Source organism: Drosophila ananassae, chromosome 2L (assembly GCF_017639315.1).
Source record: "Drosophila ananassae strain 14024-0371.13 chromosome 2L, ASM1763931v2, whole genome shotgun sequence".
NCBI lineage: Eukaryota > Metazoa > Arthropoda > Insecta > Diptera > Drosophilidae > Drosophila > Drosophila ananassae.
In genome coordinates, this window is record NC_057927.1 from 8496021 (window position 1) to 9025381 (window position 529361).

The following is a 529361-nucleotide window of genomic DNA, read 5'->3' on the forward strand; positions in this document are numbered from 1 at the left end:
AGAGTGGGATAGGAGGCGAGACCCTTTTCTCCGCTCGAGCTGTGAGGACTGAGAATGTTTATGTTACAAGCCCAATGGTCGCTCTGCACGCCTTCCCCGTTTTTGGCTCCTGGGCCCATTCAGTGGCTGTGTCGGCCTTTGTTGCGGTAGCAAATTCCTTGGAATAGTCACAGCCATTTGCCTAATTTCTATCTGCAGGCCCAGCAATTCCCCAATGGCATTTCACTTAGATTTATGTGAATTAAACAGCCCCTTGCCGCCTCGCCGCCTCGAGCCTCGAGCCTCAAGCGGCACATCCAAATCCCTGGTAGCCGTAAATGTCAACATCCATTAGAGACCTCAAACCGTTAGTGGCATTTGTCGCACGCTATGAGGCCAAAAAGAAAAAGACCCGATCGAAGGAAAATGAACCCACAACAGCAGTCACAACAAGAGTCCCACAACTGGCTACATGATTGAGTGGCTGCTTCTCGGAATCAAATCGATTTGAGAACTGGGATCGTATTGGATCGAAGTGTTCGTTTTCCTCTTTTTTTTTTTTGGGATTCGAAGACCATTCAAAACGGGGCAGCCGAAGCCATAAACAATATAAATATTCTCGTAAATATTAGTTAGTATCAGTTATTAAATTACGCCGACCTTCACGGCAAAACCGGTGAGACGGGCCAAAGCACGCGTTATGGCCATTATTATTTGTTAATTATGTGGCTCTCTCTAATGGTAGAGCCCAAGCTTGTGCAGCCAAAACAAAAGACTTTGGCAACAAACTTGCCAGCTAGCTCTGAGCGGCCATAAAGCACTTCAGAAATTCAATGAACCCCAAGATCGTCGGAGCAGTGGAGATATAAACTAAAACGAACAATTTATGCTCTATTCATAGGTATATTAATTCTAATTGTTAAATAAAATATATTATCTTAAATTAAATATATTTTTTATATTGATACATCAGATAAGACTCTTTCTTTGTTAAGCTTCATTAAAGTTTTTTAATATCCTTACCAAAATGTTGATTACTTTGCTTTTTTAATTAAAACCAAATTGCATCTCTTTCTCACAGCATCCTTGTGCAGATCCCTCCGCGAGCCCTGTCATCTCCTCTGCCACCGCCCCCAAAGCTCATTACATAAGCCATGTGCCCGCGACCCGTGTAAGCGCATAAAAAAAGAAACAAAAATTCAAGTTTCATATCGAAGTTTTATGATCGAAAACACCAACGAAAAAGTAAGGGGAAAAAGAGCAAATCAGCCGCAACCCATGGCGTTGGTGGGAATGGTGGGATCCAAAATGCTGCTGCTGGGCTAAGACGAATATGGGCCGGGTGGGGAGGGGGTAGATGGGAGGAGGGAGAGGACTCGGGCGAGGCAGCAGCAGCCATGTTAACAACTTCCATTAAAAGAAATTAAAAGCAGACGCAGACGCCGTTGGATGCGGACGCGCCATGGCGCACAGAAAATGGCGTTCCATCTGCTCTTTGGCATCTGGCTGGCATCTGTCCATGGAGCTGGCCCAGAGGAGCACTGGCTAATACTGATTCTGAATCACTATTCTGGTCTCCAGTTGGCCAGCGAATGATCTGGGCATTTCCGGTTCGCCTATTTCGAAAGAGCTAGTACTTGGGAGGAAAAGAGTTTCAAGAAGGTCTATGAATAATGCCTAGGTCTATTCTTGAGAATAAAATTTAATCTATTTTGAAGGTAAGATTTTTTTTTAAAGTGCTAGTTTATGGCGGAGAATAGTTTCAAAAAGGTCTATAAATAATTTTTGAAGATAAATTATAATATACCTTCCTTACGAGTTCATATGAGTAATAAGTTTGGTCGAAAGTTTTAGTTTTATGTTGAATTTTTTCTTTAAATTTATCCAAATGATAGCTGTTAAAAGTTACACCTTTATTTCTCCCTGTGTAGCATTACAGGTTGCCATTAAAATTCAATTTCGGTTTATAACTGTCGCCCATTAATATTCACATAAATCAATGCTGAACCAAATCTAATTACAGAAACTAATCTCTGGCTTTTTATCTTCTAGTTCTATTAGTTTATTTAGTGTTTTTTTCTCACAGGGTTTTCGGGTTTTATTTATTTTTTTATTTAAGACAAAAGGTAAAGAGCGCGCGATCTATATGATCGTGATTGTGATGCGGAGGCTGCCGTCTCGCTCTTGCTCCCGCTCCCGCCACTGCGCCACTATGCGGCAGTATCTGAAAGATACGATGCCATTTATTCATGCTCATTAAGTGCTGGAGCGATTGTTGTCTGGGCCTCGGGATGGTCTTCTGGTCTGGTCTGGTGTGGTGTGGTGTGGTCGGAGTAGTCGTATCTGGCTTGTTCACGGTGTGTTCATTCACAAATGAGCGCCTTAAGCAGCTCCGCCCCATCAGCACACAGATACAGATACATTGGACACAGATACACGAACGTAATGAGTTACCACTCACACACACTCACGCCCAGGGAAGAGGAGAGGCCAGAAATTTATGTGGCAGCCACATAGACTGGCGCACACAGATACTCGAATGATGCTGCTGCTGCTGCTGCTGGCTCTGGACCCCCATCCCCTTGGCCGCCGCCCCTGGGCCAGCTTCTTCATCTTTAATTTGGTTCCGTGTATCTTGTTGATGGCGTTTTGCCTTCTCTTATATCTCGCCGCCGATCGTTCATTGCTATTGAATGTTTTTTTGCTTTTTCTTCGTTTTTTGGCTTTGGCTTTAGTTTTCTCCTTTTTCTTCGGGGTTTTTGTGTTTGTGTGTTGAAATTATGCTACGGCTTGCATTCCTGGGATCACAGTTACCAAAATGAGCTAGCCCCCCTCCCGAGTCTGTTACAACAATAACAGGTGTTGCATCCTCTGCATCCAGTTCTCAGGTCTTTGTTCCCGCGGATCCCAGGCGACAATTTTATGGGCAAACAGAGCAGACAATGTCAAAAGCGCGATTGCCAAGTGACAGTGTCAACAGAGCCATGCCATGGCTAGGACCCGGCCAAGTGCAACCGCAACAGTCTCAACAATAAGACTCTATTCCAGATATGCCACAGCCATAACTCCAGAGCCAGCCGAAGTTCGCAGCTCAAAAGTCAGAGAACCAAGTTCAAGATGTGCGAAAAAGCCCGGCTGGAAAAGTAAACTTAAAAATAGCAACCGCAGATTATTAGCCAAAGTCAACAGGTCTGGGGAATTTGTTGTGAAGTCTAGAAAAGCGGCATCATCGCTCTACGATTAGCTTAAATACTTGGTAATTACAGATTGCATTTGCGAAACGAATTATCGAGCTTTCAGCACCCCGCTCATAAGTCAATAGATAAAAACAAGTTACTAGTATATTTGAGGAAATTAGTGGCGCATTCGCGATATATTTGAGTGCATTATTAAACTTATTACCCAGTAAAGTCGCACATCCTGTCTCCGTATCTAATCTGAAGGTTGCGAATATCTGGCCGACTTCCGATCGATGACATTAATGATTCACTGACATAACCAGCAAGGCCAACACCGTCGATAGCCTCGGTGGTCGGTCATATAACACCGCAAGTTTTCCAGGGTTTTCGTGTTTTCGAGAACGAAAGACGGTCCCAGAAACTTCTCAAGCGGAAGTTGGCCAAAAGGGGGCTGCCTGCGAGAGTGTTCGTACTCCGAATACCAAAAAGGAGCACCTCTCTCACACAATACACAAAAAACCGGAACATTATTAATTTACAAGCAATAAAGCGAAACGAACAACAAAATGCAACGGAAAAAGTGAACAATGGTGGCCAAGAGCTGGAGAGGAGATGGAGATGCAGATGGAGGTGCAGGAGCGGCTAACAAGCCACAAGAGTCGACGGGTAGTAGTAGTGCAAGTGTCAAGAGAAATTGCAGCTGAGGTTGCATCTTCTGGCCCCTCACACGCACACACACCATCGCATTTGCCAATTGGCAACACAGTTGAGGCCATCTGTTGAGGCCTCATGTCTTATGTACCCCACCAATACAGACGTGCTGGCCTCTTACCACTGCTGTCGGTGTGAGCCAGAGTATGGTGGCCTATAGTCGTCCTCCTCGCACCTGTGCCACTCGAATGGAGCATAAAAATGAACTCCGATCGTGGCACTTCAACACACTCAAAGACCCACACGCACACACCCAAGCGGAAATGAACCCAGGCCAGCAGAGTGCGAGTGTGTGAGTGAGTGAGTGAGTGTGTGTGTGTGTGTGTGTGTTAGGGTTCTTGAAAGCACCCTCGTCGCATAGTGGTCGTGTATTCGTATTCGTAATCGTACTCGCAGCAGTACTGGCACTCCGATACGACGATACTCCGATACTCTGGTGCTCTGGTACTCCGCTCCCGATACTCGCTCGTGGGCTCGGAAATGTCATTTGTCAATCACCGTGCGAGCGCAACGGTTGTCCGAGAGCGAGCTCCCTGCGAGGACTAAGCCAGGCGGTTAAGTAGCACCAAATCAGTAAAGAAAATCCAAGTCCAACTCAAAGCAAAAAAAAAATCCCAACAAACAACGAATAATTTCACAAAAATTAAATAAATAAATAACGAAACGCGTGCGCTCCTCCTCATCAGTCTCTCAGTGTCTCAGTGTGCCAAAAGTGAAGTGCTAAACAACCAAATAAAGGAGAAAAGAATAATAATACGAATAAAAACATAAATCAAACAATCATGGATAACTCAGACTGCCGTGTGCCCTGGGCCAGTGCCCCCAGCAGCATGACCTGCCTCTCCCTCGACCCAACCAAATGCCACAGCTCCAGCTCTAGCTCCAAATGCCAGCCTGATTGCGACACTCCTCCAGCGGCGGAAAAGATCCAGCGCCACATTGCGTATACGCAACGTTGCCCTGGCAAGATCACAACTCTGCTGGCAGTCCTGCTCCTGGTGCTGCCTCTCAGCTTTACGCCGGCACACAGCTGCGGCCCCGGTCGAGGCCTGGGCCGTCGTCGGGAGCGCAACCTCTACCCACTGGTCCTCAAGCAGACCATTCCCAATCTCTCCGAGTACACCAGCGGCGCCTCCGGGCCCCTGGAGGGCCCAATACGTCGGGACTCGCCCAAGTTCAAGGACCTGGTGCCGAACTACAACCGTGATATCCTGTTCCGCGACGACGAGGGCACCGGAGCCGATCGTCTCATGAGCAAGGTGAGTTGTAAACTTGTGGGTAAAAAGTCCAGCAGTGGTATCAGCAGTGTCTAGTTGTGGCATTAAAATATTAGACTTGGTTGTTCATATCATTATCTAGACTTTGTTCGGGAATAGTTATGACTGAGGGGAAAATTATTGTGATTAAGGAAACTGGAAATTCTGGCAATTAATCGTATATTCCGATGAAGAAAAAATGTTTCGGTCGACTCATTAATTAGGAAAAGCCACAAGCTATGATGATTCACTTCCCACCCACCACTAATCGGATTGCTTCCGAATCTGGGCTAGGCCAAGTGCCGGCCTATTGCGCACTGCACCCAACCTGCCTTTCGTTCTCCGGTGGACGCTCAAATTCAATTGTCAAATTAGCAATCGCTAATCTCGGAGGCAAACCATATCTCCGATCGTGCGATAGAGCTGACCGCCCGCCACTCGATTTCCCATTGATAACGGCTACGTGTCGGTATCAAAAAACAGCCAACTCATCAAGCCGATCGTCCGCTTAACTATTTATAAAAAATAAATAAACTTTATTACTAAGTGGAAGCAGTAAAAACGACAAGAACAGCATTGGCAATTATGATTAATTATGCATCTTATCGGCGCCGAACTGCACTTATTTCACAATTGCAAAAAACAGGAAGCCCGATACTCGAAATCCAGGGACTAAATGGCAGATAGCCAGCCGAATTCCATTGAACTATGCCATAAAGGTTTTGCAATAAACGCAAAAAGTATAAGTTAATAAAGGAAAAGAAAACAAACAAGAGTGCGTTCAACAACCTCCTGTGTCGATTCGATCCGAGGGATCATCATGGCAAATAGTTCAATCAATCAACATTGTGAATGCGTTTTCGATTTCGCACGAACAACAAACACAGACTCGAGTATGGCCGGATTAAGTGCTATAAGTATACCTGCCCATATACCGTCCACCGCCCGCCCACCTGTCTGCCCCCAAGCGAGGCACGCGAGCATTGCCGCTTATCGCTGGTGTTTGTCTGATAAGCGGCCCGCAAGTAGCTTGTTCGCCGACTAATTTACACTCACACTGGGCCACTGGGGGGTTTATTTGCCAATATCTAGATCCTAGAAGACAGTGAAAAAAATTCTCTAAAGTGCGAAAAATAATATCAGAGTTTTATTTTTTTCTTTCTGAATAATATAAGCCCTAATCTCTAATGCCAACTTGGTTCAAAGGCTCCCATAAATCTTGAAATATTTTTTCCGGTGCAATCGCTTATAGGTCGCCTGGAGTTATTTTTATGGGTTGCAGAAAAAATGTGTTCTAAGACACCAGCTAAGTCGAATACTAGCAATATCTTATCGTCTGGCTCAAGAGGTGTTTTGGGGAAAGTGGGGAGAGCTGGGGACTAATAGAGAATCTAAAGTTCAAAAACAAAAAACATCTTAAACAAGTGCTTAATTCCGGCGACAGAAGTTCCAATTAGCATTGCCATTTGCAGTGCACGGAGGAGTGCTGGTACAGTCGGGCTCCCATAAGTGGACCGAGGCACACTTATCGGGGACGCCAGCTCACGGTTATCGCAACAACTTTTGTTATTTTAATGAAATTTTAAGTGCTGACTAGGTTTTAAAAATAACGCCCTCCCTCCTTGATAAGTCCCCATAAAGGGGCTATTAAAGTTTACGGCCGACTTCCACTTTCCTAGTCCTCCAATTCGGAGCTTATATTTTACGAAATAAATAATCAAAACTACTAGACAGATTAGCAGCACGAAATTAATATATTGATTTAAGAGTGTAATTCAACACTCATGCCATAATGACTTTCATTAAAATTATTTACGGCTCTGGTAATTGAAGATCTGGAAAGATTGGCGCACTCCAGTATCGGATGATTAATCGAAAAAACAGTTGTTCTGGCTTCTAAAATTTCACTTAACTTTCACAAATGGCCATTTGCAACTGCCACGCGCCCATCGGGGGACTTTTAAATGGCCGAGAGAAACATTTGTGGATGTTACCTTGAATTTGATATGCAATCCATATAAAGCAGCCTTTTCAGACCCGACAAACGGTTAACAGTTGCAGTTGCACCAACTCGGCAGCAATACTTACCTTATAGTGCCTACATTGTGTATCGGCCGTGACATCGGCGATTGTCAAGGACACCGAAAGGTCAAAGCATGGCCAAGGCCTTCCAGGCATTTGACTAACTGCCCAAGGACACTCGCGCCCATAAAATCCTGTTGTGCTCAATGGCAAATATTTACAACTGCAACCGTTTCGCAGGCTACCGAGTGACATTGGTCCGGAGAATTCACCGGAGGCTGGGAGACCTCTGTTTCAGAAAACCAGCAGCGCAACTAAATCGTATTTTATGTTTTTGATTTTTTTGGATACGTACTGTGCGTGAATTTCTGTTGGTAAACAATTCGTTTTGGCCATTAAAAAGGCAGCTAACCAAGTGACCGTGAGTGCTGTGTGGGTTGCATAAACAAATTGCAAATTGCAGATTGTCAGCAGCATTTTCAGTAAACAATAAAACCGAATCAGACGAAACGGCAGCCACCGTAGAGACATCACATCCAAGGCGTCGTAAAATGCCAGAGCTTATGACAAGTCATTGCACGGGCAATGCAGGTAATTAAAGTAATGTGTTGTCTATGCAACACGCCTTGCTGACTGGATTAGACAAGCAGCAGAAACCGCAGCGGACAGCGGACTGGCGGACTGGCGGACGGCAAATGGACAGACGGACGGACTGCCGGAGAAGAATGCGTCAAAAGCCGCAGCATAAGTTCTAAAATTTCATAAATTGTAGCAACAATGGGGCTGAGGGCAAAGCCAATGGGGTAATCCGATATGATTATTGACATGCATGCAGTCCCAGTTGCCGGTTGCCAGATACCAGTTGCCAGTTGCCAGTTGCCAGTTTTCAGTCTTCCAGTCTTCAGTCCTCAGTCCTCTTTTCAATATTATGTCCCACACCACTCGAGCCAGACACATGCATCAAATCAAATCAAATCAAAGTAAGCCCACAGAATACAGCCACAAGGCACTCTAATAGAACATTATGACTCAAAAATTGATCCTATTATGACAAAAGATCAGAAGACAAGAGACAGAACGGTGAGCGGTGCGGGATGATGATGTCAGAGTCTCAGTTTCGTTTTCTTTTTGGCCAAACTCAAATCAAATCACGTCAAATGCCAAGATAAGCAAACTTCTCTTCGTGGGAACATTCCAGGGCAGGGCCTGTATATCCCAGGATGGACTGGACTGGACTGGACTGACTGGGGACTCGACCAACAAAGTAATCAAACTTATCAAACAAACATCAGTCAGGCAAAGTGGACAAATTGCCAAATGGCCGGCCGGGGATCGCCGCCGAATCTCCATAAACCGCAGTGTTTGTTTTGCTTTTGTGTGTGCGATGCTTTTATATTATTATTAATCAATTTGATACTTTTACGAGGGCACTCAAGCGCGAATGTTCAAGGATTTGTTGCTCCAAAATGCCATCGATATTTGCTCTGTTCTGGCTCTGGCTCTTCCCCAGACTCTTTGCCTTTTGCTTTATTTGCATAAAACTTTTATGAACTTGCCCCGGAGAGGATCGCGAGCGAGATCTGCGATCTGCGATCGCGTCGCGGCTATCACATTACTGCTGGGCGAGTGACTCACATTTCACATGGCTCCTCGGTCTTGTCTCCCGATTCCTGCAAGTCACGGGCGGACTTGCCCCTTGTCCCCCAGTCCCCTTCTTGGCAGCCCCATCAGTGCCAATGTGCGGCTCATAACTCATCATCAAAGTTAATCACACATCAGGGATTATGGCGCTTATCATTTAAGACCCGGCCTGGGTCTCTCCTACCTGCCTCCTCCAAACTGAGAGCCTCCAAATGACTTTTGCAGCCCGGCCGGGGCACATTAAATGTGGCAGGGTCACGGGGGAGTGACAGGGGGGAGACACAGGTGAGGCAATAGGCCGCAACTGAGATTTAATTTACGATTTCTGCAAATTAATAGCATTTAATTAATAACAATAAAATGACGCCTTCCCTTTATGGACATTTATTTGACGCGAGATTTACGAGCGTTTTGTAAAGAGTTGGGGGCCGCCTCAGAGCATTACGCTTGGGCTCTATGAAAATTGCTAATAACTTTTTACATTTCCCGAGGATTTAAGAGATAATAGAAGATTTAGGGAGAGTTTAGAGGAGAAATACAGCCAGTAAAAAAATAGTTTGGGTTTTTATTAGACACTTTTTCAAGTGAAATACAAATCTATTACTTTCTTATTTCTGAAGCCTTGAAAAATGTATTAATGATATAAGAATTCCATTCCTCGTTTAACAAGTGAGAAGAATTCAATTTGGCATCCAAACCCAACTCCCGATCTCTCGTTAATCCGATAAAGACTTACCTCCTTTTTAATTCGTGCCATTTATAATCCACGAAAATAAACAGACAGGAGCAGACTTTGGAACCCGACTGTCGAGATATTTCTCGAGATTCCGTAAACACAGTCACATTCCCTCGGATTCTGATTAATTAAAACTTCAGCCGTCCGGTTGGACTTTTTTCTCCTTTTTTATATATTGGCCTTATACGATTTGTGGATTTTTTGCGCTGTAATAATTGATTCGAAGCTGCCATCAGCGCATCAGCATAAACAATCAAAGAGACTGCCGCGGCGAGGCAGGAGGACTCCCCTGCGTTTCTAATGAAGAGCTGTGAATAGATTTGCAACACAAATAAACACATTCGGCGGCGGATTGGCATTAACCCTGCACTTGAATCAATCAGCCTCCTCCAAGTTTGCCAATTAAGTAAGGAAATGGAAATCCGTGGCCCTCCTCGAGTGGGCCACACAGGGCGACCTGCTGACTGACGGGCTCTAAGTTGCCACCTAAGTGGCTGCCAAAAGAGCTCTCATCCAAGGCTCTCTCAAGTGGCCCACCTTCACGGCCTTTAGGGCTCGATCCTCCCCTGAATCCCGGGCTGTTGACACACATAAAGCGTGTGTGGTGGGTGACGTGATTTCCTCCGTTTTTTTTGTCGGCCTTTGAGTATATCCTGTGTCAGTTGTAAGTTTTCGCTTCCTCTGAGCTTCCTCCGATGGCAATCAGTGCCAGGAATCAAAGGATATGGAATATCTGCTTACACTCTCCTACAGCACTGCATAGCACGTGCATCTGGTCATGGCCAGCAAAATCACACAAAAAATATATAAAAACCCAAAAAGGGGTGACTTCCCTGGCGTAACTTAATGCGCACTTGAATTATGTCGTTAAATTGTGTCGTTTCCTAATCGTCGGTTTTTTTCTTCCTGGGGTAAGTAATCCGAGACGCCTCGCCTTTGGTTTGGTTGGCAAAAAAAATCAGGGTAACTCAGGACTGGGACCTGGACTGTGACTGTGCCGGGGACTCTGACTGGGATCCAAAAACAAACAAAGACCGAGAGAGTTCGGGACTAATAGCTTCAGCTGGGACCCAACCGACGTCCACTCCGCTAATGATGATGAGTGCCTAATAATCTTCGTGCCATAATAATTTCGCCTGGACCATTAAAAGCGTCAAATTGGCAGCCAGCCAGACGATTTAAATCAATAAAACTGCAGTGGCGTGGCAATTAAAAACGCATCAAGAGCCCAACATCCATAGACCAGCGGCCAAGACTCTTGCGGCCAAGACTTTAAAAGCTGTAGGGGATCGGATCAAATGCAGATGCGTGTAAACAAAAATGGGGCGTGGTTCGATTTTCCCTTTTTTTTCGGGGTAATGGCTGGGCAAAGTTCACACCTTGTTGAATGTCTAATTAATGCAGCTTTCTTAGGGTAGAGACAGGAGGCAGTATCGGGATAAAGGAATGCAGGGGGATATGTGCTGGCAGGGCTTATTTACACTTGACGCTGTTGTCTAACGGCCACTTACAAGGCACACACATTATTTAGCCATCTTTTTGGGCCGCCGACGCCGCCTCTAAATGTTTACCTTACGCACCCGTCGGCAAACGATGCTGGATTTGGATTTGGATTTGGAGTCGTAGTCGTAGTCGGAGTTGGAACCTCTTCTCGCTTGTTTGCACTTCGCTGCATCGATTTTCAATTCGAACTCAATGCATTAGCATGTTGGGTAAACATCGTTGGCAGTGCTTAAGACAAAAGCGTTTGTTTTTCACCTTTTTTTTTTTTACCTCCATCTCCATGCCCATGTCGAGATCCATGTCCAGGTCCATCTCGGACTCAAACTGTTTGCCGTTTCGCGTTACGCTTTTGTGCTCATTAGCACGGCTCGACTTGGCTCTCCACTGGTTAAGCCTTTTAATAAAGCAAAGTTGCAGCAGCAGCGGACAAGCCCACAAGACGGAGGACGGGATTGGACAGGCAAATTTCATTGAACTCTTCCCGGAATGCGCGGGTCGCATCGGGTAGACTCTACCATGTCCATAGCCACCTCGCTCACTGTCCTGATTGCCGATTTGGCACAGTTTGCGGCAGCCGGCATTTGGTGTGTGACAAATTCGGGCCTCCTTGTTTTGGGCCAAATAATAGCAAACACACAGCCGGAGATCCACACCTCATCAAAACATAAAACCGAAAAAGGCAAAAATTGATCGGCTGTGGTTTGCTCAAAAAAAAGGATCCTTGGTCGGCAAATTGATTTTATGCGCTGTCTGTTTGCACACAAAAAGGCAACATCCTGTCACTGTCCTTTGTCCGCCTGCCCGTTGATAATTGATTTTGTGGCTCTGCATCTTCTAGATACCTTCTTCGATCCTCAGATCTTTTTTTTTCGGTCTCAAATATTTGCATAGACTTATTCGAATCCTTTTTGCTTGGCTGGCATTTCTCATTTCTCCGCTCATGGATTTAAAAAATCAAATGGAAACAAGCCGACAAACGACGAGCAGGGCACCCACCACATTGTTAAACAAAAAGTAAGCGTTTTCATATATTATCGACAGGAAAAACAAAGAGAGGAGAGGATCGAAAATAAAGGTCCATCCATAAAGGTCCCGGCATTATTGTCATTATTTACCCATGAGCGTGGGTTAGTAGGGTCAGTGTTTGAACTGCAAACAAGCCTTTGGCCAGAAAGGGAACTCGGCAAACACTACTCGGGGCACCAAAAACTCCTTGGCTGTTTGTTGAGGTTGTGCAGCAACAGGTTCAAAGGATGCGACCACCAAAAAACGAGAAACGAAAAAGCTGAAAAAAGGGCAGACTCACACAGTCCAAAAAGACTGTCCAAATACCTAGGCGGCACGGCACTGCTCCCTCGAAGAAGAATGAGAAAGACAGTAATGAACACCAGCCCTTTTGGGCGACCAGAATGAACTCCCGCTTGCCACGCCCCTCCCTCAACACACGCACACACTATATCCATCTCTGTTGCTCCCCCTTGAGGGGGCTCTGAGTGAATTAAACATGGCGTCTGCGTCTGGGCTATTAAACGAAACCTAATCGATCTCTTACCTTCTTTCATCTCTCTTCTAGCGCTGCAAGGAGAAGCTCAACGTCCTGGCCTACTCGGTGATGAATGAGTGGCCCGGAGTCCGGCTCCTGGTCGCCGAGTCCTGGGACGAGGATTACCAGCACGGCAAGGAGTCGCTGCACTACGAGGGTCGGGCTGTGACCATTGCCACCTCGGATCGCGACCAGTCCAAGTACGGCATGTTGGCCAGGTTGGCGGTGGAGGCTGGTTTCGACTGGGTCTCCTACGTCAGTCGCCGTCACATATACTGCTCCGTCAAATCAGGTAATTGTCTATATTATAATAATTTTGTTTATACTGGTTTTATGTCAGGGAATTAAGAGTAAACTGAACAATTCAAAAATATTTAAACCGTTTACCCCAAGGTAATAACAAAATAATTAAGTTTCATCAACAAACAGATTTTCCTAAAGAAGTCTGGTTTTAAATTAGTTTCTTCACTTGTTAGTTAGTTTAACAAAAAGGTATTAGGTAGTTAAAAAAAGGTGTTAGCTGTTAGAACTTGCCAAGCCCTTCTTATAAATTACATTTTAAAACGCATTGAAGTGTTGGAAACTAGTTAGAGCAGCTAGAGTTAGAGCAGCGACATTGTAATAACAAGTAATGTTCGATGTTCGATAGGTGATGGCTGATGGCTGATGGGTGGGCCTGGTCAGTTAGCCAGAAGTGACACTAACAAGCGTAATTTCGCATGTTCCGTACTGGCGATCGCTAAGCTGACAGGCGTTGGCAAATTTCAGGCCCCCCACTCCTGCACTTTGCTCCGCCAATTTGGCCACGGATGCAGTTCCTCCAGCTCACTGGAAGAGGGGTAAACAAAGAAAAATGAAAAAAAAAGGGGAAGAGCCAGGCGATCCAGGCCAGGCAACAAAGTCTCGAAAACCGGACCCGAAAAGAGTCGGCAGAGCCCGGCAGAGGCGGCAACTTGCTGGGGCTGTGTGCTGTTTTGACATGTTTAGGTTTGCGCCTGTCAAATTAAACGAATTGATGATACAACACCCAAAGCGTTTCTCAGGCAGCCAAACGGCCAAACAGGCAAACTGGCCAAGAGCCAGGCAACCGAAACAGGCAAAAGATGAATTAAATGCCGGGCTAAAACCTGAGCGCGGGCCTAATTGAAAAAAAGAGGCTCGGAAACACGGAACACCAAAAACCGAACGCAGCAAGTTAGCATCATCAGTTAAGACTCCGGCCCAGTCTATACAAAGGTGTATGTGTGTGTGTGTGGGTATAGGTGTGTATCTGTGAGTTGTAGCCATTATGGCCAGCAACCAGTTTTCCCCGAAACATAACGATACATAACGAAACTGCCCCAAACACCAAATAACAAGAGAGAGGAAAATGCTCCATACGACCAGCCAACCAAAACGGGCCAAGACAATTAAGTTTTCTCGCCAAGATTTCCTTCTTTTTTGCATTTCTTTCCCAAGCGGCTGCAAGGGATTTTCCCTTTCATGTCCCAGTCTACAATTTTCGTCTACAATTACAACCCAAGGCACGCCTTTTTCCCACACACGCAGTCACAATATTTTGACTTTTCGTTTCCTTCGGTTTAGCGGTTCATAAAAAGTACAAAGGACATCGGAGCCAAGTGTCCTTGCTCATTGATTCTAATTGCTTATGAAAGGAGCCGCCCGGTCCTGCTTTGGTCCTGCTGGATCCTGGTGTCATTTTGCCTGTCTGTGTTTGACCCCTGGGCCAGAAATCAAACGACTGCACCGACAACAAGTGGCAAAAGGACACAGCCTGGACTGCCATGCGTGTGGTCCCTGCAGCACCACCTCCCCCACTCCTCGCCATGGCCATGTGTTGTGTGGCCGGTGGGCCTATCAATAAATTACGAAGCGATTGATTGCTGATAGCCGGGCTGCACATAAACCACTGGCTTATGACAGTTTTGGCACAGCATTCGATTCGCTGCGAGTTCGCTGCCTAAGTCTTTCGTTTTCATGGCCTAAACAGCAGCAGCAGCAGCAGCCAGAGCAAACCCAAAGCCAAAGCAACACAACACCAGCACAACGACGAAGAGTAATGGCTGTAAACCTTTTTGTCGACACTAATTTTTTTTTTTCTCTCTTTTTGTTGTTGCTGCTGGCTGTCTATTGTTGTTGTTGCTTTGGTTGTTGGTGTGTCGCGCGCGCGCATTAAGGCCCCAAGCCTCACTGTTGCTGTTGTTGCATGTTCATGTTAATGCTGTCCAAACGATCAGTCACCACAGCCAACAACACCAACAACAAGTGGTCGGAGCGGTGCGGCTGTCCTCTGTTTTGTAATAATTTATCAGTTTAGTCTTCACAACAAAGATAAAATAACGATAATTTTAACCACTTTAATGGTTTATTAATTTATGACCCTTCAAGTTCTTCACTTTCCACTCACCGCCGCCAATGGAGACGCCGAAGACGATGCCTGAGATTTTGTTTCCCTTCTTGGCCGTGTCATTCCCTCAACTTGGTTTTATTTTTTGTCTTTTGTTACTGGTTCTTCTGTTTTTTCCTGGTCTGCTTCATTTTTTGTTGTTGTTTGTTGGTAAGAAGGTAGATTTCACACCAATTTTTCTTGTTACTACCGCGCTTCCTCTGCCTCCAGCCCCCAGCCGCTCACTTTGTGACCCTCCTGGGCTCGGCTCCCGGTCCCCATCGATTATGGGTTTTATAGACCGCTGACCATATGTATTTAATCCGATTTTTATTGTTTCTACACTTTTCAGTCCGTCCGCCAGTGTTTACCGAAAATGCATCAATGGGAATTTTGGGTATTTGGTATTTGGGAAGGTGCATTTTCGTTGGAATTTTTCGGGTTGCAGCAGCATCGGCAACATCCGTCGGTGCAGCAACAACAAGGCCACTTTATGGCCACTCATTATAATAAAGCGCGCGCGCTGTTAGTGGTCTGGAATTTTTAATTTGAATTTTACAAGCATTTGAGGCGGCAGTGGCGGTGGCGATGGCGGTGGCGGCGGCGGCGGCGCTTCGGGTGTGAAATGTGCGTGTGAGCCCCCCAAGAGAAAGTTCTGAAAATGCAGCCCTATATTTCCAGATCTAGCTGGGTGGCCCGATGCCTGTAATCCAATATACATTAATGATGATTAATGTGGTTGCAGTAGTGGGTTGCAGCATGTTCGGTAATTGTGCACAGGTTGCTAAAAAGGCTGCTATATGGGTTGTTGGGAAAACAATGCCACAAACTGCTACCTGGCACATCCCTTCTTCTTCTCTGCCTTGGAGGAACTAAGCCGCTTTGGCTCGAGTCGAGTTCGCATTCGGATTTGGATGATCCCACACGGCTAATCTTGTAGGAAAAACAAGATCACAATTTTTGTGCAAGCCGATGCCGATGCCGAAAACAAAAACACACGACCGCCGTGCCGCATGTTATTGATATGGCCTGGCAGATCGCAGATTGTAGATTGAAGATCGAAGATCTCGGATCCTCCTTCGATCGCATTATGTTCCTGGCTTGTTGGCAAGCCGCAAAAGGCAGTCCTTTCAGTCAGTCCTTTTTTTTTTTCGGGGCCCATTGTTTCAGTTTGGGCTGTGACGGGCCAGCCCCGGGGATCGATCTGTGAAAACCTTTTTGACTTGTTGGGTTTGGCAATTGGATGCTTAACGCCAAATTAGATTAGCAACTAATGCTATTACCTGGGCCAACTACACCCGGGTGAAAAATGTTATCTCAAATCGGTAATAAATCTTCTTGATCTGAGCAGCGAGTACTTTTATGAAGATTACAATTTACTTTAATTAAAAATACAATCGATGTTATTTAATAAAAATTAGGTAGAGCCTTAAATTAATTATTCTCCCCAACGAAGATTTAAAATCTAATCATTTTGTGCCTTCTTCCACTTGCAGATTCCTCCATCAGTTCCCATGTCCATGGATGCTTCACACCGGAGAGCACGGCCCTGCTGGAGGGAGGAGTGAGGAAGCCGCTGGGCGAGCTCTCCATCGGAGACCGCGTCCTGAGCATGACTTCCAACGGCCAGCCTGTCTACAGCGAAGTGATCCTCTTCATGGACCGCAACCTGAAGCAAATGCAAAACTTTGTTCGCCTGCACACGGCGGGCGGAGCAGTGCTGACGGTTACGCCGGCGCATTTGGTGAGCGTGTGGCAGCCGGAGCGCCAGGAGCTGACCTTCACCTTCGCGGACCGCATCGAGGAGCGGCAGCACGTGCTCGTCAGGAATGAGGAGACGGGCGAGCTGCGACCGGATCAGGTCATCAAAGTGGAGAGTGTGCGCAGCATGGGCGTGGTGGCGCCCCTCACCCGCGAGGGCACCATTGTGGTCAACTCAGTGGCCGCCAGCTGCTACGCGGTGATCAACAGCCAGTCGCTGGCCCACTGGGGCCTGGCGCCCATGCGTCTGCTCTCCACCCTGGAGGCGTGGCTTCCGGCCAAGGATCAGCTGCGCAGCTCCAAGGACCACCCAAAGGACAGTTCCGCGGAGCGTCAGAACGGCATTCACTGGTATGCCGAGGCGTTGTACAAAATCAAGGATTACGTCCTGCCGAAAAGCTGGCGCCATGATTAGGTCCCTCGGCTCCAGAGACCCGGCCCAATAATTGTATTATATTTTGTAGTTATGTATATGCCTAATGATTGATGTATTTCAATGTTGAATATGATTAATACCGATCGCTATTATTTATTTAACACACACAAAACACCCACCCACATGGAGAAAGCAAAAAAAAAGGATATCATTTAGCCAGAGCAAACGAAATCAAATCGATAAACGAAGAATTCGAAATTGTTACACACACGTCCTTGACTTTTTGTGTTTTTGCAAACATCCTTAGATATAAGTAGGCAATCCTTGGCACAAATCCTGAATGAAGAGATGAGAGATAAACACGAGAAAGAAGCATGCACCAATTTTTTCTTCAGACGACTGTTACTGTATATTTTTAATGGAATTGAATTGAATAATTTATTAAATTGCGAAATTGACTTTGAGTGCGAGTGCGACTGTGCGCATTCCAGCCATTGGATATATAAACATTTTGTACTTTGTATATAGAAATGAAGCATTATAGTGACTGAATACTTTATTGTAATTTTGTATATAATACTTAATAGTTAACTGCGTATTTATACCTTATATTTAATGAATTATATTGAAATTGTTTGATAAATATTATGGTCTTTTCAATTGGTATTCTTTGGTGGTTCATTCGTGGGTATTTATTAATCTTCGACTATTTAAATAACCCGCTCAGTCAGTAAGGACCCTTGGCGTTGCCACTTCGGGAAAGGATTGATGAACCGGTTCGTTGAAAATTAACCGGTTCACCGATGATTGAAAAAGGCTGAAAAATCGTAAATAGTACGGGCTAAAAAGGTATGGATAGAAACTATCCGCGAACCGGTTCCGTAATACCCAATACTCAATGGAAAAAGTTACAAATTCCCTCTTTTAACCAGAAAATGAATGGTAATAGTTAAACCATAGTGAAAAATATTAAAAACAAAAATAATACTGTAATATTTATTTAATTTAAAGAATAAGTTTCAATGTACTATAAACTTTGATTTCTATTACTTCAAAAATCGTTTTCCAACACTTTTAGCCGTTTTTAAGATTGATTACTATCTGGTAACACTAAAAACATTTTAGACACCATTCAAAACAAATTTTTAACAATTTTTTATTAGATATAGGATTTTAGTGTGTTTTATTCGAACAAGGATACATTTTTAAAGCTATAAACAAATATATATACTTTTTGAGTTAAGGTTTGGTTTTATTTTATTGCCAAACGCCAGGGAATAACTTGTAAGGATGAAAGTGTGTCGCCTGTGTCTGGCAAAGGACGCCAACTTTCCTGTTTTTTCGGTGTCGACTGCCGTAAAGATTATGGCCTGTACATCGGTTGAGGTGGATCCGACGGATGGTCTGCCTCAACTTATTTGTCCTGGCTGCCGTCTGCGACTCGAGGAGTACCACCATTTCCGGCGCAGGTGCCAGGTAGCCGACCGCAGATTAAGGCGCGACGCGCGAATCGACTTGAAGGACGAGGACAATGATGCGCTACAAGATGTGGCAAAATGCACAGCCAATGCCTGTTCCGAGAGCAACGCTCAGTGGCGGAAGCAAGCGGCTCAGCTCATACGCAATGAAATCAACGCATACAAAAGAGAATTACTGGCCAACTGCAAGCAGACGGTGCGCCAAGAGATCGAGGAGGAGGTACGTCGTGAGATTGAGACCGTTCTGATGGAGCAGGCCAGGCAACAGGTTCGCCTTGGCGTTCTCAATGACCTCTTTGAAGAAGTTGAAGATTTCTTCATTCGGAAACGCAACGAAACTGCCTACGAGCACTTTAACGGTTCCGAAAGCGTCAGTTCCGAGATGGTCGACAAATTTTATGAAGGGGAACTCCCCCAACTGGATGATCTGAATCCTGTCAACGTAAGCCTCGTGGACCTCGTCGGTAAGCATTAACTGCTTTCAGAAATTTTAAATATTAACTAAATGCATTTCAGACGAAACAGACCTTCAAAACTCGAGCAACTCGGAAATTCCTTCATGTTCTGTACCTCCTGCCTCCGAAGTGATTGTTCCCGTGCCAATGGTGGAAATTAACATGACAAACACCCAACTTTCCCACCTTCGTGAGGAATTCCACAGTGATATCTTTTTAGGTGATCAAACTCCACCTAAAACCGCAAAAAAGATAAAAGAAGTTCCTTCCAATCCAGAGCCAATTCAGAAAAAAGTACGATTTTCCAGCCCTATAAAGCAACCCACGTCTTGTCGCAAGCACAAGCCGTCTAATAAGCGCCCTAAAAGCCCCAACTGTATGCGCTGTCGGCTCAGAGGGGCTGATAAGATGAATCGAAGCGTTTCATAATGTTCCCACATTAAATACGAGTACCTTTAAAATATATTTTTTTTTAGAAAAAGTAACAGAGATATAAATAAATCATTCCTAACTAATTTCAATACTTCTTTTAAACAAATTTTCATTCAGTTTTTTGTCAATTTTTCTCAGGGCCCCCTTAAAGATGGGAAAATGCAAGGATATTTCCCATGGACTCCCTTGAGTTTGGGCAATTGCGTGGGAACGGCTTATATGGCCCACGGCGATGTGTAGATCTTTTTCAATTTTCATCAGATACTTGAGGGGAATACCTCAAACGACTCGCAGATCAATTCCCAACCAATCTGCATCAAAGCCCAGAAATGAATTTTTAAATCGATTTTATGTCTATTTTCCCCACGTACCCCCTTGAGTTTGGGCAATTGTGTGGGAACGGCTCATATGGCCCACACCAATGTCAATATCTTTTTCAATTTTCATCCGATCCTTGAGCGGAATACCTCAATCGACTCGCAGATCAATTCCCTACCAATCTGCATCAAAACCCAGATATAAATTTTTGAATTGATTTGATGTCCATTTTTTCTACGGACCCCCTTGAGTTTGGGCACTTTCGTGGGAACGGCTTATATGGCCCACAGCGATGTCTATATCTTTTTCAATTTTCATCCGATACTTGAGAGGAATACCTCAAACGACTCGCAGATCAATTCCCTACCAATCTGCATCAAAACCTAGAAATAGATTTTTTATTGATTTTATTTCCATTTTTCCCATGGACCCATTTTCCCATTTTTCTCAGTTTCTATCATGGGCCTTTATAATTGGGAAATTAAAAAGATCGTGGGTTTAAAGTAAAAATCCTCCCAACATTTCGACAAAGGCAGCTATTTCTTAAGTCGGTAAAATTTAAAAAAAGTAATTCTCCTTTTTTCGATAACTATAATTAGGCAAAATTGCATATTTCGATAAAAACGTATCGATATTTTGATACTTTGACAACCCTATTACAATGCCAAAAGACGCCATCGAGTTGAAGTAAATAAACACATAAAAGCGCCACTAGATGGGAGATCCGTCGTCTTATCCGGATTTGGCAACTATTTGCCGCCTGTGTCTGAAGCAGCACCAGGAGGCCTACGGGATCTTTGCCGAGGACGACTCGCAGCTGTCGATTCCTGTCCGTCTTATGGCGTGCATAGCCCTGGACGCCAAGCCGGGGGACAGCCTGCCCAAGAAGATATGCGTCGAGTGCCGATACCAGCTGGAAAAGTTCTTCCTTTTCCGACAGCGCTGCCAGGCAGCAGAAAAGAAGCTCCGCAAGCACATACGCCTGTTGGGACTTGGGAAAAGGAGTCGTGTTTTCTGCAAGGATCCGGATGACGACGACTACGACGAAGATGAGCTGGAGTTCGAGGACTCAATTGCTTTTATCAGTAAGCAAGACAAGGGGCGGGAAGAAGCTGAGGAGAAGCGACGAGATGAGGCTAAGGAGCAGCAGGAGAAGGAGCTGGCCAAGCGGTTGTTGGAGTCGCAAGAGGAGCTGCGCCTAAAACTGTCCGTCGAATTGCGAAAGGATCTGGCCCAGGAGGTGCGCAGCGATGTGCGCGAAGAGTTGCGCGCGGAGGTCACCGAGGAGGCTCGCAAGGAGCAGATAGTCAGACTTGTGGGAGAGTTGGAGGTCTTTCTCACCGAGAAAAAAGCGGGAATATGGGAGGTTATTGACAGCACTGAAGAATCAGAGGCCAAGTCCATGCCCAAGACTTCTTCAACTGCACAGACATCCTCCAAACCAGCCAGTAAGGCTCTTGCCAAGCTACGTCTGATCACGACCTCAAAGTCCTCCCTGCAGTGCATAAAAGTGAAAAGTGACGAAGAAGAGATCCTCCTTGGCGGTAGTGCGGAGTCTTTGCCAGCTGACGAGATTGAGCTGGGCACTATCGACATGGACGAGGCAGCTGCACAAACCGGAGAGGATTTCCGGGACATCAAAATGGTGGGGGCTGGCGATGTGGAAGGAACCGAAGACGACCGGTTTTACATAATCAATTCGACTAATAACGAGGATACCAAACCGAATTCCACTCCGGATTTTGAGGACGACAACGATTGTACCTCCTACAACAGTAAATATTAAATATTTTATAAAAAAATGACTTAAGACTGACAAAAACTATCTATTCTAGTTAGAGAAAATGGGGAAATTCAGTTCAGCGGAGAGAAACCTTCAGCGTTGGAGGATGTTGTGGTCTTTAACTTGGACAGCGAGATGTCTGAGGAGCAGCAGGTCTATAAATTTGAAGATAACGTTATAATACTGGTAGGAATGGGTAATTATTTATTTAAATCATAACTGAATAGTGTATATTTCAGGCCAAGGACAAATCCAGCGATGAACCGCAACCCGCAAAAAGGAAGCGAACGAATGACCTTGTCTTTAAACAAACACCACGTGAAGGACAGCCTCGAGCAGGAAGAGTGTCGGACACGGTAAAGACGTTCCAGTGCCAATTGTGTCCGGTGGCTTTTGCCACAGAGAGAATGTTTACCCGTCATATGAACACGCACGTCAAGGGCTTGAAAAGCGGCAAGGGTGGAACTCTGAAATGTCCCATCTGCGAGTTGCAACTATCGTGTTCCAGCTCCCTTAAGCGTCACATGATCATCCACACAGGAGTGAAGCCGTTCAAGTGCGAAGAGTGCGACCAATCCTTCTCTCAGCGCGAGGTTCTTAAGCGTCACATGGACACGCACACGGGGGCCAAGCGGCACAAGTGTCCCCACTGCTCGAGCTGCTTCGCTCAAAAATCCAACCTGCATCAGCACATCAGACGAGTGCACTTGGGCAGCGACCGTTCCCACAAGTGTCATCTCTGCCCGCGGAGTTTCCATCATATGTCTGGTCTAAGTCGACACTTGGTAACCCACTCTGGGATTTTCTTTGCCTGTAAAGAATGTGGCAGACAGTTCAACGATCGCAGTGCCGTGCAGCGCCACGTACAAACTGTGCACAAGATTTCTAACAAGTCGGAGGACAACACCACCGACGCTGAAATGAGCGATCCGGAATTTCAGGCGTTGTAAGGAAATTCGAAGGGTTGCTTGAATATCATACAACTTTATTCGCGAACTGGAGGGCTCACAAACGGTTGGCACCAAATATCAATATGTTGCGTTAAAACATTTAGAAAACATGCAGCGTTAAACAGTTTAGCAAACAATTACACAAATTGGAACAGTTCTTTAACAGGATTATACCATATAATAGCTAGCTAGACATACGTTTTACAATATCGTTAATAAATACCACATAAGATGATGTACAATATAGGCGAATACTCGTATTGTTAATAAACTCATTTCCCCTACGACTGGGAATACGAATGCAATTGCCACTAAACTTTAAACTTAAGCTAAACGCCAACAATCGAACGCCAAGAAATCGAAATCTGGATGCAAAATACAATTATAAAATGCATTCTTTTTTGTATATACGGAAGCGCCTTTCAAGTGAGATTACCATAGGGAATCGAGCTCGAGCCAGAACGAAATCGAAACCGTTCAACATTTCTGATTAATGAGTCGTAAAGCCAACAACAATCCAATAAACCTAGCCTACTAATCGATGCAGTATCCAACATAACGAGTACTCTTTAATCAAAACCCTTCCGCCTCTGCTAGTCGGAGTTAGTGAGCGAGCTGCGCTGCGATTCCAAGGTGTTCGAGTCGTTTCTCTGCCTCAGCATGCGTGGCTGGCTGGACGCGAAATTGGAGAAGTCCTTCATTACGTCCCTGTACGTCTCATCCTCACCGTTGAACTCATCGTTGGGGCCAATCTCGTCGTTTAGCCTTGTCAATCGAAGTCTAAGAGAAACATATCGTTAAAAAAGGTAGTTGACCCGATTATTTTCTACTCACAGCGTCACGATGTCAGCGTTTTCTTGATCCACCGCAATATCTAAAGCCTTCTTGCCATCACTGGAGGCCAGATCATAGGCAGCCTTGTGCTTCAGAAGCAAATAAACCTGGGCAATGTGTCCTTTGGCCGTGGATATGTGCAGTGCCGTGTAGCCCAGCTCATCGACTGCATCGATCGCAGCTCCGTTCAACAGTAGGTATTCACAGGCCATCACTGATCCGGATATGACAGCTTGGTGCAGGAACGACCGCTGCCTGTCCAGGGGGTTCTTCCAGTTTTTGTCAGCACCCAGGGCGAACGCCATGCACATCACCGGCAGGTTGTGCGCCACTGATGCTTTGTAGAGCAACTGATTTGCGTCTAGCTGGGAGAAGGGCATCTCGTCGGGAACATCTGGATCGGACTCACCCTCTGTACTCTCCTGATCGCTGCCCAGAATGCACGGCGTCTCAAAGGTGTCCAGCTCCAAGTCACCACCAATTACCAGCAAGTCATCACGGGAAATGCTCAGAGACATCGAGGGAATGTTTATGGATTCGTCATCGTCGTCGTCGTCCAATTCGTCACCAGTTTTGCACGTATTATAAATGCTAGGATCGTCACTGAGGGTTTTTGGAAGGGGACGCTGCTGTCGCCTTCTTCGGTACTTCTTCACCGACCACTTGCGAGTTCCTCCCAGCGAAAGTGTTGCCCGCTTCTTAACGCTCGTGTCTCCTTCTTCCAGCAGACCACTACTTATGCTGAGCACTTCGGCAGTCTCGCTGGCCAGGAGCTCCTGCGGTTTGGGCATTCCGCAAACAAACCGTCGCTCCACATACTTGGCCTTAATCCAGGCCTCCCGTACCCCGATGCCGCACTGCTCGGTCGGCTGCCGTAGATCGCAGTTCTCGCCAACACGCGCCTCGTATATCTTGTTGATCACTTCGTTTCCCAGCTCCATCATCACCTTGACGTTCTCCGTCTCCCAGGCGTCCAGCGTTAGAGAGCGCACCTTGCTGTAGTGGACGCCCAGGCTGCGATGGACGCCCGAACACTCGATGCACAGAGTGATGCCCAGATTAATGGAGGCCCAGCGCGGATTGGGACTGCGGCAGTCGCAACACTGAGCATTGCCCGGTATCTTCAGGAACTCCTCCCAGTGGCTGTAGTGGGAAAAAAGTGGCAAAGCTTTACAATATGATTCATGCTAGAGCATGTGAATAAAAATAACGCACATTCTGCGCTTTGCGGGTAGGGCGTTTGGTGTGGTCGTGGACTGGGGCCGTGAATGGTGGTTGGTGGAGTCGTGCTGGATGGCTGCCCCGATGCTGTGCTGCAACGCCGAGATCCACAGAGAGAGCATGTCCGCCGAGTCCGCCTGCAAGATGTGGGATCTATAGCGGGAAAGAAATTAGTGAAATATTAAAATCTGAATTTAAACCTGCTGAGTGAAAACTTACTTGGTGGGGGAGATGACCTCGAAGCAAAAGCGGCGATCGCCCTCGTTCACCGGACGCACACTGCATATACGGAGGTCCTCCTCCATGACCGAGAACGAGTCCTCGTTGCTGCGTTTTCTGCAATGCGAATCCAAATCACTTCAGCGCAACGGCCAAACACATCACATAACACCACACAACAAAAACATCACAGAAATCAAAAGTTTAACGATTAACTAGGCAAGCAGATGGATTGGATTGGATTGTCTAAGATATGGATGCAGGGATGATGGTAGGAATATGGGAGTGCGCACCTGTACACCAGCTGGTTGTCGCTGAGGTAGAACCACCTTCGGCACCAGGTCTTGAAGCCCTTAGACTTCTTCTTGAACAGATAGCCCTCGATTTTGTTGGACGTGCTGTTTGTGTTGGAGTCGCAGTAGCGATTCACGCTCATGTGCCGATTCTGCATTGCCTTCTCTAGCTGGTGGTAGTCGCCCCGGAGTGTACCCAAATCCTCGCTGATGTTCTTGAAGAACTCGTCGAAGTCGTTGCACAGGTCGAAGCCCTGATGGTAGTAGGTCACGCACGCCTGATAGTAGTCCAGCAGCTGCCAAAAAAATGCACAGATCAGCAAAAAACGTGCCAAAGACAATAAAACTATGCTATTGTTCTCCGGTTCGACCGTCTTCGAGCGCTTCTGACATACAACTGAAACTACTCTCCATTTCTAAGTGCCAGGAGACTGACTCAACGGCTCCGATCAATGGTTCTAGATATGCAACCCATACAGTCGCACATTCATATCAATTTAGTGACGTCATAACAAAAACAAATCCCACCAACTTGTTTATATTGTACACTGCCACTCCGGGGCGCTCAGGGGGGCGCCGATAAGAGATATGTATGTCGCTTCCTTGGCATTGCTTACCGTCGACAATATTGATGGGACCTTGCGAGCCTGCGCCAAAGTTATATAGTTGACATAGTCCAGGGCGGTGTGCTGGAAGCAGGACTTCGAGGCTGAGAGGATATTGGCTGCCTCCTGCATTTCCTGGGGCCGGTTTTTGCTCGCCTGCCAATCGGAGAATAACAAGCCATTAATACCCCAAGCCCTGGCCAAACCCGAAGCCCTGGGCACTTCACCTGTGCATTTTTAATCAGCGCATTGTCATAGCCCTCGGAAACCTTGAGGAAATGTCCCTTGTAGTCCTTCACCTGGTTGATGTCGTCCTTCACAAACAAAGTAAGGTTCTTCAGCACCGTTCGACTAGCCTGATCCAATAGAATTGTGTGGAACTTGTTCATCTCCTTCAGGATTAGAAATGTAAATAAAAACTCATTCATTCCTTGCCAGGAGGGACCTTTTACGCACCTGGAAACAGTCGATGAGCTTGCCCAGCGCGTTGTGAGCGTTTTTGTTGTCGAGGAAGTGCTGCTGCAGATCCCACAAGGACATGGCGAAGGCGCTGTGGGGGGAAAAACGACATAAATATTCATGAGTATGGAGAAACTGCGCACTTTATAGCAAGTTGTTACCTCTGGTTCTTGACATACTCCTTGCCCGACTCGACCGCCACATTGCACAGCTTGATGATTTTCTCCAGCCGCTGCTCCAAGTGCTCGATGTCGCTCTCCTCCTTGGACACGAATTGCCTGGAAACAATAAAAGTGGTAGCGTTAGCACAACCTCGGCGGGATGTAAACAAAGATGGAGGGACAGCTGCCACCGCTCTGGCTCTGGTCGGCGATTAAGATTGCCTTTGACAGGCTGGGAAGCGTAAACACTATCTGCTCCTCGCTAAATGCTAATCAGAGAAGTGGAGGTGTAGGGCCGGGGCGAACGTGGGGCTGCCCGCTCTCTGTTTATGTTGACAGTTTTAATTTATGCCGACTTACGAAAGCGGCATTTGCTCTTCCAATTGAACCACCGGACTCGTCTCAAACGAAACTCGCTCGTCCGGGGACAAGTTTTTGTATCTCTTTGTTGCGTCTTCTTTGTCGATTTTGTATCTCGCATCTTTTGTTTTGCCAACCATCGATTTGTCGAGCACTGCTTTGGTTTTAGTGCTCCTCTAATTCCCCATTTAAATGAATTTCTCAAAGATAAGTAATTCCCATTCATAAAGATATCATGTAGCATTTGTGATAAGAATTTGTTGTGGTTTTAGATAACAAATATATAATAAATTCCATTCATAAATTTTAAGTTTTTAGGCTTCTCCCAAAATCGTTTTTAATTAATTATTAATGATAATAAAATTTGTACAATAGGTGGCTTAAATCCTTCCTGTTCTAGACTCTTTTCTGGCATCCCACCCCGTTCCTGTCTAGCCTTGTTTCTTTGTTAGCCACTTCCGCTGCAGGTGCTTCTGGGCCAAACGAGTTATGGCCGCATTTGTGCTGCGTTTACGAGGGAAAGTGTTTCGGTGTCTTTTCGGGAGCGATTAGCTGCCGGAGAAGAGGCAATTTTGGGTGAAATCTTATCAATCAGCGCCGAGCGTTCACCGGACCCTAGCATCGGGCCGCCAATTAATGGAGCAGAGGTATCGACAAGGGCAAGGGCATGGGGAGCGGGGCTAGAGATAAATTCCAAAGCAGTGACGGGACGGATGGATCGAGTGCAAAGTTTGTTCGATGATTAAGCCGCGTTTTCAACTAACAGCCACATCGGGTGGGAAAGCACGGGAAGGCGGACTTGGAGGTGGGGGTAGCTGGGTTGATATCAACCAGTCACGCTACATGCCCTGCTCTCGGAAACAATGCAAATCTCGACTGCCAACTGGGGAGTCTGCCAGTGCGGGAGGGCGCAGGGAACTGGTGGCGTTAATCCTGGGCTCTCACCTGAATTTTGGGGAATCCTTCAGACACTCCTCGAACTCAATTGTGGCGCGCATTGTCCCGAGGAAAAGCAACCACACATACACAGCAGTAACTAGTCTGGCAGTTGCACTGTTGGCTATTCGCTAATTGAGGCCTGCGAAATTTTGGCCTGTTGCTTTTTATTCTATTTGAGGTGCTCCCTGGGAGCCTGATTTTGGAAGGTCTGGAAGACGGGAGAGGTTCACATCCTCGGCGAACGGAAGCCTCACACGTTGACCGATGGCCCTAATTAGCGAAACCCGCCGATTTGCGAGATTCGGGGCCAAATTTACAAAATTTACAGCGGGCTGACAACAAACTATAACGTCGGACTTTCTACACGAATGGTGTGGTCGCGTCCACAGCTCACAGAAATCTTCGTTTTAAGCGGTATGGTCACACTTTCTACTGGTTGATATACCCTTCCAAAGAGAATATAAATTTGTCTTGATCTTTGTAATATATGAAGTTCTTGATACTCAATAAGTTATAGTAGTCCTCTAAATATTCCTTTTACCCAATAAGTCCATAAAGTGCCACAAGAAGTTGCAAGTTCATTTCATTACAAATTTAAAGACAACGAGGAAAGTGTTCGCACTTTCGAGAATGTGCATTAACATATCGGCAAGTTTTTTATATGATCTGAAAAAGCATCGTCTTTATTCTTGTACCTAATTTTTTAATTAACTTTTAAAACATTTAAATAAGGACTTAAAAAATAATATAAGCATCCGCCTTGGCAACTCTGTAACTGGGAATTGCTAATCTGAGAGCTTTCCAACACTGTTTCATTGTTCTGGTGGCCGTTTGTTCTCCTCTTTTTTTCTGGTTCTGGTGCTGTTTTGGTGTAATTATCCACTTGAGAACGCATGGATACCCGATGCCCAGGCCCTGCATGAGTCGCGTGGGTGTGCCCAGTGCCAGTTTCATTTATAAAACGATGAGTTTTGCACGTTTCCCAACGCCGATGGCCGAGTGATTACTCCGCTACCCCTCGCTCTCCTCCCATGCGTTTGCCTTCTATTTGCGTTTCTCGTACACTTCCCAGCTCATTTGCATAGATCCCGTGCCGTGGAGCGACTTGAGAAGTTTACGTCACAACAGGAGAACAGCGGCCGAGGAGCACCCACCCACTTCCATTCCGGGAACAGGAACATTTTAGCGGAATGTGGAAGTGCCACAAGTGCGGCAAACCCGTTTACTTTGGTAATACTCACACCTACGCAAACTCACACTCACACACCTACATACCGACAGACTGATCGTAATCCGTAAATAAAATTTGAATTATTTATATTATACTCGCATCCAATACAGCGGAACGTAAACAATCGCTCGGCTACGATTGGCATCCGGAATGTTTGCGCTGCGAGGAGTGTGGCAAACGTCTGAATCCAGGCCAGCACGCCGAGGTACGTGGATCCGCTGACTGATAGTTAATCATCCGATCGTAATCTTGTTCCACTTTGTTCCTTTATTAGCACAAAGGTGTGCCTTACTGCCATGTACCCTGTTATGGAGCCCTCTTCGGACCCCAGCTGTTTGGTCACGGAACGCGGGTGGAGTCCCACAAGAGCTACGGGGTGAAGGGAGCCCAGAAACCCGCCCAGGTCAACGGCCCTGCTCTGCCCCGCGATCACCTAGAATCCAAGCTGAAGGTGAAACAAGGGAAACCTTAAACTCAACGAGTAAACAATAATACGCCCCTTAATTGGCAGGTCTATAACCAATTTTACGACAATAAAAGCCTGGGGATACGGAGTCGTGAGGTCAACAACCGCCTGGTGCTGGAGGGAGCTCTGCGCGTTTACTGGGGCGTTCAAGGAGTGATTCATCTGAAGGAGGACGACGATCAGCGGACATTTGTGGTACGCAAAAGGAACTCATGTCGCGTATCCAAAGCTCAGGACGTAAGAATAAAGTTTCTGCAGACTTAAGTCGTACTATTGTTCTCAAATCAAATCTCTTTCGTCTCCAGGAGAGTAGCTCGGATAAGGAGAATGAAGCTAGTGAATCTGTGGCACCCCCAAGCACCACCACCGGTGAGGTTGATCAGCTATCTACGGATGTCTCGCTGTCCGAGAGCATGACTTTCGACTCGTGCAGCTTAAACGAAATATCAGATTTGCCCACAACTCCAGAAGATGCCTCCGCAAATACTACGAATAACAGCAAGGAAGTCCCCAATGGAAAGGTGTCGAATGACGACGAAGACACAACAACAACGGATTCCTCTGGGACTCTGGTGGAGGCCCCGACAGCTAGCACGAGTTGCGTGTCGAACACGTTGCCTTCGAAATTGGATAACCTAGAAAAACTAGACTGGGACGACATTGATGACTTGCTGCAGGTGGAGAGACGCCACAATGAGAAAGATCGCATTTATGAAACAATGCCCGTGAAACTGCCGTCTTCGCAATCTTCCAGCGATAGTTCCCCTAGCAAAACTTCCACTGAAAATACCTCGACCACGACGGAGTCGAGCTCAACCCAATCTGCCACTACGACGAATACCAGCAGCTCGGACAACTTTATGACCGCTACGGGGTCATTGACATCTAACACCAACACTCAAAATACAACAACAGTGACCACGACGGAGACTTCGCTGGACAACTACGAAACGTGCGATGATGCTACCCTCAAACCCATGGACTATGAGGATTTCAAACGCAGTGTTCACCAGGACTACGTTAATGGGGCGAACTCATTTAAGGAGCCCAACGATGACACCTTGAAGCGTAATCAACCTATTGATCCGTCTCGTATTCACGATTCTCTGAAGCTCTACGGAGAAAACTCGGTAATGAGCAAAAGCTTTAACTGCGAGCATGCACTGCGCTCGATTGATCCCACTTTGATCAATGACACAATGAACCTACGCAGCAGTGGCTTGGACTCGCCGCGTTCCACGCAGCGCCAGTATGCCTTGCAGAAGAGCGGGTCGGCATCCGCGGCTTCTTCGGGGCCAAGCAGGGAGTATAGGAAACCATATCAGCAGGGGAGACAGCTCTTCGAGAAGGGCATCAATCGCTCCAAATCAGGCCCCAGTTGCTTTGTTTACTCCGACAGCGACGACGACGATGACGTCACTTTAAAACCCCATCGCTTGGCCACTGTCAGGCGCAGCGATATTCCACCGCGGTATATTCAAATCCAGATGGACTGCTATCCCAAAGAGAATTGCACTGTCGGCAGTGAGAACGAATCGAGCCGAGCGGATGCCCCGTCCATAACAAGTGGTGCAGCTGCAGGGGATGAGCTGACGCAAACCGAAGAGTTGTACACGGCTAGCGAGGGAGCTAGTGGCGCAGGGGGTGATGGAGCGGGTGCGGCTGGTTTGCATATCACTGAAGATGGCGTAGTGTTGCGGAGACCTCCTCGCACCGGAGCTGCAGCCATCAAGCGGCGCAGCGGCAATCGCCGGTAAGTTCGAAAAGACTCGATTGCAAACCATAATTGAAATTGAACCTGTTTTTATTTTTTTTAGTTCCCGCACCAAGCTGAAACGGCGGTGCTCCATCAATGGCCACTACTACAATCGGGAGACGTCGTTCTTTACACCACCCTACGGTTCTCAGATGTCAGTTTGGGTGTCTTCGCTTATAACCACGCCGGAGGTTATTAACTTGGTGCTGGAGAAGTACAAGGTGGACAGTCGGCCGGAAAACTTTTCGCTCTTCATTGTGCGCGACAATGGCGAGCAGAAGCGTTTGCGGGACGACGAGTATCCCCTGGTGACCCGTGTCACTCTGGGGCCGCATGAGGATGTTGCGCGTTTGTTTTTGGTAGATGCACGCAAAACGGATGAAATCAGGTGAGAGCTGGGAACCGGCTACTTCTATACTGATTTAGGCTAATGATTTTGTTGTCTGTAGTAATGAAGTTGCTCAATTTTTGAATCTATCGCTGCCCGAGTGCCGAGCCATTCTGGAGCGTTACGACGAGGAAGTGGCTCGTGAAGTGGCCAAAATCAAGGAAAGGTAAATATTTCAAATAAATTATGTTATCGATTATAATGCAATATCAATTCGCAGGTATGCGGAGCTGCGTCGTCGTATTGTGACGCGCATGGAATCTCTGAAGGTGCATTTGTAATGCGGAAACGGAATCTCCGGCAGTCGAACAATTTTTAATTAGCCATAGAATAAATGCGGCCAAAAATTCATACAAAAACGAAAAAAAAAATAATAATGTGAGCAGCTGAAGAAGAAAAAAGTATTGAGGTTTTTATACGAGAAATATATATTTTTATGTAGCATTTAGAAGAAATTATAAATTAGCAAGATTAGGCACCCCAGTGAACAAAAGAAGCAGCTGCCGCATGTCGCAAACTTTTTATTTTACTATTAAGAGTTCTTCCCAGACGAAACTAACAAAACGATTACCAGGCATTTCCATTTTTTTAGAAAGCGTTTAAGACTTGTAACTAACCAAAAAATAATTATTAATCCGCCACATTACCATACAACTATTTTATGTTCTGTGTTTATAATCGAACCATTGTATTTCTGTGTGTTGTCTGTTCTGTGGAGTCACGTCAAAAGCGGTGTCATGTATCTATTGTACAATACAATGTTTAGCTTTTAAGCAGTGACATGAAGCACACAGGTCCTATTGCTAGTAGTGTGTAGTTTAGAAGCCATTTTATCGAGTCATTGAACACGAGCAGGAAATCATTTTGATTTGCTCTGCAATGCCTCCTGCGATAGAACAACAATAAGTATAACGTACTACACATATATTATTGCATAACATGGACTTGTTGATTGAAAATCATTTGGAAATCCAATAAAATGTAAAGTTTTACAAGAATTAGAAGAGGAGTTCGGGGTTCCTTGGGGTACTCGGGGGGTGAGACCATTCAAGCGGAGTTTAAAGCCCCTTGGCCGGCGACAAATTCGACCAAGTTACGACCAAAAGGGGCTCCCAAGTGTGGGCCAAATATTCAGAAAAGTCAGCAACCAACCGGCGCCACAGAAATGGGGATCAAGTGGAGGCGGTCCATCGACTGCGGACTACGAAGCCACCACACACCAACGAAGCTTGTCCGGGCCAGAGCAGCCATCTAAGCACAAGTCAATGATGCCATTATAATAGAGCAGCAACGAAGGCAAAGCACGGGCTCAGGCTCACTCACATAATAAATGCATACCCCACCACAGTCCGCCTATTCAGGCCTGTGGCCGGGGACGGCGACGGGGACAAGGACGAGAATGAGCAGGAGGGGGTGGTGTGCGTGGCTATTAATTTGAAACTGACAGAGTCTACGGGTCCGGGCTGGGCTACAACGTGGCTGGGACTCTAGTTCCGATTCCGGCTGAAAGGGCCAGCTTTGGCCAGCCTCCGAGGCGCGCTGACGCTGATGCTGACGCGTTAAATGGTTTTGGGGGTTTCCCGGCCAGCAGCAGAAGCAGTAGCAGCGGCAGGAGCAAAAGCGTCGCGTCCCATCGTGTGCCAAGTGTGCCAAGCGCCGATACATAAAAATCAACAGCCAGCCAGAGCGACAGGGGCGGCCAGAAGGAAGAACTCCAAGTCCATTTGGGATGTGCGAGTTCGCATTAGGCGCCAGTGGCAGATTCACGACCCGCCGCCCCCGGTCCGATCCTTTGGCAGCTCCAGCCGCATAACCTTCTAAGAGAGTCTAGCATTCCAGCACTCTGAGAGCTGCCAGTTCTAGAAGAGAGTCCGGAAAATCGATTTTGGCCGAATGCCAGTCTGTTTGTTGGTGGTGGCTGTCTGGAAAAGTCTGGTAGTAGTGCCGGAGGGTGGTGGTGGCGTCCAGAGTGGGGCTTCGGAGAGAGGGGAAGAGCGGAGAGGAAACCCTGGCCATATTGCGCATACGCCGTGCAGTACACTGAACTCTCTGGGAGAAAAGTGGAATATTTTTAAATATTTTGTTCCATTGAAGTTTATTTTATTTACAGGATAATTAAAAGGAAATTCCATAAAAATAAGGACTACATACCTGGTTAATCCAATATTACTTTTTAATCTTGAAATGAAATCAAGATAATTGTAACTAAAAAGTTTATTCTTAATATGTGCCTGGCAACGCTAGAACTGGCAGGAGCTTCCAGCTCCTCTCTTAGCACATCCTTGTGCACTCTTAGACCTCTCGGCGCTGGTGTCGCAAAATTCCAATACTGCTCGATTCTCGACGCCATGGCTGCCACTTAGAAAGGAATCCGACTCGGAGGCGCTCAGTTTACGTTTCGGCCGCGTCGCCTTCAGTTCAGTTCACCAGAGTTCCGTGACCAGGCTGCACTGCATCCAACGCGGAGGCGCCTGCGATTGCAAAAGCAAGACCAAAACTCATTGTCATTCATAGTTGTTGCTGCTTCAGTGTGCGAGACGAGCGAGTGTGTGTGCCAGTGAGTGTGCGTGTTGGTGCGTAAACCGGAGGAGGCGTCCGTACTTTTCCACAGGACAGCGATTAAACACTGCGAAAGCGGAACTTGTCAACACACACCCAGGGCGAATCGCTTAGAGCACTTCCTCTAGAACCAGCAGGACCACGGTTGCCGTTAACCGTTAACCGTTAACCGTTAGTGTCACCACAGCTCATAGCCGCAGCTCCAGCCATCTCCTGTTCCTGTTTCCGAACACCATGAAGCACTCGCCGCTGATTGCCAGCGCTTGTCTGGCACTGGTGTTGATGTCATCCAGCCTGATTGGCAGCTCCGAGGCCAGAAAGAAGAAGTACGTCGGCGAGACGGGCGGCGATTTTGAGTTTATCGATGAGGTAAGTCCCAAATGGCTTCACAGTAGCCCCATTTACTGTCTCCGGTTTGGTCTCCTTCTCCACGTCCGCCTCCGACTCCGTCTCCGTTTCCCGTAAGTCTGATTCTCCGTCTGAGTCTCCGTTTCAGACCCAATCTCCGCCTTTCAGTTGCTTGCCTGCCTTCCTGTCTGTCCTCCTTAATACGCTTTAAGCTGACTGCCGACATTTAACTACCCTCCGAGGAGCAACTGAGTGTGTGTGTGCACAGGGAAAAAATCACAGATCATTATCAGAACTGTCCTATGAAATTAATGAGTATCGAATGAGAACTGAATTTTTATTGCCCAGAAATAAGGGCAATGAGGTACAATGAACTTTTGGGATAATTCTGTATTTTAGGGCCTATTATCATTACTAATCTATCATAGTTCTTTGACATGTTTTAATATAAAAAATGACATTTATACTTTTTTTAAAATATGTTTACTGTTGATGTTCTACTGTTATTTTTATCCCACAGCAGTAAAAATATAATTATGAATGGTCTGGTCAGGGAGTCTCCCCTGATTCGACCCGAATCCAAATAAGAAATATTCAGTTTAAAAATAATTTGAAATTTTTTCCCTGCGAGCTATGCTATGAGTTCCACATATAATATAACGCAATTGCGCTTTCATTTGGCCAACTTTTCACTCAGCCCGTCGTTGCTGGGGTTTCGCACCAACAACTTCCTGTTTTTTCTGTTGTTTGTTTGTATTTTTCCTGCTCCGCCCCCGACCACACTTCCAGGCCAAAAAACAAAGAGAAAACAAAAAGAAAAGAAATCCGACGTGCCAATTACTCACACAAATCCGATTTGTAGTAGTTGGTACTCCTCCTGACCCGGCTGAGCCTGCTATCCATGACTCCGAGCGTGCTTGTTCTGGTCTTTAGCACGCACCTGTCTGCCCGGCCGGGTCGGGAGAGGGGGAGGCCTACATATCGGGAGCCTATCCGGGGACGGAATCGGACCCAATCGAGGAGGAGGACACCAGAAGAAAGAGACAAGAGACAAGAGACAAGAGCCAAGAAGAAAGAGGAAAATCAATAGCATTTGGCAGTTGTCTTGTTGTCGTTTGGCTGCGCGTAAACTATGAAGTAAGCTCTAAGCTGCTTTCGCCCGGTCTGGCTGCCAACACGCACCACCCCAACTGCCGAGCTAAGCCACCCAGTCCACCCACTGCCCCTCTTCGATGACTGTTATTCACAGACGCAATGTCGACGCCGTCTTTTTTACTTTTCCTCCAATGGTTGCTACACAGGGAGGTCAGGGATTTCGAAATTCGGTTATGGGTTTTTGAATTGAAATACAAATTTTAATGTATACACTAATTTATAATTTAATCTCTTTATATCTCTAAAAAAGTATCTAGTCCTTTTCAATTTTATTCTAAAAGAACAATATACTTATGACTATGATTTGTAAAAAATCTTGTTTTAAATAAAATTGTAATGTGTAGTCCCTAAATTTTTTTCTCTGTTCTTTTTGCTAGGCGTTTTTTTTCTGAATTTCTTTTCTCTTCCCTGGACTAGTTCTTTTTGTTATTTTATTTTTGGTTGTATTCCGTTTTGTGTGTTGTGTTTGTTTTGTTTGCCATTTTGGTTTTATTTCTCAGCGCTTCCTTTCCGTTTTCTCTTGCTCTTTGCTTCGCCTTGCTCGGCCATTGTTGGATTCTTTGCCTCCTGAGTATGCGTGCGTGTGGGTGTGTGTGTTTGCTAATAGCCCAGAATGGCAGTTTGTGTGCCGTTAAATATACACACACACACATACGCACGCACCGAAAGACAGGCGGCCGTCAAGCAAAATTATTGCGAATCGCAAAAGTTTCCATAGCAAGGAATAGGGAGAAAAAAGAAATTTAAGAAATTTTTTTTCCAGGGAACACGCATACGCAGAATTTTAAACAGTTGCCAAAACGAATCCACATGTGTCCTTGTGGGTCCTGCGCGTGTGTTCCATACAAAACAAGTATAACCAAGCAATTTACAGCTCGGGCCTCAGCCTGGGCTTTTGTTTCCGCATAAATTTCACTTTGATGTCATCTAATTCTCTTTTCGCTTTGTACTTATTTTTTTATATATTTTCCAGCACTTATTTTTTATGGCTCTGCAGTCTGGCTAATCGCACTCTCACTTACAGACAATGAATTTGACTTTTTATTGAGAAAAGTTTCCGCCAAACGGCATAAATTATTTGAAAAGTTGACGTAGCCAAATTGTTTCCAGTTAAGTGCGATTTTTGCGATTTCTGAGTTTTGACACATGGTTGGAATTCCAGAATTCGGAATTTCTGTGACCCCTCTTGATTTGCTTTTTAATTGAAAAGTTTCCAGGGCACCCAACTCGAAGAAGTCGGCAAAAGTTTAAGGAGAAGACAAACAAAAAATCGTAAAAAAGTAAAGTCAAACAACTTCCCAGCTTAGGTTTAAGCTTCGAGCTATACAACAGGGCCAATTCAGGGCCTGGTATAAATAAATGGAATCATTTTTGTGTTTGTATACTAAGCAAGGTAATTTGCTTGGCAGAGTTATCTGGCAGAGGCGGAGGTGGAGGTGGAGGTGGAGGCTCTGGCGGAAGTAATCCCCACAGAAAGGAAATGCCCCCCTCAAAGTATGCAGCACAAAATAAATAACCATAAACAGTTGACGTTAATCAAGCACAAAAGCTCGGCCCACACACAAGCCCGCACAAATATAGATACAGATACAAATACATTGGTTATGATTTATGCATGGCATCCAGATACATTTCCATTTCCCGGGCCTCGATTTCGATCCGTTTTGTAAGCTTTGCATTAGTCATAAAAATGATAATAAATTAGTTTAGATTGCAAGGAATTCGTTTTGATTTGCCACCATTTCCTCCGGCCATAATCCAGAGCCATTCATAGCCAGTTTCTGAACATAATCAGCCAGACAAACGGCAAGTCAGATTCCGACAGAGGCGGGCTGTCGGGCTGGCAAAATGCTCTTATCCATCGATTACCCTGCTCCGAATCGCTGCTCTGTTTGTCAGCAGAAAATAAATCTTTGCATTGTGCACTTTCCAATTTGGGAGCTGAGAGCTGGGAGCTGGGAGCTGGTACTATATAGCTGCACCAGCGCAAAAATAAAATGTGAATGGAAATGGCAATAACGGCAAATAAGCTGAGCCAACTGACAGACAGGATCCATCTATGGTGCGTAATATATGCAAAACGGAGCGCCCTTCGGGGGGAGATGTAAACATGATCTTGCATGGTGTAGATGGTGTGTGTTTTTGTGTGTGAAATAGCTGCCAGCCATAAAGTTGATATGCATAATTTTGTATAAGCGCCACTTAGGGCTGAACAGGCAAGCGGGACGCAGGAGCCAGGGGGATACTTCACCTTAAATCACAAAACTGAAAACAAAATCAGAATGTGTGCAAATTACAGTTTTACTTTTAGACACAAAGTGCTTCCCCCGCTGGTCAGTTCGGGATTTGGTTTTATGAGCCAGGACGAGAGCCACCGAGATAGATAATGTCTGTTCTGGGCATCAGCATCCGCTTGACCCCTGACGTCCAGGCACTCCAACACCCTGACATCCAGGGTCCTAAATAAAATGTGTGTGTGTGTAGTGCAAGTTATGCAATAAACTTTTATGTCGTCAAACTGTTGCATAAACTGCCAACACGCAGTGCCGAGAAACTTTCCAACATGCTAACTAGAATATGGCGGCATCGCCAAGGACATCATGGCCCGAGAAGTTATAAAAATGCCCGTAAAAGTTAACTACACAAGTATTCGGCTGTTTTTGGCTATTTGGCCCGGGTATTAGCACCTATTTAGGGGGGCTGGAAACTCAGGTGGCATCAGCCAGGGAGCTTAAAGCGAAGTTCTGGTGTTGAGTCTGTTGGGTAGTTCGGTTGGGGTTTCATTAGCATTTCCATTCTCATTCTCAATCCCATTGCCATTCCCAGTCACAGACACATTCCCACGGTTCTTTGGCAGAGGCAGATTTGCATATTGCATGCCAGAGAGGAATCGAAAAAAGAGAACACCAGGCAGGGAACCTCAACAGCTGAAAAGTCTGAAACTTGCAATTTTCTTGCATTTCCCAGGAGTGACACAGCCGCTGGTCCGAAGGAAAGGAAATATGACCCAACTAGACATCCCGAAAAAAAAAAACAGGAAAAGGGGAAACAGGAAAACTTATGATTCCTGAGCCAAGTTTGCTCTTTACTCCAATTTATTTTCCTTCTTTTGTTACCGGCCGAAGGACCCCGCCCACTTATCTACCTGGTTGTGAATTCCGTCCTTGCCAATAGCAAGCTGGGTTAATTCCTTTGTGCCAGGAGTCGAGGAGGAGTCCAGGCCACGTACACACAGCAAATTGCCTGCATGCATGTATTCGAATGGCATTTGGCTGCGATGTGCGATGTGAGAGGGGTTTCCCGGGAAAAATTCCCGGGAATCGCTTATGAAATGAACAGCACGAAAATGCAACAGCACAAGGACGTGGGATGAGGAACGGAACGGGGAAGCAAAGGATTTGATCCGAATCTGCCCCTGGCAGTTGGCTGCCTGTTTCCTTTGATCGTTGAGACTAATTAACAGCTTAACTCGGATTTAGGCCAAACGTATTTGCTCCGCTTAAGAGCCTAGCCGCTTTTTCCTGCCTTTTTTGTCCTGGAGGGCGAATGTTTCATAAATCTTGCACTAAGACAAATTGGTTTTGAAGCAGCCAGAGCAACAGCACCCGAACTCCGATGTCAGGCTGAGGCAAAACTAAAACATTTTTTCTCCGACTAGCTCGGCTTGAAGGGGAAAACTTGAGCAAACTCATTTTTCACTTTCATATTGTTGTGTGGCAGGCTGGAGCCACTCCATATTCCCAGCTATATCTATTGAGCCCAGCTCATATGAACAGTGGTGGTCAAGGATATAGGGCTTTTTTGAACAAAACCATCTGGATTGTTCCAACAAAGTCTTCTCCATAAATCATACGCTTTTGGGAAGTATTTTTTCGCCCCTAGGTGTATATGTGTGCCACTTAACTGATTATGTAAGACGAGCTGGTCGAGTGTGTGAGTTTGTCAGTTCTTGTTTGCTTTACCAGCAACATCTGTATTTACTGGCTGGGAAATATTAAATTTTCATAGCCCCAGTCGGGCTGCGTGCATGTGTGCAATTTTAATTAATAGCAGCAAGATGATGCCCCGGACAAAGGAGATCTGGTCCAGTTTCTGGTCCACATATTGCAACTAATGAGTTTTCAAGAGGCTTCGGCTTCAGCATCGGCTGCGGCGTGCTCTGATGCTACGGTTATCCGTTTGGCCCAAATCGAATATGCGAAGATGCGAATCTCTCGCCCGAAACTGTCACCTAGGCCTGGGCCTATCAATTACTCAACACAATGGGGCCATTGCTATGGCATTCCATCGGCATTAGGCTTTATGGCAGCTAAGCACATGTCAGATGGGATGTCGCTTGGTCTGCCGAGTGCCAGCCTGTTAAGCTGTCATTATTTATGGCCGAAGGACTCAAGGAGCTGCGAATGCTGACAGCTTGCTGGCTGTGATTTCAAGACGAGGCGACGCCCTCGTCGACGACGACAACGAAAACAGTTACAAATTATGCATATTAATTGTTTGTATGGCCTGTCTGCGGTTGACGCACAACATTTTCCATTCCATCCCAAAATGAAGTCAAAAGATATGTGCTCGGCACACACTTCGTATACGTAATCCGACCTTGGCAGGGAAAACAACTTGCCGGCGGCCATTGGCATGATGCTTACATGAATTTCCACGAAAAACTCTCATTTTGATATTAAGTTTGCTGACGAACGAACATTCTTGACATTACAATTTGCTATATTAAATTTCCCTTCATGTTGTGATTGACATTTGACATCGTTGATGCTCGACTTGAAGGGGCTGCCTGGTGTGGACTGGACCGGACGAACTACGGGAAAGGGAAAGAATGCTGTACCGTAAAAGGACGAAAAAGTTGATTTAATATTTTAGCTGCAAGGTGCCGTGGAAAAATTAAAAGCAAGATAAAGGGATTCGGCATGGACGTTAAACGAAACGACTTTTCGGGTGTGGTTGGTAGTGCGCACATAAAACTTTTTGCCAGAGACACTGCAGAGTTGCAGGATCCTTTCTTTTGGCTCTGGTTCTGGTCCTGTCGCTGTCGCTGTCTCTGTGTGTATGTGCGCGTACGCATTACCATAAATAAATTATAACGTTCGCTACTTCGACTGTGAGTTTATAGCTTGTATGCGATAACTCAGGCTCACACACACACACACACACACACACATGCACCGAAAAGGATACACTCGGCTATAACGAATTTTAGGAGGGAAAAGGACCGTAAATGTACGAACGAGCAAGGAGACAGATAATAACAGTTCGCAAGCTGAAAATGAAGAGGGTAGGATATGTAACACGCTGCAGGAGCAGAATGGCATGCGGTATGGAGCGGGCCAGGGAGGCGATAATAATTTACGGCATAAAAGCAAAACACAATGGAGGCTCTTCGGAACGAAACGTAACGTAAGAAAACCGAAACCCAAAAGCCAAAAACGAAACGTTGCACATAAAAGTTGTTTCTTTCCTTTTATTCCATAATGGGGGCGTGTGCGGGCCAAAGAAATTGCATTCAGCCAGCATAATCCTGCATACAAATTATGCAATTAGTTGCTGGAGCCCCTCCAGTCTGAGAGCAAGATGGATATTATGTTCTTAGCAAAAAAAACTGAACTAAAAGCTGGGCTAAAGTTTTTCCAGCAGTTATCAAATTCCGAAAAGTGTCTCTCTCGTCTTGCTCTTCTGCCAAGTCAGCTTCGTCGGCTCGGCCAGTCCTTCGACTCCTTGGGAAATAGTCAAAAATCCCTGACAAATTGTCAACGAAACTTTATTCTCGGTTGAAAGTTGGAAGCAGGAAACTTTTTTTTTCCGGCTAACGACTGCTGACAGTTGTAAAAATAATATTGCGTATACGCAGTGTTCGCCTGCGGCAAAGGGCAATGATGAAATGTCTCTTGGGCCAAAGTAAACACAGTAAGTGAAACCCCAAAAAAAGGAAAGATAATAAAAGTGGCAAAGTTTCCCATTCAAGTTGCAATTAGCCATTGGACTTTGGACTTTTGACAGAGAAGAGCCTTCGACAATGATAAGTGGAAAAATAGATCTAAACTTTGAAAAGTTAGGGGCAGGCGATGACAGTTGATTGAGAATGCCGGAAAAGGTCTTGAATTCTTTAATAATTTGCCCATGTAGTTTGTTTTTTTAAGACTTTCCGCTTTCCGCAGCACTCCAATCACGAAGGAAGAGAAAATTAAATTTTTATTTCAGCTCACTTTGCATTTTCGTGGCAAATTCAATTTCAGCTGCTGTTCCCACTTCCTGTTGCACTTTGTTACTTCGGTGCTGGGACTCCGCCCCCATTCGGTGCATTCCTTTGCTCTGTTTCAATTAGATGCCTTCGCTATCTAGGTTCGCTCCAGTACCCCTGCACCAGTAGCTCCAGTCCTTCCTCCTGCCGTCTGCTGCCAAAAGTTTATGCAAGAATTTCACCGTATCTGTGCGAAAGTCTGCGCAAAAGCCCAAACAAAACAAAAACAGAAGCTGAAACAGCAGAAGCAGCAGCGCCAGCCAAAAAATACTTATTGCTCAAAAATAAAACGCAATGGCGACTGCAAATATACAGACGCCAAAAAAACAAAAAAAAAAAAAAAAAAAAATAGTGGAAAAGGAAAGCAGCTCGAATAAAGAGCCAGAAACCGGAAATGAAATTGCAATTGCTGGCCCATGCCGACGACACCAAGTCGCGACGCGTTGATGCGCAGCACCAGTAGCGGCAGAAAAGCATCGGAAAAGCAACAGAAAAGCAGCAGAAAAACAGCTGAAAAGCTGCTGCATACAAGCAGCAAGCAAACTTGCTTTTGCTTTGCTTTGCCATGTTTCTCGTTGTTGCCTTTTTTGGCCTGACTTGCAAAGCCATTTCCGCTACGGTCTCATATTGCGCCTGGGCGTATGCAATAAAGTTTGCTCAGCGACAGTAGAGCTACGCTAAAGTCAACATTCCCGGAGAGTTTCTATTGAAAGTATTTTCTTACATTTTTATATTTTTAAAACCTAAGCTCGTTAAATTCCCAAACTTGGAACTAGATAGCTGAACTGCCAAAACCATTTTTCCGGCCCACACTACCACTTATGGCCATGGCCGCAAGGGCTTAATCAGGCGCAAACTTTTTAGAAGAATTCTCCCGACTTTTCGCTGGTAATGTCACCAACACATATACACCACTTACCCATACAGCCACAATCACGCACTAGCTCCGCCCAGAAGCTCATTAGTTGCGGGAGCGTCGCTTAAGCTTAAGCTGCGAAGCGTAGAAATTGTGCGGCTCCGGCGCTAAACAAGTTAATTAGTTTGCCTCTCTTCTTGGCTTTTTTTGCCAACTGCCTTCTCCTTGTGTGGCGTGGAGTTAAGCTTAACGACAAAATAAATTATTTGCCCCACACACTCGAACTCACACTCGCAGCGGAGGCTTCAATTGACTTTATTAAGCGTGTGTGAGTGCGTGTGTGGGCGTGCTCGGGCTTTAATGACACTTTTCAGTCAGCTGAGGCTGACTTACGTTTATTATCCTTTAGACAGGATATTCAGCCCGGGCACAGCCTGGTCGGGCCTGGCCGAGAGGGTTGGTGGCAAATGGGTTTCCATCTAGAGCTTGACTTTGATCTATGGCATATTAACCTCCACTCGAGGTAGTCTTCTTTTCCGGGCTCTCTTCTAATTCAAAATTAATTTATATTCGCCATGGACACCTGGGCAGCCTGTGCGGCCCACTGTGCAGCTGTGGCAACAAGGCGCTGGCAATTGCCTGTGTGTCACATAAAGGAAACTTTGTTGTCTCCAGTTAAATATATAAAATACACTTAGAAAAACACCAATATTAGACTGAAGCAGTATGCTTACAACACGATAGACCTTCTTCAAGTGTACAAAAATACATACTATATACGGAGAGACAAGCCTTAGCTCGTTTAATCTTGGATTTTAATTGTAGGGCCATAATGTTTGTAGGACTGAGGACATCGAGCCGCAGCAGTCACAAGTAAATTGAATTTAATTGGCAGCGAGTTTTTTCCTTCTTTATGGTTATTGTGTTGGATTTTATTCGTCATAAACTTCGGACGGCCATAAAAAATCGCTGTCGAAGCCGATGCTGTCGAATGCAAATGCAAATGTCCTGGAGCCCTTTAAACGGGCCGGCAACCAACTTCTGGCACTCCTAATTAGTGTGAGTGGGCCATTAAGAATTTGCTCAGGTTCGAAGAGAACAGGCAGCGTGGCTTAAAGTTTTCCTCGAGTGTAGGGCAAAGAAATTAAAATTGAAATGTAAAAGTTGCCAAACTTTTCCCGCCCCCTCCCCTTAAACACACAAACATACACACATTTTTTGGGGAGTGGAAATTTAAAATGCAAAGCAGGAGAGAACTGGAGCCCAGAACTTTAGCTTTCAAGTGGGTTCGTGGCAGGTGGGCTGCAAAAACTTGCTGCATTAAGTGCACTTTGGAAAAAAGACCAGACGGCAGAGGACGCAGCTAGATAGAAGGAGCGATGAGTGGGGAGGAGCAACCTGCCACGAGCTCATTAAAAGTAAAAATGATATGCATTAAGTTGCTGGCGGTAGCTGGTAGCTGGTAGCTAGTAGCGTTAAAGGGCTGGCCTGCACTCATTATGCCAAACTGACGCCGCCGCCCACGCCACTAATGGTCAGTGTTAATTGCGTGGAAAGAATTCGGAATGCAGCTCCTCCGCCAGCTCTTGCTCCGTTTCTTGCCACGTAATTGAAGTCAACTGACATTTGCCTGATAAATTGTCATAATTCCTAACCACACACACACAGATACTTACACGCACACGAATACGTTGCCCAAAAGGACTCTCTGCGGGCTTCCATCAATACATATTTCATTGCCCTGACACATGCATTAACATGTCTAATCGGCACGCACGGGTCACAGTTGCAACCGACACAGTGGGGGAGGCAGGATGCCCGGTATGGCTGGGCGGTGGAAGCCATGGGCGCTTTTGCCTTTTGAGAGCACGTAGCCATTATTCATTCTGCGGCCCCCAGCATAATTTATTGCCCTTGGCACCACTCACATGTCAGACATTCCAAAGTGCTGCCCAACTGACAATTTGCAGAGACTGACGTGCAGGCCCCGCTTCGTCCTCTTCGTCCTCCACTCCGCTTTTTCCAGGTGAAGAGCCTTAAAATTTATTTTGTTTGACTAACTGACAAAACTTACTCCCGGCATGGCCCTGTCTCCTGCCTCGTCCCGCAAACTCGTTGCACGATGCTGTCACTGCGATGACAGCCCTCTGTCCATCCGACCAACGGGGCGTATGCTTTATGTACATTCCAAACACACAATGCATATATGTACTAAACGCCTGCCGAAGCCAGTGCTGGTATAAGCTTCTTATAGATCTGAATGCCGTTCAGATAGGAGTCGGCCTGGACGAACTCGTCGTGGTCGTGCAGCAGGATCGGAGTGTTAATGATGGGCGTAAACCCCAGGGCTGGTATCCCCAGTTGCCGCAAGAAGCGTGCGTCCGTGGCTCCAGCCAACACACTACCGTGTATCTTGAAATTTCTTCAAAGGAGTAAATATATATAAGATTAAAATTATACTTCTAGCTTCAGTTATCCTCACAATTTGTCCATAGTTTTCTTAAAAGCCACCCAGAAGGGATTTGAATCATCTGTTTTCGTCGGCTCCACGTGCTTGTTGAACATTAAATATTCCACCTGGATATTGCCTCCCAGCTCCTGGCACCAGGTGAAGACCTGCTTTATGAAATCCCCGGCACTTCGGGTAACAGCCAGGCGAACATCGAACACGGCTTCAAAGGCAGGCGGAACAATGTTCCTCTGGATGCCACCCGAAATCTGAGTTAGGTTCACAGTGGAGACGTCCCCCAGGTCGAGTTTGGGATTGGCCTGCAAAGCGGCCAGTTCGCAAATGCGGAATTCCATCAGCTTGCCAAGGATGTGGTGGAAGGTCTGACCAGCCGAAATGGGCTCAAGTCGGGAGCCGTGGAAGGAGGGGCCGTTGAACGTGAATTTCAGAACTAGAAGGAAACGGTAAGGTAATTTCCCAGGGAGCAAACCAAATACCCACTCCAGGCGGTGCGCTCGGCATTGAAATAGTGATAGGTTTCCGTTGGACTGACATGACCTTCGTCCAGAGAGAAGCCGACGTTCATTTTCCGGAAATAGTCAGTTTTTACGAACAACTTCATGCCCAGCTCCCCGCCGATCTCCTGGTCCGGCACATAGGTGATGTATACAGTCCTGGCGGGTTCGTAGCCGTCGGCCTGAAGGGCTCTCACTGCCCCCAGGTACTGGGCGCCCAAGCACTTCATGTCCTGGGAGCCCCGGGCAAAGATCCTCCCCTCCTCGTCCATGTGGGCGCTGAAGGGGTCGTACTTCCACTTGTCGGGGTATACTGGTACCAAATCCATGTGCGAGTTCAGGACGATAGACGGGAGCTCGGGCCTGGATCCGGACCACTTCATAATGAGCACAGGCTTGGCAGGACACTCAACGTGGACTGGCAGGGACAACCTGTCAGCCTGGTGCTTAAGGAACTCGACACATTCGGCTAAGAGTTGTAGTATTTTTTACGTTCTGTCTAAGGAACGATCTGGTTGATTTCTTACTGTAGTCGACATCTGGGTAGAGCAGAGCGGATTCTCAAGTAATCCCGAAACAATTGAATTTCCTCGTTGCTCTCCCAGGCGGATGACTTTTCCCTGGGTTGATGAAGGAATGGCTTGTGGAAGGTACTTCTCCAATGTTTTCGGCAATGTCGAAACATTTTAGAATTATCTCTGAGTTTGGAAATAAAATAAAAGTTTGTAGCAATTACCACTCAATGATAACTTGATTTTACGAGATGCTTTATTCCGAGTTAAGTGCGATGCTAATTTATAGCCCACTATGCGGCTATCAGACCTTTTCAGAAACTTTCTAATTCCCCGTGCTTGCAGATAAGATAAGGCGTCTTTATTTCAATCTTTAGAATCTTATCTTATACTTCTACCAGTTTGCGGATTATATTTTCGTAGACTTCAATGCCTTTCAAGTAGGCATCGGCGTACAGAAATTCATCGTGATCATGAAGTAGTACAGGTGTATTTATTATCGGGGAGAATCCGAAGACTGGAGTTCCCTGCCCGCGGATGAAGCGACTGTCGGTGGCGCCAAAGCACACGATAGGTTGCACTTTTAAGCTCCTGAAAATATTTTATAAAGTTTTGGCCTAATTCTTAGAAGTTCCCCACTACTCACAGTTCGTCGAAGGCGGCTTTAAGGGCTACCCAGTACGGGTTTGAAGCGTCCATTTTTGTGGCTGCCACCACTGGTTCCTTTCTGTAGAAGTCAATCTCAATTCCACCACCAGCCTCTTCGCACCACCCACGGATCTGCTTCTCAAAAGCAACCACATCCAGAGCGATGGACAGACGCATATCGAAGACCGCCTCAAAGTGTGGAGGCACCACGTTACTCTGGACTCCTCCGCTTATCTGGGTGAGATTCACAGTAGTGACGTCCCCCAAGTTTAGGCTTGGGTCCTTGGCCAAAATATCCAGCTGGGAGGTTCGGAATTCTGTGAATTTATTCACAACATAGTTCAGCTTCTCGCCAGCGGTGTCCGGCAAGAACAGGGAGCCATGGCCGGAGGTTCCGTTGAACTTCAATCTGATACCTATGGCGGGAAATATTTTTCAAGAAACAGAATATGAACATATTCGATAATAACTCACCCCATAGCAGACGCTCGGCGTAGAAGAGATGGTGCACGTCAGATGCGCTTGTGGCACCTTCGTCCAAACTGAAGCCTACATTCATCCTTCGATAGTGCTCCGTTTTCACAAACTCTGCCATGCCCTGGCGACCTCCGATCTCTTCGTCGGGAACAAAGGTCACGTAAACCGTTCTTTTGGTCTTAAAACCACTAGCCATCAGGCGGCGGATGGCTCCCAGATATTGGGTTCCCACGGACTTCATGTCCTGAGTGCCTCTGGCGAAGATCCTGCCTTCGGCGTCTATATCCGCGCTAAAGGGCTCATGGGTCCACTGGTCAGGAAACACAGGAACTACATCCATGTGCGAGTTTAGAATGATGGAGGAGGAATCCGGCTGGCTACCCTGCCATTTTATGATCACAACTGGTTTCCTCTCCACAGGGTAGAGAACTTCCACAGGGAGGTTTAAGGAGGCGGCCTGTCGTTTTAGGAATTCCACACAAGCATCTTAAAATACGCAAGCTTTTGAAAGGTTGTTTAAACAAAATCTTAACTTCTTTCTCACTGTAATCTATATCAGGATGGACAGATGAAATTCGCAAGTATTCCCGGAAAATTGCAATTTCCTCATTGTTCTCCCATTTATCCATATTTGAAGGCTGGACAGTGTACTCTTATAAGAAGATCTGACGCGAATGAGTTGCACAAAGTGTTCCTGGTACTTATATCTGAGATACATATGTATATCCGTTTAAAAGATAAGCATGTTTGGTGGTGCGACTAGAAAAGTTTTATCAGAAGAGTAAGTTTATAGACCCAAATAAAACAATAAAGCTTTTTCGAATAAAATCAAGCATATTGATTGCGCCAAGGCGTAAGATTTTTACGATGTGGGCTAATGGGTGTAATTTATTTTTTGATAAGATTACTTTGATTCATTCTTCATTCCGTTAGGAACTAAATGGTCTTAGTTCCTAACTAGCTTAGGGTCTGATTTTTCAGACTTGAGAAAGTTTGCTAATTATATTTTGGTACACTTCAATGCCTCTCAAGTATACGTCGGCCGAAATAAACTCATCATGGTCGTGGATCCGCATAGTGGTGTTTATGATTGGGGAGAATCCAATGGCTGGTGTTCCCTTTTGGCGAATGTATCGACTGTCTGTGGCGCCAGGACACACAATGGGATGCACCTTCAGACCTCTGAAAATATAAAAATAATCAAAAGGGTTGTTGTTTTTGGCAATCCGAATCTAAACTCACAGTTCATCGAAGGACGCTTTTAGAGCCAACCAATAGGGATTCGAGGCATCCAACTTGGTGGCCCCGATGTAGGGCTCTTTCGTGAAGAAGTCCACTTCAATGCCACCTCCAGCTTCATCGCACCAGTCTCGGATTTGCTTCTCAAAGACCACCAAGTCCAGGGTGATGGCCAAACGCATGTCAAAGATCGCCTCGAAGTGGGGGGGAACCACATTGCTCTGGACTCCACCGCTCAGCTGAGTGAGGTTCACGGTGGTCACATCACCCTTGCTGAGAGTGGAGTCCTTTTCCAAGGCTTCCACCTGGGAGTTGCGGAACTCTGTGAGCTTGTTTATCACATAGCTTAGTTTGACGCCGGCCGTGTTCGGAAGCAAAAGGGAACCATGTCCTGAGGTTCCAGTGAACTTTAATCTGAGAGCTGTAAGATCGCTTTGTAAGAGATCCTTCAGTTTGCTTTATGTCGACTTACCCCATCTCAGACGTTCAGCAAAGAACAAGTGATGAACATCAGATTCACTAGTGGCTCCTTCATCCAAGCTGAAACCCACGTTCATTTGCTTGTAGAAGTCTGTCTTCACAAACTCCTTCATTCCCAAAACTCCCCCAGTCTCTTCATCCGGAACAAATGTTACGTAAACCGTTCTTTTGGGCTTAAAACCACTAGCCAGCAGGCGGCGGATGGCTCCCAGATATTGGGTTCCCACGGATTTCATGTCCTGGGTGCCTCTGGCAAAGATCCTGCCCTCGGAATCAATGTCCGCGCTGAAGGGCTCGTGGGTCCATTTTTCGGGAAATACGGGTACCACATCCGTGTGGGAGTTCAGTATGATTGACGATAGTTCCGGTTGGCTGCCCAGCCATGTGATGATCACCACTGGTTTCTTCTCGGCAGGATAAACTACTTCTACAGGGAGATTCAAGGACTTGGCCTGACGTTTAAGGAACTCCACACAAGAGGCTAAAATGTACAGATTTGTGTTTAATTTTTCAGATAATTGTAGAGAAAGAAACAAGTTATCCTTACTGTAATCCACATCAGGATGCACTGTGGGAATTCGCAAGTACTCCCTGAAAATGTTGATTTCCTCGTTGTTCTCCCAACTCATTTTCGACTAGTGTCTGCTAGAAGCTAGGGTCTTGCACTGAAGCCTACAAAGTCCAAAAAGGCAATAGGAGCTGAGTGGCATCTGAGGGGCTTATATATATTTATTTGTGGGTTGGGTTCTAGTTTATGGTCAAGATAATCAAATGTTTTTGCGGTTGTGATAAAAGTTTTATCAGAAATATGAAGAGTTTTAAGTCTGAAAAAGAGAACTTTAATAATTGTATGAGGTTATTGTGATATTATCTTCCTTTGTCGGTAGTTTTTCCTCAAAAAGAAACTATTATTGTGGTTAGGTCTGAATAAATTTACGAATAATTCTTGAATAAAATTTATGTTGGTATTGTAGTACTGTAGCATAAAAGTATATTAATTAGAACAGTAGTCAATATTCAAGTGCAAGTATATGTTGGGAATTTTAATTCAGAAAATAGTCAAAGTTCAAGTGCATTGATGATTGATTGCTTTCCTTCTAATCGATTGGTTACTTATCTACAAAGTATTCCAATATCCCACTATTTTATCAATATTGACTCGGTTGTATCTACCTGTTGTTAAAAGGATAGCAATTGTGGATTCTTTAGATGTGAGGCCATAAAAACATGTCCATTAATGCCGCCCAGATAAGATACGGTCCGGTTGGTATTTTGGTATCAACTTGTGGCAAAGTTAATTAATCTTTATTTCTGATAAGGTCCTAGTACATAGAATATTTCGAATTTGTTTTAGACTTTAGCGAGGTTACCCAGAATTTTCTTGTAGATCTGAATGCCATTCAAGTAGGTATCCGCTCCCAGGAATTCGTCGTGATCGTGGATTCGCATGGTGGTGTTCCTGATGGGCGAGAAACCCAGAGCTGGAATGCCCTGGGCACGGATGTTCCTGCTGTCCGTGGCTCCGGGACAGACAATGGGATAGATATTCAGGCCCCTGAAATCAAATGGCATTAATTTAGAATGGTTGTCATAATACCCAAAAAAAAGTGAAACCTACAGCTCGTCTGTGGCTGCCTTGAAGGCCACCCAGAAGGGATTCGAATCGTCGATCTTGGTGGGCTCCACATAGGGTTCCTTCTCGTCAAAGGTGATCTCGATGCCGCCGCCAGCCTCCTCGCACCAGTCGTGGATCTGCTTCTCAAAGGCCACCACATCAAGAGTGATGGAGAGCCGCATGTCGAAGACAGCCTCGAAGTGCGGGGGCACCACGTTGCTCTGGACGCCGCCGCTAAGCTGGGTGAGATTGATGGTGGTGACGTCGCCGATGTTGATGGTCTGATCCCGTGCCAGACGCTGGACCTGCGAGTCGCGGAACTCCGTTAGCTTGTTCAGGACGTAGTTCAGTTTCACGCCAGCGGTGTTGGGCAAAAGCATCGAACCGTGTCCGGCGGTGCCACTGAAGTTGAGCTTCATGCCTGAGGAAATAGGGAGCGTTAGGTCATCTTTAGATTCCTGTATAGTCTTGAAAACTCACCCCATCGCATTCTCTCGGCATAGAAGACGTAGAACAAGTCAGTCTCACTGGTGCCGCCCTCGTCCAGACTGAAGCCCACGTTCAGGTTCTTGTAGTACTCCGTCTTGACAAACTCTTGCATCCCCAACTCTCCGCCGATCTCCTCGTCCGGCACAAAGGTCACGTTAATGGTCCTCTTGGGCTGGAAGCCCGCCGCCTTGAGCAGCCGGATGGCTCCCAGGTACTGAGTACCCACGGACTTCATGTCCTGGGTGCCTCTGGCAAAGATCCTGCCCTCCTCATCAATGTCGGCGCTGAAGGGCTCGTGGGTCCATTTTTCGGGGAAGACAGGAACCACGTCCGTGTGTGAGTTAAGGATGATTGAGGGCAGTTCGGGTTCGCTGCCCACCCATTTGATGATCACCACTGGCTTTTTCTCCACGGGATAGACCACATCCACTGGGAGATCCAAGCTGTGGGCCTGACGCTTCAGGAACTCGACGCATTCGGCTGTTGAATGAATTATTTTTTAATACTTTTTCCGTGTTATCCTTGCGATGTAATCCTTACTGTAATCCACGTTCGGCTGCACGGTTGCTATGCGCAAGTATTCGCGGAATATTTTGATTTCCTCGTTGTCCTCCCACTTTTCGGAACTCATTTTTTATGGAGTGGATTCTTTCGGTGTCCAAACTCGAATGCCGTCGAATAGCTGTGCTATTTCGATTTATGTGAATTTGATTTTATAGCCTTGGTTCCAAATTATTATCAAATAATGACTGTTGATAACCAAAACCTCATGTTCTTGTGCGGCAACAAATGACTGATAGGAAAACGGTAGCCTATATTCGATATTGTATAAACAAAAAGAAAAACATAGTCCGAAGTTTATATACTCTGCAAATTCTTTTTGTTTCTACCAAATAGTTGCTCCATTAAGTAATATATTTAATTAAATTTGTATGCAATATGTGTTTGTTTTCATTACAAACATTTCAGTTAACAATCAGACTTTTTATGGTTTTTTTGGTTAACAGATCACTTCTTCGTTTAAAGTTTAAACATTACTCATTCAGTCGAAATCGATAAAGGCTCTTGAATGATAAGAAAAAATAAACATCGAAGCATTTAATTTTAATGTTTGATTCAGCTGTTTATTGATATGAAAGCCGAAAATAAAAGTGGGTGGCACTTCACATAAAATATTTTATGAATCAGCCAGAGCTGGAATAAGCTTCCTGTACACCTGAATGCCGTGCAAATAGGTCTCGGCTCCCAGGTATTCATCATGGTTGTGGAGCAGCACCGGAGTATTGTTGATGGGGGAAAACCCCAGAGCCGGAATGCCGACCTCTCTTAAATAGCAGCTATCGGTGGCACCGGGGAAGACCCGTACATGGGTTTGGAGGCCCCTAAAAATAGAAAAAAAACATAAATGAAAAAGGAGTCTGCTTAAGGGTTCTATATGCTCACATGTCATCAAGGCTTTCTTTAAACGCCAGCCAATACGGGTTAGAGTCATCGATCTTGGTGGGTTCTATGAAAGGACACTTTAGTTCAAAATGAAGCTCCACTCCGCCACCGGCCTCCTCGCACCAATCGCGTATCTGCTGCTCCAGCTTATCCACATCCTGCGTAATACCTATACGGATATCGAAGAGTGCTTCTAGGACAGGTGGCACCACATTGCTTTGAACGCCGCCTTTGATCTGGGTTAGATTCACAGAAGTCACATCTCCAACGTCCAAAGAGGGGTTTTCCGCCAACTTTTGGCTCTGAGTCTGCCGGAACTTCATCAACTTGTCGATCACGTAATTAAACTTTTCACCAGCTGTGTTTTCCAGCAAAAGGGATCCATGTCCTGCAGTGCCACTGAACTTCAGCCGGAGATCTAAGAGTTTAAATTTAGGGTTTAAAATTATATTTTCACACTTAAAAACGCCTCGACCTACGCCACGCGGTTCGTTCGGCATAGAAGATGGGATAGGAGTTGTCCTCGCTGGCCATGCCCTCATCCAGGCTGAATCCAACGTTCAAGCTTTTGAAGTACTCTCCCTTCACCAGCGCGGCCAATCCACACTCTCCGCCAGTTTCCTCATCCGGGACATAGGTGAGGTAGACCGTTCTATTTGGCTTATATCCAGAGGCCTTGAGCGATCGAATGGCAGCCAAGTACTGGCAGCCCACGGACTTCATGTCCTGTGTCCCTCGTGCAAAAATTCTACCTTCATCATCCATTTCGGCAGCAAAAGGATCGTGGGTCCAATTCTCTTTAAAGACGGGTACCACATCCATGTGAGAGTTCAAAATGATTGAGGGAAGATCCGGACTCTTGCCCAGCCATTTTATAACTACAACAGGCTTCGAGACCATCACTGGATGAACCACTTCCATGGGCAGGTGCAAAGAAGAGGCCTGGCGCCTCAGGAAGTCTACACAGGCAGCTGAAAGTTTAAAAGGACTTAGGTATTCAGTTCACTTAAAATGCACACCACAAAGTCCATACTATAATCCACATCTGGATGAACTGAAGGAATCCGCAAGTACTCGCGGAAAATGTTAATCTCCTCATTGTTCTCCCATTGTTCAGAACCCATCATGGACGGAATCAGCGGCTGTCATAGAACGACTGTCCCCCAATGTGCCGTGTCTCTCGGCTTTAGTGTTCAGCGTGGCCAGAGTCTGTTATCTTTTGTTGACTCTCACCGAGGTGATAAGTGAAACAATCGCGGCTTTTGTGGATTTCGCAGCACCCACAGCATCTGGAAAGGAGGTGGAAATCGGATCTGGACTTATCATTTTAAAAGGTTTCTAAGCTGATAAGACTTCGTACATATACAATTTATTGACATATAAAATGAGCCATCCGCATTTAAGCTTTACAAATTTTAATTTTAAAAACGAAAGGAAAGCTAAGCATATATTGGATAATATATAGTTGGCCGATCATTATGAGAATAATACCCTCTGCAAGGGCAAAATAATAAATGCAAAGTGGCAAATCCGAGAGTTATCGTTAAAGGCAAATTTTTTTAGGCATCTGCCACAGCGGGGATGAGCTTCTTGTAGACTTCGATTCCATGCAAATAGGTATCTGCCCGCAGGAACTCATCATGATCGTGCAGCAGTAGGGGAGTCTTGTTGATGGGAGAGAAGCCCAGAGCTGGGATACCTGCATGACGAACGTAGCGACTGTCCGTGGCACCAGGGAATACACGCACACGCGTCTTGAGGCCACTGCAAAAACGAATATAAGAATTTTATAAAAAGTTCAAGCGATCTCTGTTTCAAATCTATAGCTTACAGATCATCTAAAGTCTTCTTGAAGGCCACCCAGTAAACGTTCGAACCATCAATCTTTGTGGGCTCCACAAAGGGATTCTTCATCTCAAACTCCAGCTCAATGCCACCGCCTGCCTCCTCGCACCAATCGCGTATTTGCTTTTCAAAAGCAGCAATATCCACAGTGACGGCAATGCGAATATCAAAAACGGCCTCCAGAAGGGGAGGCACCACATTGCTTTGAACTCCGCCTCGCAGCTGCGTGAGATTCACGGTGGTGACATCCCCAATCTCGAGATTTGAGTCCTCGGCCAGGCGCTTGACTTGCGATTTACGGAAGTCCATCAGCTTGCGAACTACATAGTCAAGCTTCTCTCCAGCAGTGTTGGGCAGAAGCAAGGAACCGTGTCCAGCAGTGCCACTGATCTTGAAACGGAGATCTAGAAAGATAAATGAACTGAGTGCCAAGATACTTAGAGTATAAGAAATCGAAACTCACGCCACAGCGTCCTCTCAGCGTAGTACAAAGCATAGCTTTCATCCTCGCTGGAGATTCCCTCGTCGAAGCTAAAGCCAACGTTCAGCTTCTTAAAATAATCACTCTTCACCAGTTCCCGCATGCCTAAGTGTCCGCCCACCTCCTCGTCGGGGACGTAGGTGAGGTAAACAGTTCTCTTCGGCTGGTATCCTTGGGCCTTGAGTGCCCTGACCGCACCAAGGTACTGAGTGCCCACGCACTTCATGTCCTGGGAGCCGCGGGCAAAGATGCGACCTTCTGAGTCCAGATCGGCGCTGAAGGGGCCGTGGGTCCACTTCTCCGGGAACACCGGCACCACATCTGTGTGGGAATTAAGAATAATGGAGGGCAACTCCGGCTGCGAGCCGAGCCATTTCATCACCACAACGGGATTCTGCTGGTTCACCGGATAGATCACATCCACAGGCAGGGCCAGGCTCTCGGCTTGGCGCTTAAGAAATTCGGTACAAGCAGCTATAAATAGCAGACGAGAGTCGTAAAGGCAAGGTCATAAAGATCACGGATATATCTTATCGTTCTGTTGTATAGATTAAAACTCACTGTAGTCCACATTGGGATGCACTGTCGGTATACGAAGATATTCGCGGAAGATCTTGATCTCCTCGTTGTTCTCCCACTGGCTGGTGCTCATTTTGAAATGGTGTTTAGCGCTGCAATGGATTTTTTGATAAGAAAATTTTGTTTGACAAACAAGATCAGCTGATCGAGCACCTTTCACAACACTGGAAATAGCTAGAGGCGGGATGTTGGCGTGGTGAGTTTGGTTTTGAAAATGCAGGAGGAGTTTACTTTGCTAGTTACAGTCCAATGGAGAAATGCAAACTGTGCGATAATTGTCCTGAGCTGCCATTTAAATAACAGCGGCAAAGAGAGTGAAATAAATGGACAGAGAGGAAAGTCAACTGTTATAAAAAAGAACATAAACGCGAAGCAAGTTTCTTATCTTTGCGGTTTTACTTATAAAACCGTTTTATCAGAGGACTTGTTTACATTTTGGTGGCTAATCTAAATGGGTTTATAGCTTTTAAACGTTTGTTCTATATGTTGTTCTATATTTGTGTACTTCATTAAATCTGAAGCATTCATTCACATCTGGGAAGTTACTTAACAAAACATTCTGCATATATTTCATAACTTGCTTTTAATTTACTGTACTTAAGCACAGTTTGAAGGTAATTTGTTTAGCATTCATCCGGATGACTGGATTTATATCCCCTAAATCGTTAAATCGTCCAGAAAGTGCCCGCCTCGGGATAAACAGGATCCGGAAAGCGGGAAGCCCCGGAGCCAAGATTTCCGTTTATCGACGAATCACATCCAATCGAATTCCAGTTCCAGTTGATTTGTTAATCAAGATGCAGTGCACACTGGCAAACATATCGGTTCCCCACTGGCAGTAAACAACTTTCCAGGCTCGAGGTTGCTGTTGCTGTTGCTGGCACTTCAAATTTCGCATATTAATGAGGTTGCAGTTGCCGTTTCAGTTGCAACTTGCAATTCAACTCCCTACGTTGTTGCCGTGTGTCAAAAGTTTGTTTTAGATTTAGATTTCACGCTTGTTTCTATAGAAGCTCAACACCAAAAAACGTGCCACCGTAACAGCGACAAAAAATATACAAACTGAAACAAAAATAAGCGAAAAAATAAAGTTGTACACGAAATGAAAACCGAAGCCCTGAGATTTGTATTGCATGTACTCTGGGGGTCCCCGGAGTTGATATTGTTTTAGTGTGTGGAGCGTATGAGTGTGTTTTGTTGTGCTCACAAAAAGTCATTAAAAGTTCATTAACAATGTTGCTGGGATTTTAATGGCAGCCCAGCGCACCAGCAGCAATAACATCAGCGACTAAAACAACTCTGACAGGCTGCGGAGGCTACACATGTCTGCATTTTAAATAGCCTACAAACATAACAAATACAACATTGGCTCCTATACACAACCAAACCCACGCAGTAGTAGGTAGCTTATGTAGTTGTACAGTGGAAAAAATATTGGCTGTCTGTAGACCTATCCAAATTCACCAATAGGATACTTCAAGGACTCTCATTAACTTCAACACCTACTTCCAACACTAATTACCAACCTTAACACACAGGACTTTCCAACACTGTAAGGGATATTTAAAATACTAATAGTAATAGTAACCTTTAACATGTATTGAATTAAGTTGTAGAGAAATTAAGATAATTCAGTGACTCCTTTTGCCTTCTAAAGATATATTATATTATTTTTTCAAGTGTTTCAGCCCAGCGTCACATAAGTCAAATAAAACACACACTAATGCACACACTGGCACACAAAAACTCACGCTTAGCTGCTTGCTGCTACATGTGGGCGTGGCAGTTTGTTGATATTGCCATTGTTGTTTTTGTTGCTGTGCTGACATGTTGTCGCTACGCAAATAAACTAAATGAAAATTTTGTATATTGTAACAATTATCCGAGAATCGCAACTGGCAACTGTTTGTTTTGTTAGCTCCCGTTCCTCGCCAGGAACAGGAACAGGATACCGTTTGGATTCGGACATGGGAATGGGAATGGCGCGGAAACTAATCCGTTATGAACGCATTACCTGCCGAACAAATGTGGCGTTTTTCCCAAAAGGGAACCGATATAATCTGCTGAGCTTTAGCTTTGCTGTCAGGCTCTTTCTATTTTTCGGAGTGGTTTTTTTATTTTTGCTTCCATTTTGTGGCGAGAGCCTTGACAAACTTTGTCGGCATGGAAATGTAGGCGGGACGGCTCAAGGACAATCCGGCGGGCATGCTTTAGCATGGCCCAAAGAGCTCTGGTCTGATGTATGTATTTCCATAAACACAGACGGAGGAAAAATATTGCATTTCCTTGTTGTCAAAAAATGAATCTCTTGTAAGGGAAATGCCATAAATTATTTAAACTTGAAATTCGCATGAATATCTGGAATTGTAATGGAAGAAGTACGCCTGAAAAAATCCTACCAATCAACGGTACACATTATTTGTTCTCTGTGTAAAAGCCAGGCATTAGGTGCGTTTGCAGAAAAAATACAGAGCTCTCAGGCAAGCACTTTGGCGAACATCGATATGGAAAAGTGGACTGCCAACAGTGCGTATGCGTGATGCGAAAAACTATGAGAACTACGGCGCTCCAAAAAGGGCCTTCATTCAAAACTTGTGCAAATGTCATCAAAATGTAAAGCACTGAGGCTGAAAACAGTGCCCTGTGCAAATTGGATGCACATATCCATTTCGCAGACACTGGAAAACTTTTCTCGAAAAAACGGTTGCATAAAAAGTGTATTTACATAATTAGCAGCAATAATTTAATTGAACGGCGTTTATCGCATGATTGAAGTTAATTATTACACACAGATAATGCGGAAAAAAGTGAATACCCAGATGAAATATTAATACTCGAGCACGGAACTCACAATTCCCATAATTCAATGGGTGTTCGACTTTTGTTTGAGTTGGCAATTAATCGTGTACGGCGTTCAATTATGCAGCTACCAAATAGCCTGATGCAATAAAGCAAATCAAATATTTATTTATCAGTTCGTTTGTGGGTGTATATTACATTTTTGGGTCGCTTGATTGGTTGCAATTTCATCCAAAGCAAATTGGTATTGAATCTGCATAAATTAAGTGACATTCCAGCTAAGAGCTATGTTTTTAGGTCATTCAGTGTTCAGTTTTAGGTTTAGTTGGATGAAGTTTGTTCTGTGAGAGCTTCCACTACATGCATTTAAAATATCTCCTAGCTAGACTAAACTTGGCTTTTTGACCCAAGACTCCTCTGTTAGCGGTTGACCAACAAGTCAAAACAGTCGAGTTTTCGATTTTTTTCCAACTGTCGAGATGGAAATGCAAAAAGCAAAGTTTTTCCTCCAAGATCCCAGCTTCGTGTGCTGCAAAAACACACCAATCCAAAAAAAAGCTTAGAAAACAGACAGAAGACCGAAGCCGAGAGAAACTATTGCATACTTACGAGGGCAAGCTGCGAGTGTGGCGCGAGGCGGGGCATTTATGGCATGAATGCGAAACCAAGGCGCGATAAGCCAGATAAGACGGCAACAGGCGGGGGCACTTGGCAATTACAGCAACAGAGATTACAAAACCCTGCAACACAAGCACAAATACCATACCCGTACCGTACAAGCACACAAGAACAACAACAATGGCCCCGAGGGCGAAGAGGGCGATGCCATCAAAGCAAATAACACACAAAAGTTATGATAAATGCAGATGGAGCACGGCTAACGGCATTATTGCCTGTCATTTCTCATCAGCGAAGCTTCGACTGGGCGAGAGGGGGTGGGGAGGGAAAGGGACAGCGCAGCAACAGTCGACTTCCGGGTGCCGTCGCCATATTTGCTGGCTGTAATGGCTGTCCTGTGTGCCGGGGATAGGGTGCCAGTGCCAGGATACCAGGGTGCGGCGTCTGAATGGCTCGGTAATGAAAGCGGGAACACGGGGTAATAAAACACGATTTTTGCCTCGCTTTTATTTTCTATTAGGCGCCCAGTCCCCAGGCCCTCCCTTCATCCCTAGCTTTATCCTTTTGGTCCTTTTCACTGTTCTCTGGGTGAGCGATGAATTGCAATTTGCAAAGTTTTTGTTTGCTCTGTCTAGGAGTTTGCCGATGTAACTCGGAAAAACTTCATTTTCCGCTACTTCATTCTGCGCTCTGTGAGTTTTTGGAGGGTGGTGGGCGGTACCGTCAGCGGCGACAATTTCTCCCGAGCCACGCCCCACTGTGGGTTTACTTTCTCTTATTTGGAAAATATTTTCAGAAACAAAAACTTTTCATTGGAACTCTTTTGAGAGCAAACAGAAATACCTTTAAAGTTAAAATTTAGTAAAGTTTTGGAATGGATTTTAAATATTTATTTTTTATAATTTGGTAAAGGACTCTCGTCCCTTGATAACTTATTTCTTTCCTGCGTGTGAAAAACACAAAATTCACGCTACGATTTTTATGACAACTTTAATGAACTCTTTCTTGTACAACCACTGATAAATATTCTTATAAAATGAACAATTTCCCAACCACCACTCTTTCGCTTTGGAATGACAGTCTCATTTCGGTGGCTGTCGGGTGTCCCCTGCCGAAGCTAAAGTGTTTTTAATTGTCGCTCCGAAAGATCCACAACCACGTGTGTCATCCAGCCAGCCATCCAACCGGATTCGGGGCATGGCCACTGTCATTTCCAGCTATCTGGTTTCCTGGCAAACTGGCAACTGGCAGCTGGCAAGCGGGGCCATCTCCTTCCTGGAAATCACTTGCCCCGCATCCGGACACCGACTCGGACTCGGAATCGGACTCGAACTGGGAATAGGAATGGGACTCTGCTAATGACCACTGCTAAGTGCCTCGATTTGTGCAGTGTGCACTCCATTCTACCAGAACTGCAATTAACTAATTGATTGAACTATTCAATCGGTGAAAATGCACAGCACTTTGGGGGCGTGGATATGGGCAGAGGTCGTCGGCGAGGGCAAAGGCCAGAGAGTGGGCGTGGCAGTGAGCGTGACTGGGTGTGTCGTGCTTATTATTAAAGGATTGCCGTTTAAGGAGCGGAGCATTAAACCTATCTTCTGAGGGATTTTGTGTGTGGCGTGGTTGAAAGCTTTTAGAAGTCCCGCCATCACCCGCATGTCCCGGTTCCGGCAGGTCCTATTTCTGGCAAAGTATTGCCTGACTGATTAATGACCAAAGGCTTTTCTGGCCCAAGAATCGATATATTCGGTAATGCATTTAGAGTCCATCTGCTGGCCAGCTTCAATTCCTGCCCCAGACTCTGCATCCTGGCATAAGTTTCGTCTTTATCCGGAACTCTGGCATCTGGTTTTCGCACCTCCGGGTACGGTGTTTATGTGCCCGGATTCGTAATAAACTTGTGTTCCAATCTCTGAAACTTATGCAGCCCTATGCCCTTTTCTCTTCTCAAATGCAGGCCATAAAAAATCCCAGCAATCAGATTCTAAATGCAGTTGAAGAAAAATATTGCAAGTAACTTTTGGCAGAGGGTTTTGGGAGGGGACTATTAAAGGACTAGAAACAAATGGTAATGGCTGGGATTGTTTATAAATATTCATCTCTATCTAGTCAAATATTCACCAACACATTTTTCTGAGTGCATTCACCGCAGAACACAATCCTCCAGAGAGTGCGGCTTTTTAGAGGGCCTTCCTCCTGGCTGGATCTGGTGGCTCTGGCTCTGCTCATTTTTTTCGAGCATGTTTATAAATGTGAATTGCAACTATGTATCTGGCGATGTATCTCTTCCACATAGGTAAGCACATTTTAGTGGCCTTTGTTGGCCAGAACAGTGTACCACTACCATGTGATGTTGTCGTTTGTTAGCAGTTGCAATTTGTTGCAATTTTCCCTATTTTGTAGTCGCTGCTGTTGCAAATGTTTTATGACTGCAATGCGGTGTGTGGCACCGAACCTGCCCATTCCGAATTCACTTCTCCAGCTGAAGCCGCAAAATGCATTTATGATGCATAAACATAACGCCCTAGGGCCACACCCCCACACATGCCACTTGCCTCGTAGCTCATGCCACATGCCGGGGCATCTAGGCCTGGAGCACGTGCCAGGTGCTGCATGTTTATTGTCCTGCAGGAAGCAGGCACCGAACATCTCCAGGGACACGCCATGGTTTATTTAATGCACGAATCGCATCATAATTTTTATTGCTCCTGACACAAATATTTGCACGGCAATTTTGCAATTTTCCTCCCGTTTTTTCGACATTTTAACGAAACACTCGGCGACCAATTCCTTTTTATTTATGTCAGCAGATTGACAGCTGACCGTTATGGTAATTTAATTAACCATTAAAATGAGATTATTGTGTAATTTATGCATGTGACAGGGCTTTTAATGACTCTACAACTGTGTAATCGAAAAGTGCGGGGGCGGAAAGGTTGCCCTGCGATAGCAATTAACTTTCCCATCCCAGGGGATTTGACCTGCCGATTGCGGCCTCTCTCTCCTCTTGTGACACATTTTGGCCCACAAGAATGCAATTTCCTGGCCTGAAAGACACTTGAAAACTTTGAGCCAAAAGCCAAAGCCAAAACTATATATTGATGGATTCGCACGCTGCGCCGCCCGTCGAGCTTCCTGCCAGGGTCCTGCCTGGGACTTCGGCCGGACTTCTGCCCGGAAATGTGCCAGCCCGAAATCCGGACAGCCGGCTTAGAGCTATACGCCGGGCCGTAATAGTAATAGAAATTGATTTACCATTTTGTGTGCACGAAAATGTGCAATTTATGTGCCCCCACTGAGGCTGGCCCGGAACCCGGATGATAGCCTTTGGGAGGTTCGGGGACAGCTACATATACATCCGTACGTACTACGTATATATTTTAGCATGATAGAACCGTGTTACATAATACACAACATGCATTACATTACATAATACATTACATGATACATAAATTCCCAGTCAGCCATCTGCCATCCCGGGATCCGGGCTAATGCATTTTTCAAGTGAAGTGCATAATTTAGGAACCGAGAAGTCAGTCAGTCAGTTGGTAATTTTGCGGGGTTCTGTATTTAGCATATCAATGGATAGGTCTTGGTATCCTGCTGCTCCTGTTCCCTGCTCCTACTTTGTCCTGATCCCTAATTGCCGCAATATGAGAATATTTCCCCGCAAACCGCGTTCATATAATATTGATTGGCTGTCTGGTTGGACGAGTCCCACCGCTTCATTGCCAGTCATTTGATGTCCGCTGAATAATTTACAACAATTTCGAGCGAGCAATGCCCAATTCGAAATTCCCCCCAATTTATACTTCCAAAATAGATGGAAATGGCACTGGCATCGCCCAATGCCGATTTAATGCGAATTTTTATTTCTTTTTCGGAGCTCTTTTTGGGAGCCGTTGATTGTACGGCAAGTTGGTATGGCAAGTGAAATGGCAATGAGTTATGGGCCACCGGGATAGAAAATGTATGACCATCGATCGATTCAATTCGATTCGATTCGACTCCATCCACTGAAATCTGTATGAATTAATGCATGAGTGGAAATTAAATGGAGCACAAAGGATTTGGGTTCGCCTAGATAAAGGGCTTAAGCCGTCAGTGAGAAATATCGATTTTCGGGGGCTATCCTAGTAAACGTGCACGAAAAAAATGCGATCCCAAATCAGATTAAGGGGTTATATACAGTCAGGCGGTCAAAAAAATGCAGTTTTTGGATATTTTTTTTTCAAGGAAATATTTATTTATTAAAGTTGAATTTTTTCTATATTATTTTACATATTTTAAAGTTTAAAAAAATATATTATATCTGTAAAAATATTATTTCCTTTGGCCTCTGCAGCTTATCTCCCAATGGTCTTCGAAAAAAAAGTGTCTCGCGGTGAACATAATAACTATTTGCAGAATCATCAGAAATCAAAAATTCAAAAAGATGCTTTTAGTATATTAAAAAATGTAGTCCTTAATCGAAGGAATTAAAAAAATATCACTTTTTGACAAAATGGCAGCTTCCAAAAAAAAAAGTTCATTTTTATGGAAAAAAAATCGACTTCAAATGCTGATATAAATTATAATTTTAATTTTATTTAAAATATCTTCGATTAAAGACAGCAAAGAGTAGTTATTAATTTTGTGTGAAAATTAGAGCTAAATCGGTTCAGTGGTTTTCGAGAAATCGTGTTCACCGATTTGAGAAACATAGTTTTGAGAAAAACGATTTTAAAGTTTCACAAACAGTTTACATTGAGTTAAAATTTTTTTCTAGTTTTGTCTGTAACTTGGGAAATATTTCTCGAATCTTCATAAAAATTTTTTTCACAACAGAGAAATATATATTCTTTAAGAAAATGCAAAAAAAAAAAAATCGATTTTTTGAAAATCCTGACTGTATATAACCCCTTAAAGTTGTCAACCGTGAAGACAAAACTGATTGGGAAAAGTATATCTACTAGAAGCATATAGAAAGAATATGAAAATATTGACCAGTTCCTACCACAAATTATTGGTTTTTATTGAAAATAATTTCTCTCTGTGGCCTTTCTTGGCACTGCCTTGGAATGTTGGCCCCCAACTTGAAAATTACATTTACATAATGCAACCAAAATTGGCAGTCTCCTCGCAGCCATGGTCCGAGAGCCAAGCAACCACAAAAATGTTTGCTATTCTAGATGGGCAAATAAAGAAAACAATAAGGGAATCGTAAGAAATTGCACCGCCACTGCACTGGCTGCGGAAAACAAAAGAAGATGAAATAAGCCCGCAACGAAAACAAAGTCGTAAATTCAATTTAAAGCTTGACAGATTGCCACACTGCGGCTTGGGCGGAGGGCGTGGCAGCTGCATTGTGGTGGCAGCCCCTCCCCCAAGCAAAAATGGCGTAAGTAACAATGGCCGCCGTCTTTATCTGAAGCCCGAGCCAGAACTCTAAAAATATTTTCCCAGGAACCGGGAGCACTAAGAATTTGTGAGGAGTTGGGGAGTCGCCAAGCTGAGTGGGCGGTTGGGTGATTCGACCCTCCACCGCCCCCCACCAAATTAGGGTCAAGTTTTGCAGTGGAAGACTTGCACTTGCCGGGCGCCGCTGGAGGAGGCCCAATTAAATGGGCTTTAATAAGCTCAGCCACTTAAACAGTCAGAAATCTGGCAAAGAGGTTAAACGGCTGGCAAACTTTTGCAAACAACGCGAACAAGAAGTTGCGGCCGGGCTTCCGCTTGGCAGCATTTCGGGGGGTAGCTAGTGGGTGGGGGTGAACCGTGGTGGGTGGCAAGTGGGGTGGCACTTAAGTTTCTGTATTGTCTGCCCGGCTGTGCTGTTGCATTATGTTTCAAGCGCAGCAGTCACTGGCAGCTGCTGTTTTGACCCAGTTTAGTGCAACTGCACTTGGGAAAAATACTTCCAGGGTGAGTGGATTCTAAGTTATGTTTCATGACTTTTATGAGAGGAATTGTTCTGTAGTCCTTCCAGTTATTGTTCCATTTGTAACTATTTTTGAAGCAATTTCTGATACAATCCCTTATTGTTTTCTGTGCAATGTAACATTTTGTAATGTAATGCTGGCCTGGGATGTCACTGGGTCAGATTTGACCAGCTGTGCTGCAAGTTTATCACGCGCTGCACCGCTCTACCTCCGACACCCGCAGCCCTCCCTGCCGCCCAAAGCCGCAATAAGGTCAATCGCACGGCCAACGCCTGCACCGCCACCGCAGCAAACGCAGTGCAATTAAAGCCAACAAACGGAGTGCCACAAAGACAGGCCACACGGATTCCCGACCAGGCCAATCAGGGGACCTGTCCGCAGATTCCACCTCCACGCACACCAGCACACCAGCACACTACCCACATGCCTACACACACGCGCGGCAATCAGAGGACACTGGCGAATTAAAGCCGGAGAAGATGCCCCAATGAAGAGTCTCAGGCGGCGTGAAAAAGGGGGTCGGCTTAAAGGGGGCTTTGGGATGGCCACTGGGCGGAAAGGGGGTGGCGGAGAGGGTGTGGTTGAAAGGGCGGCGAAGGACGTGCAAACCGCGGCCAGGAAACGCGCACAAATTGCGTTTTAACGCATGCAAATTGCCTGCGTCCACGTCCTGGACGAGTTTATTGCATTACAGTTGGCTGACATGGTGCCGGATGGGGGCGAGGGCAGTGGAATGGTTGTCCAGAGGGAATCCAAAGGATGTCCAGGGGGCGGTCCGGACTCCGGATGTGGGAGGGCCATGTTCCGCAATTGCCACTTCGCACTTGAGCAATTCCGCGCTTGTTTTGGAGTGGGTTGCATGGAGTTCCCGGGGGCCAGAATGCATCTGCCGCTGCCACTGCCGTTGCCGCTTCTGGTGGCCGCTGTCGCTTTCATTAAGCCAACTGACAGCGGCGATAGCAGTATCAGCTGCAGCTGCAGCACCAGAAACAAAGCCAGTGGCAGCAACACTGCAACAGCAAGAGCAACATCAGTTGCAAGAACAAAAGCCATTGCAAAACTGTCAAGTCAATGTGTTGCACGCGATGGTTTGGGAATTTATTTTTCCCTATTTTTTGTAGCTTATTTTTGCCATTTTAACCAGAGGCAGTAACAGTAGCATGGCAGTAGCAAAAATAACAACAACACCCGCAACATGGTGGCTATTTTTGTTGTTGCAGATGCTGTTAGTGGCTCATAAATTTTATAGACAAGTTAAATATTATGCATACGCACCATTGCACTTAATAACATTTCGGTTCGCCTCACAATACCCAGCAGGGCGTGAGTGAGTGGCCTGCGTGTGTGGGTGTTGGAGTGGGCGTGGCAAAATCAACCATTTATGGTAAGCTGCGTACTGAATTGAATTAAATTAAAATCAATCTGCTCGCCCAAGAGCGGGCGTGTCGCATAACTAAGCAAGCCAAGAAGCATATGCTGTATTTTTCAGGCTGCAATCTGATTTGCATATGCTTCCTAAGCCGCATAAATATGTATGGGAATAGAAATGTGGAGATCCTGTCAGGCTTTAATAACAAAAGCCAGCACAGGATGATTTCTAATATTTGTCAAGAAATCTTAGAACTACTGTGGCACTTTTCCAATATCGATGATTATGAGAAGTACAAACAAGCTGCCAAAAACACTATTTTTATTTATTTGAACTTCCCTTTTTGACGTGAAAATGCTACATTGTTCTCGTTTCTACTACGTATACGCCCTGTGGTACGCCGTACGTGTATGCCTCAGTGGGTCTAAATGGGTTCTGTGGCTGTGTGTGTGTGCGTTTTGACAGACGTCAGTTTGGCTTATATCCTGAATGTCAGAGGGAGAAAAGGAGAAAGCTTTGCATTTTTTATGCATTTAAATAACAAAATTAAAGCAGCAAATATTTCACATGCAATTTGTTCTTCTCCTTCCAGATAAACAAAAACACGCAGAATGGCAACAAGAACCTGGGCGAGCACAAGCGCTGGATCCACGATCCTTCGAGTAAGTAAACCTAAATTTTTTCCCCCCAAAACCCAATTAATTAATTAAAATCTAAAAAATAATCGCATAAAAGGTGACCTTTGCCGACCACTGAACTGCAAGAAACGTGAAATTTGCCTCCTGGAGGACGAGTACAGTGCCGTGTGCGTGTCGAAGAAGGAGCTACACAAGAACCGGTAAGCAGCGACTCCTCTCTGGCTCTGGTTGAGCCCGACGAGCCAATTAAATTGAAACCTTTGCCCCGCGGCGTTACCAACTAACCGACCTCCCATTACACCCAAAATCGTTTCCCAGCGATGAGATAATCACCAAGGCCAAGTACTTGGAGGAGGAGGCCAAGCGGCGCGTCAACCAGCAGGATAGCCAGGACAGCCAGGACGCCGAGGATATCAACAACGACGATGAGGACAACAGCAGTGATGGTGGCAGCAACGGCAACACCAACAACAATTCCCCGTCCAGTGTCCAGGGCAATGAGGAGACCGATGACGAAGATAAGAGCCTCAGCCTGGGCGACGACGACGAGTCCAAAGAGGATGATGTCTTCTACGAGAATAGCATCGCCACCGGCGATAAGCAGCAGCAGCAACAACAACAGAAGCAGCAATCCCAGCAAGCGGCAGCCATTCAGCAGGACGACGACGAGGAGTTGGAGTAAGTTCCCAGAGAAAGGATTTTAATGTAATGTTGTTTGCATAATTAGGTACCATATTTTAAATACTTTTTTGTTTAAGTTTTCTTTATTTAAAAAATGTATTTTTGTAAACTTTGTCTTACTGGTCTGTCTCTCAGTGTAGGCATTCGAGTGCCCAACATTCTGGCCGAACTTTTTGCGTTTGCCTTTGAATGGGATTTTACATTTCATTAAGCAAATTCGCGTCGGCACAAAAAAGGGTTGCGGGTGGGTGGGTCACCTTTGACATCAGCCACTTGCTCCACCCTTCTCCTCCATGATTTTCCACCGTCGTCATGCTAATAACAAATTGTTTTATCGTGTATAAAAATTCTGCAATAAATTTACAGCGGTACAGTTTTCAGCACGCAGACTTGGCCATGGCCTGTTTTTTGCGCACTTTGTTATTGTTATTGGTGTGCTTCTCGTTCTGGGCTGTTATCGTTTGGCGAGCTGGCTTTTTGGCTGGTGCTGGCACACTTCTGCCTCAATGGGCCGCAACGACAGCTTTACGGCCTTTACCCTTTGACGCGTGCCGTCGTCGGATCCTTTGACTTGTTCCGTGTTATCGTCCTGACCCTAACCCGAATTGTGGACTCGCACGCGAGCAGTTTCCCTCTCGAATCTGGGGGGGTAATCAAAGGGAGCGGAGCTGGTAGCAAAAGGGGGTAGCAGGTGTACCTTCTGACAAGAAGCCTGGAAAATAAAGTCAAAGTCGGGCCTGTGTCAAGGCTTGATTGCCTCGGAAAGGGCAGGAAAAGGGATGCGGAAAGGAAGTTGTTGGCAACTTCCAAACATCGATTTCCGTTGCGAAAATATTTGCCCCAAGTTGTGGGTTGGGTTTGGGGCCTAGGTACACAAAAAGAAATAAAATTTGTAACGCCTGCTAGTTAACACCTAGCCTTCTGAAAACCCGTGAAATATTGGCATCCTTTGAAATCCTGCTCTCAAAGAGTACTTTAACATTACACTTTTGTGCTGTATGAGCCGAGGATAAAGTGACAAGCAAAAGTTTTGCTTTTTGATCCTTTGACAACGCTGTAAAAATTAAAAATTAATTTTCTCAGAATTTCAAAAGTACTTCGATAACTTTCGGAAAGCTTCTGAGCTCATTGTTATTGTTTTTGTTTGTGTCCCGAATCCCCGAGCGTTTTGTAATTGAATTAAAATCCACTTGCCAAACATACAGAGAACACCACAGAGTAGGGGTGTGCCTGTGTGTAAAAATCAATCTATAGGCAAATCACGCCCCATTCCCGACTCCTCCCCCATGGGGTATTCTTTCCGCTTCTAGCGATGACATTAACAATGCCTTTTGACATATTCTGGGCCCTCGCAAGCCCACCACCGAAGCTCCCTTTTCAATTTTGCTTTCACGAAAATTCCACGACGCCATGCATTTGTGTATCTATGTCAATGGCATGAAATATGAATGCCGCCTAGTGTGTGTCACATTCGAGCTTCTGGCAAAATCAATAGTTGTAGTCCGCCCCGGGCATTTGCCACTCATCGTCGTAGCGGGTCGGTGGCCAGGAGCTCTGCATCAGTTCTCGCCTTTCTCCGCTCGTCTTTCCATTCAGCCGCAAGTCAAACAAAGGACCTGCCCCACTAACGGGGTCACCACGGACGGGGGTACGGCTGGGGCACGAGGGAAAGGTACTTCTAATAGACCAAAAGGCAGCTGGATAGCTGGATAGCTGCAGAGCGGTATCGAGCCATAACTCATGTGTGAGCCCTGAATTGTTTGTTGTAACAATATGCCAAAGGATGAGAGGGATTGGATGTTTCGGGGATTCTGGGGTCTCCTAGCACATTGGTTGTAGCTCACTGTGAACTAAATATAATCATCTTGTCCTGTAAAATCGTGCAATCATTTTTATTTTCAATTCATTGTTATTTTCAATAATAGTATATATATTTCTTCAAAGCTTTGGTTGGGCTTTTGCATTTCGTATACGAATTGTGTAACAACCAAAAGTATTTGTATTGCTTGAGAATAGATGAAGAGATTTAATGTTTCCTCTTGTGTATTTATTATTTTTCTTTAAATTATGATCTTCTACCAGTGTGCACTTTGCATGCCAAAGGTCGGATCTCACCTCGGCTGAGATATTCGAAGGGGTATGTGTGCTGGCCTGTGCCTGGCAGTTATTCGAAACCACTGAGCTGTTTTGTGGTCCATGCACATGAAGCTGTCGGCGTCAGCAGGAGGGCGAGCTGCCTCAAAGGGCTCATTCTTCCCCGTACCTCTGAATATTCGGTCGGGTTGCTGCAAAATTGAAAGCAAATATTTGAGTAAAAATTTACACATTTTTCACAAGGACAAGGAGCCGGCATGTGGCCAGCCATTTGAAGGGCAATTTGCACAAAGCAACCGCAGATGCTGCGCCGGCCATTGAAGATGCCATCATTGAGGAGGCAAGGCGTCGCCATTAGGACATGGGCTGAACGGAGGGCCTTATCAAATTTATTCGTCTCACTATTTACTTGGCCCTAAGAATTTCATTAAATTTGTATAAACAATCCGATGGAGGAGGGAAGCAAACAAAGCGGAAACGGAAGTTCCACTGGATGTGGAAGCAGAAGCGGGCAAAAGAACATGCGAGAGAATTTTTAATTAAAAGTGACAGAGAAGCATACATACGTGTATGTGTTTGTATTGGTTTTGGCCATTGCTACGTTTACTTTTGGCTCAGAGACGAAATTGGTCAGCTTAAGTGGCCGGGCCAGTGCATGCAAATCGGTTGACAAATCCAACAGTTCTTTCCTTTCATTAAATTTCTCTATTCTGGCTATTTTTCCACACAAGTAATTGTATGCCCAGAGTCTTATCTTTGCTCTGAATTTATTTAGCATAAAGCAAATAGACCACAATGGATTCCAAACTGTGCTAAGCCCTGGCTCAACGGCAGGCCGATTTTCAATTAATATTTCTTAAAACTCCGAAACAAAAGTCCAATAAAACCCTCTAATTATGACTTCCAAATTGGGGGCAATTAGGCAAATTGCATTTCATCTGGCAGGCGGCGAGGAGCGGCCAAATAAATGTGCAAATTTCATTTGATACTCGCCAAACAAAAACTGGCAATACATATACGGCTGAATAAAATTATGGAAGAGGGCTGAGGGAAATGGGAGAAAATTCCGCTTTTGGCACGCCAATTAAAGCCACACCGAAAGTGATAAAAATATTCAGCCGAAAGGCTTTTTTATTGCAGCCACAGACAGGACAGGACTGCAGCTCTCGCACAGTAACAGTAGCAACAATTAATTCAATTAATCTTTTTGTTGGTTTTAAAATAACGAGCAAAAAGCCGATATTCTTTTGTAAGTAGGCCAGAGCTTCGAATAAAAGTTGATTGATTGACGGCGGACCCTGATCAGGGCGCTCAGGACGAAAGCACTTGAAGCGGGATGAATTATAATTACGATTACACATCTATGGAAATGGAGTCGTACATGTATGGCCGCTTAAATATTTGCTCAAATTATTAAATAAAGCTACAGCCGAGTGCGGCGTGTCCTTTATCGTCCTTAGTCCCCTGGCCAATCTCATGGCTCGGCTGTTTGCTTGGGCGTGCGTGCAGCGCATATTAAATAAATATTTAAATAAATGTATAAGCAAGGCGATGAGTGCCGGCTGTGTATCCTTCTGTTCTGTCCTCTCACCTGCCCAACAAATTGTCCATATGAGGAGAGTAAGGGGGTAGGGAAACAGCACAGACTTCATTTGCATAAAAATTAATTTTGCATGTCATCTATTTGTTGCTGCTGCGGCCCCTTGAGTTTTACTTTTCTGATTTCTACCTCCCTGACTTTTCTAACACGGCTATATCTTCCATTTTTTTTCGCCTCTTTTTCCAGCAACTGCAAGCCATGTCCTGTGGCCAAGCCAACGTTCCTGTGCGGTGCCGACAACAGGACCTACTCATCACTATGCAGATTGGATTATCACAATTGCATACATTCGACGTCCATTCGGATTGCCTGCAAAGGATTCTGTCCCTGCAAGGGTAAGGATCCCTGTTTTTATCCCTTCTTTCTAAAGCAAAATTGTTATCCTAACGAATTTGAGATGCTAAACTTGTTTATATTGCCTAAATGGGTACGGTTTTCGTTACTAAACGGGACAAATAAGTACCATGAACCTCCAGGACTTAGTTTGTGGCTTATTGTCTTTTCACTAGACTCTATCAAAGGGTATCAAAATACAACTATGGGTCTAGGCCCAGAACAAATAACATGGCCAAGCTAGCCGCAAAACCCCCAAGCCCCCCGAAATCAAATGCTCCGCCAGGAGGCCGCATAATGAGCTTCGGCTTGAGCCTGGCAAGCCGCCAGGATTGGACAGAGTACGGACAATGACTACAAAATAAATTGCATGCATATTTTGTGACAGGCTTACGGCCGGAGACAGGGACGGGGCAACAGGCCTAGACAGAGAGGGAGGGAGAGGGAGTTGTTTGCCCATGAAAGTATGCTTCGCGATTTGTTAGACCGACTGGGCTGAAGAGCTGGAAAGGCAATTAAAAATTCCAATTACCAAACAAAGGCTTTGGCTTTAAATATTTTTAGCCGGGCACATCACTTGTTAAATATTTAATAGGCCGTGTGGTACAAGTAGCCGACGCCATTGTTCTGCCAGGACCACTCAGCCAGGGGCCAGGACGTTAATTTTCAATTTTGCACAGCTCAGAGGGCCTAGAAAATAAATAAAATACTGCCGTTGGTCGTTGGAGGCAAAAAGTTTGCCTAGGCCAGCGATTTTATGAACGTTTTTGCACAATTTTTCGCAGAGAACTTCGATGGCAAGCGGCTGCAGCGCATATCCGGCTACAACGGCAGCAACAACAAGTACAACAAGAAGATCGCCCTCGACCAGCAGCAGCAGCAGCAACAACAACAGCAGCAGCAGCAGGCATACAAAGACAGCAACAACAACAACATCATGATGAACAGCGGAAACATTATGGGCGGCAACAACAACGACTTCAACACGATCATGAATGCAAGTTAATGGCCCGATACGGTATCTGAGTCGGCTTTAATTTTGTTGTCTTTTTGCTTTGGTCCTTTGAACCGACAGGACAAGGAGGATAACAACCGACACTACAACCACATCAATGCCCAGTACACCTTCACCCCCGAGGAGATCAAGTACGACAACAAGCACTACAAATACCTCAAGTACACAGCCTACAAGAAGGTCAGTCCTCGCGGAGTCCTCTCCAAAAGCGTTATTCTTATTTCTTATAATTTTATAATTGGCAGGACTCCAAGTACCAGGACGACAAGCACAAGATGCGCAACTACAACGAAGTGGTGGAGAAGCAACAGCAGAAGCTCAATAAGAACAACTTTAATGGTAAGAACAATATTATACTACATTAGGAAGTTGTTATTAGAATGAATCATTTCATTTTCATATTAATATTATTTTTTTATAAAGATTAAAGAGCTATTAATAAATTTTAATATATATATGGGAAATATTGCTGATTTCCTTCTAAAGAAAGAAATAAAAATAAACCGACAAAATCTGATCTGACAAAAAACGTCATTAATACAATTTCACTTTTGGTACTTCAGTAAATTATTAAAATAATCAGTAATTAATAAATCTTGGAAGAAAATGCAGCACCATTTGCTTCGTTCTTGGCAATAAATATTGATAAGACGGTTTTATTTTGCAGGGTATCCCTCGAAATCACCCGAGTGCAAGCCCCAGCAGCTAACTGCCATTGGCAACCGACTCCTAGACTGGTTCTCCGTGATCATGGCCGACAGCAAGAAGCGGCGCCAGCACAGCCAGAAGTCGAAGGCTCACTTCCCGCCCGCCTGCAAGACGGAGGCCAAGTGGATGTTTGGTCACCTGGACCTGAACAACGACGGGCAACTGTCGCTGCAGGAGATGTACGACCTGGAGCACGACCAGAACGAGCGCTGCATCAAGCCCTTCATCGACACCTGCGACCTGGACACGGACAGTGCGATCAACACGCGGGAGTGGTGCCGCTGCTTCGAGAAGACGGACCGTCCGTGCGCCGCCGTCCGCCGAAGAATCGCCGGCGACTTTGCAGGTGAGATAGGTACAGGTGGACATTTCTCTACATAACACTAATACTTCTATGTTCTCTCTATATATCGTATATAAATGTTCCGTTGAGTATGAGTTGAGCGGGGTCCTGGGCCTCATTTATGTATTCCCCACTACTACCTAAAAAAGTTATATAAATGAACAAAAAAACACAAATAACAAAGCAAAACAATTCCAAAAACAGAAAAAAAAAGAACTAAACGAGTTAAATACCCGAAAGAGTTAAACTTTCACTTTCACTACCGCTCTCTTTCTATTTCTACTGCTCTCTCGCTCTCTTGCTATCTGCCATCTCTTTCGACCGCTTAGTTTTTGTTTGTCTGACACTCTGGCTCCTTGCAACCTTTTTCAAACTATGTATAATTAAGCGCCTGACAGCTAAATAGAAACCCTGACACACTTATACAAACTCACACACACCAGCCCTCAGCCACACAGATGCTCATACACTTGGAGAAATATCTTGCAGTGAAGCTTAAACTTATGCTATTGAGAATGGAAGCATGAGTTACTTGATCTTGCATTTTGTCATGAGTTTGATTCTGTACTAAAAATATATTTTTCTCTTCAATATATTTTCTCCAGTGTAATCAGTAAATGTTCCGCAGAAGTAACCCTTTTTTTGCGCTGCTTTCGTTGTTAACTTTCGGTTTGAGCTCGTTACCCAGTTTTTTTCCTGCCCATCTCTTGGCCAAACGCAACTTTTAAGCCAGCAAATTAAACACTTTTAACAACAACACACCGAACTTTTTTCTAACCACTGTCCGATGCTTTTTGTGTTCTTGCCCCCAAACTATATAATTTCTTTTCTTTGTTGGTCCTCCCCTCGCCCAAAACAAAATAGATTTAACAATAAGTTTGCTTGTGCCGCTTTTCACTGGCTCCCCTCAAATACAAAAAAAGAACAGTCCTATTTTAAGTATGGCCGCAATGTTGCCCCACTAAAATGTTACACTTCTTCTCCCGAACCAAACTAATTAGGCGCCTACGCACCCGACTGCGACATCCAGGGATTCTACAAGCCCACCCAGTGCCACAACTCGGTGGGTGTGTGCTGGTGTGTGGATAAGCACGGAGTCGAGTTCGCCAACACACGCACACGCGGAAAGCCCAACTGCGGTGAGTAAACGGGATGATGGGGACTCGGGATAAGGGATAATGGGGGTCAGTCCCGACAAAAGCAGCCACAAGGCTTTTAATGCCGTAATCAAGGTGAAAAGGACAAGTGAAATAAGGCTGAGGTGGACAGTGGAACCTGTAACCCTCTGTTCATACAATTGTCATGGCAAAAATGTGTATTCGAGTATTTCACAGAACTAATCATATTTCTAAAAATCCGAATTAGTCGCAAATTTCTTATCAATACTTCCAAATAGTGTCTGAACTCTCTTATCAAGAGTACAAAAATTTCAACAAAAGTCATTTTATTACTATTTGTTTCTAGTTCAGTCTAGGCTTAAATTTCTTTAGAAGCATATCACTACAAGTAATCTCTTGCAAAAAGAAACCACGTTTTCATTTAAAGGGTTAACGTTGATATATGCAAAAGAAATTGTGCCAAAATAATCCTTAGTGGTTTACATTTACTGCAGTGCCTGTACCAGTACCACCCGAAACACGAATCGATGCCAATTAAAGCCTTGTATCGGTGGTTGAAGTGCAGATAAACAAAAAAGGAATTCCAGGCGTCCTTAACCATTTTCATGGCAAGCGATTTGCCATCTGAGTCCTGCCATTTACCTGGGTATTGAAATATGAGTCTATAAGCCTGCTTTTATAGCCCGCTTGCTGTTGCCGAGTTATGCGAGATGCGGCAATGGAATCGGTAAACACCTCGCACTCCGGTGCGTATACGTAATCTGCTTAACTCGCCCAGACTCGGGTCGGTGTCCATTTGTGTCCTTGCCCGTTTACCGTACTTCTCCGGTCCCTGGGCCTGTCCGAGACAGGCTGATTTAACTCTGCACTTAAGGCTGTTAAAGTTGTCGAGGCGGGTAGGGATCAGTAATTGAGTTTTCCTATTAATATCAAGCATACGCCATGCATAACGCATGAGGCGGTCTGGGCTTAAAAGCGGTCAGCTTATGGGGCTTATTTTGAGTCCGTGGATGGGCTTTTACATGCAAACTTGATTCTAATTTCTCCATCCATCCGAACAGAGTCCGTGGTCAATAACGCTGCCTCACTCACATCCGACGACGAGGACGAGGGAGCCGACGACGAGGACAGTGCGGAGGGCAGCGCCGATCAGATGCTGGTCTTCTAAGCGGAGCGGCGTCGTTCGTCCTGCATCCTGTTTGTGGCGCATCCTGGCTCATCCCATCCAATCAACAGCAGCGCTGGCGTTATAACAAAAAATTAATATTATTATTATTATGATTGCAAACAAAACCGAAAGCAACGGAAAGTAGAAGTTGAAGTAAAAGTAAACGCATAAGCGAAAACCCAAACTGAAAACTGAAAAAAAAGCAAAAACCCTAAATCCATAAATGTGCAGAATAGCCACGTAAGCGTTTTTGAATAGAAACTACGAATAGCAAACAGCAGAAGCAAACACGCCACACGCCATACACTCAGACACACACAGACTCGCTAGGATGATGAAAGTTGACGCAGAAAGGATAACAGGGGAGAGCAAACCAAAGAGTAACTGTAGCATAGTTAGAGGCGAATCGCATGCTAATTGGCATCATCAGCAGGCAGAGAAGAGCACCCCGGAGTCCGCGGCTTTGGCCATTTTTTCAGTCAATCAGCTACGATTTTTCCTTCGTTATCATTGTTGTTTGCATGGATGAGTCCATTCGTCTATTTTAGCCTTTTTGCAAAACATTAGAAGCCCAGTTAGTATCGGCATCTCTCAACATCTGTCCTCCTCTGCTTTCGCGCAAGCAAAACACGACACACGCTAAGAATTCCGCCCAAAAAACAAAAAATAAAAGTATATAAAATTTATGTGATAAGTTTTTGAAAAAATGATGAATACGAATACGAATATGGATCGAGGCCAGTAGCCCGTCACCGTGACAGAAGAGTCCCATTCCCAGAGTACTCAAGGACTCCAAGGCGGCCGAAGAGTGTAGTTCGAGTAGAAGTTCGGAGAAGCGGAGGGAAGAACTCATAGTTGCATATGTACGAAACATAATCGCGTTCATTTAGTGTTACTTACCAGATATATAGTGAGATCGGGATCCGACAAGTATTCGGCGTGGCTCTGCTACGAGGCGAGCATCATTTGAATCACAGCACCTGCCAGGGCAAACTCAGCACTCAGCTTAAAATATATGTAATCCGGCAATCGGAAATCGTAAATCGGAAATCGTAAATGTCACGCCACCCACACGAACCAACAGCACACAAACACCCATTTTTTTGGCCACTGCGATCAAGATCAGCCAAGATCCGGAAGCGCTTTGAAATTTTCACACACGTAGGACATACGACATTACCATAAGAAAATGATTCGGATGGAGATTCGGTAAACGGCAATTCGCTTATACATGCATATACAATTAAAAAATATATAATATGTTTAACATGTAAGTATATAAGAGGCATAATTAAGTGGCAGCAGCAATGCAGATAGTAGCTCATCCTCCACTCATTTGTTGAAACCACTTTTGATATTTTTCCCACAAGGATATCCAATAGAAACCCAAAGGCAAACACTAAATTTAAACATATTTACGAGCGAATTAAATTAATGAAGGATAAACATGATAAAAATGCTTGCAACCAAAACGAAAATTATATAGCCAATTGTAGTAAACAAAAACGAATGCATATATGATAAATAAACCTTTTAATTATAGCGAAAATTTATAACCAACATTAATAACAATCATTTGAGATGCAGCGACGACGTGGAGCGGACAAAAACAACATTTTTCGGCTGCATTTAAAAAGCAAAATATAAAGTAAATGGAAATTATAATTATTTGTGGTGTAGACCCTACAACTGACTATGTATTACGATTGTACTTACTTGTGAATTATTATGCAAATTGCATTACTGGAGTCCCACCCCCTGGCACTCGAAGTTCGGCAGAATCTCAACTTATCAGTTTCCGACAGATTCGAACTTTTTTTTAGGAAATCATAATGAAGATTCCATAAATAAAAAGTAGTATCAATTACAAATACGTACGTAATGCATTTTGGAAAGATTCTCCAACTTTTGTTTCCGATTCGATAGCACAGGTTTTTATTTCCACTAAGCTCTACGACCATTTGTTTATATATATGTATATGGAAGATGAAATCAATAAATATTATTTAATGCAATCCAGTGTCTTGTTATTTAGTTCAGTAATGGGATGCTGCTTGTCCACATTTAACAAATTGTGGCAACTTGTGACATTTAAACGGTCACTCCATGGCACCAGGAATGCCAGCGAATGACTAACAATAAATTTAGAGGCTAATTTTATGCACACACGAGCAGCAAAAAAGCCAACAAGCAACTAAAACTAAAACAAAACGAAGGCGACGCGCAACAGGCGCACAAACAATTATGGTGGAGATTAAAATAAATTTTAGTTCGCCCGAGCAAGGGGCAGGCGGAGGTAGCCAACGAGTTCACACGCTAGTCGGATGGGGTCGGGTCACCCGGTGAGGCGGTGTCAAGGGTGCATGAAACCGGCGGCAACTTTGGCATGCCGTTCCAAACGGAAGTTGCTGCGACAATTAAGCAGCACAACACCCTGACAGTAAGGGCGACCCGGCCAAGTTGCATTCAGCCAGAGTTTTGCCAAGTCAGTCAGTAAGTCACTCAACACTTTGGGGCTGAATAGCACACTGAACACCAGCACATTTTTCGAATTGATTGTACAAATAGTATATATAATAAGTTATTAATAACATTATTTTTATAAATATGCAAATAAAATATCTTTATATTGGGTTGGATTAATGCTTAATGCATTTTCTCGTATGGTCCTTTAAACAAGGTACACTAAGATATCTTCGCACTCTCCTCGATCCTTGAAATGCTTTCTGCTCTGTGCATGAAACGAGTGTTTGTGTAGCTTCTCCAAAACCTTTCATTGATTCCCCGGATGACCGATTCGGTGAATTCGGCAAGACCCGATGCAAGGGCGCCGCCGAAGCATTTTGCCAGGATAAGATCAACAAAATCGCGATAACAACTAAGTTCTGTCCGATCATGGCGGTGGATTTAAATAAACTGAGTTTGGTGGAATTCTCGATCCACTATGGAGCCATAATTTTTGAATCTTTCATTAATGATTCTAATTTAATGTCTAGGAACTGTCATAAAATTCCAGGTAAATATAATATACATATACTTTAATCACTCTATTTTATGGATTTGGATTTTTCCAAATTTATTTGCCGGAAATTTTTGCCCTCTAGTGCTTAGCCATTTTATTTCAACATATGTCCAACCTTTGCGGCATTATGTTCGGACTGCAATGGTATCCTTCATTGCAGTAATTGGAAGTTCGATTGGATTGGATAATTTTTTTGTAAAGCTCTAGAATCTAGAGTCTAGTAGTGGTGGAATCTAGACTCTAGATGTAAAACTACTACATCGCTCTGGTAATCTTTAACATAATATTTTACTTTAACTTTACTTCTGGATATATCTCCGCGATTTAATCCGAACAATATGCGGCATCGCAAATGAGCTCCGTCGCGACACAATAAAGATCTTTATAAGCTTATCAATTCGTTGTGAAACAAAAATAAAACACAAAAATTTTTTAAATATTTTTATTAAAAGTTGCTGAAAAGAAAGATCATATTATTTCGAATAACCATTGGTTATAATTATTTTGTGCCTATCCACCAATTTAGTAATAAAAGTTCATGTTTAAAAACAAAAGTCTAAAGCAAAACTGCGGCGAAAGTATATAGAAATGATTTTATTATGATACTTATATATGTATAATAAATGATTACTATTTGTATGACCTGGAAATCCTATTTTTTTCTAAACTCTTTTTGTTTTATTAAAAATGTTACACTATAACTAGTAGATTTATTTGTGCTCTGTAATTGTGCATAGTTGGCCAAGATTTTTGACTTGTTGCCTTCAAATATTTGGGCAACATAAACAATGTGCAGAGTTGAAGTCTACATCGGTCTGGCTGGCTCATTTGCATAATTCTGTGGGCCAGACAATGCGACAAGTTGCCTGCAACGCCTGGCTGCTCAGCCACCGCCAGACAGGCACACAGTCCGGTTGAAAAGCACTCGTGTCACCCTGACGGACTTGTGGCAAGTGGCAGAGTGTGTGGGTGCTTCATTGTTCCGTCTTTCCCTTCCGGAGTGCCCTGACTTTTTCGGCATTTTTAATTAGGCCCCCAACTCTGTGTCATGTGTTATTATTTTTTGTTGCATGTATACCACCATATGGAAGTATGCAACTTTTATTTTTATGCGTCACTCGGGCGTCACTTGGCCCTTGTGGACGTTGTTGTTTTTATTGTTCTTTGTTGACACCACACACAGTCCACACGTGTACATATGTAGCCCAGGATGGCTTTATAGTTCAAGGTGAGTACGGAAAAGTTTTGTGGGTCGGGCACCGGCGGACGCCAGAAATAAACTTGCAACAGCTTTAGTGCGCTGTGGCATTAAAAATTTAAGCCCATCCCTTCGTCATCCCAATGCTCGATGTTGCTGCAACATTCTTGCTGCCTCCGTGTCACGCCACTACTGAATGTTTCACATTATTTAAAGCATTTTATTTCGTTGCAGTGCTAGGACTGCCTCCCTTTGAATGCAGTGGATAATGCTGCAGGGGCGTGGCTCGCAGTTGCATGCAACGAGCAATTATTGCCCAGTTATTGCATGTCGTGTGCAGTGCCTATGAATTATTACGTATACGCAGTGTGTCCACGGACGGAAAAAATGGAAGTCGTAAGGGCATGAATCCTTCCTTCTATAGTTGCTTGTTTTCCCGAATTTTATTGGATATGGATGAGATTCTCTCGAATATAATTCTGAAAAATAATGAAAATATTAGCTTGTCCCTTGCCACAAATAGGCCCCATTTTTTGAATTTCAAAACCACATACCTGCGGAACTTTCCTCGAGTTTTGTGACTATCGTTGGATTGGGTAATCGAGTGTGCCCTTATGTCAACCAAAATAGTGGCTTCCATATCGCCGCTCAACCGAGAAATTCCGCAACTGAGCAGCGGAGACTCGGATAACCTTGGCCAACTTGCCAATAGGTTGCAAGTGGCAACCGCAAAGGTCACGCACAATAAGCCGCACTCGAGTCTGGGGGCCCTTTAATGACCCACTAATTAAAGGCTAGTCGCTACTACTATTAATTAGCTATAAACAATTGGCTGCAGAACCGCAGACGCACATGTTGCCCGGACTCCCAAGAAGTCGGCGAGTCATTTATCATTGAAAGGGCCAGAAAGACTGAGAGGGGGGAAACAATCGTTGTCAACGCTGGAACCACTGAACTGTTAAAAGTGCCATTGAATCCAGCAGCCGGGGCCGGGGGCGCAACTGTGCAAACAGACGGAAAGACGGAGCACCTGGGCCATGCATGGCTAGATGTGTATCATAGATACACTACCTGAATCGTGTCCCGTGAGATGGGGCACCACGCAGCCTCGCCCTAGTCTCTGCCCCTTGCCCTCCGCCTCCCCCTCCGCTTATTGACTCCCGCCCTTATGGGAGCGTTAAATAGTTTTGTTTATTGCACATTGAAATCGAGCCAGCGAGCAATTCGGTGGCTACCCCGCACGGCGGTGTTGCCCCGTGCGACACACTCCAGCGATCTAATCAGCAATCTCGGCGACGACTCTGACATGGAATTTCTCATACGCTCGGTTAGCCGCGACGTCGACGCTCGATCGACTATTTTCCGGCTACACTGAGAGAAAATTCGAAGTAATCTAAGCTTGAAATATGGAAGACACAGCATTTAAGCTCTTGCTACTCGATCGTAGCCCAGAAATATGTGAACAATAGAAGTTTCCCTTAGTGCACTGGTGTTGGAACTGCGCGAAGCACTCATATCATTTACATACGCAGTGTTTCAGAGTCTACCTGGCGCTCCGGGGCATCCCACCTCAGCAGTTCAAGCCCAGATCGCAGCCACTCGGCTATTTGCAAGTCGAGAGTGGCGCGAGTCGGACGTGTACGTCTCCTCCGAACCCAGACAGATATACTATTTATTGTTTTTGGCCATCAAAATAAGCTAATAAAACAAAGTGCATTTGGCAAATGGCTAATGGCAGTGGCAAAAGTCAAAGCCAAAGCCACAGCTCAGAGCTCCAAGGGGAGCTGAAATTCGGAAAACAAATAAATAATGCATAACAATGTTTGTACGTGTTTGAAAGTAATTAGGCAACAGCAACAAGCACTATGCCCATGCTGGCCCGTGGCTGGCCCCTTTTGACCCACATCAGTGAGACGAGCTAATTTATATTTGATGGCAAGGGAGTCCTGGCCTGTGTTTGCATTTATGCAAATAGTTCAATCTGCAGGCGATTGAGTGGCAAACAGTTCAGTGTGCACGTGCCGAAAGTGTTAAACTGTGCCAAACATAACCAGCAAACAGGCAAAAAGCCCCACAATACAAGTGTAGTGTAGTGTAGTGTGTGTGTGTGTGGCTAGTAGCCAAAAATCAATTACAATTTATTGTACGAGCATGCAACCACAAAAACGCTTCTGAAACAATGCCTCAATCAGAAGCTACAACAGCCCCCAGGCTATGCAAATTAGTGTTTTCAGCGATTTTGATATTGCTGCTACAGCAGAATGTCGCAGGTGAGCTCCTATATTTGGATTTTGGGTACACCCCACCCTACCCTGACCACCTCCTCATCGGATTCCACATCGCTAATTGGCCCAAAGCAGCCCCGAAGCGGCTCTAACCGTTTTCCACTTAGTATTTTTAGCTGCTTACCTGCTTTGTAGCTTACCTGATTTCAGAGAGTATAATAAGTATTGGGAAGATGCCCCGATCGCATCATCACTGTTGCACTTGCAATTTGCATTCAATAGTCAAGTGGAAAACCAAATCCCAAACTGCTTAGATCAGTTTACAGACCGTTGCTGGAGAGGATTTGGGGGGAGTGGGTGTTCCCCCTGCCTGTGCATGTCAGTAGTTATTATAGACTCAATCAGCAAAGCCCTGAGAAAAGTTTACATTATTGGCTTAAATGGGAGAATGACCTACACATTGAAATTCATATAAAATATAAACGAACAACGAGATAATGGATTGATTTTATTATTATTTTAGAGCTATTCATTAATTGAGAAAAAGTTTTCAAACAAAAAATGTTGTGAGTAGATTAGCAGTAGAGGAAACATATTATTTGATTAAAGAGTAATTTAAACATATATCACTTATCTTAAAAATTCTCCCAAGCCCACTAAAATAAGTTGCAACCTCAAGTTGCACGATTGATTTACTCATTGCTTACTTATGCATAAACATTTTTAAGATTAATTGATGCCCACCGAGCGTAGTAGCCATTACTTTAGCAATAAACTGAAACCGATATGCAATCCCTAATATGTCTACTTAGCAATTTGAAAGAAAATGTCTGGTTCCCAGTCATGCGGAGCGTATTGCTCCCGCGACATTGCTCGGATGCAGTGAGATATACTAATCCCATTCCGCCCCACCAGATGCCCTGCTGCTGCAATGCCCCTTGCATCAGATGCAGTTGCAGAAAATCGTAGGATTCCGCCCGCCCCTGGAGTATATGGGCGAGGATAACCTGATCTACGCTCCACCCTCCACTCCAACTAGCAACTTCAAGGACCGCAATCGACGGGAGGGACGTCAGGATCGGCAGGACGAGACTCCGGCTAGTCAGGTGTGCTGGCGCATATGCAACGAGGATCCCGACTGTATCGCCTACGTCCACCTTCTGGACACGGACGAGTGCCACGGATACTCCTACTTTGAGCGCAGCTCTCGGTATTTGCCGATTTCCGGGGAACTGCCACTGGTGGCCGATGGCGAGGCCGTGTTCTACGAAAAGACCTGCCTCCGAGGTGAGTTATGCCGCCGGATGGGGGCCGGGCCAACCTTACCGACCTTGTCTTGCAGTTCCCGATGCGTGCCGGGGTCGTCTCTGGGCGCTGACCAAAATCCCCGGCAGCACACTGGTGTTCCAGAGCAAGAAGACCATTCCGACCCTGGTCACGCGGCGTGAGTGCGCCGAGCGCTGTTTCTTCGAAACCCAATTCAGATGCCTCTCCGCCTCCTTCGCCCCCTCGTATCGGAACAACCGTGAGCGGTAATTGACTGTTTGTTGTTATTGTTATTGTTATTGTTGGCATTGGCTATAGCTTTAGCTTTTTGTTGTGGCCAGGTGAAATTAATTGCCTCAGTTGTGCATTTTTTATGCACAGTCGGGTTTTTCGCTCGATTATGACATCACTCGGCGGAAGAGCTGGAATGGGTTAGACCTTTTTAAATGGGGCTTAAAATTAGTAGCTCGGACAAGGGATTACTTGGGAAGGAAATTGAAAATCAAAGCAGAGACATGATTATAAATTTTCCGCAAAAAAAACCTTAATATTTTTTGGGTTCTATGTCTATATATTCTTTTATTCTATCGATGATTCAAGATGAAAACGATTATTTTAATTTATACTTTATAGGATTTTAAGGACTTGAAGGACTTTCAAACTCAAGTTATTTAAAACTTATTTAATAAATGCCCTAACTTTAGCAGATATTTGAAAAAGTGCCACCGGGACTTACATCTTAGAAAGTAATAAATAATCCTACCTCCTAAATTTCCTAATTTTTTTACATTAACACAATTATAAGCAAAGAAGCAAATACGCTATTACCAGCATTAATTCTTCTTCAAATTATTCCCTCCTGTACTTTAAATTCTTTTGACCATATTTGGCGACACACCCCGACTACTCCTGTAGGTTCCGCGGCTCGGAGGGCTCCCTGCCCGGCCAGAATCCCTCGCGTCGCCTGGGACGGTGCTCGCTGAGTGACAGGGACAAAACCATCCAGCCAGACGCCTTTCGGGCAGCCCCCTACGACGAGGAGTACATGGAGAACCAGTGCCACGAGCGCGAGGTCGAGAGCGACAACTGCTCGTACGAGCTGTATGCCAACAGCAGCTTCATTTACGCGGAGGCCAGGTATTTGGGCCTCACCCAGAAAGAGGTGTGTTCGCCGCGCTTCGATTGTCGTGCGCATTATGATTGTAATCGATGGGAGTCGGATGATTGATTGATGACGGCAACCCACTCCATCCAACCTCTTATTTTCTTTCTTCCTGCCGTTGCAGTGTCAGGCCCTGTGCTCGCACGAATCGAAGTTCTACTGCCAGGGGGTCTCCTTCTATTATGTGAACCAGGTCTCATTATCCGAGTGTCTCTTGCACTCGGAGGACATTGTGTCCCTGGGTCCGCGCAGCCTGAAGCTGAGGGAAAACTCCGTGTATATGCGAAGAGTCAAGTGCCTCGATGGTAAGTACCCTTCAAAAGACACACCAAATACTCGTAAATATCCCCAATTCAGTAAGGGTATTCTGCACCCGGGAGGAAATGACCATCAAGTACAATCCCAAAGATTGGTTTGCCGGCAAGATCTACGCCAGCATGCACTCGAAGGACTGCCTGGCCAGGGGATCGGGCAACGGCAGTGTCCTGTTGACCTTGCAGATCGGCAGTGAGGTCAAGGAGAACCGCTGCGGCATCCTGCGCGCCTACGAAATGACGCAATCCTACCAAAGGTTCGCACTTTTTTTATTTTTTGTTTCAAAACTTAATACATTTTCCGTAGAACCTTCATCTCCGCCCTTGTGGTGATTCAAAACAACCCCAACGTGCAAACCCAGGGCGATCGGCTGATCAAGGTCGGTTGCATCCAGAGCAATGCCACCGCCTCCTTGGGAGTGTCCGTCCGGGACAGCAGCATCGATGCCACGGAGCATGTGCCCAGCGCCATCGCCTTGGAGTCCTCGCTGGAGTACGCCGAACAGTAAGCTACCTGAAGAAAGTCGAGCGCTCGAAAAATACTTAATATACCCTGGTATTTCCAGCATGTTTCCCCACGAGGGTGTCATCCACTATAATAGCAGCAGTGGTCCACATCCGCATCCAATCATCTCGCTTCAGGTGGTGGATCTGTCCCACCAGAAGGAAACAAACGACGTTCAGATTGGTCAAAATCTGGAGCTTCAGATAGTAGCCGAGTACAGTCCGGAGCAGATGTCAGACAACCTGGAGCTGCAGCTAGCACCCCTGCCGGATTTCCGGGCCACCTCGCTGGTAGCCAAGACCATGGACAATGAAAATTATGTGCTACTGATCGACGAGCGCGGTTGCCCCACCGATGCTAGTGTCTTTCCGGCTCTGGAACGCGTTCACTCCGCCACCAGGAGCATGTTGAAGGCCCGCTTTCACGCCTTCAAGTTTGCCGGTACGGCGAACGTTAGCTTCGACGTGAAGATTCGCTTCTGTGTGGAGCGCTGTTCAGCCAGCAACTGCGCCAGTGGATCGTGGGAAAGAAAGAAGCGACAGGCGACAGAGGATCGAAGACTGGAGGATTTGCGAGTCCAGAATCCGGTCTACATATCCACGGTTGTGGACGTGGCCCCTGCTGAGCAGCCAACAAATGGAAGCGCCAATATGTCTGGCCAGGAGGAGTTGCCGCTGAACTATAATCTCAGAGTGCATGGCCCGGACCAGAGCAATGCAAACAGCTATATGTACGGGGAGCGAGGTGTGCTTCTCATTGCTGGCATCGACGACCAGCTTCACCTCGAGAACGTGTGCATAAACCAGAGTCTGCTGATCGCCCTGTTCATATTTTGGCTGATCTGCCAAGTGGCCCTCCTGTTTGGCTGCGGTATGGTGCTGCAGCGCTATCGGAGACTGGCCAAGCTTGAGGAGGAGCGCCGGCGCTTGCACGAAGAGTACCTGGAGGCTAGACGCGTCCACTGGGCGGATCAGGGCGGTTACACACTTTAGTTGGCTTTTAGGCTGCGACAAAATGCGTACAAAATGCATCTTAATTTAATAAACTTATGCGAATCTTACAAACAAGTGTGATCGGATCAGAGATTTTGTGAGTTTAGAGAGGTTGGGGCTCAGGCATTCTTCTTGGGGTGGTAGTGTTCCCACTTGCGGTGATTCAAAGAGTTGAAATCCTTACAGTGGAGTGCGATCTTTCGCAAGTACTCGGAAAGTTTGAGCAGCTCGGTGTCGGTGCCACGGTTGATGTGGGCCTGGCGGAACGGACGGATCTTGAGACCGGACTTGGGATTCATCAGGAAGTTGCGACGAATATCATCGAACATAATTGTGTTACTCGAGTCGTACTGTTTGTACAGGGCCCAGATCACGCCCAGCGGCTTTACATCCACCACTCCACGCTCCGGAACATGCACAGAGATCATGGCGTTTGAGTCCAGGTAGAACATGACCTTGTAGTTATCATTGTTGGTCACGCCCAGCAGGCGCATTTTCTCCTCGATCCAGCGCATGCTGGTGGCCGACCATATCACGATGTCATAGTCTTCGTAGGCGGATGCCAGGAACTCATGCAGGTACGGACGCATTAGCTCTGTGCCTGTTTCGGCCGGAGAGCGGTGGTCGAAAAGAGTGTAGTCTATGTCCAGGACAAGTAATTTTTTGCCCTCGCGTGGCGGAGCCAGCTCCTTGATTTTGTAGTCGCGAACACGACGCTGAACCTTTGCCAGGTAAACGGCCGAGTTCTCTACGGACTCCTCGCGATCCTCAGCGTCATCGAAGTCGTCCACCACCTCGCAAATGTCGTCCGGCAGACTGCATGCATCTTCGATGTCCGCCTCCGTGGAGCCAACCATCATAAGCTTAAAGTTGGGCTTCAACTCCAGGGCGCTAATCTTTACATTGTCGGCAGCCGTTTTTCCTGTAAGAAATATAATCTTCAGGGGATTTCCAGTGTATGTTTAGGGGCATTTACCTTTGTATTTGAGATTAAGCAGCTTCTGCCGCTCTGGCCGGACCTGAGTCTTGCGGAAAATCTCGTGGCGTAGCATTTCTACGGTGTCCTGGTCAGTGAGGTCCACCGGGTACTCCTTGCCACTCCACTTCACAACTACGACCACTTCCTTTATCTCGGCCATTTTTGCGAACAAGCTTAAAGCAGAAACAGAAAAATATTACTTTTTATTTCCTAAATAGGAGTCAACCTGACATGTAGAAGTTGAAAATATGGTTAAGCCTGATATTTACTTTTATCGGGTGTGGAAGACGAGCAGTTTGGACGGAAGCTGTCAAAACTGTGATTTCTTATTTTGAATAAACAAAAATGGCCAAATAAATACAAATTAGATAAAGTAGGGAACAGCTGACAGGTCCAGTGTGACCGCAATAAGGGAATAAAAATATACCGAAATGTTCTAAAATACCGTGAATGGCAGTACTAAAATCTGTTGGAAAGTCAAATGTAGAATGTCAAATATTTGAATTTGTGAAGCAAAAAAGTTTATCCCCAAAAGCCTATAAATACAAGAAAATACGAAAAGTACTCCTTATTAAAATAAGCGCGGCCAGACGCAGAGCTTCTATTAAATTGTATATATTATTTAAAAAAAAATTTAACAAAAAGTTTATCATAAAATGGCTCTGACGTAGTTAGTTTCAATGAAATGTGAGTAAAAATTAAAGTTGAACAAGCTTTATTGACTAAACGGAAAAGAATTTAACATTATTATTGTGTGAAGTGTGTAATTTTTAACACTTAACTGATATGATGATATATTTTGCCATATTTTGAAAATTTTCACCTTAAACTCTACTAGAATATCTGTAATGGTCCAACCATGCACCTTAACCTTAGCTTTATTTGCTGCTCTCTGTGGCATGTGGCACCGGTGGCACCCAGCCTTGGAAGACTGCCTCCAGCTCGCCGGCGACCTTCAGGCAAAGCTTGTCCTGGTACTGGGCAGCCACAACCTGAATGCCGATGGGCATGCCTCGCTGGTTCAGTCCCATTGGAACATGGGTGGCGGGCAGTCCGAGGATGTTGAAGAGCAGCATCTGGTCGATACCCGTCACGTTTACCAACGAGGTGTGGAAGCAGAGGGCGCTGGTATGGAAGGTGGGCAGGATGAGTACTCCGCGGGTGCCCAGCAGTTGCTAGAGAAAGGATTGCAGGGTAAGCACAGCGCACATCTCCACTTCCATTTACTTACATTTAAATGGGTCTTTAACTTTTTGACCTCTTCCCGGTACCGTTCCATATTACCACTGGCTATCAGGCCATTGAATCGCTTCATCACCTCCAGGAACATGGCCTCCTTTGTGAAGATCGAGTGCCCGATGGCGCTGTTAAAGAGCTCCACTATCAGAAGCCGCATCGAGGGATCCCGATCATGTCGTTGGGTGACGATGCTGGGCAAGCCCTTCAGGTCCACTAGGGACACCAAAGCCATCTCCAAACTGTTTCCGAAGAATTTGAGATCCAGCTACAGAGGTAAGTTATCATTTAAATAAAATATAGTTACATATGTTTATGTATTTACCTTTTTGGCCTGAACTCCGCCTCTTTCGAGGCATTTGACAGCTTTTGTGATGGCCAATTTAATATCGAAATCCACCACAGGATGCGTGAGACAATTGAGTCCCGAAAAGCCGTAAGCATAATAGACCTAGAACCGAAAATCTTAGTTGCAAAAGGGTTTTTTGAAAGAAAAACCCTACCTTCATATCCTTCAGGGGAACCTGTTCTTCGATTTTAAGCTTGTGGGAATTGGTGCCCGCCATGATTTGCAACAGAATAGGCAAATCCCGCGCGAATCTCGTGATCGGGCCCAGTTGCAGCATTCTGGGAAACTGTGGATCCGTCAGAGAATAGGGAAAGTGGCCTTTGGTCGAGGTCAGGCCTCCGGTCGGCTTGTGACCAAAGACGCCGCAAAACATTGCCGGTAGACGGATGGAGCCACTAATATCGGAAGCCACTCCAAAAGGGGTGGCTCCCACAGCATTCAGCGCTGCCTCGCCTCCCGATGAACCTGCCGTGGTGCGCCTCAGGTCATAAGGGTTCAGACAGCGACCTTGGATGTTGTTACTTGTCTCAAAACTCATGCAGAACTCAGGGTTGGCAGATACCAGAAGGGGAATACCACCAGCGGCACGGACCAGTTCCACCACATCGCCATCCTGTGGAGCCTTCATATCCTTGCGAATGAGACTGCCCACAGAGTAGGACAAACCTGTAAAATCCCAATAATTAGGAAAAACTTAGGGCTAAGTGCAAAGGTCACCTTTGAGGCTGCAGGATTCCTTGACCGTAAACGGTACTCCCAGGATCGGATACTTGGTGTAAAGAGCTATCCGATCGAAGTCTGACCTCGCCTTGGCAATAAAGTCATCCGCCAGCCGGGCATCCTGCATGGCTGCCTCGAAGCGCTCCTCCACCACAGCATTCAGCGTGGGATTCACCTCCTTGATGCGGGCTATGTAGGCACTGGTAAGATCCACGGACGAAATCTGCAGGCGACTCGCCAGTCATGACTTTGCAAATGCCACCGGGGGAATGACGCAATCTTTGATTTGCAACTCACCTCGCCACGTCGCAAATGGGTGACCAGCTCAGTGACGGACTTGTTGAGCAGGGGGTTTCGAATGCCCTGAAACTTGGGCCTCTTGCGGGGCAGCACCAGATCCAGAATCTTGTTCACCAGAATGCCAAAGGCGTTCAGGAAAAATGCCAAAAACCGCAGAACTATCTCCATGTTGTCGGGAGGTCACCAAAGAGTGCACCAAGAATTCTAATTTAAGCGGACTTCGGTCGACTACGGCGGAAGTGGGTTAGAATTGTGGGTTTTGGAGGGGGACTTGTGAGCTGGAATTGAAGTGGGAACACTACCGTGCGCCTCGAGTGCGGATCGTGGACTACGCGCGGCCACCGAAACTCGCCTTTGTTTTTTAATTTAAATTTGAATTTAATTTCAAAGTTAGCTGCGCCCAGGGCTGGCGATTCCCAGTATTGAATGTTGTGATTTAGAACCGAATTCGGAGATTTCCAAATCACGTATTTTTCTAAACTCTAAAATCTCACAAAGGACTTACCTTACCCCAATTTTTAAAATAAATTCCATTACTCATTGTTTATTTATTTTGTAATAAGTTAGTTATTGTTACACTTATCACTTACGTGCTAAAAGGAAACAAAGTTCAACAAAGGCAATAACTTGTTTAGCACATTACTCACTGGAATTCGAATCGGTTAGCGAAACGGTAACGGTAACAAATTGGTTAACAACTCAACAAAGGACAACAAAGAGAACTGGTTTCAGAACGAGACTTTTTCAAATCAGTTAGGCAACTTGGCAAAGGCGCGAAAAAGAATTCTACATGTACTCAAAGGTATAGTTTCTGGCTTGCGCAAAAATTGACATCTATGTTGCTATTTTTTATATGTTTTTATGCCCGGGACAAGCCCTCACAATACTCATGAATATTTACACAAAATTGCTGAACTGCCTGGCATAAATATCCATAGACAATTACGTGGGTATGTTTGCTGGGGTTTGCTGCTCTGTAATTATAAAATCGTATATCTGATGCAGGGACCGACATCGAATTGATTTCCAGCCCTAGAACGGCAATAGTTCGTCAATGGAGTTGGAATAGTGTACCTATTCGTACAGAGGCTATAGAGTAATCGACGAACTATTACCGTTAAAAGACTATCCTCAGAAGAAAACCCTTTAAGGGATCTCTTCATTCTTATTTTATTATGCATTTGATATTGTAGATTTTTTTGTGGAACAATATAAAATGCATTTCACTATGGGGATATGTATGAATCGATTTGATACTGGGGCTTCTAGTCTTCTCCCTTCTATTTATTCTATTTCATAGATTCTATTTATTTCATAGTATATTAGCCACTAGTTATTTTATATTTTGATAAGATTATCATAGACTGTTAATTAACATTAAAATATTTATTGTCTAAAACATTTCTCCCCGCTTACTGCCACAGTAGACCTATTTACGTTTCCCGACCTTTCCCCCCCAAAACAATTCTAACTATAGCACACACCTTTGGCTACTTACAAATAACTCCCTCCATCCTACACTGATTAAATTTAGAATTCATCAAGTGTTCGGCCTTACTCTGACTTAATAGGCGGATAAAGGTATTCGGGACCTCCACTTGGCGGATCACTTTCCTTGGGTTCTTGGCTAGAAAACTTACAGGCCTAAGGTTTGTATTTGATTCTGGGTGGGGCTTCAGGACCAGACCCTAGGGGCTCTCAAGGGACTGGTCCGGTAGGGCTTGGTGCGGAAAGAAAAATGCCAAACGGAGTCCCTGACTTTACTGCCTACAACTAGACTATCGCATATCCTTCAAAAAACCAGCTTAGGTCATGTGCAGATCCCCCTTGAGGATCCGGGTGAAGGTCTTCTTGAACTGCTGGTTGGCCAGCGCATAGCAGAATGGATTCATGGGGCTGTTGGCGTAGCAGAGGAAGTACGAGAACATGTACAAGTGCTCGTTGGTGCACGGCGGATTCCGGCAGAATCCCTCCACCAGAGCCAGCACGTGGTACGGCGTCCAGCAGGCCACGAAGCAGCCCAAAATGAATGAGATCGTGCGGAACGCTTTGCGGGCCCGATTCTCTGACTTGGACTTTTGCCGTCCGCCCACTCCGATGATCAGGGGCAAGGCCTTCTTGCTCTTGAAGTGCTTTCCGATGGATTGAATGAAGGCCCTCTTGCTGGAGCTCCGGCTGGCCGACAGTCCTTTCTCCTCCCTCTGGTTGTCCTCCTCCTCGGCGTCCCGCTTTGGGGCGCCGGTCAAGCCGTCGCCGTCGCCGACTCCGGCGCCAGTGCCCCCCGTACTGCTGGTGGTGCCCGATGTGGAAGGCATCTTGTTGGTATTGGTATCCGAGGTCTCCCGCTCTTCGATGCGCTCCAGAGTGGGCGCCAGCACTGGGGTACCCGTCTGTGGTGTTTGCTGGGTCTTCACCTTGGGTGAAAGCGGGGGCGGGGGCATTGGAGAATAGAGGATGGCGTCCTTACTGCTCGTCTCCATCGGACTGGAGGCTCTCCGGTGGGGACAGTCCGCCACCAGTTTGCCGGGAACGTCCAGCAGGCAGATGGCCTCGATGCAGCTCTCCCGGCGCACTTTGGCAAAGTCCTCGATGCCTGTGTATGATACGAGAAGACGTTTTTCAATGGCCACCGCCTCCTCCATGCTCTGGTTGTGATTGGGGTTCAAGTTGAGGCCCAGGCTTAGGCTCTGACTTTGGCTTTTGCTTTGGCTTTGGCTTTGACTTTGGCTGGGACTGCTATGGCTTTGGGTGGGAGTTTGGCTTGGATTCTGTTTCGCTGGTGGGTTTCTGCGTGCGGGCGGTGGTGGAGGCAGGACTGGTGGTGGTTGTGACGGTGGTTTTCCCATCACACTCTCGTTGAGCGAGGACGTGGTGGCCAGCATGGCGGAGCTCTCGTCCATGTACCGCAGCTCCGAATTGGTCATCAGGTCGTAGGTGAGGGCCAGGTCGCTGTTGCCCGAGCTGTTTCCGAAGGGTCGGTCGGAGTAGTCATCGGAAAGGGGGGTGGGACACTGAAAGGCGTCGGGTGGCGGCAGGATGGTCTGGACTAGACCGGGATGCACTTCGTCACTGGGCACATCAAGGGGGGCCAGGTCGACGGGGGACAGCGGATCACCGATCGGATTTACGAGTCGGTCGTGCTCGGCAATCTGGGTCAGGGTGGAGCAGGAAGTGCGCTTGTTCTGGTTCGGATTCGCATTCTGGTTTTGGTGGTGGTGATGCTGGGAGCGCACCTCCTCCTTGCTCTGGGCGCGCTGAATGGGATTTTGGTGGTGGTGCTGATGGTGATGGTACTGGTGCATAGCCTCGATGGACTTGGAGTTCGTGGTGCTCTTCTGCAAGTTACCTTTCCCCCGTGTAGCCAATAGGGCAGCCTGTGCTCCGAACACCAGCCCGATCGAGGACCTTTTCCGCATGTTGTTCAACTTCTGCTGGGTGATCAGCTGCTGGGCTTGATTGACGGAGGACTCCTCGTCGGAGTCGAAGGCCGGACTGCTCGATCGCTCGCTCTTCTCCGCTTCTACGGCGGCATCCCGCTTGCGTGCCTCTTCCTGGATCTTGGCCGCTGAGGCTCTCCTTTGCTCCGGGGTCATCTTCTCCACCTCTTCGGTAGTCGGGGCTATGGCGGCCAAAGGATTCGCCTGGCCGGAGCCACTGAGCCGCTTGATCACACTCGTGCAGGCGCTATCCAGGTCGGTCTGATCCCCGCCTGCCAACTCGACCTTCGTCTTCAGGATCTTCTCCTCGATCACTCCGATGCCGGCTGCATGCCCCGCCATTCCCGACATGGCTCCGGCACTGAGAGCCACCATGGACTGCATCTTGCGTTGCTTAGCCTCACTTCTCTTCTGCATGTCGTAGGCCGTCTTGTAGATGCCGGCGTAGAGCACGAAAAGCACTATCAGTGTCGTCCAGTAGTAGCCGATGATCAGGGCCGTGTTGAAGATAGGATCCTTTAGGAATTGCACGGCGCACTGGCCTGGCAGTAGGTCCCTCTTGCCCGTGAAGTGCTCCCATCCGAAGATCGAGATGAAGAAGAGTAGGGCGGGAATGATCCATGTGATCGTGACCATGTAGATAACCCGCGTTCGAGTCCGCCAGCTCCGGTACTTAGCGGCGATCTTTACGGAGCAATACCGGTCGATGGTGATGAGCAGCACCGTGTACTGGGAGACCAAGCAGACCGTATAGTCCACGGAGAGCCACAGATCGCATAGGACAGGGCCCAGGTCCCAGTAGCCCTTCAGCACGTAGATCGTGTAAAAGGGCATGGAAACGGTTCCTAGCATGAAAAAAATATTACTTTAGTATAAACATACACTTAATCCTTTAAGAAGTTCATTACCTATCAGCATATCCGTGGCTGCCAGCGAGGCAATAAAGTAGTTGCTGGGCTGCCTGATGTTACGGTCCACAATGAAGGCCAACAGCACCAGGATATTGCCACCTACTGTCAGGATAATGCAGACAGCCAGGCAGATGGCTATCAGAATGGTTTGCCAAAGGGCGAAGGGGGGCAAGACAGGACCCAGGACCTCAGAATCAGAGTCGGATTGTGTGACGATGCCAGCATTGCCGGAAGTTTGATTTCTCAGCCCCAGGACATTGGTGTTGTTGAAATTGTAGTTGCGATACCACTGCAGCTGATCATTGGCCGTCCAGGAGCTGAAGTCACTGCTCTCACCATAGATCTTAGCCGCCTCCAGGAGGCGCTTGCAATCCGATTCAGTCACGATGCTTTTGAACAGAAAACTGCAGAGTTTTTCCCGCTCCCGACGCAGGCTCCTGTTCGGGAAAAATGTATTCATTTTTTGGTGAATCAAAGAGGTTTCTGTGAGAAGTCTTACCAGTCGGTCATCCACTTGCCCTTAATGGCATAGATGGGGTCACTGGAGTTGCCGTTGAGGCCAGTCAGCTCCTCCTCCCCACTCGCCGACTTGTTTACCGACCTCATCTCGTTCCGTTCACCGTTCACCGCTCTCCAGTCTGCAGTCTCCCCTCTGCCCACTGGCTCTAGTCCTTTTTTCCTGGCCCCTTGCTACTTGTGGTCTCTATGCTAATTTCAAGTTGTTCCTCTCCTTAATGTTGTGTCGTCGACGTTTGTCCTGTGCTGCTTACATTGCCTCCTCGGACTGCCAGGACTTGTCTCCGGTCTCCGGTCAGGTGAAGCATCTGAAAGAGCCAACAAAAGGAGCTTTTAAACTACAGTGAGAGAAAGTATTAGCACCATTAGGTATTGTTTAGGATAATTTTTTATGGGTCTGGAGAGTCGAAAGTATGAAGGTCTCCTCAATAAAGTATCTTTAATATTTCTTTAAAATCTTGTATTAAAAAAAACATAAATTCGTTTCCAGTGTCCGTCTTGGTGGTCGTCTTCGCTTCCGCCAAGTTTAAACTAATTTTGCAACCGTTAACTGGCAACCGGCGACTGGCGATGCAATTTGCTTGTGGCAGTTGCTTCCTGCCCCAATGGCCCAGCCCCTGTCCTGCCCGCTGTCCTGTTATGTTGCCTCATTATGTTATGGCATGATTTGCTTATGCCGCTGCCACTTGAGTTTGCTTGCCGCCGTCTTCACTATTTTTCCATCTCTTGTCTACTGTGGCATTTCAGTGATTTTTCCTGGAATAGCTTACCCTGGAAAAGCAGGGAATAATAACTCGCTTAGAATCCTTTCAAACATTCAAGGATATTGTATTACTAAATTTAAACCTAATAATGTTAATTGATACGTCGAAGGCTATTGTATGAGTCTCCTTGATTAAATTAAGCCTGCACTCTCGAAATATTAATTAGATTATGTCTGCGCCGAAAGGCCTTATTCCGGTTCTCGATTCGAGAGTAATAAGTTTTTCGCCAAAAGCATCCTACCTTTGTCTCAGTGTTATTTAAAACTAAATACTCTTATTCACAGGAGGGAAAACTTTCTTCCGCTGAGGTCACTCAAAGGCCAGAGGCTGCCAACTTCTTGACTGTTGCATCTGGCCGGAGGCATCCTGTTGGCCAAAGTTACTCTGGTTACTTGTTATTGTTGCTGCAAACAACGTTAGAGTGTTTTTTGACGGCGGCAAGCTGGGCACGGCCGGATAAAATTGAGTTTCAACTTTTCAAATATAATTTCAAACAAATCGATAGGACAAACTTGTAGAGATGCTGGCTCTTTGGGAACGGCGCTAGGCAAATTCCACAAGAGACAATTGAGTTATCCGCCAAGTTACAAGATGCAAGTGTTGCACGCTGCAACCTTGCGGCATCCTGACAACAGCCCGGAAGCACGTCCGCTGCTGGCACTTTGATTGAGCGGAAATTGAATTAGTTGAGACAATTTGTTTTCATTTAATTCCCAAAACACAAGCCTCAGTTGATGGTATCCTTTTAAGAATCCCTGTTCCTTAATTCATCAGCACATGCGACAATCCCAGCTGACAGCTGTCAGACACTTGTCGCCCTCGTTGTTTTTTATGTTGGTCCGGAAACCCGCAAAACTAAGACCCACGGAGCCAGACCCAAATCAAAAGGCCCGGCCCCAATTTCTATGCTAATTGAGGGCCATCCCGAACGAGAGTGTGCGGGTTAAGCGCTTTGATTGCGTGAAGTTCTCGCCAGAAAGTGCTTAGATCCTGAAATGGGTTAAGTCCCGCAGAGGCAGTTGCCAAAAAAGTCATTACAATTAGCAGGTATTCACAGGTGTGTGCGAGTAACGGCTCGTTTTAGATTTCATCCAAATAATCCCTTTCTACACTTCCGATTCAATAATAATTTAGCGATTTATTCGATGAGCTTTCGATTATGTCAAGTTGAAACACAAAGTGCCAAACTCTATTCCCCAGACTCCAGTTGGCCATAACTATGTCGTAAGAACCTTTTACCAACTCCCAGTATCCAGACCCGGTGGCCAGTTCCCTGTGGCACAGAAGCTTGCTTGCCACACAACACGTGAAGTAATAATCCCGCTTAAGGACCTTAAGCCTTTGTCTAGTTGACCGCCGAGCGGGATACTCCAGCCAGGACCTGCCCGAGTCCTTCCGGCACCTGTCTCGCTTCGGTGGGATGTAGTGCCTCGGTCTCAGACTTCCCAGTTGACCGCAAAAATAAAAACACAAGGAAGCAGAAAGCTGTAAGATCAAAGCGTTGATCTGGTGGGGGCGGGGAAGGAAGTGAGGTGGTGGTGTGTGAGTGAGGCAGCTTCCGGTTTCCATGGAAACTTTAAGCCGGCTACACTGAGGGAAAACTTGAGAAATACTTTTCTCTTAAAGTCTATGTGTTTGCCATTGAAACAATCTTTGTTTGTAATCTTTGTTGTTGTCTGGCATTGTAAGGTTTCTGTTGCATTTCGTCCTTTATTGCCCACACCCCCTTGCAACGGACATGGGCTTGGGCTTAAAACCGAATCGAGGTTGCCACACGAATGACACAAGTTCCGGGGTCGGTGGAAAGTGTACCGTGTTTTTCAACTACAGAGCTATAGCTTATAGCCTTGTTTGCACAACTCGGCAACTCAAAGTTGTTGGCATTCTTGGCGTGCGCTCCGAAAGTGAAATATGTAAGCAATGTGTTTGCTTGAATGGCTGAAAAAGGGGGCCCAAAGGATGGCAGAAAGTTTGAAGAGCGGGGTGTAGCGTAGAGGGTGCAGAAAGCAGCGCCTTAAATCAGCAATTATGTCGCGCAACTTTCGCCCACCTGCGCAACCGGCGAGGAAGGCAATAAAAAAGGGATTGCGATTTGAGTGGCTTGCTACCACCTTGTTAGATAAGATTTAGCCCGTTTTGTCTGCTCGCGCTTGTTGCCATAATAACCCGCTTTCGCCATTCTTGCTTTTTGCCTTTTAATAAACTTATTAAATGTGTAAGCCAGCCGTTGGCCTTGCCCGGCCCTTTGGTATCCTGGTTCCCTACCCTTTTTTCTTTTATTTGCCAAATAATGAAAAGTAATTTAATCAAGCCAACAAAAGGGCCTGCAAGATTCATCAGGAAAAATAATGAAAGTCCCAAATTTGATTGGCACTTGAAGCGGAGCTTCTTTTTTTGGCCAGCAGGGTCCAGTGCAAAAGATCATCTTTATTCCGGGCCCTGTGGGCTTGTGTTAATTGCCTGCACAAAGACCATGCAATTTTGGTTAGCGGCTTCCAATCATGCGCTAATATCCGCATCACCAACGGCTTTGAGGGCTGCAGCCATAATGCCGTCCCCCCTGGTTGCCGCAAACCCAAGGTACGATGCTGGTTTGGAATTCCGGAGCGTCAAAAACTGTCAACGGCAATGGCATTCTTTTGTGCCCAAGCCCTGGCCGCAGATTATGAATTTGACAGCATTCTCTGCCTGCCAATGTGGGGGAGGAGAAGGATAATTTTTTTGCCAGGCCAGGCCAGGCCAGGGAATAGAAGGCTATGTGCCGCATAATCAACTTGTGCAAGTGAGGCAGGCAAGTTTTAATTACAAACCGTTCGGACTCTTTACTTTAGCTCCATCGCCTACTTTCACTGTCTCTTGAATTTCCAGCTCTTCTTCGGTTGCTGTTTAATTTATCTAGGATCTAGGACCTAGATTAACATTTTGTATTTTTGTCTAGTCCCAGGGACCTACTTGGCACGCGCATTTTAATCAAAGTAAAATTTTAAATAAATATTAGAGACGCACAACGTGATGAATAATTTGGGGCAGCGACACCCCCCATTGTCTGCCTCGCATGGGTAATTTCAAATTCAGCTTCCACGGAGAGAAAAAAGTATGTAACTCCTAAAATAATAGGATATTAAAACAATATGGAAAGGTAAATAACTTATTCTTAGACATAGTATTTCCAGAAAAAAGCACAGTTTGCTTGAAGGTGGGCCGGAGATGTCGGTTTAGTTGGTGGTGGGTGGTCGGTGGTCGGTGGCTGCATCAGACATGTCCTTGACACGCTTGCTGCATGCCCAATGAAGGTTGGCGCGAGTAGTGAGCAAGGCAAAGCCTTTTCAAGACGGCCGAAGACCGCAAATCGTTCTCGGAGACTGTTGCGTCACCCACACACTCAAAAACTCAAACATCCTGCACTCACACATACACATTTCAGCATGCACATGCAAATTTAACGAGCGCCAATGGCAAAAATTGCGCCCCAGGCCACTTAGCGTTGTCTTTTGTGGCAGCAGCACATACACTCGCACATACATATGTACACCCTTGTGGTTGCACATGCTCATATGTGTGTGTACATGTCGACAGCCTCGTTTATTGCTATGCAATCTGTTGTTGCTTTTATATCCGGCAGCCAGATAGCGAAGGCATAAAAAAGAATAAACCCCCCGTGGCACAACAACAAAATGGTAAGCGACACTTGCCACGAGGATGCTGGAGTTGAAGTGTTTAAATGACGCTGCCGGCGAGCAGCAAGGCTGCTAAAGCTTCGAGGAGCAGCTCAGGATAAATGATATGCTAACACCCTGAGAGTGAATCGATCAGTTCGTTTGCTTAGCCGAGAAAATCTTCCTAAAAGAAATTCTATTAAAATTATAATCCAACTAAAGCAGAGCATTCATTATTCGTTTGGGTTTTCCAAGCCCAGCAGCTCTCTTAATTTGCTCTTCCGTCCGCCGTCCGCCGTGTGCCTCCCTTTCATTTCAAATTGCAATATGTTTTTATGATTATGACTATGATAATACCGTAATCGCTGGGGCTGCTGCCTCATGGCTGGCTTAATGCAACAACTGCAAAATGCGTTTTGTGCGACACTTGCTGCAAATTGCCGCACGCAGGCACACACACACCCTGGCTCACGTAAAAACTATGAGCACAAACGATTCGAGCTGAAAATTGCTTGGCACAGTTTGTCGCATTTTGTGTCCTTTGCGTCCTGAGCGCCCTTGTCCTGTGCGCCGCCTGCTGCTCGCCTTGTCATTTAGAGCTCATTTCAGGCGAAAAACGAAACGGAATGTAAACAAAAGGCAGTGGCAACTGAGGCATTGCCAGTGGCACGAGGCAAGGGGCAGGAGGCGACCAAAGAGACGCAGCTACTTCCGTGTCGCAGGAACCATAAAATGACAGAGCAAATGCCTCTGCTTTGGTCGTGCCTCTGCACTTGAAAAAAAATAAGCTTACCCTAGCTTAGGCTTAGGTTTGAATTAGAACTCTTGAAAAAATGGCAGGCAAAACGGGTTAGAAGAACATTCAACATGTATGCATATTTTACAGAGATTTTGTATAATTTTGCTCTCAGTGTACCTATGTCCTTTCACTAAAGGACCAGTGGCAGGGCCTCCCCTTTCCTTTCTCCTAATGAGCTTGATGCGTTTTTGATGATGCCGTTGGCTCCTGCTGCCGCCTCGGCTCGCCGGTCGCACTAATTGAATGTTTTCTCCTCTCGGCCAACGCGGCGTATGCGCAACGTGCAGTGTGGGCCCGGTTGAATTTTGACTTTTATGAGACATCTTCGGAATACACAATTACGGTGTCGAATTTATTAATGCCATTTATCATGCAGCTCTGGGCAGGAACGGGATGGGCAGTCTCTTTTTAGGCAACCTCTTTGTCCGGCAAAAGGTATTTCAAAGCTTCCTTAATTATGGCCGCGTCCTGCTGGGATTCTCAGAAGCCTGCCTGTTAATGCAGTTTAATAAGCAGTTTTCTGAGATTTCCCTGCACATGCGGGTTACTGTCCCGTAAATATCAAATGCCTAACAATGATTTAAAATAATATTCCTCTTTCTACAAGCTTTGTTTATTATTATTATGCTTTAAAATAGAGGCTCTGTCTACCCGCCAAGTGTTTTATTTTTAAAGGTTTTTGGTTACCTACTAAAGTTCCACAAACTGTGTATCCTTTTTATTTACTCCGCGTATACTAATCAACATAATTAGATGACAAAACAGAAAACTGTAATACCACTTCCCACAAATATAATTAACATTATAATAACACGAGGCTCAGCAAAACTTTTGGCTCTAATTCCGGGTTTATATTGCTTCTGTGGCTTAGTAAATTAACACGGGCTTTGTTAATCGATAAGCACTCAATTAACGTGTCTTAAAGGCTTACCAGCAACACAAAATTTTGCGTGTAGCCCGGTGACCCCACGTCCCCATCCTTTTCACCCCAATACCCCAACACCCACGCCACCCATCACCACCCCATAAGAGGACACTTTCCGGCGGCAAACAGCTGAGGCGTAAATTGATTCAGTGAGCTTAATTGTGCTGACATTTTCACGCGGCACTGGCAGTGGCAGTGGCAGTGGCACCGATCGATCAATCGATGTGAATGTGTTTACCCGAACACGCAACTGCAGCTTTGCCCAGCTGCCACGCCCCCTCCAGAAGCCAACGCCAGAGAGAAAGGGGGGGCCCCGCAATTTCTATAAGCCTAATTTATGCCGTTGCATGGGTCGGGAATTGAATATGACAACTTTATAGAGTTTAGTTTATTATAATCGCATAAAATATTTGACGTGCCAGGGCGGCTGAAACGAGCAACGAGACTCGATGTCTCCCAGAGGGGGCGGGTTGCCTCATCGTTGCCCCATTGTTCTGCGTCTCATGCATCTTTCATGGGGTCATGTTAATGGGCCAGGCTCTGCCACTCAGCCTCCGCCTGGCTTTGATTTTAGCCAGCAACTCGGCAAGTTTATGCAACAGATTTATGAGTGCCCAGCTACGTGGCTCGAACCTGGAGCATCTGAGGGTATTCCCAGATCAAGCTCTCAAGGAAAATGAGTAGAAAATATATGATAAAAATTTCAAAAATAAGTTGAACTTTTAACTAGGGTCTAGTTCTTTGTTATTCGAAATCAATTTTACTATTCTATTAGTTATATTTTACTACTACTTGGGGACAACATTAAATAACAATAAACAATGAATAATTTAATAAGAAAGATAGTAAAGTTCTTTATTTACTAGAATTATTTTAAAACCACAAAATTTTGAACAGTGCCAGGTATTAGCATTTCTCAGCTTATGAATTTAAACCAAAACTGTCCAAGTTCTTGGGCTCCCGACGGCGTAAACTTTTCTTCTAATTGTCAACTTCATTAGCCAACTAACTGTTGTCTCTATGGCTCTTCCAATCTACCTCTGAGAATCCCTGGGAAAGGACCTACTGTCCTAGGGTCATCAAGGGGTTGGAAAGTTTTACTTTTGTTAATTAAGTGCAACTCAATCTGCTCTCAGGACATAACTCATTCGCTGGGCTGAATCGTTTGCAGCAGCTGTTGCCTGCCACAGGACCCGCTAGAATGTTAATTGCTGCAGTCCTGACAAATGGGTTTTCACCGCCCCCCCTTGAGTCCTGCGGATAGATTATCCTCACACAAGTAGTGGCCATTTTTTTGTTGGGATTATTTGAAAATCAGACATCGACCATTGTGATTGTTTTTAGTGGTCTATAATTGGAAAATCAATTGATTTAATTACCATAGCAATGCAATAAAATAAACTATTCATAATTAACAGCTGTCGGGAGGCTGTAATTGGCGATTCTCAGGATTAATGCAAATCCTTTGAAAGTGTCATTCCAAAGTCCTTGCATAAATACTTAATTTAAAGCTAACAAGGATTTATTTTTAAAGGCTCAAGAGAGAATATATCCCACACAATTCAACGCTATTTATTTTTAGGCTACTGCTGACTTTAAGATTCTGAAATATGCAATTCCGCCCGCCCACTCTGGTGACTTGGCATCGCAATGCAATATTTGTTCTGTCACAAAAATACTTTTGCTGCGAAAAATGTATAATTTATGCAAAAGCAAAGGGAAAAATGTATTTGGAAATAGTGGGAAATGGTTTTTTAATTAAAAAAAAAAAAGATGTCGGGCCCGGACGAGCTGTCACTATGCCAACAAAAAGGAAAAGCGTACACTCAACCCCAAAAATGGAGGAAAAAATATTAAATTTCGCAACCATTTCTTAAAGAGCAAGGACTATAAATTGTTTCTCACAGCATCCAATGCGGCACTTTTTGTGTTTCCCGAAAACGCTGTCAACGCATTACGTAATTATGGATGTATCAAATTATGAAAAATGTGCTTGGTATTCTCCAAGTTACGTGTTGTGGAAACATTTTATGGCTGTCGCGGCAACGCCGTCCTCGCGTCCTCCTCCGCCGCGAATTATGTGACAAAAACGCTTCAGTAAACAGCAGACGTACAAATAGATGGGGAAAATGCCACACAGAGACAACAGGAGCACGGACCTCGAAATGACAACCAACTGAAAGTTGGACGAAATAGGAGGTCGGAATAGGTGCACCAAGAAAAGCGAACTTAAAACTATTTCGAGTTTTGTGGAGATTGGCTCGGAAGTTGTAAATACATTTCTAAATTTAGAGTTCTATAGAGAGATAAGATTATAAATAGTGAGATAACTAGACCTTTATTTTAGGTTTTCACTTCTTATCTATTGTTTTACTTTATTGAATGAAAAGTTTAGGTGCTCAGTGTAATCGGCAAACTGGGTAACTGGAGGATCTGTCTCTGGACTGACACGTGAATCCCTCTGCCTGTTTCGGGTCCCAGTGCATCGTTAAAGATTTATTTAGAATTTCCAGCGGGCACCGTAAACCGCAGCGTGTAATTGTCCAAACACATACATGTCTACAAATAAGCACACAGTCTACAGACATATGTACTATATAGAGTGGAGATCGGGCCTTCCCTATCCGGCCCTCTCTCGCCGTCGCACTGTCAGCATTGCTTACTTTTATGGTAATAATTTCAGTTGTGGCATTAAATCAGCGGAAACGGAAATGTAAAAACGTGTTGCCAGGAAGTCATATTTCAGCTTAGACAAACGAGATAGAGTCCCAGGGGGGGACGGCGACAGATAGGGACGGGCGGGCGATGAAGCGTGAGATAGAGGAACATGCAACACTGTTGTCAGCACTGTTGGTTGTTGCTTTGGTTGTCGTTGTTGTTTGCGGAGGAGACTACAGCGCATTAATTTGGTTTACAACATGGCCACACATAAAAATGAGAAATGGCTGTCACACATGCTGCAAAAGCAAACACTCTCGGAGGCCGCCATGACACAGAGCGAGTAGAGGGGGCGGGTCTGTGTGGACAGACTCAACAATTGCCATCAACAATATAGTCGAAATTAGCGCAAAATGAATTATAAATGCTGCCTTAATAAAAAGCTAACTCGCAGCGAGTGCCAGACAGAGAAGGGCCGAAGAAAGTGGCAGCCTGAGGAGCGGCCTCCCAACTCTCCACAGATGTAAACAGTAAAAATGTTGAATGTTCTTCCGTCGCTTTATGTGCTGCATCAAAAACAGATGCTGAACAAGCTGAGTGCAAAACACAACAGAAAAGTGGCAAGGAATGGAAAGGAAAGGAAAGCTGAAGGCAAAAGGATAAAGAGGAAGGCATTGGGGGGAGCTGCAGGAAGTGGAAATCCTTGTCCAGTGAAATTGCACTAAATAAAGCTGAAAAAGTTTTTTGTACTCGGGCACTGTGCGGTGAATTAGGGTATATTTGCTAAAAGGCTCTGAGGAACTATAATTAAAATGTTTTCAGGATAGCTTTTAAATTGAAACAAGATACCAAATTAATCGAAGAATGTACATTGTACACACTGTGTCGAAGGATTAGGCCAGGACCATGTCGTTGATTGCTATGGTTTATGGCCACGCCTGCAAATGCCAGTCCGGCTAATGGAATCTTTTAGTATCGTGTTTAAATGATCTCTATTTCTATCGCAACGTCTGCTACAAATTCCCCAATAAACATTTTCAATTTAAGTTGTACTTGTAGTACGGATAGAGGGGCTTTCTGGAATGTCGCTGGTTTATGAGCAGCTCAACGGCTAATCCCGCAAAGAGTCTCGACAGCTGCAGCTTAAACCTCGCTGAAATCTTAAAGGCAGATGTGGCTCCCCAATGGATTCGCCACGCCAAGCTATATCGGAATATATATACTCCGGAGTCCGGAGCTTCTGCCGTTGGCAATTATCACATCGTGTCGCAGTGGCGGCAATAATAACCCCCAGACCGAAGATGAAGTCAAATGCTCCGGCAAACACAACCAATCAGACAAAACACCAGCATCAGAAGAAGCAGCAGCGGCTGCGGCACAAGGAGCAGCAGCATCAGAGGCATCAGCAGCAGGATGCCCTCAACGGCCATTTTAATGTGCGCACGACTTGTCCGGAGGAGGACGAAAGCGTGTTTAGGGGAAGGATATGGAATTGATATTGGGTCTGGGTCCGGGTACGGATACGGGTATGGGTTCGGGCTCGGGTTCGGGTGCTGGTAACTCCATGAATTTTCCTGTGTTTTCAGTGGGGAAACAACAGTAAATTGACATAAAAACCAAATTGTCCATAAAAATGTATTTCCCAAGGATCTCCCCTCCAGCGCAGTTTCATTCCTTTTCTGTTTGTGGCTGGGGGCTACCCCGATGCTTATCGATAAAGTTCAATGGCAGCTTCTGGGCCAACTTGCTCAGTTGCTTACTTGGCCGAAGGATTCGGAATTAGTTTCCTGCGGGGAATCCCTCGGAGCGGTTCCGTCAACAATTTAATCAGTTCATCGCCGTCCAGGCCGCAGCAAATCCAAAGGATTTCTTTGCTTGTGTGTGCTTCCTTTAACACCCTTTGGGGCTTGTAGTTTATTTTTTTGCCAGCGTCTATTGACACAAAATAAGTTGGCTTTAGTTTTGCTTTTATTAGCCGCATTCACAGCGGCAGGAAATTAAAAGCCATCTGGAAATGTTTTCATTTCCTTTCAGCCGAAGTCGCTTCATCATCTGCCTTTGAATCGATATTATGCTAATGCCCGTCTAATTATGGCCTATTATCGAAATGAAGTGAACACAATTTCGAACGCCATCAACTAAATAATAGTCTGGTGTCTGGCCTATTCGATGAGTGCCAAAAAAAGTTCGGCAGATGGAGAGAATTTTAATTAAAAGTAGATAAATAGAAATGGATTTTCTTCAGCCTTCCGTTGGAAAGACTTGATTGGTTTTTAAGGTTTATTGGTTGAGCGTTTTGGCCTTGTTGCTCATTAAGTTTTCCATAAGATATGTGGAAAGATATAAAACATCAAAAACTAATTAAATAGTTCGAGTGACAATTCAAAATAGAGGCTTATTAATAGTTTCCAAAGAAACATTATTGCATCCCAAATATCCCACAAACCAATATGACTCAGCCAAGAATTCGAATATTGAATATTGAATCTGATGGCTATAGTCCCTTGATGATTAGCTGAAAAAGTGAGGGGGCTAAAACCATTTCAGTTTCCAGATAGATTCCTCTTGCCAACCACTACCACCTCGACTGGTCTTTTTTTGCATCCTCCCACAGTGACGGGTGCGGATTGAATGGATTTTTAATAACATTGTCAGGGTGCCACAGAAATGGCGTCAACATGTGCGCAGCCACCGACCCTGGCTGTGATTATCACTCGACTCCGGCACTCCGACCCATCGTCCCGCCCACACCTCTCACCAGGGGTCAGGGGTTACGCCAACACCAACACCAACACGGCAAGACCAACACAAACACACGCACGAAAGTGTTGGACACATTTTTTGTTTGCTCCAGCTGCTCTTTTCAGCTGGGCGACATGCTCATATTGGATATGTTTTGGTGGCCCTTCTCCTGCCCAGCCTCTGCCTCCGCCTCCTCACAGGATCATCATCCTTTTTTGATGAAGCACAACACAAGGCAACTAATTTCGGCCTGACATTCGCCAGCGTTGGGGACAATGGTCATAATGATGATGATAGTAATGGCGAACGCCGCACATTTCATAAGTTTCGATGGCGGTTAATTTACATCGCCAGTTGTGAATTTATTGCCTCGAACTGGGCCAGCTGCAGGCACTCGGATATTTATGGCCAGCATTGCGCCCTGGAACTGAAATGAATTAATATCGCTTGACTTCTTCTTTGGGTTCCTGGCTCTTTGGCTTTCTGGCTCTAGAAGCACCGGACAAAGGACCCCATTCAGTATATTCAAAGAGAGACAGTCGCAGGATGTGACTCGACCTGGATGCAGATACAGTATATACTGTATAAACATTTAAAATTTTTTTTGAAGAGTATATGTTTTAGAAAATATTTCAATAATTCTTTCAGAAAATTGTTCTTGAAAATTGCAAAGGCTTTTACTCAATTGATCATTTTGAAAGTTTAATCGTACAACCTGGCAGCCATGTTAGTTTATTTTTTCAATGGTAAACTTTGCGTATAAACGTTTTCCTTAGCTCCTCCATAAATCTGAGGGGCCTTCACTACTATTTTTGCCCCATCTGGGCAAGGGCGAGGGAGTGTGTGCAATGAAAGCATGCTCTGCAGTGCTGTTACAGTATACAAACAAAAGCTGCCGAAAACAAATAATCCGTGCTGTGTGCTTCGTGCTTTGCTTTTCTGGTCTGCTTTGCTGTTTTGCTTTGCTTGTTTGCTGGCTTGTGTGTTTTCCTTTTCAGCCACACGGGCTCTTATCTGACTAGTTTTTGTCTGTTTGCATGCTGATGCTGATGAGCCTGCAACATGTCGAGTTGCTGCCTGAAAGTAATAATAACAAAAGGCCTTAGCCCGGGACGGTCCCAGGACGAGGGGGAAGCTGGCTCAAAAACCCATTGACACGTTTCATGGCAACACTTTCGGTTCTGTCCGTAAGTTTCTGCGCCCGTGAGCCATTTACTTAGCCACAGTCGGACAGATGCCAATACAAATCTGGCTGGAACTAAAGCACGCACGACTGACTTTATGCCTTTGCCGAGTGCGATTTGGATTTCACTCCCATTCGAATGTTACATCAACTATCCGATTTCCTCTGCGGGGCAACAGTGCGTATGACCGAATCTGAATGTGCATTTAATTGCATTTCAATTTCTCAATTTACATCCATTTGTGCATATCCTGACAAACGCAGATGCAGATGCAGACGCAGGACACACGCAGGACGAAGCCGAGAGCATTGAATTAATAAATTATGGATAAGCTGTTGACGATGTGTTCTGTGGCTGCGGAAGCGGTCCTTGGAAACTGGCATTCGATGAAACTTAATTAGTGGCTTGACAGGTCAGAAACCGAAACTGTGTTTTCTCTGTCTGGTAACTGGGAACTTTTGTCCACTCAATTTTGCCCAGTGGCATTACACCACTCGCCTGTTCGAAAGTTAATTAAAATTATAAATCGGAAGCAACATCAGCCGGATAAAGAGAGAGGTGTGGCGTTGATTGGCGTAAAGGGCTTTAATAAGCATAAATTATGCGAGGTCTATAATCAATTTCCAATGTTAGTATTTGAGTGTCTAACCTGAGAGTCGTTAGCAGCACGCGAGAAAACAAGCCATGAAAGTAAAGGACTTTACGAAAGTGAGCCGATGAATACTCTCTTCCTATCTGTTTTTACTTTAAAGCTTATTAATTCCCAAATACCAGGTAAGACTAAAAATCTAACCAAACAAACATTTTTTGTAAATATCATTATTTGTCATGGACTCACATATACCCCCAGAAAGGGCAGCCAACTCCTGGCTGAGGTCATTTGGATCAGGGGCGGGCTTCCAGATAGTGACAGAAAGATAACAATTCCGAGTGCTGTTGGGTGTTCTGAGCGAAGTGCAACCGAGACCAGCTGAGCCGGGTCAAAGCGAACTAAGTGAACTGAAGTGAGCTAACTCTGTAATTACACTCACTCGCGTCACTCACTCAGTGAGGCCTGCAATTAGCCGGCCACATAACTCATCCGCCACGTGGCAGCAGCGCTCTAGAAATAAAATGCAATTTGCGAAGTGAAATTGCCTGTGCTTGTTAAATTAATCTCGCCCTCATTCTCAGCAACAGCAACACCAACTGGAAAAGTGGCAAGAGCAGTGGCAGTGGCAGAAGCAGGAGAAGCCGCAGTCAATTTCAAGCTCCACTTGCCAACTCATCAGCCGGCATACACCAGAATCGCTCAGAGTTGTCAGCCGCAATCGCTGGTATTCTAATTAAGCCGCCTTAGCCGCTAATCATTAATTAGACACATCGAATGTTGGCCCAGGCTTTTTATAGGTACGCACCTATATATACAATATACAAACATACATATAGAATACGGCCCATTTAAGTTTGGTAATCGCAACAGCTTTCTAATGCCGCACAAAAGCCAAAAACAAATGTCGCTTTTAATTATGTGCTTTCGAAGGATTTGAAGGGAATACAGTGAGAGAATAGTCTTGATACTCCTAACATAAATTATTTTAAAATTTCGGACATTTCCCAATAAAATAGAAGGTGTACAATAAAATAGAAGTTTCCAAATTTTAACTGAAATTTGAATCCTCGATTTCCAAAGTATTGGTAATTTTTTTCCAGTGGCAGAAACAGCAGCGGCTTGGGCTCACATTTAGCACCTCGAGGCACGCCACTGGCCACACCCAAGGATATCTGAGGGTCTTGGCCATCGGGATGGTCCGGAGCAGAAGGTGTGCTCAAGGTTGCGGCGAAATGGCCGGCCAACTGGTTACAAAACCAAAGTGGGCCAAAAGCGAATCCAGTTGAACTCTGCAGGGGGCTAAACTGACATGCTCTGATCGACAGGATGACTGCCTTTGGGCGGTGGGTGGCTGGGCGCAAGGGGGGCTGCGGTCGGTAGCTTATTTATAAAACGACCTTGGCGCAAATCAAATGCAAAACTTTTATGCGGACGGCGACACGCGTCCGCGTCCGCATTCGCCTGCTCATTAAAGGTCAAAGCCGATTTGGTTTTGTTTTTTCTGTCGGTGTGTGTCTTTCCTAGGTGTGTTCGAGTCCGGAGTCCTGGGTTCTTTGTGAATAGGGAATGGCAGACGTTTGGGCAAACAAAAAAATACACAAAACCAATGTATAAAGTACAAAAAATCACACCTATATAAGACATAGAATATATCCTTTTAGACACAAAAAAAAAATAAGGGAACGTATTGATCTTAGTGAGAAGTATTATTTAAGCTTCAATTGGCTTTTTAGTTGACAAGAATACAAAGGTCTTGATTTGATAGCCACCCTCTGAGTAATTTTTCTCTCTGTAAATATTTATATATTTTTTCATTTTTTTATGAAAAGCCTCTTTTGAATTATTTGCCTTGGCGCGTTGCTCAATAAACATAATTAGCATTTTGCCACTCTACGTGGCCCACTCACTAATGAATGACTAGGCCGAAAAGGAAACTTGGCCAACAACAGCAAAGTTCCAAAGAAAAAGCCAAAAGAACAAGGAGCAGGCCCTCCAAAAGGGGAGGTTGGTTGGGAGAACTTCAATTGGACCTATTTCATATGCAAAATGTGGCAAAGAAGTTGATTAAAAATTCAGGAAGAGCTCACTATTTGACAGGCACGACGCCATCTGTGGGGCAAATAAATAACAGAGGAAAGGCCACAACAACTAGGCACACACACATCCGTGCCCCACACATCCGCACACCCATCCATAGTATATGTAACTGATGGCATAGACACATCAACACTTACAGAGATGTATACAAGTGTCACTCGGGTGTAGAGCACTTGGCAATTGCCGCACATGGACACACACAGGCTAACACCTACAAACGAGTTTGTAGCAGGCAAAAAGGATACCCCCTGTCACTCCGCTCCCCACCCCTCCCGCCACACTCATTTAGTGTCGCACATGGCGTATACGTGATGGCTGCCCGTCGTCTGTGGTCGTGCCGCAGAGTGTAATTAAATATTTTACAGGCAATCTACATTCTTGAGATAAACTTGGCTCATACATACACTCATGTGAATGTGTATGAATTTTGTGTGTGCGTGTGTGTGTGTCTGCAGCAGCAACAGCAGCCGCACAGGCAGCAGCCACAATGGGAAAATATTTTTAAAAATAAGCACAAACATGGTAAGCCAGTATTTGGCCGGAAAGTGAACTAAGCGATGCTCTAATCCATAATGGAGATGATACAGAATAAAAAGAAATTTCAAAAGAAAACATTTTATTTCATTACCATGGTAAATCTCAACGATAAACGTTATTTGAATGCACTTTGAATCTAAATATTTATTTTTAAATTTTTAATACACGAAAAAGAAAATGGATTCTAAATTCAAGATTTTATTTTATTTATTTTCAAAATACTTCTGTGTTTTTATCCATCTCTCTTCCAGGACTTCGATCTCGTCCAATTGACTGTTAAAGTCGATGAACTCTCTTTGCATGACGCTCCCCAAAAAGGACAACATCATAAGATTCCAGATTAATGTTTGAGGCTCTCCACACACATACACAGTCACTCAAGGATACGCAGGCACCGACACTAACAAGCATACAAGGATTGCGCTTAGGCTGCAATATTTTGGGGGCTACGTACAGGTCTCGTCGGAACATTTTCGGGGGCATAAGTTGTCGTTGTCGTTGTTGTGGAATTTAGATTAGTGTCATTTAACTTTTTAGATTTACAAATGTTGCATGAAAAGATAATCGGCTTGCCCTTGTTCGGCAGTGTTGAGCATTTGGCTTTTGGAGTGAATTGTTAGGGTATTAGAAAAATAGCAACACATTTTTAATAAAGCTAAAAATATTAAATACGAACTGATTTCATTTTTTTCCTTCCTCATTCAAAACACGTATTTTTTTTAAATATTACTTTGTTTTGTAAGCTGCCAAGGGGGCATCTCTAAAAGCCACAGGACATGGGACGCAGGACACAGGACACGGCACTTGGACATAGTCATGGCCAGTTTTGTGGTTGCTGGCCCTTTGCAACCTCAAAACCAGAGTCGAAATCAGCCTCATCCACATCCTTGGCCGCATTCTGCGCCTCAGATCCTTCGCCTGGGCTTGAGTTGCGGCATTGTAACAGGTTTTGAGGCGTGCTTTGGGTTTCTGCGGCCGGGCGCTGCAAAATATAGAAACACGGAACGGGCTATGGGGACTGGAGATTGAAGGCAGGAGATGGGGCCAGACCCCAAATTGGATTTCGTTGTTGTTACCCAGTTGGGTCCTGTTCTCCGTGTGCGTGTGTTTGGACTCGGACGCGTGTTGGTAATTGCGCTTTGAGGTTGTAATTTGTGAATTGAAACTGTCAGCAGTAAAATGTGGTGACTGCGTGTGTCTGTAGCCCAAATAAGCAAATTAAGAGTTCCAGTCCCAGCTCCAGATCCGAGCCATAACTCTCCTCCAGTTCGTTCCGTGTTCATTGCAATTGCATCAACTGGCTTTTTATTGGATTTTCATTGACAATTAGCTCGGAATTTAATCTGCTCTCCTCCTCTCCAGCTCTCCACATTCTGTGCCGGACTAATCATTTTGCTTTTAAAAATTTAATTAAAGCTGCATTTGCATTGGAATGTCCGTAATGTCCTTAATTAATAAGTTATGCTTTCCACTCACTACTAAGCACGAGCCAGCATAAAGTAGGAGCAACAAGAGAAAACTGCTTTTTAATTGCCTGCGAAAGGGTTTACGAGAGGTGGGGTTTACATCCCCTGCATACATATATATTTGTGTAGTAGGCCGCAGATGCTGCTTGAGCTTAAGCGGGTTAAAGGACCTGGCAAGGAGTGGGGCCAGAGCAGTAGTTGCGGGGGGCTGCCCAAAGTCCACATGAACTGACCACTTGAGTTGGCCTAATTGGCTGGCCAAGTGATGGTTATTTCGAAGAAGAAACGCAGGGCAACAAGGTCTCTGAATGCGGTTTCCCCCATTGGGAACTACATCTCATTTAGTTTTACTCTCTCATGTTGGCCTGTGGTCAGATATGGTTCTTTAAGTGCCCAAAGATTCATGGAAATGAATCCTTAAATGCCGAGAGTGAAAGAATTAGGATAGGGTTAATATTTAGGATTGGCAAAGAGACTGTCATCGTTATGAGCATGTACTTTTAGAATAAGTGTATTTTCAAATTTAATCCCAGGTTTTAACGCGGTTAAATAGAGAATCGATCAACATATCTTTCAAGGGAGTCCATGGGAAAAATTTACAAAAATAATGAAAAATTATAGAAAATAAGTCTACTCGTTATTTAAGGTATTTTTCTAAGGAATGGGTTGTTAAGTTAAATAGATAGGGGACGTTTTTTTAGCACCATATTCCGTTGCTTTTGACAATGGTGGGTAAGATTAAAAATGTTGTGGCAATGTGGGCCTTATCTTCAAAAACCACTCTGAAAGAAAAATAAATAATAATAATCAGCAAACAGGGCTGGGCGTGCCAAAAAATCTATTCACTCTGCCCATCCGTCCACTTGAAATGTGGTGCGTCAAAAAGAGTTACGCCCGGTTTTAGCCAAACACATAAAAGGCATGTGAATTACCGACAAAAATGGCGGCAGCGGAAACGGAAATGTAGGAGCGTGTCGGAGCAGAAGCCCGTAATTTTGCATTAGCGGCCAGGGAGAGAGGAAAGCGAAACAGCAGCATCAACTGGAAGAGTGAAAACAAACATTGACAGATAACAGACTGCCGGCAGTTCACTCACATGTGAGCGCACGTGATAAGAATTCACAGGTGGAAGGACTCGCTGGAATTAAATATGCTCGGCGTCGTTTGCAGATCACTCATCAAATGAGCATTAGAAGTTGAGAGGAGCAGGTTGGGAAATTGGGAATAAGCTTGAGCAGCTTATGTGTACTACAATTTGTAGGAATTTGGAAATCACTCATCATGTAGGAAAATCAAAGGACATTTGATTGCTTAATTAGAAGCAGGTGACAGATGTGCACTCTTCTGAGGTCCACAGAAGCAAATATTCGCATATCGTTTTTCTCAAAAAATTTGATTAATTAAACTTTTCCGCCCTTGAAAAGAATGAAAGTATTTTTTAAACGGCTTATCCCTTGGCGGGCCATGGGCAAAAACTCATCTTTCTCACCACCCATGAGCCTCCCGCCCACCAAGTTCTCGCCCTCCTGCGTTCCAAGTATAATTAGTTTTGCACTAACTGGGGCGTAAACCGAAACTCAGACATATTACGGAATAGGACGCCCTCAGATCGAAGCGGAATCCTTTGCCTCGTCGAACAGAAAATCATTAAAAATATTTGCCTGCACGCGCTGAGCCGCCTCGTCATCCAATCAACCATCGACATTGCAGGAGAGACCCACTATCCACTACCCGAAGCACCGCAACGCCACCGAACACCATGGAACCACCGACATCGACACCGCCACAGCCCCACCACCGACGAAAAGAGGCGAAAGAAAGAACCCAATTTGGGGCATAAAAATTGTTGCTTACTTGGCAAAGATGTTTATCACACCGTCGGGTGGCTGGATGAAAGAAGTGAGAAGGTCCTGTGGAAGGACTCTGCACATTGGTTTAATCAGCAGACATGTAATAGTATAAAAAGGTATGAAAAGAGTGCGTCTTTAAATGAGGAAATATGCAGATAGCTTAATCACCAAACTTATTTTATTTCAAATTCGATAATATATCCTTTTTTTATAAAATGCTTACATACAGTCTCTCAAAGTGTTCGTTTTTTAAAAAAGTGTAAATTATTACCCATTTTTTTTAATATTACTTGACTTTTTTAACCACTGTGCTGTGGCCAATGCGGTTGGCAATGTAAATATTTTGCCATTTGGGCTTTCTCTTGGATTAGTTTCATTTATTTCATCATTTGCGCGTCTCACTAAACGCATCCAGTCCTTATCCTGGCGGCTGGCCTTAAGAGGAGTCCCGCGTCCTGTTTGTCCTGTCTGCGAGAGCGTTGCCCGGCAGCTCGGTGGCCGCTAGCTGGTCCAACGGGGGAGGATGGGAATTTAATCAGGCCGCTGGGGACTGTAAAGCGCCGCCGCCTGCTGCTAGCACAGAAATGTAGGCGCTACCCGCCAAAGTAGGGAAAAAAACAAAAAGCGACTAAAACCAGAAAAAAAATGAAACGGAAACAGAAAACACACAGGGAACACAAATTTCCTTAAGCGTAATACTGGAAATGTTGGGCTCCCAAAATGATGACGATGGCGATGACGAGGTCCGCCCGCCGAAGGAAAAAGGCTGCCGGGCCGCCTGGTGGGGGAGAAGATTATTTGGCCTCGTTGTTGTGTGCCATTTGATTTTTCTTTGCACTCTCCGTCTTTATTTTTTCCCTGCGCTTTTATTATTCGTTACAAGTGTGTGAAGTTGTAATTTAAGTGTGTTTGGGGGCGGGTCGCTCGCCACGCCCACCACACATTAAATGCCGCCTTCAAATGCCGCTCGAGGGGACATTGATTTTCCTCGTCCTCTACTATTTTTTTCGTATGTCGAATGCCTTTAAAGCAAATTCCTTCTCATTTTGCAAGAAGAGAAATATTTACACTGTTCCTCAAAAGTATCAACATTCTATTATTTTAGAGTCGATTTTTGTGTTTTTTATGCACTTAAAAAATTTCCTAGTGTTTTTTCTACGTGCAGCAATCAGTTTCAGTTGCGTCTTGATTTTCGCTTTTGATTTCATCGAGCTAAGCTCGAAAAGGACTCCCCGCATCCTCTGATCCCTATCCCTTCCATTCAGTGGCATCCCATATCCATCTGACATTGACGAGTGTCAGGCACATGTCCGCCACATCGCCGGGCGACTGACTGGCTTAAGCGTGGACACAGCTGGACATCGAGTTGGCCGTAGAGGCGTGGCATGGTGTAGGCGTGGCGGAAGGACATCGGAAGCCAGCGGAGAGCAAAGAGCTTATTGGCTACAGGGGGCTTTGGCAGGACATGGACTCCTCAGGTGAGTTGGGGAGGACCATGTCCTTCCTCTTCCTGTCATTTCGATAGTTGCTCAAAAGTTTTTCAATTGGCTTTTTGGTGAAAATGTTGTGCCCCGCATATTGAAAAATTCTGATTTTCATATGGGATCTTTTAGGGTACTACTAACCATAAAAAACTTTTTATGAAAATAAATACAACAATTTTACCAATAACTGATATGGCCAACCAAAACCAATAGTTTAGATTCCGTGCTCGTTCGCTCGTTCTCAAAATTGGCAGCCAAAGCAATTGAGGAATGATTGCCGTTTGAATAATTGAACCGGAAGGAAGCCCCGCTTTCTTGTACTGCCGAGACAGGTGAAGGAACCCCAACAGCTAGTAAAATATTTTTCCGAATTGCAACGATGGGTCAGTCAGGCGACAAATTTTCATTGAAAATTGTCTGGGTCTCAAGGCCCTGCGGGTTTAAAAAACCAAAAAGTTTAGCTTAGTTTCCGCCAAAGGACGAGGTAGGACAGGACAGGATGATTTTCCAGTTGGCTTGCAATTCCAGTTGCCGTGAGATTACGGCTCTTTTGGCTGGCAACCTCAGTCAGCTGGTCGCGCTGGTGGTTGGCAATTATTTTTAGCCCATTGTGTGTAACTGTCTGGCTGTAGGCACACTTGCCTCGCAGGCATGTGGCAAGGTGTGCTGCGGCAGCGGTGGCAGCGACGGCGCAGGGGTTGTGTGTTTATTTTTGCCAATCAATATTCCACATACTCCCAATCGATACCGCCATCGAGCACACGGGGCGTATGATTGATCTAATTAATGGCCAAGATTGATGGCGCAATCTGGACGAAGACAATAAATCTAGATTTCGATGAAGGTGTGACTTACATGCTCGCAATTTCCTCCTCGGCTGCAGCAACAGTTGCACTCATTAAACTTGAACTTCCGCGAAAAGGATGGCTTCCTTTACTCTTATCGTCTTATCACTGAAAGTCAACACAGAATGCACCTGCAGTTCTTTACACCTGCCGAAACGCAGAAACTCCGAGCGAGTTGCGAGCGACCAGCGAGCGGCTAAAAACGCGACTTGGCAGCCCAAAGGACGAACGAGGACTGTGACAGTGCGGCGGCCAACGGCGGCTATTATTTGGCCAGAAGCTGAAGGAGCAACTGTTGGTCGCGCGAATCCCGCTTACGATATTCGCTTGGCGCTTCGGCTGTCAGCGGTTGTTCGGCTCTTATCCTGTTGTCCTTCGGCTCGCATCCTTCGGGCCGTCGAGCGAATGTTTGTCTGTTTTTCGTTTGGGTTTTTGCACTGCACCAGCAGTTCAATGACAAATTGTTGCATCTCAGAAACGCCTGCCTGCCACTCTCACCTGTGTGCATTTTTTTTCTTTCACTTCTGAATCAATATTCCCCGTTTTAACGTTTTGTTGCCAAAAAGGAGAAAATGCTCTCGAGTGGCTCACAAATCCTTTTATTTTCACTCCTAGACGCCTCTCGAGCTCCTAAGCGGGCGGAAGGCGAAAGGAAGCTGGCAGACGCTGGTTTCAAATCTTCGACATCGCTTTTCGTGTTTCCCAAATAGCTTGCCGCGACGAGTTTTGAATTTATTGCACAACATCCAGCATTACGGGGCAATAACAACAACAACAACAATAACAAAATCAAGCATCCACTGATAGCGAAAAGTTTAATGGGAAATGTAAATGTTACGCCATTGTATGACATACGACAATAAAATGGAATGAAACAGAAACAATAAACCGATGGCTGCCAGGCGCAGGATTCCTACACAGGTTGTTGGTCCCATTTTCCATCTTGTCCGCTCACCTTTCTCATCTCTCCACCGCATGCACTGAAAGAAAATCTACAGAATACAGTCCTCCCTACAGTCTTATATATGCAAAGGACAACACCAAAATATTTTGCTCAATGCAGCCATTGCTTTTCCTCTTTCCCTAGCCTCCGTTTTGGTTTTTTCATTTGCTGTTATTTTTCTGCGGCTGCGGCCATAATTTACAATAACAACAAATCCGATAGCGGGTGGTGCCACAGGAGGGGGCGTGGCCCGGGCGGCGCGATGAAGGTGTGGGGGAGGTGGCAGATAGAGAAATGTGAAGCTGAAAATGAAAGAGTCTAACAATGTGGCTGGCCCCGGCTGGTGAGGGTGCTGTTTTGCATTCGATGGATGAATAAAGAGTGCAGACGGGGGTAACAAGGATAAGGGGCGAAGGATATAGGGGGAGGGCATAGAGCCGGCGTTACCGTTAGTCTAAAACGACGAAGCCATCGGAATCGCGCCATGCAGTTCTTGTGACTTCGGAGTCTGATATTGTATTTCATGCCGTCTCGCTCGATATGTCACAACTGTGAGTGTGTAGTGTGTGTGTTTGTGCCATAATTCAATTTCAGAGTAAGCCCATTCCCCATCCCATGTGCCCTGGCGTATATCCTGGCGTATCCTTGCTATGCACATAAGGCATTGATCTGCCCTAGCAAAGCGCTTTATGTTTTATGCGTGTGGCTGAAAAGTTTAACGAGGCATAAACAAACACGGCCAGCAATGGGGCTATTGTCCTTACCGACTGACTAGAATGAATGAAAGTTGGCCAAATGATATATGACCTGGAATGGCTGTATAAAATTTTATATAATCTTGTGTGTTTCCTCATCTCTTTTGGCGAAAAAAAGCACCCCGATTTATGAATTAGATTTAATTTTGAATTCCCAATCAATCTTGTGCGGGATATATTATGGTAGGTCATAAAGGATTTTTTATTTAGCACTAAGGTTTATATCCTTGAAGAAATGTTTTCACATACTAGTATATAAAGTTACTTTATCTAAGTATATACATTTGTTATTTTTAGCCCCGTTAATAGAAAATAGTAAACATTAATTAATATGTCGGAACTTTGGTATAAGGTCCTTCAAAAGGATAGTACATTAGCCCTCTGCTGTTGCCTGCTTAAATTGGCTTATCCATAATCCAATTAGCCAGGAATCTAGCGCCGTGTCACGGCCACATCCTTCTTACATAAACCATATGTTTCGTCACATGCAATTTCCAAAGCAATTAACCAGGACACTCCACCTGCCTGATGCAACATCCTTCGTGCCACTCACACACAGACGAACACCCAGCCTGCAGCCTGTTGCTGTCTGTGTGTCCCAAAATGTATCTGCCAGTGTGTGTGTGAGCCAACGAATCGAATTTGTCGCGCATCGAACAAACTTGGCAATTCAATCAACGTGCCTGCTGCTGCTACTTCGGTCACCTGCTCCTCCCCACTCGTCCCCACTCCCCCCTGGAGGTGGATCCTTCAAATATCCTTCTATTTCGACCATGAACCTGACCATCGAACATCGATGACTTTTGGGAGTTTTGTTCTGCGCTTTGCTAATTGAATTGGCCTCGCTGTCGGCCCTCCCGAAAAAGAGCTCCTGTGGCAAAAATTACGCATACGCCAGGTTGGTCGTCTGGTCGGCAGGTCGGCAGTTTGGTAGGTCGATTGGCTGGCTGGGGCGCATTAAGCTGTTACGGGTAATGAAGCTCACGAGATTGACGGGCCAATAATGGCCCTCGATTGTTTCGATTTGCAATTGAATTACATTGAAAACTTCGTTAGGCTCGTTCCGCTGACGCGCTCTCCTCGATAAACACGCGATGGCAACTTAAAATGCAATCAGCTCCCGCTATTAATCTCGATTAAATGATTCTTTATTGACACTGATACGAGGCACCCACCTACGTGAGTGCCATACATGCCGCACAAAAGAGTGCCTCAGGCCCAGTGCCCAGGCCCAGATTGGTGGCTCTCGTTATGCTTTTTATTTTTCTATGCCATTCTTTCCATTCGGTCTCCAGTCTCCGCTTTTCTTTTAATTGATGTTCAGCGGTGATTGGTTTTCCATCAGCCTTGCCAGGCGTCAGGATTAAGTGGAGCGTTTTCAATTTGCAGAAATAAAAATAACAATGGAGAATGGTAATGGTGGGGCCCCTGGAGCACACATAGGAAGGTGTATGCTGTCGGTCTGGTGCATCCGAAGTTGAATGGCAATTTGATTTTATTGGGAAGCGGCGGCAGCAGCAGCAACTGGTGGGACCAGTCATGGGATATAATATTTCAGGCCAAATTAGAGCCAGCACTTTCATTTTATCCCGACTGTTTTTTCACGCCTGCGGCACGTACTCGGTTTTTTTTGTGCCTCGGACAAATTGTCAAGCTAAGGCAGACACCGCCATCTGCCCCATCATCGTCCTCGTCCTTGTTGGCACTGACACGCTGAAAATATAATTAAAGTTTTTGACAGTTATCTCTGGCCAACAATGAATGAATATGTCCGTTCTCCGTGTGATTAATGATGTCGCTTGTGGAAAGACGGGAAATAAAATAGAATTAAATCTGTTGTGTGGGCGTGGGCCTCTCCGATCGCGTTTATTTTGCATCGAATTGAATTACTTTGTCGTTTATGGTTGATTATGATAATCACATCCAAAATGGGCAGCCGCAGAGCAACATTACCATCAAATATTGTTCATCAATTTGCATTCCGCAAACGTGCAAATACATAATATGCACGCGATTTGCATTTTCCTAGTGCATTTTCCCAGTGCGGTTGTGGTTGCATTTAAAGAAGAGCGTATAGGACTCTCCAAGCGGCCCCCGACCGGATATTTCAACAGGAACACGTGTATCCCACCAGCCGAAAATGTATATTCTTTCCTATGAGTTTGCTACAGTTTTGGGCTTAACTTTGATTGATTGCCGGCTTCCATGCTTTGGTTTTCTGCTTTTAAAGTACATTTTTAGAGTAAAAGTCCTTTAAAGTGTCGGTTCTTAAAGTTCCTTAGATATTTAAAATACAAAAAGGTTTCTAAGAGGGTTTCGTGAAATCTACATAATAGCTGTTAAAACTTAAATCAAGTTCACGATTCCAATTTCTTGGCTTGAATTTGAAAGTCGCTTTAGCCCTATCCTTTGCCGGGAAATGGAAGATTTTCCAGCTTAGCTAAGATTAAATTTAGCCAAATGTCACTCTCAATTTGGCCTTGCCGTCGAGGTAGAATTTCCCAGCTTTCCGCTCGCTCTCACCGCGCGAGTGTGTGGAGTTGTATTTGCACACCTTTGGTTGCGGCTTGCAGCGCTGTTAATTAAAAAATCTCTTGGAAATTAGACAAGTCAGACGGGTAATTAGAACTGGCAGCCCCAGCTCACAGTCGGAAGCTCACACACGAAGGGACTGGCCAGTGGAAAGGCTGAGATCTGTCGGGGATTTGCCGTTAATTGGCTGCGGTTGCGCGGCAACAACCAAAGCTGCAAATGCAGCAGCCGTAAGTGCAGCCACCGGGGCGGACGGCAAACAAGTCGCAAACATACCACACGGTGTTCGGGCTCTAAAGAGGCAAACTTTTTTAGGCAAAGTTGGGCCAAGTCGCGGCAGGACTCGGCAGTTGCAATTTGTGAACTGTATCTACGAAAGTGGCCCCAAAATTGTGTTTGGAATTGAATTAATAACTGCGAAAAGGCAGTTGGTTTTTCGGGGGCCCCCATGTGTAGCAGATAATTTTATTAAAACCGTCAGACCAGCAAGCCGAGCCCACGGCCCCACACGGCGTATGCCCAATGCTTTTCCGTCCGACTTAACCTGGCTTTTACAGGCGAGTGTGTCCTTGTGTGTGCATGTTTAATATGCAGTGCCTAGGCTTGTGCTCCACTCTATGTCCTTTGTACAAGGAAATCCTTTTACACCATATTGAGTTTTGTTGTTTCCACGGCTTGTGGCATCCCTCATTACAACGGCGGAGAATGATTTAAGCGCTCTGCGGCTGCAATTAGGCTTAAATATTTATAAGTCACCGCTCCCAGTGTCAATACGGAGTTGGCCCAGTTTGCATCTCATAAGACGTCGCTTCATAAAATATTTGAAAGCGAAAAACTTCGAGTCCAAAGGGGAAATTGGGAAGTTTTGGCTTCCCCTTAAGCCAGATTCCGCCTGAATTCTTAGGGTGCTCCTATAAGCGATAACTTCTTAAAGCAGAACAGCTTCCATGTGTTTCTTTCGTTTCTGGCAGTTTGTAGCCTTCAGTTGCCATTCTCGGAACAATTAGCAAACCGAAAGTGGGCCAAACCAACTGTCAAGCATCGAAATCAGAGCATCGAAGTGAAATGGAAATGGAAAATGAAACTACTACTAAAAACGAAAGTTGTGTTTTCCATTTTTGTTGCTGTTCCTTGTCTCCTGACCCCACAGCAGCACCTCGGTTCCCAAAGGCAAGAGGGCAGCAGCCCGAGAGGAAGAGATACAAAAAAATTAAATCTGTTGATGACATGAAGAGCAAAGTTTCGCCTGATAATGATAATGCCGATGGTAATGATTTAACCAACAAAAAAGTTACGTCACGTGTGTGTCCTCAAAGAAAAAATTCTGTTTTTTATATTGCTTTCTCTGAGACTCTTCTTTCTTTTATATTATCAATTGTTTAAAGTGTTAATAGCTCTCTTCAAGTGGTGGTTAGTATGATTAGAAAATGCTTAGGCTGCCCAAACTTTCTCTCACTGCACGTAAGAGCTTCTGCCTTTGTCCCGATTTGCGGACTCAGCCAGGGGGCATGTTGTGTGTGGCCCACGGAGCGTATGCGTAACGAGTGCCCATCGCACAAGTGGCCATCGCCGGACTGCCCGTGGGCATACAAAGGAATCGTTTTGGTTGTCATTTCGCCGATTCAATTAACGAAACAACGCAACTCGAAACAAAGAGGATCCGAGGACAAAACCCGACTCTCGAAACGGCAAAGTGGACAAATCAAGGAGCCAAGCCAAGCCTCCTCGCTTTTAATGGGCAATTACATTTTAATGAGAGCTGGTGCCTCTTCCACTCATAATATGAGTCTCTGTCCCGCCCGCAGCCTGTCGATAAATGCAAATTTTGCCGCTACCTTTAAAGTCATTGGAGAGGTCGCGGCTTTAAAGGGCGTGGGTCAGATCGGGGGCTTCGGCAGCTCGGATTACACTGTCAGTGACCGCCTTTGTATGCAAATTTCGCATTCACTGTTATTAATTTCGAGCCGAGTTTATGTTTATGGGTTTTATTTCCACGCCCCCGCTCCACACTTGCCACACGCCACGTCCCATGCCCTACACCCTCCCGATTGAACGCTTGACACATCAAAGCGCCGCCCTGACAGAAGCACACTTGCCTTTATTTTTTCTTTATCTTTTTTATATTTTTTTTTTAAATATGCGTGCGCGATTAAAAAAGTAACAGCAACTGAAACTGAAACAGAAACAAACATTAAAGGGCCGGCCCTTTCAATCGGAAAAAAGAGAGCGGCAGGCAGAAATATAATGAGTTTTGCTGGCTCCTCACAAACAGGCCTGGCTCTGGTCATGGTCGTCCTGACAAGCGCTGACACTTTTCCGCTTTTCCATGTTTTCTACCCAAACCCAACGGGGTGGGGGAATGACGGCTCTTTGTGTGCTTAAGCAGATGGACAGGGAAAAGTGCTGTGGCCATTGGCGGCATGTGGCAAAGTGGGTTTTAAGGACAAATATTGCCCTCAAAATAAAGTGATGTGGGCCCACATTTATAAGATATTCTTCATACATATAAGACATATAAATTATATATAGTATCAATACTTTTTTCCCACTGTAGAGGCTGTTGAGAGTCACATAATGTTGATGGACATCGCTTTGATTTGCTCCTGATGCCACTGCTGCTCGTGTGGCTTTTCCTTTCGCCAGTTAAATCCGCACTAACGACTTGCCAGTTGATGTCATACGTGCGGTTTCTGGCGAGGACAACGACACCGCTGGCTGGCATCAACTCGTCCTGTTCCTCCTTCCTACTTCCACCTCGCAGCCTCACCACCTCCTCAGCCTGCGCACGGATCATCAGTATCATCATCATCATCGCCTCGTGACTGTTTGGCCTGTCCTTTGACACTGTGTTGGCAGAGTTCTCTGTCTCTTTAGGCAGCAGCATCACATTTTAAATCAATTTCATGGTCCGTGCCGACACACCCCCACCCCGACCATGCACGGGCATAGAAAATCCCTGTTTTTGTGCTCCAACATCCTGGGCAGAAAATGCAAATATAAACATACGCGATGCTCGCAAAAAATATATCCTTTCAAGCTGTAAATATTACTCTAACTTCTGAAAGTCAAACAACTGGGTGTCAGCGTTTGCGGATGTCAACGGGGAGTTTTAGAAGTCAAGTGGGACTTTATTTATTTTATTTTCCCGATCCCCATATAATATTTGTTTATATGTGGCTCCATACAAAGCTCGCTATAATTTTATAATTTTTTTTGAGCTGCGACTATCGGTCTACAAGGTATCTGGTGTGCGAAGTAGCTCCACACACTTGAATAATTTATATGTCGGTTTCATAAACTCCAGCCACTCGCTCTAAGTGAATATTTGTGGGCGGGGGGAAAGGTCATTACTGATAGGTTGGTGCTGGCTGTTTTGGGCCATCACACTGTCCGCATCAAGTATACGCCCCGAGTGGCACCGGGCATTGCACTTGCGGTGAAGGTATTTCCGCTATCATTTGGCTTACTGCGAAGTCCAATTAAACAGTTGGCAAGACGCGAATTGCTTTAAGTTATTTGGCTGTTCTCAGGGCACCTGTTCCATCGCCAGCAGCAACCGAGAGCAATAAAAGTTTGCCGGCTGGCTGTGGCAGGCGGAATTATTCATTCGACAGTTAAGTGTCTGCCGACACGTGCAATGTAAAAGTTTTACGCGCTGCCACACGCTTACGCACACCTGCATACATTATAGGGCTTTAAGGCGCCCAGTCCTGGCCGTCGAAGAGGAGAAAGTGGGCCTTGTGGAAAAACTCGTTGGCGTCAGTTGACAAATTGACCGCTTTCCCTGCGAGCTGCATACTTTTGGGCCAATGAATCTGCATATGGAATTCTGATGGCTGATGGCCAAAAGCAATCGATTTTCGTCTTACTCCGCTCCCAGTTTATTTTCCTTTTTCGGGACGGAGTGGAACGAAAGTGATTTCCTGCCAGGCATCGCCGCCAAACTTCATCAAGCTGCCGTCTCTTATCGTTTGGGGGGTGGGTGGCTTCAGAGTTTTGTTGGTGTTGCGGTTGCGGCTGCATGCCTGGAATATCTTCCGGTTCCGCAGTTTTGATGTCTTCCTTTGCACCCCGAAAGGCAGACAGTGAGGCGCCAAGCAAAGTTGGAGCCAGTAAGTGGCAAATAACCAGGTGCTGTCAAAACAAATCGAAGAATTTCAAAAGCATAGTGAAGAATTTTAGGGAAATATTTTCATAATATTTTCCTAATGTTTAAATGGCATTCACATTCCTTCTGTACTATATTCACGTGGAATATTTAAGTCCCAAAACCATGTAAATCTCACAAGATGTGGCACGTAAAACCGCACCATTTTGTGGTGGCTAGGAAAATAAAACTAGACAGCAACAATTGCCAGCAGGTTGCAGGAGAGCCAAGGGCTGTAAAAATAATCAATTTTTAATATGGGAAGCACATAAAATGGTAGATTGTGGGTAACAATTGCTGGCGTTTAATGTGCGTTTAAAAACGCGTGAAAAGGGTCACCTACGAGTGTGTGGCATACTTTTCGGTAGACCCATAAAAAATTTAAGATTCGCCCGAAATACTCCCCATATTTTAATAGGTCTCTGCGGGCATTGTTGATCCAACTGCAGCACTTGGCTGGAGGAGCAAAAAGTAAAAAGATGGGGCGTGACAACAACAAAGGAAGCCAGGACAAGCCCGGGACAAGAAAGCCAAACAATCGCTGTCTAAATTCATTGTGCGCGCTTTGTGTCACATGAAGGGGGAAAAGATCACTCCCTCGTCTGAATAAATAGACACACATATCGCATGTGGCACGAGTGTGTATCGCACTCGTGTCAGTGCAAATGTCTATGAATGTAAAAATTCACATTGATGGCGCTTTGTCGCATTGTCTGGCCGGGTATTCAGATGTGCGAGCGGAAATATTGTTTGCTGGTAAACGGTGACAAACACAAACCGATGTAAGTTGATTGTGAGCAGCCAAACAATTCACTTCGCATTACCAGCGCCTCAGTGTTTGTGTGTGACGGGTTTGTCAGTTGATACAGTTTATTATTGCCAGCCGAGTGAGTGTCTAACCAGATGACAAGGATGAGCTCCGGCCTCCATGCATCAACCTCCAGGCACCAGGAACAAGGCTCATTATCAGACAGTCAAGTTCAAAGGGAAAATAGGGGGAAAAGAGGGCCTCCCGCGTTAGTCAATAATTATTTATCAATCTAGAAAAACTTATAATGAGCTGCGACACATAACTTTATTAATAATTTAGCACTTAAAGTGTACTAAGTAGTGCAGCGTTTTAAATTTTTCAAGCACCTTTTGCTGCAACATTGCTCTGCGAACTTGCACTTTAGCCTGAACTGCCTGCAATTTTCCGCCCAGTGGAGACGTTCGATCTAAAAATCAAAATTATGCCAACTAAATTTTAATGGTATACGTTAATTTTTTACCTGAGTAAGATTTTTGGAAGGCGGCATTACGATGTATGATTGGCTACCACGATGTGGGGGAAAACTACTCAAGCCATTATAATCTCGCATTGTGCTTTCGTCGAAAGTTCGTTTTCTTGTCACCGACAGACCAATGATGGCCAGGATGATACTCAGGATAATCACAGGAAGCTTCATATTGGATTAATTAATTGGTGGTTCCGTTTCCAGTTGACTTCAAATGTGAATAAGAAACCAGAAGCTCTGCACTTATATACTATTCAAAAACCAAAGATTGACAACGAGTTTAATTGTTATTACAGCATGTTTTGCAAAAACAGATTTTCAGAATCGAATAACAAAATATATCTAGTTGTTTTCTAGGTAGCGAAGAGTCTGTGACTGAAGTCGACCACCGGCGGACTCTGCCACACACTCTGTACTGAGTCGGCGGCCACCACATTTCGATAGTCGGCTACACCCCGGAGCAAGCTCAGGAACATGTTGGTGAAGAGTGTTATTTCGTCGGGATTAAGAGGATTCGTTGGCTTCTGGACCACGGGCGGCGACAATATGGGCAGTTTGGGGTCAATCGGAGGAGACACCTTGCCAGCGGGTAGTGCTTGAACTTGCAACTGAAAATGTAACTAATTTTTAATAATGTTTAATTGTGGTTTTGTTTCAACAAAGGTATTTTATCCCACTTACGACCCCCAGAAAGATCAATATAATCGTCAGCATTTTGATTTCTAATGGTGGCCCTTCGCAAGCGAACTGCTTCCAGACTGCTCTCCACTTGGCTTTTAAGGCAATATGCCAATAAGTGACCCTGCGGCCTTAATTAATTGCAACGATTCCATCTGGTCGGACATGCTCTGCTGTTTGCCGAGTCAAGGGGTCGGGTTACATTTGTGTCAAGCTGCTCGAGATAATTGAAAATTGTCATTGTCAATATTTGGAATTGATAAATCAGATAGGGCTCAAAGGCAGAAATATATTCGGTGGAACTTGTGATTCATAAAACCTTCCCATTATCTTTGGGGGATGAGTGTAGTAGGTCAGGGAAAATTCTTGAATTCTTTAACCAGTTGGTGTTCTTATTTTATAGGCCTAGAATTATCCTTTCACTCTTTTTTCATTGGATTGAAATTCCTTTCCTACCTAAAAATTTATACAATAATATTTTACATTATACATTTTTCAGGTATACATCTTTAGTTTAGAGTCAACAGTCCAAGTCCTAAGTCTTTCCAAGGAAAAAAGGTCGTTTATCGGATCTAGCGCTACAGTATCCTTGAGGCGCAGATGACATCTTGGCCCAAGATTAGTTTTCTATTATACTCAGGAATTTGTAAACATATTTGTTATTGTCATTGCAGTCAGGGTTATCTGCAATCGTTGGCTGCTGGAAAAATCCCAATTTAACTCAAAGCTTCTTTCAGGGACCTCCATATATGTATTCATTTGTATTTATTAAAATGTTTTCAAATTGTTTTGGAAACCCCTTAAACTATATTATTAACATGTGTAACCCCCATAATTCATGATCTCTTTTTTGCTATCAGTTTTATGCCATAAATTAAAAGGGAAAGTGCTTGCTATCTGTAAGTTTTTATTTTTTTCTTAAAAATTAAACAACAGAGAAAATATAAAAGGAACAATCTGCAGGAGTAAAATTCGTTTATTATATTGCACTACAATTTGTTGGCAATGTTCTTATTATAAAAATACGTTCATTTATGTTACGCATTTGTGCATATAAAAGTGGCAGCGCATTGTACAGCATTCCTCGCCCCGATAACACTGAAAATAATAAAGAAAATATAATACGAGATACTTATATGAGGTAACTGAGGCAAAATGGAGTGACGTAAGTTATATTACCGTTTCACCAACGTTGCGGCACTTATTGGGCTCCGTTGACCCAGAAATTTCATTCTGGCGTACAATGTCGAACGTCTCACCCAAGGGCTGTGACTCATTGGGAAGGCCCACAATTTGCAAATCGTCTTCATAGGTGTTAACTGGTTCATTTTCTCCACCAATTTCTAGCCCATTTGGATGGGGCACATCCTGGCCCTGAGGATAGGGATATAAGGAACCGATCCGTTTCGCACACTGGTTGAGATAGGTCAAGCATTTTCTGGAGCAGCACTCCCAATGTGTCTGGCACTGAAATGTGAAAACTGAAAGCATGGAAACGAACAATTTTTCGAGATAAGTCTAGATCACTTACGTATCCTCCATTTCTCATGCAAGTATTTCCTTCAGTATCCTGATGAGCAGCCGCGAAGCTAAGGATGACAAGCAAGAGTCCCAGACGGACGAACGAGGAGGAGTTCATCTTTCCGCTTAGAAAGTAAGGTTTCGACTGAGAATGTTGAGTTGTGGATCGCCATTTAGAAGCCCATTGATGAGAACAATGCGAAGAGAGAATTACTACAAAATTTCTGTGTTGCGGCTATTGGATACTGTTTATATTTATTTTTTGGGTACTTATCAGGCGATTCTCAGGATATCCTTTCAATGTCACGTACTTCAATTTCAAGTACTTAAGTAAAGCCACTAAAATGACTAACAGTGGTGAGTATGTCTCCAGTATATCTTTTATTCATGAATATTATCTTGAATTTTATGAGTCGTAACCAATGTGCGTAACTAATGTGTCTCTAGATTCAGTACCAGAAAATCACTAAGGAAAATATTCCTCAGCGTTAGAGAGGGACTCACTGAGAAAAAAATGAGAGGCAACGTCTTTAAAAACAAAAGATAATGCCAAGACAGTCGATGAGAGAAAAAAATTATCTTAGCAAAGTAAGTGAGCGGAGAATTAGAGTTTGATCACATATTCTTATGATTCTAAATATTTTTCGAAACTTTAACCCAATGGTTTAATGGTTAAGATGTCTGCCCGATAATCTTAGATCGTGGGTTCGATTCCCACTAGAAAACTGTATATAATATGATTTTTCTTTATGTTTACTTTTATTTATTTTTTTTAATATCGCAATCTCAATATAAAATTTTATATTTGTTCTCTTTTTAAATGGGGATTTGATAATAATTGAGATTGATTGATATATACCACTTTGTAGAGTCATATTATTGTCAGTCGCAATATACGCGCGATTCCTTGATAGCTTAGAGGCTTGCATGTTGGTCCATTAAACAAAAGCACTTACACTTTGAAAGCAATATCATAAACAAACTATAACTACATTGTACTAATTTTACTTACTTTCTTCTGGACTGAGAGGTTCGAATCCCAGTCCAGACCAAAGCAACTAAAATTAGTAAAATGAAGTTAGTTTGTTTATGATATTTGTAAAATGTTTCTTAAAATTTAAACTTAGTTAACAATTTGCAAACAAAAAAATAATACTATAAAATAATAACGTATACTATTAATACTATAAAATAATAACGCACTTGGGAGCAGGTAATGGAGAGTTTCATAGCTAACATAGCTATGATTAAGCTCTCTGAAGAAAATATATGACTAGTATTCACTTCCGGCAACCATGAAGTTAAAGGTGTGACTTTTTCAGAAGCCCAAATATGTAAGCCCATTTAATTAACAATTTATTGTAAACTCTTTTCAAGATAACAAACATTTTTGGTACAAGGAAATTTGGCTTGGTCTTTGGAAAACAAGCTTCTGATCAATAATATTCAAGATATTTATTCAAGAGGGTGTTTTTGTTTTCCTTCACGAACAAGAAATGACTAATGGGGTGCGTTTATACCCCTATTGATAGTACCACCTGTTATCCAAACATAAGGGAGAGTAGAGCTAAAAGAAAAACCCGCATTCGGGGTTTGGGTGCCAAGGACTGCACCGTGACCTGCTCAATGTTTTGAGTGTGTGTTTAAATTTTTTGAGTGCCAGTATGAGTGGGTTGTACAGAGAGAAAAAAAGTCCCTTAATTAGTAGTTTTATGTTGGTATAAGCATTATTAATAATAAGCAGTAATGGTGACCACCGGATGTCTATATACCGAAATATACTCAAATCCAAATTATTTGAGAAGATTTTTTTCCGGCGCACCTACTAAGCTCAAGACTCTTATACAAGCACTCGAGCACATCGATCAGCCGCCAGGCTTATCTTATCGGACAGGGACAGGGAGGCTTTGGCTATAACCGCCGGCGAGCTCGTCGGTGCTCAGTCAGTCGAGTTTCGGTTGCCAGGGCGCGCACTTGTGAGATACTGATACTGTGAGAAAGACGGGTCTGATCCGGTTCGCGTGTATATCCCGTATCGCCATGATCACGCCGTCTGGCCTGGCCTGGCTCCGTGTCGCTGGGATTGCCCTGATGATCCTCGCGGTCGTGGAGGTCGACGCGATCGAGACCCCACGCGACCGTCCGCTTCGGTTGCCGAACGACACCTATCCGCTCCACTACCAGCTGCACATCTCCAGCAACATACACACGGGAACGTTGTTGTTCAGCGGAAATGCCACTATTGACGTACTCATCCGGCGGTCGACAAACGAGATTGTGCTGCACGCCAAAAATCTTACGGATATCCAGATAACTGTTCACCGGCTGGCGACTTCCGATGCGGGTCTGGAGACCTTCGTGCTAGTGGACGACCTCACCCACACCTTCTATGAGCAGGCCGCATTTCTAATCATCCATCCTCAGGATGACCACCAGGCCTTCGGGGAGGGTCAGCGGTACCGGCTGGAGATCCTCTACACGGCGATCATGAGGAACCGCGCCATGGGTCTCTACTATATGGATTACCACGACGAAAAAACCAACAGCACCGTGTGAGTATTAAGATAGTGCGATTTAAAGATAAACTGGATTAAGGCACAGTGTTTTATAATCAATAAACTGGGCCAATAAATCCCCGAACTGTCTTAAGTATCTTCTGAGAAGCTACTTGTTCTATTTGAGGAAATACCCAGATGGCTGGCACGCGCTTTTATTAGATTATATGAATACCGTGTAGATTCTCCCGGCTGGTTAGCCCTTACATAACCCTCAGATAGGTTCATTGTGCACTTTGAGTTGGTCACTTCACTCTGGCTACTTAGCTCTCACTTTTACTTTGTTATTATTCCCATTTGTTTGGCTTTGAATTTTAATAACCTACTGTTGCTGGCGTAGACAGCCGGAGAGCTGCTTATCAGTCGGCCATATATATATATACTATATAGTGTGTACCCCTCGGATTTGGCGGAATCAGACTCGAAATCGGTTCAGCGCGTCATCAAGCTGACGATGTAAACAATAGCCCTCAGGGGCACCTATACTATACGCGTATATTGTGAGGAGCGAATACTTCATGGGGAATTCTTCATAAAGGGGAATGACTGTGACCACAATTAAGCAAGCAGCTGGACTTATCAGTTCCCCGGTAGATAATGAAGGCAGAGCAGAAACTCTCCCAACAGCCGACAAATTTGATTTAATTTTTGTTTGTATTTCGGTGCGAGTCCGAGAGTTTGTTTTGGTTTCAATTGAGCAATCATTTTGGCATGATTCGGAGGAGAGTCATAATTTTAATGAGTAACCTACCGCGCTTGTTCCCTGGAAGTGAGATCAGGTTCTCAATCTGATTGATCATTCCGGTGGCCGCAGGCTGCAGCTGGTTTTTCGGTTTTGTTAACGTTCAATGATCTGGAAATGGGAATGGGATTTTTTGTGGCTCTTTGGTGTGGTTTCTTATGGGGTTTTTTAATTAGCATTCATAGAAAAAGGCAAAAACACTAATATGATAACACATAGTAATAACTATATTTACCTTTCATCTTTTAGTTATGTAGCCGCCACGCAGTCGGAGCCAACTTATGCTCGTCTGATCTTTCCCTGCTACGATGAACCCGGCTTTAAGTCAAACTTCAGCATAACGTTAACGCATGGTAGTACTCACTCGGCCATTTCAAATATGCCTGTCAAGAAACTGATTTCTCACGGGTAAGTCACTTGGTTTTTAACTACAAAAATCCTATAAATAAAGAAATTATTTTTTAGAGATCTGACAACAACGCATTTCCATGCAACCCCACCCATGTCCACCTACCTAGTGGCCTTTGTCATCTCGAACTTCGAGAGCATATCGGAGACATATCGCGGAGTCACCCAAAGCGTCTACTCCTCGCCCACCACCAAGGAAAAGGGTCAGAGTGCCCTGAAAAACGCCGTAAGAACGGTGGCTGCCATGGAAGACTACTTCGGAGTTAGCTATCCTCTGGAAAAGCTTGATCACGTGGCCCTGAAAAAGAACTATGGAGCTGCTATGGAGAACTGGGGACTTATCACCTTTAAGGAGGCCAATTTGCTGCAGCAGGACTCGGACGATGTGCACAAGAGGGTGAAGGACAAGATCACGCAGAACCATGAGATTGCCCACCAATGGTTCGGGAATCTGGTGTCGCCCGAGTGGTGGACCTATGCTTGGATGAACGAGGGATTTGCCACCTACTTTGGATATGTGATCACGGATCTGGTGGGTAAACTGATTTTGTATTCCATAAAATATGCCTTAAATTAAAGGTCTTTTCAAAAATCTCTTCAGCTCTACCCCGAGGAAAAGGTGATGGACATGTTTGTGGCCGACGAGGCCGATCGGGCTTATAGCTACAACAGCTTCTTCGACGTCCGGCCAATGACATCGTATGTGGAAAAAGAGAAGGACATCATGGCCGCCTTCGACATCATCACATACAAGAGGGCGGCCTGTGTAATCAAGATGTTCCATCACGCCTTCCGCCAAAAGCTATTCGTGAAGGCGATCAGCCACTTTCTGGAAAAATAGTGAGTGGGATATGGTAATGGTGGAACTGGTCCATTTGGAACTCATGTGAAAGGTTTCTCCAGTCGTTACAGCACCGCCAACGAGCTTAATCTCTTTGATGCCCTCCAGACGGAGCTCCGGGAGGACGAGTATTTCTCTCAGCAGCCATGGACGTCTCGGGTCCAGGATATTATGCTCTCCTGGACCCACAGCGAATGGATGCCCATTGTCTTGGTAACAAGGAATTACGAGAACAATTCTATAACCTTCAGCCAGCGATCCATACACGCCAAAGACGAGCTCTGGTGGATACCATTGAATTTTGCCACTGCCCAGGCGCCCAGTTTCCAGGACACGCAAGCAGATCTATTCATGCCTCCCCAGTCACATTACTCAGTGACCTTGGATGACTTGGGCTTCCAGTTGAACGGCAGGGATTGGATTATAGTGAACAAGCAGCAAACGGGATTCTACCACGTTCATTACGACAACGACAATCTGAGGGCCATTGCCCGTCAGCTGCAGGTTAATCACTCCCTCATCCATCCCGTTAACCGGGCGGCCCTCTTCCGAGACCTGAAGCCCCTGATTGAGCACAACGAAATCGAGCATGTGGACGTCCTGTTCGAGATGCTCAAGTACATGGAGTTCGAGGAGGACATGCTCCCGTGGAATCAGGTGGCAGACACCATAGACTTTCTGAGAAGGAACTTGTTTGCCACCTCCTCACAGGATCTGTTCAATGCTTTTGTGCGTCGCTTGGTTACGCCCATTTTTCGTCGTCTCTTTCTCGATCCTGATGGCGGCCAGATATCGAACAGCGCCCTGAACGCCGGCCAGGAGATTCTGCAGATGGCCTGCGTGGCCGACCTACCCGAGTGCCTGGACTATACCCGCCGCCTTACCAAGGAATACATCTTCAAGAGAGTGAACTTGACCAACGATTCGGAATACTATGCCATGTATGACACAGTCCTGTGCCTGGGAGTCCGCTACCTGAGCGACAACGACTTCCGCGGGGTCATCGATATGCTGCAGGCGGCAGATCGAAGCTCGGTGTACTACGACGACATGATATATTCCCTGAGGTGCACCCAAAGCCACAGGCACCTGTTGTCCTATCTGGAGTTGCTGCTGGGCGAGAACTCCACTCACCTGATTCTCAGTGATCCGGAGGCCATGATGTACCTGTTCTACGTCTACAAATCCAATCAGGCGGCCCGCCCCGTGATTTGGCAGTACATCGACCGGAACTACAGGCTGCTCTGCCGGTCACCGAACTTTGTGGAACATTTTAATCAGATTGCAGAGTTTCTGCCCCGGCAACAAAGGCCTCATGTGAGTTAGAACGTCGGGAAAAATATAAGCATTAATAACTTAAAAAGAATCATTTTCAGTTTATGCGACTCCGCCAGAGTATAGCCTGTCATATGGCCCTGGAGAGCCTGAGGCCAAACGAGGAGCTAATCGATGTGAATTCCCCGCTGGTGGGGAAGAAGGCCAAGCTCAGCGAATCCTTCCTGGACAAGTTCGAGCAGCAGATCCACAGCTGGTTGTTGAGCGAAGTGCCCTCCGCACCCGGCAAGAGTGACGCCCTTCTGGCCGCCTCCCTTAGCGCAGTCTCCAATGGATCCAGTAGGCCGCAGGGTATTCTGAAGGATGCGACCCGGGTGGTGCGAAAAGCATTGAGTTCGATAGGCCCCTCGTTTTACAGATGATTGCAGTTCCTCGCACCTTACACCTAGACAATACATAAGTACAAGCTTAATTAAAAATAAATTAAATCCCATAGAATTCTTATCAATCATTCAAAAAAATGTGGTGGAAAAAAAAAGAGCTTTTCACCACGATTCCTTTTTCTTTTTGTATAGAATGGTTATCGATTTTTAATTGGATTTTTATATCAATGATCATAAATGGTTATCTGATTTGGGTCTTGATTACTCTTCAGCTCAGTTTCAGTTTTGGACGGTTCACTAAAACCAGGTTCAACTAAGCGCTCTGGTTATCAAAACTTTACAAAGCTTCAATAATAATAGAATAAGTCTTCCCTTCTTGACACACTTTTTAGAAACACTTGACTGAGTTTCAAGTGTATTTATACCCAAGCTCACGTATCTTTTTAGCCAACTTGCACTTTTCAGCCTTATAGCCTATCGAAGCCATACAAAACGCAGACGAACCGATAACTGAAGCATTTATGATCCACTTGTTAGTTAAACTTGTATGCTTAGACCTCTCAGACAAAAGTTATTATTTGATTAACCGACAATTTTAGAATTCATCGAGAACTACCAAGTCATGGTTGGTGCTAGTGGGATATAACCTGGGTATTTTTCAGATATAACTTTTATTTGGAAAGTAAGACGTAAGATTTTTTCAGCAAGCTTTACTATCTGGTGATTGAGCGTTTTATTGTCCTTTTATTGGGCTGTTCCGCTTGTCTTGGCCAAGTGCACTTTTGTCCGTTTTATCGAGTGTTGCGCAACAATCTTTATGGTGGAAGGTGGTCGGGATTAGATTACGGCCAATTCCATAAATAGGGCCCAAGCGGCCGGCCGACTCACACTAATCAAGTGACTTTTCCTGGAGCAGCCGACATGGCGATGTGGCTGCTGAAATCGTGTATCCTGTTCCTGGCAGTGGCCAGTTCACAGGCTCGTCTGATCCCTCCATTGTCCTTGGATATAGAGGATGTCCAGCTAGAGACGAAAGGCACCTATTCGCTGATTAGTCCTCGGGCGGACGACAACAGCGAGGGAAACTATCGACTTCCAAACAACACAGCCCCAGAAGCCTACCGGGTTGAACTCTGGACAAACGTGCATAATGGAACTAGGGAATTCAACGGAAGTGTCCAGATTGATATTCAGGTTCTGGAGCCTACCACGGAGATCAAGCTGCACTTCCTGCAGACATCCGACCACGTGGCCACTATCATCAGTCGGGATCAGACCGATCCCACTGCGATCCCACTGACGGTCGCCAACGAGACCCTGCGCCAGTTCCTGATCCTTACGCGCCCGGATTCCACGGAACCCTTTGAGGCCAATACTAACTGGACACTAAGCATTACTTACAACGGCACGCTGCGATCGGATATGGGTGGCTTCTATATATCCAGCTACACTGGAGTGGACAACCAAGTTCAGTAAGTGAAGTCTTCTGAATAATATTTTGAAATTCTTCGCTTTTATGACCTTTTAAAGTCCTCATTACGAACTGAACAACTTGATAAGTTGGTTTACAACCCAAAGATTTCATATCGGTCAACATAGTTTCGCTTATCTCGCCTGATTTTTCAATTTGATCGACAATACAATTGCAACTAATTGGCTATGGAATTAATTTTGTATTTCAGCTACCTAGCCACCACCCAGTTCGAGAGCACCAATGCCCGGCACGCGTTTCCCTGCTACGACGAACCCGCCAGGAGGGCCAACTTCACCATCACGCTGCACCACGACCCCTCCTTCACGGCCATTAGCAACATGCCCGTAAATGAGGCTGCTACCAGGTAGATTTCTTGGTCAAAAATGTCAGAAAATTATCACTAATTGATATTTTCCTTAGCTCTGGAGTAACCTCCTTCAACACAAGTCCCAAGATGTCCACCTACCTCGTGGCCTTCATCATCACCGATTTCGATTCCACCGGAGGTGAACTTAATAATCTTCCGCAGCGCGTCTTCTCGCAGAAGGGCAAGCAGGATCAGCAGGAGTGGGCCCTATGGTCGGGATTAGTTGTGGAGTCAAGCCTGGCTAGCTACTTCGGAGTGCCCTTCCCTCTGCCTAAGCTGGACCAGGCTGGCATTCCGGATTTCTCCGCCGGAGCGATGGAGAACTGGGGCCTGGCCACCTACCGGGAACAGTACATGTGGTGGACCAAGGAGAACTCAACGATCAACTTGAAAACTAACATTGCGAACATCATTGGTCACGAGTACGCCCACATGTGGTTCGGAGACCTCGTTTCCATCCAATGGTGGACCTATCTCTGGCTGAAGGAAGGCTTTGCCACCCTCTTCTCCTACGAGTCCAACGACATTGCCTTCCCCGAGTGGGACACATACCAGATCTACCATGTCAACGACTACAATAGCGCTCTTTTAAACGATGCCTCCACCTCTGCAGTTCCCATGACCCACTACGTACAGACTCCCACCGAAATCTCCGGGCGATACAATACCTTCTCCTACGCCAAGCCTTCGGCTGTGCTGTATATGTTCAAGAATGCCTGGACTGATCGGGTCTTCCGAGCGGGGTTGAACAAGTATCTTACCAAGAAGTGAGTAGTCAGAATTATAAAAAATCCTTTTAGTTTAAAAACATTTAAATCTTCAGCCAGTACACATCCTGCGACGAGTGGGACCTATTCGCCGCTCTCCAGGAGTCGGCCGACGAACACGGTCTGTCCTTGCCCACCTCGGTGGACAACATATTCAGCAGCTGGTCCCAGAAGGCTGGCTATCCCCTGCTGACCGTGACTCGAAACTATGCGACTGGAACCTTTACCGTAAAGCAACAGAGGTATCTCGCTGTAGACGACTCCAACCAGATCACCTGGTACGTGCCCATCAACTTTGCCACCGCCTCCAATCCAGATTACAGGAACACGAGCGCCTCGCACTACCTCCTCAATACGACGGAGGTCGAGATCTCGGACGTAGCAATCGCTAGTGAGGACTGGATCATTTTCAATCTGAAGAACGCCTTCTACTATCGCACCCTGTACGATCTGGATAACTATGACCGCATTGTCGATGGCCTTAACAATAATCACCACAAGATTCACGTTCGAAACCGGGCTCAGTTATTGTACGATGCATACATCTTCGTGACCACCGGTCGCCTGAGCCACAGCGTCCTGCTAAGATTGCTCACTTACCTGAAGTACGAGGAACAGTACGCTCCCTGGTCCAATGCCAACACCATTCTGACAGTCTTCAATCGCTATTTGCGAGGCGATGAATCCTATGGCAATTTCCAGACTTTCGTGCAAGAACTGATCGATCCCGTTTTTGAAAAGCTAGGTGTGAACGAGATCCCCGGGGAACACTATCTGAACAACTACTTGCGCATTGTCCTTGTTAGCTTAGCATGCCAGGTGGGCAGCGTCGAATGCCATACGGCGTCAGCCAGGAAGCTCTCCGAGTTCTTGTTCGACGGAATCGTTATTGAACCCACCTTGAGGACCCAAGCCTACTGTGCCGGTCTGCGGAATCCCACCGATGTGGTGTACGAAAGGGTCATTTCAGACCTGCTTGCCACCACGGATGCCACTGACCGCAGCCTGTTCATCTCCTCACTGGGTTGTTCTCTTCAAGCCTCACAACTGGGTAATTTCTTGAACCTATCCTTGGATACCAGCAATGGACTGAGCTACTCGCAGCGCACTTCCCTGTTGAACGCAGCTTATTCCCAGAGCGAGGATGGTGTCACCGCCAGTCTGGAGTTCCTTGAGTCCAACTGGGAGGCCTACGCGCAGCTATCTTCAGATAGCGCAAAGCCCCTGGATTTGGCTCTGCGTGGCATTGCCACTTACGTGGTCAGCGAAAAGCAGAAGACCAGGGTAAGACTTGACTATATTTTCTTTTTTTGGCCATCAGAGTTGTAAAAATGTTTTTTTCTTTCTTAGCTTAATGCCTTGGTTGAAGAAGTTCAGTCTAAGGAAAACGGTTATCTGCAGGACGATTTGTCCTCCACCGTCAACTCTAGGATTCAGTCGAACTTCGATTGGCTGGACACCAACCGCGACCCTGTGATCTCCTGGGTTAACAGCCACATTTCGGGGAGTGGCAGTTCGGGTCTGACGGTGTCTCTCGCCACTGTTTTGATCAGTGCGATGGCTTTGCTGCTTTCAAAGCTGTATTAGATTAAGTAATTGTTAATATTTCTGATAAAAAAAAATCAATAGCTAAACGATTTATGACTTAAATATAACTTCCTTACACCAAGTATGGGTCTCTTCATTGTATGCATTTGTATGAAAATGTAAATAAAAGAGTATAATTTTGTGGGGCTTTCCCATTTGTAAGAAAATGCGAAAAGATATAAAATGCGTTAAACATCTAAGTTCCATCAGATGTCATGGCGTGACGCGGTTTGTGTTTTATTTTGATTTCTTTTAGACGATAATTTCCATTGATAACATGGCATTGCAATCTCTAAAACTAAAGGTGTATTCAATTTGGATAACTTTGCTTGGCAATTTTCTGACATGGTGTTTTTCACAAGTTTGAGACCAAACAAAAAATTCTTCTTATTGAACTAAGGATACATAAAAGTTGTTTTCCCCTTCAAAATATAGTTATAATGCTGATGCATTTTTTTTCTCAGTTTTGGCTTGTCTAGTCATAATTGGCTCATAAAACCAGTTAATTATCAATGAGGCCCGTAAGGATTAGATATGTTAGTACTAAGATAGCACGCTGGTACTAAATACCCATAAATAGGCCGCCATAGGGAGGTGTGCTTTCAATCAGCTAAGAGACTTAGAACCGACGCAATGTGGCACATATCGTGGATCTTGATGGTCCTGGCAGTGAGTAGCCTGGAGTCGCTTTTGATCCCTCCAAGGCCAACACTTCTTGAGAGCTCCCAGTTGGAAGCAGGGGCCCAAGAATCCACCTCTCCTCGGCTGGATGACAACAGTGAAGAAAACTACCGATTGCCAAACAACACGGCCCCGGAGGCCTACAGGATAGAACTCTGGACAGATGTTCACAATGGAGACAGGGAATTCTACGGTACAGTTCAGATCGACATTGAAGTTTTGGAAGAATCGTCGGAGATCAAGTTGCACTACCGTCAGACAGAGGGGTTTGAGGCATCCATAGTCAGTAGGGATGAGGTCAATTCTACGGAGATTCCGCTGAATGTAACTCTTGACCCCCAAAGGGAGTTCCTTGTCCTCACGGCCACGGAGACTAACACGAGCTTTGCTGCGAACACGAAGTGGACCCTAACCGTGAATTACAACGGTACCCTGAGAAGCGACATGGCCGGATTCCACAGGACCAGCTACACGGACGACAACGGAACAGAGCGGTAAGTGGATCCTTCGGCCAGACGTAATTAATAGTTTATTACAGAGATAATGATTTGCAATTGCTTATCAAACAATAATAAAAACCAGGTGTGATTAGCTGGTATTCGGTTCTTTTATTTCTTATCATCCTAATGTCCCTTATCTCAAATTTAGTTTTGCTTTGTTGACAAGAGTCTGTTAATAAGGTAATTAATTAATGTTATCTTCTGTCAGTTACTTGGCGGCAACCCAGTTCGAGAGCACCAATGCTCGACATGCCTTTCCCGGATACGATGAGCCCGCCAGGAGAGCCAACTTCACTATTACCATACACCATGACCCTTCCTACTCGGCAATCAGCAATATGCCCGTGAATGAATCTGCTAGCAGGTTGTCTTTTTATTTATTTCATTAGATTTTCCCACTCATTCCCACTTATTAATTTTTTTTTAGTCTCGGAGTCACAGCCTTCCAGACGACCCCCAAAATGTCCACCTATCTCGTCGCATTTGTGGTGTCCGATTTTGGGTACACAGCCGGTCAGTTGAACGATCTTCAGCAGCGCGTTTTTACCCAGAATGGAAAAGTGGGTCAGCAGGAGTGGGCCATGTGGTCAGGTTTGGTGGTGGAATCCAGCCTGGCCGGATACTTCGGAATCCCCTTCCCCCTTCCAAAATTGGACCAGGCCGGCATTCCTGGCAAAGGTGGAGCAATGGAAAACTGGGGCCTGGCCACCTACGGGGAGCAATACATGGTTTGGTCCAAAGAGAACTCCACCATCGACTTGAAGACAAGCATTGCGAACATCATTGGTCACGAGTACGCCCACATGTGGTTCGGAGACCTCGTTTCCATCCAATGGTGGACCTATCTCTGGCTGAAGGAAGGCTTTGCCACCCTCTTCTCCTATGAGTCCAACGACATTGCCTTCCCCGAGTGGGACACATACCAGATCTACCATGTCAGCGACTACAATAGCGCTCTTTTAAACGATGCCTCCACCTCTGCAGTTCCCATGACCCACTACGTACAGACTCCCAACGAGATCTCCGGGCGATACAATACATTCTCCTACGCCAAGCCTTCGGCTGTGCTGTATATGTTCAAGAATGCCTGGACTGATCGGGTCTTCCGAGCGGGGTTGAACAAGTATCTTACCAAGAAGTGAGTAGTCAGAATTATAAAAAATCCTTTTAGTTTAAAAACATTTAAATCTTCAGCCAGTACACATCCTGCGACGAGTGGGACCTATTCGCCGCTCTCCAGGAGTCGGCCGACGAACACGGTCTGTCCTTGCCCACCTCGGTGGACAACATATTCAGCAGCTGGTCCCAGAAGGCTGGCTATCCCCTGCTGACCGTGACCCGAAACTATGCGACTGGAACCTTTACCGTCAAGCAACAGAGGTATCTCGCTGTTGACGACTCCAACCAGATCACCTGGTACGTGCCCATCAACTTTGCCACCGCCTCCAATCCAGATTACAGGAACACGAGCGCCTCGCACTACCTCCTCAATACGACGGAGGTCGAGATCTCGGACGTAGCAATCGCTAGTGAGGACTGGATCATTTTCAATCTGAAGAGCGCCTTCTACTATCGCACCCTGTACGATCTGGAGAACTATGACCGCATTATCGATGGCCTTAACAATAACCACCACAAGATTCACGTTCGAAACCGGGCTCAGTTGTTGAGCGATGCGTACATCTTCGTGACCACTGGTCGCCTGAGCCACAGCGTCCTACTGAGATTGCTCACTTATCTGAAGTATGAGGACCAGTACGCTCCTTGGTCCAACGCCAACACTGTCCTTACCGCTTACGATCGGTACTTGCGAGGAGAGGATCCCAATTCTTTCCGGCAATTCGTGAGGAATCTCGTAGAGCCTGTCTTAGACAGAATCGGTGTACACGAGATTCCTGGGGAGCATTATCTGAGAAACTATCTGCGGAATATAATCGTTAGCTTGGCGTGTCAAGTAAAGAGTGAAGTATGCCTTCTACAAGCGTCCAATAAGTTGTCAGAGTTCCTGTTCAATGGAACAGCTATTGAACCCAGTCTGAGGACGCAGGTCTACTGTTCCGGCCTGCGAAGTCCAACAGATACTGTATACGATAGAGTGCTCTCAGACTTGGTGGCTTCTACGGATGCCACAGATCGAAGTCTGTTCATTTCCTCCCTCGGTTGCTCGACGATATCGGGTCAACTCGATAAATTCTTCAAGCTTTCCACAACCAATTCGTTGAGCTACTCGGAGAGCACTTCTTTACTCAACTCGGCCTTCACGAAGAGCAACGAAGGTCTAAGAGAAAGCTTATCGTACCTAGAGGAGAACTGGTATATTTATGCTACAGGGCTAAATGAAACAAACAAGCATCTAGACGCCGATCTGCGGGAGATGGCCAACTATGTAGTTGGCGAGGCGGAGGAAAAAAGGGTAGGGTTGAATTGGTAATCTTTTTCTGCAAAATATTTACTCTGCAAACTTTTTTCAGCTACTCGCTCTGGTAGAGGAGATTAAGTTAAAGGGGCCCCAATACCTCGAGGATGATCTAGCCGCCGTCATTGAATCCAGAATTCAGTTAAATTACGATTGGCTGTCAGTCAATCGCGATCCCATAATGAACTGGACAGCAGATTATATATATCCTGAAACAAGTTCTGGTACTAGTTTCAAGTCTTCCCTAGCAATTATGTTTGTTAGTGCACTTTTTGCACTGTTAGCGTCTTTTGTTTAGACAAAGTCATTTTGTCAAGTGGAAGCCATAAAATAAATAAATCTATGTGACTCAACCAGAACTGAAATAGATTCGGCTTCTAAATGGCGAAGAATTAAGAAATTCCCCTACGTTGTGCAAAGTTCCCCTTGAATGATGAAGTTTATGGCTTTAGATGATTTCCAAACTGATCCATCTTATCAGAGTTCTGGGAATTTCTTTCATTATCGGCAGTACCGATGGAGTACCGATAACCATTAGTTGGGCTTAGGACGAAATTCGATTATCAAGCGGATATTTACAACAGCCGGATCGGTTTATGGAGTTCACGTGGCCGCTTCATTCAATTAGCGATTGAAAACCTTCAAATCACATAATGCCCTTTTGTTTTGAGGCGCCATTTGATTTATACGATTAATCTAAGGTCTGGAAATATGAGTTACCGCGTCGAATTTGACATTATGCTGAGTAATTCTCTGGAGAACCAAACGTTCAAGAGTATAATTGTCGAGATATTCGTTACTATCGAGATTCCCAAGTTTCCCTGAACCGAGTCTAAGAGTAAGATTATTTCGGGAAAAATCCCCAGCATTAATGAGAATGGTAGCAATTTTTTCAATGGTTATTCAAAGAGTTATTGGGCTATAATACTTCCGAATTACCCCTGGTGAGGTTCTTAAGGAGGCTTATGAACATATTATCAGATGAAGGGCAGTCCAGCCACTTGAGACTTGTTATCAGCGCAAGTATCTCGAAAGGCCTCACTTATTCGACATTATCTTAGCCGGGAACTTGTTACCACCTTGTTGAGCCGGTACATGCTCTCGGTCAAATTCGCGATATGGAGCCATCGAAGCGGTTATTTACGGCCAAATGGCGCTTTATGGCTCGCCTAAATTGGCCTAATCTTTATGCCCTGTGCCCAGTGATAAGATGCCCGATCTCGCTTAAAAGAGACGTTAAAGTGTTTTGGGGACTCAGTTTTTCGCATTTTCGCCATGGGTCGCGTTCTATTCGGGAGGTTGTCCCTGTGTTTGGTCGTCCTGGTGGCCGCCTCGATCCAGGCGGCCGTGGTTCGTGAGTTCCCGCCTTTCGAGCAATTCCAGCGCTTGGAAAATCCCAATCAGCGAGTGGTTCCTCTCGCCGACGATCCCAACTACCGGCTGCCTAACGAAACGATTCCCGTGGAGTACGATGTTACCCTGACCACTAATGTCCACACCGGCGACACTCATTTCACGGGCGTTGTTGCCATCACCGTGAGTGTCCTGACCAAGACTTCAAGCATTGTGATCCATGCCCGCCAGCTGGAGAACTTCACGGCCACCGCCCAGCAGCTTAATGTCGAAAATGCCGAATTGCACACCTTGACCAGTACGTACGAGGAAGAACGAGAGTTCCTTACTCTCTTGAAGACTGGGCTGGAGTTCCCAGAAGACACCACCTGGCTGGTGACCATCAACTACGAGGGCAACCTACGTACGGACAATGGCGGCTTCTACCTGTCCACCTACACTGACGACGAAGGCAACACCAAATATCTGGCCACCACCCAGTTCGAGAGCACCGACGCTCGCCACGCCTTCCCCTGCTACGATGAGCCCTCCAAACGTGCCAACTTTACCATCACCATTAAGCACGATCCCTCCTACAATGCCATCAGCAACATGCCTGTAAACGAGACTACATCCAGGTATGTAACACCCTTCGGGCTACCCCGCGAATGAGTGTTTTGTAACTCACTTAAGTGATATGGAACTCATAGAGCGCCTTTATGACTCTACGATTTCACGTGTTTAAAACGGTTACCTAATTTCTTAGAAGTATTTTTATCACCTTAATAAATTGTACTGGTATCTTGCCATTGACCCGCCAATCAACTTTATAGCCATTACGCATCACTTTTTAAATTTGAGTGTTAAAATTTTGAGTTTTCAATGACTAAGAAAACAATTAAAAATATTTCTAGATTCCTTATTTCTCACATAAGCCATTAATAAAAATATGACTACCATCTACTACTAATTATTGACAATCAATGATAATTAATATTGAATGAGTAGTAATAATTTATTTATTTAAATTTGTCCCGCCAGTTCTGGAGTGACCTCCTTCCAGAAGACCGTGAACATGCCCTCCTACCTAGTGGCCTTCATCGTCTCCCAGTTCGTGTACACCGAAGGCGAATTCAACAAACTGACCCAGCGCGTGTACTCCAGAGAGGGAACCCTGGGCGACCAGGAGTGGGCCCTGACTAACGGCATGTTGGTGGAGAAGCGTCTTTCCGACTACTTTGGTGTGCCCTTCCAGCTACCCAAGTTGGACCAGGCTGGCATTCCCGACTTTGCCGCCGGAGCCATGGAGAACTGGGGTCTGGCCACCTACCGCGAGGAGTATCTGCTCTACAACCCCGAGAACTCCACCATTAACACTCAGACCAACATTGCCACTATTGAGTCCCATGAGGATGCCCACATGTGGTTCGGCGATCTGGTAGCCATCGAGTGGTGGAGCTACCTGTGGCTGAAGGAGGGCTTTGCCACTCTATTCGAGAACCTGGCTGTGGATCTGGTGGGTTTATTTGATCCATCAGCTTTCTCTCGGGCTCTTTAACTATTCGTTTGTACGTTTCGTAGGCCTATCCCGAGTGGGACATCTTCCAGACCTTCCATGCCGGCTCCTACCAAAGCGCTCTGGTATACGATGCCAGTGCCAGTGCCCGTCCCATGAGCTACTTCGTCCAGAAGCCTTCCGAAATCGCCCTGCTTTATGACTCTGTGTCCTATGCCAAGGCAGGATCCGTGTTGAACATGTGGCGTCATGCCCTCACCAACAAAGTGTTCCAGCGTGGTCTTCACAACTATCTTGTGGACAAGTAAGTGTTATAAGTACATACAGTCATATATTCATCATATTTATCCCTACGTTATCCCTTAGCCAATACACTGCTGCCAATCCCTCCAAACTCTTCGACGGTATAGCCAAGGCCGCCGTTGAGGAGAACTATGCCGTTCCAGCCACCATTGCTGAGATGATGGGCAGCTGGTCCAACCAGGGCGGAGTTCCTCTTCTGACTGTAACTCGTAATTACCAGAATGGATCCTTCACCATTCGGCAGGAGGTCTACACCAACGACAAGGACTATACCAACGATAAGCTGTGGTACGTGCCGGTGAACTATGCTGATGCCTCGAAATCGGACTTCCGCAACACCGAAGCCACCCACTACTTGCTGAACCAGAGAGAGATCACCGTGAACGCCAGCCTGGACAACGCCAACTGGCTTCTCCTGAACAAGAAGCAAGTATTCTACTACCGTGTCAACTACGATGAGACCAACTGGCAGCTGCTGATTGACTTCCTGCTGGCGCGCCCTCACAAGATCGCTCCCGAGAACCGCGCCCAGTTGATCAACGACCTGTACCGCTTCGCTACCAGTGGCCGCGTGTCCCATTCTACGCTGCTGCAGCTGCTGACCTATCTGCCCAAGGAGGATCAGTACTCGCCCTGGTCGGCGGCCAACACAGTGATCACCCTCTTTAACCGCTACCTGAGCGGCGACGCCTCGTACTCCAACTTCCAGTTCTACGTAAGCCAGTTGGTCAGCGAACAGTTCGACAAGTTCGGAGTACTTGATCTGACTGGAGAGCAGCACCTGGTTAAGTACACACGAAACATTCTGATCAACATCGCTTGCCTGGCCGGAGTGGAGAGCTGCCTGGCAGAGACCACGGCCAAGCTGGAGGCTCTTGTGGATCAGGGTACCGTCATCGAACCGAACTTGCAGTCGCAGGTATACTGCAACGGCTTGAAGAAGGCCGACGACAGAGTCTTCGACTTTGTCTTCAAAAAGCTGATCGACTCTAACGACCAAGCCGAGCGCCGGCTCCTGATCTCCTCCCTGGGCTGCTCCCAGAGCACCACCCAGCTCGAGAAGTTCCTGAACAGCAGTATTGACGATAGCCTGCGCACCCAAGAGAGAATCACTGTGCTTAGCCCAGTGTACTCCCGAGGCGAGGTGGGTCTTCTGGCCGCCATCGACTTCCTAGATAAGAACTGGGAGGCCTACGGCCAGCTGAACTCAGGATTTGGTGGAGTAAACCCTCTGTATAGTGACATTCTGGGCATCTCTGCCTATGCTGTTTCTGCTGACCAGCAACAGGCAGTGCAGAATCTAGTCGAAAAGGTCAAGGACAGCGAGTACGTTCCGAGCACGCTGCAGGCCAGCGTGGAGGCCAACTTCAAGGCAAACAATGACTGGCTCACCGCCAACAAGGAGCCCCTGGTGTCCTGGATGGCCGGATACCGTACCGGCGGTAGCTCCGCCCTGAATGCCTCCCTGCTGGCCACCGTCCTGTGCTTCCTGGCCGCCAAGCTGATCTAGATCCATACCTAGCGTCCTCTAAGTTAGTCATAGTTATTTGCTCTTGTGCCACAATAAATTTCAAAAAATACTTTAAACCTGTTAAATTTACAATGGCTTTCTTGGTTTATGGCCGTGAATTGCGTTGTCGAAAGTGCCGAAGAATCGGCCGGATAAGAATGCTGATCTCATAAATTTCCCCGTCTTTAAGAGAACTATAAATACGTTCGTAATCAACCTTGGCAACTAAAGCCACTTCTCGACACTAAGAATATAACAATAACGTCTTCCAAGGTCTTATTTGTTATTTTATATAATTCATATACCTTGTTAAAGATATGAGTGCCTAAAACAAGTGAAACGTATATTCATAAAAAAACAAAAAATTTTTATATAATAAAGAGGATAAACTATATTATGTTGAAGGAACAGTTACGAGAAAATATGTAAATGTTGAAATTTTGCCGTATAATCTTTTCAGTGATAAACCCTCATGAGTACAGAAAACACAATCCAATTTGGCAACGGCCTATCCAAAGTTCTTTTAACAGAGATAGCAACTCATGGTCGATAAGATTGGAAGCAGTACATCGCTAAAAAAGTGCACCTGGAAATGCACCACCATATGCAGACCGATGCCAGACTGGCGTAAATCACGCGCCGAATCCTTATCATGATTATCGCCCCTAATCCCTTTATCTAGTGAGAATAAAGCATTAAGATTGGAGATAAGCATCAGATAATACAAAAAAAGCACAAATTTCCACCTAGAATCTCCATATATACAGGTACAAACCCATAGAGCTTTAGTCGACGAATAGATCCGCAGGAAACCGAAACTTTGGAGAAGTAAGTATTGCAGTTCTACACAAGTTATAAACGAGCAAAACTCCGTTCTATCAATGTTTGCTTTAATCAAGATTAGGATTAAAAGTTGCACAATACTTAAAGTATTATTTTATCCTAGCGAAAATGATTGCCCTGCGAGTGGCATTCTTTCTGGCAGCCTGCCTGTCCTTGACGGCTGCAGACACCCGTCCGTTGATCCTGGATGAAGTTCAGCCCCCGGTCACTTTAGCCACCGAGCTGGCCGACTACCGACTGGCCAGCCACATCCTTCCCGTCAGCTACAACATCACGCTGCGGCCGTACCTTTTGGAGTCCGATGGCCTCAAGCGCTTCACCTTCGACGGTGAGGTGCACATCGAAGTGGTTCCGACTGAGATCACCAACTCGGTACACCTCCACGCCAAGAACCTCACTTTCTCGGTAAGCGAGTACTGGGCCAAACCCGCTCAGGGAGTGGCTACTCCGGCCGGGACAAACTTCAATGCCGCCAACGAGACCAATCCGGACACGGATATTGTGAAGCTGACCACGGCGGCTAATTTGGCGGCGAATACTCCGTACATCCTGCATTTCGTTTACACTGGTCTTATGGAGGACGACATGCATGGGTTCTACAAGAGCTACTACGTGGATGACAACAATGTTACCAAGTGCGTAAATCCGAAGTGACTCCAAAAAAACTCCCTCTTAAATAATCCACTTGCAGATGGCTGGGATCCACCCAGTTTCAGACCAACCACGCCCGTCGCGCCTTCCCCAGCTTCGATGAGCCCAAGTTCAAGGCCACCTTCAACATCACCCTAAAGCGCTACAGGACCTTCAACTCGGTCAGTAACACGCGTCTGATTGGATCCTACCCTAGCACTGAAGCGTAAGTTTTGAAACAAACCTCGTTCTTTAAACCATAATGGCTGGTTTATCATCAAAATCTTAACAGTGGCTATTTCGAGGATGTGTTTGCGACCACGCCCATTATGTCCACCTACCTGGTGGCCTTCATCATTTCCGAGTTTGCCGCTCGCACGGACGACAAGTTCCGCGTATTGGCCCGCCCCGAGTACTATGCCCAGACCCAGTATCCCTACAATGTTGGTATCGAGATCCTGCAGAAGATGGGCGAGTACCTGAATTTGGAATACTACACTCTTGGAAATGACAAAATGGACATGGCAGCTATCCCCGACTTCTCGGCCGGTGCCATGGAGAACTGGGGTCTTCTGACCTACAGGGAACGCAGTCTGCTGGTGGATGAGTCCGCCACTACCCTGGCCTCCCGTCAGGCGATCGCCGCCGTGGTGGCTCATGAACAGGCCCACATGTGGTTCGGCGACCTGGTCACCTGCGAGTGGTGGAGCTACACATGGCTTAACGAGGGATTCGCACGGTACTTCCAGTACTTTGGCACCGCTATGGCGGAGGACAAGTGGGAGCTGGAGAACCAGTTCGTTGTAGACCAGATCCAGTCGGTTATGGCCATGGATTCGACGAACGCCACCAACCCGCTGACCGACCCAAATACCTACACCCCCGCCCACCTGAGCCGCATGTTCAACAGCATTTCCTACAATAAGGGCGCCACATTCATCCGAATGATGAAGCACACCATGGGAGAGGATGAGTTCCGATTGGCACTGCAGAGCTATCTTGTCAAATAGTAAGTTTCTCTTAATAAATAACTTTTTTTAGTTTTAAGTTTTTATAAACTGTAAATAATTGATTCGACGTATATCATTAATTGAAAATTACTTCTCCCTTCAAGCTCTCATAAGTCATCGCGTCCCGAGTATCTACTGGCGGAATGGCAAAGCACTTGGCCGGATCGTTTTAAAAACAGCTCCAAAGAAATCTTCGAAAGCTTCACTACCCAGGTGGGCTATCCGCTTGTAAATGCTGAGCTTTCCAGCGATCGCATGTCAGTCCGCTTCACCCAGCAGCGATTTCTTTTGAAGGAGAATGATGGGTCCAATGCCAGTCTGGTGTACTCCGTGCCCATAACGTTCACAAACAGTATCAGTCCTAAATTTTACAACACCACGACAAACTTCATTCTTAACGGCACAGAGCCCGAAACTTGGAATTTCCACCATGCTCTGGATTGGATTATAGTGAATGTCCAACAATGTGGATACTATCGCGTTAACTACACTGAAAACAACTGGCGCTCCATCCAGTCTCTTCTTGCCAGTAATAGCTGGGGTGGGGTACATGAAAACAACCGAGCTCAGATAGTCGACGATCTTTTTAACTTGGCTCGAGCTGGACTAATATCTTACAACCTAACTCTGGATGTGATCGAGTACCTGGAGACGGAGACCCATTACATTCCCTGGACTTCCGCCTTCAACGGTTTCAGCTTCCTGACTATCCGCCTGGGCAACGACACCGCCAACTTCAATAGCTACATCCAAGCGCTTACACAGAAGGCGTACAACAAGCTTGGGTTCAATGAGACGGAGTCTGATACTGCCTTGGACATCTACCTGCGCACCAAGGTTCTGTCCTGGGCCTGCCGCTACGGCAGTGCCGACTGCATCAACCGGGCCAAGACCTACTTCCAGTCCCTGTCAACCGTGCCCAAGAACATCCGAGCCACAGTGTACTGTGTGGGTCTGCGCGAGGGCGGTTCCACCGAGTTCGAGGCTCTATACAACAAGTTTAAGGTCGAGACCGTGGCCACCGAGGAGACCCTGCTGCAGAACTCGTTCGGCTGTGTGAAGACCCAGGCCCTAATTGAGCGAGTGTTCAACCTGATCCTTAGTGACGAAATCCGTCGCCAGGACAAGTCCTCAGTGCTGGCCACTCTCTACACTGAGAACAACGAGAATGTGAGCCCGGTGTTTGCCTTGGTCACCCAGAAGTTCGAGGAACTGGCTGAAGCGTAAGTGTTTTAGGTACCAGTAAGCAGATTATTTTCATTGATTTGTATTCTTTGCAACAACAGAATGGGCGGATACTCCGCAGTGGCGACTGTCATCTCCAACATCGCCGCCCGCTTCACCACCGAACAGCAGTACGCCGATCTCCAGAACTTCAACAAGAATAGTGGATCCAAATTCGGATCCTCCCAGGCCACTCTTACTGCGGCAGAAGCCACCGTTTCCGAGAACCTAGAATGGGCGCAGGCGAAGCTGGGTGTGTTCCGCAGCTACCTGGCTGGACGCAACGGAGGCGCTATGGCCAATGCTCTGAGTGTTCTGAGCCTTCTCCTGGTGGCCCTGGCAACCGTCATGCGCCAATAAGCGCCACTGCTTGTGATTAGGAAAATGATCGTTCCGATAACCCGTATTTACAGCTAGTAGTAGTAGCTTGTAGTTTCTTTGTTCTTTACGGCTAGACACAAATAGATTTGTCGAAAAAATATACTAAATGACTTAAAAGTGTAAATAAAGATTAGAAGTATGAAATTTGATGCCAAACTTGAATTTAAACTTTATAATTTCAAATGAATAATGAATTTTATCCGAATTTACCCGAAGAGTCACTTATTGCAGATATGGCTCATAGCAATCGCAACGAATTCTATTCTCCCAAGACACCATTATTGAACCTACAAAAAAAGCCCCAGAGTCATCAATTGGCCGATGACGGACTGCGTAAATCACCGCCAGAAACTATTATCGCGGCACACCATTATCGCCGCTTAATCTGTAGGCCAGGCCAAAACTTTATCTGGCGAAATAAAACGGTTAAGGCTGTAGATAGACCATTGATAATAAAAGTCCCCATCTGCTGCCCGGATACCCATATATATTGGGTGTCGGACCAGGCGTCGATTAGTTGTCGAACCGAATCGCGACCCAAGTGGCCTGCGAAAGACTTAAACCTATTTCTAGTTCCGGGGCCGTCGTGAAAAGTGAGTGTTTCGGGGATTACATAAGATTTATTGGTCTGATGAAATTCGATTTCTACAAAAAAAGTATAGATCCTGTTAAATAACTTATTCGCAGGCTCGTTTAAGAATTAATATCAACTGGCGACTATTTTTTACTATTTTCCAACTTAAAAAATTTTTCTATCAGTTTGTGCGATTTTAGGTGTTAACAATAACCATATATAATAGGTGCAACTGCAACTGATGTTCCAAAAATCTAAATTCTTATGTAATTGATTAACACACAATTGACACACGATCGCAATTTTTTTGGATACCGAGAATTAATTTAACTTTTTTCTGAATGGATTTAAAAGTTGTTCTAATATTTCCCGAATTTATATTTATTTCCAGCACAAATGTTTTCTCTGCGAGTGGCATTCTTTCTGGCAGCCTGCCTGTCCTTGACGGCTGCAGACACCCGTCCGTTGATCCTGGATGAAGTTCAGCCCCCGGTCACTTTAGCCACCGAGCTGGCCGACTACCGACTGGCCAGCCACATCCTTCCCGTCAGCTACAACATCACGCTACGCCCGTACCTTTTGGAGTCCGATGGCCTCAAACGCTTCACCTTCGACGGTGAGGTACACATCGAAGTGGTTCCGACTGAGATCACCAACTCGGTGCACCTCCACGCCAAGAACCTCACTTTCTCGGTAAGCGAGTACTGGGCCAAACCCGCTCAGGGAGTGGCTACTCCGGCCGGGACAAACTTCAATGCCGCCAACGAGACCAATCCGGACACGGATATTGTGAAGCTGACCACGGCGGCTAATTTGGCGGCGAATACTCCGTACATCCTGCATTTCGTTTACACGGGTCTAATGGAGGACGACATGCATGGGTTCTACAAGAGCTACTACGTGGATGACAACAATGTTACCAAGTGCGTAAATCCGAAGTGACTCCAAAAAAACTCCCTCTTAAATAATCCACTTGCAGATGGCTGGGATCCACCCAGTTCCAGACCAACCACGCCCGTCGCGCCTTCCCCAGCTTCGATGAGCCCAAGTTCAAGGCCACCTTCAACATCACCCTAAAGCGCTACAGGACCTTCAACTCGGTCAGTAACACGCGTCTGATTGGATCCTACCCTAGCACTGAAGCGTAAGTTTTGAAACAAACCTCGTTCTTCAAACCATAATGGCTGGTTCATCATCAACATCTTAACAGTGGCTATTTCGAGGATGTGTTTGCGACCACGCCCATTATGTCCACCTACCTGGTGGCCTTCATCATTTCCGAGTTTGCCGCTCGCACGGACGACAAGTTCCGCGTATTGGCCCGCCCCGAGTACTATGCCCAGACCCAGTATCCCTACAATGTTGGTATCGAGATCCTGCAGAAGATGGGCGAGTACCTGAATTTGGACTACTACACTCTTGGAAATGACAAAATGGACATGGCAGCTATCCCCGACTTCTCGGCCGGTGCCATGGAGAACTGGGGTCTTCTGACCTACAGGGAACGCAGTCTGCTGGTGGATGAGTCCGCCACTACCCTGGCCTCCCGCCAGGCGATCGCCGCCGTGGTGGCTCATGAACAGGCCCACATGTGGTTCGGCGACCTGGTCACCTGCGAGTGGTGGAGCTACACATGGCTTAACGAGGGATTCGCACGGTACTTCCAGTACTTTGGCACCGCTATGGCGGAGGACAAGTGGGAGCTGGAGAACCAGTTCGTTGTAGACCAGATCCAGTCTGTTATGGCCATGGATTCGACGAATGCCACCAACCCGCTGACCGACCCAAATACCTACACCCCCGCCCACCTGAGCCGCATGTTCAACAGCATCTCCTACAATAAGGGCGCCACATTCATCCGGATGATCAAGCACACCATGGGAGAGGCTGAGTTCCGATTGGCGCTGCAGAACTATCTTGTCAAGAAGTAAGTCGCAGTTTCCATTCGCATTTCGATCAATATGATATAATACATAATTTATAAATATTGAAACTAATCTATTCTATTCCTTTAGCTCTTATAAGCCATCGCTTCCTGAGTACCTTCTGGCGGAATGGCAGAACACCTGGCCCAACTCCAGCTATAATGAAAGTTCCAAGGACATCTTCGAAAGCTTCACCACCCAGGTGGGCTATCCCCTGATCAAGGTGGAACAGAATGGAGACGTCATCCGCTTCTCCCAGCAGCGGTTCCTCCTGAAGGAGAACGACGGCTCAAACGCCAGTCTGACCTACACTGTGCCCATTTCTTACACCACAGATTTGGCGCCCCAATTCACAAATGTCACTCCGAAGTTTATCCTGCGCAGCAGTGCTGCAATGAATGTGAATTTTGTCCAGGCTCCTAAATGGATTATTCTGAACTTACAGCAAACAGGTTATTACCGAGTAAACTATACGGAATCCCTCTGGCATGCTATTCATAGTCAGTTGGCCAGCGCCAACTGGGGCGGAATACACGAGAACAACCGAGCCCAAGTAGTGGACGATCTCTTCAACCTAGCCAGAGCTGGACTCCTGTCCTACAACCTTACACTGGATGTGATCGAGTACCTGGAGACGGAGACCCATTACATTCCCTGGACATCCGCCTTCAACGGTTTCAGCTTCCTGACCATCCGCCTGGGCAACGACACCGCCAACTTCAATAGCTACATCCAAGCGCTTACACAGAAGGCCTACAACAAGCTAGGGTTTAATGAGACGGAGTCGGATACTGCCTTGGACATCTACCTGCGCACCAAGGTTCTATCCTGGGCCTGCCGCTACGGCAGTGCCGACTGCATCAACCGGGCCAAGACCTACTTCCAGTCCCTGTCAACCGTGCCCAAGAACATCCGAGCCACAGTGTACTGTGTGGGTCTGCGCGAGGGCGGTTCCACCGAGTTCGAGGCTCTATACAACAAGTTTAAGGTCGAGACCGTGGCCACCGAGGAGACCCTGCTGCAGAACTCGTTCGGCTGTGTGAAGACCCAGGCCCTAATTGAGCGAGTGTTCAACCTGATCCTTAGTGACGAAATCCGTCGCCAGGACAAGTCCTCAGTGCTGGCCACTCTCTACACTGAGAACAACGAGAATGTGAGCCCGGTGTTTGCCTTGGTCACCCAGAAGTTCGAGGAACTGGCTGAAGCGTAAGTGTTTTAGGTACCAGTAAGCAGATTATTTTCATTGATTTGTATTCTTTGCAACAACAGAATGGGCGGATACTCCGCAGTGGCGACTGTCATCTCCAACATCGCCGCCCGCTTCACCACCGAACAGCAGTACGCCGATCTCCAGAACTTCAACAAGAATAGTGGATCCAAATTCGGATCCTCCCAGGCCACTCTCACTGCGGCAGAAGCCACCGTGTCCGAGAATCTACAATGGGCGCAGGCCAAGCTGGGTGTGTTCCGCAGCTACCTGGCTGGACGCAACGGAGGCGCCATGGCCAGTGCCCTGAGTGGGCTGAGCCTTCTCCTGGTGGCCCTGGCTACCATCCTGCGCCACTAAGCAGAAGTGAAGATTAGGTGCAATCGGGTCACGCGGGCCCATAAAGTATTTGTACCTCGTAAAATAAAAAACTATAAAAACGTAGATAAGACCGAAGTCGTATATTCAGTATATTGGCCAAATCGATCATACACTAAGCCTAAATGACCTTCTTGACAACAAATTTTACAATCTGATTAGTCCTATTACCCGTTTGATGATTCAGCCCACAATCTTTACGGGATTTCATTGAGCTAAAGTGCCTATTGGCCAATCAACCAATATAATCGTCGTAAAGCCATCGATTCGTTTTAGAGTTGAAAACTATTTTTCGCAATAAGTTAAAACTAAATTAGTGAGCCAAGATACTAAAATGTTGTGAATACAAACACAATCGATCATCTTAGGTTGCCAAAAACCTGGCAACTTACTTGATTTATTGACTTAATATTTTATAACATTAAAAAAATTTCTGGGAATTCGGGCGATTCATTTGGTATATTTAGATTAAAGTGATGTTGCTACTCATAGGAGCCGTAACGCTTATCACGCCTCCAAATCAATTTTTCTTCTACGAATCATAAATGATTATGAAGTTGATACCACTGTGGACTTTAAGCTTTTTTATGAAAGGGGACATAATTGGTAATATATTTTTATACCCTTGCAGAGGGTATTATAATTTTGGTCAAAAGTGTGCAACGCAGTGAAGGAGACATCTCCGACCCTATAAAGTATATATATTCTTGATCAGGATCACCTCCTGAGTCGATATAAGCATGTCCGTCTGTCCGTCGGTCCGTCTGTCCGTCTGTCCGTCTGTCTGTCTGTCTGTCTGTTTCTACGCAAACTAGTCTCTCAGTTTTAAAGCTATCGAGTTGAAACTTTGCACACACCCTTCTTTCCCTTGCAGGCAGTACATAAGTCGGAACGGCCGGGATCGGTCGACTATATCCTATAGCTGCCATATAACTGATTGATCGGAAATGCCATAACTTCGTTGTTTTTCAAGTTGGAAGGATGGGACTTTCTATGAATTCTAATTTAGGCAAACGTATACGATCTGCCAAATTTTATAAGTATCGGCCGTCTATATCCTATAGCTGCCATATAACTGATTGATCGGAAAAGCCATAACTTCGTTGTTTTTCAAGTTAGAAGGATGGGATTTTCAATGGTTTCCTCTTTGGGCAAAATAATTCGATATGCCAAATTTCATAACGATCGGACGACTATATACGATCCGCTACATATCTAATAATATAAGATGCGTGGCGCCACCTACCGGAGTGTAACTCAACTGCAAGGGTATATAAACTTCTGCTCCGCCCGAAGTTACCTTTCCTTTCTTGTTAATAAAGAATTATTATGGGCTAAAATCGTTTCGGAAATGAAAACTGTTTTATTTCAGCTTGGTGACGAAGCTTTTACTTACGGTTGAAGAAACTGAAAAAGATTAAAATTATGATTCCAAGTATTTTACCAAAGTTGAGTGAACATTTTTTATCTTAAAGCAAGTGCCCCTTAAATCATCTGTTTAGAAGACATATGTACTGTGTGCTATTATTTCCCTAACCAACCACTTAATTTCACACGATGATAAGTTGGTAAATATTAGGTGATAACAAATAACAGAGAGAGGTGTGATTCCCGCTTTAATCGCTGGCAGAATATATAATCTAATCATCAGATTGTTTTTTCATCGGGGAGCGACTGTTTTTTTATTACGCCGATCTCTCCAGTTCTGGAAACACCGCCGGCATGACCAGTTCGCCATCCCGTTCCGTGGCCTTTTGGTCTTTGCTTGTTTTCTTGATTGGCTCTGTTTTGGGCTTGGACTTCAGGCTGAATGGTAGTGTTGTGCCCTCCTACTATAATCTGACCATCGGTGTGCTGAGAGACTCTAGCGACCCGACTCTTTTTGATGGCGAAGTGAGCATAACTGTGCGGGGGGTCGGCCCATCGCCGATCCAACAAATCACTTTGCACGCAGATACGCTGGAGATATCGTCATGCCGTTTGCTGGACGTCGGAGGGGGCCTCACAGGTGGCTCAGAAGTGGAGACCGTCGATATCAGCCGGATGATTTACGAGGCTGCCACCCAACAGGTGACAGTTCCACTGACGCAGCCCCTCGAAGTGGGTAGGGACTACATCGTGGAGTTCAAGTACACCGGGCGCATTCGGACGGACATGGCTGGATTGTTCTCCGCCAGCTATGAAGAGGCGGAGACTAATACCACCAGGTGGCTGGCTCTCACCCAGATGCAGCGTATCAATGCCCGCTACGTGTTTCCCTGCTTCGACGAGCCCGCTCTAAAAGCCAAGTTCCAGCTTCAGATAGTCAGGCCGAGTGGTTACCAGACCATTGCTAATACCAAATTGGCCAAAACAACTCAATCGGGGTGAGCACTCAATCCTTCTGCATTATAAAATATATTGTAAATGATTCTAAAATTTCAGGTCGGATCGGTTTGTAGACAGTTTTGCAGTAACTCCTGCGATGTCTACCTATCTTCTGGCTTTCATGGTTACCGGGTATACGGCTCGAGGAAATACAAATGAATTCTCAGTCCTTTCCCGCCCAGAGTTCTACAACAACACAGAGTTCAGCTATGAGGTGGGCCAAAGAGTGATCCAGGCCTACAACGCATTGTTTGCTCTTCCCTATGCCGAGCTGGGAAACGAGGTTCTTCAATATGCCAGTTCTCCTCGGTTTCCACACAACGGAATGGAAAACTGGGGTCTCATCATATATAGGTTTGTACACAGACAACGAAAAATATATGTCTGATATACGGGTATATGTCTGTATTTTCTGTCCTAATAGTGATGATGTTCTGGTGCGAATTCCGGGATATACTGATGACTGGTCCGACAAGGAGTTCGCAATACGGATCATTGCCCATGAGACGTCTCACATGTGGTTTGGAGACAGCGTGACATTCTCCTGGTGGAGTTACTTCTGGCTGAACGAGGCTTTCGCCCGTTACTACGAGTACTTTATGGCCCATCAGGTGAGATCCGTTGTATGATGTTCACCTGCCTATCTTATAGCAACATCCGCATAGCTTTATCCGGAGTACCACCTGGACGAACAGTTTGTAGTGCGACAAATGCAATTGATTTTCGCAACGGATGCCAGGAACAGCACCCAACCCATGACCAGTCCCGAGTCAGATATCCAAACCCCCTCCCAGATAGCCTCTAAGTTTAGTGCCATCGCCTACGCCAAAGGAGCCTGCATTGTCAGGATGTGGAGGAACTGCATGGGAGATGAAAACTTTAACGCTGCCATCCGGGATTATTTGAAACAATAGTAAGATAGTGGTAAGGTAGTAATGTACAGGTCATAACTCTAAAATCACTTTTATTTTAGTCAATTGTCGAACACAGAGCCCAGAAACTTGTTTTTCTATTTGTATGAGCACTGGCCTGCTACTCCGGCAGTAAATTTGGAACACTTCTTTGCCGATTACACGGAACAAGTGGGATTCCCCATGCTGATTGTAAACGTCACCCGTCAGTATCATATAGTCCACATCGAACAGATGAGATTTCTCCTGAGCCCGGGGGATGGCAGCAATGCTACCCTGAAGTACACCGTGCCCCTCACCTATGCCACCAACCTCCACCCCAATTTTGACAACTTAACTCCCTCCGCCTATTTGCACAAGGTGGTGGACATATTCCAGTTGGAGTTTGATGATCCCATCGACTGGATTGTTCTGAATCTGCGTCAGTCCAACTACCAAAGGGTCCTATACGACACAACTTTGATGGCCAATCTGCAAGTAGCTCTGGCTGCCCGGAACCACAGCGGGATTCCCGTCGAGAACCGCGCCCAGATGATCGATGATTTCTTTAACTTTGCCAAAGTGGGCTATCTGGATTACTCCGAGGTATTTGAGTTTCTGGAATATCTGAGTAGTGAAGTGGACTACGTACCCTGGTACGCTTTCTTCGAGAATCTCCAATCGGTGGCCAAGCGTCTTACACCTGAGCAGTTGCCCAGTTTCAGGAGCTATCTCGAAGATAACACAGAGGCTGTTTTTGATAAGTTGGGCGTGGATTGGAGCGAAGAGGAAGACACTCCCTTGGACGTGGCCAGTCGCAACAAGGTTGTAGCCTGGTTAAGCCGGTATCAGGCCAGTGGGTGCAGGGACCAGGTCCATGAGATGATCACTGCCTCTGAACCAAAGAAACCCTCGCCGGACTACAGACAGACCTTTTACTGTGCGGGCAGCAGCCAGTTCTCCGGATTCATGTACGTTTGGAAGTTATTTTTAGAAGAAACCCGTCCCACGGAGAAGCAACTCTTATGGGCTGCCATGAGCTGCACCAGGGACTATGAAACGCACTACTACAAATATATACTGGAAAACGCTACCACTGTGGAGATGAAGAAGGTAGGCATAGCTACATTGTACGAGGAGAATCCGGATTTGGTTGAGCCTATCTTTAAAATGATCACCACGAATATTACTAAACTGGCTGTAAGGTACGTTGAACTGATTTTTTTTTTACAAAAGACATATTTTTAACGAATAGATTCTTATTACAGCTTAAACAGCTGGTCGGAAACAGCCGAAGTAATCGGCGATATGGCTGAGTACTTTACCACACGAGTACAACAGCAGCTCTTACAGGACTTCTACCAGAATAATCAGCAGCTTTTTGGCCAGTCGGCTACTGTGTTGTCAAAGTCCTTGGATTCGGTGGAGGCCAATCTGCAGTGGGCCGAACAACGACTCGGTCGTCTAGTGAGCTTCCTGGCCAAGCGAAACAGCTCTAGTTTCGTTCATGCCACTTCCTTACTGCTGCTGCTTTTGTCCAGCCTGGCTCTGATTGCTATTAGTTATTAAGCTTGTGCATAAAAGAAATAAAGAAAGATTGCGCCGCGGGGGAAATGCCCTTTTCGTGTTCGCAATTACTAGGCAAAACGTCAAAAAGGTTTTGGCCGGCTGCGAGCTTTATTAGGCCATAATTCACACAGCCGAGGAGCGAGCCATTTCAGCGGCATCCTCCGGCGCGGGTCGTTGGTATAAAGGTCCTGCGACTGCTGCTTGCGTCTTCCATTCCACGATGCTGCGTCACCTGCTCCGCCACGAGAACAACAAGCTCTTCGTCCTGATCCTGCTCTACTGCGTTCTGGTCAGTCTGCTGAAGCTTTGCTCCGCCCAGGCGGATAATGCGGTCTCCTCTTCTGACAATGGTAAAGACTGACTGTGGTTGGATCCGAAGCGTGATTAGAATGTTCTCCCCATTTCAGATATCACGCATCTGGGGGACGACTGCCAGGTGACACCCGTGATACATGTCCTGCAGTATCCTGGCTGTGTGCCCAAGCCCATACCTTCGTTCGCCTGCGTGGGTCGCTGTGCCAGTTACATTCAGGTGGAGTTAATATGTTTCTTCTGTGTGCAGTTTAATTACAACTAATTCTTATAGGTCTCCGGCAGCAAAATCTGGCAGATGGAGCGCTCGTGCATGTGCTGCCAGGAGTCTGGCGAACGTGAGGCAGCCGTATCGCTTTTCTGCCCCAAGGTGAAGCCCGGCGAGCGGAAATTCAAGAAGGTTTTGACCAAGGCGCCCCTGGAGTGCATGTGTCGGCCCTGCACCTCTATCGAGGAGTCTGGAATTGTGCCCCAGGAAATCGCTGGCTACTCGGACGAGGGTCCCCTGAACAATCATTTCCGGCGTATTGCCCTGCAATAGATCGCCCGTCACAGTCACATAACTCCAAACTTTGAAATAAATTAAATTTGCCGTATTTGCTTGTCCACAGTGAGAATCAAACAAAGTTCTATATCTTAATGGGAATTTTTTATAGTAAATAAAATTATGTAATGTCTGATCTTGATTAGCCCTGTTTTTAAGACCATCAAATACCCCTAAAAAGTAAAACTCGCATCATAGGATTTAAATTTATTTGTCAACTAACAAATCTCATGTCATTTGCTACTAGTTCTCTAAACGGTGTATCGCCACTCCACCTAGAAATGTAGATGCGTATCGAGCGAAAAACAAGGATAGTCTTTACACTTTAACTGGATCTAACGAATAGGAGCTTTTCGGCTATTAAATAATCATTCCCCCTACAAATACTCGACGATATCGCATTTTATGGATATATTCGGACAGCTCTGGCCCACCACACTGCGGCCCCTATAATTTGGGCTCTTCTCGGTGAGCAGTTTCCGGAAGATGGGGAGGATGGCCGTTTCGCCTTCGAGGAGCTCTGTCTCGCTGCTGGCCCCAAAGATGCTGCTACTTTCGTGCTTGCCCCCGCGCTGCTTGCCCCTTTGCTTCTCCGCCGGCGCCACGTTCGGTGAACTGTGGTGGTGGGCAGCATACTGAATGTTCGAGTTGCGGCTCAGCTTCCGGGGCACAGCACATTGCTCCGCCCTGGTGATCTGTGGCGGCGGGTCACGCTCCCGCTCACTGTCCGTCTCGCTCTGACAGACGGTGCCCTTTTGCGGCTTCGGCCGGTGCTTATTCCGATTCTTCTCCGACACGGACCGCTGGATCGGCGAGGTGGTGTTGGGGTCGTAGGCCATGCCAATGCTGTGCCCATGATGCTCCGTGCAGCGCTGGGGACTAGCATAGTTTCTCGGCGATTGGCGCTGCTTGGCGTGGGAGAGCGTGTGCGTGTCCCAGAGGTCGCTCTGGGATACCACGAAGTTGGACTTTAGAGCGGCGCCCATGCTGGTGCGACGATGATCGGAAGTAGTGGGAGCTGAAGGTTCAAAGGATTGTCGATGAGTATGAAGCCTCTTGTTATTATTTCATAAACTTACTTTTCATCACTCCTGGAGTACTGGGCTTGGACACATGCGGGCACATGTTGCTCAGCTCGGACTGGGAGGTTGAAATATTCGTAGAGGAGTTACGGTGCGAACTACTGTACTTGGGGCGGGCCGTTGGTGTTTGGCTGCCACTATCGTAGTGCCGGGAGGCGGTGGACTGACGTCGCTCTCGAAGATTTTGGCAGTCCCCGCTTGTACTCCTCTTTCCGGCAGTGCTGGTTATGCTTCCAATATTGTCGTCCGTTTGGGCCGACACCGAATTTCGTTTCTCCAAATGCCGGTGATGTTGCTGCTGGTGTTGCTGTTGCTGCATTTGTTGATGTTGTTGCTGCTGGTGTTGCTGTTGCATTTGCTGCTGCTGTTGGAGATGCTGTTGCAGCTGCTGCTGGATGGGTTGCATCATGGTGGCAGCTGGGCCATGTGAATGATGTTCCACAATAGACTGCTTTTTCTTTTTGCTATTTAAAAAATAGATATTATATCTGGAAATCAGACTGTATGTAGTAACCTACGGAGGCAAGGAAGGAGCTACGGCAGTCGACTGCACCGATACAAAGGAGTTGTCCATCTCCACGTGGGTGGAAGTTACGCTATCCACAGAGGTCAATTCGGTAACTTCTATGACAAATAACATGAACACATTTGTATGGAAACCTCCTTCGCCCATAGTTTACCTGTAGTGCTTGGCATCTCCCTCCTCACCGGAGGAGCCGACAATCTGGCTATGTCATCGCTCAGGATGGGATCCAGCTCACTGGCCCCGTTGGAGCCACCACCTCCAGTGCAGGTTACGCCGTCAATCCACTTCCGAGCCTCCGGTCCTATTTTGCGAATCAGGGCCTGCAGCTCATTCTCCTTCTCCATGAGCGCCTTACGGAAGCGACAGTTCGTGTTCTTTACATCCCGGAGGCGCTGCTCTAGCTCGCAAACGGAAGAATCCCGCCGGTTCTTCGACATCGGCCTCAAAGTGGCCCGCACCCTCTTGTCTACCACGCCCTGGGGGTTTCTCTTCAGCTCCACCAGCTGAAAAGTTGAACATTTTTGAATTTTTGAATGGAAGTGTTGCTGCATTTTGGATACACATAGGGAAGCAAAACTACGGATAGAACAGTTGGGGGAAGAAGGCAGCAGCAAGCATATAGAAATATCTCTCTATAAACTTGCCACTTTTTGGGGAGAATGGTTTTTGGAATTCTAAAGTCATAGTTAGTCTGTAGTGTTTGGAGAACTGTTTTGAAATATCGAGTACTTGTTGTTTCTGTATTAAATGTAACAAATGTGATGTAAAGAAACGACAATGGTCCGATCGGTGTGGTATATTATATAATCAAGCCGATCGGATCATCGCCAGACTGCAAAACAACAACAACGAGTTTACAATGTTTAACAGCTACAAAAACTACAAAACTTCCTTACTACCAGTCTTACTTTCGGTACGAACACCAAACACAAAGTGGCTGTCGTACAAAAAATGATAAAAAACGAGAGTAAGACAAAAACTAAATCCTTGCGGTCAGAAAGAACCAAAGATATAGCCGCTCCAGCCAAGCAGGTGATGAAAACATTGTAAACCGAGAAACCAATATGCTTGGAATCGTTCAGGGCGGGTATGGAAACGTGACGTGTTTCCCAGGCCAAAAATGCGCCAAAGACCTAGATAATAGGTTAATTATATAGTTAATGGGCTTAACATCATGATTTAGTAATGAACTACCCACCAGTAGGAGGCCCTTGTAGGCATAGATTATGCTCACAAAAATTGTCATGTGCTCGGATTGACAGTACTCGTTTTCAGGGATCACCAAGACGTCATCAATGTTCTCATGGTGCTAGAAATTACAACATTAATTATATTATATATTATATTATACATCACAAAATTCAAGTATTTACCCTCGGTTCCAACTGCTTCGTTTCTCGGTAGAAAGGATCCGCTATCTGCCAGGTAGTTATTATCGCTATGTCTATGGCCAGGAGGACACCCACAACCATAAACAGCTGATAGTCCTTTATAACTTTCTTGTTTAACTTCAGGTCGGTGAAAATAGAGTGGACTCTCCAGGTTTTCGAGAACATGGCTCCAAAACTAAGGCTGAAGCCTGCCATCAAAATCCAAGCTCTGGCCGTGCAAATGTAGGGAAAAGCAGCAACACTACTCAAGGTAGTGTCCAGACCCAGAAAAATAATGCTCAAATAGGTCAGCATGCAGCCCACTATGATCAGGTTGTTCAGATGCGGGCTTGACATTTTGATGTACCTAAAATGGAATATGGAATATTAAATATTTATAGGCTCGAAAGAAAAATTTAGTCGAATTGTCACCTTTGATTGCGGTACTTGATGTTAAAGGCCAGAAATACAGTTGCTATAATCACGCCTATAACCGAAGCACTGGCCGATACTATATAGATGGTGGGATTAACCTGACTGTGTTCTATATAAATCAGAGTTCTGTCCTTGGGAGGGGTCTTTCCCACCCATCGGACAGGCTTGCCAAGACTCAGATCCAAATGCGATTTCTGCGAGTGGTATTCGCCAATTTTCTCCATTTGGCCCAATTGAAATTGGTTTATTAAAATGTTTGCCTTCCGCTCGTTGTTGTAAAAGCGAACAGGTCCCTAAAAATGATTCAGTTAAGATCGCTTTCATATATAATTTAAATAGCGTACCGTCACTCCCTCGAATGAGGTATTTCGCAGAGCCTCCAGAAATACACTCTCCCAGTCCTTGACACGGTAATCGAAGTGGCTCAGCAGATCTTCACGTTTCTCGGCCACATATTGTATAGCCAAAGCGGCTGCCCAGATTCCATCGTAGGTATAGCCATGGAATCGGGAGTACTCGGTGCCCCTTAGACGGTCGTACTCAACCAGGTACTCATCTGCAGTCTGTCCAAGAATATTTCAAGCCCAATTGGGATAAGAAAATTTAATTTACTTACAATTCCCGCTACAGTAATGTCGCCGCTCGTGGACAGAGGCAGTAGATCCACCAGAATAGCGCCCTCCAGGGCCGTGGATATCTCTTCCACAGTGCATTCGCTGTCCTGGGTCACATTCCACCATTCGGTGGAGTAAGTTGCCATGATTAGCCACTGATAGGCTCGACCATACATGTCCAGTCTGTTAATGAGCAATAATTATTTTCAAATTTCTTATTTTCATCTTAGAAAAAACCAACTGACTTGTAGGCCTCACAGAAGGCTTTTCTTGCAAAATGCTCGTTAAAGTTTCCCAATATGATCCTCACATCCTTTTCCCTTAACTTTTTCAGGGACTCGGCTACATCGTTGACAAAGCTCTGGGTCTCCACCACCTCCACCTCCATAGAATCCAAGTCGGCCACCATATGATTGTGGGGCAGAGAATACCGCGGCTCGTTCTGGTACACAGTGCCCACCCGCGTCCAATTAAATTCCTTGAGGAGTGCCAGGCGCGGCGCATTGAAGGCATTCTCCGAGGGGACCACCCGGAAGAAGTTCGGAAACGCATCCTTGGTGAACATAGGATGCGTGTCAGCGTAGCTCAGCTGGGTGAGGTGCCAGTGCTTGCTGGCCTTGGCAATCGGATCGGTGACGTGGGTGCAGGCTGCTCCAAAGAGCATCACTTTGTTGGGACCAGAGTGCATCATGTCAAAGAAGGATTTTACACCCACGGCGGCATTGCACTGAAAGAGACAAAGTGTACATATTGTAAAAACTAACAATTCTTTCTAACAATATCGAGTTCAGGGTCTCCGCCAGCTGGTGCAGCTAGTGGAAGTATTTTATACCCTTTGTTAACTCTCACCTGCGTGTCGTTCCACCACATGTGCAGCCTATAATTGGCCAGTATCTTGCCATGCTCGTTGACATGGCCTAGGGCTAGCTTCACGCTTGGCATAACCCCGCGACCAGTGTAAGAGTTTTCCACGCCGTCACCATAGGGAAAGAAGCCCGCAATATAGACGTCCGATCGCTTGGCAGTCCTGCCCCAGGCGCTCCAACCGCCCGCGAAGATCAAAAGAACGAGGAGGAGCTGACTTGCAGGACGCATCCAATTCCGTCGATGCATGTTGACCGCGTGGCCTGCAAAACAAGTCTGAACGTTAGAAAGGTAATTCGAGGACATGAACTTGGAGTTGTAGCAGTGGGTGGGAGGGTAGTTAGCTGTGGGTGGTGGCACTAAATGGGCGGTGGTGCCCGAGGCCTTCGCAGACAAGGCTGCGTCCAAGGAAGCGTATATTTGTTGCAAGTTCGCATGCAATTTGAAAAGGAACAAGGCTGAGGCCAGTTCCAGCAAAATTGCTTTAAATTACAGCAGTATTTGGTCATTAGAAAGTCATTTTGTATGCTTTCACCGCCATACATAATTTACCAGCCTCAATATCTTTTTTACCAAACAGTCACTACGTTTACAATTAAATCTCCACTTTGATCTCCTGGAATAACTCACCAGCTTAGTTTTCCTATTAGATGGAAATTATTTAACAATCGCTGCCATTTTTTATCTGTTTCATTAATTTTAATCTCCGAGCGATACTTTTGCAGTTGCGAGGGTCCGAAAAATTATGTATCCCCCTGACTTGACACTTGGCTGACAGGAGGAATATGAGGGCGGAAGTGCGCATGTCCCCGAACCGAAAGCTTGACAGCTCCCTTGGCCTAGGACATCCACCCCCTTGAAAGGGGTGGGTAAACATACAAACAACCCGGAGCAGCCAACAGGTGTATCCATCAGCTGCTCGCTAGTTGGCGTTTGTTGTGGCCGTTGCCATGGTCAGAACCCCGTGGCCACTACCAAATTGTATGGAAGAAAATTGTCAGTATACAGAATGGAGGACTATGCACCAAGTCGTTATAAAATGCTCGAGAAAATCGGTGAAGGCGTCCATGGATGCGTCTTTAAGGCCATCGATTTGCAGCGCAACAAGGATGTGGCCATTAAAAAGGTTGCTCTGAAAAACAAATTCGGAAACATAGCATTGAATACACTGAGGGAAATTAAAACCTTGCAGCTCTGCAAGTCGGAATACGTAGGTTGCTTTGCATTTAAATATATACAGAAAAGTAATGACTTTCTTTTAGATCCTGGATATTATTGACATATACCCGGATCTTACTGGGCTTTCCTTGGTGTTGGAGTATCAGCCCGACACCCTGTACAGTCGATTGAAAAGCGAGGTAAATCCCTTAAGCCGCCAGCAGGTCCGAAAATTTGCCCACCAAATGTTCAAAGGTATCGCCTATCTCCATGAAGCCGGACTCATGCACAGGGACATTAAGCCAGCTAACTTATTGATTTCTGAGGCGGATGTATTGAAGATAGCCGACTTTGGTCTGGCTCGTTTATACTTTCCGGACGAAGAATCGCGGCTGTATTCACCCCAGGTTTCGACCAGATGGTATCGGGCTCCAGAGATTCTTTGGGGTAGCCAGAAATACAGCACCGGGGTTGACATGTGGGCAGCAGGTGGGTAGATGCTTATTTTAAGATAAATGTATTAATATCCTTCTTTTAGGCTGTGTGGTGGCGGAGATGCTGCGCGGTGTACCCTTGTTTGCGGGAACAACCGACATAGAGCAGTTGGCCATCATTATCCGAACCCTTGGCAGTCCGCGACTCAATCAGTGGCCAGAATTGACCTCTCTGCCGGACTATAGTAAGATACGGTGGGTAATTGCACGTACATGTTGCCATGCCTTTTTACGTGTCTCCATCTCTTCAGATTTCCAAACTCTGTGGGAATACACTGGGACAACCTATTTCCCAGCTGCACCCACGCCGTTGAAATCAATCTCGTGTCCAATCTTGTGGTCTACAATCCCAAAAACAGGCTAAAAGCCAGCGAGGTTAGTAAAAAAAATTGTGGTAAAGTGCTAATAAAAAATTTGTGTTACTTTGCAGGCTGTGGAACACAATTATTTTCAGTAGATTTAAACATACATATATTATCAAAATAAACAACTTCTTGACAAAAAAATTAGGTGTCTTTCATTGGTCACTTTTATCCCCGCCCTGATTTAAATATTTTTTAGGGTGGCATCGCTGCTCTACAATCGGTTTAGGTGAAATTCTATAAACGAAAGGAACTAGTTCCGACTTCATCATAAACCAATTTTTCCCCTCGATACAACAGGCTGCCAAAAATTTTATCGAAACTTTGGCGGGATGGCGATGATCAGGATCGATGAATAAAAGTTTCCGTCCCATCGCCATTTTGCGATAATGGGGATCGATGGTTGAAAGTTCCCAGATTCTTAAGAGGTATCCAAGCTGAGAATCCAATGTATGTTTATTAAAATATAGCGTTCGCAATAGACATTAAACCTTCGAAATCAAATTTTACCGCATTCTGAATGCTGCAAAAAATTTTATCGAAACTTTGGCGGGATGGCGATGATGGGGATCTATGGAGTAAAGTTTCCAGATTCTGTAGAGGTATTCAAGTTGAGCATTCGATGTCTGTTAATTTAAATAAAGCGTTCGCAATGGACATAAAACCTTCAAAATCAGTTTTTTTCTACCTTCTGAATGCTACCAAAACAGGGGGGCACAAGCTTTTATAGATCCATATTTACCAACTTTAGTAGCCGTTTTTTTTTGCCAAAATCCCTAAAGGTCATTTCATAGTTTAGAATAAAAGGCGATAAATTAAATAGGTTTACTTCTACATTGATCTTTTTAATTATTGAGTGTAATGTAGTACAGTAATAAGGAGATCTTACGAACTAATTGGCTTAAATGCAAGTCAGTGTCCAAGAAGGCACTATTTCAATTAAACTAGCTAAAACTATCACAGGCAGAACAGTAACTACGCACTAGAAGACTACAACTACAACTATGCATCTAGGAACTTTTGATCCTTGGCTACCGTAAAACCGCACAGAAAGAATGAAAAATCTTATATTGATTTAATTGGAAAACTGGCACAGAAGTTCCTAAGGCATTTTAAGTTGGGATCTTGATCTTTTGTTGCCAATTTAAGTGTTAATCATACGGATTAACTTTCGAATCTTTGGGTCCTGCTCCGCGAATTCACCTAAGCTTTAACATTTCGAAAGTTCTGTGGCCTGCAAGAAATTCTTTTAAAAATAAACCTTCCATGATGGGCATTTGTTTCTGTCCGATTTGATTATCGGCTGGGGTGGCTCTGCGGCATGTTGAGCTCCCAGAGCTTCATGTTGTTGTCGAGGACCTCGTGGAACCAGCTCTCCTTCTGAGGCTGCTCCCGGAAAACGGGATTCAGCGCCTTGAGGTCAAGCTGCAGGATGGCGTCGTTGCCCAGTAGCTTGTCCAGTGATCGCAATAGGGTTCTGTTTCCATGGAGTTTCATTATAGTCTGGTACTTGACCAAATAGTACTCGTACTGCAGCTTACGCTTGGCCCAGCCTTCCACGGTGGCATTGGCGCTGGCGGACCGAATCTGCCCCAGATGCTCAGCAAACCAAGGGGCAAAATAGTTGTAAAGGTCCAACTTGGAAAGGCCGTTCAGGCCCTTACTCTTGATTCGCTCCTTGATCATGCGGTAGTTCTTACGGCTGAACACAAACACCTGGTAGAGCGAATTCCCTGTCGTGTAGGAATTCACGTAGTGGGTGCCAATTTTGTCCATGAAGGACATTGCGGAGGAGATATTGCCGATCTCCAGCTGATCAATTTGGGTCTGCACATCGGGAACCACTTCTTGGTGGACAGGAATCGCAGACTTTAGACGACCGGTCTCTCGGTTGCGCACTGCCCTGACAAGAACGTAGGAATAGTCTCCTTGGATGAAGGAGGTGTTAATGCCCAGCTTTTTGGCCGCGTTCTCCGGAAACCAGCCACCCGTAAACGCCTCCCAAGGTTTGTCCATTCGTTCGATGGAAAAGTCCCGAAAATAGGCCTGGAATAACTGACGCCGATTGTCACAGAACTCCATATGGAAGTCCCCATGGAAGATTCCTGGCGTAGTATCCTCATGGCTTTCCGTCAGGCCGCTAAGGTTCTAAAATAAAACACATTGGGTCGATTATAAAAGTGATTTTCTTTTTTAATCAAAAAACTTACCCTGTATACATTTTTCGTGGGCTCCTTAAAGACCCACCGTTCAGGATCCTCCATGTCGTTTAGGGGTATCACTCGCATCGAGATGCTGAGGTAGCCGTATCGCAGGAATATATTGATGGCCTTGCCGATCCTTAGCTGAGATTCGCGACTGCCGGGAGAGCCACTGGCCAGAAGCACCAGTGTCACAAGCCAGAACAGACCCGGCCGCGGGCTGGGGCTCGGGCGCGGGCTCATAGCTTCTTAGCATGCAAGGAAAAACTAGAAGAAAATAAGTTATTGGCTTAAAATGAATTTTTCCCATTATGAAAATAAAGTAAACTATGCAAGCAACAAGCGAACTCATCTCAAACCCCATTTCATTCAGGCTTGGTGTATAATTGAACATTAAATAGTACTAATAACTTAACAAAATTAAAAAGCGGGAATAACTAGTTTCAATCAAAGTCCACATAGATGTTTAGAATAAATGAGATTTCTGTTATTGTTTTTTTCGCTTCAAATTAAACAGTTTTATGTGCACATTTTAGTAAAATTTAGCAACAATTTAAAAGTGCATATGTTATAATACAAAGTACGTCAAAAAGGGTTAAGTCTCGACAATGACTACAATAAACAAAAACTAATTGCTATGCACTAAAACTCATGACAAAACAAGTTAAATGCAACTTTTCCGACCGTCCATAACAAGCCATTTTCCATTCAACAATTAACGTGTAAACGCACCATTTGTACCAATTTCCAAATAATTTAGTCTAGACTACTGAAGGGATTACGTTTAAATATTGATCATCTAACTATATCGGAGGGTTAACTATTCAGCTATAATTGCAGGGCCGACAAGTTTGCTTTTAACTCCGTAGCCTATAAGCCGGGTGATAATTTATGCGGGCTCTAATTGACCCTGAACCTTCGGTAGCGCTGAACTTGAACCGTTGAGCTGCGAGTAGATCCGAGTTGAGCCGAGTTGAGTTCAGTAAAGGCCAGCTGGCTGGCTGGCTGGTTGGCGATGAGCAGCTCATACTCCGATCGCCTTAAGTGGCTGCAATTATCCCCCAAAGAGGCACGGGTCATAAACAGCGCTACAAAGTAAAGCCATCAAAATTGGTTCGGTTGTCTTGAAGTTTGACTTGCAAATTATTTCCTAAACATAAACGAAAAAAAGCATTTTGCATGCCTCGTAACCGTTTTTTCTTGTTGGCCCACTCGGCCGCAGACCGGTTTATCCGTTCGCCAATTTTTCACAAGTGATTATGGCCAAGCGAGGAAGCCGCAAAACACAAAACACACAACACAACACACGGCCAGCACTGGCCAAATGCAAGTCAGAAATTAGCCCGGCCCAGTAGACATTCTAACAACATTGCGAGGCAACTTTTAATTCGAGCCGTTATCAGCCGCAGCGACGTGTTTGTCCGACCAAAAAATAAATGCGAATAAATAGATACATGAAACAGAGAAAAAATAACAAAATATACACAAAGGTTAGCCGGGTGTTAGCCACGTTCGTGAGTCACACCTGTCGCACTAATTCGAGGCAGTCGAGCGCAACGGTAGCCAAACGGCAGCCGTCGAAAAACAGCCATGATGACACTTCAATTGTTAACAATTTAAGTGAACCATAATATCTGGGCGACGTCTAACCTGTCCGGCGGGAAAAAAAAAAACTAAATGTGCGACAGGAAGTGAAACCCTGAATAGAACAAAGGTTGAAAAACTGAAACCCATTCATCTCCCTTTATCGCGATAAGCGATTATATGGCACACCTCGGATGCTTGGATTCCAGAAAAGGCGGCAGTCATTGCATTTTTTTGTGGACACTGTGTACTATATATAGTATTCCACTATCAGTAGAAATGATGGCATCAAACTTGGCCCCAAGCACTGGACCTTAGAGATAATGGAGCCGCGCTTAAATCCGATTCCCAAGGCAGCACATGGCGTTTTCAAAATTCTAGCAAACATTTGATACCTCTAATGAGCTTAGAGAGCTCCATGGCAAAGTGAGGGTCCCAGTTGCCAAACTTGAGCCGTAAAGCCAGAGCCCCACTTGAGGGGCACATGTTATGTGACATAATGATAGTTAGTATTGGAGGTATTTACAATAGCGGACGCATAACCTTGTGCAAAAGACCCAAAACAAAAATAAAAGCCGCAAACCGGAGTTCGAGATGAAGAAGACGGATTGAATCAAAAATTCAATGTGCGCACTCGGACTCCAAAACCAAAGGCAACTTAAATCAACTCGTTCAACTGTGACTCCCACTGCACAGAGAGAAAATAAGTTTGAGTTTTCCATCGACTGAAGGGTTCGGAGGCTATTAGACAGGGGTCTCGGCCTTAGATTATGGGATGTCTTGCAGAGCTCTATCTCAAATACCCAGAGCCAGGCTCATTCTTCTTTACAAAACATTTTCTCACTGTGCATTCGTAGACTGCTAGAGCGAAGCTCAGCCAATTGGGGATTCTTTATGCGCATTTTATGAGCCTTCTGTGGTCCGGTGGTTTCTGGACGAAGGGCACATCACTTTAGTGGCTATATGAGACAGAAGGCGCATGAGGTCTGCAGTTCATAAGCCGTGCTTAATTTTATGCTTGCCCCGTTTGTGTAGCCTCTTGGGTTTCCTTGAGCGGTGTTAAACAAAAGTTGTCTGACTGCGACTGCGACTGCTGCTATATTCGTTTTGCTTAGTTATTTCTTATTTACCTGGTCGAGAACTCGGATTGAAATTGACGTAACCGAAAAATCCACGATCAGATCGACAGAAGCTCACAGCCGTATCTGCGAGATGCGCCAAGACTGAGACTAAAGTCTCTAAAGAGCCTCCGGAGTGTAGCCTTATCACTTGGTTAGCGGCACTTGTTATAGAAATTATAAATTATATTTCGTAGCCGCGAAGCTTGTGGGTCAGAGTTCGCCGCATGGCGCCCTCGAATGATAAGAGAATGGCTAAATTTAGATTGTGTATCGAGTTTCGGTTGTGCTGCGCTATTGGGTTTCCGAAACCCCAGACACTGAAACTAGCACCAAAACACACCGCACACACACCGAGCACACACTGTGACGTGATGTGTCTTCAATTGCAATCAAAAAGCCGGAATCCGAGTCCAAAAACGCAACCGCATCTAAGGCACCTCACGCTCCACGAAACGCGAGCAGCTCGATCAGCACAACCTAACCTCCGGGAGCTCGACTTCGCTGTGAGCACCGCCGACCATATATACTTATACTTATAGCTTCAGATACTTGTATCTGGCGATGCGGCAAGATACGAGTCGAGTATAAGTCGGCGAGCTCGAAGTTGGCGCGTTGCGCTCAGTTATCCGTTATCCACTACCCGGTTCGTTCCTACATTACCGGTTCGGAGAGAAAACTGGCTGCGACTATCAAAACTCGATCGCCGGAGAGCCAGGCGATCCACCAGCAACTGTTGTTGCACTTGGCCGGCAACATATGTTGCTGCTGCTGCAGCTGTTGCTGGTAAAATGTTGCGGTCGGCAAGCGCAGTTCAATGACCGGAAATGGAAGTGGTTCTACTCCTCCGACTCCGACTTCGACTTCGACTCGAACGGTTATGGCTAGGGCCAATGCTAATGTCCGGCTGCCTGGCACCAATATCTATTGTTGACATCTGCCGTCCCGGGGAGACACAGTTCTTCCGCTTATTAAATTTCCCGGCACGTTTCTGGAGGGGCTCCACGAAATGATTGCAGTTTTTGGTTTGCGCAAGACCTGAATAAAAGCCAGAATGTTGTAATCAAAAACTTTTGGTACTTGGTGCTGGGCATTTGGTCCAAAAGCCAAGCACTACAAGCACAAAAAGTGATAGCCGGAATAAAAACGAAAGTATCAAATTCGCTTTACCTTGAAAATAAGCAAACAAATTTGGGTCAAGCTTTTGGGCAGACTGCGACAGTGTTTGAAGTTTAATGGTCGTGTTTAATGTTTCAATTAGAAGATACAGATGCAAAAGTATCTCGTGGGTAGCCATGGCTGCAGGGCATCCGCTTGTCACGTTGCCTTGGCTTTTTGACTCTCCATTGGGGACTTCTGCGAAATTCTGACTTCTGACCGATGGCTTTCGTAGAAAAGCACGACTCTGGGGGCCGGGATGGAGGAGGGAACTTCCGCCACACAAAAGCTCAAGTTGAAATTGTATCTCTCGTATATTTTCTGCTTTTTGTTTTCAGTTTTCTGTTTAAATATATCGGTATATGTAGAAGTTGTTTTATTAAGTTTGTCTGGTTTGTCTTTGCTGCATGCACAATTGAAAAGATGTGTATTTAAAATTCGGTATTTCAGTGTTTATTCGCTTTTATTTAATTCGCATTTCCGCCTCTCATTCATTCGGTTCAGTTTGTTCTGTTTCATTTTGAATTTTATTATTTAATCCCATGTTTAAACTATGTATATATAATGACATTTTTATCATTTACTTTAAATGATATTTACTAACCGGCCTCTGTACGCCCCGAATAGATCGACCGACCAATCGATCAATCGACTCCACTCTTTTCATTTATTTCATTTCATTTATTTTAACAACAATTCACTCAATTAGCTCAAATCGCGTCAATCTACACATATTGACATTGGAGATCATAAGCATTATCAACTCAGCATCATCGTCATCGTCATCGTTATCGTTATCGTTACCGTTATCATTGCCCTTCGTTAACTTCTAATGAAATTAGAGAAAAATTCTAATTCATTTGGTTTCCGCGTTCATCATGTTCATCATTCCATTTTCTTTATGTAATATCAACAATAAATTTTTACTTAATCTTAGGGTGAAATTATTCTTAGAGTACAGCTACAATCTGCTCGCATCGGCTAAGAAAAAAGGATCAATTAAAAATACGAAACGAATCCTTCGAAATCCTAGCTTCTTGTCTGCTTTTCTTCCCTCTCAATACCTTTCAACCTTCCTATATCGTAAAATATTAGATTTTGATTTGAGCATTCTCCTAATCATTTCTCCTGACTCTCCGCTTCTCCTCCTCTACTGATTTTTCTTTTTATTGGTGTTTTTTGGCACACCCAGCCCTCTGCTTCGACGGGGGAGCCCATTTCTCCAGCCTCACCGTCTTTAAGGTATAATTAATAATACTCTTAGTTAATTTGGCCACTCGGCTTCTTTTGTGGTTGTGGGTAGGTAGTTAGTTCTTTTCATTTTTGGTTTTCGGGTAGGATCGGTTGTTAGATTTTGGGATACACTTCTATGATTTGCATTGCATTCTCTTGCCTCCTCTGAACCAAAAATACGTTTGCCCAGCGTGTCTAACGATAATACTCTATGCAAAATTGTTCAACCATTTTGAAACCATAGAATTGTTCTGGATATACGTACGTTGTGGTTGCTGTGTGGTTGGGAAATTCAAGTGGGCTGTGTGGTTTTGGTTGTTGTTGTGGGCTTGAACTAAGCGGTTTCTCATTTAGTTAAATACTAAGTTCAATTTCTCAACTTAGTGATAAGTGATTGCATGTGCACTCCGTAGACGATATCTAAATTCAGTTTTCCTTCGTTTCGTTTAAGGGGACGGGCGGGGAGGGGCAGGGGGGGGATGTATCTGTCAGATACCTACAGCAAGGAAAAATGCTAAAGAGTCTCGAGGCTGCGGTCTAAGCTGCACCAAAAAAAAGTCAGGGTGGTTTGCTGCTGATTGCTAAGACATTGTAACGAACAGTCATGGCGCGAGAATCCTGTACTGACAAATTCGGGTGAGACGGGAGGTGCACGCTGTCGCCGGCCTAGACCTCGTCGGCTAGTGGGTGGGTCCCTCTAAAACTCCTCTCTCTCCCTACAGGATCCCTGCTGTCCATCATAGAATCTCGAATTTGATCGAACGCGTGCCTCGCCTGTCGAACAGCGCAGGCTTACCAATCCACTCTCTCAAAAACTTTCGGCCCGCAAGCGGTCCAAGGTAGCCCCCTGGATCGATCAGGTGACGGCATGGCGGCTGCAAATCAGACTCGGCTGTACTTTCTTAGCACATTATAAACATTTTATTACTTCTAATCCACATTCTAATCCACCCTTAACTCCTAACCTTACAATCTTAACCTAACTGCTAAACTTCATTCGATATCTCTTAAAACTAGGGTATAGGTACTAAATTACAACAAAACTTCAATCAAAATCTCTTAAATCTGAGGCATAGGAACTAAATTACAGCGAAACTTCAATATTCAAACATTAGAGAATCTTAATTGCAACAATTTGGCAATAAAACCCGTAAAGAGAAGGTTGGATGTCTTCACACCCGCTAACCTGCACGCCCGCGTGAGAAAATTCGCGTGAGGGACGTGGGATGGAATCGGGGTTCCGGCCCCTGAGCTTGGGAGCGACGAGATGACTTATTTGCTTATACTGATTCAGACTACCGCTGTAGACTCAACGCGTGGATCATGCCCGAGCTTGGGATTCTCCAAAGGATGCAGACGGCAACGAATGATTCTACCTCGGGGAAATTTAACTATGTTTTCTCACTCACCACTTCGTCCTGTTGTTGCGATGATGAAAGCGCTTTCCTCATGCCACCTGTAGGGGAGTGGTACAAAATTTAAGGGTCGCCAGATGCTTCCCGATATTCTTAAGACTAACAAGGAAAGAGTCTCTACGTCATCGCCTGCTCCTGGATCTGCCTTCTACTTCGGAGCAATCGCCGAACGCGAGTGGATTGCGGGCAGCAACAACAGTCTACGGCAATTTCACCACGAAGTCTGCTTTCTCCTCTATAGCTCTGCCAGCTCCTATGCTCCGTATTCGGGCGCACTTGCGCCGGCTCTTTCTAGAAACTCCTCTTTCAGAGCACGCGGTTGCCCGAAGTCCTCTCCGAGGGTTAGGTCAAAACCGCCTGCGTCGCTGGGATCGCCTCTTTGGTTCCTTCTTTTCGCTCCTTCGGTTGCTCCTGCGCGCTTCCTAATGCGGCGCAGCTCCCGCCGCGCTTGTGCCGGGCACGTGCCGCCCTCCTTCTCCTCGCTTTCGCTGGGGCCCACGGAGACAGCTACTCCAAGTTTCACTGCCCGTGGAGCACACCAATACGCCCACTCAGCCTTGATATTCGCCGAGTTCCTAAGCAAAACACCATCAAAATTTCCACCTAACCTCACTAACCAAGCTACACTCACCTAAGCGGGTTATTCCCGAGCTCTGCCACTAAAACTGTCTCGCTTTGTGCCCAACCGACGCTCTTCGCTGCGGATCGCCGTGCTCCAGATTCGGAGTCTGTATTCTCGGGTCCGTGTTCCTTCGAGTCCGCTTCGCACCGTTGCTGTCTTTTTGTTTTCCTCAATATCGCCTCGAATACCTTCGGTGTCGCCGGTTCACGTGGAAAAGAACGCAAGCTTCACGCCGCCATTCGGACCTACCTCACACCGGTTCGATCGTACATGATCCCCCCTGTCGCTGGGCTGCCAACTCCTGTAACTTTACCCCTATCGATATTTTTCGGCGTTGCCACCTCGACCATCTCTGCCTGCCTCTGTTACAGAATAGCCCCCTCTCAAGAGCTGGCTTAGGATCGCCATGGATCCTACACAGCTCAAACACAGAGGCAGGATTCACTGCCGTAAGTCCTTCGCATGGTACACTCCAACCAATCGTCCTTGCCTATCCTCTACCTCATAGGTCGCCTTGCCGGTCCTCTTTCTTATCCTAGCTTTGACATACTTAGGACCGAGTTTGGCACTATACCCAGTTGCAAAGTTACTCTGCTTAAAATTCCTACGGAAGACCTCTTGCCCATTCTGAAACTCAATGTCCCTCGCACGTGTATTGTACCGCCTCTCGTTCCTTTCGCCCTGCATCTCCAAAGCCTTCTGAGCTTGCTTACGAGCTATGTCCATGGAATCCTCCCTCGAGAGCAAAACACTCCTATCCTCCAGCAGACCTAATGCCCTCAACAGCTTGTACGAGCCTCCGGAACCCATAAACTGCTGTCCAAAAACTAGGTAGTACGGAGAAGCTCCTGTTCCCGAATGAACAGCTGTCCTCAGGGCGCAACAAATTTCGCTAAGCTGCTCATCCCAGTTCTTCTGATCTGTTTTCACGTAGGACCGAATCGCTGCTATCACGGATCTGTTCACCCGCTCTGACGCGTTCGCCTGCGGCGAATGTACCGCTGTGAAGACCTGCATTACTCGGTTCTCCCGCATCAAACCTCTAAACGCCTCCCCTTTGAATTGCGTCCCATTGTCCGACACTACCGTCTCCGGCACGCCAAACATATGGAACAGCTCCTGCTTCATATACTTGACCACTATATCAGCCGACAACTTCTTCACCGCCTTCAGAAAAACGAACTTGGTGTGGTGATCTAACACAATGAATATGCCCACATTTCCTGACCGTGACCTCGGGTATGGTCCCAGAAAATCAACATAAATCCTCTGGAAAAATCTCTGAGAATCGCCTACTCTGCCCATCGTGGGTCTCGTAACGCGGTTGGGTGCTTTCGTTTCCTTACACACCTCACACCTGCGGACATAGTCTCTTACATCATCCACCAAATTCGGCCAATAATACATACGCCGAATCCTCTCCAGCGTTTTATTGAAACCCCCGTGTGCGGCCATTGGACTGTCATGCGCCTCCTTCAAGACTTCCGGAATCACTTCCTTGGGTAGCCATAGCTTCCACGCGAATTGGTCAACCAAGCCCTCTTCCTGAACCAGCTTTGCCCTCCGAAAAACCTTTCCGTCCATGACTTTCAAATCCGGAGTCACGTCCTTATTGGCTTCCACCGTCTCCGCCAACGTCCTATAATCTCTGCTCTCGAAACACGGAGACTCATAGTCTACATCTAAGCCTGACACTTCGATCTCTTCGCCGTCGCCTTCGAAAACCCTAGATAGCGCATCCGGAACCGCGTGCAGCTTCCCTTTCCTATGTTCAAACTTGAACTTATAAGCTTGCAACTTGGCTGCCCACCGTCCCAGACGTGATCTTAAATCGGGCTGTGACATGAGCCACTGCAGCGACGCATGATCCGTAACCACGGTGAATCTATGCCCTTCGACATACGGTCTAAAACGGTTGATGCAGACAATCGCCGCCAGACACTCTTGTTCCGTGACGGAGTAGTTTTTTTGAGCCTTGCTCAACTTCCTTGAGACGAAGGCTATAGGATACTCGTCTCCTTTATCTCCCTCTGTTTTCTGGACGAGCACCCCCCCTATACCATGACTACTCGCATCGCAATGGATGAAAAATGGCTTCTCAAAATCAGGACTGTGTAGCACTGGGGCTTGGCACATTGCTTCCTTCAACTTTGTGAACGCCTCGATCCCCGCCTGCGTCATCGTAAACCTGCACTTAGGTCTCACTAGATCTGTCAGTGGAGCCGCTATGTCCGCATAGTTGCTTATAAATTTACTATACCACCCAGTCATCCCCAGAAAACTCCGCAATGCCTTCAGAGTACGTGGGATTGGGTATTCCACCATGGCTGATATCTTTTCCGGGTCTGTTCTGATGACTCCTTCACCAATCACGTGACCCAGATACCTAACCGATCGTACGCAGAAATGACTTTTCTCGACGTTTAATGTAAGCCCTGCCTGTCGGATGTGCTCAGCCACCGTCGTTAGGACTGACATATGCGCCTCAAAGGAATCTGAAACGACTAATAAGTCATCCAAATAGACGAAAACTTCGTTTCGCAGAGAGGCCGGAATGACTTTATCCATGAGCCGCGTCATCGTCTGTGATGCGTTGGACAATCCGAACGGCATCACAGTGAACTGATACAACGGCTTGCCTGGTACTGTGAAAGCTGTCTTGTCCCGCGAAGCGGTGTCCAAAGGAATCTGCCAATAGGCGTCCTTTAGATCCAAACTAGAGATGTAAACTGCCTTTGGAAGCCGGCTTAGAATCGCGTCGATCTGTGGTAAAGGATATGCATCTCCCTGCGTGAAGCTGTTCACCTTTCTGCAATCCAAACACAGTCGAACCTTCCCTGGCTTTTGGACTAACACCACTGGCGACGACCAAGCGCTCTCGGATTCCTCGATTACTCCTAACTTCAACATCCTTTCAACCTCCCCATATAACAGTCTCTCCACCGCTGGGGAGACGGGAAAATGTCTCTGCTTTACTGCTTTAGCCTTCCCCACCTCGATGCTGTGGCTGATTAGATGCGTCTTACCTAGACCTAACTTGGCAAAAGACGGGAATTGCTCTACTACTTCCCTTAGCCTAGCTTGCTGTGCTATCGTCAACTCGTGACAAACTGACACCTCGCTAACTTGGAACTCTGTCGGCAGAAGCTCAAAGCTGTTCCAAAAGTCGATGCCCAAATACAAATCCTGCCTAAGTGTAGGAACCAAGTACAGATTTTGACTTCTACATTGGTCCTTGAATCTGATCTCGGTTGTCACCTGCCCTATCACTTGCTGTTGTTGTCCATCGGCTGTATTTACAAATGTTCCTTTGCGATCGAACTCCGCTCCGCTCTTGATAAATCTCTCTGCCAATCTACCTCCCAAACAGCTGACTGCAGCTCCTGTGTCCAGCAACCCTAGGACTTTCTCTCCTAGGAGATAGACTTCCGCAAACGGACGCTTATCCGAACCCTTATACCTGATCGTCTCGATCTTCCTCAACGAACGCCAATAACATTTTAACCTATTCGTATTTCTAGATTTTCTTTTCTGATTAACTTCCAGCTTCTTACTTCCTATTACTTCATTTTCTTCTCTATCTAAATCTGTTTTTCTTATCGCTACCTTTATTAGATCTACTTGTCCTTGCCCTGTCCTAATTGAACACGCTGAGCTGGACGGTCTTGCGCGTTCACTCTCCCGTTTTTTATACAATTCGCACAAGACGGTTTATAAACATTAGGTGCTCCGCACCCGAAACAAAACACCTTGCGTTTTCCAGCACAGTCCTGATATCTGTGCCCCTCCTTTCTACAATTCCAACAAATGAGAGCCACCGCCTCGATGTCCAAGTCCTCATCGGTCGAAAACTCACTCGCGTCCTCCAATTCCATTCCCTCATTTACTTCCGCTACCACTTTTGCAGCCGGATAGCTCCTATGTTGACCTCTATCCTCTCGTCTAAACCCCTCACCGTTCGACTTCTTCGGATAGCTGGGCTTGCAAAAGCTGCTTTCGCGCCGTATTTCCTGCAAGAACCTTTCGCGACGCTTACAGACTTCTCTTAATTGACTGATCGATCGAATCGTGACATTCAGCAATTCATGTCGTATTTCGGGCCTCAGGTTTCTCCTCACAACTTCCACTATCGTGGTCTCGCTAAGGGGCGTTCCCAGCCCGTCCATTAATTGCTCTATTGCGTCGTAGAACGTGTCGAAGTCTTCCTTCTCGCGTTGCTTTCTATCCCTAATAGACTCGCGTATGTCCACATCCGACCGACTATCGCGGAAATGGTTCCTGAGAGCGTCGCACAATTCGCCCCATCTCATGCCTCTATTCGCTTTGTGGAAGCGCCAATAAAACTCCCCGGCCTTGCCATCGAATAGGAGACTTGCACTTCCGCAGAGTGCCGAGAAGTCGCTATCTAGTGTTTGGTGGGTTAGAGCCTCCACTCGATAGATAAAGTTGTCTACAGTCATGCCATCTGGACTTCCGCTAAACCTGATCTTCCAGCTATTTAGAATATGTCCTACCTTGTCGGGCCGATATGTCGAGCTTGCTGCTCCTTGCTGTCTCGTGTCGCCCCTAAGAATATCCCCTTGGTCTCGAATCCTTCTCTCATTATCCGAGAGTTCGCTAGGATATTCATTTCGCCCTGCCATCCGGTAATCTCTTTCTTCAGCTTCCCTTTCGGCTCTTTGCTGAAACAATCTCTCCATCTGAGTTGATAGTTGTTCTAACAAAGTTGACTGCATGGCTTGCACCGACTGAGACACCATTGAGCTCATTTCTGCCGTACTACCTAGGGACTCTGCTTGAGAACCTCCTTGGCTTGCGGCACCCGGTGAATCCGCCCTACGCAATTGCTGGCTTGTGCCTGCCGAAGACATTTCGCTCGCCGTTTGAGGCTTCTCAAAACAAACAACCTTGCAAGTTGGACAAGAAGCTTTGGTTTTCGCGTGAGTAGTTATGCATGACTTATGGAACTCATGCCCACATTTGGTTCTGGCCCTGCCTGTTGCCATCTCTTTGTTGCATAACATGCATATTGGCACCTTTTGGGGTGTCGCTGCCCCCTTCTCTGACTCTGCTGGGTTCATTATGATATCTCTATTTCCGATAATTCTGAAAAACTAACACTTATTTCGCTAACGAAAATTGTATTCCTGTAGACTATAATCAAACTATGCCTCTGTCTGATCTGTGCACCGCCAATGCGCCACCTCACTGTTTTTTCTTCTTCCTGATCCTAGGTTCCAACCACTTCGTTCAAGAGAACCGACAAAAAGAAAACCCCTCTACTCTTCCCTCGCCAGTCCTGCTGACTCCCAGGCCCTGCGAGGTCAATGCTTCGGACGTGGTTACCTGCTACTTTTGCCGATAAATTCCAAGCGTCCGACTCCTCCTTTGGGGAATGACGGGGTCCGCTGCTTTCTTAAGGCGTGGTCAGAACTCAACGAGTCTGCATTTCCGAACACCTGTTCAGCCCGCTTTCCCGTCTATGCGTTACTAGAAGACGTCTGTGTCCGTTTCGCGTGGCTAGACGATTCCTCTGCTCGCCTATATTCCAAAGCGCAAATCCGGATTCACCAAACTACCCCTAGCCTGTGAGGCTGCTGAAGCATCGTGGTCTACTCTGCTTTCTTTCGAAGTAGCATTCCAAGCGATGTTACTCTTAGATCCTGAATGTTTTGGTCGTGGTTAATGCCATGCCATTGTAACCAGCCGAAAAAAGTATATACTCAATATCTTTGCACTACATGGTTGCTGTTAGCCATCTCCTAAACCACATGGCCACTAAGTTGGGCGCCAGAAAATCTATGAGGAATTATTAAAAATAATTATAACTGTAACGAACAGTCATGGCGCGAGAATCCTGTACTGACAAATTCGGGTGAGACGGGAGGTGCACGCTGTCGCCGGCCTAGACCTCGTCGGCTAGTGGGTGGGTCCCTCTAAAACTCCTCTCTCTCCCTACAGGATCCCTGCTGTCCATCATAGAATCTCGAATTTGATCGAACGCGTGCCTCGCCTGTCGAACAGCGCAGGCTTACCAATCCACTCTCTCAAAAACTTTCGGCCCGCAAGCGGTCCAAGGTAGCCCCCTGGATCGATCAGGTGACGGCATGGCGGCTGCAAATCAGACTCGGCTGTACTTTCTTAGCACATTATAAACATTTTATTACTTCTAATCCACATTCTAATCCACCCTTAACTCCTAACCTTACAATCTTAACCTAACTGCTAAACTTCATTCGATATCTCTTAAAACTAGGGTATAGGTACTAAATTACAACAAAACTTCAATCAAAATCTCTTAAATCTGAGGCATAGGAACTAAATTACAGCGAAACTTCAATATTCAAACATTAGAGAATCTTAATTGCAACAATTTGGCAATAAAACCCGTAAAGAGAAGGTTGGATGTCTTCACACCCGCTAACCTGCACGCCCGCGTGAGAAAATTCGCGTGAGGGACGTGGGATGGAATCGGGGTTCCGGCCCCTGAGCTTGGGAGCGACGAGATGACTTATTTGCTTATACTGATTCAGACTACCGCTGTAGACTCAACGCGTGGATCATGCCCGAGCTTGGGATTCTCCAAAGGATGCAGACGGCAACGAATGATTCTACCTCGGGGAAATTTAACTATGTTTTCTCACTCACCACTTCGTCCTGTTGTTGCGATGATGAAAGCGCTTTCCTCATGCCACCTGTAGGGGAGTGGTACAAAATTTAAGGGTCGCCAGATGCTTCCCGATATTCTTAAGACTAACAAGGAAAGAGTCTCTACGTCATCGCCTGCTCCTGGATCTGCCTTCTACTTCGGAGCAATCGCCGAACGCGAGTGGATTGCGGGCAGCAACAACAGTCTACGGCAATTTCACCACGAAGTCTGCTTTCTCCTCTATAGCTCTGCCAGCTCCTATGCTCCGTATTCGGGCGCACTTGCGCCGGCTCTTTCTAGAAACTCCTCTTTCAGAGCACGCGGTTGCCCGAAGTCCTCTCCGAGGGTTAGGTCAAAACCGCCTGCGTCGCTGGGATCGCCTCTTTGGTTCCTTCTTTTCGCTCCTTCGGTTGCTCCTGCGCGCTTCCTAATGCGGCGCAGCTCCCGCCGCGCTTGTGCCGGGCACGTGCCGCCCTCCTTCTCCTCGCTTTCGCTGGGGCCCACGGAGACAGCTACTCCAAGTTTCACTGCCCGTGGAGCACACCAATACGCCCACTCAGCCTTGATATTCGCCGAGTTCCTAAGCAAAACACCATCAAAATTTCCACCTAACCTCACTAACCAAGCTACACTCACCTAAGCGGGTTATTCCCGAGCTCTGCCACTAAAACTGTCTCGCTTTGTGCCCAACCGACGCTCTTCGCTGCGGATCGCCGTGCTCCAGATTCGGAGTCTGTATTCTCGGGTCCGTGTTCCTTCGAGTCCGCTTCGCACCGTTGCTGTCTTTTTGTTTTCCTCAATATCGCCTCGAATACCTTCGGTGTCGCCGGTTCACGTGGAAAAGAACGCAAGCTTCACGCCGCCATTCGGACCTACCTCACACCGGTTCGATCGTACATGATCCCCCCTGTCGCTGGGCTGCCAACTCCTGTAACTTTACCCCTATCGATATTTTTCGGCGTTGCCACCTCGACCATCTCTGCCTGCCTCTGTTACAGAATAGCCCCCTCTCAAGAGCTGGCTTAGGATCGCCATGGATCCTACACAGCTCAAACACAGAGGCAGGATTCACTGCCGTAAGTCCTTCGCATGGTACACTCCAACCAATCGTCCTTGCCTATCCTCTACCTCATAGGTCGCCTTGCCGGTCCTCTTTCTTATCCTAGCTTTGACATACTTAGGACCGAGTTTGGCACTATACCCAGTTGCAAAGTTACTCTGCTTAAAATTCCTACGGAAGACCTCTTGCCCATTCTGAAACTCAATGTCCCTCGCACGTGTATTGTACCGCCTCTCGTTCCTTTCGCCCTGCATCTCCAAAGCCTTCTGAGCTTGCTTACGAGCTATGTCCATGGAATCCTCCCTCGAGAGCAAAACACTCCTATCCTCCAGCAGACCTAATGCCCTCAACAGCTTGTACGAGCCTCCGGAACCCATAAACTGCTGTCCAAAAACTAGGTAGTACGGAGAAGCTCCTGTTCCCGAATGAACAGCTGTCCTCAGGGCGCAACAAATTTCGCTAAGCTGCTCATCCCAGTTCTTCTGATCTGTTTTCACGTAGGACCGAATCGCTGCTATCACGGATCTGTTCACCCGCTCTGACGCGTTCGCCTGCGGCGAATGTACCGCTGTGAAGACCTGCATTACTCGGTTCTCCCGCATCAAACCTCTAAACGCCTCCCCTTTGAATTGCGTCCCATTGTCCGACACTACCGTCTCCGGCACGCCAAACATATGGAACAGCTCCTGCTTCATATACTTGACCACTATATCAGCCGACAACTTCTTCACCGCCTTCAGAAAAACGAACTTGGTGTGGTGATCTAACACAATGAATATGCCCACATTTCCTGACCGTGACCTCGGGTATGGTCCCAGAAAATCAACATAAATCCTCTGGAAAAATCTCTGAGAATCGCCTACTCTGCCCATCGTGGGTCTCGTAACGCGGTTGGGTGCTTTCGTTTCCTTACACACCTCACACCTGCGGACATAGTCTCTTACATCATCCACCAAATTCGGCCAATAATACATACGCCGAATCCTCTCCAGCGTTTTATTGAAACCCCCGTGTGCGGCCATTGGACTGTCATGCGCCTCCTTCAAGACTTCCGGAATCACTTCCTTGGGTAGCCATAGCTTCCACGCGAATTGGTCAACCAAGCCCTCTTCCTGAACCAGCTTTGCCCTCCGAAAAACCTTTCCGTCCATGACTTTCAAATCCGGAGTCACGTCCTTATTGGCTTCCACCGTCTCCGCCAACGTCCTATAATCTCTGCTCTCGAAACACGGAGACTCATAGTCTACATCTAAGCCTGACACTTCGATCTCTTCGCCGTCGCCTTCGAAAACCCTAGATAGCGCATCCGGAACCGCGTGCAGCTTCCCTTTCCTATGTTCAAACTTGAACTTATAAGCTTGCAACTTGGCTGCCCACCGTCCCAGACGTGATCTTAAATCGGGCTGTGACATGAGCCACTGCAGCGACGCATGATCCGTAACCACGGTGAATCTATGCCCTTCGACATACGGTCTAAAACGGTTGATGCAGACAATCGCCGCCAGACACTCTTGTTCCGTGACGGAGTAGTTTTTTTGAGCCTTGCTCAACTTCCTTGAGACGAAGGCTATAGGATACTCGTCTCCTTTATCTCCCTCTGTTTTCTGGACGAGCACCCCCCCTATACCATGACTACTCGCATCGCAATGGATGAAAAATGGCTTCTCAAAATCAGGACTGTGTAGCACTGGGGCTTGGCACATTGCTTCCTTCAACTTTGTGAACGCCTCGATCCCCGCCTGCGTCATCGTAAACCTGCACTTAGGTCTCACTAGATCTGTCAGTGGAGCCGCTATGTCCGCATAGTTGCTTATAAATTTACTATACCACCCAGTCATCCCCAGAAAACTCCGCAATGCCTTCAGAGTACGTGGGATTGGGTATTCCACCATGGCTGATATCTTTTCCGGGTCTGTTCTGATGACTCCTTCACCAATCACGTGACCCAGATACCTAACCGATCGTACGCAGAAATGACTTTTCTCGACGTTTAATGTAAGCCCTGCCTGTCGGATGTGCTCAGCCACCGTCGTTAGGACTGACATATGCGCCTCAAAGGAATCTGAAACGACTAATAAGTCATCCAAATAGACGAAAACTTCGTTTCGCAGAGAGGCCGGAATGACTTTATCCATGAGCCGCGTCATCGTCTGTGATGCGTTGGACAATCCGAACGGCATCACAGTGAACTGATACAACGGCTTGCCTGGTACTGTGAAAGCTGTCTTGTCCCGCGAAGCGGTGTCCAAAGGAATCTGCCAATAGGCGTCCTTTAGATCCAAACTAGAGATGTAAACTGCCTTTGGAAGCCGGCTTAGAATCGCGTCGATCTGTGGTAAAGGATATGCATCTCCCTGCGTGAAGCTGTTCACCTTTCTGCAATCCAAACACAGTCGAACCTTCCCTGGCTTTTGGACTAACACCACTGGCGACGACCAAGCGCTCTCGGATTCCTCGATTACTCCTAACTTCAACATCCTTTCAACCTCCCCATATAACAGTCTCTCCACCGCTGGGGAGACGGGAAAATGTCTCTGCTTTACTGCTTTAGCCTTCCCCACCTCGATGCTGTGGCTGATTAGATGCGTCTTACCTAGACCTAACTTGGCAAAAGACGGGAATTGCTCTACTACTTCCCTTAGCCTAGCTTGCTGTGCTATCGTCAACTCGTGACAAACTGACACCTCGCTAACTTGGAACTCTGTCGGCAGAAGCTCAAAGCTGTTCCAAAAGTCGATGCCCAAATACAAATCCTGCCTAAGTGTAGGAACCAAGTACAGATTTTGACTTCTACATTGGTCCTTGAATCTGATCTCGGTTGTCACCTGCCCTATCACTTGCTGTTGTTGTCCATCGGCTGTATTTACAAATGTTCCTTTGCGATCGAACTCCGCTCCGCTCTTGATAAATCTCTCTGCCAATCTACCTCCCAAACAGCTGACTGCAGCTCCTGTGTCCAGCAACCCTAGGACTTTCTCTCCTAGGAGATAGACTTCCGCAAACGGACGCTTATCCGAACCCTTATACCTGATCGTCTCGATCTTCCTCAACGAACGCCAATAACATTTTAACCTATTCGTATTTCTAGATTTTCTTTTCTGATTAACTTCCAGCTTCTTACTTCCTATTACTTCATTTTCTTCTCTATCTAAATCTGTTTTTCTTATCGCTACCTTTATTAGATCTACTTGTCCTTGCCCTGTCCTAATTGAACACGCTGAGCTGGACGGTCTTGCGCGTTCACTCTCCCGTTTTTTATACAATTCGCACAAGACGGTTTATAAACATTAGGTGCTCCGCACCCGAAACAAAACACCTTGCGTTTTCCAGCACAGTCCTGATATCTGTGCCCCTCCTTTCTACAATTCCAACAAATGAGAGCCACCGCCTCGATGTCCAAGTCCTCATCGGTCGAAAACTCACTCGCGTCCTCCAATTCCATTCCCTCATTTACTTCCGCTACCACTTTTGCAGCCGGATAGCTCCTATGTTGACCTCTATCCTCTCGTCTAAACCCCTCACCGTTCGACTTCTTCGGATAGCTGGGCTTGCAAAAGCTGCTTTCGCGCCGTATTTCCTGCAAGAACCTTTCGCGACGCTTACAGACTTCTCTTAATTGACTGATCGATCGAATCGTGACATTCAGCAATTCATGTCGTATTTCGGGCCTCAGGTTTCTCCTCACAACTTCCACTATCGTGGTCTCGCTAAGGGGCGTTCCCAGCCCGTCCATTAATTGCTCTATTGCGTCGTAGAACGTGTCGAAGTCTTCCTTCTCGCGTTGCTTTCTATCCCTAATAGACTCGCGTATGTCCACATCCGACCGACTATCGCGGAAATGGTTCCTGAGAGCGTCGCACAATTCGCCCCATCTCATGCCTCTATTCGCTTTGTGGAAGCGCCAATAAAACTCCCCGGCCTTGCCATCGAATAGGAGACTTGCACTTCCGCAGAGTGCCGAGAAGTCGCTATCTAGTGTTTGGTGGGTTAGAGCCTCCACTCGATAGATAAAGTTGTCTACAGTCATGCCATCTGGACTTCCGCTAAACCTGATCTTCCAGCTATTTAGAATATGTCCTACCTTGTCGGGCCGATATGTCGAGCTTGCTGCTCCTTGCTGTCTCGTGTCGCCCCTAAGAATATCCCCTTGGTCTCGAATCCTTCTCTCATTATCCGAGAGTTCGCTAGGATATTCATTTCGCCCTGCCATCCGGTAATCTCTTTCTTCAGCTTCCCTTTCGGCTCTTTGCTGAAACAATCTCTCCATCTGAGTTGATAGTTGTTCTAACAAAGTTGACTGCATGGCTTGCACCGACTGAGACACCATTGAGCTCATTTCTGCCGTACTACCTAGGGACTCTGCTTGAGAACCTCCTTGGCTTGCGGCACCCGGTGAATCCGCCCTACGCAATTGCTGGCTTGTGCCTGCCGAAGACATTTCGCTCGCCGTTTGAGGCTTCTCAAAACAAACAACCTTGCAAGTTGGACAAGAAGCTTTGGTTTTCGCGTGAGTAGTTATGCATGACTTATGGAACTCATGCCCACATTTGGTTCTGGCCCTGCCTGTTGCCATCTCTTTGTTGCATAACATGCATATTGGCACCTTTTGGGGTGTCGCTGCCCCCTTCTCTGACTCTGCTGGGTTCATTATGATATCTCTATTTCCGATAATTCTGAAAAACTAACACTTATTTCGCTAACGAAAATTGTATTCCTGTAGACTATAATCAAACTATGCCTCTGTCTGATCTGTGCACCGCCAATGCGCCACCTCACTGTTTTTTCTTCTTCCTGATCCTAGGTTCCAACCACTTCGTTCAAGAGAACCGACAAAAAGAAAACCCCTCTACTCTTCCCTCGCCAGTCCTGCTGACTCCCAGGCCCTGCGAGGTCAATGCTTCGGACGTGGTTACCTGCTACTTTTGCCGATAAATTCCAAGCGTCCGACTCCTCCTTTGGGGAATGACGGGGTCCGCTGCTTTCTTAAGGCGTGGTCAGAACTCAACGAGTCTGCATTTCCGAACACCTGTTCAGCCCGCTTTCCCGTCTATGCGTTACTAGAAGACGTCTGTGTCCGTTTCGCGTGGCTAGACGATTCCTCTGCTCGCCTATATTCCAAAGCGCAAATCCGGATTCACCAAACTACCCCTAGCCTGTGAGGCTGCTGAAGCATCGTGGTCTACTCTGCTTTCTTTCGAAGTAGCATTCCAAGCGATGTTACTCTTAGATCCTGAATGTTTTGGTCGTGGTTAATGCCATGCCATTGTAACCAGCCGAAAAAAGTATATACTCAATATCTTTGCACTACATGGTTGCTGTTAGCCATCTCCTAAACCACATGGCCACTAAGTTGGGCGCCAGAAAATCTATGAGGAATTATTAAAAATAATTATAACTGTAACGAACAGTCATGGCGCGAGAATCCTGTACTGACAAATTCGGGTGAGACGGGAGGTGCACGCTGTCGCCGGCCTAGACCTCGTCGGCTAGTGGGTGGGTCCCTCTAAAACTCCTCTCTCTCCCTACAGGATCCCTGCTGTCCATCATAGAATCTCGAATTTGATCGAACGCGTGCCTCGCCTGTCGAACAGCGCAGGCTTACCAATCCACTCTCTCAAAAACTTTCGGCCCGCAAGCGGTCCAAGGTAGCCCCCTGGATCGATCAGGTGACGGCATGGCGGCTGCAAATCAGACTCGGCTGTACTTTCTTAGCACATTATAAACATTTTATTACTTCTAATCCACATTCTAATCCACCCTTAACTCCTAACCTTACAATCTTAACCTAACTGCTAAACTTCATTCGATATCTCTTAAAACTAGGGTATAGGTACTAAATTACAACAAAACTTCAATCAAAATCTCTTAAATCTGAGGCATAGGAACTAAATTACAGCGAAACTTCAATATTCAAACATTAGAGAATCTTAATTGCAACAATTTGGCAATAAAACCCGTAAAGAGAAGGTTGGATGTCTTCACACCCGCTAACCTGCACGCCCGCGTGAGAAAATTCGCGTGAGGGACGTGGGATGGAATCGGGGTTCCGGCCCCTGAGCTTGGGAGCGACGAGATGACTTATTTGCTTATACTGATTCAGACTACCGCTGTAGACTCAACGCGTGGATCATGCCCGAGCTTGGGATTCTCCAAAGGATGCAGACGGCAACGAATGATTCTACCTCGGGGAAATTTAACTATGTTTTCTCACTCACCACTTCGTCCTGTTGTTGCGATGATGAAAGCGCTTTCCTCATGCCACCTGTAGGGGAGTGGTACAAAATTTAAGGGTCGCCAGATGCTTCCCGATATTCTTAAGACTAACAAGGAAAGAGTCTCTACGTCATCGCCTGCTCCTGGATCTGCCTTCTACTTCGGAGCAATCGCCGAACGCGAGTGGATTGCGGGCAGCAACAACAGTCTACGGCAATTTCACCACGAAGTCTGCTTTCTCCTCTATAGCTCTGCCAGCTCCTATGCTCCGTATTCGGGCGCACTTGCGCCGGCTCTTTCTAGAAACTCCTCTTTCAGAGCACGCGGTTGCCCGAAGTCCTCTCCGAGGGTTAGGTCAAAACCGCCTGCGTCGCTGGGATCGCCTCTTTGGTTCCTTCTTTTCGCTCCTTCGGTTGCTCCTGCGCGCTTCCTAATGCGGCGCAGCTCCCGCCGCGCTTGTGCCGGGCACGTGCCGCCCTCCTTCTCCTCGCTTTCGCTGGGGCCCACGGAGACAGCTACTCCAAGTTTCACTGCCCGTGGAGCACACCAATACGCCCACTCAGCCTTGATATTCGCCGAGTTCCTAAGCAAAACACCATCAAAATTTCCACCTAACCTCACTAACCAAGCTACACTCACCTAAGCGGGTTATTCCCGAGCTCTGCCACTAAAACTGTCTCGCTTTGTGCCCAACCGACGCTCTTCGCTGCGGATCGCCGTGCTCCAGATTCGGAGTCTGTATTCTCGGGTCCGTGTTCCTTCGAGTCCGCTTCGCACCGTTGCTGTCTTTTTGTTTTCCTCAATATCGCCTCGAATACCTTCGGTGTCGCCGGTTCACGTGGAAAAGAACGCAAGCTTCACGCCGCCATTCGGACCTACCTCACACCGGTTCGATCGTACATGATCCCCCCTGTCGCTGGGCTGCCAACTCCTGTAACTTTACCCCTATCGATATTTTTCGGCGTTGCCACCTCGACCATCTCTGCCTGCCTCTGTTACAACATTGTCACGTGTAAAGTATCTCGAAAACTTGAAGCTGCTGCTTGTCTTGGGTGGTTACTGGGCCTGCTGTGGGTGTAAGATTTCAATTCAAGTCGAATCTAACAAAGCGATCTAACATCCGGATCTCATTCCGGCGCACTCTCTGGATTTGGATTCGCAATTTCTCCGTTCGCAATTTCTCCTCGACCCCATCCGGGGGTCACCTCGGTTAGTCGGTCTGTGCTTTGGCTGTGGGTTAAAAGGAAGCGCTCCGCTATATTTATTCTTATTGAACTTGACTGATTTTCAATGTATCCAACCTGAGTTTGAGTTGTTCGAAAAATATATATATGTGTGTGTATATATATTTCTCATTTTCCTACTTGTTTTTAATATCTCATTTTTATGTTTTTGTGTATACGCGTGTTCTGGGTGTGTGGGTGTTGCGTTGACCCGAAATCTCTTCGCGCCCTTAGCTAATTATTTTAATTCGTAATTGCTGTTAGTATGTGTGTGTTTAGTGCTCACTCTATGTTTTTTCATTTGTTTATTTTGCTTTTGCTTTTTATTTTTATTTTGCTTGAATTAAACGCTGCTGCAATTTATCATTTTGTTATATTTGATTGCAATTTTTATGTTTTTTTTGTTATCTTACTCATTTCTCATTGAATTCAATAAACGTCAACAATCTGGTAATTAGTTTCGTGTATATGCTGCTCATTTCTTCGAGTGTAAGTGGTGTGACTGGAATCTCTTTTGTTTTCTGTACCTATTCGTTATGTTTATTGCATTTAAAATGTGCACCTTACTCCTGCTCCTACTCCCTCCGTAAGTAATTAATTATTTATTACTTGGCTTGAAACACTTGAAATTGCTCACATCTCAACTCCTTGCTTGTTGCTGTTATGTTATGTCTCCTGTGTCTATTTTAATTATATTTAATTACGTAGTTTTCTCTATAATTTACTAACTCGTTCAACGCCGCTCTCCTCGCTCACAAGATTCTCGCCATTCTCGATAAATAATCTTCGAGTTAAAAACAATTTGGAGTGGAGTGCTTCGGTCTCGTCTGGGCCTTTCGATTCGTCCACCTCCACAGTTAACTTAGACACTAACAAGTGCAAGATTTACATAAGCGTTTAATGCTGTTCTGACTAAATGTCAATTAAAACATAAATACAACAAAACAATATAATAGTGGTAAAATAACACAATGAACGGAGGCCTTCTAAGGCCTCTTGGAATGGCAATACAATTGGCAATACAATCTGTGCCAGCCCCAATAGGGAGAAGCTCTCAAATCTCCTACCCTATCGGGGATGGCAAAGACCTTAAACACTTTTAAATTATTACAATTAAACGTAAACCATATAGAGGCAAATACAATTGGTTGTTTGACAATCAACACCTTTGTGTCTTGCGTTGCGACCGCAGTTCCCATAATACCCTTCCATACTTAAATTATATAGCTCGGCGCCAGGCGCCTCCTATCCTCACTGTCATCTTGTAGTGGTTGCTGTTGCATGTTGCATCTGTTGCTGTTGTTTGTGCCTTGGTAATACTTCACGGTGTCGTGGTGTGTGGTGTGGTGCGCTGTGGTGTCCTAGTGTGTCTTTTGGTGATGTGGTGCGTTTGTGCCTCAGTAGAGCGCCACATTGGAGGCCTGCGTGTAAGCGTCCCACTCGCAGTCACAGCCCTCGAGGCAGTCGGGGCATTCAAGCTCGCTGTCTTGTCAGTAGAGCCAGGACACTGGCACCCACTGCGGGGTGGTGTGCACCCTTTCGATGGCCGTCTCCAGAGTCGCAATCGTCTCGCTGATGTCGTTGTTCACAATGGTCAGGTCGAAGAAATGGCCGTACAACTGCCGCAGCATGTCCGACTCCTTGGCCAACCGCTCCAGGCTGCCATCGTACTGCAATAAAACAATTAAGGTTAGGAGAAGAATTCTATTCTAGCAGGAAGCCCCACTCACATCTGCTATGTTCTGCAGCGAAGGTGCGGCTATGAAGACGACGTAAGGGGTGAACTCCGCGGTGCGGAGAATCTTCAGCGCCTGCGGCTCGACATCCAATATGGCCATCTTTCCCTCAGTGTGGATGCGCCGGATGGTGTCCAGCTTGGTGCCGTACATGGCATCCTCGTGGGTGCCTATAAGAATACGAATATGTCACAGGGACAAGGTCCAGTAGTGAAGCCTTACCGTATTCCAAGTACTCATTCGCTCCAATATCGGCCATCATCTCGTCGTGCGAAACAAAGTAATAGCTGCGTCCATTCTCCTCCTCGGGCTTAGCAGGTCTCGTTGTATCTGTAGTGATATTTATGAGTGTATTCATCAATTTTTAATGATGCCTTAAAAAGCCATTCAGTTCAAAGCTGACTAAGCATAGCCTGGCTTTAAAATATTATAGAGGTAAAAAGTAAATTATAATTTCTGCAAAGCCGAATGATAGCTTATTTATGAAGTAGCAATCAATTATTCTGCATCATTACCTCGTCTAATGGAGTGATATTTTGTCAACGATAAATAAATAAAGCCAAGTATGAAAGTGTATGAAATATTAGAAACCTTAAATCGTTGACAAAATATAATGGCTATAATGGCAACTTTCTTGTATCATATTTGGCGATTGAGTCGGCAGAATGCCATGAAACTTACGTGGAATGGGATAGGCGTACTTGTCCGGGTACTTGGAAATCAAGGTGTTCTTGATGTGCCGCCTGCCCACTCCATGGGCACCCAATAGCACCAATGTCTTTCGCTGGAAGTTCGGATCTCCGACTGGCCGGGCAGGGCAGGTGAAATAAAAGAACAAATGTTAAGGTAAGTTCATCCGAAAGGGGCTGAGGTTGAAACCCACCTGGCACCTTGACAACCTCTTCGTACGTGACCACGTCGAGCGTGTCGAAGATGGCATTGTGCTTGGCCAGATACTTGTCCCGGCACTGCTTCTTCTTGCGCCCGAAGATGGAGCAGTTAACTGTTGGCAATAATGGAGAGCGGGTGTTAACAAATTGTACAAACTTATGGCTAAAAGGCAAAGAAGAGAGTAGAGTCGAGCAGCATGCTTGAGAGCAGACAAAAAACATGCTTACAAAAATCATCGAGCAAGAAGTCAAGCTGCGTTTGCTTGGCCTCAGATGGATGGATGATATAATTTTCGAAATGATTGAGTTTAAAATGCTCCTGGCTTGGTTATACTGATATTTTAAATGCAACTTAATTGATTTTTTATAGCGAGCTGCTTCCTGAGCTGGATTTTCTTTAAAGTATGCTTTAAGATATGTGGGTGATCTTTAAGCCAGCCTAACGTGCAGTGGTGTGAGCTTGGGCTTTTTGCTGTGGTGGCTAACTAATTTCTGAAGAAGGCTGGTTATATCTTTTCGGGATTGAAGCGGGGGTTCAACGATGACTGTGGTGCTGTGGTCGTGTCTACTGTTTACAGATGGCGATCGTGATCATGGGAAGTATGCTTTCTACACGATTCTTCGGGGCTGGGTGGCGGGGTTCGTTGGTGCCGTCTACAGAAGCTACAACGTTTGGTATTTGGGTGGTTTGAGTGGTTCGAGTGGGTGAGTTTTTTTGTACAAACAATTTTCTATCGATACAAATTCTGTTGTAAATAGGTGTCTGTGTTAATGTTGTGTTTGTGGCATAACAGAACTCAAGAAGAAACGTTTAAAGTCGAGTCTTGACAGCTCTCCTGGGGGAGATTTATTTAGTTTTTGAGGTGTGTGTTTTGTTTGGTTGGTTGATTGGTTGGTGGGTTGGTGGTTTGGTTTTTGGTTATATGGTAACTACCTGCTGATCCATCACACCCATCTGCGTGAGCGGAACATCCAGCACCCGGCTCTCCTGCATTATATTATTATACATACAGTTTATATAGAGATATCTTTCGTTTCGATTTCGAGATGCTTTAACTAGATATTAGAGTATTGTACAGGTGTGCTCATGTAAAGTGTAGGCTAAATATTTTGTTTGGCTTGAAATTTGGCAGCATTTGGGGGCCTCGCTTTTATTTTTTGGTTAATTTGAAAAGGTTTTTCTTTGACTACTTTTGAATCGGGGCATGCAACTCTCTGAGTGTTCGTGTACAGACTGTGGCGTGTGGCGTGTAATTGTGGGTGGTGGGTCGTGGTTCGTGGGTGTTTCTTGTGGGTGGCTTATGTGGCTGAGAGTTTGGAAGAGTAGAGTAGAGAGCGCTTTCCCTTTCGGTTAACTACGAGTTCGTCATACACTTCCAATATAAGTACAATTATTCATATAGCATACGATTTGACTTGATTATATCGAGCATCCAATTACACATAGAGAACACGGATAGTTCGAGTTCGAGATGTCGGGCTTCCGATGTCGGATCCGCCCTGGGACTCACCCTGCTCCTGCTTGGTCTTGTCGACCGTCTGGCAGGCGATCCGCCACTCCTGCAGCTCCGGCGACGGTATCAGTCCTGCGGATCCGCCCACCGTGTCCAGTCGCGCCTGCCACCAGTGATGATCGTCCTTGCTAATGATCTAGGAGTGTTTAGAGATCAAATTAAAATACATTTAGGGAATCCAATTAGTGTCTCAGATTTCTACCTGCAGTATGTCGCCCACTTGGAACGATATGCCCGCCTGGGCACAGGGTATAAGCTCATCATCCAGCGGATTATAATCGAATTGTGCGCGCACGAAAATCTGCGTTTGGGAAAAAAAGGCAAAGACCACAGAAATGAACCAGATGAACATTAAAATTGAAGAAAATCAGCGAATAGTGAGCGGTGCTGGTTGCAGGCCGATGAGTTGCCATTCCTTTTGGTTTCATTTATTTTCTGCTGAGCCTGCAACCGGGCACAATTTGAGGCTGGCTCAGCGAAGTGGGTTTTGGTTTGCCGAATTGTGTGCGAAATGAAACTCATTTGCATGTCAAAAGCAGCCGCGGTAACAAATTTGTTAACAAGAAACAAATCCAGCAAGCAGAGTCGAAATAATAGATACCCTTTTTCACTTTACTTTAAGTGCTTAATTATGAAAGTGACTTTCTTTTCGCCGCAACAGTTAAGCCTTTAGCATATTAGTCACAATTCTCGTATCCCTTGGCAGGACATCAAAGAGCCTGCTTGCCAGCTTTGTTTTTGGCCAACTGATGAACATAAATTAGACAAATTTGGGGTTCTTGTGTGAGCTGTGAGTTGTGAGTTGTGCCTTTTGAGTTGTCTGACTTGTCGGTTAATGAATATGCACATCTACTCGGGAGGGGGAATGGGAATGGGAATGGATGGGATGGATGGGTTCTTCGGAGGCTGTAAGGCAAGAGTTGCGGTTGGAAAATTCCTTGTGTGCTGGGTGTGATTACGTGTCTATTGTTTGGGAGCGTTGTGATACTTACAAGCACCGGAGCGGGTCTGATCCTGAAAAGCTGCATATGGTTGCATGAGGGTAGGGGAAATACAAGGCGGAAGGAACGAACAGAGATGTGGAGTTATGTTAACGTACAGCGAAATAATTGCATAATGGATTATAACTACGACTACACACACTCACGAATGTGGGTTGCAAGGATACCACACATATATATGTTACATATCTGACACGCCCATAAATATTACATCCCTGCGAACACAAACATATTTATGCCACCACCCTCTATCTGGGCAGGCTCGTTAGTTTATAATTTGCATAATGCACTCGACTGCCTGGGCCTTCGATTTTACAGAAACTAATGCTCCAGGAGGGGACACCCTTTGAGCTCACGCTCCCGTTAATTAATCCTTATTGATATTTTGATTACGCCAAATTGGCACATAATCAAAGCCGTCCACTTCATTGAATTTAATAACCTAATGCCCAGGTATTTGGATTAAGGAGCTCAGATGTCGAAGGCACCGTTTACGTCAGGAATTAAAGGCAATAGATATATCTATCAAAAGCCGATGATTTCCTTAATATAATAATTAAGCAGTTTCAACAAAGCGGATAATGTGCAGGCTACTGCCAGGACTTTCGCATTAAAGCTTGTGTTCTTTATTAAAAGGGGGTGTTTGTGTCTTGGATTTTTAATAAAAACTCCTAATCCTTTGCTTCTCGCGAACGAATCTAGTGAAACCGGAGGATAATGAAGCCATACTTCTAGTGAAATGTGGAGTCAACTTTGTGGTTAGTTTGTAGCTTGTTGTATGATTATTACGGTGGTGAGCCGGTCTCTGGGCGACCAGTCTCCTAATAAACCCGAAACAGCCAATTAACACAGGCAACTCACCTCGCAGGGGGGCGGAGCGCTGCGGTACGAAGGAACTATCTTGAAGGTAACAGAACCGCGTGCCTCGCGCTGCAATAGAAGGATTAAAAGTTGAACGTTTTCAATTAGCAGGCCAGAACAGGATGCGGCACAGGAGATTGAAGATGATTGAAGGGGATTTGGGGTCTGAGCACTCACCAGCATTCGTTGCAATTGCCCCACCGACTGGTGCTGCACCGGCTGGCCGTTGATCTCCCGAATCTCGTCGCCCACGTGGAGCGTGGCCTGGCGATGAATCATCCCGCCGTGCATAATCCTGGCCACAATGCACCGCCCGTCCTCGGTCATCTTCAGCGTGATGCCCTGCAAGGATTTGAGTTAGGTCAGAGGATATTTTCCTCCAGGGACGCCCAGGCTTACCATTGGCTCGTCCGTGTTCTTCTGGAACTGCACCAACCGCACCCGGGTCACATGCTGCAGTTCCCCGCCCTCCACGTTGTCCAGCTCGTCCCCGTTGAGGTACGGCACCATCGGGGGCGGGGTGACGCGCAGCGCCTCCTCCCCGTAAACGTCCCGTGCCACCACATCGTGGCTATGGAGCAGTGCCTGGAAAGTCAAAAAAACACCTCAGATTAATCGCAAAACCCAGAACACTATAAAGTTCAATATTTAAACTTAATAATATAATTTTAAGAATGGAGTTACATAACTCTCCTAGCTTTTCTTTTTAAAATAGATCTCCTGTTTATAACTGGTTTTCAAATCCCATTTAGAGAACTTTTTATGTAACATTTAATATTGAGAACGGACAGCTTTTAAGGCTCATTTTTATTATGCCACTTAAGGCAAATAAAGGAACATAACACTCTGAACCCCTGCCAGACTTTCAGACTTTAGAACGGTTTCTCCTAGTGCACTATATTTGGTTTCGGGTTAGCTTAAATTATAGCCAGCAATTAAGCCGGCCGTTATGAGCTGGCCCAAAAAGCAATGCGGTCGAACGGCTCGTTGGTTGGGAAATTAAATTTCCGATTTGCCACGCCTGCCACATACATCATAACCCGGAGGCGAGCCGGGCCGGGCTGGGCCGGAACCGCACAGCATCGCACAACTTGTTTACAACATTAACTGTGCGACATTTGTTGCTCAGCACAGAGCACAAAAAGCCCCAAAAAACACAAACGAGCTGGATAAAAAACACATGGCAGGATGGCATGGATGAAACGCCCATTTGCGAAAAGCCGTTAAAAGCGGCGTCAGCCACAAACGAGGGCACGCACATGACCCCGTGACCCCTCCAGGATAACCAGGACTAACCAGGGATAACCCGAGCCGGCGAACGACAAAAATCTGAACAATTTATGGGAGTAAGCCTCCGCTCCGTTCCGCACCAACCGAACAACCGACTTTATACAATTTCGGTTTTAATAAATTATGTTTAATAACACTTTGAATATGTTGCGAAATTAATTTTTCCTGCCCTTGCCCTTTGGCTGGAAAAGATTGCTGAGCTGAGTGCGACTCTGTGGGGGAAGCAGGCGGTGGAAGGGCAGGGGAAGCAATATCCTTGTGGAGGAATGCCAGAAAGAAAGGCGGTGCTGAAGCATTGGGCTAGGCCATAAAAAAGGATTTTACTGCGATGCCATGCCGTGACACTTGTGCCACTCACACGCATACGGCCGACGCACAGCAGGATAATGGAGAGTCAGGAATGCAGGTTATACAAAGTACACTGAAAGAAGGATATCTTGGAAGGCATCAAGATGAAGCTCTTAGATCGAGAACGAGTTGCCCCCCTTGAGCTGTAAAATGTTAGATGGAAAATGCCAATTATAGATTGTGTTTTTGTGGCATGTATGACTGCCAGGAAGATTATTTCTAGAATTTGATAGAACTGGTTAAATTTTGGTAACTTTTGAAGTTATTTCTGCTTTTTGAAAATGTCTAATTTTATGTTTTGATTTTAAAAGGTGCTTCGAGTTCAGATCCTTTATTCCACTGTACATTTACATACGCCATATAATCTAAGTACAGCTAACGCACCGCCAGCACTTTTGCCGCAACACCTGGCCCCTCCTGCCCCCTGAACCCGCCACCCGCCTCCGTGGCGAGCAGCTTAGAGCCCCCTCAGTCGTCTGGGCCCATCAAGTTCATCCCCTAGAACCATTCATCCCCAATCCACTGGCCCCATAAAAAACGCAATTTTCAACACTGATGATTACTCAATGCCACAAACACGGGCACGTACCAGAGACCCCACAAACGCACACACCCACACACTCTCACCCCAACACAGACACACACAGACCCACACGCTCTCCCCAGCACACATACACATTTGAGGGAGAAAGCACGTTTCATTTCCGCCACAGACATCGACCGCAAAGCAAAACTCAACTGAGCAGCTCTCTTTCAAGGACCTCTCGCTCTCGCCACCACACAGGATAAGCATCCAGGGATGCCCAGGCCACCCACCCACACTCCTCCGCCGTTCCTGCAACTATTTTGAGAGCTTTCAGTCACACACTCCACTCGGAATTCAGAATTCGAAATTCAGAATTCAGCACTCGCCAGTCGCCACTCAACACAGAGTCATGCCAGGACCCTCCATTCACCGTTCGCCGTTCACCACTTTTGAGTGAATATCCGCAGTGGCGTGTGCATAAATATTTCATAATACTTTGAAGCCTCGCAGAAGGCCATCCGCCCCGTGGCCCACACTCCGGCTCCTGGCCCCCAAAACACCCAGTTAGCTGGGTAAACAAGACGATGAGAATGATGATTGGGCTCGGGCTTGGGGACTGACAGGTGGTAATCGAGTTTGGGCTTATCGGGCAGCATCAATTCAATAATTCGACGTGTTCCATCCAAGTCGTTTTCGGGGGAAGGATATCAAATTTAGTGCGCCTTGATTTGCGATTGCCAAATGGAAATATCTCTGACGAGTCGAATCGAATCGAATGGAGCGCAGTGGAGTATCCTTGAGATGGTCTTTTGATCCCCGCAGTAAACATGGCAACCGATTCCATTCAATTCCGAGGCGTTTCCAATTCGGAGAAAGGATAGCCAAAATTTGGTTTGGATTTTTTGAATGGATTGTGAAATACTAACCAATAAACGGATAGGGATGGATTTTATTGGAATGTTTGCTTTGCAAAGACAGTATCTTGGGGTTGCAATAAGTCCTACCTATTTTATGATTTCTATAAGCCACAATTTTCAAGCCTTTTAAGAAGAATTTAAAAATAAAATTTAAAATGTCCTGCCTGATCAGAAGCATACCATATTTAACATTTAAAAGTTAGCCCACGAATTATTAAAATTTTCCCCTTAATCAAGCCGCTGCTTCATTAATAATTCATCAAAGGACCAGCCACAGAAACCAAGCAGAGTTTAGGAAAAAGTATCGGTCGGGATGTTGGAAGGAAAATGGCTTTAAATGCGAAACGCATCCAACCGAGCAGACAAATCAGATTCTTTTGCCTGCTGGCTGCCCGTCTGCTGTCTGCCGTCTTGAATTTATTGGGTTTGCCCATTTGGCCATTTTGGCAGAAGTTTGCAATCCAATTACATCGAAAAACTTCCAACTACCCATTAATGGAAGTGGCAGGCACGCACAAGGCGGTCGCCGCCACACCAGAGAAGCAACAGCAAGAATTTGACTAAATAAATGGCTAATACAATTTCGTTGGCGTAGAACAAAATTAACTACATCGAATAAAATTTGCTGAACTTGGCAACTATTTAAATGTGTCAAGGCAGGAGAAGGGAGGAGCTGGCGGAAGGGATCCTGCGAAGGACACTCGCCTCGCCTCGCCTGGTTACCCAGACGGCACTGAGCGATAAACAACGTAATCTGATTTCACTTAAAGCCCAGCCCAGGACCCAGCCCACAGCCCTCCAACCACGCCCACTGACCACTCGGCATGGGAGGGGGAGGGCGGGAGTTCCATATTTAACACCAAGTTGTTGGACCAATAAAACGGTAAATTTAATAAGCGCTTGACAGGCGCAAAGTTGAGCAGTTAGGTTTAATGCCTCATTAGGCTTTCGGAGCTGGCAGCTGGGCGCAGGGAGATGGGGTATGGGAGCTGGGATCTGGGAGCTCGGGGGTCCTTGTGACATTGATAGCTATGGCAAACTTTCGGACCACACAGGTCCATTCCACGGGCCCCTTCCATGCCCCGATTTCAGCCCGCAGCTGCCTCTGATTTCCATGATTAATACTTAAGTGCTTGTTAAAGTTTCGCTCCAGGCCCAGAGCCTGGAGGAGGCATCCTTTATATGCAGATGCCTGTTGTTTGCCCCGAGTCCTCTGTCTGCCAGCTCCCATCTCCCATGTCCCATGTCCAATGTCCTATCCTAAACAATCAGTTGTGATGGAACCCAGGCCTGAACCCAACCCGAAGCCCAGCCCATTTGTTTGCTGCTGAGGCAGCAGCCACATCAGAGTCGGAATCCGCCGGAATAAGCCAACACTCGCAGAAAAAAGTCACATCCTTCTAGCCCGTGGCAGTATGGCAAGCAAAACTTTGATATTTTCACTATATTTGGGGATTTCGACTAACTGCTCGAGAAGAACTCGAGCATGACTCGCTTTTAAATAATTCAAGCGACAAAGTTCGCCATCAAGTTTGCACAAATCTTTGACATGCAGCCGAAAAACTTTCCAAAGTAAATCTCCGGCACTCTTAAAATAAGCTAAAAAGGTATGAAAAGTACGGGCAGAACGCATATCGAAGTAAGTTTTAAAGTATTAATGGAATTGGCTTGTAGCGCAGGGCCACTAATTGCAGTTCATGGCTCTTGAAAATTAACAAGGGCCACGGCAAAGGAATTACCTTAAAAGAGAAGTTCAAGAAGTATAAGTTTAAATTTATGCTTAGGGTTTCATAAGACAACTAACTATTAAAATTATTTAGCAAACGCACTATGTGTGGCAGCAAATTGTTTCTTCAACAGCTTAGAACAAGTTTTCAAGTCCATTAGGCTAAGTGCAGCTTGAAACAGCGTTTCAGCCATTTTCCGGCTGACTCGCCGTCAGCGCCTGCTGAGTCAGGTCCATTGTTTAGCCGCCAGTCCATCCAGGGAGCTGGTCATTTTTCCAGCTTTATGCTAAGCCACTAACCACAGACCATCCCTCACTCCTCACTCCCCATCCCCAGGCCAGTCATCCCCGCCACAGACCACACGAACGTTATTTGTTGGTTTTAATAATTACACAGCATGGCCGAAAGGAAGACGGGAATGAGAATGGCTCTGGGATTGGAATTGGGCTTGGACACGAAGGGATGGCTGTGGCAGGGGCTGGGACCTGGCTACGGGCTGGGGCAGTGCTCTAGGATTTTACTCTCTTTAATATTCCAGGCCACACGTCAATTACACACGTACGCGCGACTGCGAATGGCTTCCGCACCGTTTCGTAGGAGGCGGAAGGCAGGAGGCGGGCCGGAAAAACAGACAGCACTCTCGGCCAAAAAATGGAGAACAGGAAAGTGTGGGCGGAGGTGGCGGTGAGCCGTTGACAGCTGAATCATCTGGATTAATGCCGAATTTTAATTAGTACAACGACGGCACTCGCCAGTGGCAGGCCTTTTCCCATTTTGCAGATCTCAGTTCTCCATTACCCGGCCGGGCTTCATTTGTTAATCCCGTACTGCTGTGCTGCAGGACCCGCTAGGATAGTTCTGACATTTGCCACCTTATCGGGATCGGAGCAGCGACCACGGCTCCAAAGAGTCGGGCGACCAGATTAAGTGTGCCCCATATGGGAGCCGGGACCGCAAAATGAATCTTCTCGGGCTTAATTAATGCCGACTCAGCGGCAACTTTTCACTTTAAAACAGGTGAGAATGAGTTTATGGACTGTTAGATACCTTAACAATAGCAAGGGGTAATTATATCAACTATAAATTATATCATAATAATTAAGATATCTATCCAAAGTCTATCCTTAATCTATAATGAGTTTGTTTGAATTATTGTCTTAAGAGCCCAATGACTTATATTTAACCTTTCCTTAAACTTTTGTTTGAAAGATACCTAAACCATAGGAACCAGGTATACCCCAAATTCTGGCAATAAAACTCACAGAGTATGTGCCATGTTTGGGAGCCACAGAATGAAAGCTGTTTAAAGTTTAAGGTGATATGTGAATGCAGCAGGCGCCTGTCAAGCTGTCAAGTCTGGCTCACATCTCATGGCCACCAATCCCCGTCGCTCAGTTCCCAGTACCCCAGGACTACCAGGACTCACGGTTCAGAGCTTTGGGAACTTGGGATATTTGTGGGCTGGCTGGCCTGTCTGTTTGTGTCGCAAGTTCGGCGATAAGCAGCCGTTTTGCCGCGTTCCCGATTTTCCGATTTCCCTCGTTCGCTTCTCCTGGCCGCCCCACTGGAAGGGGGTAAACCCCATGAAACTTTCCCCGGCAACTTGCTATCGGGACTTATCACTTGGACGAACTTATTGTTGCGGTCCGCCCGTCTTCACTTCCACATACTCGTATCCGGTTGGGTTTCGATGCGATTATTTGGTGGGGCTGGCTGGCTTGCTGGCTGGCAGGATAGTGAGATGGTAGGCTAGCTGGCAACCACCGAGACACAGTCTTACAGTTAACATTGCTTTCCAATACACAACATTCACCGTACGACTATGTCGGGGTAATTGAGCGGCATCCTTTTTTGGTCCTTTGGCAACGGCAACGACAACGACAACGACGGCGGCTAACACTTCCTGCCTATTAGTTGGCATTATTATTGACAGACAGTGTCCCCCTGAGCGCTGTCGTGATGTATGATGATGAGGATGATGATGTTGTGGCACTGTCAATAGCTGTAACAGTGGCGATGGCGGTGGCGGTGGCATCCCATTGATTGACAGGCTCCCGACTCCGCCAGGATCCCGTTTCCCCGTCCAGGTAATAGTTCCCAGCCCCTGGGTGCCTTATCTCCCAAACAATGGCAGGCGACATCATTGTCATTCCAGACCGTCCCCCCACCCAGACCTTCCTCCTGCTCATCATTCAATTTACGAGAGGCCGTATCCCGCCGAGAAATAAGTATATGTATTGATATACATATACACAACAAAGGGCATCTGCGTGCTTTTCGGTTTTGAACCAAAACCAAAACAGTTTTGGGCTCGGTTTTATTTTTATATTTTTGTTCGGCAGGCAACAAACAGCCACAAATTTCCGGTGGGTGCGTGGATATTATGCATTTATCGCCGCCATCTATCAGCGCTGGAAAAACTCTTTTCCGAGGACGGAACTCCCACCTATCCACCTTTCTGGATGACTTTCCTACCCCATCTGTCTCTCTTTATCATCTCGTCTTCTGCCTCTGTCTCGTACCTCGTCGCTTTCGAAAAAAATATTATTGTACATATATTCTTTGTATTTTTAAGTTACCAGTTTTTTGTGTGGCTTTTTGAAATATTCAACATATGGCTTTCCACGCTGTGGCAGCTTTCGTTTTTACGCCAATCTGTCTCACCACGTTCTGCTTAATTCCGCAGAAAAGTTTTTTCATAAAAATAAATCGGCGGAAATCTGTGAGTTTTAAAAACAATAACTCCCCCAAAGGTAATGGTTTTTAACAAATATTTATGGACGTTTTTATATCAATGAGTCTGTTTCTGTTTCTGTTTCAGAGTATGTGTTGAATTTAAAAAAGGCGTATGTATGACTGATTAATTGGTCCTTCGAAGGACAATATTCATAGTCTTGGCAGTATTTAAGCCGAGGCCATGTCTTTTTTTAACCATATGTATAATAAACGGAAGAATAATTATTTCGATTCGAAGCTTCTTGGGTTTATCAAATGCAGGAAGTACATTTCTGTAAGTGTGCCATTTCTCACTCGATTTTCTTGGGCCTGTGTGTGACTAATGACGCCGTTAGGTAGGCAACACTTTCTGCCGCCCAGCCCCCGCCCACGACTCAACGGCACCTTCACATGCACATCTGCATATGTAAATGTAATTTTATAGCTCTGCGTGTCCTCCTCCCCCACCTACCACCTACCACCCAGCCTCCGCTTTCTTTCTCTTTGCTGAGCTGTTCTTTGTGTAAGAATACACATTATTATTTTTGCACACTCGACACATTGTCTATTCGTGTGTGCGTGTTTATGTGTCATATGAGGATGCGTATACGTAATATATGACTCGGTGTATCTACATCCCTATGTGTGTTAGTGTATGTGTGTGTGTGCGGCATGTAAAATTTGTTTATTCAATTTCAACTAGGCAAACAACGCCGCAACGGCTGCAGCGGCACAAAGGGCGATAACTCACTTTCGTAACAAGTAAACTAATTATTTCTTCACTTTTTTTTCACCCTAATACTTGGTTTTTTGTTTTCCTCAAGTTGCTGTTGTTGTTTTAAGCTCGCCTTGAAACAGTGAGAGTCATGTGGGGGGTGGGGGGATTGTTAAATTACAAAATAATGTACACACTTGCTGCTTGTAATCGCTGTGTTGTTGCCGTCCTGACAGCCTCTAACTGCTTGTTCAGCCCATTGTGCTTGTTCATCATCATCAGCAACAGCTTTTGGCTTCGACGCATGTGTGTGCGTGTGGGGAGCCTGCTCCCAGGGTGGACCAAAAATAAGAAAATCCAACTCGCATTACCTTCCAGGGTTTCGGGCCTCGGTGGGGCTTTAATAACTTTAATTGGAATGCTTTTGTAAAAGCTAATATTATTACTTCTCAGCAGAGGTCCTTGTCTAAGACACTTATTTGGCGAAATCTTGTCGGAAAACCTTGCCACTCAGTTCTGTTACTCATACGCCATGTATGCCCATTGAAAAGTTGGCAAGCCACCCCAAAATGTAGACACACTTCGTGTCGCAATTAACGCATTCACAAATGAAGAGTGTCAAGGCTTTAGCCAGTCGGTCGGGCGGAGGATCCTTTTGGTCCTCTGGCCCCTGTCTTCAGTCAGTTTGTCAGTTAGGCAGTTTTTCGCCTTTCCATTTCCTGGCCATCTTCCCTCCGCGCCTCCTGCCCAGTTAGCGTCTGTACAGTTTTTTGTGTTTGTGTTGAGATGTCCCCCGAAAAAAGCGCTCCTCAAGTCCTTCCATCAAGATAAAAGTTCTTTCCTCCTGCCAGAGGGAATGCCAAATGTACGAGAACACTTTCGTGTATGTCTGCCTCTCTGGGTGTGTGTGGCGTGTGGCATGTGGCATGTGCCACGCCAAGATGGCCAACTTTAAGGCGGGCAAGGGCGGCTCATCAGGCATCCTTCTTCTCATCAGGTGTAAGTTAGTTAGTCTTGCAACTTCTGGGGGGCGGAGGAGGAGTTCCTCGAAAATTACAAATTCTCTCATGCATTGTGCCGTCAAATTTGAGGTACTTAGCCAGCTAATGTTCGAGCCGGGAGAAATTTTTGGAACCATTTGTCGGATACTTTAGATAAGGGACAAACAACACGTTTTTATTCCACAGGCGGAGATAATCAGGAGCGAAGTTTTCTGGAAAGTATTTAACATTACTTTGTACGGCTAGTATTTGAGATCAATCAACCGGATGTTGTGAAATTTTAGATTTATTCCGAGAAGGTTTATTGGAGGCATTAAGTTTAAACAGCAATTTACTTTATTCTGTTTGCTGCTGCCTGTTATCAGCTCGTGTCTGACAAGCTTATGAATCTGAATTTTCGTTGAAAATCCCCTTTTATGTTCCAGAAAGTTTCCGCCCGAAAGTTGAAAAGTTCTGTTAGGCCTCATTTACCTTTGATTGGTTGTCACGGCACTGACAGGCAAACTACCCGCATAAATTGCCAAAAAATATCAGATTTCTCCGCAAGCCTGGATACAAAAAGTTCCCCCCAATAAGGCCTTTAAGAGTTCCCAACTTTCAGCCAACTCCATTAAATTAAATCTTCTCCTAAGCCTTATGCAGTGCAGATGTGTTGCAATATTGTTTCATTTTTTTCCGCGGTATCCGAAAAAAAGTCGACATCATTGGCCGGAAACTCAACTTTGGGCGCTGGTGACCACACCTTTTGCTGATTTTCGGTTTGGCGGCCCTTGGCGGGATGATCTTACGGAAAACTGTGTCACAGCCTCATAACGAGCCTATTTGCTATGCCTCATACCCTCGGAAAAAGTAGAAAAAAAAGAAGAGGCCTTCGTTGCCTTTGCGACATCATTGCCCTGTGTTCTTGTGTAATATTTATGTAAATTTTTCCCTCGCGCAAAAATTGAAAGGCGTAATGGTCTTGCGTAGGAAAAGGACATCCCGCAGCCTACAGCCTACAGCCAACGCCACATCGCACCCCACTTTGCATGGGATTCAGAGTCGACGGCCTTGTGCGTGTTTCGGTTGGCTTCTCATAATAAATGACAATGAGCATATTATGCTCTATAATCGAGTGGAAGAGAATTATTTTGTGCGAACTAATTGCATTAGTGACATTCAATTTGATGCAGGGGAGAACACAAAAGGAGCAAATCCGAAAACAACACGGCAAAGGGGAGCTGGGAGCTGGGAAAACGACGTTAAATGGCAATTGTCACAAAAAGGCAGGCATTTTTGATAGTCGATCCCCGGTCGGTGCTCTACTTTCCCATCTCATCTCCATCTCACACTGCTGCCACATTTTAGTTTATTCCTATTTGCTCCCGCCGTCCTGTTTGGCTGTTTGGGCCCCTGTTTGGGCAGTCAAGCAAAAACCTGCGCCTGTCGCTGATTTAGGAAAAGCGAACCCGACCCAACCCGTCCCAAAGCCAAGGCCCAAATCCGAACCCAAAACCCAGCACCCAGGCCCAGTGCATGAGAATACCAGAAGGGTCCCAGTCCCAGTCCCAGTCCCAGTCATAGTCATAGTCATAGACCCGAACCAGGCAAAAAACTCAACCGGGTCACCGCTTGGGCAATCATGTGAATCGAGCTCTTTATAATTTGCGAAACTATGTGAGCTCACTCAGCGAGAGTGGCTATAGATGTTCCATTTTTTTGGTTCTTTGTGATATTGTTTACAAAATCTATAATATAATTCGAGGGTGATGAAAACAACACCCAAGTTTACATTATTTTATAATCAATTGCTTCAATTTTTAAACTTATATTTTGACAAAGAAATCTCTTAGATAAAATTTAAATTTCAAACAACTTCTAAATAGATTCTGAAATAAATATTGAATGTGAGCAGTATATCAGTATGACAGCAGTATCTTAAGTTCTCCCTATAGTTTTATGTAAAAATATTGAAATTTTTAAAAGAATAAATCTCAAAATCATAAGTATTTAAATGTAAAAACTCACTAAACCCCCCACGCTGTTGAATTATATAAGTATTTATGTGTTTTTTTTATACGGTTTGTGCGTGTGTCTGTGAGTGCGGTATGCGTATGTTTTTTTGGGGCAACCCAAATGAAAATAATCTTACATGTCGTTGACACATTTCAGAGAGCTCTGCCAAAAAACTGGCGTTCTTCTTCTGGTTGCTTACCTGGCGGGCCAAAATCAAATCAAAAAACACACAACACGGCGATTGGAGAGAGACACGGCATTACGAAAAGAGAAGAAAAGAGAGTTATGCATAAGTCAGAGGTCGCAATCAGGTTAATTACTAAATTAGGCTACTTATGGGCTAATTAATATTTACAAGATGTCGCGTATCCAAGGATACCTGGACACACGCTAACTAACTAGCGGAACTGAAGCACAGAAATTAAGCAAAAAACATTTTGTGGCAAGCTGAATAATTAGTTAACGGATTTTAGGCGACTGATTGATTAATTAGGGGGGTAACCTGACTTTATCTCACTCATTTTTCTTGACTTGATCACCTGATCTCGTGATAGATCTCACCTGGTGTCCGGAGCAGATGGATCCGTTGGGCACGCGCACCCGGAACGGACTGTGCACCGGGCAGGAGGTGCGCGGCCCCCATCGCGAGGCGGCTGCTGCGGCGGCCTGCTGCAAGGATAGCGCCGAGCTGCAGGGATTGAAGAGCGCCGGCGGGGGCGGGATGCTGATGGAGCTGAGGCCGCTCAAGCTGCGGCAGTGACCTCCCAGAGCCGCTTCGGCGGCGGCGGCAGCAGCGGGACACTGGGGCACCGGAACCCCCTGGCCGCTGCTGCCTACGCCACTGCCGCTCATCCCACTGCTGCCGCTGCTCCCCAGCAGGGACATGTGCGAGCCACCGGACATCAGTGACTGGGAGGTCAGGCCGTGGTGCTGGCACATGCCGATCGTCACGCCCCCGACGCCAACGCCTCCTCCGCCGCCGCCGGACCATTGGCCCGCGCCCGAGCCTGCTCCCGCTCCTCCGCCAGCTCCAGGTCCCACTCCCGCTCCCGCTCCGGATCCCGCTCCCGCACCCGCTCCAGTGCCAGCTGCTCCTGACTGTGGGTCGCCGGCACAGTAGTGATCCACCGTAAAACTGTCCTGGCTACCAGAGCATTGCAGGCGATGCGGGGGCGGTGGCGACGAGTGGCGCGGGTAAATGTTGTTGTTGTGTCCTTGGTGTCCTGTTTCGCGCCGCCCGCTGCTCCTCGTAGAACGCTCTGTCTCTTTTGGCTTAGCTCTGTGATATGTGCCGCAGTTGTCGGAGGACAGGCATAGCTCACACTCTCTAGGATTTCAGCGATTCAAACTTCAATTTCAACTTCAAGTCAGGGACTCTGTCGCCTGGGGTGCCCTTGCGTGTCCTGTGATCACAGCATTTCCTTTCAACCACCTTCTACTAGGATTAATTAACAACAACTAACGGGGGGCGTTCGGGGCAAGTTAAAAGTTTTCAACAATTCTTCTCGATTACTTTTGTCGGTTGCTTATTGTTGTCGCTGATGGTTTCTTTTTTTTAGGTAATTTTTTTCGGGTTTAACTTTAATTGTTACGTAAATTCTGTTGCTATCACTGATAAATTGTGTGTGTACGTGTGAGTTTTAATCCCGCGCTGAATTTGAATTGGCAAAATTATTGTTTCCTTTTTAATTGAGCAAATATGTGTTTTGGTTTAAGCTATTTTTGGTTAACGGGCTGCAATTTCTGCAATTAACTTGTTCATCACAATTGTAATTAATTTTTGTGGTTTAACGATTTTTTGTTTACTTGTTTAATATTGAATTCTCTATAGAGATGTGGGTGCTTTAATTTGATGTAACTTTTGGAGTTTAATTTTGAATCGATTTGGTTTTGCTTTTTGTTTATTTAACGATTTTTGGTTTTGTTTTTGAATTTTTCTAGCATGCGAGTTCTGCAAAGGAAAATCGTTGAAAAGCCCAAAATTTAACGAAATTTCATTCGACTGGGTGAGGGGAGGAGGAGAGTGTGTGTGGAGGAGTGTAGGTGCAGATTGAGGGGTGTGGGGTGGGTATGTTCAATGGCTTAAGGGGTGTTAAATATATACAAGACTCTCAGCACAGCACAGCCCAGCATGAGACGGATGGGGAATTTTCTGGTTTAAGGAATTCCAATTTTATGTAGCATACCTTTGAGGGCTTTCGGTGGAAAACTCAGTTCTCGCATTTATTGCAAATAAATTAGATATTTAATCCCTTAGACACACACCTGAACAATTGAAATTAGTGAAACGTTTCCACTCCCCCTCCTTGGGTTCTAGCCCCCGCCCCCGCCCCTGCCCCGAAAGCAATCAACGAAACAGATGGGAACCAAATGGAGCATGATATGCACTGGGAAAAATATTCCCAATAAACTAGGAACGAAACCAATCAAATTTTAATATAGGACTATCGTAGCATCCTGAATCTTTGAGTTGGTTATCCTTTCGCTGGACTTGCATCATGTTATCATCCTTTAATCTCGGCTATCGATTCGAAAATGACTCTTTTGTTTCCGTGTAGGCAGTCCTCTGTGCCAGGCCCCGTTTTAATTAAACTCACTGTCTAGGCAACTGAAAATGTATATTTTATATGCCTAAAAGATAAAAATAAAAATTTACAATATAAAAACCTGTGCTGTCCCGGGGGAAAAAACACAAAACCTTCGGGGAGTCGGCGGCGCGGGCGGAACGGAGCGCTTTTTATCTAAACGGTTCCAAAAGGCAATCGTTTGGGGAAAAAGCCTTAAAAATAAAAATAAAATAAACGGCGGGGCAGGAGTGAAAAACAAGTCTGCTTAACAAAAACAAAAATAAAAAAAAAGAGGCGAAGAACATGGAACTGAGGAAATTATATGCGCTAATAAAGGCAGGAGGAGTATCCCGGTATCCTGGCATCCTGGTTCGGGGCGGAGAGATAAAGAAAGGCAAAGGACTCCATTGCCAGGCAATTCCCAGGCGACTATCGGGACCGCAGGCGGGGACTATTTATGCTAAATAGTTTTCAACAAATTCCTGCCCGCCGAAAGTCCGCCGGCAGAGCTTCAGTTCCAGCTTTAGCTGCCATCGAATTAAATTAAAACGGAATTGTGAATGCTTAAATAATATTCGCATAATAAAGGGCAGAGGCGACCCGAGCCGAGCCGAGGCGTTGAAATGTTGAAATGTTTGCTTTTGGCGCAGCTTCCGCTGAATGCTAATGTGCCACATGCCGCCCATAATTGAATGGGAACGTGCTCGTCCCGACTCGGCTTGGGTTTCTTTTCGGTTTCGGCTCCAACCCGGGAGCGGAAAAAAGAAAAGCGGGGCCAGGAAGTCACCCAAGGACGTGGAAGCCAGAAACTTTGCAGCGGAACATACGCGTTCAAAATAACCAAATTCAATTCATAAAAGATTCAAAACCAACAAAGAAAGTATGGCTGGAAAGCAGGAAAGCACGAAAGCGGAGCAAAGCAGACAGAAGGAAAGCATCAGAACCGCAGCCGCTAGCCGAAAACCCGACTCAGCCACTCAACTACTCAGTTGAGGTAAAGTGAGGCTCTGGCTCTAGCGGATGGCAGTCTATCTGGATGCGAATCCTCTGAAGGGCCAGTGGGGCCTGAAGGACTCCCCGGTCCGAGGTTAGCTGCACTTGCTCCTTGGTGGGCCGGGAAGCAGTGGAAAGGAACTGCAAAAGAAAAGCAACTGCGAAAACAGAGCAAGCGAAAGCCAACCAATTTTTCATGTACAGTGGTCGTTGGGAAAGTGCTGTTTAGTTTCAAAAGACTAACGAGTTTACTAAAAACCGCCAAATTGGCTCAAATGGGATCTGCTTGAATTTGATTTAAAATAAAACTCAAAAGAAGTCTATAGAACTGGAGCATCAGAACTAGATAGTACAATTCCTCTATCGTTACCCTTCAAAATAGATATTATTTAATAAAATGTGCACAGCTTTCCGGCTCTCATTAGATATGCTAATGTCGGCTATAGCTTGCCGCCACTGTACTTGGGATGCTCCGCAGCTCCTCTCCTCTCCTCTCGCCCTCCGCCCTCCGAGTCTTCCCTATATCTTGTGTATATATACACATTTTTGATAAGGCAAACGGAAATGGCATAGGAAACGTTTGTTGGCTTCGCCAGGGGAGGGGGGCGAGGGGCGAGGAAGGATGGGGGGAGGGGCGTTAGGTGGGCGGTAAAGGTTCGCCCAGGGGGCGGGGCTGGAGCTGTGCCGAGTGGTGAAGTGAAGTGAAGTGAAGTGAAGCGAACTTGAGTTTGTTGAGGAATTCCAAGTTTGCAGGTGGGTGGTGGGCGGATGGTGGGTGGTGGAGTGTGGGTGGTGTTGTGTCTCGTTTATATTTTTTTTTTAGGTGTAACTTGGGGTAGCTTTTATTTTTTACTTACTGCAACAAAATGTTGTTGTTTCTGTGCGAATCTAACTCGTTGTGTTGTGTTTGTTGTTGTTTTCTGGCTTAATGCCTTTCAGAGTACATGATTTTCTCTATTTAATGGTCCATTCATACATATATTGTTGTTCGTTTATGTTGATGCACTGGCTGTTTTGGTTTTTGGGTTTCAGGATAAATTGTTTCAGGATGAGTTTCGGGCTCGTACCGATTCGATTTGGCTCGGAGACTCAGGCACGCACACACCCACACAGTCGGTCGGTCGGTCGGGGACACGCACACACGCAGACACGTTAATTTAATTCAATTTAATGGCGTTTGTGAAATCATTGATAATCATTTTTGGCAAATCGATTTAGCAATGCGGTCGAACTCGCTCCTCAGCCGCGTCGCAGTCGCTGTCGCGGCGCTGCCTCCGTCCTTGCGGTTGTTGCTTCTCGCGAGAAAGGCCAGAGAGATGGGAGGTGAGAGCGATGGCTTTCTCTCGAGAGAAGCAACTCCCACACATACACACGAAGTGGCGGAGAGAGGGGTGCGGGGAACTGACCGGATCGGAAAATATGCAAAAAAAAAAACGAAAGAATAACGGGAAACAAGAGAGGCTGCGAAAAAAGTCGCCAAAACGACCACGCACTCTTTCCTGTTTTCTTTTTTCCCCTCACGTGTGTGTGTGTGTGTGGGAGTGAGTGTCTGTGTGTGTGGCATTTTTCACTCGCGAACAAAAATCAATTGAAAGTTTTCCCCATTTTTCGCCAGTTTCGTTGGGATCAAGGATGTTGACCATCATTTCATTTTTTTGCGCGCTCTAGCTGTTAAGTAACGGAACTTTTTTAATTGCCAACTCTCGAAAAAGTTTTCGCCTCTCTCTCTCTCTGTTGGCTCCTTATCCTTGTTTTTTGTAAATTAAAAAGTTTTTCCTGTACATTAGTTTTCCCCAGGGTTTTCCTCGCCGTTTGCGTTTTTCTTTTGCATTTTGCTGCGCCGTATGGCAGACTCACTTCGGTTGGGTTGGCGTGTGTGCGTGTGCGTGTGCAGCAGGATGTGTGCGGGTGTCAGCGGGTGTGTGTGTGTGTGTGCGCTGCTCCTGTTACTGCTACTGCCACTGCCACTGCCACTCAGCTCCTGCTGTTTCTTTATACCCTTTACCCGTGCGTTCCAGGCAAGGACTCGCTTGAAACTGGCACAGGACCAGCTAGCAAGGTGCACAATGTAAGACTGAGCCATCGAGCTCCCGCAGCATCCAGCTGAAGCCCCCACAGAGAGATGGCCTTGCTCTCTCATCCCGAACTCTCTCCCGAACGGTGTCCTTGCTCTCTGCTGAATGCAGCTTCCTCCAATCTGCTGCTTCCTCCAATCAATTTCCTGCGGCCGCCAGTCGAGTGCGAGCAGGACGACTGTTGCCTCTGCTTCTTTTCGGTGGCCTGACTTTTGTGCTGCTCGCTGAATCTGCCGCAGGATGCAGGATGCTGAGCGACGCTGGCAGCACCAGCGGCAGCGACTGCGGACCTGCGCACTGGTCGGCTCTGTGGCTGCCACATTTTTCACTCATTGGCAATCGCAATCGCAGACGCTGTATCGCTGTTGGAATCCTTTGCACAGTGGTTTGGTGGCAGGATAATTTGTTAAATGGTGTTAGTCATATATCCTTTTAGATTTACATTTAAAACATTTTTGGTAATGGTTATTTTTTTTAAACATTTTTATAATATTTTCCGCACTTTCGGGATAAAGGATAACACGCAGGACGACTGTGTATTCAAGCCTTCACAGTTTTTCTTAATTAATAACTATTTTTGATATAGACAAAATATTAATTAATGATTAAAAGTAATATTACGCATACGCCATGTGATCCCAAGATCCCAATTAATATTCAAAAATGAATAGCTTTTAATTCAAAACTAATGTTTTTTGGGACAGTGTGAACTGCTGCAAGCTTCATCGCTGCTTTAGTCTCTGCCAACGCCTCCGCCTCCGCCGCCACCACCTGCTCCACCTCTAAAGCTGCTGCTGGTACTGTTTGTCTTACGGTACAAACGGGAGCGGGAGCGCCTAACGTGGCGAGCGTGCAAATATTCGTAATTTATGGCGCAACGTCTGCGCCACGTAGTCGTTAACCCAATCATTGCCGCCGTCACCGTTACCGTTACCGTTACCGTTCCCGTTCCCGTTATTGTAGCAGCAGCGCTGGCGTCATCATTGAAATCAACGGAATCAGCATCGTCATTATTATCATTCTAGCATCAAACATCATCAACATTTCATCATCGAGCAGCAGCAGCAGCTGCAACTGCACTTCTCACAGAGAGAGAGTGAGAGAATGGAAGAGAGTGGGAAGGAAAGAAAGGTGGCCGAAAACCGATGCAAAGTAGGTGACTTATGCGAAGTAGGGTGGCCCCTATTTGCATGCAAGGCTCAAAGGTCACACATAGTGGCATAAAATATATCAATTAATTATTTATCGCTTATGTGGCCTTGAACATGTTTTGGCCTGAGGAGTGTTGGTGTCTTCGGGGCGTATGAGTAATGAAATGGCTTCTGTCTGAATCATCTCATCAGACACTGTTTGACGAGTCCTTCACTCACTTCGCTCTCGAAAACTCAAAAACTTTTGGGTAATTTTCTAATTTATTACTTCATTTAAACTGCCAACACCCATACTCGCAAAGCAAGTCTCGCAAAGCGAGTGAAAAGTTCGACTGCAGTACCGTTGGCTTGGTTAGAGAGGCCACCCTAATGTCCACACTTACACCCACTTAGGCACTCAGACACTTGCCAAAGAGGATGCGGGCGTGCGGCAAAAGGATTCATTGCCAAAAGGGGAAGCGCAAGGCAAGACGCGGCGGTGGCAGAAGGTGGAAGCCGCAACCTAATTACATGTGGTACGGCCGCACCAGCTATCCATTGGGGCCAGGCAAACAGGGGGTGATGGGGCAGGATGGGGCAGGATGGGTGGGCCGAAAGAACAGACAGTCGTAGAGAAGGCCCCGTTATGAGTTATGAATCTGTGCTGAGGCACAGCAAATATTTATGGAGCGCTTGTTGTGAATGGCAGGCCAGCAGGAAAGGGGGCAGAGAGAGAGAGAGAGCGGGGGCAAAGTCGGTGAAAATGAGATGGAAAGGATATAATTCATTTTCCTTTTGGGGGAATCCTCAATACTCTAGTTGGAGAATTTGGCAGGACTTGTAAGTTAACTTGAAAATTAATTATATACAAATAATCTTTTTGAGTATTTAATGTTTTTTAATATTCCTTTCTATTAAAAAATAAGACTACAAAGGATAATAATTCGTCAATATCCTTTCAAAGGACATGCAAAAAAATGAAAATTAGGCCTATGGCAGCATCTTTTCAACCTCGAGCCAAGCAAACAAAAGCCATCCTCACAATCGATTGATTTGCAAGGACAAGAACACAGCAAAGGACTGCCACTGTTCGCCAGTTTAATACGCAGGATAACAGGCTTTTAATTAATGCACAAAAAAGCACTCACTCTGCTACACCCACTCTGCTACACCCACCTGCCACCCACCCCTCGGGCGGTGTGTCAAGTGAATCTGCGAAACTGAATAAAAATCCGAATTCATTTCGGCCGAAGGATCCACTTTGTAAGCTGCAGAGCCTGGCAGCCGGAGTGTAGGTCAAGGCCCTTTCGAAAACGGAGCTCGTGTAATCGCATCCTGGCCATAAACTATTAACTTGCTGCTGTCACCACCGTTTTGTGTTGTGTGCTGCAACACGCCAGTGGAGAGTGCACAAATACGGGGCCACAGTGCACTGCGGAAAGTGACTGGCACTCATCTTTTTCAAGGAAGTCTATAGTTAAGAAAAAATATCATACCAGTTTTTAATACACATTTATGAGGAATCAAAATGCGATTCGTTTAAGGATCGGACGAAAATTGGCAAAGTTATAGACATCGCCGTGGCCCATATAAGGAGTTCCTAGCATTTGTTTTTTTTAAAGGGAGCCCATTAGAAAAATTAAAAAAAAATGGGTCAAAAAATTATATCCGAGGTTTAAATGTAGATTTGCAGGGAATATATTTACAAAGGTTTTAGGGTACTCTGTTTAATGATAGCATGCAAATTGGAATAAATACAGACAACAATGTGGGGCTTATAAGCCGTTTTCAAGCCAATTATAAAGTGAGTCCATGGGAAAAAATGGTAAAAAACATATTAAAATTGTGATTATAGGTTTCAATGCGGATAATCAGTTCATGAAGTTCATAAAAATTGGCAAAGACATCGCCTTGGATCATAAATGATTTTCTTAAGCATTAGGAGTTTTAAAAAAAAAAATCCCTTTCGAATAGGAAACTTTAAATAAAGCCTGCAACCATTTCTGAAAGTGCAGCTAGAGAGTGAAAACAATTTGGCACGAATTTGTCATCTCATCGAAGTGGCAACAAATTTGGCTGCAACACAATGGCAGTGGCAACAATGACAATAACAAGGATGATGGCAGTCGCCGAGCCAGCTGCAGTTCCTGGGCCACAGACCTATGGCGGGGAGAAGCGGGGCGGGCGCAAAAGGACATTTATGTGTGTTGTGCAGCCAAAAGAGTAACCCTAATGTGTCAGTGGGGCAGCCCCCCCTGCCACGCCCCGCCCCGCTCCTGTTGAAACTGGAGAACTACTGCTGCTCCTGACAGTTTGCTTGCTTAGCCTCGTTGACACGTTTAGTTGTCAACTAACCCACACACATCCGCAGGAGATGAGGAGTGAGTGTGTGCATGTGTTTCCGAGTGTGTGTGTGTGTGTGTGTGTGTGTGTATCCATATCCGTGTTCCGTGCAAATCAGGAACAAGTCAAAGGTAAAACGACCCTTGTAATAATGCTGATGGCATCCCAGAAACGAGCCAAAAACGACTCTGTGAGTATGTGGCACACAAAAATGCAAATTCGTTGGCCATTTGGCAAATTGATTTTGCCATTGCAATTGGCCAATATTCAATGAGTGTCCACCGGGTAAAGGGACCATAAACAAATGATAGCCAGTTGAAGTCGAGACCGAAGCGTTTTATGCCCCTGGAAGTCTTACTTAAAGATGAGAGCGTTTCCCGGTGGGGGAATTGGATTTCAATAAGGTAAATGGGGCACTTTCGACCCGGATGTAGCTTTAGGTTCTGGCCCGTTTCTCTATAATGTGAGAGCCTTGATTAAATCTAACAGCCCTCCCATAAGAGCTATGCTTCAGAGATTAAATATATTTGATTTAAACGGAAAACTAATTAAGTGTTGTGGAGTAGCTGTGGAGTAGTTCTCCCTGTAAAGCTTTATGCGGGAAGCGTATTTTCCTGCCCTCTTGACTCTTGACTCTGTGGCAAAGTTCACAGAAACAGAAAACAGAAAACCAACAGCAAAAAACAAAAACAGTAAACAAAATTTAATCAAAGTTTGGACGCAACTCAAATCACAGGCCAGGCCAACTCCACTGTGCATTCGCGTGGCAAGCGTGGCAGGCCTGACCTCCCCCAGCACCCAGCACCCACTTGCCACTGCCACTGCCGGCCAGAAAGAGAGTTTTATAAACTAAAGCGGCGATTTACCTGGTAGTGCAAGTTGTTGTAGTAGCGGGTTATGTATGCGGGCAGCAGCTCGGCCGTCTCCAAGCCGATCCACTGGAACAGCTCCAGTTGCGGTGGCTCCGCGGTGGCGGTGCAAGTGGTGTCCGCGCCCGTACCCGTGGCCGTTGCCGTTCCGGTGGACAAGTTGTCGCAGCAGCAGCGGCAACAGCAGCACGCCTCCGCATTCTCCTCCTCCATCCAGAAGAAGGCGCCCCGATAACTTTCTGGCTTTTATCAATTTATAATTTGATTATTTGTTCCTCGCACAAAACATTTAATTCTTCCCCTCCCAGCTAGTCGCTCTAGTCCTTTGTAGTTGTTATCCTGGCTGGTTTCCCCCTATGTTCTTGTTGTTGTTGCGTTGGCGTAACACATTTGAATTTAAATTGAGTTATGGCTGCTTGACAGCGACTGGCGGTGGAAGCGGAGGTGGAGGAGGAGTATCTTCTTGTGCTGCCAATTTATGAGCACGGCAACGGCGTGTCCCCAGCGCCACGGCGCATCCCCGAGATTCCGGATGGAGCTGCTGCTGCTATTGCTGGTCCTGCCTCGGATCCTGCTACTGCTGGTTGCCATTTTGTCAATTGCTCCCATGTGGATTTTGCCGCCAAACACGTGGGCCGTTGTGCCTGTGTTTTGTTTTTTTTTTCCCCCGTTTTTTTGACGGAGGTTACGGCGGAAACTCGCGCGCGTAATTGGCACACTCAGTCGCACAGCGAGAAACTAAAAGAGACGGGACTGGGTACTGGGTACCGGGTACCGGGTTGGGAAATGGGCACGGGGCTTCGGGTCCCTGTCCGCGTCCGTGTCCGGGTAAGCGTCCTGTTAATTGGGTCAAACGAGCGGTGCGGGGCTGCCACTTGAGAAATAGACTCTCGACTCGAACTAGAACTCGAACTGAAACTCAAACTGAACTCTCAACTTGACGAAGGTTTCGGTGGCCACAATTCACCGAGGAGCCGAAGCCGTAGCCGGAGCAGGGGCAGGATACGGATGCCGTCCCACATTCGGCGCCATTTTTACACATCAGCGAGCAGGCGGCAAATAAATCCGCATCCGAATCCGAACCTGACGTTCCCCAGCGGCGACTGCGCCGCAAACTAAACTGAAATCTCGGGTGCGCGCTTTTTGTTTAAGTCAATCACGAGTGCTCCGTTGTGTTGCAACATGGGTTAAGTGCAGGGCTAGAGGGAGCGGGCCAGCGGAACAGCCAGCAGGAGCGAGAGGGCCAGAGTCCTCCAGAATGAGAGGCCCGACTGCAGTTGGCTGCAAGTTGCAGAGAGTGCGAGAGCTTTGCAGCTTTCCTTGGACATTGGCTTTGTGGTTGTAGTTGTTGGTGTTGCTGTAGTGGTAGTGGATAGTGCAGCCCTGGTGGACCATCAGCAGCATCAGAAGCACTATGGGTGGCCAGCCCCCTGCCACCCCCGCCGAGTTGTGTATATAGCATTAACACATTCGTTCATGGCTTTCATCGCTGGGCCTGCGTTTCCCTGCAGTTGTTCATCTTTTTTCGCCCCCTCCAACCCGCCATTTCTTTTATTTCTTTCCAGCTAGCTGCTCGGATTTATGAAAATGAGACTCCTTGACTGGGTGGGGGGCTTGCGTCACACCCAAAGACAGGCAGACAGGCAGCGGTCCGAGGGCCACAAGAGGCGCATAAATAAATAAAGGAGGAAAATCTGGGAAAACCAGTCGCAGGCAGCCGCAAAAAGTGTAGTCTGCTTCAAGGAGCAATTAACGACAGTGGATGGCACAGAGTTATGTTATAGCATTGCGTCCATATCACACTCTGGCAGTCCACTCCGCCAAATACCACCAAAACCACCCACCAAGCACCACCCACAACCGCCAACCCATCAACCAGCGAGTCGGGGAAAAAGTATTCTTTATAGTATACCCTAGCCCTGGGTCGGGGTACATGGGGCATGGGGGAGGGAGTAAACCAATGAGGAGCTTAGGCCGAGTCTGGCAAATAATTGGATACTCGTGGGAGGATGAATCCTTGCGTACATAAATACTCCTCAGAGTTGTCCTTTTCAAGTTCCCTCATTGGACCACATTAAAGCTTCACTTTGAAGACTGCACCCCGCCGTTGAAGAGGGTACGACCCGTGGACCCTAGCTCTCCTGCTTTTCAAATCTGTCAACATTATGTTGGCAGGTCCTGTCGGACAAAGCCTTTAAAATTCAAATTTTTAGCGCAAATAACTGAAAAGTCATTATTATTGTTTCACAGAGACGTTCTGGTCGAAAAGAATCTTTTTCAATTACAGAATGGTGTGAGCGATGATTTGCATTTCCACCAGGACCAAAAGGACGACCAGGACTGCTTTTTTGCGAACAAAGCGCCATCAAATTGATTACACAAAATGATTTGTAAGAAGTGCTCCACTTTAAAGCTTCTATCCAGCATATTTAATAAATACCCCAGCTAGCCATAGAACAAATTATTATCATGGCCTTCGAATGGATGACAGGCTTTTAATTTTAATAGACGAAGCACATCTACGGTTCGAGTTCTCTCCCGAAACCGAGAACGGATCCCCTGGCCCGGTTTAGAGGCCGGAATGTTATGGATAACCATTAGCCATATCCAATAACACAGCAAGTGAAATCAATTTGATTCCCCACAGAATTCTCCAATAATTTTTTATGCGGCCTCCTCCACCCCCGCAAGGATATTTGATGTTTCGTGGAAACAAAAAGTCCCCCATCCCATCCTTGCTGGCTGCCTGTTTTTGCTTATTTATTTTTTGCTCGCTATCGTTAAATGTTTTTGTGCCCCTTTCGCTTTGCTAGTGGTCCTGCTCCTGCTTCTGAGGAGGTGGGGGTGGAGGTGGAGGGAAGGAGTAGAGTGAAAAAGGATGGCCATATGCCGACGTAGTCGGAACAACGATGGCACTTGAGCCGTGTACTCGTAGCATACTTTTCAGCGCAAAAAGCCCTCGGGAAGGAAAAAGGACTCTGAGTCCGGGAGCCTGGGGCGCGGATGTTGTTGTTGTCGCTTTAGTTATACTAGCTGCTGTGGACTGTCGCTCCTGCTTTTCATTTTGCTTCAGCCTCAGATCCTGCTTCAGCTGTTGTTGTGACTGGTCTACGTCCGAAATTCATTTTGGTTTATTCTGATTAAATTGTTTGTATTTGGTTGCATTAGCTGTTATGTATATACACTACGAGAAATACCTTTTATTTCTAAAATAACATGAGCCTAGCAGTACATAGTTTAAATAATACCATAAGTTTCAGGACATTTTATTTCAAGTACATTGTATTTCTCGCCTTTGAAAAAGGACTGTGCCTAATTGGATTAGCCCACGTTTCTTTGGATATCAGTTAATATTTCCCCCAGTGTGCTTATGTGCCTGTACAGCATTTTGTGTCCGAACGAGTCTCTGTTTAGGCAAAGGATTAGTGACTCTGTCTGCGCCCGAGTCCTGCCAGTGATGGCTCTCCGCCCCGAGCTCCTGGCTCCTGAGCTCCGGAGCGCCTTCTCCTTCTCGGCCTTGTTTGCCCGCACTAAATACATTTCAAATTTGTTTAAGCCTAAGCCAAAGCGAATTGGCCACTCGGACGAGTGGACTGCCGCAGATTGATATGACCACTTGAAGTGGCCGAGCCCTGTGATTGCCGGATTATTGCAAAATAAAGCTTGCCACAAAATGCCCGTCAGAGTAAAAGTAAACAGAGTGAAATGCACAGCCTGCCCGACTCACCTGCATATGGGGGGCGGCCAGGAGCTGGAGCAGCTCGTCCTTGGCATACTTGCCAGCCAGCGAGTTGCCGCCGGCGGTCGATGAGAGCAGCTCCAGGACATCGCGACTGCGACCCACGGCCTCGGCAGCCGGCGCCCTGCCGTTGCTGGTCACCACGGAGGCGGCGATCCTGTCGAACAGTTGCAAAAACTGGTGCAGCCGACTGTCGCGCAGCATGTCCCTCAGCACGTCGGCGTCCACATGGGCGTCCTGCAGCGAATATATGTCGTCCAAGCAGTCCAGGATGCGCTGCACTGCCTCTATGCCAGCCTCCTCGTCGGCCCACTCTTCTGTGGCTGCGGCAATGGGCACTGAAATGATTTTATTTGATTAATAGAGGTTCTTTGCTAATAGTAATAACTAATATAACTAATATAGTATATGGGATAATTATTAACTAAAGTATGTAAAGCAAGATTCTATCTTAAATACATGAAATATAAATCAATCTCTAATTGAACTAAAATCTGAGGTTTGTGGAACAATCTTCAAGAAACTAACTGTCAGCATCAGTGGCGTAAAGGGGATCCATGTTGGTGCCTCCTGCTATGGCCTGCACGGCGCCCTTGAGCTTACGCCGGGCGTTGTAGCGCTTCAATTCCTCCACCGTGTCCGCCAGGTGGGTGCGCTGCAGTTTGTCCCGATCCCGTATCCAGGGATGATCGAGCACCTCGGTAATGGAGAGCCTGTGATGTGGATTGGCGGCCAGCATTTTCATGACTAGATCCTTGGCATTTGCCGAGATGGACTTCCACTCGGGCGCCTCAAACTGGGGATTACAAGGAATGGATTATTTGCTTCATCTACGATCTGGTGTTCAGAACCCACCGATAACCGGCCGCGGGCTATCGATTGCTGCAACCGCACTCCAGATCCCAGGAAGGGCAGCCTGCCGGAGAGCAGGACGTGCAGCATCACTCCGGCGCCCCACACGTCGCATCCCTTTCCGTACAGCCGCCTGGTGACCACCTCCGGCGCCATGTAGTGCGGACACCCGACGCGTCCGTGTGTTTCTATGGTTTCCCGCGTTCCGGGCAGCTGGATGGCGGACCCGAAGCCGCCCAGCTTCACTGGCGCCGAGTTGTCGACGGTGGCGAGCAGGGCGCAGGCGGGACGCACGTCCCTGTGCAGGATATCGTTCTCGTGGCAGTAGCGGAGCGCCTCCAAGATCTGCCGCATATAGTGACTGCAAAAGTTCCAATATGTGAGTTAGATAGCAGAGGATAGTTTGGTTGCGAAGTGCGCTGGTTTTGGAGGTCGTACTATGTCTAATTGAAGCCATAATAGTTAATGATAATATAAATAAGGAGCTATGAGTTTCAGTTTCTTGCTTTTGGATATCAAATGAACAAATATCTCTAATTTTTCTTAAAAACTCTTTCAAAACTAAGCCACAGACAGGCTTATCTATTGAAAAGCATCCTTATTTTCATGAAAATCCTATTTCTTTTGTCCAAAACCAGCACAGATCACAACAGTATCCTTTATCCTCACCAGGCAACTGCCTCGCTGTAGACGAATCCTGCGACAGCCCGGCGCACAACCTCGAAGCACAAGTCGGAGCCCTCCATGCTGCGGAGGAAAGAAAGGAAAATGGATTTAGCAATGTCCTGGCACACCACCGGAGTGACAACTTACAACTCGAAGACCATGTAAAGCATTCCCTCGGAGCTGTAGGTCTCTAGGAGCTCCACGATGTGCGGATGCTTCAACATGTGACATATTGTGGCCTCGCGCTTCAGATCTGAAAAAGGAATGGAAAGAATTGGCGTTGTGAGAGGAGGCAGCGGGCAAGTGGGGGCGGCAAAACAGTGGCAATTAGTTGACATTAGACAGGAGCCGGGGGAGCAGAGCAGAGGGTGGGGTCATGCCCCACCCACTCACATCACCAGCTGGCTGTGGCACTAATGGACTTAGCGCTGACTTATGTGCCTGCCATGTATCATTTAGTCAATGGTCGGAGCCGTTTCATTCCTCTTCCGCAGGACACGCGACCTCTCCAGTCCTGTTTCCCGGCGCCCTTGCACTTGAGCAATTTCTTTTTAATTGGCATCTTGGGCAGGCTGCCCTGGCTGCCGAACTGGGAAACTGGGAAACTGACAAACTGACGACCCTGGGACCATGCTACACGTGTGGCAGCGGCATAATTTTGAATAATTGAGCAGCTTAATTATAATTTATTCACACAGCCTGGAGCCTGGAGCCTGAAGCCAGGAGCCGGAAGTCGGGACTCGGGAGCTGGAAGTCTGCGTAGCCAGGAGCCAAATCGAAGAAGGTCACCTCCTCTCCTACCCACTCCACTCCCATCGATTGCCGAGAAATACACACTCACCCGCTGTGCTCAGTCCCGGACTCGCTGTGAACTTGGCCACATCAACGATTTTGACAGCAAACTGCTGATTGGACTCCCTGTGTATGCATCGCCTCACGATGGAGAAAGGACCTCTGAAAAAGAGCAAATAGGAGGAGTAAGTGGGTGTGGGTGAGTTTGGATTAAACTTCAATTGGAAGTTGATTGTGTCTAAATGGGAGCAGGGCCAAATAAAATTTTATATTTCCAGAAAAACTGAATGAACTTGTGAGCAAAAAAGGTTAAATAATTTAAGATGAGTATGAGTTACAAAGTAAGTTCCCACTTCATGGAATTCAGTTAAAAATTATCCGTTTATTGCTATTTACGATGCTGGAAAGTGCTGTCAATAAAATGTACTCTTTTTGCAAACAAAATTCCACAAAGTTGGACTTTAAATTGCAACAACTTCTGCGAACGAAGCCCGAACATAAACTAGGATGATCGGGGTCCAGGCCAAGTGACCAACACAGGGAATGTTTGCCGGCAGTGGCATACATTTTTGAATAATGCAAAAGTTCGGGGAGTTTGGAAAGTTTTTTTATTGAGGAGCAAGCGTCGTCCGCCCTCGATGGCGAATAGTTGGATGATTTACTGTCCGTGGGTGTCGCTGGCTGGCTGGGCGTACGGGGCGGATACATAATACATAATGAGATAATGGCTATGGATGCCAGCTGTCAGCGGCAGCATCGGCGAGGATATATAGTCCGCGAGGGGAGCTGTTGGGTTGATGGGGAAAACTTACTTGCCAATGACCTCGCACAGCTCGTAGACGTCGTCAAAGAGAATTTCGTCTTCGGTCATTTTGAATAATTGATGAATTGATGCCTCGACTCAATTGCTTTTTCGAATATTGATGAGTTGTGTCCTGTTTTCTGTTTCTTCCTCCGACTACCGTCTACCGCCTACTGCCTACTGCCTACAGCCCACTGCCCTCCAAAACCCAACACAAAAAATAAACAAAAAAACAGCCGGCCAGTGAACAACTCCAAAAAGTATTCGTTTTCTTCCTCGGTTTCTGTCAGATGTTGCTGTTGCCCCTGTTGCAGTTGTTGCTTCGTTGTTGGTTGGTGTTGTAGATGCGTTGTTCTGTTGTTGTTAGAGATGCATTTTGGGAGCTGTAAGAAATCATAAATGGTAAAGGTGAGTTTTTCCATTAGCTTCTGGCTGTTGAGCAGGTTTTTGACAGTCTTCTCTATATGTGACATGCTTGTGAATTATTTTTAGCTCTGATTCAACAGGCCAGAGGTGCTAAACTATCTGTCAACAAGCAAGCAAACCAAGTATAGTAATTGAACAATTTTTAAACTAAAAGTCTGAGATTGAAAGCCTTGAAGAGAGTCCTTTGCAAGTAGTTCCAATTAAACCACAAATCTAATACATTTATGCCACAGTCGGAAACTCAAAGTTTGCTGTCAGTGTCACAATGAAATGATTGATATATTTCATTTGGCACTGAGATATTTGTAAAGTCCTCCAACGAGAGTTGGTTTTATCGCAAAACAGCCCTCTGATACGTCAATCACACTCGAAATCAGGTGTAAACCCAAATCAACTGCACTGCCACGGCGACAAAGTGTCGAAATCACATCGACGGATAGGAAGGAAGCTTCACACTTTCGACACGGCCGGACTGAATTTTGCAACGGAAATGATGGCCAGATAAAAAGGTAAACAAGCCGTCCGAAATGTGGCCTCTGGGGGCTTAGCACAGGGGGGTGTGCCTAGCAGGGGGTGGTGGCCTCCACCGAGGGAGGGGCCTTTGTCATGTTCCTGGTGGCACTATGTATTATTATGCCTTTTGGGCCAGCACTTGAACACACTTTCGAAAACTTTGATGGCACTCCAAAAAGTCCGAAAGGCAGCAACCAGCGAGGGGGTGGCCGGGCGGACGGGGCGGACGGGCGGGCGGAGGCCCAGGAAGAGAGCAAGGCACTCAGGGCGCAGGCGCCCAAAACGAATTCGTGTAAAGTTCCCCAAAAAATTGTAATCGTAAAAATTATAAGCTATGCTGGCTGGATGGCTGCCCGGGTTGCATGAATATTTAAATGTGCAACAATTTACGATGCACTCTGGGCGGCGAGAGAGCGAGAGGCGGGAGGGTGCTGGAGAGAGAGTGCTGAAGTCGAGATCCTGGCCAGGACCAGGATTCAGAGTCATGTTTAATGCAGAGCTGCGCATGGGGCGCGGTGTTTTTGGCTCCGATTCGGATTCTCGGATTCTCGGATGCTCTGCTCGGCGTCGAAGGATTCACCTTGCTCTCGTGTGCCGCCCGCTGTTGTAAAATTCCTTGACACTTTCACACACGACCTTACCACACACGGACACCACCACCACACACACACACACACACACACACACACACACCAGTGTGCAGTATCTATGTAGATTAGCTGCACTTGCCCGTTCTGCTCATGAGATTCTTACAAGATTCGAGTGGCCTCGCAATTGGCAAATTGATTCTTTGTCTTGGGGATTTGCATTGCTCGTGTCGCAGCATCCACTTGCCCCGCCCCACCTCCTAGGACACCACCCGCCACCACCCACACCCCAACAAACACACTCACTCACACATACACAAGCTTTTTGCATATATTTTCATGTACAAACCACCGATTTTTCAATTTTCCGCTGCCATATTCAGCGCCTGAGCCTTGCCATTATCTTCACCGCTGGCCACAACACTCGAGTACTTGCACGAGATACTCCTCGAGAGGCTGGAGTTCGTTAATTCTCTGATTTTAACATAAAACAAACACGACCCGTTCTGATTGGATCCGATTCTGATTGGGATTGGTTCTGATTGGACACCAACGGGTAATTTTAGCCAGAAACAGTGGATTTCAGCCTATTAACGGTTTAGCATTAGTGGATTGTTATCTTTGCTTATTTATTTATTAAATATATTGATTTATTTCACATTTCAATTAAAAAGATTCATTTACTCGACGGGTACCAGTTCAGTGATGGCACTTTGTAAAATTCCCTCTTAGCTTATTTCTCAACCAGGGGAGCGCTCTAACAATCGATAGATTTCAAAAAACGATAAAATTCCTCAAAGTAGATAAATTTCCTTTTTAAATTTCCCAGGGTTGTAAAATTAACTAAAAGATTCTCATCACTATAATGTACGATTAGTTTTTAATACTAAATATGAATGCATTTTACTAATTTAATTCATAAATAAATAAGCAAAGAAAAGATTCCACTTCTATGATAAAATAGAAAATTAGGAATTCGAGAACAGCCTGAATTTTACAGAGAGACCCTTAAGAACGTTGCCACTGTGTGGCACTGAAAAAAGTTGCCACTTAAATATGGGTAGCACTGGCAACCAGGAAAAACCTATATAAGAAAAACAAAACTAAATTTCATAGACAAAAATGAACCAATAACAATTATATAAAATAAAATACTTTTAATACAGATGTAGAGATTTGGAGGAATATATAAAAGCAAGATTATAAAAAATGACACGATAACTGGATAAACGTGATAACTACTAATATATAGTTCCTAGAATCCTAGAAACATCCTAGAATAGGATCTTTGGACGCATCTAGGCAATTGATTTCTCAGAATAGCACCTGGACTTAGTAGTGGACAGAAACTACAATTTTTATGTTTTATTGCCTTGTATGATGAAATTGTTAGTGTTGCAGTGATGAAATAAACTCGCAAAATTATTCATTCAAATCACTTCATCGCCGAGCTCTTGTTGGAACGCTTTGGAAAAAGCTTAGGAAACATTATTTGTTTGACTTGTATCTGCAAAGATCACCTGCTCTCGTTTGATAAATATAATAAATACATTCGCACAAGCTACTATCTGATAAAAACAATTAAAACCCAGATAATTCCATGCACACCGAACGCTTTCCGCCCGAGTGGTGCGAGTAAATATTTGTTTGATGGCCAAGTGCATAGCGGTATTGCGGATCAATTACCTTAAAAGCCGTAATTTTCGCCATTGGTTCTAAAAATATAATTCAGCAAGAAGTTGGCAGTGATTTATACCATTCCTTATATGGAATATCTCCACATTACCATTATTTCCACTTACGCGCCATTCAGTTTTTTCTATTATTATTATTATTATTACGCCACAGAATTTGATAGGCCCATTAGAATAAATTAAGATATTTTCATTAGTATGCCGGGCACGGTGAAAACCTCAGCTCGAAAAGAGGAAAACCCACACACACTCCTGGCAACGTAGGTGCCTAATCTTCGGGCCATCGCGGAGGCGGGGCTGGAGACAGGGGCCAGGCCAATACTCGAACGTAAACATCATCAATTACAAAACCCCGACGAGGGTACAGCGAAGAAACAAAAAGATAAGGAGTTACAACAAAACTGGGGATATCAGCCAGCGAACGGCGAGATTTCAGAAAAATGAAATATCAGTCTTATGGAAATGAGCTCACTACAACAACCACTGTCCTTAAAAGGACAGCCAACAACAAAGGGCTAATATCAGTCAGGGGAGACACAACAACAACAAGTGTAAATGAGCAGCAATGAGGACAGAAATTCAAAAGGTAGCCCTGTACAGGATGCACCCGCAGGATATACCCTTCTGAGGTAAATATTATACGAGGCCAGCCAGCGATAAGAAGGTAGTTCTCCTATTTACACAGCACAGTCTTCCAAAAAACAAAAACACACTTCCCTATCGCACGTCCGTTCCCTTAGTGCCTACTGTACTGGTAAACAAAAAGGACAACAACTCGAGATCACGTGAAGAAGTCGTAGGTCGTTGCTTTGCATTTGTTGGCTGCCTTGTTGGTTGACAAAGGCGAAGTAAAAAGGCAGAAACACGGCCAAGGCAGCCAACCAGAACTAAAAAACCAAAAAAGAGCAAAACAAAAATAAAAACAAAAACAAAAACAAACTGGTAAAAAAAAAACAGAAGAACAAAAAACAAATAAAAGGCAGGGGAGAAGAGGCCCAGCCACTCAGGTGAAATCAAAATCAAATTCAACGCCAACGACTCAACGAGTTCCTTATTCCTGTGCCCTGTGGCACATACCCCCCCGCACATCCCGCACTGCGTATGCCCCCTCTCTTTCTGGATCCCCATACCCGTCTCTGTCCCTCCATCCCGATCCTCGTCATTTGGACTTGCGACTGTCGCGCTTAATGCGTGTGGATGGACATGAACGTGTAGGATTCGAATTGACATTATAAAAACAGGTTTCTGCCAATACACATATCCGTATCTCTCCTCAGTCCTACGCTCGGCTGCGTATACCTGCCTACTTGAATCTGATTCCTGTTTGTTGTTGTCTCTAGGATATTACCTGGTCCGCTGGAACCAAAAAAGTGCGCGCCAAAAACGAAAAATATAGAGAAAGGTGGCTCCAGGACGGAGGTACAATAAGAGTCTGACGTTCATCTGATCGGATAATGACAGTTGATAATCAGAAGATAGGAGACTTCAAAACATTGTATTTCAGAGTTAATATTTTAATAAAGAAATAATGTGAGTCACTGAACCTTCGTTTATGAAACCATGTCTTTAGGCCGATAGAGACTGTACTTGACTTTGCCGATGGAGTTGATGGATGGCTTAGACCCTGACGCAGCATCATTAGATACCCATCCATCCCCAGATACCACCTCCTGGGCCTTTCTCTTTTCGCCTGATCATGTTGTGGCATATTCGGTTAATGTAGTCAAATTACATTGCCTGGAAATGCATCTCCGCATCTTGGCTTACCGGGCCCAGGTCCACTGGCCCATATGGCTGGGCCGCAGAACGGCAGAAACGGCAGCAATTAACTGCAAAATGTCATTAACCGGCGGCGGTGTAGGTGAGAGGAAAAGCAGAAAAACGAGGAGACTGAAGGACTGACATATGACAGGCACATCAAGCAGCAGGATCCCAGTCCAGAAAACCCAGCAAAACTAAAACCAAACCCAACCCAACCCTGTATCCTGAACCCGGTTCAGCATCACTAAGAACGCCCTCGCTCGAGCCAAGCCCCTCTCATCCACCCTCTAGGCACTGAGAGAAAAGTCTGAAATTATATCCCACTATAGCATGGATAAAGTATAGAATGGGAGAAGTTTTTCTCCAGGTGCATCCCGCCCTCCCTCGCTGTTCCATCCCCGTGTATTATATTCTCTCGACGTTCCACCTTGGCATTAAACGCTTGATTAAATTTCACTACAAATGGGCTGGGCAGGGAAACCCACTCACACACTGCTGCACTGGGGATATATGCATATCCATTTATTATTGGAAAAAGGTCATCTCGGTTTCAGTGTCCATATGTTGTGCCATCAATCCATCCATCCATCCATCCAGCCAGTCATCTGTCCGTCTATCCATTTAGTATCTTGTATCTCACAGCTGCTGGACGTCTTGACTGTCATCGCAATTAGAAAGCTCCGCTGATCTCTCACATGATTTGTTCTTTTGACCCTGCGATATACCATATATCCACTTTTTATACCGTTCGCACTTGCATTTCATTTCCCATGAAACAAGTTCCCTTCCGGCGGAAAGGGGCCCGAGACCCAAGTGACCGAGGGAAGCCTAAAAAGTGCGCCGCAGCGAAACGCGGTGAGAAAATGTTTTGCATTATTTACATTTTTACTGCAGTTAGTTATGTTCTCCGATCCGCTCCGTTTTGTTCTGACTCGTTTTGGCCATTACTCCCCAGTGCGCTCCAGCTCCTCTGCAGGACATCCGTCATCCGTTTCGGTTGCTTTGCCGGCCGGGGCTGTGCTTGTTTTATTTTTTTGGGTTTTGGTTTTTATCGCTTGGCTTCCTGCTGCTGCTGGGATGTTGCTCTCATTAACAAATTGTCAGGTGTGCTGGAGCGGCAGCAGCGCAGTTATTCGTCATGGCTTGGTTAATCACTACATCGCCAGAACCGAAAACCCAACCCAACCGATCGTCAGATAACTTTCAAGAATCCAGAACAGAGCAAAGAGTTTATCCGAAAAATCTGCAGTAAACGCTATTCCGACTATGCGATACCCGTTACCCGTGTTTCGGTAAACGGTTTTAAGTGTTTTTCAGCACGAACCCCCCCAGCATAACGAGGTTATGAGGCCTGTATCTCTAAGATATAAACAGTATCTCATGCTTAGGCATATAGACTCCGCCTTGTTAATGGCTTAAACAAAACTAACTGATGTCTTTTACTTCCGTCCCGAACATATTGACAGTCCAACTGTAAAGGCATTTGAACGGAAAGCTTGTCGGCTTCCCTCAATTACTGCCCCTTCCCTCGGGTTGCTGGCCGTCTTTGTTTTCCCCTTTTCTTCCTGGCTGTTTACCTGTTGGTCGTAAACAAATGCCGCCTTAATCAATTCGTAAAAACTGCTCAGACCAACTCAGACCTCGAGTGATAACAAACAAAGGCGAGACAAACGCTTCGATGGCTGGAGAGAAAGACGAGAAAGAAAGTCCCAGTCTCAGTCCCAGGGATCTTAGGTCTTAGGCCCCCCCCCCCCCACCCACAGATTCTTGAGGCTCCTCGCCCCTCCAGCCCGTTTTATGGCCTCAGACTGGCCATGTTTATTTTCTCACAGAGGCGGCAAAGCAAATAAATTCTTTGGAGAATCGATTTTTGAAACCTAATCAAATCGGGCAGCCTCCACTGTTCCCAGTTCCACGAGCACTTGCGCCCTAACCCTTTTCTTTGTTTCTTCCGAGGGTATCTTGAAATTGACATTCAAATGGTGGGGAATCTTCGAGGGGAAAGAGGCTGTCAGAGATTCTGATTGTATGGAACCTTATGGCGATTGAAGAGAAGTATCCAAAGTTCGGTCTTTTCTCTCATCATTTTCCTTCCAAACTTCTGCTATTGACGACCACCAGCCGACTGCTGGAGCCACAGATTCCCCCCATCCGCACTCCGCATCCGTAATTAAATATCCAAATTGAGTGGAAGCCGACTTCTAGCCCTGCCAGCTATGCAGGGGTTGGACCTGGGTGGGGATCCCGGAATAGGGACCTTTGGTATGGATGCCTGTATCTGTGGCATCAGTATCTGTATCTTCAGCTGCATCTGTGGCAGTGGATGGAAATAGCAACGCATCCAAGTGAGGCAACAGTTTGTGCAACACACGCCAAAATGCGAAGTAGCCAGGGGCGGGGGTGGCGAAAAGTCGAGTGCAGGGCCCCATCGTAATTTGCATGGGTTGTCTTTATGGACTTTCCCCCAACCCCCTGGGCCCGGCACCGTCTGCAGGTCCTCCCCCTCCTGCTGATTCTTTTTTATTTTCTATTTCTGACTTTGTTGTTGCTGCTTATGCAAACGCATGGGGCATGTCTCCCGCAACTGTGATGATTGCAACTCCGGCCACTGAAAGAAAAGCATATAGGGGAGGGGCAGCTACTATCCATAGGGTGGGGAGAATTTTTGTCAGTGCACCCCGAAGACATCTTTGGGGCTCCCTCTGGTTGCTTTTAGTTTTTCTCCAACGGGCATAGACAATGAAAAACATTTTCCTGTCCCTGCCCCTGTCCCTGACTCTGTTTCTGTTTCTGGTTCTGTTTCATTCTGGTGAGGCACAGTCCCTGCCCCTTGCCCTGTCCTTGGCCCCCTCCCTCCCCCGCCCCCCTCGACTATCAACACAAAATCCATGTGATGTCGATGACTTTGTTTTTGTTGTGTTTCTGGTCGTTCTACTCTATGCGTCGCCAGCGTCGAATATTTCTCGCATTCGATCTCCCGAAGACTCTCTCCTACACTTACGTATTTAAATGTGCATGCGAGTGGGGCGACTGGGGCGACTGGGGCGACTGGGGCGAGTATCCACCACTCTCTTTTCGCCACTGCGTCGTCGCATGTGAATGCTCTCTAATCTCCTAATGTCGTTGAACCTTCCAGTACTTTTTATTGTGTCGTACACAACTTTATTGTTATTATTATTTTGCCCCACGACTCCGCTCTGCGTTTTCCTCATTGTGTTTGCTTTCGCCGCTCGCAGATCTGAGATTCGCCGCTCGCCGATCTGAGATTCGCCGCTCGCCGATCTGAGCTGGGCCCCACTCCCCCACTCCGTCCACAGATCGCTTTATGTCATAGCCGAGTCCAACAACAACAACTGATGACAATGATAACAGCGCAGCAGCAGCGCAGCAGCAATGCCAGAGGCGGTGACAGGCACATATGATTGAATCAAATTTGCTTTTAATTCGGCTTACTGTTTTCCTTCCCTCAAATAACCCCAACACCTGCAGGTTGACAGTCGGACAATGGCAGTTGAGGATCCTCAAGAGCACACCCCCCTCGGAAATGTTTCGCCTTCGTCACTGAAAAGTGCACACGTGCATTTTGCGACTGCCCCGGGGCAATTATTTCCAATTTAGCAAAACAACACAGCAGCTACATCTGCAGCAGCATGGAGCACGGAGCTTGGAGCTTGGATTATAGCTCGGCTCTGAGTCCGAGATCAGGGCTTGGCTCTGGACCTGCTCCTATTGTCTTTCCACCAGTTCATTGGCCGCTCCAGCAGATGGAGCAGCTCTAGCATCTTACTACATTCAGACACAGTGAGAAATTGGGGGAAAATAATAGGTATGATATGTAAGATATCTAGGATATGTAAGATATCCTCTTCAGATCTGCAATCCTAAAAGGAGCTAAGAATTAGAAGTACAACAGGACTTAATACTAACTAAGAGTAAGTTAGTCTATAACTATGCAAGACTTCTCCCTGTGCATCTGACAAGCGAAGCCCTATCCCCTGGACTCATCAGCCTGGTCATCTTTGGGGCCCAGGAGACTGGGGTCAGGCCTGCTCCATGCAATTACCCCATGTACTTTGGATCGTAATAACACGGAGGCGAACTGTACGTAAACTGGTTGCAGGATGCTTAGGCTGTTGCTGTTGCAGTTGCAGTTGCTGGTGCTGTTGCTTCTGTCGCTGGATGTTGTTGCTAGTTGCTAGTTTGGAGCCAAGCAGAGCAGCGACTGTCGAGCGGCGGCGTTATCTGTCTATATCTATCTAGGAAAACCAGTTATTGGGGGCCCAGGCTTGTTGCACGCCCATTTTGAGCCGTGGCTGCTGCTGCTGCTGCTCCTCAACCTCCAGCATCAACCTCAACTCCATTCGCATCCGCATCCTCATCTCCATCTCCATCTCCATCCTCGGCCGCATCCACATCCACATCCACATCCAAGTTGTTGATCGGAGAAGGACTAGACCTGTTGCTGGTTACTGCGATCGTGTGTTTTGCTTTGCTGTCTGCAACTCGCAATAGCAACTTGCAACGCCCCAACTGGATTCGACGAAGGCTGTTGACTCTGTTGTTTTTCTATTGCCAGTTGCCAGTTTTAGAGCTCCTCGAGACTGGACGGACTTCCTTCTTGCTGTACTTGCGGACTCTTACGACTTTGGCTGGATTCGATGAAAGAAACCACTCGCAGCTGCGAGTTCGTTGACTCCAAGTGGAGCTATTCTAATGCCCCGGCAAACGTGTTTGGCAACTTGCAGGCAGGCAGGCCCCAGTGGGAGTGGGAAGTTGGAAAATGGGAATGGAAATCGGTGAGGGCTCCATTTGCTCCAACTCCTCCGAGTCCCCATTCGGTTGGAGTCATCGGCTTGCTAATTGGCCGCGAGTGCATTGAAATTGAAATGGAAATGGAAATGAAATTCGCATTGAAGCGTATTTCAAAATACTATTTAAATGAAAACGAATGAGCAAACGGGTCAGGGCCTCGATGCAATATGGTCTGGCTGATAAGAATCGTAAACTTCATACAGTAGGAAAAATAAACGGGCAATTCCCGATCAAATACTATCTTAAGACTTCAGACTTGAGAAGAATTATCTAAAACACTTTGTCCAGGCCAGAATAATTTTGTTAATAACTGGAACGTAATCTAAGGGACAGTTTTGAAGGCCCTCCCCACAATGTTTGTAATGCCCACTATCTCTATTTAATTTAGTACTTATGTAGGTTAATGGAAACCTAATTGTTGGCGTTTTGAGTTGTGTGTTCAGCAACAGATTGGGTGCTAACATTCGAATTAGGAGAATCAAGATAATGAGTAGAATTAACGCTGCTAATAGGTCTAAATAACATGCCACACAAGATACAGCCGAAAGAGATTGATTATACACTTGTTTTTGGTTGATAAATATAAACAATTAGCCAAACAATATTTGACAAATTAAATATTTAATGTTAACACGTGTTTTACTGAGTTTAGTTTATTACAAATATTATTATTATATTACGAATTAATAATTCAGAAAATAGAAAATGGAACAGACTATGAATTCCTATATTCCGTCCATTCACCTCATTACAAAATTCCAATGGGAATTTCGGAGATTTTTGTTGTTGATCCTACTCAACCCCGAAACAACTTTATTGACACGTTCATAAATATCAATTTACGCCCATTTTTTTCGTTTTTGTGCCGATGATGGTTTTATTCTCGAGCACCATCTGTTGCGAGGCCTGGGCCCGAAGGGCGATGCCCAAGAACTCAGAGCCCAGACCAAGACCAAGACCCAGACCCTGCCGCAGAGACCAGCCAATTGGATGATATTATATGTGTAGGTCCGGGGCAGGCCTGTCCATCATCATCGATTCCCGATTGTTGTTTACCATACCCGGTACTTGTAGAGTCCATGGGTATATTGTATTGGAGGGAATGTATGTCAATCATGACGTAGAACAAACTTATTATTTTATAAAGAAAAGTGTCACTTTAACCAAGTCCCACACTTCGCATATCTCAGAGACTATCAGGATTGGGAAGATCTTTATAAGTACCGGGTATCTTATAGTCGAGAAACTCAACTATAACTCAACTCCTTTTTTGTTTTTATTTATTTCCCGGACCTAAAGGACTGGGGCCAATCAGTCAACGCGCCACTCAGCGGAGCGTGAATGGCAATTGCCGATATCCACACATTAAATTAATAACATCGACTCCCAATCGGGATTCTTATCGCCGTCGCCGTCGCCAGGACACGCCATTTGCTCCAGTTCAGTTGACATTTGGTTATGGCTCCAACCGGCAGTGAGAACTGGTCGCGATTCCTGCTGCTCCTGGTGTACCGCGTAGCCCGACTCCTGTCAGTGTTATCCTCGACCTTGGACAGGGAGAAACTGCAGCTTAAGCGCCCGAAGAGCGGCAGCTCCATCAAGCTCTTCAGCATCATCTGGCGATGTCTGGTGGTTCTCATCTACGCCTCCGTATGGCCGGCACTCTCCGCTCACCTTGTGGAGTCGAAACCGGAGAGCTACGCGGAACTGTTTGCCGCCATCCAGGCAGCATCGGTTTCCGTCTTGGCCGTGGTCTCCTTCATCATCCAGGCCAGTGGCGAGTCCCAGTTCCGGGATGTGCTCAATCGATACCTAAGCCTCTATGAAAGAATATGGTCGGCGACTCGATTGCCGCACCTGTTCCCGACGAAGTTTGTAGTGTTCTTCCTCCTGAAGACGCTCGTCACCGTGGTCGGTTGCTTTCACGAACTGTATCCCATGCTGAACGCGAAGCACTTTACGGAAATCGTGGCTGCCGTGGCCGTCATCTTCGGCATCTACATGTGGCTGGGCACGCTCTTCGTCCTGGACGTCTGCTTCCTGGGATTCCTGGTCTCCGGCATCCTGTACGAGCACATGGCGAACAACATCTCGGTCATGCTGGAACGGATGCAGATCATAGACTCCCGGGAGGAGAAGGACCGCATGAGCAAGTATCGCAAAATGCGACTCCTGTGCGACTACGCCGACGAGCTGGACGAGCTTGCGATGATCTACAGTGAACTCTACGCCGTGACGATCGCATTCAGGCGCATGCTGCAGTGGCAGATACTGTTCTGCATCTACTACAACTTCATCAACATCTGTCTGATGCTCTATCAGTGCATCTTCCGGTATCTGAAGGACGACGAGTCGGCCCTGATTTCCCTGGCCATGGCCTTTGTGAAAATGGCCAACCTCGTCCTGCTGATCATGTGCGCGGACTACGCCGTGGGGGAGTCGCAGAAGCCAAAGGTGTTTCCACTGGACGTGGTCTGTACTGACATCGATCAGCGGTGGGACAAGAGTGTGAGCTGACTTCTCATCCCAAATGAATGTGTTTTGTTTATGCTTTTTCAATGCCCACAGGTAGAAACTTTTCTCTGCCAGCTGCAGACACAGCAGCTCGAGATTAAGGTATTGGGCTTTTTTCATTTGAACAATGAGTTCATCCTGGTTATTTTGTCTGCCGTGGTGACATACCTCTTCATAATGATTCAGTTCGGAATCACAGGTGGGTTCGAGGCATCCGAGGAGATACGAAAGCAGTTCGAGGCCCAGTAATGGCTGGAGTTCTTTAATAAATATGTGTGTAATCTAGCATTAGATTTGTGTCTTTATTTTAATTACTGTCTCCCAGACTTTCTCAGCACCCACTCTTGTTGAAATCTCCATCTCTGCCTCTGCCCAGCGAATGCGTTAACCCTGACCGCAGAGTTCACCTGGAACCTCCCAAAGTTCATTATCGTTCATTATACCTTCCTCATGCCACAAGACATTCTGGTACAATTTTCGGAGTGCCTCCGAGATGAGCTCGTTAAGCGAGCAACAAAAAATATTTAAAAGAAATGCGAATGAGTAACAAAAAATTGAAATTTCACGTCTGACACGGTGTAATTATCATAGCTCCTCCGACTCCTGAACGCCCGCTACTCAGCCCCACCTCCATTACTTCCATTACACTGGGAAAACTAGTGTAAGGACTACCAAGTCTCTTTCTGCCTTCTGGGCATTTTTTAAGGTTTTTTTTTTTAGTGTGCCCCACCCCCACTTAACTCCATCACATCATAGTCATCGCCATCGTCTCGACTGAACTCAAGCCTTTGTCTTTGATTATTTTTGGGCGTCAGCGAAGCGTAGCGCGCTTGTCACGCCTATTATATATGTGTTCCCTTGCACAGTATATAATAAGTACGTGGAGAGGTTATAGTGGAGTCATCTGGGCTCGGGATTCGATCACAACTGACCTGGCGAAATGGAAACAAAGCAAACAAAACGGCAAAAGTACGCGCCTTGCCTGCAACAGAATTAATTTCCGAGCTCTTTGCTTCGCTGAACACGATTGTTGCTGTTGTTTTTTTGGGAGGAGGAATGTTTCGAGGGAGGATGGGGTGACCACTAGCCAGGAGGAGGAGAGGGGATCTTCCAATTCCTGACACTGACGAGAGCACATTCAAATTTTTCGCTGTTCGCTGTTTTTTGCGCCCATTTGGAGCTGGCCAAAAGCTGGGCCAACAAGCCATGCATATTTCCGGCCAACTTAGATCGGATCACCGGCGGGGATCCAGCACCAAGACCATTCCACTCCACAAACAATGAACGAGGAGGAGACCCATTCCCATTTCGCTGATTTCCTGCCGCTTGCAACATTTCAGGTATTCCGTAATGTAATTAGTTCGGAGTTTTCCCAGTACAGGGTTTGGGGTGGGGTCTGAAGACCCAGGTGGGAGCCGAAGCTGCTGCATTGCCGGGATGCCACAATCAGTTGAAAGATGCCGCCTCTGCAGAGCTGCAGTGGCCAGTGCTTTTGCAGGGGGAGTCCCTAAACATGCTATGAATTCAAAGAAATGTTTGTTTAATTTGGAATGCTGAAACTAACTTAAGACTACTTGGGATAAGGCACCCTTTATCAATAATCACGGCTCTCTAGAAACCCCAAGCGTAGAACCCTTAGGACCCCCTGTTAGAGGCCTATCAAGCTGGTGGGTAAATAATGCGGCAAGCCCTTTGACCTTCGGAATCCACAGAAGCCGCCGCTCTAGTCAACAAGCCAAACAAGCGGAGGGGGCGCTACGTCATGTTTTGGATACTTACTTTCACTTACGAATCGGCGGAAACAAAATAGAAACCACAATCGCAATCAACGGAGGGCGCGTGATTCAAAGTGGGGGGATTGGGGGCACTAGGCACCGGCGGTGGCAGTGGCATGGGGCAGATCGTGTGCCCACAAACGTGACACATTCGAAATAACAACTTCATTTGTCATAAGAGCGGGCCCTAAAACGGGGTGGGAGTCTGGCAAACAAGCGTGCCCAAATGCTGTTTGAACTTCATTTGTGGAGCAGGCCGGAGCTGGAGCTGGAGCTGGAGGAGCTGGAGGTGAGGAGGCAGTCTAGAGTCTAGACCCGAGAACGAGCATGAGACGATAAATTCTTCGATTGTGTTTCTGTTGTTATTGCCACTACATACTCGCCGCATACTACATACGATCAGAATGCATAGTAAATTAAGTGGGCGACAGATACGCGAACATACAAACAACACAATCACCCGAAGAAAACATCTGTGGGCTGTGCTGTATCTCAAAGGTTGGCCGCGTACGAGTTCGAGTACGGGTATCTGGCGGATACGCGGCGGCGGGGGAGTCCAGCTGCGTACTACGCCTCGTTCGGTGGTTCGTTCGTACTCCGATGCCAAAAACAGCAAATGCCAAATACCCGTTTTTGGCCTAAAAACCTACAAAGCCAAAACAACAAGTTGCCCCACCTCGCAGAGCCGACTTCCACGAATTTGCGAATGCCCTACTGAGAAATCTGAGATAAACTCGAGAACAGATTCTCGGTTTTGGGCTGGGTTCTTTGGTTTCGCATTGAGGTAGTAACGCTCTTGACACTTTTAAATCCCAATGTGCTACTGGAAACGGTGACAGTGCCGCCTCCTTGATCCATGAAAGTGCCAAGGCTCTAATCTTTTCAAATATTTAAACGGATTTCGAGCCAAGTCTCTTGACACACTCGTATTTATCTTTATTAGGGCCACATTGGCATTGCGACTTGGCAAACAATTTGAATATTACGAAATGGAATACCGAAACGAGGTCAAGAACCCTCTGGGGCACCCCGAGGCTCCCCTATCTTATCTACTGCCGTTGCAGTTGCGTTGCGACACACTTCGAAACTCGAATTAAATCCCCAGCCAAAAAATAAACAAAACCGAGTACCCTACACCCATTGGATGGCGTATTCAGAAGAAATGCGATTTAAAGCGTCATTCTTTGGGAGGCCAGAAGACCCAGACGGGGGGCGGTGATCCTCACCCACACACCCACACCCCCCAAGCCCTGACATTTCGTTATTTGTGTGTTCGATGAACCGAATTCAAAATTCGATGTGTATATCTGACCCACTTTCCCACAAATTAACGCACTTTGGGGCATATGGAATTCGACAGCAAAAGCGTTAGAAAGAGCAGGGCTGAGCGCTGGGGAAAGAGACGGGGCGACCCGAGAAATAGAGAGCGAGCCCCAACGTATTGCCATTTAATAACTGGGACCTACTACAGTGGATCGTAAAAGTGTATTGGCTTGCGGTTACAGGCCTCTCCGAGTTCGAATCTCGAATAAAAGATTTCCCATAAAGTGGTTTCCCAACCGAAAGATACAACATCCATAAATGCCAAGTATTTATAGTTTTAGGTTTGAAAAACTGAATTTTCAGTGTCTTCTATTCTTGTTTCTCTTGGCCTTAATATTTTCTTTTTATTTTCCTTGGGCTGTGCGTTTTTGTTATTCTTTCGTGTAATTTACGCAACGCTCGCTCGTTTGTCGCTGTCTCTCGGCTACTTGTCTTTGCAACACCAACCACTTGGAGGCAGCGGCGGCAGAACAACAACAGAGATCAACAACATCTGCAGCAGTTGTTGAACTTTTTGCAGCTCCCAAATCTGAAATCGGAGAAACCTGTTTCCGAGACGAGACCTGGGCTTGCCACACGTCTCGGCCAAATCAAAAAAGCTGGCCAAAGCCAAAGCCGAAACGAAAACTTGACGTAAAATCCCCCATCTCGCTCTGGGCCGGGGCCTTCTCGCTTCCACTGATGTTGCTGCTGTTGCTCGCTGATCTTTGTGGACTGTACTTTTAGTTGTGCTTTTTATTTTTATTTTTGTTTTTGTTTTTTGTTTGAATCTCATAGGTTGGGGCTGATTGAAATCGATTTTCGGGCTGGGGGAGGGAGCCACATGCAACCTGCAACCTGCAATATGCAACATGCAACATGCAATATGCAATATTTTGGCCTTGAATCTAGGCTGCTGGATATCTATAATTTGGCTGTGTTTTAAAGTGATCTTCACCGGGTGTGTGCAATTAATCGTGCAACCCGGCCCGGGGGCAGCCGGCCCTCCGCCACCCCCCACTGTCCGGCCTGCCCCTCGGCCTGCCACGCCTAGTGCTTGTCGTTTTTGAAAACGAGCGCATAAATGACGCTTTCCTGTGTACTTAAGGTGTCTAAACTTGACTACCGTGCGGAGTTCGTCGGAGTGCTTTCGGCTCTCCCCTATGTATCTTCCCCTCCAATATCTCCCCTATATCCCAGCCATCCCAGAGGCCCTCACAGAACCCTCACCTCACCCATTCCAAGACTCAGAATCGTCCGCAACCTTGCCCAAGATCGTCTGCAACAACAATCCAGTTGCTGTTGTTGCTGCTGTCGATGACCATTATTTTAGCTGACGGCGATATATTTGCTCAGCTACAGCTTCCACTCAGGGACTCGCATCTGTGCGTCTGACCAAGTTCGGGCACTGAGCGAAATTCTTATGCGATTTGAGCTATTTTTGAGGTATAGTATAAAATATCTAGCCAGTTGTCTGTTGAAGCTCATAGGTAGGTACAATGTATCTCTATTCAAAAATCTCTATAACATATCTCTATTATTATTTCTGATTATTGAAACCCATGCCATTTGAAACGATTTGCTTTCATTTCGCAACGAAACTTTCAAGCAAAGATTTACGTATCAATGTCAGATTAAAATAGAGAGCCAAGGTATTCATTATATAATAAATTGCATAATCTTTCAGACGTATTAAATTTATTTCAGTGCAGATCCCGGACTGTTTTCTTTGGGGTGTTGGCTACCGTCGGCCGGCTCGATTGGGCTTTGGCTGAGTTGTGGGGCCTTTTAGCCGGACTCCTGGACTTGTGGACTTGTGGACCTGTGGACTTCTGGCCTCTGCTGGACGCTTTTTGTTTTTGCTGTACCCACAGATGTACAGCCACTGAGCGGAGCATGACAAACAGTTGCAGCCAAAGCAAATAATTAGTATACATCGATTATCTTGCGCCATTCGAGTCGAGTCATTCCGACCTGGCCTGCAGCTACTGTGTTTCGCTCTGCTGCCGAGATTTGCCAGTTGTCTGTTCTTCGGATATTGTTGGGCTTTGGCTGGGGATCTGGCAAACTGGATCTGAGTAGATCTCCAGATGCGACGGCGGCCTGGCACGTTGCACACGCGCTGCGTTGCCTTTTCGTCTTTCAACATCCATCCAGCCAACCATCCACTGGGCGTGTGTCGAGCGCCTACGCGGCCCCAAAAGCTGAGAAGGCCCTCAAAACGAGTTCCCCTTCGCTGATCCGCGCACTCGCACTCGCACTCGCAGATTCCCAGATTCCCGCCGCCATATGTGTTGTGCTCGTAAAATGCCGAACCAGAAACTGTACGCCTTTGGTAGCAGCACCAGCAGCCCCAACCAGATCCGAGGCGATGGCCCCCGACCCAAAAATCCAACTCCAACTCCCAGTTCCCAGTTGGAGACGTGTGCTCAGCTCGTGCCAATTTCTTTGGGGGCTCCAACTTTTACAGTCGCCTGCGAAACGTTTTGTCTTTACTTGGTTTCTGCATACAAATACGAATATTCACACACAAATAAAAGGCTGTGTTGGATAGGGTGAATCGATTCAGCCCCGCAGTTCAAGTCCCCAAAGTATTACTAATTAGTCATAGCCCTCAGAGGCAAACCAGAGCTACTTGGCCACTTGTTGTATGACTATTTTGATTTTCTGATAATAATAATTTATGGTGACGAAAGCTCCTTAAAGTTTCATTATTATTGGGGCTAATTATGTTGAGGGAACAACCGCAACTTAAATAATAAACTATTTTTATGGAACACAATTTATTTACTTTTATTTCAGGCCCACCTCAATCATCATTTGTATTTATAGACACACATATAGTATATAAGTACGAGCATGTGCTTAGATGGCAACGCGTCTAGAAAAGGTTGGGCCGGCAATTGCATTAATGTGCCATTTTTAATTAGCCTCATGCATAAAATTGACAACCGAGTGGGAGCTGTGGGGCTAAAAAGAGCTCAAGGGGACGGGACAGCTGCCTCTGCGTATGCAGCTCGAAAGGCAATAAAGTCAATTTTAGACATGCATTCCTTAGATGGAAAATTCCAGTGCGATTCGTGATGGCAGCCTGATTGAATATGACCTAAATTGATTGATGATTGATTGTGATGTGTCACATCAGCAAGCAGCTAGCTTCCGATTCCTGTCAGGCCAGAAACGTGAATTATGGCTAATAAAACGATAAACACGCAGATTAGATAGCCAATTTGGTGACTATTGGCTATTGCCCTTGAAGCCTTACTAAGTAGAGGTTAAGACTTGCAGAATTCGAGCCTAAAGAACACTTTTTTTCTAGGCCATCCCCTGAAATAGTCCAGAAAAGTCAGATTAGATAAAATATAACCTCTAGCCACTATCTGGCCCAAAGACCTTTGCGTGATTAAGCCATAAATAAATTAGGGCTAATTACGTCCATTGTCGATCATCAAAAGGGCTTCTTGATCACTTTTGTGGGAGTCGCTCTTCGGTTTTAGGCACTCAATTTGTATGGCAGAATTATAGCAATCACGCCACGATATCTGGCAGTGCGGTTACATCTTAGCGGGTATCGACGGGTTTCCGGGGCCCCAAAGCTTTTAGGGCTAATGAGTCTCGAAGTGGATTTTTGCTCGTTCCCTGCTGATTTCCAAGTTGCTACCGTTCTGATTGTTGATCGAAATCGGTGGCTTTCATCGGCATAATCGTCGTCATAAAGATAATGATGAGATTTCCTCCATCCGCTCGCTAGCTGTACTTTTAACCAGGTTCCGACCGGGCCGGGTGGGGCCTTTTGGCCAAAAGCAAACACCGCTACCTGCAACTCAACAGCAACAGCAACTCAACCCAAAGTTCATGTTCTTCTGTGTCTAGTGAAATGTTGAAAGCATCATTAATTTTTTTCGTTCCTCATGATTCTACCATCCTGTGTGTGTAGTATGTATGGAACATAGTTGCAGGTAAGTATGATAATTGCGGAATGAAAGGAAAGAAAGAGATTCGGTGAAAAAAGTGACCCATAATTACCCAGCCAGCAGCAGAACAATCATGGGAAAAATTGCCCCAACCCGGGGCCTCTCTCACCAGCTCTTCGGTTATGTCTCTTATGAAGTACAATTATTTAAGCAATGCCATGTTTTATGATTATCTTTTGCCGTTTACACACAGCACGCACAAAGAAATTGAAGGGAGCTACAATAAAAGTCCAGCTTTTATTTTCAGAGGCCATTTACCGACTCAAAACCCATTTTCATATCTCCCACATAGCCGCTTATAGTTGTTAATTTATTCCGATGTGTAATTTACATTTTACAAAAAATACTCGCAAGGTTCTTAAATATGAAACTAGTATTGCAACCTCGACTTAGGTAACTAGAGTGTTATAATAGAAGCAAGACAAGCTTCAGTTATTCATTAAGTGATAATTCTTGTAACCAATAGTTGGGTAACGTTCTTCAGAATCCAGTACTCCCTGCCCAGGAATGGGTACGAAGCTCTCCAGCTAAAGCAGAACAAATCGTGTCATTATTCCGCATCCAGTCTCCATTCCCTTTCGAGATAATAATGTTCATCTCATCTCGGTTCCCTGGCAGTTATCTGCAGGGTAATTTGACTTTTTATCACCGCTGTCGGTCCTTTGCCCTTTTTTATTGTTATTATTTTTTTTGTATCCTGCCTCCGAAGAGCAAGTGCAGCGCCGTGCCAGTTGCAGTGGCAAGTGGCAAGTGCACCTTTATGGGCCCTTTTTTGTGGAACGGGGCTTTGTACCCTAACCTATGCTAATTAGAGCGACGGCCTCGGCCTTGTTTTTATGCGGCTTTTAACGTGTACTTCTGTCTCGGCATTTCTTTTCCTTCGGCTGGTGCATAAATTTTCTGCTCGACGTCAGCATGAATGTTTAATTAATGCCGCGACCAGGTTTCATGGGAAAAACTGCAGCGGAACAAACGGTTAGGCGGAAATTGGGAATTGGGTCCTGCCAGCTACCGATTTAAGCTTGTAACCTCCGTTTTCTCCAGTTGCGTGCAACCGCAGGACAGGTGGGCGCAGGTGGTGGGTCGACAGGTGTGTCGGGTCGCGAGATTCGGGAGGGTGCAGTGCCGCAACCAAGCCGTGACGGAGAATCAGACTTTCTGCCACTGCGTTTGGATCAGGAATGTCACAAAAGTGATCATGGCCGAAAGAAAGAACAAGGTCAGCTCGTTGGAGACCTCGAAGAGGCCCAGGGGGAAAACGCGAAGCTCCTGATGGAGCAATCGACCGAGAAACAGATCTAGCTAGAAGTGATATAATAGATAAGAAATGTTGTTATGGAATACCTATCCACCTACCTTCATATGGTGACTTCTGCTCTCCGTGATGTATAAGTTTTCCAGGCTGAGACTCTTAATCATTCGGGAGTTCCTCTGGGCCCTATGAACCGCTAGAGTTAGAAGTAAGACATCGATCAGTAGCTTGAGTACCAGGCCCCATAGATTAACTATGTACTGCCGCCGTAAGATGGCATGGGTAGACACCATAGCCATGGCCAGGAGGCTTTGGACTAAGTTAATGAATAGGGGAAGATTGAAGAGCCTCTGGAATTCTTTGTCCACCTTGTGGATGTCCTCGTAGAGGTTCAAGCACTCGTCCAAATTGGAAATGGCCTGCCGGGAGGGCTGCTCGTTTTCAGCCTCATCTTCGTCCCTCAAGGAGCCAAGTTGGGCTCTTAGATGGCAATCTACATAAGTGTTCAGGTCCTGGTACAGTATGGCCAGGCTAAGGTAGCCCACAAAGCACAGGTGCATTACTATACCAGCACCCGTGGAGATATATAAATCGCCGAAAATGGTCAGCATGATCCAGGGCGAGAAGGACAACACTTTATACGTAAAGATCACATAGATCAGGGAAATCAGCTTGACGGACATCAGGACGAGCTCATGACGTCCTCCGAAACCATGTTGCTTAGCGCCCCTCAACCTCTTGACTCTCCGGAAGAGCTCCAGGAATCTGTTGACCAAGTTTAGCAGCTCCTGGTTGAACCATATTTGAAGAACAATCAGAACAGCTGTGGAGAGCAAACACCCCAGCATTCGAAGGGTGAAGAAGCCTATGAGCAGCCAGTCCTTAAGCTGTACTGTCCAGCTACTGAAACTGTATCCATAAATTCCACTTATGATCAGTCGCAGCAATATGCAGAACCACCGGTAACTCTTAAGATTCCTGGCCACCAGACGGGACTCCTTCCATTCGATTCGAAAGGTTACTACTCCAAAAACTTTGGCGTGCAGGGCAAAAAATCGGAGCAACCACCCGGTTATCCTTGTAGTTCGGGACATGACTGAATGCTTATGGAAGTCATAACTAAAATAAGCCATTAGGTGATTGGCTTGCCTAACGAGGTATTCCATTAATCTTATTAAAATCAATCCGTAAATATTTGTCATTCACATGCCATTTAAGAAAGTACCATTCCTGTAATTTGAGTAAATTGGTCTGGGAAATAGAATTACATGTGATTTAAGCTTTTAAATCAAACATCTTTACATTTTCAAGCGATTAGTTTGCATTCCATACTGCACTACATAGGTGAAATAGGTAATCATGCCGGAAAAGAAGAACAAAATGACTTCGTTGGAGACCTCGAACAGGCCCAAGGGCTTAACCCGAAACTCAAAGTGGTTGAGGCGACTCAAGAACATCTCCCACTGTAAAAATGATTATTAATTTATATATTAATTTATATATTAACTATTTTTTAAACCTGTATGTACTACCTTCATATTCCAGTCCTTGTCCTCGCTGAGGGGACAATTTTCCAGGCTTAGCCGGCGCACCACCCGCGAGGCTCCCACCGCCTCGTGAACCGCCAAGGTCAGGAGTATTACGTCCGCAAAGCTCTTTAGTACCAGACCCCATATGCCGGCCTTGCTGGGATAGGAGTCGTCCTCTATGATCACTTCAAAGGAGAGTACGGCGGTGGCAAATATTTTGAACATCAGGATCATGCAGACGGGGAGCTCGAAAAGGCGATGAAAGGATTTGCCCACTCTCTCGATTTCATTATAGACCTCGATACACTCATCCAGCCGATTGCCCACGATCCTGAGGTGACGACGGGTGACAAATCCTCCTCCAGGACGCTCTAGGGACCTTAGATGGCGCCGCAGCTCCGACCGCACAAAGCTATTCACCTCGGAATAGAGGGCAGCTATGCTCATGTAGCCCAGAAAGCCAATGTGTATGATCATCAAGGAGCCAATCTCGACTAAAATCTCTCCCAGTATGGTTGCGGTAGGCAGCCAGTCGGGGGGACTGCACAACTGGACAACTTGACACTTCAATTCATAGACCAAGCACACCGATTTGAAGAACAATAGGAAGAACTCTCGCTTGCCCCCAAGTCCGAACTTTTTCTGGGACCACAAGCGCCGAACGCGTCGGAAAAGTCGCAGCAAGCCATTCATCATCCGAAGGAGCTCATGCTCGTAGACCGTTTGAAGGACCAAGATGCAAATAGAACACAAAAAGCTGGACGTCAATCGAATGCATTGTATGGTGAATTCATAAGGGTCCTCGATTTCGAATACGTAAGGCATACAAAACAAGCAGACCAGTAGGATGCACAGTATTCGCAGGCTCAGGCAATACCACTTGAAGCGGTGCTGTTTGCGGCCCACCAAGGATCCATCCGACACTCTCCTTTCAATTCCAAAGGAAATGACACCCAGAACCCTGCCATAGTAGTAACAGAAACGCAGGACACCGGCCGATACAAGCGGAAGGCGCACCTTTCTCAGGATTTGAATCATGACTGAGGTCTGGCTAGAGCTCGCAATGAAAAAGTAAATTTGATTCAGCACTTGTTTATTTATTTATTTACTTGGATTGTTTATTTACTTGGTTAGGTTGTTTATTTTGTTTGATTGTTTCTTAAAGGATATTTGTGAGATTTTAGCCTTTTAATTCTTCCAAGAGTGTCCCAATCGAAGACCATATTGTGTAACAAATACCAGCCAGCTGATAATGGCCGACAAGCCCAAAACGAAAAGCCTATTCGAGACATCAAAGAGGCCCAGAATGCAAACTCGGAACTTGTTAATATTCAGGTAAGTGTAAAACGTATCCAGCTAAGGAAATTCAAAGAAAATATAAACTTGCTAGGACTAAGAGCTGTGGAAACTCACCAGAATGCGAAACTCCTTGAGACTGGAGACCTCAAAGGTTTCAAAATTCAACGATCGAATGATGGAACTCTCAGTCACTGCCCTCTGCACCGTATAGGTTAGCAATAGAAGATCGTAAATGTGCTTGAAGATTATGACTATCAACCAAAAGCTGTGAAATTTCCTCTCAATTACCAATACGTAAGCCACGGCGCCCGCCAACATTATTTTTTGAACCAGTCCGAGAGCCAGGGGCAATTGAAAAAGGCGTAGATACACAGTATTCACTGTGAAGATGTCTCTATATAGATTGAAAGATTTTTCCAATTTCCGTCGCAGCTTCCTCATTTGGCGCGGATCAGATTGCAGACCATGGTCATGAAGTTGGGGCATCAGATTGTTGGCAATGTACTTATTGAGCTCCGAGTACAGAAATCCAAAACTCAGATAGACCAGAAAGTTGATGTGCAGAAAGACATTTGTGCCCACAGTTATGTATCCATTGCTGTAAACTTTCCAAACGTCTTCGAAATTCAATTTGGTCGAGGGTCTTAAGGTCAAGATGTATAGTAATTCGTGAGGCATGGTGCAGGCAGTGAAAAAAATTATGAACAACTCCCTTTTGCCTCGAAAGCCCATTTTCTGTCGCCTGCACAGAATCTTCACTTTTCGGAAAAGTTCTAAAAATTGTTTCACCAACTCAATGATTTGCGAGCCCCGGAAAATTTGGAGCCCCATAAGGAAGCAGCTGGAGGGGAGGCAAGTTAAAAGTCGTATTACAACTATCACTGTCAAAATAAACCACTTTAGGCGAAAAATTATAACGATATAGTTGTGTAAAAACGAAGATACAATTATCAAGCGAATAATCACGGAAATCCACTTCAACCAATTAACGTTGTGAACATCATTATTCTTAATTTGAAAAAATACCACTCCCATTATTTGGGAGAACTTCAATAACCCTCGAAGGAGTACGGCGATTAATTTGGCTATTGTCATCCTACAAAGGACTGTTAACACTTCAGTCGAGGTAAAAATATAAACTGCTTTGTTGACTAAGTATAGTCATCTAATAGTGCCTTTGCGGCAGTTAGTTGATAAGATCCAGAACTGTCACAAAGTATACGAAAAGTGGCAGGAGACATTTGTGCTGGGATTTCTAATAATCTGGTCTAATTTGACAAGCACAAGAATATACGCAGAGCTAGACTGTAGCCTAGTCCACATTTATTAACACATTTATTAAATGAAAATGGAACTCCTGATAGGCATCGAGGTGTGTGGCTAGTGTCCATAAATGCACTTAGAAAATGTGTAATTCCTCGGCTATATATAATAGGTCCTACGTGTATTGCCGTCATCATGACATTGAAGGGACATTAAAATATTAAACAATTACTGACAGGTAGATGAAAGGATATCCCCACTCTCTCGATTTCATCATAGACTTTGACTGCCCACGATCCTGAGGTGACGATTAATATCTCCCCAAGTATGGTTGTAGCTGGCAGCCAGTCAGGGGGATTGGCCAACTGGACAACATGACACTTAAACTCATAGACCAAGCAAACCGATTTGAAGAATATAATTCCTATTGCAATTCCTAACTCTCGCTTGCCCCAAACCCCTTTTTCTGGGACCACAAACGGCGAACGTCGAAAAAGTAGCTGGTAAGTCCGAAGGAGCTCAGACCGTTGGAAGGACCAAAATGCAAATAGAACACATTAACACTTAGTGATTGTTTATTTACTTGGTTGAGTTGTTTTGATTATTTTTTAAGGGTTATTTTCTTAAACCTCATTTGTGAGATTGTAGCCTTTTAATTCCAGGAGTGTCCCATTTGTAGCCCATATTGAATAACGAAAACCAGCCAGCTGATAATGGCCGACAAGACCAAAAGGAAAAGCCTATTCGAGACATCAAAGAGGCCCAGAATGCAAACTCGGAACTTGTTAAGGTTCAGGTATGTGTAAAACGTATCCAGCTAGGGAAATTCAAAGAAAATATAAACTTGCTAGGAGAATGAATTGTAGAAACTCACCAGGATGCGAAACTCCTTCAGACTGGAGACTCCAAAGGTTTCAAAATTAACCAATCGAATGATGGAACTCTCAGTCACTGCCCTCTGCACCGAATAGGTTAGCAAAAGAAGATCGTAAATATGCTTGAAGATTATAGCTATCATCCAAAAGCTTTGGAACTTCCTTTCAATAACCAATACATAAGCCACAGAGCCCGTCAACATTATTTTATGAACCAGTCCGAGAGCCAGGGGCAATTGGAAAAATCGTTGATACACAGTATTCACTGTGAAGATGTCTCTATACAGATTGAAACATCTTTCCAACTTACGTCGTAGCTTCCTCATTTGGCGCGGATCAGATTGAAGACCTTGGTCCTGAAGTAGGGGCATCAAATTTTTGAAAATGTACTTATTGAGCTCCGAGTATAGAAATCCAAAACTCAGATAGACCAGAAAGTTGATGTGCAGAAAGACATTTGTACCCATAGTAATATATCCATTGAAGAAAATTGTCCGAACGTCTTGAAAATTCCATTGAGGCGAGGCTCGGAAGGCCAAGATATATAGAGCTTCGTGAGGCATGATGCAGGCAATGGTCAAAATTAGGAACAGCTCCCATTTGGCTCGAAAGCCCATTTCCTGTCGCCTGCATAGTTTCTTCACTTTTCGGAACATTTTTAAGAAATTTTTCACCAACTCTATGACTTCCGAGCCCCGGAAAATCTGGAACTCCATAATCAAGCAGTTGGAGGGGATGCATAAAATAAGTCGCATTCCAAGTATCACTTTTAAAATGATCCATTTTTTTCCCAAAACTATAAGGAAATAGTCGTACGCAAATATAGACACAGTTATCAAGCGAATAATCACGGAAATCCATTTCAACCAACTAACGTTAAGCACATCAGTATTTTTAACTCGAAAATATACGATTCCCATGATTTGGGCGTACTTTAATAACCCTCGAAGGAGCACGGCGATTAACTTGGGAACTATCATCCGCCAAAAGACTGTTAAGACTTCAATTGAGGTGAAAATGTAAACTGTTTTGATGACTAAGGGAACTCAGTAATAGTGCCCTGGCGGCAATAAGACGATATGATCAAAGTATTCGAAGTGACAGGTGACATTCGTACGCGAATTTCTAATAATCTTATCGATTTTAACATGTGGGGTTACCCGATTTGTAATTTAATTAAAGCACAAGATGTAGTGTATCGAAGACATGGCCTTCTAAAAGAAATGCAGAGCTAGACTGAAACCTAGTCCAGTGCACTAGACCCATAAAACGCATTTAGTTAATGGAACTCCTGATAGGTATCGAGGGTGTTGCTGATAGTTTCCATAAATGCACTCAGAAAATGTGTAATTCCTCGGCTATATCCACGTGGATCCTACGTGGATTGCTGTGACAATAAAGGAACATTAAAATGTTAACAAACTACTGACAGGTAGTCCATATATGGTAGGCAGTCGAATGCTTGTTCTGCAATTTCTAACCTCTTACAGATGAGCTCTTAAACGCTGTCTTCTGTAAGTCTCATAAGTGGCTTCGGTTGATATGAAGCTAAGACATCTTCATAGCATGGCTTCACGTTCCCATTCTGGGATCACGTTTCTCCGATCTACGAGCCTTCGCCCTTCGACTCTTGCTTTCGATTCACACGCTCACGATCCGCCGGGATCCTGGGCTCTAAGCTCCCTTTGAAGCCAATGTAAATGACGCCCCCATTTTATGCTGTACGTGATCTTCCCATACCCAGCACCGAACGAGCGTGTATCTTTCAGCTACATCATCGCCTTCTCCTATCCGAATTACAGTGGGTGAGCATCTGGGAGATCTTTCGAGTCTGTCAAGCAGGGAATGCCCCTCCACCCACCTCAGTTCCTCGCCTTTGTCTGAACATTTGAAAAGAATTTTCACGTTGTATGATTTATTTTTTCCCTCATCTTTATTATCTGTTCTTTTTTGGTTTTTTTTTTAGGCCAATTACAGTAACAACGCTTGGGCACGTACATTTTCCGGCTTTGTACGAAAATTGTGGGAACAATCAACGAAATAAACAAAAAGTGCTTTGCATGCCGTTGATTTGAGCTGCAAATTGCTCTGGACTTGGCCAACTGAAATTGCGCTGCCAACATATCCAGCAATGGCTACCTTGGCATGCCGCACCTCTGATACCTTAACTCGCTGAGCCAGATGCTGTACTAAAGTTATTCCCCGAACATGAGTCTCTAAGAAACGATACTCCCCCAGTGAGGGCATTGCAAATGATCCGAGTCGAGTCGGGCCAAGGAAATAACGCAAAGCCACAACTTGGTCAGGAGATTAGAGCACTGGCCGAGGGATCAGCCCCTCTTACTATGCCGTGTCCCTCACTCCACAACATGTAATCCCCGATGACCTCACGTCATACGGGTATGCAACGAGAAGGCATTAAAAAGTAGGGGAACTTCAGGGCTGATTGATTTCAATTGCAGGCTGCACCGAGCGAAACATGTAGTCTCTGCAACCGGCAATCTTTCTCGAGTTCTCGGGATGAAAAGATACAAATTGTTTTGTCTGTACTCAGAGCGACTGGATGGCCTTGGCTCGCTTTTCACGCTTTTCCAGCCATTGCACCCCACTCGAATGCAGCCGCTGACATTAATGGTGATAAATGTGAAAATGGAATGCAATTAAATTTCGCTCTTCGGCTGCGCCATAAATTATATTGTGATTTCGGATTTTTTTATATTTTTCCATTCAATGGCGATGGCTTAGCTGTACCGTTAAAGTCGTAAACATATATTTTTTAGCTTTGAAATAATTGCTAGGCGACTGCGATTGCGGCCAAGAGTACAAGCACCTCGGCAGATGCATTTTCACACATGAGGACAAGATACTAGCTACAAGATCTAAATCTTGGAGGGAAAAAAAAATAGAACCTAATTGTAGAAAGAAATAGTACACCTGTATCTATTATTTCAACCGAATCTGTAGGGAGAGCCGAGCTCCACTTGTTCCATTGCGTGGATGCGTCTGGATGGGTGTATGTGAGTGCAATTGTGACTGCAATGCGAGTGCCGAGCCATTAAAATCTTGAAATTGCATGCTAATAACCGTACCAGGCCGCTAGTTAAGTGGGCAAATATGTTGTACATGCTCGTTACTAAATGCAGAGCATGTAATTTGCCTCTCCGCAGTGCCATTATTATGGCAAGTTGCATTCTTGATTCGCTCAGCAGAGCACTGCCGAATGTCTGGCATAGCAACACAGCCACTTTTCAGTCTACGTGGCTGTTGGAATCCCAAATGCATCCAAAGCAGTGTCTATCAGAATGGCCCGAAAGTGGGTTTCCTGCAGGAAACGATATTGAAGAATTTTTTGAGGGCGATGGCCACCGCCACCAGCATCAATCATCATCAACGGCCGCCTAACGATCGTTTGTTTGCCGGAAGTCGCAGCCAATCTAATGTTAAGTGCCCACTCCAGTGCCCCAGCTAGACACATCCACTCATGCCCCCCGAACATCGAACACCATTGCGACTAGAAAGCATTTTCCCCAATGACCGCCAGCCCATGAGTGCCACAGTAGAACCTTTCGATCGCCGGCGCTGAAAACGAAAAGGAGAGAACCCACTAATTGGAGAAGGTTCGACTTCCTTTCTCCACAAAATCAAGATTGCATACTCGAGCGGTGAAAAGTGTCTGGGTAATTGCTACAGTGGATACTAGGTGAGGTATATGAGGTTCTCCAACTCGAGAGATCGCTGTAAGCCGGCCCCTTGTCTAATGGGGCAACGGTTGCATCCGTAGCTCCAGGCCCCAGCTGAGTCATTCCGTCTATTTATAATTTTTATCTTTCTCCACTTTCCGATTTTCCTTTACACTCCGCCACAGAAAAGCGAGAATCACGCCATCTCGTCCAAAAAGGGCCCCAACGTAGGCAAATAAAAAGCTTTTAAGATTTTTGTTTTATTTTTTGCTTTGTATTTTAAGTTTTTTTTTTAGATTTTAGTTTTTTTTTTTTGTTGCTCTTTTCGGCTTGAAAAAAGTACATAATGTTTGCGTAAGTTTACAGAATTTATTTTTTAGTTTAGTTTTCTTTAAGGAAATATACATACTTTGTATTTTGTTGTTTTGGATTTATATTTTTACTTAGCTGCTTGGAGTTTTGAGGTCTCCATACAATATTCACAGTTTGGTTGTTCAAAGTGGAGTTTAAAGGGTTAAAGTTAGAGAGAGGGGAACAGTTTGAAGCGAAATATTATAATTTAAAGTTGTACAGTAAACACAATTTAAAACTTGACATAGAGAATAAACTTAGGCTTGTGAATGAGTGGGCTTGTATGAGGGCTTGTGTTTTGTGTGTTTTGAAGAATTTGTAAGAGGAAGAATTTTAAATAATTTCAATATTAATTACACAACAACAACAAAATAAATTGTATTTAATGATTGAGATCATGACACAAAGTAAATTGTAAATACTTTTGGCACACGCGTACATCAGGACCCGAAAACACGCTGAGAACGCTTGAATTGGTTTTTGGATTTGGGGTAAGAATCTATATCGATATAGTGGATGCACAGTGGATCGATCGGTCTTGGCTTCTAAAGTTACATATCATTTTGCCTAATTAGTAAATAGTAATTACAATTTAATCTACGCGTACGGAGTTAAGTCTTTCGATTCATTCACTACAGTTACGTATTATTGCCAATGTACAGATCGTTCCCTTTCAGTTTATAGTACTATAACTTAATAATTTCTTAGTAATCATGCCTCGATCGAATCGTGCCGTGCATCCGGATTATAGCTACTATTATATTATTTTTTGCCTGTTTTTGGCTGTGCACGCGTGCCAATCATTTCTGGTTGTCTGCTGTTGTTTCTGGCTGGCTTTCTCCGTTCTGCTTGCAACAACACTTCTGACCATCAAGTCTTGGTTTAAAGTTTAAACAAAAAAATGTAAAATTAGTTTAGAATATTAAGATTACGTTTACAATAAATATCATATATTGCAATTGTTGCTTCGCCAGTGGCTGCTTCCTGCTGGCTGCTCCTCTTCGACATCCTTTACTGCTCCTTCTGCTCTTGCACCTGCACCTCCACCTGGACCAGAACTGACTCCTTCTTATCCAATTCGCTAGGACGTGTATCCACATTGTTGTTGTTGATGACGTCACTCGGGCTATGGCTTTTTTTCGACGCCCCACTCGACGTAATCGGTTTGGTGGCCTTGCAAACGCGGTAGGATCCTGTCGAGATAACGGTAGAGAAAAGGTATACTTTAGTAATGCGCTGCGATTAGTCACAGTGGGAAAAGGCAACAAAAAACTGAAAAGTGCAAGCGTCACTTTTGACCTTCGGAAGGCAAAAGGGAAAGCAATGGCAATGCAAAGTGCGGCGTGTCTAATGGCACGAGTACACAGTATCTGTATCTGTAAATGTATCTGTATCTGTGACGGTGAGTTTTCGATTTCTTGGAGCTCTAGAGCATTCATTTCGCTGGAATTATGCACACTTGTGCAAGCAAACCTGGTCAGTGGCTAGCCGATAAATAAATGTCATGGCCACAGCGATAAGTGCAGTCTACGAACTGCAGCTGGGGGCCTGGAGGGGCTCTGCTCGCTTCGATCCAAATGCGTTCTATGCGATAGATAACCGAACGGCACATCAACCTCACAAATGCGGTTCTCTAATCTGCCTACAGGGTACAGTAGAGTCGCACAAAAAGCGTCCAATCGTGCCATGTGGCATGAGCTAGTCTCCGTAGAGAAGCCAGACTGTACCGCCATCGAGCCTCCATAGCTGGCAGCTGCGGTTGCCTCATCACGTAAACCGCTAGAGCTTAGACTTAGACGACCGGCTTGGATCGGGGACGACTCGACTGCCACTGCGCAGTGACCTAAAAGCTGAGCTGAAAAGCTGAGCAACAAAAACAAGCCCCAGCCCCAAGGCCAGCTTGGGAAGCCGACGGCGTTCATACTCTAGCGACTAATAACACATATTTCCCATGAAGCCCGCACCAATACTGTATCTACTACCACTATCTTTTTCTCAGATAGCGGACAATGGGCTGAGATACACGGGGCTGAGATCTCCTACCCTGACTAGCTGCCAATTAAATCACTTATTTGGAAAGATTCAGATCACCAGAACGCCAAATTAAAAATTTTAATCGGAGGAGAGGGGGCGTTGCAAGCTTTCCAGAGAATCGTGAAAACCCGGAGAAAGAGAAGGGAAATGAAGAATTGGCAGCCAGGCCGTCGCGCTGCCGGCGATATAATCAAAAGTACAGTTATAGAAAATTATAAGCCAGCGACAAAGAACGTCAAGCGGAGTGGGCAAAGAGAGAGGGGCGGAAAGGAAGGGAGCTTCTGCAAAACGATCTTCTATTGTAATAGGCGGAGGAGGAGGAAAGAAATTCTGTAATGTGCCCGTGTGCGGGGAGCTCCGAAATGCCGAATGCCGGATGGGGAATGGGAGATGGGGGGAGTGCGTGCTGGCATTGGGGTTTACCGTTATCATTATAAGCACGCAGCTTTCTCGACACCTCCCTCCCTCCCTCACCCCACACTCCGTTCTCCAACAACAAAACGCGGTTTGTTTACGAAATTGGGTGGAGAGTGCCGACAATGAAAACAGGAACGGAGCTTCACAGAATTCACATTATAAATATTTATATGGGAGCCGCGAGAGAGTTTCTGCATACATAATTAACAACATAAATCAGAAAAAAAGAAAAAACAAAATAAATCTCTTTTTTTTTTTTGGGGCGTGGTAGAAAGCCGAAGCAAAACAGAAAGCTCAAAACAAAATATTTCAAAGTACAGTCGTCGACAGCGAGAACGAGATAACAGCACTTGTCTAATTGATTACGTTTCTGGTTTGCTTTTGGCCCTGTTTCGGACCTGCCGCAAATAAAGACATTTAGCATACATAAATATTTGCATAAATAATACATTTTGAATTTATTTAGTTATTTTTTATAAATTATTTCAAATTATTATCTTTAAAATGTCCAAACCAGCTGTATTCTGCCAGCTGATCTCCAAAAAGGAGCATCCACAGACCAAGCAAGTTGTATGAGAATAGCTTGTGTGTTTGGGTGACCTTCACGACGAGTTTTGAAAAACATCAACAACGTGCGTGCGTAGTATTACGCACAATAACAGACACACACACACACAGGCAGGCGCGGGCTTATCAGTGGGGACACTAAAAATAAACACGACAAACGATTTCGCGCCAAAAACATCATCAGCAGGCTCTGGGAGAAGAAAACAAACAACAATAAGGGGCCACAGACAGAGAGCAGGAGATCCCCCCAGTGCTGAGTGCTCTGATAACAGAAAGGAGCTAAAAAGTCAAGAGTAGAAAGCTCTAGCGCCAAAAAAGCTAATTCTTTTGTTTTGCGACATGTCGTGACATGTTTGACTTACGAAAGTTGGTGTGCAGTAGGATCTTATGGATGGAGGTGTAAGGTGACCCGGGTCAAAGTTCCACGGAGCTTATGGGGGGTCGTGAGAGACAGAGTGGCTAGAAAAAAGCCAAATCTGGTGGCAAAAGAGCCGTTCCAGCAGCACTGGATCTTGTCCACTCGCGCTCTCTGTCTCCCACTCTTTCCTACGTGCTCCCCTTCTGCATGTGTGTGCGAGTGGGGCTGACGTCGTCGTATAAGAGTGACGCTGCCTGGAGGAGGTTGCGCTTGTCGTTGTGGGTGCGGCTTTTCAGGGCAACAAGAAAAACAAAAAAAGCGAAAAAACAAAAACGGTGTACAGTCGCAGGCGTGTGCCAAGTAGTTTTTTTTTTTTTTATTTCTCATTTTTTTTTATTATTCCTCCTCTGCAAGCTGCAGCAGCTAGCAACAACAACAACAACAAGAACAAGAACCAGAAGGCGTTGGCGCTGATTTAAATTTAATTGAGGCCTCTCAATTAATTGCCAGCAACTGCTTTTGCTTCCCACTGCCTGCAGCCCCAATCTGAATCGCCCCGGAGACATTTTTGGCGGGCGATGTTACTCAACAGTTCGGTTTATTTTGGCGTACAGTTTGTTGTTTAGCTTTTCGCGCTCCACTCGCTGCCAAAGACAACCTGGCGACACTTTTTCGCTCTCTTGGCAGTCGCCCTCCCACCGATAACAACTAACTAACTGCCCTGAATATCTTCTCAAACTATTTCAGATACTATTCATAGCTTAACATTAAGATATTTCTGTTTCTGTTCCAAGTAGAAATGAATGAATTTGAAGCTCTGCCAGGGCCTTCATATCACACGATAAGGAAGTCAGTCAGCTCCTCCACAATAAAAGCGAAATCGCCAAGCAAAGAGGGTTAGGAAACGGCGCAAAATAACAAACGGCTATCAAAACAAAAACCTACAAAAACAGAAAAACACGCTCTCGAAGAGATTCACATTTGGGTTGGAAATGCGCGAAGACACGTGAGTCGAGTGCGAAAGTTTGGGGGGCTATTTGAGGGGTGGCAAGGGTTGAGCGATGAAAGGGGCCACTAACGGCACTTGAGACCCGCTTTGGAGTGGAGTGCATTATGTGCACAGTTGTGGCAAATAGCGGTCGGGCCCTTGCGAGGGTTAGGTAACAAACAGAGAGCGAGATCGGAGCAGGGAAATTGGAAGCGCCACAAATTGGAAGCGGTCTATAGAGGGGGGTCGGACGAGGGTGGTTTCTGACAAACGAAAATAGGGGTGCGACAGGGGGTTGAAGTTCAGATGGTAGAGCGAAGAACAGGAAACAAGGGAAACAAAAACGGAACAACGGAAGGAAGCAAAAAAGAGAAACGAAATCAGGTGGCTCCGATTCGACTCGGATTCGGAAAACTGCACTTTCAGATACAAGATACAAGATACACACTTTGTTCGAAAATCAATAAAATTATGAAAATAAACAAGAGCTTACGTTTGAGGCCCTGCGGTTGGGGCACAGCATATGGCTTCTGGCCATGCCTCTTGTCGGCCGGGTCCGAACTGTCCTTTTGGCTGATTTTCCGAATGCTGGCTGAGATTTGCTGGCTGGAGATCGAAACACCGGCGCCCATTGTGGGCCGGTGGACTTTGTGATGCGACTGGTCCGGCGCGGAGGAGGAGGAGTCGGCGTACGGGAATCGGACGCCCTTCACTTCCGCCTCCTCCTGCTCCCGGCGCTCCATATCGAGGATGTCGTAGTTGTAGGTCGCCTTGACGCGCTGCAGTTCCCGCCGCTGCAGCCTGGCCAGCACTCCGTCGATGTTGCACTCCTCCGGAGTGGTGCCGAACAAGTTGCGCCTAGCGCCGTTCACCACCGATCGGGGCGGATCAACGCGGGGGGCGACGGGGCCCACCAGGTGGCTTAGTCTAATCTGCTGACAAGAAATGGACATGTCTGTACTTTTTGTTTGCCGTTTCTGTGATTTTCTCTCCTTTGTTTCTGTTTCTGCTGCTTTCACTCGAGCTTTTCTTTGTACTACTTTTACTCGAATTTTTCGCTTAGCACACTCACAACACACACACACGCACACACACACTGCGAAAAAGTCACGTCACGCAGGTAAATGAGCCATTGCAATTGCAATTGCGGTTTCAATTGGTTTTTGAACTGGACCGTTTGTATTTCACTGCTGCCGCTGCTGCTGCTGCTTCTGTATTTTGCACTGTTCAGCCCCTTACGACTTTCACGCAAGAGAGCTCTTCCCTGGGAGAGCCGCACGTCCGCACGCGATGAGTTTCAAAATCGATGTGATAACAACGTATCGGTGAATCTGGTTTTTAAGGTGCCAGTGCCAGTGTTTCTCTTCGGCTTGCTTCGGGAAGCGCTGCCATTTTGAAAAAATGTAGCCAGACTGTTCACAATTGGCGGAGAGAGCATTTTTTCTATGGGAAAAACTGTCTCTCCTCGCTTGTTTGAGATGTGGCAACACTGGCAACGCAGCTAACAGAGCTGTTAACCAATCTTAACGCGGGTCATTTCACCAAGTTTGAAATATGGGTTTTTTTTCTTAAAAAATAGTGGGTTTTGTCGACTAAATACTAGAATCGCTAAACTTAGACTTCAATACAATACTATTCAATAGCTATGCTGCCTAATAATATAATAAAATTCAAAAACATAACAAATCTGCTCTTTTGCGCTGTTTTTCTCTTGATAAAGACCGAAAATACAGGGTATTACTCACAAATATTTACAGTCTACGTTGATTATTCACTCTAGAAAGTGAATCTGCTTCGTGCTATTACCAATTACTAGCCGCGCAAATACAATTAGTTATGCTAGATCCCGCCACTTGTTTATGTTGGCCCTACACAAACACCAACTAATGTGTTTACGCACTTCGGCCCTAATTCAAGGTCACAACTGGCTTCATGCGGCATTAAACGGCCTAATTGTCGCGACGACAGCAAATAGCTATTCTTTGGGAAAAAAAATCAGAAAAAAACATGAAAACACTTTCGCGCTGGCGGCGCCAATTCAAGCGTGTTAACAACAGTTGGCCCAAACGAAAGTGAAAAGAGTTTAAAGCCGCATAGAAACAGAGACTATTCGAACTTCGAATAGGAAACACTCGTATCAATGTGGGCCAAAAGACGTTTTGAATAGTGCTGAGTCAGCTTTAACTGGGAAACAGCTGGTACGGTGCGGTCATTGGGTCTACTCTGACGACCTCCGCGCCAAACCGATTAGTCATCTTAAAGAGTGGCCCAGACCAGAGCCCCGCCCGAAGGATTGCGATTTATTGTTGTATTTGGGGGCACAGTGGTCTCCAGTTGAGAATTACTTGGAGGAGATCTTAGGAAAGGAACCAAGTGGGGCTGAGTCTTCTGAAAGAAATCACTGTGCTGGTGATTGATTTCCTTTCTCTTCCCTAAATTTGATGTTTTTTTGGCGCGTTGATGAGGTCCCAATTCGGATTGGCAACTACCTGACCCTAAGGTGAACAAGGGTTGCGGGTCGGGGGTTGAATCGGATCGCTGGCACAGGTCTGGAGTGGTGCCAGGAACTATGCAAAAACCAACCCTCGCGCCAAAAAAAAAAAGAAAAGAAAACCAGGCACTTCAGGGGAAAACAATGCAGTCGGAAATGTGTGAAAGTTGCAGATACCCCCACCTCCCCTGCTGCCACTACCTTTCCCTTTTTTCCCCTAAACCCCTCCAGTTGCTGCGTCATTTCTCTGAAATGCGTTTCAGCTTTGCCTCCAAATACAGCGCAGATTTTCCATTTTGATTTGCGTATTTGAATGCATGTACATATCTCTATCTGCATGCGTGTATTTGTATCTCGTAGATGCAAACATGTTTGCTGGCTACGTGTTCGGGTCTACTGGTGGGCTACTTTCCGCCGTCACTTCCGTTTAAAACAGCTTGTCTGGGAAAGAACTCAAGCTGTTTTTCCATCCGAAATTAGTTTATGGCCCACGTACCATGCAACCCAAAAGATACGACTTCAATAGAGGGACGGAACCGATCAATGGAACTGTCGCACGCGCTGGACTGAGGTTGAGGTTAACTGCTGTCTTTAATGTCGTCGGCCTGGAGTCGGAAGTCGGTCGTCGGTGGTCGGAGGGACCTGGCTGACGTCACGTTCGCCTAATTAATAAATGAGCTCATTAGGGAGAGCTCACTGTCTGCCCGCCAACAGTATGGATGTCCGAAGTATGGATTTCTACTTCTGCACTGTAACATGTAACCATGTAAGCGGGCAGATGGTTGTGTAGCTGCAAGGAGGTTGCACGCGCTGGTTCCGGCTTTTTGGTCGGTAGAAGGGAGTGGATCCCTAGGGTCCTTGTGCTACTCGCTCGCAGTTATCAATCGATTATTTAAAAGATATTCGCGTGCGGGGGGGGTTAGTACGTACTGAAGGAAATATTGGGAAAGGGAATAAAAAGGATTCTTGCATTGCTTTCGACATTCAGAGTAATTAAGGCCGTTACGACTGCGCTGGTGGAGTTGCAGCAGACGATGTAAAGCTGAGCGGATGTTTTGCCACAGCCGTTGCCCACCCTTCCATGATCACCAAGTCCGCGAAATAATTTTTTTGATGATCCCAAAGAAAATCCGGCTAATTAATTTCACCTGCCATCTTCATCCTGCATGACTCCTCTAGATAATAGATTAGCAATTCATTTTTAAACGTTATAAAATTTATTCATGGTTATTAAGTTGCATAAGGCAAAAGAAGGAAATTTAAATCAATTATATAATTAAATGTATCTATTAGATAGGTTATAATCGAGAAAACAAATTATCTTAGAATTTATATCTTTATAAGTTGGTATAAGAAATAATAAGTCGCATTAATAGGCAATAATATTTTATATGTCTATATAAAATTAATAACAAGAATCATGTTTATGTAGAGAATCTTGTCTTCCATAGCGGGTATTCTCTAATATTATTTCCTAAATGTATATCGTAAAATGTCTCCATAGTAAGTTATTCATTTCCAATTCAAATTTGATAGCAAGGGTTTGTGATTAACTTTAGCAAGGGTTTTTTTTTTTTTTTTTTAATGTTGGAACACGGCAAGAGTATTAAAAATAATGTTCCAAGATTCCATTAATTTTTATTAAATATTTCTTAATTAATTTAAGAAAAGAAATGTTTTTGAAAATTTTTCTTTGATGTCATTGCGGAAGGCCATTATTAAATATTGGGAATAAAAAAAAGGAAAATATATATATATAATCATCTGTTAGCCAGCACGTGCCAGAAAAATTTTCGTTTTTATTTTTTTTTTCTTTTCTTTCAGTGTACCGGTGTTCGGTATTTAATTGCAACCACGTGGTTCGATTTTACCGTATGGGAGATAAAAATCTTTCAGGTAAAGCTTTTATTACACTGAGAAAAATCAGCCTAACCACCAACAATATTTAATTTGGGGTAATGAGTTTTTTTTTTCACTTACATCGAGTTTAATTTCCACGTCCAAAAGATCTTTTGTCGGGTTGAGCGATGAATCTATAATTTTAGGGCATAGAGGTTATTTTTATGTATGTATATATATATATATTCACCAAATTAATTAATATTTCCATACCGTTCAGTTTTAGTATTTAAGTAATAAAAAAAAGAAATACAAAATTAAGGGAACTGGAAACGTTATTTTCTTACATTATTAAACGCCAAGCTCCAAAAAAAAACTAAATACTACCAAAATAAAAATAACTAAATCAAATTAATAATTCCGGAAACCAATACGGGACAAGCGTAACTGTCTCGGGCGATGAGTGACGTCATTGGATGAGAATAATTCGGGTGCATATGCTGGCCATTGGCGGGTTTTAATTAATGAGGGAAAATTATTGCACATGCACCTTAATCCCAAAAGAAAATTGTGTCTCTCACACTAATTTATAATAAATCCATCAGATCCCGCGGCGTGGCGCTGGAAGCCCTTCTTAGGGTAAACTGGCTGCTTGGGGGATTGTATACTTATTCCCAATGTAAGAACAATACACAAATGGGTTCTTACTGGGTGCCAATTCGACCTAAAAAAAAATAAGTCGAATAAAAAAACGCGTGAGGCCGAAGACAAAGGTTTTATTTACCTTGAATTGGCACCGCAAAAATGTAATTCACTTTTAATACACTGAGCGCTGCTCACTTCCCTCTGCGTTTAGTTTTGGGAAACTTATGTGGAAATTCCCCACCACGTGTCTTTTTTTTTTTCCGGGGGTTAAATATATACTGGAGTTTAACCGCGAGCGATGCGCTTATCTTAGCAGCCACAAGAGAAAAGAAGTTGGCCGCTGCTTATTCTATGCTTAGACCGATACTTAAATGCTCAATTCTGGGTAGATAATTGATTATCAATAGATAAGAAACTTTAAGCTTAACCAAGCTTTTTGTTTTTTTTGTTTTGTATTTTCGGTTATTCCAAGCTTAACTAAATGAGGTTTACTTTTAGGAATTTGGTTTGTTGTTAAGTTACAACAAGCGCATTACAGCACGTGGCAGTGAACGTGCCTCAGCCGAGTATCTGAAAGATGCCTGCCAATTATCTAATAGATTCGCCCAGAAAGTTCAATTGAACTTTGGATTGCAGGTGGCTTGGAAGTTTTTTCTTTTATGCATCAGAAGTTTCACAGGCCCGTGCCCATTTATCTCTTTTATTATTATTTATTTATGTTTATTTATTTTTTTTTTTTGAGGCATCTGTAAATTTTTGCGCCAATTCCTGCGGCTGCTGCTGCTTCTGCTTCCTTTTCTCCTTTTCCTGCGGCTGCCCTCATCATCCGGGATGAGGGACATACGAATGTGAATACCTGCTGCTCTGCTCTGCTGCCAGTAATTTTGAGCACACATATTTTTTGCGCCAAAAACCAAAACCTGAATCTGACACAGCCCGGTGCAATCGCCTCTCCCTTTCCCTGTTCCCCGTTCCCTGTTCTCGCTTCCGCACTTGAAATACATCCCCAAGAACACGGAGAAAAAATTAGTGTTGGTTGGTAGATTGCCTAAGAATTATCCCAAAAACTATTTAAGCCTGAGAGAGCCCATTTTTCGCAGTGCACACCTTGTTGAGCCGCTCAAGCTGGAACAAGTGCTTTGCTTTTTCTTTTCTCCAGCCACTCCCCTGGCCGGGCCGTTTTGCTTTTCTGGTTTTATTTTCATTTTTGAGCAGCAGCCGGAGACGGGGAAGTGCAGACCTGGGATCAGAGGATCGGCGGCAGGACCGGGGGAGAAGCGGCATGGGAGATGGGGACGGAGCCGGCTCAAAGAATTCTCGTTTTGAGCCGCCAAAAGTAACATCTGCTCCCCAAAAAGCATAGACACTCCAGGAATTGTCGCTGTCTGCTCTGGCTGTCTTGTATTTTGTTTTCTTTAGTTTGGCTTTTATTATGGCCTTGCCGAAAACCAAAAAAAATAAACCACTGGGATGACTGATTTTCTGTTTTTAGCCTTCGGTGAGGCGATAAATGAGTATCAATTGGACACTCGGGAGATAGAATTACACGTTTCCATGCCGACCCGAGGAAGTTTGTCAGTGAGGACAAGTAATCAAGGAGCCAGTTTCTGATTGCTGATTTTCATCAAAACCGGGGTGGAAACAAAGAGAAAGTTGGGGTTCTGTAAAGGGTTTCCATAAACACTTATATGTAGGTCTTGTCTGTACGGAATACAGTGATTCATGTGCTCTCTAGTCATCCGATTCCAGTGATAATCTGCAACTTGACCTCCTCCCCTACGGATTATGGCCTTTTACCCCGCTGCCCTGCCGCTTAATTCTTTTCTTTATTTTTTTTCCTGCCCCGATGCCCCGATGCCCCGATGGCCGAGTGCTAATTTGCCTCATTTATCTTTCCTGGTTTCGGACGGACAGTCTGTCTTCCTGCCTCCCTCCCGGCGATCGCCATTACAATTACTCTACGTGACTCTTCTGGGCGCTTAATTGCAGATGGTTCGGGTTCTGGTCTCTGGTCCCCTGGTCCCCTGGCTTTCGGACTCTGTGATACTTTTCTCCGCGTCCAGTCTGCTGCTCCATAAATCTCACGCGCCTCCGATTGCAGGGTGTCCAGTTCTAAGCGCTGGGAAAAATAGATGATAACACTTTCGGGGGCAATTAGGTGCTCTCCTCATAGAGGATGAACTGGGAAAAATTATACTAAATAAAGGTTGAGGTAATAAGGTTTAAAGTACAATCTCCACATCTCATAGTCAAATCTTAAGTTTTCTTCATTAAACTTTATTCTCTCCACCCGTTTATAATCTTTTACATAATTGTTTTCGGTGCTTGGAGATCTCAAATCTCAGCTATATCTCCCTCTGGGACAGCTGTACGGGATCGTGTGTCCATGAGCCGTAGTGGCTATCTGCCCTGACCACTGGCCGAGCTCATAATTCACGGAGGGCACACCTTCCCAAAGGGGAAACCTAAGACAAATCGCATGTGTAAATTGCCCTCGAAGTGGGTCGCCAGAAGGCAGATGGCAGAAGGCCGGCATAAATCAAATCAGCGGCTCTTAACTTGCTGTGGGTCACTTTGGCTATGCCTCGATGGGTCGATGGCTGGGTTGCATGCAGCACGCAGTAGTTGCAAGTTGACCCACTTGCGAAAATCTTATTTACCTGGCCAAGTAGTGTCTCGGCGATCTCGGGCCGTTACTTTTCACACCGAAACTGGTTGGGAAACGCGAAAACTAGCGACAATTGTCGCCACGAGAAGAAGGGAGGTGGGCCGAAGTACACTGCCACAGAAAGAGTTAATTTTGTAGAATAGAATAATATATCTTAGATTTAATTCTTAAAAATGCATAAATGTAATGTTGTTCTATTGTGCAGCCACTCGGAAAATGCCAAACAATGGCCTTCGGAGGCGACCCGCCAGCATAATAATTGATCGCTGTGGAGAGCAGCTTTCCCAACTGGTTTCCAACCCAAAAAGACTATAAAAGATTTTCCTTAATTTCCCACCAGTTTTATCCAGTTCGTATTGTCTAAGATTTCCTCTCTTTTTGCCTTGAATTTTTTATTGTAGTCCAACAAAAGAGTTCTGTAAGTGAGCCGAAAGTTTTCCATTTCCCCGGCCCTCGGCCCTCGGTTTGGATGAATTATGATCCGGGGAGTGGTGACCTCGCAGCTTGTTCCCCCGGTCGGGGGTTGGTGGTTCCCTCGGTGGTTCTGCGGCTTCATATGCATTTCTTGGGCATTTTTTGTTCGAGTTAATGTGAATGGACTCTATTAATGTAATGCGATATGCGATGCATGAAAAATCAAATGAGCTGGTCAGTTTTACTTCGCCTGTCGGAGCGCCTGACGCTGATGTATCTTTGTATCTGCGTATCTATGTATCTGACGGCGAGGCGCACTAAGCTGACAGCATCTGGCCAAGACCTGGGCCTGCCGGGGCGAAACTATTTCTGGCATATTGCATTTCGAGTTTAATTTAGATCATTACACCATCATGCAACGCCTGGCCCTCTCTCCGGTCCACCGAGTGTTTGTCAGCTGCCCAAATATTTCTCCCTTTTGGTGTCCAAACATCCCGCATTACATAAGAAGAATGAGAGTAAACTATCTTTCAGATACAAATAATATATTAGTCTATATGCCAGAGAGTGATATCACTTTTATAGAATTTTTAGGGCTAAGGTAAAGAAGTTTTTCGCTTGATATTTTTCACTTTTTTGCTTAAAGTGATATTAATATCTTTTTGTTTGCCTGCTCGACTGCCACCCTCTTTGGCTTGTGTCTCGGCCCTTTGTCTGTCAGCGGCAGTTTGTTTATTTTTATCCGCTGCTATTTTCAGCTCGGTTTTCCTCCTGCATTTCCATTAATTATTTTTCCTTATATGTACATATTTGGTTTGGCTCGGCTTGCATTTGCAAGTGAGGCGACTATAGTGAAGCATAAATAAATATTTACCAGACATGCCTTATAGCACATAGCATCTCTGGCACCGATCAGGGATACGGCTGGCTTCCTGTCCAAATAATTGCGCTTCCAGCAGATGGAAATGGAAGTGCACATAGGGCGATAAAATCCAAAAATAAAGTGCAGCTGAGGCAGAATAGAAAAATATTTAAGTGTTTGCTTCTTAATATGCTTTAAGTTATTCGCTTCGAAAATTCTACAAGTCTATAAGTGAAATGCGATCGAACATTTTCCATTACATTTTCGCAAATTTACAAATTCTCCGAGAATTCTTCTCGCTTTTCGGTTCCTACATTATTGGAATATGGATTATTAATAGACGTGCCAAGAATCTTCAATTAGCAGAGCCATTATGCAATGCATTGAGTTTTATCCGAGTTCGACGGTTGCCCTAGTTTGCTGGACATATGGCTTATTTTTCAGACAACACATAATTTATAAATACACTGGGAAAAGAGTCATACCTAACATACAGTCATGCATAAATCTTCTGTAAAAATAACTGAATAGTGTATGGAAATTAAGATTGTTACAATGTAATGATACTAGAACCTTTTAACCCCCAAACCATTGCCTAATTCAGGTCGATTTTTTCAGTGTACAAACACTTGATAGTCTCTGGAACGTGGCTGCTGTGGGCAAACACACATCCACATCCACATCCATATCCACAACCATAACCAGGGTCCACGCTCCAGTCCCTCCCCACCCATTCCGACTACTGGGCGTAATGATGTCGAGTGTTTCGGGCCTGGGGGTATCTTTGGATGGCTGGTGCCAGCTCCGGAGTCCCAACTCCGCTAATCGAGTGATTCTCCTACCGTTAAGTGGTGCTAAGTGCTGCCACCTCGAAACCGGAGTCCAAAAACAAACTGTTTGAGCTTGGCTTATTAATGAGCTTGTATCTGTTTGTCTCAGATTCGTTTGTGGCGCTCTTGGGCTGTTCGCATAATTAATCAGCAAAGATATCGAATCGCTGACTCCGCTTGAAGTGATTCACATCGAAATCGGGCCTGGGGTGGGGGAGTTGCAGATGAGAGGAGTAATCAGGAAAGAGCTCGATTTCCGCTGGCATCATAAACATTAAAACCTCAATGCCCTCGAATCCAAATGAAGGTTTTCGTTAAACATAAAATTAGCAGCTGATCTGGTGACGATTTTCCAAATATGCGGGTTTATCGGATATAGTCCTTGTCACGGCCTTTCGTCATATTGCAAGGGGGTTATTTTTTTACCCTCCGAATTGGAAACCTATTGATTCAGAAATGTATGTGGGCGAACGGTCTATTAAATATAATTGCAGGGTCATCACACATCACATATGGAAATCGTACAAAGCCATTGAAAAACAAAGTTTTGTTTAATTTTTTCTCACAGCATTTCATTTTACAAATCCTATCATTCAAGAAGATAATCATATAACAAGTTAATGAGTCATTAAATTAGCAAGTTCTCATTTAAAAACTTACACGAAATCCTTTTTTTCCCGCCATAACATCTTCAAAAATAGATATGCTTTATTCTACTTAAGAATTCTTTTTCAAATTAAAATATAATTGGACTAATAGTAAAATATAATAGTAAATAAAAATAGTATATAATAGTAAATGAAAGCATTTTTTTTTTTTAAATTTTGAAATTTAAACTGCTGTAAAATGAACAGACATTGCGCTTAACAGCACATTCCAGTATTGGGTAGTGTCGCAATACCTCTATTATTCATTTTAGTCGACAGCTGATTTTTGTTTACATTTTTGGAACTCCAGTTTGTTGTGAAAATTAATTATTTACGCGAAAATGCGACGTCGCGTAGGACTCGGAGCCATCCAGCAGCAGAAGCTGGCTGCGGAAAAGTACAAGGACAAAGGAACCGATCTACAGGAATCGCAGCTAGAGCAAATGACCAAGCAGATGGAAGTCTTTCGCGTAAAGCTTGAGGAGTTCGCGATGAAACATAAGGATGATATTCGGAAAAACGCCCAGTTCCGCAAACAGTTCCAGGACATGTGCGCTGCCATCGGGGTGGACCCCCTGGCCACGGCCAAGGGCTTCTGGAGTGTGCTAGGCATGGGTGACTTTTACTACGAGCTGGGGGTCCAAGTGGTGGAGGTTTGCCTGGCGCTGAACCACAAAACTGGAGGATTGATGGAGCTAGACGAGTTGCGGCGCCGCCTAATTGCCGCCCGGGGTCAGAGTGCACTGCACCAGGAGATCACCAAGGAGGACATCCTGATAGCGGCCAAGAAACTGACTATTTTTGGCAATGGGTATGATTCATCCACTTGCTAGCGCTTTCATCTAATGTGTCTCCTTAGATTCGTGGTGCACAAACTGGGCAAAGGAAAGTACGTCGTTCAGTCCATTCCTGGCGAACTGAGCATGGAGGAGACCAACATCCTGAATACCGCCTCCAACACGGAGCAAGGCTGCGTTACACAAAGTCAACTCATAAAGGACTTGGGGTAGGTTATCATTTTAAAAGGGCGCTCATCCCCAGGATTATGGAACCACTTTCCTTTTCTTATCTAGTTGGACTGAATACCGTGCTCAGCAATCTCTGGACAAGGTCCTCGGCGAAGGACTCTGCTGGATCGATAATCAGTCGGAGAATGAGCCAAGCTACTGGTTCCCCAGTTTGTTTCCCGGGCGCAACTCCACCGCGGCAACATCCACCACGTAGACACGATTTGTATTACGATTAGTTACTTTGGCAAAAAATATAGATATTCTTCAATATAATACTGTACAGCTAGATTGTATAGGGACTAGATTCGATTGGTGGAGAAATCTCCGGCGGCTCCGCTCTTCAGCAAACAGTTGTCCGCCTCCAGCTCCGAGTTCTGTTTGCGCAGGCGGTAGATCTCCGCCTCGAACTTCTGAGTGATGTCGTCCATGGCCGCATGGTAGTTGGTCTTCATCTGTTTGTGAGCCTGCATGTATCGGTCCATTTGCAGCTCATAGTGCTTTTTCCTAAGTATTATTCATGAAATATATATATAAAAAAAATTATTTAAAAAACTTACGCCTTGCAGTCTCGGGCCTCGTTGTTGGAATCATTAAGCGCCTGCTCCAGCTCGCAGAGTCGGCGGTAGGTGACATCCACTTCGCCCTCCAGCTTGTCGTTCTGCTTGAGAGCCTCCTTGTACTTCTGCTCAAGGCGATTATTGCGCGTCTCCAGAACATGGACCACGTTCTTGTGCTCCTCCGCATCCTTTTTCAGCTGCAATCGAGAAACCACTTATATTTGAATACCCCTTTCCTGTATAATGAATTACCTTGTCTTTTATGGTCGCTATAAGCTTGTCTTTTTCGCTCAGCTTACTCCGCAGCTGGGCCACTTCGCAGTCCACTTGGTTGGCGGCCTCCTGCATGATGCTCCCTATGTTGGTGGCCAGCTGGGTAACCTCCTCCTTGTAGTTCTCGGCACGCTTTTCGGCCTCAGCCTTCTCCCGCGTAGCCGCCTCACTGATGGCGACGGCCTCCTGGGCCTTTCGCACAGCCGCGCTCTCGCGGCGCGTACTCTCCACCAGGAGGTTGTGGGTGTGCCTGAGGGAGAGCTCGTACTCCTTCACCTGCTTCTGAAGGTTGGCCACCTTCGCCTGCTCCTCGGCCTGGTCTCTGAGCGTCGCCTGGAGTTGCTGCAGCTGCTCCCCGCCCCGCTGTTTGTGCTCATGAAGGGCCTTGATCGTCTCGGTTTGGGTGAGCAGCTCCTCCTGCTGTGCTGTCACTTTCGCCTCCAGCATCTTCACGGCCCGCACGTAGCGCTGTGTGATCTAATAAAGTTGAATACCGAAAAGGACAAAGTGGTTAATTTGGAATTTTTTTGGGTCGAAATACTCCACCCGGATTAAAAAAATGTACATATAAAATAAAAAGCAGGGCACTCTAAATCCTGGCATGCTAACAGCCGAAGGCAAATGACGAATAAAATATCCTGACGACAAGTCATGTGTTAAATAGCTTGCTTTATTCAAAAAAAGAAATCTAGACCACCGATCCCCGATGCCTGTGAAGACCTACCTTGTGTTCCTCTCCCGACTCAAGGAGCTGGGCGCGATAGTTCTTCAGCTCCAGTTCCATATTGTCGATGGTCTTCTGGGAGCACTCCTGCATCAGCTGCAGGCTCCTGCGCTCTTGGCGCAGCTCCTCCACCTGCTTCCTGGACTTCTCCAGCGCTTCGTTGGTCAACTGCAACTGATGCTTGAGCTCCTTGTAGTCGCGGGCGGCATATGTGCTCTTGTATCGGCCCAGCTCCTCGGCCAGCCGCTGGTTCTCCTCCAGGACGCCGTTAACGTGGGACCGTATGTGGGCCTGCTCCTTCCGGAAGTTGCGCAGATCCTCGTTGGTGTCCGCCGCCAGTCGCTCCACTGCCCGGGCCACATCCTGGACGCTGCTGCTGTCGGAGGGGCTGCGTTTAGGTGAGAATTTGTTGGGGGCTTCAGTGCCTACCTGGGAAACGCATACTTCTGGTTGGCCTCCTGTGTCATGATTATTTTTTTGTATATTTTGTTCGGGCCTAGCCCGGGAAAGTATAAATGTTGTAATTAATGAACACGTGATTCATATCAAAAGTGTTGTGTTAGACTGGCTGGCCTCCTACGAACTGGAAGTGTTTCTCCGAACAAAGCATGCTTTTCGATAGATTTTTATTGATTTTGTTGGATGTCAACTGAGCTGGTTTTAATTAAAAGCTCTCCTATGCATCATTTTTAAAATATACGTCGTCCTTACGGGGTTGAATAGATTTAACTGTGCCGGTTCTATGCCACTGGCGGGCGTTTTCTGTCCGCTGTCAGTCTGCGACCCACCCTTCGGACAGGTAGGTATTGAAATCGGGCACGAGTCCTGCCACGAGTCCGCCGACCCCGGCAGGTGTCGGTTGTCCTGGCAACAGGACAGAAGCCAATCAACACCAAACACGTAAGAGAACGCCTTCCACATGATGGTCAACCTGCCATTTCAGTCGCTTGCCATGCCGCTTTTCAACAAGAAGTTCGAGTCCAAGCCGATTCCCGTGCGCCAGGGCCGATGCAACATTGGACATCCGGTGGTCACCGAGGATCTCGATGACTTTCGGCAGATATCCTTGACGCTGGGCAACAAGGAGCTGCGCTTCGCGGACGGCATTTGGATGCACTCCGCCCGGAAGGGCGATGTGGAGGACATGGTGAGGCTGAACAAGAAGTTCCGGGCCCTCGAGGAGGAGAACAACATGTGCAACCTTAAGATTGAGGTGATGCTGGATCTGTTGGCCGAACATGCCACGGAACTCAACGAACTGAAGCCCAAGGAGAAGTGAAATAAGCCTACGAATAAAACTTAAAAACACAAATTTTTACTTTACTTTTAGAAATAAAATTTAAAACAATCTTATGGCTGATGTGTGCTAGCTGCTCCTTGAGAGTCCTTGTTGTGCTTCGCTTGGTGGTCTGCCAAAAGTTCGGCATTGTCCTTTCGAAAACGTGACATCTCCTCGTCGAATCTCTCCATCAGCTTGTCCATGTCCTTGAAGAAACTGTTCTTAATTTCTTCCTGGACCACCATGTACTCCTCGACTTGGCTTTCATGCAACTTTTTGCTGCGAAAAAAGAGATGAATTTAATGGTTATTGAAGGATAAGTTGTATCTTTCCTACAGGTCCGCCTGGTGTTTCTCCAAATCGATATTGATTTCGGTAATGGATCTTTCTGCCTCGGCCTCCAGCTTTTCATCAATTTTCAGTACTTCCTGGAGCTTCTGCTTCAGGCGCTTGTTGGCGGTTTCCTGAGGTACCTTTTGGGGGCTTGATTGCGGCGCTGGGTCTGGAAATCTCTTGAAAATCTATGCAGATACAATCATTTTTATAAAAGATACAATAATTCAATTCACATCCTACCTGCTCTCGCATGGATTGAATAAGGGACTCTTTGGCTTTCAAGTCGTTCCTCATTCGATCCACTTGAGAGTCTATGATCTTGGAAGCTTCTTTCATAACGCTATCCACTGAGTAGGGGGAGTCGCACTCCTGCTTCTTAGCCTCGTCCTTCAGGCTATGAATCAGCTCTTCAGCTTCGCCATAGGACTTGTCGAAATTTCGTTCCCACAGAAGACAGTTATCGTTGTCGGTTGGATGGGGGTTCATGATTTTCCAACTAGGGATTAACCTTTAACCTTAGTATTTTGGTTTATTGTTGAATTTGATGCCAAAGGAGCGACAAATTTTCAAAGATTCATCAACGAAGTTACAAGCAAAGCTTTCTAGATATTTTTTTCTCGGGGGGTTACCATAGATCCATAATAGAACCCCCCTTATTGGACTAAAATTTTAAACAATAGAAGCCTAAGGCCTAAGGCAGTTGAATTTGTTTATTTATCGTAAATACCATAAATACTGTCTGACCCAATGTTACCCAATTTCGATTAAGACCCAACCACATACTCGAGATCTATTTATAATGCCACTTTAATCAGTCTCACATGCCCATCGCGGGCTCTGGAGCTATCAATAGAGGTCTGGTCTGGCCTGGGGGTTTTGTTGACCAGCCCATTCGGCATTAACTTGGATTTGTGGCTCGAGCCGCTCGACGATTTGAAATGGAAATCGAATTGGTATGGCGTGTTGCTGGTCAAATTGGTGGCATTTTTGTCGCCATTGCAGGGCAATCTATAGACGCCATCGGAGCGGACTCCGGAGCGGTCTGCCGACGAGCTGCCGCTCGGCTTCCGTTCCCCCTTCGATCGGCCGCTCCTGCTCCGTTTATTGGCCCGTTTGATAAGCCGATCGCCTTCTGATAAACCAACCACCCCGGGCAATTGAACGGTGGCCGTGTCCGATATGATAAAACCCGATTCCGATGAGCCGCACAAGAGCTATATAAATAGCACCCTCAATTTACATGACCACCTCCTCCACGGCGGATTCCAACCCGCCACTCTACCCCTATCTCTCGGGTTAGACAAATTTTCGGATCGCCCGATAAAGCTTAGTACCGCAATGCAGTCTAATCTCTGTATCTGTAGTCCCTGGCTCCTCGGATACGGGATATGTACATAGGTGGGTGCTTGTGCTTGTGTGTTTGTGGCTAGGTCTGCCGTATCGGTCCACTCCATCGACTACTGTATATTTACGCACCGATATTGATATGCGATAAGCAAAACTGCTTATAAAACACATTTATTTTGTTGTTTCCAGTAATGCCAGCAATGCCAACAGCATTAGTGCACTGGAAGAAACTTTTCCCAAAACCTGTCGCTATCATAAAACCTTAAGTTGTCCTAAACCTGCCGCAAAACCTAAAGCTAACATTAAAAAGCTTGTCTATTTCCTAATGTTTTATGAGAGGACATAATATTATCCCACTTAGAATAGGACTAGGTCCATCTCATTTAATAACATTCCCCGAATTTTATCTCGGTGTATAGCTAACGATACACGATGGCCTGCTGCCGAGGGGTAACACTTGTTCGATTCGTGTATTACAGTAGTTTGTTGATAGCCCGGCCCGTGAACGGAACGCACACGGACGGATCCAATCGAATCGAATCGGTACGGAACGAAAAGTGGAATCAGCGGAAGATCGACGTGAATACAATATATATGGTGCGGATGGGTGCCAAACAAGAGCAATTGGAGCAATAGACTGAGAAAATAGATACTCTGCTGAGCCAGCCGCATATTTAGATTGCAGGGTCCCAGAGTTCTTAGGTAACCAGATACATCACAGCCGGACTGCTCTACTGCTCTAATCAAAAACGGCAGAACCGCCGTATCAGCAGAACCGTCGGAAAGCAGAGCCCGGAAAATGTGAAGCTTTCGTGTCAGTTGTCCAGTCGCTCCAGTGCAGTTAGCCCAGTGTGAGTGCTCCTCCCAGTGTGATCCCGCTCTCCGTCCGGCCAACAACAAGTCGGTAAACAAATTGTCTATTAAACAATCAACTTTTCACCTAATAAATGATATCGTATAAATCAATTGAGTCCGATGCCAATCAAGTGGGCCAGCCCAGATAAATCTCCATCACAATGGGATCCCCTTCGATCTGCGATCTGCGATCGAGGAAAGCAACCGAAAGGCATAAACAAACGTCCCTCGCAATCAAAAGTGTTTTATGAGTTTCAGTTTTTCGATCGGTCGGTTTGGAAATGATCTCTTCGCGACAATGAAACAATAGAAACTTATTTATTATATTAGCAGGCCAATCACGAATCAATAAATTCGTGAAACATTCTCCCAATCCGGCTCTTTTTGGGATATTTGATATCCCCATCAGAAGATCATAAATATTTCGCCCAAAAGCCCACACAACAAAGGCTTCTTCGCATCGCATAATTTTTAATGGAACACTAATTTCTAACTGAAAAATGAATAGTATATATACAGTTCCGTTTACGGTTATGGCCCTTTCGGTATATTGGTATCGGGGGGCTTCCTATATACCAGCCATGGAGCTACCATGGAAGCAGCCCCCAGACAATTGATAAACGAGCATTATCGCGCTGGCAATGATTTATTGTTGCATAAATGGCACTCACTATTTATTAATAAATGAGAGGCGAATTTCCGATAATTTATATATACGAGCCACCAAGGATTTGTGGCCTACAGAGTGCCTGGGGGTATGTGTTGGCGATTGGTGTGTGTGCCAATGTGGAGCAGAGCACCCGTTCGCTTCCAATGGCCAAGTAAATAAACAAAAGTGGATTTTTACACTCATCGCCGACAGCGCACAATAAAATGTGTGAAAAATACCCCCGAGCCAGTGGAAATGCAATCGCCTAGACCAAATAAATAAATAAATAAATAGAAACTTGGAGGAGCCTCGCTGGCCTGCCTGTTTGCTAAGAAATTAAATGAAAATCGATCATTTGGGAAACGAAAATGAATGGCCGGCCAGGGGCAGAGTGAAATCCAAATAAATAAATAGCTCTACTAGGGGAATACTACTATTTTGTGTGGCCGAAGAGTAACCAATCAATGTGTGTCCAACAGGTTCCTACGGTGTTAACAAGTGGTTGACAATGCGGCCGATACGTTAACTGGAAATGGATCCGATGCCTTCTGATTTGCGGTCTGTCTCTGGCCTCATCTGGCTATTGATTCTCATTTGTTTCTGCGGCTTGGAACTATCCAGTGGCTTCTTCGTGGACTATACAGGTAGGTTATCCAGTGTCTCGGGGTACTTGTCAATCATATTTGTTCATCATCTGTAATCAAAGAGCACTATTAACATTATGGCATTGAAGTCTCTACAAGAAATACTCATCCGATTTTCGATTAGAACTTATTCCCAATTATATCCATCAAGTCACATAGAAAGCCCATTTAACTCCACATTTCCGCTACCTTTCGTCAAAAAATAGACAAAAAAAATGCTCGGAAGGTTAATCGCCATTCCGGGTAGTACAGTTTGATAAGATACTGTCATTTGGCTATCATCACCACTGAAAATGGTAAACAATTGTGCTGGCGTTGCCCTGATTGAATGGTTTTTGTCTTTTATTTTTGCAGAAAACACAGAACTGATACAACAAAGAGCCGGCTTCGACGTCAAGCTGCAGTGCAATCTGAAGGGACTGGTGGACGACAGCAAGCTCGCGGACATCAAGATACATTGGTACTTCAAGGTAGGGTTTCCATCTTTAGACAATTATCTTTAGAAGTTATTAAAGATTCAATTATTCTCAGCAATGTAGCAACAATAACTGCCACAAGCTGGAGTCGATCGACGACTGGACGGCTCTCCCTTGTGAGCCGAGTCTGTGTCGGCCGGAACTGTGGCTTAGAAATGTCACGGAGCGATATTCCGGACTCTACAAGTGCAGCATAAATCCTCACATCCTGGATGAAACTCAATCGGTGGATGTGCAGCTGGTTCGCACCTACCAATTGGATGTAAAAAGTGAGTGGTTGTCATCACAGAAGTATCATGATTCATTTTCAAACTTCACCATAGACACTTCTCTGGCGGCTCCTGAATTCGTGGACTCGTATCCTAGCAACCAAACGGCATTTCTGGGCGGTCAGGTGGTGTTCCAGTGCCGAGTCCACAGCGAGGAGCATCCCACAATCAAGTGGTTCCGGCGGCACAGCTACGTGGGAGCCCAGGCGGTAGGAGAGGGCTCCCCAGGCGGAGCCAGTGCCTCAAATTTCAGCACACACATCGTGCGCTACAATGGCCGCACCTACGAGCTGCTCTCCACGGCATCTGAGAAGCTGATGGGACCGCAGCTGTATCTCAGCAAGCTAATTCTGGACGGAGTGCGTCTGAGGGATGCCGGGCACTATGCCTGCGTGGCCATCAGCTACAGGGGCCACAAGATCCGAGAAGCCTTCCTCCAAGTCCAGCCCATACAGACCGACTCCGACATGGAGAAGGAGTACTGGCTGGACTACGACGATAGTGAGGATGGGATTCCAGCCAGTGACCCGAGGGAGTTCCTCCTATTATTCCTAATGCCCCTGGGTCTGGCACTTCTGCCCCTGACCGTCTGGCTCACCTACCTGTTGTACAAACGCTGCTCGGTGGGGCACGGTGACTGCCAGAGGATAGACTCCGACGAGGACCTGGACACCGAGCGGTGTGTCCTCGGCGGAAACTGAAAGCAGCTGAAAATCCACGCGTTATACGCTTATTATGTTTAGGAGTAAAGACTGTCCGTAGGCTAGAACCAAAATAGAGTAAATAAGTAGCTCCATAATAAGACGATGTTTTCCAACTTGCATATAAAATATATATTTGCTTACTCGCAAATCGGTTACCTTCCATGAAATTTCAACAATCGGTACAAATCGCTACACATGAGTATAAGTATTGCACGTCGAAACAACCCGGGATCGGACGAGGTTCGATCTCGGTTGTTTCGAATCTTTACACAACGCAATTAGCATGCAAATAAATTTTGGGAATGACGCGAATCGGCATTGGGTGATTCCTTGGTCGGGTGACCTTGAATACCCAAACCCGATTCTACACTTTAGGAAACGTTTGGCACCTCTCCGGGATCCTCCTCCTCGGAAGCGTCGCTGGTGGGCTCCTCGACTAGGTAGCCCTGCTCGGCCTCGTAGACCCGCTTGCGTTTCGACTTCTGATTCCTGCGGTGACGGCGTCCTTCTCCTCCGATACTGGAACCTCGGGCGATCTCCTCGTGTCCTCTGCCGGATTTCAACAAGATAGAAGATAGCTTCATGTGGTTTGAGAAACATCCTTACCTTTTCGACGAACGACGTACGTCACCTGGCTCTTCGACAACGGCCGGTTCTATCTCTACTGGCCCCTCAACGAGCTCCCTCGGCGGATCTCTGGCCGTTTCAAGCAGAGAGACCTGATCCTCCTCCTCCTCGGAAACTGGATGAACTTCGTTGAAGCAGAGATTCATGGCTGGATCTCCGTATCCCAGGTAGCCGTAGTTGTCCCGATTATCTGCCTCTATTTGGCCAAAATCACAGAGCATTTGATGGGGATAGGTGGTTTGCGGATTAGGACTCATCGCTTCGTAGATCATGCCACTGACAAGGGTGTGGATCGTGGGTAGGGCCAGGTGGGACTCCATGTCGGACACGTAGTTGATCAGGCCGAAGGGTCCGGCAACATAGGTGGCCGGATTCGGAGCCGGAATAGTCCAGGTTGGCAGTCTCAAGCCCAGAATGGGCGGCAGGTTGTACGGAGTCATGGCGGACGCTGCACTGTGGGTCACCGGATAGTCGTAGATCCCGGGCATCAGATACTCGTAGAATTCAATCTGACGATGGTGGCGGGGTGGATGCTGCCGGTGCTGATGTGGATTTGATCCTGACATGTCCGATGGTCTGTTAGCGCTAATCCCTAATCTGTTATTTACTTTACTCCTAAAAAGATCCCGCCCGAAAGTCGCCGGAAGCCTCGATGGGTGTTAATTTGTATCCTTTTTTTGGTTCCGTGTGGCTTTTTGTACATATGTATGTATGATTCCAAATAAGTTACTTCTCCACGGACGCCAACTGTGTAACAAAACCGTTCAGACTATATCGCCGTATTGGGGTGGAACTCCAGCCAGGTCTCACCAGATAATGGTGCCTTCGCTGTGTAATCAGCTATCTTCTGACAACAGTAGGCTGTCAATGAGTGACGGTATTGCTAGTGATCGTGTCCCAATCGTGAGGACCTTGTCTGCCGGAAACGGAAGACGAGATGAATTTTGAATTTCATACGAACGGAATTTTGAACTTTTTGCCTAGCTAGCTTGCCGTTGTAACACAACCATCAGATTCGACCAAATGGAAATTAATAATGAACCGTTCTAGAGTTGGGGTACCCCTATGACTGACGAAACTGAAATCTAAGCCACAGACTACTATGTTTTTTGGAACAATCCCACGGCCTACTAAAGATTTTAAAAACATATTCTAAGACGAGGATGTTTTGGGGTTTAATGTGAAGTAAGTATTATTCATTTTCAAATATAATTTTAGCAAGAAAAACCCTTGGACTTGGGCTTTTCACTCAACATGTCTCGAGGTTGCCGAAACAATGAAAGAGTGGGATCTGGGAATGGGATTCATCACCAGAGTGCCAATTGATTAAACAACAGCCATTGCACAGTAACACCTGGTCGAGACTTAATTCACACAGGTACTGAGCAACTAATTTAATTATTCGCACTTGGACTGTCTGGTAGATGTGCTCTCTCAGTTTCTCGCCCTGCTCTGGTGTTCTCGACCCGTATCTATACACTATAAGCCCCTACCTGACTGCCTGGTTAGTTGATTTTGATAATTTTTGGGTTGTTGTTTTAAAAAATAAACCATTTTTATAATTGAACTGAGAAGCTGAAATAAAACATTATAGAAAACTATAGAGTAGATCTAAGACCCCCGAAAGTACCAGTTCCTAAAACTAAACCCTTTGCAGGGTAGCCCCTAGTCGAGACTCAGCTCACACTAGTATTGAGAAACTAATTTAATTATTCGCACATGGTTATCGACGTGCTCTCTCAGTTTCTCGCCCTGCTCCGGCCTCTATCCAACTCGGTAGCCCCCTCTCTATCTGGTCGTGGAGCCCGCTGGCCTGGCCTGGCTGCTCAGTTGTTTTTCAGTTTTTGTGAGGCTCTTGATGCCGTCGGTTTAGTTTTTATATATTTGAGCAGCAGCTACGGCAGCAGCTACGGTGAAAACAAAAGCACTCGCTATAAAATAAACAAAAAACTATTTATAGGCTGCAAATCTAAGAGAATATATACTCGCGATCAACTGCAGCAGGAGCAAATCATAAAATAATGCCCACCTTCGACTGCAAATCGCGCCGGGGCACCAAGATATCGGTGATAGTTCTAGGCAGCGCCCTCTGCTTCGTGATGATGGCATACTTTGTGTTCGGGGACAACAACGACGAGCAGGGCTTACGGAATCTGCGCATGATATCCATAGTGAGAGATTGGAGTACGTCTACCAAAGTTCAACACGGTTCTAATGTTTGTATTCAACCCACAACAGTTGTTTCGACACGGGGCCAAGAATCCCAGCGGCTCTTATCCACTCGATCCGCACGGCACCCACGATTGGCAAGGTGGGCTGGGAGCTCTAACGCCGGTGAGTTCTTTCGGATGGGTAGATAGGATAGAACAGTTTTTAGGTTTAGAAGACCGATGACCGAGTCTGCAATCAGCTTTCCAGTAAACTATAAACATACATAGTCATTTGATCAAGATTTGGATTATCAAAAACATACACATATTTTAATCACTTCCCACTTGATAAGAATTTGTAGACCATTATAAAAATGAATAGTGTTTTATTATCTAAAGCATCCTACTTTACCATCCACAGAAGGGCACTCTGCAGGCCTATAACTTGGGAAAGAATCTGCGCATGCGCTACTACCGACTGCTGCCCTCCAACAGCCTTTACACGCAACAGCAGGTCCATGTCCTAAGCTCCGCCGCGGAACGCTGTGTGGTGCGTCACTCCTTTAAATAAGCCCTGTAGCTATTCCTATGTGTATCTCTAGACTGTCTATGCGAGATTGGGGGCCTAATCAGTCCTAATCACTTTGGCCGTGTCGTTATCTTTTAGATGAGCGCCCAGAGCGTCTTGGCCGGGATGATGCCGCCGCTGGAGAACAACAATGTGCTGCCCATACCCTGGCAGCCGGTGGCCGTAAATACACTTGCTCGGAGTGATGATATCGTGGGTGCAGTATAATCGCATACCCACAATCGCAAGTCATTTGATTACTTTCCCTCTACTCTTCAGCTCCTGGCTCAAAAGAAGCCTTGCCTCAAGTACGAAAACATTCTGCAGAAACTCTACAAGACACCGCCTCCTGAACTCCAGAAACTCAACGAGGATAACAGGGAGCTGTACAAACTGTTGAGTAAAAATACAGGCAAGGTGGGAAGATGAACTGAAGCTTTCACAGAATTACGTCTTTATAATTATGCTCTCCATCACTAGAACATTTCCAATGTGTTGGACGTGGAGCTGTTGTACACCACCCTCAAGACCGAAGAGGAGGCTGGTCTGGTTCTGCCCGACTGGACTGAGAATATATATCCCGAGGAGATTAGGCCGCTGGCCGAGCGCAGTTATACCCTGTTCACTGAAACTAATCTGATGAAGCGCATTAGGGGCGGTGCCTTTCTTACAGAGATTCTCACCAAAATGCAGAACAAGCGAAAGAGGAATCTGAGTCCGGATCGCAAGATATTCCTGTATTCGGCGCACGATGTGACATTAGTGAATGTTATGAACGCACTGGGGATCCTGGATCAGACCACCAACCTGCCGGAATATGCCTCAGCCCTGGCGTTTGAGTTGCACCACAGCAAGTTCTTCAGCGATGCTGATTTTGAAGTGAAGGTGAGAGCCAAATATGAAAATTGTTTGAACTATTATTTAAATTATTATATTTTCAGCTTGTTTACTATTACAACAGCGAGGATAAGTTCCCCAAGGAGCTGACCATTCCCAACTGCGATACTCCGTGCTCGCTCACCCAGTTCGAGGCCTCTTTGAAGGCTCTACAGCTGGACAACTACGACGAGACCTGCGAGAATCATCCAACAGACTGCAAAAACTAGTCTTAGATCTTTGTTTTTTCCTTTTTAATTTGGTAAAAGTGTTTTAGTCATAGGATTTGCTGTTTCAGCAACTCGCTTGTAATATGCTGTTGATTTTGCATGTGTTGAACTGGTATTAAATATGTAAATAAATAAGACAAGAAGGCTGTTCGTCACACTTAATATTCGTCGTCGTCAGAGTAAAATTCAAAATCTCGCTCCCTTGTCCTCGGCATATAGGAAATATATTGGAACTTTTACCTTCTCGCTGACATGAACAATCTCTGTATGGCTTATTAGGCGGATGGCAGCCAGTCCATAGAAGAGCATTGGTAAGCCTGAAATTTATAAATAGCAGGGGCCTTATAGGTGATGAATTTCTGGTTTTTAAAAATATACTTACCTAAATTTATCACTTTAAGGAAACGGAAGAACTTGTCTTCCATCGTAAGGTCCACCACATCGCGTTTGCTGCAGTGATACTTCATATACGGATAGCAGCCGGTGCGCAGTATGTGGTAGTTGGTTCCACTGTCCAGAGTCCAATTAAAGTGTGACATTCCTCTCTGGTCGTTGGCTACATCCCGGAACTAGGATTGCGAGGGAGAATTCTTCATTATCCTTCAGTATTACATTTTAGGGAAGCGCCAAAAATACCCCAACTTACCTTCACGAAATATGATGTCCAGGGTGGCTCATGGCATTGTTTCAAATATGCGGTCAATACTTCCGAGGCTCGAGGCTTCAACAAAAGGCGGGTAAGCTGCATTTCGGGAATATTTCACTAATTTATTGCATCACAAAAAATAATAACAGAGGCGCGATGCGTTTGTTATGTCGTGGTTGAGCTTTTATCCCAATCAGCTGATTGTATATCGATACAAAAATAGGGATGTGTTGGGCTTAAAAAGAACTATCGATAAAACTGGCGCCTAAATTCAGCTTTTCTATATATTTTCAATTTAAAAAAATAAGCTTTTAAAGATTTCTTAATTTTAGCTCCGGTTTGATTGGAAGAAAAGGTGCCCAGCTGACTGAACACTTCGAATTGGACGAACCAGTGGCCAACGAAGAGCTGCTTCAGTACACACCCGGCTCGCCGGAGCGCAAGGAACTGGAGTCTGCATTACTGGGGGTGCTCAACCGTGTGAAGCACATTCCCATCGTAATCAACGGTCAGGAGTTTTCCGGGGATCATGAACTACAACAGGTGCCTCCCTTCGATCTGTGCCAGCCCATAGCCCGATATAGCCACGCCCACCGCGTGCTAATTCAGTCCGCAATAGAGAAGAGCGTGGAGGCGCAAGAGGCTTGGGACAAGACCAAGTTGAGCGATCGAATCAAAATCTGGGAACGGGCTGCCGAACTAATTTCCGAACAGTATCGCTATAAGATAATTGCAGCCACGATGATCGGCCAGGGGAAGACCCTGCGCCAGGCGGAGATGGATGTGGCTGAACTGGTGGACTTTATGCGATTCACTCCAGCGTTCTTGAGGGATTTGGCGAACTATGAACCTGTTAACGATTGCCCTGACTCCTGCAAGAATACAATGCGGCTGAGAGGACTAACAGGTTGAATATGCTTTTAATTTGTGCTCAGGTTATTAACGATATATCCTTTCAGGATTTGTGGCTGCCATCAGTCCCTTCAACTATACCGGCATAGCTGCCAACTTGGTGTACACTCCAGCTTTGATGGGCAATGCAGTGTTGTGGAAACCCTCAGACTCGGCGATCCTTTCCAACTGGTACGTTTTCAAAGCGATGTTGGAAGCGGGAGTCCCCGAGGGCGTGGTCAATTTTGTGCCCGCCGAAGAGAAGAACTTCGCTAATGTCGTGACCCAACATCCCAAGCTGGCGGGTATTAGTTTCACGGGCACTTCATCTGTGCTGAAAGTATTGTGGCAACTGGTGGCCCAGAACATCAATCAGTATGAGAACTATCCGCGCTTGATAGGCGAGGGCGGCGGCAAGAATTTCCACTTCGTCCACCCGTCAGCCGAACCTGAGACGGCCGTAGCCTGTACTATTCGGGCAGCTTTCGAGTACGCTGGTCAAAAGTGCTCCTCCTGCTCGATGCTGTATGTGCCGGAGTCCCTGTGGGAGGAGAAGATCAAGGAGCCCTTGTTGCAGATCACTTCGTCATTGTACGTGGGCCAAGCCACCTATTGTGACTGCTTTTGCTCGGCAGTGATCAATCGGCGAGCTTACGACCGCATCTTCATGTGGCTCAAGTACATTTCACAGTGCCCCAATTGCCACATCTTGACCGGTGGCAAATGCGACAAGAAGAGAGGCTACTTTGTGGACCCCACAGTGGTGCAGGTTATGGATCTGGACAACCTCATTTGCAAGGAGGAACTTCTGGGCCCCATACTGGGCGTCTATGTTTACCCTGACCACAAACTCGAGGAGACAATGAGCAAGGTGGCCGAGATAAACCACGGCCTGATAGGATCCGTGTTTGCACAGGATACAAACTTCATCCGGGAGGCCTTCGAAGCGTTCAGATTCAATGTGGGTAATCTGAATGTCAATGACAAATCGACCTGCTCCAGGGTGGGTCAGCAGCCCTTCGGAGCGGGTCACGTGACCGGAACCAGTGACAAGTTGGGCAGTCCGCACTCACTTCTGCGGTGGACGTCGCCCCAGGTGATCAAGGAGTCGTACAAGCCACACGTGAACGTCTATTATCCTTACATGCAGGTCAGCGAGCAGTGGAAGTCTAATAGTTCTAAAAAAGATGATATTGTCCATAAGGAACCTTCAGCCTTGGAGGAGGAGGACAAGCCAGTTTCATAAAGCGGGGTAATTGATAATTTCGAATCCGGCGAGTAAGTTTAAAATTTTTGTGCAAAAAAGATAATAAAGTTCTTAGGGACAGTTTTAAAAACAAATTTTGATTTAAATGTCTGAATTTGGAAATGAATCCTGGTGGTCTTGAAAACATTGTCACTTTTAAAAATCAAAATATTTGTAACTCTTCAAAGCTTATGTAAAATGGACGGATTACTTATTTTAATTTCCAGTTTAGTGCTACTTCACTTTCTAGTTCCTACAAGATCCTCTGGCCTGGAACAGACCCCCTGTTTAGTACAAAACCTAGATGGTACGGCTCCAGTACATGTCCAAAGACTCTACGATGCCTACAGAGTTCGGTATAAGGGAGACGCTGATGAGGGAGTCGAAGGTGAGGCCAAAGTGACTGAATCAAAGGATACTGGGGAAATTCGAAGGGACAACCGACATCCTGTGCTGTGGAAGTTTAAGGATCCTTTGGACAAAGATAAGCCTCCCTATGCAGTTCAAATTATCCAATACGAGTCCGTTCCAGTGGAAAAAACATCCGATCATAAGGATGCAAAGGCTTTTGGTAGTTCTTTGAAGAGTGTCGAGAAAGTTAAGGAGTCCCTTGCCAAAGACAAAAATTCTACGCATAATTCGGGGGTGAAAAGCGATAGCTCCAATAATTCGGGAGTGAAGAGCGATAGCTCCAATACCGCACATGTACCACTTGGAAAATGCATACTTGATTTCTACAATCGCAACAAAGAAAAGAAACCTGCGATTGAGAAACCAATTACCCAAAAGATTGTGGATCCATTTATTGATAGCATCAGGGGTCTGGTTGAAAAGGAAAAGCCTCCTGTATGCCTACCGGTGGTTAAATATGAAAACAACTTGGTCCGTCCTCCAGATCCGGGGGAAAAATCAAACAATAATCCTGCCCAGGAGAAAGGAAAGATTAAGGAGCCATCGTATAAAGAGAAACCTCCCTTCTCCCTAACCAAATTCGATTTCACGGACGACAAGGCCTCGTGTTCCGCAAAATGCCCCGGCCGACCGCCAAATCTAAAGGATAGCAATGAGAAGTCCTCCCATTTGATTGTCCTCAAATTGGATGTTCCAGGAAATTTCCAGGAACACCTCAGGACTTTAGTTCCAGGAACATCTCAGGAGCGTGAACCGCCCAAGGACTCTGGAGAGCGGCGCATCCTAGAGCTGAGTCGTATCTACAATGAGATCTTGAAAGCCTGGCAACGACCTAGCCAAATTTTTCCCCCCAAGAAATCAAAGCCAGTTAGCACATCCGGCACCGTAAAGCTCAGCGCCCTCTCAGATCTCTTGGACGTGATTGAGCAACTGGAGCAAACGGATTTGGTTAGCGAACTGGCGGAGAAAATCGGTGAGAGGTTGGAGCCTAATCTAGATAAGAGAATTTTGCACGATAGTCATTTAGTAACGGAAAGTAGAGCTTCGCTGAAAGCCATCTCCAACAACGATCTGACAGGACTCTTTGAGAATATGGAACCTGGCAGTGCGGTCATCGCCTTTAAACGGGTCCTAGCCGATGTAAAGTCAAGGAGCTCCTCGATCAGAGCTGGCGGGCTTTACGACGAGTACAAAAAGGGCTTTTTTCAGCTTTTCAACGATCATAAGTTCCCCAGACAATCACTTCTGACCACTGAAGCGGATTACCCCTTGGACAGCGATTCAAATGAGAAGATGAATGACACAACCCAATGTCTGGTGGCCGATAAGAAAGAAGAAAAGGCTCCTTCCAGAAACATCAACTACCTGAAGGCCCTGGACAACTTTGTCAAACTGAACAGGGAAAGCAACCAGAATGGAGGCCTGAAGCCTTACTTTTTACCCAACTCCAAGAACCGACAATTGGTTTGGAACGAGGTGCCACTAATCAGGCCTGGATTGGGTGACAGCAAGAAAGGACAGAAACTAAAACCTCCTGAAGCACCGATTCAAGGAAAAGGTGATGTCGAAAATGAGAAGGGGGATAGGCCTCTCCAACAAAAAGTTACCCAAAAGGATGAACCTAAAACAGATGAACAGCTAACGAAGACAGAGAAGCTGGAAAAGCCTGGCCCAAAGCTGGAAATCAAATGGGATGAAGATGTTGGTACAAAAACCAAAACTGAATCAGATGAATGTTCATCACAAAGCTCTACTAAATTACTCGCTAGCAAAATGAATCCTTGGCCCGATCTCTCATCCAGCATAGATCCTGACAAAATTGTGACTGGAATGAAAGCCATTAAACATTCGAACTTTTTCAACCTGTTCAATGAGTACGAGAACCAAATGGACAACCTGCATCAGGCTCTGAAAACGAAGCAAAGCTGGTGGAAGGAGGTCATTGAGAAAGCCAAGGTTCCCAAAACAAACACGAAGAGGCAGAGTCTTACACAGGGCGAAAGTGGGCAGATCCTGCCAGTGCCATTTCCCGAAGTCCTAGTTAATCAGGTCACTCCTCCTGTGAGCACCAATATGATCGATAATGTGGCCACCCAAATGAATTTGTCCCCTTTGGAAGTGGCCCAAAGAATTGTGGGAAATAGTCCAAATGTTGGAGACGCACGTCTAGGATTTGGGCCAACACGCCTGCAGCCGATACCGGCAGGTTAGCTTACAAAAATTATATCATTCGTTTACTAAATAAATTTCTTTTGAAAGCAAACCAAATGTTTGTTCCCAAGGGACTTGAAATGGTGTTCCCGTCTTCATCTCCTCAGATTTGTCAGGCTCAGGGATGCCAGCAACAGGATCAGCAGGGGATGTCGCCAATTCTGGACAAGATTCTGGAACGTTTGGAGACGATTCAGGCCACTAAATGCAATCAATCAGAAGAAGAGGTCAAGAAGCTGTCATGCTGTTTTGTGGATCCAGCTGATGGTTTAACTTTAAAATTTAATAATTTGTAACTTACTTATAAATTTCCTACTCCAGGCTCTCCCTGTGACCTCAATGGATCCTGGGAGTCCCCAGTCCTAGGAGTCCGCATAAACATACAAACCAATCAAGTAGAGGCCCCCGTGGAGGAAAAAAAGGGCTGCTTCACTTCAAAAAAGAGGAAATCCCGAGACATCCCCGATATCCAAAGATTTCTACGAACTTGCGTCAAGATAAACACGACGCACATCAAAAATGATTTAAAAAATCCAACTTTCACAGGAATTCCGCTGAACATCAGTGTGCAGGAGACCGTGCCTCCTAGAGTTCACGAGCTGATGGATAATATAAAGGATTGGCAATTTTCGGGGCATGCCCTCATGATCCAGGGTGGACCCGTTTCACTCTCCTTCCGCCAGATGAATTCCAGCCTGATTGGTCATTTTGTTGGCTATTGTCGCACTTGCGGCTGTGTGGACACAATTTTTGGATCCTGGACCTTCTGCCGTCCATCTCGGGACTGCCAGGACATCAGCATGTCGATTGTGGACCGACGGGACATGCTGCGGCGCTACAGCATGGATGAGCGGAGGAAGAATCGCGTCAAGGAGCAGCTCTATCATAGGAGCAAGTTTGCCAAAATGGAAAAGAAACGAGTGCGAGATGAGCAACAAATGATTCAAACACCCTATTCAGGGAGCAAACTCTAAAATATTGTTTTTATCATATTTCTTTTTTTATAAAATTTCATTATGATTTCTTTTGAATTTTTTTAGTAGTTCTATTTGTGATTCATAAAAAACATTTATATTTTTATTTTCATAATCTTGTATCTGATTATTATTAAGAATGGCCTTTCCGAAAGAAGTTCCATTAATGATTCATAAAATATATTTTCTAATTTCTGTTTTATTGTTTACTAACTTAATTACCTTAAACTTATTACTTTTTTTTAAGTTTTAATGCCTTTGTTGATTCTGTTGGCTCGAAATAAAGGACATCGTGTAGGGAATAGATCGCAGAACGCAGAGCTCACACATTTGGAAATCAAGCTTGCACTTCCTTAACTCATCCACGGTGTAGTCCATAATGCGGCTCCTGGTTTCCTCGTCGCTAATACACTCCAAGCGCTTCTCTACCTTGTGCATGAGAGTGTATGCTTGGGGAAAGTGGATCAGGTCGATCGGCCAAACAATGACACCATCATCCAGAGACTTCTCCGAGCTGAATCTGGCTCTGGCCAGACATGAGTTTAGGGCCAGTGCAGATAGAAACACGATTATTGGAGTGCAACGCATTGCAACGGCAAAAGTTTAATGTGAACTGTGAGTTTTAAAATTTTTACTCTGATGTTTATTCATCCCTAGCTGGACCAAATCACATTACGTTTGCAAAATTACTTAGAATCTGCGAACTGCTCGTAATCAGAGCATCTACTAACCAACACACTTTCTCAATTACAATTGAACTAATGAGTAATCATTATTCAATAAGCTAAACACTTATTTGAATTTGCAAACTTTGAATAATATGTTTTGACCTTTTTAGTAAAATCATTCATTCCTAGGCTTCACTATCACTTCCTCTGCGATAGTAAAAATATTTACAAAGTGAACAAAATCAACTATATTTCTGATAAGGCTTTTAATGATAATTGAGATTTTCCCAGTCTCCTAAGACTGGGTCGCTCTTAAAGTTTAAACGGAGCTGTAGTTTAATATAGTACAAATCGTTCAACGTATACCGTTAAAAATCTTTAAAGGTCTTCCACTCAAGGATCGGACTAAAATTGAAAAGATATAGACATCGCTGTGGGCCATATAAGCCGTTCCCCCGCGTCTGTCCAAACTCAAGGGGTCAAGGGGAAAATGGGCACAAAATCGATTAAAAATTGTATTTCTGGAGTTTTCATGCATAAAGGTAGGGAATTTATCTGCATGAAAACTGAAAAACATATAGGCATCTCTGTGGACCCTATATGTGGGGCTCCCAGGCATTTCCAGATTTTCAAGGGGGTCCATGGGAAAATTTAACAAAAAATCGATGTAAATATTGTGTCTAAGATTATAATGCAGATTGAGAGAGAATCGATATACAAATCGTTTAAGGTATTCCCCTCAAGGATCGGATGAAAACTAAAAAAGATACAGGCATCGCTGTGGGCCATATATGGGGCTCCCAGGCATTTCCTGATTTTCAAGGGGGTCCATGGGAAAATTTAACAAAAAATGTAATTTTAAGTTAAATTGGAGTTTTTTAAGCAGTGCAAAAGGAACTCCTTTCACATGTCTTTAGTGGTATTGAGAAGAATGGCTTAAAATTAATTTCAATCAGTTTAATTTCAATTTAAAATCATTTTCTACGAATTACGTTGGTTTTCAATGATATTCTAGCATGTTTGTATCTGTTTTTATGTTAATCAATTTACTTTTAAGCTATTTATGTGATACATTTATTATATTTAATAGTATAAGTAGGCACTACTTGTGTATGCACTACAAATTTCTGCATAGCTTAATGTACAAAATAGACTTTAAAAAATATTTAAAAATTGTAAAATCCAAATTTTTATTTCTTTATTTTTCCAGTTATCCAGTCAGCAACTTCCTATAGGGTGAAAAAGGTAAAAAAAAATCAAAAAAGGAGGGAAACTAAGCAACAAACCTGAATGCCATCACCCGTTTCCACAGAACATTCCTTGATGGCCCATTCACGGCCCTCCAGGCGATCCAAGCCCATCAAGTCAACTACAGTGGAGGTGGGCAGGGATCCAATGGTGTCCTTTTTATTGGAAATAATAAGCAAGGGAGCTTTCTGTAGCTCCTCGTGCAAAAGGACATCGCACAGGACGCAACGAGCCTCGCCAAGGCGCACCCCATCCTTACTGTCTATGACAAAAATCTAAGAAGGTGGCTATAAAATCGCTTTAAAGTTTAAAATATTGAGAATTTCTTACCAAGACCTTTGCTTTTTGGTAATAATCGGGCCAAACTTGCCGGTTCTTGAGTTCCCCATTTAAATCCCACAACTGGAGCTTTGATTTATTCACCTTGAAAGTCCATTCGGAGGCTTCTTTGGTTGATTCCTTCGACTGAAATATAATCTTGTAGATTATTGATCTACAAATAAAAAAATATCGATTCTTACAGCTCCATTTAAGATTCCCGCAAGGCGAGTTGTTAGAGTGGTTTTGCCGGCATTGTCTAGTCCCAATATGAGAAGACTGGATCCTTGGGAGCTGAAGGGCAGCACTTTCTTGATAAGCGAAACGGGCCCGTGAAAGCACATTGGAATGAAATTGATTGGAGTCGAGGTGTACAAATCGGCTACAGTCTAGGTAAATTTTTACGAAGTTGTGGGGTTCGAATGATTGGAAATACAAAGCCTTCTGGGATTTATCGTTTAAACTTTAAAGCACATATCCAGCTTATAAGAAGTTAATTTACGTATATTTATGATTTCGATCTTAAGAGCTACACTTAGGAGCTACAAAACACAATTCAACAGGCGAGGATTAAGATTACTTCTTCATGTTTTTGCAGACCCAGTCCATGCCCTCCTTGAGACCGGTGCCATCAGTGGCAGTGCAGGCTTTGATCTCCCAAGTACGTCCTTGCAGCTGAACCAGACTCATCTTCTCAGCCACCTCGGAGGCACTCATGGCGTCGGGCATGTCCTGCTTGTTGGCGAAAATCAGCACAGGGACCTGCTTCAGTCGGTTGTCCATCAACATCTCAAATAATTCGCTGCCCGCCTCCGGAAGTCGAGTCCGGTCAGTACAATCAATTACATAGATCTAAAAATAGAAAATTTCCGGTTATTCAAAGAATTTTTACTTAGGAAAGCGCCTACCAAAACATCTGTATTGGCAAAATAGTTTTTCCAATACGGCCGGATCTTCCACTGACCCCCAATGTCCCAAACATTCAGCTTGAATCCATCGGCTGCCACGGACTTGATGTTAAATCCCGCCGTGGGCGTTACCTGCGGGGGTTCACTCCTTATTTTATGGGACAAAAGCGAACGGAGCTCGCACAAAGGCAGCATCGAACAAAGGCAGTTCGCAGCTTTTTTCATACGAACCGTGGTTATGTCCTCCGAAGCCAGTTGCTTCAGGATTGTCGTCTTGCCAGCGTTGTCCAGTCCGAGGAGCAGGATGCGAGCCTCCTTCTCAGGGTTAGGTCGCAGCTTACGCAGCAGCGAAAGGAGACCCTAAATCGTATTGAGTATTGATAATATAATGTAACGATAAATATAAAAGAATTTAACTAATAAATTTGTTGTAAAAAAATGCTTAAAGAAATATTTAAAAGTCAAGAACCAAAAAAAAGTATTTTAACATAAAAAATGTATGGGTAAAGTCGAAGTGATACCCAATAACACAAAAATTCGTTGGGTTTGTGTGTTCGAAAGTATTAAACACTTTTATATATAAATTATTTAGTTAAAATATTTAAATATGCGCGCCAAAGTCTGGCAGCTTTCTTTCACACAGTGTTAGAGGTTGCAGTAAGTTTCAAATTTCGACTAAAATACGGGTTGCGCAAAAAAAAGCTCTTGGTCACACTTCAAAAAACGCGGGCATATAGGTTTAATTATTAGTTTATTTATATTTACGAGAATATTCACAACGATATATCGCGGAAATGGAAATAGGCAGAGTCCGGCAAAGCCAAAGTTCTGCAAAATTTTGGAAAGTTTGTCAGCAAAAAGAAAACCGAAGGATAAGGTAGTACAACTGTTGTGTTTTGTTCACAGCCGTTCCCATAACAACCGATCGCGGAACAAAAATAAACTAATAATTAGCTGTTACGGCATACAGAGATAACCTACCATCCTATATAGTCCACTTAATTACGGAAACACTGGCACCCGCAAGATTTTTACAATCGGCACTGCACCACAATTCAGTGGATAACCTGGAGAGGCGTCTTTTGGTGAAGAGGTCAGGTAAACTCAGGTAAGTCGAAAGCAACCACCAAACACAACATCACAGGTTCAGCGCCGTCCAGCAACTAAACAAATTCTCGCAACGCTCCAACAAATTCCAGCAACAACAAGGCGTCGCCTGCGCAACCGCTGCCAACCACTGCAGGAGGAGGAGGAGGTGGAGCTGGGGAAGGTGGGGGTGGTGCGAGGGTCAGGAACGAAATTGGAACGGGAAGATGCGACGACTGCTATTTACGGGTTTCAACGCATTTGGCCAGCATGAATTTGTAACCGGCGACACCGACAGCGCTGCCGGCTTCAGAGGTTTGTAAGCGGCAACAAAAGCCAACGGCGATCACTTAATTATATGTACAGTAGTCTTTCTATGACAAGAACCCCTGCAGCTTATTTCAAAACGAATGTATATTTCAAGACTGATTGGCATTAGGCAGCTTTACCTGTACTGAGCATACTAATCACTTAAGATTTTATTACAGAAATAAATGCGCCACTGTCAGAACAAAACCAGTGCACGATTTCGGTCGGCTGGCGGTATTCCGCCCTCGCCTTGGGCCGGAAGTTGTATATGCGTGGGCTTCTTGAGTTCGAACCCCACGAGTGCGTGACCCTCGAAGCGGTGGACAACATTAAAGCCCTGGCCGCCGGCGAAGCCTACTGTTTGGTGCTACTTCACAGCGGTCAGCTGTACAGGGTTTCAATCAAAATTAAAACGGAACTGCAGGCCGTACGCCTGGAAGCTCCGCCCCGACCAAATTCGGCGACAAAGCGTTCTATTTTTGGGACAACCAAGGCCCAACCCGGATCGCCGATTGTCGAGCACATTGCCTGCGGATCTCACATGAACGTAGCTGTCAGCTCGGAAAACGCCGTCTACAGTATTCCCAGCTGCCTGCACCAGTTTCCCGGTCGCCAGTTTCGGGTAAAGCAGCTGGAATGTGGTCACGAGCACGCCGTGCTCCTGAGCAGAAACGGTGACGTCTACACCTGGGGAAACGGACTGTACGTAAATGCCTCCAATTGTAATATCAATATTTGCAATCAATTTAAGCAAAAAAGTTGATATTATAAGTAAATAACTAAAAACCAAACTTAAATGTAAGGTTCTGAAACTAAAAACTGGAATATTTCTTAGTAGGATATTCAAAAGTATACAAACATTAACCCAAACCCTAATTACCATCTTATTTATAAAAATTTTTCGTGATTTTTTGCACAACTGTGATAATTTTCAGACGTGGACAATTGGGCCAGAGCGTTTTAAAGACGGAGGAGACTCCGCATTTACTGGAGGCGCTAGCAGGCATTAAGGTACGATTTATAAAGACTGAACAAATATATAACGTTCTTATCATGGCTATCATTCTCGAATTCGTCCAACAGATAACCCGCATTGCTGCCGGCGGTTGGCACAGTGCAGCCATATCCGCCTTCGGAGACCTCTACACCTGGGGACTGAACTGCAGCGGCCAGCTGGGCATACGCGTGATGAAACCCGGCGGATTGCTAAAGGAGCCCACTGTATACCCGCTGCCCCAGTTGCACGATCTGCCCGAGTGCAGCTGCTCCAAAAACCAGGAGAGTAGCAGCGATGACTGTGCACCACTGAGGGTATTTGCCGGTTCGCGTCACACACTGCTGATTCGACGCTGTGGGGGGCTATGGGTCAGCGGTTGGAGCAAGTATGGCCAGTTGGGCAAGAGGTCTGACCGGCAGGTGGAATTTCTGGATGCCTTTCAGGCTCTGGAGAGAATAAGATTGAGTCAAGAGACTGATCAAATTATTTGTGGTCCGTGGGCCACGCTGCTTTGTGTGGAATCATAAAATAAAGTGATGTTAAAATTGTAGGAACCTAATAAATAGAAGTTCTATGTTAAGTCATTAAGTTTCTATGAATGATTACTCATTTATATCGAACGCCAAGAGAATTCTTTAATTCTTTAGGTAATAACCGCCTCGTGCATGATGTTCGTCACCTACGTAAACTGCCGTCCACAGCGACTTAACTGATGTAATCTACATCGTTCAAGCTCTTCTTACATAGCAAAGACACAAACCAGTATGTAGAAAATACAGCTTGGTATTTGGCGGAAAAATGTGTTTTTTCAAAAAATTAAATTTAGATAGAATGAGAACGTCATATCAGAATTATATCAGAATAATAGGCATTGGAATAAACTTTTTACTGTACATTTCGGAAAAGGCAAAATTGGTAAAAATATATTAACAGAGCTTCAGAACGAGGTGGTGACTCTGAGTATTCAGAACTGTGTATGGCGTAAGTTCAAATGGGAATATAGTCTTATCCCTACTGTCCCAATGTCCTAATGTCAGTAGTCCTAGCATTTTTTACATTCTGTTCTGGCGCCTGGCGGTGCAAGTTCTCTATCCCTACGCCTACATGGATTGCTCCCTGCAGGACGCTCTGGCAAATGAGCAGCTGGTGTGGAGCAAGGGGGACCGCTTGGAGCAGCAGATGCTGGCTATGATGCGGGAATCGTTTCGAACCACAATCATGCTCGTGATGATGATGGAGATGATGCACACCCTGGACGCAGCTCTAAATCTGCCTATTGCCCTGATTGGCAGACCCTAGCCAAGGCAGTACTTCGCATCCAAAAAACCTATTCCCTCCGAGACTGATCTATGAACCATCTCCCCCTTTCCTAGTCCCCACTTGGTTTATTGCCCATCAAAAGTCAACAGACTGCCGGCGGCACTCAAATAATTTCGCCTTGGGGTAGGACCGCCATTGTGCCGTCGTTGGACCTCGCCGTCGTCGTCGTCGTCGTCGCTGCCCATTTAATCAGTAAATTTTATTTTTAAAAATGTTATTAAACAATATTTGCCTTTGCAAAAGTAAGGCGTGCACAGTGCAATAAACTTTTCAGCACTTGGGCCTCTCGATGACGAACCGACTGACTAATTGACTGACTGAACGACCGCTTGATTGACCGACTGAATAAAATCAGAACGTCTGAAGTTGGGTATTTTCTTTGTTTTAACTTTAACGCCGACTCGCCGATTAATTTGATTTCGTGGAAGTGCGTAGCTCCGTCGAAGGTTTCCGCTGGAATTTTCTACCAGGCATATCGGCTATATTGATTGCAGTTTAAACTATTCAATCGGAAACCTTATAAAGGGGAAATTTCTGGAGTACATATAGAGGATTATAGGCTTCCTTATCATATACAAGGCGGTTATGGGTTTTTTTTTATTATTATTTTTCCAACAAAAACTTTGAAGATATGGTGTTCCTTTCCCTTTCGTGGCAAAGTCATGGTAAAGTAGGCCAGGTTTATCTAAGGGTTTTCTTAATGACTTTTTTAATATACATATATATTTTTTTGGTTATTAATTACAATAACTGATTTTACTTTATTTGATTAATAGTTTATAAGGCTAGGGATATGCTCAAATAGTAAATTTGAGGATTAACTTTAAAATGAGAATTATGAATAATTTATTTGTATTTTTTTAAATAGATTCTACGGTATTGTAGCGCCCCAAGTCGTCACCACTGCCCCGAACAATTATAAATCCCTATATATATGTGCGTTCAAGATTCTATAGGCGAATATTGCACTGTGTGGTCTCCGAGTGAGTTCAACGCTTTTATGTTATTTGCCAAATGAAAAAGTAAAAAACAAATGTTTATCTTATAATGTACTGTGAGGCAGAGGAGTTCAGTTGAGTTCTGGTGCGTAAATAGGCTTTGCTTTTGGGCTTTGCTTGTTCATTTTATGGGCGATTTGGTTGGCAAACTTTGTTATCGACGAAAAGGAAGAGTTTTCCCGGCGGGAAGAGGGGAGTGGCAGGCGTTGCCTTGTCACTTTTAGGCCGCAAAACTATTTGCACCTAGAAATTGCCACCGCAGGGTGGCTACGGGAGCGAGAAGTGAAGATCAGCGGCGGAGAAGAGAGGTCTGAAATGGGTTCAAGCGCCTCCATCAAAGCAACAGCTTATCAGGGAGCCACTGCAGCAGCAACTTGAACCACTCGAAGCCCCGCCAATGGTCGAAAAGTGCTAATTGTGAGCACCTCCCGTAGCTCTCCCGCCTGCTCTCCTCCCACAGGGGTTTTCGTTACTCGAAAATTGCACTTCATGCGTGCCAGCAGACGCCAAAGTTTCAACAGAACTCAGTCAATCATAACCGAAAAAAGCGCCAAGAAGCAGGAGAAGTACACTCCGGTTTGGAGTTGTCTGCGTTCAGGGATTGGATGGTGTTTGTACATGTGTTTGCCTTCTGTCCGGACTCCGGAGTCCGGAGGGGAGATCCCTCAAAGTGCGTGCCACTTGGCATGCAACACTGAGCCACCAGTAGCACCAGTAGTAGATCCAAATCTACAAACATACATGAATCGCATATCAAATTTTAATAAATTTAGACATTAAAATGTTAAATCTATCTCTTTAGTAGAGTAATTGGGGTAGATATCTTCCTAGTTAAATACCATTTTCAAGATTATGCCTTTTCGAATTTCCACTGTATGTTTTTTGGATTCTTTTCATGTAGTTTGCAAAGCAGTCATCGCCTGGTCGAGCCTAAGCCCCTTCCCTGACCCACCTTGGCGCTTGCCGTGTGCGTGTGTTTGCACTTCTGTTCGAGCCCTCAGCCTATTTGCTTTTGGGCGTACATTGAACCGCAAGAACCCAACACAGCCCCCGACTAATCATCACTTTGTTGTTGCGTTAATGACTCGCCTTGGATTTTCCGGCTCCGACTCCGACTCCCTTTGGAGCTTCCCATTTAGGTGAATGCAAAAATGGAAGCAGAGCTGGAGAGCTGGTGTTCCCAAAACGTTTTGGCATCCCAAATGGATGGGCCAGAGGGGAGGGGCCTCAGCCCTATCCCTATCACTCAAAGTGCCATAAAAATTATGCATGAATGTATTTGCTTCATTTCTCCATGCCCACCTCCTGCCCCGGCACTTTCCTGCCTGGCCAAATATAAAAAAGTGCCGCACCCCCTCGACTAGCCAAAAAAAATGCAAAAAACATATAGAAAAGGAGAACGAAAGTACGAAAATGAAACGAATGCAGCAGCGTCGCATTTTTACGGCTCCATTCATGTGACGACGGAAGTGTCAAGTGGCTGTTGGCAACTCGTCGTCGACAAGCAACTCCCCTGCCCCTTGAAATCCCCACCCATCCGCCTGCCGCCTGCCGCCCACTTTTTTACACAGAACACAAATTCCCATTCATTTCTGGACTAGAATTTTATATTTCCAATAATAACTGTGCGTATACGTAATGTTAGTTTATGTTTAATGAATAATTAATTAATTAATCACAAAGTCTATCCTATCACAATGAAAACTAATCAATATGGGATTCATGTGATTTTTCTTTGAATACGTATACTTAATATTTTTTGGCAGTACTTCTCAACGTGTAGGGGCGTCCTTTTCGTCAACGTCGCCTCTCTGCATCGAAAATGCCGTTATTGTTGCCAGTTGTCTACATGCTCTATGCTCCCATGTACATCACATCACATCGGATGCCCCTGCTATCCCCTTCCCTTTGCCTCGACCTGACCTCCGACCCATTCCCCCAGTGTCTACGTGTACCCAAGTTGCATTCGGCCTCTCTTTCGCTCCCTCTATCCCCCCATATGGCCCATCTGGCCCATCTGGCCCATCTGCCCCATCCTCCCACCCCTTTCTCAGGCGTCTGTCGTCGAGTGGGCAAACTTTTTAGCGTATGCATGTGTTGGTTTTTTCGTTTAGCTTCCCATTTTTTCTCACATTTTCCCCATTTTTGCATTTTTTGTGTGTACTTTGCTTCATTTTTCTATGCCCTTCATTTAGCCGGCTTTGTTCTTTTTGGGGTACAGTTGTGCTCGTAGGGTTAAGTAGCCCTCCTCCGACATGGACGAATAAGTAGCTGAAGGTTTCGGAACATTTTGGTAGGGGGTATTGTGTTGTTTTTCCAGAAAAGAAATCTTAAAGAATGTCTGCTATTTGAACACATTTTCCTTCATAATATAATTCGGAAAATATTGAATAACTAAACTTTAAAAGGTATATCTTTTAGAGTAATCTTAAGTTATAATCCATTTTCATAAAAAGTAGACTATGGCCTGCCAAATGTCCTAAAAAGTCACTATAATTAATGGCATTTCAGTTACCAACCTCTAGCCACGTTTCGGCAGTCACCCACTCCGGCTGATTAAAATTCCATGACAGCTGTCTAATTTGTAGCTGCAATTTGCGTTGACAAGTTGATTGTCCTGCGAACTCTAATTGCAGTTAGCCACTTGCATAACCGGCAATGATAGACCGATTACACGATTACCACACTCCGCACCCCCCTAACACACACACTAACTAGACACCCAAATCCCCACCAGGCTTTCGCTTTCAATGGTGGCCAAGAGCCGGAGCTGCTTTCTGGCCTAGAACTATCGTCCAGCGTCTGCATCCTCTGGCTGGTAATTTGCATCGTCTGCCGGTCTAATGAAATTCTGTTGCCACTGCGACCTTCCGCCAGTTGGCTGCTTGCAGTTTTTGGTCAAACAAAACGCCCGCCGTTTTGGCCATTCGTGGCCGTGTCCGTGGCCGTGGCCCTGGCCTCCTCTGCTCTGCTCCGTCTGGGCCATGTCGGTTGTTATTTTTGGCCCAGCATCCAGCAAGGAAACCGAGCCGAACGTGCTGCCGCCTGACAGACTGCATTTCCCGGCTTTGGACGCATGCCACCAGCTGCCTGTTGACTGTTGGCAGTACACTGCCAGAAAAGCTCATTCTTTTCAGAGATTTCAAAAGTGAAAAAGATTAATATGTAATTCCCCTTATTCAGTGATTATTATTTTCAAAAATCTATTTCATTATATTGCTAAGAAAACTCAACTGAAATTGTGCTCCGTGCACCTATTGTATCTGTGGCATTGGGGCGAGTGTTGGACTCCCATTTGCGTGGCGTTGCATCCTCTGCTGGTTAGTGGTTTGGTGGTTCGGTTGTGTGGCGGCGGCATTGACATTGGCGGCGAAAGTGTGGCACCAGGCAGGCAGACTTATGTGTCGTATTTTTGGCGTGCCGTCTAGGCCAACAATGCGTATACGTAATGCGAGTGCTCTATTTTCGGGTGAAAAGATCTGAATGGAGCTACATATTATGGAGATGTGTATCCCATTAAGTTAGTTTGGAAACTTTGAAAGTGCTGCTTCAAGTTGGAAGAATATATGCCACATTTCAAGTTTCAACGACTCTGACAACTCTCGGGCAGACAATCTTGAAGTTGCCGATAGGACTTCATGCTCGAATCTATTTCCATTTTTAATCTCACTCTCCTAACGATAATATGCACAATTTTTTCCGTTGTCTGGCCAAAAAATAAGAAAAAAAACCTCTGGACCACATGGCTGTCTTCGTTTTCATATTTTTTTCAGCATTTTTTCGTCTGACTATCGATGTCTGGTCCAAACTCCGAACTCCAAGCGCCCAAGCAAACCAAAAGTGCTCGCACATTCGATTTACATGCTTGGATACTTTGGGATTCCCCGCCCCAGCACATTTTCTACTTTTCGTATCTGGGAGTATGGGTATTTTTCTTCTGCTCGCCATGTCCCTTCCTCCTTTTGGCTTTTTTGCCCGTTTGCATATTAAAATTTCATATGAATTTTCGCTCTATTAATATATCTTGCAGTTATTTTCGTTGGTTGGCTCCGGCTACGGGTTAGTTGGGTTCTTGCTCCACTTGCCCCATCAAACTGCATGCTGAAATTAAATTTCATTTGTGAAGAAACTGGAGGGGACTGCGGTTCTTGGTCGGGGCTTTTTTTTTTTTTTGCATGGATGTCGATCCGGGATCCGGAGCTTAGCCAGCACGATTTTATTGAATTATTTCGCCAGCAGCTGGTAAATTCGATTTGCACCCAGCATATGTAACCGTATATCGTACTCGTGCTCGTATTTGTATCTATATCTCTGGCTGTACTTCTATCTGTATCTGTATCTGGCCTTTGCATATTCTCCCATCCGCGTGCGAAGTTCAACTAATTTGTTTTTACTTCATTGCATCGACAGGGCGTCGATGATGACATGACGGCTACGGCAACGGCGACGACGTCATTGAAAATTAGACAAATTGGAAGAGTCAAAATGGCAAAAAAATATATAAAAATAATGGTGGAGTGGAAGAGACATTTATTCCATTAATCTGTGTGTGTGTAAGCGGGTGTGTGTGAGTCACCCCACTACTGTTGTATAATCAATTTGCAGACACCAATACCACTGCAATGGTGTGTCATTTAAGTAGCCTCCAAATTGTGAATTTGTTAGGGGTATTAGGGGTATACGAATATTAAAATTAATATTTTTAAAATTTTAAAATATTAATAGCATTGCTCTTTCTTCTTAACTATCTTGACCTTGATCTCGGGTGTAAAAATACTTTAGATAATTTCAAAGAATATATTTCATTAAAAGTATTCGAAGCCTGTGTCCTAAAACACTCTAGTTCTTTATCCCCCAAACTGTATCTTGTAGATACTTTTTCAGCTTTTTAAAAATTAACCCCTGAGTATCCCTACTGAAAGACATTCTATCTCCCTTTTGGCTGTGTTTTGTTTTTTTTTCGTTGCTTATTCTTTTTGTGCGCTTCGACGCGTCACCGATTCCGAGTGCGTGTGTGTGCGAAAGTATCTGTGTGAAAGGGTGTATGTGTGTGTGAGTGTGTGTGGGAAGTTTATTCAACCAAAGGTTCGGTTCATTGAACTTGGCCAAATGGAATGGCGAATATTCGGTTGTCGTAGGTTAGGCAGTCAGTCAGTCGCCCATTGTGCATTCACGAAATGAAGTTGCGGCGAGTTAAGCACACTCACTCCTTATTTTTTGCTGTTAGCTTCTGGCTTCTGGCTCTTTCTTTTCCTTAGCCCTTTCTCTTTTACACACATACCCATACCCATACGCATAGAGAGTCTCATGTCACAGGGAATGCATTTATGAGAACGCACAAAAGACGGACGGACTGAATAGCGCCAGTCGACTACCAGACTGACTGACTGACTGACTGACTGACTGACTGACGAAAATTGTATGTGACGAAAAGTGCAATGGAAAATGCATTCACACTCACACGCACACCAATGCACTTATCAAAAGCGCATAAAAAGCAATAAGTGAGCACTTTATGGCACTGAGGAAACGACGTTTGGGCAGCCTTCCATGTGTCGCATGTTTTGGCGACTTGGAAGTGGGGGTACCTATAGTATGCGTAGGGCATGGGATCACCGCCGATCATAAAGCAAATAAGACAACAAGCCGGGGCTTAGTTCTGCAAAGATATCGATAAAATGTCAATGAACCTACATATATGCTCATTGTTTGTCTTCTGTTCGTATCTGATCTACGAGTCATATCTGTCGAGGACCCTCAACTCTTCGCAAGAATTTTCTTAGCTTTTCACTTTTGTTGGTTTAGTAAGCCAATCAAAGATACCAAAAGTATCTGAAGAGTTGAATACTTGCTTTTGAACTTGCTTTTTTTTTTTGGACCCATTAGTAGACGCTTGCAGCCTTTACGCTTTTAGCCAAATAAGCTCTTTGGCCTGTGCTATGAAATTTTACGCCTTGATGACTTTCTACTGCGCTTTGATTCCGCCTGCCTTCCAATTGTCACCCAAAGAAGATCCGCAACTCAACGTCAACTTACCACACAATTCTGCAAAGGAGTTGCAGAAGGCGGGGGCACCTCTGGCTTTGAAGTGTCTTGAGGTTTGGGGCACAGCCAGATAGTCGGAGTCGGCTAGGAGGCCCAAAGCCTTCATAGACGAAATATGAGGCGCAACCGAAATGCAAGCGAAGCCGGCTCGGAACCAGTAGACCAATCTTCTGCTTCTGCCCCTACTGCCTCGACCCCGCCCCCGATGCTCATTTTGCATATGGGTAATTTGAGAACATTTGCGCTTTAACTGCATGTGAAAAAAATACGGCATAAAAAACCAAAGGAAAGAGTGCAGCCAGAAAAATAAAAAGAGATCCAGCAAGAAATATGTGCACATGTGTCGCCTGCTTTGGACTGGCCTGGATAGCTACAGTGGGGATCGGATTTAAGGGACAGTGCATTACAATTTTATATTCTTAATAAAGAAACTTTAGCCTCAGAGGTTGTGTAATATTTTATTATTCTTTATTAAGGTTTTTGGACTAAAGGGACTTAGTAAGGTTTTAAGACTTGAGGTTAAGGGACTTCCCAATGATTGCTTGAACTTTTCCGTTCATAATAGTCTATATCTCAAATATTCTTATATCTCAATTTCATTAAATCTAAAAATGTATAGTAGTGTCTCCTTTCCTATTAATAATAAGAATAACTTAATGGAATTTAATGGAATTTGAACTGTAGCTGCATATCTCTGCGGCAATGTCCATGGTGTAGTGCTTTCAAAGGCCTAAACCGATGTCGTCTTGTTTCTGGCTCTCGGTTGTTGGTAGTTGGCTGTTGTTGTTGATAGTATTGTTGTAGCTGACTTTGAGGGCTTCATCATCTGCTTTCGGCTGGTTACTTGGCTCTTGGCTCCGCCGACGAAAACTGACAGCGACCATGGAGTCTAGTCGCGCCGGGTGAAGTGAAGTGGCCTGGTGAAGAGTGGTGCGGTGCGGTGTGGTGCTGGTGCCGGTGCGGAGTGGCTTAGGCTTAGGTTTTGGAGTAGGCGCTTCCAAGGGTAGGAGACCCCGCCACCACCACCAACAACAACATCAGCCACAATGGCTAAAAAAACACATCGTCCAAGTCAACTGGCGGCGCATTTCAAGTTGACTTTATTTTCAGGCCGTCTTTCGGCCTCTTGGCTTGCATTTTTTACTTAGCACTCTCTTTATTTGCATTTCTTTTTTATGTGTTTTTTACGAAACTTGATGAATTGGGTATTAATTCCTTCTGGCATGGCTAAAAAAAGAGCTTTAGAATAGTTATCGGCTGGCAGTTTTTCAATCGAATAACTCTAGGATATGATAGCAGAAATGAGTTACTAAATTGGCCATAATATTTTTAGCTAAATTAAATTGATATTTAATTGATTGTAATGGAATTTGAAAATTTGCTTCATTGGTTTTCCACTTTAAATATAATTATTTTTGGGGCTTGCCAATAACTTGTCTCTCACTGTAATTCCTTCCGTCAAATTCACTCACACTCGCCCATAAATAGGCCTTTATTTACACATTGGCTAAGCCTGTGACTTTTGCGCCACCCCTCTCAAAATATCCCCCCAGCCCCTGGGCCCTTGCTCTTGCCCTTGCCCCTTGCCCTCGTCCTGGGATTCCCCTAATTCCTCGTTTGGCCAAAAGTTCATTGCACTTTTTGCGCAGAATTTGTTGCCTAACCAGCCGAAGAACAAACGCACAAACGGACAATGTGTGTTGCTGTTGCAGCTATTGTTTTTGTTTTTTTGTTGTTGTTGTAGCTCTCCTACTCTTTGGCGTTTTAGTTTCCCAAAAACACAAAACAAAAATTATTTTAATTAAATAAAAAAATTAAAAAAATGTAAACTACTTTATTGTATAGGCTTTTTAGATACTCTTTTTTAAAAACTTAAAAAAAAACGAACTACAGATTATAATTATAGATGTATGACTTTTTTGTTTACTGTGTACTTGGTGTGCTGGTGTGCGAGTGTTTTTTCGTGTTTGGCGTTAACATTGGCAGCAGGTGTTTGACATTGCGTCAAAGGTATTGCTGCTGCTGCTGCTTGGGCTGTTGTTGCTGTTGCAAGTGTTGCTGTTGCAAGTGTTGCTGCTGCTGCTGCACGGACTGGCTCTGCCTTTGCCTGCCTCAATGTTTCAATGCCTCAATGCCTGGCTGACAGGCTGCCACAGGAAGCCATACAGTATTTCGAGTACGGCTCTACGGGTGTGTGTGCCAGCCAAGTTGTTTTCATTGTTAACAAGCTTTCTGTTGTTGTAGGTCGCAGAATGTGAGCCACCGAGGGATGGTGAGCCATTTCAGCTTATGCGAAATTAACTTTCGGCGTGTAAATGTAAATGGCTTGCACAATTAGAGCTTGGATTGTGTTTTTTTTTTGTTTACTGCCCAGGTGCTAATTATGTTGGCAGTGTAGGGATGCAGATGGTATCCTAGATTGGGGCAGTTTATTTCACAACTAGCTCACAGTGCAACTGTGTGGGGATTGCAGAGCCCCCTAGACCGAATTGCACATCCTTCAGAGTCCTCTTGCCCACAAATACACGCTCGAATAGGTTTTCACAACTAACCAACCAATCGGGCCGAATAGACGAACGGAAAACTAAATCAAATAGGACTCGAGCTGAAAGTCGAGCGGAAAGTGCTCGAGGCAGTGCCCCTTGATATGCCCTCGAATGAATATATATTCTAAAATAAATATCTATTTGTCGGTGGGGCCCACTCCCGCCATTGATTGCTAATTTGATGCCCATTTGCAAAGGCCACTTTTCTGCGCTCCTTTTTTTAGCCACTCTTTTTGCCATTGGCCGACAGCTGCAATTGAAAGCAAATATTGCGTATACGCCCCCTGTGCGCCGGCACTTACGCATGATGTTCTGTTTGGCCATTTCTTTTTTCCCCCCACCCCTCTCTGGTGAAATAATTTTTCTAAGCAGAGGTGGCGGCGGAGGCCTAATGGAGGCCAACGGGGCTGGGCGGGGGTGGCAAGTCTGCATGCATAATGCATGTGTAAACGCATAAAAGGATATTGATCTGCCCCCAGCCAGCAAAGCGACCGCCAGGCATCAGCCAAGGGGCAGGGCGGCAGGGGGGCAGGGGAGTCCAACAGCCGCAAAACTTTTTTTTTCGCCATGGGAAGGAGCGATGGCTAAGACAGCGAGAGTGCTGCAGGCCTCGAAAATTGCATTCGCATTTCTGTATAATTTTTCCCCCTCACCGGTTCTATATACGCATGTTTGAATGTATATAAGGGGAGGATGGGATCGTATATACTTTCAGCCATTATATGCAATTCTGCGGCGAACAACTTACGCACTTTTCGTTGTGGGTTTTTGTTTTTGTGCTCGCATGCGTCACACGTCGTCCTGCTGCGTGAGGACCTTCCTTCTTCTTCTGCGTCTTTCAGCGAGCCCCCCCCCAAGAAAGTTTGTGCCTGCTTATGCAATATTTATAATTATAATCATATTTTCCATTCCATATAAACTCTAGCGACTCGTTCTGCCGCACTGCTGCACCGGGCCGGAGCCTTAAATTGCATTTAAAAGATTCCCATTTCCACTTGCGACGTTCCATTTTTGTTGTTGTTTTTTTTTTTTCTCCAGCCACTCCTGGTCGGCCCGCCTTGGGGCACTTCCTGCCGGCCGAAAAAGTAAAATTCATTTCCCCAGACCGACACACAAAGCCCTGTCACTCAGGGCCAAAACGAAAAATGTTTCTGGCCCAAAACAGACCGAAAAAATTCAGGGAAAGCGACAAAAAATAAACTGGATAGAAGACAGAACTTTGCATTTATAATTAAGCAAAAAATAAAGGACGCCATTGAAGGCAGGACTAAAAGGAGAGATCCCTGCGGCGGATACAAAGATTTTCAGCGGAAGATAAGTCAGTCAAAGGGAGGCCAAAGCGCTGATTAAAAATCTTTTAATTCCAGGCACTTACTGAGCTAGCTCAATTATTGTGTATGATATTATTTTCCACACCGTTCAGATGAATACCTGAACTCCCAAAATCTTTTTAGAGTGTCTGCTAATGCATTTATTCATGGGATTATCCCCTTGTTAGTGTGGCGTTCCAACCATTTCGGACTATGTCGTGTGACGAATTCCGAAATTATTTGTTTTGGCTTGTTAGCCGTAAATTTCAGTGCTTTTCGTGTTGGTCGCCGATTTCGACCAGGGTTTAGTCACTACAAGCCGGGCTAAGCTAAGCCAAAGTTAAGCCGCAAAAAGCAGAGAAACTGTGAAAAAAAAAGGAAAACAAAACAAAAATGTTAACCTTTCCTATGCGGCCACAACATCGAAACGGCCAACGACAAATTTATGATAATTTCGAACGAAAAAATGCCGCTGATGTTGCCGTCGTTTGGCCGAGACCATAGAATGACATTAGTGCATCGTCCATTATTGCCTCGAAACATGCTCTTTTGTTGTTTTCGGTCGAAACATTTTCATGGCCCGAAGGGGCGCCACGCCCCCTACTTGTTTCTACCTTACCACCGCCCTTTGCCGCCCCCGTCATTCACTTTTCCAGCCTGTCACGGGCTGGTCTTTTGTTGGGAAGTTATGACCGCCGGCGAATTGTAAATTATATTTAATTAAGGCTGCATTTCGAATACAAACCAAGCCTTAACTTCTTTTCATCCGTTAAAAAAAAAAAAAACAAAAACAAAAAAGCCGTCAACAGAGTGCAAAAAGGGAAACATTCAATTGCATTTTTAATTAGGCGCTTGTCTCGGTCTTCAGGCCACACTGCTGTATGCTGATGACAGCCAATAGCATTTGGCTTTTTGGAATATTCATACGACCGCCAAGAGGCCAGAGATACATATGTATTAAGCCGATTTGTTAATGACCACGCTTTGCATGCCAGCCTGACATGCAAGTCCTTTCCGCAGGACTCACAAAAACTGTGTATGCAACTGGGCTTGTGATTGCAAATGGCTCGCAAACAGGCAGTTTCCCTGGAAAAGGTATCTCCTCATTAACCTGATTGCTTTTCCAGACTCATCCATGTGGTCGGTTAGGTATCCTTGACGCCTTTGGCATAAGGAACTCGTAAATTTTTGGCTATCGCTGGGAGCAAACAAAAACTGGCCAAGTTACAAGTATTTAGGCCTGGTTCTTCTATTTATTTGCTCCTGTGTGTGCAACAGGCGACAGCTGCTGCTGCTGCTGCTGCTTCTGCCATTCCTGCCATTGGCCAGCGATGATGGCATGCCACTCAGATGGAACTGCAAGCTGGGAGCTTCCAGCTTGGATCTGGAAACAAACCAAAACCGCACCACTCACAAAAAAGTGGTTCTCTATATATTTTTCTAAAATCAAAATGTCCACTTTTTGCTCATCAACGCCGCTGGTTATTGTTGTTGCCAATTCAGCCTGCTGCTGCCTGATTTTGTTGGCTTTCTGGCTTGGTCTTTGGCCAAAGTTGTCGCCAGGCCTTTTTTGTTGTTCTGCCGGCCAGTGGCAGTTGCAGTTGCAGTTGCTGCTGTTGTTGCAGCAATGTCATTAACTTGGCCGGCGGCCTCCGAGCGCTGACATCGCAACATGATGCGCGATTTGAGCTTTAATGTTCATTCAGTTCTGGGTTTAATGCACTAGGAAAAATGTATCTATATTCTATACTAAAGGCACTTATATTTCAAGATGGAAAGAACAGGGGTTTCTCCACGTGTCGCTGATTTTTCCTCTAATTTCGCCAAAGTACAAAAAGTGCGTGTGCAATTATAAGTCGCATTTTAATGCTACCTGGATCCGGGTTCCGATCTGGATCGGTATGGAGCAGGGGAAGGGAAAGATGAAGGGGAACCGGGTCCAGCCCATTTTCTAGCTCAACCCAGCAGCAGATGCGATGACTTTGATTTCGTGTCGCCAAATTGTTGAGCTGCAGCAAGCACATGGCGTTGGCCCGGCCGAGAGGAAGAGGTTCATTAAAAAAGTATTCCAGCGCTGATTTTGCCACACATTTTTTGATTGCCACTGCCAACTGGCAGCTCCTTGACTGTGGTCAGTGGAATCGATCAAAACAAGTTGTTGGGCTGCAAAAAAAGCCCAAAGGAAAAAAAAACAAACTGAAAAGCGGTTCCAGAGCCCCTGAGTTCCAGTGTGATTACCTTTGGGCCTTTGGATGTACTCGTACTCGCATTCGTACGTTCATGATTTGTGGTTTGGCTAAAACTTTTCGCCTCGAACTTGGGAGGAAATATTTTTCAAGGCGAACAGAATATGTATCCAGCAAATACCTCCGGTGATTGACACTCAGGAAATGTCAGGGAATTTGATTGGCTTTTATGATCGGCCGGCGGCCGCTTAAGGCATTAGACAAAAAGAGAATTTGCATATTTTTACCACTCGGCAGTGTCTTGGCAAATAATTAGAATTCATAGACATGTGTCGCGGCGGCCGGACAACGAAACTCACTGAAATGTGGTAGTTTGTTGGTTTTTGTTCGAGTATCTGAGTATCTGCTGGATGCATTCGGCGCGAAGGTTCATTGACGCGTCAGACAGCAGAAAGCCAAAGAGTGCAGAACAGAACAGGAATCAAAACGATATGCGCCAAAAATAGCTAAAAATACGCCACAAAAACCAGTTATCACGAATTGCCAAGCAGAGAGGCAAATAACCCGGCCGAGAGATACTACAATAGCTGGCGAATTTTCATAATTTTTGCATTTTTATAGAACATTCGAACAAAAAGCACTTAAAGTGATGGGGTCGAGGGATTTGTGACTCAGAGTTCGAACCCTGAGATTATAGAGTTTCTGCTTGTTAAAGTGTGTTAGCAGAGTTTCTAGATATTCTTCCTTCGTAGTTTATACGATATATTCTGTGGCTTAAGCGCGTGTGGTCTTGGCTAATTATCTTCCCCTGGGCTGGGCCACCGAAAGTGCATAAGATGTTGGCTGGCACACATTCCGATCCCCTCTGATACATTTTTAGCCCGCTCTTCCCAATTCCCTCTGATGCCCTCCATTGGCTTTCATTGATGTGATCGTCGAGGTTCAATCTCATTCATTCATGTTGGCTGCCGGCAGTCCTTCGCTGCATTTGGCTACTTCAGTTTCACGGAGGCTGGGATGAGATGGTGGCTCAATGGCCTGGTGTCTCGGTGGCTATATGGCCATATAGCTGCCTGTGTTTGGGACACACCTTCTGCAACGCCACGCTAATCACGAGCAGTCGTTGAAGCGCCGCCAGCAACAACAAAACCAAGAAAAAAGCCAGCAACAATAGCAACAACTGCCTCAGTGGCAGTGGCAGCGCGTGGATAAATCAAAATGCAGCCCAGAGACGTGAGCAGAGCCGCCTTCTATCCACGAGCTCCATCCTCCAAGCTCTCAGCTCCATGCTCCTCATACTCCATACAAGCCACGGATTCTGTCTGCATAATCCACGGCCAAAGAAAGTGCCGCACATGGGAACTACACTGCAACAAGAAGGAGGTCTTAATAAGTTTTGGAAATAGGATATCTTTATTTAAGACTCAGTTATTTGAATATGTTAAAATAACAAAATCATAATTGTATTTGATTTGATTACAAATATTAATTATAGACATAATTTTCTCCAAGTGCTCTTCTGAATGGAAGCTAAGCTTGGCTGATCCTCATCCGCCTGCTCATCCTCGGCCAAGACAAATGCAGACGCCGGCTCTTTAGCCGTATCTTTCACTCTGATTGTGGTGGCTCCTTCGATGGCTCGTGTGGGGCTCGTGTGGGTCTTGTTCTCTGGCCGGGAGGGGGTGCTGTTGCAAGCAGCATGCTCGAGGAAAACACTTGGCTACTGTTTGTTTACATATGTCCGACCACTCGGGGTATAACTCAATCAGGCAGAAGAGCTGCCAGGTCAGGTGACCTGCAACAAATTAGCCAGCACGACTCTTGGCCTGCCCCAGGGACTCTGGTTCTGACTCTGACTCTGACTTTGGCAGCTGGGAGTTATGAACTCACCTGCGGAATGCTGGGCAAAAACCAGCCCGACAGCCCCTCCATAGTTGTGTCCAAGTTCTAATGAAAACCTAATTACAAAATCAGCCAATACTCTCAAGACCCCGGACACATAATTAAGGTGCTCACTTGACTTGGCATGGCAAGTGTAAATGTGTTTGTGTGTGTTTTCCCTCGGTATCTCCAATTTCCACCGCCATTTCCCGACTCCGACTTCGACTCCGATCCCGACCCACTCTCTACGGCGATGAAAAACGCATTTAAAAGCCACATTAATGACGCAAAAGAAAACACGGGCGGCCGGGGAGCTACCACTTTGGTAAAATAGGAAATTGCTGCGTCTGCGTTCGGCTGCTCTCCAGATTCTGGTCTATCTTATATATTTTTTGTCCAGTTCCCGACAAAAACGGTTGCTGCCTCGAGCTGCCTTCCAGCTTGCAGCTTCCAGCTCCAGCCTAGAGCGTTTTCAGCGCATTTTTAGTTAATTTACCAGGAAAAACATTTGAAATTCTTAAAAAAGTCGCAACAAGAAGTCGGCGTCTGAAAAAAGTCACATCGCAAAGTTGTCTACACAACGCCTAACTAAAGTACTCTATTCTGAGGGAGTATGTGGACTTTTATGTCAAGCTAGTCACTGGGATAAATCGAATTATTTTAAGGAATACCGTTGGTAGAAAAGTTATCATAGATAGAAGTAGATATCAATTGGTAGATTGTATAGATGAGCAAACTAGATGGATATGAATAGGTAGATAGATCCTCAAACAATGGGAATAAATTCAAGGTAAGTGTATTATTTATTTATTAAAATTTTTACCCTGTATTATTACAGGGTATCTAGCTACTAAGCTCATTTGTCTAAGAACATTTTGTTTGGTTGGTTTGTTCTGAAGCTGTTCCTTCTGTTATTTTTTCATTTCGTCGCCACCGCCGTTGCTGCATAGACTAAAAATCGCATTCGATCATTTATGGGATTTTATTTGGCGCGTCAGTGAATGTTGCTAAGCAATTTATTTATGACATTTTTTGCCTGGCCAGGCTTGGGTTTAATGTGGATGTGACTGTGGATGTGGATGTCGCCTCTTCGGCGGATTCGTGCAGCAATGTCTGCTACGCATCGAAATAGTTGCAAGAGGCTCAGTGCTGCTCTTTGTTGCCAGTCTTACTGTTGCAAGTTCCATATTCATCAGATGCGACACTCTTCATTCTTGGTGTTGCTTGTATCTTTCTTGTATCGAGGAGATGCTTTGGCTTGTCTTGTAGTTTTTCGTCTGCTGCTTTTTCTATCGAAAAGCAAACTGGATTTCGTCTTAAACGCTTTGCTTTGCGGATTGCTGCCTCGCTATCTGCCGGCTGTTGCAGTTGCAATTGCTGTTGATTTTGCCATTGCATTTTAATTAAGTGCATTTTAATGAGGCATCACGGTCCCCATCGATGCAACTTTGGAACATCATCAATTACACAAACGCATTTTAAATGGGCTGCCTGCCTCTGGCCGAGCTAGCTGGGAACTACGAGCTAGTGTATCTGCCAGATCCATTTCAATTCAGTTTCCCCTTGGTTCTGGTTTTGATTTTATTCAGGTAATTATTAAGCCTATTTGGATTAGTCTCTGCCCTTGTGGCTTCCAGCCCTCTATTGCGGTTTCAGCCACTATTTCGATGCGAAAAAGGGCTGCTGAAACAGTTAGTTTTAATTCGATTTGAGACTGCCAGAGTGTCCTGGCAGGATGTGTTTGCAAATCCTTTATTGCTAATGCAAATGAATAGTTCTAGTTTCATGAAGGGTATATCGGCAACTAACAATATAACAATAATACTAACAAGAATTTAAGTTTCTAGTGCAACTATAGTAACTATTGGCCGCCATGTCTTAATCACTTTATATTTTATATTATATATTTCCATCCATGCATAGAGCATTTGCTAAACCATAAGACCCTCCAGTTCTAAGAGCATATCCTTGCCCACAAGTCCGCCTCCTGCCCACTCTCATTAGCCCACCCTCGTTGGACTGCAACCCCTTCGGCCCCTCTTCACAGGCTGTTCAAAAAGTTTTTCCATTTTTTCAAATTGCGTAATTTTCATTAGTTTGCTGCATTTGCAGACAAATTAAGAGCTTCTGCCGATGTCCTGGCCAGGACTCGAATGCAACCCCTCAGAGTGCATCTAACCAAAGTGCGTATCTGTGAGATACGCATGCAAATAGCTGCCAGCAGGACGGCAGGATGGCAGGACCACCCCGATGTGATGCGGTTTTTTCAATTTCTCTCTCTGAATTTTTTTTATTTACAGCCTTTTTGTACGCAAATAATTGTGAATTTTTTCCCCCTTCCCTTGTTGCTGTTTTTTGTTATTGTTTGGTTTGGTTGGGAATCCAGTGGATTTTTTATTTTTATTTTTCTATGCACGATATTTTTTATTTTTAATTAAAAGCGGAAGTAAAAGCTGGGGGCGAGGTGGTCGAGGGAAAGGGTTCTGGATGGGTTTCAGGAAGGGTTTGGGTTTGGGTTCGGATTGGTTAGGTTTGGCGACTTGTCAAGTGCGTGTGGGTGCGTGGGTGCGTTCATTTTGCTCCGTGTAGTGTTTTGCTAACAATGCAAATTTCAGGGCATTGTTGCTGCCACGGCTGCCACTGGTTCCACCGATGCCACTCCACTTGCCACCCCACACTCGAGACGCATCAAATCATCAGCGGCGATTTCAGACATAGTCGTCATCTGATGAAATGTCAAATGCGTTTCCCCAGCCCCCTGCCTAGTCATTGCTCTACATACATGGCCAAATGCAAACAGTTAGTAGGGCCTGGCTACTGCTAATGCTGGTAACTGGTAACTGGTAGCTGCCTAAGCTGCGCAAACTAAACCAAACTCAACAACAATAAAAACATGGCAACAATTCACCAGCTGAAGGGTTTTTCAAATAACGAAAAAAAGGAAAAAGCCAAAGCAAGGCAGCGGAAAAAGGGAAAAGTCAGGCGAAAAAAAGGATCGAGAAAATTAAAACAAAACAAACAGCAAACGCATCCTTAGCATCAGCATCCACTGTGTACAGAGAGAAAAAATATGGGCAAATCTATACCATATACACATACCATAGCCACTTGGTAAGTCCTGTTGTCCCTATTTTTTCTCCTAGTGTCGTCCTGAATCCCACATCATCCTTTGACTGTTCTGCCCTGCTTTGCCGGCTCTCTGTTCCACGCATGAAGAGATTTCGGTTTAGCTTTTGATTGACGAACTTGGCTCGTTGTTTGTCCCTCATCCTGAATATCCTTTTCCGGCCCACCCCCTCCCCTCTCCTGCCCAGTCCTGCCATGCACTGCCGCTTTTCACTCAAACTCATCAACGTCAGCGACGCATTCAAATCGTTTTGATGGACTGCCTCGATGGTCCTTCCCTCCCCATATCAAGCTCACGCAGTGCATCCTGGCACAAGAACAAAACAGCATCGAAAACAAAAAAAAAAAGGATATAAAAAAAGAAATTGAGAAATGGGTAAAAAACATGTGGACTGAGTCTGGCACAATATTTGTATTTTACGCAATTTTCACTGACGACTGCCATCATGTCTGAGTTGCCTCCGATTTGTGTGTTGCATGATTTGCAAACCGATTTGCAACATTGTCCGTGTCAGTCAGCGCATTGTTGTTGATCATCATCAGAGCCACCGCCGAGTGGGTTGCGGGTGGTTTTTGGTACTGTGCACTAAGCACCTACCTCACCGCCGTCTGGTTGCCCAGCCATTGTGCGGGCTCTTCCACTTTTTCTATATTTTTTTGAAAGTAAAAAAATATAGATATTATATTTTTATAATATATTATAATATAATATATTATATTATATATATTATATTATATATATATATATAATATAATATATTTTTCTATATTTTTTTTTTTTTATTTTGAAAGTTTGTGCGACAATTGTTGCGGTTATAGGAAATGGCCCAGAGTCTAATTAAACAAAATGCCTGGCAAGCTCAAATCGTGCGGAAGGATTGGGGCAGGATAACAGTGCAATTAACTCTTCATTAGGGCTTTCACTAATTGAATAAAGTACATTTTTGCGTAAGCAATTTTTTGATATAACTAAGAAAATCAACTCACATTATAATATTATCTAATATAACTGATACGCCCTGTTGGCCGCCCTAGACGCCTAATGAACTCCAGACAATAAGCCGACAAGTACACTCCCTAAACACCTCTAGGGGCTTATCTAAAGTTTGTAATATTACAATCGCTTAAGCATTTCCACTGCAACGCCTTTTCACACTTAATTCGCCACAAAGTATGCTACAAAATATGCTACAGAGCCTGGCCGCTTCCTTTGTAGCAATTAAATTAGCCATCCGAAAGTTGGACATTTTGTGGCAGTTGGATCAGAGTTTAGTGGGGTTGGGGGGAGGGGTCGATGCACAAACTGTTGCCCAAAAGTTTTAAGCTGCATTTGAGGCTTGCTCTTTCACACCCCCACACAGTTCTCCCCCCTAGTCAGCTGGGAAAAGTTTCGAGTGGCGCTTGTCTTGTTTCATCTCCTCAGCTTTCATGGCAAATAATCTGTGACGTCAACTGCGGTTGGCCGGATCCTCCGCAAAAGTTTTTGCATATTTTGCATCTGATATTTTGGCCACTTTTGGTGCGAGCTAGTGCCAAACTTGTTGCCAAGGCCGACTTGTTGCATTTGGCAGCCGGGTGCCTGGACATGTGTGTTGGTTGGCCTTGTGGTTTCTCTGTGTTTTGGTAATTGAAAACACATTGGGGTCGTTAGTGTCACTTACATCTAATTATCCCAATGACCCTCCTGGACACATGAGCCACAAGAGATTTGGTTAGTTTGTAAATGTGTTGGCACATATTAAAAAGCAATATTCGTAATGGAAAACTCACAACAAAATGGTTAAGTGACCAAAGCCAATGTTTTGTCAACTGATAGGATTTGTTATTTTTCCCAATCGAATTTAATTAGTTTCACTTGAAGCATAACAAAACATTTCCGATTCCCACAGGCCGCAGTACGTCTTTACCATAAGCACGATAATGGTTTACCAAGTGAAGTTGTCCCAAGTTATCCAATGGATCCTGATAGGAGCTTCGTTGATTCCGTATTCGTTGGCAAAATTTCATGACCATTTCATTTACGGAAAATACGTTAAGGATTTAATGCACTTCGGTGGGTTGCAGACTGCCCTGTTAGCTCCGGGCGTTGGAAAGCTGGTGGTGTTCTCCAATAATTTCTGCGACGACTGTACCTTGTTCGAGGATACCTTACAGGTTTCGGCTCGGAAAATGAAGGCGTGGGATATGTTCCTGCGAGTCTACTTCTTCGACTGCACCCGAGAGCATAATGTGCGGGTCTGCCACGAGTTCGGCATCCGAAAGGAACCATCTTTGGTCTTTTATCCATCCAACTACACGGAGAAGACCCACGGCACTGTGCTTTCTACTCGCAAGCCCATAGATCCCCAAGTGGCCGCCCAAGTGGCGATCAATATGAAGAAGGCCACGAATCACACTCTCAACTTTCAGCCCCTAACGGCGAACGAGGGTCTGAAGGCTCTCTTCGAAAAAGATAAGACTAAGTACGTTTTGCTGGTTTTTCAGAAGAACAACACGGAGGTGGGTACCATGACACTCCTTGGACTGTCACACTTGCCCGCGATCGCGGTAAGAATTGTACATGATGAGGCGGTGATGAAAAAGTACGCTCCCGGCTCGAATGTAGCTCTCTTCGATAAACATTTGAAGAAAGTGGATTTAAAATTCAAAAAAGAAACCAGTGAAGAAATTGTGGAAAGTGTTGCAAAGCTAATATCGCGAAAAGAACGGAGACGCACAGGCTATAGAAGAACCCATCACTTCCTCCCAAAAATGGCCGATAGTACCGTCGACTATTACCACGAGCAGTTGGAGATTACCACTCACACCCTTAACCACCGGTCCACAATTTTCCGCGCTGACTTGGAACAGGCTCTGATGAGGATACTGCACATGGAGATTCCAAAGATGCAGGCCAAGGGCGGAATGCGTCTAGTGGCCCTGAGGAATTGGGTGAAGCTCCTCTCGGAAGTGAACCCTCTCAACAAGAAAGGCCGGACCGTGCTAAAGCAGTTGCACCAGTGGATGGAGGGCGAGAAGAACCCTTCGGGGGAGCAGTTTCTGGAGACGGTGTACACCTTGGAGAACGCCATAGGACATGTCTTTCAGGGACGGCACTACGTTGGCTGTGTGGCCACGGAACCTTTCCTGCGGGGCTACCCCTGCGCCCTTTGGATCCTCTTTCACTTCCTCACCGTAGAAGCGGCCAGGGAGCCGACTCCCTTTAAGCCCGGCTTTGTGATCCGAACCATCAGGGACTTTGTCCAGTACTTGTACTACGACTGCCCCTACTGTTCGAACGAGTTCATGAAGATTTCCGGGGGCATGGACCACGTGACCACCCACGAGGACGAGATCTTGTGGCTCTGGGCAGCGCACAACAAGATGAACCACAAGCTTGCAGGCGACGGTACTGAGGACCCCAAATTTCCAAAGGTCCAATATCCACCCAAGGAACTTTGCGAGGAGTGCATGGATCAGACTTGGAACAACGCCAGTGTGCTGAGTTTTTTGAGGAGCATTTACGACCAGAAAAGCATGAGCTTCTATGGACTACCCACCATTTTAGGATACGAGTAGTATTTTCTATATGTGTAAATATTAAACAACTAATAAATAAAAAAGTATTTGTGCTCACACCTTTGGTTCCACCTTCCGTACACCAAACAGCGACACTAACCTCTGTGTGAATTTTTGGTATTTTTAGTATGCATATTTTAGATTTTAGTACCCGCGAATCAAACTTCTCGCCCCTCAAGTCGGACGACAATTAGGCCACAATATTAAGCCTTATGATTGGACGCTAAAGTACGTGCTAATAGTCCATCAAGAACAAATGTCCACAGTAGGCATTTCTGGGGTTCTGAATTTTTTACCTTCTACCGACATCGCAGTTTGTATCATTGAGGATTCGAGGATATTCTTGAACTTTGACGTGTCGCCTCTCACCATAAAGGGAGTTATACTCGAGAGAAATAGCTCAACTGTGAAAATGTTTTCAAAGTTTTGCGACGCTAATGAATTAAACAAGAAGTTCCTGACTCAAAAGGGCATGACTAAAAAGCCTTTTTAATGGCATATCGGATATAATATTCTATTATATTATATAAAGTCACTCTTTGTTCAATTTTTTAAACTCGACACATTTGTGTGTATAATTTACGTTTATGGTTGGTATATTTTTGAAAGCCTGAAATTCGGATTAAGGGGTTTAACAGGAACCAATCGCTAAGAACTAATACGTACGGGAAACTTTGAATAACTCGCAGTTGTTTTTTTGGAATAACAAAAGAAATAGACATTAAAAAATAATAATAGGTGGGGCTCTACTTAATATGAATGCGGATCAAAAGTGTCGCGTTTTATTAATATCATGGGTGTGTATGATAATAGTCGACCAAATTAACGGTCTTATAGAGGTAACGGGTAAGAAAAAGCATTTGGTTCAATATTATTATCCTAAAAGAGCCAACACACAAACAAAATCGATGCTGTTTGACGAAAATATAGACATTATAAGGAAGGTTTTGGAGCGACCCAAGCTAACATTTCAAGCTGACATTGAAATTGCCATCTATACTCTGGTGCACAGTGAAATACCAAAGATAAAATTCATCAAGGGTAAGTCCTTTGTGACCTTGATGAAGTTCCTGGACGTTCTGGTGAACTTGAGCCCTATGAAAATTGACAGAAATGCTTGGTCCAAAAAGTTAAAGCGCATCATGGACACCTCCATGGGTATGATGTTCGGCGTGATGTTCCGGGACTTGATCTACAGTCAGGAGGTGTCGCTTGGGAAATTGATAAGCGCCGATGACTTTGTGGAATGCCGCAGATCGGCGGCCTATCCCCGGGGCTTCAGCTGTGCCCTTTGGCATTTGTTCCACTACCTGACTGTACAGGCGAGCTTGTCAAAGCCGCATAAATACAAACCGGGCATCGTGTTGAATATTATTGCATCGTTTATCAGGTACTTCTTTCCCAGCTGCCCCGAATGTTCCAGGACTTTCCAGCAAATAGCCGAGGACCGTAAAATCCACGAGGTGCGGGACTACGACGACGAGATCCTGTGGCTGTGGGAAGCCCACAATGAAATCAACAGGCATCTGGCGGGCGGCAAGCTGGAGGATCCGCTTTTCCCGAAAAAGCCATTCCCCACTGAGAAGGGCTGTCCAGACTGCAAGACCAACGGCGTTTGGGACCGGAAAAGAGTGCTGGCCTATTTGAAGGACATCTACTCTACGGAAAAACTGAGTAAATTAAATTTGGTCCCTAAAAATAATGTGACTGAACCCAAAGTGGATCCCAAGAAACCGATGGGGAAGGACGAAACAGATACTGGCAATTCTACAATCACCAAGGAGGTATCGAATGGTAAAAGGAGCAGAGGGAGGCATTCCCATAGAAGGAGCAGAGGGAAACGAAGTGCAGATTGTGCTTTTGGAAACAGCCGACTCTATAGCCCATTGGACAACGTTGAAGTGTTAACCAACGACACTCAAAAAGCGATCCTCGGCGCGCCGGACTTTGCCAAATTGGTGCAATTTATGAATATTTTTTGCGAAGATTGTCGCCGATATGCGCCTACCTTCAAGAAGCTCGCCCGTCAAATGGCGAAATGGAAGCCCATTTTGCACATCTATGTGGTGGACTGTGCTCAAGAGGAGAGTCAAGAAATGTGTCGGGATTATGATATGGAAACACCCACAATTCGGTTTTATCCCCCGAATTTTTCGATGGAGCGAGATGGACTCGGTATTAATATGACTCAGACAAAGCCAAATAAATTGATTGAGGAGGTGCGAGGACACTTGGTTAAGCAGAACTACTCCGGCGGTAGGGTGAATTTTAATCCCGTTGGGCCAAATGAGAGCTTGACAGAAATCTTCAAATCCTCGGGAAACAATACCTACGACAATGTTGCCTTGGTTTCTCAAAAGAAGGACTCGTTGGTCGGCAAGCAAACTGCTATTGACCTGCTCCCATTTCCGAACATAGGGGTTCGAATGGTGGAGGTTCCTAAGGTGATGGCGAACTTTAAAGTGGATCCTATAAAAGTTAAAATGGTGGTTTTGGACCAACTAGGAACTCCACAAATAGTTTCCTTGAAAGGCAATAGTGATGACTATGTTAAGCAAATTTCTAATTTCCTCGAATTTGGCGGTCACACACCTTTGCCCACTCTACCCACCACGGTGGCCCCTAGTGAGAATGAAAATTTTGTGAATCAGGCCATTTCAGAACGTATAATTTCGGGTCCTCTGAAGATCTACAGAGCCGACCTGGAACAGGCCATCGATAAACTCCTGCACATCGAACTACCTAAGATGCCGGTCATCGAAGGGGACAAGCTCCATAGCCTGATAAACATAACCAACCTATTGAGCAGCTTTAATCCCTTGAACCAAAATGGCAGAAAACTCTTAGAAAAGCTGAATAGATATCTGAAAGAAGTCACTAAAATCTCAGGCGATGAATTGACCCAGAAAATTAATCTTATCGAGTCGCAAGGTGGGAAGATCTTTAATGCACAACGTTATGTAGGTTGCCTTAAGCCAACCTTAAGTGCTTTCAATTGCTCTCTGTGGACAATTTTCCATCATCTGACGGTGGAGGCTGCCAAAAATCCAAAGAAGTTCCGGCCTGGCTCCGTTCTCTGGACCCTACTCGGATTCGTCAAGCACTTCTTTGGCTGCGCGGAGTGTGCGAGACACTTCGAGGAAATGGCCAAGAGGAGGCACATGGAATCGGTCAAAACCCACTCAGATGAGATCCTCTGGCTCTGGGCAGCCCATAACGAAGTCAATAAACGGCTGGCTGATGATCTATCTGAAGACCCCAGGTTCCCCAAGATTCAGTTTCCCTCAAGCAAAGATTGCCCATCCTGTCGAAATCAGAAGAACGACTTTATAGAGTCAGAGGTCCTGAAGTTTTTAAAAGGTATCTATGACATAAGTCATGTTAGCTCTTATGGATTGCCCTCAACTAATGGCTATGTACAAAAAAAAATGTATGTTTCAAATGCCAATAAAAACTTAAACGATGTTATAATTGAGCTTAGAGGTAAACCCAAAAAACGTAAAGATAATATATAAAAGATATTTCTATGTCTCTGGCAATATGAGCCATTTCATGATATAAAGTCTTGTAAAGATGTGTCTTTATTTTGATGTTTTGTTATTATAGGCCAACGAGTTATGAAAACTAGATTTGGTTGTTATGATAGAGCATTTGATGAGTTTTCATCTCTGTCTCAGGTCGTTAAAATCGAATCGAATGTAAAGTCCCCATTGAATACCGAATCTCTTAGATCATTTCTGTGTCATTCTCTGGGTATACGTAGCTATACTGTTCACCGCAGGCCACTTTTTTATTATGTGTTTTGAATACATAAATATGCTTTATTTTGAACTTTGAGAACGTAATCTGTGGATGTGGGTGCGCCTTTCAGGCAGGTAACCGAAAAACTTGTTCTGAGCGAAAGAGAGTCTCCGATTTGGGTTAAGCGAGACCGACAAGGCTATAATTACCATATGATCTTCGCCTTGCCACCAGTTTCCATATCCCACTGAACCAGTGTGCATCGTCTGGTGATGATTCGGCTACTGTTCTGCCTGATGATCCTCGCCCCCGGGCTGGGCTATAGAATCAATCAAAACGAGGCCAGCCTCTACAGCAAAGACGACAATGTGGTAATGCTGGACAGCGATTCGCTTCCCCCGACTCTGAGCCAGAAGTCGGAAAGCAAACTGGTGCAATTTCTCAACAGTTTTTGCGGGGACTGTCAGCGCTTTGCGCCAGTTTTCAAGTCCCTGTCTCGAGACCTGTACCAATGGCGGAGAGTGCTACATATTTACGCAGTCGACTGTGCCCAGGAGTGGAACGTGGAAATTTGCAGAGAATTCAACATTCGACAGACGCCCACGCTGCGGTATTTTTCCGCGGTGCTTGCAGGAAAGGATCTCGGCTTGGGTGTGGACATACCCTCTCAAGACCCCAAAGTCATATTCTCAACTTTGGCGGATCTTGTGTCAATGGATAAATACGACTTACCCGGTCAGCCTAATTTTGAATTCGTAATGCCCAGCGACACTTTAGACTCCTTATTTCAACACGATGGTCAGGCTTTCGTAGCCCTCGTCTATCAACCGAAAGATTCCCAGATTGGCAGGGATTCCATTTTATCGCTATTGCCCTATGATCAATTGTCTGTGAGAGTCTTTGAGGACTACCAGTCCCTTTTTAATTTGGGTATACAACCCTCCAATCAGACAGTATTCATGATTGATCGAGAGGGTAAAACTGAGGCTCTTTCAGTAAATGAGAGCTACCAAGCATCCATCGGAAAGTTTCTTCAAAATCGAAATTACAAGCCAGTGCCATCATTACCGGAGACCATCAAATCCGATGCCTCCGATTTTTTGGATCAACAAAAGCAAGCCATTATAGTGCAGGTACTCAATCACCCTCGAAAGATATATCGTGCCGATTTGGAACAGGCCGTCGATAAACTTCTCCACATCGAACTTCCCAAGACTCTTATCTTTCGGGGGGCCAACTTTATGGCCCTGCAAAGCTTCCTTCGGGTACTCAGCCAGTTGAATCCTTTAAACAAAAATGGAAAGGTTCTCCTTCTAGGCTTAGACAAGGCGCTTTCTGCTTTCAATCAAACCTCGGGATCTGAGTTTGCAGATACTGTTAATGCACTGGAAAAGCCGCTTCCTAAAGTATTTAAGGGAAAACGGTATGTGGGCTGTGTTTCCTCAAAACCATTCCTGAGGGGGTTCACCTGCTCCCTGTGGAGTCTTTTCCACTTTCTGACAGTGGAGGCGGCTAAGTCACCGAATCAGCTTCCTCCCGGAACAGTCCTATCTGCAATTCACGGATTTGCCAAGTACTTCTTCGGCTGTTCGGACTGCTCCAATCACTTCCAGGAAATGGCCAAGAGGCGGCGAATGGACTTGGTGAGGACCCACGACGAGGAGATCCTCTGGCTATGGGCTGGCCACAACGAGGTCAACAAACGACTATCCGGCGATGCCACCGAGGATCCTAAGTTCCCGAAGATCCAGTTTCCCAGTTCAGAGGACTGTCCCTCTTGTCGGACTAATAACTCAGATTGGCACACAGGAGAGGTTCTTCAATATTTAAAGGACCTTTATAACAAGGAGAATTTAAGCTTCTATGGCTTGCCCACTTCTCAGGGATACAATTGAGTTTTCTCTTGGGCTTGGTAAATATTAAATTGTCTTTAAAAATAGTAATAAGGCTTTTACCTTGAAACATACAACCTTATTGTTTAACTTTTTTACCTTTGTTACCTTGGTAAATATTAAATTGTATTTAAAAATAGTAATAAAAGATTTACCTTGAAAAATATAAACTTATTGCTTAACTTTTTTACCTTTGTTACCTTTTGAAATACAATAATTAAAATTGTTCCACTACTTTTTGTTTTTTTTATTACATTTTTATAATATTTTTCAGTCATATTCTTTTTATGTAAGTAATTCTTTAAATACACGATTATATACATATTATATTATTTGATTGGTTTAAAAGCCATTTGTAGAAAATTGTAATTTGTATGCCTTGTCCAACTGAAACAAAATCAACTGTGTCTCGCCTATAACTACCCAAGATTACGAAACAATTACATTAGTTTCTAAAGAACTACTAGCCCCTAAGCGATCGTCTGAAATGGGAGCTACGTCATCAGTGGCTTTCCAATCTTTAACAGTATCTCTGGTCCTTATCCTGATCTTTTTCGGCAAAGTCCAGCCCGAACCCACTTTGTATCAGAGGCTGGATAATGTCGAAAGTGTAAATTCGACTCAGTTGGGAAAGGAGTTGGGCAACCCAAACACTGGAAAGTTGGTTCAGTTTTTCAACAGTTTTTTCGGGGAGAGCCAGCGCTATGTACCGTCTTTCATTGAGTTCGCCAGGAGTGTATATAAGTGGCAAAGACTCCTACGGATATTTGCCATCGACTGTGCCCAGGAGCAGAATGTGGAAATCTGCAGGACGTACGATGTGCAAAGGACTCCATCGCTACGCTACTACTCGCCCAAATACCGAAACAGGACGGATGGATTGGGCGATAAAGTTGACAGCAGAAAACCATCGGATATTATCGAAAAGATGAAGAATGAGTTGTCTAAAATTAAGTCAACCCCCACGCTCGGGCCAGTGTTTGAAGAAATAGGCTTTTATGAGACAGTCAAGTCTATTTTTGGAAGCTTTGACTCGGATGGAAAGGTAAGGAGTTCTGTGGAGTACCTAGTACTGGTATTCGTGAAGACGCCGGAGACCAGCCATCAAGGGTGGAAACCTCATTGGTTGTATAGGAGTCCTTCGTACGGTGGGTCCCGTTGGCACCCCGTTGAAAGGCCCAGGCTTTATAAACGACCAATGCCACCACAGACCGATAATAACCCAATGCCTAATGTTTTGCTGGATCTTCTGCCGTATTGGCAGGTGCGAGTGCGTTACTTGCAGTACAACCCTCCTACAACACTCCGAAAATTTCATGTGGGTAATGAAAGTTTGGTAATCATCGATCGCTTCGGAAATCCATTGGCTCTGACTCCAGCCCTTCCAGACAAAGAATCCTATGTAGAGGCTGTAATTAAGTACCTAGATTTCTTCGATCATACGCCACAGCCTACTCTCCCCTCCACAAATGCCACGAAGCCAAACGAGTTTTTGGACGCGGAACAAAAGTCCATCCTTAACAATGTCCTGAAGCTACCCCGTAGGGTATATCTAGTCGATCTGGAACAGGCAATATACACATTGTTGCACATTGTGCTTCCGAAGGTAAAAGACTTCAGGGATAGTGCGCTAAGAGCTCTCAAAGATATTATAACCGCCATTTATACAGTGAATCCCTTGAATGCTAATGGAAATTTAATGATAGCGGAAATATTGGAAAATCTTAATTCTCTAAAATCCTTTAATTCGACATTAAGTGGCGAAGAATTCGGCAATCTAGTACGTAAGGCAAACAAATTTACTAATGAAAATGATCGCAAAGTATTTCGAGGAAAGCAATACGCCGGCTGCATTGGCTCCAGACCTTTTACCCGGGGTTTTACATGCTCTCTGTGGACTTTGTTCCACTATATGACCGTCTGGAACGCAAAGTCACCCTTTCCACAGAAGCCTGGTTTTATGCTTTCCACCATTCTTAGATTTGTGAAGAACTTATTAGGCTGCGAAGAGTGTTCAAAAAATCTCCCTACTACGTTGGATTGTGTGAAGAATATCAAGACCCACGACACCGAAATACTTTGTCTCTGGGAAATGCACAACAAGATGAACCAAATGCTGGCAAACGACCCCACCGAGGATTCTATGTTTCCCAAGATTCAGTTTCCCAGCCAAAGGGACTGTCCTTCCTGTTACAGTTTAGAAAGAAAATGGAACAATGATCATGTAATCAGTTACCTTCAAAGCCTATATGCCAAGGATAAGCTGAGCTTATACGGACTCCCCACTGAGTAGCTAATTCCAGCTGGTTTATGAAAATTTTTGTACCCTTATGAGGTATGTTCTATGTTGACTGTAAAAATAAATTAGAGAGCGAGGGTACGTTTAAACTTGTTATTTAACCCATTGTAAGTGCAATTTATTTAGTTTTCAAATTAAAGCGAGCTCTGCCAATTGTCTTAAAAATTACATATATTGTATATAGTGGGATATCTTGCTCAAATTTCTCGACTTACTAATTTGAAAATAAATCGAATTTATTTTTAAATTGAATCTATATTTATTGTCTACGCAAGAAGTTTGATTCTGAGCTCAAAACCTCCTTCCTAGAGTCTAAACGTTCTCAAATGTTCAAATTATTTGGCGTTAAAAAAAAATTAGTCACCGTATAGGTCGTCGATGATCGGAGCGGGTTTTTTAAACTTTTTTCTAAATACCCTCACCCAAAAACTGGTGCTCATCGATGGTAAGGGTAAGACTCTAACAAGGCAATTCTTCCAAAAGTTTCTTTGATGTGAACAGCATATAAAAATAATTTTCTTTTAGGTTTTGAAAGAAAAGGTGTTGGTTGATTTTATTACGAAATTATTGAAAATAAATGCAATTTGATTCAGTTATGTAAAGTTGTAGCCGTGACGAGTACAAGTGGTATAACTACCCCTCCTATTAGGCCTTGTGTCCAGTTGAAAACAGTATACCTTCAACTACTAGGAAATGGATTTTGGAAACAAGTTGCCTATCTTAGCCACTGCTTTACTGATCTGTATTCAGTTTAATTCCAGGGTATCTGCCATGGGCGGATATCTTTACCACATTGAGGATAATATTTACCCTGTGTTTGCTAGAAATTTTGACGATACTCCGGTCATTTCGAGAAAGTCAAGTGTAGTGCTATTCACGCACAGCTTCCGCCCCAACGACTTGGAGTTTGTACTGAAATACACAAATTTAGCCCGACGACTGAACAAATGGAGTCGGATTTTGGTATTCGAATTCATTGATTGTGCCCTGGAGGGCAACATTGCTAAATGCAGTGAAATTAATCACACCCCAGTCCTGCAGTTCTACCCTGTCCGAGACAGCAAAGCTGTCCGAGGTTCGCCCACTCGTCTCGATTCCAAAGGAAATGTAGATAACCTAATATCGCAGGTGGTGAACTTGCTGGAGAAAACCCATTCCGGAGGCATCTTTCAGCCATTTTTTGGACTGTTAAAGTTTGACGACCCAATCTCTGGCTTATTCCTGGGTAGGCCAAAATGGAACCATATGGCTTTACTTCCCCAAACTATTGGCAGCGATATTTGCAGAGAGATAATTCTCGGATTGCTTCCGATTCACGAAGTTGCAGTTCGCATTGTACCAGATAAAAGATGGTTTAAAAAAAACAGAGTTGAATTCGGTGATGACTCGATTGTGATCGTAAGTAAAGGGTATTTCAGCGGATTAAAGCCCAAGGCTTTATCAAGTCAGGGTTATATAGATGCGATTACCGAGTTTCTCAATGGCAAATTCTACTATGCAAGGGATTTTGAGCTATCAGAAAAGAACTACGTTGATATCCCTGCTCTCCAGCAGAGTATAATCTTTTCAGAGCTACAAAAGCCAAAAACCCGGGTCTATCGTGCTGACTTGGAGAAGGCAATCGAGAAAATATTAACCCAAGACACTCTGAAGGAGAACTACCTTGAAGGGAAGAAACTTCTAGTACTGAAAAATATTGTTACTCTGTTGCATCACTTCAATCCGCTAAGCGCAACCGGCAATGGGACTCTCATAATAAACAGATTCTATGAGTCGTTAGCGGACCCGAAACAGAACAAAACCCTTGGACCCAAGGTGGGGCGTGAGCAGTTTGAAAAATTAATAGGTAATAACAGTTTCGAAGCTAAAAACTATGTGCGCTGTGCCAGTTCAATCCCAAACTTGAGAGGCTTTACATGTGCCTTGTGGCTCTTGTTCCACTATCTGACCGTGGAGGTGGCCAACAACCTAGGAAAAGTGAAACCAGACTCAGTTCTGTGGGCCTTCCATGGATACGCGAATTATTTTCTCGACAAGCCGGAGTATTACCTCAAACTTAAGGAGTACGAGAAAAAAAACCCCATAAGACCAACGCGATCAACAAACCCGGACGTGGATGTCGCCGAAAATGACGCCAGACATAGTATATTGTGGCTGTGGGAAGTGCACAATCACTTCAATATATTTGTGCCCCTCAAAGAGAAAGTAGATCCCCTGTTCCCTAAAATCAAATTTCCCAGCGAAAAAGATTGCCCACAATGCCAGCAACCATCTAGAGATGGAGTTTTGAATTATCTAAAAAAGATCTACAGATTAAAAAACCTTAGCGAGTTCGGCATGCCTTAGAAAAAACCCATTTAAATAAAAATTGTCAAAGTGAAAATTTAAATAGACGACGAAAAAATACATCGGAGTAGACCCTATAATTTCGCATGCTGAAAGAGGGGGATTACATTTATAAATTTTAAAGTCCTGCAACCTTTTCGATTCGAATCCGTCACCAAAGAGAGCCATTTTCGGGGAAGTCGGGGAAGATTATTAAACTTAAATACGTATTAGCTTGGATGGCTCATAATACATACAATCTTAAAAACGTTTCGTGTACACAATTAAAATTCTACAGAATAATAGGGTTTCCAGACCTTAAATAATAAATAATCGTATCGAAATGAAAATGTAATGGTAAAACAGCCTCTTCAGCATTTTTCTTTGAATTTAAATCATATTTTTTTCCCCAGTCAAAATGGCACCTACCCTGACGGTTATAATAATGGCTGTTTTAATATATTTTTCGGTAAATGGTTCTATAATCGTAAAAATGAGCCAAAAGTCATCCATGAATGCCTCTAACACAACTTTGGATGACCTTCTACTTTTTAATCCCACTGCATCGGCCGTTTATTTCAATCATACGACCAATACGAAGGGCCCCAATTATCCGGTCCTCGAACCTCTGTTGGAGTACCCGCGACTTATGAAAGTTTTTATAATCATGTGCGGCTTGCCGGTGAATGAGAAGGACTGTTCGGATTACAAATATGCGGCCCCAGAACTGCGCTTCTTTCTCAATGAGTTCAACCGCACAAAATTGGAGGAGGATAAAGACAATAGTTCCCGTGGTATTGAAATTCCCACAAATTCAAAAAAAGACATGAAAAAAGCTATTTTGAAGGAGTTGGTGAAATTGAAACTCTACACTCCAGGAGCTCCAAACTTCTCCCCGATCCTTGGTAACGACACAATCTATCGACTCTTCCTACAAGCGGATGACAAGAGAATAACCCACTTGGTTTTGGCCGAAGAATCTGAAGAAAACGACACCGTAGGCCGCGATACCATCTTAAATTTATTGCCTCGAAATAACGTACTTGTGCGGATAATCAACAATCGTACCTTTTATGAAAACTTTGGAGTAAGATACAAATACGTTGACTCGCCATTGTTAATAATTCCGAGGCAATCCAGAAGGGTTATTCCTTTGCATCCGAAAAAGAATACTGGCAAGGAGTATTCCAAGGCTGTTATAAAATTTTTAGACGAGCCTGCGATTGGCTAACACATTGTCCGAATTACAAATAAATTAATAACTAAATAATTTGTAAGGTTTTTTTACGTATCAGCCAGTATGCAGTAGTCTTGTGCCCAGGCAGAGAAAATTGTTGAGCCCCACGCACATACCTATTTACTAAATTAAGCGTTTAAATTAAATGAAGCGTCATGTGCCCCCACTGCTGGACGCCTGGAAATTGAGGTCCTGGCAGGAGTTAGCAACTGACCTGAGCCAAGGCAATGGCAAAGGCATTGCTACTCATATTGCACCGATTACCCGCACATCAAACCGAACCGTATATTAAATTATTTATAGAACATTTTTGCAAAATATCTACGCACTAATTTGCGTAAAGTAATCGATGTGGTGGAAAAATTTTCACGCATGCACACGTGAGGCATGGTGGGTGGGGGTGCGCCTGGGGGCGGGGTTTTTGCTGCAAGCTGAATGGCTATTCGGGGTTGGAGTTTCGGGGGTTGGGGATCAGCCGATTGGGTGGCCGTTCAGTCATGCCCAAATAAGCAACGGCAAACGGAAGCTAAAAATTACCCTACCAGCCCCACTGCCCATTCCCGACCAATGCCCCTTGCAACGCCCACAAAACTTTCTTCATTGTGCGTAAATTGGCGCCCCTTGCAACCGGGCTGCCTGTCGAGTTAAAAGAGTTAACGCTACGTAATGATGTGTATGTAAAATTTATAATATACATAAATAAATAAAATGCACGCAGTTTGGGTTTGGTGCACTTTATCGATATTTTCTCTTTGGAGCCCTAAGGGTCTGGGGCTTGGGGTTTGGGGTTTGGCGTTCGGGGCTTGGGTTGAAAGTAAAATGCCAAGAACGAGCACAACTGTACCACGCATGATTTTTGTGCGTGTCCTGGGAAATGAAGGGACTCCGGCTTTTGCCCCGCCAAGGCAGGCCGTAAATTTTCGACCGGAAACGGAACCGGAAACCAGCGCCCATTTGTAGCATTGAATTGCTGAGCCATACATCTTTCGTGCGTTTCGAGGTCCGGCCCGGTCCAAAATCGGCTTGTGCGTAGAGTGCGTAAGATATGGTCGAAATCTAATAGCAAACGGATATTGTGGCTTTTTGTCTTGCGAATTTTTCCAAGGATCTCCGTTGGGCTTCGGGACCTTTAGGCCTTTGGGCCGAGGAAATTGCCCTAATTGGCGCCCAAAAGATTTGCATAACATAATTGCCAGCCGGCAGAGATCGCGCTCTATAACCGACATTGTGGCATGACTGCAAATTAACCAAAAACAATAACCCGGCCAGAATTATGCAGAAGTTATTGTTTAGGCATTTAAATTACAGCAACAACGGTGGCGTTGTAAAAATGCAGAGAGTTCGCGAAACGAAAACAATAAAATGCCAGCTGAAGAAGCATCGGCGTTGTTATAATTATGTAAAAACAGTCTAAAGATTGACTTGACTTCTATACCCACTCAAGCACACACACACCGAAGAATGCACTGAGAGAAAAATTAGCTTTTGTAGCTAAAATAGCACATTTTAAGCCCTGGCCAACTTTTGGTTTTGGAAACTAAGTGATTCTACATTGAAAAGGGTGTGGCTATTTTCTCTTAGTGCCTAGCTGCACCTGGCATGCAAAGCCAACATAAATTTTTAGGGGGTATACTGGGGGGTGGCGTTGCAACAGCAACCCGGTAATTATCAGTGCCTTAGCGGCAGGCAACATTGTCTGTGCATTTTTCTATCTCGGCTACCGTTCGCCGCTTACCGCTGTCTCTGCCACCCACTTTAGCCACTCCTCCCAGCCCTGCCACCACCGGCAGCCCGCTCTGTCAGCCCCCCCAGCCCTATCCCTATTCGCACGCAAAAAATGTAAAGTGAAAATATTTTTTAAGGCACTTGTTCGAGGAGTAGGGTGGGATGTGGATTCATCTAAAACCTGTGGAGGGTTCGGTTCCACCTTGCCGTTGGCCAGAGTCTTGCCCCTCACTCCCTTAGGTTTACGCCGAACTTGAGCAACTTTTTTAATTCAGCTACATATAATTAAAAATAACATGAATAGAACACAAAAAAAAAATAATTATAAATAAAGCAACAGTAAGCGAAAAAAAATGGAGTTACAGAAAGATCTGGGATGCTGCAAAATTACCCTTTATAAAAAATGTATATACGGCGACTTACTGCTCTTAATAAAAAAATGAAACTCATATATTTGGCCAATTTTCCACATCTTGCAACTCATCTTAAGTAGTTTCGGCAGCCCTATTGAGCTCCACTTGGAGCTAATATGGCTAATATGGGAACTCGACGACAAAAAAAAGGGCTACAAAATAAACCAAACCGAATGCAATTTGGCAACAATTTTCCCAAAGTTTGTTGCCACAACCCAGCAATGCGGCTGATGCCTGCCACTTTGCCCCAATGCTCTGCTCCCCACCTCGTGATCCCGCTATCCATCGCCCCCTCCCCCCTTAGCTGTTGCCACAAATTGCGGCAGCGCGTAATTAAAACAATTTGTGCATAATTTTTGTACAAGTGCAGCCGAAAGCCAAACCCAGGGCTTCAGCCCGCGCCCTCGCCCTCCGACTGCCACCCTCAGCCTCTGGCCCGCCCCCTTCGGTGGGCTTTTAAATAATAATTTGCTTAGTTTATGAAGTGCCCAAGTGGGTGTGCGTGTGTGTGTCTGAGTGGGCGAATGAGCTACATAAACAGTTCTACCCCCCATCCACCCCACTCTTTTGCATTTTCTTCTAGTTGCTGCGCACAATTTACTCACTTGGTTGCATTTTAACATATTTCGTTACGTTTTCAGCCGGGCCCGGAGTCAATTGTTGTTGTTTTTTCAGTTGGCTGGCATGCACTTTTTTGTTTTATTGTTTTCGTTATTCCATGTTTTTTGTTGTTAATTTTTCTGTTTTTTGTAGCACTCACCTTAGGTTTAATTTGTTTGAGTTTCATGCAACTGCTACTGCCTACTGCTGCTGCCGCATCGGCTTTAGCTTCAGAGTCAGCTTCTGTTGTGAATTTCACGTGCATCTGCCGAAGCTCTGGCTCTGGCCTGCAACTGCCTTCTTTCTCCCAAGTCGAAAAATATTTGTGCACGCAAAAAATGTTAATTGCCACAGCAACAGTGGCAGCAGTAGCTACAACAGTGGCAACATCATCAGCAAAAAGCGAACCATCAATGCGGCGGGGCATTAAAATATTTAGGTTGCAATTGCCTCTTCCTATTCCTCTTCCCAAGCCCAAGTTCCAGTTCCAATTCCCCTAGCAGTCGCCACAGTCTCTGGCAGTGGCAGTCCCTCAAACTCCAGTCCGAAACCCAAACTCCAGCCCAGAACCCGACTCCAGCTCAGAGTTGCTGCCGTTAATGCAACTGCAACTGTAACAAATTGCAATGTCGCACATCTGTCTTTCCTGGCGTTTGTCGTTGCCTAAAAAAGTTTTGAAAAAACATTGATGCAGTCGCCTTTATGATCGAATATTCAATGCTCTTTGCCTTTCTATTAGTGTGAGGTTAATTAAATCCTATTAAAATAATGATGTGAAAGTCATCCTTTACGAAATTATTTGATGTATATATTGCCTTTGCAACATAACCCCTTTTCAGCATAAAGAAGTTAATGACTCTCTGCCTGGCTAGGGTATTCAAAAACATAAAAACTTATAAAAGTCCCGGCCCAGAATGGGAGCTTAGACCAGAGTAGACCTTTGGAGAGGAGTCTAGAGCCATGGACTCATATTTATTTTTGTTAACATACAAAAAATTGTCGTTTTCCTTGCAAGTTGTTTTTTGTGGCTTTGCTCTTGTTTTTTCTTTTTCAGTTTGTTGGCTTGGCATTGGCAATGCCAATTACCGGCGACCGGGAACCCTAGCAATTTGGCCATATCCGGCCCCCATGGCAGCAGTGCCTGCGCTGGGCCGAAAGGAAAAATCAGGTTTTTCCTTCACTTGTCCAGCTGAATGTTGGACCAGGCTCGATTTTCGCTATTGGAGTTATATATTCCTTCCCCTTCGGTTTTCCTGTTCCAATTTTTTCGACTTGCTCTTTTCAGTTTGAAAGATCATAAAAATTAATAGAAAAGAGTTTCAATTTGCGAGAGGAAAATGGCTAAATTTGTTGTTCCAGGGGAGGCTAAAATCAAGGGTATTTAGGTGAGACACCTTGGCAGTCATTAGCCACATTTAGTGGCCTGATGATCATGGCTTTTACGGCCGCAGTGATTCCTAGTGGCCGTTTCTTTTGGTTTTTTTTTGTGTCTTATTGTAACTAATGAATATGGAACTTGAGTCCGAGGAGGAGAGTCTGTGTTTCTTGTCATGTTGCGGCTGTGGCCGTGGTAATAGCCGCTTACAAGATTTGAGTTGTCGCGCATTTTGGACGCGTCATGCGGCCAGTTTCTTTATTTTTTTTTTTGCTGTTTTTGTTTTTTGTCCGTGCCACACATTGCCGCACGATCCCAAGTTGGCAAATGTGGCGCGCAGCATTTAAACAGCAGTAGCTGCAACTGCAACTCCAACTGGCAGCAACACAAAAAAAATGTCATAAATAAATTGCTTAGCAACATTTGCTGACGCGCCAAATAAAATGCCATAAATGATCGAATGCAGAGAAAGATTTTTAGTTAGACACTAGAAACGCTGATGAAGATGGAAACGGAGATTGGAGCTGGAAGTTGGACGCTGGATGCTGCAAGATGGAGATTGGTGATGAAGATGGCGATGGACATGGAGATGGAGATGGCTTTGGCAATGGACTTGGACTTGGGGAGTCGTCTGGATGGATGGATGGAGATGGCGACAGGAATCTCGAATGTTTTTCCTGTTGGGTAAATTAACTTAAAAATGCTACAAAAATTGTTGCTGATGAGTTGGCTTATAGGGTTGATGAATGCTAAGCATTCTATTGTGCCCATTAATGTTGCAGCAGCATGGCCCGAACAAGAAGAAGAAACCGTTCAAGCTATCCCTAATGACTTAGGACACCACACCATTAGTTGTGTTTTCTTTTTTATTTCGGATTGTTTGGGCCAAGTTAGGAGGCTCCCTTACGTTTTCGTTTTGTGTGGCTATCAAAACAATTTGCCGGCCAACACTCACCTGTAGCATGCCACATGGCAACAAAGTGGCACCCAACCTTCAGAGGTTTACAGACCAAAACTCGAAATCTAAATTTTTGGCAGAGCAGAGCTTAAAATGCTCTTTTTGGTATGAAGAAGACTCTCCTCTTTAGTATTCCAAGAAATTACTGTTGCAACACCAATCAAAATGGAAGTAGTCCCTCTCCTAGGGTATCCTAAGCGGTTGTCTGCAACTGCAACACCTTTGCTAATGCCTGGCATAACAACTTAATCCATAATCCACCTTGCCAGACTTCCTCGGCTCCGAATGCAATTGCATGGGATTGGGTTGGGCTTCGTTCGTTTGGTTTTGTCAGACAGCGCGGCTGGAGCGCGGCTGGAGCGCACCTGGGCTCTGGGCTCTGAGAGCTGGGTTCTGGGATCTGGCATCTGGGGAATCGGATGAATTTTTACGAGTCCCCCCAAACGGCAGACAGAGTTGCAGTTTTTCGGACAACCTGCTCAAATCAAGGCTGCAGCAACAGCCACTGCAGAATCAAATTCAGCGACCCATTTGTTGGCTATCTTATGGCCTGAGACAGAATTTGCTTGGCCCGGCAAATAAATTAGAGTTCTTAATGGTCGGGAGTAGGCCTATCTGGATCCTAATCAGCAATGTTTGCTGCATTAACCATCGAATTTTATGATGATTTTTTTGGGGGGAGAGCCCACAACGGCACACACACAGAAATCTAAATTTAAAATTGGACTCGTCGTGTAAACAAAAAAGGCAACTGCACTGGTGTCTGCCGTTCTGCTGCATGCTGCATGCGGTATGCGGCTTGCTGCATCTGCGGCATAGACCACGAAATGGGATCAAGAGCAAGACCAAAGGCAATGCAAAGCGAGATCAAGTTCAACGCACATTTGTCCTTGATAATTGAAAAGAGCGCAGCGGAGGCTCGCAAAAACACAAAAATACTAAAATACAACCAGCACGCAACACCGCCAAGGGGGAGCCCAAAAAAATTGCGGAGCAAAACAAAAAGGCCAAAAAGAAATACAAAAATAAACAAAAATTATGGCAGTGGATCGACAGACTTATTGCTGGGCCCGTTGCCGCCGATCCTCCTGCTTTACATCAAAGTGGTGAGGAAAACCGGCTGGGGCTGGAGCTGAGGGTTGAGGATTGGGAATTGGGGGGCTGGGGCATGCAACACATGCACAAAATCCTCCAAATGTGTATGCGTAGCGTCTGCCAAAAATACGCCGGCCATTAAGACGCAGCCCCTTCATGCAACAGGCCATCCACATCGCCCCAAAGAAGGGCCCACGCCAACCAAAAAACGAGGTGGGGATGGTCTGTTTAGACTTGGGGATACCTTATCTGTAAAGGGATGTATTCAGGGACATGTATTTATTCTTTATCATTGATTAAGTTAAAATATAACTTTAAATTTTCATAGTTTTATATACTGAAGATACTTATGTATATCTATATCTTTTATATCTATCTGTCTTTATCCCCTAAGAGGTATTCATAGTCGTCTATAAGGAGCCCTCCCGTTCGATCGTACGTGCCTCTTTCGGCCGCCATTCCTTCCCCTCCGTCGATGTTCGCAGAATTTCCGAAAATTTGCAATTGAGCAGAAGACGCTGCTGCCAGTGGACTCTGCCCCAGCCCGGATCCCCTTCGCCACAGCCGAGCCAGCGACTGCTGCCCAAAGTAGAAAGGGAGAAGAACAAAAATGTTTATGCATTTTTTCTGGTCACTGACCGTACTCAAGGTTTTTCGTATTCTGCGGTTCTGTTTGGATCGTTGTTGTTTCTCTGGCGTTTTGGTTTTTGCAGCTCCTTGACTGCGCTGCGTAAATTGCATGCGCACAAAAATTGACGAATATGCCAGCCGACATGCGGGGCGGGGTGAAGGGGGATCCGGGGGGGCCTCCGGAAGGGCAAGCAAGAACAAGAGGAAAAGACAGCGACAAAATGTGAATGCGCCAAAAACACAGAGATGATTGCACAGAAAGAACTTGGAGATCACTTCTGGGGGAGTACGGAATAGCATCATTAATCAATATAAAATGACTGTTTTTCTATGGAATTCATTTCTAGAGACAAATTCATTACCAGAACGATATGTAATATATTTAAGAGATCAAAGTCTAAGCTCTACTGAGTGCTCTCTATAGAATCTAAAGACCTAGTCTAAGGCCTGCAGTTGCTAAAGCTAATTTCATAATCAAAATAAAAAAATAAATACATACTCAGTATCCACCCAAATAGTAATAATTTCTTTCAGTGCCCCAAAGGGGTGGGGTTCGGGACAGGGTCTGTGGCAAACTTGTTGCCTTTCGAGTCGGCTCCCCTATATCGCATATAGCGTCGATTGCTGTCTCTGTGTTGGTGCAATTTGGAGACGACGATGATATAATTTAGCACGAAAGTGAAGTCTGCTTGCAGCCGGTCCCTGTCGCATTCCGTCCTTCTCTGTAGCTGAAGACATCTCTGGCTCTGGAGCGTTGGACAGCGTCCCGAATTTACCAAATGAAACCGAAAATGTGCTGCCACGTCCTCAGGTTCTGGTTCTGGCTGCGTTACCCTAAAACTGAAAGAGGTTTTTTGGGCCTTCCAAGTATGGCATTAACATGGGAGCTAAATAAACTATAAATAAAGGGTATTTGAAAAGTCGACTTGTTGCATTTCTGCAAAGGTTGATAAATTACTATATGTACAGGGTACATGCTCTGGCCTTTGGTTTTCGGGGCAATTTCAATTTGATTGCGGTAGGACGCCAACTGTACTGGTTTTTTTTGGATCGCATCTGATCTCATCAGTTCTGGTTCGAGGGCTGCTGCTGTTCGGGGTTCATCCTTCTTTGTCCTGCCTTTTGACTGTTTCTGTCTCTTGGTGCTGTGCCCTGACCACCCGCAATAGCCGAGGCGCAAAAAGTTCTCGGATTACCACGCCAAGTGCCAAGTCAGTGACCGATTATGTTACCCAAAGCACACAAAAAAAAGTTTATAAATATTAAAGGGAGTTACGTATGGCTCTATCTGTTTGGGATTTCTTGCTCTCTATTTTAGTTCTTAAGGTGTAGATTTTATAAAATTTTAAAAACATTTTTTCTAGTAAAATTCTTTATATTACGTATACGTAATGTTTGTAAACTTAAAATTAAATTCTAAATAGCTGAGAAATGTTATGCTTTTATGCTATTTTGGTATGCTATTACATTAAATAGAAGCATTACTTCTATTCTTATTTGGAAAGATTCATTTTCCATATCTAATGAAACACTGCGTATACGCAATTTTTTATAATGTTGCGTATACGCGATTTTGTTACATGAATTGGTTAACGAAAAATATTAAAAATAGTTTCCTATGGTAACTTGACAATACAAGTTGTTATTTCTATGACCATCTCCGCTCCTTTTCAACTCTAACAGAAAAAACTCAATTGTGGTAGAAAAACCATTCCACTTCTCCAAAAGCTTCAATCCAATGAAGCCGCACAATTTCTGGTGACAAAAAAAATTACAACTGCTGGACAAAAAAGTCGGTAAAAAATAGGAAAAGGAAATGTCAAAAAGCCCCCGTTAGTTCGGTATTAGCCCTGACAAAACTTGACGCGTCAACGTAAGCGGCTTTGGTCTAGGTCAAGTTGCAAGTTGCGAGTAACATCTACACATCGGCATATAAACGGACATAGAATCCACCTGTGCCGGAAAATCTGTTACGGTGGCTTGGCGATTTTAAGGGTATTAAAAGACGGGAGAGGCAGGGGAGTCATTCAATTACAATCCAATTCGGGATAGGTTTAAATGGCTTGGAAAATGGCTTAATTGCTGACCGCTCGATATGAAGAGCTCTAATTGAGCATAAGACTCGAAAGGCACAGAACACGCACGGAATCATCGCCCGGAATGAATGAAATGAAAATGCGTATGGGTAAATAAAAAATACATCGAAAGTTATTTGGCCCAGTCGTCGATTCGATTCGTGTCCGTATCGTTTCCTGGCAAAAATGAAATCAAAAATGCAGCAAACAATTTGTATGGAGCACAATTTGATTGGCAGCTCTCGTTGGTGTCGTGGGCGGTGGGACCAGAGGCGTGGCAGCGTGGCAGAGGAGGCGAAAGTCCTGTAGTTTAACAACCATAGAATTCTAGACGATAGGATGGGGCTTGAGTTTGGGTTTGGGCCTGAATCGGAATCGGAATTGGGGCTGGGTAAAGTCTGAAGTACTTTCGGGTAGGCCTTAATTACGTAAATGTGTGTGCTGCGGACTTGCCAGTTGAGTTATGACCAAAGGAGTACTCCATACTCGCATGACTGTATCCTGCACTGGAGAAATATGTTAATAGAAAAAACAAAGCAATTGGTTATTTCCTAATTGAATGGAAACACTCTATAATAACAAAAAAACATGGGGCCCAAAGATGAGACTGTTTTGAAAAAGACTCAAAGCATCTTTGAAGATATTTTTGTAAAAAAATTATTGTTTTTTGTTAACTTTCCTTTTTTTAGTGCACATTAGTGTGTGTGCGTGAGTGTTGCAAATGCGTAAAATTTTAATTTCGTTTTGAAAATTTTCATTCGAAAAAAGCACACACACTGCGCTCAGAAGTTGTTTGGCTGGATTTATTTTCCACCCAAATCACCCCCCCGCTTCCAGGCCCCTCCCCTGCTCCTTTCGCACTTCCTCTTCCGTTTCTTCTTCTTGTTCTCCTTTTTCTGCGGGTTTTTTGAGGCCAATGACCAGTCAGCCAACTGCAGTGCACACATCGGTTTGTGTGTGTGCAAGTGGTGTCCCGCTTCTTACGCACTTTTTGCATTCACTAATTTGAAAGCTTAAGGGGTTAGCAATAACAAGAACAGGACCCAAAGGGTTGGGCACTTCCATTGGCCCTGTTCTCGCAATGGTCTTATTGATCTGCCCCCTCGTATCTCCTGGCTGGCATTATTATTATTAAACAACCCCATTAGGCCTTCTTTCCCCTATTCGGTTATCTAACTGAAAAACACACAAAACACAAGCCAATGAATACATCCTCTAATGCAGGAAGGGGCATTCCAAGTTGGGACCTTCCGGTGGGAGGGTTACGGTTGGTTGGAACCAAATTCTGTGTCGGCAGAAGGGAGTTTCTAACAAATGAGCAAAGAATATTATGCAATGCAATCAAATTTGACGTTATCTGCTGGTTTTAATATTCAGTAAGCCAAACAATAGAAATAGTCCTGTATTTTTGGTATTAATCGAGAACAATATCTCACTATTGTCACTTATTGGGATCCGCAAATTGTTCTTTGAATTGAGGGCTTAGGCTTAGTGAAATTTTATTTAAAATATAGGGTCTTTCTTTATGCCAACCAAATAAAAGAATCACTGGGAATGCTTGACTGCGATTGCGACTTTTGTAGTCCTGGGAATAGTATACTCTGTAATGTCAGAAAGATTGAGTTTTGTAAGCCAAATCAAATAAGTATCTTCATCTGGGTCTGTACTTTTTAGAGGGCATCCTTCAGTCACCATATGGACTAATAATATTTCGCTGATTTGCGGCTAGGTCGGGCATAAATGTGTGATTATTTTTTAATAAAAATTTCCAGCTCGCAGGCATAGGCTACGCACTTTGTTTCCCAACATGACACCAACCAACAAACCAACCCAGAATCGCGGATTATTTGTTATGCAAGGCTTTTGTGATTTGTTGGCGCGTTTTGCTGTTTCAGTTGTTTTTGTTGCTGTTGTTGGGGTTAAAATAGGTCCAGACTCTCTTCCTCCTCCTCAGGATTCTGCCTTGGCCGCGGGGCCTTAATACGCACAACCAGCACCACACACAATAATACAAAAGTAATTTCGCGCACATAATTTCACCACCCCTTTCCGCGCCCCCTCAGACGCATTCTTTTTTATATGTTTTTTTTTTTTTTTGTAAGCTGCTGACAACTGTCGGGGGTTAGAGATGTATTCACACATATGCGTTTATATCCACAATAAAGCACAGCTCAGTGACATTTAATTTCGAAATCGTCATAATAACATTCAGCCTGAATGCTCACATCCGCCAAAAGTCATCTAGAACGTTGTATCTGTTAGCTGTATCTTGTAGCAATGTATCTATGTGTCTGGGTATCTACGTAACTGCGTATCTGCGCGGCTGCTGCGGGGCAAGAAGCAAGTGGCAAGCGGCATGAGACAGGAGGCAGCTGCTTTAATGAGCCAGCTACAATTTAACAACAGTTTCCTGTTTTCGGTTCCTCGTCGCATTTCAAATCAGTTTACTTCCTTGGCCATCAGCAACTGGCTTTCAGTCTGCGAATTAGATCAGAACCGTAAATTTCGATGAGCCCACCATTGCATCTGAGAACGGAAGCAACTCAATGAGATGGGGACTCGCGGAGACGGCACAGAGGAAACTCATTTTATTAGGGAAAGAAGGAACTTCTGGGATACCCCTTTCAACTCGCTCTGGTCGGATTAGCCAATTTTTGGCATAACATCCATTAACGATCCAACAGTGTTGTAACTTTGCACATGTGATAATAAGATCACAAAAAAGATAAAAATGTTCAAAATTCATTTTTACCCTCTTTCGAATGCAGCCACAAAGTTTATCGAAACTGTGCTGCAAAAATGTTGATGGCGTTCGATGGAGAAAAGTTCCCAATTTCTTTTTAAGTATCCTAGATGAGAATCCGATGACTGCTAACAAAAATATAGCATTCGCAAGGGACACAAAATCTTAAAAATTCATTTTTATCATCTTCCGAATGCAGCCAAAATGTTTATAGAAACTGCGGTGGCAAAGTATTGATGGGGTTCGATGGAGAAAAATTTACACACTCTTTTAAGGTATCCCAGATGAGAATATTATGACTAATAACGAAAGTATAGCCTTAAAAATGAACACAAAACCTTAAATGTTCATTTTTACCATCTTTTGAAAGCAGTCACGATGTTTAACAAAACTGTGGTGGCAAGGTGTTGATAGAAATAGATGGAGAAATGTTCCCAGATTCTTTTAAAATACCCCAAATGAGGGTATAAAATACCCAAAAAAAAATAATACAGCCAAAAAACTTATCGAACTTTTAGCGGCAAGATTGGACTCTTGGATTGGATTCTTTAACGGAATTTCAGCTGTACATCGGATTTTTAATACTCATAAAACAATAATGTCCTTTAGTTCATTGTTTAAAGGTATAGCCAAGCAAGCTTTAGGTAAAAAAAACAGTTAAAGGAAAGAAGTTCTATGTTATTGCTCTAAGTCTTATGGATATCAAAGTCAAAGTCTCAAAAATTTTTATCAAAGTGCTTTAGTCTGAATCCTTAATAGCCTGAATAACCCTTTTTATCTTAGAACCTGTTTATTTAGAGAAATCAAAGAAAACATGGATCTGAGAGATGCATCTATCTACTACTTATATCAACGTCTCTGTTGTTAAACTTTTACCCCGTTTTGCAGACAGCCCCTTTGCATTTGTTGTTAATTTATGCGTTGTCCAGATTTTTAGTTTTTTTGGGAAGAAAAAAGGGTTGAAATTAGGCCTGAATTCGGGTTTTTCGTTGAGAGGTAACCGGTTGGATCGTTTGTTGCTGTTAGGAGACTGTGGTTAATCTTGTCGCCGTTGCCTTTTTTATCTTGCATAAATATGGCAATCAAATACTTCAATGCCAAATAGGTGTCATCAGATTATAAAGAAGCTTTCCTGTATTTTCGTTGCCCCTGCAGTTGCATTGTTGCATCCGCAACGAACCAGTTTTCGGTTCATAAATTCATGCTAAAATGTATAGAAAATAGAATAGAATATAAATATGAGTAAAGGCATAACATTGGGTTTTTTGTTTTTCTTAAATAGCTTCGGAACTTGCTCATACTATGAGGGGTACAGAGAAACTGACTCAGTGGTGAGTTTCTTGGCACTGACTCTTGAGTGACTTCCGCGCCATGAGTGAGTAGTGCGGTCTGCGACTCAACAAGGGGCAACTCGAAGTACCCGAAGTGGCTCTTATTGAGTCGCTGCAGGTTCAGTTGATTTTGATTGAGTCGTAGGCCCTAATGGATATTTAATTTACTTACTCGCAAGCCCAGATCTGTGCCTCCGAAGCCACCGTAACCCCATGAAATTTTCATAAGCCAAATTGCTATTGCTGCCCATCATCAGCATCCGAATCTGGTGGTGTTGTATGCCCAACCAGTTGCATGCAAAGTGCTGGCAACAGGTGTGCAAAACTCAGGTTGCACCGCCACACTAAATCCCCTGAAGCAGCGGCAGCAGCTCTCTTCTGCCTTGCCCTGCCCCAATCCAAAGTTTTTCATCGTTCGCCATGGCTCATATCTTTCCAGAATGATATTATAATAGTTAGCCTTCTGTTTCTGTCTTCGTCTCCCTATGCTCCCTAAGTTGCCCTAGCAGCCTATGGATTGCACCGGAAAATATGGATATACCTTACTCTTGTTGGTTTCCAGATGGAACTTTACCTTCAACCTTAAAATATCTTCAAGTGTATATGCCAAGAATGGCTTGGTTTTTATATCGCCTAGGTCTATCCCCTGAAACCCTTCATTCGCTTGGCTTTTAGTTTCCAGCTTGCCTTGGCTTTGGTGTTAATCATTGTCTCAGACCCCATCCATCCATCTGGTTCTCATGGCTCTGTGGCTTTTGTTCTCCTACTGATTTTGCTCTGATTTTCAATTAAATTTGTTTAGACCGTTGTCAGATGATGGCCAACTAAGTGGCTCGGTTCTGTTTGTATTTAGTTCCTGCCAACGGTTTTGCATTTTAAATAAATATTGTATATCCGCTTTTATATTTGCTTGTTGCTGTTGCTGGATTTGTTGGCCCCAATCAGCGCCCTGGTCTGGTCTTTTTTGCACCGACTTGGCCTGTTAATTTGTGACAGTTATTGTGGCAAACAGTTTTGATTGACTTTGATTTGAGCTGTTGACAGGGGTCTCTCTAAATGCGGCACTCTACCACTCTGCCACTCGGCTGCTGCTGATTGATTAAATCTTTTGTCTGCTAAATGGTTCTCTATCTTGACAGTTCCCGCTACAGAAAATGTCAGTTGCAAATAGAGATGTAAGCAAAGTGATTTCATGAAAGGTGTCAGCCTGTGCAATTTGTTAAATACACAGTTCATCCTAAGAACTGTAACGGTTAGGAAATAAGCTTCCGTTTTAATAAGAATCAAATAGACAATAACTTCTCTATTACAGGCACATACATATATAGACTGATATCAATCCAGTTTACCACTAACTGTTTCTGATTCAATAATTCTTTATTTATTTAATTTTATTGACAGACCACTATATATTTCCTTTTGAATTCCCTCTCTCTATAAGATTGTCGAAAACCATCTTTTGGTCTTCAATAAGAATTCATTCGAATCGACAACTTTTAGATACAGACTCTTGAGTGATGAAGTCTCGAAAAAAAAGGAGGAAAAATGAAAAAGCAAACTTCAATTGCGGCACTTGGTTGCTCAGTGTTTTGGCCCAAAACGCTGCCAATTCTGCTGGTGCCTGTTGTTGCTATTGTATCTGTCTTGTTGCTGCTTCTCATCGTTGTTGTTATAAATTTTGTTCAAGTACGTCAAGTTCGATTGCGTTCTTTACCTTGAAATCTTGTTTTCTATCCGTTGTGAAGTTTGCAATTTTTTGTTCATTCGTTGTTATTGGTTTTTCTTTTTGTTGCTATTAGTGTTGTTGTAATGCAGCTGCAAAAGATTTTGCATGCTGTGCTGCCTCCCCCTTCCCCTGCCTGCCCCTGCTCCATCTACCCACTGCCTAATATTTTATTTATGCATTTTCTATATTTATTGAGCTACAACAACGTCATCAATTGTGGCCAGTTTTTGTTGTTTTATTTTAAATACTCAATTTGCATTTATTTATATGCTACAGAGCCGAGGGGCGGAAGGGAGGAAGAAATTAATTTGTGTGCTGATAAATTCAATTAAATTGTTGTACTCAGTTTGGTGTGACTTGTTGTTGCTTCTGATTTTCATTAATGCAAGTCAAATACTCTTCTTCGTAAAATCTATTAAATTTAAATTAGTTGTATAACATATTGCAATCAACAATAGCAGCCTGATTTATAATATACTCCGTTTATTTTATATACAATTCGTTTCTGAAAATCAAAATTAAATATTTAAATCTCTTTTATTTGAAGGGTATTGCTCACCGCATTTTAAATGTTTTATTAATTACTTCTCAGAAATTAGCTAAAGTAAAATGCGGAAATTACAGCCCGCTCACACACACAGCTACCCACACACCGACAAACTTACCCCCTCGCCACACACAGATGCAGATTTTTTTAAAGAAACGAAAAGATGGAATACTTTTGTGCCTGGCATTTAGTTTGGCGCATGCCAGCAACAAAAATGGCAGAACCTTGACATCAAAAACAAAAAAACCCTCGCATTACGTATACGTAATTTTGTTTGTTTCGCCGCAGTTTTTTTTTTGGGCTCAGTCTGGCAACACTGGCGACACGCCCCCTGCCACCCCCTCCCCATAAAAGCCAAAAATGCAACGCTTGGCTGCATACGCAGTGGTTGTTGCTGTTTCTATTGCTATTTCTATTTCTATTTAGTTTTGGCTGCGCTTGGCCTCCATTTCGGCATGCATTCATAACGCAAGCCGAGGTTTCCATCGGTTTCCAATTTTGCTTTTTTGCTATTTGAGCCGCCGACGTTTTGTGCCTAAAATTTATCGTTTTGCGTTTTATCATTTTTTTTTCGTTTTTTAGTCATTACACTCTTACACTGGGTACTTTAGCTATCTATAAATATTTTGAACGAGCCAGAGATTATACTTACATATGTACAAAAACAAGTCCATTTAACATTAATTAATTGAAATAGATCTAAACATTTGATAGGATGTTTTAATGCAGATTTATAGGAAATCGATCTGCAAATTATTTAAGGTATTCTGCTCAAGGATCACTTGAAAATTGACAAAGATACTGATATCGTAGTGGACACATAAGCTATTCCCATGCATTTTCCAATATTTAAAAGAGTCCATGGGAAAAAATTGGTAAGGTATCGAATTTAAAAATTGATTTGAAGTTTTAATACAAACTTAGGGAATCGATCCTCAAATCTGTTAATGTATTCCATTCAAGATGGTTCCATCCCAAGGATAACTAAATTAACGATAAAATGTATTCTTAAAGGGTATTTAGTCTTCGCCTACCTCAATTTACTTTCAAAATTCTTTTTCAGAGCTCTCGTTGTTCGTCGCATCAACCTCGAACTTTAGATTTGTTTGCAATGTTTATGAGAGCATAACATTTTGTATGTTTTTTGCAGTCACTGTCGTTATGTTTTTCATTATATATATTGTTTATTTGAGAAGCTACATACGTGTCGTTCTTTTTTTGAATGCATATTCGGTGTATCACTTGTTTTTTAGGAGTGCAGGCTAAGGTGACCAAGGTGCTATTGAAATATCGGCTCGGATTCCCTTAAAAAGTCTGAAATGTCGCATTGAGAAAAGAGTCGAATGGAGGGCTGAATGACAAATCGATTGCGCTTGAATCCAAAGCTTCCAATTAAACATTATTAACCAAACAAAATCTTCTGAGCCCATTTATTTATGCCATTGGCAGTTGCTGTCGCAGCAGCCACAACAGCAGCAATAGATGCAAGAAAAAACCTAAAAAAAAAAAGAAAGACCCCGAGGCAACAGGAAGGAAGCCACGCGGCGTTGCAGTTACAGTAACACACATTTGCCATTTGCTGCCACAGGCCGCGATTTCCATTTCCATTTGTGCGGATCGAAAAGCGGCGTTAAGGTCGCTCCTAAGCAAGCCAGGGTCCAAGACAAGTTTATTTGAGTTTTTCTATTTTTTGCCACTGCCACAGCCACTGCCACAGCCATTGCACTTGCCCCTGGCTTTGAGTTTGTCTGGCTGTTGTGGATAGTTGGTTAACTTGTTTTTCGGCTTGATAAATGTCTGAATCGCAAGTGTTTGCCTGAGTTTGTGTGCTGTGTGTTATGGCCACTTTATTGCTCTTGACCCTAATGCCGCAGCATTGATATGGCCCCACTGTGATGGTGTGATGGTGTGATGTGAGGCTTCTATCAAATTGGGCGACTCTGGCAGCTGCCGTTCCAGTTTGCTTCTGGCTTGTTGCTCCTTGCTCCTGCCACCGGCTGGCTGGTTGTTCATTTTTGGACCGGAAATGGGGCGGCCACTTCCGTTAGATTTCGCACCCAAGAGCAGGAGCCGGCAGCAGCTACACTCGCACTCCTTGCCACACGGACATGTGGCAGGAAACGTGAATTTATCGTTGCTTAACTCGAGTGCCACTGGAGGGGCACTTCGTTTCGTTTTCGTGACTACTCCACTTGTTGCACACACATCTCCGCCATATATCCCAGAGTGGGGCACTAATTTTGGTTCATGTTGTTCTGGAAAAAATTTCCATTTACATTTTAATAATTGAACTGCTCCCGGGCCCTAAAGTAGCCCCAAAGACCTGCTCCTGCCCCCCCAGCTCTGATGGCAATTAGTTAAATGGCAAAGTGCAACCCACACACATACTGGTATTTATTCGATCTAAGTATCGGCCTGGTAACTATGTGATTTAGCCCAGGTCTCTCTGGGCTATTTTGCGCACTGAAAACTGGAAGTTGTCCCAATCAAAATAGCCAAATGACCGCTCAGCCTCAATTACAGCAGCAACAACAACGGTCCACAGTTACAATAACTGGTTCTCCTATTTAGCTGTAGTTTTGTTTTTTAGTTTTTTCGTTATTGTTTATAGCGCTGATTGCCCGACTCCGTCCGTCTCTTTCTGCGATTGCTACCTTTTTCGACCGCCTTACCTTGAGTATTATATTTTTTCTATTCTAATAGCGATAATTTTGCGAATTGGAAATGTGAGAACATGTTCCAAAATAGCCTGGCATGGCTTAGACTTGTTACCATAAATATTGTTATTAGATCATGGCGTTGGTGATTTTCCAGAGTAATTTTTAATTCCCCATAAAGTACATGGACTGTAACTTCCTCCGAGTGGTTCTATAAGTCGGGCACTACATTATGTTCTCAAAGAACTTGGTTTGAGCTTCAGAACGCACTGTAAATTCCAAATTTTTGCTGTTTTTTATCATTGCAACATTCCCTGAGATCGGACGACGATCTTCAATGGACTGCTGCTGTGGTTTTGTTGCTGCCACTGCTGCGTGCAACTTGAGATGCATTAGGAAAGGTCAGTGCCGTCTTCCCTGCCCCTTCCGCGTCCCGGTCGCACACTCTGTGCATTTCTGCCTCAAATGCATCAAAACGCGCTTTTCTTTTCTTCTTCTCATTTTTTAGTTGTTTTTTTTGTCGGTCTCTGCGTTGTTGTCGCTGACGTTGCTGCCGCTGTGGTTGTTGTTGTTCTTGTTATTGGTGTCTATCAGAAAGCAAAGGTGAGGGGGCGAAGGGATGCACTGGAATGAGAGGATAATATTCTTAAATATTTATCCTTTTTTTTATCTTTTAACAATCCACAGCTTTTCTCTTTTAAACCAAAACCTACCATAACTATATTGGTAAGATTAAAATTGAAACATTCCATATACTTTTCTTACAGTGCATCCAAAAGGGGGGATAGAACAGAGCTACGTTTCGCGCTTACTTGCTTTTAATTCTTGCATTGCGTTTCAAGTTGCAGGGCACTCAGGCCCACCAATACAAACAAATGCCAGGGGCTCGGGGCTGGCTGTGTGTGGTTAGTGCAGCTGCAAGCTGCAACTGCAACAGCAGCGGCAACAGCAACAGCAGCGGCAGCGGCACAAAAAACGCGCAACTCATTTAAAAATGCCAACGTCCATCAACGAGGATCGCCGAAGATGGCAGAATTTGTTGTCGTTTCGCTTTTTTGTCAAATTGTTTTGCTGAATTTTCTTGAGAACTTTTGCATTGTATTGCCGCAGATCCTCCTGCCCCTGGCTCTTCCTCCTCTTTTCATTCCTCATGTTTTTTTTTTGTTTGTGCAGCTTACTCTTTTTTTAAGGTTTTTTTCCACAGTTGGCGAGAGGGAGATGTCCGAGGAAGTGGCCACAACTAAAGACGACAATGAACTGTTTTGTATTGTTCGCCGCAGTCGAGTTCAGTTCGGTTCGGCTGGCCACGTATTTTTTTGGGATTGTTCGGGGCTCTGCATCTCGGATTTCAGCATTGCATAATCCACAAAAAAATGCAATCTACAAATAAAGTCCTGGGCTGGGCTGCGACCTGGACTTATTTCATTAGCCGTTTCAATTAAATGAGAAGATGATGAGAAGTTGGCTGAGCATTCCAAAGGGCCTGAAATTAGAGACGAGGCAAAAATGGAGAAAAATACATTTTTTTTAATGCTTTCTAAGGGAATTCGCACTAATTGAAATGATGAAAGTAGAAAAAATGGCTGAAAAAATATAGGAATTAATCTGGGAGAGATGCGAAAAAATGTAAACTATGTAGGAAATACCCGGAAAAAAGCTACAACAAAAATGTCATTTTCATATTTCGCTTTAGCTGGCGACTGGGAAAAAATTGAATTCAATTTAAGGCAATTAACAGAAAAGCTTTCTGCACTTTTTTACTTAACTCCTCTTAGATCCCCCAGCTCCATTTCAATTTCTTGGTACTTTTCATTAAACGAGAGATTCGAATGAAAACCTGACATGGAACCCACTATAACATAACACCTGAGGCCCCAAGCCGTTAACAGCCATTTTCGGCCACGAAACAATGTGCTCACAAGGCACACAAATTGTAGTTGAGTTAAGTGCCCTTTGGGAGATGATAATTCTGTGGTCTGAACAGTTTTGGCTAACACATGAGCAAACTGAAGCACTGCGAGAAAGCAATAGGGAGCACAATCCCGGAATTCCCCAAAAAGTATGCAACAAAAATTACCAACCGGTTGGCTGGCTGCTCCATCAGGAGCCAGACGGAAGAGTACCGGATATCATGTACATCTTCCATTTGGTAAATTTTTGTTTCCAGTGCTGGAGTGTGTGCATCCGACTCTGTGGTTTTGTGTTGTGGAAATTCAAAACTTTTTGGCAGCATTTTGAGGCAGCCCGGGGCACAGAGCACGAGTCAAGTGCCACACAGTCGAAGGGCAGGAGTTGTGGAGTGCAGCATATGCAAACACAAAAGCTTAGGCGCCGCACCGACCGAGCCAGTGGGGCACCTGTTGCCAACACCAGGTAAGCTAATTCCATTACACGTACGACAGACCACAAACTGCAGCCGAAACAACAATGGCCCGGTGTCTGCGGGGCATCGGGAAACAGCAGCAGTCAAAGTGATTATGGCATCTAAATCGAAAATTGCATAGCACTTTCGGTTTCAGTTTCAGACCGCACCGAACGCACACACAGGCCGGCTAATAGCCTTGGCTGTTGCACCCATTTCCACCCACCTGTTGGCTGCACTCACTGGATGCACGCCGCACTGGCAACTGGATTAGAGACGCCTCCCGCCCTCCTGCCACCCCGCCTGCGGCTGCTGTTGCTATTGCATTTTCATTCAAATTTCAGCAGCATCATCCATAGGCCTTGCCGGAGATTTAATTGAGTGTTTTTGCTGAATTTAGTTCAGGGTCAGTTGTGTGCATTTAGCTTTTGGTCTGGCCAATTTGGCAAGGTGCAAGGATTAGGTGGGTGTGAGTGTGGATGCCCCGAGTGGGCTTGTCTGGTTTCAATTTGTTTGTTGCCGCTTTCGGACTGATGATTTATTCATTGCGTATACGTCATGTGGTCCCTGGGCAGTGGCGAAATGTTAAACATGTTTCGTAAATCAAATTTTCGAAGAGGTAAATAAATTAGGAGGTTGTGGAAATTAGTGATTATCTTACTTTATTATCTTTTCCATAAAATATTATCAGTTTAAACTTTTTCCAAGAGTAAAGAGTAAACTTTTGGTAACTTTCCCAGGTGCTTAAGTGCCTTAAGAAGCCCCTTCCCCCGACTTCAGTTTCTTTGGCAATTATGCGTTCATCTACCTGGTCTCATAATTTTCGCTCCCTCCACGGCCCGGCACTTAATTTTTTTAGGCCTCGGAAACTCTTCAGCTATTCTTCATATTTTTTTCCTTATTCAGTTTATTCTCCGCCGTGTTCCACTTCTCATTAGTAAGAGTTTTTGTTTAGCTTTTTTAGCCGCCGGACTGTTTTTTACTCTTTGGGATGTTGCCTTAGCACCCCACCCAATTCGGTTTGCTCACTTAATTGCATGGCATTGCATTCCCAGTTCTCCCCTATCCCTCTCTCTCTCTCCCTCTCTGTTGCACTTTGTCTATCTCTTTCTCTTTCCAGCCCATTTGCCACCCCGTTCGGTGCAGTTCAGTGCCAAAACAAATTGTGAGAAAAATGCCCAACAACAGAAAATGTGCGTGCCACATAAATTAAAACCTATGCTTCACTGATCCGCCTAGAACATAAGGCCGAAAAAAAAACGGGGGAAAGGGGATGAGATCAAGCCAGAAGGGGTTTTAGGAACTCCAACTAGCTCACTCTCTTTTTCATTCGGCCACGGATCTCGTAATTAATGTCAAGTTTTTAACTCTAGCACTATAAGAGTGATATTTTGAAACATATCCCCATATTTCCTGCTTTTCGAAAATAATTCAGAAGAACTGCAAAAGGGAAGCCAATGAACTATTTAAATTATTCCCCGCGGTGCATTGCCGACTTTATCGCTTGGCTTGTTTTGCATTGAATTCGGCTTCAAAATGGTTCTTGTTGTTGTTGCGGCTGCTGCATCGCATATTCGTCAATTTTTTCATAGCCGCTGCTGCTGCTGCTGCCGCTGCAAGTGGCTGCCATCTTGATTATGTTGTTGCTCCCGTTGTTGTTGCAGAAACAGCAGCGGCAGCTCCGAGTGCAACTCCATCATGATGATGATGATGATGGCGTGTTTGCTGTAATTTGCGCTACGAAAAACGTTCAAAAATGCAGCAACAACAAGCTGCATCAACAGCAGCGGCGGCAGTAGTTGCAGTGGCAGTGGCAGCCACAAAAAATTCGCTCTAAATGAAGGGAATTGAGTTCTGCGATCGTTGACGCTGCCAGGGCGTATGAGCTACGCTGCCAACGTCGCAGCTACTGCGCTGCCGGCGCTGCTGCCGACGCAGCAAAAATAAAGGGCAAAATACGAAAAACCTTGAGGACGGTCAGTAACCGCCAGCCCAGTAAAATTTGTATGAGCTGCAAACGAAATATATCTTTCTTCGTGAAGTATTTCGTATTTTGCATACTCTCTCCAAGAAGTTGGGGAATTTGTGGATAAAATGTTTTAAATATTACACAAACTATGAATAAAATGCTATGAAGATATAAAGATATATAGATCTCAGCTTACTGTGAGTCAATATATAAAGGATAAGGCCACTTTCTTAATATCCTATCAAAAATATATGAAGTATAAGTTCTTATCAAACCTAAATTCTTGAAAGATACATGCAAGATTATTTAAGAATTCATAAATTTTTCAGTAAATTGTAAAGCCAACCCATTTAATTTTTGCAACGACTCCCGAAGAGTATCTTTTAGTCCGACCTACTACACTAATTTTTTTGTTGGCCTGCTTGTTGGGGATATTTATTTTTGGTTGCTCTTTCTGCTGCGTTTTCGTTGGAGTTTTGTTTTTATTTTTGTGTTTTTTATTATTTTATTTTTTGTTTTCATCTGTTAAGTTCGGGCCGTGGTTGTTGCCGCTGCTGCCGCTGCAGTTCTTCATTTACTTTTTATTTTCGTTCAGTCAAATTGCACATTTTTGGCTTTGGGGTGGAGCTGGAGCTGGAGCCTTCCACTGCGATGCGTTCTGCCTGCCGGCTGCCGGCTGGCACTGCCTCAGCCGCGGCCGGCGTCGCTGCCAGCGCTTGTGGCCTTTGTTGTTGCTTTTTGGGTGAGGTCGTGGTTGTTTAATTTTTTCGTATTCGTATTTTTGCGTCATCAGAGGCAGCAGCGAAGAGCGAGAACCCTGCACTTGAAAACTCAACTGCCGTGGCTTCAGGGGGCTCCAGGGGGCAGGGGGCCCCGCCGGAGTGATCCAGGGGGGTGACGAAGGAACCGACATCAACGTCATCATTGTGGACTTTAAGTGGTTTTGGGTGTGCTTGTCTCGTTTTGCATGTGCCTGTGTGCGTCCACAAAAAGTATCCGTATCTGTATCTTTCGGTGTGTGCGGAGTATCTGGACCCCATGCGGTTAATTTATGCCCGCTTGCAATTTCGGCAGACACTGCCAGGCTCACAATATACAAAAAATAAGAGGAATGAAATTGCAACAAAAATATTTTTGGTCTAGTACGCTGAGGTATCTTTTTTTTTTTCCTTTTTTGTTGGTGCAACCAGTTTCATTTTTAGAACATTGACGAACCGGTTTTTTTGGACGCGGCTTTCGGCTTTCGATTTTATTTGTTGCCGTCTTTAGCGGCGCATTAACTGGTTGCTGCCGCCGCTGCTGTTGCTGCAAATTCTGTGGCAGTTGATAAATCTTTGGCGCGGCATTGCCGTTGTCATAAATTTGCATTGGGCCATGCCATTGGCCCTGACATTTCTAAGGCTTCCTTGGAGCTCGGCGTGGAGCTGCCAAAGTACGACTGCGAATAAGACAACAACAGCCAGTCGGGCAGCCAATGCAATTAATCACAGCCGAATGCACAGAACGAGCATGTGAAATGACAGACAGAAAAACTCAGAATCAGAATCAGATTCGGAATCGGCTTCAGAACAGATGCTGTATAGTAACTGATACAGTGTAATGAGTAGGGACGAATCTAGGAGGAATTTTTGGGTGTTCAGAAAATGAAGTGTGTTTTTTGGGGCATTTCTAACGCCTGAAACTTTCAATTATACTTGGACTGACTTTAAGCCACCTAAATATAGCTTGTTTACCCACTGTAAACCATATCTATTTTGGTCTGCCCCATACTTTTTTAGTAATTGCATTTATTCTTACCATATCTGGCAGACATGGGAATGTGACATGGGAAATCGACGAGAAGGTGCCGATGATGCAGATCTGCGGCCAACATTTTGATTGACTCTTTTTTTCGTATTTTCCAGGGACATATCAAATTTAGCCAAGCCGAGACAAGCCAAGCCAACCGAAGCAGAGTCGCTTCCACACATATTCCCAGCCTAGAGCACACAGGGCTCAGATCTCTCTGGCAGAAGCCCCCAGACTTGGCGACCACCTCCTCCTCCGTCTCCTGGCCCATCATAAACTGATTATTTTTAACAGAATCATTATCGTCAAACAGGGCAATGTCGGCGAACCAGGCAACAGCATCTGAAAGCCATCTGGCCTAACCTGGTTACCATTTCGATACTCTATGTATGGATAAAGTAAGTTGGAAGTGATCAGAAATAAAAATTTGTTACAATAATAAGATGAATATAGTTGTAACGATGCATAGACTTACCATACCTTGTGATCTTAAATTAAGCAAGATGGTCAAGTTTAATATTCTGTTTTAAGGGTATCCATCAGCTACTTAGTATTTATATATTTTACGGGTCTTAATTTTTTTCTGCCCCGGTCTATCTGTCTCCCCGTGTACGAGTGTTGGTGTAATTTGATTTTCTGAAAAGTTTCCGATTTCTAGTAAATTTTTCGCACAGCACAGAAGAAACGTCTAGAGCTCGTCGGGGTTTTTGTGGTTAATTTCTTTTTTAAATCGTTTTTGCAGTTGTATTTTTATGGGGAGGGGCGTGGAGAGGGGGATAGGACAGGGGAAGGGGCTGGGACAGTGGGAAGATGGAAAGATGGGCTTATCAAAAGCCAGAAAAGCACAGCTGTTGCTATTCGGTTCGGTTCTCGGTTCAAAGTCCCGATCCCCAGGGCAGCCTGTATCTGGTATCTGGCAGTTAGCTCCTCCTCGTATGCATGACTCAAAATTGAAATTCAAAACGAACTTGACAAAATTAAAAGAAAGAAGCTCCATTCATGCACACACACTCTCGCACACACGCCGCCGTGTGTATACACACGCAGATAAACAGACGGCGAGTAAACACAGTGGGAACACACGCATGACAGACGGCTTGTTGGTTTGTCGCTCCGTTCAATCCGCCATTCAGTCACTCAGTCAGTCAGTCAGTCATTCCATCATTCCGTCACTCCAGCGCCCTCAATGCACTCTTTATGCAGCAGCGGCGATGACAACAACGTCAAAAGCAACAACTCCGAAGCGGAGACAGCAGCAAACTCAGCCAAAAAGTTCATTGAACCTGGCCCAGTGCGAATTCGGTTGTCGTAGGTTAGGGACTAACCGACCGACCGACCGACCGACCGACCGACCGACCGACCGACCAACTGAATATAAGCGGCCTGGACAAGGAGGGGCAACACCAGCAGCAGCAACAGCAACAAGAACAATAACAGAGACTGTGGCGTCAACGGTGTGCAAATACAGTGAAAGCTCGCCCTGTGGGAAGCCTTTGTTTCCGGGGGTTGCTAAATTAATCGTAATAACTATGCTTATTTCTTGATGGCAATAAAAAGTAAGCCAAGCCATTTAGCATATTATAATTAATAATAAGGCATGAGAGATTCTTACTAGCTGGCTTCACATGTAAGCTCTATGCTAATTTCTATGCTATGGTTTCTTTACCTGAAGGGTTAACAAATTTATAAATTTATTTTATTATAGATAGATAATAGAATTCAATTTACTACTAATCCTACAAGTTCTCAAAGATCTTTAAGAATAATGAGCGCTGTCCTATAAGAAAAGTAAGCCCTTTAAGTCGCAATCTCCGAGTTAATACTGTAATAATTATTTAAAAATAAACCCTAAAATATCCACTGTAATTTCCTGCTGCTACTGACGCCTTTATTGCTGCCAAGTGTGACGAAAAATACACAAAACCAAAAAATAAATACAAAACAAGAAAGGAAAGCTAACTTCGAGCGGAGCCGAAGTTTATATACCCTTGCAGTTCACTCGCAGTCCGCTAGGTGGCGCCACGCATCTTATATTATTAGATATGTAGCGGATCGTATATAGTTGGCCGATCCTTATGAAATTTGGCATATCGAATTATTTTGCCAAAAGAGTAATCTGTACCAAATCCCATCTTTCTAACTTAAAAAACACCAAAGTTATGCCAATTTCGATCGTTCTATGACAGCTATAGGATATAGTCGGCCGATCCTTATGAAATTTTGCACACAAGATATTTTGGTCAAATATAACATGTGTGGAAAGTCCCAACCCTCTAACTTAAAAAACACCAAAGTTATGGCATTTCCGATCAATCAGTTATATGGCAGCTATAGGATATAGTCGACCGATCCCGGCCGTTCCGACTTATATACTGCCTGCAAAGGAAAGAAGGGTGTGTGCAAAGTTTCAACTCGATAGCTTTAAAACTGAGAGACTAGTTTGCGTAGAAACGGACAGACGGACAGACGGACAGACGGACAGACGGACCGACGGACAGACGGACAGACGGACAGACGGACAGACGGACATGCTCATATCGACTCAGGAGGTGATCCTGATCAAGAATATATATACTTTATAGGGTCGGAGATGTCTCCTTCACTGCGTTGCACACTTTTGACCAAAATTATAATACCCTCTGCAAGGGTATAAAAAAGCACAGTAAGCGAGACACAAACAACAATGAGAGCCACAAAAAAGCGTATTCAAAATAATAATAAAAAAATCGGTTTGTTCGGTTCGGTTAGGTTCATGTTCATTCCCCACCGACCAGATGGACGGAGAATACATATAGATATATGCGCTCAGTGGGAGGGGATCCAGGGGAGTGACCGTTGTCTGTTCTGGCTGTTGTGCTGGTCATGGACGTCGTCGCACCATTTCACATTTCAGCTGTGAATCATGTGTCGCGATAAAGAAATACTCATAATGCGAACGTATCAAATGGAGAGCTTCGAACTTCCACTGAGAATCGGGAATCGAGAACCGAGAACCTAGAACTAAAAATCACAAGCCACAAAAATGTCTTGCTCTGGCAGTGATTCGGTGTTGGTTTTGCCATCACATTTAGTGAGTAATGAGGTCTTTGACCCCAAAGGGCTGCCCCTTATGAAGTCTCTGTCTCTCTCGGTTGTGGACCCAACCCCATAATCTGGATCCCCCATTTCTCTTTCGGTGCACTTTTGGTCAAATGTTTCGATTGACAAGGCAAAGACCGAATTGAGTTCAGCTTGGAAGGGGGGCTGGCCCCAGTGGGTGGGACGACCTTATTGGACTGGCCAGCCATTGAAAGCGGAGCGGTAATTGTTGGTTGAAATTGCTGGTATTTGCTCACATGCGTGGATTTTTCAGCATTTTTGACAATGGCTACACAATGGGGTTGAATGCAGTACGAAACAGAGCAGCAGAGGTTTTTGGGGTTGTTGGCTATCAATGTCTAGGCTATTACATTTGTATCTCATCTTAGCTACTATTCCATTTAAATGCTCATCGCATGGAATTTAAGCGCACAAGTTCAGCGACCACACATGGCGTATGCGTAATTTATTAGTGTTATTGAATTGTTCGCCCACACCCCCCCACACTACACACACACGGACACACTCAACACTTTCGCTTTCGACTCCATTGATATCAACGACTAAACATCTAAAATTGGCAGCCCCGAAAGGCAGCCCAGCTGCAACAAAAACAACCTCAAACTGTGTCTGCCACACAGAGTGCATCTGTGTGTTTTTGTGAGTGTTGCTGTGGTTGTTAGAGCCTCTGGCGCTTTGGCAGGAAGCCAAATAAAATTTAGAGATATGACCTTACACACGGCCTGTCTGTTTGTGGCTGTATCTGTATCTGCCTCTGCATTTGTATCTGTATCTGTATATATGTATCTGCATCTGTAAATGTGTGCATTTTAACACCAACAACATGGCCCAAAATGTTTTGAATGGTTTCCGCGTGGATGCTGCAATGCCGGCACTCCATTAGAAAAGCATTTGTTGCCGGTTGTTGTTGCCGGTTGCTGTTGGTGTTGCTGCTGGTGTTGCTGTTGCTATTGCTGTTGCCATTTGTGTTGCTCGTTGACATTGACATTGGCTAAATGGCAATTTGTGCGTGTGCGAGTGCGTGTGCATTGGCGCCTGCCTCTCTTTCCCGCCATGTGTGTGCATTTGCGGAATTCTAATTTTAAATTTAGACCACAACATCTGTATCAGTGGGTAAAGTTCAGGGCGACAGTACCGGCACGTCCTGGGCAGGCTCAGTGACCTACAATGTGCGGCAATAAGGGGAATTTAATTTCAATTGCCAATTGATTCGAAATATGAACTTTAAATTGACCTTTTCCCCACGGTACTTAGGGGGGGCATATTTTTGTTAAATAAGAGTTTGAAGCTCCGAGTTTGAATTCTTATTCCACACAATAGATAGTGGGTTGGCCTTATCAGGCCTGGGCATTATCTTATCACGGCACTTAATCTCGGCAAGTGATCCAACGGCACTTCACTTTCTTGACACAGCAAAATGAAAGCGAATCATCAACAGAATATAGCCACTGGAACACCAACAGAAACAATAACAACAACTGCAACAAAAGCTGCAACGCACAATGAACCCCCTGAACAAATCGAAAAAAAGGCAAAAGAAAAGTAAAAAGAAAAGAAACATTTAAAATATTTATATGTGTACGGAGCGGTGCCTGACCAAGGCCAAGCAATTTTGTATTGCTCCCGAGTTCCTTGGCCCCAGTAAAATGGCAAAAACAAAAAATAAAATAAAATCGCAAGCAAAAGCAAGGCAGAAGCAGAAGCAATCTCTGCGAGCTTTTCGATTGTTGTTGTCGCTGATTCTTGGTCATTGGCTTGCTCCGCTGGGCGGCTGTCATCTCTCCAGTTGGCTCTGGGTTCTGGGTCTTATTTGTTGATTTCATTCGCGTTGGATCTGTTTGGGTTTATTTATTTTGGACTTTTTCGTTTGCTCTTATGCCACATGTGGCGGTGGCCCTTTAAAGAGGGGGCCCTTTCGGGAAAGTCTGTAAAGCAATTTCAGCTTAAACACTATAATTAATAATAAATATGTAATGAACTTATTACGAGCAGGCACTGCCTCCTATCAGCGAAAAATGCAAAGCCCCTCCGCTTAATCTGCATGTAAATGAATTTATTTTCGCTTTAATCTCCACTGGCTCGTTTCTTTGTGAGGGATTTCACAGATTTTTACGAGTGCAGTCTAAATTTAAAGTTGCATATATGTTTCATATGGGGAACCTCGATCCTTGGGGACCTCAATAACAACCGGATCACGGCCACATTCTCCTCTCTCCGAGCCATTTCCACATGTCGCCTAATGTCTTTGGCACTTACTCTTAATTCCGCTTAAACATCTCGCAATTATAACTGATTTATCTTGATTTTCATCTAATGGCAAGTTTTAATTTCGCCTCATTATTTATGATGGCCGGGCCGGTCGAGGTGCTTGTTGTTTAACAAACTATTCCCAAGCTCATTTCAGCTACTTCCGCTGCAGAGTTCCGCCAAACGTAGTTGCCAAACGCAGAAGTGGCAGCAGTGGCAGGTCCGGGCTTAGAACGGATGCAATTGGCTTCCTGCGCGGCACTTGGGCGCCTCTCATTTGGCCCAATCAACGCTGGACTTTGAAGATGACAATTTTGTTTCCCTTTCAGAGGGTTTTGCCCTTTTTCTTAGAAATAAAAGACAGCTATTTAACAATCCTTTAATACTATTTATTTTTATCAGAAGAGTCAGGGACTCATGTCCTCTACTTTTTTTAGGTAATAGATAGTCCCTTATTTTTAAAAGAGAAATCGGATAACATCAGAGTATTAAAGTCTTCGTTGCCCTCTCTTCTAGGCTAGAGGAAGTGCATAATTTTGACGCAAAATTCATTTGAAAATTGTCCATTAATCGAGCTCAAGAGCTGCTTCTGTGTTTGCTTTAAAGTCTGGACCCTTTAACCCTCCGGCCATGAGCCTTCCGCTCCTTCCTGTTCGTCCACCCGGCCAAAGAATATCTCAAGATGCACCAAAATGCATTCTTTGTGCTCGGATTGCAGTGGTGTGCGAGTGTGTATGCGAGAGTGTGTGCTTGCACCCCTTCGGCTGTGTTTGCATTGCGTCAGCCCGTTGCATTTTAATTTTAGAATATATTTTTGGGTCTGGATTGCAATTGCAACTCAACTGGGCTCAGCTTTCAATGCTTATGCATTTGAGTCTCCATTATGAGTGTCTGGAGGTGTACATGTGTGTGTGTGTGAGTATCTGTGTGCGTTTGCCTGCTGCATTTTTCATTATGCAAAAAATGCATACCATTTTTTTGGGGAACTTTTTTCCGATTTTTTGCGAGTATGTATGCGTGTGTGTGTGTTTTTATTTTTCGAAATGCATTCAACACAAATTGCACGTTTTGGTTCGTGCATCTTTTGTGTGAATCGCAGTCTGAGAACAGGAGGGGGGGTTATGGGGAAATGCAATTGCTTTGGGGTGGATTTTTCAGTATCTCTCTCTACCGCTTCCCCCTCCACCCTTAGGCCCTTGGGCCGTGCCCCTTTTCACAAGTTTTTTTCGGGGGTTTTTGTCGCATTTGCTTACGTGGTTTTAATTTTAATTGCTTGTCGTCATCGTCACTGCTGTTTCTGGATTTTATTCCACTTTTTGTATTTTTTGTGTTTTTTTGGGTAGACCAGTTCAGGTCGTGTGCATGTTGTCGCCGATTTTATCTTTTGTAAATACAGCAATTATATGTGTTCCTTGATGGTGACATTATGTTTTGAAGTTCGGTCTCCCCCATTACTGGCTTGCTTTTTTTGGGCATACTTGTCCTGAGTGGTTGCCGACGAGTGGCATGTCCCGGCGGATGTGGGCATCAATTTTCGGGCAAGGAGTGGGACGAGCTGCCATCTCAAAGGATAATTATGCGAACCCAGTCCGGGACTTTTTCAGATTTACCGGAAGATGCCGGAAGATTTAAAGTGCTCTGCGTGTGTGAGTCCTTGTGCGAGTCCCAAGGTTCATTGTCCGGAGCCTTGTTGCATATAATCCGAATTCTGTAGATTGTACGGCACAATTAACCGCCATTCTAATTGCTTTTTTAAGCGTTTTTCATACCGACTGTCCCTCCCCCTCATTGAACAAGACCTCCCCCTGAAAACCAGCTGTCCAAGGTCAGTGGCGAGCGCAATTAAATGCACAAATATTTCGCTTATTAGAAAAGCATTAAAAATACAATTCTGCCGCCAAACAAAAACAATTATTCAGAAATAAAAAATTTTGCTAAACAATTACTAGTTTTATTATACACGAATTTTGTTTCTTTTATTTACAATCATGCAAACAAACAAACAACACACAGCTCACAGAAAAGCCAGCACAAAAATTACAACGAAATTTTCGCATTAATTGAGGGACCTTGAAACCAGTCACGACTCAAAATTCTGGCAGAGACCAGGGGCCAGGCCCAGAGTCGCCCCTCCAGTGTAGCCTCCCGCCATCCACCATCCGCTCCTGCCGCCCACGTTCTCTCCGGTCCGGTCCATAAGTTGTTCAAGTCAACGCCAACGCTATGCCGAAAAAATTGCTAAAAAAAATACGAAAAAAAATAAAATAATAACAATAAAACTAAAAATATTTTCGTCTACAATGACATGCAATTGAGTCGCTGCAAGTCGAGGCGAGTCGAATTGCAGCCTGTTCTCGGTCAGTCATTCTCCCAAGTAAGCCAATCTTTCAGTTTGTCAATCAGTCAGTCAGTCAGTCAGTCAAGCAGCCAGGCAATCAGTGAGGTGCGCAATCAGTTCCTCGTTGAGACTTTTCGGTTAATAGGCTTCCCATTATGTCAGGTTCTCAGTTTGCTTTTGGCTTATAATTCAAATCTCAGTCCCTAGAATAGTTTTATCTTTATCTTAAAAATCTTAATATACCGTTTTTAATGTATCTTATCTTTCTGTCTTAAAAAAATATAATATTTTGTTGATGTTGTCTCTGCAAATGTTTGTTTTTCTATAATGGTTGAGGGAATTTACAACATTAGGATATTTAATATTATAACATTCTCCCAAAAGTCCAAAAATTATTAAAAATTTCACTTTTCTAGAGCTCTGATACAGCAGAATATCCTGGAATTCTACAAGTCCTTAATGATATTTTAAATATAATAATGATATTCTGAAGAATCCTTTTCTTATATCCACATTTTGAAGACTTATCTCTCTTGATTTTCGCTTCCTGTTTGGAACGATTGCCAGTTTCGGAGTCCCCCAAAAACCCTATGGAAATATCATAATTCTAGTTTCGCTCTCACATCCGAGCCAAAAAAAAAAATTCACCAAAAAAACGAAAACAATAAAAGCTCGAAACCAAAATAAAAAAGTGCATGTGCAACGGCGGCCTCTCCCCACCAACCGCCGGTACCGCCTATATCCGTCCGGAGTGGCTCTATATAGTGGCGTATAGCCGGCTCGGATCGGCTCGGTTCGGCGCGGGCCGCCAGTTGCATTTCGAGCGGTGAGTGAGCGCCTCCAGTGCCGAACGCTGGCGATTCGGTCGCGGACTTGTTTGCACGGTTGCCTTAAAAAATCGACAAAAAGCCACGAAATAACTACGACAACAACTACAACACTAGGGCACAATAAAAATCGTTGCAAATTTTTACAAACTCGAGAACAAAATGCAGGCGGGCAGCACAGCGGCCAGCAGCAACAAAAAATAAATAAATAAATAAACAGAACTGCAATGTGCGAAATTCTCAGAGAGCGCCTGGGCCTGCCTAGGTATTGGTAGGTGCATTGGTATTGGTGTGTTTGTGAGCTGCAATTAAAAAATGCACTGTACCTGGCCCCCACCCCACTCCACCACCGTCACTTCCACTTGAGTTTGAGTCAAAGAGCGTCAGAGTCTCGGTTTTTTATTTCTCTCAAGAGCTCACCAGAGTCTAGACTCTAGAAGCTTACTACCATTTTCCAAGCCACCATTTTCTTTTTTTGTTTGTTGCGTTCTCGCCTCTCGCTCTCTGCTAACCAATTTCGCTTTTAACGCTTTTTGCCGGCTAGCAGCTAGCTGCCATGAATGAAGCACCAACACGCAGATACAACTAGCCGGCTATCCTCCGCTCCGCTCGCTCTCTCTCTCTGGCTCGCCTCTTGCAAAGGTGCAAAGGGGGGGAAAAAAAACTCAGTGCACTTTTTTGCACTCAAAGTGTATCTTTGTATCTGTGAGAGTGCATCCGCAGTACGCTCCTGTAAAAAGCGGCGGGCTGCTCAGCTGGCGGTGGCAGGCTGGCTTTATTGTCCGTCGGTTCGAGCGGTTCGCTTCGGTCGCTGCGCTTCGGATTTTGGTTCTGATTCCCCCGATTCGGTTTCGGATCGACGTGTTGTAAGTTGCAGCGCAGTTGCAGCGCCGTCGACGTCGGCGTCGCTGCCCAGCTGACGTTGTTGCTGTTCCGCCTGCAATAGTTGTAGTTGCAATTGTAGTTGTTCTAGGGTTGTCTGGTGTGTGTGCTATAAGTGTGTGTGTGTGTTGTGTTGTGTTTGTTTGTTGTTGACGCTGGTCGCGGTGCGCAATTTTTATTTATTTTCCACCGCTGCCAACTAATACCAGCGCACTGCACACTCGTACACACACCCCATGGCATACATGTGACTATGGCTCCTCTTTCCCCCCTGGAAGTATAGGAAAAACATTTTGACGTGCGTTTTTCTTATGACAAAACAAAATACATTTTTTAGCCCACACGCAAGGCAAAAAAAGACTTAAATAAAAAACGACACTGAATTCATACAAAAATCTGCTGAAAATTTATGCAAAAGTGCTGTGACCACCACGAATCGAGGAATACTACAAAAAAGTTGGACATGATCATGCCTCTATATACTCGACGAAAAAACACTATTCAACGGCAGCAGTAACAAACTGAAACTCATATTTACATAAATGAGTGTGTAAATATTGGGACAGTTCCGAAAGAAAAGTGAGTACGAAATAAATCAACACTTTTATTAATAATTCAAGCGCCACATCAGAAAGGGAAAATATTGCAAAAAAGTGGAATAAAATTTCATGAATCTGCACTTTGCGGATTGCATGATTTTCATATTAAAAAGCACTTTAATGGAGCAGGCATACTTTGACGCAAAAACGAATAATTAAACGATATATGTTGTATGTGGCGAATGTTTGCGTTTTTTCTTTGATTTTCATAAATATATTTTATCACTCATCCCAAGAATTTTGTATTGCGCCCGGTTTTGATATTTTGTTCGGTATATGGATCTGGTTTCACAGTATCGATGGATGACTATAAACGCATATGATTCATCCGGAATAATTGCATTTCGATCATGAGATCAAATAAAAACCCACATTAAACCCACACAAAACCCTCGCCTAAAGTTTGTGATTTGTGAAAGAATGCGACGAAAATTTTCACAAACAACACAAATGCTTTCGGAAGCCCAACAAGTGCTTTAGTTGGGTGCATCTAAGCGCCCGGCCCCTCTCTAGACTCCCCACTTTTATGGGCCATATTTGCTTTCATCAACACACACACACTCTCACACACACACACACATTACAACAAAATGGGTTCTCCTTTATGAGCCACAAGCGAAAAAAACTAATTCGCGGAAATCTTGATAGGCAATTAATGCGCAAATATAAATGTCAACTCGAAATTTATTGAATTTGAATGGAAAAAATATAACAATTAAATGCGAAACAGAAAAAAGAGAAAGACCAGTCAAGTGGAAGCGAATTAATGCAAGAGAATAATAAAAATTTCTAATTAATGCGCTTCTAATTTCAAGTTGACAGACGGAAAACGCTTCCATGTTGCTGATGTTTTCATTATAATTGTTTGAATATATTTTGCCTCTTTGTGGCCAGATTGCATTTGATTTCGAATAACTCATTTAACAGTCTGCAGCGTGGAAAAATAAGACAATGAATCAGACATCGGGGATATATGGGGATATAGAAGAGGATACAGTGACAAATACTGACTGACGTCCTGCCCACGCGTCGCAATTTTCTTTTCACTTGCCGACGTCGCATGCGTGTCCTTGAGGCTTTTCCGCATTTCTCGACAACTTTTCAGCTTTAATTTGCCGCCGCCATCAATGCCCACTCAGGAAAATCAGCTTTACCCGGGATCTTGGCGAATCATTTCCATTTCATCTTCAGAAGCAAGTGTCTTTGGCGATTACTCTTCATTATAATCTCTACAAATTAAACAAATACATTTTCGTAATTGCATTTAGAACACTTTTCGCAAAGTGCAAGTGGATATGTCAGGCCGAGATAGATTGAAATTTAATTTCATGTTCTCAAATTGATTTGTGCAGCTCCCATTAGTCATCCCCCTGGCCGGATGGTTGAATGGCAGAGCTGAAAAGCTGGCAGGATTAGCATTAGAGTGCAACCGGCACCAGGCACCAGGCAACAGGCAGCAGGCAACAGGCGGCAAGCAACATACAATCATCTGACTACCAGTCTGGCTCTCGGCGAGTGTGCCCGTGTGTGTGCTTGCTGCACGTAAGAAACGAGTTATTGGAACAGGTTCATGACCTTGACCATCAACGCAAGGCAGCGGCAGCAGCAGCAGCAGCAGCAACTGCAACTGCAACTGCAACAACATCACCAGCGGCACAACGGCAATTGCAACACGGCGTTGCATATTTGCTAGCTGCCTCCTCGCCCAGACAAAAGGAAGCGGCTGCCGCTGTGGTTGCATCTGCATCTGCATTTGCATTTGCCATTGTTTGGCTCGGATTGGATTAGATGTTGCAACAACGGGCATGGCCACGGCAGCAACAAGTTGCCGCCACTGCGGGAAGTCGGGCAGTAGTTGCCAGGCATTTATCGCTTAATGAGTCACTCGGTCTCGGAAAGAGCGCTCGGGCCAAGGGTTAGCCCTGAAAGTCTGTGATTCATTTGATTGCATCTAAATTAGTTTTCGATTCCGGGAATCGGCAAAATATGAAATCAGTGAACTGCTTAGATTATAAGGGTTTAACATTAGAAGTTAAATAACTAAATATTTTACTTTGTTGGTTTTTTTTCTATTTATCGTAAACAGTTCCCTGGTATTCACAATTATATATCTTATAGACTCTTATAGAGTGAACTATTCAGAAAACCCCAAGATGATGTAGTTTTAGTAGAATTGTAATCAGCATAGTTTGGAAATTCATCCAATACGTTATATTGCAGAAAAAAGACTAGAAAATTACCTACACTGTTTACGGCAAAAGCTGGTTAGTTTCTGGCAATAAACCCAATCCTGGCAAGGCAGAGAAAAGTCCGTAAAAAATAAACTGTTGCTCTAGTCGAACTGGGTGAGGACTTGGAGGACGGGTGTTGGCTCAATTGGGAGGCTTTGCTTTTTTTGTGTGCTTATTTTTCGTATTTTACTCCTTATTCGCAATTTTTTTCCATCTCCTTTTTGCGGCATTATATAGTTTGGTGGGCGTGGTGGGTGGTGGGCTGTGGGATGTGGATAGTGGGTGGCAAGTGGCAAGTGGTGTGTGGCAAGTGTGGTGAGGCCCCTGGAAGCGCACTGGAAGCGCTCGAGTACATAAGCAGAAGTGCAACAGGCAGTTGTTGTTTTAGCTGGCCGAGGAGATTGGGTTTTCGCTTCACATAGAAGGCGTGTCCCAAACGAGGATTGAGAAAAAAGTTAGTGGGGAGGGCTGAAAAAATGTTTTTAATTTAACTTTGGCCAGGCCAGGCTGGAGCTTTTCAAATCCCTCCGCTTTGCATAACTGCAAAAAATGCGAGGCAACAGGTGAAGGGATGTATGGAGTTTCTTCTTTCAGGAGAAAAGCCTCTATTAGATCGGAGCCCCCTCGAGGCGACCTTAATAAAGCCAATTGTGTGGCGGCCGTTTCATTTGGCATTCCCGCGTATTGTTGTCCAAAAACAAAATCGATATTTTCCATATGCATAAACACAATTGAACAAACAATTTTAGGCGACTATACAGCAACAGCAACAGCGTCAGAGTCAGAGTCAGCAATGCCACACTGCCATATTGTCCTTGAGCTTATCACCTTTTGCACAGCAACGAAAAAAATATAAAAAAATTCCAAACAAAAAACTAGTCAACTATACTACCAACAACTACAACTTTGGCAAATATCAATTCAGTTGTTCGGACAAAAAAATAAAATGAAAAAGAGTTTGCGAAAAAATTGGAAAACAAAAACGGGGGACAAATATTTTCGCATTTTACATTTATACCCACTAGTCCATACAAGTTTTTGCCAACATTTGTACAAAGTCTTTTAATTTTATTATTCGTTGCATCATTTGCTGAAAGCAAACACGTTTTTTCAACGTCCATTTTTTATTCTTTCTGGCCAATTTCAATATGGTTTGCATTGATAGTTTCAAATTTGTCAAAGTGCTTTTTTAGTTTTCCATTTTAATTAATCATTTAATTGAATCTAGTAAAAACTATACCATGAATATTATTAAGTCCTTGACTTACAAAAAAATTTAGCCATAAGCCAAGATCTTTTTGTCAATGTGCGATGCATTCTTCCGACAATTTAATTCGTAGAACTCTCTCGAATTCCAGCAAATAGTTTCAATTGCGGCTGAATTTTGACGAAACCCATACAGACAAATCCATGTACCTATATTATATAGACCTATAGATATAGTGGCACAGGGGCAGGGGTAGGGCGGCAGCGGGGGAAAGACCAACACGCACGGCCACTTGTATTGACGTTTGGTCGGCGACAATTGATTTTTGTTACGTTTTCGTTTATTTTTATTCCGCCATTGCAGTTTTTTCAGCAATTTAGTTCGTTTGTTTTCTGGCTTCGTTATTTAGACAACTGCTGAAAAAAAACTATATATATATTCCTATTCCTATTCCTATTCCTCCGGCAGTGCCCCTATCTCCCTTACACTCTCTGCGAGGCCACACACGCGCTGCACTTTGCTGCACGGCCCATAATTCTTAGGAGGCTTGTGTTTTTTTTTGCAATTTTTAGTTTTTTGTCACTTTTTTGTTTTCGCTTTGGAAATTGCTTGGAAAAGCTTCTGGCCGCTTTGTCGGCGGTCTCGACTCAATTTCGTCTTATCTAATTTTGTTTCTATTTCGCTTTACAACAAGCCCGGGTACTTCCATCTTTTTTTCGTTTTCGCAAACTTTTATTTTTTTGTTTATTTTTGTGTCGAAATCAGGGCAAATTCATCATCATCAACAACATCGTAGCCTTGTTGCTGTTTTTCCTTTTTTTCTTGTTTTTTTTTTTTTTTTTTTTTTTTGTGTAACAAAGATAAGGTTTGCTGGCGAACTGCTGGCGAGCTGCTGCCGCCTTTTATTCTTTATATAACTTGCGGCGAGGGGTTTGGGAACGGGGTTGGGCATTTTTGTGTTTGCCGAGTTAATCATTTCGGGCGAAATTTGATAATTTGAAGGTGACCCCAATTCGTAAACGGTGGATCGGGGATCGCGGATCGCGGATCGGATCGGTTCCCAAAGACATTTTCGCAAATTGATAAGCAGAGCAGCAGAAGAGGAGAGCTGGGCAGCTGAACGGGCAATCAATCAGCAATTCAACTATGACATGAAAAAATCCCAACACTACAATAAATAACAAAGATTAATTCAAGAACAGCCAGGAAACTAGTTGCAACATCTCCAGAAAATGAGGGGTTTATCAATTGCTTCGGCAACATAAAATTGTAGCAATATGGCTAACAGCTAACAGCCAACAGCCTTAATAAATGCATGAAGGCAAATGTGATGATGCTTTTGGCCTGCTCACATATTTATGAAAAAAGTGCATTTCCATCCACATTTGGCCACGTGGCGAAGGAAGCGCCGCGGGCGCTGCAAGTGGCAAGAAAGTCATCGCATATATCTTCAGGCAGTTTTAATAAAACCCGAAACTGACATCATAAAACAAGCAACACATATGACACTCGACGTGGCACAGGTCGTATACGTAACGTGGCATTCAGAGGGTGGCATATGCCTGTGTGTAGGTAAACAAGCAGCCACACCCATGGCCCAAACACAGATGCAACACATAGACAAAGCAACAAGTCGTTGTACCCGAATATATAGTGCAAAAAAGTTTCCAAGCGAAAACGGTACGAGTTCGGGGGTGGCGGAAAACCGAAACTAAATAAAACAAAAACAAAGACAGAGTTCCAAGGAGAGGAGCCAAGGGTTGGGGCTGGGACACGGTGTGGTAATGTGGCATGGGGATGGGTACCCACACCCAGCTATCCAATAGAAACAGCAGCCAAAAAACAAGCAAAGTCACAGCAAAAAACAAAGTTCTGGGGTGGGGTTTTTTGTGGCACTGCCATTTCACTTTGGTATTGGTAACTTCCATTGCTGCTACTGCTTCTGCCGCTGCTGCTGTGGCTGCCACAGCTCCTGTTGCGCATATTGCAACGAAAAAGTTTCGTAACGTTATTTTCACATTTCCTGCAGATTGTAACGGGCAACGAGGAGCTACCAGATAGTGTCCCTGCTCCAGCTGCTGCTGTTACTACTGCTGCAGCTTTTGCTTTTGCTGCTTTTGCTGGTGCTGCCAAAATGCTCAACAAAACATGTCGAAAATGTGCCACATGCCAGCAGCAGCAGAGGAGGAGCAATGCTCCTGTTGCTCCTCTGCTGCATGCAACAGTTATGTGCACCCACACACAGACAGAGCAAGGATGTAGGGTGGTGGGTAGATAGGGACAATAGCACAGCACACCGACACACACACCTACAACAGGACTATGAATGCCGGCAGCCAAATAGTGCCATACAAATGCACAGACAACACATTTCGACATGGCACATTTAGCATCCTTGAGCGGCATTTAACTTCATTTCACCCACAGAGACACGGATCCGAGTTTCTGGTTGTTGCTACACTACCAGAAATAAGTATAAACTATAAATGAAAAGTATGAGCCTGAGGAGCATACCGTTTTCAACTGCAGTTTAAAATATTTAAGAAGCATTCCTCAACTCGTGCATTTTTCCCTTAGTGCCCTATAATTTACCCTTTAATATTCAAGTGCCTTTTTTCCTCAGTGCAGTGCCTCCATTGAAGGAAACACTGCTCCTGGGAATTGTTCCTGTTGTTTCATTATTTGATTTAAAAACAGTTCTCGAGGCTCCTCTACTCGTTTATGCAATCAATGTCAACAGCAAAACTTTCCGTTTGCGCTTTTCGTGAGCGAGCGGGCGGGCTCTGGCTTTGTGGCCAGGAAATTAAGTTTTGGCACTTTCGGGCTCTGTGGCCCCTACCACGGGTAAGCCAGCAGCTTAATTGCGATTCATTGGGGTCAAGAGCAGTGCGCCCATATGGACAAATGGACAGTAAATCAGCCAATGGCCGACGCCAGAGCCGAGCCAAGAGCAAGTCCAATGGCAAAACACCAAACAGCCGCCTGCCTCTAAACTTGTCTTTCCTTGGTTTTGTTTGCCTTTTTTACTTCTGGCGTGGCCCGTGTCTTTTTCTGCTATTTTTTTGTCGGTTTGTAGGTGAGCTGGGCCATGAACGAGAGGGACAGGCTCTCGACCCAGGCTTTTAGTTGCAGTCAGCGCTGGAGTCGGAGTCGCAGTCGTGGATCGCAGATCAGCGTTAGAAATGGAAATGGAAATGCGCTTGACTGCATACAATGGTCGCGAATGAATGTGTGTTACTGTAACTGAGCCAGCAGCCAAGGCAGCAGCCTGTTGGCCAGGCCAGTTAACTAACCAGCCAACAAGCAACTAGCCAACTTTGGTTTCGTTTTCGATCTTCCTGTCATTGTTGTTGTTCGTGTGGCGCGTGCTCTTCTTGCTTTAGTTAGCCGATGTTGTTGTTTATGCACTTGCAACAGGTGAGAGTTGTTGTTGCGACAAATGATGGTTAATGATCTTTAATCAGCAGATGTGCTGGCCACAGGGTCAGCGGATGTGTTGAAGGCAGATGGATGGGCAGAGAAGATACATTAAGAAAATATCACTCATACGACAAGGTGACCGCTTGAGATGTAATCCCCCTGTTTTTATGAAGGAATTTAAATTTCAAAATGGCAGCTTAGCTTCCTGATGTTTTAGTTTATAACTTTACATATTATTCCCATTCAAATTAGCCGCCATTAACATTTTTGCACATTTTAAAGCACTTTAATGAACACATTTCGCCATGCACGAGACTAACGAAGGTCGATCACAACGTCTCAATAAAAACAGATCATGCAAACAGCCAATAGAGGCATCCATAAATACATTTTATAGAAAGTAAATACATAAACAAAGAGCTCATAATTAATAAAATTATGAGAACACTTTGGGGGGAAACAGAAAACAAAAGTCAGTGAATCGTAAGCGATTATTTCCGCCTTTTCCGGGCGGACAACGGACAACGGACAACGGCCAATTGCCAACCGCCAACAAAAACGATAAATTAGTTATAAATTCATTGATTGAATGTGAATATGAAAGAGTGTAAAAAATTGCTAAGCAAATTGAGTATTTAGAATAACAAAAAGCAATGCTTTTGTGCATGCCAGGCATCCACACTTGAAGTGCAAACAATTGGAACAATAGAAAAAATCGAGCCGTCGAATGGCTGACGAAGCGTTTTCAAGGCCTTAACATTGGCCACAATTGCCAGCTGAAATTTGGCCTGTAATGAGACTCGAAACTGGTTAGCCGAAATGCACTTTGTGCCTTCGAGTTCACATCCAATCCACTTCACTCTGATCCGATCCGATCCGCACCAAAACCAATCCAATTGATATTAACTTGTTTTTTGTGTTCCATTCTGACTCTGATTTTTTTTTTTTTTTGCTAGTCAACATTCTGTGATCTGATCTGCTCAGAACAGAACCTTTGGCCAGCCAATCAGTTGCTGGCATTTTTTGTGTGATTTCGCATTCTATATACATATTATACATACGGCCCGCAAATATTATATGGCTACAAGTTTTCTAGCTGGCAGGGCGGCCTTGATATTTTGTTTTATTTATGAAATCAAATGCAGGCGAGCGAGATACAAATAACGACAGCTACCAGATACTTGTGGCATTTATTATAAAAAGCTTTCGAGTGAATGAATTCCCCTTAGCTTTTGTATCTGTAACATGTATATTGTAGTGTTGGTATTTACACTCCACTCCCTTACCTCCTCCCTTACCTTCTGTCTTGGGCCTGTCTCCGATTCTGATTCTGATTCTGATTCCGATTCCGATTCTGATGCCAGAGGCAGGAAGCCACCGAGAACTCAAAATAAGCATTGACTTTGCATATTTGTGCGACAGACGTCCCAGCTGAACCAACCAGGATGCCGGGGAATGTTTGGCATTTCCTTTGAGGAAAACTTGATTTAATTTTAATTAGAAAATTACTTAAAATAATACAAAAAGAAGGCGTTGGGCAGGCCCTAAGAATCGCTCAATCTACCATCTTTTTCAGTGTTTGCTTGCATCTATCCTCCTAGTAAATGATGCACTTTAAGAAATATAAGCAGGAGGCTTAAACTTCAAGACTTTGCAGATGATAGCACTGGAAGCTGAATTGGCCTTTAAAGATCTCCATAATTGTATCTTTGAAATGAGAAATATATAATTTTTCTCCGTGTGACAGCTTCTTCTGACGGTTTTTGATTCTTCTGCCTTTGATTCTAGCTCTGTGCTGCTGGTCGCTCTTCTTGGTAGGCCGGCAACGTCCATCATAATCAACGTCCATCATCAGTTGGCTGCTGTTCGGCTGGTGCCACTGAAGCTGCCTGCCTCGTGCTCCGTCGACACGCCCACAAAGGCTACTGCAACTGAACGCAAGCTTGTTGTTGGTGGCTTTGGATTTCGGCCTGGGCCGGGGCCGGGGCCGGGCTGGGGCTTGGGCCTTAGCCTTTGGCAATGGCAGCTGGAGTAATTTTTCATCAGCGTAAACATCTTGAAAACTCTCTTTGGGCTACCAGTTTTTCGCAACAACAAGTGGCAGCTGCTGCTGACTCGGTAGTTGGTAGTTGGTAGCTGTTAGCTGTTAGCTGGTCATGTAAGCCAGCATCAGGCATCAGCATATCTGCTATCTGATATTAGAATCTCAATTACTTTTCCACTGGATGTTCGGCTGCTATTGTAATTTCCTTCGAAGGGGCCGGCCCAAACTGGGCCCAAACTGGTTCTCTCCGATTTCGGTAGGCAAATATCCCCGTTGAGGAAGACATGAAAATTTAGTGGCTGTCATAGGCCAGCAAGGTGGAACGAGAGCAGAGGCTGGTCAGAACTAGAGGAAAACCAAATTACAGCCCATCAGATTTAATCATTTATCATCGAACAGGCAATTACAGGTTGGGAAAGTTTTCATTCATGATCCTCCCCAAAACAAAGGAAAACCCCCTAGAGGGTCGCCTGAAAATAACCCCAAATCGGAATGCATTTTATATGCATCTCATTAGAACTAAGGGGGGACGGGACTCGTTGAGTTAGCCAAACTCATAGCGAAAACCCAAACACGTTTTGCGATTTACGACTTTTTAATAATGAAACAAAACTAATTTAATGCAAAGCGACATCAACGACAACGGCATTTGAATAAATTAATGTAATAGACAGCTTAAACAGAAAGAGATATTGTTGTCGGTAGGACAGTGCGTTTCGTGGCAATATAATTTGCAGTAGGATGTAACATATGATCTTAGAATTGGAAGTATGATATGAAGACAGGCCTCCTAAACATTACAAATGGCAAAGGTAATCCCCTATTGATTTTTTCAGGAAATCCCAATATCGTTTTGAAACACACTGTACTCGTAACTAGGAAATATCAAAAACTGGTAGTTGCCCGAATAGTAAAAGCCCCACTACGACTATTACGAAAAAAAAAACCACAAAAAGCAACAACATCGCCAACTAGAACTGGGGACTTGGCAAAAATGCAACAGCAACAAGAACAAAAAAAAAATAATAAAAAAAAAATCAAGAAAAATAAATAAATTTTCAGCATATGAAATAATAAGACAGAAACAACAAAAATATCTAAAGTGCAACAGGTTTTGTGTGTTTTCGCGATAACCTTGAAACAAAACTCGTTTAATCATTTCGTAGCGTTCGAAAATGCGGCACCACCAACAACAACAACAACAACACCAACAACAATTAGTAAATGAAATTTTATATGGCGCATTATAGATTTAATAAATTAACACTCATTTCCATTGGGGAAATTTTTGCAACTTTTTTTTTTGTTTTTTGCTATTTTGATTTGGCCGATTCCGACTAATCGTGTTTGGTGTTTGGTCTTTGTTTCCACGTTGCAGGTACAGTTACGGATCGAGGTATAGTCGCGGATATCTCCGGGTTCTGGGAAGCATGGCGGACTGTTCCTTCGTCCGATGTCTGCAGGAGCGGCGGCTCATCAAGCGGGAGCTGATGAAGTGGTCCAAGGACATGCTGAATATTGTGGGTGAGTCCATGGGCCCATCATATAAGCCTTAAAAGGGTTAGCGACTCTCTCCAAACAGATACTTTCCATCTATAGATACATAACGCCATTTAATTCGTTTCAAAAAACGGCAAATTTTTTCTTATTTCGAACACCCCACAATGGCTTCATCGTTCATATTAGTGCCGCAAATGGGATTTGGTCCGTGAAAATGGCAAATGAAGGGATCCAATTCCTGGCATTGACTTCGGCCAGACCTAATCAACATCCTGCCCATATGTTTGAGAAAAAGTGTCGCAAAAAACGAGGATTCTGGCCAGACAGCCGGCCAGGGCAAACACCACTGAAAATTAACATAAATTGTAAGGTTTTTTCTTGGTCTCTGTCACCTCTGGATTTGATTGCAATACAGAGAGAGAAAAGGATTCGATTTTTAACAAATTCAAGTTTAATTTTAACAGTTCTCCACTGATGCTAAATACCTATTACTAAATTAGAAGCTAATCCAGGCACTAATTTATTGATTCAGTCAGAAATACTTATTAATTTTCGCCGTGTGCCCCATTGCTTCAGACTTCCTTGCTGCTTCAGCCTTATCCTTTTGCCTGAAAACACTCATTTCGGTTTTTGAGCACGTTTAGCACGTTGCCAGAGCCCGTAGCCCCCCTCCCCCCAGACCCTGTAAGCCTGGTCTGTTGCCCGGCATTAAAATGTTAAATGCCTTTTGTTGTTGTAAAGCGAGTCGAATCTATATAGACCTCCCCTCCCCGACAACCCACACCCACAAACACATACTTATATAAATGCAGCCTTCCATGTACAAATATATATGTATATTTTTTTCTTGCACACACACCAACACACCCACCCACAGACACACAAACACTTCGTCCTTGCCTTGCGTCCCTGTCTCGTGCACTCAATTACTTCCTCAATGCGCTCCATAATGCTTATCGTCCTTGTTTCTAGTTGACATTCCCACACACACACACTAGCACAGGGACACCGCTTCCAGTGGTTTTTCATCCGCTCGCCCCCCTACTTCCCTACTAACCCCCCCGCTGGTGAAAACCCTTAGCACATTTTTCCAACGACAATTTTTGTGTTCGGCTCTCCGGCGACTTCGTTGTCGTTGCTGCAGCTTCGTGCTGCAAAATGTGAAAGGAGCTAGCAAAAAAAAATACCCCATATATATATCAGGCTTGGTGTCTGGCTTTTGGGTTGCCAGCCCCATTCCCCATGCCCCATCCTTTTCGGGGGCTTGGGTTTGGGGTTTCGGGCCAGAGTAGTTCCAGCTAACTGCAGGGGGGAGGGGGAGGGCTGCCTAGTGGTTGGGCGAAAAGTGGGTGCCAAGTGGGGTTCCCTGCGTGCCCAAAACGAAGTGCTCTGCTAGAGATAACGAAGCGCACTTAAGCACACGCACACATGCGCAAGTTTAGGGGGGGGGGGGGGGGGGGGCAAGGTCTGGGAGGGGGTTGCATCCCTACGAAATATATTGCACAATATAAAAATTGCAGACGATGAGTGCCGAATGCAGCCGAAAAGGCAGAAACAACTACAGGGATAACTACTGCAAACGAACCAAAGCCGAAGAACCAGCGAGGACGAGCCAACGAGGAGCGAGGATTTTTCCCCCTAACCCCTAACCCCTATCACGTAGCCTAGCCTAGACGACCCCCTCACCCACCGCCCTTGCCTGTTTTTGTGGCCGATTTTCGTCGCAAACGAATTTCCCTGCATTTCTTTTCGACTATTCCTTTTTTTCGTCCTGTTTTTGTGGAGCTCCTCGTGCCACCCAGAAAAACGATGCTGATCGAAACTGAAGAGGAAGACAAAGACGACGACGACAACGACGCTGCTGGTTGGCTTTTGGGGTTTGGGCAGCTTTTGAGGGTGTTTAGAGGAGGGGTCGGGCTAGTTGGTGGGTGGGTAGTGGGTGGCATATGGTGGTGTTGATGGCAAAATCTCGCCTGTTGCATGGCTAGAAAGTCCCCCCATTTTCCGGGCGCTGCAATGGCTCAATCAGTGAATCAGTGGTGGAGTTTCATTTGATTGTAATGGGAGACCACCACTTGTGGATTCAGGCGATGAAGGTGCAGGTGTGTTGGATTGGTGGGTGGTAGGATGTTTGGGTCTGGAGGCATCTCTGTGCCACACCAGCAAGTGCTCGGGCAAAGCAGATTACGCTAACCAAATTATATAAGCTGGCATAAAGGTAATTTTCGATGAGAAAATATGTCCTGGGGCTAAGGGAATCGAAATGGATCAGTATTGGGAAGCTATCTAAAGGAAGATGCATGGTTATCTTAAGGATCTTGACTTAATAGTCATGAAAAAGATATTGTAGATATGTATCTAAAATGATACTAGTTCCAAATGGTATAGAGCTCATAGTATAAGATAGTTCCATCTATGAGATGTTTGGACCTAATAGATGAAAGGTAAAAGAGGTAAAAATTCCCCTACATACTTAGTTCTAAAATATAAACAGGTTAATATGTGTACTAGCTTATATTAATTCCAAGTATAAACTATGCAAAATAACTTTCATCAGCCATAAAGAACTTAAGCCAATATTTTGCACCGAACCGGAGAATCAGCCCCGAACAGGGATTTAACTTGTTGCATAGCCAGTCGAGAGTCGAAGGCCCCTCCTAGCCCCAAACCGCCGCAACTTTTCTTGCCTGGAAACCACTCCTGCCCCCTCCAGCCCGATGGGGTGTAAACATATTAAAAAGCCAAACTTTTCCTTTGCCTTTATTTACAAAAAAAAAAAAAAAAATACAAAAATAAATAAAAGCCAAAAAGAAAAGAAAAATTAAATAAATAGAGGAAAAAATGTCGAATATATAGAGAATAGAAAGAGATGCATTATAATGGTGGGGATGGGTTGGCCAAAAGCAACAAGCTGCACACAAATACTCCCCCCCCCCCACACACACACACACACACACACACACCCACTGTTTTTTATTTTTCGTGCATGGAAGGAGACAGAGAAAGAGAGAGAGAGAGCGAAAGTAAGAAGCAGCAGGTGTTGGGCAATATTGTGGGCCATTCCCATACTAGTTCTACTTGGCTCTGTCTTTGTGTGGGGTAGTTAGTTTCTCACTCCTGGGCCTCGTCCTTCTGGTCCTCCCGCATTGCCAAACGCATCTTTCGATTACGCCAACAACAAAAGAAAAGAAAAAGGAGAATAGCTATAGCTATAGCTATAGCTATAGCTATAGCGTTGCAGGCGCCGCTGTCGGCGTTGGCTTTGCCACCACCCACCTCCTGAATCCTGCTCCTTTCGCCGCGTATATCCTCGACGCTGCTCCTTGTAAGAAGGCATTTTTATGCTCTACGACAGACCAGAAGGATGCAACAAGCGACGAGGACAACGTCGCTGTCGCCCTACGCGTGGGCGCCCAAACCCCAACCCCCCTCTCGACGACTACGCAATAAGCACTCCACCTACTTTCCAACGCCAGCCGAACTATTTTCCTCCTCTCTTTCACTCCATAGCTTTTTCCTCCATTTTCTTTTTTTTTTTGCGCTTTGGCTTTGCCTTGCTCTTGTTGAATTTTTTCTGGCGGTTTTTAGGTTACATTTTTACGAGTTTTCTCCACTTCCACGATGACGCTGCAAGCGCCGAAGGAGCTTCGTCCTGGGAGGCAGCCAAAATCGCTGTTGTGTGTGTGTGTGCGAAGCGCCACAAGTGGGTGAAGCCCGGCCCGATGAGTGAGAGGCCAATAGAGGGCGAGCGACAGAGAGCGAAGCAGTTTGGCGCTGCATGCATGCCACTTCCCGCCCCCACTTGCCACTTGCCACTTCCCACTTTGGGGTATCCTGGCTCTGGGTGCACAGAAATTGGAAAATAGATTTTTTGGTTGGTTGCCTTTGGCCTGTTTCCTCCTTTTCCTTTCCTTGCCAGGACGATTTTTATTTTATTTGGTATTAGTGGTATTGTGGGTGGGAAGGTGGGCGTCAGACAGTTGAAGAAAACAACTTTCTCTTTTTAATATTTTCGAAAATTGCAATTATTTTTCAAATTCTGACAAATAGAAAGGGTCTGTATAAATACGAAATCTTAAAACTTCAAAGTCAAAATTAAGATTTAAAGACAAAGATAGATCATCCAAATTTTCTTAACTGATAGTCTCTTTTATTGTTATTTTTTCTTAAATTTCTCTCAGTGCATTTCCTTTGATGCTGGTCAGCCGGCCGGCTGTCGTCAGGAAGTCAGGAAGTCTGAGGTGGACTTGGCTTTGGTTTGGAGCTTCGGTGCTTTGGAGCTCTGAGGGGTTCGATTGAGAATTTGCCTGGGTTCAAGGTATGTCCTGGACAATGGCCAGCCCCCTCTGAAGCCGCCACCCCCTCCGGCCCACCGCCACTTCCGCACAAGACGCAGGCCAGAATTTTTTCCCGTTGCACTTTATTTGGTTTTTATTTTTATTTTCCTGCCAGGGAAAAAATGAAGCGGAAGCACGAAAAAGCAGAAAGTTAATGCCAAGGGGGCGGGGCGGAGGGGCGTTGCAAGGAAAGCGGTGGGTGGCAAGTTGGGGATGCCAGAAGGAGCTGGCAGAAGCATTGAAGCTAGAACGCGCCAATATGGCGCTAAGGACATTGGGCAAAATGCACTGCAGGAAAAAACTTCACATTATATGTGAGTGTGGGTGTGTGTGTGTGTGCTTTGGCGGGGAGGGGGTGGGGGACAAAGAAGGATTTTAAGAAGAGGAAGCGGAGCAGCGAAGGCAAAACAGCAAAACACACAAAAACAAAATGGCACAAAAAAGGGAAGAGAACAGGAACAAAAAAAAAATAGTCAACGCTGGCTGGCTGGGAATGGTCGGGGCTTTAATGGGGTGGGTGGTTCCGGGGGGTTGGTTTTTAGGGGGCCCTGGGTGGGTGGGTGGTTGGATGGTTGGTTGTAGCTCTGCTACTGCGCTGCGGCATCGTTATTTTGCTGCTGCATTTGATTTTCGTGCTGAAAAAGTTTCGTGTGCTCGAAAAAAGTTTCGTCGCTTCGTTGACGTCGTCGCCAGCTAAGCGACCCCACCGCCCAGCCACCCAACCACCCAACCACCCACCGACCCACCCACACAGCCCAGCCATACCATAACACCCGCTCCTTCGGCACCCGCTTTCGGTAGTTTTTCCTACAAGGGGGCAGCAGGTCGGCCGGGGTGGTGCAGCCTTGCTGTGTGTGAGTCTGAGGTCTTGCAGCAACATTTGGCTGCACTCGGTTGGCTGGTTTGGCTCCGTCTCGTAGTTTGGTGGGTGTATCGGGCATTTTTGTCGAATTTGTTGCCGTCGTCGGCGGCGGCGGCGTCGCAGCCAGCGTCGACGGCGACTGCACAACTATTTTCCCTGCCAGGTCCTGCTGCATTTGGCGTCGGCATTCGGTTGGCATTGTGCAACAAGTGAGTTTGGCAGCAGCCACCAGCAGGACGACAACGACAATTCGGCAACGAAAAATCGCCGAGTTTGGAAAGTTCCAAAGAGGCGCCTCCAAAAAGGCAAAACAGCAAAAAACAACCAGAAGATCCAAAGACTCTGACTTGCGAATGATTTCCGATTGAAGCAACAATTGGCGCCAACTGTTGCACAAAAGTGTTGTGTGTTTTTGCGGGTTGCTCCGATAGTTCGAGTGTATTGGTGTGTTTGCCTCCTTGGGCTCGTGTTGGAAATTTAATTAAAGACTCTGTCTCGTGGAGTGCAACGAGATAATTTATGTGTGTAGGCATTTAATTAAAGCGATCACACAACCATTTGCATACGCCAGCGACAGAGACATAGACACAGAGCCAGCAAGCGGGGGCGAGGCCAGGGACAGGACGAGCGCGATAAGTGTGGCATATGTCGGTCGCCGTGGTGTGTTCTGACGCTTAATTGAATTGATTGAATGAGGCAGCAACATTTTTCGGTGCTAATTGCATGTTCGAGATGTCGAACAGCCAGGTGAGTTCTCATAGCTTTTCATTCATAGTCGTGCTTATTTGTAGTGCCAAAAAAGAACAGTTTAATATTCAAGTTAAAAAATGTGGATCAAATTATATGTGTGTCATACCTTAACAAACTACAGCCATTATAGTATTAAAATATTTCGCATCATTGGCTAAAAACCTTTAGAAAACGAGTTTTACTAAACACCATTTATTTTTCTAAATTCACCTATAAAACCTTTCCCCAAAAATGCTTTTCTTTCCATGACATTGTGTGGCTTTTGTTACTTTCCAATTCAATTAAAACGCTTACATAAGCAAATTATTGCTCAAGTGTCCTTTATCCTTTGGGCCATATGTCACACCTAGACTAGTGCATATCAATTTCTCTCCTTCAACAGCATATATGCAAATCTATTAATTCTCTCAAAACTTTCGGTGAAAACTTACAAACTGTGAAAGCAATTTACACAACAAACGACTCCTGGAAGAGCCAAGGAAAAATCCAAGACCCAGTCCAAGCTCTCAAGACAGCCAAAAAAGGAAAACCCTTTACTGTAGGTGGGGAAAACTTACACAAGTCGTTGGCTGGCTCGTTGACAGATTGTGGAAAACACTTGCCAGAACAAGTCTCGTAAAATATGCACAACAATGCCCGGAAAACCCGAAAAAACACCCAAGAAACCAGCGCCTGGATGCGCCAGACAGGCCGGGAATGTCTACCAGCTTGTGTGAAAATTCTTGAAGGGAAACTTTTTTGGGAAGAGCTCCGAAACTCCCAAAAAATAAAGACACAAAAACACATGTACGGCAAAAGACAAAAAACCCGAAACGAGACCCAAACATGCCACTACGACACTGATGACGACGTGCCAGACGTTTGTGTTTGACTTTGTAACATCGTTACACAACAACAAACTAGCTCACTTGTTGCATAACACACACCAACACAAACACAACCACGCACACTGCCACAACAAGTGGCAGCAGCAGCAGAAGCAGCAGCAGCATCGCCAGCGACGCACAAAAGTATGCAAAGAAAGCAACACTTCACACGTTCTAACAACGCGATGTCGGGCGGTGGGTTGTGGGTGGTGGACGAGGGCCACGGGGGGCCCGCATACATGGAGTGTGGCTGGTGGAGTTTTCTCGCGGCACTTTCGGCGATTTTCGACGATTGTGGAGCGGGGGGATTTCCTCACCCACTCACCAACCCTCCACCACCCATCCAGCAGCAACAGTTGGCCGCGGCGACAACTTGTTGTTCCAAAGCTCGTGCTCTCACTCTCGTTACTGGTTTTGCTCCTTAAATAAGCTTTGTGTTCCGTCAACAGGTAACCCAGGGTTATGCATTAAACAAGGACCAGGAAATCTCCTGGCATCGTGAAGAACCAATTTAAGGAACTCCAAGGATTAGGGCCCGAAGCAAGCACAGCAAAAGATAAACACGCAGACATGAAAATCATTTCATTTCCCAACCCCGAAATATTTGTCTTTTGTTTTTCGAAAACTTCTGTTTGGGCCAGACCAGAAGCACATTTTTTTTCGCTACCACCCTTGCCGAAAAAAAAATGCAAGGATTTTTTCTTGCTTCTTCCTGGTGGCACTTGTGGCGCTTTCAGCTCCTCGGAGCTCTCTGGTGGCAGTTGCTTTTGTGCGGACACTACAAACTGTACTTCCGTTTTATCTGCTGCGTCTTTGTCTGCAGTAGACGGGCTTGCAGGGGGTCGAGGGGGCGTAAGAGAGCTGCTGCAGAGACGGCATCTAATCGATAAATATTCAGCACATTGCTTGTAAAAATACATTGAAAATGCATTAGACTTTGGCTCAATGGCATGAATTTTAATAGCCCGTCCCGTTCAGCTTCGGGTCCCACTTGGCGTATACTTATTATTTCCCCATATTTTCCTCCTTCCTCGATTTCATTTAGTTTTTTTTTTTTAGCTTTTTTGTTGGTTTAATTAAGCTGAACTCTGGGTCTGTGTTTTGCGAGCTCTAATGTGGAAATCGTGTGCCATAAATTTTCAGAATAAATACGAATACGAATTCGATTGACAAGCGAACCAGCCAAGTGCACAATTTCTAAGCGCTCTCCCAAGGTTACGAAAACAAAAATAATAGTTAGATGGGAGAAAAAATCCAGTTAACTTTTGCCAGCAAAACGCAATCAAAATGCTGCAAGTCAAATGCCATTTGCCGGCCACTAATCAAACGTAACGAAATTGCCAACATAAACACGCTTAAAGAATGAATGAGGCTTGCCTGAGAAGCTCAACTCTCGACACTCAACTCTAGACAAGTTCGCCTTGAGGTTTCGCCAAAATGGCGTTGCAACGGTAAAAGGCGACGGGCCTGCAGGCGGGGAGTCGGAAAGGGGGACCGCGTCTGGACGGTGATGGGGGTGGGGGTGAGCAGTGGGCTAAGCCGCTCCGACATCTATGGCGACAACGGCAACAACTTGTTGTGCGACATTTTATGCGGAAGCAAAAAACACCAAGAACTGAACTGAGATTCAAGTTGAGAGTGCATCGAGATCGGCGTATTGCGAACTGGAACAACGTTGCGTATACGTGATATGTCGCAGTGACTAAAACCACTTCGGAATAGAAATAAATACTTTCTAAAATGTCTTAAATGGTTAGAATATGTATTTATTTTAATGAAAAGTAATAGCCAAAAACCAGCTTGACCCATGCTGCGTATACGTAATATTCATCAGAAAGCAGAACAAGGCTCTGTCAGAAAGCGATTTTAGAATCTGTGTAAGCTTCAGCAATTATGTATTTATGAAAATAATTTCATAAAAACAAAACCTTACTCAAATTCAATCATTCGCCTCAATATGGTTTATTTTATCTCTGAACTTTCGTCAGAATTCGCAACTTTAATCGAGGCTTGCCACACAAAACCCTCAACAAAGAACACTCCCCCTGCAGGGACCGCTGAATCACTCGCTCCAATTTCGAATTGCAGTCACTTGCGGCAATTGCAATTGCAATTGCAAGCTGATAACCGATAATCGGTGCAACAAATCGCCATAGCAGAATCTAAGAAATTCTCAATATGCGCATATTGGTGCATCCGATGATGCATTTGTGTTGAGACTGTCCTCCCATAAAAGCGCAAAAACAAAAACGAGTGTAATTGATTAAGGAATATTATCAACCAACTGGCATTATTGCAAAAATACACCCCTGTTTATATTATATAAAAACTGATTAAATTAAAGATGTTGTAAAGGCACAAAATCGCAAATGTCCCAATAAATTGAGTGTGGCAACAGAAATCGCGTTGGGTCTGCTGTTGTGGAAATATAAACAAAAGCCGAACGATAAGGTGGAGTGTTGATCGAAAAGTGTTCGTAGGTGTATCTATAGAGTATAGTACTTGTATATTAATATTACTAATAAATGGGACTAATTCTGGGACTCTTATTAATGAGGCGATCGAAAAAGCAGATGAACGCACTACTTGGTCTTGGACTTGCAGTTGCAGTTGCAGTTACAACATTCGGCACATGACTTTGCAACTGTTGCTCTCTCATTGTTGTCACTGAATTAACTGCAGTTGTTTTGCTTTCTTGTTGTTGTTATTATTGTTGGTGGCGAGCAAGGGCTATAGAGCTCGCACTCGTATGGGGACACTTCGCTCTCGCCTTCCCTCTCTTTTGCGAATGCACTTTATGAGATAATACCTTGAACGTGCGTCAGTCAGGTCGTTGGCGTTTTACAACTGCACTACAATTGCAATATTCACTGTTATTGTTTTTGTTTCTTTTTTTTTTTTAGTCGCCTAACTGCAAGTCAAAGTGAAATGAAAAGTGTGTGGAGATTTCCACGAGTGCGCAGTTCTTAGCGTGATCTATTTACGGAATCAGGGTTTATCTTCTGTTTAGAATTAGTCATCTGCCGGCCGAGGCGGCAAACGGCACGTTCCACCATTTTATTTTTTCCATTTTTGACAATCTAACTGCGCACTTAGAAAGAGATGGCGGCAGAGCGAGAGCGAGCATGGCTTATCAGCCGAAACTAAATTTTAGTTGCGAACAAAGCCAGCCCAAAGTTCATATTTGCCAAAAGAACAAAAACGCAAAGAGACAAAACTCACAGCCACAAAATGGCAAAAAAAATAAGAAGCCATTAAGCTCATTTACATGCCCCTGCCACTCAGGGGCCCAGGCGAGTGAGACGACTGTGTGGGAGAGGCAGTAGGGTTCTCGAGTGCAATTTCTGAGCTGAGTTGAAAACTCACCACAGGAGAGGCGGCGAGCTAATGAGCAGGAAATGCAGTTTCTCAAGCCCAGCTGGTGAGTTGAGGGGCTTGAGTGAGTTTTTTATTCGCCTTTTTATTTATTACAATGCAATTGAAACTATATTGAGATACAGGGTATGAAATTCTACAATTTTATTAAGTTATTGGCTTTTGAATCTAAAAATGACATTTATATTTAATTATATGAAAATGAATAAGAAGGTCATCTCGCCAAGTTTATTTAAGATTGTTTATTTTTGTTCCTCTCAGGATGACAATGCCATTATTAATAAAATTTATTACTCTTGTATATTTATGAAATATTTTTAAGATGCTATTTCCGGGTTAAAATCCCCCAAAAAAATTCGCATTATAAATGTAATTTTTGAGTCTAAATGGCAGCTCTCTCTTAGCCCCTCCCCGCCCCTGGTAAACTACCCAAAAAGGCAGCTAATTGGTGTGACGGCGACAGCGCTGCGGCAGAAGTGCATTGCATTTTTCGGTGGTGTGCGTGCGTACAAAAAAATAAGTGACACCACAAAAAAAATGTGGTGAATAAATTCTGAGATGCCCGTGAGTGGCATGGCATTGTTCCAGCGGCGGGAGCAGGAGCGACTGTGTGGGTTTGAGTGAGTTCTCGGCGAGTGCAAGTTAATTGCCAGCTAGACATTTCCTAGGGCAATTGTCAACAATGTCAAGAGGACTCGAGCCGAGCCGAGCCAAGCCGACCCCAGAGGCCCCCTGGCTCCGGAGAGATCCGAGCTTGAGAACTTGGGGAATACCGGCTATTTTGGCAGCATGGCGCGCAGCTTTTTTATCAACGCGCGCTGCGGCGCTGCAACTGCATTTTCGACAGCCATTGCACTCGCTCTCCGTTCGCCGTTCTCAGGCGGCTCCTCTCCCGCTTGGTGAGATTGTGTTAGTGCCGATGGCTTACCCCATTATTACTCCTAAAGTTCTCGCGTCTGCGCTCTGCTCCGTGAAATTAACTCAAAGGAGAGCCAACGCTCTCAGCATTCTAGTTTTTATTTCATATTAATTTTTTTCGCACACGAATGCACGCCTGTATGCAGTTTTTTGCGACGACGATGACGATGACGACGACGACGACGCCGAAGCCGACGTCGACGCTCGGACTCAACTCGAAGCTGGTGTCTTCGTGTTGTTGTGATATAATTTTGCAGTCAGCACAGTCGCATAAACCAACGCATCCGATATGCAACGGAACGCATTTTCGGACGCGGCCCGAGTCGTTCCGAGGTGTAGCGTCCGACGATCGCGTATATCAATCGTAAAGCATTAAGCGCATTGCCCATTTCCACGCAGTCCATAGGCGAAAATCGTTTACAGCCCAATAATAATTAAAAAGAACGATTGCCAAAAATTACCATCAACACAAAAACAAAGTGAAAAAAACTTGAAAAATTTAATTAAAAAAAAAAACATAAGCCTGGAATTATTTTTTAAACTTAAAACTGACAGTGACACTTGTGTGCTTGAAAACTTGACGGCCAATTACGGCCACTATCGATAAAAAAACGAAATATTCCCCGATATCAAGTATACGCCGCGTGGGGCCATTTCTTGTGGCTTTCGGGTCCATCAATCGGCCGCGTTTGTTTGATTTTTTCGGCATTAATATTAAATTGCAATCGCCGCTTGAGTGTGTGTGTGTGCGTCGCCAACGCCGTCAACGCCGCAGTCGCTGGCGCAGCTAACGTCGCCGTCGACGTCGTCGCTGTCGCGCTGTCATGCAAAATGCGGAAAAGTTTTTTTCGCGCACTCGCAAAATTTTTATAGAATGCATTTTTATTTCGGTCTTTTGGTTGAATAGTTGCATTGCCCAGCTCAAGTGCGTGTCTCCGGCTGATTGACTCTTTATTGTTGCGAGTGTGTGTGGCTGTGCGCTTGTGTGTGTGTGAGTGTGCGAGTGTGCCTCCGTGCCTGCCAGGGGCACGTGTGTGTGTCTGTGTGAGCCTGGATTAAATAACAATTTCGTGTAATTAATAATATTTACCTTCAAGCAAACAAAAACACAAGAATGCCTGTGACGGTGACGGTGACAGTGAAAAGTGAAATTCTCAAATCGAACCGAACAAGAAAATTAAAATTAGGAACCTAGGCTGATGAGAACTCATTAAAAACACTTCAAGATCATAGACGCACTGCATTTCATATCCCAACACTGACTTCGATTCTCGTTCACTGCACTCCGAAAATACAATGAGTGACTCCAAAAAATCCGAAAAAAAAAGAGAAAACTTCAAAAATGTAGATGGAAAAGGAAAAATTAAAATCTAAAAAGAACCACAAAGGCAGCAGCATACAAAATGAACTGTATCCGAACTTCTGAAGCGGCAGCCGTAAAACAAAACAAACAAAGCTGTCGAAAAAATGGGAGAATAGTGGTGGGGGTGGTGGGGGGTCTGAAAGAAAGGACGATTCGTCCGTAGATGAAGAAGAAGTAGCTGCAAGTACCAGTAATAAAGTGTGTATTTTTTTCGGGTGGTTTCGGGCTCCGGGAATAGCCGGCGTCGTCGCCAACTTTTCTGTGCAGGCAAATGTAACAAATTTTTGTCAGTTTCAATTTTCGTCAGTTCCTAGCCCGCCCGCTCCGCCTTTGCCACCGCCCCCGCCATCGTGCTACCGCCATGACAATGGCCAGGTCGGTCCACAGTCTCCAGTTGCTGGCATTTACTTTGCCGTCGGGCTTGGCGCACAGCATAATGAACAAAAACTGGGAGAGAACTGTAGAAAATGGCAGAAAAACACAAAAAATTTAAAACAAAAAACTGAAAACAAAAAAACAAAAAAATGGGGAAAAAATCAACTCCCAGATATGCTAGACAAAAAAAATGGCAAATTAAATAGCCGAAAAAAATGTAGCTGCGCTGCAGCTGCGCAACATCAATTGGAATACCCCATCCCGCCGGTCCAAGAGCTTAACCCTCACCTTGCCCCAGCCCCAGCCGCACTTCCTGCCCCCCACTCCACCCGTGGCGGCGGCAGCAGCAGCTGACCAAACTGCAGGGCAGCAGCCATTTGATTTTCCTTGCTTCCTTGGCTCACCTTCCGTTTGGTTTCCTTCTTTTCATTTTTTTATACATATATATATTTTCTCGAGCTTCTGCTTTATTATTTTATTTTACGTTTTTCGGCAAAAACCCATCCCGTCCATCCATCCCCAGCTCCCCACGAAACTTAAATTACTATTTACAATGGCATTTTTTAGTTGATTTTTTTGTTCTGCCCAGCACTTGCCAGCGATTTTTTCTATATATATGTTCATATACATTTTTTATTCGCATTTTTCGCTGCCATAAACTTTTTTAAGCTCAACTCTTCTGTTTCGGGGGGTCCTGCTGAGCGGAGGACACGGCCCTGGCTGGCTAATTTCATTTTGGGCAAGTTCAGTTCATTTTTTTGTGCAGCTGCGTTCAGTAAATTCCGATTAAAATCGAATCAGCCAGCAGAGGGTTGCATGATAATCTTCTGATATTGGATTAGTCCAATTGGTGGCATTCTTGGCATAGCTTAAATATTTGTCAGCCATAAAGCTCAAGATACGATATCTCATAGATTTCCATCCATTTATTATCTGGAAAATAAAAGTGCAGTGAATGAGATCATTTCGGGCACACGTTCCTCTGTCTCTGCCTCTGTTTCTGAACGTTTTTGCCACTTTCATATTTTAGATATTGAAAAACAACAACAACAACAACTACTGTAGCTACAACAACATCAGCAACACTTTTGTTAGTAAATTTATGTTGAATTAAATACAAAGCAAATTCAAACCACACACAAAAAGTGCAATCCATATAAAACAAAAAAAAAACACAAAATATTAACGTTAAACGAACTAACGATAAAAACAAAATAATTAAAAAAGTAGCCATTACTTTTGAATTATTTTTAATGCAAAGAGGAAAGGTTCAACAAAAAAAAGTTTAATGAAAAAGCCTTTTGATAAAGAAACATATCAAAGAGCAAAAAATTAAATGCAGCAAAAATAATTAAATTAATACAACAACATCAGCGTGGCAGTGGCAGCGGGGCAACTGTCAAAAAATCTACAGCAACACAAAGTGCAACAACCAACAACAACAAGAAGTGGAGGAGTACAAAAAATCACACAATTGCCGCTGTCTGTAAATTGAACATAAAAAATAAATGATAAAAAAAAAATATAAAGGCCGAAAGAAAAGTCGCGTTTCATTTTCACGCGCTGCATATTATTTACTCCGTGCTCTACATATATAAATCCACAACAGATAAATACCGCCAACCAATAGCCCAAACAAAACACAACAACAAAAAAATTAAATAAAAATAAATGAAAAATCCGCCACAAAAATAACAAAAAATTCGCCTGCATTTTTTGCCTTTTGTGTGAGCTGCCCACCAAAACGAGAGAAGAATTTTTATTGTATATAAAAATTATATACAACATCACCGGGAGGAGCTGTTGCAGCATCCCACTCCAAGTGGCAACTCTGCTTTTCGAGCTGCTGCCTGTAAATTGCTCCACTCCCTGCCCCAACGAGCGGCGGCGACTGCGTCGGCTTCGACGACGCCGCAAACAGCGCAGCAGCAGCAGCGGCAGCGGCAGCATCATCATCAGCAGCAACAGCGGCGGCAGCGACAGCATTATCCGCAGCATCAATTTGGCTTTTGGGCAGAGATAATTTAAGAAAAATATATGTGATGCTATGCACATCAGCAGCTATGAAATATGTACGTATTCCGAACTCCCCAAATAATTGCTAATAAATTGAAAATCTATTTTATGGTTAGCTATAATAAATGTCCCGTGATTATTTTGTAGATATTCTTATAAGTAGACTAGAAACAGATAAATGTGCAATTTATTGAGAACGTTATTGCTCATCTTCAATGAGAAATGTTCGATTTCCATTCGCACGCACTTGATCCCTTTTATCGCCCAAGGGGATTGCCTCCTTCACTTTCGTTCAAGTTCTACGATCGGTTATCGTTCGGTAAACCCTTAAAATTACATGAATAATAAACACACTCACACTGCAATGCCTCATTGACATTGTCCTTCAGTGACAGTACGCAACAACAACAATGTTCGAAAGCGAAAATGTGTAAACAAAGATACACAATGGGCGTCGCTGGGCGGGCTGCTCGGCGTCAGGAAGGGGGGGCTTGGAGACTCGGGGGCCCAATGACTATCAGAGGCGTCACAATGCGATCGCCGCAAGTACAATTGCATTGAGCAATACTTAAGGACAGGAGTTCAAGCAACTGTAGAGTGCCAGCCCATAGATACTTTGCATGCAGATACAGATACATTTACAGATACAACAGATGCAGATGCAGATTCATTCAGAAGAACTTCTGACACACCGTTCTTTGGCAGCGCAATCTTCTGGCGGAAGCAGCGATACCCAAACGTTTCTCTTCCCGATTGCCAATTTGATTCACAACAATGTGCAGCTATATCTCCGCCACAATCAGAATAATCGGCTCTGCCGAGAAGCTCAGCTCTTATCAGTCAGTCCCTGACGCGGCCGATTCTGACCCAAATTACGACAGCTTCGGTGAGCCTGATACGTGGCGAAATCTCAAAAAATACAACAACAATAAATTTTAAGCAAGAATTATTGAACAAAAAAAGATTTATTATATATGGTATATGGTATACTCGTATGAGTCCAAGTACTGTCATGCAATCTCGCAAACAAAAAAGCAAAAAATATAAAAAACGGGAACAACAAAAAGCGGAAACATTTTGCACTTTCTTATCAAGGCATACGAAATTGATTTTATTTTGTTGCTGAAAATTTGCGCCACGAACGAAAATTTGCGCTGCCTTGTCAAGTGTGGAAATGAATATACTACAAATTCTTTATAACAATATAGCTCTCCCTCCGTCATATACATATATATACTGATACAGTCGAGCAAACGCATAGTTCAAATTATCGCAATTTCAGTTTTTCCACAATATAGTTTTTTATTTTCGCAAAATAGTTACAGCGATAAGGCTGAAACTCAGTACAAATTAAATGATTTCCCCAACTAACCCGCAATATAAATAAAACAATATCCCACCCAATATGAAATCACTCCCAAATGATATTATCGAATAACGTCTGACTCAAGTTCTGGTCTTAATCATCGCGGAATTATATTTTTGACTGTTTTTTGAGCTGTCCAAATAAAAACAAAGTTCAGTTTTATTGTTGATCTTTCGGGGCTTTAAACCTACAAGTTTTCGGTCCGATCGGGTTTCGCCTGCCAAATGGCCTGCAGCTGTTTCGGGAGTCTTTTGTTGCTTGCACTATTTTTTTATTGCGGCTTAGATAATGGATACTCGAAAAGTGTTTTCCGTTTGGCCGAAAGATAGCGCCGTAGCAGAGCTACAGCCACAGCAGCAATGAAACTGGCGAGAGAGGCGTTGTAAATACAAATGCAATGCTGCGTAAACAGAAACTAAAACAATAACGTGACAAATGTGTGAACATTAAATACGTTTATTAACAAAAAATAAAATGCTAAAGAAAAAACCCAAAGAAAACTGAGAAAAACACCTAAAATAAACGAAACGTTGCAGAAAACTCACTTTGCTGCTGACTTTGCTCGAAAATTTCGGCGAGGCGGAGGCGAGGAAAGCGGAAAAGCGCAGGTGGAAAACGTAGTCTATCACCTGGCGCTGGCCACACACGTGGATCGTAGGTACTTAACAGTACAGTGCAGGGCATAAGTGTAGGGCAGCCACAAGTCTGTCATTAAAATAAGCAATAAACTCTAGTTCTAGTTTCCATTTCAACTTTTATTTTTAATTTTTATGGGATATTGTATATCCCGTTTCACAGCGCCTGTTCATATTTTAATTTTTGTTATATCTTATCTTAATTGTCCGAAACGCACTGTATATGGACCATAATTAGCTGACGTGCATAAGCCCGGCAACTAGACACATTTAATGCCACAACAAATTCACAGCCATCAATGTCGGCGGTGGCAATCTCTTGCCAATCCGGCAAACATTTAACAAACGGAAACAGCTGTCTCGTTCCCATTCCCATTCTAGTTCTAGTTCTTGTTCTTATTCCCGATCTTGGCCCATGGGCCTTTGGGCCTTTTTGCTTTTGTTGCTTTTGTTGCTTTACTGCCTGCTGCCAGCTTTTTTCCTGGCAGGAGGCATCTGCATATGCGACGGCCTGCCAAAAGGAAGCTGCTACCAAACACTCATACATCGAACTTGCAGCTAAATGCTGGCTCAGAGTAAAGTGGAGCCTGGCCACATGCGACGGCTGTGCCACAGTTCTAGCCAACAACAGCAGAAGCAAATAGTTGCAACTGCCTGCATAAAACTTGGCTAACGACTTTTTTCCGTTGGCGCTCTTGACTTTTGCATTGAAAATCGTGCAATTCACCTGCTGCCTGCTGCCTACTGCTGCAGTAACTGCAACAACAACAGCAATAACAATGACGTTGAATGCATCTGCATCTCGGCGGCAGCAACAACATCGTCTGGTTGCATGTTAATGTTACAGCTGCACTTGCACTTGCAGCTCGTCGCCGTCGTCTTCATGAATGAGACGCTTACGCTTAAACACAGAGAGAAAAGCTGGGGTAGATCTAAGCAAGAAAAAAGGAGTGTAAAGTGGCAATATATGTTGCAATATAGGTTGCAATATAGGTTGCAATATAGGTTGCAAACTATGTATTCTCTACGAAAAAATTAACTTGAGCCTTTTTTCTCAGTGCATCTGGAGTCAACCTTTTCCTAGTTACAACAGCAACCCTTCTTCTGCATTTTCTAGCTCTCTGCCCCTCCTGCAACTTCCACATGCAATTATTTTTCTAGGCTGCAAATTGCACGCTGGCATCGCGGCTCTCCCTCTCTGTATCTTTGTATCTCGCAGTTCGCCGTGTATCTAACCATCTCTATCTCAGTGTCTGCTGCCGCTGCAGTTGCTGCTGCTTCGTGCCTCTGCTTCTTGGGTCTTCGGCTGCCTTTTTGTTGATTTTACAAGGTGTGGAATGACTTTGGTAGCGCCTCATCGTCAAACTTTATATATGTGCGAGTCCAAGCATTTGGCTTTGGCTTTGGCTTTGGCATTGGCTTCGGCTTCGTTTTGGTTTTGGTGTTAGTGTTGGCTTGGGCTCTGGGTTTTGGCCTGGGCCTGGGCCTGGGCCTCGGTCTAAGCCAGGTCCAAGACTTGGCACGTTTATGGTCGCGTTTTAATGTAATTGTTGCTGTATTACAGCAAATTTGTAGCCATTGAATTGTTGTTAGTTGGCCATGCTGCTGTTGCTGTTGTAATTTGCCATTCATGTTGTCGACCAAAGTGGCGATTTGTTGATTGTTGTTAGAAATCCAAGCCCGGCAACACCTTCGGGTGATTTGTGCAAAGCGGCAGACATTATTTTGTCGTGTGCCACAACTGAGCGATTGTTGGTTAATCGTTTGCGCCACTTTTTCCTCCGATTAGCCCCATCTGATTATTGAAATTAGTCGAGTTTAGAGCCATCGGTAATCTGTCGATGAAGAAAGCCTGGTAGCGTGCTATCGTGATAGCCCAGTAGCCAAGTGCCAATTTCCAATTGCAATGCACTCTATTATCAAAACATTCGCCGCAATTGTTGTTAATTTAGGGTCCTGCGGCATTAATACACCTGAAAGGCTCCTCGCCCTCGCCGCGAATTTATTATGACATTGATGGAAGGGATGAGCTGCAGGGCAGGACTCCAGTGGCCCAATGAGTGATTGACTGACTGAACGACTGACTGAGTGACTGACTAGGCGACTGAGTGACTGAGTGAGTGAGTGACGAGCGACTCGCAGTGCCAACGAGTGCCGAAGCTGTGTTATTAGTTAAATGGCGTATAATGGATGAATAACTTGGCGAAAAAGCAAACACAACAGAAAGGAATAGCCGATAAAAAGCTAGGGTACCCTAGAATAGAACCATAGAAAGTTAATCTTACAAGTCTTACTTGACTTGAGAGATCAAACCTTCTTCCAATATCACTAGAACCTCTCCGAAAAAAGGGTATTTGGGAATAAAACCCAAAGTCAAAGACAAAGCGTATGGTTTTGTGTGTATTTGATAGCCAGACTGCGACGTCGGCAGCGACTACGACGAACTGCAACCGGACCACACCTTAATAATTACTTAAAAGGAAAATAATTTACGAAATTGCATTCATAGTTCAACATTGCAGCGTTTTGCAACAAAAGCCAGCCATAACAAACAATGGACAGCCAAGTCTAAAAAGCAAAAACAAAATATTGCGGGCAAAAAAGTGGGAGAAAGCCTTGAAAAAGCAGCGAGTAGTTAGATCGGGTTTCTTCCTGTGCCGGACATTGGCAAACATTTGTCCAATTCCAATCCCTCCCCTTAGGAGGGGATAGCCCTCCCCAAGTGACCTCTCACCCGGTTATTGTCACATTTTTTGTGGGGCCGGGAGAGGGCCTGAGATAAACCCCCGACTGGCGGAGGTATCTAAATATTACCTAATTGCACTCCCGAGTCCCTTGCCCGAGGACCTTCAACAAGTTATTTTAATTGTCCTCGGGGAGAGCGAAATTCCTCGGGCGGCCACAGGTCGTATGAGTAAAGTTGGAAAATATTTGTCACGCTGCGGTCAAGCAAATACGAGTCGGAAAACAACCTGTTCGGGCCACCCAAAAGGCACACAGACTGGCACTCAAAATTTGACACATTTGCTTGGCCCGAGAGACGTGTGTCGAGAGACGGGGCTCCAAGCCCAAAAAGCCTCAAAAACGAACCTCAAAAACTACCTGAAAATGCATTCGCGCATGGAAAATGTGCTAAGCAAACGCAAATGAATTTTGCAAATTCGAAATTCAAACGTGAAGCGACAACTACGCCACCGAATGCATAAATTGAAAACTCATGTGGAAACACCCAAAAGAAAAGTGGGGGCCTAGCCGAGTGACTAAGTGATCGAAAGAATTCTCTTTTGGAGAACTGTCATCAGGAATTTGTGTTTTTGTATGCAAAACGAGTTCTGACTTTTAGATTTGCTCGGAACCTTGATTGGTTTATTCGGAATAAGCGATTGAAAATTGTTTGAATATTTTTTGTGGCGCAGTTTCTGTTCTACATCGCATTGACAGATATAGGATTTCGTTAATAATATTAACCAAAAAGTGGCCGGGCCAAGGCTACTCCTTCTGCCTAACTAAAGATAGCCATCCTGGCCAGACGCGAATTGTTTACCCAGACAGGTCGCTCTGACGGCGCTCTGTAGCCTTCGAACTTTGGCCCGGCAACAGTTGGAAAGCGAAGGAAATCCCGATGGCAAGCTGGGCGGGAAATATGCAAAAGTAAATATGGGAAATTGTTTTCCATTCTGTTGTATTCCTTTTATTGTTTGCCAACGTCTGGCAGGTCGGTCACTCAATATCAGTTGCCATAGTCAGTTGCGGAAAAGCGAAAAAACGAAAAAGTGTTTTATTTATTTCCTGGCCGTACATTTGGAAGCGAAAGAAGGAACCGTTCCATTGTAAATATAGAAACACAAATATCATTATGTAATTATTAAAAAAATAAGAAAGAAAAATGCATAGTCAGTTAGTCAAAAGTAAGGGAGTGGCCAAAACAACAAGAGCCGCTCACGTGTATCTACGAGATACTCTTACTACAGAAACAGAGATCAGAAACGATCCCATTGTTCACAAACATCGCAAACACACACAGCCACGAGTGTGTGGAACTTGAAAACCATGAACTGGAAAACCTTGAAAACTCTACTGCAATTTATGCTCAATGCAATGTGCTTTTTTGAGTTTTTTATTACCATTGCCGATCCGATTCGGGCCCAAGTCGATTTGATTTCTGCCGCTTCCCGCGCTCTGTCTAATGAATTCGATTTGCTTTGGAAGCCTGGCAGCCCTGGAGTACCTGGCTAGAATACTCTGCCAGCCATCTAATTGCAGAGCCCTAATGGGGTCTGTGAATTTCATTAGCCGTCCAATCAACGCAATCTGTTTATGCGTGGCTTTTCTTTTCTTTTCATTTTCAGACAGCGCGTGTGTTCTTTTGGTTTTTCTTTCACATTTTCCATTTTCCATTGCTCACATCTCATCTATACAGTGGCTAGTAGTATATACCTTTCCCGGGCGCACTCGCTTGTAATTTTATTAGAGCCAGAGGCCTATGCCACTGCCACTGCCACGCATGCCGCAAGTGCATTATTATTATAATTTCTAGCTCCTCATTTTTTCGCATTTTCATTCTTTGACAGGGTTGGGGTTGCAATTGTTTTATAGAGAATTCGATTTGGTTAAGTGCGCTTCCCGGTTTCTATAATTATAACTCGACTCTGTTTCTCTTTGTTACTTTTCATTCCATGCTGTTTTCTTTTTGTTGTCTATTTTTTAAGTAAATTATTGTTAGCCAAGTAGGCTTGGCTGGCTCTGGCTTTGTGCTGGTTCTCCTTTCGACAATTGCCAACAAGTGGGTGCTCTGTGAGCTGAAAGCTTTTTATTAATTAGTCCTAATATGCCTTTGACTGTGCCAGCGTTAGTTTTTGCATATGCCACTGGCAATCAATTAGAAAACGTAACTGGGATCGAGTCAAGGCTAAAAGAAAAATCGCTATGACTTGGCTACCAAAATGTCAGGCCTGAGAACTAGCTGTGAGCAAAAACAACAACGTGGGTGTTACTTTTGCGGCGCCAAATTTGGCTAAACTAAATTCACAAACAAATTGCATTCATAAATAAAGTCAAAGTCAAAATCAGCAACAAAAAACGTTTATTTAGATTCGAATTAGCAATTACCCTGAAAAACTAGATTTTTTGTGGCATTCGTCACTAATAAGACATTTATAATAGTTTGTTTTTTAAGAAAATGTATCTAAGTAAATATAGTCCATATAATTATAATCTAATATAATTATTAGAGTTCTAAAGTAATCCAAAATCTAGAAATTCAAAACGAAAAAGAATCTACAAAGCTACCCTTAATTTTAAACTTTTTCCAACCTTGTTTGGTAGAATTCGTCACTGATTTTGTACAACTTTTTGATATTAACTTTATTTATTAGAGTATAAAATAATCCTATAGATAAAATTTCCACCCAAATCCAAATCAACAAAGCCCTCCTTAGTTTTGCACTCGACAGAATGCACATTTTTGTCTAAGCTGTTTGGTGGGTTTCTCTGGCAAAGTGCAACACAATTAACACCCCGAAATGCATACAAAAAATACAAAAACAAAAAAAAATTACAAAAAACAACAAGCATTTTTTTAACAGTAAAATTTGTTTGTTTAGCGATTCAGTCTGGCATAGAGAGAACCCACTGTTAATGAAAATGAGCAACAAAGCCGCAGTGGCAGAGCTAGAAACTTAGAACCAAAACCGCATGCAAAATAGATACAAAAAAAATTTAAACAAGTTTTTTGTTTTTTTGCTTAAAAAGAATTGGAGAATTTTTCAGCATATACGAAAATGCGCAAAATACACTAAATAAGTAGAAACGTCAATAGGCAGCGAAGGAGAATAAACGAGCGCACAAAACGAAACCAAATTCACATGCCAGGCCGAGACCGCGATAGTTAGATACAAAGATAGATAGATGGTATCCACTGGATACCTACTGAGCTGGCCAGAGGGAATACGGAATATGGAAGGCTGACGGAAAAAGCTGACGAAAGAGGCGCATGTGGTGTAATCAAATATGCAAAAAATATGTATAGGAAAATGATATGGAGAAGCAAAACGGGCACCAGACCAGATTCTATCTGCTCCCGAGGAAAGTGCAAAGAAAATGAGCAAAAATTAATTTTTGTAATGCAATCGGCAAGTTTAATTATGCATAATTGGGATTGGGAGAACCAGCAGAGGCAGTACAACGGCCATAAACTTTTAACAATCCAGTGGGGGATCTCCGCCAGAGGAGTGTAATCGAAAACTAGCTTAAAAAATAATGAATCCGAAAGGCAAACAATATTCTAAAACTCTTGATCTTCATAGGCATTCCCATATCACTGCCACCATAATTTATTTATAAGGAAGAGCTCTCATGCTTTATTGGGTGTTTCTTTTATGGCCTAAACGGTCTGAGGAAGTTCATATTCTGGCTGTCTTGCATGAAATCTCAAGATCATGCCACTATTTCTTTTTATGACAAACAAATTGCATCCCGATCCGAGAACTACCAGCACTACACACCCAATTGACTTCAAAGCACAACCGTGTCGAAAATGTTCAAATGCAATTTCAGATAAAAAATTCAAGACCAGTATTTTTGCAATTTTGACTCATCTGGGATGAGTCTTAATAGTTAGGAGATTATCAAAATCCCTATTAATTAGACATAATTAATGACTATTAATTAATAAGCAAGATGGGGCAGTGCCGGCGATTCAGGGGATTGCAATTTGAATAAAAGTAGTCGCCAGAGCGGCAAATTCATTTGCAATTGCCGTTTGTGAGAAAAATCAAACAAAACAAAAATAGAGGTAAAGGTAAATAAATTAAATATTTAGCTAGAAATTTATAAGGCGAATGCGACACGTTGCCAAGCCCCGCTCCACACCCAGAGCCGAGAGCGCCCCCCTGGAAGTCGCCCCTGCCTCCCAGCTACGAATGCGGAATTAAGCGCTCAAATTGTAACCAAATATGGCGCAGCAAGTTCAATTCTAATTTATTTCGGCGAACACACAGTCGGGGCCCGGGAGGGGCTCTTTCCGAGCTCTTAGTGCATTTTCTTGCTCGCTTTTTGCGTTCTGGATCAATTGATTCAAGGTTTTCTATTGCTGCTTTTGATTTTAGTTCTTTTTTGTGCAGCGGCTTTTTCTACAGTCTAAGCCGGTGCACTATGGTCCAGACGACCCCTTTTGTTGGCCAAAATTCAAATTTTAAAAGTTAAAATATCGAAGTCATTTTAATCGCATTTTATTCGGAGAAGACCGACTATCAATGCTGCATACTAAAAATTTTTATAGATGGCGCCACATTCACGAAATCGGAACTTAAACTCAGCTGGTCATACTGAAAAAAGTTTGAAGTGTAAAAGTGAAAAAAAAAGAGTCTTTTTCAACATCACATTGCGCAAAAAATACAACAATTTTACCAATCTTTAGACATGAATAAGATTCAGTGGGGTTTGTACTACGTGTTGTGTATAATGAAATGTTATATATTGTTGTGGTGTCTTCGTAGTTATATGTTAAAGTGAATCGTCTGAACTGTGAAAATTGTGTAGAAATCTCGTTTTTAAAAAGCTGTAGAAAGTGAGTCCAGCCTAGTCCAACCTTGAAACCTTTTGTACGTCGTAGAGTAATTAATTATCTTTCGATTGTATATAGTCAGAATTGCCACTTTTAACCACTTTCTTTGGAATTTGCGTTTTTAGCTCATAACCTAAAATTCGACAACTCAGAATTGTTTGAAATATGGAAGTCTGTGAAGACCCAAGAACAAAAGTACAAAGCAATTCTTGATTTTTTTAAATCAAGAGAATGAAAATCAAGAGCTTTTACAACATTTGGGTCTGTTAATTAATCAAATTTAAAAAGCATAATACAAACTTAAACGTTATCTATTTCAGATCCCTGAAGCTGTTTCCTTTATGTGGAACCCTTAATTTCATTGATTTTTATTAAAACTGTATATTAATATTATGTTTTTGATCCAATACAACCATATTTTAAAACATTTAATAAAATAAAAAAAATATATATAAAAAGAGGCGGTGCCACACCCATTTTTTTTTAAATTTCTACTGCCTATGGATTATATTAACCCAATAAAAAAAACTAGATCGAAATATCTTGTTCCATTCGTGAGTTATTAATTTATGCCAACAAAAGGGGTCGTCTGGACCATAGTGCGGTGCCTCCGCTTCTCCCAAAGCCCCCTTTGGATCTAGAAATATAGAGATATATGTACACGATCGTATGTGGAGGCAAATCGTGCGCTTTCATTGGAAGTGACAACAAATGCATTCTTAAGTGATTGAAATTTAACACGACACACAACAAACGAAAATTGAAAACGAATGACGGGCCGCTAGAGTTGACTTTGATTGAACATTAAAAAAAAGTATTCAAACATATGTGGGGAACAGATAAATCGTCAAACATTATGGGGGCTTTCAAGCAGTATGCCCAATAAATCGAGCTAGTTCAGGGTCGGGTACAGCCTCCAAGAAAATAAAAGTAAATGGGCCAATAAATACTACCAAACTACAACTAGGCGTAATCCCTTAAACAACTCTTTAATCCACGTCCTTCAAATAGAGGCATCAATTGGCCAGACAGTGTATCGCATCCTCGTTTCCCCACAGGATTGGGCAACACACTCTCGCCACAAATCACTGACAATCACACTGGCAGCCAAAGGCTTCTGGCCAACAAGCGCGAAAAAACTCGATTTTCCCACAAAAAATGAACCCACTCGCACTCTGTGAGTGTGTGTTTTGTATCCTGCATCCTGCCAGCTGCCCGATGCCGGGTCCTCCGCGAGGTGTTGCTGTTGCTACTGCGGAGGCGGCGAAAAAAATGGAATCACAAAGAGTTGACAGAAGCCACGTTTGACTATGGAATTTTTGGTTCTTTGTTTATTTCGGCCTTTTTTTCGTGGGCAGCGGTCGGGCAATGCAATCAAGTGGATGAGTGGGGCGGAGTAGGGCAGGCACGGGTGGAAAGGAGCTGAGTGGCGCCGTTGTGTTTGCTTGGAGGCGGTGCACCGAGCTGCACCACCCAAACACACAAAAAAAATCCGCCACGGGTTCGGCCTAAAAGGATTAAGGCGATCTGTGTGCAATCCGCGCAATTATCCTTTCATTGCTGCCGGCATGGCCCTGTCCTGCTTCAGGTCCTGTTTCTGGTACTGGTCCTCTGGTTCTCATCCTCGTCCTGGTCCCCCTACTGACTCCGCAATTAGTTGCATCACTCAACACTTCCCTCGCACTTTTTTGCAGCTGCGTTTCGTTTCGTTGTTTCTTTTTCGACACTCTTTTTTTCGGGTTGACTTTTAGCCACACATATGGTGAAGTGGCAAGAAGCATCCTGCCGCAACGTCCTGCCACTTCACATTCACATTCACATTCTCGTCATCGTTATCGTTTTGGATGTTTTTGTTCAACGCTGCGTATACGTAATGCCAGTGATTCATGAGGGGATTGCAGCAGTCTGCAATTCTGGCTGCACTTTTTCGGTGGCTCTGCAGAGCTCCACAGCTCTACGTGTCCGTTGGTGAAGTGGACACTTAAGTGGCCTCCAAATTGGTTTCACACTCGCCCATCAAGTGGAGGAGTTGCCCCCGACAGAGTCGCTTCAGGCTGCTGCGGAAATTGTCTATTTAGAGCTAGCCAGGCTCCTGGTCCGACTCCGACTCCTGGACCGACTCGGCTGTCAAAAACAAAGTTCCTGTTAACAACTGACTAACTGACGGCGGCTGCTTCATTGTCGGTTTGTCGGTGAGAAGTGTCTGGCTGCTGGGAGGGGGGCTGCTGCTCATTGAGGGACTACCACTGGGAGAGGCACAACTGTAGAGTGCCCCAACTCCTTCAGAGGCACAACAACAAATAAAATGGCACCAAAATTAGTTTATCTCTGATTTGTTTAATTTTAAACCTATTTAGGGCTGAAAAAAGGAAAGAGGGTTGAACTAGGATGCCGTGAGTTGCCCGAGAATTAAATTAAATTTTTCGCAGTGCACTGTGCCATTCTCACTGTCGCTTTCTTTCCTTGTCCAAGCATAGTTGAGCTGCCACTTGTTGGCTCTACTAGTTGTTGCTGCCACAGCGAAGCATTTAAATTGAAATGCCAATGCAGCTGTCATTGTTGTTGGTGGTGGTGGTAGTGGTGCTGCTGTGTGTTCTATGTCATCATTTGCTCTTTTTCATGGCAGTCTGGCTGGCTGTGGGCTATCCAACCCTAAGCCCAAGCCCTAGCCGTAGCCCAAAACCCAAAACCCATTCATTGTAAATTCAACTAAATCCATGAATAAAATGTTCAACCCACTGCCAGTGCACTGGCAGCAATGGCAGCAGAAGCACCTTCCCATTTTCCACGCTTTTACGTTTTATTGCACATTGTTATTGTTGTTGTTGCTGTTGTGTAGTTAACAATTGTTGCTCCTATTGGCTTCTCTCTCACCGAGCCACCAGCATCCTTTCGCCGACTCTCTCTAACCAAATTGAATTTCCGAATTCAATGAATGAATGGACGCTATGAATTGGTTTAGTTTTAGTTGTTTAGCCGGTTTGTTTTCCGTCCTTCTGTCGTTCTGTGTGTGTTGCATACTTTTCGGCGGCCGCCTGTTGCATGTGGAGCACAAGAACATATACATACATACATATATTTTAATATATATTCCCCACTATATGTGCTGTGTGTTTTATTTATATTAGGCTAGCAGTTTAGTGCTTTCGCCTGTTGCTGGATGCTTCTATTCTGCTTTGGTTGATGATGGTGATGTTGCAGTTGCTGCTTCTGCTGTTCTTGTTGTTGTTGCCACCAGCAGCTGCAATTTTAATGTCCTCTATCCGCGCCCTTGCCATTCTGGGTCTCGTATTACTCGCTGCCTTTTTTATTTCGGTTTCCCTTTTCTTTTTTTATTCATTTTTTGTGGCTCTCGGCAATTGTCTAGCTGCTGCTGTGCTGCAGTTACTTGTGCGGAAATTGCATTTCTCCGCATTTTACATTTCGATGCCTCCGCTTTCTGAAATGTATTTATATTAAAAACACTCCTCCCATCCTCTATTATTGCTTAGAATATTTATATTTGAGGGGATCATCCGAGCATTTTATGGAACAGTAAAGTTTTTCATGATTCTTCCTCTGGAAAATGATAATAAAGTAAAGCCTGAGAACGCAATAAAGAAGTTGAGGCCATAAAACGCAATCTTCGAATGCAGTAATGAATGCTAATAAGATCCCTAAGTAAATGAAATATTTTGGCTGCCTCAAGTATGACCTTTAACCTTTCGCAGCTCTTTCAATTGTTTTAATCAATAGTTCTCGCACTTCCCCTCGGAAGTATAGCCACATTTATGGATTTCCTGTCCCGAATGTCCCGAATGCACTCTGGAATCAAGCAAGCTTTCATGAATTATTCCGACCGCCCCTCAATTTTTCACCTATGCCCTTTCGAGTAACCCTTCAGTCGGCAATTCGACACCTGCAATTAGCAATTTGCTTCGGAGTTGCGGCTCTCTAGCCGGGGAAACATAAGCACTTAGCACATCAATTATGGCAACTTTTGTTTGGCCGGCCCATTGCCAAATTCCCGGCAATTTGCCTTGGCCAATTGCAGGAAGGCCGAAAAGTGCTAGCCAAAAAAAGGAGAAACATTCAGCTAAACCAACATGCAATCAAATGCAATCGAACCGAGCCGAAGGAAACAAAATTTCGTGTTTCCGAGTTTGGTTTAGTGAGTGTGTGTGGTTTTTTTTTTTTGGGTTTTGTTCTGGCTGTTTTCAGTTCTGTTGGCCGAAAAATGTTGCGGCCAATCAAATTGCATGCAGGCCGAAAAGTGCATACGAAAGCGCATTAGAGCGGGACAACGATAGCACGAACATATGAGGCGGAGGGGGTGGTGGCACTGGTGGCACTAGTGGCAATAGTGGCGGTGGCAGTGAGGATGCACCCACGCCAAAAATGCCAAACAACTACAACAACAAGATGAGCCGAATCGCAACGAGACGAGCCAAGCCGAATGAGGCAATCGAATTTATTTTGCTTCTGCCAGAGCTCTAGGTCTAATTTTTAGCTTCGTCGCAGAACCGACGACAGCAGCAAATTCTATGCCAAAGTGACACACAAAAACAGCCTAAAGTACACACACACACTCACCGCACACACACCGCACACACCCTCTCTGGCACTCATACTGGGACCGTATTGATGTTGTCAGTATGTAAATTGCCATATGCGACAAGTTTTGAACCCCAGCCCCCTGCAACTGCCCCTGCCACTGCCGCAGTTCGGTTTCTTTTCATTTTTTGGGGTAGGTTACGTTTTTAGTTTGTGCAAGGGTTGCTAATGGCCCAGGCCCAGACGGAAGGGGAGCCAGGGCGGCCAGGGGCAGGTCCTGTCAACGCTGCATGCTTAGAATTGTCCTACTCATCCGTGTGTGCCTCTGTATGCCATGCCGGTGTGTGTGTGTGTGCTGCGTATGTACTTGCATTTAGTGCAATTCATTTACATTTCAGCGCTGCCACAATTTTCGGGCCCCAGGCACGCAGCAATCGCATGTCCTTCCACGGTTTCCGAAAACAAAAACAAACGACAACGCACTACTCCCGCCACTTTTTTGCGATTCATTCAAACTCATTTCTTAGCCTCACTTTTGGCTTTTCCCCATTTTCCTTTGTTGTCCTCTCCCAACCAATTTGTTGTTGCGGCAGGACATGTGACGCCGGCCGGCTGCCCGACTGCTTCGACCGCCCCCGCCACCCTTAAGGAAAACCAGTTCCTAGTCCTGGTCCTGGTCCTTGTCCCACCCCCTTCCCGATGGGAGTACGTTGACATTAGACATTACTCAAAATGTTATGCAAAATACGATGGCGTGACGCGGTGAACAGCAACAAAAATAGCCACAATATGTTGAATTTCTAATTAAAGAATTTTTAGGGTTTGTAGGGTTGGGACTTGGGGGCTGACGAATATAAGAGAGGATTAAGTATGTTAGCTTAAAGGTCTGAAAAAGCCTGAATCCTTCTTTCTATTAAATAGTTTTAATCGGCAGTTAGGTTGTTTTCCACTTGTGGTTTGAACCTAATCACCTGAGAACGAGGCCATGTGCCCGACACCTTCGGGTGTTCATCTAATTCAGAATTTATGGCCTGCAAATTACACTGCGTATACGTAATATTACGTATTCGCCCCCAAGGCTAGCGGAAACTTTTTGACATTTGATTACGGCACGCATTACGCCAAAAACCGAAACAAAACGAAAATGTCAAATTATTGTAGCGTTTCTGGTTCTTGTGTCATGTTCTTGGAACTTGAGGGGGGTGTTAGTGGGAGACTGGGGGATATGCCACAGATTGCATGACTGGAAAAAATAATGTATATACTTGAATACTCGTTCATCTTTTAATGCAAATGACAACTGCCAGCAAGGAGGCAGGGGACACAATTATGTATTACGAGAAGGATACACATAATGTATTGTCATTACAGTAATTTGCTTATGTAAACGACTTGACAGCCCCCTCCTAGGCGCCCAGGCGCCCAGGCTCCCGGACCCCAGGCCCCAGGCCCCTTGGCCAGGCCGACCGAAAATAATATTAAAGGATGGGAATTGAATAAAACTCAATGAGCGACCAGAGCTGAAAAAACAACAATTTTTTTAACGACTTCTGGCGAATATACCTACGGATGCATCACGTATGGGTATATGGGTGTATGGGTGTATGGGTGTGTGTACATAAGAGGCATGTATACATAAGGGCTTATCTACTTACACATACCGATGCTCGCTGGCATATGTGTGTATGGGTATGGGCCATATAATGTGGTACATTAATCGATAATTGCATTTTTTCGTATCTTTTTTTTTGTGTTTTTTGTTATTGCAATTGTTGGTGGTGTGGTTGTTGTTGTTGGTTCGCCCATTTCTTTTGCCACTTTTCATGCGTTGCCCGTTTGTCTCTCTCATGGCGCATGCCATTTGCCATTTGCATTTTTGTGACTGTGTGGCAGTGTGTGTAAATGAGTTTCCGTGTTTAATTGCTTCAATTTTTTTCAGTTAGTATGGGTTTAAGGTAATACTAGCAACTGCCTACGAAAAAAAACGATAGGGGGACTACAACCCCCCTCAAAAGGCATATAAATCATACGCCCCACTGCGCCGGGTCACAATTAGTTTAGCCATTTGGCTTTAATAGCTAACTTTGATTAAACGCACTTTCGTTTTTGTTTTGCCGCCTGTTAGTCAGTTGGTTTTAGGGCACCGCACCACAGCGACCCTAAAGCAAACAAACCGACATTCAGACAAACGGACATGCGGACACGCGGACAGACGGACAGACTAACTGACAGGATGGGCAGACATATGGCGAGGAGCTGGAACTAAAACCCGAACCAAAACTGAAACTGAACCCGATTTCAGCCCACCTGACGTGTCACGTTGCGTTGCCTTGAATGGCAAACTCACACACACACTGATACTGTGCACATGCACCTATTCAGAAACCTACACATTGCAACATTCAGTCATAGGTCATAGGACACCCACCCATCGTCATCGTCTAAACCAAAGACATACAAACAATTTTTCTTGTCTTTCCCTACTACAGTGATCGCTGCTTAAGGAATTTCACTTGATTATAATTATTAATTAGATTAGATTGGGAAATAATTGAATTTTCAAACTGGTAGTAGAGGTTTAGCGCAATATATTCTTACAAAATAGATACTCTTTTAGAGTTATTACTGTAGATTCTCGGGGCTAGAAAAATTATATTTAGCATAAATCCAGGCGCTGCTGCTTTCTTGGCATAATGTGAACGCCAGCAGACAGCAATGATGGCAGCAGCGCCAGAACCAGCAACCTGCAACCTGCAACGTGCAACGTGCAACCTGAAACTCGCATTGAAATCCCGCCTTGCGGCCGTCGACGTCGTCATCTTCATACGCAATGTGTGTCGCCCGACCACATGCACAAAACAAACCCATACACACGCACACCCATGCCACACCGTCGAGGAGACAAAACGGGCAGACATTGCGTTCGTGCGTTGCATTGTGTGCGTTTATGACGTGTATATGTGTGTGTGCATCTGGCAGAAGCAGAAACAGAACCTGAACCAGAACCAGAACCAGACCATAAACTGAAGAAGCACCAGCCACCCCATTGGCATTTCACATTTCGCCAGTGCGTAGGGTTTCCTTCACGGCACACGCACACTGCGTCCCCAGCTGGCCGATTGCAATATGTAGTTTGGCTTGTAATGAATAGGAAAACAAGCTAAAACGAGGAGGGAGTTACCAAGCCGCGGCTAATTGATACAGTCCAATGTGGTTCCGATAGACGCCAGATCCGGGCAGTCCTGCCAAGGAATGCCAAAGGATGGGAAAAATTGAAACCAGTGTGCCAGTCATTACTGAGCTCAAAAAATGGGATTTAAATACTTAAAACTTATAAAAATAATAATTATTTGACATTTGACGATATAGTCATTAATTTTGTAAATATTTTTGTTGACTTCCTTTTTTTATCTCCTTGAAGAGCATATACATTTCATGCAGATCCTTTCGCCCGGCAGTGCACTGAATTTTTTAACGACAAACTGCAGGCGTGTGTCTGTGGACTGGTTGCATTTTAAAGTCTGAGTTTGGTACGTCCCGTGCGTGCATTCACCTCGTTTTTTCGCCTTTTTTCGGTGCGTGTGGCAACGAGCGGAAGGCGGCTTGGAGGGCGGTGGAGGCGACGCTCGCAGTGGCAGAATGGCAACGTTGACGTTGGCGTCGCAACCCCCGAAGCGCTAAAACACGACGATGGCGACCCTGTTTATTTGAGCGCTTAAAAAACTGCAGTTGCAGTTGCAGTTACCGTTGCTGTTGCTGTTGCAGTTTCGCAGCTAGAAAGCTGGAGGGAAAGCATTGCAATTTTTACACTGCGAAAAGTTTGAACATGCCGCTCCACTTTTGCGCCGGAATGAGCAGTTGCAGGTGCCGCCGAAACCCACTACCCCCGACCCTGGCTGCTCCACTTCAGGTGCAAGTTTCCATTCCCGAACGCATTGCACGCACCGCACGCACGCACTTGTGCGCAATCAGGACACAAGGACATGGGCCAGGATATGGGGTCCGGGTCTGGGTCCAGATCCGGGTCTGGGGCTGTTAGAGCCCCAACTTCCGGTTACAGAAATAAAAGCCGCTCGCTTTTACAATTTCGGCAGTAAAAATGCTACAAAACACCGCCCTCTGTCTTCCAAATTAAATTTTCTAATTTTTTGTTGTTTTTTTCGCCAACGGGCGTCCTTTAATTCGCATTTCGTGTGAGTTGACGCGTAGCCTTTGCATATGGCAATATGCGAAAAAGTTTACCTTTTGAGCCACGCATGCCCGGCCATTGGAGTGGCACTGCAGCGGGGTTAGGCCGCCACTTTTAGCCATTTCTCCACCGTATTTCAAGTCTCCTGGCCGTGCATTTTGCATTAAATTGCACAACTTTTGTGTGGCAATTAGACCTTCTGTGTGTTCTGGCCAAGACGCCGGGATATGCCGGGAAATGCAAGGGCACAACTCGCATACGAATCTATCAATTTTCCACTCGCACTCGCATTTCTTATTCAATAATTGCGCATACGCAGCGTGTGCCCCATATAAGTACTGAGTGTATGGAATTTAATTTGCCATTTTTTCCACCTTTTTGTCGATTTCTTTTCACAATCCTCTCCCATATGTATATATTTAGTTGCAATGCATTTCAATTAAGTAATTTCTGTCTGCTGATATTCCCAGGCGAAAAGAAAAAGTTCTATGACTGGCGGTCTATTAATTGCCACCACTGGACAAATTATAGTTCATTAGGGCATGCAACTGACATAACGTTTCCAGAGTGCTTTGGAACTTTTCTAAATAATTGATGCGTCTGGCTGTTAGCCTCAGTCTTAATATGTTCATTTGCTTTCTTTGAGCCAAGATTACACTAAAACGAACCATTCCGTTGCAGGCCTAGAACGCGTTGCTGAGGAATTAATGGGTCGCAGGCAATGGAAACATTACCAAGAGCAACATTTGAATATCGACGAGCAACAGCCAACAGTAATAGCCGGTTCCGAGGACGAGCCACCGCAATACAACAGCAACAGCAACAACCACAATAGCAGAAACCCAAACCACTGTAAACCAGAAAACCACCGTCTAGAGCAGCACACACCCAACGGTAGTCTGCTACTGGAAGAAGATTTTGGTAAGACAATAAAGTCCTTTCGACATGGACTTGGTCAGTATTAATTGGAATTTTTCAGACAACAACCAAACATCACACGACTCATCACGTTCTCCTACGCCGGGAAGCATAGTGACAGCCACAAGTACACCATCACCACCGCCAGAACCCATCGATTGGAGACCGTCGGACAAGTGCAATTTTTGTATTAACGGTCGCCTGCTAACGGTGAACGCCAAGGGCGAATTGGTGGCCGAATCAGCAGCAGCTGCAGCAGCAGCGAACACAGTTAGTTTTAGCCACATTCATCAGGTGGGTGGTCTTCCATCACATTGCCATGCAGCCCTTTTAACCCTGAACCCTCTCCAAGCAGCACGACAGTGACAGCAACTCGAGCGCATCACTGCTCCACCAAAACAACATCTGCGGCAGCCGAGGTCGCCACATTGCTGCGACAACAACAAACGCCACAACGGGTACAGATCGAGCGGCAACAGCATCAGCAGCTAATTCTTTAGAATTGTACAAGCTGCTCACCCAGCAGGCTGCCAAAATGACATCGATGGACTCGATGGCCGCCCAGCTGGCGCAGTTCTCGCTGCTCGCGGCCGACTTCAACCTGATCAGCACACTTCAGCAGCAGCAACAACAACAGCAGCAGCAGCAACAACAGCAAACGGTAACGCCAACTACCTCAGAAGTATCTGCAGCCGCTATCAGTCCCGCACTCAAAGATACGCCCAGTCCCAGTGCAGATGCACCGCTCGATCTTAGCAGCAAGCCCTCGCCGAACTCATCGATTAGCGGCGATGTAAAGTCCATCAGGTGAGTGCCCGAATCGGGGTTAACCTCTGACCCCTAGCTTCTCGCTGCGGCGGTCTCCCCACCTGGCGGTCCCCTGGCTGCATTCCCGGGCTTGGGGCCCGGCGTTGCAATACATAACTACCTATGTACAGGCATGTACATCCAATATAAATCTGGCAATCTGCGCAAACGCCAAAAAAAAATTATAAAAAACCCCAGCACAATACATAAAAAAAAGGAAATTCATGTAAAACCAAAAAGAGCGAAAAAAAGGTGGAAATTAAGCAATTGTGTGACAGAACAACGAATGTGCCATGCTCTTGGTCCAGAGAAGGCTTAAACGGCTTACCGAGAAATAATAGTCCAGATAATCAGGCATATAGCTAATAAATTACATAATATTTATTAATTTTAATATCAAAAGCTCCTCTCATAAGTGTATTTTTAGGTATAGATCACTTTTTTTCAATTTTCAAAATTTTGCAAAAAATTGTGCCTTCACATAATTCCCAAATTCAAAATCAGAATCATCATAAAATCGCATCGAACCGATAACCGCCTAGGGTATAATGTGCACCAAAAAATAAATAAAAAGGATTCGCGAAAAAAAATACCGAATCGTGTGCCAGACAATACATGAGATAATTGCACTTTGGGCGCTGGCCCGCCGCCTCTGACACTGCACTTATTGTAGCATACTTAACGGGGCTGCCCCACCGCAAACACACACTGGCTGACACACACACACACACACTCGAATTTTAAGCTGGTGTGATGCTGTGGCAGCTGGAGCTTTATTGTTATGCGCCTATGTAAAAATTGTGCAATTATACAACTGGCTGTGTGAGTGCGGTTTTTTATGAAACGATGCCGAAAATTACACATACGCCCCGTTTGCAACGCTTAATTACCAGCGTTAGGCAGGTGGGCGGCATAAATTTACATGAAAAATCCTCCAAAAAAAAAGAAATGAAAAAAAGTTAAGCCAAGAGAATGCTGAATTTATGTATTCCGTTTTGGGTGGCTGCATCTTAACTCCTTGAGCGGCTCCGCAATCTTTTTTCAATCCTTTTTTTCGGTATTTTTATTGTTTTGTTGCCTGCTATTTTTTTAATTACTCTAAAATGTTCAGGAGCACCTTTTATTATTACTTGGCTATAGGTATAGGTGCTGCAGGTGTATGTATGAGTGTGGGTGTGGGTGTGTGCACTTCAGACGACAGAGCCTTGTTAGTGTCGGAGCTGCTCGGCGTGTGCATAATTTTCCAGCACTTCCCACAATTTTTGTCATTACTTTTTTCGGTGGGATTTTTTAGCTTTTTTATTTTGTTGTTTGCGGTTCTGGTTAGGTTCGTTTTTCTCCCTTTTTATTGGTGTGAGGTGTGAGCTTGTGGGCGAGAGTGTGTGGCGACTGTGGCAACGATGGCGGCTGCCACTTGAGCCGCAAAGCACGAGTCCTTGTCTATTGTCTAAAGCATGGCCAAGTGTTTGTTAGCAGCCGCCATGCACCATCTCTCGTACACCTATTTTAATTGTCAAACACAAAAAAGCAAGGAAAGATGTGTCAAAAAATGTACAAAAAACCCCAGAGTACCTAAAAAGAGGAAGTGGAAGTACAAAAACATGGCGATAGGGATAAGGAATGTCAGGTACATACGTACATATATGGAAAAGTATTTATTTAATGTTAAAGTTATAGATTCTTAAATATTAAACCTCTGAGAGCTTAGGATAAGAGCTGAACTTTAAAAAAGTCTATTGTTCGTTTGAATTTACGACTTTCTTAAAATCGCCCAAGACAACGATCAACTCAAGTGGCCGTCAATGGAGGGCAACCGGGTGACCGGGACCCTAACCCTGCCCACCCATATAACAGGACCCTACCCCCACCCGCCCCCAACAGCCCCCTCAGACACCCCGCCGACCATCAAACCACTCGAAGCACAAAAGCCACTGACGCTGCAATTTTTGGAGTTTTTTTTTCGTCAAGCGTTTATTATTGCAGATTTTTTTCTGGCTGCTGCCGAGAATGATGAGATGACGCTGTCGCTACTCCAAGCAGCAGCGACGCTCAGGCCGGCGTTGACGCTGACGCTGACGTCGCCCAACGCAGCAGACAAAAATGAGTGCATCATATCGATCGCTTTTTTTTGCAAGCTGCGTTTTACTTTTTGCCAGTGTGTGTGTGTGTGTCAGTGTTTTTTCGTATTTTTGGTCTTTCTTCTTTGGTACTTTTTTTCCTATGCACTTTCGGAAGGTCGGTGGGGGCAGGAGCGGGCCAGGTTAACCGGTGGGATTGTCGCTCGGTAGATATTCATTATTTTTCGTTTACGAAAATTCTCCCCACGCACACACCCTCTCCCTTCCCCCATCGACGAACTGGCGAAAAAAAAGAGAAATTGCGAACGTAATAACTGGCAAAAAAAAAAATGACGGCGCCGGCAGAGCAGTCGACTGCGCTTGGCCCCAAAATATACAGAACAATAAAAAATATGCAAGTGGGAGTGAAACAACAAAAAACGAACAAAATATATAAGGTGGCCCACAACAACAATAAATACTAAAACAACAACAACAACAGCATAAAGAGGGAATGCGTGCCCTGGCCATCGCAATTGTTATTGTTGCAGGGCAGCAATTTTTTAACGGTTTCATGGACCTCCCCCCACCCAGTTCCCTCTATTTTCCCCATTTTTTGTCATTTCAATGAGTGTTGAATGAGCGGCTTTTTACACAGGTAAAAAAAGGGTATTACTTTTGGAAGTATTCATAGGTTTTAGAATATTTATTTTAAGCCAGAATTTGAAAAAATGTATATTTAGGAGGTTGGTTTAAGAGGTCACTCCCCTGAGTATTAAAGGGTCCTTTAATGCATTTCTCCCACTGCCTGATTGCCGTTATATGCGTGAGCAAATGAGCGAGATAGAAACAAAAACAAAGTAAGCGCATACAAAAATGCAGCTGCAGCGCCGTCGACGTCGGCTGAGACGCAGGCAGCGGCAGACGACGAAAAAAATGAGTGCATATCTTCCGAAAAAATGCAACTGAAATGAATGAGTTTGTGTGTGTGTATGTGTGTGTGTTTGGGTTGATGTATGCATAAGCATGTGTGTGTGTGTGAGGGCGACGAAGGAAAGGGTTGTAGGGGTGTGGGCTGTGGAACGGTAGGGGGTGGTGGGTTCGCTGCGCACGCATCAAGTGTAGGCGCTGTGGGGCGGCCTGCATTGCCAACAAAAACAAACATGCAATTGCATTCATACCCCCGGACACACACACACAGTCACACACATACACTTAATGCATTTTTAACAAAATTGCATTCGACGTTGTCAACACACACACACACACACACTCCCGCCGAAACACACATGCATTCACATGCAGGTTTGGATACACAAAAAAAAATGGAAGTTCGGAACGGGGGACAGTTGACGGCATTGTGCGCCCGTTCCTGCTTCCTGCTAGCCTCCGCCCCCTCCTTCGCCGGAATCCCCACCCACCATTAACCCCACATTCCATTCCGCTGGTGAGGCCCCTAACCCCCCACCCTGAGACACGCCCCTGGCATATTTAGCGGCCACCAGGCACGCAACCGAACCGAAAGACAAAAACATCAAAAGTCCACTAACAAGCCAATGTTTTCAAGAGGCTTAAATTTAAAAATAAAACTTAAATTCATAACTAGTGAAGGAGGACCCTTTAAGGATCTCTTCGGACTGGAGAACTGATCAAAGGTTTTGTGGAAAAGTGGTATTAAACCACTGGTACATAAACCTCTCATCAAACTCAAATGGCAATTAAGCCCTTAGCTCGATGTCTGCCTTCGAATCACACCTCAATTAATGTATTTGCACAATTACCTGGCCAAACAAAATTATTATTAAAGTTGGATTCAAAAAATCTGGCACCAGGATGACCAAAAAAATATTAAAACCAATACTGCGGAGGGGGTGTGGCAAGGAGGCGGACATACACATGTATGTGTTTGTGGAGCCAAGGCAAACAAAAGGTGTGGGACGAACCGACAAAAATGCAATATGCGCATAATAACAACAACAACATAAGCAGCAACTGCAACAACTGCAACAGCGACAGCAACAATTGCATTCGCGAAAAAAAGAGCGACAGTAAAAAATGCATTTCACTTGCGTCAGAATTACAAAAGCAAGAATGAGGCAAAAAATAAAAATCCATCCAGCACATACACGAAAAAATCAACCCCTTTCGCTGCCACACTGCTGCTGCCACAAATTAAAACAAAATGTCAGAAAAATTGCAACGCCAACGGAAAAAGAGGAAAAAGGCTGTTGGTGGGGGAAAGGGTTTTGGGGATTCGCTTTTTTATTCGCTTTCCATTTTTTTTTTTTTTGGGTGCAAATGAATGCTCTCCACATGCGTGTGCCGCAGTAGCAGCAGCAGCAGCAGCAACAAAAGGCGGCAACAAATGCTGCATGCATGTTGTACATGCCGCTGCTGCAGCAAACGCTGGCTGCAACTGCAGCAGCGAGGTGGCAGCAACGGCTGTTGCAACGGCAAATTGCAATTGAAGTGCAGCCAAAAGGTAAACGACACCAACGAAAAAATCCAAACGACATTGAAATGACATTTTTCATTTATTTTTGGGGTGGCGATGGGTAGGTGGGGAGGTGGGCAGGACGAGGGAGCCAGCCTAGGGGGTGATGGGATGTCCCATGTCCCTCCCCCGGGTTTTGCGCAATTATGCAAATTTTTTGTCGCTCTCCTCTTTTTTTGGGAAATTATTTTGTATATGCAAAATGAGCAAAAATGCGAAAAACTGTCGCCATTAATGATGCTGCCACACCGCTACGCCCCCCGTCACGCCCACGACTCAATCCACTTACGGTCAGCAAGGACCACGCCTCCCCGGCGCCCCCATAATCCTGCCCATCTTGCTCGCGTTCGGGCTCGGGCTTTTCCCGAAAAATAAAAAACCGTCAGCTATCATACAGTTTAACATTCACTGCCACCTGCTGCCTCCTGAAATTTTTATTTTTCCCATTTTTTTCTCGCTGTGTTTTTGTAGTTGTTGTCTGCACAATTTTCAGACATTTTCCAGACGCGCAAGGACTCCGAAACAAATGGGCGTGGAAGGGGGCCATGGGGCTGGCGAAAAAAAAAAGTAAAAAGTTGCGATGACTTTGCCATCAACTTTTGCCAGGGCAGCTGCCTCCTGCTGTTGTGCATCTGGCCCGTCCTTATCCTCCCAGCCCTTGGAGAAGGGCGCCGAAGAAGCTGTGCGTTTACCCCACCTCGCGCCACCTCCCCCCTCCCTCGCAAGCCACTGACACGCCCCCTCCTTTTCGCCGGTGCAATGTCCCCAGCCGCCCACGAAAAAAGAAAGGGTCTCGAGCTCGTCTCGTTTCTGGTTGCGCATAAAGAAAAGAAATGTTTCGTGCAGCTAGTGCACTGTAAGAAATGGTCAGGTGATCCCAGGTGATACTACATAAGGACTAACTATTCCCATAATAATTTCTTTTGATTGGAAGGTAGATACTTTTAACTTGTATCTTCCAATAATTTAACAATAAAATCATTTTCTTCGAGTGCCTCCGAGGCGGAAAACAAAAGTTGCCTTTTCCTGACGAGCTGGAGGAAGCAGAAGGATATTCGCTTGGACTCACGCTCGCGTTGGCATTAAGTGAAAAATGTTTATTCTTTTTTTGCCAGCGAGGAAAATGTCTTTCCTCCCTTTTTTTTGGCATTCGTCTAATGAACTTCAAAAACATATTCGGTCCCCAAACTCTCCGAGTCCCCACCCGAGACCCTCCTTCAATCTCCACTCAGCCAGACTCCCCTGACTTGTCATCTTTTGTTTCTGTAGCTGCCCCGAAAAAAATGGCCACCGAAAAGTTGAGGGGCGACAAAAAAGGATATGATTGCATGCCATCCTTGGCTTTGCCTTTGACACCAGCCTCGTCTTTTCCTTGTTTTCCTCTGCCTGCTGCAGACATTTAAGAAGCACTCATTGTCAGTCCTCTTGAGTGCCCGTATCTGTGAGGGAGTGTATGTGTGTGCGATTTGGAGAGTGCACTGGGAAAAAAGCAGTGGCCTTCAGGATATATTCCCCCATAAAGACTACTACCATAAAGACTAAATAAATATTTGACTATTAGTTTAAATTTCCCAACATCCTTATTTAAGCACCCCAATTGTTTCCTGTGTGCTCCTGAGAGAGTGCCAAAAAGGAGTGCTTTCTACTAAGCCAAAAAAAGTGGGAAGTGGCTGTCAAGTTCTTTGATGGAGCTGCCAAAAAATATTACCCTCAAAGCTGAACCCACTGACGAAAATTGCCGGCAGATAAAAGTTGATTGACTTGCTGACTTGCTACTGCAAGTTGGGGGACTTTGTTTGGTCGTTCTGTTGGGAAAAACCTTAAATAAATCTGATAGCTATATCTTATCATTCCACCTGGGAGCTAAAAGCAAACTATCGCTTTCCAACTGACCCTAAAATAATAATTCAAAGCTTAAGACAAGACCAGTAAATTAACAAAATATTATCTTTTTGCAGAGCCTGTGCTACGCCCACGCCGAGCGGGCGAGGAGCGTACAGCGAGGAGGATCTGAGCCGGGCGCTGCAGGACGTGGTGGCCAACAAGCTGGGCAACCGGAAGACGAGCCATGTGCCGCGCTCCCTCGTGGTCGAGAGGCTGTTTAAGATGCAGCAGGATCTGGACCAATCGGATGCGGATCTTGGGGCTGATGACCAGGACGCGGGCGACTCTAACGACGACGGCGAGGCAGACGTTGACAGCAATGCCTCTACCCCGGCTGCGGGCTACCCCCCGGACTTTGTCCAGCTGCGAAAGTTCTCGGAGCACAATGGCAGCGATCTGGGCGACGATCAGGATCCGCGTGATTCACCCAAAATGGGCCGACTGCCAGGTAACAACAGTGTCGCATCCGGTGGGGGAGGGACACCGGGCGCAGGCGGAGGGGGAATACCACCGATGCCGGCCATTGATGCCAATGTCCTGCTGCACACCCTGCTGCACACCCTGGTCCAATCCGCCGGGATTGGAGCCATGCCCAAGCTGGACGAGACGCAGACGGTCGGCGAGGTGATTAAAAACCTGGTGATGGCCAACAGTGGAGGAGCCGGAGCGATAATGAATGACGCCCTGCTGAATCTTCTGGCCGCCAACCAGGAGAGCAACGGCAGTGGCTCGTTGCTGCAGCAACAACAGCAGCAGCAACATGTTGCGGCCGCCTTCAGACACCGCCTGCCGAAGTCAGAGACGCCAGAGACAAACTCCTCGCTGGACGCCAACGAAGCCACCGAGGATCCCATTCTGAAGATTCCGTCCTTCAAGGTCAGCGTGCCGGGTCTCTCGCCGCTGAACAACAACAACAACAACAGCATCGGCAGCAACAACAACCGCAACGGCAGCAACCGTAGTCCCCACTCAGCATCGCCTATGCTGGCCGCCGCCGTCGCCCAAGGATCCGGGGGAGCCGGAGGCTATGGCCTCGCCAGCTCCTCGTCGAGCATCCAGAAAATGATGGCCAGCAACATCCAGCGCCAGATCAACGAGAATCGGGTCCAGGAACAGGAATCCCTGCGGAACGGTAACTCCTCCGACTGCAGCTCGAACAACGGCAGCTCCACGAGCGGCTATAAGAAGCCCAGCATATCGGTGGCCAAAATCATCGGCGGCACGGACACCTCGCGTTTCGGCGCCTCGCCAAACCTGCTTTCCCAGGCGCATCACCACCACTCGGCCGGAGGCCATCACCTGAGCCACCACCAGCAGCAGCAGCTTAGCGCCCAGGAAGCCGCGGCTCTGGCGGCGGGCAAGGGCACCCGACCCAAACGGGGCAAGTACCGCAACTATGACCGCGACAGCCTGGTCGAGGCGGTAAAGGCAGTGCAGCGCGGCGAGATGTCTGTGCACCGGGCGGGCAGCTACTACGGGGTGCCCCACTCCACACTGGAGTACAAGGTGAAGGAGCGGCACCTGATGCGTCCCCGGAAACGGGAGCCGAAGCCGCAGCCGGACCTGGTAGGCCTGACCGGACCGGCCAACAAGCTGCACCTCGATAAGCTGAAGCCGGGTAACTCCAAGCTCAGCAACGCCCTGAAGAACAACAGCCAGGCGGCAGCTGCAGCAGCGGCGGCAGCAGCCGCGGCCGGCACGCCCAACGGCCTCAAGCTGCCAGCGCTCTTCGAGGCTGCCACTCCGCAGATGCCCTTTCAGTCGAATATGTTCTGGGCCCAGCCAAACGCCACGAGTGCTTACGGCCTGGACTTCAACCGGATGGCGGAGGCCATGCGGAATCCGCAGCACAACGGGCCGATGAAGAGCGCCCTGGAGATGACGGAGAGCATGTACGACGGCATCATCCGGAAGACCCTGCAATCCAGCGGAGCGGCAGCGACGTCCAACGGCAGTTCCGTGGCGGGCAACGGTAGCACCAACGGCCACGCCCTGCTGGACCAACTGCTGGTAAAGAAGACGTTGCCGTTCACCAACCACCGAAGCAACGACTACGCCGCCACCTGTTCCAGCGCCAGCGGAGAGAGCGTGAAGCGGTCAGGGAGTCCCCTGGGCGGACCGAGCGGCTATCCGGACATCAAGAGGGAGCGGCTGAGCGCCGACAGCGGCGGCAGCAGCGACGAGGAGCACATCAACCTCAACAACAACAGCGACCTGGCGCACAATAAGAACAAGGGCTCCAGCTCCTTTTCCGGAAACGGCAACGGCGCCGGAAACGGAAATGGACAGGCCACCTCCAACGGTAACGGGCGGAGCAGCCGGATGACCTCGCGAGACTCGGAAACGGATGTCTCCAGCCTGAAGAGCGAGCAAAGCCACCACAAACTCATGGATCTCAATGGCGGCGGAGGCGGTGGCAGCAACAGTCACATCAAATGCGAAGCGGAAACGGAAATGGGCAGACTGGAAAGCGGTGGCGGAGGCGGCGGCGGCGCTCCGTCTTCAATTCTGCACGAAAAACTGGCCCAGATCAAGGCCGAACAGGATCAGTTATAGGATCAGCCGATGTTCGCCTGGCCACCGCTGGCCACCCACTACTACAGCTTCTAGGGGATGGGGGAGGATTAGCTGGATAGCCAGATAGCCGGATAGCAGCAGGATAGCAGGATAAACCAAATTAAGCCACTTCTCTTGATAGTACACTATATAGAGTATATATATAGATATGTGTATGCAGGCCAGCCGATCGAGTGGCGAATGTGCGCTAGCTCTTAGTTAATGTGTAATCAACTAAAAAAAAAAACAGAAAACAAAAAACCGACATTTATGTGTGCCCCCCGGCGTATGCAATGTTTTGGATATTCACCAGCGGCGATTAGGCGCCAAAAGTTCGATATTCGATAACATTCGATCATTCAGGACGACGATTGGGGCTGGTGAATAGCCAATATATTCTTGTTTCGTTTTGACAATCGACAAATAGGCATTCTCTTGTACAAACTTTCTTAAAAACAAAACAAAAACAAAATACTGAAACTAAAAACTAAACGAAAAGCAAAACAAAACTAAAACCTTAAGACCAAAACTGAGCAAGAACCGTTTTCAATTTTTGCATTTTGTTTCGTTAATTTAATTGAATTGAAGAACAAAAGCAACAGCAGTCCAATGGGCCTACTATATACATACATATAGCCGAAACAGAAATCAGAAATCAGAAAATAATACAGCCAACAAGCAAATCAGTCCAAACAGCAGCAGTCAATCGAACAGCCAACTTAATCGGCGTCTGTGAGGGTCGGTCCTGGCTCTGGGCCCGGGCCTTGAGCTTTCTCTTTCTCACATTCCATAAGCATATCTAGATGTACTTATGATATCCATACATTCTCCATAATTTTCTACAACTTTCTAAGGCGCAGTGCGCAGCTCAGCTCAGCTTAGCCCAGAAATGGCCAAGATCTCCGGACTCTCAGACGCCTCTGACATAGACAGAATAATGGGTAAAGCCAACAACTACAATAACAAATACAACAAAGACCATAAACAGAAACAACAACAACAACAACAACAACAACATCAGCAATATCCGATCAATAACAACTACAACCAGCAATAAGCAATAATAAAACAAGAAATCTACAATAAAAAAAATATAACAAACACACACCAAACCACCAAAAAATAGCAAAATTCAAAAGTTAAATCGAAAAAGAAGAGAAACAAAATTAACCACAAAAATGCAACCTTTATTTTACCTTTGAGTTTGAGAGTTAAAAAACCAAAATACAACAAAAATATAAACAAAAAAACGGAAATCAATAAACAAAGCTGCCTTCACATTTACAAATTAAATAAATTAGTAAGAAAAGCGAGCGAGCGCGGAACGTTAGGAAAGAGCACACAAAATAATAATCCAAAGGAAACGCAAACAAATCGCAGAAAACAAAATACAACCTTATTAAAATTAAAAAAAGAACACATCTCTTAAAAATTCTCCCCCTAACATACACAAATTTCTTTTTTTCTAACCCTCTTCCAAAAATATTCAAATAAATTAAGCTAAATTATAATGTTTCGGTGTTTCAAAAAGAAAAAAATACAAAAAAAACGTAAAAAAAATAATATTGTCTATGTTTAGGCTTTAAAATCGAAATTAATATTGAAAGTTTTCTAGATTTCGGCTTGAAAGTAAAGAAATTATTGTGAGAGAGCACACATTTCATGTACAGTCGCCTATCCACCAAAAAAGTGAAATCAAAGCATAAATATATAAAGACTTTATATTACTATATACTATATGGATATATATTTGTATATTTATGTATGTGTGTGTCTTCATCACTACGCGTATACCTCAACCAGAACACATGATCATTTTGAGCAACTAAAAACATATACAATATTTAACGTACTTATACACTCTACACCCTCTTTAGGCCCTCTTTCGACGTGTCCACCAAGTATTTGGTTCTATCTATGGTTAAAAACACACACATCTACTGAATGTCTGCGTAATGAAAAATAGATGAAAAATATATAAATGTACCTAAAACATATTTTGTGTGCTAGCTAGTAAGTGTCAAAAGTGAAAACATACAAAAACGATATACAATATATTTAAAAAAAAAAGAAGCGAAAAAGAAACAAGGAAAATTGGTAATATGTGAAAATATTTAGTGAATTATAATACAGCTAAAAAATTGAAGATATTTCAGCGGGGAAGTCATTATCCGCCAAAAGAGAGAGGAGGAGGTCTTTATTAAACACTATTTATCAAAATTATTATAATTTCCACTCGAAAAGTGGATACCAAAAATACACTATTTATTGGCTAATCTCCCAAAATTACATTTGATGTGCGTAAATGTTGTGGTTTAGTATCAAAAATCAAAAATACATGGAAAGCAAAATTAAACGTTAAGGCTTAAAATATAAAATTAATTCATTAACTTATGCATTTGATATAAAAAAACAAAAACAAAATATTCTGCAAAGCAAAAAGGATTTAAAAGGAAAACTGTTTATTATATGAAGAATAATCGGGGATAAAGCAAAGGAGGATGGATGGACGGAAATAAATCAAAAAAGTATTTATTGCTAATTTAATTATATTTGAAGTATACATACATATTTATTATATATACATACATATATATTAGACACACTATCTGTGATTAATAATCCAAAATTTTGAAGAGCATTTTCTGAAATAATGTTGGCTAGGCATATGCAAAAGACAAAAAACAAATCCATTCAAACGGGAAATGAATTGATTAAATTGATTAAAGATTAATGGATAACGGAGACACACCCACACTCACACACATACACTTAAAGAAATTGTAGACCGATCGGATACAAATCATTCACAAAACCAAGCACAAGAAAGGGCCGCCTCGCAACCGAAATCCTCGAGGGCCCTTCTGCTGCACTTGGCCAGAAAGAAGAATTTCTTAAGCTACGGCACACATCACTAAACCTAAAAACAAAAAAATAATAAAAGTAAAACAAAGGTAAAACATAGAAATACAGACAAGAAAACGATGATACTGTTCAGAACATATATAGTTGTATATATTTTGGAATAATGTTTACTCAAAAACCAAAAACGGATATCCAGTTCAAGTCAAAATTAAGCGATTTGCAAAACGGCATAATAAGCATAATATTAAAAAAGGGTCTTTTGTAATGCAAAATTATACAAAAATAAATCACGATTAAAGGTTCGCAACGTCTAAGAAAAATTTAAATGAAATATCGATGTAAAAAAGTAAACAAAATCAAACCTAAAATAATAAACAAGATAAAGTGCAATTATACGGTTTAAATAAGCAAATTTAAGAAAAAAAAACGTTATTAAGAAAAATATGTTAAAATAAAAGCAAAAGCTAAAGTCATTTGTAAGAAGAAAAATTCGAGAAACTGTTTCGAAGCATGTTTAGCTAAAAAAAATTCCAAGGCAACTAAAATATTGACGGAAAAAAAACGAAAAACGGACTAAACAGCCAGGGGATACGGGGCGCTTCAGAGGCGAAGGACCTGAAACGCCCTGGACCTCTGACGTCCAGAGCTCCCTTCCATAGGGGATAGGAAAGCTCCCAGATATAGGGATATGGTGAAAACCTAACCAACCAAACAACAACAAGAAACTGCAGCAACCAAGTCGAAAGTCAAAATGTCAACCTAGTGGTAGGTCTAAACAAAAAACAAAACCAATCGAGTGTAATTGAGTAACAGCTTGAGAATGTTGAATTGTATAGAATTTTTGCGTGTTCACCTGGCCAACTGGAGCCAGTGAACCTGGCCAATATCAGTTCGGGGTGGTCACGCGAAAACGCTCAGGTACGTGTTTTATTTTTCGGAGAGAAACAAGATTGATTACCCATACATTACTTATTCTTTGTTTACTACAACATAATAGTTAATATTTGTATAAAATGATGCGATGAAAACAAGAAACCAACAAGCTAAAATTGATATATTAATAATGTAATTGTTTAAAATGATTTAATGGAGGGAGGAGTGTAGAGGAGTAGAGATCGAGAGAGTTTCTAGCGTGCTTAATGAAATTGCTCACACTTGTGTATAAAATCTAATTTGTTCAATGCGAATCAAAATTTGCTGAATATAAGTGCATATACATGTAATTAGTGATTATTTTCGAGTTTAATTTAGCGCATAAAACGATTACGATTACTATGATTACCATTTATTATGATCTAACCTAACCGTAGGCGAATCAAAATTTCTTCACGTAAATCAATCACTCCACTTTCAAACATTATGTAGCCACTAAAATAATTATTATTCTACTATTGTACGACTAAATACGTTTAGCGCGTTGTTAGCCTCGATTTATGGTTTGTAAATATTAGACAACATTCATTTAACGCAGTGGTATTCTCCTCCATTTTTATATTATCGAATAGGTTATTATCCTCTATTTTACTTTCTTAAATGGGCAAACATAATTTGAACTATAGTGCAATTGTTTCAAACAAAACCAAGCAACCATCAACAGATATATTAACATTAACGATTAATATAATTTACGAGCTTTCTTTGCCAATGCCAAGAAGGACGAATCATGCATATGTATGCATTTCATATATATGCGTGTCTATCGCATGAATCGAAAATCAAAAATCATTTTAAGTGCACATAACTCTTTTTACGTAGAACTTAACTACTCCTAGGTTTCCAATATTATGCGCACGCTTCTGCCTCTAAATTAAACCCAAATTCTTCACATTTTCCCTCAGTTCAGTTCAGTTCTGTTCTGTTCTGTTCTGTTAAAAAAAAAAAAATATCACAAGCCAGAAAATGCAACTCAAAACTTTTCTCCTATGTTCAAGACTTGAGCGAAGGAAACATCCTCCGGGATCAGCAAAGATCTAAGCGAAAACTGCTAAGAAACAATAGCCCAGACGCGACAACCAGCACCGACAAAAACCAACAACCAACCAACAATAGCCCAAAAATAATTGAACTAAAAATTGAAAAAAAAAAAAGAATATATATAATTATAATAACGGAAAACTAATATAATAAATATATACTTGAAAATATTCAAACGATAAGAGTTTGAATCTCAGATACAAACCAAACAGCCTAAGGTCGATTGTACTTTTCTTTTTTCTATATCCACAAATACAACCAACAACAACCAGCAACCAGCAAACACAACAGCAGCAACCACAATTTTATTAAACAATAGTACTAATCTTACTACAGAACTTAAATAGCCACAAATAAATAGAAATAGCCACAGCAATTAACTTTAACAGGAGTCCCCGCGAACACAGATACAACACACACGACAGTTTTTTCAAAACAGATTTGTATTCATAGCCACATAACCGATACAATAGCCACGTATATAGAGAGTCTTCGATTATAGCCAGCCAGCAATAGAATCAGTCTAAAGTCCAGGATCCAGAAATTAAAATTCAGAAATCAGATATCAGAATAAAGAAAAAAGAAGCAGCACGAAATCGAACTGCAAGGCAAAAAAAAAAAGAATCAATATATCAATTGAAAAAAATAAAAAAAAAAAATGACAAACAATTTTTATTTCAATTATTAAATCTTAAAAAACACACCAACAACCACTCCACACAGTTACAGTTACAGCCAGAACAACAATAGCCCTAGAAAAATAATATTCATAATTAATCAATCAATCAATCAGTAAACAAAGAACTTCAATAGATGTAAGCAATTGGCGAAAACACATACAGAGAAACTTAAATCTTAGCCAGGCAAGAGTTTTGAGAATATTTTCCATTATTTTTACAACAACAAACAAACTGATGTAAGTACAATTTATAAATTTAGACTTTTTGGTACGAACTAAACTAAAACTAAAACTAAAACTAAAACCAACAAATCCAAAACACAGCAGTTCTTTTGCATTTAAGTAATTACTGCAAAATTCAAAGCGAAAAAGTGTAACATTTTTTTGAGTGACAGAAAACCGAAAGCAAAAAGCCAATAAGCATATGAGAAAATTCGCATTATTATTAGCAATAGCCCATAAGTACAGAAAGTGTTTTAGCCATAAGGCCGAAACAAAAGGAAAAAAAAATGCAGAGATTAAAAAACAGAAAACTAAACAGAAAGTGAAGAAAACGACCTAAACTGCAGAAAAACATGTGAAACTTATTTTGTTCTGCTTTGAAATATAAATCCAAAATATGTATGTTAATTTGATAAGTAATTTATAAACATAATGGAATTTCGCTTAATATGATTTACACAAAAGTACATTTAACGCATATATTCTAAACCTTAAATTAATGTAAACCGTTAACAAAAGCAGCCGAAATCATAGGTTTTGTTTAGAAAAGCGTGCATAATTGTTATTAAATATACACAGACACACACATAACTAGTTTAAGTTGATAATTTTCGTTATTCTTATTATTTACTTATTATGTTTTAAACGCAAAAAAACAACAACAACAACAAGATATATACAATATATTTACGGATTAAACGTTTATTAATAAAACAAAATATTTTAGTTAAATTTTGTTTGTTTTTATTTTGAACTCATCACCGCAGGAGGCTTTCTTTTCACACACACACCCCCAGCATCCCGATAAGAAAACTTAAGCAGAACTTAAGATGGAAATATGAATATTAAACTAAGCACATTCTAACAATTGCAACAAGATATTAAATACCATTATATGCAATAGTTATAATTGACAGACGACAGAATTAATCTATAAACTGAACAATAGCCCAAAGTAAATATTGGCCCTGATAGGCGCCTGGAGCCTCGGGTCTTCTAACACGGCCAATATTTGCTCCATTTTCACATGCAAGATATGAACAGAAACCAATTGGCACTCAACAGATGCAACCAACAACAACACCAGTAATAATAGTTATATAACAAGAACAAGAAGAAGGAAATGCAATTGAAACTTTTGTTTTTCGGTCGATTGAGTATTGTTTTTGGATTTTTTATTATTTCAGTTCTTAAGTTGACTCTCATGACTTTCGGGAATTGTTTTTCGGCTCGAACCCACTTAACACTTTTGGACAATTCCGAACCAAAATCAATAATGGCCGAAACTACTACCGACGAGCCAAGGAATCGTATATCTAAACTCAATACAGCTTCAGGGACCAAACTAAAGGATGATTTAAGGAAAATTTAAATAACCAAGCACTGGTAAACTGGTAAAAACTGGTAAAATGTAACCACAAGGCATACAAAAAGTATCAAAATAAAGACAAGAAATCACCAACCGATTCGAGGCATATCTAAAAACAGAATACAGAGACGTCTAAATTCAGAAAATTATAAAGAAAATAACGTTCGGAAAATCGGAAAATCTAGGGAATGAAACTATGTATAAATTATGAGAACCACAAAATCGTATGTGTATATAAAAAAAAGAAACAGCAAACCTTTTGGTAATCCATATACATATATTATATATTTAGCGTGTCAAAAATAAATCTAAAGGATCAAAAACTCAATGAAATTTCAAAAAAAATATAAATATTTCTGGCGAAAGTAATTTGGATAAATTCGGAGTAAATATATTTAAGGAAAAATGTATACGATATGACGATATGCAAGGAAAATTTACTAAATCTAATACTGGTTTAAATGTAAAAACCAAAAACCAAAGAGAAACCAAAATTTGAATGGAGAAATTGAAAAGTTGAAGGAATATCCCATTATTTAATTTGGTGTGAACGTTTTTTTGTAAATAATGAAATGGAAAGCTAAGTGGGATTTTCTACCAATTAAATATGAAAGGAGGGAATAAAACCATAACTTAAATTCAAATTAGCAAAATTTTTGTCAAAAATTAAAAAAGAAAAAAAAATAAGACCTAGTAAATGCTAAATTCAAATTTATAGTACATATTTGTATATGTATGAGTGTATTGCATAAGTTCGATGTGAGTGTATAACAAATTATTATTAAAATTATGCTTACTACTTTCGTTCAAAGGTTATTTTGTTTGTCTAAAACCGACAATGAATAAGGCCCCCATGGGCCGAATTCCAATTGCAAGAAGTTAAGTAACGAGTCAAGAACATTACCGAAATACCAAAATGAATCTTTCGAACCAAGTCAAGTGTATGGAAAAAGCATTGTAAAAAAGTATAAAATCGAACCAGTTGGAAAGACGAGGTTACGGATCAAAAATTGCTAAATCAAGAGCTAAGATTTGTGTATATGTGAGGAGATTGAAGAAAAATAGCAGGTATACAATAATGGCAGATACAAAAACACACAGAAGACAAAAACTAAAGAACAACTTGCAACAGAGACAGAGGAATACAAACCCCAAACAAAACTATTACTTGTAATGATGTGAACTTGGAGCATACTCTCAGTATTTTTATGAATACTGTCAATAAAAAATAAATAAAAACTTTACATCCCGATATCGTTTTATTTCCGGTCAGGGGTAGCCCTTCCCAGAGTTGTCAGAGTCCTCAGTGTATTGGAAATTTCAATTTGAAATGTAACTGGCAGTTCACAGACGAACGTAGGTTTCTATTCGGACAGATACTAAATGGTTTTATAAACTACAAAAAACCAAAAAAAAAATTACAAAAAAAAGGAAAAAATATAAAATTAGTAGATTGGCCCAGAGACACGCAAACAAAATTCGGAAATATCTATAATGACCATCCGAAGACTCAAGTGCGACCTCAGCCCCGAGCTAACCACCTGCCTCAAGCTAAAGGATGCAGTGCGTCCCGACTGTTGTCGCGTCACCGACCCCATTCCGTACGATGGCGAGTGCTTTGTGCGGGACATTGGCAAGGAGCTGGAGCAGCTCAGCCGGCGCCACGAGCGGATGTTCGTGAAGCGGCGCCGCCTAATGGAGATGGCGATTCCCATCCGGCGCACCTGCCGCTTCGTGCCCAAGTGTGCCTGCCTCTTCAGCAAGACGATCGAGATGGTGCGCCCCTGCGACGCCCAGTCCCACACCCGTACTGAGCAGCTCGCCCTGCCCCTCGTCCGCCGGCTACTCAACCGGCGTCGCTCGGCCATCCACAGCGGCGACAAGATCGGAGAGTCCATCCTCAACCGGTGGCTCCGCTACAGCTTCCTGTCCCTCTACAGTCGACTGGCCAACGTCAGGCCGCTGACCAAGCCGTATGTTTCAGACAATATATATTATATTTTTGTTTATTTTAATATTTAAAATTTACAGCAAAAAGAAGAAAAAGAAGACGGAGAAGGCGTTGGCCAAACACGACCAATATATTGAGAAGTTGGCCCAGCCAAAGAAAGTACCAACGCCCCCGAAACCGGTAAGTTTTCTTTGGGATTTCACTTTTGGAATAAATGTTGACTTCAAATCCGAAAAATCATCAGGAGCGGAAGCAGGGCGCGAGCGACAGCGAACGATTGAAGAAGCTCTCGACCCCGAGGGCCTTCCACGAGGAGGTGAAGCGCAACTGGGAGCTCACCCCCGAAATGAAGAACTACAAAGCCTCCAAGCGCATCAAAGAAATCTCCCAGCCCGTCACGCGGGAAAACGTTCATATCAACGAATCGCCGGAGAAAGTCTCCCCAAACGCCCTCAAATACAAGCGTGAGTATCCTTTCCAGGATAGTGTAGAAGGTATTGTAGCTAATGCCGCAATCCCCCTCAGCGAGTGCCAGGATCAAGGAGATGTCCGAGCCGCTCACTACACGCGATGCCAACCAGGGATTGGCGGACGTCAAGGAGAATCCCTTCGGCATTGCCCCGAATGCCCTCAAGTACAAGCCCTCTTCGCGCATCAAGGAGCTGGCGGAGCCCAAGGAGTTCGAGAATACGCACATCCGGGAGAATCCCTTCGCCATCTCGCCGGCGGCCCTCAAGGCGAAGGCCTCGCCGCGCCTCATCGAGCTGGCCAAGCCCAAGGGCGGATAGAGTGGAGGAGGATCGTGAAGATGTGGTCGCAGTCCCGTCCCGTGTCCACGTACTCACGTACCGTTTTTTGGCATTTTGGTTATTTAAGATTAGCGTCTTTCTTTCGGCCGTCTTTGGTTTCACGTTTTATAATAAATTTTTAGTAAAAACGTCGTGTTTTCTTGGCGATTCTACCTTTCCCTCTTAGTATTAATAGTAACAAAGTATTAAAAATTAACATAAAATATAATCAGAACCACTTTGGCAACGAAAAGCGATAGCGATCTGGCACGTCGCACGACCACTTTCTCCTTTCGTTGTCACAACAGGCTTAATTTTCTTTCCTTAAAACACACATTTTCCAAAATTCCATTATCAGCGATATGGAAACTATCCTACAATCACGTCATAGCCTCGGCCTCGCCAGCTCTATCAGCCGCGGAGTGATCTTGGCTTTGAGCGCCCGGCTGGGCACTTGGTATGGGGCGGTCCTAGTCCAGGTGTCCTTTCGCAGCTTCGGCTTGGCCAGCTCAATGAGGCGTTCGGTTGGCTCCCTGACCTCGCTCTTGAACGTGGGACTCATCAGGCAATCGCTAGGGATCTTTTTGGTTGCCTTTGCCAACTGAGAAGTCCTCGAAGAGGCTGCAAAAGGATTAATAAAAGGGGTCATGATAGTCTAGGATTTATTTTCCCACCTTTGTAGTGAAGGGTACTCCAGTTTATCTGAAACGGAGGGTGCCTCTCCTTGGTAAAGGATGGCTTGTGGGCCAGATCCAGAAGCCGCTGGGTGGGCTGAAAGTCCCGCATCGCCTTGGTCAACTTCCAAGGCTCGCTGGGGACTGGTTCCTCCGATTTCTTGCTCTTGGCCAACTCCACAAGGCGGTCGGACGCCACAGTATAGGAGTTCGAGGAGCGGGAATCGAGGTCTCCAAAAAGGTCATCGAGGTTGCGTTGGGCCGATTTCTTGGAAGAACTTCCAAGATTATTGAATTTAAAGGGTTTCTTGGGAGCTACTTGGAGGTATCTCTCATATGATTTCGAAGAGGCTTCCCCGATGGTACTACGAATGGATCGCTTCAGGACCTCTCCAAAATTACTTGGAGAAATCTTCTGAGGCGGAAAGAATTTCCTTTTGGGGGTGGCCAGGTCCGCGAGACGCTTCCGGGAGTAGGTTGGCTTCTCGGACCTTCTTAAAGGACAAACGTGAACATGCAAATCAAATAATCTATGAAAAGGTAAGTACTCGTAGGAGAGATCACAGATCAAGCAAAGGCTGTCATTCTCAAAGCAAACATTCATCCGGAATATCTACTTACCCCTGCTGAGGGGTAAGATTGTTTTGGGCCAATATTCGTTGATGAGGTGAGCCCCTCGCCTTCTGGGCTTCTTGGGGCTTTGCTAATGGCCGGTTGTCCCCACACCGATTGCTAGCCACAAAGACCGTTCCAAGGATCTCAGAAACAACCGGACAATGTATGCAAACTTACCGAGGACGACTTTCTTCGATCGGCACTTTCACCGGCGCCTTAAACCTTAAATCACAGTTGTATGACTGCCGTCCGGGCAGGTGGAAGAGATGTTCCCAGGAGGGTGTTTGGCTAAGGAACTGGTGGACAAGATGCGAGTGATGGCTGGCCATTTTCTGCCAAGCCGGTAACCGTCGCGACATTACGAAAAAAAGGCACACAAAAATGCTTCTTGGGCTTTCTTTTTTCTTTTCTTTTGTTTGTATTACTTAAAATTTAGACAGCTCAAACTGACAATTGGTTTTTTAAATAATAATTAATTTAGAGTTGAGTGTTTTCTGCTATCGCCACACGCCTCAAGTGCGGCCGTCGTTCGCTATCTTTAAATTGGTTTAGCTTTTTTACTTTCTGAGGTTTAAGCGACTGCTCTTAAGAGGACCATTTGGTGTTGAAAAATCGTTAAAATAATAAGTTGGAAGGCAAAATAATACGTAAATTAATTAAAAATTTAGGGTACTGCCAATTGGTAAAACTAAGAATTCGGGGCTGGGCGGTGTAGTTGAACTAAACATATATATTCGCCAGAAATAATACTCAAACACAATGCATTCGGGGGGAAGGCAACTTAAAATGGGGAAGAAAGAAAATTCTTTGTGGCGACTTTTCTTTAGACAAATCAATTTTGGGCTGCGGCAACAACAATAAAACTGTCAGTGGTCTAGGCGATCGAGAGTCAATATTGCTGATCTAGGACATGTTGAGGATGATGGCGCGGGTGAAATCCTGCGTGGTGGACTGTCCGCCCAGATCCTTGGTGCGAATCTTGCCGTCGATCAACACCTTGTTAATGGCGTTCTGGATGACCTCGCCGTAGGTGGGCAAGTTGATGTGGCGCAGCAGCTTAACACCGCACAGCAGCATGGCTGTGGGATTGGCCAGGTTCTTGCCAACAGCCCCGGCGAAGGTGTGACGTGCACCCTGGAAAAACGGAACATAAATCTGAGGTCTATAGTTCTGATTATGCAGATTATCTTACCGGTTCAAAGACTACCGTTTCCGATGAGTACGAAGCACCAGCAACGACTCCAGCACCGCCCACAAGACCGGAGGCCAGGTTGTCAACGATGGCACCGTACAGGTTGGGGGTTACCATCACGTCAAACTGATTGGGGTTGGACACCATTTGCATGGTGGTGTTGTCCACTATCATCTTCTCGAACTGGATGCGGGGATAGAGCTTTGAGACCTGCTCGCAGGAGCGCAAGAAGAGACCATCACCGAGCTTCATGATGTTGGCCTTGTGCACGGCGGTGACCTTCTTGCGCTGATTTTTCGTGGCGTAATCGAAGGCAAACTTGGCAATGCGCATGGACTTCTTGGCAGTGACGATCTTCAGGCACTCCACAATACCAGGGACCGACTCGTGCTCTAGAGCAGAGTACTCGCCCTCGGTTTGTTCGCGGATCACCACGGTATCAATGTTGGAGTGACGGGTCTTGACGCCGGGCAAGCTGCGCACATGGACAACGTTGGCGTAGAGGTCCAGGTCGTTGCGCAGCTTCATGTTCAAGGTCTGCAGGTCGCCCACATTGCTGTAGTCGGGTGTGGCCAGAATGCCCTGTAAAAAGAGTCATTAAAGAATTATAAATAAAAACGTTCATAATTAACAAGTTTTCCTATACGAATAGGTTGTCCATTTCCCACCTTAATGCAGACTTTGTTCTTCTGAATGGAGGCCACAACATCCTCCAGCTTCGCGCTCAGCACGGGATTGATCTCAGAAAGGAAATAGCACTCAAAATCCACGGGCACGCTGGCTGCCTGCAAACAAACTGATGTTTACTAACTGAGCGACTCGCCTAAGCACATTTAACCACCTTGAAAACCTCTTGCAGGGAGTAGACCAGCTCCGGACCTACACCGTCTCCGGGAATCAGTGTGCAGGTGGTCCTGTTGGCGGCACCATGCCCGTGTTCCTTCTAAAAGTAAAATTATTTCTCAAGTTAGATTCATGAAGTCGGGAAAAAATCGACGAAACTCACGCGTACGCAAGGTGTGGTATGATAGCTCCGCACAGCAGCAGCCTGAAACAAGGATATTGGATGATTACCATCTAGGATTATAACCTCAAACGCAGAACAGCAACGATTTAATATTCGCACAGCGTCGCGCTGGCCAAAGTGTTTATGTAAGAGCTACGGAATCGGAACGCCGACAGTTACCTGCATGAGGGTGCGTCCTACGGTTTTGGCCAGCATCGACATGTTGCTTATTGGGGAGCGGTCAACTCAGTTGCGGTGCAGAAATTCGTAAGGTGTGCGAAATTGTGGGGGCACGGAGAATTTGCGTTTATTTCTTCCACGGAGCCGAACCGAAAATTTCAATAGGACCACGCAAATCAGCTGATCAGCTCAATCAGCTGTATCTTTTTTTTTTGCTTAATTTCCCAATATGAGTTAAATTTCCCTGGTTGTGAACCAGGATATATATTTTTCTGTTTTTCAATACTAATTGTTTTCCAATACTTTTAAATAATTCGAAAAGACATGATTTTCCGAAAAATATCTGATTCCGAGCATATTTTGTTCGTTTTTTATTTTCATCATATCCGAAATTCCATATCGAAGAAAAAATTCCCCAGGTTGTGAACCTGGATAAATCGTATTTTCCAACACTATTTTAACGGTTATTTTAAATTTTTAAATACAATTTAAAAATCGTAAATTATAGGAATACTTGTAATGTTACATGTGTTTGTGCTACATTTCTAAGCTTTGTTCAGCATTTTCCAATTACAGGCAACTATTTCCCCCAACCTAGTTATTTTCAACGTATCCTTTCCTAGTCCCAGAGTGTAAACTTTAAAAATTATTTAATTAAATTCGTGTGGAAATGAAATGCGTTCAATTAATCCACAAATGGAAATCGCTCCATGTTTCAAATTCAATTGTCTAACTGTGTTCCATAGTTTAATCTAATATACATTTTTACAATCGAAAATTTAGGTTCCAATTATCGCTTTCGAAATCGCCATCAGACCGCACTCGCGCTTAGAAATCTTGTTGTTTGGGGCTTTACTTAATGGCGTTTCTATATATATAATTTTTATAATTGAAGCTAAACAAAATGTTACAAATATATGTAATATATATGATCTCTCGTAGGACAAATTACATATTGCTGTTTCGCTATCGTTCTCGGGCTGTGATCCGTCTTCTCCTGGACTAAAAACAAATCATAGGTGTGTCTGTGTGTGTATAATTTCTATCCTTGAAGGAGAAAGGGATGGGGACGTAGTCTACAAATACAGAAGGCCGCTGGCGGCAGCGTGGGCCATTAGGGTGTTAGCCGCCTGCTGCGTCTCCAGCATGAGGCGTGCCTCTTTCATCCACTCGCCGGCTATCTGGCGCGGCGCACCCTGCAGCAGGTTCAAGTACTTCAGTGCCTGCAGAAAATCGCTGCGATCCACATGGTACCTGGAAACGTTAACGATAGGCTATGATCCTAGTTGGTTTCAAGACAAAACTATTGTCACCTGGCCCTGTTCAGGATGTCGTAAGTGTCCAGCTTGCTGTAGTCGAAAGGTTTGTTTTCGAGTTCGTCCTTGGAAATGGGGTTGTCGGGTCGCAAGATGAACAACGACTGCAGATAGGACAGTAAGTAGATGGGTAGGGCGGCTCCATCCTCCGGAACCAACGCCAACCGGCGTGCCACACGCTCCACGTTCAAGAAACGTTCCCGCAAGGCATCCTCGGGATAAACACCGCGCTCCCGAGCCTCCTGCGGCATGCTCTGTAGCACTGCGGCCACCAGATCATCGCCCTCTGGATAAATGACAGTCCATTAATGAATTTTAATCGTAAGATGGAAAGATTTTGGAGAATCAAGACATGCAGACTTACTCGACACCTTGGCAATAGCATTGATCTCGTTCTTCAGAGGACGCAGCTTTTCCTTGTAGTGAACTCCGGGGGTGGCAGTGCGCACGGAGGCCCACAGGGCTTGGCAGGCGGCCCACAAAGCTTGAGCTTGGTTGGCAGTGCGTTCCGAATCCGCACGCTCTGCGAAAAGTAAAGTGTTCTAATCAATTATATTTTACAATTTAAATAGTTTCAAATGAGATCTAACTATGACAAGCGAAAGTACCTTGGAACTCTGTCTCAATTTCTAAATGGGCAGCGTGTTTTAAGGGAATTAAAGAAGCGCATACAGATCTGTTCAGACACCGAGCGAAAATCTAGCTCTAACTCTAAGATTGCTTACCCTGGAGAGCCGCATCCATGCCTCGCAGCTTGCCCAGCATAGCGGCCAGCTGAAGCTTGTAGTTGGCCTTCTCGGTGGCCAGCTTGTCTTCCAGCTCCCGCTTGAAGCTGCGAGTAAGATCGGTCTCCCGCTGTGCCACAATATCCTTGATGTGATCCGCATGAGCCTCGGCCTGCTTCTTGAGCTGCTGGCGTAGCACCTTGTCGGACTCGGCATGGATGTGGAAAATCTTCTTCTGGTTCTCCACGGCCAGCTTACGTCGCTCCGCCTCCAGATGGTATTCCAGCTGGGCGCGCAATGCCTCCGAATCACTGTCGCCACGCAGAGAGTCTATAGCCCGCTTCAGGCGCAGTTCACCGTCAGTTTGCAGGCGCTGCAGCTCCTTTTGATAGGCGAGAACGTGGGTGTAGGCGTGCAAGATGAAAAGATCGAGGTCCTCCTTGGACAAATTGAGAGTCCGGTCGGCCAGACTTAGCCCCGGGAAAATGGACTCGATCTCGTCAATGAAGTAGTTGCGCGCCTTCTCCACGTTCAGCCAGTACTTGTCAGATACGCTGGCGGTGTCCTTGTGCCGATATAGTTCATCCTTCATGGTAGCTATATGGTCCACCAGCTTCTTAATCTTGTCGCGCACAGCCTCGATTGTTTTAGTATTTTGAGCCGTGGCAGCGGCACTCAACGCAATCTCACAGGCAACTTTCAAAAAGAAAGAAAAAAAACAAGTATTCTTAAAAGTTCGGAGCGTTGAATGAAGTATTCTTACCAATTTTCTCCTGGGCTTCCCGCGCCGCTCTCTCAGCCGTGGCCACTGCTGTGTCACGGGCTCCGGCGCGATTCCTCAACTTGGTCCATACTGCATTGTCGCCTTTTTCGACCGCCTTGTCTACCACATTGCGCACATCCTCGTTGAAGCTAAAAATGTCCACAATTAAATGGGAAAAAGGGACAGAACTGCCAGCCTACCTCTTCAGGACGGTGATTGCGTGGTTGTACTCCTTAACGGCCAGCTGGGCGGACAGCTCAATGGTCTTCTCCAGCTCCACAACCTCGCGGGGCAGCGGTTCCTCTTTGGGCTTCACCAGAGCAACCGGCTTGACGGCTGGCTTTTCAATCGGTTTGGACTCAACCTTAGCAGGCGACGAGACCGCCAGGGACTTCTTCTCAGCCCTGTCCCCCTTCACTTGCTCCAACTTTGGCACCTTCGGCTTGTCCTCACTGGCGCCGCCGAAAAGACCAGTCACCTTGGATGTGACAGAGTCAACGGAAGAGGTTACAGTGTCAAAGCCGGCCTTGACCTTGTCAACCTGCTCGTTGACACTCTTCGTGATACCCTGGAACGGTGGCTCTTCCTGCAGCGCCACCTTGATGACCGTACCTGCTCCAGGCACATTCTTTTCCACCAACTTACGGAAGTCGTCGTCGTACCTGGAGGGACATAATTTCAAGATTTAGTTTGGGAACAGAATGGGAGTAGGATCTCAGAGTTTACTTGGCGTAGGTGATGACACCGCCCACGGCCGCCAACGGGGAAACGAAGAGCACGACTTTGCCGAAGCTAGCTTCGCGCATGTTTGGTGGCGGCGGAAGGCTCTGATAGCCATATCCTTGTCGTCCTTGCTGCTGGTTGCCCTGCTCCCGGTTACTCCTGCTGTTGTTCTGGCTCTGGCCCTGGCTCTGGCTAAACTGCCTGCTGCTACTTGTCGTGGTCTGCTGCAGCGTACGCTGTGAAAGGGGAGAAATCAGATGAGACTGCGTCTATTTTCGGTGATTTGGTAAGCATTTGGCCGCCCTCCGGCACCCACAGGCTTCCCACCGCAGTGGCATCTGGGACTTTGGAGTTTTTTGGCTGATTCCTGGGCTTGGGATATGACATAACCAGCGCCTCTTGTATTTTCGCCAGCCGCCGGGTTGTGGGTGCGAGGGGGCAGCGTGACGATCGATTTTCACGTTATCACACCGAAAAAAAAACACTTACCTGCAGGGCGCACTTGCACTGATCTCGCACCGCCAGTCGATACATGGTTGAGTGGGTGGCTGGGTCACGCTCTGCTCTCCTGCTCCTGCTTCTGCTTCTGATTCTGCTCCCGTGAATTGAAGAATTCCCGGAAGGAAGTTAAATTTCGACCGATTCGTTCGAAGCTGGCTAGACTGCGTCAGCGCTGGCGTGTGAATGCTGCTGCTTCCTCTTCTCTTCCATCCCACACACTCACGCACAGGTCTCTGGTCTCAGGTCTTCCTCCAAATGTTACGTCCTTTCTGCGCTCCTTGCAGACCTCCTTTAGGATCAATTCGCTACGGTACTGCTACTGGAATTTGATAATTCAATTTTGTTTACAATTCTTGACGGGAAAAGTGTTTGGAACGTACATACAACGTACAATTGAAACGACATTTCGAAAAATTTATACGTTTTAGTCAGTTTTCTACGCAAAAGACAGTCAAGGAATTAATCTAAAATGAAAATATTACTTTAATAATACTGCCAATTTATAAAATCATCAATTTAATTTATTATTTTTTCATTTCTTCGTGACACGAAAATAGCCGGTACATTTCTAGGCTCCTCGCTGTGAATGCGATTGTTTCCATCTATCAGCTGATCGGTTGGTGTTACGCGATTTGATAAGAAGAAGAACTGGCCGAAATTTTGGATTATTTCGAGTTAGTTGTATTAACCAAAGATAATGCTGCGAACCTTAGTGGCAGGCGGTAAGTGGTCAAGCCCTGGTTGTTTCCACCAGTAACATTTTGTGGATTTTGCAGCTCTGCGAAACATTTGCCGGCAGGCGCCGGTGGCGGCGGTGGCTCCGCTGGTCCAGGGCACACAACGTGCTAGCTTGGTCACCCTGGCGAGGGCGAGCCTTTTGCCAAGTCCCTCAGTGACTGTCTCCAGCCCTATGAACCTGCTGCAAATACCTGCTCTGCAAGGAGTCACAGGAGCCGGCAGCACAAGAAGTGTCACCAAGTTCTCCCTGGTCAAAGGGAAACGAAAGACCGTCAAGGCCGTGCTGAAGCGGTTCAAGCGACTAGAGTGGGGCGCCTGGATCCGCACCCATTCCGGACGCCAGAAGAAGCTGTTCAAGAAGTCAGCGGCCCTGCGGCGACGCCTGAAGCAGCACGTCTTTACCAACGCCACCCAGAGCTGGCTGCTGGACAAGATGGTGACCAGTTTCTGGCGCCGACCCAAGCACTACATCAACGACCCCTACCGGCCCTACCACCGGCGAGATGAATACTTTGCCACGCAGTCGAAGACATTTAAAGTGTAATGCAGTCTAAGTTATCAATATTAAATGCCATTGTTTCATATTTTTACCAAACAACTAAAGAACAAACAACGAAAAAACATTTAGGGGGCCACGATATTGTTGCGCAGCTTTCCCAGACCGACGATCTCCGACTCGACAACGTCTCCGGGCTTAAGGAACTCCGGCGGAGACCGGTGCATGCCCACTCCTTTAGGCGTTCCGGTCACAATAATGTCGCCCGGCAGCAAGGTAATGGTCTGGGACAATCTATGAATCACATCGTCCAGTTTGAAGATCAAGTTGCCGGTGTTGCCGTCTTGCTTCAGCACGCCATTGACCCAAGTCTTCAACGACAAGTCATAGACATTCGGCACCAGGCTCTTGTGGACAACCGCTGGGCCCAAGGGCAGGAATGTGTCCATTGACTTTCCAATGAGGAACTGGCCACCGTTGCGCTCCTTCTGCCAGTCGCGGGCGGAAATATCCTGGGCCACGGTGTAACCGAAAATATGATCCATAGCCTTCTCCTTGGGCACATGTTGAGCGACCTTGCCAATGACAGCGACCAGCTCGACTTCCCAGTCAATTTTCTGCAAAGATTCGAGTGGAAAAATTCGTGTTATCAAATCGTCCAAACATATCTTCTTATCTGGACCCTCTGCCACTCACGGTGCTTGCTAAGTGGGCGATCACATTGTCTTGGGGGCCAGCCAACGCGTTGTTGAACTTGCTGAAGAACATTGGCTCCTTCGGAGCCGGTTTGTTTTGCTCGTCGCAATGGTCTTGGTAGTTCAAGCCTTTTAAAATAGACCCATTTATTAATATCGGAAATTATCACCCCAGATTTTAAAGCTCTCACCAATGCAAATAATCTTTCCGGGATCGGTTAGGGGGGGTAGTAGTGTGACGTCATCGGTAATCTCCAGCCGCGGCTGTTTTTCTGCCTTTTGAGCCAGCTCCTCCAGGTTGGGGTTCTGGGCGATGAGGGTCTTAAGGTCATTGGGCACACCACTCAACCCGGCCAGCTCCACCAAGGACTTTTGGTCCTCGGCGAGGAATCCCAAGCGCTTGGACAAGTCACCTTTGCGCAAATATTGCACGAACCTCATTCTGGCAGCTAGCATTTAGCAATGAATTAATTGGTTGAATCGATCGAGCTTCACAATTTCCGTAATCATAGAACTATGAAGAAAATTTCCCCAATCATGGGAAATTATAAGGGCTGCTGAAAATATATCGGAATTAACGGCTGTTCACGTAGGTGACGAACCAACCTGTAATGTGCGCAAGAAGCCCCCTTATAGTAACCTAATGAAATTATGATTAATATTTTATTTTTAACGGCAGGGGGATTTTTTAATGTTTGGAAAGGCTTAAAATTAGATACAAAATTAGATTTTATTGGATTGCGAAATGCATTTTCTGGGGAGTCCCCTTCCAAATTGCGGAAAATGCATGGGGAGGCCAATATGGGTCCCCCCGATGGCTATATCTTTGCCAATAATCATCCGATTCATGAGCGGAATACCTTAAATGGATCGTGTATCGATTCTCCATCGATATGCATCAAAAGGTATAAGCAAATTTATTTTTTGATTTTTTGTTAAATTTTCTGGGGAGTCCCCTTCCAAATTTCGGAAAATGCATGGGGAGGGCAATATGGGTCCCCCCGATGGCTATATGTATCTTTGCCAATAATCATCCGATTCATGAGCGGAATATCTTAAATGGATCGTGTATCGATTCTCCATCGATCTGCATCAATATCTAGAATCAAATTTATTTTTTGTTAAATTTTCTGGGGAGTCCCCTTCCAAATTGCGGAAAATGCATGGGGAGGGCAATATGGGTCCCCCCGATAACAATATCTTTGCCAATAATCATCCGATTCATGAGCGGAATACTTTAAATGGATCGTGTATTGATTATTCATCGATCTGCCTAAAAATCTAGGGACAAATTTATTTTTTGATTTTTTGTTAGATTTTCTGGGGAGTCCTCTTAAAAATTTCGGAAAGTGCATGGGGTGGGCAATATGGGTCCCCCCGATAGCCATATCTTTGCCAATAATCATCCGATTCATGAGCGGAATACTTTAAATGGATCGTGTATTGATTATTCATCGATCTGCCTAAAAATCTAGGGACAAATTTATATTTTGATTTTTTGTTAAATTTTCTGGGGAGTCCTCTTCCATATTTCGGAAAGTGCATGGGGAGGGCAATATGGGTCCCCCCGATAACAATATCTTTGCCAATAATCATCCGATTCATGAGCGGAATACCTTAAATGGATCGTGTATCGATTCTCCATCGATCTGCATCAAAAGGTATAAGCAAATTTATTTTTTGATTTTTTGTTAAATTTTCTGGGGAGTCCTCTTCCATATTTCGGAAAGTGCATGGGGTGGGCAATATGGGTCCTCCCGATGGCTATATCTTTGCCAATAATCATCCGATTCATGAGCGGAATACCTTAAATGGATCGTGTATCGATTCTCCATCGATCTGCATCAAAAGGTATAAGCAAATTTATTTATTGATTTTTTGTTAAATTTTCTGGGGAGTCCTCTTCCAAATTTCGGAAAGTGCATGGGGTGGGCAATATGGGTCCCCCCGATGGCTATATCATTGCCAATAATCATCCGATTCATGAGCGGAATGCCTTAAATGGATCGTGTATCGATTCTCCATCGATCTGCATCAAAAGGTATAAGCAAATTTATTTATTGATTTTTTGTTAAATTTTCTGGGGAGTCCTCTTCCAAATTTCGGAAAGTGCATGGGGTGGGCAATATGGGCCCCACCGATGGCTATATCTTTGCCAATAATCATCCGATTCATGAGCGGAATATCTTAAATGGATCGTGTATCGATTCTCCATCGATCTGCATCAAAAGGTATAAGCAAATTTATTTATTGATTTTTTGTTAAATTTTCTGGGGAGTCCTCTTCCAAATTTCGGAAAGTGCATGGGGTGGGCAATATGGGTCCCCCCGATAACAATATCTTTGCCAATAATCATCCGATTCATGAGCGGAATACCTTAAATGGATCGTGTATCGATTCTCCATCGATATGCATCAAAAGCTAGGAGCAAATTTATTTTTTGATTTTTTGTTAAATTTTCTGGGGAGTCCCTTCCAAATTTCGGAAAGTGCATGGGGTGGGCAATATGGGTCCTCCCGATGGCTATATCTTTGCCAATAATCATCCGATTCATGAGCGGAATACCTTAAATGGATCGTGTATTGATTATTCATCGATCTGCCTCAAAATCTAGGAACAAATTTATATTTTGATTTTTTGTTAAATTTTCTGGGGAGTCCTCTTCCATATTTCGGAAAGTGCATGGGGAGGGCAATATGGGTCCCCCCGATAACAATATCTTTGCCAATAATCATCCGATTCATGAGCGGAATACCTTAAATGGATCGTGTATCGATTCTCCATCGATCTGCATCAATATCTAGAATCAAATTTATTTTTTGATTTTTTGTTAAATTTTCTGGGGAGTCCTCTTCCATATTTCGGAAAGTGCATGGGGAGGGCAATATGGGTCCCCCCGATAACAATATCTTTGCCAATAATCATCCGATTCATGAGCGGAATACCTTAAATGGATCGTGTATCGATTCTCCATCGATCTGCATCAAAAGGTATAAGCAAATTTATTTTTGGATTTTTTGTTAAATTTTCTGGGGAGTCCCCTTCCAAATTTCGGAAAATGCATGGGGAGGCCAATATGGGTCCCCCCGATGGCTATATCTTCGCCAATAATCATCCGATTCTTGAGCGGAATACCTTAAATGGATCGTGTTTCGATTCTCCATCGATCTGCCTCAAAATCTAAGAACAAATTTATTTTTTGATTTTTTGTTAAATTTTCTGGGGAGTCCCCTATCAAATTTCGGAAAATGCATGGGGAGGCCAATATGGGTCCCCCCGATAACAATATCTTTGCCAATAATCATCCGATTCATGAGCGGAATACCTTAAATGGATCGTGTATCGATTCTCCATCGATCTGCATCAAAAGCTAGGAGCGAATTTATTTTTTGATTTTTTGTTAAATTTTCTGGGGAGTCCCCTTCCAAATTTCGGAAAATGCATGGGGAGGCCAATATGGGTCCCCCCGATGGCTATATCATTGCCAATAATCATCCGATTCATGAGCGGAATATCTTAAATGGATCGTGTATCGATTCTCCATCGATCTGCATCAATATCTAGAATCAAATTTATTTTTTGATTTTTTGTTAAATTTTCTGGGGAGTCCCCTTCCAAATTGCGGAAAATGCATGGGGAGGGCAATATGGGTCCCCCCGATAACAATATCTTTGCCAATAATCATCCGATTCATGAGCGGAATACCTTAAATGGATCGTGTATCGATTCTCCATCGATCTGCATCAAAAGCTAGGAGCGAATTTATGTTTTGATTTTTTGTTAAATTTTCTGGGGAGTCCCCTTCCAAATTTCGGAAAATGCATGGGGTGGGCAATATGGGTCCTCCCGATGGCTATATCTTTGCCAATAATCATCCGATTCATGAGCGGAATACCTTAAATGGATCGTGTATCGATTCTCCATCGATCTGCATCAAAAGGTATAAGCAAATTTATTTATTGATTTTTTGTTAAATTTTCTGGGGAGTCCTCTTCCAAATTTCGGAAAGTGCATGGGGTGGGCAATATGGGTCCCCCCGATGGCTATATCATTGCCAATAATCATCCGATTCATGAGCGGAATGCCTTAAATGGATCGTGTATCGATTCTCCATCGATCTGCATCAAAAGGTATAAGCAAATTTATTTATTGATTTTTTGTTAAATTTTCTGGGGAGTCCTCTTCCAAATTTCGGAAAGTGCATGGGGTGGGCAATATGGGCCCCACCGATGGCTATATCTTTGCCAATAATCATCCGATTCATGAGCGGAATATCTTAAATGGATCGTGTATCGATTCTCCATCGATCTGCATCAAAAGGTATAAGCAAATTTATTTATTGATTTTTTGTTAAATTTTCTGGGGAGTCCTCTTCCAAATTTCGGAAAGTGCATGGGGTGGGCAATATGGGTCCCCCCGATAACAATATCATTGCCAATAATCATCCGATTCATGAGCGGAATATCTTAAATGGATCGTGTATCGATTCTCCATCGATATGCATCAAAAGCTAGGAGCAAATTTATTTTTTGATTTTTTGTTAAATTTTCTGGGGAGTCCTCTTCCAAATTTCGGAAAGTGCATGGGGTGGGCAATATGGGTCCCCCCGATAACAATATCATTGCCAATAATCATCCGATTCATGAGCGGAATATCTTAAATGGATCGTGTATCGATTCTCCATCGATCTGCATCAATATCTAGAATCAAATTTATTTTTTGATTTTTTGTTAAATTTTCTGGGGAGTCCCCTTCCAAATTGCGGAAAATGCATGGGGAGGGCAATATGGGTCCCCCCGATAACAATATCTTTGCCAATAATCATCCGATTCATGAGCGGAATACCTTAAATGGATCGTGTATCGATTCTCCATCGATCTGCATCAAAAGCTAGGAGCGAATTTATGTTTTGATTTTTTGTTAAATTTTCTGGGGAGTCCCCTTCCAAATTTCGGAAAATGCATGGGGAGGCCATATGGTCCCCAGCCCAGGCTATATCTTTGCCAATAATCATTCGATCCTTGAGTGAATACCTTAAACGATTTTTATACAAATTCCCCATAAACCATGTTATAAAAACATTTAAGCAAACGGAATTTCCTTGGTTGTTCAGAAGTTAGAATTAAATTTTTATTTTTGGGTACGGGAAGGGACAACGAGGACTCCTGCATTCGCTAGCTGCCCCCGGTTAAACGCATTCAACTACAACTCCAGTAGCATCTAATAACTTAAGCCGATTTTGTACAGATATACCGATAATCTTCCTCGATGGATTAATCGCTGCCCGCGGACACCCTGCCACCGTCGTCGCGACCGCCAAACTTTTCGGACAACTCGTATTTCCAGCGCATGTAGGCAACGCGCATTCGGTCCCACACATTGCCAACAGAGTCCATGGCCGGGCGCACGTCCAGCAGAGCAAAGCGATAGTCCTTGTCCACCAGCCCACCGTCGTAGTAGTCAATGACATAGCGCACATCCTTGCCGCAGCGGTCTACAATCCAGTCGTGTCTATCAAAAGGCAGTTCGTATCTAAAAAGATTTCAAATTAGACTATGAAGTTTCATATACTCGTATATACTAAGCTATGTACTCACCCGAGCCAGCTGCGGAATCGGGCGCGGGGACTGAAGTCCTTGGCCTTGCCGCCGAAGCTCTTTAAGCGCGGATTTCCACACTCCTTTGCGTGCAACGCTTCCCACTTAAGCACTTCCTGCCAGGCCTGTTCATTATTGGCGTTGTGGATGCGGATGATGTCACCCATGTCCTTCTGGGAGACGTCCTCCGTCTTCCAGCGCCATCCCTTGCGCAACATGGCGTTCCAAAACATCTGTTGGCTGGGATACTGCCAGAACTGAACCGTACCGTCTTCGGTCACCTTCGGGATTGTTGAAGTTTGGCGGTCGGTGGGCAGGGGAAAGGGCTGATCGGGTGCAGGCTGCTGGTTGGCCGGCGGCATCATGTTCAGCGGATTAACGTCGCTGTTATCGTGCTGCACTGGGCACTCGGAGGCCTGCATCTTGGGGTGTGGGGGCTTTTCTCCAGCGCCGCCACTCTTTTGGTGCATCGGGCACTCCGGCGGGGGACTGCCTCCCGCACTCATGTACTTGGCATGATCCACTGGTATACTCTTGGAAGCCTCCATCTGCACCTTGGTAAGAGCCGAGTTTCCCATATTTGTATTTATATTTCTTCTAAGGATTGCTTCGCAAGAAATCTATGTCACGAGGAAATCTTATTAGTTCTCAGTTGCGTAACTATAGGATGGTACAAATCCGTTCAAGGGATCGTCCTGCAGTCAGGACTCACCTGTATCTTTAGACAACAAGGCTGGGTACTTTTCTTCTATTTCTGGAGCCAGTTGCGTTTAATTTTGATTTATTATTTGGTTAGTTCATCTTAGGGAACGTTGTGGGGATCCAAATGTGCAGGAAGGTTGCTTCAGGGTTGTCAGGTCACGCCAGAAGCGTTTTTATTAGAAATTGGTGAAAATACAAAATAAATATTGTCATATACAAGCTATTCCGCTTGGTTCTGGCTTGACACTAACTAGAAAGCATTCTAATACTTTTTTTTAAATTTATAACTAAGAATAAGCTTCACTTTGAGCTGAATAAATTAAGCTCAAAATTATTATAAAAATAAATTATATTTTATTATAAACGTTTTAAATTTTTATTATTCCATTTATTCCTTTAAAATTTAATAAATTTAAATTAAATAGTTAACATTTTTAAAGAATTTTGGGTCGTATTCCACGATAGCCCTGGTAGCCCTGTTTTCTGGCGTTTTCCAACACCAATCGCTCAGCCCGAATTGTTTTTGGGTAGATTTTCGATTTTTGTCTGAAAAGTGAGTTTTACATGGCCTATTGGCCATAATACTTTTAAATTAATTAACCCACGAACGGCCCGATCCCGGGGCAAGACGAACGAAGTGAAATCAGTGTTGCCGCCGTAATTAAAGCCCAGCATTGAGCTCATAATCTGAAGGAGCTACTGTGATGTAACACACGGTGGCCGTACTTTATTATTATTATTGTTATTAATGATTTTATTATGTCCTTCCGCAGAACATGACCGCCGTATTCCGCGTTGGACTGGTGCGGCTTGTCAGCCGCGCCTCCCAGTCGCCCACTCTGCTGCAAGCCCAGGCGAACGCCCTGCCTGCCGCCTTCCAGCAGCGGTGCAGCATCTCTGGGAAAACGATGCGCGGTGGTCCCCGTGTTCCGAAGGTCGCCCCCTATCCTTACAAAACGAAGAAGTACAGCGTTATCAACTCGTTGTTCGATAAAACCTCGCAGCGCTTCGACGAAAACTCAAAGGTGATTTGCGTGGAGGGACCTATTGCAGCCGGCAAGACGAAGTTCGCTGAGGAGCTGGCCGACGAGCTGGATATGAAATACTATCCCGCTGTAGACCTGGACCTCATCTTCGTTAATGCGTACGGTTATGACATGCGTCAGCTGGATCCCCAGCTACCGCCCAGCTGCCGCAGCTACGACGTGAAGAACTTCCTGAAGGACCCCAACCACGACCTAGCCGCCCAGTTCCAGATTCGCATGTACATGCTGCGCTACTCGCAGTACATCGACGCCTTGCAACACATCTTAAGCACCGGTCAGGGAGTGGTGCTCGAGAGGAGTCCTTATTCGGACTTTGTCTTTATGGAGGCCATGTTCCGTCAAGGCTATCTGTCCCGCGGAGCCCGCTCCGTCTACAATGAGTTGCGCGAGAACACCATCAGCGAGCTTCTGAAGCCGCATCTGGTGATCTATCTGGATCTGCCAGTGGATGCCGTCAAAAAGCAGATCAAGGCTCGCAACATTGGTTACGAGGTGGAGTCGAAGGTCTTCAGCGACGCGTACCTGCGCGATTTGGAGCAGCTGTACAAGCAGCAGTACCTCAAGGACATCGCCACTCATGCCGAGCTGCTCATTTACGACTGGACGGCCGGCGGTGAGACCGAGGTTGTGGTGGAGGATATTGAGCGCATCGACTTTAACCAGCACGAGTCGGATCCCCACAACAAGAAGATGCTGGACTGGCGCTTCCCCCTGGAAGCTGAGTGGTGCGAGGCCCGCATCAAGTACTGCCACGAGAAGTCCGACCTGATGAACTATTTCAATGTGCCGCGCTTCGACGTTCCGGAGCTTCTGCGCAACGCCGACGACACCAAGGTTTGGCGCGATGTCTGGTACAACGTAAGTTGCATAAAATTCTTGCAAAGATTAGTTTCTTTCACTGGTTTTCTGTTCGATATCCACCAGGCTCCCGGCATGAAGTACCGCCCTGGCTACAATGCCGACATGGGCGACGAGGGACTCATTACCAAAACGAAATTGGGTGTCAACGAGGCCATCTAGAGGATTTAACTATGCTTTTGAGATCATCTGGCGAAATGTGTTAATTATCTAATAAAAAATCTAGTAAAATAATGGTAAAGCAGACCTCTAAGAACGATTGAAGCAGTCCCCCTTTTAATTTCGGAAATTCGTATTTATTTTATGCATAATGTTAGAGAATATTTTTGTACACTTATTTAGCACTGCCACTCTCATGCCCTTGCGCACTGGAACATTGGGAGATCCACTCCGACCATGGATCATCTTCGGCCCCCGATCAATCGCTGTCATAGTCGTTCTTCCCAGCTCCACCGCCCACCGAAGTGAGAGGGCGGCGAGACTCTTCATCGGAGCCGTACACTACGTCCTCGTCGGAGTCATCGATCATGGAAATGGCTGGATTATCCTTGGTAACAGCCAGCTCGGCCTGGGCGAAGCGGCCGTCGGGAGAGTACACATATGCCATGGTGTATAGGTAGAAGTTGAGCAGCCCATAGAAGCACATAAACTGGGCCGAGCTGCGGTAGGTGGTGTTCAGTGAGGCCACAAAGTTGTCCTCGAGGATGCCAAAGCCGAACCGGCTCGTGGTTACTGTGATGGATATGGACAGGACGAACAGCATGAGAAGCGTGAGGAACTTCAGGCGCATATCTGAGGAAGAGTTGAATTTTTTTAAAGTCAGAAACATGTTTTTGTCTTGAGTTTTCCTTACCAAAATATGGCATGGATCGGAGTTCGGTGTAGGCGCGGAGGAGCAACAGCACCAAGTACAGCACATACATGCAGCAGGCTATATAAAAAAACATCTTAAAGCCCTGAGGGGGAGAAGCAACAAATGTTACAATAACAAAGATTAATAGTTGCTAGTCATGGACTCACATTGTAGTTTTTCGTGTCCACGAAATGACTGTACGTGGGGTCTCTCAGCTCGTTGCACTTCTCCCAGGTGGCCAAGACTATGGCGCAGAGCCAGATGGGCAGGACAACGATCACCTTGACAAGGTAGAAGCGAACGAAGCTGCGTTCGTTCTGACGGAGGCCGTGGTAGATGCAAAGCCAGAACATCAGTAGGGCACAGAGGAAGGTGGCCTGGAGGATGGCGTCTAGCATTCCCGGCAGCCACGAGTTCATGAGGAATATCATCGGAAAGAAAGGGTCTGCAAAAGGGACATCGTTTGGATATTTATTCATCTGGACTTGCTATCTTACGTACTGTCGTAGAGCAGGAGTAGGGGCAGCAGGACGGACAACCAACGCTGTTCGATGGACCAATCGTAGACGGGATACTTGCGAAGAGTGTGGGCATACCAGCACTGCAACAAAATATAATAGTTAACATAATTTCTCGGATGTATATTGGGTTCAACCTACGATGACAATAAAGGTGAAGAGCAGAAAGATGCACCTGAACCAAATCTCAATCTGGGTGAACTCGGGGCTGTAGGTTTTGAACTGAAATGCGAAAGGTTATGAACAAAAGCTATCAAGGAGTCCAGTCAAGGTTCAGTCACTCACATAGAACGTAATGCTACGTATGTTGTACTTCTGGTGGAAGGACTCCAGCCCGAAGAAGCGAACGGTGATGATGTAGTGGGCATAGTCCAGGAATCCCAAATGCATCACTGTGAACTCTTCGCAGTCGTTTCGCACACAGAGCAGGTGCCGTGTCCGGTTATGGGCAACGCCAGAGCCCAGTACGTTTTGGGGCTTGTGCTGTTCGTTGATTCCATCGATGGACACACTGACCTGGAAACTCTTGTCGTAACGCTCATCTGGTAATGGAATAGAGGACCAATTAGTCAAAACCCTCTAGAACAGATACCCAAACTCACCGTCGTTGTTGCCCGTCACCAGTTTGGCAATCAGCCACAGCTGCTGCGAGTAGGTGGTGGTCAGAGGCGACTTCATGGCAAAGGGTCCGGTGGCCAGGACGGTGGCGCTGTGGGCTAGCGAGGTGTTGGCCAGAATCTGTTGGGCTGTGAGCGTCGATGTGCTGGTAATGGGCGGACCCGTCAGCCCGATAACAATGCCCAGTCCAAAGCAGGTGAAGAAGCCCAGGAAGACCATGACGAACTCCCGCTTGTGCATCGAGTAGAGCCGCATGTGCACGGACCTCTCGCATCGGTCGTGGTGGTAAGCAGGCGAGATATATCTGCTAAAGTCGCTGAACAGATCGCTGAACTGGGATAGGGAGGACTTTAGGCGCAGCAGGAGGCCGCCGGACGGCAGATGGTAGGCATAGCCCAGGCCCGACGCGTCCGCATCGGAGTGAGGCTTGGCCATGGCGCTGGCTGGGCTGGCTGGCTAGTATGTGGCAATACTCAGAGCTCCTTCCGCCGTTACTTCATCGCCCGACACCGATTTAAAGCCCAGAACTAACTCCCTTTCTTGATTTTTATTTTATTTTCTTCCTGCTCGATGTTTGTGCGCCTTTGGAAAATATCGATTTTGGCCAACAGTCGCATATGTTTTGGCTGTCTGGTGGGGGTGGGTGGGTGGTTTTGTAGCTTGACACCGCGCACTGCGCAGGCGCACTCTTATCAAAGAGGCAACATAAATGTAAATAAAGTCAGAGCCATTGGCCAGTGGGTCTATTTAATATACATATAATCAATCAATTTACATAGGCAATACGGGACTTACATCTAGGATAACTTTGTGCGGACTCTTTAGTCCCAATATTTTATCTGGCCATCCCAGCCGGCAGTCACCACTTTGCTGGCCTCGTGCGGATGCCACAGCGCACTGATGCAGACGCCATCGTGCGCCTGCCACTTCTTGTACATTTTCGTCGTCTTCCAGTCCCAGATGTAGCACTTTCCGTCGCCATCTCCGGACACCAGGTAGCTCATGTCCGGCGAGAAGTCCAGCTGGCACGCATACCCGGAGACCATGTGCCCAGTGAAGGTCTTTTTGCGGTTCATCTTGAAGCGGTTCAGGGCCGAGAAGATTACTATTTTGTTGTCCAGGGACTGGCAGGCCATCCACTTGCCATTTGGCGCCAGGGTGACAGCCGGCATGGAATGCATGGTCGGGTCGGCAATGTACTTCATGTCCACGGGTATGTCCCATTCCCAGATGCGCATGGACTTGTCGTCCGAAGTGGTCACAAAACGTCGATTGTCGTCCACGAAGGTAATGGTGCTAACCGAGCCCAAGTGACGATCGTATTCCTGCACAATGTCTCCGCTACGGGTGTCCCACTGAGGGTGACATGAAAGATTGCGATTAAAATAGTTAATGTAATTTATTGTTCAGTCAACTTACGCAAATGATTTTCTTGTCTGAGGTTCCAGCCACGAACAAATGCTGTTTGCTATTATCCGGATGGAACTTAACACAGAAGGGCATTTTTCGGGTCGTGAATCGCGACACCACGTCGCCCGTCTCGGCATCCCACAGCTTTATATACCGATCGTAAGACGCAGACAGAAAGTTGGTGCCCTTGTTGTTCCAGGCAATGTCCTTGATGGCCTGCCGGTGTCCCGAGAAGGTTCGAATGCACCGCCGCTCCCCATAAACCTCCCACAGCTTCACCCGGCAATCCATCGAGCCAGAGAGCAAAAGATGAGCAGTTTTGGGGAACCAGCGGATGGAGGAGATTCCCTTGTTGTGGCCCGTCCAGGTGTGAATGTGCGCTTTGGGCAGAAAGCATTTAGGAGGTGGCGCATTGGACCGCAAATTCACGCCAAGATCGTGGGGAGCATGCAGATATGACCGGCCCTGGTAGTCGTACTGATCCTTGACTGTAAAAAGAAACATTTGAATAAAAACGCATTCCAGAGACACCCTTCGGGCGTACTTACTGTGTAGAGTAGATTTCTCTTCCAGAGGCTTATCCTCCGGAATGCGTCCGCGCTTGTGTCGCTTCGAAAGCAGCTCATCCAGCTCGGCACGCTCTTGCTTATTAGGCTTGGCCACCGTAACCTCGTTTTCGAATCGACCCCAGGGTCCGAGGAAGCCTTCGATGTCCTCCGGATTGTCGTTCTTCTCCTGCTTCCTCATCTTCTTGGGCTTGGGAGCCTCGAAGACGGTCTTTCCATTGTCGTCGTAGGCCGATTGCAGATCCCCAACATACGACTTTCCATCGGCTTGCTCGTCGACGCTGGGATCCAGAGCGTAGCCGTAGGTGTGGAAAGTTCGGCGCTGATTCTCGAACTCAAACGCATTGATGTGGGCCTTTTCTACGTAGCCGGCCAGCGTGTTTCGGGGAGCACGCTGTTGCATGGTCATGTCTGGGTGCTCGGGCCCTTTGACCGGAGTGTACATCTCTTCAAAGCGTGGATTGTAGGTAACCTCCTTGAGCGTGGGATCCAGCGTCCTGGGCACTGCCGCAGCGCCCATGGGCACCACCGCCGGTGCCGCACATATGGCGATTTGTGTGGAAAGCGAGTGTGTCTTGTCAACGGGCTGCAGATGGGCTGGAACAGGGGCTTCCGCGGTAGTAGCTTCCTCATGGTCGGACTCGCCCTCTGAGGAGCTGCCGTATGATTGCAGGCCCAGCATTTACAGGCTGCGCACGAACTCCGTGTACTTGTTTACAAAATGCTGCAGATAGATAACAACCAGGGTATAGAGCAGGAAAACGAAGACGTCGATGGAGATTTCCATAAAGTTTCCGACTTTTGTTTTCCGATTTACGGAGATGGCATTTTTTGTGGAGGGTTGTGGTTAGAGATGGCAAAAGTTCGTTTTTATCGATATTTTGGTATTTTTTGTTGATATTTCCGATATATCTTGGGAACGGGCTCACTGGTCGAAGGAATAAGCAAAGCAGCGTTATCACAACGTAAATATAGTGTAGGAATTTATTTAAATATTTATTATCTTAAAGACTATACCGTCAATTAATTTGTTTGTCGTAATACTATTGAATAAAGTGGTATCTGCAAAAATGTTGACGCCATTTCTTTTCCTTGGGCCATTTCAGACGCAGCCATTCCTGGTATTAGTCACAATGACCGGAACCCATTGGAGCTACGATATTCTGAAGAAATTGGCCTTCCAGGGAAACACAGATGTGGAACAGCTGAAGGAAATGTTCAGCGAGGAAATTGGATCTAAGAGACGATATGACCGCATCCGCAGCGTGGAGGAGCTAATTGACTGCCTGGAGAGGGCCGACGAACTGGCGGAGGACAATGTGGAGCCACTGCGTCGGATGTGCGTAAACCATCCCAGCTTGGCCCATGCGTTGGATGAGTATACTCCTCCGGAAAAAGGCAGCGACACGGTGAATCACTACCAGGAGATCCGGCTTGCCGAGGAGCTGCAGCAGCAGCTGCGGATTGCTCCCGTTCAGTTGTACCCTCCCTCTGCTCCTCCAGCAGCTTTAGCCACTCCACCACCATCCCAGAACTGCACCAGCCCAGCGGCGTATACGCAACAAAAACGGGCTGCTGTTTTCAAAAAGATATCCGAGGAACTGGGACGTTTCTGGCGGCGATTGGGTCGAGCTGCTGAAATTGGCGAGGGAGCCATGGATGAGATCGAGCAGCGCTACCCCAATGACCTGAAGTCGCAAATTCTTCGCTTGCTGCAGCTAATTGAGGAGGATGACTGCCATGATCCCAAGCACTTCCTGATTCGTCTATGCCGCGCCCTGGGGGAGAGTGGGCGCAATGATCTTCGAAAGAAGGTGGAGCAGATAATGTCGCATTAGTTTTAGTTTTGTACAGGAGATAGATACATATATAAATCTATTTCAGACTTTATCAAGAGTTTTGATAACACATTGTGCTTCCCCGGCGTCATATGATAAGCTTCTACCAAAAATAGCGGCCATCACATTTATAAACTGATTTTTATTATGGAAAATATGTTATGTAGACTAACATATATGTTTGTTAAATTTTTTTAAAATAAACAAAAATAAAAATTGAATCATTCTTTGATATATGAATGATAACGATACCTATTCTCGAAAGATAATGCATTTTTAGTTTGTTTATACATAAGGTATATACATACATACATTTGTATATGAAAAAAAATAAGTTAAAAAAAAACATTTTACTTATGTTTTCACAAAGATGCATTTTATAATATTCCGAATATTATATAATAATGTAGTTTATTAGTTCACCTTTTAATATATATCAATAAAAATGATTAATTTTAAATCAATAATATTTTATTTTTAATTTTTTTAATTTAAAAAATATTTTAGCGAATTCGGTCACACTAACACCGTTATCGATAACTTTCCTGCAACACGTGCGCGCTTGTTTTAGTCCGGAATCTTGTTTTTCTTTACCATTTAAATCAATTAAAATATTTAAGAACTCTCCAAAATGTCGATTCGGGAGAAGCTGCTGATGAAGAAGATAGTGAAGAGGGAGAAAATGAAGAAGGAGCTGTCACAGAAGAAGGGCAAGGCGAAAAACCCAGAGCCGCAACCTCCACAGCAACAAAAAAAGACACAACCCAGTAAAAAGCAAGGAAAGCAGCCCAAGAAGCCTGTGGAAGAAGAGGATGGTAGGAGGCACCACTCAGATCTTGTCCTCATTGATTAATGTGATATTTTGCTTCCAGATGATTTAGAGGACGATTTCCAAGAGGCGCCAGTGGCCAAAACGAAAAAACCGAAGCAGGCAGCCAAGAAGCCCCAGATCCAGGTGGCGAATTCTGATTCGGATTCCGATGAAGAGGACTCCGAAGGTGTGCCAGAGGATGATGTGGACGACGAGAGTGAGGAGGGAGAAGAGGAGGAGGATGAACTGGCCAACGAAAGCGATGAAGATGAGGAGGAAGGTCAGTAAGTGGGTTATGCTTTGCCAGTAACCTTTGCAATGATGATTCAAAGGCGAATTTGACTCCTTGGGATCAGCGAGTTAATGCTGCCCATGGCAGAAATGAAATTCAATACAAAAATACTGAGGAATATAATAATTTCCACCCTTATCATCAGTTAATATTTGAAAATAACGAAAAAAATCTATTCCAGATGAAGATACGCCGGTGCCAGCGAAGAAATCCAAGCTGCTGCCCACCAAAGCAAAGCCCCAGAATGGCAAGCCCGTCAAGGACGATGAACCTTTCACCGTGGAATCATCGCTGGCTGCTTTGGACTACCGGGACTCGGATGATCGCAGCTTCAGCTCGTTGAAGGGAGCCGTTTCCGAGGCCACATTGAGGGCTGTGCAGGAAATGGGATTCACGGAGATGACCGAAATCCAGGCCAAATCATTGACGCCCTTGTTGAAGGGCCGCGATTTGGTGGGAGCTGCGCAGACAGGTTCCGGCAAGACCCTGGCCTTCCTGATACCCGCTGTCGAATTGATAAACAAGCTACGCTTCATGCCCCGAAACGGCACTGGAGTGATCATCATTTCCCCAACGAGAGAGCTGTCCATGCAGACGTTTGGGGTTTTGAAGGAACTGATGGCGCATCACCACCACACGTATGGCTTGGTGATGGGCGGATCAAACCGACAGGTGGAGAGCGAGAAGCTGGGCAAGGGCATTAATATACTGGTTGCCACGCCGGGTCGCCTCCTCGATCATTTGCAAAATTCACCCGATTTCCTGTACAAGAACCTGCAATGCCTGATTATCGACGAGGTCGACCGGATATTGGAGATTGGTTTCGAGGAGGAGCTGAAGCAAATCATAAATCTGCTACCGAGTAAGGAGGCCAAAGAATACCATATTGTTTACAATTCATTAACCTCTTCTTTTTTTAGAACGGCGGCAGACAATGCTCTTCTCGGCCACTCAGACCGCTAAGATCGACGCCCTTTCGAAGCTGGCCCTCAAAGCGGAGCCCATTTATGTCGGCGTGCACGACAACCAGGATACGGCCACTGTCGATGGCCTGGAGCAGGGCTATATCGTGTGCCCCTCTGAGAAGCGGCTGCTGGTGCTCTTCACTTTCCTGAAGAAGAACCGCAAGAAGAAGGTGATGGTCTTCTTCTCGTCATGCATGTCCGTTAAGTACCACCACGAACTCTTCAACTACATTGACCTGCCGGTGACCTCCATCCATGGGAAACAGAAGCAGACAAAGCGCACGACCACCTTCTTCCAGTTCTGCAATGCCGAGTCCGGTATTCTGCTCTGTACGGACGTGGCTGCCCGAGGTCTGGACATTCCACAGGTGGACTGGATTGTGCAGTACGATCCCCCAGATGACCCCCGTGAATATATTCATAGGGTCGGCCGTACGGCCAGAGGCTCGGGAACCTCGGGACATGCCTTACTGCTTATGCGGCCCGAAGAGTTGGGCTTTCTGCGCTACCTGAAGGCCGCCAAGGTGCCGCTGAATGAGTTCGAGTTCTCCTGGCAGAAAATTGCCGATATACAGCTGCAGGTAAAGTCATTTGTTAGACAATTAGTTGGAGAATCATATATTAAAGGATGTTTTTGTCCTTCCAGCTGGAGAAACTGATAGCCAAGAACTACTTCCTGAACCAATCCGCCAAGGAGGCGTTCAAATCATACGTGCGGGCATACGACTCCCACCAACTGAAGCAGATATTCAATGTCAACACCCTGGACCTGCAGGCGGTGGCCAAGAGCTTTGGCTTCCTGGTGCCGCCCGTGGTGGACCTGAAAGTGGGCGCGGCTAAGCGGGAGCGACCGGAGAAGAGAGTGGGCGGCGGAGGATTCGGGTACTACAAGAAGATGAACGAGGGATCGGACAGCAAGCAGCGGCACTTTAAGCAGGTCAACCGAGGTCAAGCCAAGAAGTTTATGCGTTAGTTTTAATTTTGGGCAATGATCCGTCTCTTTATTTGAGTGTGTATACATATAGGCAAAAAATAAAAATACAATAAATGTTTCCATTTCACGAACTCTCGCAACCATTTGGTCGGCAACATCCCACTCGATCTCTCCATGCGGATGTGGCATCTCCATATTTGTGGCTTGTTTTTCGTTTCAAATGTTTATTGGACGCCCAAATTTGGGCGATTGCGCCTCTTATTTCGTGGTTCGCCCGTTAAATTGTGCCAGTTTGGGGCCCACGCTCCCCCAGCGGAGCTCCAGCTGCTCGGCTGCCTGTCGCTGATGTGGTGTTGGGACAGCTAATCGATAATCGGGCTCTTAATCAATTGGTGACTTGCGGCGCCCACTGCACATGCAGTTACCAATTGAAACTGCATTGGCTTGCGGTCTATTTTCCAATAAAACATGTTCCACCCGCTAAAGACACTTCACATGCTCTCAAAACCTGAAATTCTGCCTGAAATTTGAAATATTTGAACATGAAATATGGTCTGATATGAAATATTTTAGATTTATGAGTAATTTAAAACAGAATTCTTTTCGACTTCTGCTTAAAATGCAATTTGATTTCAAAAAACTGGGCCTTAAGGGGCAACCCTAGTTGTAGCGCGAAAAATTGACCATTTTAACGGATTATTTAAAAGAAAACTACCAACATTTTTGAGTAATACCATTTATTTTCTAAAAATACTAAATATAAATTAAAAATTTTAATAAAAATCTCTGTCAAGAGATTCTGCATAAAGAGATCTGCATAAAAAACATGGTTTTCGGTGACCAATATTATAAGGAGCTGGTTCATCTGAAGCACAAAATTCAAACAAATTTAGTTAAAGTTGAAGATAATGTAGTCTTAAATCAACAATCCTTCGATTAAAGAATACATTTTTTTGTTTAAAAGAAGCCCACAAAGTTTGGGCAGAATCGGTATGGTAGTTTTTGAGAAATCACTTTTCTAGGAACCTAAGCTTTGAAAAAATTGAATTTTTGAAAGTTATAACTAGGGTTGCCCCCTTTATCATAGCTTTTGTTCTATTTTGGGTAATGGTTAGAACCTTATGGACGTTTCTGGAGCCAAAACTATGCCTCAAATTTCAAAATTTAAACCTTATTGGAGTAAAATTTTTCTGATCCGGATGATCGACTGTAAGTGCGCAGCAGTTGGCTGCCATCGAAATGTATCAGCAAATTAGATGAGGGAGCGTGGGCGGCTTGAATGAACGTTGAAGACCGCAACGCCCACAGGTACACACTCGCCTCCATACACCCCCTCCATTCAGACCACAAATTCATGCGAACTCACACTTGTGGCGGCCAACTAACGATATTTTCTGTGAATGAAACCCCGGGCCTTTCGGCTTGGCCATTCATGCGCGCTCCGGGACCCGGGGTTAGGTTAGTTTGGCTTAGTTGGCGGCTTGTTAAATCGAATCAGCCGGACAGGTTGTGAGCCGAGAGCATACTATATGCATATTCAAACTGGAAACTTTATGAATGGAACTGGAGGGGGGTGGGGCTGAGTGCATACACCTGTGGGTTGTGACACACTGTGAAGTTGCACTGGCACAGGCGGCAAAAGTGGTCGTGGCAGTTCTTTTTCACTTATTTTAAAAATATTATGGTTATTATATAAAATAAATATTAAATCTTAAAGAAACTCTCTTTTAAATTTTGAAAAATTCCAAAATCCAAACCCTTTACGACCACCCGAGTTACCAGAGCGGCCTGCATATGAGTACCTGTGTGGGTGTTGCAGGTCTCAAAGTTGAATAAAAAACAAAAATTCGAAAAACAAAACCGGAGGCGCCCACACGCAGCTCGTCGTGCGTAATGGAAACAACTGAAAACTGGTTGAATTCCCACTGCCACTTTTAACCAATATATTGTACACATTGCTAATTACACACACTGCCAGTGGGCTTTCTGTGTCGGGGGTAAATCAGGCAAAAGAATGGCTTATTCGACGGCCCAGTCCACCACACAGCCGTTAAATGTCTTGGCCAAATTTGCATTTGGCCGAAATGTGCTTAAGACAAAAAAGGATGCCAGTTGGCCAGCAGAGACTGAGTGTTGGCCAAGGTGGTGGGGACTCCATTTGGTGGTTTGGCAGTCTGGGGGGCCACTTCCTTATAAGAAGGTACTGTCGCCTCACGAGGAGTAATATTTTAATGCCAATTTCAGAATAAGGTACAACCGAAATGCCTTGGCTTTTGTAAGCAACTATTAGAGATTATCATTTGAAGGAAATCGCTATAAAATCTGGAGAAAACTGCACAGATTTCTATTTCTATATTTTTAAAAGAGTCGTGAAAAATAGACAAAAAACTTATTTTATAGGAGGTTTGGATGCTTAAGGTATTATTTAATTTAAGTATTAATTGGATACAGGTTCAGGTACAGGTGACTAATATAAGGGGCTAAAGAGCTTCTATTCATTTCCAAATTTCTAAGAGAGTCCATGGAAATAATTGATAAAAAATAGAATTCAAAGTTTAATTGAAGTTTGAGTTTGGAGGTTAAAAGCCAATCGATCGAAGAATCTTTTGAGGTATATGGCTCGTGGATCGAGAGTGAATTGGCAAAGATATAGACTTAGCTTTCAGCCATAAAGGCGTCCCTATGCATTTCCCGATTTTCTAGGAGCTCTATGGAAAAACTGCCAAAGAATCGAATTAAATCGAATCATTAAATAGGGACTCGATCGAAAATTCGTTTAATTCCACTTAAGAATCGGTTAAAAAATGGCAAAGATACAGACTTGGCTGTGGGATTGACAGCTTATGAAGTGCCTATTTTTTGTTGTTATGGTTTTTTTTAATGTTTTATGTTTAAACCTCTTTTTGGTTTTAGTTTGTAATTGTAGTAATTAAGTGCCTTAACAATAATGTGAAAGAAAAATAAAATAAACCTAATTATTATTAGTTAAAATTCAACTTTAAAATGGATTTCAATGACGCTTTTCATTTTGTAGAGAATTTGTTGACAAACTGTTTAAGAGTTCCAACACATTTTCCAAATTTAATAGATTATGATTCATTTAAAAAACTCCGATCATAGATCGGATCATGTATTTCAAATCTCTATAAAAGAAAAGATTAAACTAATGTTAAAAATGTTAAAACCCTCTAAAAAATGTGAAAAATAGGCCCACTGGGGAATGCTTTTAAAATATTTTGACGGTTTTCTCGCTGCACTTTACAGTTGCTAGAGGCTTTGTTCTGTGGGGATTTGAGTCGAAAAGTAGCTACCAACAGCTACGAAAATATAAAAAAGCACAAAGACTGAGGAAAGATAAATACAAAGCCCTAGAGAGATTAGCGGCCCACGGAAAACCTGGCACTCTTGGATCCGCCAGATGTCCAAACAGAAACAGAAATGTGCGCCGCCGCGTAGGTGTTTGGATTGGAAAGGGCTTTTGGCGGCGATCGGAGTCCATATCCATAAGATACAATGTCTCAATCGCCGCACATTGACACATATTTCCAAGGCAGTAAAGGCTGTATAATGGGCCCATATAAAATAATGGCGGCCCACACGCATTCGGGTCGATCGGTTAGAGGCAAGTGCACTCAAAAATACATTATTGTTCAAAAAATAATTCGAAAAATCCCTTTAACTTTTCAACATTTCAACCATGTTGTTAAAAAAAAGTTGTTATACAGCAAGTGGTATCTAGGCCTGTGGGACTCGTCTTGGCCAGGCCAATGGTGGGCGCCTGCTTTCCAATGAATCGATGTCCAATGTCCATCGGAGTCCACTCGGAAACTTTCACGTCTCATTTAAGTGCATGCGGGTGCCGCATTGGCCAAATACACGGAAGCCAGGCGGCGAAAAGAGTCTCTGCGATGGAAAGTAAAAGTTGTTGTCGGCCTAGGGTCGCTTATATGGCCAATGCCAATTTTCCCACATACATTTCGCACCACCAGGTACTGGTACTGGCTGAAACAGCTAACCAAGTTAACACCAACATTTGGTCAATGCGGGTTTTGGGCTCAACTCATTTGCATGGCGTTTTGGCCAAACTGAAGTTGCCCCCGCACTTGTCCGGGCTCGGTTCTAATCTGTCGCAGCAGTTTCAGTACGCAATTCATATGCCTCAATTTGAATTTCAACGCCTACGCGCCAAAGGCTGCCACTCAGACTGGTGATCTTTAAAGCGAGGTCTCTCATGAATATATCTATTATTTTTGTTTTGCCTATAGATTTTTAAATTTTAAATTAAAAATACAATTTTTAAATACATAAGTAAAGGTTTCGAAAACCCAACTCGAAAAAAGGGTGTTTTTGGGAACCGGGTAAACCGGTTAGAACGTGGGCGGGAACACAAAATTAGATTTCGATAACAAAAAAATACCAGAAAAGTGACTGAAAATACCAACGATCGCGCGATATCGAACATGTTGTTCCGTAACGTAACGACGTAACGACGAAGCGAATGTATATACAAACGGGAAAATGATAAAAGTACAAACGTAAAACGTAAACGCGAGAAACGTCTCACTCGCTCGTCAGCTCTCACTCGGTTCGGTTCAGTTATCTAAAACCTAAAACTAAATCTAAGACTAAACTGAAGCCCAAGGGAATCGTCCCGAGACCGTATTGATCAAGTAGAAGATCCTCGATCGGACAATGTGTGTACTCGCCTCAAGACCGAGAAACGGAAACGCCACAAAACGTGAAAACTAAAAACGCAGCTTGGGCCCCCACCACCAACAACAACAGCAATAGCAGCAACAACAAATACATAATCAGCAACTGTGCATATTTCTGCAAAATTTTCAGCCTTTCGAGGCACTTTTTGGAGTTTAAGAATCGCAGATGAATTGCATTTGGCAAAATATGTTCGCCAGCGACAAATGATTTCGACAAGTTCTGTAAATCGGCTGGAAATAAGAAGTGTAATTTGCATATAAAATTATTTCGTTTTCGTTTTTGTTGTATTTGCTGCAGCGCGAGGGAGAGGCAGATATTTTGACATTCTGCTTTCATTCATCTCCGTCGTGGTTGTTGCGCTCACTCACACAAGCACACGCACACAGATACCCACGATCTCCGAGAGGCGATCGCTGAGGAATTTTCTGTCTTCTCTCCTCGCCGTGTGTGTGTATTTGTTGTGTGTCTGTGTGAGTGGGTATGCGAGAGACTGAGTAGTTGTTGTTGCTGGCCGAAAAACCTTTTTTTGGGTGGAGTTGTTTTCATTTCATTTTCTGTTTTCCGTTTTCTGTTTTTCGTTTTCTGTTTTCCGTTTTGTGGCAAATCAATATATATGGACGACTCGTGAACGATTTACTTAATGAATTTAACAAAATTTACAAATCCCCACAGTAAGGTGTTGAAAAGAAGCTGAAAAATAGTGAAAAATTGTTGCAAAGACCCCTCGAAACAAGTTATAAGTTATATACATACGCTTCTGTAACAAGAATCTCCCAGAATAAACAAAGCCCCCCCACAACAACAACAACAACAACAAAACAACAAACACACACACACACACACGCGAAATGAGTGTCTGTGAGAGCAAAGCCGTTGTGCAACAGATGCAGTTGCAGCAACAGGCCGCCGCCGCAGTTGCCGCAGCAGCCGCCGTTCAACAGCAGCAGCAGGCCGCCCAGCAGCAGGTTCAGGCGGTCCAGGCCGCCCAAGCCCAGGCCCAGGCTCAGGCCCAGGCACAGGCGCAGGCGCAGCAAGCCGTCCAGGTCCAGGTCCAGGTGCCCCAGGTGCCCCACCTCACCCCGCAGCAGCAGCAGCAGAGCACACAGAGCATCGCCGACTATCTGGCCCAGTTGCTCAAGGACCGCAAGCAGCTGGCCGCCTTCCCCAATGTCTTCACGCACGTCGAGCGCCTGCTGGACGAAGGTAAGTGGACTTGGACACCAGGATAACTGGCTATAAGAGATGTACTCCCCCACCCTCCAGACCTCATAGCTTCAAAATTAGAGAGATTCGTCATGTCGAGTGCGAAAATGATATCATCTGCCAGTTGAGACCCTGAATTTTTGGCCAAAATCCACATAGACTGGCTCTGTCTCCAATGGGTTAAGTTCCCGCCGTCCCTGATCTCGCGTGTCTGGTCGTCTCTCCTCTCCATTTCTCCTCCTTGCCGAGTTCATTCCACCTTACGGCTGGCTGGCAGGCGAGGCAGGAGAGCCGAAGAGTGTTTGTTATTTTTAGTTACTTCCTTTTTGGCTCTCTCCCTATCGCGCCTCCTTCTTTGGGTCTTCTTCGCTTTTGTGTCTGGGCTCCCCCTTGTTGTTCTTGTTATGATTTCTTTGTTGACTCGGCCATTCGTACACAAAAAAAAAATGGAGATTTGGTGGGTGGAGGCGGGATGCGGGAGAAGGTACACTGGAGAGCCGTGGGGGGGAAAATGTGATAACTTTCCACAGGCGGTCCCAGGGCCTCTCAATTATCTCAATCCGGTGGGTTCTACTCCGAAAGATCGAAAGCTATCTGCGAGCAAGCACAGATGTATCTGACAGATACCTCCGCCCACGCCCACGCCCACGCCCGAGGCAAGGAAAAACAAAAAACCCACCAAAAACCGACCTAAACCAAACACCACTCGAAAAGTCAACTTTCGGGAATGCTACGGGTTCCACGCCGAGGCGGGGGCGGGGGCGGGTAGGGAAGGCAAGGGGCGTGCCACTACCTGGTCGCATCTCGCCTCGTTTCTGGATTATTTGCCCAACATCTGCTGGCCATATGCAGGCCGGGCGAGTGTCGCCTCGTAATGACAAAATTATGTTGCACAGATACACAGATACAGATACAGATTCGGCTGAGAGTTGCGGCGTACTTGCAGATACTCCAGGGTACTCTCGACTGCGAGTACTTTCGGATTCCCACTCGAGAGGTTCTGGTTCGGCAGCTCTGATTTAAATTCTTCATAAATAATGCTCAGTTTGCTTCCTGCTTCTGATAATCGAACTCGAAGTGGACTAATGGCTGATAATGGAAGTACCGTTGTACTACCTGAGTTTCCAGTGAAGTGGCAACCCTAAGAGCCCCCCAAAATACACAAAGTGGGGGATTCCGAACTATCGTTTCATTAATTGGCAAGACTTCGATCTGATTTCGATTATTAAGAATATATCGAAAATGAAGAGTAATCGAAGTACCGTTGCACTCTAGGACTTTTTGGTGAAGTGTCAACCCTAAGAGTCCTCCAAAATCCATGTTCCATAAGAATATATCGATAATGAAGAATAATCGAAGTAATATCGTGCTCCCTGAGTTAATGGTGAAGTGCCATCCCTAAGTTCCCTCCACTTCTGAACTGACTCCCATATAGTTCCATAAATTAGCAAGATTCCGATCTAATTTCGATTACTAAGAATTTATCGATAATGAAGAATAATCGAAGTACTATCGTGCTCCCTTGAGTTATTGGTGAAGTGTCAACTCTAAGAGCCTACTTCCATAAATAAGCCAGATTTCGATTGGAAAGATATCGATAATGAAGGATAATCGAAGTATCGTCGTGCTCCTTGAGTTATTGGTAAAGTGCCAACCCTAATTCCCTTCAAAATCCACAAAGTGGAGATTTTTGAACTAATTCGCATAAAGTTCCATAAATTAGCCAAATTTCGATCTGTTTTCGATTGGAAAGATATCGATAATGAAGAATAATCACCTGGAGTTATCAGATAATTAAGTACCAGGTATCGCTCGACTGGAACCCCCGAACCAGCATTCTCGTTTTGGCTCATTTCTGGCCCGGCTGCAAACTAGTTTCCGTCTACAAATCGTATTTGCTGAAAGCCACAAGCGTTGACAGTCCGCCAAACCCGTTCCACCAGACCCGATCCACTAAAATCCAAGCACTGGCGAAATAAAAACAAAACAAACTGCCTGGCTTATCAGCTTAGTGGGTGGAGGGTTGAGGGTCTCGGGTTTTTAACTCTCTGTCATGGAGCTGGGAACCCAAAAACCCACAAAAAAATCCAACCGATGACCAGCGCTATCTGCAACTAGCCGCGCCACTAACGGCTTTCAACTTTTCAACTCGCTAGAAGTTTTTCTCTTTTTTTTTTTTCTGCCCGCGACGTGTCTGCAACTTTCTCTTTTCAATTGCGGCTGTCGTTGGGCATTGTTTTTGTTTTTGTTTTCGTTGAGGAGCCACCCAGAAGATGCCACTTTTCAGAGCCAAAGAGGCTTTTATATCCTAAGATATAGCTGCGATCTAATTAGCTTCCTGCCTCACCTCAAGCTTGAGGATGGGGTTCTGTCCGCGGGGCTACCTCGAGTAGCTGCCAGTGAAGATACATCTACAAGATGTATCTGTACAGTGCGTATCACCAGCGAATGGCTATAAGGCAAGCAGTTGAAGCTCTATTACGAGGGATTATCGGTTCATAAATCGGCAGTAACTTGTATTTAATAGATACTTCTTGTTGTGTATCTTTTAGGAGAGACACTACCCCTATGAGACCCACTGTCTCATTTCTTTCTGTTTATTTTAGCGCCTTTTTGTTCTTTTTCTTTCGCCGAACGCTTCTGGCCCTGCTGACATAAATTCTGGCTGCTATTTTGACGAGAGCTGTTCTGTTCCCTCCGTCCGTCTGACTCACGCCCGAGAACGAGCCGAGAGTATCTGTTGGATAGCCTCTGACACACGCCGCTGGAGCACGTTTCCCAGCCGTATCCGAATCCAAATCTGTATCTGTATCTGTATCTGTATCTGTATCTCCGGGCCGTATCTGTTTCGGCCGCTATTCATAGTCGCGTTTTGCACAGTTGAAGTGTGCCTAGACTGTGTGAATGCGACGTCAGAAGAGAGCTCTCCTCGGAGCCCCGATCTCGGATCTCGGATTACTGGCGACCAAGCATAACTGCACGTACTCGGAGATATCTCGGCGGCTGCGACTGCGGCCATCTTCCGCATGACGCTTGTGCCTACCTGGGCTGTGAGGTGATATAAAGGGGCGACAGCAACACCCCCCTTTTGTTTTCGATTTGGCAACAACACCCGCACCTGACCGAAAGTAAATATAGAACGGCTACTGCAGTCAAGGTGTATCTGAGAGATACACCCCCCCCCCTCAGATACACCGCATTGTGCATCCTCGAGAACGAAAGCCAGGCACCAGAAGAGAACCGAAATCAAATTACCAACGCCCGCGACTCGAATGTTTATATGGCCGATATATGTATCTAAATATATATATCCCCGCACATACATATATCCCCAGCTAGCTGGCCGGCCGATCGTCGGCATTTCTCGGCGGCGGATACACAAAAAATTTTCACTCCTGCTCGTTCGGCGGACGTTTTTCATGAAAATTTGAAATGTGTTTCATTTCATCTAAAATTAGATTATTGGAAAATGGTTTTTCGCCGCCATTTCGTTGGCTTCTGGTTGGAATTCTGTTTCTGGGGCGTTGGTTTCACCTTCTGGCCAACTCGAATAGCCGACGGAGGCGGGGACTGATTGGGAGAGTCATTAAAATCGGAAATTGAAGTGCCTTGTTGACATTAATGCGGCGGCTGCTACTGTTGCTGGTGTTGGAAGTTAAATGCAAACACAACGATGCTGAAAGACAAACAAACGATGGCCCATCCTTCTCTAGACTACCACAAAAAAGATACATTTGATTGCCCAACGTCACGATCGATTTGGTTTTTGTTTAGTATTAGTAATGGCGGCGGAATAGGCTGGGCTCTGGGCTCTGGGCTTTGGGCTCTGGCTCCAGGTTCTCCTCATGACGTGCTCATAAATTTGTTGACAATTGTTATGCGAAATGCGTACCGGAGACCGAGCGAGCGATCTATTGGATACCAACCCTGCCCATACACGTTTCATTGCGTTTTCAAATTCAATTAAAATCTTTTGTCATGGCTTGGGGATCGTGGCTGGGTTTCGATTTGATTTGTGATTTTCTGTCGGCCAAAAATGCAGCGATGCGTTGGCTTGCAGCGCGGAAGTCGGATGGCACTTGGCCTGAAAGGGCATTGGACGGATGGTCGGTGGTTGAGGAGCGAAAGCCAGTCGAGTATGGCGGCGAAAGTCTGGGCTGGTTATCTAACAAAAGCATTACATGATGGCTCCAATTAGCCTCCAATCCGGATAGTATGTCTTTAGGAATAATATTGTGGCCCGATTGTGGTTTCGATTCCCAAGTATTCCAGCTCTGACAGCTGCTCCGACAGCCTTCAATTAGCGATTTCCCTGGAAAGTGGCCCTGGATGTTTGTGCTGTGAGCCATCCGATTTCCAGTGGGCTCCCACCCGGCGATGGCGTCATCTGGCGAGTCACCCGATATCCCCCCGGCTGCATCAAATTGGCACATAGAACGTATAATTCTTTTTGTGTTTTTGTGTGTTTTTTTGGTCGAAAATAGCCAAACGGGCTGTGAGACAAAGAAGCGCGCAATTAAAATATTTTTCACATGCTCGGGTTTCCTCCAACCCGCCACATGGAGATGCCCCTAGCCGGCGGAGAGGCACGCGACTACCAGCAGCAGCCATGTGGCATTAGACAATTGCTTTAATGTGCCACCAGGCTGCACAAATTGAACAATTTGATAACAAACGCAGATCGGGAAAGAACACAAGGGGGTGGGCCTGCCACTTGAGCGTCAGATACAAAGGGGCTACATTGTGGATGGCTGGATGACTGGATGGCTGGATGACTAGATGGATGGCCCCTTTGAAGTTGCCTGTGCCATATGGTCCTCGGATTCTGTGGCTCTAACCCGAACTTGCAACTCTCCCGATATGGGCAGCCACTCGGGGCCGGGGCGAGTGATTCACTTTCATTGCAGCTCTGCCGTTCGATTTAGATCGGTAATCAATTTAATTTTTCAATTGCTGCCTGCCCCACTCCCCTCTCTCCCAACTCCAGCTGCTGGGTGGCGTGTGAAATGCGGGCTACCGCATGAATGCCAAACCCGGAAAAGTTCCATCCTTCTCCTGTAACCAGGACGACTTTTGTTTCGACTTTTCGGAGGAATTCACAAATAGTTCGGAAAGTAGGGGGGGGGGGGGGGGGGGGGGCAGGAGCTGTGAATAAATTCCCAAAGTGCGGATTATCTCTCAAAGGTAGCTCCTGGCAACCCCCCACCCCCCTCACTTGAGTCAATTAGCGCCCTAATGTGGCGAATTAAAGTGATGAGCCATCCGCTCGACAAACACGAAAAATTAAAACAGAAATTCAAACTGTCAGCAACCTTCCTTGCCCCACCACGAGGGGGGTGCCACAACTATGACAAAACACTGAAAAGAAAAGAAAAGAAAAAGGGGATAAAAATTAAACAAAAATGCGTCATGAACTCAGAGGCATGAAAACATAGAAACAAAAAGATACAGATACAAGATACAAGATACCCGCTTGTCTGCTCCTCACTATCTCCTCCTTGGCTTCATTGATTCCCGAGACAATTAACGAGAGCGCACTGTGGAGAGTGGAGAGACGAGAGTGGAGAGTGGAGACAATAAAAGTGAAGAAGTCAGATCAAGATACAACTACCGTTGGCATGCAAATGGGGTTGTACACCTTTACAGTTAGAGATTATCCGTTAGATGGGGAAATTGTGAGGTTAAGTGAGAATCTTCAGATTAAAAAATAAATAAATAATAGTTTAAGATTAATATTCAAGAAATTTATTGTTGAATAAATTTAAAATCTAAAAGAAAAGAGCATCTTCTAGTCACTTTTAGGAACTAAAGTTCTCTGTCAAGTAGTTCATGCGTTCTATCTTTGTATCTTTGTATCTCAATCTCAATTTCGTTACCTTTTTCAAGAGCTCCGACTGCAATTGGAAAATGCGACATGAGTCGACGTGTTTCTGTTTTTTATTTCGTTTTTTAAAGCATGAATGAATCCCGCCAGCCAAAGTCACGTCCTCTTGCGTTAACCTGTCGGATGTATCTGTATCTGTGTATCTATGTATCTGTGTATCTGATGGCATTTTCCTTTGGGGGACCCCGACGCAGCCGTTGAAGTTTTGGGCTATTTTGGGCCAACGCATCGGGCCAAGAGTGTGCAGTTTGCGCAAAAAGAACTATTTCGGGCGAAAGCAGTTGCTATTTCATAAAATCAAGTAGCTGCCACGCCCCTGGGCCGCCCTAACCGCTGCCTTTTCCGTCAGCTGTTCCGAATTCAGCGAGCGGGGGAGGCCGACAGCCGACAGTCGTTGCAGTTGCTTGGCGCTTGTGGCTTGGCTTGTGACTTTGTCTCTTGGATTTCTGGCTTCTCTGGCTTTGTTTTTTGGTTTTTTGATTTTTGGCTTTCGATTCGCCATAAATGTTTAATGTCGTGCCGAGCTGGCCAGCCACGTAGCTGCGTTTTTGGGTTAAGAGCCATTTTATATGCGCCGCTCATGTCAATCACGGGGGCTGGTGTGGGCGGAGGAATTAATTGCCAGGCTCCTTGCCTCGTCCTGCCCCGAACTAGTGCCTCCAAGTGGGCCGATCATTCTTTACTTTAACGACAAGGCTGGCCCTGAACCGCCCGCCCAAGCTTCACTTTCAAACAGCCCACACTCTGGGCCTCCTCCAGACCAGCTGTTTCTGGCCAAGGACGACCTGCGGCTTATCGGAATGTCATTGGCACCGAGTTTGGAGCGAGTGCACTTGCATTTTCAAGCTTCTAGCAGCCTACCTGGGCCCACGTAGGCTTTTCCGGTTTTCCACGCACTGCTCAGATGCCCACTCGAAGTTATTTTGTCACAAAGCGACACTCGAGGAGGCAGCAAAAGAAAGGGAAAGATCTCCAAGAGGCCAGAGACGTGGGCGAGGAACTAAAAAAAGAAATGAAGTAAAAAGGTGTTAAGAACAAGTTGCTTGCTCGCCCACTGATGGCCAGAGCGAACTATGGTACTTTGGCCAGAACTAGCCAGTTTTCTCTCATCTTGTGGACATGTGCGTGAGTGTACTTAAAGACATTTATTATTTTAATTCCCGTCCAAGGCGAGGCGACGGGCAGCAAGAAGGGAAAGGCTGGCGGCTGGCGGCCGCTTTGGCTTTTGTTTCAAAACGAGTTGTCTTTCGACCGCACTTCAATGTTGGTCAAACACATTATGCCTCATATTGCGAAGTGATGTGTTGGTGGTTGGTGGCTGGTGGTTTCCGAGCACATAATACATCATGCTGGCTGGTAGGTGGTCAAGTGCTGTTGTCCAACAAGAGCTGTGTGTCACACAACGTACGATGTATGTGAAAGGCAGAGCCTCCTAGGTCTGCTGCTCGATCGATTAAATTTGGTCCAAATCGAGCGCCGAACGGCCCGGCTAATTATGGGCGAGTATAAAAAATATTATAAACATGACATAAGCCACCATAGCCGTCAGCCTGTTGCTCCAAAAACGGCAGCAACTGCAACTTTCTCCGCGTGCCAAGAGCCGCAAATGATTTTCCAGCCAAATGGCCAAAGTTTATGGGCCAGCCCGAAGCGAAAAGTTTTCCAGGCTGGCCCAGGCTGTGAGTTTTCAAAGCAAGAATGTATACATTTTTGAGTGAAAAACAAGCCCATATTTCGGGAAAAAAATCATCTCTAAAAAGACAAATAAGAGCGAAACTTGTTGGAGATTTCTAATTCAAAAGGTCATGAACTCTGTGTGTTCTGGCTGCTCTTCTTGTTTATGTTCCCCACACGTTGCCGCAGCGGACTCTGGTCCGGAAAAGTCATTCGGCTACTCCAGAAATAAACAAGCAGCGATGGCAGGCAGGCCCCGAAGACGATCTTGCCTCCTGAAAATGCGGTCAGAAATAGAATAATGGGCTCCGAATCAGGAGGGGGGCCAGGGGAGTCCTCCGGCCGTGCTGATGGAAGAGTTCAAGTGCTCGGGTTCCTAGAGGTTCGGGGTTCCTTGATGGGGGCCCTCTACTAGGCATATCTAGTTCCATCCATAAATCCATCTTTCGCCTTCTGTTTGGCCCGAGATAGTGCACTCCTCCACATGAACGCCATTTCATTGTTTTAATCTTATCTAATCGGAGCACTTTTCCTGTTTATTTCCAGGTGAGTTTCCTTATCGGAGCGGCACAGTAGCCGGTAGTGACAAGAACAAAATGCCGTCGCTTGTGGGACTAACCTGATTGGCCGAGTACACAAATCGCCTATTAGCTATACTAGATACTGTTGGCTTTTAATTGGTTTAAGCGGCCATTGCAGTCGTGAGACATCCAGACACCCAGCCGGAGGGAGGACCCAGCTCAGCTGGATTTTTATGAGCCCGCGGCCATAAAATCAGCAACAGTTAATTGCTTTATAGAAATGGGCGCGTGTGTCGCCCCGACTCGGCTACCGTTCTGGCCCACCTGGCCAATTGTCATTCATCTCTGTTTTGAAATTTATGCACTGAAGGCTTCAATTTATTCAGCTTAATTTTTAGAAGCTTAATTAGCGAAGCCAGCGGTATTGAACTCAACCCTAAACCGTAGGAAGCCAAAGCCGAAGCTGCTCTTAATTAATTTATATTTTTTGTGTTTTTTGGGTGTATTTCTTTTCAGTTAGGGGTCAGGGTGCGGCTTCCTGCCTCGGCTCGGGCATAATTTGGTCAGCAATTGTTGCGAATTAGAAATATGTTTTGAGGAGCGTGGAGAACAGTTTCCAATTGTAGCCAATTAGGGACTGCACTGGGATTGTTATATAACCGAAATATAAGGTCTAAAAGTCTAAAGTAATTTACGCATCGATTGCATATCCATTTGGTTCGTTTTTGGGGGGTTTTCCCCCACATCGAGCTACGTGGGGGCATTTTGCTGGAAATTGTGCTCATGGGAACTGATTGATTAGCGGGTAGTTGCTTGGCTCAGTGCCTTGCACCGAACCACTTGCACCACCAACCACTAGCCACCAACCACTAGCCACTAGCCACTAACCACTGGCAGACAGACATTTGCAATGCTTTTTGGCAACGACAAGTTGCAGTTTCAATTGATTTAACTCTGTTTTTCTGCTGGTGGTGCTATCTTTTGGCCAGCAATTTTCCAAACTAGTTTGTTTGTTTGTTATGTTAGTGGCGAAAAGATACAAAATGTAGCCAGCGGCTCTCACGAACCGAAGCCACCATTTGGCAGGCCAACACACACTTAATGAGCCAGGCCGGCCAGCTGTTCCAGCCCCGTGACTCAAAGCACTGGTCGTCGCTCTCCGTGGGATGAACTGGCCAAGTGAATCACTTGCTGTCAGTTTCTAACTTTAAAAGAAGGAATGTGGGAGCTTGAGTTTCATAGATTTTCCCAGAAACCCTTTCCTCTCAATAATGCCACAACATTTTCGTCAAACAATTGCCTTCAAGTGCTTATTGAAAAGGGCTTTGTTTTTCGTTAATTGTCTGATTGGTGTCGATTGCTGTGACACGTATTTAATTTGGCTGATGTATCTGGCTCTGGGCCACGCCTCGCCCCAGCTCTTGGTCGATTGTTCAGATTTGAGAGGCTTAACGTCGGGCTGCAAGGCTGCCATTGTTTGGCTGGCGGTGTCCATGTGAAAATTCGCCGTAATCTGCCGCCAATGGCCCGATGATGATGGCCCGCCCACACACTTATCTGGCAGGGGGTGTGGAACATGAAACACACATAATTTGTCCGCCTGGTTGTGTGCTTAGTGCTGTTGACTTGGAAGTGGTGCGTGTATTTGCTTTTGACAACAACTTTCCATTTTGGCCCATTGTCTCTGGCTCTTGCTCTGGCTGTGGCTCCGAAAACATTTCACTTCCTTTCGATTCAACACCTTCTCCAACTCGGCAGCTCATCTTCAGAGTCATGAGCATTCCGGCGTGACTTCCAGCCAGCCAAGTTCGTCACAGAAATGTGGGCCATGCCAGATAAAGGGGGTCTCTGGCTGCGACATGTGAAAAGCCTACCTACACATTGTTTTTCCACCATTTTCTTGGATTTCGCTTGACACATTTTCCTCTGGTTTTTTCCTGCCATTGCTGATGTCACATGCTGCGAATGCGATGGCTCTCGCGATTTATGATGTGGGTGGGCATTAATTTTAATGCCCTTAGACGGGATTTTGGCCGTCGGGACAGCCGTCCATTAATGTGTTCCCACCTCCTCCTTCCCCGGCGTAGATGCCCCAGCGTATGTGCCTAATTAAATGGCAATGGCTACTAAAGTGCCGCGACAATAAAAATATAATATTTCGGTGGAATTAGTCACGGTTCGGAATCCGGTGTGTGCGATTAGCTAAGTGAGTACTTGGAGATCGTAATCGCTGCGATTTATTAGCCGCCGCAAATGAGCAGCTAACAATGTTTTAATTTTAATTGAATTAGCTTGAATTAATTTTATTTGAGCTCCGAATCGGACTTGTTCGCACATTTAATCTTGTGACATGACAGTCTTTATTACAAGCCATTGATGACTAATAAGAGTTATTAGAACCATCTATCAATAGAAAGTATTAACGTAATATTTATTTTCTCGCTATTTGTTACACTGACATCTGCGAATTAAAGCCAAACTGGATAGTGGTTGGGTCCAAAAAAAGAGCATTATCAGCGGCATTGTTTACTTAAGCGTTGGCCAAAAAAATTGGGTTTATTTAACTAACAATTTATACATTATTCCGTGTTATTGTTAGCTTAATGTGCGTTTTATCAATTCCACAGAGCTGTATAGGTTCAAGTGTTTACTCGCGTGCTCTTGTGTGGGATTCAATCTGAATCCGAAACTGTTGAATCCAACCAGGTGGAGATTTATTCTTCTCGTGATTTTCAATTTCTGCTATTGTTTTTGCGTGTCGGGAAATCATTGAAAATATTTCCCGGTGCATAAATAAACAATGCTGGACGAGAAACATTTGTTGTTCCAATGGAATGCACGGATCTAAAAATTTAATAAAAATCTGCAGTTCCAGTTTCGGCCAGAATTCTCTTTTTAGGATTTTTTTGGGATTCCGCCCAAGGACATTGAACATTCTTCCTTTGCGTTACAATGTTTGCTTTGAGTTCGGTTGCCTGCATTTAATTTTCCTTTTCATCTCCTGGCTTCTGGCTCCTGGAAAACCTTTCTCCCGACCACCTTCTTTCAACTTTGATTATTTTTTCACGCTTTAAGGAGCCCTGTTGGCAGGGACTCCCCTGTACATAAATTTTTTTTTCGGTTGGGGCTGGTGTTTGCTTAGCGTTTGTTTTGCTTTTTGGAACTGACATGACCTATTTTTTATGGGAGCATTGTTTTATGTAGCTCTGTTCTACTGCCACTACTGCTTTAATTGTGTTTTCATTGTTTTATTTCGCTTTTAATGGCTGTCGCTGTCGCTGGCGCTGTCGCCGGTTGTGACTCAACGGAGTTTTAAACTCGCCGAATGTGGGTTAAAGTCTGCGAGATAAAAAATGCGCTGCATCTGCACTCTGAATTATTCGAAATCGTGTTAACAAAACTCTGTATGTTTCGGAAAAGACAAAAAATCAGATGAACCGATCGAATTGAAATATTAATGTCGCCACTGAGCGTGTGAACCGAGGAACGGCGACAGCTTTATGATGTTTGAAATTTATTAATGAAAGTGGATAAAAAACTGTCATTGCCGCCGCTGCCATGGAACTGGTCATTAATTCAATGCTAAAAATAAGCGATATGCAAGATGGGGGCTCTCTGTAGCTCTGTAGTTTCAAAAAAGGGAATATTCCGCTCAAAATGGATCCAAAAGACAGCCATTAGGTGCTATTCTTAGAAGGAAATGTGGCCACAACCGCAAACCGAAACCCAAAACATGCAAAAAATATGCAAAAATCCAAAAAAAATCCACAAAAAACGAATAATGAAATAACCAAACGCACGATAAACATTGTAATCGTTTTTTATTCCTCGCTCGCCTCTCGAGTACAATGCGAAATTGCAAATGCGCCCAAGGCCAGTGGAGTTCATAACGAAAATAAAAACCATAAAGTCAAATATATTTTGGCGCTTGCCAAATATGCGAAGCTCGGCTTAATTGCAGCTACCTTTCGGCTCTCTGCTCTTGGCTGTTGGCTGTTTGCTGTCTGATGTCTGATGTCTGAACCTTAAACGCTTTTCGACCGTTTTGGGCGACAATTTGTTAAGACACTTCGGCCCACATCTGACATTGTTCAGTTTCGACTTTAACAACAACGCCCACACTCTCATCAGCGCCCAGTCATCTAATTCGTGTGGTGCGAGTGGTTTTGCATTCATAAATTAGCCAACCACCAGATACTTAGATATGTGTCGCACTCGCCTTGTTTACTTTGTTTGTTATACTGGCAGGCAGAGTCGTGAGCTGATGCAAATTGTTCTCGCGGCTCGAAACAATCAATCAGAGCTGAGCCCGGCTTTAATTTGGCTTAGAGGTGTCTCAGGCGATTGGCGTTGGGGTTTGGGTTTGGGACACGATTAGACACTTCCTATCGGCGCATTTGGTGCGAAGCGTTAATAGAAAACAGATCAAGATGCAGGCTTCGCCAATAATCAGAATTGGCGAAGGACAGATCGACAGATTCCATAAATATCTTCCATATAGTATACATATTCGAGCATTTTATGCCCTACTTGCCGTCGGGCATAGGGAACCCTTGCCAAAAATCGTGGGGCATAAAATTTGACAATTTATTGACGCTCGACTGGCCGTCGCTCTGCACTCGCGTCGTGCGTCGTGTTGGGGACTCACTTCTTGTTCTTGTTCATCAAGTGCAGTCTATATTTAAAATTCAAATGTTGCAAAATGTGGCAGCCAAGCGAGGGGCCCACCGCCCACCATCTATAGGGAAGGGCCGACTGCTCTCCACCGGATCCGGCGGTGGTGATGTCATTTTGAAATTAAACAGGTCCATCCTTAATCCGCAAAAACACACACTCACACTCACCCCGCCCCAACCTTGAGGCTCATCCACACAGTGTATTCTTAGTGGCTTGTCTAATAGCACTCCGTCGGAAGGTACGCCATAACTCGGCGACTTTTGTGGGGGCTGGCTATAAAAAGAGCGCTGCAAAAAATTATACAAAATGATAATAACAATACTTGAACCGGCACGCAAGGCATTCGCTTCTTGCCCACTTATTTGTGCGCTGGGCGCCAAATTTGGTAGCTCTGTCCCGGGCCATGTACGGCAGTTGGCCAAGAGATAGAGTCATAAGCTAGCTAGCGCTGGCTATGTAAATTATGAGCCGCGATTTGCAAAGGAAACTATGAAAATAAACAACTATAAAGATGGAGATTGGGGATCGGAGATCGGAGATCTGCGCTGCCTTAAAAGCACAAACGACTCGAGACCTGTTAATGAATAAAAAGATCTTTCATTGATAATTATTAGATTGGAGCTGCTCTGCTCTCGTTCGCCCCGCCCCCATGATTCTACAGAGCTCAGAGTTAGTGGGCTCCGAGTTCTGGATGCCCTAAAATGGTCAGTTTCTCGCCAACAGGTTGACTCGCCGGAGATACCTGAGTAAGGGATTTAATTATAGACGCGGCCGTAAGCCCCTGACTAAGCCCGCTATTAATTAAGCCGCCTGCGCATATGGCTCGGACTCGATTATTGTAATTTATCTAAATGCCGCACTATCCATCCATCCATCTGACATGCCCCTGCCTCCGAGGTGACTAATTTGGCTCCGTCATCGACTTCGAATGCAAATGCAGTTTAGCACCAATTCTGCTCTAATCCCCCAGACTGGAACTCGCTCGATTAGAACTGACAGCTGTCATGAGTGGCCAAACGATCCAAATCTGATTCCGAAGTAGTGACCTGGCCCCTGGGATGCCACGCCACTTGCGTGTTGCGCAAAATTACGGCCAGAAATGAAAAGCCTCTCTGGAGCTGCTCTTAATTATCGTCGAGGTGGCGGTGGAAAAATCTCCTCTGCCATCTTTCCATCAATAATCGAGTCGAGTGTCGGACTGATGTGCCGCTTCTGCCGTTGCTTCTGTCGGTTTCCCCTTATTCATGTCAGCTTTTTTCTTTATGGGTTTTTTGGCCCGGCATGAACTCTGGAATGGAATGGAATGGATTTCAGAATTTCTTTCTCACCGCTCGGGGAAAAGTAAATTCAAATTTGGCCTGGCTTCTTTGTTTGCGCGGATTTTCAATTTTATTTGCGCTGTTCTGCGGCGAAAGCGGGCAAATAAATAATAAAGTAAGGCCGCCGCGGCTGGCTAGATAAAAATATCAAACGTAATTAATTTAAATGCCAAAGTAAAGTCCTCGGCGGGTGCATTCTTCCAAGAATCTTTAAAGAACCAAGATGTATATCTTCAGAGAGAATATATCTATGTGTTCTTTGTATTATGAACATTTTGATTATGAACTTTATGAACACCTTAAAGGCAGCTATTTATAGAATTCAACTTTTGATTTAAATTTGAAACGTACTCTGATGTCAGCCAGCGCGCAGAACGGCCAAAGAAATCAGATAATTCATTTAGTGAGAGAAGTCAGGCATTTAATTTGATGTCATTTAGTGGCATTTGCTTAAATCACTGCCTGACATATGAGATGCAGTCACCTTCTCCGCACACCCAGCACAATTACCCACTTTTAGTGACAAATTGTCAAAGCACATGCCAAAGACAAACAATGCAATTGAGCTTATGCAAAGGCAAACAACACCGGCCGGCAGCAACGACGACGATGCCAACACAAAATGTTGATAGTATCAATTCGAGAACCCCTGTCAACTGGCCCGGTTGGGGGCAGATATTGGGCCCCCCACGCCTCACGGCAAATGGCCACAAGTGCGAATTGCAGGAGGGTGGCTCGAAAGCACTGACCTCAGCCCTGATGCTAGGCACTCGATTTATGGCATAATTTGTTTAAATATAAACCAAGTGATTTCATGGGTCAGGTCCAATAAGTGAGGAGGAGCCTGCCAGCCACTCCACACGCCGTTTTTATTGATGCTAATTCGGTGGCTCTCCCGCTGGTGAAAAATTAAACGTAATTTAATACAGGCACTTGGCTAAAATGACAAATCACCGCTTTTATTAAAGATTTTTCATTGGAAATGTATGTACTAATGGCTTCTGGTTATCTCTCGAATCTTTTCAGAAATAGCACGCGTGCGCGCCTCGCTGTTCCAGATCAATGGGGTCAAGAAAGAGCCGCTGACCCTGCCCGAGCCCGAGGGAGCCGTCGTCACGATGAACGAGAAGGTCTATGTGCCAGTCCGCGAACATCCAGATGTAAGTACCATAGACGCCTAATGATAACGATGATCTAATTTATGGATATTCGGGGAGCGTTCGTCGAGCACGGGCTTCCGCCAATTAGAATTGACAACACGATCACTGAGCAACTGGGCTACACCGGAAACGGCTCGAAGGTGTGCCGAGACCGAGGTGCTCCATCTCCATGTAATCCTCATCCTCATTTGAAATTGCTGCAATAGAGTCAGTCATCTGTTAAGTTGTCTTGAAGACGGCTGGGGCGGCAAACGCCCAGGCAAGCTGCCAGATGCAAAGCCGATCCACCCTTTACGGGGCGATACGGCCTACACTCGCATAACTCGGCCTGGAAAACAGTCGGACAGTCGGATCTCTTTGGCTCTGACTGGCAACAATGATTTTCTCGGAGTGTAGCTGGGCTATATGGGTTACACAAAATCATTGAAGCGTTTTAGGAAGTCGCTTGGCGGCGCTCACTCGTTTCATTTGTCGCTCATTGTAGGCGTCGGACCAAGTCGCTCGGGCCAAGCCCTGCCGCATTAGAATTTGATTTAATTTTATGCAATTTAAAATGTTTTCCCCCCTTTTCCCCCCTAGACTGTATGTTTCTTTTGTTTTTCTTCAGTTTGTGCTGCCATTTCAGTCAATTTGGAAATTGTTTGGGCGTAGTTTTGTATTTTTCCTTTGGCTTTTATTTATTTATGGCCTGACAGCAGTCGCAGTCACAGTGGCGGAACTGAGGAAATTTATTTCACTGCATGACACACTTTGCTCCCGATGTTTATGTTTTTGCTTCGATGTTAGTGCTGAAGCTGATGCTGATGCTGAGTTGTGATCCAGATAGATGCATAAATTTAAATAGCATTAATTAGACTCGATGGCGATGCTGCGGCTTCTGCGGCAGCTGTTCAAATAGTGTTCTTTGCCAAATGGCGCCAGTGGTTGAGGGTGACAGGGCGATGACCCAATCAAGTGCCAGGAACCAAGTCAGCCTCTCTAAGAAAGGCCTAAGAAGGTGCCATTTCATTAGACAGAAATCAGTATCCGCAGAGCCAAGAAGTCATTAAAACCAAAATAGATGATTAAATTGGGTTTTATTGGGCCCAGAACCTAGTGCTAAAATGAATATGAACGCAGAACAGAGGTCGTAAATTAGGAAAACATACATATTTTAACGAAACAAGCTGAGTGGCGACCGAACAGCGTTTGATGATGCCTGCCTCCCGATGTTTTCCAAAACAAAATTGGCACACAGATCGCCGCTCTGAGATTTACGATCGAGGGCCTTCTATTTTTCCACACGGTTTTTCAATATTTCAGGTGTTTCAATTTGTCTGACTTTCGAGGGCGGAATTTTTGGCTCAGTTCGGTTTCTGTGCGGGCGTTTTTCGTTTTTCGTTTAAACGCTGCCTCCCAATAAATCATTTCACTTTATGGCAATCATTTCGAGCGGACAAGAATATTCGAAAATGTGTTTTGGGCCAAGATGAATTGCGTTTCAAACAGCAACATGGGAAGTGCAACAAGTTGTGGGCCACAAAATGTTTATTGGCGGAGAGCTGGGCTGCTGGTTCTGCGTCATGGGGCATAAATTTTAAGGCATTAGGCCCGACACTAGCAGTCGCAAATAATAGCAGTTAATAATTTATACCATAGCCAACAATGTAAATAGAGATTTGTCAGTCGCCGACAATATGCCATGTAAATGGTCAGCAATTTGTCAGCCGGGGAGAGTGGACCTGGCTCTGATTGTATCTCTAGCTTTGTATCTCGTTTCTCAGCCATCTCCAAAAACATAAATGCAACTTAATTAAAGTCCACAGTGGACAACGACAGCAGCAGCACTACCAGCGGGCCAGGCATTAAAAAAGTTTACAATTAATTACAGCCAACTATTAACGCTACAAAGAAGCATCTGTTCGCATCGTGCCCCATTCCACTCTGGGGCAGTGTCGCCTTCTCTGTCTGCCTGTTGGCTGTCACCGCTCATTGCTCATACGCCCCGTGGCGCGACATGCGACATGCGACAGTTGACCCACTGAGCCTTGCCAGGCCGGGCAGCCAGCTTCTGAGTGATTTTGCTTGGGACAGAAATTATGTTTGACATTTTTTGTTTTCGCAAACTCATTTTCCGAAGCTTGTATCCAATCATTTGGGGGCTGAACATATGGAATAGGAGCAATTAGATGCCCAGTGCCGAGAAGAGAAATACTTTGGGAATGAGACAAGCAAAGCGATGGAACATTTGTTTCACTTTGATTGTTCATTGCAGCGAGCTTGTTTATTATTTTCAATTGGATTTGGCCAACTAGGCAGCGGCAGCTTCCCGATATCGATGAAAATCGTTCCGAAGATCAATACATCAACCAATTAATCACCCATCGAATTCATTAAATTCCCTTTCCGGTGATTAATGCTGCGGTCACACCCACCCAGGAACATCTAAACCGCACCGCCACATCCCACATCCCACATCCCACAGTTGCAGGTCTATGGATCCATTTGACATTCGATTCGTGTTAAGGTCACTCGGCTGTCTTTAGCCTCCATTAGACAAATCGATCAAGTGGCGAAAAAGGCGGCCATATTCAAGTCGAATTACATTCAAGAGCATCCCATCACCATATATCGCAAAGCGAGACTCTTCAACTCACTTTATGGGGCCTGGTATTTTTATTGTCTAAGCCGTTAACACAAAAGCCAATTAATCTACAAACTGCAGCAAATTAGTCATAAACATTGAGATGCTAATTACGTGCAATTTTTATGTACATTTTCGGTTGTTTAGTAATTTAATAGGTACTGCCCCTGGGCGGCGGGGCGACTGAGCTGAGACTGAGCTGAAAAATGAAAAATGAAAAAAAAATTCAAAAACAAGTCAACGCATTAAGCCAGCGAATTGTGGCAAGCATTATTTTCAAGTTAAATGTGTTGCTTCGACGGCGGCTGGGCTGCTGTTGTTTGTCATGTCAAAGTTTGATTTATTTTTCCGTGTAATAGACGAGCTTTTTGTGTTCCACAGCCTGCGTAATTATGTCTCTCCCACTCTCGGCTCGGATGCAAACATATTCTCAAATACGCCCGTTTAGCGATTATACTGACGACTACTATATATGCATAGTGGTAACCGAGTGTAATCTATTTGATCTATGCCGACCCCTGTCCGGCCTAGCCAGGCTGCCTTTGCATTTCTGCTTCCAATTTTCCAAAGCCAAAGCCAAAGCCAGCGGCTCAGTTGAAAGATTTGCAAACTTTACGAGTCTGGCTCTGAGTCACACTGGCAACGTGATTAGATCCGTCCTAGAAACAGCACTATGAAGTATTCCAAATATTCCCTTTGTGTGCTGCGGTTTTGATCTTGGCACCAGCCACCAGCACCTTTGTGCCCAATTGGATTCTCTTAATTTGATATACCTCCGGTGGTCGGTCGTCATGGTGGCCAGTGGTAGGAGGTTTCCTTATCACAACGTCGTGTGTTTGTACTTTCCTTTTCATGTAGAATGTGCCACAACACTGTGTACTGTACAAACGTGTTTTTGTATGCGCCCTTTGTGCGGCGAGAGGCTCTTTCTCCCAGCTGGCTTATCAATTATTTGCCCTCGTACCTTGGCGTTATTGAAAATTGTTGTACGAATTGTATAAATACAAATACAAAACATACACACTGCGGCCTTATCTCGGCTCGCAATCTGTAGTACATGCCTGTGTATAGCATCTATTTGCCCACTTCACTTCACTTCACTCGGATCCACTCCACTTGACTTGGCCCCCAGCTCCCGTTGTCATCTGGCTTTTGTCTGTTTGGGAAACTGCCGGGAAAAGCCAATACAGCGAAATATTACAACGCAAACATCGTACGTACAGTGTGTGTTGTGTTTTCTCTCGACTCCGGGTCGAAAGTCTTCAAAAGCACGCGTGCCACTTGAGGGCATGTATGTAATTCCTGAACAGTTCAACGGAAGGAGCAATCAAGAAGGGTTCTTTTAGAGCGAATTCCTATTTTTAGCAGGAATCACTTGCCACTGGGATAGGGATCAGATGCATTGTGCTTTTTGCAACAATACCCCGAAAATCCTCTTAATATTTTATTTCATTTTTCTGAATTGAATAACTCGATTGTGCGCCACAGCTTACACTCTTAATCCCCGCTTCTTGAGGTGCGAGGGTAAGCTCCCGTAAGCCCCATCATTTATAATTTATTTGACCAACTCGTATTTGTTTGGCATTCCTCAATATTTGTAGAACGCAAGTGGCAGCCGCGCAACGGGTCGTATGTGGAATCTTTCAAGTGCCGCTCAGTGGAAGGGGCAGGGAGCGGATTTAATTTCCGTTTAATGGCTAATGGAATGAGATCTTTTGTGTAAACTGTAAGCGGAGCCAGAGGTTTTTAATTAAGCAACTGATACGTGGGCGATAAGCAATGCAAATGTTTTCCTTCAATCCCTCGAACTCAAAGATGCAGCAGCTCCAGCAGCCACTTTCTCGCCTTGCGTTTTCATCCGGGCCACATTAAATGATTTTTCGCAAAATTTAATTAAAATTGCCGCAGCCATTAGGCATTAACTGCATTCTTGTGATCAGCGGCAATTTTCAATTGATTCGATCTCGGCATCAGTGGCAGTTGCAATTGCTGCTGCCGAAGCCGTACGTGGCAGTGGCAATTGCAGTTTGCAGTTTCAGTTGCAGATGCAGGCTTTCAGATACAGATACAGATACATTCGAACTGACAACAGCTGCTGCCGCAGAAAATGGTTTTGCCGTCGGCTATGGGCTGTCCGCCGTCGATGATCGCATCGCAGCAAACACACACACTGTGTGCACTTAACATCCAATATCTCACATCCCATCACATCATCGCACCCGGAATGGGTTTCCAGATGTGAGTGGCTGGTGGGTGGGTTGGTTTTTTGTGTTTCTGTCTGCGGTGCCTCTGGGCGCGACCAGAACTAGTTTAGCCGGCCATTTACAATAACTCAGATGGAAATTGTTTTGATCTGGCCAATAAATCTAATTTATCGGCAGGCCTGCCAGGCGCTTTTCGCAATCTGTGTAAAGTTTGTAAGTATATGATAATTGGGCGCCACGGCAGCTTGAAGATGGAAGTCATAGGCTTCGGACTACAGTCTATTCAAAGTTTTCAACACAAAGCGCTGCCATGCCCTTTGATGGGAGATTAGTTTGTAGACTTGGCGATTAAAATTATTTATTGAATGTTGATGAGAGTTCGTCGTAGCGAGGCAAGACTCTACTGTTGGCCAACATGCCAAACAAGCCTCCTAAACGCCCGTCCATCATCATCGACAAGCGCGTCAAAAGATTTTTGCACGCTCCGCTAATAGTTTAGGCAAAATTCTTTTGAATGTCGCCGACTGTGGCGACTCGCCGACTAGCTGACTGCATTTGGCTAAATGCACAAAGACTTGGCTTGTCGTTTCTAGCGGGCTGATTGGTTTATCGTGCCAAAGTCAGGCGTGTCGCCGCGGGTCATATTACGTTTGTTGCCTGCCATTGTTGTGGGTGACTCCAGCCTTCAACGAACCGAATCTGACCAGCGTCATACGCTTTAATAATTTTGACTTTGAACGAATCTCAATCGCAATCTGAATCTGAATCTGAATCGGAATCTGAAGCTGAGCAATCTGGCATTTATGCACCCAATCTGACTCACGATCTAATGCGTTTTAAATTTGCCAAAAACTTTGAACTTTATGCCAAGTTAAGAGACCTGGCTAATTAGATTTCGTGTCTCGCTAATGATTTCCTCTAATTTCGCTCGTCCAATTTGGATCTCACTCATTTCCCTTTCCATTTCCATTTCAGTTCAACTTTGTTGGTCGCATTTTGGGACCCCGTGGCATGACCGCCAAGCAACTGGAGCAGGAGACAGGCTGCAAGATCATGGTCCGAGGCAAGGGCTCCATGCGCGACAAGAAGAAGGTGAGTAGTCCACTAGTCCACTAAATGCATTTTAAATAGTGAGTACAATAAGTGCGCATTCCGAGCACTTCAATTTCAATTTTAATTATCGTAAATAGTGCCGGCGGAATATGGTACGCGTGGATATGAAAATTCTGTTGACAGTCGGTTTCCGTGCCAAATGGGAATTATTCTCAATTGTGGGCCACAAAATATGGTCAGCTCTTCGATGGTGCTTCCGGAAAGTAGTTCTAAAGCAGACACTTTTGATTTCATTGAAGGAGTGTGTATTTCAGTAGGGTACTTGTAGTCTTTAAAGTCAGGACACCCGAAAACTCTCGTTTGTTTTTGTATCTTCAACATCTTGTCACTCAAGTGCTCTGATGATTTAATTTCCCCTGACGAAAAAAGCTAGACAAACAAGATAGGAGGAATGAAAATGAATCGAGAGTCTCGGGGCGATTAAATGTATTTTTGTAATTCATAATTGTGGCGGGCCGAAAGGAAGGCAGCCAGCCAGCCAGCCGAGAGGCTGACAGGAGAGTTTGTGAAAATACAAAATCTGGCTGCAATATTTTGATAATTTAATAGAAAAGTGGGAACGAAAAGCGACGCCCGACGCCCACGCGGATGTCTGAGTCACCAGCTAGTCGCCGAGAGAAGCCAAAAAGCAAAGAATACAAATTTGTCGCTTACTTGCATCTCGTAGATAGAAATAGAACGGAAAGTAAAAGACACCCAACCAGAAATTAGTCATAGTGCATAGTCCCACCTCTGTTTTCTTTGTTTTGCTCTGCTCGGCCACTCATCATCTTCATCTAAAGTGGCCGAGAAGAGTCACCTGCCCCCAATTTCAGGTCTCAGATAATGCTTTGGCCAGTGGTTTATACAGCGACCGGCTGACAGCTCTTAATGTGACATGGAATTAGCTCCTCGGACTCGCGACCACCGCAGCTTCAAAAGACTTTCCTCTAGCATTTGATCCTAATTGATTATAAGTTGCGGGCCACAAAAAAAAGCGGGATGTGGAATTTATCGCTGTCGGTGGAGAGAGTATTCAATATATGTGTGGCACGTACGCCAGAAACCATTTGGCCACAAGTAATAACGCAAGTGAAATGAAAAACTGCAATCACATTTTAGTGCGGCGCAACACGCCCACTACTAATTGTTGCGCCCATTGGCCCGACGACTGTTCTTGCACCCGATGCGAAAATTCTTATTTTCGGGTATACATTTTTGAGCAATTTATTCATTGAGGGCAAATGATTGAATCACTCCGCATACCGAATAAAAATAATGCATGATTGCAGATTGCACTTTCGCAGTTGTGTTTGGTTCCCATTGCGGAAATTCATTCAGAATTGGCTTGCCTAAATTCGCAGCATTCCTTAAATTCTTATATGCATTTTTTTGAAATTTCTAGGAGGACGCCAACCGCGGCAAGCCCAACTGGGAGCACTTGTCCGACGACCTGCACGTCCTGATAACCGTCGAGGACACCGAGAACCGGGCCAAGGTCAAGCTGGCCCAGGCCGTTGCCGAAGTACAGAAGCTGCTAGTGCCGGTAAGTGCCACAGTTCAGTTTTCGCTGAAAGAAAGAAAATAGAAACGAGAACACATTGCGTATACGCGATGGCACAAGCTTCAAGTAAAAACAGAATACTGGAATAAAAAGATCAATTAAAAACCGATTGCGTGTTGCTCCCGATCCTCCCTCCTCTTTGTCTATGTTAAATCAATAATATATTAAATGATTAAATGATTTCTAGCTAAAATTTAATTGAATGTTAACCAGATAATTAATGAATTCTTATATTATTTCTCATTCTCTCTTACCAAAATCTAATCTGCTTTAATGTATTCTGTTTAATACATTAAAACCCGACCAAACAATGACACATGACACAATGCCACACTGCCACACTGCCACATGCGAATCAAACAAAAAACACAACATACTCGTACTAACAGCAAGCCGAAGGCGAAGATGAGCTAAAGAAACGTCAACTTATGGAATTGGCGATTATTAACGGCACTTATAGGGACACAACAGCGAAAGCTGTCGCAGGTATGTCAACCAAGCCTCTATTTCTCCTCCGATCCGAAGAGTTCGGATATCTTCCCTAACCTTCTAACCCCGACATAGCAAGACACACAGAAAAGATAATACCAGCTAATCGAATGTAATCCATCTAGCGCGGAGATCTAACCATTAACGATTCGCGGCGAACCGAACTGATTTAAAGTCGATTTAGGGTTGTTGAAAACAAATCCGATATATCGATCCAATGTGATATATTGTTTGAGTTGAAAGTTAACAAAACACAACGTAATTATTCAGCACTTGAAGTTCCTTTCTCATAGCCCTGCAATGGGCTGTGGGCTGTGAAGTAATTTGACTTACATAATAATATACAAAAATTGATCGACAAAACCGTTTGGAGAGTTATCGTGTTTATGACAATATATCGAATTAGAATAGTCTTTTAATTGCTAATACAAATCACATTCTTACTATTATGTATTCGATATATTCTTCTTGACATCTTGCTGAGAATAATATGTTACTTTCGTCATCTGATCTGAAATAATCGATATTGTATCGCTTTGGTAATTTCAACAACCCTAATTTGATTCGATTTCTTGATTTCTAATTTCTCCGATTTAAGCAGCTTTCTCATGCGTTGGCTCTCCTTCTGCTTCTGTTCTGTATCCCGCAGTGAGCGATGAGGAGTGGCGTCGCATGGTGGCCGTATCCGACACCCGCCTGCTGACTCCCGCCGGATTGCCGGGCCTGGCCGCCCAGATCCGCACCACGCCCGCCGCCCCGCTGGGCGCCCCCTTGATGCTGAATCCCCGTATGACCGTCCCGACCACGGGGGCCAGCATACTCTCCGCCCAGGCCGCCCCGACGGCCGCCTTCGACCAGACCGGAATGATCTTCGCTCCGTACGGGGACGCCTACAACTACGCCGCCCTCGCCGGCAATACTCTGCTCACGGAATATGCTGATCATAGCGGTGGGTTGTTTGCCAGATAATCGATAACCGATAATCTCAATATCAATATCACATAAATCTCTCATCGCTATCTCTCTATTATGATTTACTTTTCGCACACCCACACATCAAGCGCGAGAACACTAAGCGAATCACTCATCTTAACTAGGCAGAAATCAGGCTACAGGCAATTAGATAGGGTGAATTACGAGCAGAAGTAACAAAAAGCATATCACTATCAGAGAACTACACGCCATTTAACACACTACACCGATACACCGAAACAGACACAGATTTGACACATTGCGCATACGCCGCGTTGGCCTCTCAGCTGCTGGCGCTTGTTTTTCTTTCCTCTTAACACATTAACCAAGTGCAATCGATTCAGTTTGTTATGAAAGCTAAACAGCCAGCGAACTCGAGTATCTAGTATTATTTTTTCAACTTAATAAAAATATTGATTATTCTATTTTTTTTTTTTTATAAACGATTGTTATGTTACATGTCATGTGAAGGATTTTAGAAGTGCATTTTATTTATGAGGAGCTTGCATTTATTTTTGTTGCTATTAATTAAGTTATAGAGATGTCGAGAATTTTTACATCCCGTAACCACTCGAAGCTAACCCCATAATGACTTGCTGCGATCAGTGCCATAAAGTATGCTATGAAAGTTTTGTTAGCCGAAATGCACGCTTTTCTAACCAAGCTTTCCCAACAATAATGGAAGTATAATCAGTTACTTACAGCTTCTTATTTATTATTCGACTTATACGACAATAACCAAAGCTAACCAGAACTCATTACCCGCCTTTGACAAACTGTTATCAATTTTATCTTATCTTTATTTGTTATAAACATAAATATTTGCAGTTGGTCGATATATGCATGCCGGCTCCGTCTTTTGAACTTCTCTCTATCCCTCTCAATAATTTATTCCTTGATCGACAGAGTTATGAAAACCTAGAGAGGAAATCCATTTCAATTGTTTAGCCTAAAGCTGTAGTTACAGTCACACACCCCACGCCCCACTGAAACAGAGTTATACACCCACACGAATGTATAGACTGTACATAAACAATTTTATATCATTACTTAGAGACAAATTAAACAACAAATTTAAGAGCAAACGGCAAAACAGCAACCGTGAAAAGCTAAAACAAATATCAAAATATGAAATACTCAACCGAAAAATGAATTTGAATCCACATGAAATAGATGAAACACGTTGCTGTCAGAGAAACCGACTTATTGGTTCTTCTGTAATTAGATGTTAGGTCTCAAAACAAGAAACATTTCTGCAATATGCAATATTGGCAAAAATAAGTGATTTTTAGGCCCTTAATTTTCGTAGTTCTTTTAATTATATCTTAACTCTTATTTATGATTCGACTTTGATCGTTTGCTTCTATGATTTCCCCCAAGCATACATGAGTATATTCTAGTTGAGAACAGCAACCAGAGCAGCGACAGCCAAAGCAAGTTGTTGATTTTCGTTTGGTTTTTTGTTTTTGATCCCATAAGTATTCAAATTAATGAGGTCTAAACTTTCAACTTAGTTGCTGAGTTAACAATTCGTTTTATCCCGTTCTTTTATCTTCTGAATAATAAGTTTTTTATTTTATTTTTTTTTTTATTGGTGAGAGGGTCGAGTGTTAAGTGCAATTTAGATTTATAGATTTATTTGTAGTGAGAGTTTGCGAGTTTAGGGGGACAGTATTTATGCACAAATGTACCTTACGAATATAAAATGAGAAAGAGAGAAGCCGTTTCAATTTTTCCAGCCAGTGCCATTTCTCGTCAAAACAGTACTTTGAACAGAATTGCAGAAAGCTTTTTAAAAATATATCTATACTTGTAGACGTAACGTATTTCTTAGAAGAGGAGCCTTGAATCAAGTTGGTGCTTAATCAATTACTCGTATTTCAAGTTAGTATCTAAGTTTAGTCGAGGCTCTCCGGCAGCCGTCCAGGACCAGAAATTGTACGCACGACTAGTCAGCAAGCTGGAAAAATAACAAACTGCTATAGGAACAATGTGGGAACATTTCAAGGAATAAGGAATCGTTGGCAGCCGTTAGCTTGAGGGCTTGAACATTATTAGGCTAAGCGGCTTGAAAATCACTTATTTTGTGTCAGGAAATCAGAGAGATTAAAACATATACCGAATAAAACACAAAAGCGCACACATTATAACGACTCATTCCAAAGAAGCAGAGAATTTAAATGTTACAAAGTAAAAAGTAAAAGTAAAAGTTAAAGAAAACAGAAACAGAACACAGGTGAAGAAATGATTTTTCCCCCTCAGTTGGCAATTGGCTTGTAAGCAAAAAGTTCCAGCAAAGGCAGCTAAAGCAAAGCAAAGCAAAAGCAAGCTTCAGTTTGAGCGAGCATACGTATATACATATTATTGTATATGTTATGATGTACGGAATATTTATTAGACCTAAGTGTATTTTGTAGCGAATATGTTCACACTTATTTATACCTATATAATCGATATGCATATATATACAAACCTATATCTACATGTATCGTATCGTATATTTTAGTAGGCGCCATTAAGCAGCAGCGTCGTTTGGCGGCTAACAGAGAACATCCCTATCAGCGAGCAACGGTCGGAGTGCCAGCCAAGCCGGCGGGTTTCATTGAGATACAGTAGAACCTCTGCGACATAAAATCAAACAAAACAGAATAACCCTTTTATTTCACCATATCAACCGAAGCAATTTTAAATCCTTTGTTTTTAACTTTAATTTGCGATGAAGACCAGAAACCGAGCCGACCAGATTTGGTTGTCTGACTTTTAAATTGTTTGAAGCGATTTAGTTTAATTTTCCAACTCCCGACATTGGCTTATTTAATTTGAAATTATCGAAAACCCGCACCGCTGCTGTATCTGTATCCACAATGAAATCCCCGTCCGGAAACGTTGGCCAGGCCAGGCCGATCTGCCCTGATCAGAGTTCCCAAAAAAAGCAAAAGAATTGTCAAGCGCACCGCCTCCACAGGTTAGTTGTGTTTCTACTCACTTATTTATTTTATCAAACTATTATTTTCTCTGTGTGTTATCGTTTTTCCCTCCGGAATGAAATGCAACCGAGTTCTGGTCTCGCTTGCATTTTATTCCGACTGCGAGACAAAAGCAAAAAAAAATCTTTGATAAATACAAAAAAGTACAGACACATGCAAAATCTATCAAGCCAGATATGCTGCTGGAATGAAATGTTGATTATTATCTTTTATACAAATATTTATACACAAATTTTTATATTATTTTTCCTTTGTTTCCACGTTGACTTGTGCCTTTGATGTTTTACATACACCCAGAAAAAAAAAAAAATTTGAAAAAAAAAATTAGAAACAAAAAAAAAACGAAGAAAATAACTTCAAAACATTTTAGTAGATTTTTTAAGCCATATACAATATTTAAAAGAAAACCCCTCTTTATGAGATATGAATTTTACATGTGTATCCTAGATCGTAAGTCCCCTGCTTAGTCTGTTAAGATTATATGATTATTTTGTATTATGCGTTCGAATGTAAATGTTGCAATTGAACCGAAAGTGTACCACAAGGAAATAAAGATCAATGATTTTTGTTGAAGTGAAATAAAAAAAAAAAATGGAAAAAAATATAAAAAAAATGAACACAACAAAAAGCAAACAAAACAAATCATTACCAAGTCTTATGATTCTTTCTGCGAACTGGACTTTTTCAGAGTTCTTCTAAAAAATAAAAATCGAAACCAAAATCTAACGCTTTCCGAACATAACCCCAAAGTAATTGAATTAAAAGTATTTATTTCTCGTATTCAGTCGTCACACATAACTCATTGATCAGAATTAATTAATCAAAACACTTCACTTTGTTTGTTTGCAACTCTAGTTACTAAGAGAACTTAACTTTAGACTCCAGCCACACCGTCCATGAGACCATAATAAATATCACATACACACCCCACCCCACACACTCGTCCTCTGGGCATAACTTACTATATGCTTACCTCTTACCACTCCTCGATTGATCATTAATCCAACCCACACACCACCAACGCAACTGTACCAGAAACCACTCCACAGATGCTATGGCATTCGCATTCACTTTATATTATATATGTGTTCTCCGGAGCATATATCCCTGTATCCGATATATGTGCCCTATATGTCTACTTACCACACATAATCCTTAAGCTTACGGGTTGCGGTTCTTCAGTAATATATATTTACTTATATTCCTGTCTTTGATCTTCTAGACTAGTTAGGTAGATCCTAAATTCCGAAATTGTCATAAAATTGCATTTGCATAAACACAACAAGTCAATGGATTAAACTTCCTGATGTAATATATTCGAATCGAGTCTGTCAAAAAAGTTACTAGAAAAGTTACTAAAATGGTTTGCAAAACTCACTTAACTAATGTCAAAATAAAAGACAAATTTATTAAACACTGAATACACCGATGTAAATAACGCTTTCCTCAAAATTTTATTTTGGCATTCTGTAAAAAATATTAATATAATTAAAACTGAAAACGAAAACGTCATTTATGCGCTTATGCACCTGCAATTTTATGTGTTATTTTTGTTTACTTTTATTTTCCCCTAATAATTACGTGATAAATTCTTATAAATAGCATATTAAAACTATTAAAATGGTATAAACATTTATATAGCCACGAATACAAAATGAGAAATGTGATGTAATATTATTGCTAATTATAACTAACCAAAGGCCAAGTTAACCAAAAACAAACAAAAGAAAACTAGTAAATGAATTAATCTGAAAACGGATAAGCTGTCATGTTCTTGTAAATTTCAGTCTGATGAAAGAGAATTAAATAACCATCAAATGTCGCATCTAAATAACTTTCAAAACACACAAAAAATGTCCGCACTATCCACAATTTTCTATATACAATATTTAATATGAAAACGATTTCCGGATGATGAAAAAGCTAATGATAATAATGTATGTGTTTGTCTATTTGATTTTAACTATTTTAACCGCCTCGAAGTCACTCTGAGGCGCTAGACAACCAGCAAAAAGTTACTAAACGTTTGTGCGGCATATCCTTGCAACATCTATTTATATATATATTTCTATATGCATGTCTCTGTGGCAACTCCCCACTGATCCAGCCATATTTTTGGTAACTTTTTGCGCTCACGACTCGCATAACATAGGATTATTAAACATGATGAACTAACTGCTAACCACAAAGTATTAATCAAACTCTATTTCCACTTCTATGAATTTCTCTTTCTTTACATGCTAACTAAAATAAAACAAAACCAAAAAAAAAAAAACGAAAAAAAAAATTAATATCCCAAGAATAAAACTCAAAACCGAACATCCTAAACCATAAATATCCTCCATTCTCCATGAACCATCTACCAACCCGCCTGCCATAGACGAGCACGGAAATAAATAAATAAAAAAGCAGCCACAGCAGCAGCATCAGCATCTCAGCCAGGCCAAGAACTGTGTGTATGTGCATCCTATGCAGCTAACAAAAACTGTAACAAAAAGCCAGAAAACAGAAAACAGAAACTGAAACTGTCACTGACACAACTACTAAAAACACGCCTGAAATTCACTCGGATGCCGTGCTGTTTTTCACTCATTCAACATGCGACATCCGCAACACGAGCGGCAGATCCAGCAGCAGAAGCAGCTAATAAAAAAACAGAAAACAAAAAACCCCTCCAAACAAAAAGATAAAAATAAGAATAGAGAAGCAACATCAGTATGTATTGAATCTTGTGGCCATTAAAACTGTCAAGTTTTGCCAGCAACAAAGCAAAAACAGAAGTAAGCAAAACAATTGATAAGGGAATCGAACATAGAAGTTAGTTTAATTATCATAATCTAAAGGAAAATACAAGTTAGATCATAGTGAAAAGTTCAACGAACAAAAACATACTTAAAGCACACATTAATATATAACTTTATATTTAATATGCATATACAAGTCTGTATATAATTACCCCCTTAAACCCTTAACCCTAAACCCCTTAAGAATATCATGTTAACGGAATCTCATCGAAGAAACTCTAAAACGAAGAAATCGTTTATTTTTTTAATTCAATCGTCAGTCGAAAAGAATGAATCTTTCATTAGTTGAACGTTAGTTGTTTCCCTTCCCCCCAGAATTCATTGTAAACCACGAAAAGATTATGCGAAAATCGTTCCAGACAAACTCATTGTGTTTGGACTCCGATTTTGTTTGCTATGCTAGCTAAGTAAGTCTAATGCATATTATATTTTTGTTAAACTGACGCAAATTTTTGTTAATGAAGTATTTTTGATTATGTTATATTTATACAAATACACTTTCCACCCCCACTTCAAAATGATTGTGTGAATTGCCAGGAAGTGGGTGGAGCAGCTCAGGAGAGCGGGAAAGGAGCATAACACCATATTGAAAACACGTTTAACAGCCATATTTAGTTAATGAAACGACCATGAGCAATTATGATAGCTATGGTAAAATAATATCGAACATTCATAATGTACAATTAAACGCTAAACTTAAATTATTTTTATTTTAATGGTAATGTATTATACGCAGAAATAAACACAAACCATTACGTTCTAAAGCAAAAACTTCACAGCTCTAATGAAATAACAAAACGAATTCTTTGGTTTAAAATAATGGATTATCTGGCATTGTTTAATCTCTTAACTTCTTTTTTATTTTTGTTGGAACAAAATGAATGCAGCAGATTAGCAAAGAGCAAAATGAAACGCGGTAAATTGCATTTAAATTATGGTACAAAACTAAGCAATCGAAGAAACCAATCATTATTTTAAATTGAAGAATTGTTTAGGTTTTTGCTGGAAAACTGAAAATGAAAATGTTATTTTTTTTCGAAACGTGCCTTAATGAAGTTAAAAAAAATCGGCACCAATCAAAATAATCAATCTATTAATTAATAACTAATAAGCGAGAATAGAGAACTTTTTGAAATTATTTTGCGAAGTGAGAGAGACTTTATACTCAGAAATAAAAGCAAGTGGAGCCACCCAGTTGGTTAACTATAATAACATTAACATAATTCTTAATATTATTAATAATAACGGCAATCGTGCAATCGTAGCAATTTCAAGCGTTGCTTATGATGAGTTCAGAATTAACCCAAACAAAATATAAAACGAAAATATAATTCTCTCGATGATTGTGTTACAAAAAAGAATAAATAACATAGATTATAGGCTCATTAATTGAATGTTGTGCCTCTTAATCAATATTCATCCATTCGCCAGCATCATTATTTTAGTTTCATGCGTTTCAGAAGAAAATCATCGATATATTGTGAAATAATCAGTCCTTATGTTCAAAACCTAAAACTATATCAATTACGCACATGTAATTATCAACGTATGTATCTGTATGTACGCGTATCTATAACTTTTTGCATAAATAAATGTTTTTAAAAAATCCACAACTGTTTAATGTCTTGGGGAAGGTATCATTTCACGCAGGCAATAAAATATATAATTGATTCAATTGGTCGGCTTTTATCTTAATCGGATTAAAGCAAATGGAATGAAATGGCCATTTTGCATCCCAACCAGAGTGAATTTAAATTTGGGATATAAATATTGAGTAGCAACTCACCCACTTGAACATTTTTTCGGAGGAAATGTAAAGCTCGAAATGCATTTGTTGTCCTTTATTTATAAACAAAAGGGACTTTGATTAGAGTCGAGTTTCAAATCTAGACCAGGAGGAAGCCTTCAACAAAGAAATTCTGTGAAACACGTCCATCTATTGGGTTAATTAAGAGGAAGACCCTGTGGTCCTGGTAACTTGGGCCCATGGTCTCAGCCTTATGCAGAAATGCGACACTCGGAGCAGGCAACTGCGTAGTGCGTAGGGACAGACAATCAATCGCTTGAATTCAGCCTAAAGAACGGAACACTGACAAATTGTGTAGACGTTAATTTATTCCGAGAGCCTGAGCCGTGTCCTTTGCCGTGGCTCAGACTACTCGGGCTGAAAATCACTGTCGCCGTCACCTGTCTTTGTGTTGTAAACAAAGGAAGTTGCACGTGCACGTGCCGGAGTCGAAAGTGCGCAGGCGCCACTTAACAGTCCTCTAACAGCAGGACCCTTCGGTTAACAGGACACCGTTGTTGGACGTGCTTTTATATCCTGGAGACTGTGGGTGTTCGCTTCAGTGCGGTCTCGGCGTTCGAAAGGTTCGTTTCCCTGTTGAAACCCAATAAAATAATTTGCCAGCCTGGTAAATTAAATTCCCAGTCTCAAGTCGTGGCAACAAGTGTCCTCCGAGGATGTGCGTGAGAAACCATTCATCAATTTATGTGCTGTTCGGTTACTGTGTTGCTCTGCTTGGAGTTTCTGTGGCAGTAGTGCTCGGCCAAAACGAAAATACCTCAATGGTAACCATTCAGAATGAAGTGGCAATCGAGGAGCAGTGCGGCAACACCCAGCGAATGGTGGACGAGTGCTTCAAGGATCTACCTCCCCACCTAATGGAGTTCCTACAGAATACCAAAATTGTCATCAGTAAAAAGGAGATCACCGCCAAGTGCAAGTAGGCAATAGAACGGAACTCTAATAATGTTCAGAAGCTTGGGAAAAGAATACGCTTGAAAAGTCTAGTTTTTGTATTTTAAATCTCAATTTTTAGGAAGTACGGATAAATTATAATAGCCAGTGAATGATTATTAAAATGATTTTATGACGAGTTAATCCATCGCTTAAAATAAATAAGTTTGGATGTATATACGCGTTTTCCATATCAGGATACCCCAGCCTGGGCAAATCGAGTGCGAAAAAGAGTCATGAGGTGTTTACTGAAAAGGAGGCCTTTATTATTGATTACGCCTCCCAAGCCGCTTAAAACGATTTATTCATATTTTGCCCCTAGGACTTCAGGCAGTGAAAGTTATTCACGAACGTGCTTCCTTTGACACGGGCGAATATCCTGACTTGAGTGGGGTATCCTTCGCTGTCTGGGGGCCTGGGCGGAGATGATTAATTATTCCAGATTCAAGTGCCAAAAATAAAATACAGACTTTTGGCATTTAAGGCCATCAATGGACTAATTGCTATAGAGCTCACGTCAAATTTGCTATTGACAGGCATCCAAATTAGACTAATAATGTGCTTTGGGAGATGCGATTTAATAGAAAGTTTGGCTGGTACTCGAGGCAATCTGGGAATTGAATTAAATGAAATATTCGACATTAAAGCACAGACCCAAAAACTTGATTACTGAACACAGGTGATAATGAAATCTTAAAACTATATATCAGTTTAATGTATTTGTTTATTGACATAGTTTTCAAGAAGCTTGTGAGATGAGAGGGATTCTCTTGAAATAATTTGCATATTATTTGGAAAAACAACCTATCTCTAGGCTCTTAATTTTGGGACTTTAAAGACTAAAAGCATGTAAGCTGAAATGGAACTTTATTGTGTTATGGAAGGCATGAAATGAGATATATGTATTGAAAGTTGAATGTGCAGACAATTGATTTGCTAGCCAGGATGGCACAGAATAGCTTCACGAGTGCCACTCAATTATTCCTCACTCAACTGTCCCTGTGCTAAATCGAATTATTTATTGCAGCATATTCAACCGGGGCATGAAATGCTTCGACTCCTACATGAAGCGTTGTCTAAAAGATCGCAAAAAAGACTCGTTCGAGGCGAATGTGGAGGGAGCCAAGCGATTTTTCAATAAATTCTGCTCCGATCCAGATTTTCAGAGGGGTAAGTTGGCCAAAATTTAGAAAAAACCAGCAAGAACATATAACACAAGGTGGCCAGTTGACACCTGAAGGGGCGTTAGCATTTCCATCTGGGCTCTTCTGGCATTACACCAAAAGCCACAATCACCATCGGATTTTGACGCAAGTCCTGGGGCAAAGCTCATGACTAAGCTCAAGCACAAGGATACCCGGTTGACAGGACTTAAAGTGCCCTTCCACTCACGACTGTATCATTATTTATAGACGACTTTCAACGTTAACGCCCCCCTAACTTTGTTTTCATTCTCTGTTTCTTGTCAACTCTTTGCAGACTACTTGCGGCACAAGGATTGCTTCTCCTACATTCAGCTGGACTGGGTCAGTTGCACATCCGAGTTCGAGACCATCCTGAGTGACGAGGTGCACGATGAGACGAGAAACGCCAGCGTCAAGTTCCTTGAATTCTGCTGGTACAGTTAATTAATAATTAATTATTTTATACCAATTAGTTAAAGAATTATTTTTTCTCCCTGTGCATAATGCCATAGCAAATGTCACTTTTTTGGGATCAATATCAATTAAGTTGATGTGGTTTTCATTGCAGTGCCAGATACGCGTACGAAAATTGCATCTACAACAGTGCCCGGTACAAGTGCTACAAAAACTCGGCGGAGTTTGCCCGCGAGACGGCCAAAATGCTTTCGGACGAGAAGCACTTCAGGAACTGCGCCGTCCTCCAGCACATCTGCGCCCACGCCCCTCCCAGTGGCGGAAGACTCCAGGGGCAGTGGCTCGGCCTCCAGGTGGCCCTCCTCCTCCTCCTCCTGATCCTGCTGATGCGGATTTGGCCGTAAATCGAAATTCAACTTTGTGTCGAGTGTGAAGCTTGTGAGTGTGAGTGTGGTTATGTGGATATGGGTTAGGAATTGGAGATGAATGCACTCTGAAGAAAGCATGGCAGCATTGGGTCTTCAACTTTAGGATTGTGCATATCATATTGGGGTCGTTGTAAGTTTTATCTTGAAACATCTCTACCAGCTAAGGGGTTTCAATGACTTGTAGATATTCTTGAGCTTACTCCCCAAAACTGAGATGGCCTGTTGGAACTGAAAGTATCACACTTTTTTCTCTGTGCATGCATGCGGTTAAGTGTGCTCGTCCGAATTTGAGTCTCCGCTTCTTTTTTGGGATGTCCCATCGAAAATGCCAAGCATTTGGTCCCCTCCCCCGGTTTTTTCGGACAAAACCTCCGAAACCCTGCCTGGGTTCCTGTTATCTCTATGTGTCTGTGAGTTTTCCGGTGTCGTTTGGGTGTGTGAGTGATGGGGTGTCATGGGCGGGTTACTGGGTCGGAAAGCGGCACTGGTTTATCTTTGTAACTTTAAGCTAAATTAAATGCATATTTCAAATAAATGAATATTCACGTTGTACTTTATTTGCGGTTTGTATTGTGGTCTTAACCCTGTCCAGCCTCGGTTTTTATAGACCTGGAGCCTGGAGCACGGACTTGCCATGACATTGTTCCCAAGGCAATAACAAAGTTTTATTGAAATTCTTCAGCAACAGGAAGCCAAAAAAGTTCTCATCTAAATTTCAATATCGGAACACCTTCTGCGGTATATTAAATTCTACCCACACACCGAAGTATTCTGGCAGAAGGGTACAGTTTGTTTCCATTGTTATTGTCTATTTGTTGTACTAGTTCTACCACAGCAACTTAATATCGACTTCGATTTGGTAAAAACTTTGCCACAAGGCAAACTCTGTGAAATGGAATATATTTTGTGATCCCGGAATTGCGTAGCATACTTTTAAGCGGCGTGCAACTGCGGTTCAGAGCGTTCCTATGCACGAATAATAATGAATCCGACGCGAACATCATTATTCTTGGTACTGAATACTGCAGTGGATACTTTTCATTCCAGATAAAGCATTTTCATAAATAATGTAAGCCAGATGCCGCCAGCAATTTCCAAAGTTTTGCAGTTGCTGCCACCGTTCAATTTTATGTTGTTTTTTAGTTTTGAGAGAAACTTTTGCAGCCCTTTTTACTTTGTCAGCATCAGCTGTTGAATCTATGGTAATGCCCATGAAAATTTTATTTTGGTTCAATTAAAATAAATACAAAACTACTCATACCTCCACTTTGAAAAATAACTCATACGCACTGTTGACCGAGTGGCTATCAGCTAATAATTTCAGAGAAACTTTCGCGACCCTTTTTTTGTGCAGTTGTTATAATCCGTTGAGTTTTTGGTGGCTGTGATATTTTTATTTTGGTTAAAACAATAAACAAATTCAGACTCTCGTTGGAAAAACATCACTCATAAAACATCACGTTGTTCGAGTAGCTAACCAGCTAACTTTTAGAACCAATTTGTAACTGTTTAATATCAGTTGGCTAATATTTTTTTTGTAAGTATTGTTTGGATACATAAAACTTTTCTGATAGAAGCCGCGTTACGCATATGCCTGTGGTGCCCTTCAAACCGAAACTGTTTTCACCTATTATGGCTTCCAAGCTATGGCTATTTAAAAAAAATTTGTGGCCACTCCAAGCCCAAATTCAGTTTTTTAGCAAGTTTTCTGCCCTGTCCGTGTACTCTCAGGTTGCGCTTTCAATGCTTTTTTGCCCTCAAAAGTCAAGTCCTTTTTAGTCCGTTTTTTTCTTCGTCAAGGTGAGGTCTTTGAATGCAACTCTTACATTGAAACAGCGCCTGGTCGATGCCCCAATCGATCTGGTCAATTTAACATCTTTGAGTAACTTTGAACTAAAAATTTAGCTTATTTGGAACACAAGCGCGAATATTATCGATAATAGCCAGAATCTGTGTTGGGAGACAGTTTCTTTCTACTTAAGTTTCCATGGTAAAGTTTCCAATATAAAATAAAAGGCTCACCCGTTTAAAGGACTAACTTCCCGCTATCGCTGGTCTATATTAATTTTGTGCGGTGCTTTGGTTTTACCTGCTACATGGAAATTGAACGCTAATGGCTCTGTCAGAAACTGCACTTTGTTCTGATATGTTATTAGTCCTGGGACCTGCCACTTTTCATCAGAGTTGATACTCTGGGAAGCTGTGATGGCTGAAAGAAATGGGGGCGTAGGAGAAAAGTGGTTCTTATTAGCTGGAAAAGAGTCAGCGAAAAGGTAAAAAATTAACACAAGTGAAGAGTGTCCGATGAAGCCTTTGTAAATTGAATCACTTGTTAATAGCTTCCTTTGTGATTTTTTCAATGTTGTAAAGAAACTGTCAAGTGCATTCATAGATAGGGAAGCTACACATTTTTGTGTAGGAGTATGAAAAGGGCTTATTTTAGACTCCACACTAATGGGTTTATCTAAAACAAAGAAATGAGAACTCAAATCCCAAAAATGCAGGCAGTGCAAAGATAAATAAAAATAGCTTTGGTCTTTTTCAGTCTTTCGCAAAAACAAGAACGCCTACGTTTACTTTCCGCAAATCAACAAGGATTAAAACAAGAATAAGCCTTTACCAACTGCATGATGAAATGAAATTTAATAATGCCTGAAAAATCGATTCCGGGTCGTTAAGTTCGGCTAAGCTCACCAGAAAACCCTTGTACACAAATCGAACTTTTAATTGAATCAATTAAGTGGCAACGGACGGAGAATTCCGTCGGCGGCTCTTGGCCTCGGCTTTTGGGGAAATTTGATGCGTTGCATTTTTAACAAGGGGCGAGCCGAGTAATTAAGACTGATAAGTACAGGGGCGGAAACTTTGAAGCGCTTATCAATTATTTCCACTCGGTGAAAATGCCACGAGTTGCCATGACCCCAAGTCCTTGCCCGAAAAACTATATAATTTAAGCAATATTCGGACTCTTAATTTATGCAGCAGCAAGTTTCCATTTCTCAAAAAGGGAATTAATAGGGAGCTTGTCGTTCATCAGAAGACAGTTTGGTTTGAGTTGAACCCAAGTATTTTTACATTGGGGTCTATTTTTAAGAATCTATTGCTAAAATATGCAAACGGTAAGCAAACGTACAATAAATCAAAAATCCAAATACTGGAGGCAGTCCTTTGGGCGGAATTCACATACACAGAGACTGGCCCGTAAAAGTAATAATACTCGCAGCCCCCAACTCAAAGAGCATTCGGCTCTACAAATTTATGACTCCGGGCAATCAAATCAAAAAATAATTTCGGACCTGCTATAAAATTACCATTTCTGTTCATAACCCGAAAAACCAGAGGCCAGGCCCCCAAAGCTCTTAAAGTGCACTTCTGGGTTTTTATTAAAGCCAACAATTTTGCAACGAGTTTCGAGTGTAGTGGTGTGAATGGAAAGGCTCTTTTAAGTTTCAAGAACTTTACTCTTTGACTTTTATTGAAGGGATTTTATTATTAAAATTCAATGTAACAGACTTATAGAGTTATTTAATGTTGATTTAAAATGTAAAATATTCAGAGACGGATATGACAGCTTTTTAGATCGATATGAATTCCATTTTCTCTTCATTATAAATGCTGGCTAATCCAATTAAACTATTAACACTCAAGCCACGATAATTTGTTTAATGAGCACATGAACTGGTTAATCCGTTAATTAAAAATTTATTATTGTACTCCAACAGGCAAAGTGGTAAGATTTTTGTTCAATACTAGGTACTACTAGGGAATATTACTTAAGTACTTATGTAATTACATAAATACTAGAAGTCAACAATCCTTTAACGTCAGGCTCGACCTTGATTTCAATAAATAAAACTTATCAAGCACATAAAGATACAACTTTTTTTTTCCTGTTGCTTAGCACAAGTATATTTTTGAACACGTGCAGAAGCCATTTATTTTTATTTTATTCTACATAAACACAAAACCTAACATCAGCAGACCTTGCTCATTTGCGGACTAAAGAGTCGCAAAAGTTTACAGACTGTTTACTTATCCACTTATAACCTGCGTAAAGTCACGATCATCGTTATCATAACCACCGCCTCCTCCGTACGATGTGCCTACGTTGCGTCCACCTCCATTACTGTATCCAGGTCCGAAGTTGCCTGTGTAGACTGGACGCCCACCACCGCCGCCTCCTCGTCCACCGCCACCTCCACGTGGGACGCCTCCTCCGTAATAGTTGCCACCCCCGCCTCCACCGTTGACTCCTGTGTAGACTCCAGGACCCTGGCCTCCAGGCGGATTACCTGTAAGTAGCATTTGAATTAGAGTGTTATGCGGTCACTAGATGGCGGGAAATTTTTCCTTAATGATGTTGGATGAATAGGGGAGATGGATGACTATTTCACCCCTAAATATATAGTAATTAAAAGTGTTTTAGTTACTCCTATAGACGGACAAACTAAAAGCGGATGTAGGAAGCAAATATTGAACTTTTCTCTCGATTTTAGTTAAGTCAATATTGAGTCAGCAGAGATGGCCTGCGGCAAGACCTGTCTTTGCCATGCATTGTTTGAAATTTCTAAAAATCATCCCTGCAGGTCCTCAAAGTCCACTGAGTTCCCCTCTACTTACAATCGTAGCATCCGCCACCTATGTAAACAGCCGCCTCGGCCAGCGCCAGGGCGGAGAGGGCGAGAATCGCAAATGTCGCGTAGTGTCTCATGTCGATGATGAACTCGAACTGGTCTGGACCAGGTACAACGCGGTATAGTCACTTATATACGATGCACTCACCGATCCCCCATTCTATGTCGATCCGAACCTTATCTCTGAAGAGAACTTTTTGCAGTATAGACTAGCCGCTACGTAAGTATCATCTGGGCAGGGAAATGCCCACAAAAACAATTATAATCTCGCCGAGATTAGGTCATTGCGGTTGATAGATGCTCTTCATTAAGGTGGTTTAAAATGGAGCGAACTTTAATCTGGTTCTTATTAAAAATCCAAAATAATCTATGCATTTAATAATTATAATTTTGGGGATAACAACACTGTTATACAAAATGAAATAGTTCTTAAAAGTGTATATGCTATGAGTAATACTAGTTTACAGCTGCAATAATTTTTATTTGTTGTTCATTTGTGGCATACTTAAAAATTGTCAAAAAAACATGTCATTATTTTTGGAGAAGTTTAGCTTTGTTTTGTCTCGTAAAGCCATTTTTTAACTGTCAATCGCTGCCATACGTTTTACGTTCTAGCTCACGACTTCGGGGGTCTGGAACCCGTTTTCTCCGACAGATGGATCGATTGGAAGCTTCTCTGGAATCGCACTTGCCATTCATGTTCAAAACATCTTGGCAATAATTGCAAACTGCGTTTTTTGGGCGTGACTATCATAAATTGTTTCTTGGACAAGTTCAAGGAAATCAATTACGCCGAAGCTGCCACGGGAAAAGCCCTTGTGTAGACAGTGTTAGTGGGGGAAATCTTCCGAATACAAAACAAAATCAATACTATTTTTATTTTTGCGAATTGAAAGCAGCGCGCTGCCCAGAGCGCTCAGACTTATGCAAATTGATTTGATTGGCATCGATCTATAAGCCGGCCTATATAAACGGCGTGAGAGTCTGGCTTGGTCAGTATATTATATTCAATATGCAGTGCCTGACGTGTGTGCTTTTTTCTATGGCCCTAATTCCGGCTCTGATTAGCGGTAAGCGGTTCAATCACTTTATTTTCACTGCCCCTGACTGACAGTTTCTATGAATGCAGGCCTTCCGAATCCGAATCCAAATCCCCAACCCAGTACCGTGGTGGTCAATGGAGTGTGTCTGACTTGTAAGTTGAGTCTGTAGTTATGCCGAATGTTATTTAATTTAAACGAAAACAGGTCCCAATCCTCACGGAGACCCAGTCTACTTGGATGGCCAGGAGTACCGCAGCTTCTCTTCGCCAAATAGTAATGGAAACGTCGTCATATCACGAGGAGGAGGCGAAGGATATGGCGGGGGACGTGGCACCATCTACCGTCGTGGGGGAAACACCATTGTCAATGGGCGGTGTGAGCATTGCAATGTGGATATTTGAGTATAATGCCGCCATATTAAAGTCTGAGAAGCCTGTTTTATAAACTCAACACTCCCTTTTCCTTCCTTGATCAATCAAACTTATGTATGTATGTGAATATATTTGATATATTCTTGGCCAGATGTGCGACATCAATTCATTTAGCTAAAAGCATTGACAATCGCTTACCCCGCCCCCTGTTCAAATTGGATGCAATGATTGTGATGGTTTTGAGTGCAGAAAGCATCAGTCGTTGGGGAATCCTTGGAAAAAGGAACGTTTTACATTGGGGATAGGCAGTACACTGGCAAAAATGAAAATACTACTATTTAGTAAAAGTGAGTTAAAATTTCCAACCAAGAAACTGTTTCCAAAAATCCAAAAGAACGTGTGCTTCTTGTTTAGCAGGAAGAGATGTATGTGGAGACCATAAAACATTATGCCAATATTTCAAATGTCGTTAAAGCTGTCTGTTTTCCAACATTGACTTCCTCCCCCGCCATTCCCTGTAATTGCGCATTAAAGTGACAACAAAAGCGTCACATTTTGAAAAACATTCCATTGATGCGAGCAAAATTCAATCTGTCTAAATTGAAAAAAACGGAGGCTGGAAAATACAGACATTTCCGTTACAGATGCGGCCAATTGAGTAAACAGCACTTATTTCGTGGAACGCTCGGTTTTGTGTCACAGGTCATAGGTCTTCCGCCGTATACACCGTTCGAGCATGTTTTCTTGTGAAAGTCAACAGTGTGTAAGCATCGATGCAATATACGCGAATCGATATGCATTACGTTCGGGTTTTTAATGCACTTTCTACCCAGACAAGCAAGCTTAAGTTGCGCGTGCAACATGGCGTATGCGTAATGGCTGCAAAAGCCTAAATATTTACGTTCGCGTAGTAAACAATGAAAGCACAGATTGTAAGCCACGCTCCACAGTTTCAAAAAAAAAAAACTTTTCCCTCCTTACTTTCCAAGCTACTTGCCACACTTTTAAGCTGGCTGCTCAAAATATTCTCTAAAATTAGATTTATATTTCTGGCATCTAAAGAAAATTCAATTTGTTAAAACGAATTTAAGAGTTGGAATTCTGCGCCAGAGTTCGAGCAGGAAAAGCTGAAGGATTTAAATTTCAAGAGCCAAAATCATAGAAAATGATGAGCCGCTCAAGCACCTCTGTAATCACAGTAAAAGTTAATCTGAAAAATGCATTTAAATCGTAAATTTTATTACGGAACACACAATTTTTCGCCCTCCTCACCTCAAACCCAAATGGACCAGAATATTTGCCTAGCAACCAAGGTCCTTGTGTCGGGATTGGAATCTGCTGGAAAATAGATTTATGTCGACGTATATTTGATTTCAGGTCAATTTCTGTTCTTTTGTGCCTAATTTGTGCGGAATTAGGAGAGATTTTTGGGTGCCCAGGTGAAAGGTGGGTCGACAACAATAGTTGCCTTTCTTTGCTGGATTTTCAAATAAATTTCAACTTTTGCAGACTTTTCTTTCCATTTTGTTGGGCTCAAGTGCTTCACCGAAAAGCCAACATTGATTCAGCTTTGTGTGTGTGATTCTGTGTATTGGGTTGAGTTGGGCTAAGAGCCTTTGGTAATGCTATCACGTGCTGCCTGAAATCATACAGCTGCCACTGGTTGAGCTTTATTTGAAGGGCTCTCCCGGCCTCAGAGCAAATTTACATAGCATGTTTAAATTATTATTTCTCGGTCAGGACTACCCCTCGATTTTATTTTCCTTTGGATTTTTTGTTTGTCCTCGCTGGCGCCAGGAGACATTAATAAATAAATTTAATTCAAATTACCAGCATGCCATTATCGAGTAGATTACTCAGGACGTTTTCCCTGGATTTAAACACGGGGCTTGGTGGTTTTTTTGGGATCCATTGAATTGTACGGCACATATTTGTGGCCTTTGGCATCGGTTTTCAGTGAGTTTGTGTAATTAAGTGTTTCAGTGTAATTAAATGGGAAAATCAAAGCTCGGTATTCCAGGCAACCCAAACCAATATTCGAGAATTCCTTGAATTACAGTATTGCTTTTAAATCTCTTGAGAGCTGGAGCCGAGACCCCTAAGGGGCGGGGAAAGAAATACAATATATTAAAAATAAATTTTATTACAGATTCCTGAATTTTGCACATTTCTATTTTCTATTTGTATGACGTAAATGATTCCATTGTGTTTCTTTGATTATCATGCCTCAGGCTTTAATAGAAATAGAAAAACTTTAAACTTGACTTTCTGTTTCCATATTGAGTGGCATTTAATTTGTCACAGATAATAGTACGTTCAAAAATGGCCTCCAGTAAGTTTAAAAATGGCAAAACCTTAAGATGACATCAACAGTAATCCGCAACTAAAGTCCTGCGGCGAACAAAGAAAAACTTCCAGCAACAAAAAACGAAAGAAAACCCCTGGCGACAGGTAATTTTTTTCAGAAACTTTCAAGACGAACTTTGTTGCTTTCAAGTTCTTTTAAAAATATTTATGCACACAACAGGTTGAGGCCTTTTAAAGAAGGCCAATGACTTTGTTGCCTTCCCCCAAAAGTGCAGAAGAATAAATTAATTGCGCTTTATGCAACAAAGAAAAGAAATAATAAACCAATTTTTGCACAAAAGAATCTATTCAAGCAAACTGAATTAAAAATGTTCGCTTCTTAACTGTTTTTGATTCTTTAAATTAATTCCGAGTCTACTCCTTATTCCTTACTGCCAATTAACATTTCAACAAGCGGCCGGAGAATCAACAAATTAAGGGGTAAATATTTACATTACATACATTACCACTGGCTTCTCTTTGGGTTTCTTACTGACAGCTGTTCGAGCTTTAAAATCCAGAATTGTAACAGGCCCAAGGAACCTTTATATATAGTCGGACAATTTGGCAGACAGAGCCGGCATTGAATCCTTGTCATTTCATCCATCTTCATTATATTCTCACTCGAGTTCCACAAACTCGTATTTTGTGGGGAAAATGCACTCCCCTTTGTGGAGTAGCGAGCATGCATAGTTTTCCCATTTTCATTTCCATTTTCAGCTAGCCATGTTGCCTAAATGTATGCAACCATTTCTGACTTTGACCTTTGCGGTGTCAAAACTTGGCGTGGTTGGGAACATTTTCAGCTGTTGCTTTTCTTTTGGCAACCGGAATTGCCTTCAATTTGTCCATTTCTCGGTTGAATACAGTTGGAAGCTGCAGCTGATGCTGCTCGTATTCGTTTTGGCCCAGCTATTGCTTCTGCCTCTGGTTTCCCAATAATGTAAGTGGACACGCTGGCGTATACGCAATTCTCTAATGAAAAGCGCTTTGTGGCATGCCATTTGTGGATGGCTTTTAAATTAGAAGCGAGTTATGATGCATTGTTTCGGCGACATCCGACATTTGGAACATTAATTCATACAACTTCAAATGAATAATAATAATAAAATTCTTTAATTACAGGTAATTGGCCGTGTCTTTTCTTTAAGTGTCTTTGTCTTCGTTATGAGCTTTTCGGCTTTCTAGATGTGCATATTAAATATGTTCGAGTTGATGGGATTTATTAATTAATAGGCTTACTTGCCAGCACTGCTGATTATTATGCCCAGTTCTTTAATCCAATTATGAAGACAGTCGGGGCCAAAATAATCTTCAATGAAAGGCGGTTGCCATATGGACAGGACTCTTGACTTGAAAATTAATCTCGGACAATATAAAATTCGAGCTACTCCATACCAAAATATTATTTAACTACAACCAGATGGACTTAAAGCCGACTGTAAGGCCTTCATGCAACAAATTGTACCGGCACACATCCAATAAATATCCTCTTTCCGCCGAGGATTACTCCCTGAATGCGGTTTCTTTTTGGAAATGGTGGTTCGAATGCTTGCCAAACGCTGTCAATGCGCTTAAATGTCACTTTCTATGGCCCCTCACTCGGGTCACCTGTAAATCTAACTATAACCTCCGTCTGCACGTGGTTTGCTTTATGTGCTCTGTATTTTTTGTGTGGGCGACCATGAAAGCGAATTGCTTTTGACAGGTGCTTTCCTTTTTCGAGGTCTGAGTGGGGTCAACAATAAAGTATTTTTATATTTAGCTAATTATGTTATTTAATAATGCAACTGATTGGAATTGAATGCATGATGAGGTGGGTATGAAAAAACAAGCAAGGTAATTAAAATGCCACCAAGAGCTTCCTATAATTAAATTCTTAAATAATAAATGGTGAAAGTCCAGAGGTGGTAACTTCAAAGTGAGGTAATTGGTTTTTTTTTATGACATGCATTACGGTATATTTTTAAAGGTTTTAATTTTAAAGTATCAATTTAAATTTATGGTGAAACTGGGAAATAATTGCCATAAAAATGTTGGATTTAATAAATAAACTAGAATATAAACTTAAAGGCATAGGTCTTTAATTGAACCGCTCTGAAAGCTATGAGGACTTAAAGGCATCAGGGACACCCTCTTGGCCAATCGTATAATTGCGCTGGTTGTGAAACACGATGGAAGCAAAGGGAATTCCCTCCGCATCGAAGGGATCCTAGGCACTCCATACACTTCTAGGTCTTGGGGTTAACTGCAGCCATGTGGGACATAAAAGTGCCCGGGCACCATCAGATATATGACTCGGCCCATGAGTTTTATGTTGTCCCCGACCCGCAGCCACTTTGTTTATGGCCAAGAAGTCGGCCCGGCAATTCTGATATATTAAAAACTTTTTACAACAATAAAACAAGCAGACTTTCAGTGCTGTTTGCATATGTTTATTGGGTCTCCCCGCAGCATAATTCAATATATTTAACATAGAGAGCTGTGCTTGAAGGACATCCGGCCCAGGCAGCTATTACGACGGCCTCCTGGTGTGATATTAATAGCATTAGTATAATAGAAAATGACATGTCCCCTGCCTGCTTTCCTTTTTTTCCACGGCCGGTGCCAGTTCCCATTCCTGAGGACTTCCTGTCGTCGTTAGTGATGTTTGCCTGTTGCCGCCACGTGACGGCGCCTGAATATCAAAGTCAGATTTGCGAGAAATCAGGTGGAATCCGCGCAGGTTGTCTAATATAATTCCCCAGCTAGTAATTGCAGCACTTCAAAGTAAAACTTTAGAGTCAGGTTTTTTTCAGCAAACAGGAAGGAAATCAAGCTGTGTTTTCCCGCGAAAACTAATTACAATTCTCGCCGAGAGCAGCTGAAGCTTAAAGCCTGTCATCCCACTGGCAGTTATTAAATACGACAATGGTTTGCAGTAATTGCATTCTTTGGGGCAATAAGAAACATAATTTATGCAATCACTTTGTCAGCGGCAATAGCACCCACGGCATGTGCATGTGTGGGTATATAAATGGATTCATTAAATTTTCACATCGAAATGAAAAGGAAACCTTTAACAGGATTTTATTTCAATGTTGTGTCAATTAACCCAATAAATTAAGCTGGTAGAATACAGCACGGAGGCTGAGATATGAATAAAATATTGAAGCTTTGAACTCGATTTCTGCGATAATATTTTGATTATTTCAGTGAATGATTAAATTTCTCAAATGATCATTTACATTAAAATATATTAATTCTCCTTGGGTTAAAAGTGGCGGTTAATAAATAACTCTTTAATCAAGCGTATTTAACCCAAAAATTCTCCAGACAACGCAGACAGGCCCAACAGTTTTACAAAATCACCACAGAAGCACCCTCAAGAAGCGCGAAAACACGCATACTTACTCACTTTTTGGCAGCCTTAATGTCAAGCATACTTTTCTGCGCTGAGCCGGTACGTAAGTTGTTGCTATGTTGTTGTTGTCCTGGAGCCAGGAGCTTGGAGCCGGCAGGTAACATTCCGGATAAATACAGAAGGGGCCGAAATAATAAAGCTGCAAATAAAACAATTCAATTCATTAAGACCCGACCAATTAGAATATATTCAGTGCTATTTCATTGACCTCAGTTGTACTTAGCATGGGGAAAGGAATATAGTCTGGATAGTCAGACGCCATAAAGATAATTGGCAAATCGACGGATGATAGCCACGAAAAGTTAAAGCCTCTTTATGGACTGGAGCACCTACTTTAAGTTCAGACATTATTGCAGATACTTTACGGATGGTGAACATCTGAATATGTCAGTTGCGGGCTTATGTGAAGGTTGAATGGGCATCGAACACCGCAACTATATAGATGAAGGCCCCGTTGTGCATATTAATTACTTCTGCACACATACTTATGCCATTACCATAGGTCGTGGGTAAGTTTGTTTTGTGCAAGTTCCAGCGTATATTTGGTGTTAAGCATATTCAAGACAAGTTCAAGTTCTGGCAGATTCCACTCAGCGGGCAAACTCCGTGAATGATATGCCCAACATTCTGACAGGTCGCTGCCTTTTTGATGGGCAACCCAGATGCGTCATTGCTGAGAGTAATGGATCAAAAACTGTAATCTGGGTTGGTTTTTTTCGGTTTTTATGAATTATACAAAAAACTTCTGACAAGGATAAAGAAAACCTTTAGATAGTAGTGATTTGACAAAATTATTATTAATTACTAAGTACAACATTAAAAGATTTATTTTTAAATGTTATGATAAAGTCTCTTCCAAATGTCTTTCACTCTTTTAGATCTCTGTGATATTTTAAAATGCTTTTGAGCTGTATTGCATAAAATAAACGTTTGAAATTAATTTAAGAACGATAGTAAAGGGGCGCCAAAATATCGAATGCAATTTATCGAGTATAATTTAGCTTTTATCTGATAATCTTACCACTCGCCCTTGGAAAAGCTATGACTTTAGAAAAAGCTTTTTAGTGTGCTTGAAAATGTGTGGTTGATGCGAAACTCGAAGCTTTTCCTATTATAGGACAATTAGAAATTGTTCATATTCTATATCTTTTCATGTTAAGTCTAGGTATGTCAGACATGTATCTTTGGGTCTAAAAACTTGTTCAGAATATATAAAACAAGAACTACTCATTCATTAGCACTATTCATGTTATGGTTTACTTTTCATAATTATACAAATTACCATACAACTTTTATTTAAAGCTGCATCAAAGTTAGTTAATAGTTGTTAAAAATTAAAACAAAATTTATGAATAGAATTGTTTCAAAATCGGAGCTAATAAAAGCCTTCACATATGTGCATTCTTATAGGCCTAAGCTTGACCATGAGCTGTTGTGGTTGCCCTTCCCACAAACCAGCCAGGACTCAGGACGTGACCCGTGTTGAGCTAATAGAGTTGGTGGGTTTTTCCGCGAGTTCGCGCTTTTGTGTGACACGACAAAGAACCGGGGATAACGAGGTGCTGGGCCCCGAGTCTCGAATCCTGAGCCCTGAATCCTGAATCCTGGGCCAGGTTTCGAATGAGCCTGCAGCTCTGCGGACGGCAAATGCATTTGCCCATTGGTCGCGGCCGCCTTTGATTTGATTAATTGATGCATTAAGCTCATTTACGCATAATTAATGCCACTTCAATGTTTGTTTGAAATATTTTTTGCCCGCTGCCGTTTTTTATTTTATGCGAAAATGATTTTTTCATGCTGCAATGTGAAATGCAGCATAATCAGGAATGCCAGTCGTGCGACAAATCAGCAACAACAGAAAAACTGATTTTCGAGCCTCAGGGCAGAGGATGGCAGGAAGGGAAAAGGATAGGAAGGACGACGGCGACGGCGATGGCGATGGCGATGGCGAGGGGAATGGGAAAACTGAGAAAAGAAAGAGGAAGAAGCGGAAGTACAAATTCAACATCTTGGCATGTTTGTCTGTTGACTGTCAGTGAAAAATGTGTGTGTGTTGGCTGTGAGTCTGGGTATGAGTATGTTCATAGGTGTGAGGCACAGTGATGGCTATTCAGCAGTAGAAACTATAATATCATTATAATAGCTTTTTATCCCTCATTTTATCATAACTCTCCATAGGGAAAAGGACTAGTCAGTAGAGAGGGTATCTAATAGAAGACTTTTTCTTCAATGTAACATATTATTCATACTACTCTTAAGCCAGTTTTGGCATCACTTCCAGCTGTGGCAGATATACAATGTCCTCTATCTGTTTGCAGATATAGATAAGATGTCGCCCATTCCTACTGTGTGCATATGCTGCATATATGGCTTCGGCTTTGGCTATATCTGAGGTACCTGAAAGCATGGCAGTTGCAGCTACGTGACTCCTAAAAAAGACGATTTCTTGAAATTTTCAGCTGCGTGGAAGAAAGCAAAAAAGATTTTGTCAGCGGTGACAAAATAGTAATGGCCCATGGTAATGCGAAAACTTTTCCATTTCTGGCCTAATTTGGGTCATTTCCTTAAAGTCGGAAGATTTTTAGCCATGTCTTGGAGCGAAAGCAATTACATAGATAAGATCGGCTCATTTCAGAGGCTCTAAGTCTGTTTGCCAAGTGCTGAGAATTTCGCTTTTCACACTTGTGATAAACATCGGCCACTGTCACTTGCATTATGAATTTTGCATTTTGCATGTTGAGGCCTTCGTGCATTCGGGTTTCGCTTTCCTTTTGCCCAGTGACACAGATTGATGCTGGTCGCTGATTAATTTCAATTTCGCCCCGTAATTCCAGCCCCCAGTGGCACATCCTGGCTAAAATATTCCAGCCCCATCGGCTGGAAGTTGTCCCAAAGGCTGCCGGCAGAAATCAGGAAGTGCAAGGTGCCAGGCCAGTCATTGAACTCCCTGCCGGTCTGCACCTGGTAACCGCCGGTGAAATTAAAATTAGTTTTATAGAAAATTTTAGCTGAATTCAATCTGCTACACCTGCAAAATAATAAATAATTTTGTTAAAGGGACTGTATATCGTAGCTATATCAGTCACATTATACAAAGTCCATGTGGCATTAAAGAAAATCTTTTATTCTTAAACCCGAATTAGTCCTTCCCTGAAAATTATTGTAGCCTTTAGAATTAACGAGGTGCACCATTTGTATTCTTTTGGTACTTATCTATTAAAAATGCGCGTCGATGAAGAAATCGAGATGAAACCGACATTCGGTTGGAATTATCTGTTTAGAGCTGTTCAAAAATGTAATCTTGAGGTATATAAAATGATGAAGGGAAGATGTGTCTTCCATGGGGATGACTGTAGACATTTTGATTTTTCTTCGAGGGTCCTTCTCAAAGAAAAAAAATGGTTGGAAATAAACCATTTGAGTCATCCGGAAGATGGCAAATTCTACCCAAACTCAGGAGGTTCAATTTCCACCCACGCAGATGAGCAACATTGTAGTGAATCATTTCCGCAACGTAAGAATGAATATTCGTAGAATTTGCATGGCGTTGATTTTGGAACGCATTCGGCGCTTAAGTCACTCCTATGCTCACCTAACAGTAATTATGTTAAGCTATCTAGTTTCCATTATATTTTCAAATAAAAATTAAATACTTACATAAAGAAACCATGTTTGAACGAACGGAGTATGAAAAACTTATCAAAAAGAACAACACAGCCCAGGAAAGCATGTTTGTGGCTGAAAATATTTTTCTTTGCAGGGTCTTATATAGTGAACGCAAGTGAATCTAAAACGATTCGATACAGAATCGAAAATTATGGAGCTTATATAAGGTATAGCTGAAGCTAAACGCGAAGCTAATTATTGGTTGGGAATTACGTAATTAAAAAATTGACTCGAAGTCTATTATGTGATGAAGAGAACTATTGAGAAAGATCTTGGACTTGGCTCAGTCAAAAACTCCAAAATATTTGTGTCGCTTCAGGTTGTTCCTTGTCAGGAATATGGTTTCCACCTAACGGGAAAGGCCTCGCATTAAGCACGGATCTCAGTTCCTCACAGCTGTAATATTCTACTAATATTAGTAAACTAATTCAAAACGTCCCAAATAATAGTTTGTTATATCATTTATTATCTAAATCATCAGGTTCAAAGGCCACCCACGCAGATGAGCAACATTGTAGTGAATCGGTTGGATCATTTCCGCAACGTAAGAATGAATATTTGTTGAATTTGCATGGCTTTGATTTTGGAACGCAATGGGCCAACCAGTCTCTCCTATGCTCACCTAACAGTAATTATGTTCAGCTATGTAGTTTACATTACATTTTCAAATAAAAATTAAATACTTACATAAAGGAACTATGCTTGAACGAACGGAGTATGAAAAACTTATCAAAAAGAACAACACAGCCCAGGAATGCATGTTTGTGGGTGGAAATATTTTTCTTTGCAGGGTCTTATATAGTCAGCGCAAGTGAATCTAAAATGATTCGATACAGAATCGAAAATTATGGAGCTTATATAAGCTATAGCTGAAGCTAAACGCGAAGCTAATTATTGGTGGGAATTACGCAATTAAAAAATATCGAGAAAGACCTGAGTCAAAAACTCCGAAATATTTGGGTCGCTTCAGGTTGTTCCTTGTCAGGAATAATCTAATCCCAGTTTCTCAAAGCTCGAATATTCTCAGTAAAAGTAAACAAATTCAAAACGTCGAAAACAATGACATTATTTTTATTCTTTATATATATTCTTACATTATTTATTTTGGAAAAATTTGTGAGGGCTAATTGTGCAGCTACAGTTTTTACAATACCCACTATAACCATTCGGGGTAGAGTTCTCTTTCTACTTCAGAAAATGAGCAATATTGAAAATCGTTGTTGTCGCATTTAAAATTTGTCTCGGAAACAACATTTTAGATCCTCGCTTTCGCATTTATACCAAGACGGCATGACTGTTCCATTGCAAGGACTTGACTCTGGAATGCACTCGCCAACTGTATCGAATTGCAACTCATTACCTAACATAAATGGTGTTGCACTATTTGGTTAACATAATATTCTAAAATAAGTTACTTACAAGGAGACATTACAAGTGAACATGCAGTGTATGAATAACTGATCAAAGCGAACAATACAGCCCAGGAATGCATGTTTGTGACTGGAAATATTTTTCTTTGAAGGGGGTTATATAGTCTACGCAAGTGAATCTTGTTTTATAATGATTGCCTCGATACAGAATCGGAAAATAATAAAGTTTGGATAAGCCATAACTGAAGCTAAACGCGAAGCTAATTATCGGTTGAGAATAACATAGTTTAAAATTAAAATTAATTATGTGACGAAAGGGAAAATGCTTTTCGGTGAAAAAAAAATAACAAATAAGAAAAAATACAATTTAAGCCATCGAGAAAGATGGCGATGTCTTTGACTTTGTGCAGCCAAAAACTTTGGCGTCTGTCGAAAGTTTTATGACAAATTTTTGTGATTATGCAGAAGCTCTAAGCCCAAGCCCCAGAGCCCAGGAAATTTCCTATGCATTTGTTTGCCGGGAATGCAAATTAGATTTTAAATAGTTTTCGGTTTGGCGGCAAAGACTTCTGGTGGCAGGGTGGGGGGTCATCGGAGATCAAAAGCCTAATGCCATTTCAATTTGTCTAATTAAAGCTCAGGATACTGACAGCTGGAGTCCAATGGGTTTTTCAATTTCAACCCTTAAATGCGTACGGTTTGACTTTCGCCCACACTCTTAAAATAACTGCCCAGCCTCCCGGCGACCACAAAAGCAACTAATTAAGAAATTAAAATAAAAAAATGGTCAAAAAAAGGCAGAGCAAAAAACGGGCGAATGCACTTTGTATGCAAATTTTGTAAAAAATTTAACACAACACAAGAGCCAGTCGTAGAGTGCAGCGGTGAAAAGTGCAACTCTTGCACAACTGCCCCTTAACCCTGGCCGCCCGTACCCCGACTGCTCCTTGCAGCCTCAACTTTAACCCTTCAACACTCTGAAGCCCCCCACTCGGCCCAGCCCCCCGACAGACTGCAGTTACAAAACGATGACAATGACAAAAAATTGCATGGCTACAGGAATACCTTAAAGGTCTTCGAAAAAGGGTATGCCTGCCGCCGTCGAAGGGTTGAGATAGGGTCCTGCGAATCAGGAATTCGGGGATTGGGGTTTTTATGGAGGGGGCCCAACAAAGGGCCATCATGGATACCTGCTCAGTCGTGCTTCCTCCAGCCAGCCCCCCTTTCCACCATTAAAACGAAAACGACAAATTGCGAAAAATCCGCAGCCTCGTTTTTGGTTTTTGCCCCAAACTGTGTTTTGTTTCCAAGCTTGTTTTTTTCGAATGCAATGCAACGGAAATGTGAATGCACCGTAAAGTGAAGTGAAAAATGCACTTGAATTTTCCTATTTTTCTCTAACTGTTTAATCTGCTCCTCTTTTTTCATTTTCGCTCTCAGTTTTTTTTTATTGTAATTTTCGAAGGCCAAAAAACGAGTGGCAAAAAAAAGTGGAAATTAAAATGAGCGCGGCAGAACAAGGAACAAACGCAGGCATCATAATTTTCCACCGTCTCTCTAAGCGGTCCCTACCAGCGGGAGGGGCGGCACTGGGCAAGGGGCGTGGCATGTGTATGTACAACAACAAGAACCATTGCAGAAGGACAAACAACAATGTAAGCGCCCACGTACCAACGCCAGTGCTAAAAAGGTGCACTCAGAGGCTCTGGTTTGGCGGGGAGGTGGACCGAGGGAGCCTGTGGGGTCTGAGGGGATCTGAGGGGGCGACTTGTTAGCGTGCTGCTTGTTCATCAACAATGCACCGTTGTCGCCGTTCTTCTTCATCTTCTTGCCTGGGAGGATTCCATTTTGCCAAGTGCGAGCCAGGGGGGGAAACACACGGGTTCGGGTGCCAAAAGCCAGACCAGATTCACAGATTCTCAGATTAAAGCCGGGCCAAATTCAGGGCTAAGAAACTGCAGCCAGCATATGGGCAGGTCCTCACATTTCCCTACCCGAAGGTGACTCGATAAATCGAATATCTGTTTCCTATATCAAGATATAGGATATATCCTAGTTAGTTGCTGTCATCTTCCTTTCTCAGGATTCTTTCTATACTATAAGTAACGCATAAGTACTTTTAAAGTAGGGACTAAAACAAGCAACTACTGAAAAGTGTTTCTAATCCATTATCTGATATCCAAGACCCACCTGGATTTAATTAATTTTCAGGGTATTCCTCGATTCGCCTCATTGTAGCATACTTTATTTTTTATATACTCACTCACTCTGGCTGTCCCTCTTCCGCTGCCACTGGTGTTGCCAAAAAAAGAAGAGTAAAAATTAAAAGAATTTTTGTTAAAAGCGCTTCAAGTGGGTACTACGATGTCGTTGTCGTTGCTTCTCCAGGATATTCCATCCATCCATCCACCTGCGCGACTGTGTGTGTGTCTCTAGTGGGCATATGTGTGTGTGCGCCGCTTGACTCGAAACACCTCCTCTGCATATGTGTGTGTGTGTGTGTATGGGGTGGGTCCTGGATGGGTAGGTGAGTGGGTGGGGAGTCCTCACCTGAAATACGGGTGCAGTGACACGACGACAGCTCCAACAGCTCCGACAGCTCCGACAGCTTCGCGCTTTTGGCTTTGACGTTTGCTGCTTGATTTTCAGCTGTAGCTGTAGCTTTTAATTTTTATTTTAATTTTAATTTTTTGTCCGTTTTTTATTTATGCGAATAATTTTGTGGGTGACTGTGGGCGTGTGTGGATGCCTGAAGAGGCATGATGATTTGTGGGTCTGTCTGTGACAGGCCTTTTTGATTTGAGGTGCCATCGGCGAATTCTGAAGCACGGAAGCTTCGTTTTTTGGGAGCTGCCATCTGAACATGACCTTTGAAAGTCCATTATTTGATTAATCAATTCCGCAATTACCAATAACATTTATTTTATATTGTAATTTGTATGAAAACCTTATTAAATTGAAACAAAAAACAGGATATATCCCTGGTTCATGCTCGACTTCAAGGATCGTAAGAGTCATTCCACATCCCAGCTCTATTTGCCCAAAAGGATTTTTTGTGATTTTATTTTGATTTTAATTTTGTTGTGGCTTGTACTTGGCTTTTACGTATATGCCCCCGCCTCCACGAGCACTTTCGCTGGCATTTGCCTTTGGGCCACTGCGATGCCACGGTGCTTTGGTTTCGGAGCTACCTGGCTTAGCATTTTAGCGATGCATAATTAATCTGCGAGGGGTGCCAGGCGCTTCCCTTTCACTCGCCTCGCGCCTCACGCCACTTGCCACTTCAATAAAATATCTTTTATTTTATTTTTAGTGCAGCTTTTTACTGGTGAAAAAATGTTTTTCATGTATCTGATGATGCCACGTTTTGTGGAGTTCTGGTGCATGGGCTGGGAATGCTCGGGACTGGGGCTGGTCCATGTAAAAGCGCAAAAATGTGACGGGCACGCTCGAGTGCGGCACTCGCCCCCTTTTCGTCCTTTTGGGCCAAAAAAAGAAGCAACAAAAAGCCCCCCCTCACAGCCATGTTGTGTATTGTTTGTCAAACAACTTGAGAGCCGAAAGCTGGTTTCTGGTGTTCTTACCTGAGGGAAATACCTCGCCGTGCCTCTTTCAATGGGGGTAATGACTTATGGACTCCCCCGGATATCTGCCCCGGATAGCTACCGAAGTTTATCGCGGATTTTCGCTAGCATCTTAGGAACGGCAAGGGTTAGCGTACAACGTCTAAGGATAAGCCATGCATGAGCGCCTTGGCCATTGTTGCGTGGCCTTTTTAATTGGCCAGCCGGATGTCGGGTTAATGTTGCTGCAACAATCTCTCCTTTTTTCGCACATTTAATTATTCGGCAAGGCAACAAAACAAAGGCTAACGCATTACATTTTTAATTTGAGAGCGGAAGGAAGGCTGGCCCGAAAAAACTGCTTAATTTTCAGGAGTGTTTGCCTAGATTATTTCATTAAATTGACCAGACCAGACCAGAGACGGTCAAAGGACAAAGGCGCCCGGTTGAGGACAATGCCAAAAAGTGAGGGCAAACAAAAGTGTTGGGCAAAAAGTTCGGCCCAGACTCCCAGGACTCCTTCAGAGTCCTGCCATAAAGCGTGGCTGGCCAGCTCCTTGGCCAGGCCAAGGACTCTGTTCCAAAAAGGGGGTGGAACGTGCACTTAATTAAAGATAAGAATTAACTGCTGATTAGTAGTTCTTCTTTACACTTGACACTGTGTAGTCCTGCCACTAGTCTTAGTCCAAGTCCGAGTCTGAGTCTGAGTCCTAGTCCGGGCACGTCTTCGTCCTGGCGTTCTGCCATCCTACCACTCTGCCAGTCTAACGAGTTTTTGTTTTTCTTTCGCATTTGTTTTTCATTCCCCAAAAAGTTTGTCTAACGCCCCGCAGCTCAGGCCTTCCCAGGACCTAATGTACCCAACATGATTTATGCACCCACGCCGACAGGACATTCGAAGAATGCGTTGCATTTCCCGCCCCCACATGAGTTAGTTGATGTAGCAAAGTGTAGGCCTTCGTTCGATATCCTTACTTGAGGTGGCTGTCCTAATTAGGATTGAAGTAAATTATAGATTATGATTTGTTCAACTTTGTACTTCATAAACCTTTTTGTGGCTACTCTTATCGTTAATCTATATCTTAATCTTTAAATATTTTGTACAATTGTTTCAAAAGAGTATTGAAAAAGAGGCTATTATTTTATCCCCTTTATTTTGTATAATTTAATGCGCCTACGTGTTAATCACGGCAATTAATGTATGCCTCCGCCTCGACTTCCCCCAGCTACCACCCCTTCCAGCAATTGTCCTGCGAACTGCGAACACATCGTTTAACCAGAGACAGATACGCAGATACAGATACAGACTGCGGACCGAGTTGGAGATACAGATGCAGACCCATAAATATCTGGCACTTGCCAGGCACGTTCGCCTCGGAGAAAAACTTTGGTTGGCACTTGGCTTAAATGCCTCATTTTCCAGTCATTAAATTCCTTGGCCGCCCGCTGACCAATTTCGATGGCCATAAAGTCTTGTAAAAATCTTGGTAGTGGCACAATATGTTCGAGGCAGCTTATTATTGACTCTGTGTCTCGTTTTTGGACAAGTCCTGAAATATGTTGACAATGGCGCCAGCAACAAAGGCTAACTAAAAACACCAACGCCCTCCCCAAAAGCTGCGGGTTTTTTCCAAATGGTCTCAAATTTTCAACCCCTCAAAGCATTTGATTTTTAGGTTATTATTATATCCTCGCAGAGGGTGTTTTAACTTCCTCTAAAATTGTAAAAAACTATAATGTTTATAAACATATTCTTAAATAACTTACACGCATCCGACGTGGCAGTTCTTATAAGAAACTACTGTGTCTATCCTATATCTGATATCTGGAAAGGGTATGTGGGATTCGATACCTCCCGAATTTATTTTTCCTTTCTTGTTTTGCTTTTGTCTTCTTTTTTTTAGCATCAGCAAAAGTCTCATAGTTTTTTCAACATCCTGGAGCGCCAAAGGAGATAGGGATGGATGGGGACGAAATCGACAAATCAAAGCGTTACAAAGCCGAAATGTGTGGAAAAGTTGCAGTGCAGCAGCATTTGACAATTTATTATATGCTTTTGATTGGGGGAATGTGTCTAATGTTGTTCTTTTTGTTTTTTTTCGAGTTGCTAGCACTGCGGAAATGTTAAATATTTGTTATTGCAGTCTAATGTTTCCGCTTTTCGCAAAGACACAGGGCAGAGTATTTTTTGGAAAAGCCATTCGAAATGGCTAGTACCTATTGGTTAGGTCAATAAAAGGATATCCTGGTACCCATAGGATAGTAAAATAAGTCCATAAATATTTCAAGTTTATACGGTATTTCAATATTTATAAACCAAACCAGTACCATAACCACTTTCTCTAAGATTTATTTAAAATATGTTTTCCAATATTTATGAAATGGAAAATCTTTTAAATTAAATGCAAAAACCTATATGCCTCTGGCATGCCTCATCCAATATAAAAAAACATTTTCTGGCAATGAAAACTATTAGCTCCAGTCATAAATCTTGCAATCCACCCCGAGAGATGTCCTTTTTGAGAGCCCGTGCCAGGATACCCCTAACCGCAGTTGGGAACCGACCGCAAGAACCGAGCTCCATTTGGCTGCGCAGACACAGAGACACTGGCGGGGAAGGGGAAGAGCGAGGGGAAGAGATAGCGATAGCGGAGGCGACACAGTCTGTGGCAAAGTCAGGGCCAGACGTGGCACAATTATGACAATTTCTGATGCATAACGCTGCATCCATAGAGCTCTTAATGCAATAAACAAGCGACTGCAGCGTCATTAACACTGACAGGTTGGGCGATTTTGGGGAGACAAAGGGGTGCCAGGGCGATGCCAGGGGGTGTCACGGGTGCAAAGATTCCGAGGAGACGAAGGCCTGGCTTTTGTCGTGCACTAATTGTTCTGGCCTGGCCAAAATGTGCAGCGCATGCACAACATGCCGTGCAACACATTGCAACGCTCCAATTCAGGTGTGTGTCAGTTGGCCGATGTCGCCACAAAACACTTTGCCGGCAATTGTCAGCCGGCAGTTTGCCGCTCTCAGTGTTGCCAAATGTAGTCTTAACCAGCTTTATCATTTAAATGGCTAAAAGTTAGAGCTAAAAAATATGTATACTTGATGTCAAAGAAATCAATAGCGTTGCATTACTGATAAGGTTGTTCGTTGTATAAATTTGGTTTCTGAAATTATAAAAAATTATGAAATATTAATTACTATAATAATAAAATAAAATAAACCTTATGATATTGGCAATGAAATGGCCAAAAAGACATCCCAGCTCTCAGGTGTTGCCAGTTGGCTGGGCGTTGTTCAGGTGCTCGGTATTCAGAAGTCAGTAGTCACTAGTTGGTAGTTGTAGCCAAACTCACTTAGCAGCTGACAATGACAGCCCCTGCTCCCCGTCACCGCTTCAGCAGCCAGGCCCAGACCCCCCACTCTCCCCTGTATCATCACTCTAGTATTTCTGGCGTTAATAGCCGGCTGCCAGCCAAGTGTCTGGCAAAGGCTTTGCCCAGTTGCCTAAGCGACATTGTCACTTGCGGTTGGGCCCTGCTATCCTCCGACCGCCAGAGTCCTGTGCCCCACACAGGTCCTTCGCCTTCTCCGTTTGTGGCTTCCGCTGCCGTCGTCGGTGCTGGCATCGGTTTATGGCAGCTTAAACAGCCACCTCGGAGCTGACGGTTAGAGTGATAAACAAGAGCGCGCCTCTCGCACAAATCAATTAACAATTAAATTGCCAACTGAAAACGCGCCGAAAATGTCTCTCGGAAATGTGGCCAGTCATCAGGACCTACAGCACACACAGCATCCTCTACTTGGAGTCATTGGGGTGAACAATGCGTAGGTTTGGTAACAAAAATAGTTTATCATTTAGGTTAAAAGATAGTCTTCCTGTGAACCAACATCCCCACACAATTTGCCAGAAGAGTTCCTTCTGATTCCTGTTTGATTACAAGACTCCAGGGTAAGGTGTCTGTAATAAGCAGCCATTAAAGCAACTTAACAGGCAGCTACCCCAGGCACTTAGCCAAGGCTAATGTGGGACAAAGGCTAGAAAGGAGTCGGGAGTGGAATGGAAGTTGGAACGGCAATCAACTCAGACCGCGACCTTCTCTTGCAGTCAAACGCATCGCATGCATTACTATCCCCACCACTTTCAACCGAACCACTATTACCCGAGCCATTACCACCAGGCCCAGCTGGCTGAGTATGCGCACTTGGGGCCAATGGGCCAGATGGGGCACCGACCGGCATTGGTGGCGGCGGCCAGCAACAACAACGGAGCCTACGCTCCAACGTCGACTGGCAGCGCACACTCCGGCTATGGGTAAGCATACAGAGGGAGAAATAAGAAAAGACTGCAAGCTACCAGGTGGGATATTTAAACCTTCTCCTTAAGCAAGACCCTGAATACAAAGTTTTGAAAATGACTAATTGATAAATAATAAAATAGACATGGAGAGAACTCCCAGCAGCTTTCTCCATCAGTGTCTTAAAAGTTAAAGTCAAACCTGAAGCCGAAACCAAAACCGACACCAAAAAGGGAAAACCTTAATGCAACTTTGAAATTCCAATAGCATCGAGCCTTCCGTGGAGTACGAGCTGCAGCCGGAGTCGCAGTCGTATCCGAGTGCAGGCAGTGGGCCCGCATATCCGCCCCACCACCACTCACCGCCGCATCATGCTCCTCCGCCACCGCCCATGACCACGAAATCCTCGAAGAAGTCAAAGAAATCGGGTGCCGCTGTGATGAACGCACTGACGCTGCTCTCGTTCTTCTTCTTTGTGAACATGCTCCAGAACTGCCTGAAGGATCACACGGCGGACATGAATCCCACCGTAATGGTGCTCACGGCCAGCGGCAGTCGCAATCGCTTCAACAAATTAGCCGAGATGAACTCACGCGAACAGACCTCCACCATGGCCACGGCTGAGTCAGTGGCGGAGTCGGTGGCAGAGCCATCTTGGCAGCTGCAGCCGGCCGTGGTGGCGGCACCCGCGTCCAGCTTGCCGGCCCAGCCCCTTGCCACTCCCGCTGTGGTGCTGCAATCGCCGTACAGTGGCGGATCAACGGTGAGTAACCAGCACATTCTCGAAGCACTACACAAAACAAAATAGGTTGCACACAGAAAAATGGCACAGTTTATTTTTAATCTAGTATGAAGTATTATGGTTTAATAAGCATTGTATAAGTAATTATTCTTAATACTCCATTCTCTTGACACTTATTGCTTCTAATTTTAATATGTTTTATTGTTTCTGCAGCACCAGCACAATCCCAAGCCAAATCCCCACGATTATCGGCCCCACATTGAGGACGATGATTATAATTATGGGCAACGCAGGCCACCTCCGCCGCCCCACACCGCCGCCGATACGTATCCGTACCCTAATCGCACTCACGTGGACCACTCCTCGCGGCCGGACTTTGAATCGGACTCCAGACCCGGGTCTGATTACTATCAGCACCACTATTACCCGGACGGGAACGAGTCGCCCCGTTACGGCTACGGGTACGGGTACGGATCGGGAAGGCGGGGGCAGCAGCATCCTTGGTCTTACGGCTCGCATGCTGGCAGGCAGCGCTACTCATCCGCACCGTGGTCTTCAGCTTCGTTGGGCGCTCAGTCGGGCGTGAGCTCTTACTTGGATAATGCCCAGCGCCGGCAAGGTGGCGATGATGACCGGAGCTATGGGGATGTGGGGGCGGATGGGGATGATGACGATGGTCAGCAGTCGCGACGCCGTGATGCTTTCTATACCCGCACACGCATTAATTGAATGCAAGAGTCCCGCGCACATTTCTAAACCAGTGGGGGAGGAAATTGGTAACATTAACCCATTCGGAGCGAGTGGGGTTGGTCTGACCATTTCACCAGCCGGGTTTAAGTCTTTAATCTCTGAGATGGATTTATTTAGAGTAGGTTCATTTGTAGCAAGACCCTAGTCAACATTTTATTAAAACACCTAAAGTATCTACTTTTTATTATTAATATTTAATTTAGAAAAATTTAAATGCAAATTCTCTGATCAATCGCACTCTCCCCAGTATAGAAATATTTTTAACCTCTACTAAATAGTAAGTAAAACTCTAGAAATTAGATAGGTACTATACATATATTACATATTTAAGCATTGAAATAAAAAAATTTAGGGTTAATATAGCTTAGCTCACATGCATTTATAATTAAAAGCAAACAACGAGTAGAACAGCTGACAAAAAATGAATGGAAAATCGTGGTTTGCTTGTGGCAGCCCCCCCCTCCAAGCTTGTGGAGCTAAACAGCAGCAGCACGCTACCAGAACAAGTTGGAATCGTAATGAAAATAAATGCTAATTTGTTGCACAACAAATTAAAAGTGCCCCCAGTTTCTGGGAGCTCTTGGCTAAGACTTTATTTTATTGCCTGGCCCGGAAACTAAGTTGCACTCTGCCGGGAGACTGCTCTCTAATACAAATCTGTTGCATCCTACCTTGGCATAGCTGGGCTTATTTATTTATGGGATTTTCTCCATTCCTCCCAGACAATAATCACCGCCGAAAGCAAACCCGTGTAAGCCAAAAGGCGGGGTAACTTTAATTAATACATTTGGCGCGCTTTAAAATGCATTTTGCCATTTGCCGCGCTTTCGTGCACTACAAACAATGCTATCAATTTCAACAACTTTGATTAAACGTCATTTGCAGTTCGCCGTTGCAGTTTCGCTGCCGGGAGGGAGGACTTCCAGGGGGTAGGGAAGGGGCTTCCCAAGCTGGCAATCGGCATTGTCAGCGCTTTGCTTCTGCCCCTGCCACCGCCACTGCCGCTGCTGCTTCATTTGCAATTAAATGCATGCAACGGCGGAGAAAGAGTGGGATGAACGATGCACGGGTCTCTGATGCAACAGCAGCAGCAGCAGCAGCAGTCGGAGTTGCAGTTGCATTTCGGCCCGAGTTGCTGCCACCTCGACACTCAAAGCGTAATTTAAAATTCTCTTGGCTGCCATTTTTCGAGGCCCTTTCTTCGCTTTGTGTTGGTGATATGGCTGGCTGAATGGCTAGATGGCTGGTTGGCTGGCAGGATGGTAGGATGGTAGGATGGCCGGATGGCCGGATGGCTAGGAACGCACCGCGACTGCCTCACTGACTGACTGCTGCACGGCACACGGTGCGTATGAGTTATGCAATGACTCCATGGCACAGCCAGCAGCAGTAGCAGGAGCAGCAGCAGCACCAGCAACGCAACAGCAACAGCGAAATGAAGTTAATATAAATTTTGCTTTACTACAGCACACACCCAGAACGTGTGGAGCTTTTGGATGGCAGAGGCCCCTCCATATATTTAAATAAATTTATGACTTTAAGTGCAAACTGGCAGCTAATGCGTGATTTTTGGAGCCAACACGAGCACGTAACTGCCGTAAGTGCTTCTGCGGCCAAGAGTTCTGGTTGTAAAACGGCTAACAAGGTTATCCAATCAATTGGTGATAGACCAGCTCCGTTTCATTGGAAAATAACTGCCTACTAGTGGGCAGCGAAGTTAAAGAAATCTAACTGAAAAAAAAGCTTACCTGCCTTAAAAACAAAAGCAAACAAACTAAATTAATTAAAATGTCCTGTAGATGTTTTTCTCTCACATAGACCCCTGGTAAGCCCCGAATACAACATTTATACGACTCAAGCCAGGTCATAATATTTTTTATTACAACTATTACTGCAACCGCCCAGCTGAGATAATAAAAGTGAAAGTTTTCATTAAACAACTGCGGAGGAAAAAAAATGGAGTCAGGAGTCAGGACTGTGCGGACTATGCGACTCGGCGTGCGTCTGCTTCTGACACATTATCCACAATTAAACATGCAATAAATTCACTTTAAACATGCATAAATTTATAATGTAAAGGACAGGTTTTTTCATCGCAATGTTTATATTTTTTGCGCCGTAGAAGTGTAGTTCATTAAAAAATAATTAAAAATTGTAATCGAGGCAGTTTTGTTGCCTGCCTTTGCACAATTATTTATGCTCACATAAAGCACGAAATGAAATGGCATTAATTTGCACTCTCATGTCAACTATAAGTGTGCGCCAGATAAATTAAAAGTAAACAAGTAAATAAATTTTGCAAAAATTATTAAAGTTTCTCGCCATTCGCCCACCCTTCCAAGAAGATGTTGGATCCTTTAACGCCTAAGGATGAATCCTTTTGCAGTAAATGGCTCAAAGCAAGTGCCAAAACAACTCGGATAAAATTTGCAAGGCTGGGGTTGGGGGTGTTAAGATCTCAGTGGTATTTTGCTACAGTTTTATATGGCAAACAATTACGGTAAGTAATTTATTTCTGCTCAACTGAATTAGAAATCTCTTAGCACTAAGCCAGTTTTCTGAGGGTTGAACCTTCTTTACCAATTTCAGTTCCTCGAGTCCTAACAGTCCTCACAGTTCTCCCAGACTGTCTTTGTGTGTGTGTGTGTCTGTTTATGAAGATACAATAAGATATGCAAAGAAAATTAATAGTACTACATTTTTTACAACACTTTTGTCTCGACTGCTGGCGCAGCTAGTGCGATAATTCATTGCCTTCCTTGGCTCTTCGTCCTTCGCTTCCCGTTTCTCTGGCACAAGGAACTCGTCCTTGTATGTATCTCCACGCACTTCTTGCCAACTTACCGCCCGAGTCCCGTCCCCTGCCACAAGCCCATCATTGCCGTTACTTTCGTGCTATAATCGGCTTAGTCTGCGCTTACGGTTTGCTTTTTGCATTGCCTGCGCATTTGTGTGTGTGAATTGTATCATTCCAGGGGCGGGGCGGGGGTTGGATGTCCTAGAGCTGGAGGGGGCGTAGTTCCCTTTTATGCTCGCTCTGTCTATTTTGCGCCAAAGGTGTTAAGTTGTTATTTTATTGCATTTTATTTCATTTAGCAGGGCTCTTACCCAGAAGACGGAGAACACGAAAAGAGTATTATGACTTTATTGTTCAATTGGCAAGGAGTTCGAGGGCTTTAACTAGACTTTGAATCCTTTTTCTGCAGCCGCCTCTTTGTTCGTCCTGAATCAAATCAATTTGCCTAACTAAGGCTTAAGCGAAGGCATTTGCTTATTGGAATTGATTGCGGATTTGAGTAAAATTGTAATTGCTGCTAAATAAAAACCAATTGGATTTTTCTACAAATGTTAGTTTAAAGATTTTCTTAGCAATCCTTAACTCAGTAGAATGTTTAAACATCTTCTGGATAGCCATAAGTATATGGCCGAAAGGCCTAAACTGTTAAGACTGTCACTTGGCAGTCCCCATCGTCACGTAACTAAACTTGGCTTTTCTTGGCATGCTTCATTTATCACACAAATACACTCTCACACACACAGTTAAATGTGTCAGCGTGGCATATAACGGCAGTTGCTGTTGCAGTTGCAGTTGCTGTTGCAGTTGCAGTTGCTGTTGCCGTTTTGAAGAGCCATAACTCATAGACATCAGTCGACGCCGCCTCCTCCTCCAGCCGCCGCATGCCTCCCCTTCCTCTCAGTTGGTCACATAAATGTCACTGCATGTGGCACAATTGTGTCGCAATTGTTGTGGCGAATAAACACGTCATAAACCGCCGGGTATCTCCAGTTGCCTGTGTTTGGAGTGTGCTGACCAACAACCAACATCTACCGACCAACATCAGTTTACCGAGCCCAAAAAATATGTGTGTGCGCATGTGTGAGTGCACTTGCAATTCAACTACACTGCACAAAAACGCCGCACACAAGCACAGATAAAATATCTATTAATGCCCATAGATTGCTCGAGTTCTAAGCCAGCTACAAATTCAATGTGCGCTCACAATTCAGTGCCAAATGGGATTTTGGTCGAACGTCCAATGGCGGAGTGAGTGTAAGCCATGGCCAAAAGCAACAACAACAGGCGGCAACAACATCAGGAGAATCAGGAGCAGCAATGGGCACTGCACAGAATCGACTAAACTTTATGTTCATGTTAAGAAAAGTGCTGCAGGAGCGTCTGAGTTTTCAGGCAGAGGTGGAGCTTGAAGGGCACACTTTCTTGCAAGAAGCGATGGATCCCTTCCAAACTCTTGTGAGGAACGCCTCTGCCACGGCACACGGAAGTGAAAACGTTTCACACTCCAATTGCTGGTCCACTCCGGTCCTGTCCCACTACCAATTTCTCTTGCAGAACTTTCGCTCCTCGCCTCCAGCGCGCTACTTTCCTATACTTTTTTGCACTTTCTATCGTTTTGGCAAAGTTTACGCTGGGACAGCAGGCACATAAAATAGTTTTAAATAAGAAAAGGCGAAAGCAAATAAACAATTCCATTTTTCTGGCACGGAGGGTTGGCAGGGGGCGGAGTCGGAGTCGGAAAGACGCACACACATGCACAATAAATGTAAAGCCTTGGCGCATGAAACTGAAAATATTTCGTAGCATACTTTGCAGCGCCATGGCCTGCCATGGCACACTTACACACACTCGCACACCAAGATACTGCGATGGCCGTGTGAACTATTTACATGAACTTTCACACACAGTGCTGCCAGCCATCCTGAAATATTTAAACCTCAATTTAAAGAGTTTCTACTCAACCCGAAAAGGAACCTAAGCGGTCTAAGAGATAATTAATTCAATAATTCTCGAATTCAATAGTCCCAAATGCATGGCTATAATGTGTAATTATTGATTGGAGTGTGGAATTAGTAAAAACGAGAACACTGTTTGCCATTACATTGACATTTGCCACTCGCCACTGGCAGCAAGGCCCGAAAAATTGTGCAACTGCATTGGTAACAGCAACAGCTGTTGACACATGCCGCCGGCGGGCATTGTTGTATGGCCAACACCACTGCTGACAATAGCTGACAACCACTGGAACAGACACAGACACACCCACAGCCGCGACAGGCACACCAGCCACATCAGCCCCACCCCTTCCTGCCCACAAATATTCATCGTGTTAATGGCGACGCCACAACAGCACATAAATGCCATTGAGATTTGCCTTCATGCAATTTTAACGCTCCGGGGCACACGCACATGCCAATAGAAAAACGGCCGGGGAAAGGGCCATAACATTCCCTGGGAAAGTGTGTGGGTGAGGATGGTGGGGAAGGACAACAAAAAGCCCAATTTATGACTTCATTTTAATATAATGTCAAATGCTATTTGTCCTGTGTCCATTTCAATTTCGATTCTCCGTGTATGATACTCGTACATTTGGAAATGCATTCCAAATGGAATTTGGAACATTTTTGGGGATGTTTGCGTATTTTTTATTTATTTTTTTTCCACAAAATGGTTCATTATAACACTGCTGCTGCTGAATTCTGCGGTTGCCTGAACCCGAATCTGAAAGCCAAAAGATTGAAAACAAATATAGGAAACGTAAGGGAAGCTAGGCCTAGAACATACCAATATTTGGTGAAACTTGAGGAGTAGAACTTATTTTGAGAAGAATTTAACTATTCTTAAAGGGATGAAGGCACAAAAAACTGAAGCTGCTGACTGAAACTGTAAGGAGAGCAAGTTCTTTAAGAAATAATTTAAGTAGATTTTTTATATTTTTTTTCAAGCTCTTCCTGAAAAGAGTACGCCTTAATGCCATTGTATCCACGGTATTAAAAATCTGATACATGAGGGAAATTGGAGCGCTGGCGACAGGCTGCCATTTGCATTTGGTCCAGTTCATTGCGGCGCAGGCCGGGTCGGGTCTGACCATGGATGGCCAATATCTAGGCATAAATTCTATTATAAATAACATTCAGAGTGAACCGACAGGCGAACGCTGGTTATGCATTTGTCAGCACTGAAAATTGGACAAAAAATATATAGTATACGAGCCGGTACATGTATTTGTGTGTCCGACGGGCTAAAATACAAATTGCGGTTCCTAAATTGAACAGCGACTGTTGCGCCGATGTGTGTGTGGGTGGGTGTTAGGAAGTGTCTCTGTACTCGACATATAATCAGATTTGTTTATTCAATTTTTCATGAAATTTTCTTCGAATATATTTTGTGCGGTTACGAGGTCGACAACTGATTGAGTGCCAATGACATCAGGCAGCCATACAGTTCTGATAGGCAATATTGTTACACATTGCCAGGCTGGGCTTTAAATTTTAAACACACATCAAAAAAGCGTGTTGGTTTTATGATACTTGCATCCTAAATAAAAAAGTGTCCATCCACAGCCATAGAACGTCCATTGACTGTCATAATCGGCTTCAATTGCCATTCCATTTAATCGTGTTCAATCGCTCAATCGGCATAATGAAAACGCCGTGCCTCCATCCTGCCGGGCCGCAATTAACATTCTCCCATGCCCTGCAAATTATCCGTCCTAATTAACGTTTCATAAACCGTTGCGGGGCGTGCTACACACATTACGCATACGACGTGTGCCCAGGCTCGAGGGCAATAGGGGAAATTAATCAAATTAGCATCGTTAAGCCAAAAGCGAGCGACTTGCGATGCGCACCGGCAACAATTGCTAAATGTAAACAATCATACGTAGACACAAAAACAACGGAAGAGAAAAAAAGCAAATTTCCAACGACAACCGCAACAAAAACAATTAAGCAAAATGGTCATAATTACAGCAGCACAAACACAGACCAACAATTGCCACAAATTGTGACAATTTGCCGCCTGATTAATGACTGTCTGTGGCTCTCCACCAAAAAATAGAGAGTTAAGCCAGCAGACTGGCAGATGTGAGATTATTTGCGGCAATATTTTATGCCCATCAATTGCAATAGATATCTCGGAAAAATCGCGGAGATCTAAGCACATTTGAATATATGTATTTAGGTATGTTTCGGCATATTTCACTGGAATCGCAAACGATTCTTCTTTTCTATTTTGCTAGTTAATTATCTCGGGATCGGTGGATATTCTACGAACAATGATTTTTTTGTTTATATGTTGATTTTATTTGTTTCTTTTCCATCTAATCTAAACTTAATGT

General features: G+C 44.5%; 71 protein-coding genes, 3 long non-coding RNA genes and 1 pseudogene across 127 annotated transcripts; 39 read left to right on the forward strand and 36 right to left on the reverse strand.

Annotated features, from left to right (window-relative positions):
- The first annotated feature begins 4209 nt into the window (after window positions 1-4209).
- LOC6500808 (protein hedgehog) lies at window positions 4210-17736 on the forward strand. 2 transcript variants are annotated; one of them, XM_001953919.4, is made up of 3 exons: window positions 4210-5128; window positions 12601-12862; window positions 16453-17736. In XM_001953919.4, exons 1-3 carry the CDS (start codon window positions 4652-4654, stop codon window positions 17130-17132), a joined length of 1419 nt encoding a protein of 472 aa, XP_001953955.1. In that variant the 5' UTR covers window positions 4210-4651; the 3' UTR covers window positions 17133-17736. The 2 variants fall into 2 exon arrangements, with proteins under 2 accessions (XP_001953955.1, XP_014766741.1); XM_014911255.3 differs by lacking the exon at window positions 4210-5128 and adding an exon at window positions 7718-7738.
- Window positions 17737-18169: 433 nt separating this feature from the next.
- Window positions 18170-19541, forward strand: LOC6500809. Its single transcript, XM_001953920.3, has 2 exons — window positions 18170-19035; window positions 19088-19541. Exons 1-2 carry the CDS (start codon window positions 18384-18386, stop codon window positions 19453-19455), a joined length of 1020 nt encoding a protein of 339 aa, XP_001953956.2. The 5' UTR covers window positions 18170-18383; the 3' UTR covers window positions 19456-19541.
- An 866-nt stretch (window positions 19542-20407) lies between these two features.
- On the forward strand, window positions 20408-22814 carry LOC6500810 (zinc finger and BTB domain-containing protein 17). The gene is made up of 3 exons (XM_001953921.4): window positions 20408-21551; window positions 21612-21745; window positions 21799-22814. The coding sequence occupies exons 1-3, from the start codon at window positions 20492-20494 to the stop codon at window positions 22507-22509; spliced, it is 1905 nt and encodes a 634-aa protein (XP_001953957.1). The 5' UTR covers window positions 20408-20491; the 3' UTR covers window positions 22510-22814.
- LOC6499771 (arf-GAP with coiled-coil, ANK repeat and PH domain-containing protein 2) lies at window positions 22524-27995 on the reverse strand. Of its 2 annotated transcripts, none has more exons than XM_014910732.3 (10): window positions 27607-27995; window positions 26302-26418; window positions 26138-26231; window positions 25909-26073; window positions 25694-25837; window positions 25077-25372; window positions 24784-24921; window positions 24559-24717; window positions 23344-24486; window positions 22524-23289 (listed from the first exon to the last, which is right to left on the reverse strand). In XM_014910732.3, the coding sequence occupies exons 1-10, from the start codon at window positions 27657-27659 to the stop codon at window positions 23103-23105; spliced, it is 2496 nt and encodes an 831-aa protein (XP_014766218.1). In that variant the 5' UTR covers window positions 27660-27995; the 3' UTR covers window positions 22524-23102. The 2 variants fall into 2 exon arrangements, with proteins under 2 accessions (XP_014766218.1, XP_001953958.1); XM_001953922.4 differs by having other exon boundaries at window positions 24784-24900; window positions 27607-27994.
- Window positions 27996-28292: 297 nt separating this feature from the next.
- On the forward strand, window positions 28293-32439 carry LOC6500811 (dentin sialophosphoprotein). Its single transcript, XM_001953923.4, has 8 exons — window positions 28293-28830; window positions 28942-29036; window positions 29106-29282; window positions 29343-29534; window positions 29603-31050; window positions 31115-31441; window positions 31503-31607; window positions 31662-32439. Exons 1-8 carry the CDS (start codon window positions 28791-28793, stop codon window positions 31720-31722), a joined length of 2445 nt encoding a protein of 814 aa, XP_001953959.1. The 5' UTR covers window positions 28293-28790; the 3' UTR covers window positions 31723-32439.
- A 1357-nt stretch (window positions 32440-33796) lies between these two features.
- LOC6500812 (proteoglycan Cow) lies at window positions 33797-77399 on the forward strand. Of its 2 annotated transcripts, none has more exons than XM_014911256.3 (11): window positions 33797-34369; window positions 66684-66753; window positions 66827-66929; window positions 67048-67407; window positions 71291-71439; window positions 72223-72434; window positions 72513-72632; window positions 72698-72791; window positions 73120-73515; window positions 74505-74642; window positions 75683-77399. In XM_014911256.3, the coding sequence occupies exons 1-11, from the start codon at window positions 34235-34237 to the stop codon at window positions 75787-75789; spliced, it is 1884 nt and encodes a 627-aa protein (XP_014766742.1). In that variant the 5' UTR covers window positions 33797-34234; the 3' UTR covers window positions 75790-77399. The 2 variants fall into 2 exon arrangements, with proteins under 2 accessions (XP_014766742.1, XP_001953960.2); XM_001953924.4 differs by having other exon boundaries at window positions 73120-73506.
- On the reverse strand, window positions 44521-46309 carry LOC6499770 (annotated as a pseudogene).
- On the reverse strand, window positions 46324-47892 carry LOC6499769 (aminoacylase-1). The gene is made up of 4 exons (XM_001953926.3): window positions 47755-47892; window positions 47208-47696; window positions 46732-47149; window positions 46324-46676 (listed from the first exon to the last, which is right to left on the reverse strand). The coding sequence occupies exons 1-4, from the start codon at window positions 47837-47839 to the stop codon at window positions 46472-46474; spliced, it is 1197 nt and encodes a 398-aa protein (XP_001953962.1). The 5' UTR covers window positions 47840-47892; the 3' UTR covers window positions 46324-46471.
- LOC6499768 (aminoacylase-1A) lies at window positions 48035-49629 on the reverse strand. The gene is made up of 4 exons (XM_001953927.4): window positions 49477-49629; window positions 48922-49410; window positions 48453-48870; window positions 48035-48392 (listed from the first exon to the last, which is right to left on the reverse strand). Exons 1-4 carry the CDS (start codon window positions 49556-49558, stop codon window positions 48188-48190), a joined length of 1194 nt encoding a protein of 397 aa, XP_001953963.1. The 5' UTR covers window positions 49559-49629; the 3' UTR covers window positions 48035-48187.
- Window positions 50194-51737, reverse strand: LOC6499767 (aminoacylase-1). The gene is made up of 4 exons (XM_001953928.4): window positions 51574-51737; window positions 51025-51513; window positions 50548-50965; window positions 50194-50484 (listed from the first exon to the last, which is right to left on the reverse strand). Exons 1-4 carry the CDS (start codon window positions 51662-51664, stop codon window positions 50280-50282), a joined length of 1203 nt encoding a protein of 400 aa, XP_001953964.1. The 5' UTR covers window positions 51665-51737; the 3' UTR covers window positions 50194-50279.
- Window positions 52131-53767, reverse strand: LOC6499766 (aminoacylase-1). The gene is made up of 4 exons (XM_001953929.4): window positions 53510-53767; window positions 52956-53447; window positions 52477-52894; window positions 52131-52415 (listed from the first exon to the last, which is right to left on the reverse strand). The coding sequence occupies exons 1-4, from the start codon at window positions 53601-53603 to the stop codon at window positions 52211-52213; spliced, it is 1209 nt and encodes a 402-aa protein (XP_001953965.2). The 5' UTR covers window positions 53604-53767; the 3' UTR covers window positions 52131-52210.
- Window positions 53824-55666, reverse strand: LOC6499765 (aminoacylase-1). Its single transcript, XM_001953930.4, has 5 exons — window positions 55535-55666; window positions 55364-55473; window positions 54785-55276; window positions 54308-54725; window positions 53824-54240 (listed from the first exon to the last, which is right to left on the reverse strand). Exons 2-5 carry the CDS (start codon window positions 55452-55454, stop codon window positions 54036-54038), a joined length of 1206 nt encoding a protein of 401 aa, XP_001953966.1. The 5' UTR covers window positions 55455-55473; window positions 55535-55666; the 3' UTR covers window positions 53824-54035.
- A 4172-nt stretch (window positions 77400-81571) lies between the features above and the next one.
- Window positions 81572-86548, forward strand: LOC6500813. The gene is made up of 8 exons (XM_001953931.4): window positions 81572-82279; window positions 83150-83521; window positions 83577-83766; window positions 84416-84662; window positions 84787-84967; window positions 85020-85233; window positions 85284-85481; window positions 85543-86548. Exons 1-8 carry the CDS (start codon window positions 82189-82191, stop codon window positions 86471-86473), a joined length of 2424 nt encoding a protein of 807 aa, XP_001953967.1. The 5' UTR covers window positions 81572-82188; the 3' UTR covers window positions 86474-86548.
- On the reverse strand, window positions 86479-87872 carry LOC6499764 (ubiquitin-like domain-containing CTD phosphatase 1). Its single transcript, XM_001953932.4, has 3 exons — window positions 87722-87872; window positions 87450-87625; window positions 86479-87395 (listed from the first exon to the last, which is right to left on the reverse strand). Exons 2-3 carry the CDS (start codon window positions 87610-87612, stop codon window positions 86593-86595), a joined length of 966 nt encoding a protein of 321 aa, XP_001953968.1. The 5' UTR covers window positions 87613-87625; window positions 87722-87872; the 3' UTR covers window positions 86479-86592.
- Window positions 87873-88150: 278 nt separating this feature from the next.
- LOC6499763 (fatty-acid amide hydrolase 2) lies at window positions 88151-90380 on the reverse strand. The gene is made up of 6 exons (XM_001953933.4): window positions 90055-90380; window positions 89755-89980; window positions 89192-89703; window positions 89014-89139; window positions 88684-88956; window positions 88151-88627 (listed from the first exon to the last, which is right to left on the reverse strand). Exons 1-6 carry the CDS (start codon window positions 90223-90225, stop codon window positions 88331-88333), a joined length of 1605 nt encoding a protein of 534 aa, XP_001953969.1. The 5' UTR covers window positions 90226-90380; the 3' UTR covers window positions 88151-88330.
- A 162-nt stretch (window positions 90381-90542) lies between these two features.
- Window positions 90543-116761, reverse strand: LOC6499762 (probable muscarinic acetylcholine receptor gar-1). Its single transcript, XM_001953934.4, has 4 exons — window positions 116531-116761; window positions 94905-95229; window positions 94403-94842; window positions 90543-94339 (listed from the first exon to the last, which is right to left on the reverse strand). The coding sequence occupies exons 2-4, from the start codon at window positions 95009-95011 to the stop codon at window positions 91863-91865; spliced, it is 3024 nt and encodes a 1007-aa protein (XP_001953970.1). The 5' UTR covers window positions 95012-95229; window positions 116531-116761; the 3' UTR covers window positions 90543-91862.
- Window positions 116762-127810: 11049 nt separating this feature from the next.
- On the reverse strand, window positions 127811-128537 carry LOC6499760. Its single transcript, XM_014910730.3, has 3 exons — window positions 128384-128537; window positions 128032-128319; window positions 127811-127950 (listed from the first exon to the last, which is right to left on the reverse strand). The coding sequence occupies exons 1-3, from the start codon at window positions 128489-128491 to the stop codon at window positions 127885-127887; spliced, it is 462 nt and encodes a 153-aa protein (XP_014766216.1). The 5' UTR covers window positions 128492-128537; the 3' UTR covers window positions 127811-127884.
- A 1758-nt stretch (window positions 128538-130295) lies between these two features.
- Window positions 130296-134692, forward strand: LOC6500814 (endoplasmic reticulum aminopeptidase 1). Its single transcript, XM_001953936.4, has 6 exons — window positions 130296-130925; window positions 131920-132078; window positions 132136-132610; window positions 132680-132918; window positions 132982-134236; window positions 134296-134692. The coding sequence occupies exons 1-6, from the start codon at window positions 130414-130416 to the stop codon at window positions 134614-134616; spliced, it is 2961 nt and encodes a 986-aa protein (XP_001953972.2). The 5' UTR covers window positions 130296-130413; the 3' UTR covers window positions 134617-134692.
- A 748-nt stretch (window positions 134693-135440) lies between these two features.
- LOC6500815 (aminopeptidase N) lies at window positions 135441-138855 on the forward strand. The gene is made up of 5 exons (XM_001953937.4): window positions 135441-136049; window positions 136260-136415; window positions 136472-137185; window positions 137242-138469; window positions 138536-138855. The coding sequence occupies exons 1-5, from the start codon at window positions 135499-135501 to the stop codon at window positions 138770-138772; spliced, it is 2886 nt and encodes a 961-aa protein (XP_001953973.1). The 5' UTR covers window positions 135441-135498; the 3' UTR covers window positions 138773-138855.
- A 519-nt stretch (window positions 138856-139374) lies between these two features.
- Window positions 139375-142734, forward strand: LOC6500816 (aminopeptidase N). The gene is made up of 5 exons (XM_001953938.4): window positions 139375-139947; window positions 140162-140317; window positions 140381-141091; window positions 141148-142366; window positions 142425-142734. The coding sequence occupies exons 1-5, from the start codon at window positions 139406-139408 to the stop codon at window positions 142665-142667; spliced, it is 2871 nt and encodes a 956-aa protein (XP_001953974.1). The 5' UTR covers window positions 139375-139405; the 3' UTR covers window positions 142668-142734.
- An 867-nt stretch (window positions 142735-143601) lies between these two features.
- On the forward strand, window positions 143602-147116 carry LOC6500817 (aminopeptidase N). The gene is made up of 4 exons (XM_001953939.4): window positions 143602-144339; window positions 144743-145217; window positions 145283-145521; window positions 145584-147116. The coding sequence occupies exons 1-4, from the start codon at window positions 143645-143647 to the stop codon at window positions 147028-147030; spliced, it is 2856 nt and encodes a 951-aa protein (XP_001953975.1). The 5' UTR covers window positions 143602-143644; the 3' UTR covers window positions 147031-147116.
- Window positions 147117-147798: 682 nt separating this feature from the next.
- Window positions 147799-151280, forward strand: LOC6500819 (membrane alanyl aminopeptidase). Of its 2 annotated transcripts, XM_001953940.4 has the most exons (6): window positions 147799-147858; window positions 147977-148508; window positions 148565-148729; window positions 148796-149512; window positions 149618-150736; window positions 150800-151280. In XM_001953940.4, the coding sequence occupies exons 2-6, from the start codon at window positions 147982-147984 to the stop codon at window positions 151095-151097; spliced, it is 2826 nt and encodes a 941-aa protein (XP_001953976.1). In that variant the 5' UTR covers window positions 147799-147858; window positions 147977-147981; the 3' UTR covers window positions 151098-151280. The 2 variants fall into 2 exon arrangements, with proteins under 2 accessions (XP_001953976.1, XP_032305750.1); XM_032449859.2 differs by lacking the exon at window positions 147799-147858 and having other exon boundaries at window positions 147961-148508.
- A 325-nt stretch (window positions 151281-151605) lies between these two features.
- Window positions 151606-155268, forward strand: LOC6500821 (membrane alanyl aminopeptidase-like). The gene is made up of 6 exons (XM_032449860.1): window positions 151606-151711; window positions 152084-152615; window positions 152672-152836; window positions 152903-153619; window positions 153708-154823; window positions 154887-155268. Exons 2-6 carry the CDS (start codon window positions 152089-152091, stop codon window positions 155182-155184), a joined length of 2823 nt encoding a protein of 940 aa, XP_032305751.1. The 5' UTR covers window positions 151606-151711; window positions 152084-152088; the 3' UTR covers window positions 155185-155268.
- Window positions 155269-156893: 1625 nt separating this feature from the next.
- LOC6500822 (aminopeptidase N) lies at window positions 156894-160115 on the forward strand. The gene is made up of 6 exons (XM_001953943.3): window positions 156894-157568; window positions 157627-157923; window positions 157994-158180; window positions 158235-158482; window positions 158543-159664; window positions 159728-160115. Exons 1-6 carry the CDS (start codon window positions 156925-156927, stop codon window positions 160026-160028), a joined length of 2799 nt encoding a protein of 932 aa, XP_001953979.1. The 5' UTR covers window positions 156894-156924; the 3' UTR covers window positions 160029-160115.
- Window positions 160116-160245: 130 nt separating this feature from the next.
- LOC6500823 (bursicon) lies at window positions 160246-161026 on the forward strand. Its single transcript, XM_001953944.4, has 3 exons — window positions 160246-160378; window positions 160436-160560; window positions 160615-161026. Exons 1-3 carry the CDS (start codon window positions 160249-160251, stop codon window positions 160879-160881), a joined length of 522 nt encoding a protein of 173 aa, XP_001953980.1. The 5' UTR covers window positions 160246-160248; the 3' UTR covers window positions 160882-161026.
- A 53-nt stretch (window positions 161027-161079) lies between these two features.
- Window positions 161080-166552, reverse strand: LOC6499759 (gamma-aminobutyric acid type B receptor subunit 2). Of its 4 annotated transcripts, none has more exons than XM_001953945.4 (13): window positions 166406-166552; window positions 165761-166038; window positions 165157-165638; window positions 164914-165094; window positions 164642-164860; window positions 164295-164590; window positions 163866-164229; window positions 163691-163801; window positions 163401-163625; window positions 162647-162995; window positions 162485-162590; window positions 161964-162430; window positions 161080-161902 (listed from the first exon to the last, which is right to left on the reverse strand). In XM_001953945.4, exons 2-13 carry the CDS (start codon window positions 166022-166024, stop codon window positions 161262-161264), a joined length of 3705 nt encoding a protein of 1234 aa, XP_001953981.1. In that variant the 5' UTR covers window positions 166025-166038; window positions 166406-166552; the 3' UTR covers window positions 161080-161261. The 4 variants fall into 4 exon arrangements, with proteins under 4 accessions (XP_001953981.1, XP_032307755.1, XP_032307754.1 ...); XM_032451864.2 differs by having other exon boundaries at window positions 162485-162587; window positions 163389-163625; XM_032451863.2 differs by having other exon boundaries at window positions 163389-163625.
- A 119-nt stretch (window positions 166553-166671) lies between these two features.
- LOC6500824 (cyclin-dependent kinase 20) lies at window positions 166672-167933 on the forward strand. The gene is made up of 5 exons (XM_001953946.3): window positions 166672-166985; window positions 167038-167422; window positions 167472-167622; window positions 167679-167802; window positions 167858-167933. The coding sequence occupies exons 1-5, from the start codon at window positions 166785-166787 to the stop codon at window positions 167882-167884; spliced, it is 888 nt and encodes a 295-aa protein (XP_001953982.1). The 5' UTR covers window positions 166672-166784; the 3' UTR covers window positions 167885-167933.
- Window positions 167934-168604: 671 nt separating this feature from the next.
- On the reverse strand, window positions 168605-176624 carry LOC6499758 (torso-like protein). 2 transcript variants are annotated; one of them, XM_032449689.2, is made up of 3 exons: window positions 176493-176624; window positions 170000-170257; window positions 168605-169937 (listed from the first exon to the last, which is right to left on the reverse strand). In XM_032449689.2, the coding sequence occupies exons 2-3, from the start codon at window positions 170231-170233 to the stop codon at window positions 169086-169088; spliced, it is 1086 nt and encodes a 361-aa protein (XP_032305580.1). In that variant the 5' UTR covers window positions 170234-170257; window positions 176493-176624; the 3' UTR covers window positions 168605-169085. The 2 variants fall into 2 exon arrangements, with proteins under 2 accessions (XP_032305580.1, XP_001953983.1); XM_001953947.4 differs by lacking the exon at window positions 176493-176624 and adding an exon at window positions 172705-173368.
- A 16518-nt stretch (window positions 176625-193142) lies between these two features.
- Window positions 193143-228600, reverse strand: LOC6499757 (peripheral plasma membrane protein CASK). Of its 12 annotated transcripts, XM_044716420.1 has the most exons (21): window positions 228540-228596; window positions 228205-228442; window positions 226340-226712; window positions 225577-225689; window positions 224883-224988; window positions 224739-224816; window positions 224073-224430; window positions 223746-224013; window positions 223206-223555; window positions 198667-198852; window positions 198445-198609; window positions 198268-198336; window positions 197398-197427; window positions 196608-196706; window positions 196403-196541; window positions 195826-195879; window positions 194885-195004; window positions 194683-194805; window positions 194224-194331; window positions 193996-194171; window positions 193143-193935 (listed from the first exon to the last, which is right to left on the reverse strand). In XM_044716420.1, the coding sequence occupies exons 3-21, from the start codon at window positions 226396-226398 to the stop codon at window positions 193756-193758; spliced, it is 2781 nt and encodes a 926-aa protein (XP_044572355.1). In that variant the 5' UTR covers window positions 226399-226712; window positions 228205-228442; window positions 228540-228596; the 3' UTR covers window positions 193143-193755. The 12 variants fall into 12 exon arrangements, with proteins under 12 accessions (XP_044572355.1, XP_044572354.1, XP_044572356.1 ...); XM_044716419.1 differs by having other exon boundaries at window positions 228205-228599; XM_044716421.1 differs by lacking the exon at window positions 228205-228442.
- Window positions 227098-238924, forward strand: LOC6500825 (gustatory receptor for bitter taste 93a). The gene is made up of 3 exons (XM_001953949.4): window positions 227098-227264; window positions 237422-238630; window positions 238691-238924. Exons 2-3 carry the CDS (start codon window positions 237581-237583, stop codon window positions 238883-238885), a joined length of 1245 nt encoding a protein of 414 aa, XP_001953985.1. The 5' UTR covers window positions 227098-227264; window positions 237422-237580; the 3' UTR covers window positions 238886-238924.
- An 8104-nt stretch (window positions 238925-247028) lies between these two features.
- LOC6499756 (putative gustatory receptor 93b) lies at window positions 247029-248157 on the reverse strand. The gene has a single exon (XM_032452193.1). It carries the CDS (start codon window positions 248139-248141, stop codon window positions 247032-247034), a length of 1110 nt encoding a protein of 369 aa, XP_032308084.1. The 5' UTR covers window positions 248142-248157; the 3' UTR covers window positions 247029-247031.
- Window positions 248158-248205: 48 nt separating this feature from the next.
- Window positions 248206-249851, reverse strand: LOC6499755 (putative gustatory receptor 93c). The gene is made up of 2 exons (XM_001953951.2): window positions 248472-249851; window positions 248206-248402 (listed from the first exon to the last, which is right to left on the reverse strand). Exons 1-2 carry the CDS (start codon window positions 249504-249506, stop codon window positions 248238-248240), a joined length of 1200 nt encoding a protein of 399 aa, XP_001953987.1. The 5' UTR covers window positions 249507-249851; the 3' UTR covers window positions 248206-248237.
- Window positions 249852-251560: 1709 nt separating this feature from the next.
- Window positions 251561-255731, reverse strand: LOC123258383 (putative gustatory receptor 92a). The gene is made up of 2 exons (XM_044718252.1): window positions 251905-255731; window positions 251561-251847 (listed from the first exon to the last, which is right to left on the reverse strand). Exons 1-2 carry the CDS (start codon window positions 252883-252885, stop codon window positions 251683-251685), a joined length of 1146 nt encoding a protein of 381 aa, XP_044574187.1. The 5' UTR covers window positions 252886-255731; the 3' UTR covers window positions 251561-251682.
- A 1109-nt stretch (window positions 255732-256840) lies between these two features.
- LOC6499752 lies at window positions 256841-261662 on the reverse strand. The gene is made up of 2 exons (XM_001953954.4): window positions 260794-261662; window positions 256841-257129 (listed from the first exon to the last, which is right to left on the reverse strand). The coding sequence occupies exons 1-2, from the start codon at window positions 261251-261253 to the stop codon at window positions 256948-256950; spliced, it is 642 nt and encodes a 213-aa protein (XP_001953990.1). The 5' UTR covers window positions 261254-261662; the 3' UTR covers window positions 256841-256947.
- A 3092-nt stretch (window positions 261663-264754) lies between these two features.
- Window positions 264755-266460, reverse strand: LOC26514468. 2 transcript variants are annotated; one of them, XR_001409021.3, is made up of 3 exons: window positions 265415-265972; window positions 265212-265354; window positions 264755-264824 (listed from the first exon to the last, which is right to left on the reverse strand). It is a non-coding gene; the product is annotated as an uncharacterized LOC26514468 (long non-coding RNA). The 2 variants fall into 2 exon arrangements; XR_004309789.2 differs by having other exon boundaries at window positions 264755-265354; window positions 265415-266460.
- Window positions 266461-270941: 4481 nt separating this feature from the next.
- On the forward strand, window positions 270942-271979 carry LOC6500826 (vacuolar-sorting protein SNF8). The gene is made up of 3 exons (XM_001953955.4): window positions 270942-271507; window positions 271556-271702; window positions 271770-271979. Exons 1-3 carry the CDS (start codon window positions 271038-271040, stop codon window positions 271918-271920), a joined length of 768 nt encoding a protein of 255 aa, XP_001953991.1. The 5' UTR covers window positions 270942-271037; the 3' UTR covers window positions 271921-271979.
- Window positions 271943-273847, reverse strand: LOC6499751 (myosin heavy chain, fast skeletal muscle). 3 transcript variants are annotated; one of them, XM_014910724.3, is made up of 5 exons: window positions 273690-273847; window positions 273261-273633; window positions 272516-273013; window positions 272264-272460; window positions 271943-272210 (listed from the first exon to the last, which is right to left on the reverse strand). In XM_014910724.3, exons 1-5 carry the CDS (start codon window positions 273725-273727, stop codon window positions 272006-272008), a joined length of 1311 nt encoding a protein of 436 aa, XP_014766210.1. In that variant the 5' UTR covers window positions 273728-273847; the 3' UTR covers window positions 271943-272005. The 3 variants fall into 3 exon arrangements, with proteins under 3 accessions (XP_014766210.1, XP_001953992.2, XP_032305632.1); XM_001953956.4 differs by having other exon boundaries at window positions 273261-273636; window positions 273690-273843; XM_032449741.2 differs by having other exon boundaries at window positions 273261-273648; window positions 273690-273841.
- A 57-nt stretch (window positions 273848-273904) lies between these two features.
- LOC6500827 (protein chibby homolog 1) lies at window positions 273905-274613 on the forward strand. Its single transcript, XM_001953957.4, has 2 exons — window positions 273905-274059; window positions 274204-274613. The coding sequence occupies exons 1-2, from the start codon at window positions 274003-274005 to the stop codon at window positions 274537-274539; spliced, it is 393 nt and encodes a 130-aa protein (XP_001953993.2). The 5' UTR covers window positions 273905-274002; the 3' UTR covers window positions 274540-274613.
- Window positions 274560-276046, reverse strand: LOC6499750. The gene is made up of 3 exons (XM_001953958.4): window positions 275116-276046; window positions 274876-275060; window positions 274560-274818 (listed from the first exon to the last, which is right to left on the reverse strand). The coding sequence occupies exons 1-3, from the start codon at window positions 275359-275361 to the stop codon at window positions 274611-274613; spliced, it is 639 nt and encodes a 212-aa protein (XP_001953994.1). The 5' UTR covers window positions 275362-276046; the 3' UTR covers window positions 274560-274610.
- A 649-nt stretch (window positions 276047-276695) lies between these two features.
- Window positions 276696-279967, forward strand: LOC6500828 (fibroblast growth factor receptor 2). Of its 5 annotated transcripts, none has more exons than XM_014911261.3 (5): window positions 276696-277122; window positions 278206-278370; window positions 278725-278840; window positions 278902-279115; window positions 279170-279967. In XM_014911261.3, exons 2-5 carry the CDS (start codon window positions 278259-278261, stop codon window positions 279814-279816), a joined length of 1089 nt encoding a protein of 362 aa, XP_014766747.1. In that variant the 5' UTR covers window positions 276696-277122; window positions 278206-278258; the 3' UTR covers window positions 279817-279967. The 5 variants fall into 5 exon arrangements, with proteins under 5 accessions (XP_014766747.1, XP_014766745.1, XP_014766748.1 ...); XM_014911259.3 differs by having other exon boundaries at window positions 276697-277126; XM_014911262.3 differs by having other exon boundaries at window positions 276697-277073.
- Window positions 279934-281548, reverse strand: LOC6499749. 2 transcript variants are annotated; one of them, XM_001953960.4, is made up of 3 exons: window positions 281257-281548; window positions 280426-281193; window positions 279934-280368 (listed from the first exon to the last, which is right to left on the reverse strand). In XM_001953960.4, exons 2-3 carry the CDS (start codon window positions 281010-281012, stop codon window positions 280191-280193), a joined length of 765 nt encoding a protein of 254 aa, XP_001953996.1. In that variant the 5' UTR covers window positions 281013-281193; window positions 281257-281548; the 3' UTR covers window positions 279934-280190. The 2 variants fall into 2 exon arrangements, with proteins under 2 accessions (XP_001953996.1, XP_044574188.1); XM_044718253.1 differs by having other exon boundaries at window positions 280426-281548.
- Window positions 281549-282202: 654 nt separating this feature from the next.
- LOC6500829 (lysosomal acid phosphatase) lies at window positions 282203-284434 on the forward strand. The gene is made up of 7 exons (XM_001953961.4): window positions 282203-282617; window positions 282685-282780; window positions 283018-283146; window positions 283264-283377; window positions 283444-283581; window positions 283645-284049; window positions 284106-284434. Exons 1-7 carry the CDS (start codon window positions 282468-282470, stop codon window positions 284268-284270), a joined length of 1197 nt encoding a protein of 398 aa, XP_001953997.1. The 5' UTR covers window positions 282203-282467; the 3' UTR covers window positions 284271-284434.
- Window positions 284080-284809, reverse strand: LOC6499748 (uncharacterized protein C15orf61 homolog). Its single transcript, XM_001953962.4, has 2 exons — window positions 284653-284809; window positions 284080-284587 (listed from the first exon to the last, which is right to left on the reverse strand). The coding sequence occupies exons 1-2, from the start codon at window positions 284807-284809 to the stop codon at window positions 284457-284459; spliced, it is 288 nt and encodes a 95-aa protein (XP_001953998.1). The 3' UTR covers window positions 284080-284456.
- A 62-nt stretch (window positions 284810-284871) lies between these two features.
- Window positions 284872-287148, forward strand: LOC6500830 (delta-1-pyrroline-5-carboxylate dehydrogenase, mitochondrial). Of its 2 annotated transcripts, none has more exons than XM_001953963.4 (3): window positions 284872-285007; window positions 285249-285823; window positions 285876-287148. In XM_001953963.4, exons 1-3 carry the CDS (start codon window positions 284928-284930, stop codon window positions 287051-287053), a joined length of 1833 nt encoding a protein of 610 aa, XP_001953999.1. In that variant the 5' UTR covers window positions 284872-284927; the 3' UTR covers window positions 287054-287148. The 2 variants fall into 2 exon arrangements, with proteins under 2 accessions (XP_001953999.1, XP_014766749.1); XM_014911263.3 differs by having other exon boundaries at window positions 284905-285007; window positions 285234-285823.
- A 33-nt stretch (window positions 287149-287181) lies between these two features.
- LOC6500831 lies at window positions 287182-290693 on the forward strand. Its single transcript, XM_001953964.4, has 3 exons — window positions 287182-289670; window positions 289724-289942; window positions 289997-290693. The coding sequence occupies exons 1-3, from the start codon at window positions 287252-287254 to the stop codon at window positions 290647-290649; spliced, it is 3291 nt and encodes a 1096-aa protein (XP_001954000.1). The 5' UTR covers window positions 287182-287251; the 3' UTR covers window positions 290650-290693.
- A 37-nt stretch (window positions 290694-290730) lies between these two features.
- LOC6502636 lies at window positions 290731-291308 on the reverse strand. The gene has a single exon (XM_001953965.4). The coding sequence runs from the start codon at window positions 291235-291237 to the stop codon at window positions 290899-290901; it is 339 nt and encodes a 112-aa protein (XP_001954001.1). The 5' UTR covers window positions 291238-291308; the 3' UTR covers window positions 290731-290898.
- A 1059-nt stretch (window positions 291309-292367) lies between these two features.
- LOC6499747 (ADP-ribosylation factor-like protein 3) lies at window positions 292368-293322 on the reverse strand. Its single transcript, XM_001953966.4, has 4 exons — window positions 293087-293322; window positions 292896-293030; window positions 292604-292840; window positions 292368-292546 (listed from the first exon to the last, which is right to left on the reverse strand). Exons 1-4 carry the CDS (start codon window positions 293225-293227, stop codon window positions 292508-292510), a joined length of 552 nt encoding a protein of 183 aa, XP_001954002.1. The 5' UTR covers window positions 293228-293322; the 3' UTR covers window positions 292368-292507.
- A 44-nt stretch (window positions 293323-293366) lies between these two features.
- LOC6499746 (ADP-ribosylation factor-like protein 3) lies at window positions 293367-355134 on the reverse strand. Of its 3 annotated transcripts, none has more exons than XM_044714110.1 (4): window positions 355117-355134; window positions 294023-294151; window positions 293792-293923; window positions 293367-293735 (listed from the first exon to the last, which is right to left on the reverse strand). In XM_044714110.1, the coding sequence occupies exons 1-4, from the start codon at window positions 355117-355119 to the stop codon at window positions 293460-293462; spliced, it is 540 nt and encodes a 179-aa protein (XP_044570045.1). In that variant the 5' UTR covers window positions 355120-355134; the 3' UTR covers window positions 293367-293459. The 3 variants fall into 3 exon arrangements, with proteins under 3 accessions (XP_044570045.1, XP_044570044.1, XP_001954003.2); XM_044714109.1 differs by lacking the exon at window positions 355117-355134 and adding an exon at window positions 296067-296175; XM_001953967.4 differs by lacking the exon at window positions 355117-355134 and adding an exon at window positions 294773-294911.
- Window positions 295059-296763, forward strand: LOC6500832 (RCC1 domain-containing protein 1). The gene is made up of 4 exons (XM_032455391.2): window positions 295059-295192; window positions 295366-295888; window positions 296122-296197; window positions 296270-296763. Exons 1-4 carry the CDS (start codon window positions 295105-295107, stop codon window positions 296708-296710), a joined length of 1128 nt encoding a protein of 375 aa, XP_032311282.1. The 5' UTR covers window positions 295059-295104; the 3' UTR covers window positions 296711-296763.
- LOC6500833 lies at window positions 297022-297876 on the forward strand. 4 transcript variants are annotated; one of them, XM_044714111.1, is made up of 3 exons: window positions 297022-297164; window positions 297224-297490; window positions 297557-297876. In XM_044714111.1, the coding sequence occupies exons 1-2, from the start codon at window positions 297160-297162 to the stop codon at window positions 297480-297482; spliced, it is 264 nt and encodes an 87-aa protein (XP_044570046.1). In that variant the 5' UTR covers window positions 297022-297159; the 3' UTR covers window positions 297483-297490; window positions 297557-297876. The 4 variants fall into 4 exon arrangements, with proteins under 4 accessions (XP_044570046.1, XP_001954005.1, XP_014766751.1 ...); XM_014911265.3 differs by having other exon boundaries at window positions 297029-297164; window positions 297221-297490; XM_001953969.4 differs by having other exon boundaries at window positions 297023-297164; window positions 297224-297876.
- Window positions 313228-319210, forward strand: LOC116654523 (sulfhydryl oxidase 1-like). The gene is made up of 2 exons (XM_032449704.2): window positions 313228-313259; window positions 317485-319210. The coding sequence occupies exons 1-2, from the start codon at window positions 313243-313245 to the stop codon at window positions 319151-319153; spliced, it is 1686 nt and encodes a 561-aa protein (XP_032305595.2). The 5' UTR covers window positions 313228-313242; the 3' UTR covers window positions 319154-319210.
- Window positions 319841-322737, forward strand: LOC123256995 (sulfhydryl oxidase 1-like). The gene has a single exon (XM_044714108.1). It carries the CDS (start codon window positions 319909-319911, stop codon window positions 322666-322668), a length of 2760 nt encoding a protein of 919 aa, XP_044570043.1. The 5' UTR covers window positions 319841-319908; the 3' UTR covers window positions 322669-322737.
- On the forward strand, window positions 323112-325020 carry LOC6500836 (sulfhydryl oxidase 2). The gene has a single exon (XM_001953972.4). It carries the CDS (start codon window positions 323167-323169, stop codon window positions 324787-324789), a length of 1623 nt encoding a protein of 540 aa, XP_001954008.1. The 5' UTR covers window positions 323112-323166; the 3' UTR covers window positions 324790-325020.
- LOC6500837 (sulfhydryl oxidase 1) lies at window positions 327744-329776 on the forward strand. The gene has a single exon (XM_001953973.4). It carries the CDS (start codon window positions 327779-327781, stop codon window positions 329429-329431), a length of 1653 nt encoding a protein of 550 aa, XP_001954009.2. The 5' UTR covers window positions 327744-327778; the 3' UTR covers window positions 329432-329776.
- A 9015-nt stretch (window positions 355135-364149) lies between the features above and the next one.
- Window positions 364150-422552, forward strand: LOC6500838 (mushroom body large-type Kenyon cell-specific protein 1). 6 transcript variants are annotated; one of them, XM_032449652.2, is made up of 6 exons: window positions 364150-364613; window positions 374914-375059; window positions 408866-409105; window positions 409164-409396; window positions 409458-409909; window positions 416419-422552. In XM_032449652.2, the coding sequence occupies exons 2-6, from the start codon at window positions 374966-374968 to the stop codon at window positions 418898-418900; spliced, it is 3501 nt and encodes a 1166-aa protein (XP_032305543.1). In that variant the 5' UTR covers window positions 364150-364613; window positions 374914-374965; the 3' UTR covers window positions 418901-422552. The 6 variants fall into 6 exon arrangements, with proteins under 6 accessions (XP_032305543.1, XP_044572241.1, XP_044572245.1 ...); XM_044716306.1 differs by lacking the exons at window positions 364150-364613; window positions 374914-375059 and adding exons at window positions 386339-386507; window positions 388912-389953; XM_044716310.1 differs by lacking the exons at window positions 364150-364613; window positions 374914-375059 and adding exons at window positions 386376-386476; window positions 388912-389953.
- LOC116654514 lies at window positions 389960-399920 on the forward strand. Of its 2 annotated transcripts, none has more exons than XR_004309734.2 (3): window positions 389960-399499; window positions 399588-399723; window positions 399783-399920. It is a non-coding gene; the product is annotated as an uncharacterized LOC116654514 (long non-coding RNA). The 2 variants fall into 2 exon arrangements; XR_006507455.1 differs by having other exon boundaries at window positions 389960-399336.
- A 4739-nt stretch (window positions 422553-427291) lies between the features above and the next one.
- On the forward strand, window positions 427292-428897 carry LOC6500840. The gene is made up of 4 exons (XM_001953977.4): window positions 427292-427982; window positions 428041-428140; window positions 428205-428424; window positions 428486-428897. The coding sequence occupies exons 1-4, from the start codon at window positions 427504-427506 to the stop codon at window positions 428746-428748; spliced, it is 1062 nt and encodes a 353-aa protein (XP_001954013.1). The 5' UTR covers window positions 427292-427503; the 3' UTR covers window positions 428749-428897.
- A 57-nt stretch (window positions 428898-428954) lies between these two features.
- Window positions 428955-430396, reverse strand: LOC6499745 (testicular haploid expressed gene protein). 4 transcript variants are annotated; one of them, XM_001953978.4, is made up of 4 exons: window positions 430215-430396; window positions 430044-430154; window positions 429423-429913; window positions 428955-429369 (listed from the first exon to the last, which is right to left on the reverse strand). In XM_001953978.4, the coding sequence occupies exons 1-4, from the start codon at window positions 430394-430396 to the stop codon at window positions 429134-429136; spliced, it is 1020 nt and encodes a 339-aa protein (XP_001954014.2). In that variant the 3' UTR covers window positions 428955-429133. The 4 variants fall into 4 exon arrangements, with proteins under 4 accessions (XP_001954014.2, XP_014766205.1, XP_014766206.1 ...); XM_014910719.3 differs by having other exon boundaries at window positions 429423-429916; XM_014910720.3 differs by lacking the exon at window positions 430215-430396 and having other exon boundaries at window positions 429971-430081.
- Window positions 430397-430419: 23 nt separating this feature from the next.
- LOC6499744 (isocitrate dehydrogenase [NAD] subunit beta, mitochondrial) lies at window positions 430420-432670 on the reverse strand. Its single transcript, XM_001953979.4, has 6 exons — window positions 432416-432670; window positions 432236-432277; window positions 432071-432172; window positions 431898-432014; window positions 431230-431811; window positions 430420-431171 (listed from the first exon to the last, which is right to left on the reverse strand). Exons 1-6 carry the CDS (start codon window positions 432455-432457, stop codon window positions 430941-430943), a joined length of 1116 nt encoding a protein of 371 aa, XP_001954015.1. The 5' UTR covers window positions 432458-432670; the 3' UTR covers window positions 430420-430940.
- A 465-nt stretch (window positions 432671-433135) lies between these two features.
- LOC6499743 (MICOS complex subunit Mic60) lies at window positions 433136-436566 on the reverse strand. Of its 2 annotated transcripts, XM_032449796.2 has the most exons (9): window positions 436432-436566; window positions 435946-436178; window positions 435420-435881; window positions 435220-435368; window positions 434457-435152; window positions 434340-434360; window positions 434096-434254; window positions 433729-434017; window positions 433136-433669 (listed from the first exon to the last, which is right to left on the reverse strand). In XM_032449796.2, exons 1-9 carry the CDS (start codon window positions 436474-436476, stop codon window positions 433492-433494), a joined length of 2232 nt encoding a protein of 743 aa, XP_032305687.1. In that variant the 5' UTR covers window positions 436477-436566; the 3' UTR covers window positions 433136-433491. The 2 variants fall into 2 exon arrangements, with proteins under 2 accessions (XP_032305687.1, XP_001954016.1); XM_001953980.4 differs by lacking the exon at window positions 434340-434360.
- Window positions 436567-436638: 72 nt separating this feature from the next.
- Window positions 436639-437776, forward strand: LOC6500841 (39S ribosomal protein L35, mitochondrial). Its single transcript, XM_001953981.4, has 3 exons — window positions 436639-436753; window positions 437001-437165; window positions 437220-437776. Exons 2-3 carry the CDS (start codon window positions 437141-437143, stop codon window positions 437723-437725), a joined length of 531 nt encoding a protein of 176 aa, XP_001954017.1. The 5' UTR covers window positions 436639-436753; window positions 437001-437140; the 3' UTR covers window positions 437726-437776.
- Window positions 437737-438926, reverse strand: LOC6499742 (fumarylacetoacetate hydrolase domain-containing protein 2). Its single transcript, XM_001953982.4, has 3 exons — window positions 438564-438926; window positions 438374-438501; window positions 437737-438294 (listed from the first exon to the last, which is right to left on the reverse strand). Exons 1-3 carry the CDS (start codon window positions 438826-438828, stop codon window positions 437806-437808), a joined length of 882 nt encoding a protein of 293 aa, XP_001954018.2. The 5' UTR covers window positions 438829-438926; the 3' UTR covers window positions 437737-437805.
- A 4542-nt stretch (window positions 438927-443468) lies between these two features.
- Window positions 443469-444909, reverse strand: LOC6499741 (holocytochrome c-type synthase). Of its 2 annotated transcripts, none has more exons than XM_044714142.1 (3): window positions 444682-444909; window positions 443970-444606; window positions 443469-443904 (listed from the first exon to the last, which is right to left on the reverse strand). In XM_044714142.1, exons 2-3 carry the CDS (start codon window positions 444545-444547, stop codon window positions 443646-443648), a joined length of 837 nt encoding a protein of 278 aa, XP_044570077.1. In that variant the 5' UTR covers window positions 444548-444606; window positions 444682-444909; the 3' UTR covers window positions 443469-443645. The 2 variants fall into 2 exon arrangements, with proteins under 2 accessions (XP_044570077.1, XP_001954019.1); XM_001953983.4 differs by having other exon boundaries at window positions 443970-444589; window positions 444682-444908.
- Window positions 444910-445123: 214 nt separating this feature from the next.
- LOC6500842 (NADH dehydrogenase [ubiquinone] 1 alpha subcomplex subunit 10, mitochondrial) lies at window positions 445124-446839 on the forward strand. Of its 2 annotated transcripts, none has more exons than XM_001953984.3 (3): window positions 445124-445224; window positions 445445-446575; window positions 446642-446839. In XM_001953984.3, exons 2-3 carry the CDS (start codon window positions 445448-445450, stop codon window positions 446735-446737), a joined length of 1224 nt encoding a protein of 407 aa, XP_001954020.1. In that variant the 5' UTR covers window positions 445124-445224; window positions 445445-445447; the 3' UTR covers window positions 446738-446839. The 2 variants fall into 2 exon arrangements, with proteins under 2 accessions (XP_001954020.1, XP_032305921.1); XM_032450030.1 differs by lacking the exon at window positions 445124-445224 and adding an exon at window positions 445360-445377.
- Window positions 446840-446849: 10 nt separating this feature from the next.
- Window positions 446850-449144, reverse strand: LOC6499740 (transmembrane protein 181). The gene is made up of 7 exons (XM_001953985.4): window positions 448549-449144; window positions 448232-448488; window positions 448088-448168; window positions 447930-448029; window positions 447596-447873; window positions 447429-447531; window positions 446850-447367 (listed from the first exon to the last, which is right to left on the reverse strand). Exons 1-7 carry the CDS (start codon window positions 448997-448999, stop codon window positions 446994-446996), a joined length of 1644 nt encoding a protein of 547 aa, XP_001954021.1. The 5' UTR covers window positions 449000-449144; the 3' UTR covers window positions 446850-446993.
- Window positions 449145-449280: 136 nt separating this feature from the next.
- LOC6499739 (pre-mRNA-processing factor 17) lies at window positions 449281-451222 on the reverse strand. The gene is made up of 3 exons (XM_001953986.4): window positions 450523-451222; window positions 449984-450462; window positions 449281-449919 (listed from the first exon to the last, which is right to left on the reverse strand). The coding sequence occupies exons 1-3, from the start codon at window positions 451220-451222 to the stop codon at window positions 449386-449388; spliced, it is 1713 nt and encodes a 570-aa protein (XP_001954022.1). The 3' UTR covers window positions 449281-449385.
- On the reverse strand, window positions 451149-451327 carry LOC116654668. Its single transcript, XM_032450037.2, has one exon. The coding sequence runs from the start codon at window positions 451325-451327 to the stop codon at window positions 451223-451225; it is 105 nt and encodes a 34-aa protein (XP_032305928.1). The 3' UTR covers window positions 451149-451222.
- Window positions 451328-451439: 112 nt separating this feature from the next.
- On the forward strand, window positions 451440-452599 carry LOC6500843 (fas-associated death domain protein). 2 transcript variants are annotated; one of them, XM_014911266.3, is made up of 2 exons: window positions 451440-451516; window positions 451647-452599. In XM_014911266.3, exon 2 carries the CDS (start codon window positions 451674-451676, stop codon window positions 452376-452378), a length of 705 nt encoding a protein of 234 aa, XP_014766752.1. In that variant the 5' UTR covers window positions 451440-451516; window positions 451647-451673; the 3' UTR covers window positions 452379-452599. The 2 variants fall into 2 exon arrangements, with proteins under 2 accessions (XP_014766752.1, XP_001954023.1); XM_001953987.4 differs by having other exon boundaries at window positions 451444-451505.
- Window positions 452600-452872: 273 nt separating this feature from the next.
- Window positions 452873-455507, forward strand: LOC6500844 (probable ATP-dependent RNA helicase pitchoune). The gene is made up of 5 exons (XM_001953988.4): window positions 452873-453193; window positions 453251-453469; window positions 453663-454343; window positions 454402-455027; window positions 455093-455507. The coding sequence occupies exons 1-5, from the start codon at window positions 453010-453012 to the stop codon at window positions 455417-455419; spliced, it is 2037 nt and encodes a 678-aa protein (XP_001954024.1). The 5' UTR covers window positions 452873-453009; the 3' UTR covers window positions 455420-455507.
- Window positions 455508-459850: 4343 nt separating this feature from the next.
- Window positions 459851-488443, forward strand: LOC6500845 (protein held out wings). 7 transcript variants are annotated; one of them, XM_014911271.3, is made up of 8 exons: window positions 459851-460074; window positions 460769-461299; window positions 476401-476534; window positions 482337-482453; window positions 483859-483999; window positions 484407-484503; window positions 485108-485455; window positions 486307-488443. In XM_014911271.3, the coding sequence occupies exons 2-8, from the start codon at window positions 460945-460947 to the stop codon at window positions 486339-486341; spliced, it is 1227 nt and encodes a 408-aa protein (XP_014766757.1). In that variant the 5' UTR covers window positions 459851-460074; window positions 460769-460944; the 3' UTR covers window positions 486342-488443. The 7 variants fall into 7 exon arrangements, with proteins under 7 accessions (XP_014766757.1, XP_044571004.1, XP_032305746.1 ...); XM_044715069.1 differs by having other exon boundaries at window positions 487985-488443; XM_032449855.2 differs by having other exon boundaries at window positions 487988-488443.
- A 2322-nt stretch (window positions 488444-490765) lies between these two features.
- LOC6500846 lies at window positions 490766-496574 on the forward strand. 2 transcript variants are annotated; one of them, XM_001953990.4, is made up of 4 exons: window positions 490766-493995; window positions 495037-495179; window positions 495489-495627; window positions 495762-496574. In XM_001953990.4, the coding sequence occupies exons 1-4, from the start codon at window positions 493733-493735 to the stop codon at window positions 496009-496011; spliced, it is 795 nt and encodes a 264-aa protein (XP_001954026.2). In that variant the 5' UTR covers window positions 490766-493732; the 3' UTR covers window positions 496012-496574. The 2 variants fall into 2 exon arrangements, with proteins under 2 accessions (XP_001954026.2, XP_044571010.1); XM_044715075.1 differs by having other exon boundaries at window positions 495706-495843.
- Window positions 496575-499946: 3372 nt separating this feature from the next.
- On the reverse strand, window positions 499947-500836 carry LOC6499738 (glycine-rich cell wall structural protein 1.0). Its single transcript, XM_001953991.4, has 2 exons — window positions 500656-500836; window positions 499947-500327 (listed from the first exon to the last, which is right to left on the reverse strand). The coding sequence occupies exons 1-2, from the start codon at window positions 500744-500746 to the stop codon at window positions 500068-500070; spliced, it is 351 nt and encodes a 116-aa protein (XP_001954027.1). The 5' UTR covers window positions 500747-500836; the 3' UTR covers window positions 499947-500067.
- Window positions 500837-501167: 331 nt separating this feature from the next.
- LOC6500847 lies at window positions 501168-502162 on the forward strand. The gene is made up of 3 exons (XM_001953992.4): window positions 501168-501739; window positions 501799-501864; window positions 501917-502162. Exons 1-3 carry the CDS (start codon window positions 501682-501684, stop codon window positions 502111-502113), a joined length of 321 nt encoding a protein of 106 aa, XP_001954028.2. The 5' UTR covers window positions 501168-501681; the 3' UTR covers window positions 502114-502162.
- An 8773-nt stretch (window positions 502163-510935) lies between these two features.
- On the reverse strand, window positions 510936-513058 carry LOC26513807. The gene is made up of 4 exons (XR_001409023.3): window positions 512918-513058; window positions 512186-512858; window positions 511490-512120; window positions 510936-511424 (listed from the first exon to the last, which is right to left on the reverse strand). It is a non-coding gene; the product is annotated as an uncharacterized LOC26513807 (long non-coding RNA).
- Window positions 513059-520180: 7122 nt separating this feature from the next.
- On the forward strand, window positions 520181-522675 carry LOC6500848. Its single transcript, XM_044718370.1, has 4 exons — window positions 520181-520263; window positions 520466-520750; window positions 521001-521496; window positions 521689-522675. The coding sequence occupies exons 1-4, from the start codon at window positions 520181-520183 to the stop codon at window positions 522202-522204; spliced, it is 1380 nt and encodes a 459-aa protein (XP_044574305.1). The 3' UTR covers window positions 522205-522675.
- Window positions 522676-529361: the final 6686 nt, after the last annotated feature.

Coding starts and splice junctions, on each gene's coding strand:
- LOC6500808 (XM_001953919.4), top strand. CDS start 4,652: ATGGATAACTCAGACTGCCGTGTGCCCTGGGCCAGTGCCCCCAGCAGC. Junction 5,129..12,600: donor CCGATCGTCTCATGAGCAAG/GTGAGTTGTAAA, acceptor TCTCTCTTCTAG/CGCTGCAAGGAGAAGCTCAA. Junction 12,863..16,452: donor ATACTGCTCCGTCAAATCAG/GTAATTGTCTAT, acceptor TTCCACTTGCAG/ATTCCTCCATCAGTTCCCAT.
- LOC6500809 (XM_001953920.3), top strand. CDS start 18,384: ATGAAAGTGTGTCGCCTGTGTCTGGCAAAGGACGCCAACTTTCCTGTT. Junction 19,036..19,087: donor AAGCCTCGTGGACCTCGTCG/GTAAGCATTAAC, acceptor AATGCATTTCAG/ACGAAACAGACCTTCAAAAC.
- LOC6500810 (XM_001953921.4), top strand. CDS start 20,492: ATGGGAGATCCGTCGTCTTATCCGGATTTGGCAACTATTTGCCGCCTG. Junction 21,552..21,611: donor CGATTGTACCTCCTACAACA/GTAAATATTAAA, acceptor TATCTATTCTAG/TTAGAGAAAATGGGGAAATT. Junction 21,746..21,798: donor AAGATAACGTTATAATACTG/GTAGGAATGGGT, acceptor TGTATATTTCAG/GCCAAGGACAAATCCAGCGA.
- LOC6499771 (XM_014910732.3), bottom strand. CDS start 27,659: ATGCGCGCCACAATTGAGTTCGAGGAGTGTCTGAAGGATTCCCCAAAA. Junction 26,232..26,301: donor GAGTATGTCAAGAACCAGAG/GTAACAACTTGC, acceptor TTCCCCCCACAG/CGCCTTCGCCATGTCCTTGT. Junction 25,373..25,693: donor TCCCATCAATATTGTCGACG/GTAAGCAATGCC, acceptor TTTTTTTGGCAG/CTGCTGGACTACTATCAGGC.
- LOC6500811 (XM_001953923.4), top strand. CDS start 28,791: ATGTGGAAGTGCCACAAGTGCGGCAAACCCGTTTACTTTG. Junction 29,283..29,342: donor ACCTAGAATCCAAGCTGAAG/GTGAAACAAGGG, acceptor CTTAATTGGCAG/GTCTATAACCAATTTTACGA. Junction 31,051..31,114: donor CGGCGCAGCGGCAATCGCCG/GTAAGTTCGAAA, acceptor TATTTTTTTTAG/TTCCCGCACCAAGCTGAAAC.
- LOC6500812 (XM_014911256.3), top strand. CDS start 34,235: ATGAAGCACTCGCCGCTGATTGCCAGCGCTTGTCTGGCACTGGTGTTG. Junction 72,435..72,512: donor ACTTCAACACGATCATGAAT/GCAAGTTAATGG, acceptor TTGAACCGACAG/GACAAGGAGGATAACAACCG. Junction 72,792..73,119: donor CAATAAGAACAACTTTAATG/GTAAGAACAATA, acceptor TTTATTTTGCAG/GGTATCCCTCGAAATCACCC.
- LOC6499769 (XM_001953926.3), bottom strand. CDS start 47,839: ATGGATAAATGGGAGAACAATGAGGAAATTGCAATTTTCCGGGAATAC. Junction 47,697..47,754: donor CCATCCTGATATAGATTACA/GTGAGAAAGAAG, acceptor GCGTATTTTAAG/ATGCTTGTGTGGAATTCCTA. Junction 47,150..47,207: donor CGCCGAGCGTCTGCTATGGG/GTGAGTTATTAT, acceptor TTCCCGCCATAG/GTATCAGATTGAAGTTCAAC.
- LOC6499768 (XM_001953927.4), bottom strand. CDS start 49,558: ATGAGTTGGGAGAACAACGAGGAAATCAACATTTTCAGGGAGTACTTG. Junction 49,411..49,476: donor GCATCCTGATGTGGATTACA/GTAAGGATAACT, acceptor TGTACATTTTAG/CCTCTTGTGTGGAGTTCCTT. Junction 48,393..48,452: donor AAAGCGTCCTTCGATGAACT/GTGAGTTTAGAT, acceptor TTATATTTTCAG/AGGTCTGAAGGTGCATCCCA.
- LOC6499767 (XM_001953928.4), bottom strand. CDS start 51,664: ATGAGTTCCGAAAAGTGGGAGGACAACGAGGAAATCAAAATATTCCGC. Junction 50,966..51,024: donor TGCCGAGAGAATGCGATGGG/GTGAGTTTTCAA, acceptor CTATTTCCTCAG/GCATGAAGCTCAACTTCAGT. Junction 50,485..50,547: donor AAGGCAGCCACAGACGAGCT/GTAGGTTTCACT, acceptor ATTTGATTTCAG/GGGCCTGAATATCTATCCCA.
- LOC6499766 (XM_001953929.4), bottom strand. CDS start 53,603: ATGATGGGTTCTGAACAATGGGAGAACAATGAGGAGATTAACATTTTC. Junction 53,448..53,509: donor TCATCCAGATGTGGATTATA/GTATGGACTTTG, acceptor TTAAACTTTCAG/CTGCCTGTGTAGACTTCCTG. Junction 52,895..52,955: donor TGCCGAACGAACCGCGTGGC/GTAGGTCGAGGC, acceptor TTAAACTCTTAG/ATCTCCGGCTGAAGTTCAGT.
- LOC6499765 (XM_001953930.4), bottom strand. CDS start 55,454: ATGAGCACCAGCCAGTGGGAGAACAACGAGGAGATCAAGATCTTCCGC. Junction 54,726..54,784: donor CGCTGAGAGGACGCTGTGGC/GTGAGTTTCGAT, acceptor TTATCTTTCTAG/ATCTCCGTTTCAAGATCAGT. Junction 54,241..54,307: donor AAGAAGACTTTAGATGATCT/GTAAGCTATAGA, acceptor TCGTTTTTGCAG/TGGCCTCAAGACGCGTGTGC.
- LOC6500813 (XM_001953931.4), top strand. CDS start 82,189: ATGCCTCAATCAGAAGCTACAACAGCCCCCAGGCTATGCAAATTAGTG. Junction 83,767..84,415: donor TATCGGAACAACCGTGAGCG/GTAATTGACTGT, acceptor CTACTCCTGTAG/GTTCCGCGGCTCGGAGGGCT. Junction 85,482..85,542: donor TCGCTGGAGTACGCCGAACA/GTAAGCTACCTG, acceptor TGGTATTTCCAG/CATGTTTCCCCACGAGGGTG.
- LOC6499764 (XM_001953932.4), bottom strand. CDS start 87,612: ATGGCCGAGATAAAGGAAGTGGTCGTAGTTGTGAAGTGGAGTGGCAAG. Junction 87,396..87,449: donor GCTTAATCTCAAATACAAAG/GTAAATGCCCCT, acceptor TATTTCTTACAG/GAAAAACGGCTGCCGACAAT.
- LOC6499763 (XM_001953933.4), bottom strand. CDS start 90,225: ATGGAGATAGTTCTGCGGTTTTTGGCATTTTTCCTGAACGCCTTTGGC. Junction 89,981..90,054: donor CCCATTTGCGACGTGGCGAG/GTGAGTTGCAAA, acceptor AGTCGCCTGCAG/ATTTCGTCCGTGGATCTTAC. Junction 88,957..89,013: donor GCGGAGTTCAGGCCAAAAAG/GTAAATACATAA, acceptor TTACCTCTGTAG/CTGGATCTCAAATTCTTCGG.
- LOC6499762 (XM_001953934.4), bottom strand. CDS start 95,011: ATGAGGTCGGTAAACAAGTCGGCGAGTGGGGAGGAGGAGCTGACTGGC. Junction 94,843..94,904: donor GGCAAGTGGATGACCGACTG/GTAAGACTTCTC, acceptor TTTCCCGAACAG/GAGCCTGCGTCGGGAGCGGG. Junction 94,340..94,402: donor AGCCACGGATATGCTGATAG/GTAATGAACTTC, acceptor TTTTCATGCTAG/GAACCGTTTCCATGCCCTTT.
- LOC6499760 (XM_014910730.3), bottom strand. CDS start 128,491: ATGAACTCCTCCTCGTTCGTCCGTCTGGGACTCTTGCTTGTCATCCTT. Junction 128,320..128,383: donor GCATGAGAAATGGAGGATAC/GTAAGTGATCTA, acceptor TTCACATTTCAG/TGCCAGACACATTGGGAGTG. Junction 127,951..128,031: donor GCCGCAACGTTGGTGAAACG/GTAATATAACTT, acceptor TATTATTTTCAG/TGTTATCGGGGCGAGGAATG.
- LOC6500814 (XM_001953936.4), top strand. CDS start 130,414: ATGATCACGCCGTCTGGCCTGGCCTGGCTCCGTGTCGCTGGGATTGCC. Junction 132,079..132,135: donor AAGAAACTGATTTCTCACGG/GTAAGTCACTTG, acceptor ATTATTTTTTAG/AGATCTGACAACAACGCATT. Junction 132,919..132,981: donor AGCCACTTTCTGGAAAAATA/GTGAGTGGGATA, acceptor AGGTTTCTCCAG/TCGTTACAGCACCGCCAACG.
- LOC6500815 (XM_001953937.4), top strand. CDS start 135,499: ATGGCGATGTGGCTGCTGAAATCGTGTATCCTGTTCCTGGCAGTGGCC. Junction 136,050..136,259: donor GGAGTGGACAACCAAGTTCA/GTAAGTGAAGTC, acceptor TTTGTATTTCAG/CTACCTAGCCACCACCCAGT. Junction 138,470..138,535: donor GCGAAAAGCAGAAGACCAGG/GTAAGACTTGAC, acceptor TTTCTTTCTTAG/CTTAATGCCTTGGTTGAAGA.
- LOC6500816 (XM_001953938.4), top strand. CDS start 139,406: ATGTGGCACATATCGTGGATCTTGATGGTCCTGGCAGTGAGTAGCCTG. Junction 139,948..140,161: donor GACGACAACGGAACAGAGCG/GTAAGTGGATCC, acceptor ATCTTCTGTCAG/TTACTTGGCGGCAACCCAGT. Junction 142,367..142,424: donor GCGAGGCGGAGGAAAAAAGG/GTAGGGTTGAAT, acceptor AACTTTTTTCAG/CTACTCGCTCTGGTAGAGGA.
- LOC6500817 (XM_001953939.4), top strand. CDS start 143,645: ATGGGTCGCGTTCTATTCGGGAGGTTGTCCCTGTGTTTGGTCGTCCTG. Junction 144,340..144,742: donor GTAAACGAGACTACATCCAG/GTATGTAACACC, acceptor TTGTCCCGCCAG/TTCTGGAGTGACCTCCTTCC. Junction 145,218..145,282: donor AGAACCTGGCTGTGGATCTG/GTGGGTTTATTT, acceptor TACGTTTCGTAG/GCCTATCCCGAGTGGGACAT.
- LOC6500819 (XM_001953940.4), top strand. CDS start 147,982: ATGATTGCCCTGCGAGTGGCATTCTTTCTGGCAGCCTGCCTGTCCTTG. Junction 149,513..149,617: donor CAGAGCTATCTTGTCAAATA/GTAAGTTTCTCT, acceptor TCTCCCTTCAAG/CTCTCATAAGTCATCGCGTC. Junction 150,737..150,799: donor TTCGAGGAACTGGCTGAAGC/GTAAGTGTTTTA, acceptor TTGCAACAACAG/AATGGGCGGATACTCCGCAG.
- LOC6500821 (XM_032449860.1), top strand. CDS start 152,089: ATGTTTTCTCTGCGAGTGGCATTCTTTCTGGCAGCCTGCCTGTCCTTG. Junction 152,616..152,671: donor GATGACAACAATGTTACCAA/GTGCGTAAATCC, acceptor ATCCACTTGCAG/ATGGCTGGGATCCACCCAGT. Junction 154,824..154,886: donor TTCGAGGAACTGGCTGAAGC/GTAAGTGTTTTA, acceptor TTGCAACAACAG/AATGGGCGGATACTCCGCAG.
- LOC6500822 (XM_001953943.3), top strand. CDS start 156,925: ATGACCAGTTCGCCATCCCGTTCCGTGGCCTTTTGGTCTTTGCTTGTT. Junction 157,924..157,993: donor TGGGGTCTCATCATATATAG/GTTTGTACACAG, acceptor CTGTCCTAATAG/TGATGATGTTCTGGTGCGAA. Junction 158,181..158,234: donor AGTACTTTATGGCCCATCAG/GTGAGATCCGTT, acceptor ACATCCGCATAG/CTTTATCCGGAGTACCACCT.
- LOC6500823 (XM_001953944.4), top strand. CDS start 160,249: ATGCTGCGTCACCTGCTCCGCCACGAGAACAACAAGCTCTTCGTCCTG. Junction 160,379..160,435: donor GGTCTCCTCTTCTGACAATG/GTAAAGACTGAC, acceptor TCCCCATTTCAG/ATATCACGCATCTGGGGGAC. Junction 160,561..160,614: donor GCTGTGCCAGTTACATTCAG/GTGGAGTTAATA, acceptor TAATTCTTATAG/GTCTCCGGCAGCAAAATCTG.
- LOC6499759 (XM_032451863.2), bottom strand. CDS start 166,024: ATGCATCGACGGAATTGGATGCGTCCTGCAAGTCAGCTCCTCCTCGTT. Junction 165,095..165,156: donor GCCTTCTGTGAGGCCTACAA/GTCAGTTGGTTT, acceptor GCTCATTAACAG/ACTGGACATGTATGGTCGAG. Junction 162,591..162,646: donor GGAGATGCCAAGCACTACAG/GTAAACTATGGG, acceptor TATTTGTCATAG/AAGTTACCGAATTGACCTCT.
- LOC6500824 (XM_001953946.3), top strand. CDS start 166,785: ATGGAGGACTATGCACCAAGTCGTTATAAAATGCTCGAGAAAATCGGT. Junction 167,623..167,678: donor CCGGACTATAGTAAGATACG/GTGGGTAATTGC, acceptor CCATCTCTTCAG/ATTTCCAAACTCTGTGGGAA. Junction 167,803..167,857: donor ACAGGCTAAAAGCCAGCGAG/GTTAGTAAAAAA, acceptor GTTACTTTGCAG/GCTGTGGAACACAATTATTT.
- LOC6499758 (XM_032449689.2), bottom strand. CDS start 170,233: ATGAGCCCGCGCCCGAGCCCCAGCCCGCGGCCGGGTCTGTTCTGGCTT. Junction 169,938..169,999: donor CCACGAAAAATGTATACAGG/GTAAGTTTTTTG, acceptor GTTTTATTTTAG/AACCTTAGCGGCCTGACGGA.
- LOC6499757 (XM_044716419.1), bottom strand. CDS start 226,398: ATGACCGAAGACGAAATTCTCTTTGACGACGTCTACGAGCTGTGCGAG. Junction 194,806..194,884: donor AGAGGTTGTCAAGGTGCCAG/GTGGGTTTCAAC, acceptor CTGCCCGGCCAG/TCGGAGATCCGAACTTCCAG. Junction 194,332..194,682: donor GTACGCCTATCCCATTCCAC/GTAAGTTTCATG, acceptor ATATCACTACAG/ATACAACGAGACCTGCTAAG.
- LOC6500825 (XM_001953949.4), top strand. CDS start 237,581: ATGGCTCCAACCGGCAGTGAGAACTGGTCGCGATTCCTGCTGCTCCTG. Junction 238,631..238,690: donor ATCAGCGGTGGGACAAGAGT/GTGAGCTGACTT, acceptor CAATGCCCACAG/GTAGAAACTTTTCTCTGCCA.
- LOC6499756 (XM_032452193.1), bottom strand. CDS start 248,141: ATGACAAATATTTACGGATTGATTTTAATAAGATTAATGGAATACCTC.
- LOC6499755 (XM_001953951.2), bottom strand. CDS start 249,506: ATGATTCAAATCCTGAGAAAGGTGCGCCTTCCGCTTGTATCGGCCGGT. Junction 248,403..248,471: donor ACAAGGACTGGAATATGAAG/GTAGTACATACA, acceptor TCATTTTTACAG/TGGGAGATGTTCTTGAGTCG.
- LOC123258383 (XM_044718252.1), bottom strand. CDS start 252,885: ATGATAGTTCCCAAGTTAATCGCCGTGCTCCTTCGAGGGTTATTAAAG. Junction 251,848..251,904: donor TGAAGGAGTTTCGCATCCTG/GTGAGTTTCTAC, acceptor GAATTTCCCTAG/CTGGATACGTTTTACACATA.
- LOC6499752 (XM_001953954.4), bottom strand. CDS start 261,253: ATGTCCATTTCTTGTCAGCAGATTAGACTAAGCCACCTGGTGGGCCCC. Junction 257,130..260,793: donor CCAACCGCAGGGCCTCAAAC/GTAAGCTCTTGT, acceptor TTATCTCGACAG/GATCCTACCGCGTTTGCAAG.
- LOC6500826 (XM_001953955.4), top strand. CDS start 271,038: ATGCGACGTCGCGTAGGACTCGGAGCCATCCAGCAGCAGAAGCTGGCT. Junction 271,508..271,555: donor CTGACTATTTTTGGCAATGG/GTATGATTCATC, acceptor GTGTCTCCTTAG/ATTCGTGGTGCACAAACTGG. Junction 271,703..271,769: donor CAACTCATAAAGGACTTGGG/GTAGGTTATCAT, acceptor TTTCTTATCTAG/TTGGACTGAATACCGTGCTC.
- LOC6499751 (XM_032449741.2), bottom strand. CDS start 273,727: ATGACACAGGAGGCCAACCAGAAGTATGCGTTTCCCAG. Junction 273,649..273,689: donor CAGAAGTATGCGTTTCCCAG/GTAGGCACTGAA, acceptor ACCTAAACGCAG/CCCCTCCGACAGCAGCAGCG. Junction 272,211..272,263: donor GAGGCCCGAGACTGCAAGGC/GTAAGTTTTTTA, acceptor AATAATACTTAG/GAAAAAGCACTATGAGCTGC.
- LOC6500827 (XM_001953957.4), top strand. CDS start 274,003: ATGCCACTGGCGGGCGTTTTCTGTCCGCTGTCAGTCTGCGACCCACCC. Junction 274,060..274,203: donor GCGACCCACCCTTCGGACAG/GTAGGTATTGAA, acceptor CTGCCATTTCAG/TCGCTTGCCATGCCGCTTTT.
- LOC6499750 (XM_001953958.4), bottom strand. CDS start 275,361: ATGAACCCCCATCCAACCGACAACGATAACTGTCTTCTGTGGGAACGA. Junction 275,061..275,115: donor TTCAATCCATGCGAGAGCAG/GTAGGATGTGAA, acceptor GTATCTGCATAG/ATTTTCAAGAGATTTCCAGA. Junction 274,819..274,875: donor GAGAAACACCAGGCGGACCT/GTAGGAAAGATA, acceptor CTTTTTTCGCAG/CAAAAAGTTGCATGAAAGCC.
- LOC6500828 (XM_014911261.3), top strand. CDS start 278,259: ATGGATCCGATGCCTTCTGATTTGCGGTCTGTCTCTGGCCTCATCTGG. Junction 278,371..278,724: donor CTTCTTCGTGGACTATACAG/GTAGGTTATCCA, acceptor TTATTTTTGCAG/AAAACACAGAACTGATACAA. Junction 279,116..279,169: donor CTACCAATTGGATGTAAAAA/GTGAGTGGTTGT, acceptor ACTTCACCATAG/ACACTTCTCTGGCGGCTCCT.
- LOC6499749 (XM_001953960.4), bottom strand. CDS start 281,012: ATGTCAGGATCAAATCCACATCAGCACCGGCAGCATCCACCCCGCCAC. Junction 280,369..280,425: donor GTACGTCGTTCGTCGAAAAG/GTAAGGATGTTT, acceptor GAAATCCGGCAG/AGGACACGAGGAGATCGCCC.
- LOC6500829 (XM_001953961.4), top strand. CDS start 282,468: ATGCCCACCTTCGACTGCAAATCGCGCCGGGGCACCAAGATATCGGTG. Junction 283,378..283,443: donor TTGCTCGGAGTGATGATATC/GTGGGTGCAGTA, acceptor TCTACTCTTCAG/CTCCTGGCTCAAAAGAAGCC. Junction 283,582..283,644: donor TGAGTAAAAATACAGGCAAG/GTGGGAAGATGA, acceptor CTCCATCACTAG/AACATTTCCAATGTGTTGGA.
- LOC6499748 (XM_001953962.4), bottom strand. CDS start 284,809: ATGTCACACTTTAATTGGACTCTGGACAGTGGAACCAACTACCACATA. Junction 284,588..284,652: donor CCTTAAAGTGATAAATTTAG/GTAAGTATATTT, acceptor TATAAATTTCAG/GCTTACCAATGCTCTTCTAT.
- LOC6500830 (XM_014911263.3), top strand. CDS start 284,928: ATGATGTCCAGGGTGGCTCATGGCATTGTTTCAAATATGCGGTCAATA. Junction 285,008..285,233: donor GAGGCTTCAACAAAAGGCGG/GTAAGCTGCATT, acceptor AAGCTTTTAAAG/ATTTCTTAATTTTAGCTCCG. Junction 285,824..285,875: donor GCGGCTGAGAGGACTAACAG/GTTGAATATGCT, acceptor ATATCCTTTCAG/GATTTGTGGCTGCCATCAGT.
- LOC6500831 (XM_001953964.4), top strand. CDS start 287,252: ATGGACGGATTACTTATTTTAATTTCCAGTTTAGTGCTACTTCACTTT. Junction 289,671..289,723: donor CCTGCAGCCGATACCGGCAG/GTTAGCTTACAA, acceptor TTCTTTTGAAAG/CAAACCAAATGTTTGTTCCC. Junction 289,943..289,996: donor TTTTGTGGATCCAGCTGATG/GTTTAACTTTAA, acceptor TTCCTACTCCAG/GCTCTCCCTGTGACCTCAAT.
- LOC6502636 (XM_001953965.4), bottom strand. CDS start 291,237: ATGCGTTGCACTCCAATAATCGTGTTTCTATCTGCACTGGCCCTAAAC.
- LOC6499747 (XM_001953966.4), bottom strand. CDS start 293,227: ATGTGCTTTCACGGGCCCGTTTCGCTTATCAAGAAAGTGCTGCCCTTC. Junction 293,031..293,086: donor CGGGAATCTTAAATGGAGCT/GTAAGAATCGAT, acceptor ATTATATTTCAG/TCGAAGGAATCAACCAAAGA. Junction 292,547..292,603: donor AAACGGGTGATGGCATTCAG/GTTTGTTGCTTA, acceptor TTCACCCTATAG/GAAGTTGCTGACTGGATAAC.
- LOC6500832 (XM_032455391.2), top strand. CDS start 295,105: ATGCGACGACTGCTATTTACGGGTTTCAACGCATTTGGCCAGCATGAA. Junction 295,193..295,365: donor CAGCGCTGCCGGCTTCAGAG/GTTTGTAAGCGG, acceptor ATTTTATTACAG/AAATAAATGCGCCACTGTCA. Junction 295,889..296,121: donor TACACCTGGGGAAACGGACT/GTACGTAAATGC, acceptor GATAATTTTCAG/ACGTGGACAATTGGGCCAGA.
- LOC123256995 (XM_044714108.1), top strand. CDS start 319,909: ATGAATGCGGATCAAAAGTGTCGCGTTTTATTAATATCATGGGTGTGT.
- LOC6500836 (XM_001953972.4), top strand. CDS start 323,167: ATGATTCGGCTACTGTTCTGCCTGATGATCCTCGCCCCCGGGCTGGGC.
- LOC6500837 (XM_001953973.4), top strand. CDS start 327,779: ATGGATTTTGGAAACAAGTTGCCTATCTTAGCCACTGCTTTACTGATC.
- LOC6499746 (XM_044714110.1), bottom strand. Junction 293,924..294,022: donor CTTCGGAGGACATAACCACG/GTTCGTATGAAA, acceptor GAACCCCCGCAG/GTAACGCCCACGGCGGGATT. Junction 293,736..293,791: donor TTGCCAATACAGATGTTTTG/GTAGGCGCTTTC, acceptor TTCTATTTTTAG/ATCTATGTAATTGATTGTAC.
- LOC6500838 (XM_032449652.2), top strand. CDS start 374,966: ATGGCGGACTGTTCCTTCGTCCGATGTCTGCAGGAGCGGCGGCTCATC. Junction 409,106..409,163: donor GCTACTGGAAGAAGATTTTG/GTAAGACAATAA, acceptor GGAATTTTTCAG/ACAACAACCAAACATCACAC. Junction 409,397..409,457: donor GTTTTAGCCACATTCATCAG/GTGGGTGGTCTT, acceptor CTCTCCAAGCAG/CACGACAGTGACAGCAACTC.
- LOC6500840 (XM_001953977.4), top strand. CDS start 427,504: ATGACCATCCGAAGACTCAAGTGCGACCTCAGCCCCGAGCTAACCACC. Junction 428,141..428,204: donor TACCAACGCCCCCGAAACCG/GTAAGTTTTCTT, acceptor AAAAATCATCAG/GAGCGGAAGCAGGGCGCGAG. Junction 428,425..428,485: donor AAACGCCCTCAAATACAAGC/GTGAGTATCCTT, acceptor AATCCCCCTCAG/CGAGTGCCAGGATCAAGGAG.
- LOC6499745 (XM_014910719.3), bottom strand. CDS start 430,396: ATGTCGCGACGGTTACCGGCTTGGCAGAAAATGGCCAGCCATCACTCG. Junction 430,155..430,214: donor ATCGAAGAAAGTCGTCCTCG/GTAAGTTTGCAT, acceptor CTTTGTGGCTAG/CAATCGGTGTGGGGACAACC. Junction 429,370..429,422: donor GAGTACCCTTCACTACAAAG/GTGGGAAAATAA, acceptor ATCCTTTTGCAG/CCTCTTCGAGGACTTCTCAG.
- LOC6499744 (XM_001953979.4), bottom strand. CDS start 432,457: ATGTCGATGCTGGCCAAAACCGTAGGACGCACCCTCATGCAG. Junction 432,173..432,235: donor ATACCACACCTTGCGTACGC/GTGAGTTTCGTC, acceptor TTTTACTTTTAG/AAGGAACACGGGCATGGTGC. Junction 432,015..432,070: donor CCCTGCAAGAGGTTTTCAAG/GTGGTTAAATGT, acceptor GTTTGTTTGCAG/GCAGCCAGCGTGCCCGTGGA.
- LOC6499743 (XM_032449796.2), bottom strand. CDS start 436,476: ATGTATCGACTGGCGGTGCGAGATCAGTGCAAGTGCGCCCTGCAG. Junction 435,153..435,219: donor GGAAGCCCAGGAGAAAATTG/GTAAGAATACTT, acceptor TCTTTTTGAAAG/TTGCCTGTGAGATTGCGTTG. Junction 434,255..434,339: donor AATTGAGACAGAGTTCCAAG/GTACTTTCGCTT, acceptor TACTTTTCGCAG/AGCGTGCGGATTCGGAACGC.
- LOC6500841 (XM_001953981.4), top strand. CDS start 437,141: ATGCTGCGAACCTTAGTGGCAGGCG. Junction 437,166..437,219: donor GCGAACCTTAGTGGCAGGCG/GTAAGTGGTCAA, acceptor TGGATTTTGCAG/CTCTGCGAAACATTTGCCGG.
- LOC6499742 (XM_001953982.4), bottom strand. CDS start 438,828: ATGCTAGCTGCCAGAATGAGGTTCGTGCAATATTTGCGCAAAGGTGAC. Junction 438,502..438,563: donor CGGAAAGATTATTTGCATTG/GTGAGAGCTTTA, acceptor CTATTTTAAAAG/GCTTGAACTACCAAGACCAT. Junction 438,295..438,373: donor TCGCCCACTTAGCAAGCACC/GTGAGTGGCAGA, acceptor GAATCTTTGCAG/AAAATTGACTGGGAAGTCGA.
- LOC6499741 (XM_044714142.1), bottom strand. CDS start 444,547: ATGGGAAACTCGGCTCTTACCAAGGTGCAGATGGAGGCTTCCAAGAGT. Junction 443,905..443,969: donor CGATTCCGCAGCTGGCTCGG/GTGAGTACATAG, acceptor AAATCTTTTTAG/ATACGAACTGCCTTTTGATA.
- LOC6500842 (XM_001953984.3), top strand. CDS start 445,448: ATGACCGCCGTATTCCGCGTTGGACTGGTGCGGCTTGTCAGCCGCGCC. Junction 446,576..446,641: donor GGCGCGATGTCTGGTACAAC/GTAAGTTGCATA, acceptor GATATCCACCAG/GCTCCCGGCATGAAGTACCG.
- LOC6499740 (XM_001953985.4), bottom strand. CDS start 448,999: ATGGCCAAGCCTCACTCCGATGCGGACGCGTCGGGCCTGGGCTATGCC. Junction 447,532..447,595: donor TGGACACGAAAAACTACAAT/GTGAGTCCATGA, acceptor TCTCCCCCTCAG/GGCTTTAAGATGTTTTTTTA. Junction 447,368..447,428: donor CCGATCCATGCCATATTTTG/GTAAGGAAAACT, acceptor ACTCTTCCTCAG/ATATGCGCCTGAAGTTCCTC.
- LOC6499739 (XM_001953986.4), bottom strand. CDS start 451,222: ATGCTGGGCCTGCAATCATACGGCAGCTCCTCAGAGGGCGAGTCCGAC. Junction 450,463..450,522: donor AGAGAAATCTACTCTACACA/GTAAGTACGCCC, acceptor TTCTTTTTACAG/TCAAGGATCAGTACGACTAC. Junction 449,920..449,983: donor CAGACAAGAAAATCATTTGC/GTAAGTTGACTG, acceptor TGTCACCCTCAG/TGGGACACCCGTAGCGGAGA.
- LOC116654668 (XM_032450037.2), bottom strand. CDS start 451,327: ATGGAAATCTCCATCGACGTCTTCGTTTTCCTGCTCTATACCCTGGTT.
- LOC6500843 (XM_014911266.3), top strand. CDS start 451,674: ATGACCGGAACCCATTGGAGCTACGATATTCTGAAGAAATTGGCCTTC.
- LOC6500844 (XM_001953988.4), top strand. CDS start 453,010: ATGTCGATTCGGGAGAAGCTGCTGATGAAGAAGATAGTGAAGAGGGAG. Junction 453,194..453,250: donor GCCTGTGGAAGAAGAGGATG/GTAGGAGGCACC, acceptor TTTTGCTTCCAG/ATGATTTAGAGGACGATTTC. Junction 455,028..455,092: donor TTGCCGATATACAGCTGCAG/GTAAAGTCATTT, acceptor TTGTCCTTCCAG/CTGGAGAAACTGATAGCCAA.
- LOC6500845 (XM_044715069.1), top strand. CDS start 460,945: ATGAGTGTCTGTGAGAGCAAAGCCGTTGTGCAACAGATGCAGTTGCAG. Junction 461,300..476,400: donor CGAGCGCCTGCTGGACGAAG/GTAAGTGGACTT, acceptor GAATCTTTTCAG/AAATAGCACGCGTGCGCGCC. Junction 484,000..484,406: donor TACAGAAGCTGCTAGTGCCG/GTAAGTGCCACA, acceptor TCGTACTAACAG/CAAGCCGAAGGCGAAGATGA.
- LOC6500846 (XM_001953990.4), top strand. CDS start 493,733: ATGTGCGTGAGAAACCATTCATCAATTTATGTGCTGTTCGGTTACTGT. Junction 493,996..495,036: donor GAGATCACCGCCAAGTGCAA/GTAGGCAATAGA, acceptor TATTTATTGCAG/CATATTCAACCGGGGCATGA. Junction 495,628..495,761: donor AAGTTCCTTGAATTCTGCTG/GTACAGTTAATT, acceptor TTTTCATTGCAG/TGCCAGATACGCGTACGAAA.
- LOC6499738 (XM_001953991.4), bottom strand. CDS start 500,746: ATGAGACACTACGCGACATTTGCGATTCTCGCCCTCTCCGCCCTGGCG. Junction 500,328..500,655: donor AGGTGGCGGATGCTACGATT/GTAAGTAGAGGG, acceptor TGCTACTTACAG/GTAATCCGCCTGGAGGCCAG.
- LOC6500847 (XM_001953992.4), top strand. CDS start 501,682: ATGCAGTGCCTGACGTGTGTGCTTTTTTCTATGGCCCTAATTCCGGCT. Junction 501,740..501,798: donor AATTCCGGCTCTGATTAGCG/GTAAGCGGTTCA, acceptor CTATGAATGCAG/GCCTTCCGAATCCGAATCCA. Junction 501,865..501,916: donor CAATGGAGTGTGTCTGACTT/GTAAGTTGAGTC, acceptor AAACGAAAACAG/GTCCCAATCCTCACGGAGAC.
- LOC6500848 (XM_044718370.1), top strand. CDS start 520,181: ATGTCTCTCGGAAATGTGGCCAGTCATCAGGACCTACAGCACACACAG. Junction 520,264..520,465: donor GTCATTGGGGTGAACAATGC/GTAGGTTTGGTA, acceptor AGGCTAATGTGG/GACAAAGGCTAGAAAGGAGT. Junction 520,751..521,000: donor AGCGCACACTCCGGCTATGG/GTAAGCATACAG, acceptor AAATTCCAATAG/CATCGAGCCTTCCGTGGAGT.